The sequence below is a fragment of the Sciurus carolinensis genome, chromosome 6, assembly GCF_902686445.1.
Source record: "Sciurus carolinensis chromosome 6, mSciCar1.2, whole genome shotgun sequence".
NCBI lineage: Eukaryota > Metazoa > Chordata > Mammalia > Rodentia > Sciuridae > Sciurus > Sciurus carolinensis.
In genome coordinates, this window is record NC_062218.1 from 158,813,771 (window position 1) to 159,320,111 (window position 506,341).

The 506,341-nt window shown below is 50.2% G+C and overlaps 5 protein-coding genes, 1 long non-coding RNA gene and 1 other non-coding gene across 13 annotated transcripts; 3 read left to right on the forward strand and 4 right to left on the reverse strand.

Annotated features, from left to right (window-relative positions):
- The first annotated feature begins 96,555 nt into the window (after nt 1-96,555).
- On the forward strand, nt 96,556-103,525 carry Smim23 (small integral membrane protein 23). The gene is made up of 4 exons (XM_047554807.1): nt 96,556-96,645; nt 102,802-102,853; nt 103,028-103,095; nt 103,307-103,525. Exons 1-4 carry the CDS (start codon nt 96,556-96,558, stop codon nt 103,523-103,525), a joined length of 429 nt encoding a protein of 142 aa, XP_047410763.1.
- Nucleotides 103,526-160,945: 57,420 nt separating this feature from the next.
- Fbxw11 (F-box and WD repeat domain containing 11) lies at nt 160,946-279,687 on the reverse strand. 5 transcript variants are annotated; one of them, XM_047554668.1, is made up of 14 exons: nt 279,342-279,687; nt 239,924-240,025; nt 202,801-202,863; nt 199,207-199,432; nt 190,821-191,007; nt 189,945-190,035; nt 182,072-182,209; nt 179,280-179,398; nt 177,440-177,689; nt 174,901-175,019; nt 172,972-173,082; nt 171,734-171,812; nt 169,970-170,156; nt 160,946-163,333 (listed from the first exon to the last, which is right to left on the reverse strand). In XM_047554668.1, exons 1-13 carry the CDS (start codon nt 279,384-279,386, stop codon nt 169,995-169,997), a joined length of 1,692 nt encoding a protein of 563 aa, XP_047410624.1. In that variant the 5' UTR covers nt 279,387-279,687; the 3' UTR covers nt 160,946-163,333; nt 169,970-169,994. The 5 variants fall into 5 exon arrangements, with proteins under 5 accessions (XP_047410624.1, XP_047410627.1, XP_047410626.1 ...); XM_047554671.1 differs by lacking the exon at nt 239,924-240,025 and adding an exon at nt 270,229-270,390 and having other exon boundaries at nt 279,342-279,685; XM_047554670.1 differs by lacking the exon at nt 239,924-240,025 and having other exon boundaries at nt 279,342-279,685.
- A 1,309-nt stretch (nt 279,688-280,996) lies between these two features.
- On the reverse strand, nt 280,997-285,634 carry LOC124986261 (uncharacterized). Its single transcript, XR_007109002.1, has 3 exons — nt 284,810-285,634; nt 284,102-284,141; nt 280,997-281,171 (listed from the first exon to the last, which is right to left on the reverse strand). It is a non-coding gene; the product is annotated as an uncharacterized LOC124986261 (long non-coding RNA).
- An 8,375-nt stretch (nt 285,635-294,009) lies between these two features.
- Stk10 (serine/threonine kinase 10) lies at nt 294,010-417,884 on the reverse strand. Of its 3 annotated transcripts, none has more exons than XM_047557000.1 (19): nt 417,797-417,884; nt 387,560-387,724; nt 364,963-365,011; nt 359,398-359,547; nt 341,845-341,917; nt 340,994-341,188; nt 340,424-340,505; nt 333,481-333,615; nt 330,814-331,344; nt 328,201-328,331; nt 324,712-324,835; nt 324,197-324,376; nt 313,663-313,755; nt 310,050-310,179; nt 308,861-308,985; nt 306,923-307,111; nt 306,450-306,575; nt 303,553-303,666; nt 294,010-296,216 (listed from the first exon to the last, which is right to left on the reverse strand). In XM_047557000.1, exons 1-19 carry the CDS (start codon nt 417,863-417,865, stop codon nt 296,076-296,078), a joined length of 2,802 nt encoding a protein of 933 aa, XP_047412956.1. In that variant the 5' UTR covers nt 417,866-417,884; the 3' UTR covers nt 294,010-296,075. The 3 variants fall into 3 exon arrangements, with proteins under 3 accessions (XP_047412956.1, XP_047412957.1, XP_047412955.1); XM_047557001.1 differs by lacking the exon at nt 417,797-417,884 and adding an exon at nt 405,572-405,671; XM_047556999.1 differs by lacking the exon at nt 417,797-417,884 and adding an exon at nt 404,684-405,136.
- Nucleotides 408,546-408,620, forward strand: Trnap-ugg (transfer RNA proline (anticodon UGG)). Its single transcript has one exon. It is a non-coding gene; the product is annotated as a tRNA-Pro (tRNA).
- On the forward strand, nt 409,794-413,819 carry Efcab9 (EF-hand calcium binding domain 9). The gene is made up of 4 exons (XM_047557004.1): nt 409,794-409,929; nt 412,252-412,400; nt 412,950-413,126; nt 413,616-413,819. The coding sequence occupies exons 1-4, from the start codon at nt 409,794-409,796 to the stop codon at nt 413,799-413,801; spliced, it is 648 nt and encodes a 215-aa protein (XP_047412960.1). The 3' UTR covers nt 413,802-413,819.
- On the reverse strand, nt 417,450-483,711 carry Ubtd2 (ubiquitin domain containing 2). The gene is made up of 3 exons (XM_047557003.1): nt 483,512-483,711; nt 439,841-440,077; nt 417,450-419,735 (listed from the first exon to the last, which is right to left on the reverse strand). The coding sequence occupies exons 1-3, from the start codon at nt 483,579-483,581 to the stop codon at nt 419,338-419,340; spliced, it is 705 nt and encodes a 234-aa protein (XP_047412959.1). The 5' UTR covers nt 483,582-483,711; the 3' UTR covers nt 417,450-419,337.
- Between the last annotated feature and the right edge of the window lie 22,630 nt (nt 483,712-506,341).

Consider the following 506,341-nt stretch of genomic DNA (forward strand, 5'->3'; position numbering starts at 1 on the left):
CAGTGAGTTCCTGAGCCCCCTGGCAGCCAAAGCAATATGGAAGACATATTGCTCACATGACATACGTTATCCATAAAGAGAAAGAATGGTTAAACAGAAGTTAACCAGCTTGAAACCAAACTCAATCTCTTCTGATGGTGAGGGGGAAAAGTAACAAAATCTCCTCCAAATCACTTTCGAGTACTTCATTTGGTTCAAGGTCCTGTTCCTACATGTAATGGTTTCCAAACACCAATTTCTTTATCATTCCATTTCCATTTTCTACTGACTCTCAAATCCTGCTCAAGCATCGTACTTTCCACAAACCCAGTGGGTCCAGATTTTCCTTTTTTTTTGCATTCTTGTCTAAACTATTTTGAGCGCTTGCTGCACTGGCTTTGTGCACGACCTCTTGTTTTAGCAATTAAGGAATAAAACTGGTGCCCAGGTCTCCGGGGAACAGAGAGCTCAAGAGGTTAAGTGCTGGCCTTGCGCAGCAGTGTGGTTCCTAATCCCCAGAGAGCTCCCTAAATTGTTTGGATAAACTGAGGAAATGTCAGGGGGAGTTCTGACGCTGAGCATGACATTAATCTTCCTAACCATTCCTCCAGATGTGCACCGACGTTCTGAGGATTCCGAACGTCCAAGTTCCAGTCCGGGGTGGTCAGACAAGGGGGGAGGGTGGGCGGCCAGTTTCGTTCTCTTTCCTAAGTATTTTCCCATCTTAAGACCCGTGAGCTTATGCTCCCAAGGGACAATCAGCTCGGCCTCTTGAAATAACATTAAAAACCACGAGGAAACGTTCAGCACCTATTGTCACGTGCAGAAGCAACTTAGGAAATAATGCACATGTACAGATACAGCAGGTACGGCTGTGCCTAGAGACATTGGGTGTGTATACTCAAATGGTAACAATATTTGGAAATATTTATTTAAAATAACACCTGTTCTCCTGGGTGAAGGGGGGATTTTTTACTGTGCACATTCTTCCAAGTTTTTTACAACAAACGTGTACCATTTCACAATGTCCAAGAAGTCTACAGTGGTTCCTCTTTTGCACTTTAAACTTCATTATAGAATATTCAGAGGATCTCACGTTTATTTGTGGCAGGAAACTCTTAGTCTATCCATGACATAACTAGTGACCATAATAAGGCTGTGGCCAATATCCACTTGGGAACATATGCGTGCAGGCAAGGCCTGCTTTAAAGATCTTTGGGGAGCTTGTCCTTAGGGAGCTGGGAATTGGTTCTTGGATTGTACCCCTTCCCTTATTGTTTCTTGGGGGCTCCGGTCAGTTTATAAATATTGCTGAACTTTGAAAGGGGTTTCAATACCCACTGCAACGTGAACTCAGCGCGGGTGTCCACTGCAGAAACAAACCAGCTTCTCTCGGCGTGGCTCTGTCCCTGCCCTGCTGCCTCCTCCTCCCGGGGCCTCAGCAGCAGCCCCCTTCCAGGGGTCCAAGACTGGGAAGAGCCGAGTACAAAAGAGAATTTTCTTGTCCAGACACCAAGCAGCACGGGCAGCAGGTGTGTGCATCCGTGTGCATGTCTGTGTGCTCGTCCACAGGTGTCTGAAATGGTCTGAGTGTGGACACTCATGCAGGGAGCCAACACCCACTTCTCCAGCTCAAGGTACAGAACGGAGTCCCCTTCCTCTTAGTGGCCATTCCCCGTGTCTCCTGTTTATTATGAGAAAGTCCTTCCTTGAGTGGCCTTTTGCTATGGTTTGAACAAATGTCCCCCAGGATCCCTGTGTTGCAAGCTTGGTGCTCAGGGTGGGAGGTGGTGGAATCTTCAGGAGGTGGGGTCTTGTGGGACGTCCTTAGGCCGTGGGGGCATGCCCTCACAAAGGATTGTGGGACCCCTTCCTCTTGGGCTTTGCCTCCTGGCTCATGAGGTGAGCAGTCAGCACCTGCTGTGACGCGCTGCCTTGTCAGAGACCAAAAGCAACCGGGTCACTTGACCTTAGACTGGAATCTCCAAAACCGAGAGCCCCCACCCCCTTTTCTCTTTTTAAGTGAACTGCGTCGGGTATTTTGTTACACACCTTTCTATGAAGGTCAGGTGGTCGGGTGAGGCCTACCTGGGTCAGGAGATGAGCCCTGCTTACTATCTTCTGGAAGAGGTCACTGGGAGATCCGACCACAGCTTCAGTGGGGGCTGTCTCTACGTGGTGTTTCTGCAGAGAGCAGAGCCCAGTGGCAAGGGCCTTTACTCCGCGCAGCATGGAAGAGCGGCAGCCCGCCAGGGACAGCAGGCAGCGGGTGGGCTGCCTGCTGTGCTCAGGCCCTCAGCCTCGGGCCGTCAGGTCAGCACCTCTCCAGGTGGGATGGACAGAAGGCCCTGCCCCTCTAGTGTTGCACTCAGCTACGGGTCTTCTTCCCAAGAGGTGAAGTCAGAGTGGCTGGACCAGGGGGCTGTGCCCAGAACTGGCACAGGGCCACCCCGCTTGCCCACAGTGTGGAGCCAGGGACTCCGGGTCAGACCCCTCCTAGATGGAAAGCTCCTGACCATCAGGCGTCTTCTCGAAACTTTGAACCACAAAAGGAGAGTGAGGAGCCTCCATGCCCTGTCTTACCCAAGTCCCCAGAGCTCCCTGCAGGTGACCTTCTGGCCCAGGGCATGTGAGGAAGGGCAGCGGCTGAGAAGCTAGTCCACTGAGCAGCAGGGGCTGAGGCCGGGCCTGCAGCACCAGAGAGGCAACTCAGGCGCTTTTGACTCAAACGCAAAAGCCACACCTGACGGTTTTGAGATGAATGTTTTAGCTTTTAAAAAGTAATAGAATAAAACAATAAAGAACGACCCTGCCTTGGAGCTGACCCAGCACAGCTGTCCACGGTGGGCATGATGCCCCTCTCCTACGGGGCACGGCAGACGCAGCGGGCCTTTGCCAAGCGCTTCGTAAGCAGCATTCCTTAATTACCCAGGCATCCCCGCCAGTTAAACACTGTTCCGAGTCTGGTGTTGCAAATGATGAAACAGAGGCATAATGAGGTTAAGACAATTGCCCAAGGTCAAGGTCGCATAGTCCAAAGATGTTTTAAAGTCAAAATGCAAACCCAAGTTATCGGACTTCGAAGTCCTCATCGTACGTGAGGGTTGCTTTTTAAATTAAAAGAATTCATTTAATTAATAACCTTTATTTCTAGAATAGTTATAAATTTACAGAAAAACTGAACCAAGAGCACAGAACCCTCCTGAGCCAGCCCCATGCCAGCCTGCACGCTTCCCCCTGCCGACATCTCTCATTACTCTGGTTCCTTGGCTACAGTTAGTGACCGCGCGCTGCCACCTTGTCCAAGTCTGGAGCTCAGTCAGATTCACTTGGGTTTTACCGAGCGGCCTTTTCTGTTCCAGGGTCCTACCTGGACATCACGCAGTGCTTGGTGCTGGTGTTTACTCAGGCTCCTCGTGTCTGAGGCAGCTTCTGAGGCTTCCTTGGGTTTGGGTGACCTTCGGCAGTTCTGGTGACTCTTGGTCTGGCGTTTGATAGAATGCCTCTCTATTGGAATTTGTCTGACATTTTCCTCCTGGAGACTGGAGTTGTGGGGTTCTGGGAGAACCATCAGGGGTGAAGGGCTGTCTCCACCACATCCTATCAGAAGTTCATACCATCTACATAATTGGCGACTCACAGTTTGCGTGGTGCCTTGGTGTGAAATTCAGGTTGGAAGAACTCAGCCTCAGGGGTGGGTGGACTGGCTTTTGCTCAGGATCCTACAAGCCTCTGGCCAGCCTCAGGCTGGGCCTCTCCTACACCCCTTGTGCCACAGGCTACAACACTACTGCGTCTCCACAGCTCCAGGCAGCGGGCCAGGTCCCCTGTTTCCATAACTGGGATTTAGGATTGTCCCCGCTCATCCCAGGTGTCCCTTTTGATTTTTTTTTTCTTCCTCAATTGCCAGGGACATGCCAGGCTAGACACTCAGGGTTCAAGCAGGCAGCGAGGAGGGCTTCAGCTATGATAGTCCATTTTCTGGACGACCGCAGTTCATTAATTCGTTCGCCGATTAAAGAGCATCTTGGCTGCTTCCAAATCCAGGCAATGATGCATGAAACTGCTGGAAACGTTCCTGGGTAGGTTTTTGTGGGGGTGGTACTTTGACTTCATTTGGGTGAACACCAAGCAAGATGACTGGGTCGTACGGCAAAGGTATGTTTAATTTTGTAAAATATTGGCAAACTATCTTCCAGAGCAGCTACTGGCTAGCATTTCCACCAGCAGAGCAGTGAATGCGAGCGTTCCTGCTGCCCCACAGCCTCGCCAGCGCTGGGTGTTGGTAGCACATTCTGGATCTGCATCGTTCTGACAGGGGGTTTGGATATGAGCAGATACAACAAGATTCGGTGGGCGGTAACTGAGGTCTGAGGCAGTTCTCCATAATAACACTCACGTGCTGCTCATTAGTTCCTCCAGAAAAATGCATTTAGGCCCCGCGGGGTCGGGCCTGCGGCAGGGGTTGTATCGTGTGCTGCCAAGAGCAGGCAGCTGAGGCTCTTTGCTGAGGGGTCCACTCTGGAGCAGGTCCCTCTTCCCTTTCTGGAGCTCCACTTCTCCTTCTAAAATCAGGGGACAAGCCCAGATGATCCAAGGACCCTTTCTTTCTAACAACTAAGGCAGATCCCTATGGGTAGAGTTCATTGGAAACCAAATCCTACCAAGTGTTCAATTTCCCCATCTGTGAAATGGGTTTCTCACTGACAGCATGGACTTCACTGGGTCCTGTGATAATTAAATAAAGAACGTGTGCAAAGCGCCGAGTCCTCTCCTGGTACCGCCAGTGCTCATTATTCAATAGCCTCTTCCTCATTTCTACTGCTACTCTGACACCTGCCATGAACGCTTCTCGTGCCAGACTGAACCAGACATCCTGAAAAGAAGCATAAGAGGCCATTGAGGCTCCGTCCTCCACTGGGGCACAGTGGGGTGGGCCGAGGGAAGGAATCCCACCCCAGGGTGGGAGAGTGAGCCTGGAGGCCTGCCCGACCCACAGGGAGGGAGGAGGAGGGACGCACCTGGCGGCGGGGCGGGGCGGGGCTGTGCGCTTCCCTCCCAGCCGCAAGGTGGCTGTGCCTAAGTCCTTCCAGCTGTGGCCAGGTAATCCCCGGCCTCGGTGCAGGAGAGATGATCCCCCGAGCACCAGGCCTGGTCCCGCTCAGGATGCTCGCTCTGTGAAAGCGCTCAGCGGCCCTCGCCTTTCCGAGTGCCCCGGTCCAGCATGAATCACTCCTTTTTGAACTTGTCTAAATGTGTTTATAAAATAAAGCTGCGGCCCAGGGCTGCTCGGCCGAGCGGGAAGGTAATATGTTTTTAATTGGAGAGACGGGGGAAGGAGGCAGCGGGCCAGGGTGAGCTCACCCCGCATGCATGCGGCCAGGCGGGGAACAATGCACATTCAAATTCCTTGATTACCACGCGGCCAGGCCGCAGGACCAGCTCAGGGCCATCCCCGCTCCTGCGCATGCTCGGAGGGCAGCGGAGGGTAGCCCAGGGTCCTGGGAGTGGCCGGAAACCTCGATCAGCAGAGCAGAGTAGGTCAGAGCAGGGTCCAAACCCAAGTGCACCCAGGAGCCAGGCAGGACCTGGAACCTGGCACACTAGGGTAGACCTGGTGGAGGGAGGTGCGCAAAGGGGACAGTCACCACTAAGTTCCGCCCACCCGGTCATCAATTTCAAGAGACCCCAGAAGTCAGAGTCCTGATGTGAAATCTTCTGATTTTAAAAGTTGACTTTATTTGATTTTGTCCTATTTTCTTCCTTTTTTGGGGTCTTTGGTCCAAGTAAAGCCCACATGCAGACCACGTTTGGCCCATCTTTATTCCCTCTTTTAGACCACTGCGGACCTCACTTGGTCATTCAAGGCAAGTGTCTTCCTTTCCAGGAGCTTTGTCCTCAGCTAAAAATCTGGAAGCTCAATGCTACTTTTCCTGACTTTTGGCTGGTGTACAGGGTGAGGATAGAGAGCTCCGGAAGTCATTGCCATAGTCACCCAGCTGCTGCTGGGCTCCAGCTCTGGCACTTAGAGTACATGTTTTTGTTCTTTGTTTTGTCAATCATGATGATTGACAAGATTCTGGAAGCTAGATGTCATTCCCATTTTACAGACAGGAAACAGAGGCTGAAACTAGAACAAGCTTCCTGAACTTGAGGAAGTTGAAAGTATCCTCTGAATTTAAGGAACACCCATTGGTCAGAAGTGGGGGAGGGGGGTCGGTCAAGAGAAAGTGGATGACTCCCATTTGCAGCCCAAGTCTGGGAAAGATGCTCTGTGTCTTGGGTCCTAAGTCAGTAATAGCACACGCAACCGCTCAATGAGCAATCGCTTTTGTTTATTTGTTTTTGCAAAGTAAAATAGGCAGAGTTGTCGATGGTGTGGTGGAGTGGGCCCCCTCCGTTTCCACCCTTTCCAGGACAATGCGGCAAGACGTATTAAAATCTTTACAACCTCTAAGAGATTCATACTCTCCCACCCAGTAGCTCTTCTTGAAGGAATCAATCCTAAAAAAATAAAGGGGCTGTGGGCAAAGATTTTCAAAAAAGAATTTGCAAAAAGTCCAATATTCACCCTAAAGGAAATAGTTAAAACAAGTTACATAATATCCATACCAAAACTATTACATAGCCTTGAAAGAATGCACAGTAACCGGAGGAAATACTTATGATATAATTTAAGACAAGAAAGCAAAGTACAAAATTAGGTAAAAAATAGGTCTCATACTTACAGAAATACAGAGAAAGACAGGAAGGAAAGTCACCCCAATATTAATTCCCTGCATGGTGGGATTTTAATTTAATTTTAACTTGGTTTTCTTCATTCTTCTGTTGACATTTGATTGCCTCTCGTGAGCATATTACATTTTACGATCAGAAGCGTGTATATTTGCTTGATGTGATGGGCCTCATCATCTGAGAAGCGGGCGGATCTCAGCTAGCACATTTTTTTTTCTTTCAAGAACCAAAACCCTAAAAGAAAATAGAGGAGAAAATACCACAACGTGAAGTGGTTATTATTGACTGATAGGATTAGGGTGAGTTTTTGTGCTACTTCTTTATACTTTTATGGGTTTTTCAGACTTTTAAAATAGAGATTTCTTTTAAATTGGCAAACAAACAGACAAACCTAAAACACTCTCTGTACTGACCGCCGACCCAGGTGGGGGATGTCTGCTTGAGTTCTTCTCACTCACGGCTCTGTCTGCATTCTGGCCTTTGTATCTGTCCACCCTCGGTCACCTTGACGACAGATGCTGAAGATTGTTCATACTTAATCAGTTGGCCCCTTCAGAAACATGAAATCAGGATTCTTTTGTAGCTTATAGAACGACTGGGCTCAGTTAGTTAAGACCTGTTTTCTACCACGATGCCAAGTTAAAACTGCCTGTCGTCGGTTACGTTCGGTTGAGGCAAACACGTCTGAGACCAGAACCTGGCTGAGTTAGCAGGAGCCCCCGACAGTTCTCCCTGGTCTGAGCTGGCCTGTCCCTTCCCATGCCTACCTACCCTTTTGCGGCTCACCCTGCTGACTTAGAAGATGTCTTTGAGCATCCTTGCTAAGAGAGAGGACCCTCTCGTCCTCTGAGCAGAGCTACCTGGGTCCTGGTGGGCCTCACCCATCCACGTCCCCATCTCGCCAGTCCTCCGAGACCCCTCCCCCAGCCGCGTAGACCTGAAGACTTGAACCTGCAGCCTCTTGAACTTGAGCTCATTGCCACCTTCCCTCAGCCGTCCTTCTTCCCTCACCCATAGAAGGGGACTGGAACGCCAGCTGGGCCCAGTTGCTGGGAGGATGCAGAAAGACAGCGTGTGCGCCACCTTGAGCACAGCTCGATGGTCTTGGCCCTTCTCCACCGGCACCTTCGTCGTTGCTGACTCAGGGAGCTTTTTCTGGTCTGCTTCCACATGCACTTTGGCCAATGTGAGCTTGTCCCCAAATCCACATGGGGCTGCCACTCCTTGGTAGCTTCAGGATGGGGGCTGGTCCCCAGGAAGCCCACGGCAGGATTGGCCCTGCTCCCGACCTCTGGGGAAGAGAGGAAGACTGTAGGCTGAGTTGGGGGTGGGATCAGACATGCCTGTGAGATGGCCTTCGTGAAGCCCCAGAAGGACAGCTGAGCAGGGTCCTGGAGGGCGTGTGCACGCTCCGGCCCCTTCTCCTCTACCTCCCTCTCCGCTCCTCTGCACCTGCAGCCTCTGCAATATCCTTTATGATCAACCAGAAAACACAAGCATTTGCCTGAGACTCGTGAGCTCGAGCAAATTAAGGGAACTTGAAGAGGAAGATGGGGAATGCCGATTTGCAGCTGGTCAGTCAGAAGCACAGGGAAGGTCACCTGGGGCTTGCAACTGGCCTCTGAAGTGGGGGGCAGTCTTGGCGACCAAACCTCAGCCCATGGGATCTGGCACCATCTCCAGACTCCGCGGCAGAGCTGAAGTGCCAAAGGGGACAGCAGCTGGGGTCCTCAGCAGGACTACTTGCTGGCTTGCTTGGTGCGTGTAGAAAACCACCCCCACATCTGGTGTCAGAAGTGTGCTATGAGGGGCAGGGGCCGTGCTGAGCTTGGGTTTTTCCTCTATCCCAGAAGGGGTCCAAATCATTGGCCCCGATTTACAGGACGCTGAGGCACAGGGAGGCGATGAGTCTGGCCGGGTTTTCAGACCTCGTTTCTGCTCAGTCCTCCTTCACTCCTGAGTCCTCCAAGTTCACAGAAATGAAAATCATCCTTGATCTTTTCTCTCCCCCTGACTCACTTTCTCTATCCTCCTGGCTTTCACACTTCCTTGCGCGCGCCCTTTCTCGTTCCCTTTCTTTTCCTCTCATTTTCTCTCTTGCCCTGCAGGGAGACACTCTGTTTGCTTAATAAACTCCCTTATGTGATTTCCCGTGTCCGGCGTGGTTTCCGTGGGATCCCCTACATTGGTGCCGTGACTTGGGATGGGATCTTCCACTGTCTCTTAAGCGAGTGGAACACCATCTGAGCCCCCCCAGTGCCCCCGGACACAGCCCCATCTTCCATTCGCCAGGACGCTCTGCTCTGCATCCATCACCGGACTTCAGGTTGGTGAGTCCTCTAGGCCGGTTCCCCTAGGCTGATTTATCCGAGACCCTCGAGGCGGCTGAGGGGTGGGGGTACCCCAGCCACAACTCTTATAGTTACGGCTGGCCCCTATAGTCGGTCTTATCTGCCAGGTGGATTCCTGATTTTATGGTGGAGATCCTCTCAGGGTTGAGGCTCATCTCGCGCTCACACTCATACGCGAAAACCCTGATATCAGGTCCTCAACCCTTCCCGGCTTTTGTCTGGCCCACATAGATGTTTGTGTGACGACACCATCTATGTGCTGCCTTCTCGTCTCCAGTCGACTACTCTGGCCTCGGGACGCCGGGGCACAGACTCGGCTGTATCAACCTCCACCATGGGATCTGGGTCCTCCATTCTGGCAGATTCAACCCTGGGAACCCCTCACCTGACTCCTGGCTGATATTTGGCCACAGTGCCCTTTAGATAATCAATCCAAAATGGCCACGTACACCCTGGCCATAGACTCGGCTGTATCAGTCCCCACCATGGGACCTGGGTCCTCCAATCTGGCAGATTCAACCCTGGGAACCCCTCGCCTGACCCCCGGCTTAATGCCATCGAAATTTCTTTGTGTAATGGCACACAGCTTCCGTGAGGGAGCGGGCAGATGGAAAGGGATTCCTTAGCTTCAAGTCTCTTCTTTCTTGCTTCTTGGCTCTTCCTGCAGGCTCGGGCACCTCTGACCCCTGCTTCTCCATCTCCCCCTGCTTCTCCATCTCCTTTACCCCATTCTGTTTCTGCTTCCATTCCCCGGCCCAGCCCACCTAGTCCTCCTGCCACGAGGTCCCACGTACGCTGGTGTGAAGGGAGTAACCAGCCCAACCATCAGTGGCATGTCCCAGTAAGGAGTATGATGTAGCAGCCCCATTCCCCACAAGTAGTGGGAGATAATGTTTCACAATTTTCTGCATCCAAACCTGAATTGATTACTAACCAGGAAAAAGGGTTAAAATGCCCTAGGCATCAAGTATCTGCTAGAACATTTTAGCCCCTTTCAGATCCAGATCTCAGTCAAGGCTTACATTGAAATGTAAATGGGGGAAGCCTGAATGCTCAGTGAGAGACCAGTCTCAAACCCAAGGAAAAAAGTATCCATTTTAAATTTCTCCTGGGCTGCAACTCAAAATACTTTTTCTCTCCCTCTCACCTCTTCTCTCTTTCTCATTTTCTCATGCTATAATTAATGCTAATTTTTCTTCTAGGACTTTTGTTTTTCTTAAATGCTATATTTTTGAGCTCACAATTTTGATCCTACATACCTACATTAATGATTTTTGATCAGTTCTTTTTATCCAACTCAAGAGTTATTTTTGAACATCTGTTACATTGCAATGGAGATAAGCATTACAAGGCCTTTGCCTTTGTGTTAAATATAAGCACACATAAAAATTAAAATTTTAAAAATGGATCCAAATATTTTTAATTCACGTGATTTAAAAAGGTTCAATTTAAAGTGGCTAAACTAATAGAAGTAAAATGTCTTTAAAATTAACTCACAAGTCTCTAGGTGGTCAAACTAATAAAATGTTGATGTTTATAAAATGTCTAACATCAATTTTTCTAGTACTTTTCTTCAACAGGAAAGAGATGGCAAATACTGTTTATACTTGTCTGACATCTTGTTTTTTTTTTTTTACACTTGTCTGATACCTTGGTTTTTTTACAATAAGATGAGTGAATTAATTTACAAAGTTATTCCATGGGGTAACATACTTAAACATTATTCTTTGTATATTAAATGTGTTCATATTTTCCAGGTATACAAGCCTTTAAAGCAGAAAATTTATCAAGCTGCTATTCTTCAAATTAAACTTGTTAGTAATGGTAAACCTATCATTTAATGTTCTATATAGGACCTGTCATCAAGGGTATATGTAAAATTTGTTAAATGTATTTCTAAAAGTTATTGAGAGCCTGATTTGTTTAACTCATTTAAAGTTGTGTTCAAAAGTTTGACATTTGTTGTGAAGATTACTGTGATCTCAAACAGGGGATATAATGAATAACTCAACCAAAATTCAAGATGGCTATTGCACAAACTGAATGTTTTACTGTTGGTGATTCCATTTTGTATTTTCCTTGTAAACTCTAATTGTTGCCTGATCAATATTTTGCAGAAGTACTGCTTCAAGAGCGAACACCATAATTTAACTTGGAATAGTAAACCATTACCTATAGGACAGATAATGTAAACCCCAATTAGATAAAAGGGGTAAATAACTGTAAAGTTATAGACATTGAAGCTAAAGCCTAGTACTCTTACTTTATGACTGGTGAGACTGACTTGCTTGATGGTTAAGACCAAACTTAGAGATTGAGATTAAATACAGAGGCCAAGAAAAGTCCATATTTGCGTCTTGCCCTCAAAGTCAGCCTGAACCCAGGGAACAAGAGGACTTCTCTAAGGAGTGTTGCAACTCTGGGTCACACAACCTCCTGACCAAGGAGATTGATGAGGCCACTAGAGGAAAAGCCACTCAGTGCACCTGCTGCAGAGGAGGGTCATGGAAAAAGGGAGGCATCCCTGGTGCTTCCAAAGGAAGCCACCTCATCAAGGAGACCCTGCCTAACCAATGGCACTGGTGGAGCTAAGAAGCCACTCTTAAGTTCTCTATGAGTGATCCCTGTGGGAACTCAGCTGACTCTTTAACAGACAGGAACAGGTCACTTTAACCAGCTTGATCTTAAACACCTAGCAAAACAGTTAAGACCAAAATATAGCCATTTTTGGGCATTTTTAAAAGAAATAATAGTTAAAAGTAACTTAAGATGTACACTTGTGTTAGTCCACTAGAATAAAGACTAAAAGCTACAAAAGAGAGATTCTTAGGAAATGTGCCTGATAACTATCAAGAGAAACTGCCAGAGTCAGAAGTTTTAGTCAGTTTAAGGCCTACAGACACAGGTAGGCTTAATCTATGTTTGCTAGTAATAGAAGTATAGAGATCTCTACTAAATGTTGTGTTTACATTCCTGATAACCTGATACATTCCCAAATAAAGGCCTTGTCCTCTCCAGCCTTTGCTAGGCCTTGTTATGGGAACAACTTCTCAGTTCTTCCACCCCCTGCTGAGGAATTATTGACTTCTGTCATCTTCAAGCTATTCATTGACATGTTCCAGATCCTGCAACATTTATATTGTATCAATCTCATTTCAGTACTCATGTCTTTTTGTTCTTCTCTCATAGAAGCACTTATCCCCAGATGCCTTTACGACCTGCTCTTCCCCAACCAGTCTTCTACCATGGACCCCTCGATTAACCCGATTTCTAAAAAGGGAACTCCAAACTGCTTGCCCCACGCTGCCCCCTTCCAACTCGAAGAAGACAGATTGGTCATCGCCCCCTTTCCCTACAGCAGTGAAGGAGTTCCTAAAATTAGAGGGGTGAATGAAGCCATTGGGAACAGGCAGTTAATGTAGAAATAGGGGATCAGTCAAATAGAGGAAATGAAGTCCATGAAAACCATCTGCCTTTGGAAGTCTAGAAGGAGAATGGACTTTTTACATCTCACCTGCAAAACCAGCCCAAGTCACTTAGGCAGGAAGGGGAGAGAAGGCTTCAGAAAGAAATGGAGAGCAAAAGATTTTCTTATAAAAACAGAAACGGGGGAATGTAATGTACAAAGCTGCTCTCCCCGCCCTTTCCGGTGCAGCCATTTTCCCCGCCTCCCAACCACTTGTCAGTCTGTGAACATCCTAGCTAGCTATTGGTTCATCAGTCAGCTTGCAAGCATCCTTTTCCGTTATTGGTCCCCTGTTAGCCCGGCGGGATTCAACTGCTTTAGGGTGGCTACCCCGCCATCTTTTCTCTCTTGCTTTCTCTCCCCCGACTCACTTTCTTTCTCCTCCTGGCTTTCCACTCTCTCTAGCCTGTGCCCTTTCTCTTTCCTTTCTCTTTTCCTCTCGTTTTCTCTCTTGCCCTGCAGGGAGACACTCTGTTTGCTTAATAAACTCCCTTATGTGAAAAAAAAGAAATCGTCCTTGAACAGGGAGGCGGACACACGAGAACCCCCATCCTGGCCGCTCTCGCTTCCCTGGGCTCACACGCTCCTGATTAGGCACCAGAGCCGGCCCTGGAAGAGTCGCCCAGGCGCCTTTCTTGTTTCCAAGGCAACGATGGTCGGTGGCCTGTGGCATGGGGTGAGGGTCTTTTGGGGGTAGAGCCTCTTTAGTACCTTCTACTTTGGGGACTCAAACATTTCAACATCGCTTAAAAAAAAAAAAAAGGCAAATTTGGGTAAGATCGTTCATTCTGCTCTTCAATTTCAAGAAAACAAGCACATGTCTGGTTGGTGACTAGAAGGAAAGTCCTGAGTAGCCATAGGAAGCGGGGCTCGAGATGAAAAAACTAACACACCCCATGTGTGACCTTGGGCATTACTTCAGCCTCGGTCTTCCTCATCTGTAAAATAGGGGCCTTAATTTCCGTCTCCTAGGATGCTTGATGGTTAACTGCTCTGACACAATTTCAGCAAAGCAGAGAACGCTAGTCCATGCCGAGTGTTTGAGTATGTGCAGCAACAATAACGGTGTCTCTAATTAGGGGCAGAGGTCCCAACCTCGCGTGTGCTTCAGTCACTTACTCCGCCTTTGCTTTGGGCTGGGCTGGGCTGGGCTGGACGGGGAAGGGGAACTTGGAAGTGTGAGCGAGGGCCCTCTTCTCACAAGCTCTAGACCTGCTGTGAGACCCTTCCGCACCGAAATGTATTCCAGATGCACCCAAGAACTGAATATTTTAAAAAACCAAACCATTCGGGGGAAAAGACTTGAATATTTATCAGACCTCTGGGGAGGAAAGGTTGGTCAAACTTAGACGCATCAGAAAAGATCACAAAGAGAGAGATGGATAGAGTTGACGGCAGAAAAATTCAGCACATCTGCACATTAAGAAGACAGGGAAATGTATGCGGCCTAAAGAGAGGCGAAGGCATGAAGTGTTGTCCTCATTGTGTGCCCTGCGTGTCTGAGCGGGGCTGACAGACACCTGACGAGGTTTCCTGCCCTCCTCGATAAACCAACAGGTACTCAGATGGACAGTTTGCAAATGAGCACATGCCTTTGAGGAGCAAGGAGAGAGAGCATCTCATTAGCAATGGAAGGGATGAATCGCCACCTTCCCACCCCTGAGTAGCACTGGTTTTAAAAATAATAATGGAAGGATTCCTCTGCAGTAGGAAGGGACGTTGTTTTAACCCTTTCAAAAAAGAATTTAAACATTGGGCGTCATGAAAAAACTTATCAAGTATCTGGTTTGGGGAAAAATAGAACTAGACCCCCACTCCTATAAAAGTGGACCCCAAGGGATTCAGCGCCTAAATGTGAAGGGAAAACAGAAACTCAGTGCAGAAAACCAAGCAGTGCTTCCCTCTGACGCTCTGGGCAGGACAGGCACCTCCAAGCCTTGGTGTTCTCATCTGTAAAATGGGAACTGTGAAGCTGACTTCTCCAGCTCGTGTATATAAAGCACCTGGTGTGGCGGATGTCTTTGACAGCCAGGGTGGTGATTCCTGGGTACGTGGCTAGGCCCCCTGTCCTGCCTCTCCTATGTTGGTGTGGCCCTGCTAGTGAGTTCCGCCCACTGGGGAGGGAGCTAGGTGGTCTCCACACTTTCAGGTCCAACCCCACAGGCTTTCCACGTGTAGGCCCATGCTCTCTTCCCTGGTCACTGGTTGATGGAGACAACAGAGGTTCTATAGGAATGTGGTGTATCCGGATGGAGGGAGTCTTGGTCCCTGAATCCCCACCTGGAGAGCTCCTGATTAGACTTCATGGGATAAGATAGAAACTGCTATTGATTAAGCCACTATGATTTGGAGACTATTGTAGCAGCAAGTAATTCCTATCCTAACTAACACAGTGCCCAGTAATTATTATGTAGTTTGGCCAACAATTTCCACTTGTGGGGATCGTGGAGTGCGGTACTGGTTGTAGCCCCTGGTGGGTGGCAGAGAGTTTCTCCATCCAGTCACTAAGCACAACTGCACATTGGAAGATTTCCAGAGAAGTGGCTTGATTGATAGAAAAACAGATTCTGTTGGTTGACTTAAGGCTTCGCTCTAAATGGGTAATGTCGGGTCTCGCACTTCTGAGGTTGGGACCGGCGAGTGTTTTGACTAGACCACACTACACTAGGACTCGAAACAGTATTCAGGGAAAAGCCAGGATAAAAGCAGAGAGGGAGAAGTATGGAAGTAATCAGATTGTCCACATCAGCTGATAATGGTCTGTCCCTGGGCACACAGCCAGAGACTGATAACCCGCCAGCTGCGGCATGCACGCCGGGTGATCTGCAAAACCAGAAAACTGCACGGCTAGCCTAGGGGTCACAGGCACGGCTTACAGGGCCATAGGACACAGGTACTTCCTCTGACCACACAGAAGAACACTCTGCAGGGCAGTATGAGACCTGAGAAGCAACTCTAGCCCTGTGACAGACACTGGCTGTCCTGGGATGGATATTACTTTCTTGTGGGATGTTTAGCCACACCCCTGGCCTCTGTCCACTAGAATCCAGTAGCATCTGCCTGTTGTGACAATAAAACATGCCCCTAGATATTGCCAGTGTCCTAGGGGCAGGGGCAGGATCACCCTTGATGGAGAAATCCTGTTCTGACTGGAGAATTTTGCATTTAAAATATCAAATCACTGGTGGCCCATGCCTGTAATCCCAGTGGCTTGGGAGGCTGAGGCAGGAGGATCACAAGTTCAAAACCAGCCTCAGCAATTTAGTGAGGCCCTAAGCAACTCAGCAAGACCCTATCTCTAAATAAAATATTAAAAGATGGCTGGGGATGTGGCTGAGTGGTTAAGTACCTCTGGTTTCAATTCCCAGTACCAAAAAAATAATTTAGAAAATCTAGATTTCCAGCCTCTCTGGAAAAATCTACAGATTAGTAAAAATGGGCCAGTGTTTCCGCCTGGCCACACTTGGTTATTGCAGGGTGCCAGCTGCCCCCGTTGTGGGTGCATTGGTTATCTACCGCTGCATAACAAGTCGTCCCCGAGCCTGATGGCTCAGCACAACGCTTTCATCTCCCAGTTCCTACGGCTCAGGGATCTGGGCACAGACCAGCAGGACTTTCTGGCTTACGGTCTCTGCAGGCGTCAGGTGGGAGCTGGCCAGGGCCGCAGTCATCAGAGGCTTGATGGGGAGGGCTCTGCCTCCAAGCTCATTCCAGTGTCCCGTGGTCATCAGATGGAGGGCCTCAGCACCCACGGGCTGCTGGGACGGCCACCCTCAGTTCCTTATCACACGGGCCTCTCCTGGGACAGCTCAGAACGTGGCAACTTGCTTCCTCAGAGCAAGCAAGAAAAAAGCAAGAGGATGAGAGAGAGAGGGCTCCAGGATTGGTCTTTCAGAGCCTAATCTTGGAAGTGACCTCTGTCCCTTTGCTGTATTCTGTTCCTGAGCAGCAGGTCTTTGGGTCCAGCCACGCGAGAGGGTGTGTGTGTGAACCTGGACTCCCAGGGGTGGGGTCGTCCTGGTCGTGAGCGGCCGCGGAGGCTGCTATTTGTTTCCCCGGGCCGGTGGCCTAGGACAGCCGGGCACCACCTGGTGGTTCTGGAGGCTGGGATTCTGAAATCGAGGTGCCATCCAGGCCGAGTTCTCTCCAGGGGCTCCAGCGATGGGTGGCTGCCGGCAGCCCTGGCACGGAGCGACACCACTCCAGTCCCGGCCTCCCGGCCTCTGTGGCCACACAGTGTTTTCCCTGTGTGTCTGTGTCCAGATGTCGTCCATTCGCAGGGACACTGGTGACTGAATCAGGGTGCACTCGAATCCGGGATGGCTGTGCCTTACCCTGGTTACACTGTGAAGACCCTGTTTCCACCAGGGTCGCGGTCATAGGCCCAGGGGCCAGGACTCCAGCCTGTCGTTTTAGGGCACTGCGTACCCAGAGCACGGCCCCCCAGAGACAGGCGTGTGCATCTCTGCACCAGGGGACGGGCTCCTGCCAGCTGGGCAAGGACGCCCCTTCAGTGCCATTTCAAGGGCTCCTTGAGAGAGGGCCGTCCTTCTGCCCGAGCACAAAGCCTGACCAAAGGTGCCCTGCGCTCCATCCCGAGCGCCCACCCTTCCTGGCACCCGCTCTCCTCCCTGGGCCTCCCTCGGCTATGGCTTTCAGACCTCTGCTCTCGGGGTCTGTGCCCTGCACTCTTCTGCGCCGTGAGAAGTCGGGACCTCACCAGCCACTGAAGCAAGCTCCTCGGGGCTCCTGCCACGTGGAGCCCGCGCTGCCTCCTGTTGACCCGACCTTGATCCGCTGTGTGGACACCGCGGGTCAGGATCAGGCGGGAGACGCCTGTCATGTCACTCTTGGCTCATGGCGAAGAGCTGGTGCCTCCACTGACCTGGTTAAAATGGGCACCGCGAGTCCTGGGGGTGAGTCCGCGAGGCGTCGCCCTCCTGGTGCATCTGTTCTGCTCTGGAGGGAGGGCAGGGGCCGAGTGGGACTGCGGCCAGCTGGGGGGGCGCGGGGGTGTGAGCCTTGACCCGGCCACCAGCAGGGAAGCCGCGGAGAACCGCTGGCTCCCAGGGAAGCAGCGCCTCAGGGTCCTCGGTGGGCAGTGAAGGAGGGCGGGTCGCCCCGCACCTGTCACCTCAGGGAGGGGCACTGAGGCCCGCGGGTGAGAGCGGCGTGCCCAGGGACGCCCGGAGCCCAGGCCTGCCCCGGCCCTGCGGTGCCCAGCGCCTGGCAGCCCGCCTCCCTTCACGCGGAGGTGTTTGAGCCCGTGGAAGGGCCGTCAGCAGAGACCCGCCGCCCGTGACGTCGCCGGTGACGCGCTTGCTCCGGTCTCACTGGAGCGTCAGTGTGGGGGGTAGTCAGGAGCCAGCCCAGCACTGAGGGAGGAAGGCGGCCACGGCCGGGTGGGACAGGAGTCCCGGCGCTGAGGGCCCTGCTGGCCCCGCGATGGCGCGCAGCCTGGCTTTCCCAGCTGTGGGACGCGCCCCGCGGCCCTCGGGAGCCCTGAGGGTGGAGCGTCCCCACGCACAGCAGTGTGACCTGAGTGCGTCCCAGGAGCCTCGCTGGCGAGCGCCACTTTGCTCTTACGAGAAGGACGCTCTGCGCCCGGTGCCCCCGGTGCGCCCCACACGCTCCCTGGGCGCTGCAGGGCCTGCTCCCGTCACCGGCAGGAGCCCCGAGTCGCAGGACCTTCCCTCAGCAGGTAGCGGAGCCTGGGCCCCCATCCCGGCCCGGCCACGTCCTGGCCCTGCAGCTGGAGGCGCGGGGCTGGGTGCCAGCCTCCCGGCCCAGGGTGGAGGGCCCCAGGGGCGGCCCAGGGGCAGCCAGGCTGGAAGGCAGGCGACCGCCGCTCCGCACTGCACCACAGCATCGGGGCCGCGGCGCGGGGTCTCCTTGTTCTGGAGGCCATGCTCCTGCCGCAGCCTGGGGCCAGGACAGCAGGGGCTTGGAGTCCCTCGCAGATCCATGCCGATCTTCGGTAGAGCAGTCGCCATTTGTCACCACTGATCTGAGCACCTAAACTGGATCACCTTTTTCTTCAAAAAACCTCATTTTGGAGATGAGGAAGCTCTGGTTCTGAGAGGGTGAGTAACCGGCCTGGAGACACACAGCTTGGAAAGTGGGGAGCCAGGTCGCAACTGAAGTCCAACTGGCCCAGCCTCCGAGCTCCTAGCCACGCATGTCCCACGTGAAGGGCCCCAGGCCTGAGTCTGGAGGGAACCCGGAGGCTGCCGAGGCCTTAGGGAAGGAGCCTCCCTCTCTGGCCTCCTCTGCCCGCACTCCCAGCTGCTCCCAGACTGAGGAGCACGGGCCTCAGGGGCAGGTGGGAGGAGCTGCCTGTTCCCTCCACGCTCCAGCTCCTCCCAGCCCGGCTCCGGTGTCCCAGTGTCCGGGAACAGCGTCGCCGCCCTTCGCGGGAACTGTGGCTGTGGTGTGAGAACGTCCCCACGGTGGATGCCGCCCAGGCCTCCCGGGCAGGGCCGACTGCTCCAGAACAGCAGGCAGCGGGCACCTGCTGCCGGTTCTCACGTGCCAGGGCAGGCCAGGCCCTGGCCGTGACCTCGCTCATTCTTTATACAGCGCGTTCAGGACATGGAGTCTCCAGCAGGAAGGGGGTGCCACTCAGCCAAGGCTACGCAGGCGGCAAGGGGCAGACCCAGATCGGGGTCCAACCCACTTCAAAGCCCATGACTTCAATGCCAGTTTGAAGCTGCCAAGACGACAGAGGTCGAGAAGCCTCAGGCCTCGCTCGCGGGGGGCTGGGAGTCATGCGGGAGAGAAGCGTGAATGAGCAAACTCAGCTGCACAGGAATACAGGACATAAGGAGCCACCAGGTCCTGAGGTCACACAGAGGAGGGGCGTATCGATTTGGTGGTGTGTCTTCATGACGCTCCACACAAGTGACAAGAGTCTGACCTGAATTGGTCAAAGAGGAAATGCAGCAGAGATCGATTGGCTCATGCTTCTGAAAAGTTCAGGGAATGGGTTTCAAGTGTGGCTTGATCCAGGAACTCAAGACTTCCCCAGCCTCCGCCAGTACTTTCAGTCACTCTGACTTTAATCATTAAGAATCCCTCTGAGGGTCCGTATCGACCAGAGGCACCTGGTCAGCATCCAGAAGATCACATGATAAGCAAATCCTGAAAGGTGGGTCCCTTTTTACTTCTAATCTGTCAAATTCCCAGGACAGCATTGTTGGATTTGCTCAGATCCCTCCCTCAATCGATCACAGGGGTCTCCCGGGACGGGGCGCGTTGCTTGGCTATCCGCCAGGTCTCGGTCATCAGCTTGTCCTGAAATGGGCGGAGGGAGCCAGCCCCCTGCACACAGGAGAAGGGCATGCCGGGCAGGCATGGAGACGGGCCCAGGTGAGGAGGCTCCGCAGGAGAGGGCCCAGCGCCTGCCCTGAAGGACCCACCGACGAGGGCCGGGCAGAGCCGGGTGAGGAGCAGGCGTTCCTCCAGAGGAACCGCCCGTGCCAGGCTTGGAAGCTGAACTCATAGTTGGCCTCGCTGGAGGCCAGAGTGTGGGAGGAGAGTGGGACGCAGCCAGGGGGACAGGCGAGGACCTGCAGGCCGGGCGCTCCTCCCGGGGTGGGGAGCCAAGCGGCCAGGGCCCCAGCTCCACCCAGCCACTGAGTCCCAGCCTCCCATCTGTGACACAGAGGAGGTGCGGGGACCTTGAGGGACGTCCCCAGGGAGGACCGAGGCCCCATGCAAACACCCCCTGGGCCCTCAGAGCACCTGGGGAGGGCGGCAGGGCGGGGCCGGGACAGGTGGGAAGAGGCGGCGTTGGTTCAGGTCCGGGAGATGGGGAAGCCCTGGCAGGACGGGCGGAGAGAAAATTCTAAGGCACTTGGCAAGGGATGGGCTGTGGGGAGAGGGAAGAACCCAGAAAGAAAATAAACAGGACGGCGAACATCTGCCCGCACCCTTGAGCCCTTCGCGTTTCACTTTTGAACAAACAAATTTTCTCCAAAAGGAAAAAAAATTCAGCCCACTTCCCCAGGGCGTTTTCTTTCCCCGTCTCCGAAGTCCTCAAAAACGTCCCGGACCGTTGATTCCCAGCGTGGAGATCTGCGTCTTCTGTTTCGTTTTGATTTTTTCTGTTTAGCCTGAGCACGGCCCAGGGACATGCTCTGAATGTCCCCGGCTCCTTGACCTTCCTGGGGTCCTGTCCCTCACCTGCAGGTTCCTCCCGTGCCCTGGGCTGTCCGGGCTTCGATGGCTTTATAGGCAATGTCACTGGCTAGGATGTGCCAAGGACGCCCTCAGGACTCCACTCATCCGACCAGAAATAAAGAAGGAAGGGAGGAAAGAGCGACCATCCCGACGTCAAAAGAAAACAACATTTCGACCAGAAAACCCACTCAGTACCTAAAAAAATATCTCACAAGAGCTATTTGATGTCTTCAGTGTAAATAGTAATGATTCAGAGACTCTGGACAGCACTTTGTCATTTCAAAGCCATTTTTTACCGTCATAAGTCAATCAGCAAATGAATCAGAGGCAGACGGACGTGTTTCACGGGAGTCCCGTGATTCCAAGTGCAAGAAGATCCCCGCGAAGGCCGCCAGCAGCGAGAGGGCCGGCTAGGTTTTCCTGTGGTTTTCCTTTTGTTTCGGCCTCGAGCCGGGTAACTGGATGGAATGACGTGGGACGAAGAGAGGCAGGCGGCTCCCCTGCGGAGTGAGGATGTGGCCTCCGCCTTCCTGACCTCCGCCTCCCTGGAGGCAGCGCCAGAGACGCGGGAGGCGCCCGCCGTGGATCCACCTGTCCCTGTGCCCAGTAAAGTCTGGGGAGAACTTTCCCTAGGGAACCAGCCGCGTGGGACACCCAGGCTCACCCAGCGGATGCGGCTGTTCTGGAGGAAGGACGGAGAGGCTCCCGGGCCTCTGTGCGTCACTCCCTGCTGGTGGCACTGTGGCAATTTCCCAGACACCCTTGTTAAGGATGACCGCTGGCGCTGTCACGGTGTGACCCTTGGACTGTCACACTGTCCTGGGAGCCGGCCACTGGTGAGCTGGCTCAGCCGGACGCTGCCCCCGTGCCGCTGGCCCTTCACGCGGAGTTCGGGAGGCGGAGATCCAGCAGCGCCTGAGCCGTCCCCGTCTGCGGTGGCCTGGCTGAGAGGGACCTGCGACCTGGCAGCTGGATCCGCACGCTGGACGGCCGCCCGGCTCCTTGCCCCTCACCGCCCAGCACAGGTGTCCCTGTCGTTACAGTTTGTTGAATGAAAATCAAGTGGAAAGAAATTTGTGAGCTCATCGCGGGATTCCAGGCCAGCGGCCTTCGGGGACCAGGCAGGACGGGCCGAGCGGGCTGGCGAGAGAGCAGATCTGATCTGACCGGCTTCCTGGCCCCGGGCTGGTCACCGGAGGCCATCGCCCCTGCCCGCGCCCTGCCCGCGCCTGCTCGCTGCTCAGACTCTCTGAAGGAGCTGCGCCCTCCGCATCCTGACCTCGTGGGCCACTGGCAAGTCCCCTCGAGGGCACGGCTGCTTCCTGCTCTTCCTGCTCTTCCGGTTTCTGGAAGACCCGGAGCGTCAAGGCAAAGCCGCCTCCTCTACCCACGCGTGCCTCTGGGGTTCCCAGGCCACCAGGCGCACGGTGGGCTGCAGCACCGACCCCCAGCTCGGGGGTGCAGGCGGGGCCCCAGGAGCAGAGCCGCTTCTCTGCTCTCGCGTCAGAGCCAAGAGGAAAATTTTAAGTTTCGAAAACATGAGCAGTCAGACACCAGGTGGAAAGTGGGAAGCCCCCCTGAGCTCCTCTGCTCTACCTCAACCCTCCAAGTGCAGAGCACGGCACAGGTCCCTCCGAGGGGCACTGTCCCAGCTGAGGAAGTGACGGTCAGGCCCCTGCCTGGGCGGCGACCCTTGACCTCTACCCAGCTTGGAACTCTCCAGCTCTGTGGCCCTGGGCGAGGTTCTTGGCCTCTTGGAACCTCAGTTTCCTCCTCTGCTAAGAAGGAGTGTTAAGGCGACGTTTCTTAGAGGTGTGAGGAGGGGGGACCACGGGGCCACCCCAGAGCCGTGGGGTCTGTCGTGTGTCGGGTGGAATGGAAAACACTCTGCACCACTCCTGGTTATGAGCTGAGTCAAATCTTTTTATTTAGAGGAGCAAACGTTATATCATCAGCGACGATAGCCACCCCTGCCTTCGCTTCCTCCCCTCTCCAGCCAGGTCTGTGGAGACCTTGAGAAGAGTGGGCGACTGTGTGACCTTTAGAAAGTCACTGAACCTCTCTGGGCTTGACTTTATTCATCTGTAAAAATAGAAGCAGTAGGTCCCAACCTTGGGCTGCAGATCCAGGCAAGGGAGGGAGTTACCGTTTATCATGTCTGCAGATGCTCAAGTCCCTTATATAAACAGCACAGTATCTGCATACGACCTGCATGCATCCCCCATATACTTCAAACCCTCTAGACGACGCATAGCACCTAATACAACTGAGCTGAGCATGGGGCCCTGGGCAGTGCACAGGTTGGACACCCATGAAGCTACTCTGTCTCACTTCAGCCTCAGAAGAGGTGTTCGCTTTCTGTCACTATAATAAAACACCAGAGACAATCAGCTTATAAAGAGGAAAGGTTTATTTTGGCTCACGGTCCATGATTGATTGGCCTCTTCATTTTACACCTTGACAAAGTGGCACGTCATGACAGGTGAGGATGGTGGAGCAAAACTTGTCACCTCATGGCCAGGAATTGAAAGAGAGGAAGAGTCTCACATGCAAGCATGTGTCCCTAACGACATAAAGACCTGTCACTCACAACAGTGCAAGACGGGGACCAAACCTACGACCACGGGCCTTCAGGGGATACTTGTCCGGACCCTGGCAGGAGACCATGATGGTACCATGCCCAGCAGACCCCAGGGGGGTGGTTCCATCCGAGCAGCCCCTGCACTCAGACGCCACAGGACCTTGACACCTGAGGAAGATCTGTCTGTGTCAGGTTCCCAGAATTCTTGGACGAGCTGAGAGAAAGGAGCCACCTCCCACCCCCATCCCTAAAGGACTGAGGCCGAATGTGCTGGGCCAGGTTCAATGTGACCTAGACAAAGGGAGCAACGTGACCCTCCTCAAGCCTGAGCACCAGGCGGCAAAGGCCCTTGGACGTTCAGCCCTGCGTGCTGGCCGGTTTTCCCTCACTGTAACAACGTACCTGAGGTAAGAACTTCAAAGAGGGAAGGTTTATTTTGGCTCAGTTTCAGACATGTCAGTCCATGACTGGCCCCGTACTCTGGGTCTGGGGCGAGGTGGTATGTCATGGCAGGAGAACATGGCAGAGGAAACTGCCCACCTCGGGGTGGCCAGGAAGCAAAAAGAGGGCCAGGAAGGGGTCAGGGTACCCACGTCCCTTCAAGGGCACGTCCCCCGACCCAACTCCCTCCCACTAGGCTCCCTGCTGAAGGTTTGCTGCCCCTGATTGCACCAAGGCGGGGACCATGCCTTTAACAGGTGGACTTGGGGACACTCCTCCGAGCCCAAGCCGCCTAGGGCTCCCTACTCCTCAGGACGGCCCGTGGCCCTGAGCATGGTGGTCTTTCCAAGATGCCTGGCAGCCTCTTGGGTCTCGAGCCTCACCAGCTGCTCCAAGGCCTGCTTGGCCCGGCTCTGTCGCCACCCAGGCTCTCTGGCAGCCGGAGTCGGGGCGTTGGGCTCGGGCGTGGAAATACCAGGCTGGAAGACAGCACGAGGCCCTCCGGGCTCGGAGTCAGACCACAGGAGGGACTGCCCCGGGACGAGCACCTTCAGGAAATCGAGGGATGCAGGGGAGGCCGGGGACGTGGCAGGGATGGGAAGATGCCGCCACCTCCACCCGACATGACCAACTTGAACAACGAGACCGTCATAGCAGGTGTGATGGCGGTAGCAGTGTCCAGCACTTGGACACAGGGAGGTCACTTCCCTTCCTCTAAGTCTGGCTCAGGACGGGTTCAGCTCTTCTGGGCTGGGGGTGGGGCAGCGACTCTCTGCTGGTGGCCTTCATCTGCCTGGTGTCCCCTGGCCACGGAACTGTCACGGGCCTTCCAAGTTAGCTCCTTGGCTCTGCCTGGGGCTTGGTCTCAGAGCTGCTGCCGTCGGCCATGGCCCGGAGGAGGGGCAGCAGGGAGCTGGTCAGGGTTCTCCAGGGAGGCAGACCGCAGCGTGTCTGTGTCACACACGTGCCACATGGGGAGTCCCGTCCCCACATTCAATGGCTTGACCTGGGTTTTGATTGTGGCTGGGATCCCGGGGGGTGTTAAGTGCACGTCCATCTTGCCAAGGTTTACGGGGGTCCAGCCCACGGTACACCAAAGAGCCTGGGTGTGTTCGTGTGGACAGGCAGATGTGAAGGCATGGCTCAAAGCCTGGCAAGGCCCAGGCCTGCAGGTGGCCCGCAGGCTGGAGACCCGGGAGCCGGTACCACGGTGGAGCCTGAAGGCATCTGGGGCAGGATCTGCCTCCGCCGGGGAGGACCGTCTCTCTATTCCACGTCCTTGCAGGACTTCACCTGATAGGACGAGGCTCACCACAGCAGGGAGGGGCTGCTTCTCTCACAGCCCATCCATTCAAAAGCTATTCCATCCCTCACAGAAGCATCTAGAATAACGTTTGGCCGAGGGTCTGGGCCCAGTGACCCGGCGAGTTGATGCATATAACCAACCCCCACGTGAGGTACGCTGACCTGGCAGGCGACAGGGCTCAGGCCTGACTCAGGAGGCCGAGCCGCAGGGCACGGGCCCTCCTGCAGCCTCTCCTCCAGCCGTGCCCGGGCGGGCGAGCTGGCCGTCCCTGCTGAGAGGTTCATATTTGTTGGGGAGAGTAATGCATGCAGCTTGCCAACCTCATGGATTCTTGGACGCTATTTCCCAGGAAGAGGCTCAAGAGAACAAATGAATCTATTTTAGGGTTTAAAGCAAGATATGAAGCGAAGATCTCGCTTGTACCATGTGACATTGCCATTGTTACAGGCAACAATGATCAAATCCCAAGCCCGCATGCCTCGAGCTGTGGGAATTCAGTTTCTCATCTCCGCCTCCTGTTCAATGCACCAGGAGCGGCTCTCAGACGTCTCCTCCCAGCGACCGCGATGAGCCCAGACTCTAGGGTTCAGGTCCAAGGTCTGGGGACACCGTACACTCGGTGGCAAGCTGGAATTCATCCACGTGGGGACCAGGATGAAAGTGCCGGCAGGCTGGCAGAGCACAGCAACAGGCTGTCTTGTGATCAGCAGCCATGACCATCAGAGAGGCCATAGGCTTGGCAAAGACTCAGACCTAGAATCCAGTACCAGTACTGTGTGACCTGCCTGGAGTGTCTTAACCTCTCTGTGTCTCCTTTCTCTCCATGAGTATAACAGGGATTTGGAATCAGGAAAAAAACAGTCTGTCTCATGAACTTCTAGACTAAACCAGGCACGTATCCACTTTCCCTTTCTGGCTCAGTCAATTAGAGAGCACAGAGCTCACACTCCAGTTTACGTCCACAGAGTCCAGTACACCTCACGCTGCCTTGGTCCCCTCCACTCCCCACTACTGGGGCCGCGCACCCTTCACCTGCGTCCCGTGGCCCCAGGGCCTGACTGCAGCAAGCCCGTCGATTCAGAGCCACGTTCCCGTTCTAGCTGGTGCTGTGCTGGCTGCTTCGCTCAGGCGGTGCCCGCAACCAGGAGCTGGTGGGGAGCATGGCCATCCCCGCATTTCGCAGATGACATCAGGTGATTTCTGAGGTCCAGGAGCGCGTAAGGGGTGCACGGAGGACGGATCCTGCCTCCCCACCCCACCCTGCTGCAGGACTTGTCCTCGGGCCTCAGGATCCAGCTGGCTCCTCCTCCCCAGCCGCCCTCATCTTTGCTTCGCATTCCGGCATCTGTCACTCAAACGCTCGCGCTGGGTGTCAAATCCTCTGGGCAGTTGATGGAGCAAGGCCGCCAGCCTTGCCTGCTCCCCAGCCTGGCTTGCCTGGCGCCAAAGCCCTTGCACTTAGAACCCCCCCACTGCTCAGGGTGGGGCCGCGTCCCATTTCACGCGTGTGAAAACGGAGGCTCTGAGAGGAGGAGTCACTCCGTCAAAGTCGCTCACGTATTGACCCCAGGTCTGGGTGACCCCAGAGGCAAACAAGCAGAAGACAGGGTGCATCTTCTGCAGCAGTGGTTAAAGCAGGAAAAGACCCGGACCTTTCCACCTCAGGGGATGTGCGGCTCTGACATCGACCCTACAAGGTGGGACGATTCCTTCCTCCTCTGGCCTCAGCTTCTCCATCTGTAAAATGGGAGGCATTAACTCCACCATGTGCAAGAGCATGTCCCCCATTGTCTGACTCCCCACTCCAAATTCCAGCATCGCTGCCCGCGGGACATTGGCTTATCCAACCTGTCTGTGCCCCCACCTCCTACTCTTGGAGTTGTGGAGTTAGGTGAGATGAAAGCTGTCCTCCCAAGGCCTGGCGCACAGTAGGCATTGAGCAAATGTTAGATGCTCTTGCGAAAGTGAAATGTTGGCTGAGATCTTGTCCAGCTATAGCGCAAGATCCAGCGGGTTGTGCCCAGCCCCGCAGCCTTGGGGCAGAAGCCCAGGGGAGTCAGTGCTCCTGGCCCTCACGACTCCAGAGCCAGCCAGCCGCCCCGAGCGATCCCCTGGCATGATGGAGCTGCCCATCATCTGGCTGGGGCAAAGCCCGTGTGGCTAACAAGGGCCCTGCCCAGGGGCAGCCTAGGCAGGTTCCAACAGCAGGAGGCCCGAAGCTGCCTGAGACCAGCAGGCAGCAGATCGGCCTTCCAGCAAGCGGGGCTGGAGCCCAACAATTTGAGGGACCCCCTAAGCAAGTACCCAGCTCAGGGGAGCCCATCTCCCCACCACCAGCAGGAAAGGAGAAATACAGATCGAATCAGGTCAGAATCAATGAGTGAGTCTGCTTTCTCATCAGGCTGGTTGGCCAGGGATCAGACTGCGCTGCACCCTTAGGGTTCCCAAGGTGATTGGCCTTGAGCCTGAATTACCAAGTGCTCCAGGCCTAGAGGTGAGACAGACCTTGGAAGGTGCATCACTGCTCTTATGATGATCTGGGGAGCACAGGGATCGGAGCAGCAAAAGGCAGGAAAAATCAGGGAAGGCTCTCAGAGGAGGTGACCCCTGAGCTGGTCTTAAGGTAGAGGAGGAGGTCAGGCAGTTTGGTGGAGGCAAAGGCAGGCATTAAATAGCACCGATCTTCCCAGTATCCACAGGTACCAGACAGTAAAGGGCACAGCAGGTAAGAGATGGGCAACCAGGCTGGCAAGGTGGTTGGGGACCACAGAGCTGTTGTTTTCTGGAAGATTTCTAGGAAATACAGGTGTCATCTCATTTCCTGTGCCCTCTTTTCAGATGAGCAAGCTGAGTCTCAGGAAGGTAAAGCTGTTGCTCTGAGGTCAATTAATAGTAATGCATCTGGGAATGGAACCAGCCCACCGGCTCCAGAGCCAAAGGTCTTAACTGCCTGCTCCACCAACTCTGGGCACCTTGAAAGCCAAGGTAGGGATTTTGGGCTTCCCCCAGGGAGAACTGGGGTCTCTAGAGGATTTAAGCAGAAGATGGCAACTTTCACAACTAACAGACTTACCACCAGGCAGAGCAGAGAATGAGCAAGGATTTAGAAAAAAGTAAGGTCAGAAAGCCACGCAAGGCTGGTGACACAGCCCTGGTGTCGACCCTGCCCTGAGGGTCACAGTGCCCACCTCGAGGCCCTCGCTGCCCGTCCTTCCCCTTCACTCTCCAGAGGCTCCAAGCACACAAAGCCACTCGGCTCCTCCCTGCACGCCCGCTCCTCGTGTCTTGGCTGCACCTCGGCCTCAGCCTTCTCTCTGCTGCGGGTCACCTCCTGTCCGGTCCACCTTCCGGCTCCAGCTTAAAGTGGTCTCCTTCAGAAAGCGCTCCGGCCCCCTTCCCTCTCTCCACAGGGCCCGACGGCTGTGGCCGTGTCTCCCAGTTCCCCTTTAAGCTCCTTCACTGGCTTCCCACCTTAAAAAGGGCAGATCCTGTCCCCCAGGCCACCCTGACCACCCAGGGCCCAACACACAGAGCCGTCCCCGGCACCCAGGTGAAGGGGGCCCTGAGGTGCAAGGCCTCCGTGCAGGACCCTCCTCACTGTCCCCTCCCTCGAAGGCGCCCTCACACTGGACTTCCCGCCCACCCTGGTCACAGCGCTGCTCCTGCCTCAGAGCCTCGTCTTGTAAACCAGGCGCAGTTCGCCATCCCTGGGCACAGGCGCTGGTGTCATCTGGAGACCTGGGCGCGTGCGCCAGCTCAGGGGTCTCCTAGTCGGAGAAGACGGCAGGTCCCCTCCCACCCTGCTCGGCTGGGCTGCTCCTGGGCAGAGGGTCCCTTTGGGGTGCGAGCCTCTCTCCCACTAGGTGGGTCCCCTAGAGCTCCGTGTCTACAGCCCACGTGAGGCTGGCACGTGGGCGAAAGGGCGACGCGTGACCGAATGACCTAGTAAGCCCAGGACGCTGCAGCCAAGCCCCGCGCTTGCCCAGGGTCAGAGCCACGTGTCCCTCTGCTCAGGGACAGGGAGGGCGATGCCTGCGGATGGCAGAGACACGCTTGGCACAAAGCTGGGCCCTCACCTCCTGGGTCCCCCACTGGTCACTTCTATCCCCGATTCCCACCCTTTGCCCGGGAGGTGAGGGAGCCAGGACGCCAGCGCTGCCTGTTCCCGGAGACGCTGGGGGGGAGAGGGAGGGCCGGGCAGGACGGGGTCTCCGGGTCTCCACATCAGGACGGAGATGGGGCTCTTGGACGCTCCCCTGTGCCGCGCACTTTGCACCTCGTCTCCGAGCCCGCGGACGCCGCAGGAGTGGCTTTGCACACGTGGTGCTCAGATGCCCAGGTGCGTCAGGGACGAGGAGCTCAGGCTGCAGGGCAGAGGGGCGGTGCGGCCGTGCTGGCGGGGGAGCCACGGGGGCCCTCCGCTGCTGGACCTCCACGTCCAGCGCTCCGACCCTCTCCTGTCACTGACCCGCCCGGCGCTCACCCCACGGGTGCTGTGGCGGCCGGTGCTCGGAATGGATCTGCCCGGCTCTCCACTGCAGCCCCACGGGGGCTTTTATTGGGAAGCCCCCGGGTTCCAGGGCGCAGTGAGGCGGGACTGTGCCGCGCCAGAGCAGAACCGCCCCTGGAGCAAGCAGGACTCCTGCCCTCCGGAGCACAAGCAGCCGCTCCTGTCCCCACCCTGTCCCCCACCTCTTCTTCTTCAGATCCAGGCCTCACGGGGGACGGGCCTTCCTGACCCTGAGGGACAGACCCTGGGCCAGAGCAGCTGCTGGGCTTTGGTAAACTGAGGAAGCAAGAAGTGCCAGGAGCCGCCTGCCCTCCTGAGACCACAGTCGCCTCAGGGAGAAGCCACCTGCGGCCCTGCCCTTGCCCTGCCTACACGTGGTGGCCTTGGCCTTTCCAGAACGTGACATAAGTGACCTGTACAACCAGCTTGGTTCCAACCGATGGCCGGAGATGAGAGGAACTAACTGGAAACATGCACGCTCGGAACAATCTCTGCAGAAATCACACACAGCTGGCACACAGCCCGTCCCCAGCAGCCCGTCCCCAGCAGCCCTGTGAGGGGAGGAGGAGCAGCGCCCAGGCCCCACCTGGGACCCTGCACTCCAGACGCGGTGCGCGTGTGTTTGCGTGAGTGCAGTCGTGCGTGCACGTGCAGGTGGCGGACGGGAGTGTGCACTGGGGTGTGCGCCTGGGCCGCTGTGTGCGTGTGCGCGTCTGTGCGAGGGCCGCTGTGTGCGTGTGCGCGTCTGTGCGAGGCCGGCAGGACGCGGCCCTGCAGACGTGGCCTCCGCGCCTACCTGGCTTCTGCACGGGACTGGGGCTCCTGGGTCACTGGAGACGCTAGGACCAAGTCAGGGGGACCACAGGAGAGCGCCAAGGAAGGGGAAAGCGGGCCTCGGCGTGGACGGCCGGAAGCCGCCTCTGACGCCTCAGTCCCGGCGTGGCCTCCTCCCCCCACGTCCTGACAGCGAGGACTTGGGCAAGTGGCTCTCTCCAGGCTCCCGGTCCCCGACCCGGAGACAGGCTGAGGGAGCTTCGCCCATTCGTGGAAGGACTCAAGCGCTCACAGGAGCTGGGCCACCGTGCCCGCTGCCCCGGGCAGTCCGACCTCTTCCTGCCGTTGGAAGCTTCTGCTTGGCTGGACCCCGGGGAGGAGAGCATCATGTTCCCACCGTGTTCCCACGCCAGAGGTGAGCGAAAGGGGCCAGCGGTCTCAGGACCACAGGGCGAGAGAGTCAGCCAGACTCCAGAGCTTCAAAGCCACCATGTCACCTCTTCTGCTGCGGCTCTGGCTTCCGAGGATGGGCCAGCCCTGGGTGGCTGAGCAGTGCTTTCTGGTGGGACGACACCGTGGCTGCGGACACGAAGACGGGAAGTAGCCTCCAGTGAAGGTCCGCTGTTTCCTGGGAGCAAGGAGAGTGAGTCCCCCGTCTGCGAGGGCCGGGAAATGCCGTGGGCTGAGGCGGCCCCGACGCAGCCTGGACGTGTGACACCCCGTTCCCTCCCGTATGGCCCTCCTGACCTGTGACCCATGACCACTCAACAGCAGCTCTGGGTCCCTTCCCAGGGAGAGAGGCTCTGGCTCAGCACCAGGAGCCTCTGCCTCCTCCAGGCCCTCGGAAGGTGCGGAGGGCCCTCGCCTGCCGGGAGCCGCTCTCTGCCTCTCTGGGCCATTTATCCAGCTTTCTCCGTTTGTTTTAGCTGTGCACAAAGTTTGGTGGCCGCGGTGTGAGCTCTCTAAGCAGGTGTATTGAACATTTGGTATTTATTATTCTTTTTAAAAATGTCTTTAAGAAGCCATTTGGGTCGTTTCTACGAGGACTAGGCTTGGGCCTGCCTTTCCTCCAGAGCAGGGCTTCTCGGAGTCAGCGCTGGTGACATTTGGGGCCAGGTTGTGGGGACTGTCCTACGTTGGGTGCATCCCTGACCCCTGTTCACAGGATGCTCATGATGCTCCTCCTCTCACGGTGACAAGCAAGTCACCTCCAGAAAGTGCCAGTGCCGTCTGAGGGACAAGATGGTCCCAGTTGAGGACAGCTGTTCTAAAGGGTTCTCTCCACTTCCGTGAGGCCCCCAAGTGGGAGAAAGGCGTGTGGAGGAACTGCGGGCTCCCTACACCCGAACCACTCGGATCCGGGATGCTACCAAAGTAACCACGTGGAAAATAAGGTACGGCAAGGACCGCGGTGCCCTGGGCCCCCAGCCCAGTGCCGCTGGAGAGGAGGACCTGGTGGTCACACACAGAGAACCACACCGGGCTGTGAGGAGCCAGGTAAACACCAGCTGGTCCACGGACCCACATCGGCGTCCAGTAGCACGCGTCCCTTCCTCTCTCCAGCTCAGGGGCCACTTCTCCTGACTCTGGGACCCACTGCTGCAAGTCAGCAGCCTCACTGCCTGGCTTCACGGTTCAGGTGGCAAGGTGACAGACGGTGTCCCCTTGGGACTCCAGCAGAGAGGCCTGAGTATCTCCGAGTCGGGGACCTCCTGGGTCTGGAGCAAATGCATGGCCCTTCCTGGCTGCCCACCTTGCATCCTGCTCACAGGTCAGTTCTCAGGTGAGCACGAGGCGGGGAGAGGGAGAGAGCCCAGCATCCCGAGCAGACGCTGGAAGCAGAGAGTCAGCTGCAGAGCCGCTGAGCCCCAGCTAGCGTGTGATCCGGCAAACGTCTGGTGCCATTTGCGTTCACTTAGAACAGCTCTTGGCTGGGTCCTGGGGAACCTGGTGAGCCGTGATTTGGGGTTTCATTAGTCACCCGTCGCTAGACACGCAGGCAGGGCGCACGCGGAGCACCGTGGTCCGCGAGCAGCTGAAAACCTCAAGCGCAAGAGGACTCTGCCTGCCAAATTTTAGGGCAGGGGAAAAAGTAGAAATCTGGAATGTGTTTCTACTTACTGTCCATTCCAGTAAAATGAAACCGTCGCTCCTCCAAACATGTGTTACTGCTTAGGCCAGAAACTGTATATATTGGTCTAAATCCAGAATGGTCTCTGTGACATATTACTCTGTGTGACAAAATTGCTACAACCTGCATTCTCTGTAGAAGCGCCTGTTGCAACAGTACAGGATGATAATTTGTTGTACAACAAAAGTACATAATGACTTCATGTCAGCGTGGGCCAGGCCTTGGGATTTTCAAAAGAAAACGTGCCAGGCATGTGGCCCGCGCCCCAGCTGGCCGCTCCACCCCACCCCCACCCGTCTGGTGTACGATCGGCGTGGGAGGAAGATGGCTTTGTTTGTAACAGTGCATATTCCACTGGAAAGTGACGAGGACACACACGCACACACACACACTCACACACACACTCACACGACTAAAAGTGAAGCACATGGAAATCTGGTGTTCTCATGCACCAGCGGCCAAGCGGGCTCACCTACCCACAGGAAGATTAGAAGCCAAAAGACAGGAATGTTCGTCTTTCAGCACCGAGCGGAGCCGCGTGCGTGCCTCAGGGCCCCCCAAACCGCAGCCCCCTCTTGGCCCTTGCCTGGGCTAAGGTTTCAGGCAAAGCCCGGGCCCTCGTCCAGCCCCTCCGCTGTCCCTCTGAGCGGCTCCGACAGATCACTCCACGGTGCGCGGATTCTCCTTGGGATCACGTCTTGGAGAGGAGCAACCCTAAACCTGATCCAGTCCAAGCTCGGTGATGGTGGAGGTGGAGCGTCTCTGGATGACACCCTTCTCCCCACAAGGTCGCGAGCCGGGGAACAGGCCCCGGAAGCCCGCAGGCAGGGCCGAGGTGGCCGTACCGCCAGGCCACCGTAGGTGCTGGGAAAGCCCGGACCAGGCCTCTCTTCCCTCCTTTAGTTCCTTCGTTCTTTCTCCCTTTTCCTCCCTGAACTCTTTGCTTCTTTTCTGTCCCACGGAGAGTTTCCAAGGTGGGAAGAGAGGGTTTCCCTGGGGAACTTCATCAGCCCCTCCTCCCCTGGGAGTCTCCCCAGAGGCGAGGACAACCGAACACCCCTGACCCCCCGAATCTCATCTTCCAAACTTCAAATCCACCGTCTCGAAGAGGAGGGGGGCTCTCCCCGGACGCACTTAAAATGTCCCTGTAAAGGAAAAGGCTCCCGAACCCTTAGGTCCCAACTGCCCTGAAATCCAACTTCATTCGTGCCAAATCTCAAGAACAGGGTTGGCGCGGCTGTGGCCTGGGGACCCCAGGCCCCCCGTGGTCTCTCTGGGCAGCTGGACCTGTGTTCTGGGTTCGGTGACCATCGAAATCTGTCCTCTTGGAGATTTTTTGGTTCGGTAAAACCTGAAACGTCTAGCCTGGCATTTCCCCGCAGGATTTTTAAGCCGTGTGTACTTTACGGCAAATGGGCTCCATATGTCCCTGATTCATTGATACCCGAGCCATGAGGATGCTGTTTTGTAAGAGGACTTTGATGTCCCGGGGCCGTCCAGCCGTTTGGAAGGCTATTTTCTCTTCACAAACAGGAAGTTTTCCCTTCGCAAGAAGCACAGAGCGGAGGCCAGCGCCCCCAGGCCGGCTCGCCTGTCAGGACGCGTTTGTCCTGCTGGGCCGCAGGGCCCGACCCTGCCCTGGTGGGGAGCCCGGAGCCGCTGGTCCTGGCGCCGGGACCTTCATGTCCTGCCGCACCCCCGAGACTCAGACCCTCTCCCAGAGCTGGACATGCCCGGGTGTCACTCCTTTTGGGACATTAAAATAACAAGGGACAAAACAAAGAGCAGATCCGTGGCTGGGAAGAGGGGTGGGGACGTCATCTGCCCTTCTCTCTTCAAGCTGCCGCAGGGACTCTCTCCAGCGAGGGACCAGCCCTGGCAGGGCAGACGCCATTCCCAGGGGCATCTGAAGGCTGCGGTTTGAGTACAGTGACTCAAGTCCAGGGACCAGCCTGTGCCTTCCGAGGCCCAGGTGGACCCCACCCCGCCAGGGAGGGGCAGGACAGGGCCTGGCTCGGACACGGGCAGTCCTGGCTCGGAACCCAGCTCTGCCACCACTGGAGATGAGTTTCCTCTCTGGAGCAGACAGACTGGACCCACAGGACAGCTGCAGGAAAGACCCCAGGGACGCACCAGAAGCACGCCCTCGTCCCGACCCGCACGCCACCCGCGACCAACACTGCCACCTCTCTGGCCTTCCAGCATCCGGCTGGGCTCCCGTCTGCCCACTCTGTCCTGGGTGTTCCTGGGTGGCAGGTTGGGCTCCTCCCCTCTCCCAAGAGGCCAGCCCTGGACCGAGGCCGAGGCAGGCCCGCCACAGGGGGTCTTGATCATGCACCTGAGCCCGGAGAGTGGCAGGGGACCGTGCAGGGCAGCAGCAGGGGCACTGGGGGCCAGCTGGCTTCTGCCCTGTGTTCCTGCCTCCCCGATTCTGGGGCAGCCTTGGCTCCCATTCACGGTCCAGTCCTCAGTCAGCCTCTATCAGTTCTGGGAGTGACCAGAAGACCCTTCTAACGAGAATCGGTTTGCTTGGGACAAAGGACATTTTTGTTCTTGCAGCCAAAAACCCTGGCAGGTCCACAGCCTCAAGCCTTGTCCTACAGAGGCTCCGGCACCTGCTCCCAGGAGTCTCCTGCTCCACACAAGTCTCTCCTCTGAACCAGCACTCGGCCAGCCTCTCTGTTCCCAGCTCCTGACACACACCTCACCTGCTCCCCACCCTTCTCCTATGCCCTCCTCCTCCGAGACTCTGTGCACCTACATCGTCTGGGTGTCAAATAAAGCTGACTCCAGGTACGGTCAGACAGCCCAGACCTGGGCAATGAAAGAATCGTGTTCCAGAACATGGAAATGGGTTCGGGACTAGATATGTGATCTGAGTTAGTCTAATAAGAAAGCAGAGCCCAGAGATAAAAATGCTGTCTCAATGACATTGTCTGAATGCCTGGATCCAGCCATGCCTGAAACCATCACAACCCTGGACGTGCTGGATGTGTAAGCCAATCGGCTCAGATGAAAAGAGATCTGATTCATTTGCCATTTTAAACCAGATTATCGTGAACATGAACCCATCTTGACGGACATAAGTAGGCCCCTGGGTTCTGCTGTCCGGCTCCTGCTGCTTAGCAAACCCTCCACCTAGAGCGCCACAAGGACTGACCTCCCAGGCTGCAGAGAGCGGCAGGCGCACCGGTATCCCTTACACCCTGTCGTCTCCAAACTCGGCCCAGCCCTCTCGGGGTCCCCTGGTGAGCTTCCTCGAGGTAACTCCCGAGCATCCAGCTCCTCCTTCAAACCCCCAGCCTTGACAGGGCGCTCCTGCCCTCAGCCAGTGTCCCCACTTCCTGCCTCTATGAGAAAAGCAGCGCCCTCGGCCTCGGCCCCTCCGCCTGCCCACCCCACTGTGCCCGTCCGTACACCGAGGTCCTGTGTCAGAAGCCGGCCCCTCCCGCCCAAGGCTGAATCTTCCCTCCCCTTTCGACTTTGGAATCAGACGGAGCTGAGCTCATCCTCAGCCCTGATGCAAAACTGGCCCGTGTGGTCCGGTCACCACCAGCCCTGTGTGGCCACGGTCACCGTGACGTGGTTCCCTGGGATAAGGTCCAGGGCTTGGGGCATGGCAGAGGACGGCTCGTGGGCCCAGAATGGGCCTCTGGTTGTTCATAAGCAACCCAGTCGTTATTATCCGCCTGTAGACCGTGCGGAAACGCGGGCCGCGGGAACGGGAATCGAGGACGCCTGCATCCGATTCTCATGACGACACAAAGTGCCCACGTTCCTAGGGGCTGGGCTCCTTTTGTCGGCTTTGCCTTGCTGTGACCAAAAGACCAGAAGAGAACAACTTAGAGGAGGAAAAGTATTTTGGCTCATGGTTTCAGGGGTTCGGTCCTCGGTTGGCTGACGCATGGCTCTGGGCCTGAGGGGAAGCAGAGCATCGTGGGGGAAGAGCGTGCGAAGGAAAGCAGCCCAGGACCTGGCGCACAGGAAGCAGAGAGGGCTCTGCTCCCCAGGGACGAAACATACCCCGAAGGCAGACCCTCAGGGGCCCACTTCCTCCAGCCGCACCCTGCCTACAGTTACCACCCCGTTAATCCACATCCGTGGATTAATCCACTGGTGAGGTTACACCTCTCCTAATCTAATCTTTTCATCTCTGAAAATTCTTGCATTGTCTCCCACGTGAGCCAATGGGGACGCCTCGCGTGTAAAGCATAGCAGGCCGGGGGCAGGACAGGGGACGAAGGCCTGACAGGCACCCACTGCAGCTTCCCACCCTGGAGCAGCGCGGCAACACCTGCCAGGTGCAGACTGCCCCCACCCCAGGGCCCCCGCTGGAGCTGGGCCAGACCCGAGCGGGCCCTGCCCTCACCCACCGAGCACTGGGCTCACTGCAGGGCAGCACCAGGGAGCCGTGTGTCCTGGAGCCAGGGTCCCCAGCCCTCAAATGCAACCTCAAAGGGAGATCTCACTGCGAGACCCCTGGCAAGCCGCGGGGCCTTCTGGCTCGGTTGCGTCTTCTGCAGGAGGACTTTCCTGCAACCCGCCCCCTGGGGCTGCCAGGGGAGACACGGCAGGCGGCCGTCAGCCGTGGACAGGGCTCGCTGTGGCTCACCTGTGCCCCTGCCCCCGGAGGTGCAGCCCCTCCGTCCCATTAAGTCCTCCTCCTCGTCCCATAAATCCGTCCTACCTTCTCACCTCTTCACTTACCGGAACAAAACCTCTCCGTGCTCCACCCACTGCCACTCCCCTGCCAGCTCTGGCCTGAAGCCGCGTTCCTCGAGGGATCCTAACCGTGGAGACCACTCAGACCTGAAGCCCACGGGTCTCCACCCAGTCCAGCAGGCGCTCCTCGGGTTTACAAAGGGCCCTGGCCAGGCCTTCAGTATGTCCCTTAAGAGCACAAAAAGAAGGTGGCAGGAGGCACGGTCGCCTTGGGACCATGGAAGGGCGAGGGGGGCCTTTGGGTGGAAGTTCTCAGAAGTGCTCTCTCCGGGGGGGCGTGAGGCCCAGCACCTCCCCGAGCCTACAGCCCAGGTGCCTCGCTGGCCCTACCTTGGCCCTGGCCCTGCTTCTCATAAGAACCCCAAGTGTGGTTTACTCCCAATCCCAAAAGGGTGGGACAGTCCCTTGTAGTGTAGAAAGCCATCGTCACTGAAAGGAGAGGGTGGCTTGCTTCCTGCGGTTCTGAGGCGGCTGCCCCCGCCTGTTGCCGTGGCACCCAGGGCTGCCGTCCTGGCCGACGCCTCAAGAGGAGTGGGAAACGTGTCTCTGTGTGAAGACGAGACCCTGGAAAGGCTCAGAAGGTAGAGCTTAAGCATTTTCCCTACAAAGCGATAAGAATGTGAGGTGACGATGTCGCTCGCCCTGCCGTAGTCTCTGCACGACGCAAGCAGATACTGAAATTCCTGAGGGGCGCCACGCACACACACAGGGGACCCTCAGTTTCTTGTGACCTGCCTAGTCATAGTCTGACTTCCTAGAGTAAAAGCTTCCACACCAGCGCCGGCTCCTCATGGTCAGCGGTGCTCAGGGAACGACAGGAGACCTTCAGCACTTCACTGTGAACTAGGCTGCGTGCCCAGTGACTCTGCCCACCTGTGGGCTGACGTCAGCTTCCTGAGCACCTGGAAAGTACACTCGGGCCGGCGCTGCTCTCAGTAGGCGAGACGCGTCAAACGCATTTTAATTTACAGCATTTTCAACTTACGATGGGCTAATCACAGTGGAAGCCCATTGGTAGAATTTTTATTTACAGATTCAAATAGAATTTTTTAAGAAACTAAAAAGAGAGAGAAGATTCATCGCTTTAAGTCAAACGTTGACATTGAAGTCAGATTGCAAACCAAACGCTGCCGTGTAAAACACAGAATTAAGCCAGACACCGCCCTTGGGTGAAGGTCCCAGACCTGCGAGCCCACTAAAGAGAGCAGTCAGGTCAGGCAGTGTAGGTGTGCGTCGGGGTGCAGGGAGGAGCAAGGGGCCGGAGGAGGCAAGGGACAGCTCTGGGTCGGGGACTGAGACCCAGCCTCGCCCCACAGTAGTGACCTAAGGGTTGGCAGGACCCCAGAGGAGACTGTGTGGTGATCCTACATCGTGAGGTTCCCGCTCTACATGGAGCTGAGGAGACCATGCTGCCTGACAACCGGGTGAACTGGGGCGATGGATGAGCAGAAGACGCTCCCTGGCCTATCCGGGGGTGGGGGAGCCCCGAAAGGCCACAGTGGTTTCCTGCCAGGAAGGGGCTTTCAGGACGGGACTTCAGAAGACTCAAAGGTGGGCAAAAGAAAATCAGGGACGGTGACTTCTTACCCCCGAGGTCCACGCCTCCTGTGCCCCCAGTTCTGCCAACGGTTAGCCTTTGAGGAACCCTTGTTTTCAGAGCTGTGCCCAGTCTCCAGAATGCCGTTCCCATGTCTGATCTCCCCACTGGCTCCGCGGAGCCCGGCCCGCACCGTCCAATGGAAACAGAACCCAGCCAGCCACATAGGAAACGCTGAATTTCTTAGCGGCCACATTTAAAGAGTAAAAATAAACAAATAAAATTAATTTTAATAACATGTCTTATTTAACCCAGTAGATCAAAAGGAAGTCATTACAACATGTGATCAGCATAAAAATTAATGAGATATTTCACATTCTTCCGTCTGTGCCGTCTCCCAAGTCCACTGCGTGTCTTAGACGGACAACGCGGAGGTCCCCTGTGGGCCGCCACGCTGCAGGGGCTCGGCCTCACACAGGCCTGGGCCTTGGGAGCGTCCTGTCAACACACAACTTGGGGCCTGGAAGTGGCTGAAGCTCACGCAGCCTCCGGGCCTCACCAGGGACGGCAGGCTAGCCTGAGGGTCACGGGGAGTGTTGAAGTCCCAGGTCCTCAGGAGATGCGGGCACAAAGTGAGCTTCCCGCAGGCTCCCAGTGCTGGGGAGCAGCAGGCACCACGTGCACACAAATGTCAGTGATCGTGCCGTTAGGCGGGGCCACAGCCGCCACACTGAAACACTTCCCGGCGGCAGACACTGTGCACCCTCCTCCCCACAAAAATTATCCAGACTCAAAATATTGGGATAAAATTTCACATTTATAGAGTCTCCATGAACCATCCACAGACTTCCTGGTATATGGACCCAAGTAACAAATTTGTGGTTTAAAAAATTATTTCTAGTTCCATCAAGTGCTTATCAAGTTTATTTTTCTTTTTTGTAGATTCATTCTTTAAGATGGGAAAAGAGTTAATATCCTTTCCAGGGAAGTGAGGTGGGATGGTCTTGCCAATGAGAAGAAGATTGGGTCAGTCCATGAAAAATGCACTTTTGCCATTGAACTTTTTTTTCTCTTTTCTTTTTCTGAAGCATCCAAATCCTATAGCTGCATTTTATCACCGAACATGAATTTGGTGACCACAAACCACCAAAATTTATTGCCTGACTTATTCGAGTAACATATACTCATTAAAAGAAAATACGATGAACCCAGCACCATGGCACATGCCTGTAATCCCAGCAACTGGGGAGGCTGAGGCAGGAGGATCACAAGTTTGAGGCCAGCCCCAATAACTTAGTGAGGCCCTAAGCAACTTAGTGAGACCTTCTCTCAAAATAAAAAATCAAAAGAACTGAGGATGTGGCTCAGGGGTTAAGCACCCGTGAGTTCAATTTTCAGCACCAAAAGAAAGAAAACGTGTTGAATAGAAGAGAAAAAAAGGAAAAAATACAAGTAATGGTGCTTACCACTCAGACATCTGCTCACACTTGAATGCATTTCTCCAGTGTCTCTTTCTGTGTATGGCTTCCTGGTAATTAATATGTTTACTTATTGGTGTGTGTGTGTGTGTGTGTGTGTGTGCATGTGTGTGTGTGCATATAGCACCAGGGATCGAGCCAGAGGGGCTCTGCCACTGAGCCACATCCTGAGTCCTTTCTATTTTTATGAGACAGTCTCATTAAGATCCCAAGGCTGGCCTTGAACTTGGACTCCTTCTGCCTCTGCTTCCTGAATTTTTTCTTTTACGTATTTGTCTTTTGTATTTACTCATGTTTGCATATCACATGTCTATTCTATGCCTCTTCAATCACGGCTTTATCTTGCGTATGGTGTACCTCTGTGGAGGTACCTGACCTCATGCATATATGAACACGCATGCAGACATTTCCACAGACATGGACATTTTTAGCCTGCCATTTCTTGGGCGTCCCCTGGATCCTCTTCAGCACTTGGAGGCACCACTGAACGACTGTGATATTGCGCCGACGTCATTCCCCTATCATAGAATTCTAGTTGTTTCCCATCCGTTGCTGTCAAAGTTGCGCCGAAATGAAGATCTTTCCATACACAGGTTCCGCCTCGCTGGGGTGAAGGGTCTGGACATCTGAACTACTGGACACTTTCCAGTTCTTACTCTCTCCCCAGTTAGATTCCTGAGAACAGGAAGCCACCAGGCCCGCTCCACCTGGCCCTCGAGGCCCTGGCCAGCACGCGAGCGTGGAGGGGGCCTGGCCCGCGCTGCTCTGGCTGGTTTGCACTTCTGACCGACCCCTGGGCAACCGGGCACCCTGGGGGCCATGACAAGCATCTCACAGGTGGCCGGGGGAGCCCGGGGGGGGAAGCAGTGCCACACAGCTGGGACACCTCTTCCCTTGGGGCAGGTGTGCGCTGCACGGCTCCGGGAGCTGGTCGGAGGACAGAGCGACATGGACACGCCCGCCGTCTGGAGACAGTGCGAGAGAGGCGAGCGTGAACCAGAGGAGTCACAGAAACGCACAGCCGCGCACAGTGCAGGCAGTGAGGGGCACGCACGGACCAGAGGCCCAGCGGCCCCTCTGGGTTCTCAGGCCGAGGTCCCGGGGCACCCACATGGAGAGGAGCCATCGACACACCAAGCTTGCTTGCAATCCATGCACAGGCTGCCCCACCGCCCTCAGGGCAGGTCACTGAATACGTGTGGGTCACCTAATGGTCAGACGCTGGGCAAACACAGGCTCCTCATTCCAATCTTAATGTCTGATGCCTGTAACGCTCCAGTCGCACGTACTTCACACAGTGACGTTTAAACAGGTCACCGAGAGACTAAGGAAGGGTTGCAGCCGCCTCGGGGTCACAGGACGCTGTGCCAGGGGCACAGACACAGGGAGACACAGAGTCAGGGTCACTGGAGGGTCAGACAGGATTTTAACAGACCAGTTCTGCAGAGTCGTCACAGCAGAGGCGCCGGGCAGAGGACGGCAGCGTCAGTGACAGAGTCAGCCCAGGTGTCCGCCTGCAGCGGGCCGCGCCTGGTCATCACAGGCAGGAGAAGCCACACGTGGTCAAAGCCCTGTGGGGACAGGAAATCAGAGGCTTGTTGCTGTGGCCAATTTCCTGGGCAAGGCCTGTGATGAGTGACCAGGTGACGGGTCAAGGTGCCACTGTGGTCTGACTAGGGGTTGGGGGATCCTCTTCTCATGGGGCTCGTGGGGTTGATGAGCTCCTGTGTCTGGGGTTCCTGACGTGATCTGGGACGTCCCTGCTTCCAGGTGCTCCTTGATTTAGTTTGGTGAGTTGTCATGTGAAAGTTCTTCCTCAGTCTGTGCCTGGTGGTGGCAGATGGTGGCGGCACAGCCTGAGCCTGCCCTTCTCCACCGTGAAGAGTAACTCAGAGCAGGGCAGCGCCTGCTCCACGGAGCTCAGACCGGAGAGGGTGGCAGGGCAGGGCCCCGGGCTGGACTCGGCCAGGAACAAGGAGACCAGTGGCTTTGTGCAGAGATGGTTTGACTCCACGATACTCGTTTTGGCCAGGCTGCCTGCCCTGTGGCAAATGCTCTGGTGCAGACCAGACAGAGGCCCAGGGCACCCTTAGGAGCCTCGAGGTCAAAAGATGGTGGACTCTGAGGTGCCGGCTACTGTCTACAGGCAGGAGTTTTTTTTCAAGAAAACCTCAGTTCTGCTCTTAGAGTCTTTCAACTGATCGATTCAGGCCCACCCTGAAAGTCAACTGATTATGGACATTAATTGCTTCTAGGAGACGCTTTCAGAGTGGCACCTGGATTCCTGTTCTGTTGGTAACAGACTTGTAGCCTAGCCGCGTGGACACATCACGAGACCCTCCAAGACATTAAATGACATCTTTGCTTCAAAACGGAGAGACATCAGAGAGAAACCAAAAGAGATGAGCTTCGAACTCAGGGAGAACTAGACCACTTCTGCTGTTTCTAGCTGAGACCCCAGTGTGACCCGGACTGTCCGGTCTTCAGCAAAACCGCTTCCTCTTCCCGCACCAGCGGGACTGCACCCCTGCTCCTCGCGGTCCGACCGGCCCCGGGACCGCGGCCCATTTGTCTCTCACATGAGCCCAACCAGGTGGACTTCTGCTCCATGGGGCCAGATCCGGTCCCTCCTCTCCTACTCTGGAATCCTTGAGGAACGACTCTGCCCACGGGGCCAGGGTGCTGGCCTCGGCCTGCCTGTCAGAGGAAAGCCCACACCCTCCTGCGGAAGGAGGTACTGAAGCTGTGCGTGCGGCCTGGGAACCAGACTGTGGTCCGGCCCAGCCACGGGAGGGGTTGGGGTGCTGCCTTTGCTCTGGACAGTGCCGGGCTCCACCTAAAATCAGGGGTTCGGATCCTGCAAGAAAGAAGGGAGAGTGGAGAGAAGACTCGTGTGGGCGCCACACATAAGGCGTCTGGCACAAGGCCTGGCGGGCAGAAGGCTGGGCAAACGCCTGATGGCTGCCAGTGCCCGGCCCCGCGGTCTCTGAGGCGCCTCCTGCTTCCTCCCGACACCCAGTTACCGTAACCTCCAGATTGGCCTGTTCACAAGTCCTGTGGCACCAGACTGGACAGAAGCCTGGTCCCCCCGTCCCCACACAGATGCTTGGTGGGCTCCGCCGACCCAGCGGGCTGGGTCCCCGCGGGCTGGGTGATCGCGGCACAACGGCAGCACCGGCTTCTCGGAGCCCAGCTGTCAGCCACGTGGAGCCTGGTGGTCTGCGGCTGACCCTGGGGCATCTGCGACTCCCAGAGACCCACGTGGGAGGAGTGATGACAGTTACACCAAAACCGCTACCCGTCAGAGCGAGCCGGGCCCGGGTGCGGAGGGTCGGTCCCTGCCTGGCTCCTGGCTCCTCCGCACAGACTGAGCTGGCAGTGTACTCGCCTCTGGAGGGCGAGGGGCCAGGCTCCGTGCCGACGCGCCTGTGTCCTCACACCAAGGACCTGGCAGCACCCAGAGCTGCCGAATGGCCCATCCCGATGAGTCCCCCAAACGTCCCTGAGTTAAAGGCGTGGTCAGCAGGTGGCGCTACTGGGAGGCAGTGGACCCTCTAGGAGATGGGGCCCAGAGGGAGGCCCCAGGTCACCCTGCGCCACCCTAAGGGGACTGGGCCCCGTGGGTCCTGGTCCCTTTGCTTCCTGCCTCTTTGTTGGTCGATCGCCTCGGGCATCTGGCTCCAGGGACAGCCAGCCACCACGTCTGCTTTCTGAGACATCCGGAGTGGGAGTCTGGAGCAAGGGCGGGGCTTCTGTCCTGGGTGTCCCCAGCCCCGGTGGCCTTTTCTTCTGTGCGTACATGGGAGGGGAGGACCCAGCTCACGGCCCACGTGGTCCAGGCCTGGCTCCACACCTGCCCGGCCAGGCTGAGCTAGCGACCACCTCCATGGGTTAGGAGTTCGCTTGTGACCCAGCTGGGGGGACCCTGGCTGTGAAAGTGACTCTGAGGAAAGCTACTGAGGCTGGGTCCTGGGCGGCCAGCAGGAGCAGCCCGGAGGACAGAGGCCCTGGGTGTGTGAGCGACACGGAGAGGCGGGGGAAGGGTGTTCTGGGACAGCGGTGTCCCCTCAGGACTCAGCCCCTGCCCAAGCCGGGACCAGTGGGCTCAAGGACACGAGCTCAAGGTCGCACCTCAACGGTGTGGCCAAGGTGGGACCAGAAGCCACTCTGGAGACTTTCCCACATTTTGGAAGCAAGGGCAGACATGGCCACCCACCGCCCGCGAGTGTGGGCCCGCTGTCCTGACCCGCCGCCTCCGCCCCCAGCCTCACCTGCAGGCTCGCAGTCCAGCCTATTCCCGTCTGGCCCTGTGATCGGGCCAAGCACGAAATCCCTTCAAATGTTCACAGCAAAGCACACAAGAAGGAGATGGGCCCTGCCTAGCCGGGCACCCGCAGGACCTGTGGGCTCACCGGGGGACACTGGGGCGCAGGAGGTCAGCACAGGACTCGATTCCCCCAGTTCTGCTCTGCCCACAGCAGCTGTGAGGTGCAGAGGAAGCAGGGAAGGTCTTCCCGACCTGGGCTGAGCAAAGGCGTCTCAGGACAGAGCGTGAGCCTGGAGAGACCCCAGGGAGCACCCAAGGCCGCCCCAGGCCAAGAGGGGCGTGCTCCACACAGCTACCCGGCCCAGGGCTTCGCCAGAACCTCAGAGAAGTCCTGTGACTCCACGGAAGACGGAGGACCCAGGTGCACTCCACGAAAAGACTTGGCCCCTCAGGAGCGTGCGGGGTCTCCACCCAGCCCCCGGGGACGCGCAGCTCGCTGGTGTCAGGCAGGTACAGAGCAAGCCACCGGAGATGGCCCCTCACGCCTGCCAGAACGGCGGAGCCCAAAAACCCAAGCGAGGCCAGCGCTGGGAGGCCGCAGAGCGACCTGCCCGCTCAGCCCCACTGACAGGGAGAAAGGAAGGCTGGCTCCGGGCAGGGCCTCCTGGCAGGGCCTCCTGACCGGGCCACCCTGCCGCCACTTTAAAAATCAAGCCTATGTTCAGATCGGTCTGCTCCTGGGCATTCACCCGGGAAATGGAAACGTGTCCTCAGAGGGCGTCCACAGAGGTTCAGAAGAGCCCGTCCCCACACCCCCACCCAAGACAAGCCAAGCAGCACCCAGAGGAAGGGAAGAGGGCAACCGCGGGCCAGTCCCACCTCGGGAATAAAGAGGCCGCCACGGTCGGAGGCCGGGAGCTCAGAACCCAGAGACGAGCTTGAAGCCAGACGCGGACGAGTGTCTCCGGGGACATTTCACCTCCCCCAACAGGCAAAGGTGACTTCTCGTGGCGGAGGTCGGAAGCAGGGTCCTGGGGGTGGGTCAAGACCCCTGGCCGAGCCCAGGCTACCACGTGAGGCCCAGCTCGCTGAGGCTCCCCCGCGGTTATCCCAGGACACCGGGCACGCCGCGGCCTGCCCGCGGAGGACTCCGAGGTGCGTCATCCTCTCGGAGGTCCCGTCCCCCGGGGCCATCAGGAGCCCCCTGAACCTGCCGCCACCTCTGCAGCCCTGAAGACCCTTGCTGGGGATCACGGGCTTGCCGCTGCTGGAGACCAGGGCCACTCCCGCTGCTCCGCCCCCACAGCCATCCATCAAGCCTGTGGACGCCTCCCCTCATGTCCACTTCTGTCCCAGGCGCCCTCAGATGCGGCTCCTTCCTGCCCTCGCCACCTCCTGTCTTGCTCTCGGTCCACAGCTTCTAATTCTCTGCCACCCCTCTGACTGAAGTAGCTCACTGCGTACTCCTTGGGGGAAAACAGCCCTCGATTTTGTAGGATCAGGAGTGGGTTCAACTGAGAAAATACACTTCCAACCCCTTTCAGATATGGGTCCAAGTTTTGCCCCATGGTAGGGAGTCACTGGGAAGGGCTTCCAAGAAAGCACATCTCTAAAGGGATTGTCTCAGCTGGGAGGCTTTTTAATACCACCGCCTCCTTGTGCATTCTTCTTTCTTCCTGATTGGAATGCTCATGTGATGGCTGGAGCGGCAGGAGTCATCTAGGGCCATGAAGAGATTTTTGAGCCTGAAACATATTAAGGATGCTTAGAACTGGAAGGTGGAAAAGGTATGGGAGGTTAAGGACATGGTGGCTATCGGTTAATTGTGAACTGCCTGCCTCTGGATTCTTTTTGCAAGAAAAACAAATCTGGCCTAAGTCAGGGTTATTGACATCTCTTGCTCAGGGCTGAAAGTAATTCCTACCTGTATGAGTCTGTGCTGTCCCCACGTGAAGTCTGGGATTCCTTAACTCAGCTTACAAGCTCTGTATGCCACCGACTGCCATGTTTCCAGGGGTGAACTGTGGTGGGCTCATGGATCTTAGGTGACACGGCCAGGGAGTGGGTGCACCTTCCCTGCCAGGGGAGAAGCAGCTGTCCCAGACTCCTGGAGGCACCTGTGTCCCGTAGACAGGGGCTCTCCCCTGTGTGCCACCCCAGGCAGCATGCCCGACCGTGCCGTCCCATCTCACCTGGAGAAGCCCATCCTGAACTCCCAGGTGCTCTGCAAACTGTGGCCTCGGGTAGATGAAGGGAGAGTCTGAGACGACGTTGCGAAAGGAGCGAATGCTCCCGGGACTGAGTTCAAAGCCAGCCTCAGCAAAAGCGAGGTTGCTAAGCAACTCAGTGAGACCCTGTCTCCAAATAAATACAAACTAGGACTGGGGAGGTGGCTCAGTGTTGAGTGCCCCTGAGTTCAATCCCCTGGCACCTCCCAGGGCCCCCCAAAATAGAAATGATAAAAGTAATGGTAGAAACCATGATAATAACCCGCAGAGGAACCTTGTGATAGGTGGAGGCTGAGCACTTCGGACTTTGAAATCTCTCCCAAAACCCAGGGAGGACACTTTGGGATCCCCACTCAAAGGCAAGGGATCGGATGAACCCCCACCCACCGCCCAGTAGATTTTAGAAATCAAACTCCGTCTCCAAGCCGCCGCCTCACTCGGAGCCGTCTACGGAGAGCGCTTCGCTCTGCACCTTGTGACTGTCACTTCAGAAGAGGCACCGCCCTCGCTGTCCTGACGGCCACCAGGCCCTGCAGGGAAATCTGGGACGCCTTCCTCGCTCGTCTGACCGCGCCAGTTTCCAATGTGCAGACGCGCTGAGCTCGCAGCGCACACAAACGCCGCGGCTCCCGACGTGCGACAGTGGCAGCCGGGCACAGGACGCTCCTTCTTCTTTTTTTTTCTTTCTTTTTTTCCGGGCTCTTGTTGAGGAAAGAACCGTCCTCCAGGCCCGCGGGCTGACTTATCGGATCGCGGCCGGCCGACGCGGGCGGGGTGTGCAGGGCCAGCCTCCTCCTGAGGCCACCCGCGCGAGGAGCGTGGCTTTGGGAGGGTTACACTTGACCTTGAAATCGGCCCGTCTCGCGGCCCTCGCGTGCGCGCGCACCTTTCCCGGGCAGCCGGCGGGGCGGGGAGCGGGAAGGACACTGCGAGCCCTAGCCAGCCAGGGGCAGCGGTGCGGGGCAGCCGGGTGGCGTCCCGCCACGTAGGAGGAACAGGCGCCGGGGGCGGGGCCGAGGGCGGGGCCGAGGGCGGGGCCGAGGGCGGGCACCTCCCCTCCCTACCCTCCTACCTCCTCTCCCCACCCTCCCCGGATCTTCCCACCCTCCCCATTTCTTCCCACTTCCCCATCCTCACCACCCTCCCACCTCCCCCCTCACCCTCCCCATCTTCCAACATCCCCCCACCCTCCACACCTTCCCACCACCCTCCCACCTCCCCCACCCTCTCCATCTTCCCATATCCCCCCTCCCCCCTCCCACCCTCCCCATCTTCTCACCCTCCCCCCTTCCACCTCTCCACCCTCCCATCTTCCCACTTTCCCCACCCTCCCGGCTGGCGGGCTGGCTCTGTGCTCCTCCAGGCCCAGGGGGCCACTCCACAGGCGACTCCCACGCCCGGGAGAACGGTCCAGATGAGCGCTGCTCCCCTGCACCCAGGCCGCCTCTGGGGCCAGGAAAGCCCGACCTTGGGTGGGTGGGGGACCACACGCTTCGGAAGAGGGTCTGGAGAGGGGTCGCACGCAGGCAGCAGGACTCTGAACGTTTCCAGTTCGGGGTGGACTCTTCAGCACCCGATGTCATCTGACCTCAGACTGTCACGGCCGAGGTTAGGGCTTGTTTTCCAAAACCAGCGGGAGGAGCCCTCCTGTCTTGCTGCGGCCCCGAGACACCCACGCTGGGAAAGGCACCGGCCAGTGCCTACTGGGTGCCAAGAGGCACTTTCAGCCTCCCAAGGCAAGCAGCCACTGCAACAGACAGATTGACGTGAGATGGCAGGAGAGGTATAGTTATTACTTCAAATAATTAATTACTAGTCACTACTTAAATTAGTAATTACCCCAGTAATTCCAAACTTCCAGTAGTGATAGAGTAACTTGTAGTGTAACGGCCCTCCTAGAAGTGACAGTGAGCCCTCAGGACTGAACGACTGTTTGAAGGCAGTGGTCACCTTGCCAACCACACCCAGACAAACTGGGGAGAAGTTGACGGGTTTCCCCTTAGCGCACCCCACTCTCTGTGGGCCCCAGAGGGGCTGGTGGACCCTTAAATCAAAAGCCTCCGTGATACTGGCTTGCAGAGCCAGCGGGTGGAGCTCAAGGCTGCCAGAAGAATAGAAAGCGAATGGAAAATGCTGGAAAAGAAGGGCTCACAGATGTGCAGCCTCAAAAATCTGCATATAAAAATTGCCTCGGATTCTTGTTGACTCTTAAACCAAGCACATTGAGGGAAGATTCCAAAGTTCTCAGCAAAAAGCAACAATCATTAGTAAGTTGGATGAATTGAGTGGTTCAGTTGTTATCAACCACAGGGGAAATTGACTCTGGAATTTGAATTCAACACAATTAACTGCTCACTGGAACAAGACAACTGAGTCCAAAGGCTCTACATATTTCAAAACCTTGCATGTACAATAAAATATTACCAGGTGTGAAAATAAATAGAAATAGTTCCTATTGGGAAAGCGCTTGCCTAGCAAGCCACAGGGTCCGTGGTTCAAATCCCTGGCACCTCAGAGGAAGGGAAAAATAACTCTTTGGGAGCTGAAGGAAAATAAATAGACAAGTGTGACCATAGTCAAGAAAAATAAGTCATTAGAAACCAGCCCTGAGGCAATCCAAAAGTTTGAACCACAGAAAAGCATTTTCAAAACATGTATTACAAATATTTTCAAGGATTTAAAGGAAAATATTGCCACAATGATAGAACAGATGAGGAATCTCAGGCAGGAAACTGAAACTATGTTTTTAAAAAGCAAATTGAAATTCAAGAACTAAGAAATATAATATATGAAATGAAAAATTCACTGGATGGTTTTAACAGAAGATGGGCGATGAAAATATAAAGGATCAATGAACTTGAAAATAGATAACAGATCATCTAATCTGTAGATTAGAGATGAAAAAGCAGAGAAAATGAACAGAATTTCAATGACCTGTAAAAAACATATCTAGTGGTGTAACATACAGTTACCTACCAATTTAGTGCAGAATAAAACAAAAAGCTCCTCAAGATCCATTCAGGACAAATACAAGGAAATTATTCCCAGGCATACATACCACAACCAAACTGCTAAAATATCAAAGAAAAGAAGAAAATTTCAACAACAGCCGGGCGGAGGTGGGGGGAGGACATAATACAAAGAAAGAGCTATACAAATTATGACTAACTTCTCATAAGAAAACAATAAAGTCCAGAAGACAATGCAAGAGTATCTTTAAAATGCTGAAGGAAAAAAAATGGGGTTGGGCAGGCAACTCAGTGAGGTAGAGTGCGTGACTAGAATACATGCATTAGGCCAGGGTTCAATTTGCAGCACTGAAAAAAAGAATCAAAACAAACTTTTTTTTTTCAGATATATAAAATGTAGCAATTTTCTTGCTTGAAATACAATAAAGTGATACATTACTTTTTCAGACTGAAAAGAAGTGACATCAGGCTGCACCAATTTGCAGTCCCACCAGCCACGCATGAGAGCACCTTTTCCCCCACATCCCGCCAACACTTCTTGTTGCTTATGTTCTTGATGATTGCCATTCTGACTGGAGTGAGATGAAATCTTAAGGGTAGTTTTGATTTGCACTTCTCTAATTGCTAGAGATGTTGAACATTTTTTCCTATATTCATTGATCAATTGTGTATCTTCCTCTGTGAAGGTCTGTTCAGTTCCTCAGCTCATGTATTGATTGGGTTATTTGTTTATTTGGTGTTAATTTTGAGTTCTTATATATCCTGGAGATTAATGAGCTATCTGAGGTGCATGTGGTATAAAGATTTTCTCCCAATCTGTAGGCTCTCTCTTCACATTATTGTTTCTTTTGCCTGAAAAGAAACTTATTAGTTTGAATCCATCCCATTTATTGATTCTGATTAAAAATGAGAGGTACAATCCATTTATGTATCATCTATCAAAATGTACAAATGCGGGGGCTGGGGAGATAACTCAGTCAGTAGAGTGCTTGCCTTGTAAGCACAAGGGCCCTGGGTTCAATCTCCAGCACCCAAAAAAAAAAAGTACAAATGCATTTTACTGTCATGTACAACTAATTTAGAACCAGAAAAAATTAAAAATTATATTTAAAAAGTGACATCAGATGAAAACCCAGGTCTTCGAGAAGAAAAACACCCAAAATAGTGAATATGTAAGCATAAAGCTTATTTAAAAAGTTATATAGTATTAACCTAAGTAGTCTCTGGTAAGTCGAAGATACGTAGTGTAATCTCTAGAGCAAGCTCTGTAAATGCAAAGAGAAATAGCTGAAAATTCAATAGATGAATTAAAATGAGGTACTAAAAAAAGCATTTGGCGGACATGAATAAGCAAAGAGGGGAAAATGAATTAAAAGAATATAGGACAAGTAGAAAAAAACAACAGGCCAAAACCCAACCACATCAGTGTTTAAATGTCATATACTAAAAAAGACCCCACTCCAATTAAGAGGAGGAGATTATTAGATGGATTGGAAGTAAGATCCAGCTATATGCTGTTGACAAGAACTCTGAAGACCAGATATCTTGAAAGAAAAAGAATAGAAATAGATACACCTGCAAAAAGTGGGTCAAGAAGCTGGGCTCGCTAGGTTGGTTACGGGCACTCTAGGCTTAGGAGGGGGAGACATACCAGAGAAAAGCATTTATAGCCCTAACAGAGTCGACCCATCAGGAAGACAAAGAACCACAAATGTGTATCAGCCTATTAGAGTTAACAGTTGTTTCATAAACACATGAAGCGAATGTCACAGAACTAATGGGTGAAATAAGTAAATTCAAAATATGTGGGACATTTAACATTACTTTCTCAGTAACCGATAGGACTAGACATAAAGCATAAGAATAAAGGAGACCTAAACAAGAGTATCAGCCCACACTGATCTAGAGAGATTCATAGAACACGGTATCCAACTACTGTAGACTAACTAAGTGCAGAACCATGAAACACATCCAGCCGATTCAGAAGACTGAAGTTCTACTTGGCATGTAGAATTATCTAGAGTTATGCTAGATATCAAGAACATTAATATAGTCAGGAAAACTCCAATAATTAAACAACACATTATAACACATTATATTTAAGAAGAAATCATAAGTCAAATCAAATTATACATTGAACTGAGTAAAAATAGAACTACAATATATCAAAATCTATAAGAGTTAGCTGCCAGGAAAATGAAGAGATTATATACTTATATGGAAAAAGAGGAAAGTTCCAGTTGATTATCAATGTTTTCTGCCTTAAAATGCTAAAGAAAGATAAGCTATTAAATAAAAATCAAATGGAAGGTAAAATATAAGCAAATTTCAATGAAATAACAAAGTAACAGAACCAACAACTGGGTTCTGTGAACAGATAAATAAACTGATTAACTCCTAATAACTCTCACTAAAAAAGAGTGAATACAAATTGCCAACATCAGCAAGAAAAGAATATATTACTGTAAACCTGAAATGCATTAAAAGGTTAATACAATAATATTTAAAACTATATTAATTCCACAGCTGAGATGAAATGGACAAAATCCTTAGAAAAACTCAAGTCCCCCAACTTTTCCAGGATAAAATAGACTATCTTGAAAAATCATATATATGCCTATATATATTATTTAATATCTCAAATATATTCAAGATATTCTATTTTTCTAAATATATGTATTTGAAAAATGTTAATCATTAATCATTCTTAAAACCCTTCCCAAAGGAAAACTTGAATCACAGATGGTTTCACTGTATATTAGCATCATTAAAGGAAAAGTAATATTAATCTTTTATAATTCTTATTTGATAAAGCCTGTAGAACCATGATACCAAAATCCAACAAAAAATATTAAAAGAAAAGAATATTATAGATCAATATCTCTCATGAGCAAAGACAAAAAATATTTATAAAAATATTAACAAATGGAATTCAGCAGTAAAGATGATATTACATAATAACTATCTGAGATCTATCCTGGAAATGTAAGATTGGTTTAACATTCCAAAGTCAATGAACATAATTAACTATATTAACAGAATGGAGAAAATTATGCAATTGATGAAGAAAACACATTGGCAGAACAAAACACCCATTTATTGTAAAAGTTCTCTGTAATTTAGGAATAGAAAAAAAATTTCCTCATTTAATGAAAGTTATGAAAAATTTGCAAGTAACATTATAGTTAATAGTGAAATATTACACATTTTCTCCTTAAGATCAGAAACAAGGACAAGAAGTCTCTCTATGATTTATATTACTGTTGTTACTGGACATTTCACCAGTGCAGTTAAGGCAGCAAAAAGACACAAAGATGGTAAGGAAACAAAGTAATTCCTATTCAGAGACACATGATCATTTATTTAAAATACCCTAAAAAAATACATAAATAACTATGAGAACTTTACATGAATTTAGTAAGGTCAGAGGATACAAAAAACTCAAAAATCAATTGTATTTCTTTCATTATTGGCCCACATCAGAAAACAAAATTTTTTTTAAAAATTTGCAACAGTATCAAAAATTAAATACTTAGAAAAAGTGAATAGAGTATGTATTAGACCTTTTCACTGAAGATAGCAAAACATGACTGACAGAACATTCTTTAAATAAATAATGGAGAGATATACCATGTTCATGGATGGAAAACTCGGGATTATTAAGATATCCATTCAGGATGTATTGATTTAATGTAATCTAAATCATAATTTCATCAGGTCTTTTTTCATATTGCATTAATTCACTTGTTGCCAAAAAACTATCCATAAACACAACAAAGGCATAAAAGTAATATAATTTTTTGATTTTTTTATTTGGCAATAATTTCAATTTTAGCAAAAAGTTGGAAGAAGGACAACAGTCTATAGAATAGTCAGTCATGTATGCTTTACATATAGGCACCCCCTTTTGCCTATCATTTCTTCTCTCTCTCCAGTATGCACAAGCATGCGTGCGCACGCACACACACACACACACACCACACACACACACACACTTTCCCCCTGAACCATTTAAGGACAGATTGCACGCGTGCGTACATCACGGCTCTTTATCTCTAAATATTTCAGTGTGTATTTCCTAAATAACTCGGTTCTCAATTTTGGTACATTTAAATTGACATAGTAGTTTTTAATTTGATTTTTATCTACTTAACATTGATCTAAACTTTTTTTGACCGTGGGTTTGCAGTGGACTCACCCGCGTGCTCTGAAGCATCCTTTCCTCTCTACTTTGGAGCCTGCCTGGGGTCAGGGATGGTGTTGCGTTTCCTCATCTCTAGTTTCTTTCAACGTGGAACGTGTCCACAGGCTTTCGTCTGCTGTGACTTTGATGTTTTAAAATGATTCAGTTCCTTCTTTCCAGAAGCTCAGTGCACGTCACCATCTTCTCCCGCACCCCTCCTGGTCAGCTTCCGGCTGCCTCTTCCGGCTCAGGGTCACTGCTTCGGAAGGCAAACATGGCCTGCCCGCCCCCAGCGTGCCATTCCTTTGATCAGAGACGGTACCGCCCCAATTCTCAACTGTACAATCTACTGGTTTTGCTTCCAATTAATGCTCAATCTGCGAGAGATGATAAACACCATACATCCTGCGCCTCATTAAACACCCACCCTGAGCGTCATTGACTGTCCTTGTCTGGAGGGTCTCGTCGCCACATCTATGATGATGTGAATATCCAGTAATGATAGGAAAAGATTTTAATTCATTGACTAAAATAATACCCTTAGGTCCATAAAGATAAAGAGTTCTAAAAAAAAAAAAAAAAGTGTTCTTAAAAAGAAAATTCGTAAGTGGAGGAGAAGGGAGTTCTTCCTTACCGGATGCTATTTAATTAACACCAAAGGAGTAATACGGCTGGAAAATTCGTAATGGATAACAAAACCAGAGGATGGCTGTTTAATGAAAGAAGATATTTACATAGTCTCAAACTAACTCCCCACAAACCACCTGTTATGTGCAAAAGGAGAGGGAAAGCTAACAGTGAAGAAATTTAGTGCACGGCACTTTAAGTGAACAGAGACAACTTTACCAAAACCCGACACACCAACCCCACGTGCTCCTTGACACGAAGCCTTAGGAAAGATACACCATCGCTCCAGCTGTATTCCTGCCCCAAGTGCATAATATGAATACCGTTGTTTGCAAACGGCAGGTGAACCCAAATTCAGGACCATCTGCCTGATAACCAGTCTTCAATGCTCCAAAAGGGTCATGAGCAGAGAGACAAGAAGGCTGAGACCTCCTCTGCATGAGAGAGGAAGGGAGCTGACAGAGGCAACCGGGTCCGAGCAGACTCCTGCACTGGGGAAAATGACTATTAGAACCCGATTGCTGAACCAGTTGGTAAAATTGGGATAGGTCTGTGGATTAGAAAGTAGAACTGTGCTCCTGTTGGTTTTCCTGATTTTGCTCATTGTAGGCTTGTCATGAGTGTGGTTTTGTTCACAGGTAAGTCACACTGCAGGGTATTAGGGGCCAAGGGCATCTAGGCCTATGTACAGAGCATGGGGGATGGGGAGAATGAAGTTATAGGGGAGGGAGGGTTTGGGGGAGGAAAAGGCAGATGGGCAACATGTGAACCCCGAGGAACCCTGACCAAGGATGTTTGGGAATTCCATGCGTTGTTCTTAGGGCCTCCTGTAAGCATGATGCGGAAAATGAGAAACTACACTCCATTTATATACGATTTATCAAAATGTGTAAGTGCATTCTACTGTCACGTATAACTAATTAGAACAAATATTTTAAATGAAAATAAAAATTAAAAATAAATAAATTTTTTTAAAATTCATTAAAAAAATTCAATGACACAGTTGGATTAGTTCAATGAAGAGAAAATCCCCAGACAGCAAGTAGCCCAGGGTGAGCACTGACGGTGGCTTTTTCCTTGTCCTGGTGGTAGAGGAGAGTGGGACGGAGCTTCCACCTGCCCCACTTCCTGTTCCTCCGACACGGGAGGTACAGGAGGCCCAGAGAGGACCCGCGGGGAATGCAGATTCCCAGCTTTTGTTTCTTAACCTAGATGAGGAATAGCTACAGCATCTAGGAAAACGTAAGTTACGTGGTATTTGTGTTGATAATAATGGGAAGATGTTCTTTTTTTAAAAGAATTTAACCTTTTTTAAAATTTATTTGCGTGTGTGTGTGTGTGTGTGTGTGTGTGTTTTAATTTGGTGCTGAGGATTGAACCCAGGGCCTCACCCATGCTAGGTAAGCACTCTACTACTGAGCCACAACCCCAGCCCCAGGAGATATTTTTGAAACAGACATTAGCATTATATAATATAATCCCAAAATCCAAATACAGCAATTCTATTTCCCCTGTGATACACAGCAACAGACCCAGAACTAGTGATGGTACAATATCGACAAGTCTACACTCAGTACAATCCATGTGTCTGTCACTTTCCTGGTCCTATTGATCAGGACCCTGGTAAAAACCTTTAAGGTAAAAAAAAAAAAAAAAAAATGACAGAAAACCCAATTTAGAATGGGCCACACAAAATTATATGCACTTGAATAGTTCAGGATAAGATGGCTTCAGGTACAACTTGATTCAGCACCATAAACAAGGAATACACTCTCTGTCTCCGCGTTCCTTCCTGCTCCTCTGGGTCTTTAGCTCCTCACCATGGCGAGATGGCTGCCGTAGCTGTGCATGCCTCTTGCCAAGAGCCAAACGCAGCAGGAGGGAGTGAGGGCCTCCCAGGATGGCTTGAGTAACAGCCCAAGGTTGTCTTCACTCCAGTTCTGCTCGGTTGGAAGCCATTCCAGAACCAAGAAATCTGATTAGGAACATAATACGCACTGACCAGCTTGGGCCAAAATTAAGTGTGCTCGGGGCTGCTGGGGACCCACGCCAAGTCTAAGTGGTGACCATTGTCCAGGTAAAACTGGAACTGCCTGAAGAGTAGACCACGCAGGACGTGGTGATGTTGTCCTGCCCTGGCAACCGAGGCTGGAAGGAGCACACCTCTGTTAGCTGGGCCTTCCCCCTCCTCATGCAGACACAGCCAAACCCCAGTCCACTGCCCCTGAGCCAAGGGGAGGTGGTCGACAGCCTGGCTGAGAGCCAATCAGATTCTTTCTGGGCCTGAGTCATGGCACCAGTGACCCCGATACTCCAATTCCTTCGCCAGGTGGCTCTGCAGTTTCCTCCACGGAGGCGGGGCCTATTTCACCTGCTCTTGAACCTGGGCTGACCTCTTGCTGACTTGCTCGGGACAGTAGAATGCAGCAGAAGTAAGGGGGCTCTGGTTCTCAGACTGGGGTGCAAGAGGGCTAAGTGCTTCCACTCCTCCTCTCTCCTGCTTTCCTGCTCCTCTGAGGACAGGGCTGAGCCAGCCCCATGGGAGAGTGGTGTACATAGAGTAGCACCAAGTCAGCCCACGTGCCCCAGATGAGGTCAAGGCACGAGAGAGCCATGATGCAGGATGCCAACCAGTGAACCCAAAGCTGACCTCAGACGCACACCCAAGTTCTGCCAGTCTCAACTCAGCCCAGCTAACCGTCTAGCAACCCATGGACGAGTGTGCAGAAGTAACTGTCTATCACTGTGTGTCACTGTGGGTTGGGTTTGTTATGCAGCATTATCGTACTGATTGATAGCTGATACATTCTCCCCCCAAAATTAGAGTCTCAGCAAACGTGAGGGATGGCACTAAACTTGTTCAGTCTTATGGAGATGGGGTTAGAAGTTGCACAGAAATCTTGGTCCAGCCAGAATCATGGAGAAATCCCATGGAAGCAGGGAGTTTGGCTCACTGTTTCTCAGAGAGGTGCCAGATAGTCCCCCAGAGGGAGAGGCTGCCTCTAGTTCTCAGGCAGCCCTTACTCCGTCCGACCTTTTCAAGAGAGCTCCCTCTCTGAATCCCCAATTAACCCCCCTTTTCTCTGAGCTGCTGTGAGTGACTTTCTGTGCTTTGCAGTCATTCTCTGTGACAGGTCTCAATACTCACATCACATTTTTTTTAAATAGTGCAATTTCACACAAATACAGCCCAGAGCACAGCGCCGGGGCTGGAAATATCAGGATGCAGCACCAGGACCCACACCACCTCCTGATCAAGGTCACTGGGTCCTCTGCATAGGCACCATCCTTGTCCTGCCCCTGCAGGTCCTCTGAACACTCAGCTGCACGTAAGGTTCAGGCTCTGACCACCAGCCCCATCCCCAGGCCTGCACAGGTGGCTGCTGTGAATCTGGATTTCTGCATTTCCGTTGACAAGAGAACACATGATTTGGTCTCTTTCTCCTGTAGTCTTAACTATCAATTTATCCAGATGTCTTTTCACATCATTAAAATGTTTAATCCTGAGGAGCCACTTGGGGGGCAGAGGGGTGGGGATCCAACCAGCCAGGCCTCTCAGAGGCCCTGAAATCTTGGATTGGAGGAATTCCAAAGTTTCCCCCAGGAAACTGAAGGCAGAAGAACGGCTTCCTCTTACACAGCTCCAACTTCTTCCAGCACCAGCACCCTGACAACAGAAGAGCACCGAGATGCAAGAATACAGTCCTGAGGGTTTCTTCCTTCCTCTCCTACCCGGAGTTCTCGGAACAGGCCTTACCAAGGGCCAAGGGACGAAGGGAGAGACGGGGGCTTCCTTCTCGACTCACGGAAAGGGTTAAAGCCATTTCCCTGCAGGTGCCCCCTCTGGGGCAAGTGAACTCAGCTTTTCCATGTTTAGACCAAACGCCTCGAATTCCTTCCTGGCAGGTGTTCGTGAACGTGAGCGAATGAGACTTTCAAAGTATTTTCTGCCACACTTCCCGGGAGGCAGTGCAGGCTGCGTGTCAGTCCCAGGCGAGGCAACACCCCCTTTCTGAGGCGCTGCGACCCCGAGCAGATGAAAGGAGGAGAAGAAAGCGTGGCGTTCAGAATCGGAAGGCCCCGGGTTCAAGTCCAGCACTCCCTTGGCCGCAGGCCACAGTGGGCACACTACCACCGCTGCCTGAGCCCCCGCGTCCTCATTTAGAAAGTAGGTAACAATAACGCTCGCCTCACCAGGGTGTCTGTCGGTCCAACAAGATGTCACATGTCAAGTATCTGGCTCCTTCTCAGGGTCTAATAAGTGGCTGTGTGTTAGTCAGGGTTCTTGATTGCAAGCTGTGTGGTAATCAAATGGAATTTACTGGAAGGCCATCGGGGGCTCGTGGAATTGGCAGACATCAGCAATGAATCCTGGAAAATGGCCAGAAACCGGGGGATTGCTGGAGGGCTCAGCAGCACGGGCCTCCGCAAGGTCACGGGATTGGGTGGCCGGCAGCCACTGCTGCCGCTGGCTTGGAGAGCCTCCAGCCCGTCCTCCAGGGCCCACGCTGCTCACCCGAGGTTCCAGGTCTGAGAGGGAACATCTGGTGGCCTGGCCTGGACCGTACGCCCACCCTCTGGTGGCACCTGGAGCCGAGAGGAAAACCACTCCCCATGGCCAGCACGACGGCAGAGGGGGGTCCCCGGGGACGGTGAGGTGCAGTTAAGAGGCCGTGCTGGCTGCCGAGCCCCCACCCACACATGCTGGCTGCAGATGTTACTGTTTAAATCCAGGAGAGAAGACAGATGCTTCTTGATTAGCGGGGGGCAGTCACATGGCACAGAGGAAAAGGGTGGGCCTGGGTGTCTGGAAAGCTCCTTCTGCAGAGGTCTGATCAGCCAAGGGGCCAAGGCTGGGAAGGGCAGTGCCCAGGCCCCCGCTGACCCTGGCTGGCGACCTCAGCAGGCAGCCCGCCCCTCTCAGCCTGGATTCCAGTGAGGATGCACCGAGGACACACCTGGGGCCAGAACGGCTCTTGCGGAAGCCAGGAGAGCCGGCGCTGGCCGCAGCGGCGTCCTCTACACCAGAGGAGGCTTCTTCTGCCCTAGCCTGGGGCCCCTGAAGCCAGGGGCAGAGCGAGGGACAGGGGTGGCCTGACGTGGCTGGAGAAGCCAGTGGTTTCTGAGAGGCTCAGCGCCTGGCGGGGGCCGCCTCCGGGCTCCTCCGGGGCTGCCAGCAATAACGCCCTGCGGAGTGTCCCCCTCCTAACGTGAAGACGATGCGCCCCTGAAATCCTCCCCCACTACAGCTCCGTCCTGGAGGCTTTCCAGGGTCGTCGAGCCACCTGCCTCCTCGCAGCCCGGCGCTCCCAGTCGCCCGCCGTGCTGCTGAACCGTCAGGGCGCTCCAGCCCCGCTGCCCGGAGCCCCAGCTGCCAAGGGCGCCGCCCGCCGAAGGAGCGTCCGCTTCAGGCAGGACGTCGAGACCAGGGCCCGGCCCAAGGCGCTCTGTCTTTCTTCTGGAAGGTGATTTTCCACCGTGAGCCACAAGACCCATTTTCCAAATGAGAAAATAATGGCTGGTACACAGCAGTCGGGAAGCAGAGCGTCTACCATTTACTACTGCACAGCATTTATTAGGCACCTAGTCCACAGGGGTGCCGGGTTACGTGCCTTGCAGGGATGACGGGGAACCAGGCAGATGGGGTCGGGCCTGCCTGCACTCGCCCAGCTATGGGTTTCCCACCTCCTCGGCTCCTTCCAGGGGACACCGCCGTCACACCCTCGCTCCTTCCAGGGGACATGGTGCTGACCGTCACACCCTTGCTCCTTCGAAACCTTTATTGACTTTCCGTTACCTCTGGAGCCTGTGCACCACACACAATGGCTTGCAGGCCTGGCTCTGCAGCCCTACCAGCCTCCTTCTCCCCACCCAGCCTCCTTCTCCCTACCCCAGCCTCCTCCCCACCCCAGCCTCCTTCTCCCTACCCCAGCCTCCTCCCACCCAGTCTCCTTCTCCCCACCCAGCCTCCTCCCCCCACCCAGCCTCCTTCTCCCGTCCTGCAGACCTCCTGCCCTCCAGGCGACAGAGTTCATCCCCGGTCATTCACTTGTCCACTCCCATGTGCATCTTGGGCGCCACTCCAAATCAGACACCGTGACGGCCGCTGGGGGTGCAGCAAGTGGCTCCAGGGCAGGGGGTCCCCGCCCCTGAGAGGATCTTCCAGGGGGTGCAGATAACAGAGTGAGGAAGACCTGGGAGTCTGCACAGAGCTCCTCAGGGGAAATGCGTCAGGCGATGGGGTGGAGGACCCAGGGAGGGGCCGGGAGCCTTTACCTGGGGGTCAGGGGGGCAAAGACACACCAAATGGCCTGCTCTTCTTCAGTGGCCCACGGCTGGGTCCACCTCTTGCACAGGCCCTGAAGTGCCGCTTCACCCCCGACCCCTCCACTCTTCACCTGCCCGTGAGCCTGACCCGTGTCCCCTCCGCAAGGAGCCACTCCTGGGCTGCAAGGGCAGCTGGCACACCGTCTCTGTGCTCCCAGAGGCCAGAGGCTTTCCCCAGCCGAACCCACACCCCACGCCCCCCATCCGGAGAGGGGACCCGGAGGTCGCCCCTGCTTCCTGGGAAGAAACAGGGAAGGAGGGAAAAGCTTCAGGGGACTGGGGAACCCAGTGGGGTCTGAGCTTAGAGAACAGCATCAGTTTTTCCAGCATTTTTTTGTTTGATTAAATCCCAAAGGACGTTTTTCCTCCGACTTCTTTCCTTCAGCTTCTTAAGCCATATGGTTCTGATTCCTTTAGACTTGACTAATTACAACACTGGTTTTGTAAGAGCTATTTGATGTCCGTGAGTCTTCTGAGCCCTTTCATACAATTCTCTAACCCTCTTTACTGTGAAACCCAAAGCGGTCTTTCGCCAGCTGTAAACAGCGTCCAGAGCCAGGAGGTTACGGTTTGGTCTTGGTTTGTTCACCCAGACCAGGCCTTGTGGTTACAAGGCCTCCCAATTTGGCCAAGTGTGTTTCTTGACTCCGGATGATGTTCTTAAAAGGTTCTCAGAAGAGGAAAGAGAGGAAGACGCGTAAATACGTCAAGAAGCCTCAAAAAGCAGGGCCTCCCCGGGGGGCTGCCCCCGTGGCCTTGGCTCTCCAACCGTCCCCAGGAGCTGCGGCTGGCCCTTGGATTGCTCAGTGGAGTGCTGCGGCTCGTTCACTCCGCATCCAGCCCCGTCTCTGGGGACCTCAGAAAGTGGCATTGGTGTAAACAGGTACACTTTATGGGGATGCCCGTGTTCCAGCCAACTGGGCAGGAAGCGGTTCTGTTTTTGTTACAGGAGATGAAAGGAACGGAGACCAGCCCAGGGTCCGAGGCGTGCCAGGCGGTCCACGGGGCCAGGGTGCACGGAGGGGCAAACGCCATCCTGGCTCCCAGGGGCTCGGGGCCCAGGTTCCGATAAGGAGCACCTGGAACGTCTTTCACAGACACTTAGAATGCCGGGATCCACACCCAGTCCTCCCGGGACGTCGCAGGGGTTGGCTCAGGGTCTCTCACAGCATGAAGAAAGGGCTTCTCGGGTGCCCAGCGCCCTCAGTAAGCAGAAGGGGTGGGAAGCCTGTCAGTCAAGCCCGCCGGGGCTGGCTTTGCGGTTTGAGGTTGTGTCTGAAGCTTGGTCCCCAGAGCGATGGCGCCTTGAAGAGCTGGGACCTGGGATGTGTCGTGTCTGGAGCCTGGGTCCCAGGAGGGAGTCACGCTGCTCTCCCACAGTGGGGCGTTCTCCTGAGAGCAGGGCGCGCGTTCTTTTCTGCAGGTGGGATTGTGAGCTCAACCTCTTTTCTTTACAAAGTACCCAACCTCAGTATCTGTCGTGGCAGCACGAAATAGAAGGAGACAAACCCCAAAGAACATGGCCAGGGAGCCGGGAAAGAAGCTTATGAGAAGGCCCCAGATGGCAGAGGCACATGCTGGAATTGAGTAGAGGCCGTGTAACGGGACAAGGAGACAATAGGGATTGCCACAGTCGTGTGTTATGCAGTAATAAGAAGCTGCATTTGGTATTTACCTGGACTTGTAAAACTAAAATCATAAAGGTGCCTGGTGACAAACTTGCTGTGTGGCAGGATGACACTCCTGAACAATGCCGTATGAGCCTTTATCTATGATTTGAGTGGGGGCTCCTGGTCTAGTTGTGTTCTAGGCTTTATCAGTGAAGACCAGCTCATGGCTGGGCTGGAAATCTCTACTTAAACCCCTGGACACTAGGAGCAAACTGTCAGCAGCACCATGACAAGAGGACTCCACGTCGCTCTGTCTCTTGACTACCCCGGCTGCTGTCCGCTCCATCGCTGATTGCTGATTGACCATTGTCACCGAGGCCAGACGACTGACCACCTCTCCCGTGACGAAGACGGCCGCCCAGCCTCCGGCTTATCAGACACCCGAGCACATCCGAAGACATGGAGGAGCTGAGAGAGCGACGCTGAGAAGCGTCCCCGGGGTCTTGCTGACTGGCTTCCTGGATGGGCCACTAGGTGAACAAGGGAGTGAGTCCTCAGTGTGTTTGCGACTTGCTTGTCATCAGGAATGTCGAGCTGCGTGTGCGTTGCATGAGTAAAATCCACCTGTTGGGACCAAACTTGATTCCTCTCTTGCTCACTGCTTGCCGCCTGTCGTCAGAGGTCAAAGAGCAAGGCGGGGGGGGGGCGGGGGGGGGGGAGAAGGCCTCACAGGCAGAATCACAACTAGTATTCCTGAACACCTACTATGTGCCGTGCACCAACAGCCCATGAGAACAGCACTGTTCGTGTCTCCATCTTGTAGATGGGTGAGGGCACACGCCCACGGCCTGACCGCCAGGACAGAGCCACTTGAGGGTCTGACCCTGCTCTGTGTGGCCCCAGAGTTCTCCCCAGTGTAGCCCAAGAGGTACCATCTTCTGCCCCAGGGCAGGATGGTAAGATGGTGGATCCCCTCGTTCAGGGACAAGCTGAGCGCAGGGGAGCGGTCTGGACGGAGGGGGCGCGGCCTGTGGGGACGGTGGGTCAGTGCTGAGCGGAGAGGTTGAGGTGCTCAAAATGCCTTCTCCCGTTTTCGCCCTGCCTCTGAGTCGGCCTCTTGGGCGGGCTTTCCCACGCTGAGGGCCCAGCGGCCCGACTCATCTTGCCCAGTTTGACAGAAGCCCCAGAATAGGGCTCACTAGACGCCTCGAGCTTTTGACCTTGAACTTCAGCCAGATGGAAGGAACACTCTGGTCAATACCAGAGCAAGTGCCCGTCCCTGGTGTGCAGGCAGGAAATGAGGGCAGAGGGGCGAGTCCATCTTCCCAGCACGTGGACCAAGAGTGGAGTCGAGGTCATTCCCCTAAACAAAAAGGGAGGTGCTGTCACCAAAAGGGGGTGGACACAGCAGGCAGACCGCAGGCGTCCCCATGTGAAATACAATCCACGTGGACAGAGGCCACTGACCGTCTCCTCTGGAAAGGAGGCTCCTAGCAACTGGCCCTGCACAAAGTTTCCTGGGCGGGTCCCCAGGTTGCAGCTTTGCCACGGGGCGTGTTTATCTGAGGGACGGAGCTCCTTGGGAAAGCGTCAGGAGGACGGAGTGGCTTCCGAAGAAGACGACATCTGGGCTGGACCTTCTGGCCTCTACTCAGCCAACTGGGTGGCTGCAGCAAGTCCCCTCCCCTCTCTGAGCCCAAGCCTCCTGCTCTGTGAGAGGAGGGGAATGCGGCCTGCCACACAGGCGTGCCCAGGGTTCAGGGAGGACCAGGACAGCTGCCTGGCAAAGGACACCCTCCAGAGGAGGTGACGGTGACCACGGTGGAGGGGAGGAAGACGGGGGAGGAAAAGGGGTGCTGCCGCCAGAGGCAGACTCCAGGAAGACCTTGGCCAACGCCTGAGAGCCACACGGAGACCCCCAGGGCTAGGACTTGACTTTGCCCAAGTTGGGGAACCTGAGGCTCAGGAGGAAGAGCCAGCTGAAGGTCTCAGCAAAGGGAGGTAACAGGGATGGGCGTGAACCCCCAACCAGGCAGCTGGAGCCTGAGCTCTTCTCAGCTGCCACCCAGGACACTGATGACCCCACGTCCAGCAACGCGCACCTCGGGACTCCTAGCAAGCACGTCCGTGACTCCTGACCTTGCACCTGTGCACAGGGCGACGTTGCTCCAGAGGACCCGCACCTCTTCTCTGGACTCTCTTTCTCCCCTCAGTGAGTGCCAGACACAAGAAAATCTTCTATTTAAAAAGGAAAAAAAGAATGGAGACGCTAGAGCCCGCCCCCCACATCCCAAAACAACCTCACATCTGCACTGAAACGCCTCCCGCTGCAAACATCCAGATAAGAACAAAGCTCTGCACGGAGAGCAGGCCGGATGCCTGCCCCCGGACGGCAAAGAGCAGCCACGCGTCGTCACGCGCGTCCGCTGGAGGCTTGGCCATCCGACGCTCATTAGTGCTGGCCCACGAGCTGTTTAAAGCAGCGTCTTCTTACCATGAAAAGAAGAAAGTCCAAGTGAAAACATCTTTGGATACATTTTCGAAGAGCTGAAAGGAACCAAGTAGAGCTAGAATCAAGGCCAGCACATGCCTGGTTCTCGGGGAAACTCAGCACACAGACGTGGGCTCATGCAGAACACGAGACGCTACCAAGTTCAGGCCCTTGGACAGTGTGTTTGTGCACAGATGATTTCTGAACGTCTGTGAGCACAACCGCACTCAGCAGCCCTTAAGCAACAACGAAGGGCACTGTCTAGAGGTGACCTCGTGCCTCCACTTTCTCCTTTCTGGTGACATCCCTATCCAATAATAGAAGTTGAAGACAGCAGATACTCTCAGATTCCCTTGCATATATGGTTCTGACTGATAAACAATCCAGGAGATTCCTCAATAAAAGTCATCCATGCAGGAGAAAAGGCCTTCAATTCCTGTTTTGGATAGTATCCTGTGAAGACAGGACGGCTGGAGCTGATGCAGCTATTTTGCAACTATGAAGTGACAAGCCTAAAGACAGAGAGCAATAGTCTAAGGATGACTGAGCTGCAGGACAGAAAGACACTGGCTTCTCGATGACACGATTAAGCCAGGAGAACCCATCCAGCACACTTACTTCCAGGTTTCTCATCATATAAGAGAATGAAAGTATTTGCTAGTGACACCACTATTACTTGAGTGTTCTGCTACTTACACCTGAGAACGCCCTGAAAGACATACCCAAGAGGCCATTCTGTGTAGACAGGAACTGAGACACACAGAGGCGAGTCCACCCACGTGCCCCTGACTGCCTTGATGGACAGCCCCATCCACCGCCACGGGCCCTGGCAGCTACATCTGTACCCCATGACCTTACCTGCTGGCCACAGCTATGGGACCAACGATGGACTCCTCGTGTACTCTGGGTCCACTGAGATTCTCTTCTGGGAGCTGGACTGGGGTTCAGATGACGTGGGCATGTAAATCAGCAGGAGGATGTGTGGGAAGCACAGGGGACAGACTCAGTGGCTCTGGCAAAGGAGGGCCAGGCGGGACAAGAGGTTGCCTGGTGAACCGGCCTTCCATTTCCTGCTCAGGCTCTTGAAATTTTCCACCTTTGTGGGTTTCGCCCTTGGACCCAACTTCATAGGTGAAACGGGATCTGCTGTATCGCAGCGTCTTGCCAAGACCCCAGTGTGCTGGTGGCCAAGTGGGGGTCAACTCACCTCCCGGGCTGGTGTTGCCCGGGCTCTGCTGTCTGCAAACGCCACTGCTGACACTCGGCCCGTGCTCCTCCCATAACCATCCTACGAGACGGTCCTATTGGGAACCCCGTTTTCCAGAAGAGGAAATGGAGGCTCAGAGATTTTAAGCAACTTACTTAAAACCACACAGCTGGCGTGTGGCTGAGCCAGGAGCTTAACTCCGTGGCTCACTTTGCTCGATGTCTCCCCCTGCCCTGCCTCCCGCTCCCTGTCACCAGGAGAATGACGCGTTAACCACGTTTTCGGCGAGCACATTTTAACAGTCTGTCTCGCTCTGGCCCTAGAACACCTCGTGTGCACCCAGGAGCCCGAAGCTTCCGCTGCAGACTCCCGCGGAATCCCGAAGGCCCCCTGGAAGAGCTCAAGGAGGGTAGAGAGGAGTCGGAACCTGCCAAACAATGGGAGAGAGGTGGGTGGAGCCTTCATCCCTTCAGGCTGCTGTGACAAAGTGCCAGAGGCCAGGTGGCTAAGGAACAACAGAAGCCCATCCTCAGAGTCAAGGGGGCTGAGGATTCCAAGGCCGAGGCCCTGCAGAGTGTCCTGAGTGTCCAGAGTGTCATGAGAACCCGCTTCCGGGCTCACAGGTGGCCATTCTCCCGCCGTCTTCAGACAGCAGAGCAGCCTGGGAGCCCTTGGAGCCTCTCGTGAGGACACCAGGCCCGTTCACGAGGGCTCTGCTGTCGTATCCAGATCTCCTCCCAAACACGACCCCACCGGGCCTTAGGGTTCAAGCACAGGGGTGTGTGGGCAGCACAAAGGCTGGGCTGGGCGCAGTGTCCGTCAGAGCCCATGGTCGCGAGGACGCATGCTCCTTGCAGCAGGAAAGCATCCGCTGAAGGTGCCGGGAGCTCAGACCCCTGTGGGGGGCTGCGGAACCCTTCCCACAAGGCAGCCCAGCGCTGCCGCAGAGCCAGGCCAGGGAGGACAGCAAGGACACCTCGGCTCCCACCCAGCCCCAGAGGGGTCTCTCCAGGTCCCCACTGCTCTGCTTCAGTGGCTGCCGACCTCAGGGCCAGGCCCAGGGCACCTGATTGGCAGGGTCTGGGACCTGCCTCGCCCTGGTCACAGGGAGGTGGAAAGTGGGCGCTGGCCTCTGAGCTGCACTAGGGAAGGGGTTCTGCACCCCGGGGCTCCTCACCAGGGCAGTCAGATGCCATGTGCCCAGTGCAGGGGCACTTAAGGCAGAGGGGACAGAGCTGCAAAGGCACAGGAGGCAGGTGCTCCTCCCGGGTCCACACCACACCGTCCCCGTGTTCCCAGTGTGACGTGGCGCCTGGGCAGCTCGCCTGGGCACTGGGGCATCTCCTGTCTACAAGGGCAGACGCTGCTCCTGACGGCCCCGGGCAGGCTGGCGGGTGGGTGCCAGGCTTCCAGAAAGACTCATGCTGTGGAGGAGGAGAGCGATCAGGTGTCCAGGCAGCCATGTGGACAGGAAGAGGTAGGGGACTGCCCACGCCTAAAACCGTCCACTGTCCACCTCCAGCCCAAGTCCTGGCCGGGGCCACGCGGCAGCCTCTCCAGGCCCATCCCCACAGGGGACCTGGCCTTCACGGAGTCATCCTCCAGCTGCAAACCAGCAAGTCTGCGGAGAAGGGTCCTTACAGGCCAGCGGCCAGTGTGTCCTCCACTAGCATGAAGACCAGGAGTGGCAACGTCTTCCCCAGCTCCCTGGCCCGCCCCCATGGAGACCGAGGACCTTCGAATCCTGCCTGGGCACCCGACTCCGGCTGGGGACTTGGAGCTGAGCTAAACTCGCATCAGGCAGAGGCTGGGCCAGCCGGGGACAGAGGCGCAGGTGCTCTGGCCGGGAAGGCGACCTGGCTGTCTTCACTCACTCCCTGGCCGGGAAGGGGCAGCGTGGGAGCCAGTCCTCAGAGATGCCGAGGGGACAGAGTTTGGGCAGGCCTGGAGCGGCAGGAGCTTCGGGACAGAGACCTGGACTTGGATGCACCTTCCCTTTCCTCTCACCCAGCCAAGCCACGCTGTGCGCCCCGCACAGGGCCCAGCCGCACACCCACACTGCCCTGGGGGCTCCTGCGCCCTCGGCCTGTACCCAAACCCGCAGACCCGCCACCCTCCCTCGGCCACCAGCCCTCTGCACACACCCCACAGGCCCAGGGCCGCCTGCCCTCGGGCGTCCCCGGAATGTCACCCTGGGTCTGCACGGCAGCGGCCATGTTTCTGTGGTCCCAGTAGGACGCTCTTGCCCAAGACAGGTCCAAGGTGCCCCTTGGCCACCTTGAGGCTGTGGCTTTCAACCTGGGGCTATTGGATGGTCCCAGAGGACACATGGCAGCGTCTGCAGAGTCCTTCGGTGGTCACAGGAAGGTGCTGCTGACACAGAGAGTGTGGAGGGCCGGCTGCTGCTGAGAGGCCATGGGCCCGGGACGCCCCACCATCGAGACTCGTGCCCGGGTGCCAGCAGTGCCCAGGGTGAGAGGCCCTGCTGGACGCACCCCAGAGGCCCCCCGCAGGGCTCCCCCACCTTCATCGAGGTCCCTGCAGTGTGTCCCCCTGGGCTGTCACCACACTCCCAGGCCTGGGCAGCCCCTGGAGGCCGAGCAGAATCGCCCCAGCCGCAGACCCACGTCCTGCGCCCACGGTCTGCCTGAAAGACCCTCCGCCCCTCTGCCCCTGCGGCAGCTGGTCTTCCTCCAAAGAGCCTGTAAAGTCACCCAGCAAGGCCGTGCCCCGGCAGTCACCCCACTTCAGCAACCAGGCCTGTCGTCCCCTCGGTCCCCAAGGCCCAAGGTCACGCTCACAGCCTGGGAGCCGCCAAGGCTGGGCCTCAGTGGCTGGGGTTCAGTGCAAGGCCCAGGACGTGCTGACCTGGCTCTTCTGGCCGTCCCCACCTCTGCCCACCCAGTGGGCGCCTGGTCCCCCTCCAGCCTCCCTGGCCTTGCTCAGCTGGCCTCCCCTTGGAGGAGCGTCCCCCGCTCCACACCCAGGCCCAGCCTATGGGTGCTGTCGGGGACGCCCCTTCAACCCGTTAGAAGGCGACACAGCGCACATCTCAGAAGAGAGACAAATGGCCGACCAACACAGGAGAAAAGGGACGTGGCCACCAGAAAGGAGGGAACCTCTGCAGGCCCACACGGAGGTCTCACCTCAGGCCAGTCTGGACGCGGTCACCGAGAGCACAAAGGAGGACGCGGGCTGGGGGTTAGTGCGGCCGCGCGGCCGTCAGCAGCAGGCTCTCGGAAGACCAGGCAAGGCACCTCCACGCGCCCAGCACCCCGCGGCCCTACCCCGAAGGACCGAGTGGTCGTGCTAGGGGCTCGCACGCCCCTGTCCACAGCTGCACGGTCCACAGAAGCTGGAGCACCAGCCAGCCGGGCTGTCCACCCGGGCACCGGGGGAAGGAGGACTGTGCTGTGAACACAGTGGGGCTTTGTCAGCCATAAAGAAGGAAAATGAACTTGAGAAGGTCGTGTTTAGCCAAGCGAGTCAAACTCAGAAGCTCAAGGGTCACGTTTCCTCTCACCTGTGGAAGCCAGAGCGGGAAAAGGAAGATAGGGTCTCAGAACCGAGGGGACAGCAGTGGGATGGAGGAGCGGGAGCAGGGGAGGCCGGGGAAGGGCCGCCCGCATCACGGTGGCCAGGCTGCATCGTCAGGCGCGGCCGCCCCCACGAGGAAGCCCCGTCGCGCACGACCAACGCAGCGATGAGGAATGCGCGGAGGAAGACGGGCGGCGGCCTTTCGAGGGCACGTTTCCCTGTTGGTTTCCAGTCATGGACATTCACTGGACATGCTGCCTAATGGACAGTGACTTTCCGAGGGTGGGGAGCTGTCCCCTTCCTCTGGGAGCCCGCAGGGCCTCCGACAGCCCTGGGCCTCAGGCGGTGGAGGGCGGGGACACGGACCTCCTGCCTCCTCTCGGCCTCCCTCTGCCCGGACACCCCCACTCCCTCCGCCACGGCCGTGGCCCCTGGCCCCACACGGGTTCGCAGGGTTCTTCCCGGGGAGGCCTCCCGACACCCTGCCTGCCGGTCACCCGGTGACAATGGCGCTTCTCCCTCACAGCCCCTGCTGGGCAGCTCCCTGGGTCAGGACGTCCCCCGTGCCTCCCCTGTGAAACGCCCTGCGTCCAGGGCGCGAGACGCAGGCCACGGCCCTTCACGCGGCTGCCTGCCTCCCACGGGGCAGACCCGCGCCTGTGCAGAGGATGCTGGGCACAGACGTGCATGACCTGCCCAGGAGGACCTGAGAAATGACTGAGGGCCAATCCCGGTGACCGAGCCTGGCCAGCGAGTCCTGAGGAGAAGGGACTGGGGACTGCCGGGAAGGCGGTCCCCTCTTTCTCCTCTGCTGGGTGCCAGCGTGTCTGCACGGGGCTCCTGTTTAAGGGGGAGCCACTTTGCACCCCGAGGGGAGACAGCCCTGATGTTCCCAGGATGGCGGAGGAAACCTCCGGACAACACCTGGCCAGAAGGGGCCGGGCTGAGGCTCACGGCTTCCCTGTCCCCAGACGGCCTCCTGTGTGACAGAAGAGCCATCTTCCCCGTTTAAGCCCGTGCCGCCCACTCTGGGGGTGCACCCCGCTCACGGGCATGAGGTCACATCGGCAGGTCCCCACCGGCACGTGGAGAACAGCATAGAAAGACTGGGCTGGAAGCCACCATTCCGCCTTGTACAGAGCCGCAGGTGCTCCAAGCAAACGAGTTCCAGTTCATGCTGCGCCATGCGCCGTGCGCCTGAGCTGACCAGGGACATGCATGTCTTAGGAGCATCGATCGCTCTGGGAAGGACTGGAGAGTTCATTTGCGTGACAGAGGGTTACTTGTGGCCATGGGCTTCGGATCCCATGCGACCAGCCGTTAGCTGCCCATAAGCTGCTCTCCCACAGGGGGTCCCAGCCAAGAGACCACTGCACGTGCTGTCCCAGTTGTTCACAGCCCAGGTGCTCCGAATTGTGACCACACAACTGAATGAAATACCATGCAGATGGTTGATACCCGAGCCTTAGAGGGAAATTTCTGTTTCTAAGTTGACGCCTTCGGAAACACTCCAGAAATGTGAGTCCTAGAAAACACATCATCTAGTGGATGGAGGGAAAGAGAAGGCTCCAACTAGCGAGGCAGTCCATGAAATTCTGGAAGAATTAGGCACTTGCACTAGTTCATAAATCTCTTGTGCGTCATGTAAGAAAAATTTAAGCAAAAATTCACTCTGCAAACTCAGACCCCAAGAAAGACTTTCTTACATCAAAATATTGATGAGTTGGTGCAAATGTGAATGTTTGGCATTAATGTTTTAGGTGTATAAGTATCATTTCCACAGTTTTTTATTGTGACCAAGTACTTTTTAAAAAAATTTTTACAGACTGCATTTTGATTCTCTGGACACAAATGGGGTACATCCTTTCATTTCTATGGTTGTGCACGATGTAGATTCACACCATTCGTGTGATCATACATGTACATAGGGTAATGATGTCTGCTTCACTCCACCATTTTTCATACCTGCCTCCCTCTCATTTCCCTCTACGTAATCTAAAGTTCCTCCATTCTTCTCTCACCCCCAACCTCCCCACCCCCATTATATATCATCCTCCATTTTTCAGGGAAAACATTCCGCCTTTGGTTTTTTTGGGCTTGGCCTATTTCACTTAGCATGATACTCTCCAACTCCATCCATTTATCTGCAAATGCCATAATTTCATTTTTTTTATGGCTGAGTAATATTCCATTGTATATATATACCACAGTTTCTTTATCCATTCATCAGTTGAAGGGCATCTCGGTTGGTTCCACAATCTAGTTATTGTGAATTGAATACCAAGTACCTTTTTAATTGGGTGCCTCCAATTCCTTGTCACAGTATCTAGGGAGCTTGGAGCATAACAGTTTGATATCTGTAACCTGCAGGTACCATGGGCACTGTAAACATTGCTCACCACGGGTATTTAATAGACACCACTGGTGCAGAGATTGCTGAAGCAGTGGACAAGCAGTGGACAAGCTGACAGTATTATGTCAACTTTTCCTCACGAAAGCCTTGTTGGATGGACGGGGCTTTCATATTTTTATCCTGATATTGGAAATGAATGAGTCAGGGTTCAGGAAAACACACTGACTGCTCAGCTGGGGTCCACCAGCACCTGAGGCTTAGCACGGGGGTCTCTTCAGCTCCCCAGAGACTCCTCACGCGTCCTCGCTTCTGGTGCCCCATTCTGGGATCTATTTGGAATGCCGCAGAGGACTCAGACCTGTGCGTGCTGTTAACATGTTGAGGGTTCCTGATGAGGTTTTCTCAGGAAATTGTGCTTTTCAAGTGTGAGCCGACAGCCAGGGGCCCAGATCTGTTCTCCCAGACAGAAGGCGTTCCCGGTTTTATAACAGGAGCTGACGGGCAGAGATCAGTGACAGAAAGTCACCTTAGAGCGGATTGTTGGGTCACATTGTCTTCAACTGAGTGAGTTTCCCAACCCTGAATCCTCGATCAGTCCAGAGCCCAGAGCCCACTGGCACCAGGCAGGCGTGTCCCCTGCCCTCTCCTTCAGCCCCCCTTTCATGATTCTGAACCATTAACGGCCCCTTGTAAAAGAAAATACATGACAGAAATACAAAGTCTTTTTACTCATGTGGGTCAGGAAGGGGGCGTGAGGAGTCTTCCAGGGTGTGGGACAAGTTCCACGTCTTGATCTGATCCGAGGTTAGCCAACACGTGCAAGCAAGAGGCCACGAGTCACCTCCAGCCTGTTCCTTCGTGGTACGGGAGACATACCTAAATAAAAAGGTTTTTGAACCTACGTCTGGCTTTAATCTCACAGAGGACCAGGACTTGGGAACGGAGCTAGCACACGCTAGAGTGAAGGACTCCCCTTGCGGACACTGATCGGGTGCTTTGTGCACACCAGGCACCGTGCTAGACCCTGTAGTGATTGTACTAAGTTGTCCTGCACACAGATGGACCCTCAGGGAATGCCTGTGGAATAAGCGAATGAGTCCATCAGTCAACAGCAAGCTGGAGACGCTGGGATCCTTTCTAAAGAGGAGCAGAGAGGCACTGTCCCCTGGTACTGGGAAAGGAGGAGAAAGACGAGAAGTAGGCTGGCCATCCCCTCGGGTCCCAGGACACGACAGACCCCACGTGACTGTGGTCCCATCTCTGACACGTCAGCATGTCATCGTCCATGTGAAGAAGGTCAGCTCAAGACCGCCCTGTCTCAGATCCAGTCTGACGGTGCGGGCGGCAGAGAGCGAGGTCCACGTGCAGGGCAGTGGCTGCAGAGGGCAGGACCCCAGGGGGCAGCGAGGAAGCCGTGGACGGCTGGAGCCAGCAGGGACGGGAGGCAGAGGACCGAGCAGGAAGCGGGCCGGTCAGACCAGACGACACTGTCCCCGTGTTGAACTTATGCGTGAGCAGCGGAGGCGACGGCTGGACAGCACCTAGAGCGTGGGCTACCAGGGCCACGTCACCAGGGGCCTGCTCCACAGGAGGCTGGCCAGGCAGGGACAGAGGGGAAGGAAGAGAAGGGCCGAGGGCGTCGCTGAAGCAAGGGTGGGGTGGGACTGCCTGGCCCACAGGCTGTGGAGGGCTGGCCCCGGCGGGAAGGCGCAGAGCGCTCGGGAGGGGCCCGGCCACGAGGGCCTGACCTCCTCAGGGAACTGACCTACTGAGAGCCCAGTGGACTCCTGGAGGTGGGGAGACTGGACAGCAGAAGAGAGGTCACTGGGGTGCGCCCCAGAGGGACGGGTCTGTCCCTGGCTGCTGCCTTCCTCCTCCTCCTCCTCCTCTTCTCCTCCTCCTGCTCCTCTTACGCTTCTTCTTCTTCTCCCTCCCCCCTCCCTCCCCACCTCTCCCTCCCCCCTCCCTCTCCCTCCCTCCTCCTCCCCCTCCCTCCCTCCCCCCCTCTCCCTCCCCCTCCCTCCCCACCTCTCCCTCCCCCCTCCTTCCCTCCCCCTCCCTCCCTCCCTCCCTCTCCCTCCCTTCCCCTCCCCCTCCCTCCCTCCCTCCCTCTCCCTCCCTTCCCCTCCCTTTCCCTCCCTCCCTCCCTCCCCCTCCCTTTCCCTCCTGGCTGCCACAGAGTAAGCAGCCTCCCTGCACCACGTCCACCACCATGAGGCTCTGCCTTGCCTCTGTCCCAAAGCAATGATCCAGCTGATCAGGGACTGACATTTCTGAAACTTGAGACAAGATGAATCTTTCCTCCAAGTTGATATTCTCAGGCATTTGTCACAGTGACCCACAGCTGACCACCACGGCGCTGGGTTGAAAGGAAGAAGGAGCCTTTCTCCAGGTGATTCCGCCCACCCTGACTGGCCTCCCCGCGGCCACTGCTCTCCCCGCGGTCCATGCTTCCCAAGCAGTCGCGGCAATTCTTCCTGAAGTGCAAATCTAATCATGTCACATTTCTGCTTTAAAAACGCAGACACTGAATCAATCCATGTCGTATGAAAACAAAATTCCTTGCCATCAACTTCAGAGTCTGGGTTAGCCAGCCCCAGCCTCCTTCCCCAGCCTCCTCTCTCTCCATTTTCTCTTCCACTCACGCTGGCCTGACCTGGGTTTCTGAAATGGGCCACCGTCCCTCCTGTCTCAGGGCCCATGTGAAACAGCTGTTGCACTGAATGTAAGTGGACTAGAAGAAGCACGTCTGCAATAGGAAGTAAGGCCCTCCAAAGCTCATCCACTCCGGGAACAAGAATACCGACCCAGGTCATCAAGACCAGTTCTGTGTGGACCTTCGAAGTCAACCAAAGGCTTGGCGACGTTCAAAGAGAGCATATGGAAAGCAGCAAGAAACAAGAGGCTTGTCAGGCACAAGGGAGCCTCCACAGGCCCATCGGTTTTCTTTGGAATACATACGCTGGGAAGCCACTAGAGAGTGGGTGGGGCAACACAGTTAAAGTGCCAAAACTCAGAGAAGAATCACCAACTAGAACGTCTCCACACAGCCAAACTGTCCTGCAACGTGAAGGACAAAAACCAAACATTCCCAGGTAAAGAAAGGTGGCGGGACTTCCTAAGCCAACAGACCGTCCTACAAAGGGCTGGGAGGGTCGCTGTGCTGAAGTGAAGGACGCCAGGCACGCAGTTCCGTGAAGATGACGAGGTCTCAGTGAGGGGGCACCCGCGCTCTGGAGGTCCGGGAGCACGGAGCAGCACCAGCTTCTGGTGACAGCTCGTGCAGGTGGCACCTCGTGGCCAGAGCGCTGGTGCACAAGAAGGTCACCCGGTGAGAGAGGAAGCAAGAGGCCCAAATCTTCTCTGCAAAAACCCCTTCTTGGGGAAACTAACCCAGCCGGCGAGACCTGACACGCTCTGGAGAGAAAGGATCGATCCTTCCCGAGGGCAGCGGCCCCACGACCTGGTGACTGGCCGCGGCCCACCTCCTGTGGCTCCGCCCCCTCGCAGCACCACCCTACTGCGCAGCGGCTGCGCCCCTGAACCCCGGGGCCAGCCGCATCCACACCACGCAACGACCACCAGGGGACTTTTTTGACGAAGGGACCAAGTTCATTCAAAGGGAAAAGACTGCTGTCGACCAACAGTGTGGAGTCAAATGAATTCTCACGTTGGAAAGAATGAACCTGGGCCTCTTCCTCACGTGATATGCAGCGTTAACTCAAGATGAACCAGAGACCGAAATGTGAGACTAGAATTATAACTCTTCAAAGGAAGCATGGGGTCAACCTCGGTGAACTTGGACTTGAGGTAAACTCTGATAAATGCGAAACAGAAGGAAAAAACAGATAAATTGGACTTTGTTAAAGTTTAAAGCATTTGGGTATCAAAGGACATTACCAAAGAAGTGAAAGATGATCTACAGAAAGAGGCAAGATAATTGCAAATTATATGTCTAAAAAGGATTTAATAATATCCAAAATACTTGAAGAATCCATACAACTCAACCACAACGATCAAACAATCCAACTTACAAATAGGCAGAGGACCTAATAGACATCTCTCCATGGAAGACAAGATGCCAAGATCTTTACTCACCCGAGAAGCCACCACAGGATGGCCTTTCACACCTACCACCTACTAGCATGGCCATCACCAATTTTAAAAAACACCATAGTGAGCATGTGAAGAGACTAGAACCCTCGCATGGGACGACCGCTGCGGAGAATGGCCTGACAGTTTCCTACAAAGCTAACTGCAGACGCGTTTATATTTGACTCAGCAATCCCACACCTCAGTATCTACACAATAGAACTGAGAATGGAGACTCAAACAGACATTTGAGCATCCTCTTCTCAACAGCCAAAAGGTGGAAACAACCCAAATGTTTATCATCAGCTGAGCGGGCGGATAAAACCTGGAAAGCACCTAACCTGGAATATTATTCAGCCATGAAAAAGAATGAAGTCTGGGACAGGCAGCAGCATGGAAGAACCCTGAAAACACACACCAAGTGAAAGAAATCACATGCCAAAGGACAAGTATCACATGATTCGACTTGTACGGGGTTTGTAGGATTCAAAAACTCCTAGAGACAGAAAGTAGAAAACGGAGGCTTACCCAGCATGGGTACAGTCTGGGGTGATGGGAATGAATCGTGGTGATGTGTGTAGCACACCTGATGACCGACGGTGCTGAACTTCACACTTAAGAAGGTCACAATGGCAAGTTTATGTCCTAGATTTTTGACACAATAAAAAATACTTGAGAATATGTGTGTTCACACACAAGTTTATTGGGTGCAGGATGCACACACACCCACTCACGCACACACACCAGGTCTCAGCTAGCGTTGCCTCTCAGGAGCTCAGCGTCTCTGCCTCCTTCCCCGTCCAGGGGCTGTCTTCCCGCCATTGCTGTCCTGTGGCCAGGAGCAGACACCATGCCTCACCTCCCGTGTTCCGGCAGCTTCCTGACTAACGGCCTCTCCTTCCTCCTCGCGCCAAGAAGATGAAACTTCTGCACTTTAATTGTGGCTTGTTGTACTCGAGCATCTTTGAGAATGCTTCCTGAAGGTCCGTATCATCCGGAAGCCGGCACCCGGCCTCTGCACCGGAGGGCCCACCTGTCCTTCCAGCCTCGTGTTTGATTGTCTCTACGTGAATCTTAACGTACTTCTTTGAACTGGAAGAAAATTCGGGTGAGACGAGATGATTTCTTATTTGTGCCCTGCTGCTTTTGCTTTATTCAAGCTATTTCGTCAACTAGAGGCAGAGGCCTCTGCTAACCTCTCCTACGGGCATACTGAACCCACAAACACCCATCTCTAAACACTGATCTGCCAAGAAACCTCCCTGGAGTTAGCCTTCCTCCCTTAAAGTGTACAACTAATCTGTTTCCTCTCTGATGTTTTTATATGCTCCTTGAGAGTTCATCTCTCTCTTTTTTTTTTTTTCCAAAATCTTTATAATTCTGATTTCCTGACAAACAATTCCTGAGATACTTGTCTCAGAACAAATTAATAAATTTTTATTGCTGGACAATGAAATATACCTGGATCCTTTGAGACAGGACAGAGACAACTGGAATGTGGCTAAACAAGAGGGGTCACTAGCAGAGTTTAAGGCAGTGACAAACTGCATATTTGGAAACTTCAGAATTCACATAAGTACATAAGACCTTTGGTTTTAGCTCTCCAAAACTGTGAGCTAAATGAACCTATTTTCTCCATAAAGTGCCCAGCTTGGGGTATTTTGTTATAGGAATAGAATAAAAAACTAATAAAGAGGATAGCTGTAGATTGTGCCTGGCTATCTATCATCTATTCCCCTTTTTTCTCAAAAAATAACACCTTCATCTTTCCTATGGAGAAACACTCCTCCTCCTTCCTCACAGAAGGATCCTGTGAGGTTGATCCCACCCAGACTCCATGATGGACAGCAGACCAGGCCTTAAAAAATTATCATATTTTATTCTCCTGCCACTGTGATTGGATCACAGTGGGCTTATGATTCAGACCAGGCCAATGAGAGCCTTTCCTTGGGTTTTTGTTGAATCTATTGAGAGGAAGCCTTTTCTCTCTGCCAAGATGGCTAATCTGCTACAGTATAAGCCTGATGCTGCCAGAGTTCTTCCCTGCAAGATCAAGGGCAAGGCTGTATGAGAAGGAAGTCTGTGAAGAGTGAGGCAGAGCTCAGAAAGAGGACACCTGGATGCAGTTGATCCTGTCCTTCTGATGCTGTCAACCAGACGCTTCTGTTTCTGTGCACAACGGGGTAGACTGCAGCAGATGGGCACTCCCTCCGAGAACCACTGGAAAGCTGCTTAGGCTACCAGAACTAGCGGGGACACCACTCAGCAGGAGTGGTGGAGAGGGAAGTTGGCATTCTGAAGCCACTTTTTCCTCGGGGACTCTGCTGATTCCAAGTGCAAGGAAAGAGGGTGAAAATCCAGACGTTTCCTGGGCAGAGTTCACTAGTGAGGAACAGAGAAACCAACAGAACTGCCAAACTCTGAGGCTAAACAGAAAGCCTTTTGAGAGCAGAGTGGCATCTTCAGCCATTTCACGGCGCTAGGGAGACGAGGAGTGGTGTGGCAGGGCCTGACGGGGGAGGCGTCACACTGAGTGCACCAGTCTCCCAGCTGGACGTCTTGGAGCACCAAGAGCCAGGCAGAGCAGCTCAAGTCAGCAGGTGTGTGAGGCAAAGGGGACAGCCCCCACACTAGCCAGCTGCCCGACACAGGAAAAGGCAAATGAGCTCTCTCTGGAAGAAGATCCCATCATCTGGAGAGGCTATAGTTTTTATATGCAATGTCTCATATTTAATCAAGAATTACTAGGCATGCCAAGAAATAAGACCATATGACTAAAAACCAAGTGAAATAATAAGCAAGAGAAACAGTCGTGTGAGGAATAAGTTCCTCCTCTTTGGCTCAAGTCTTCTGAAGGTGGGTTTCTATCACTCATGACAGAAAGGTTCCTAACTAATACACTCAGAACTGTCACATACACCACAGCAGGACCTGGACCACGGCTTCCCCTCACACTTCACCCAGGTTTGAACCAATCGCGTGCTAACTGTTGACGAAGGTACTACTGAGTCTCTCTAACAAAGGTGCCACAGAACTGCCTTCCCTGTGGTCTCAGCCATTTGGGCTGTTATTGCAAATGCCTGAGACTAGGTAGCTTATGAACAGTAGGAGGTCCAAGATCAAGGCATCCGGAGACCCCAGGTCTGGTGAGGGCTGCTCTCTGCCTCACAGGCGGCATCCCCACATAGGAGAAGGACAAATAAGAGCCCTCCAGCCTCTTTTATAAGGGCACTGAGCCCCTTTGCTCTGCCCTTATGACCTAGCCACCCCCCAAAGTCTCCATCCCTTAATACCAGTACATGGAGGAGTGAGTTTTGAAGGGACACTCAGACCTAGAACATGGCTCCTGTCTTTCAGCAGCAATAGCAATGACAGCTGGCAACTGTATGGAACTTGGTGAGCTGATTCACACAGGTTACCAACAGCCAAAGTCCTATGGAAGTCTTGGGGGACATCAGTATCTCACGTCACACGTGAGTAGATCTGTGTGTGATGTGTCTTGACACAGGTGAAGAAGCTGAGCGTCGAAAGCAGGCCGTGTGCGCTAAGCGACTGCCCAAGCAAGTGCAGAGGAGGCAGCATGGAGTCTGGAACCCAGGCTTCCGGTCCCGAGTTCTGGAGCTGGTGCCTACATTTGCTGGCTCTGGAGCCCTGAGACAGTCATTTCAGCTCCCATGCCCCACGGTATCCATCTGCCCTCCAGGTCTGGGCTTATTGCCCGTGACCCTTCTTGACTTCCTTCAAAATGTATCCAGGCTATGTGTTCCAAGCCTTCAGAGCCAGTGTCTCGACAGGTGGCGTCCGGATTCCCATTTCTGTGGATCCACGCACACTGGATTGCCGTAAACTTCATGTCAGCGAAGTCATCAGCACACAGTCACACCGGTTCTGTGACCCCCCAAGTTTAAGAGTCCTGCCTTGGAGCCAGGCTAGCGCAGCAACTACTCTGGCCTGCCTCGGCAGGCTTCCTTTTTGGTAGGATTTGCATTTGAACGTGAACCTTCAGTGCCTAACCCAAGGCAGAGACAAGTGCCAGAAATTTCAGACAGCAGGGCTGGGCCAATTCAGAGGACAGCTTGAAAGGCAAAGTTTTTGCTTCCTTTAATAAAATAATATCAATCCTGATAAAGCCTGGAGCTTTTATAACCAACGATTCCCCACTGCACGGTCCTGACAGGTGAAGCTTCGTTCGGGTTCTGCAGTCAGTGCCTGATCCCTTCTCTCTCTCAGAGGCGGAGCCAGGACTTCAAGCTGGGAGTCCACGTGCATCCGCTCTTACTCCTGGGGGAGGAGTCAGCGCGGTGAGGGCGGGGCCGCGTCCTGGCCACGCCCCCTTTCTTCCTCCCACCGCTGTCTGTCTTCCAGAGCCTGCGCCCCACCGGCAGAGCCCGGAGGGCCGCTCCTGAGACTCCGTCCTGAGGCACAGGAGGGTGGCAGGGTGGCAGAGAGCGCAGCTGGGTGCTGACAAGCCCCACCTCCTGCTCTGGCCACCCCGCGGGCACATGCGCGGAGCTCACTAATCGAGTGCAGCTGGCCAGAGCGGCCGGCCAGGACACACGCGTGCGCACACACCTTCGCACACATCCCCGTGTTTGCAGGACGCCTGCTGCCAATTTCTTGCCTGGCCAGCCAGAAACATTTTAGTGGTTTATAAATACGGCCCCAGTTCGTCCCGGGACGCTGCTCAGCTCCAAGCCCCCTTGCGTCAGGTGCTCCCAGGGCTGTGGGTCCACACCCGCTCCCCCCGGGCCAGCCTCCCGCGCCCCAGGATGCACGCAGAGCCTCGGCCCCAAACATCTGAGCTGGGCAGCCCCACTGGCTGCGTCAGTCATGTCTTGATCTGTCCTTTTTTCTCTCGTGTTATTGAAATGTTATTTTTTCCACTCCTACACCACCGCCCCTCGCCCCTCCCAAATCAGCCTGTTGGAAAAGATGTTTATTTTGCTCTTTCTTGGCAACGCTTAATATCAGACAAGTGCATCCTTGAAGCAGACAGTGTATTCTTGGGGCATACATTTGAGATCCTGGTTGATTAGAATCACAAATTTGTCACGCAGTCCTGGCCAACTTGGAATTTGGCACCCTGACATCATGTCCTGGCCTTGCCAGCGGCTGCTAGGATCGTGGAGGGATGGGGGCTTTCTTCAGCAATAAGTTAGGATTTCATAAATAGTTGGCCCTGCCTTCAAAGGCGCCTGCTCTTTAACATGAGATAATGTATGTTTTCTTTCTACTTATTTGGAGTAGGTCACATTGGGAACCACCCAAGCTCCCTTTTAAATCATTTCTCCGCATGCCAGACGTGGCTTTTGAAGTCGTCCGCACCAACCCGCAAGGAAGTCAGCGCCCTGGTCCCTGCCCGTGGCCCCACTGTGTGCCCGCCGCCCATAACAGGAAGCGTGTCGGGGCCGGGTGGGCGCGGGCGGGTGGGGCAGGACCACGAGCCCCAAGCCGCCGGGCGGAAAATCATCTGACGCGTCCTTGGTGGGCGTGACTGGAGCAACGGCAGGTCAGATGTCACCCTGGCCTCCAAGTCTCAACACGCCTTTCTGGTCTGCCCTGTCGGCCTTCAGACGCGCACATGGCCTAACAGCAGGCTCCTTCAAAGTGCAGGCCACAGGAAATCACAGTTGAAGTGCCTGGCACCCGGGGTATTTTTATACCGTTCACTTTTTCCCTTTTCTTTTCATCTGTTTTCTGCATTTTTTCAGTTTGCTTTTTCTTCTTGATTTATTGTTGTATTATTCTATTTTTAAAACAAGACATACTTTCCCATCAGACTCTTTAATATAACTCATATGAAAATTAGGGATGGGTGGACCTCAGCCGGGGCAGGGGCTGGATGCAGTAGGAATCGGCTTCCCGAGGCACAGATGGAGCTGAGTCTGCACCAGAAGCTGCAGTCCAGAGGCGGAGCAGGAGAGGTCGCCCCTCCTGCCCCCCCCCACAGTGGGGGCCCCGTCCCCACTACTGAACTTCCCTGCCCCTCTGGCGGCTGGGAGGCCACTGTCAGTCTGGGTGCACAAGTTCTCCAGTAAAGATTCTGGGGTGCCCAAGACAGGAAGGAGGAAAATCTGGCCCAGCCCAACTTGCCTGCCTGCTGCCTGGTTCCTGGTCCCGTCTGAGCCAGATTTCCAAGCAGGACAGGCTGAGGAGCCAGGCCCATGGGCTCTCTCTGCGGCTCTTCTGTATTTCAGGGAGGCCAGCTTGACTTCGAAGCCAGAAAGGCTTTAGCTAAAATCCCTGGTGACCCTGTGACCTGGGTGAGCCTCTTTCATTCCCTGTGCCTCAGGTTTCTGTGAACTCTGAATGAGAGTCAGTCCACCCACTATCTGCAGGTTCCACCAACCTGGGATCAAAAAGATTCAGGAAAAAAAAATTGTATCTGTGCCAATCAAATACAGACTTTTTCTCCTGGTCGTGATTCCCCAAGTCATACAGTATGACAGCTGTTGACACAGCATTTATCCTGCATTAGGCATTGTAAGCCATCTAGAGATGACCTCAGGTCTACAGGTTCCCTGCAGACACGAGGTCATTTCGATAGAAGGGACTTGAGCATCCATGGATTTCTGGTATGTGTCCAGGTTCTGGACTCAACCTTCCCTGGATCCCAAGGGATGACTATTTTTGTTCTAGAGTTGAAAAACTTCGAGACACAGGCCTGACTATGTAGTGCAGTGGCGGAGCACTTACTTGGCTTGTGCGAGGCTCTGGGGTTTTGTCTCCAACACCAAAACAAAACAAAACAAAACAGAAGGTTAGGGAAGTTATTTGCGTAGTAAAGTGGTAGCTAATCTTGCAGTCCTAAGAGTGGTCCTCATTCCTCCATTCGATCTGAGTTTATCTCCTCTTCTCCCAGCTTTGAGCCGAGGACTTACCACAGTCTCCCTTCCTTTTCTTTTTATTGTGTGTGTGTGTCTGTGTGCTGTCCAAGTTGGGGAAATCGCGAAGGGCCCGCCACATGACCTGGCAGCTGAAATCCCAGACTCTGGAGACCAAGACGCGGCCTCACTGATCTCATCTACCCTTTGCACAAAGCACTGAGTCCCCTCACGGCTGGAGGGTCTGCAGAGAGTGGGACCCACGTGGCTCCTGCAGCAGGTCCTTCTGCCCTCGGTTCAGCCCTGGGTGGCAGGCATGTCCACACCATCTCAAACACACCTGGAGCTTGCAGGAGCCACCTACCAGGTACATGGTGCTTCCTACCCCAAGAGACTGCCTGACCTCAGAAGGGCCTGTATGCAGAGTAGAGGTGTGGAGCTCACCCCGGGGGCTCCCCTCCACCAGCAGGGTCAGGGGGGGCAGGGAAGACGGTGGACAACCCTCCAGCAGCCTGTCCTCTATGTAGACAAACAAGGGGACTCACAGTAGTCCCTCTTAACCTGTCTTGCCCTCCAAAGTTTCAATTGCCCCAGGTCAACAGTAAAAATATTAAATGGAAAACTGCAGAAATAATCAGTATGTAAGTTTTCCATTGTGCATCTTTCTGAGTAGCTGGATGAAGCCTGGCGCCTCCTCACCCAGGGCACAGCACATCCTTTGTTCTGCATGTCCATCAGGGGTGTTCAACTGAAGAACTGTAACTGTATTTTTAAAACCTGATTTCTTGCTTTTAATGAATGGTGGGGATCCAGTTTATTTGCCCAGTTTGCAAGGCAGGAGAAATAAAAGTAAAGATCAAGCACGTATTATGTCTTTCCTAAAGATACTTACGAATAAGGAATCAGAGAGCAGGTTAGGGCGAGCCTGTTCCCTGAGAATCTCTCCAGCCAGCACCTGGGACGGCATGGGGGCACTTGGCCATCACCATTTTTCCAGTGCCCAGCGAATCCACAGATCAGGCAGTAAGCAGCAATCCCTGCCAACATCACAAAAATGTTAAAAACCCAAAATGAAATACTGTGCGTCCTGATGAGAGGCAGACAGTCCCGGCTCCGTCCTGCCAAAGGGATTGGACTTGAATCTGATCAAGCCTCTGACAGCTGCCAATTCGCAGGAAATGTAAGGAAGAGAGGCGCGTGTTACACCGAGCCAAGAGAGCACAAGGGAAATCTGAGTGTGTCAGAAGAGACAGGTCAACTGATGCAGGTTCTTGTACACTAAATTATACGACAAAGAAAAAGAGGATCGGAAGCCCTGCAGATTAAAGGAGACTCAGTGGTGGAGCGCTTGCCTAGCATGTGTGAGGCACTGGGTTCGATTCTCAGCACCACATATAAATAAAAGAATTAAAATAAAGGTCTAGCAACATCTAAAACATATTTTTTTAAAAAATCGTAAAAGAAATATCAAGTTTTTAATGAACGAAACCAAACTAGAGCGTCTAGCTAGCTTAGTCTATTTTTTGTTGCTCTAACACACCACCTGAGGCAGGCTCATTTATAAAGAATAGAAGTTGACGGGGCTCACAGTTCTGGGCTTCTGCTGGGCCGTGTGCTGAGTCCTATCACGCCAGAGGCAGCACATGGTGAGGCAGAGCCAGCAGGCTCCAGGGGCAGGAGGAGGCAGGTGGCGGAACCTCTTCGGGCTGGCAGGGTACGACGTGTGCCTGGGCGGGGTTTGCCAGGGCGTCCACGCAACATCCCTCACTAGCGCATACCTTTGTTCTGTGTCTGTGTGCGCATGCGCGGGTGCCTTTTTTCCATTCGTATTTTAGTTTGCAACTAAAAGTTTTTTAAAGAAAAGGTTAAGCAAGAGTCTGGGGGCAGAGCAGTACTCAAATGTGGACCTTGTTGGCTGAAAGGATGACCGACAGACCCATCCAGGACCTGGAATGAAAGTCAGTTTCTCAAAGACCTCCTCTGTGTTCATGCACCTTGATTCTGCAGCACGAGTCAGGCTTGGCCTGTAGTAGTTGCTCAGTAAAAATGAGCTGAAGAGACAGGCAAAGCCCCGTATGGTTGGGAAAAGCTTGGGCAGCTCCTGGCACATGGTGGGTACTTGGAAAAAGATTTGTAGGAGGAAATAGCGGGAGGGAAGGGGGAGAGGCATTATGGGTGAAGATGGATGCTGAGCAGCCTGGCTTCTTAGTATTATTCATGAAGTTTTCAAGGAACACCGAGATGAGCAGCTTAGGGTGACAGATATGATTTACCTTCCTTTTCCACGGAGCCAACTGTCTATTCCAACCTCATCTATTTATTTCAGAAGCTGAAAAATCAAACTTGCTTATCCTGAAGAGAAGTGAAAACATATGCAAAAGTGCCCTTCTTTCATTCACACACACGTGCACACACAAAACACACACGTATGTGCACACACTCACATACGCACACACACACACTCTTCTCCCCTTCGGTTGTATAGACTCTGACTTTCAGAAAATAGGCATTCCTTTCTGCTTGGAAGACTGCATCATCTACTCAGGGAATACTAGCCCTTTCCTTGGACTCCAAAAAGTATTTTATCCATTAAAATCTAACCAGGGTGTAGTAACCATAAAACCCAGCCACTCTGTTAGGAAGACGGATATCCTCAAAGATTTATGTCTGGCCGTCTCAAAGAAAATGTGTAAGATAGAGTTTTCTCAGAGACTTCCTGGCTGCGCTCCACCCCACACAGAATTTCTGTTTGTACAAACCTCAGATCAGAATTGAGGAAGGGTTAAGGGAAGCCTTTCCGAACCGCGGGTTGTCTGCTCACCACCATTTGTCTGGACCATTTGGACTGAATTAACCAGTCCCTCACCGGCCCACAGCCATCCTGGCGGGAACGAGCCCACCTCTCTGCAAAGGAGCCAACCTTTCAGGGTCTCAGATTCCATCCAGACAGGGGCGAGGGTTTAGGTGAGAAATGACATTCCGGGTCATTTGCCTGTCCCCATAAACGTGGCGCTTGGTGATAACATACCACGTCTCCAGGATATGGTGGAGACCGTTGGAAACATCAGACTTCGGGAAGGGGCGGAGAAGGAGGTGCGACTGTTTTGAATGAACCTGAAAGAAAATACTTCCCGAACCTTCCTTCAGAAGATTTCGGTTCCAATTTTTCTTAAGGTTGGAAAAAGTTAAGCAAACGAGAACTATAGACACTTGTTTATAGAAGGTTTTTCCTTTTAATTACTGTTTTTGTTTCATGAAAGAAAAATCTCATAAAATAAGAGCTCATCTGGGATCCAACGAGGAGGGACGCCTGAGAGTCGCACGGAGGCTGGCCAGCCCGGGAGCCCCGCAGGCGCGGCTGTTTCCACGGCAGGGGCTGCGCCTTTCCCACCCTCCGCCCTGACGGCCTGCACTCGCTGAGACGGCTTGAAACGTCTGCACTTGGGATCTTCTGGGGCTGGCGAGCATTCCAGACAAGTGGTTTTCTAGGAAGCCAACTTCTGGTCTGAGTCTTTGATTGGAAAAGTATCTATTTCACGCCCGGCGATAGGCCCTGGGTGCGTTCTCACCCGAAAGCCATAAGCCCATGCTTCGAATGCCAGCCGCGAGCAGGGAATTCTTTTGGTTTGCCTTCAAGGACTCAAAACATCGCAAAGGTCTTCTCTTTGGCAGAGAGCGGCCTGGCTGGAGAGTTGGCCCAGGGCGTGTGTGGGAAGAGGCAGACTTAGGAACAGAGGGACCTGGGTTCGAATCCCGGCTCTGCAGTCAGCAAGCTAGTCCTGACCTCGAGGGGGCCGCTGCTTCTCCTAGGTGTCGCTTCCCATTCACAGAATGGGGGTGTTGGCCTCAGCCCCCCCCTGCCTAGCACACAGCAAGGGCTTACTCAGCAATAGTTCCAATCCACCACCCCACCAGGATCCTGGTGTGACGGAGATGCGACCTCTCTGAGGTCACTGGATCCCTTCCCAGACCCCTTTCTGGGACTGTCTGCTTTAATTAATCTGATCAGCAGAATATTATGGGCCCTGGAACCCACACAGCCCCAGACAGAAGGGATTAGAAAGATGTAGAAGGCCTTTCCCTTGCACAGGAGGGGTGCCCTGTGGGGACAGACCCAAAACTGCACGGGCAGTGTCCACTAGTAATCCAAGGCACGACAGCCAGGGAACTAAAGAGGGAGCAGGATCCAAGGGTAGGTAGGGATCACGAGCCAAAGGCCTCCAAGGCCAGGCGGGTAGCACGACACGACCTGTGACCAGCAGGACCAGAACCCATCTAAAGAAAGAAGGTGTACCCGGCACCCAGCAAGCCACACAAGAGCACGTCCATGCAGCCAGGTACTCGTCCTTCAGGAAGAGCCAGGAAGCTGGATTTGAGTGGAAAGCTCCGGTCTTAAAATATTTATGACTTAAAAAAAATACACACGCGTGCACACACATGCCTGCGCATACACACCCACGAACACACACATGCACACATGCACACCTCCCTGTGATTCAAATGGGTATGGAGGGATTCCGTGGCTGGAGGACTAAGGAGGAGGGGCCCCTGCCAGGCCTGCAGTGGCCGGTGGAATTCAGAGCGACCCAGTGTGTGTTCACCATGTGTGTGCGTTTCCCAGGGGACGGGGTGGCTCTGTAGTCATGGACTTGGTGACTGATTCCTCTTCTGCTAAGCAGAAAGAAGACTGGCATCTGTCCAGAGGGTAAGGACTGAGATGACCAAGTTTGGGAGACGTGGTGCAGCTGGGAGTTTGGCCATGTCGGCTGCTGTCATCTGACCATCGTGGCCGCTGCCATTAGTATTGGTACGGAGAGCAGAGACCAGTGGCATGCGTGGCTCTAGAGCCCTCTTCTCCAAGTCACCGGACTTTGACACGGTCCTTGTGGCACGGATAATAACACCGTTATGCCTATTTTACAGATGGGGAAACCGAGGCAGCACAGAACCACGAGAGAACCAATGCATAAAGAATCCAACAGCACTGGAACCCAGGAGTCCTCGGCTACGCAGCCACTGTCCACTGTCCAGGGCTGGCAAGGCGCCCTGGGCTTCAGGCGTCCAGCCCTGGAGGCTCCGCTGGGCTCCTCCATGCAGGCCAGGGCCGCCACCCTTCTCCACAATGCCCATCCCACAATTCCCTCAAAGGCTCCTTTGAATTTGGTCACAAGGCTCATCCTCAAAGCCCAGGAAGCACCGTGGCCACAGGAGAGGGTTCCATGCGTCCCTTCTGAACCCCAACCCAACACACAGCTGTTGTGTTGATGATCACTGGTTCCCAATTGCCAGGAACCCACAACAGCTTCAAGCAAAGAGAACTGGCCACAGCCCATGGGAGCCGAGATCCAGGCTGCGTCCACACACCCACTGCGTCTTTGTGAACCTGGCCGCAGCTTCTGACCCCTGGGTCTGGGCAGGGATTCCACGTGCAGACCTAGGCCTCTCCTCCCCTGGGGGAGAAGACCCAGGGTGTGGTCATGGTGCAGAAGTCAGAACTGGGGCAGCACTGAGCCCACAAACGTCCCAGACAAGGACATTTTGATCTGTCTGGAAGCCATTTCAGCCCCAGAGTGCCAGAGGCCAGGAGGGATTGAGAGATGCCCCGAGCGCTCAGGCTCTGCTAGGAGTGCCCAGGGTAGTGTCTGGGGCGCTGACAGGGCCTGCCCATCCGAGGCCCTGGGCCGTCTGTGCTCAGATTCACACATGCACAGTTGGAGAGGGACAGAACCCTCTGGAACACAGAAGCAGTGCAGCTCCCCCCAGCGCCAGCGAGCGTGTGGTCGCCTCCTCCTGGGCTCTGCTGTCAGACGTCCCTCCTGGCGTGGGCATCTCATGCTTCCGAGGGAAACTACCGTTTAAAGGATCTGTTTTGTCCAATATGTTCCTATTACAACTGGACCTCGTGCCCAGTGGGAGACACAGCCGTCTGGCGGGGCCCAGGAAGGGAGCGGGCTGGGCTGGTCAGGAGACGCCCCTCCCGTGTCCAGATACCAAGCGGTTCCCCAGAGGGGCAGTCTGCACGGCAGGCAGGGGTGGAGGACTCAGGGCTGGGGTCTCGGGTGAAGCCCTCCACCCCTCAGCCCCAGCCTCCCATCTGGACACAGGGAGTCTGGGTTTGCACCTCACCAGGTGCCGTGGCTGAGACGGAGGCAGGCCGCTCTGTGCGTCCTCCCCACGGCGCTGGGGGGCATCTGCATCCTCGCCTAGTGGAGGAGGACACCAGGGCCTGGCTGGGTACCGTGTGCAGTCCCAGCGCACAGCACAGGAGGGACGCCCCCCACAGGGAGCCGGCCGTGGCCAGCCTGGCTCCGAGCACACGGTCGCTTGGCGACTGCTTTGAACTCCCCCTCTCCTCCAATGCCTGGAGCTCACCAGGACTTCCAGGACAGCGAAGTCACGGCTCTGACCGCGAGGACGCTGCACGAAGGAACCCGCCCTTCAGGCCTCCGAAGGCCACTCCCGCTCAGGTGCCTCCGGATCACTTCTGTGCCGTCCGCAGCCCAATGCTCCGGAGAGCAGGGCGTCTGGCAGACACGTCTGAGCCCCATTCCTAGGCGGACTTTCCGCGAAGAGTCTTGGATTCGGGATCAAGTGGCCTCAGGCATTCAACAAGCCCCTGGGATTTGTCCCTCACCCTCCAACCCGAGAGGCGAGTTAACACGCTCAACGCACTCAAGGCCCGCTCGCCGACGCCTCCATCTTTTCCACTCCTGCTCCGGCAGGTGGAGGCTGAAGTCACGCGCCGCAGGACCCAGGTGTCGGAGGCCTTCTCCGCCGGCAGTTGATTCATTTGCCTGCAGACATTCTGGACTCCGTGTCTCCAAGACCGGCCAGCACAGAGTGCACGCGGAGGTGAGCCTGCCGGCTTCTCCCTCCAGCTGGCCCCCCGCCCCCTTTTTTTTCCTTCTTGGCCTCAAGACCCAAAGTGTTCTGGACATATTTTTCATTTTTCCAAATATCAATTGCTCTTTTCTTCCCTCTCTGAAGCAGTGAGTAATAAGAGTCGTGTCTGCTCCTGAAATTCCGACTGAAATAAATGAGCCCGATGACCAACGGGAGGTGCCTAGAACAATAACGGCGGAATATTTGGCATGTTACAAAAGAGTCCCTGGATGTGGAAGTACAGTAAGTCGAGAAGCACTTACGCAGCCACAGTGCCAGACCCGGGGTGCAATGAGCCATCCCGGCAGCAGAACGCCTCATAAATTAATCCCGCTCTCCCCGCTTTGGTCCACCGTTCATGGTCCTTTCAGCCTTCTGATTAATGGGGCATGCAGAAGGGTATTTTTGGTGTGGCCTGTGTCCCCAGCAGGCAGGCATATGCCAAGGCTGGGTGTCGATGTATACATTTGTCCCTGGCATCCCAGGACCTGCTTGCTGTAGGGCCAGGCAGAGAAAAGAGAACTGGAAGGCAGCAAAATGTGAACACGTGTTGAGCACCTACTAAGTGCCAGGCATTTTACTAAGCTCCTCAGGACAAGAGGGAGATGCTTCCTGACCTTGTGGAGCCACCAGCTGAGGTGTCCCCCTGCCTCTCACAGCTGTCTCTGTGCAGATGGGAGGAGGGGCAGCGAGCCAGGGTCTGCTCAGCACCCAGTCCCTCTCCCTGGACATACCCACCCACCGCCTGGGCCTGGCTGGGCAGCACTGCCCTGCCTGGCCATGCAGGAGCAGCTGGAGCCCCACCTTCTGCCGCACCTCGTGGCCTGGAGGGGTAGGTCCGTGACTGGTTGGGCCTAGAGGCTGTGCCTGCCAGAGCTCTGACTCTGTAATGCCTACCCCAACTCACAGGGCAGGCTGGAAAGTTCCCGAGGTGCCCACGTCCTACTCCCTGGAACCTGTGAATATCATCTTCTATTGCAAAATCAGACTTTACAGATGTCATTGAATTAAAAACAGGGAGATGTGGCAGTTTTCCTGGATTATCTGGTGGGCCCAGTGACGGGGAGATCTCGCATGCACAGGGCGTGACCCCAGAGCCACGTGGCCAGAAGCCCAGGATTGCCAGGAGCCACCCGAAGCTGGAAGGGCTGGGGAGGAAGGATCCTCCCCTAGAACCTCGCAGGGGGTGCACTGGCTGACTCCAGGGATACCGACCTTGAACTTGTGGTCTGCAGATCCAAAAGAAAATCAATCCTTTGTTGTTTTAAGCCATCTGGTTTATGGGAATTTGTTCCAGAAACCATAGGCAACTAATACAGACGCCATGAGAGTTTAGAATTGTTGTGTGCTGTGGGACTCTGACCACCTACTGCATACGCTTGCCCCAGTGTGCAGTTCTGGGCTTCGGCGGTGCCCGGGAAGTGCCCTCGCCAGTGCTGTGGGCAGCCGCTCCTCCCTGGGCCTCAGGCTCCCCGGCAGTTCCTGCAGAATTCACCTTCTGGGGCCTGCTGAGGACAGTGACGCCCCGGCAGGGCTGCCTGGGCCAGCACGGGGCCGTCACTTGTCAGGTGGTGACGCATGGGCCTTCACACCCCACCGGCATTCAGTCCACAGCGTGCTTCCCTAACGTTGGATTGCTTTGCCCACCTGTTTGGGTCAGGAGATTTCACACCACAGGCTGAATCTCTAACTTCTCTTGATAAACGCAGGTGTAGCGATACGGAACCCCCGTTCCCGTGGCGACCATTGGCTGCTGTTCCAGACACGTGTGCTGCGATCCGCCGCGTCCCTGCCAGGCTGGCTTGTTCCCATGGTCTGCACCTCATCTTACTGACTGCTGCATACCTGCGTGTACCTGAGCTTGCAATCCCTGTTCGCCATGACTTTCTTGGGCTGGGGACTTAGCTCAGTGGTACCGCACTTGCCCAGCGTGTGTGAAGCCCTGGGTCCCATCTCCAGTACTGCAAAAGAAAACAGAAAGGTCTTCTTCCCACAGACTATGGGGCCTCAGATCAGCCAGGACTGGCTTCTGCCCACGCTGCAGGTTGTCAGGTCTCAGGCCCCCATGCAGACATCCCCAGATCCTCCTCCTCCTCCTCCATCCAAATACCTCCTCCCTGTGAAGCCTGGGCCCTCTGTCCACAGCCTGTTGGGCACACCCACTCCTGGCCAGGCTGGCCAGTTACCCCACCTGTCAGCAGTAGGGACAGACCTTGTGCAAAGTCCTTGCATTCTTACACTTCTTAGGAGGATTAAGTTGAATTGACACGGGAGCGGCCAGCCAATAAATATTTGGAAAAATGAAGAGGATGGAAGGGGGAGGGCATGGGGGGAGAGGAAGGCTGGAAGGTGCGGGTCGGGAGAGGACCAAGAGGGACTCTCCAGTCGCTTCCTCCCAGTTAGCCCTCCCAGTAACCCAAAGTCATGCCTGATCACTGGCCTCATTTTTCAGATAATGGAGATTCAGAGACATGGTGTCACTTTCCCGAGTGGCATATGACAGGGCCACCAGATTTGAGCCAGGTGTGTTTGGGAGACAGGACTCAGGCACGGAGCGCTGCTTGGTCTCCCCTTGCCGAGAACAGGGGCGATTTCTCCCTCGACAGAGTTCTGAAGCTGACTGTCTTCTTCGCCGGGATCCCTTTGTGCATCCTCGCGTCTTCCTCTCCCTCTCCTCCCCACTTGGCTCAGAAGCACCGCCCCCCCAGCTCCCCCCAGCTCCCAGCTCCCAGCCCCTCCCTCCCTTCCCACCCCTTCCTCTTCCTTGACTAGGAAGTGGGAGGAGCCCTGCGCAGCGCCCGCCCACCGCATCAGCCCTCCACTGCACCAGCTGTGGGCACGGCTTCCTCCCTCTCCTCCCTGTCCTGAGGCCAAGTCCCCAGGAAGTGACCCTCAAGGCAAATCCCGGAAGCTCTGCTCTTCAGGGGGGGTTTCTGAAAGAACTCATTAGGTTTCCCAGGAAACGTTTCAGGTGGTCTTTCTATGACTAAGCACGACCTTCAGTGAGCTCTTATTAACTTAATGGCATATGGGCATCTGACATTGGAAACTTCTTTAGGGCATAAAGGCCAGCAGCTGTGTGTGCATGGTCATCAAAATTATGCAAATGGCCTCTCCAAGGGCCCCTGGGTGGGAGGCAGGAGACTTGAATTAGGTCCCTCTCCTCCTACAGGCTTGGTCTCATTCTTCTTCTGGACTTGAGTTTTCCCATGGAAGGGGCAATATAGCCAGGATGCTGTGATCAGATTGGTGGAGTTTAGATCTCAGCCCCGCCTCTCAAGAGTTGTATAATCTCAAAAAGGTGACTTCATCTTTCCAAGCCTCAGTGTCCCCATCTGTAAAATGGGGATAATATAATTTATCACCTAGAGCCACCACATAGTAAGCACTTTTCACATTACTGAGTACTTAGAAACTTCTTGAACTATCTCAGTTGCAGATGATGATAATAGTAACACACGGGAGGAGGAAGGAGTGGAGAGTGTGTAAAATACCTGGGGCCAAGCTGAAGTAGGCACAGGATTGGGGGAAGGAGGAAACATAATGACATTTGACACTTTAAAAGGCATAATGGAAATCTCCCATCTACTTACCCACAATCAAGTCACAAAAGATGACAAGAATGGCAACTCTCTTTGATTTTAGCTGAAATTACATTAATACCTTGTGGTAAACAAAGAGACTTTGGAATTAAGTAGAACTGTACTCAAGAAGGGTGTGTGACTTTGAGGAAGGACAGTAAGGCTGCCATCAGGAAGACCAGTAGCACCAGCTTTCCAGGGGAGTTATAGAGATTAAACAAGATATGTAGGAAAGAACTTGAGTTCAGCACATAGTCGGTACTCAGTACATGACAGTCATAATTTCTGATATACTTCCTTGGCCTCCCTAGGCCTCAGCTCCTTCCCTGACCAAATAAAAATCATACCACCTGCTTTACTCATTCATTCCACAAATATTTACTGAAACAAGTACTGTGAATACAAAAATGTACTCACCAGACATGGTCAGGGCCTCTCAAAGTTACACTTGAAGACTATTCATTATTCATCCTTTCAACAAATATTTTACCAAACATTTACTGCATAACAGGCTGCATATGGACATTACAGATACAATGGTTAGTAAAAGAGATTCAATCCCCAACCACCTAATCAGAAGCTATGTATGTGTAACTTTGGGAAAATTAACTCATAAAAATTGTGGAAATTAATGATTTCTTAACATTTTAAATATGAGGGAAATCCAAAGAAAATTAAATATCTAGTTATAGACTTTAAAAATACATATGAGATCTATATGCCAAAGATTACAGAATGCTGGTTAAAAAAAAAAAAAAAAAAAAAACTCTATATAAATGGAAAGGCATACCATGTTCATGGACTAAAGACACACCATAGTAAATTCTTCCCTGGGAAATCTATAGGTTAATGCAATTCCTATCATAATTCTAGCCAGTAAAGTATTTTTGAAGAGAAAGATAAGCTTATTCTAAAGTTTGTATGCTAGGCATAGGCCCTAGAAGACCTGAAACAATTTTGGAAAAGAAAAAAAAAAGTGGGAACATCCCTATACTGGATATTAAGCCTTACCATATAGCTATTGCAATCAAGACCACGTGGTACTAGTGCAGGGGTAGCAGCACAGAGCAGTGAAAGGGAATAGAGAGCATATAACTCATACCGCACAAATATGCTCAACTGATTCTTTAAAAATGTACAAAAATGATTCAAAGAGGAAGGAGACCTTTTTGACAAATGGTACTGGAGCAACTGGGCAACCATAGACAACAACAGAAGTGGAGCTGGATCTAACCTTACACCTTACACCAAAGTTAATGCCTGGATTAGAACGTAAGGCATAGCACTATGAAAAAATTTTAATAGGAGAAAATCTTTGGGAGCTGGGGCTCCATAGAGACCTTAACATAAAAGAAATGATAACGTGAACCTCATCAAAAGTTAAAACTTTTTCTCTGCAAAAGTCTACACAAAAGGGATAAAAACACAAGCTACAGACCAGGAGAAAATACTAGCAAACCCTATTTCCAAAGAAGGACAGATAGCTATAATATACAAGGAACTCTCAACGCTCAACTGTGGAGAAACCAATCAGATTAGAAAATGGGCAAAGGTCATGAATAGATACTTCATGGAAGAGGACGCAGAGATGGCAAATATGCACAGATCATTAGTTAGCAGGGAGATGCACATTCAGACCTCAATGAGCTCTCACCATCCACCTGTCAACGTGGCTAAAGTGAAACAGTCTAAACATTGGTGACGACGAGGAGAAATGGAGTCCTGCCTCCATTGCTGACGGCAAGGTACTGTGGCACAGCCTTCAAGAACTAGCTTGGCAGCTTTCTAATAAAACTCTCATGCAATTACTACATGACCCATTTATTGTACTCAGGCGTTTACCCCAGAGAAAGCATATGTCCACACAAAAACCTAAGAAAATTGTCCATATCAACTTTATCCATAGGAGTTCAAAACTGGAAACAGTCAGGTATTGGACAAGTCTTGTTAAAACACGTCCTTCTGTGAGCAAATGCTGAAACAAGGTGGGGTGCACGGTACCACAAGATACTGTTTACCAGTAAAAAGGAATAAACTACTATGTGTGGAAGGCTCTCCTGGGGATTATGTGGCTTCACCCTGCATATACACAGGTTCTGTGGCAAAACCAACCACGAGTCAAAGATACTTGGAAAACAACTTTGTCTGTACTGAACAGGTGCACACTCTACCTAGTCAGTCCCTGAAGAATACAGGTAACTGCTATTTGCTCAGCAACTACATTGTTAGGAATGGCATGTCACTGGGGCTGGTTTGAAGTGTAGAGGGGATGCACACGGGTTCTGCAGCACTGTGCACCTTATCCATCAGGCTTGAGCACTCCGGGCTGTGGTACCTCCTGGGGCACTGGGACCAACCTGTTGTGAATACTGAGAAGTGACTGTATGTGGCTGTGGTGGGGAGGGGGGCAATCCCCAAAGATTACATGCTGCTTGGTTGCATTTACATGGTATTTTGAAATGATGAGTTGTTAGAGATCGAGAATGTGTTTGTGGTTTTCAGGAGTTAGGACACAGGTTGGGCTGTGAGGGCAGAAGGAACTGAAGGGCATTGAAGGGCAATCAGAGCTCCTTGTGCCTTTGGAATTCTGCTGCATCTTGATGGTGGTGATGGGCATGAGAACTTGCACCCATGAAGCACTGTCCAAAGTTGTTACACACACACACACACACACACAAGTACAAGTAAAGCTGGGCTGGTCTGAAGAGACTGGTAGAGTACATCGACATCCTGGTTGCGATATCATCCCCAGGTGATGCAAGGCCTCCCTCCTGGGGAAACTGGGTCAAGGGTGCACAGACATCTCTGCTATTTCTTAGAACTTCAGGTGACTCAACAATGGTCTACATATAATTTTCAATTAAAAATAGCTTTTACTAAGTTTGCAGTTTTAAATTTGCATTTTAATAAAACTTGCAAATACAGAAGAAAAGATGCCAGGGGGAAAAAATCATATTGCAATGTAATGCATTTCTTTCTGGTCTTTGTTTTCTGCATTTATGTAAATAAAAAAAAAGGCAAGGAAAGGGGCTAAAGCTCAGGGTGGTGGCAAGGTGGGGGCTTGGCTGTCCCCTACCTTCTGTGACATCAGAACTCATGCCTGAGAGATGCCTGGTGACCAGAGGTGGGGGAGGGGCACCCACCTGCCTGTCCTGGGTCCATCCAGACAAGCCTGAGCTGGGGACATGGCAACCCAACAGATGGGGAGCCGGGGGCAGGTGGCTGCCGAGCTGCTGGAAGGGAGAAGGGGCAGCCACAGTGAGGACAAGAAGCAGGTGAGGCAGGCCAGGGTACATGGTGGCCTCCTGCCCCAGCACCCTTTGCCAGACCGCAGGGCCCCTAGAGAAAGGTCTTGGCCACCTCGACCTGCCCCCACCCAGGAGCCCGCAGAGGGGCTGAGGTGCTTCTTCCCCAGGCTCCGCTCTTCCTTAATCCTCAGCAAGAGCAGCAGGAGGCCCGAATGTTCAGGGAGGGTGGGCTTCCTGTCCCGTTTCCTAGAAGGTTCCATAGTTCCTAGAAAGGCACTGCTGTGTCTTGAATGAACGAGGGCGCTGAGAGTAGCACACTGCTGTCCAGCGGCTCCTGGACGCTGCTCTCAGGGCCGAAACCAAACCTCCTGGGGGGTCGTGTCAGAATGGAGGGCCGCCTGCTGTGCACAGCCTGGTGCCCCTCCCCCGCCGCCTCCCAAGACCTCTACACTCCCGAGAGGCGTCGGCCACCAGGCTGTCGCTGGTGGGTAAACTGCGGTTCGGCAAGGCCCAAAGGCCACACAGCTGGGATGCATCAGTGCTTGCAACCAGGTCCCTCTGATTCCAGAGCCCTGAGCAAGAGGGGCCCTGCCTGCACTGCCTCCCCGGGAAGGGGGGGGGGCAGGGTGCGGAGCTGGGGAGGTCAGCTGTGGTCGCGCGGTGGGGGCTGGGTCGTCCTGGGGCAGTAAGAGGCCCCTGAAAGGCTCTGCGCAGAGCAGCGAACCACTGCCCTACACGCTGTCAGAAGACCTGCTCCTCAGCCACTCGCGGCCCATGCATCAAATGCCTCCTGCACGCTGCCCCTGAAGCCTCTGCTGGACCCTGGCTGGCTCCCAGCACATGACGGCTTCTCCTGAAGAGTGTCCCTAAGTTCCAAGCCCCAGGAAGTTCCTTTTAGGAAAGTCACAGGCACTTCTGTGGCTGGGGATCGCTGTATCCCCTCCTCCCTTCTGGGAGATTTACATGGTCATTCCCATTGGGAAGACCCTGAGAAGTCCCACAGTGAAGAAATCCACGAAACGCTGTTTCCCTCTCCACTTTCCAAGTCGATTCCCCCCTACCAGGGGCCCTCTTTTCTAATAGGAAGACCATGAGCAGATTTATATTTCAAAATCCAGTTTTACAGATGAAGTAACAGGCTTAAAGAAAAGAAATGTCTCAGCTCGGGCCCCAAGACAGCACAAGGAAAACGACCACAGACAAATTCCGGGCCATGTGGGCTCCTGCTTTTCCCTCCTGTTAACACCAAATAGAACCTAGCAGAAGCAAAGCATGCTGGGAAAGAAATTGACCCGGAAAGCACTTTGATAGAGGAGGGTGGGACAGGGAGAGAGCACCCAGACCGCAGAGCCACAGAAGTGTTGCGCAGGGTGGGACAGGACCGCTGCAGGTGTCCTCTGTGCAGACTCCGAGGAGAGGAAGATCACCCTCGTCCTCGGTGCAGAGGCCCAGCCTCTGTGCTGAGAGCACACACCAGGCCACCGCCATCCAAGTCGGTCTGCAGCACCCTCCCAGCACCCCCAAGGCACCCGCAGTCTCCCTCACACCCACACCAGGATTCTAACTTCTGCCATCATAAGCGAGTTGTGTATAGTCTTCATTTTCATGCAGATGAATCCAAAACATGTGCGTCTTTGCACCTGGCTTCTTTTCTTCATGGGAGAGAGGTCCTGAAACCAAAGCCCCATGGATGCTAGGGAACCGCTGTACCTAAAAGGGCAAATGCCTCCTGAGCAAGTAGAGTTGACTGAAGGAAGTCAAGGTTGGTTCGATATTCAGAAGTCAAGTGATGCAATTTACTGCAGCAAGGGAATAGTTACATAATGTCTCAAATTTGTTTTGACTATCCTACATCCTTTGGATGGTTGACTACTTTAGAGTAGGTAAGAAACATTTTTCAATACAGTGCTTGTTCAAGTTCCCAGAGGACTAGGAAGGGAAGGGATCCCCTCCCCGATCCAAGACGCAATGGAGAACCAACAGCACACTTGATGGGGAAGACTTGCACTTGTCTTCCTCCTCCCCTCGTTCCTCCATAGGGAACAAGATGAAGATGTTTAGCTTCACCACTTCTACTTAATATTTTATTGGTGGTTCTAGTCAAGGGGAGGGGAGATTGACAACCCTTTTAAAGACTAGAAAAGGAAACTTTCTTCATAGATAACTCAATTTTCCATCTGCAAAATCCTAAACTCTACAAGAAGACAACTATTTGAAGTAAGCCACAAGTTACAAACTCAATTTGATTTCTGTAGACCAACAACTGGAAAGTTAACTTTTTAAGAATTCATTTATAAGAGCATCCAAAACCATGCAACACTTTGGAAAGGTGTACAAGACCACTACACTCGAAGGTAACAAAACACAGTTCAGAGAAATTAAAGAAAATCTGGGAGGATGGGAGCTTCTAGCAGAGGAGGGGAACCATTTGCAGCACTCTGCTGGTGACCATCATGTCACGCTCATGGAATTCTGTGTCTAAAAGTCCCTTCAGTGTTGGTGACAACCAAGCAAGTTCTGCCCCAGGTTTTTGGGAACAGAATAAGTTGTGTTGCACATCGGCCAATACAGAAGTTGAAATCAGAACTTTTCTACTTGGAAATGACCTTTGGTCTGGACAGTTGGTAAATGCTCAGTGATGAAGAAAAAATATGTACTAGCAGTGCTTTCCCCCCTAACATCATAATGCAAATAACTGGCTGCTGGGCCTGCTTCTCAGTGATTCTTTTATGTTTGGCTGTACTTGTTAAAAGACCTGAAGCTCCAAGTTTCAGTGTAAGATGGAGTGGAGTGCTCACAAGAAAGACGACGTGGTGACCCTGTGAGTGTCAGCAAGCAGCACCCTGGGGAGCACCAGTCATCAGTGCTTGGAACGGTGATCGTGGGAAGGCTTCACATGGACATTCCTGCATTTGCGTCATCCGGTCACCAAGGATTAAGAACCACACACATTTTTCATTATCCTGAGTTGGCCTAGCGTGCCATGGTTGCAAAGCAGTGTTCACAGGGGAACGCAGGCCCATGGCTTCTCACCTGCATCCGGCTCTGCGCTCCGAGGCCACCACCGGATCAGGGTCACACCAAGTAGGGCTATTACCATGTGCATCCTTGGTGTGGAAGCCTCTGGGGTTGGACTGGAAATGTCACTATTTGGCCCGTCAGCAAAAGAACTCCATCCTGCTCGCACACATCGATTGCTTTGTACTGTATTCAAGCCTTGCCAGCCCATGGCCGAAAACCCAGCTTTTCAGCCTGGGGATCCCAGAGACCCACAGGCACCCTTTTGCAGTCTTGGGTGTGGAGGGCTGAACCAAAAAGTGCATTTCCACCTTGTGGCTGGTGTGTAGTTACACAAATTTAACCTTAACTTTGAAAATGCTATCTTTAGTTTGCATTGCTTGCTGGTGAACTGAATTTTTACCCTTATGGAAATGATAATTCCATACTTGTGGAGTGGTTACTAATATTTATTTTAAAGGTGCTAGATTCAATTTTGTTAGAAAACTGAAATGTTAGCAGAGCACTGATTTTTTTACTTTTCAACAATCTGTACTTAATGTGATATAACTAATGAAGGATACTGTAACTATTTGACCAAAGGATTTTGTTGGTAACCTTATAACACTGAACCACTAAAATGTTCATTATACTTTGGCCTGGGGTTGTAGCTCAGTGGTAGAGCACTTGCCTAGCATGTATGAGGCACTGAATTCAATTCTCAGTGCCACATATAAATAAATGAATAAAATGAAGGTCTATCAACATCTAAAATATATTTTTAAAATGTGCATTATTCTGGGCTGTCAATTAAAATTAAAACAAAACCCTAAAAAAAAAAAAAAAAAAAAAAAACTAATGGCAAGATATACCATGTTCATGGATTACAAGATTAAATATTTTTAGGACATTCATGCTTACCAAATCTATAGATTCAATGTAGTATCAATCAAAATCCCAGAAGTTTTTTTAAATAGAAATTGTAAAAGATGACTCTAAAATGTGTACAACAATGCAAAGGATGTAGGTTAGCCAAAAACTGTTTAAAAAATAACAAAGTCAAAAAACTAACAGTGTCTGATTTCAAATCATACTGTAAATCAATAGTAATCTAGATTGTATATATTATATAAGATAAGATATAAGTCAATGGAACAAAATAGTGATAATGCAGTCATTACAGACAGAACTGTGTCCCCAAAATTCATATGTTGAAGCCCTGACTTCTAAGTGATTATATTTGTAGAAGGACTTTTAAGGATTAATTAAGGAAGGGAACCTAATCCCATAGGACTGGCGTCATTATAAGAAGACATTTTTACCATTATTACCCAGAGGAGGAAATCCTGTGAATATACAATGAGAAGGTGACAGCAAGAAAGTCAAGGAGAGAGGACTCCCGACCCTGCCAACACCTTGACCTTGGACTTGCAGCCTCCGGAACTGTGATAAAATGCACATCCAGTCATCTCAGCCATCCCCTGTGTGGTATTCTCTTAAGGCAGCACCACCAGAGGCAGACTTATGCTGATTTAGCTCTAAGGTCAAGCACTGTTGACCAGTGAAACAGAACAGAATTGGGAAGTGGATGTACATAATATGTGGATAGGTTTTTGACAAAGATGCCAATGTAATGCAAGGAGCAAAAATTAGTCTCTCCAAAGAAATAGTTCTAGAACAACTTGGTATCTATATGAAAAAAACCTCAATCCCCATTTCACATTACATACCAAAATTAATTTAAAATGGATCAGATGCCTAAGTGAAAAACTAAAACAATAAAAATGTCTAGAAGAAAACAAGGGGAAATCATGACCTTGAAGTAGGCAAAGTATTTGACTTCACACTAAAAGCATACCCACAAAAGGAAAACATTTGATGACTTGGACTTCATCAAAACTGAAACCTTTTGATCTAAAAAAGACACTGGTAAGAAAATAAAAAGACAAACCACAGACTTGGAAAAAATATTCACAAGACAAATACCTATCAAATGACTAATATCCAAAATACATAAAAAGACTATTGCAGGAACACAAATAGTCCAATAAAAAAAAATGGGCTGGAGACTTTAATAGACACATTGCAAAGAGGTAGATAAATTAGGAATCAACCAATATAGAAAATAGATTGAGATATTTCTATATAGCAACAGAAAGCCTAAAATTATGATTGACAATAGCAAGGGTTGATGTGGATATGGAGCAACTAGAACTCTCATGAATTGCTGGAAGGAATATAAAAATGGAAGAAACTCCTACAAAACAGTTTAGTGGGTTCTTATAAAATTAAGTATAAATGTACCACAATACCCTTTATTTCCCTGTCTGGATATTAACCCAAGATAAATGAGAACATGTCCACACAAAGAGGTGTACCCGAATGTTCATAGCACTTTTATTTATGATAGCCCACACCAGAAGCAACCAATGGCACATCAAGCAGTGGAGAGATTACTTGTGCTATATTCATATAATAAAAATATCCATCAATAAAACTGAATACATGAAAACATGGAAGCTCCTCAGAAACATGTCAAGCAAAAGAAACTAAACACAAAGGCATATGCCTTGCGATTCCACTTCTATGAAGTTCAGAACAGACAAAATGACTCTTCAATGGGAGGGAACACGTTAGTAGCTCCCTCCAGCAGAGCCAGGGAGGGAGGGAGCTGTCTTCCAGGGAGCTGAGGGACCTTTCTAGGGTGATGGACAGGTTTCAGATCTTTGGGGTGATATTTGTCAAAACTCATCTAACTGTACATTGAAAATAAATATATATAAGTATATAAATGATACTGCAATAAAGTTAATTCCTTTTTATTTTTTCCTCTGTGGTACTAGGGACTGAAACCAGGGGTGCTGTGCTATTGAGTTACATCCCCAGACTTTTTTTTTTATTTTGAGGGAGGGTCTCGCTAAGTTGCCAAGGTCGGCCATAAACTTGCAATCCTCCTGCCTCAGCCCTCGAGTGCTGGGATTACAGCAGTCAGGCAAAGCTGATTCCTTTAAGGATCAATTAGGGTAAATAATTCAACTCTGACTCAAGGAGAGAGGGCAGGGGCGGCCCCCCAGCGGGTTTCTGCAGGGTGGGGTTCTGTGCAACCTGGATGGCGAGGAGCAGCTTCAGTTCTGAGCACCGTCCCTGGTGGACCCGCGCTGCCCTCCCTCCTCTTCTCTGCCGCAGACGCTGCTGGCGTTGCTGGTCTTGCTGCTGTACCTGACCACAGGCATATCGGGTGAGAGCGCCCGCAACCCGAGGAAGGAGGGCTGGGGGGTTCTGGAGACGAACGTCTGCCCTGGGGTGGCCTCTGCCTCTTCCTGCCTTCCCTTCCCCTGGGAAAAATAATCGTCTTTACTTCAACTACCACTTATTTGCCCTTATTAAGAGGTGGCATTCGTGCCTGTTACAGGAAGAAGCTGGGAGGTGCCCAGAAGGATCAGGGAATGTAACTACCCGCAGAATCCCGTGGCTCCCCAGGTAACATCTTCAGGAACCTACGAAGGGACCGCGAGGTGCCGGGAAGCCGGGGAGGCTGCCGGGGGAGGTGTCATGGGCAAGCTGGGTGGGGAAGGGGACAACGGGGCTGGCCAGTGCAGCAGGTCAGGAGGGGGCACGTGCAGGGCCCAGGGAACTGGGTGAAACCAGAAACCTGCGGGAGGATCTCAGGATGCAAACCGGGTCCTTCCAGGGGTTTGAGTATCACATGAGCGACCCTGCTGAGGAGCCGGTAAGGGTGCTCAGGAACTGGGTGAAGAAGAACCTGCACGTTTTCCTGGAGAAGCTGGAGGAGGAAGTGCGGGAGCTGGAGCAGCTGGTGCGGGACGTGGAGTCCTGGCTGGACGTGGTCCTGGGGGAGCCGCAGCCACACCCCGAGGAGCCCTGCTCCACCCACAAGGCTCACCTGTGAGGGCCAGGCCTAGGCCCAGGCCCGGCACCGCCCCGCAGGAGAGGCGGGGGTGGGGCTGGACTCTGACTCAGGATCACTGGGCACGAAAATAAAGTGGTTGGGAAGCCAGGCCCGCTGCTGGATGCTCACCCACGCGGATCGAAGCCCCCCCGGGGGACAGCAGGGCCCCCAGGGTCTTCCCTGGCCCCAGGACTGTGGCCCCCTGGAACCAACTTGGGCTTCAGAGCCAGGCATGGGTCCAAGACACCCCCACTTCCTTGAGAGGATGGGTGAACCTCTTAACCTCCCTGAGACTCGGTTTCCTTATTTGCAAACTGTTGCCGGGAAGGTGGCAGAGGACACCCGGGGTGCGCAGAGGGCCTCTCATCCCTTCGCTTCCCCTGGAAACGTAGCAGGAGGACTCTGTTCTGGGCACACAGACGTCCCATGGTGCTCCGTCCTCTGACTCTGCTGGAAGACACTGGAAGGGCCGGAACCGCAGTGCGGGCAGCGGGTGATGCTCTCGAGCTTCCTCCTGCCCAGCTTCGGGGAAAGTGCCCCACGACTCTTGCACAGGTGTGAGCTTCATGTGTATGAGATTCGGTTTTTGTTTTGTTTGGGTTTTTTTTTTTTTAGGTACTGGGGATTGAACCCAGGGGCACTTAAACTTTGAGCCACATCGCGGCCCTTTTTGTATTTTATGTAGAGAGGGCTCCTGCTGCGTTGCTTAGGGCCTTGCTAAGTTGCTGAGGCTGGCTTCGAACTCACGATACTCTGGGCCGCCGCACCCGGCTGTATAAGCTCATTCACTCAAACTTGGTTTACAATTGCATTAAAAAAAGTGGAAGCAACCCAAATGATCTCAGTAGGGTGCTGGGTAAAGCAATTGGAATAAACCAGACCATGAGCTCTCAAGAGGAGCACAAGGCAGCTTCCCGCCACGTCCCAGTGCTGGTGCTCCCCAAAAACACACGTGTTGGAGCCTAACACCAATGTGATGTGACTCAGAGGGGGGCCTTCAGGAGGTGATCAGGTCTTGCCTGAGAGAGCCTGGTTGTTCCTGCAGCCAAGCAAGGACACGTGGGAGGCCATCAGCTGGCCCTCAGCAGACCCTGAATCTGCCGGTGCCCGGATCTTGGACGGCCCAGCCTCCAGAAGTGTTGGAGTCTGTGAAATACCAGGACCACGGTGCTTTATCACAGCAGCCCAAGCAAGCTGAGCCTCTAGTTACCGATCTGGAAAGCCTGCAAGTTATGTTATTAAATCAAACACGGTGCAAAAAGCAGGTCGCAGTGGGGTATAGCACTACTGCTGGGGACAATGATAATGTCTCAGACGATGCCCAGAAACCCCAGGAGGACACACAACGGACACAACATGGGTATTTTGCCTACAGATGAGGACCAGAATGTAGAGTGCACAGCAAAAACAACAGGCTGGCAATGAGGAAATCATGAGTGACAGTGCTTTTAAACAGGCCCAGGAGCAAAGGCCCGCCTCTCAATGACCGCGTGTGGCTGAACAGCCGTCCTTCCTGTCCGGATCTTCCTTTGTTCCCTTCGCCTCCAGGAAACTTAAGGGCTGGTTGTTCCTCATGGGAATTATGTCGCTTCACTGTTCAGGTTGTTTACTGTCCCCTTTCTATGACTGTTTTGTTTCCTGTTTTAGTGGAGCTATTATGCATGTGCCAATTATTAACTACTGAACTCTTTGGAAAACCACGAGGGTTCCAATTAAACTAATCTCAGAAGGTATCTGCCTTGCAGGGAATGGCGCAGAGACTTCTCTGCCCAGAGGAATTAATCAATTGCCATTTGGGTGGAAAAAGTCATGCAAATCATGATCACAATTTTTCCACTTTGAGTATTTGGCAGGGATGGGACCAGAATCTGTGTTTCCTCATTTGCACCTCTTTAGTAAGAGCTCTGGGAAGATATTGATATTCACTTGTATTTATAATCACATTCTCCCACACAGGGTCGCGATGGGGATACAGTATCAAAACCATGAGCATAGGTTCCATAGGTACTTGGAAGGTTCTCAGGGAAAATTCTGATTACTCATAATTTTTTTTTATTTGGAACCAGGGATTGAATCCAGGTGCTTAACCACTGAGCCATATCTCCAGCCCTTTCTATTTTTTATTTTGAAACAGGGTCTCTCTAAGTTGCTCAGGACCTTGCTAAGTTTTGCTGAGGCTGGCCTCAAATTGGATCCTCCTGCCTCACCCTTCTGAGTCACTGGGATTACAGGCAGGCGCCTCTACTCGAGGTGACTAGTCACAATTTTACCCAGACTTTAGACACTAGCCCCCATCTAAATCTGTATAAAATTACCTCCAGGCTACATGCATTAGTTCTCACGTGTGCAACAATGTTCACAGGTTAAGTGATTAGGCAGGTAGGGTGTGGCTGGAGGAGGGAGGTCACTGGGGCTGTGCCTTTGGGTTTTACACCTTGTCCTTGGTGAGTGGATCTCTGTTTCCTGGTTGCCATGTCCTGAGCTTCTTTCTTCTACCGTGTCCTTCCTTCACGATGTCCTGCCTCACCTCTGACCAGGAGCAATGGAGTCAGCTGACTGTGGACTGAATCTCTGAAGTTGTGAGCCAAAACAAACTTTTCCTCCTCTACATTATTCATGGTCAGGTATATTGGTCACAGTGATACAAAAGCCGAATGAGTCAATCCCTAAGATAGCTCATTATGAAATATCTGAAAATCCAAAAAAATCCAAAATCCCGAACACTTCTGGTCCCAAGCATTTCAGATAATGGATACTCAATCTATGCATAAAATATTTATCATAATATTTATGATATGTGTATATATAATATGTAAATAATATACATACATATATATATACAAAATAATTAGGCATGCTTTTTTTTTTTTAAGGCAAGAGAGCCAAGATCCTTGAGGCGCTGAAGTCCCACTGTGAACATAGAGCCTGTGAGCAGAGGAGCTAACGTCTCAGAACTGACACAGGCACCCCTACACACACATAGGGCCCAGTAGGGCAGCCTTGCTGGCATGGGCCCCAGTGGATACTTTTGTCATGTTGCCCCTACACAATGGCAAGCCACTTAGGGTGTCTCAAGCAATGAGGGAGTAATATGATCAAACAGGAGCCAGAACCCCCTGACATCCAGGAAGATACGGTGCCCTGTGGTCATACAGCTTGGGACACAAGGGTTTTTGAGAATTCAGGATGGCACCAGGGCTCCAGCCGCAGGAGCTCTGAGGACTTCCCTCTAGCACAACACCTCCTCCCTGACATGGCCACTCTCTAGTGCCAGCTGCCCTGTGGCTTCAGTCCCATCTCAAGCTTTCAACCTTCTGTCTGCTCTTTGCTTCCTCCTAACCCTGATTTGCTTATGGCCTCATGCAACCACTCCCTTTAGTCAGCTTTTTTATTATTGTGACCAAAATTTCTGATAAGACCAACTTAAAGGAGGAAAAGTTTATTTGGGGCTCGTGGTTTCAGAAATCTCAGTCCATAGACAGATGACTCCTTTGCTTTGGGCCCGAGGTGAGACCGCACATCATGGGGAAAGGGCCCAGCAGAGGGAAGCTGCTCCTCCCCATTTGGCAGCAAAGAAGGGGAGAGGAGGCAGGGGAGAAGGAGAAGCACTGCAGGAACAACAATCCTCCCAGGGCAGGCTCCCAGTGACCTACATCCTCCGTCCACCAGCCTACAGTTAGCACCCAGTCATTCTAGTGAGGACGAGCCAACTAGGTTACAGCTCTCAGAATCTAATCATTTACCTCTGAATATTCTTTCATCAACAGGAGCTTTGGGGATACACCTCATACCCAAATCATAACATTCTGTTTCTGGTTCCCAAAAGCTCATGTCCATCTCACAATACAAAATGCATTTAGTTCCTCTCCAAGAGTCAACAGTCTTAAGAGTTTTAGCATTGTCCAAAAGTCCAGCCAAGTCCAAAGTCTCCTGAGACTCAAGGCAAACACTAGACTATGCACCCCTGTAAAAATCAAAAGCAAGGTACATATATCCAGCACACAATGGCACAGAGTAAACATCCCCATTCCAAAAGGAAGGAATGGGGCACAGAAAGAAGGAATGGGACCAAAGCAAACTTGAAACTCAGAGGGGCAAACAGTTATGGTAACTTCACATATAGCATCCAGGACACATGGAAAGAGATTTCCAGAGGACTCGGGCAGCCCTGCAGCCTGCACGACCTCTCTTTTAGCATTGCTCTCTCCACAGCCAGTAGCTTTCTTGGCAGGCAGTCCACGTTACTGGCATCTCTTAATTCCTGGAGTCTTCCTTCCAGTTTTGGTTTCACCTTCACAGGTGCATGCGTCACCTTCTCAGAAGCAACCCACAGTGCCTTTGATGCTGCTATACCTTGCCTGGCTTCCCAGGCCTTCCTTTGAAATCTTGGTGGACACCTCCCTGACCCTTAACTTTAGTATCCTGAATTTCTGCAGAACCAATACCACATGAATGATACCTAGGTCTGCTGCCAGCTCACACAATAGCTAAACTCCCAGAGGTCATGGTTGCAGTGGCCTCTGAGTGTACCTGTGTATCTCAGCATAGTGAAACAAGTTCCTTACCCCCCTATTCAAGCAGGGTCCCCCCGCATAACTCAAAGGAATTTTTACTTTTACACCCTGAAGCTTGTGGTAAGCGTGGTCTTGCCATTTACTGAGATGCCCTCAAGTCATCTTTACTATTGTCTTTATGTAAAGTACTTAGCATCTCTTTAGTGACCATAATCTCTTCAACAACCACCCCTTCCTTGGCTCCAGTTTTACATGCACTTTTCTGGCCAAACTGCAAGTTTTTAAAAATCTTTCTACTCCTGATTATCACAGTAAAGTTGGCTAAAACCTGCCAGCAATATCTACGCTACCTCCTGAATGCTGTGCTGCCTTAAAATTTCTCCCACCAGACTGAAGAGTTCATTGCCTTTAAATACAGCCTCACTGAAAGTCTCAGGACATGGGCACAATGTAGACAAATTTCTTTGCCATAATATAACATGAGTGGCCTCTAGATCATCTCCTAATAGAGTCAATTTCCTCTGAAACTTCATGAGCACAGTCTGTTTTCCTGTTGGCATTCTGATCTTCTGAACACCCACTAGAATCACCCACTAAGTTCTACTTTCAATATTCTAAATACTTTTTCAAAATTCTTCCTGCCAACCAGCTCCAAAGGCTTCCAAACCACACGATCAGGCTAATCCTAATGACAACCCCACATCAATACCAATTTTTGTTTTAGTTAGCTTTCCCGTCACTGTGATCAATACGCCCAACAAGCACAACTCAGAAGAGGAAAGATTTATTTGGGGTTCACAGTTTCAGAGGTCTCAGTCCATAGACAGAAGACTCTGGGCCTGAGTGGCGGACACAGAATGTCAAGGAGGAAAAGGACCCAGCAGGGGGAAGCCGCTCCCCCCACAGCAGTAAAGAAGCAGAAGGGGGTGGACGTGAGAAGGGGTGGCAGGCAAAGCGGTCCTCCGGAACACGCCCCCGTGGCCCTCCTCCTCCAGCCCCGTCCCCCGCCTACAGTTACTTCATTCAAACTAGGATGCGCTTGTTAGTTGGCAGCTCTCCTATGTAGTCATCTCACCTCTGAATATTCTTTCATTTCCGGTAAACCTCACGTCCAGACCATAATGACTCCCTTTCTCTCACCTTCCAGTTCCTACTTACAGAGTGATTCTATCTATGTCCCCAAGGTCAAATTGCAGGGGGACCGGGCAGGACAGGACTGGCTCATGTCCTTGACAGGAGCTCCCTGTGCCAAGCCAGCTCTACCCTGGCATGACTTTGGGGTGGCCTTGGAGTGGCCACACTCCATCCGTTCAGCTGTGGCAGGAGGAAGAGGCCCTCCACATGCAGGGAACCGCAGTCCAGGGAGAAAGGTGTCCGGGAAAATAAACTGCCTCTTTACTGAACATGCGCAGACTTTTTGATCATCGTTACTCCCTGAACGAGACGGCGTGATACCTGGTGGTGTGCACTTGCTTTGTCGAAGGTGTTATGACCTCTGGAGACGATCAAGAGCAGATGGAGCTGCGTGGGCTGCACACAAACACTGTGCCACTTCACACGGGACTTGAGCAGCCTCTGGTCGAGGGTCTCCGTCCAGACTCTCCTGTGGATCTGAGGGAGGACTGCACTCCAGAAAAGAGCTACGTCAGAGGGCAGCAGCGGGCCGTCTCCTGTCCCGGAGCCCTGGACGGTGCTCGTCCACCTGACCTCTGTTACCTGAGGCAGGCGTGGACTTCAGACCCCGGAGTCACTGCCTGGGTGGCCGACTTGCATGAGCCACCTTCAGAGGAAGGTGGGAGCCCGGGAGATTCCAGACCACAGAGGAGGAAGACAGCCGGGAGCACCTGGGGAGGGCGAGGCGGAGGGCGCTGGACCACCAGGGCAACCCAGGCGAGGGGATCGGCCTGCCTCAGACGTCCTCAGTTAGCCCCGTAACAATCGGGACATTTCGCCCTCTGCCCGCCAACCCTAGGTGTGCAGAGTATCCACCACGCATGCGAGAGGCACAGGATGACCTACAGCCGCAAATCTGCTGCGGGGCGAGGGTTGCCAGCGTCACCCGGGAGACCTGTTAAGGAACTCGGCTTCCTAGGGACTCTGCCAATGTGCCTTAGGGCAAAGGGAAGGGGCTTTTCTGAGGAAGCCACCACCACATGCCTTCCATCTGCCCAGAAGGCCGAGGGCCATGCGGGAGCCAGCCACGGGCAAACAAGAAGATCACAGGCTGGGGAGAGATGCTTCAAGTGGAAAGGCCGAGACCAGGTCATTTCAGAGTCCAGCAAAACTGGAAGGCCACTGAGCCCTGTTTCTGCAGTGTCCAGCTGAGCAGCAGAGGCTGGAGGCCGGGGGAAGAGAAGCAGAGTTTGCAAGCATGGTCACCAGAACCTGCTGAGAGGGACGGAGGGGGACGGGCCAGACAGCTCTTCCCCAGCCTCTGTACTTCCCTTCTTTCCAGCAGGGAAGAAACTGAGCCATGATTTCTGGTCTGACCAGGGGACCACAGGAGACAGGGGAAGGGGCCGGCTCTGTCTTATGGAGGTGAAAGCTGTCAGCGGGAGATGGTATCACCACTCAGTTATCCGCGCCTCCTTTCTTTGTTCTAGGAAACACAGCGTGAGGTCGGCACGTTGGTGTGAGGAGCTCTAATTCACTTTAACTGCTGGCGTTCTCCCATCTCTTCCCCACGGATCCACGAGGCAGCCCTCCTGCCAGCCCCTCCGCCTTCCACTCAGTCCCTGGTTCATTCCAGGTTTTTCTTTTGTTTGTTTTCTTGGTTTGGATCAGCTTCCTTTTTATTCCTTGGACTTATATGATGAGGGGAAACACAATCATTCAGGTAACTCACACTTTTTTTTTAAAAAAAGTTGACATTCTAAACAAAAACTGAGTGAGGTCGTGCATTTATGGATGAGCACCTGCGTTTCTCAAGAACGTAAGGTTTCAGGGAAGAACGACATGCTGCGGTAGCTGAGGGACGCTCTGATGCCAACTCCAGCTTAAGAGGCAGAAACTGAACGACGGCGACATCACTGTTAACCTTTTCTTCTCAACAAGTGGGATGCCAGAGCCAGGAGGTGACACATGACTGTAATCCCAGCAACTCGGGAGGCTGAGGCAGGAGGATCACACATTTGAGGCCAGCCTGGGCAACTTAGTGAGACCCTATTTCAAAATAAAATAAAAAGGGCTGGAGATGTGGCTCAGAGGTAGGGTGCTTGCCTAGCATGATGAGGCCCTGAGTTTTGTCCCCTATAAACAAATGCCCTCACTTGATCAGTGTTCTTCATGGCCCCCCTTCCATTAAGCCCAGGCAAGATCATCTCTTTTCTCTCTTAAAAAGTTCTCACTTTATTGCAAACTGATCATAAGTCAGTTAAACTTAGAAGAACATCAATATTCATCACAGGTACTACATGTAGGACACATATATAGAGGGGCAGAGGTCGCACCACCTGCCCGCTAATAGCTTGTCTCTGCAAGAAAGCCAAAAACAAGCATGAGGGAAATACAAATACCGACCCTGACCAATAAGCCACCAGATGCAGTGCCAAGGGGACCTGATTGTTATCAACTAGCCATATCAACACTCCTTGGCCTAAGAGTGCACAGAAGGGCTGAGGCCAGCAGTGGCACGAGAGACCATGTTCATGGGTCCAGCTACAGAACCTGGCCAGCTGAGAGCCACCGGGAACCTGGGGACCCAGAGAAGGAGATGACAGATGGGTGCGGAGAGGGGCCACTTTCAGGTACCAACACCGAGGCTCAGCTGACCTGAGGCCACATCGTGGGTCTCAGGAAAGATCTGGAGTCAGGCTTCCGGGGTCAGAATGCCCCTGCGGGAGTCTGGGAAACAGGATTCGAGAAGCCCTGGCTCCTCCCGGCCTGGGGAGGCCCATTTCCAGGCCACGTGGCCTGTCGCTGAAGATGCCAAATAAAATGTGGATTTAATTTGTTCCCTTAATCCACAAATTTGTTCAACAAAATTGTGAAATGCACTAAATCCAATTTGGTTCCAATCCGGCTGTCAGGAAGACAATTGAGGGTGATGAAGGATGGAGCCCACGAAGATGCCTTCCTGGGCACCGGAGCCCTTCTGTGGGGACGTTTCCATGAGGGGACAGCCTCTGCCTGAAGGCGGGGAGGACGGGAGGCAGGAGCCCAGAACAGACGCAGAGGCCGGCGGAGCAGCGCGGCTGTGTCCTCGGCACCCAGAGCCTGGGGTCGCCGTGTGCTCTGATCTCAGAGTCCCAGTTCCTCTGTCGCGTGGGCTCCTGCATCCTTCGTGCAGCTGGGGTGAAAAGAGGACGTGATGTCTGCCCAGCAGCTGCCTTCACTGTCCTCATCCCTGTGGTCGTAGAGGGCGCGCCTGCTCGGGCGTGTGCCACGGGGCACCTGCTCAGGACGGCAGCCAGGGAAGGGTTGTCGGGGTCCAGGTGTGTGTGTGTGCCCGCCGGTGCTCCAGCCGACTCGGGACCCACATGCTGCTCAGCCTGTGTCCACCACCCGGCAACTGGCGACTGCTCTGTTAAGGTGTCCACGGGAAGTACGAAGTACGCTGACCTGTCCGGCACGTCCTGGCAGGGTATAAAGTGCTCCCTCGGCCGCACTACCCGACCTGGACCACAGCTTGACCGGACAAGCGACCCTGGCCATGCCCGGGAGCACGGCCATGGACAGAGAGCCTCTCCTCCGAGAGCGGCCGAGTGCCAGGGAGGGGGCACGGGACCGAAAGGACAGGGTTTGGGGCTAAGCCAGCCTGGCCCCAGCCCCGCCTTCCCGCTCCTCCACGGTGGGTCCTCAGGCAGGCCGCGCTTCCCTCTGAGCCGCCGCTGCCCACAGAGCAGGGTACGTCCACACACCTCCCGGGCCCACCGAGGGAGCGAGGACCCAGGGCTGACTTTCATCTGGGGTTTACTGTGCTCCGGGTCCCCTGAGTGCCTCATGGTGTCGCCTGAGGTCATCACCCCAGCAAAGCCACGCCCCGCTGCGATCAGGGCCTCCATTGTCCCATGCAGAACGTGGCCTCGGCCTCCACCGTCCAGGGCGCCCAGCTAGCCAGCGGGAGCCGTGCATGCAGTCAGGCCAAGGCCAGGGCCACGCGCCTGACCCCCGCCCCACGCCCCTTCCGGATTGGATGAGGTCATGAGCATGCGAGAGCCGTGCAAGCTGTGACACGCCACATAAATGTCACCGGCATTACTTCGCTCCTCCCGCCCCGTCATTAAAGCCCCCAGAGCCCTAATGAGTCTCCCGTTCAGATGTTTTCCTAGGGCCCTAGACGGTCCCAGCCCGCCCTTCCTCCTCGTCTGCCTCGGACTCAGGCCTCCGACCCTCCCTGCTCTGGGCTGGCTGCGCTCGCGACCCAGGAGCTCAGCCGGGACTAGGGGCTCGGATCGCCGGCCGCGGGGACTTCCGTGAGACATCCCTCCGCGCCCTGGTTTCCACTTTATATCAAAATATGTGCTCCTTAGCAAAATCCAAAAGGAAATACAGTTCGTATACTTCAACTCTCTTCATTATATACAAATTACACCTCCATAACATTAAGAACAATAAAATTATAGGCCAACTCTATCATCCGAAAACTTCACTCCTATTTACCCAAGAAAAAAGCATCGCCTCCCCCAACAGACCTTGTGTAAAAATAGCCTTTGAAACTTTATTCATAAGAACCAAATGGACTAAATAATTCAAACAGAAAGGTGATCGATTCTGATTTTTTAAAAATGTTTGTTGCTTACAACAGAATACCCAGAAAAGTTGAAAGTGAAAAGATGGAAAAAATATATATATAAAAACATTAAAAATAAATAGAAATAGAAGATGATCATAGATATTTTTAAAAGCAGGGATAGCACTCCTAATACCAGATCAAATAGACATTAAAACAGAAGTATTAATATAAAGAATCACATTCATAATTATATAGGGATCAATTCAATAGGAATATGTAAAGATCCTGAATTAAAATGATCTTAGTAGTGTGACCTCAATCCCAGTAAGAGCTAAAAGGAGATATAACCACATCCTCAGTCAAACTGGAATGTTTTGAAACAGGTCTTGCGGTATCTGAGAACACAAATATATATGAAATGACCAAGGACGGAAAGGTCTAGATGGAATGAGGGGCAAACGCGCTCAGCTCCAGACCTGCACCACCCCACCCTGTATGGGCCAAGGTCACAGGACAGGTCAGCAGGGAAAGGACGGAACTGTCCATCACTGATGAGGGGCCAACTCTGCCACCGAATCAGACTGTTGTCCAATATAGAATACCTGCTCATCAAAGGGCACCTCCGCGAGAGTAAGAAGCAAACGGAACAGGAGGAGATGGTGGCGACAGGGGCATCCAATGAGGAGCTGGCCCAGTAAACGTTAAGAACTCCTGTCAATCAGTAGGAAAGAAAGACATCCCCCGCAAAACCGGCCAAAATCGGAACAGGTGGATCATAAAAGGGCATGAGGAACCAGCCGTCACTGGCTCAGGAAGGGCTGATTAAATGTACGCGCTGCCACCTGGAAGGAGGGCGTCTGTCTTTCTAAACCAACAGCAGCTTCTGCAAGGGCGCAGACTCCCGCAGCTCCCCCACACCGTGTGGGCGCGCAAGTGGGGACGGTGACCCAGCAGAGCTGGACAGACACGCTGTATGACCTTCGGACTTCACTCCCAACATCTCCTCTCAGAAATGCAGAAGCAGTAAGCCCTCTGTCTCCATTAGTTCCACATTTCTGAATTCAACCAACTATGGATGGAAAATATCATATTCATGATGGATGTTGCCAATGTACTTTTGGGTGCAATTGTACGAATTCCCGCCAGCAGTACGTAAGAACTCGGTCCCGACCAACCCTCCAGCATACGGAGCCCGATCCTTTCAGAGACGTTCTCTGGCTTTATCTTCCCTTGATTCCATGCAATCAGCCAGCTACAAGGGATTCAGACCAAACTCTTTCTGCTCCTGCCTCCCTGCCCCCAGGCAGTGAAGGAGGAGGACCACTGCGCAGCGCTGTGCTGGGGAGAGCCAGGAGCCACAGCGGGGAGCACGCCTGGTGCTCCTGAAAGCTACGGGGGCCCAGCGACACGTGGCCTGGGGCAGGGGTCTTAGCCCAGCCCTACCACTTCCTCACAGTGACCCTGGGCAAGTCCTTTCTCCTCTCTGGGCATCTGTTTCCTGCAAAGTGACACGGTTGATTAGTAGGTCTCCAAGCTTTTTTCCGTGTGAACTGGCTCTAATCACCTCTGAGACAGGACCCTCTTGTGGGAGAAGAGAAGCAACTTTGCTTATGTCTTCAGAGAGGGGAGGAGGTGGAGGAAGAAGTCGAGAGGGAGCCCCGGGGGGCAGAAGGTGCGAGGCTGTAACGCGACAGTTTCGTGTGCTCACCAATCATCAGTGAGGTCCTGCAACTGGGGGCAAGCATGGGGACAGATTTTCTTGGGGGAGTTGGCAAAGGGGCCAAGCCTCCTGCCCAGCTGTGAGCCTGGCCCAGGGCACCTCCTGAGAACACAGTGAAGGCGCCACCCAGCACCTGGGAGGACGGACAGTCCTCGACGTCCTCACCAGGGCACAGGAGAGCCGGAGGTGACAAAGCCATCAGGTTTGCTCCGCTGCCCACTGCCCTCGACCCCAGGGAATAAACCTCCGGAGCAAAGCCCGCCCCTTCCTCCCACCTAGCTGGGACCCTCCCTGGCACCTGCTCTCTGTCTGAGGTGCCCTCGCTCCAGGGAGGCTGGTGGAGGGTGCTTGGCGAACACTTCAGAGTCCAACGTGGCCTTCCCCACCCATCCCCCGGGCTTTGCACCCTGGAAACCACTTCCCCTCCCTTGATTGAAAACAAAGTTGAATTCATAATTTCGCCATTTTTTAAAACTACCTAACTCCAAGTCGGGGAAAAGGAGCTTTCGGTAACCCCTGTTCAGTAGCCAAGAATTAGCAAGGAAAACACTGCGCCCCGCTCTCTAATTGACGCCTCTGCCAGGGGCTCCAGGTATGTTGGATCTTGCACGCGTCCTTGGGGAATTAGCCTCAGCAAACACATCCTCCTAGGGCACGTGGGCTCCCTGTCACCAGCAGGGCCCCCGCCACCCTCTCCACACTAATTTTCTTAGCACAAACCCATCCCTTTTTTTGAAATGAAAAATGACTTGCTAAGCTCCTCCTTGGTTGCCTTTTCTTTTTCTCCCAGAGAAACACATTAAAGTAAACAAACCTGAGATGTAAAATGAAAACAGGGACCTCGGCAGCACCTGCAGGGCTTCACCAGCTCACATTACAAAGCCCCATCTGAAGTGGCCCGAGAACTGTTTCCATTACAAATAGCCAGTTCTCCTGAAAGTCAGGCAAAAGCCAAATTAGTCAGATTACATCAGGATACGTTTTCCTGTAGCATAAGGTCTTTGGAAACACCTGCCTGACGTACTCAGACATGTGCCCAGGCGAGCCGACCCTCTGTGGTTTCCAGGACTCGTCAAAGTCTCAACAAAAACGGTGTTTGGGTTTTACTGACTCAGAGCGCGTGGGACGCCTGCGTGGAATTTGAGTTGCTGCAGACTGACTTTCTGGCACCTCTTAGTTGACGAGGTTTAACCAGCTCTCGTCTTGGTGCCAAGAGGGCCCTGTGACTCGGGCAACCTGCAACCGAACCTCCCCACATGGCAGGGGAGAGAGGCACTGAGGCCCTGTGGTCTGGGGTCTCCAAGGGCCCAGCTGGAAGTGTTAAAGTCAGGGAGGGCAGCAGGGTGGACATCCAGGTGGGCAGGAGACCAACACCTTGATGGGGCGGACACCGTGGCAGGTGCTGCTGCGGAGAGAGTGCGGGAGACACCCCACGCCCTCCCCTTTCCTGGAACCTACTTAACGCTCTGTCCTTGATGGCCTTCCCTGATTTCAACATTAGTACTAATTTTATTAGACTCGATAACCATGGGTAATTTGCTGTTTCAAATGATCTGTGTGGCTGAGAAAGTGTCCGGCCGAGGGGATTAAATAGATGGTGGCAGATCCATTCTCCAGAATGCTGTGTGACCAGGATGGCCAGTGGAGAGAACAGTCCCTCGAGCAGGGCGACTTCCAAGATCTACTGAGTGGAAGAACATCGAATTGCAGAGCAGTACAGATGAGGGGGTCCCGGTCAGTAAAAGGGGAGAGGGGAGCCAGTGTGGGCACAGACGAGGGGCACACGAATCAGAAAGCGCACAGGAAACAGGCTGGAGAAGGTGGCAAACCGGCCTAGTGACGACATGGGGGTGGCCGGCAGGATGGGCATCGGGTCCTCACTGGAGCTTGAAGCACTCACGATACAGGTGGAGTCCTGCAGACGGGGTCACCCGCCCGTGGGAGCAGTGCGTGCTGGGAGACAGGCGTTCTGGGTTGGGATCCTGGGTTCTGAAGCCGCAGAATTCCCGGCTCCGAGCACATGGCCTGGGACCTGGCCAGGCTGAGTCGCCGGACTTTCCTGCACCCTGATTGTTCCAGAGGACAGCCCACCACGCACAGTGGCGAGAGCAAGGGCATGGAGGGCTTCCATCAGCAAGGCTGCGGGTGTTGGCGAGGCTGGTGGAGCGGCGGGAAGGACAAGCCGCAGGTCGCACCACCTGGATCCAGAGCCTGACTCATGAGCGGCAGGCCTTCGGGTGCCTTGCGTGGCCCCTCGGAGCCTACGAGAGAAGCTGATGAGGTGGTGGTGACGATTCAAATAGTCCAATCAAGTGACAGCACCTGGCACAGAGCCTGGCACGAGGCGAGGCTCTGAACGTGGGTTGTCACCACACGGGACACAGGGAAAGTGTTCCCGTCTTACACTTGTACGTTCTAAACAGGACCTGGTAGGGTCCAGTTCACTGGATGTCACAGATGACCATTTCTCCCTCAAATCAGGACATGTGTTTGGTCCACTGGCAGAACGGGAGCACACCGACAGCCACAGGGAGGGCCAAGTGCACACAAGACTCCAGCCCTCAGCAGAGGGTCCCCAGAGGCCACCAGCAGACAGCCAAGCCAGAGGGAGGTGAGGACCCAGCTCCAAGGCCCAGGGAGCAGGGCACCTGCAGCCAGGGCCAGAGGCCTCCGCGTTTGCAGGCAGGAGGCAGGGGAGGCCGGGGCTGGGCCAGCTGCAGACCTCGCGGGGCACGCCAGCTGTATGACAGGCCAGGGCTGCAGCACTCGCCAGGCTGCGTCAGCGCAGGAAATGAGTGACCCGGGGAGCGACCCGAGAGGATCCGCAGACGCAGCGCCTGGCCTGCCTGCCTGGCAGCAGGGCCACTGCGCACACGCCTGGGGCCGACTCCGTGGTCTCGCGCACCAGGGCCAGGACGTCAGCACGGAGCCCCGTGGGGGTTTTACGACTGGTGATGTAAGAAGGCAGAGAAAACACAGCTGGTCTGCGCGCCGTCTACCAAGAGGCGCTGGAGAACGTGTGCCTGTCCCCAGCCACCAGCCCTTTACGGCCGCTCCCCTGCTCCCGGGGCTGAAGTCCCCGCCACTCGCAGGGAAGGAAACACATGGTGCAGAGCAGCGAGACGTTTCTTTAATAAAAACAAGCCAAACGTAGACGGTTTTTAAGCAGCGAGATGCTTGGGGTCCTCCTTCCCGCCCCCACCCTGGCCAACCTCAGGGATTAGCCAGCCGCAAATCCAAGGCTTCCACGTCCTCAGACTCAACCAATCCCGGACTGGAATGTTCCGGGAAAGAACTCTGTGCTCATCGAGCATGTGCAGGTTTTTTCCTGGTGACCCAGGGTGGCAACTGTTGGTATGACAGTTACCTTGTCTTAGGTCGGGAGTCACCTAGAAAGGACCTGGGTGGACGGGAGGCTGCCTGTCAGCAGATGCTACGCCGCTTTATGACAGGACTTGAAGGTCCTCGGATCTTGGTACCCACAGTCCTGCAGGGGTGCTGAGGGACACTGGCTGACCTCCTCAGATGCACCCCCTTCTCCTCCTCCTGGGGGTCACCGGGGCTGGGTCCACTACCTCCCACAGGATTCTGTGACGACCTCTGACCTCCCGCCTTCCGTCTTGGCTCCTCCCAGCCAGCCCCAGAGGGACAGTCAAATCCATGGCTCTCCTGTGAGAACCCTTTGAAGGTCCCTGGGACCCCGGGGTGCAGTCAGTCCCCCGCCCCGCCCGTTCCCCACCGCGGTCGCGTCCTACACAGTCAGCCCCTGGGGCACTGGCTTGAGGAGCCAGCCCAGCGCTTCCAGGGGAAACGGGGATGTCCTGCAAGCCTCTGGTCACAGAGCTTCCTTTCTTTGCTCTTATTTTTTAACTGATGCATGGGAACACAGCGATCGCACCGTCCCTGGGGCACCCTGTGATGTCGCGGTTCCTCTGTACGCTGTGTAATGCTTAAATCAGGTTGAAAGCATCTGTCTCTAGACATTTCTTTATGGTGAGAACCCCAGACCCTTTCTTCTCGCTTGGTGAAGTGTACGTACGCGGTGGCGCCACGGTCTCCCTGCTGTGGGCAGCTCGCCAGGCTCTTGCTCTGTCCACCTGTGACTAGTTCCCACTGGCCACAGCCCCACCCCCACACTCCCGCCCCAGGAGCCAGTCAGCCCCTCCTGGGACGACGGTTCTGGAGGGCACATCTCAGTGAGTCCCGTGGTCCTTGTCCCCCTGGACCAGGCTTGTTCCCTGCAAATGGGGAGCTTGCGTTCCATCCCTGCTGCCGCAAGTCACAGGCCATTCTGAGCGTGGCCGAGTGACCCTCCATCGTGTGTGAGTGGCACTGTCTTCATCCCCACGTGATGGACACGTAGGCCATTCCAGGCTCACCGCTGTGAGCAGTGCGTGGCCACCCACAGGTCCACCGACAGACGCGCAGGCTTGTCTGCTCCTGTTCGGGTGTGATGCAGACATTCGGCAGCTGTGGCCGACTCGCCAGACTGGACCTCGGTGGCCGTGGCTCGGGCCAGGACGAGGCTCTTCCAACGCGCATGTTTCCTCCATGAGGCTGGCACACCCTCCTGCCCTGGGCGTCTGAGACGGCGTCCAGCCAACGGTGAAATCACCAACAAAGGGCAACGCGCGCCTCCCGAGTAAGCCTGAGAGGAGGCTGTGTTCCGGGGGGGAGGGCAGAGCTCCCCTCGCTGACCTCAGTGGAGGGCCGCGCACCGCCAGCTGGGGTGGCTCCACGCTGCCTGCCTCTGGAGGCCGCGGATGACCTTAGAAGCACTGCGCCAACTCCAACAGGTAAACGCTAGAGAGTCTGAATCCACACACGAGGGTCAGCAAATACTGAGGATCCACCACGCGTGTCCTCTGATACCCACGGGGGATGGGCCCAGGGGCCCTGCAGGCACCAGAGCCCAGGTCACTCACGGAACATGGTGCAGGACTTTCCTGAGCCTGCCACATCTGCCTGTTGCCTTTAAATCAGTTCCAGGGGACACCAGACGACTCCACTACCTTAGAGCACACGGATGCTGTGTGAACCGCCATCGTGTATTGTCCCAGGACTCAGGACTGGAGAGCGGGCTGTGTGCTCAGCATAGGTGCGACCACCGTGCATGTACCCCACGGCCCACCCAGCGCCTTTCTCCAGTCCCCCCAGGAGCAGAATGAACACAGGACCCACAGAGTCAGTCCAGATGTCCCCTCCCCTCGACTGCAGGGACGGGTCCAGAGACTGTCCCCACACAGTCCACGGGAGGCCTCTCAGGACTTCCACCAGGAGCTAGGAGAAGAGTCTAAGGCCAGGGGGAGACACTGGGGACGAGGTGGCCCTGGGTCGATGGCCCTGCTCCTGGCCACGCTGGCCCCCTGCAGCGGGGAAGCATGCCACCAGGTAGGGGAAGAGTGAGCTGGACAGGGACCGGACACTGCCCCTTTCCCTCACTCTCCAGCTCCCCTGGGGTCTCTCAGCAGAGCCCCGTTGCCCAGCCTTCCTCGGTGCCTCTCACAACCAGGAGTCCAGCTGCCGAGGCTGGGACATCCCTGGACCCTGCCGGAACTCCTGGCGGGGTTTAATTCCCAGCAGGATGGTATTGAGAGCGGGCAGGACAGTGGAGAGCTCTTAAGAGGAACGGACGCTTTCTCCAGGGAGCCAGTCCATCCTGGGGCAGCCCTGCGGAGCCGGCCGGGCCCTGGTGCTCCGCCTCCCCACCCACGGGCCCCTCCCCGCTGCTGTGAGTCCAGCGTCACGAAGTCCTCACCAGGTGCGGCCACCCAATCTTGGACTCTCCAACCTCCAAAACCACGAGCCAAGATAAACCTCCATTCTTTCTAAATTGCCCAGCCTCGGGTATTCTGCTGGGGCAACCGGAAACAGCCCAAGAGACAACTACCACTGCCCGCCCCGTGCTCTGCCCCAGCCACCCGACCTCCTACCACGGCACCCGGCACCCAGGGTTCCCACACACGCGGCAGCTCTGGCTTCCACCTCTGCTCAGCCCGTGCTGCTTCTGACACCTGCCTCCTTCGCTCCTCAGGGTCCGGGCTGGGCTCTCTGCCTCTGCCCATGCAGCTTCTGAGGTGCCCAGGCCAGCAGCGCTCAAGCTACGGCCCGATGTTGACCTTAGAGTCTCTGAGGGCCTTACGGGCAGAACCAGTTCACAGGCCTTGCAGTGGGGGCTGCGGCACTGGGGTCATCCCTTGGCAGGACCTGCAGGACCAGGCCCCACAGAAACATTTCGCACCTGGACGAGGTCTCGCAGCTTGAAACACGCCTCCTGCTGAGGTCCCCGAGAGTCCCATGTGACATCTCACTGTCTCCCTTTGAGGAAACCGAGTCTCAGAAATAAAGTGTTCCTGTCCCAGTCATGTGACTCGGTGACAGAACAGGACACACAATGCTTGCCAGCTTTGAGGCCAGCAGCTCTGGACTGGATGAGAAACGAGGCTTCTTAGCCTGTTCCTGAAGCTCGGGAGCCCATGGACCTCCCTGCCTGGATGAGGCTCCTGTGGACAGAGCCCCTGTGTGAGGAGTGGCCAGTCCTGTGCCTCAGGAGCTCGGGGTCCTATTGTCCTGGCCCCGGTCAGCGGTCACAGGCTTGTCCGAGGACACTCCACTGAACCTCAGTGACACGCTCCCTGTGTCCCGACCTCCCAGGCCCCCTTCACTCAACCCTTGCAACCAGGCAACCACCATCCTCCCGGGAACGTCTCAGTTCTGAGGCCGAGAGCCTCACACCCCAGGAACCCCCAACCCAGGCCAACAGGACAGCTGGCCCCCACACCTGGCAGCGCTGATGAGGCAGGTGTAAGGACGGGTGACCCCAAAGCTCACACAAGCAACTGGTGGCCAGGCCAAGTACAGTGTCTGTCTGACTCAAGAGCCCTAACGCTCCTCAACAAAGTCCCTGCTGTCACCGCAACATCTGTTGGCCACGCAGGAGGCTCAGCAAGTTGAGGCCTCTTACGGGGACAGTGTCAGGTCACTGGCATGGCCTGGTCCTGGGGACACTGTCCAACCCTGGCGTTCACGGGGCCTGTTTCTCATCAGGCCTTAGCCACGGCTGTGCCTGCCCGGGCTTCCGATCATCCAGCGGAGCCACACGCCCGCCACTGTCCTCCCCACGACTGGCCAATGCCCCAACTGTAGCGGAGCCCATGGCCGGTGCTGAAGCAACAGCCCAGGTCACCCAGTTCCACTAGCCGCTGCTGTGGCCAGAGAGAAACAGCCCACCATCTGCGAGCGCTGACCAGCTGAGTGCTGACCCCGGTGGGGCACTCACTGCTGGGCAGTAAACTCAGTCCCTGGTAGTCCAGGCTAAAGTGGCCAAGTGGCCTGCCACCTCGTGGGCCAGGGCTAGATGTGGCCCCACCTCCTCCACTTCAAAAAACTAAATCGAATTAAGGCAGGGCCTGCGTCGTCCACGTCCCCTGACGGTCGCCCTGCTAAGTGCCGGCTGGAAATCATTATTTCCAAGGCCTCTGAGCTGCGTTATGTAAGAGGCGCTGGTCAGGCCTTAGGAGCAGACAGGGCAAAAATGACATTTAGGGATTGCACAAGTTGTAAAACTAGTGACTCTACAAATAAACAGCGATTTTTAAAAGAAAGGGGAAAAAAGAATTTATAAACCCAATAAAGACGTGACAGGGCTGAGCAAGATGAAAGAAGTTGTTTAAAGCTGCGGCCAGCCTCCTCCTGGAGCCCCAGAGCATCTCCGCACGCAGGGCAGGGCAGATCCCCAAAATCAACCACCAGCAACCCGCTCGCCTGCCCCACCCGCCTCCACCACTGAATCACGCAGGTTCACTGTGGGAGGAAGAGGCAGCCAGCAGGTGGGTCTGCCCCTGCTCTGCTGGACTGACGGACAGCCCGGGGCCTGGGGGCCTGCAGCTCCCCTGGGAATGGAGGCGGGCAGACCACACCAGCTAGCTCTGCACAACAGCCAAGGGCGGGTCGTAGTCGTTAAGCACTTACTGTATGCTAACCTGGTTAACCACCTCGTGCAGCCCTCTGTACCTGCAGGGCCCGCATCGCTGACTCCATCAACCGTGAATCAAAAATATCCAAGAAAAAGAAATTGTGTCTGTACTGAGCAGGTACAGGTTTATCCTTGTCATATTCCCTAAACAACAGAATCTGACAATTGAGTACATTTACACTGCATTAGGAAGAAGCCCCCAGAGATGATTTAAAGCAACAGAAGAATCGCAGAGGACCCCAGAAGGACTGGAAGGATGCTGGAACCAAGACCCATGGGCCCCACTCTCAACCCGGGACTCGCCAGCCACTGATGCTCACTCTGCCTCTCCCTAACAGCCTCGGGTTCTCCATGTTTGTGGGGAACCCTAAGCTAAGCCTGAGCTGAGGTTTGATGTGCAAGGGGGTCCCAGGAGGATCTGCTGAGGGCCTGGCCTAGGGAGAGCGGGGGTGTTTGCCAGTAGCAAAGAACCAAGTCTTGAAAATGTGCATCTGAATCCTTTGGGGAGAGGAGCTAAAGGCGAAGAGCTAACTGGGGTCCGAACCCTTCAACTAACCGTGGAAAGAGCACCTGCCCCAATGTGGCTCGAGAGGGCCAGTGTGTCTGTTCAGAGAGCGAGTCTTGCGAGCAATGGTGGGGACACTTCAGAATTTATCCATCTGGGGCCTCAGTCACGTCATGCAGAACTTGGGGGGCTTTCTGTCTTCCCACCCCTTGCCCAGTGTCCGCTTCACCTGAGGCAGGGGGTTGGCCATCCACAGTAACCGCAGCCCTTGCGTCCTGGCTCCTGTGACCTCCGAAGCATGGGAAAGCCGCCGTTGGCAGCAGGAGCCTCCCAACCTGCCCGGAACCATCTGGGGCCCTGCGCAGGTTGCTCTGGGACACTGGACCTGAGGCCACCTGCGGGACAAGGACTGGCTCCCGGCACCTGACAACGGGTCGCGGCTGAGACCTGTCCTGGAAGCTGCTCTTCCAAAGACTCCCTCCTTGAACAAGCTCCAGGCGCCCCTGAGCCCTCTTCTGGTGCATCAGCTGGGTCCTGCCCTCTGTCCTTGCCAGGAATCCAGGTTAGCGAGGATTCCCGCACCTCCAGTAGCGGGTCACCTTGACGTCCCCTCAGCTCTTCATCTCACACCTTTGACTTCTAAGTCCTTGGCCTCTTCTGCAAGAATCCTCCTAAGCCAACTGAGCAAGCGTCCCGAACCCTCTCGATCCCTCTCACCAATTTCCCCTCCACCCCGCCCTTCCCTGGCTCCTTGGCTGTGTAAATCCACACCTGTCCTCGCTGTGTTAGAGCCGAGGCTGATCCTCTCGCCCCTGGTGCAGTAGTCCGCCATAAGGTCTTTCTCAAAAACAACCAGCAACTCCGTCTCCATCGGCTGTTTTGCTGCCGCGACTAAAAGACAAGAACAATTTTAGAGGAGGAAAAGTTACTGAGGGCTCACGGTTTCAGGGTCTCAGTTCATAGACAGCAGGCTCCATTCCCCGGGCTTTGAGGTGAGGCCGAACATCATGGAGGAAGAGCGTGGCAGAAGGAAGCAGCTCCCGTGATGATCAGGAAGCAGAGAGACTCCGCTCGCCAGGTACAGAATACGCACCCCAACACCGCGCCCAGGGCCCACCTCCTCCAGCCACACCTAGCTGCCTTCAGTCACCACTCAGATCCGGGGATTCGTTCAGTGAGAGGTAAAGCTCTCACGACCCACCGGTTTCTCTGCAAACCTTCTTGCCTTGCTCACACGTGAGCTCTTGGGGGACGCCTCGCATCCGAACCACACCACGAGGTGAAGGGACTAGTTCTATACGAGGGGCCCACTGTGCTGACCCCCATTCCAAGAAGCAATTTCCCTGCAGCCCTGCCTGGCCTAAGTGGACGGGATATGTCACATACCTCAGCAACTACCTTTATCTGCAGGAGAATTACAGGCCCCAAATAATGACCATAGGAGGAACCCAAGTTACCCTGTAAGAAGGTGTGGTTAAGAATCCAATTAGAGCTGGCCAGCATGGGCCCAGGTGAGCTGGAGTGGCCCTGACAGTGGGGACTTGAAAGTCTGATGTCACCCTGCCGTCAGTCAAAAGTCCAGAGGTGGACCTGGGTGGGACTCTCTGGAAACTTCTCTGGGATTTCCAGTAAAACTGGAGACTCTGACTGGATCTCAAGAACCAGGGTTTGAGGGGCCTTCATGCTGCCTCGGTTTCCTGGCAGGGCCCAGCCCTGTAACATCATGGGGTCCTCTCGCGTTGCGGGGGTTCTGTCTCCTCTGCTCACTCTCCCTTTCATTGTTGTCTGTGGACTTCATTCTTCAGATTTGTGAGAAAAGAACCCAGAGGGAATCGGCGAGGCCGCAGCCTGCACAGAACCCCCTGCCAGCAGAAGCAGGGAATCTGGTTTCATCTCCAAACTCCAGTTCCATTAACAACGACTGACGTCATTTTCCCTTTACCCCTCAGAGAAAGGATGCTGCCTGATCCCAGTCAGGGTCTCCCACAGCAGCCCGCATCCCACGCCTGGCCAGGGACACAGAGGACACCTCTACGTCTCGATTCAGGACGTCTCCACGGGGCCATGTCCACTGAGCTCTCAAAGGCTGGAGGGAACCCACCGAGGTGAGCCTCCCCTCCTCCTAGGCTTGAGTCCTCTCTTTGTGCCGCCGACTGGCCCGCAGAGCTGCCTCAGGGCCTCTTCCCCGGGACCCAGCCTGAGGAGACAGGGCAGCAGCAGACTCCAAGTCGGCACTTTGGGGTTGGAGTCCTGCTGGCCAGTGGGCCGTGGACAGTCCCTTAGCTGTGGTGGGTGGGGTGCAGCAGCCACGTGTGAAGCGTGCAGCTTGGTGGGGCTGGCATGTGGGCACGCTGCGTGCCTGGGCTTCGGAGAGGGTTGGGGACACGGAGCAGGTGGCCGTTGCTGGGAACTGCCCCTGCCTTGAGAACAGCAAAAGCCACCGCATCTCCTCGGCAGAGAGCAGAGACTCCCATTCCTGCAGGGGTCAGAAGCTGAGGACCGGGCCAGGACCACCCGGAGCAGAGCTCCAGGACAGGCAGCTGCACCCGGGCAGGGCGTAGGACCTGGGGCCGTGGGACGCAGATGCCGTGGGTTGATGTGGTTAAAATCCTGACGCCCCAGGTCCCCTGACGCCTCGGGGCCTGCAGGAGTGGCCGCGCGTCCCCATGAGAGGCTGCCTGAGCACAGGTCCTCACCGCCCTTCTGGCCACTAGACCAATAGCTAGGACTGAGACACAACAGGATCCTGCTGAGGCCAGGAAGAGGCTCGACCCTGCAGGACAGGGTGCTGTGCTGCACCGAGGGGCGGATATGAAAGAAACAGGCGTGTCTGGACGTGAGCACTCTCACCACACGACAGTTAACCTCCAGCAGGGCCTCAGACACCGAGCAGCTCGCTCCCGGACGCTTTAGAATGGCCGGCACTAAGTGAGGCAGACACGTCCGAGCCACTGTCACGGATGATTGAGTCCAAGGGACCAAAGGGCTCAGAGACACAAGCGTGCTCGAGGAGATGTGCTTCCAGCTGTGTCCCCCCCACTCTGCTGTGCCGGAGGACCCAGAGCACGTGGAGAGGGGCCCAGGTGCCACTCGGGTTCAGGGTGGCTGCTCTCCCCAGCCAAGGCTGTTGGAAGGAGACGCTGTTACAGGAACAGCCTCCAAGAGAGACGCCAGGGCTCAGAGTAATCACAGAGGCGGGAGTGCGCGACCACGGGAAGCCAGCAGCCGCCAGTGACAGGATGGAGCTCTGCAGGAATGGGGAGGGACACAGCCCCAGGGGTAAGGCTGAGGGATGTCCCTACAGGGCTGTCGGACTACACAGTGAAAGGAATTTGGAGGATGGCTGACGGGGCAGCGGGGGAGACCACCTGGTGAGCAGCCAGGATCCCTGGAAGCTGCCAGCTGAGGAGGACCTGAGCGCCACAGTGAGCACACCCAGCGACGGTTCCTCCATCAGATCCCAGAGGAATCGGGAGCCCCTAATACACCCCGCTGTCCAGGACTGCTGGACGCCGTATCCGAGTGACAGCACCGTTCCCTGCAGGAGCCGGGAGCAAATGGAGGCCTGGTCCCCGTGGGGCTCACCGTGGACACCCGCGGTCATCTCCCGGTGCTCCATGTGCATGTGGAGGGAATGCCCACCGCGCTTAGGTGGCTGGTCCCCTTCGGCCTGGACAGTAGGTCCAAAACAGATCAAGCCGGAGGGAGAAAGATGGAGACCGGCGCCACCTTCAAAGACACGGGCGGGGGTCCTCTCACAGCCCATGCAGTGCCCGCTCCCGGCCCTGCCAGGCCTGGTGGATTCCAGAGGATGAGCAGAGACCACCATGAGACCCCCACAGATGCCCACTGAGGGCGAGGGTAGCAGAGGAGGGCAACGGCCACTGGGGCAGGAACCCTCCGGGCTGGCTGCACGCAGCTGTCCTCCAGCGCTGGCCTAGCTGGTCCCAAAGTGCAAGAGGCCGCGTGGAGGATGAGCCGGCAGAACCGACCTCAGGACCTCAGGACATTCACTCCCAGGTGCTGAGAGTGTCCCCTGCTGGTGGCCCGTAGCTAAGTCCCCGCCCCACAGCATCCCACCACTGAGTCCTCCTGGGTGCTCAAAGACCCAGCCTCCCTGCCTCAATTCAGGATGGACCTGAAGGGCCACCGGCTCTGGAGCTCCAGGACAGACCCACCAAGGGACAGGCCCTCTGCTGTGACGCACAAAGGCAGCTCAGCTTGTCGCCGTCCAGCCTGCCGCCCTCGTCCCTCTCAAGTGCCCTTCCCGAGCGCACCGCAGTACCCGACCCCGGCAGGCCACTCCCAGCGCACGCTGTGTCCCACCAAAACCAGCCTGAGGCGGGGCCTCCTGGGGAGTCCGAGCTTACCTGGGGCGGAGACTGGCGGATGGACACTCCTGGAACAGAGACGCATCCCCGGGGACTCTGCACAACGCGGGGGAAACGAGAACCGGCCGTGTTGAGCACCACTGCGGCCAGACCTGGCGCGAGAGGAGTCGCCTGATTTAAAAGGCGCCATTTGTGTCTTGCCACCCCCTCTCCTGGTCCAGCGAGGTAGCTATCCTTACTCCATTTCACAGAAGGGGAAACTGAGGCTCAGAGAAAATAAGTCTCACCGGGGAGGTGATGGCAGAGCAAGCGTTCAAGCCACAGACGTCAGCCTCAGGTTGGATGCAGAACATCCCTGAGGCCCAAGGCAGGGGGCAACGGCCGAGGCCCAGGGAGAAGAACCCACCGGAGCCTGGACGAGGGAGGAGCCGAGCAGGGCTCCTTGGTCCACGCCAGCTCTGGCAGCATGCAAGACCAAGATGGAGCCCTCAGGCGCCGGCCTGGAGAAGCCACTCAACCCAGGACAAGACGGATGATGCTGCAGAGCGATTTGTGGAGGATCACAGTCAACCCAGCACGCACGATGAACGAGATGTCAGGGTTTCCGTGACTCCCCGTCCTGACCCAGCCCACACCTCAGTGCACACCTGAGCAGAGAGCAGAGAAGCCACTGCGCTCACAGCCCGAGGTTGGCGATCCTTCCATTGCTGAGATAATGTCACAGGAGGCAGAGCAGGTGAGCAACGACGAGGTGACTCGGGAGAGACCCGGCCGGGATTCGAACCGCAGTTCCAGGATAACGGATGGTGTGGCCTTAGAAGCATCTCTTCGCCCTTCTGAGACGGGTCACGCCTGTGTCACTGGAGTGACGCTGCAGGCCGGTGGCCCTTACCCGAGATGCTGGGGACCAGAGCTGTTTCACGCTGAGTTTTTTCTGGACTTCTCGATGTTCGCATTTACCTAAGAGGAAGCCTCGGGCAGGGACCCGAGTCTGAGCAGGCTGCCACTTCTGCCCCACAGGCAACCTGATCGCAGAGTCCAAGGTGACCTCTCACGGTGCTTTCAGTGCGCCTGGGTCTTGACCGGGACCCATCGCAAGGCAGGTGTCGAACTGTGTTGGATTTTGGAGCATTTCTGGTTCTGAATTTCAGATTAGGGATGCCCATCCTGCACTCCCCTCTCAGGGTCGTCCTGGGGTCTGGCCTGTGGTCTTGGGGTCTCCAGCAAGGAAATCAAGGCAGCATTTTATTAAAAGGAAAGTAAGGTCACAATGGACAGAGCGGCCACCGGGAGGCGGGGCGGCAGTGTTGGAATCCCGCCCCCTCAGTCCCCTCCTCCTTTCTAAGTCCCTGCAGAAGATGTCTTCTCCATAAATTCTGCCCAGGGACCACGGTGGACGCTCAGCCAGCATCCAGGCTGCCTTGAAGGAAAGAGGGCCGCCTGGGGGGCTTGTACCCTTGCCAGGAGAGCCCAGGAGGTCAGACTGCCGGCTTCTTGTCCTGGATTTCTGGTCTGCGGTGTGCACACGCCCCGTCCCCTGGAACACTTGGCCCTGAGGGCTCTCGCCCCGCCACCCGAGTCCTGCTCAGTGGCCACCGAGACAGCAGACGTCCCTCCGTGGTACGCTTCCAGCATTGCCCAGCAAGCTCGCTGGACCAGCTCACGCTCTTCCAGGTTTCAGGAGGGACAGAGGCTGAAAACCGGCCTCTCGGAGTGCCCTTGGCTGAACTGGGTCATTTCAAGAAGAAAAAAATAGAAAGTGGAGTAACAGCTCCAAAAAGTCTCCCGCTGGGCTGCGGTGGTGGCCCTCAGTTGACCCCCTCTGGAGGAGGGTGACCCTCTCCACAGCAAGGGCACTCCACCTGGTGTCACAGCATGCAGCGTGTCCCAAGCCCACCCCTGTGTGGCCGCCAGCTATCCACGCAGTCTCTCGGACCTCGGTCTCCACATCTGCAAAAGGGGTCCTGAGTGACCCCTCCTGAGTGACCCCTCGGTGGGCCCGGGAGCACGCGAGTGGGGTGCCTGCTTCCACAGCCAAGACCGTCAGGGCTGGCAAGAGCCAGAGGGCGCGTCTTCCAGCTTTCAGTCCAGACCTCAGTTACTGCAGCCCCGAGCTCTGCCTGATGGCTGACCTCACCCAAAACCAGAGAGAGGGCTCGAGAAGGGAACCAGGACGACATTCTATGAGAAAGAAAAATAGCAGAAGGTGTATTCCCCACCTTGCCGTCATCTGGCTGCTGGGCTGGCCTGATATATGGACCATGACAGGGGAGCAGAGGGGAGGCTGGTCCTTGGCCGTCACGCGGGAATCCGTGACCTCCTCGCATGTCCCCGAGGCCAGCGCAGGGGTATAACTCAGAGACCGCATCTGGAAGATGGGCTGGACGTGCTTCCAAAGAGAACACGGCGGAGGGAATCATTCTCTAAATCACTGAGGAACAGCCCGTCCCAGTAACAGGAGCTAGTGAATTACGAGAGCTTATTTGGCTTCTGCAACTGAGCGGCCCAGAGGAGAGTCAGTTCCAGCAAAGCTTCATGGAGTCTCAGCGAAGTCTCTCGGCGAAGTCTCTCTAAATGAAGTTTCTCAGTGAAGTCTCTCAGCGAAGTCTCTAAGAACCTTTTCTTTCCATTTTTCCATTCTATCTTCTGCCCAAGTCTGCCTCTCCTCTTGGCTACAAAATGGCTGCCAGTAGCAAGGAGGGCTCCCTAGTCCAGTGGGAAAAGAGAGTTCCCACAACTTAGCTTCTACGAAGGAACAAAAACAAACAAAACAAAAATCCCCACCTTCCCTCTCAGAAGTTCCCAGAAAATACTTCCCTGGGAGCTTGCCAATCCTTGAGGCCAGGGAATGAAGCCGTAAACTCAAGCGCAAGCTCAGGCGGCCGGGCTCTGCCTCCTGGAGCCAGGGCGTGGACGAGTTTCCTCCTGAGGCACCAGGGCTGCGACAGACGCTCTGGGATGAGGACGGGGTGCGGACGCCCAGTCACGGGAGCGTGGATGCTGGGCCTGGTGGCGGCACAGCATCAACACCTCACCATCCAAGACGGGAACGGACACGATCCCTGCTCTGCACCCGCTGCTGGCTGTCCCCGTGAAGGCAGGCGCCCGAGCAGCCATCAGTCGCTGGCCAGCTCTCCGCTCTCCAGGGTAGCCAGCCCTCGACTGGCTCATCAGTCCGTGGCCGAGACCCAGGGATGCCCAACTCCATGAGCTCACTGGTTCCCAAACTTTGTCCAACGAGAATTCTCCCAGGGGGTGGTCTCGGGCGCTGGGATGTGGCGGGAAGCGGGTGCTTGGGGACAGAGAAGGCTGAGCAGGAGGGGCTCTGGGTGCCCGCCAGCTTGACACAGGAGCCTCAGGCCCGCTGCAGCCCCGGCCCTGGGTCCTGACCCGGCTTGCATCGTCCAGCACCAAATCCTGGCAGCCTGCACGGACCGTGCCCTCCGGGGAGTGACGTGGGCCCCGGCCACCGCCCGGGGGTAGCTTCCTGGGTGCCCAGGCTGACCCTCGGCTTCTGCAGCACGGCTGGCAGTGTCACTGGGCCAAGCTGCGACTTGCCTGCCCGGGCCCCTCCCCCTGGGTGACCCTGGGCACAGCACTTCACCTCTCCGCCTGTTTTCTTCTGTGCTGAATCGCAAGAAGCCACAGTGAGATGGACAGAAACGTGACCTGGTGGCTCTGAGTCACTGGATCACTGTCAGGTTTGCAGAATTTCTCTTTTTATTACCCGTCGTGGCTGGGTCTGCTCTGACCTGTCCGGCACTGACAAAATGTTTTGAAAGTTAAAAATAAAGGGGCTGTGGCTCAGCTCGGCGGCAGAGCACCTGCCTAGCGCGTGCGAGGCGCTGCGCTCCGTCCTCGGCCCCACAGGAAAACAAATAAACAAAATGAACGCACTGGGTCCAGCTACAACGAAAAAAAGATTTTTAGAATTTTTTTTAAAAATTAAAAACAAAGTTCTCTATAAAGGGAATCCGAGACCCCTAAGACAAGTGCTTGTGCTGAGTGGGCTGCGGGCGGCCTGAGGCTGGCTCCCCAGAGTCCCGTGGCTTTCTAGAACCTCTGCAGATGCAGTGCCCAGAGCTCAGCCGCCACGCCAAAGCCGCGTCTGCCTTACAAAGGGCTTGCGGCCCCTCAGAGGTGTCCCATCTCTGCTGGGGGGCCGTGCAGGTCCAGCCTGGTGCCGCTGCCGAGCCTGTGGAGGACGTGTGTCCACCAGCCCCTCCTCCTCGCTCTCCTGGAACGTGCTGGAAGCTCTTCTGCAGCCCGTGGCCTGCCTGAGGTCCAGGGGGCGGGGGCTGTGCCAGGTGTCACCACCCACGTGGCCCAGGGGTGCCTGAACCCCGCCTTTAACCCTGCACCGCCTTCCCCACACCAGGTCGGCGGCAAAGCAAGTAGAGAGGCACCCTGGTCAAAGGTCAAGGTCAAAGCCAGGCTGCAGGCTGTCTGCCAGATCTTAATATTCCATGCTGAGAACAAGGGCAAGAGACAGAGACAGAGAGAACCACGCTCCAAGAGGGCCCCGTTCACCCACAACATGGAGGGAAAAGAAGATAAACGAGAACGTGCCCCTGACCTTGTGAGCCAGTCCCTGATTAGACAGGGACGGTGGCAGCGTTTACCAGACAGATGAGACAAGAAAGGACATTCTAGGGCCGTGGCTGACGAGTGTGAGGTAGGGAGTGTGAAAGATGGTGGCCTGCCCAGCATCGTGGCGCACGCCTGTGATCCCAGCAGCTGGGGAGGCTGAGGCAGGAGGATTGCGAGTTCAAAGCCGGCCTCAGCAACTTAGCAAGACGCTGTCTCTGAATAAAATATATTAGATAAAAAGGGCTGGGGATGTGACTCAGTGGTTAAGCACCCCTGGATTCAATCCCCAGTACCAGAAAAAAGAAAGGAAGATAACGGCGTAGCAGGGGACACAGGTGGTCATGTGTGGCGACAGCAGAGGGGCCGGGAAGAAGGGAGGGAGGGAGGGCAGGTAGGTCTGCGGGCAGGACGCACAGGCCGCAGCAGGCACCCCACCTTTGCCAGGGCGGCAGAGGACGCGTTCCCGTCCCTGAGCTGGGCACAGCTGCCGGCCTGGAACTCAGGGGTGCCGGCCGACATGGACAGTAAAAGCTGGACCCGCCTCTTGCACGCCCGCGCCCTCCCATGAGGACACCTCACATCAGCAATCCCTGGTCCAGGAGGAGCAGAGCCCCGGGCAGGGACTGGGCACCTCCCCGCCAACCAACCCGCACGGGGCAGGCCAGACGGCGGTACTGACCGGGGTGTGCACGGATGGCTGAGGTCGTCGCAGAGCAAATGCTAACCGATTCTGCCCAGAGCCTCCCGGGAGACGGCTGGACCATCCCAGGAGCGAAGACGATGGTCTAACAGTGTCCCGCGCACGGCGTCCTGGGGACCCTCCCTGCTAAAATCGAGGGTACGAACGTTCCTCTCGCTCAGGCCCCGAGAGGGAGCGGGACCCGCGGAAGACGCCCAACCCTCGCTGGCTGACAGTCCCCTGCCTGTGCCCGAGCTGCTCTGTCCTCGGGAAAGCCCCACCTCGGCCGCCTCCCGGCCACTTCCTCCGACGCACAGCACCAGCTCGGAACCCAGGACGCTGGGCGCCATCAGAACTCGGCCTGGGGGCGGAGGCTCTGCTCCTTCTCTTCTGGGTGTGAGCCGAGGGCTGGGCGTGTCCCTCTTCTCCTGTCCCCAGCGTCCTAGGACCCCCAGCATGGAGGAGGTGCCAGTGAGCGTCTGCCCGGGATCAGGCAGGTGTGCGTAGCCCTGCAGCTCGGCTGTGGCCCTGCAGACAAGGCCCCGCGCTGCCCTCAGGCGCTAGGGGCGTCCTCCCCGTCCCCAGTGGACAGGAGCGTGGCCCTGTGAGCGGCCCTCTGGCCAGCATGTGTCCTAACGAATCCCGCTCCTGGCCTCTTTCCTCTCCCACTTAGAGTCACCAACTCTCCCAGCGTGGCTCAGCCTCTGCCCGATGACCTCTTTATTCCACTTTAGTAACACCTGGACGACTGAGCGACATAAAGGAAACCCGTGAGTCAAACATCTGTAGGAAAAATACAGGTGACCTGCGGCGCGCCTGACCAGCCTTCCTGAAGACACCACGCTCGGGCCTTAAAAATCTGGCGCCTGTCCCCCGGGCTGTCCTCGCGGTGGCAAGCTGCCCGTCTTGGAGAGGTGGTGACTCATGGCTCCTTGATGCAGCGGATTCACAGAATTCCCACATCAATCCTGGTGCAGAAGGGCAGGCGACGTCACTCAGTGAGACAGTGTCCTCTGTAGAGTCGCCTGGGATGGAGCCCCACCCGCCTGTTTGCGCAGGGTGGTGGGGATCCCAAGACCAGCGCTGGCTGTGCTGTGAAACTCACCCAGGGCCATTGCCCTTCCAGGAACCGGTCCCCAGAAACCAGCGGGGAGAAGCACAGGGACCCGAGCTCACAGCGGGGTTCCCGGGCGCCCCCTTCACGTGGCTGCGAGCTGGTGGCCAAGCTAGCTGTCCTCCCGGGATGCAGCGTTTTGCAGCCATTAGAAGCAATCATTCCGTTTGTTCCCTTCCCAACAAATTCCGTCTAAAAGCCTGGAGGACAGCAAGGTCACAGCAGTGGCGGGGTGGCCCCCGCGGGGAGCCAGGGTGGCCATGCAGGAAGGGGGTCTGGCAAGGGGTCTCACCAGGCGGGGAGAGGAGGCGACCCCTGGAGGAAGGTGGCATCGGTGGCTTCGGAGCCTGTGTGGGTGAGAAGAGTGGCTCTGGGAGCAGAGGCAGCTGCAGTGAGCCCACGCGGGGTGTTGGGGCCACACCAAGTGAGGAGGGCCCCCGGCCGCCCATCGGGTCAGACCCTCGTGCGCTGGGAGGCCACCCCGCGAATGGAGGTGGGAAGCAGCGGACGTGAGCAGCGGCTGGTTACCTGCAGGGGCACTGAGACAAAGCGGGGCAGCTCTTCTGGGCTTCTCAGCGCCCGGGAATGCTTCAACCGCGAAGGCCAGCGGCTGGAAGGGGCGGGTCCGATGTGCCGGCTGGAAGTCGGCTGGAGTCCGGAGACAGAGGACTAGACCAGGAGTGCTGCAGTGCACGTCTGGGGTGTCCCCAGTGTCTCACGGGTTAAGTACTGGGCCACCAGTCAGTGGCACTGCTGCGAGGAGACGGCCCAGCGGGAGGAAGTGAGATCCGAGGGGCACGCCCTCTGAGGGGACATCGGGAGCCTGGCTCCTTCCTCCCTGTCTCCGCCACATGCTGCCTCGCCACACAACGGAGCCAGTTGACTGTGGCCTGAAACCGGGAGCCAAAATCAATCTTTCCCTCCATAAGTTGTTTATTCAGGCATTTGGTCACAGCGACAGGAAGCTGGCTCAGAGAGAGAGATGGCAGGACGAAGCCGGCCGAGTGCAGACGTGCTCCCCGGCTCTGATCGCGGAGAGCACCTCAAGGTGTAGCTCTTGGCTTCCAAGTTCCACTCCCTGCGACGGAACCAGAAGTTCTGGAGAGGGGGCTGCTGGAGGAGGCCAACTGCGGGGCCAAGCGTGCCTCTACCTTCTTGCTTAGCGTGCCACGAACGGAAGGGTCTGACCTTCTCTCCTTCCTGTCTCGCTGAGGTTGCAGGGAGCAACTCTGCGGAATGAGGACTGTCTCCTTGCCCGGGGAAGAGCAGGCTTGCTCGGGGTCTGCCACCAGAGCAGTGGGTCCCCCGAGCCCAGCTCTTCAGCTCTCGGCTAACACTGCCCACACAGGGTCCATCCGGGTCATACCAGAGTGCTCCCGCTGGGAGGGGCGGGGCAGGAAAACCAATGAATTAATGCTCAATGTTATTTCCTACGTTGGAAAAGAAAGTCTTTTGTCTCTGACCCAGGAGTCTGTGTCTTCCGCCAACATCTATGGAACACTAACTGTCTCTTAATCAGCTTGTAAGTAGGGTAAAATCAAACCCCAGAACCAGGGGTGGCTGATTCCAGGCTTGGGCCAGGAAATGTATGAGATAAATATTTTTATCACAAAATAAGTGCTCAGAGAAAGATAGGAACATATCAAAAGGGTACCAAATCTGCTTGAAGGGGCTCTGACTGTCCAAATCTGGGACAAATCAACCATCAAAAGAAAGTGTGATAGTAACAAGATTATAACCTAAAGAATACGAGCAGAACCCAAGACTTCATACCGATAGAAACGAAAACATCCAATCAACCAATGATTCTTCTTGTGCTAAGAAAAGAAAATGTTCGGAAGAGGTTTTAGAAGACCTGCACGAAGCAATCCAAGGACGGAAGGCAGGAACTCTTCTTGATTCATTTGTTCATTAGAATTCATTCCCCATTTGCCGATTCTCATTCCGGTTCCCCTCTTCCCTCTCGGGCTCTGAGCTCTGGATGGAAGTCTCTGTCTCAGGTGTGGAACGTAGGACCCAGGCCTGGCCTGTCCAGGTAGGACAAGTTTTTGGCCACAGGAACTGTTGGGGGATGGAGACTTGACCTAGCTTGTCCAAACAAAGTGGATTCCAGAGTTTTATAGAGGAAAAACCCTCTTACTCTTTTTCTTCAGGCTTAAGCTTGAGAGGAAGTGAGGTTGGAGTTACTTGGCCACCCACTCATCTGGGAAAGAGGCTGGGACTCTGGGGACCCCAGGCAGAACATGCAGATGCAGCTCCTGTGACTGCTGACCATCTCTGACAGGGGCATGGAATCTCCGCTGTGCATCCTTCTTTTCCTAAGGTAGAACTGTCCCCACTGCACAAAGCCACAAGCCCATATCCCAGGTGCCACCGCTCTGGTGTAATCACGCAGACTGAAGACAAAGTAAGCCAGACGGGGAAAGAGGCCTGTGCAGGACTGTGCGGGACCCATGCTGCGGCAGGGGTGGCAGCAGAGACGCCTGGTTCCCAGGGGCTGGGGGTCACTGAGGAGTCCAGTGGTTGGCACAGAACCAGCATTGGTGCTGGCAGGGTGACCTGCACTGAAGTTCAGTTCTTGGTGGCATTACAAGCTAGAGCGTTAAGTGTGCGGTAGCAGTGACCACAGAGTTCTCATCAAATCAGTTCCCGGCATTTCTAAGGACATGTTTTCTGGAAACTTAGCCTTGAACCTGATTCTTCTACAATTCTATACTACCCAATATCCTTTTAATTAATCTCCTTATTAATCCCTTTATTAAGCCAGAGTCCCTTTCCATTGCATACAACTAAAAGTCCTCTCTGATTAAAAAAAAAAAAAAAATTAAATACTGGTACCAGTAATCAGGGTAATGAAAGTAACAGAAAGTAAAAATATGGGGGAAAAAAAAAAAAGATCTGATTGTTACTGAGTCTGATGATCCTTTTTATGCGATGGCAAATACTTGGTCAAATTACTGTTCTGCCTTAAAACTTCATGCCTGTTGAAGTTATGGCGTCCAGAGAAATTACTAGAAAATTCCATACTATTTAGTCCACACTGGCTACCTCCTGTCATTTTTAACACATCTTAAAGAGGACAGTGATGACCCCAGACGAGAGCAGGGGTCTGCAGGCCGAGGGAAGCCCTGCGCGGGAGGCGCTGACGGCAGCCTCTGCTCCGACTTCCCTCAAAATCCCATCATCTGAAATCTCATGGGTGGAAAGGGCTCAGATACCAGAACAAGCAAGGACGATGAACCTGCAGGGTTGGCAGGAAATTAGACCAGTGCCCAGGTTGTCTCAGTCCTTCCCTTAAGATCCTGGAGGAGGGAGGAGAGATCCAGCAACCTGAAGGGACTCTCTCTCCCCACAGGGCAACTATGCTGCATTGCCCCCAAAGAATCAGTCAGCGAACCAAGGGCTAGAGGGGTGGGCAGAGTCCAGAGGAAGACAGACAGTTAAAAAATGATACTGTTGGCCAGGTGCGGTGGCGCACGCCTGTGATTCCAGAGACTCGGGAGGCTGAGGCAGGAGGATCACCGAGGTCAAAGCCAGCCGCAGGCTAAGCAACTTGATGAGACCCCGTCTCTAAATCTCTAAATATAATACCAAATAGGGCTGAGGATGTGGCTCAGTGGTCAGGTGCCCCTGAGTTCAATTCCTGGTAACAAAAAAAAAAAAAAAAAAATACTATTCACCAGGTGTGGTGGCACACACCTGTAATCCGGCAACTCAGGAGGCTGAGGGAGGAGGATCACAACTTCAAGGCCAGCCTCGGCAACTTGGCAAGGCCCTAACAACTTAGCAAGACCCTGTCTTAAAATAAAAAATTAAGGGCTGGGTATATAGCTCAGTTCGTAGAGTGCTTGCCTTGCAAGCATAAGGCCCTGGGTTCGATCCCCAGTACCGCAAAAAAAAAAAAAATTAAAAAGGACTGGGAATGGAGCTCGGTGGCCAGGTGCCCCTGGAGGAGGAGAAATGGGCTTCTGAAGTGTGCAGCCCCCGGAGAAGGTCCCATGCCAGCATCTTTCGAATGTCCCTGAAAGTGAGCTGCAGCAGCATCCTCCCACCTCTGCACCCAAGGGTGAGCTGCACATCCCCACTAAGGGGCCGGGGCCTCGGGAGGTCGCGGTGACTGCCTTTGACCTGTGAGCCACATGGAAGCATGTGCACGGGAGATTTTCTAGTCGACCACCAAAAACCCACTTGCCTCTCAGAGTCCTCTGCAGCCGAGGGTGGCCAGGAGACCCAGCTCTGCCCAGTACAGAGTAAGGGACATCACTACGTGGGCTTCCAGGAGAGGCAGGCTCAGCTGATACGTGTAAGGTAATGTATCGGTCAGTCTGCTTCATCCCTAGAATCCCCTCCCAGGCCAGCACCCCCGACCTATTCAGCTCCCAGGAAGCCCACTCCTAAAGGTTCCAGCACCTTCGCACCAGCACCAAGTCCCAGTGTGGGGACCTTGGTGGCAAACCACATCCATACACAGCAGGCAAGCAACTTGGTGATGTTTAAATATTCAATGCAGAGCTGAAATCCCCCTTCCACTCTAGCTTAACTCCTGTCCTCTGTGGTCAGCTTGGTGTGCGCCCTTTCCAGGACTTTCCTAGGCATCTGAATACACACACACACACACACACACACACACAATGTGTGATGTGGGGTTTAGTTAAGTGATACCTGACTGAAGGTATCATTCTGCATCCTGGTTTTCTCGTTGGCTGTACGTGATGACCGCCTCGGCTCTTTACCGGCTACACGTCTTGGACGCCCGCATCTGTCTGGCCATCTTTAATAGAAGGACGGACGCTCCTACCATGTGCCATTTCCATTTACTCCAGGAAAAGTACGGCAGCGAAAGCCTCCACACAGCTCCTCCAGCACACAGGCGAGGATTTCTCTAGGGTGGACACGCGACCGTGTGATTTCGGGGTCACAGTCGATGCACGTTATTTTATTTTTATGTCCTTTTAAAATTTTTAATAGATCCTGCCATATTTCCCTCCAAAGTGGCAGTTGGAGTTTATAGCCTCTCCGCGGCGCGTGACAATTCCCCACGCGCTCACCAACTGGTCTCGTTTTCCGACCTGATGGGTCGGCCGTGCCTTCTTGGGTTCGTTCGCGATCTCCCGACGTGCCACGGGGCAGCCTCGTTCTTCTGCCCACTCCTCAGTGGGGCCGTCTGGGGCCTAGGAACCCAGCGGGTTTCAGTCGGGGATCGTCACCACAGACTGGGCGCTCTCCGGAGTGGGCACCACTGGCGTTGGGTCCCCGTCGCTCTGCAGTGAGCCAGGAAGTTAACGAGTGCCACGAGGACCGCACGAGACAGAGCAGAGGAGGGTTCGTCCCGGGCCTGGCAGCAAAGCGCCCACCCATGTGTGATGGTGGCTGCCCACGTGCTTTCCAGTCATCCCCGCCCTCTGGTATCCGTGCCCCTTTGTCACCCCTCCCCTGGAGTACTGGCTGGATGGGATGTCACCCCACAGTCAGCTTACGGAGGACAGTGGCTTCCATCTTGCTCACATACCTGTAGCCTCTTCCTTTGTCAGCAGGCAATCACGTTGAGATGCCCTCCTGGCAAGGAACTGCGGGTAACCCTCCAGCCATCAGCCAACAAGGAACCGAACCCTGCCAACAGCTGTGCCAGTGAGCACAGAAGGTCCCTCCCAGGCCAGCCTTCTGATGACGGCAGCCCAGGATGACACTTCAATGTGCCCTGTGAGGGACCCTGAGAGTAGAAGACCCGACTAAGCCCACCAGATTCCTCACCTGCAGACACTGTGAAATGATGAATGCTATCTCGAGACACTGGGTTTGGGGTGACTTGTTACGCAGCACCAGCTGACTAACACATGACGTAAGTTTCCCCCAAACTTATGGCAGGAAGTCTCTTCCCCCAAAACATGGCAGGAAGTATATTTTACTGAAAATAAAACTGTTGAATAGTTTCCAATGACAGGAGGATGTTGTGAATTTGTGGAAGAAAAGTGCTTCTGGCTACTTTCATAACCCTTTGCTCAATTTATCACCCATGTTTATCAAGGGAGAGGCACAATCACATGGTAGCCGAGCAGCGGTCAGATGGTCAGACGGACTTGACTTCCACATTTGACTCTGCTGCTTCCTAGCTGTGCCCTCTTGACCTGTCTCTTCTCCCTGAGCCCCTAGCTTTGAAAACATCACAAGAGGGATTAAAAAGAAAATGACCTCATGATTTTCCTGTGGGGACGCAGAGATAACCTGCATCTTCAAACGCTGACCCCGCGGCATGCACAGAAATCTGACTTGCCTGTTCCAAAACTGTTTTGGCCTTGCGCTTTCTGTCCTTTAGGGTTTTCTGTATATAAGACCACATCCTCTGTGAATGGGGACAACTTGACTTCCTCCTTCCAATCTGGACGCCCCCTCTCTCTTCCTCTTGCCTGACGACTGTGGCTAGGACTTCCAGGGCTGTGCTCAATGGAAGTGGACCTCCCATCTTCTGCACCTGAGGGCTTTCCTCTTCAGGATCCTGTTAGCTGTGGGTTTGTTACAGATGGCATTTATTACATTGAAAACTATTCCTGCCACATACATGTATCAATTAGTAGTAGTTTTGATCATTAAGAGATGTTGGATTCTACCAAATGCTTTTTCTGCCTCTGTCAAAAGGACCACATGGTTCTGTCCATTCGGTTAATGGGGCGACAGGTTACTGGTGTGCTCACGTTGAATCACTGTCCCATCCCTGGAACGCATCCAACGCGGTGGGTGATCTTTACACGGACACAGCACATCATACGCCATACATTTGCACAATTATGTCCCCATTAAAAATATAATAGCAAGGAATTGCTGGCCCCCCATAACCAGGTGGGCACGGGACACCACGCCTCTGAAATGGTAGGGCAGTGCCAGCGTGCGGGCTTGGGAGGAGAGGGGAGCCCAGGCCTCCTCACGGGGCCAGAGTGCGGGCAGGTGCGGGCAGGACCCCGGAAATGGTGGCAATCGCGCTGAGGGGCCCCCTCTTGGCCCCGGGAGGAGCGAGTCGCAGGGCAGATTGATTGATTTGGCGCTCTCCCTAGAAGGGCGAGGGCTGGTTTTCCTTTCGGCTTCTTGAGTCATCTTTTCAGTCACCTTCTCAGCAATTACGGGCTGAAGGGGGAAGGTCTGCTGACTTTGGAGGGACCTTATCTGGGGCACTCCTCCCACGGCTTCCAAAAGAAATACTCCCTCTAAACCACAAGCCTGCACCTGTTTCCCTTGATTTAAAGGCCCCAGAAGTGATGTTTTCAATTAGTAGATGTCTTTCTTTTCTGAAACCGACCTCAAGACAAAGTTTCATGGCTGACATTAATTTTCTGTCACTGTCCTCCCGCTCAGAGGGCAGACAGAGGCAGCGACGCCCCAGCCTTGGTTACATTTTCCGCTGTGGAAAGTCAAGCTTCTCCTTGGGCAGGAGCGTGACGCCTTTGAAACTGGGGAAGGGGGACCCCAGGTCGGCTCTGGCTGCGGCCCAGCAGGCCGGCTGGTCTGAGGATGCGCGGGCGCTGGGTTTCCGCGCTGGCCGGAGCCGCACCTGCCTCCTCCCCGCGCAGGCCAGGCCCCGTCTAGACAGTCGGCCCCGGGGTCATTTCCGCTCCGCTTGCTCCTCACTTCACCTGCTCCGGAGCGGAGAGCCCTCCTCGCAGAGGAGATGTGGAACTTCTGTCTCCGGACGACCGGCACAGGCGTGGGGAGGTGTCTTTGGTGTTGTAGGCAGTGGGCACAGGAACAGCCGTGACCGTGTGGTCACTTCCAGGTCCCGCCCCCGGGCCCTTTTGGGGTGAAGGCAGCCTTAACAACCTCATCAGGCAGGTGACTTTAAAAAAGTGGGGGGCTGTTAAGCCACTGCAGTTGGCGCAGACAGTCCCCGACTTGGGATGGGTTCCACGAGACTCTTTTTCAACTTTACGATGGTACTAAAACAATATGCATTCAACAGAATCCAAGCTTGGGATGTGGAATTCAGCCCCTTCTGGGACAATGACATGTAGTGCTGTGGTTTGGATCTTGAGTGTCCCCAAAGACCCCAGGCCCCAAAGGCTTGTTCCCCAGCATGGTGCTGTTGGGAGGTGGTGGAAGCTTCAGGAGGTAGGGTCTCCTGAGAGGTCGTGGGTCATGGGGGTTATGCCCTTGAAGGGGACGTTGGGACCCCAGCCACTCCCCTTCCTCTCTCTCCTTGCTTCCTGCCTGCCATGAGAGAGTCACACACCCTGCCATGGTGTGCTGCCTCACCACATCCCAAAAGCAATGGACCAACCAACCATGGCCGGAAACCTCGAAAACTGTGAGCAAAACAAACCTTTCATCTTTAAGCTTATTATCTCAGGTATTTTGTTACAGTAACAGAAAACTGATGAATACTTGTGGTATGATTCTCTCTCCCAATACTGGTCAGCCTCAGCAAGCTGGGATGGGGAAACAGTGCTGAGCTGGGAGGTTCTGAAGGGCAGGTGGGCTTAATGCAGCTTTAACTTACAATACTTTCCACTTATGATGGGGACATAGCCTCATCTTAAGTCCAGGAACATCTGTATTTGGTTTTTTCCCTGTTTCGCCTGCAAACAATGGTATCATCCAAACGCCCACGATTGACGTTCTTACCACAGAAGTGGAGGGACAGAAATTCCTCCCACCAACCATGAAACCACTTCTCAGGTGGTCACGGGCAGCCCTGCTCACCCTTCTGCAGAGTCCCAGCCATGCAGAGAAAGGGGGTCTTAGTGCGATTTGGTGCTGCTGTCCAGTGCCGGCTGCACTTCATTTGCCTGGAGGCCAGGCGGCAGGGGCAGAAGCGGCTTCTGTACGCCATTCCCCTCCAGTGAAGGTCCCCTGGCTCAGCCGAGAGTCCACTGAGCCTCCTGGTTCAGCAGGAGTCAAGCAGGGAGCCAGGCGGCCAAGCACAGCCAGTGCCACACACCGAGGGCCTCGACCTGCGAGGTGTCCTCTGAAGGCCCCTCCACGAGCAGCCCAGGGTCCAAGACGGCTGGTGTCGCTACAGCAAGGACATCAGGACACAGATGCACCGAGAGGAGAGCATGCGAGGTCACTGGAAGCCAACATCCACCTGTCAGCCAAGGAGGCAGCCCAGGAAGACACCAGCCCACGGCCACCGAGCCCTCCCTCCTGGACTCCAGCCTCCACAGCAGTGGGAAATTGGGTTCTGTGGAGTCAGCCACCCGCAGCCCAAGGAGACCGATACAGCTTCCTCCTCAGGTGGGCTGTTCTCACATCGGGCTGCATGGTGGCCTCCTTTTCCCCAGCAGGTCTGGCAAAAATCTCAGAACTGAGACTCGCTGGCTGCTTCGGGTCACAGGCACACCGCCCAGCCAACGCCTGCCGCTGGGGCCAGACAGGAGCCCTCAGATCTGGGGTGGGGTCAGCACCGCCAAACCACAGGACCAGGGAGCGCGGAGGGCTCGTGCCCCGGGAAGATCAGGGCAGGGGGTCACAGCGCCAAAGGTGAAAGCGGCAGACGTCCACTCCCCTGTCCAACCTACGCCACCTGGCGCCCGTCCTCCACTGAGCTGCCCGAGGCCTTCATTTAAAACGCCGGTCTCACCCGACCCTCTGCAGTCCAGTCTCGCCCTGGCTGTCCCCTCCAGGTGCCCCCCCGCGCCCTGGGTGGCGTCTCCGTGTCCTGCTGCTGTGAGGACTGAGTCAGGAACAGCAGAGGTCTCTGCGCTCACGTTTCCAGAGGCAGGAAGCAAGGGCGAGTGCTGGCCTCTGGCCAGGGCCTTCACTGGATGGGGCACAGCCAAGGGCAACCAGCACCCAGGAGAGAGGAAGGCGGGCCCGGCTCCCCTGTCAGAGCAGGAGACAGCGCCCCAGCCGTGAGGGCTCCGCGCTCAGCGCCCGCATTTTGCTCCCATTTCAACAGCACAACGTGGGCCTGGGAGGGGACGCTGAGACCTCAGCAGCACGTCAGACGCCCGGTTACTAGGACCTCTGGCTGCTGCTTCCTCTGCCTCACGATCCTGTCTTTCTGGGAAGCCTTTCCATCTGAGGCCAACCCACCACTTCCTTTCCAAAGTGCACTGGGCAGCAGGGTGGTAAAGCGCTGGACAGACACAGGCGCTGTGTGACCTTGGGTAAGGTCCTCACACCTCTGGGCCTCCATGTCCCCAGTGCCTAGTTCCCACCAACAGTCTGGTATGTGGAAAATCCCAGCAAGTGTTGCCCGTCGTCACCTGGTGCTGTCTGAACGCGCCCCGAGTGCGAATCACCTCCTGGCCTCGGGGAGTCTGGGTCTCCCTGAAGGAGGCGTCTGAGCCTCCTGGGCTGCCGTAGCTAAGCACCACCGACTGGGTGGCATATGCACATTTCTTTCTCAGAGTCCCGGAGACGGAAGTCCAGGTCAGGGAGCACGGGGGCTCGGGTGGGGGCCCTCTTTCTGGGCTGCTGCAATTTCTCCGTGTCCCCCCATGGCAGAGCGAGGGCAGGGAGCTCTCTGGGTCCCTCCTCTCAGGCGCTCGACTGGTCTCCCGGGCCAGGACTCCACTCCCGGGCCTGGTGGCCTCCCAGAGACCCCTCTCCACGTACCACGGCTTTGTCATGGGGGACACGGGCCTCCAGGCCTGCAGAGGGGGTGCCTGTTCATCCTCTGGGGCTCCGCAGCTGTGTGCTGTCCCCAGTCTCGGGAAGATGCTCAGGATCTCGGGCTGTGCCGCCAGTTGAGTGACCGCGGAGAACCAGAGGAGGCAGAGGAGGAGGAGGCTGCCTGGCCTCCGCCCGCCAGCCCCACCCTTGCCCCTCGGAGCCCTCTCCCTCCTCCGCCTCCCTCACTCAGCCCGAGTTCAAGTGCAAACCACCAGGAAAACCCAAAGAATGTTCATGGGATAAATCACGCCATTACTCACCGGCCCTTCGTCCACCATCAAAACCGCGGTTTCCCCTGTGAAATGGAAACTCGCCTCCTCCCGCGCCGGCGGCCAGGGCCTCACCAGGAAGGGTGCGTCCTGGGCAGCCCAGGAGCGACAGCGGTACGTGGCCTGTGACTCGGTGGTCGTGCTGCGGGGAGCCAAACGTCCAGCCTCGAGCACCTGCCCTCCCCTGGTCCCTTCTGAGGTGGGGGGACACCTGCCGGGACACCTGCCCAGACACCTGCCCGGCCGACTTGGGCCCTGGGAAGCCTGTCAGATCCGCCTCCTCCGGCTGGCCTGGCTGGAGGTGCCTGGAGCCTGGGACCCCACGAGGGGACGGAAGGGCGCCCGGAGGCGCGTGGGGCCCTGGGAGCACAGGCCCCGGCCCTGGGCGGCACCTCCGGCTCGGGCTCCCGGCGGCCTGGGCAGAAGGGACGCAGGTCAGTCGGGCTGCCTGGCTTTTTGTTCTCCAACAACGGCACGTTCGGACCTCAGCAGGGACATCAGTGTTGGAACCAGGCTCCAGGAGGAAGGCACGGGCTGCAGGATGGCAGGCACGGTGACGTGGGGACGCTTCCGGCAGCCACAGCTTCACCTGCCCTCTCGCTGCTCAGACTCAGCAGACGGCCGCTGGTCCCGAGACGGTGGCCGTCCTGGGCAGGGGCCGGGGCCCAGAGCAGGCAGGACTCCGCCCCTGCCACCCAAGGCTGCCAGCGCCTCCGTCCCCACTCTCGGGGTATGACATCCCCCGCCATCAGTGACACCAAGCAGGGCCGCCCGCGTCTGGGTCACGCCTGCTTCTAGAACAGGACTGTTTGGGGAGGAAGCGGGGTCCCTCCCCCAGGTAGCCAGCCTCCTGCTTCCTCTTTGCTGACGGAACCCCGGTCTTGGCCGGTGTGCCCAGTGCCAGGGGACTCGCCACTGATCTAAGACAGTCGGGCACGTGCATGCTCCTTCATTGGATGTGCCCGTCCCCTTCCCTGTCACTACAGTGGGCTGAGGATCCAGCCAGCACCAGCCACAGAGACGTCTGCAAAGGTCCCTGGGAAAGACCTTTCCTTGATAAAGGGAAAGCCTCTACTTTCTGCCTTGAACACAGCGACTGAAGATGTGATCTCCTGAGCTGTGGCAACCATCTTAGGACTATGAGGTGGTAAATCTGGACTTTTAAAATAAATACATTAAAGATGGCAGAGTCATTGGACCAACCTGGGACTGTGGGCCATGGACACCACATTGTCGATGTCCTGATGGACCATGCTACTGCTGGTTACTGTGCCAATCAGCTTTGAGAACTCACAGGAGGAAAGGTTTGTGTTGGACACGGTCTCAGAGGTTTGAGTCCATGGTGGGCTGGCTCCACTGATCTAGGCTGGGGGCGAGGCTGTGCACCATGGTGGGGAGCACGTAGGGAGCAGAGCTGCCCACCCCAGGCCAGCCAGGAAGCGGGGAGACAACAAGGAAGGACAGGGACCAGGGACAAGACACGGTTCCCAGGGCACTCCTGGGGACCTTTCTCCAACTAGGCCCCACCTCCCGAGTTTCTTCCACCTTCTAGTCGCCCATGGGGCTAGGAACCCACAAGTGGATTAATCCACTGATGAGGTCAGAGTCCTCATGACCCAACCAGCCCCCACCACCCCACCTCTGGCCACAGCTGCACTGGGGACCAAGCCTCCAGCACATGGGCTTCTGGGTCCCTCGGGATCCGCACCATGACAGCTGTCCTGTCCGTAGCCCCTGCACCCTGCCAGACACTGGGGTACACACGGCAGGAGGACCTGGGTGGAGTGCAGGCTTCAGAGGAAACCATTCTGGCCTTCGCTGCGGCTCCCGAGGTTGCCTACTGCATGTTCTTGGAAACCCGAGTTTACCGTCGACGCCCTTGTCACCAGCTCAGAGGGAGGAGGACAGAGGCACAGGATGTGGAAGCGCTGGCCACACCACCTGGCCACCCGTGTTGTTCACCACTGTCCCCAGCATCCTCAGCACGGTGAACGCTGATGCTTTGTGGAACAAAAGACCACCTTCCTTTCCTTCCCCGCCCGTGAGGAGAGCTGGCAGAGGTCAACTGGCTGGCCCAAGGTCGCTGGCTGATGGGAGGTGGCCCCAGGGGACATGTGGTCAGGGGTGACTGATGCAGGGCCCTGGCCTCTCACTGTGCCTGCTGGGTGGGGCGGGGGGAGGGGATGCCCAAGGTGGCCTGGACGGTGGCACGAGCCCCACCCCTGCTGGAGCCTCAGCAAGCACCCCCTGGGCTCCCCGCCCCACCCCGGCAGGAGCCTCTCCTCCCACCTCGGGCCCCACGGGCCAGAGGGACTGGCAGAGCGCACCGCTCAGTGAACAGCGGGCCCACCCAACCCCGAGCCACAGGAGGGCGGGAACGTCCCTGGGCCCGCCACTCCCAGCCAGCAAAGGGACCTGGGCAGAGGCCGGCGGGGGGCAGTGCGGGGAGAGGAAGGCGCCGTGGTCACAGGTGTCCGGCGGGGGATTCAGCTCACATGTGGACCTTCCCCACCCCGGGGAAACAGGAAGCCCACTTCCCTCCTGTCTTTGGTCCAAACGGAGAAGCAGCCCGCACCTGGGCTGCCGTCCACAGTCTCCTTGCCCCAGGAAGGGGAAAGTCCACTTACTGCCCAGGGAAGACTAGCTCGCCTTTGGTGGAGAAATAATGACATCCAGTGGACATCTGTGTCATCCCCAGACTCCAGGATGGCGTCTCAGCCACAGCTTTCTAGGGCTGGGACCACAGAGCGCAGTGGATGGAGCCTGGGAAAGCTGGGTTCGAATCCTGACTTTGCCTCTCAGCTGTGTGACCTTGGGTAAGTCACCGTCCGTCCCTGGGCCTCTGCTGCCTCTGCTGACATGGACAGACCCTAAAGTGTTTTCTTATGGACTGAGCGTGGGCTTCCTGCGAAGCCCACAGAGCGTGAAGGAGAGGAGGCAAGCGGCGGGTCAGACAGACACGGGTCGAGCGCCGCCCGCCCGGCTGGGCATGAAGCCTGCGACCTTCGCCCCAAGCAGGCAGCCTCATGGCCGTTCCAGCCTGGAGGGCCCTCGCCGGACTTGTCCTCTCACAGGATGAGACCCTCTGGGGGTGCACGGGGCTCCGCATTTCTGGAAGGTGGGAGGACAGAGGTGTCCCCACCCTGGGAGCAGAGGGGGCTATGTGGATGGACGCAGGGGGTCAGCCGGACACTGGAAGACCCCAAGCCCCCAATTCCCAAGTGGGCTCAGGCAGACCTCCGGCCACATCCGAGGGAGGGGCTCCGGGGCAGCACCAGACGGTCACCCAGGCCCAGGCTGCGAGGCGGGAGGAGCGTCGGTAAGAGCCGGGGAGGGAGGACCCCCTGCCAGCCTGAGAGGGAGGCAGAAGCCAGGCTGGGCCGTAAGCAGGTCAGCAGGGCCGGCCAGCCACCGGCTGAGTGGGCTGTACCACGCGGCTCAGCGGCCAGCCTCCCTGGCGCTCTGGAAAGGAGGCTGGGCAGGCCAAGCACCTGCACATAGTGGGCCCTCAGGAGGGCGCCCGCCTGTCCGCTGCCCTCTCCCCCTGAGCCCGCGGCTCCCCAGGGCAGCAAGTGAGAAGCACCCAGCGGATCCGCCGGCCCCCGGGCTTCCTGGAAGAAACTCACTTCCTAGGAGGCGAGTCCCTTCGGGCCTTGGGACAAGCTCTCAGTGTGGCTGTGCACCCACTGTGTGCTGAGCACTTCACAGGCCGTGTGGCAAAGGCCACGCCTGCCAGGCCCCAGGCCCCTCACGCACGAGGACTCGGGTCCTCTGAGGGCCACGAAGTGCCCAGGGCACGTGGGCAGGACCCTGTGGGCTGGTGGAGCCTGGCGCCGGGCACCGCCTCTCGAGGACTTGGGGTTCGGTGGTGGCAGCCAGGCCTGAGTGCCAGGCCTCACGGAGGCTCCAGCGTGAGCCGGGAGCTCGGCCGTCGCGCACCACGCCCGCACCACGGGCTGTTCTGCTTCCTCCTCACACGGTTCACAAAACTCCCGTGACCCCCTTCCCACCGAGTCCGGCCAGCGAGGAACCGAGGCCGGGGAGGGTGGCCACACATCTGAAGTCGTGCCGCCCCACGGCGGGGCCGGGCTGTCACGCCAGTGTCCTCGCTCCTGGCCTTCTGCAGTCCCAGGGGAGGAGGCCGGGCTCTGGAGAACCCCGGCAGCGGCCGCCAACCTCGACCACTGAGCTGAGGCAGCAGGACGGCCAGGCCAAGGCCAGCCGCAGCCATCGAGCAAGACCCGTCTCTGAACAAAACACTGAAAGGACCAGGGAGGTGGTTCGGTGTCAAAGAACCAGGAAGTGCCCCGAGGGAGGGCCACGTCCACACTGCAGGAGACCGTCAGGCCACCTCTTCGCCCCACGCCCACCATCGCCCGTGTCCACACCTGGATAGCCACTGCCAGCGGCCTCGTGCCTGGCTCTAAGTTGTGCCCTAGGACACTGCCACCTTTCTGAGCCTCGCTGTCCTCGGTCCCCCTCCCTCTCCTCCCCAGCAGGCCCCGGGCCCTCCAGCCTGGTTTTCAGCCTGCGCCCCTGCAGGGGTCCAGAGCACCTGCCTGGGGGCCCTGTGGAACCCCGCCCAGCCCAGGCCCTGCCAGCGAAAGTTTAAACAAACAGCACTGGGCAGAAACGAAATGGCCGTTGGTTGTAAAGGTGGCGCCTCGTGCGTGCTCGCGGGCTCGGGTTTCAGGATAATCCAAGTGAGGGTTCTCCTGAGGAGGATTAGGAGGAACATGGCAGGGCCCCAGGCGGCAGGAGAAAGTGGTTTGTGCCCAAGACAAACACTGCCACGGAAGTGGCCTCCGATGGCCCATAAACCCACATTTGGTGGCGGGAGGGGGGACTGGGGGCTGAAGGGAGGGGGGGTCGGGGCTCTTCCAACCTGTGCCGAGTCAGACCCTCACCAGCAGGAGGCCGTTCTCCTGGACCTGCGGAGTCACCAGCAGTGGCCAGGAGCTGGGGCGCCCTTGCTGGGGTGGGGGGCAGCACGCGCACTGCCCCCAGGGCCGGGCGGGGAACTCGGAGCCGGGGCAGATGGCCCTGGCCTCAGGCTGGCAGGGCGACAGGGAGCCCACGCAGCCTGCCAAGGACACGCCGGGACTGAGCGGCCACCTCCAGCCCGTCTCTGCCAGGCAGGACCGTGTGCCCAGGGGCTGCCAAGCTTCTGACTTATTTTCCAAGAGAAGCCAGGAAGAATAGCCTTGCATTTTTAGCGACTTCCAAGCATTAGCCACAAGTTGCAATGTCTTCCGAGTCGCCGTGCAGGCCCAAAAACCTACCAGTGAGCCACGTGGCTCTGCGAGCAGGGTGTGCGGCTTCTGAAGGTGGCGTGCGGTACAAGATCTGCCTGGACCCCACCCCAGCTCCCCCATCTGCTGACCTGGGGACCTCACCGATTCCCACGCCTCTCCAGGAAGCAGGTGCTCTGTCTGGACAATGGGGAGTGGAGGGGCATCTGCTGGGCGGTATTGAGAGTTTAGTGGAACGGTGTCATGCAAGTCCTCGGCACGAAGCCAGCACACGGCAGCTACCAGCAGTGGCACGGCCTGGGTCACCCGGGCAGCAGAACAGCAGCAGCAGACGGAGCCAGAAAACAAGACGGGCCGGCGAAGGGGCCACGTTGGCGAGGCCAGGGAGCATCCCCTGTCCTCTGGGCCAGAATGACCCTTCAGGAGTTATTGTCACAAACTGACACAAATCAGCGACATAACGTTGAAAAGGCTGGACGGTGGCCTGAAGCATGGCCGGCTACGATTCCCGCACATCTTCCAAAACATCTTCGGAGTGACCCTGTGCAACCTGGATTGCTGTGGAAGAAGATGTCCTCTTACAGAGATGAAAGGATGCCCGGGTCCACGGCTCAACCACAGCACGTCGCCCACCTCTGAGACGCCATTTACCCTGCTGTCGAATGGGCTGACCACAGTGACCTCCGGAGAAGCCACCCGGTGGAAGTTCTGGTAGCCAGCTGGCGTCCGAAAGCAGCGGCCATCCCAAGGACGTCGACACTGACGAGCAGGGAGGCGCCACCCGGTCAGCATCCCCGGCACCCAGTCTGCCTCTGGAGGACCACAGTCCTTCCATCCACCCCGTGGTTCTGTTGGTGCTGGTTCTGCCAGGCACACGTGTCAGCCCTAGCTCATGACAGCAGCTGGTCTCCTGGGCTCAGCTCAGGACTTCCGTCCACACTTTCCCACTGGGTACGCGGTGGTGAGAGCAGGCTGGAGCTTCAAGAGCTGGCTCCCCAGCACACAGGGGGCCTGTGTCTGAGAATGGAGCCGGTATCCAGGAACTCAGAGCAAAACCAGGACGGATTTCAATTCCTGGTCACACTGGTAAGCAGCTGGGGCCAGCTGTACCTGAAGCTAGCACCCTGCTGGACCGTTCACTTACAGAAGCCAAGATGCTTAGACCACTGTGGGTTGGCTTTCCTGTAACTTGGTCCTGAGAAACTCAACAATGAATTAGGAAGACTTAGGAAAATGCTCAGAGAACAGGTTTGGCTGGCAGGTCTTAGGGGCTCTCAGGCCCTGCTGAGTGTGACAGTGCTACTCAGCGCCTTGTGAGAAGAGGCTAAAATACTCTGGTAGCCTCTCGTGATTCTTGGGCAAGTTTCCTTTAAAGCAGCGGTTTGCAGTGTGGAGGGGGCATGTGTCCCCTAGAGGACAATGGACAATGTCAACAGATTGTCCATCTTCATTGTCCCAATGGGGAGGCAGGGAGGATGGCACATGCTACTGACATGTAGCGGGTGGAGGCCAGGACTGAGGCCAAACACCCTGCCAGCATGGGACTTGGCGCACAACACAGAGGATCCCTGTTACCTGTCCACACAGGAGACCAGGCCCACCATCTGGCGTGTGATTCCTACCAGTCCCTTCAGACTTGAGGACAACCACCAGGCCAGCTGGGGACACTGGGAAGTGTCACACCTTCGTGGTGTTTGCTTGGGAGCATGTGATGTTGGAACTCAAGCCCAGTGCAAAGAAATGGTCCCCAGTTCACGCACAGCCTTTCTCCCATCACCATAACAACCAAAGCTCCTAACTGGGGACCAGCGGGAAGGCCAAGCGACCCCTGAAGGTGGAGACTCCCTGGGGACACAGGCCTGCCTTCCCACTCCTGCATCCCACATCCAGCCACCCGGCAAGCGCAGTTCTTTCCTGTCTACAGTGGCATTGCTCAGGGCTTTTCTCCTCGTGACACTGGTCCCATGAGACCAGGGAGGCTTCCTAGGGAGGAGAAATAAGATCCCAGGTCAGCGGAGCAGGAGAAGCCCAGACCTCCACCGCCTTTGTGGATGGTGACAAAGCGCATTAGCACGGGAGGTACAGCTGCTCGGCCCTCGTGAAGCTGGCACTTCCTGCCGCAGAATCTTTTCACTTATCCTCATACCCTAGGGAAACACGTCCTGCGGAGCACATGAGGGCCTCGGGACGACATGGAACAAGGTGTTGAGAGGCGTGCGGGCCCATCCGGGGAATCGTGACGACCGACAGACCGAAGCCCCCGGGCCGAGCACCCGCCTGCCGCTCCTCCTCGCCCGTCGCGACTTCAACCGAGCAGCCCTGCAGGTCTTCGGCTACTCCGAAAAGTAGGTTTAAGGCATCTACTAGATGCTGGGTGTAGAGAGGAGTGGGGCTGCCGTGGCGGGTGGGCTGGGAGCGCCTCCTGCAGACCCGCGAGGCTGCTGTGTGGGCGCAGGTCCTCCTGGCAGTCTACCCACCTGGGAGCCGCGCAGAGGCGCGCTCTTCCTGCGCATCACAGGACCTCCAGGTAATTTCAGGACCCCACCGTTCCTACACGTCGGTCAGTTGTACTGACCTGTCAGAAGAGTACCAAGGAGCTGGGGGCGGAGCACGGTCCCCCCGGGACGTCTGTGCCAGACCTGCGAATGGCAGGGTCGGGGTCTGCAAGCTTTAGTGCCCTCGCCCGGAAACCACTCTGTTAGCGGGTCACCCGAGCGGCAACGGGCTACGCCCCGGAACAAGCAGTGGCCGCTGATTGGGCAGAAATGAGCACCTGACTCAAGGGCTGCCCACCATTGGGGGCAGTGACCTATCGGGAGGCTGGGGCTTGCCTGGCTCGCCAGTGCTTTAAGGCAGGGTCCCCCAGGCTCCCCCTGCAGCCGACAGCACGTGCCCTACGCGCTGCACGCTGCGCTCACGTTTTAAGGCGCTTCCAAGAGTTGTGGCCTCTGTGGCTTTCCAACTGAATCCGAGCGCCATGAGAGGGGAGACCCCGTGGCACCCAGAGAGCTCTGGAACCTACAGGTCTGTTCGCTCAGCACACCTGGATGGGGCTGGGGATCCTGGTGTGCAAGAAGTCCGCGAATCCAAGCCAGGTCACGTCAGCGCAGTGTGCCCAGGGGAAGGACGTCCGAAAGCAGAAGTAACTGTCCCCGCTTCCACCTGCAGGTCCTCTAACGTGCACACGAAAGGCTGCCTACCAAAAAGAAAGGGACAGGGCGCTGGAGGAGTTTGGGAGGCTGGGATGTAGCCCCTGCCCTGTGATGGGGAGAAAGTGGCTTTGAGTCAACCTTCAAAGAACATGCCAAATTCGCCGCTTCCCTGGGGAAAGGCGTGCCTCCAGCACAGCAGCAGACCCTGCGTTTTCCCGGCCACTCCCCAGGCCCCCTTCCTTTTGGGCCTCATGACCATGATCTTCTTTTGAGACCTACATCCCTTCTGTTCTCAGCCCAGAGGGTTTGTGTGGGACGAGCTTCAAGCCCTGACTCCAGGCCTGGCTGATCAGAATGTGGCATCCTTTTGATTACAGTGATGGGTTTTGAGGGTGGACCCAGCTGAGCCAAGGAGACTTAATTCCAAGACTTTTTGATCCTGCTGCAAAGAGAGATTTTGCTCCAAAAGGTAGGATGTGCTTTGGGGACTGCTGGAACCACCTGCCTACCACGTGGAAAGACCATGAGAAAGGAGAGCAAGAAAGAGACTGAGACCCAAGCGTTACCAGATCCAGCCAGACCTGAAGCCAGACCACTCCTGGGCTTACCTGTGATATGAGCCAATAAATGCCCTTCTTTGCATAAGCCACTCTGAATTGGCCTTCTGTCCCTGGATCAACAGAGTGGCAGAGTGGAGGGCTATAAATTCCAGTCTTCTGAGTTAACAGACAACAATGCATTGGACATACTCTTCAGCTGGGGACACAGAAATCAAAACTGTTTTTAAATCCCTATTGAACACTATTTACAACTTAGTTAATCAGAATCTTAAGAGCTTTGGTGGATCTGCTGGTGATTCAGTTTCTCCTTTTGATGAGAAATCTGGGCTCAGAGAGCCAAAGGATGTCGCTAGAAGTGATGCGGAGAGCTTGTCACCCGACTGAAGACAGGATGCTGCGGAGATTCCCTGGCTGGGTCAGCTTGGAGCAGGGAGCAGGGAACCCCGATACCAGGCGGGAGAGAAGGAAGCAACGGGGAAGGCCCCAGCAAGAGGCCTGGGCCGGATGGTAGCCCGATGGCCAGCTTCAGAGCCTGGCAGAACTAGGCCTAGGTCCTCGCTCTGAGACCTCACCGACGAGCGAATTTGAAAGTCACCTCCTCCTGTCCTCCATGCACATGCGCTATCAAGTGTGGGCTCAATCACAGTCCAGCGTGGCCTCCAGACAGGACGAGGAAGGTCCTGGCCCTCAGGAAGTCAGAAAACACGTACAGCTGGCCTCCAGAGCCCCAGGTTCCGAGTCCATGGATTCAACCACCCAGCCACTGGGGGAGCTGTGAACAGACCCTTCCCCTGGGAGTCCCTGGACACCACCAGACAGCCATTTACGTGGCATCAGCGTCAAGCGGCCTCAGGGTCGCCTGGAGATGCTGGAAAGCACCGGAGGAGGCGGCAGGTGCTGTGGGAACACCAGTCCATTGTGGCTCTGGTCACTGGGTCTTGGAGCCACACTCCTGCAGGGGACGGGGATGGCTGTGTCTGCTGCCTGTATCCTCCTGCGGGCTCCATGGAGGCAGTGGCCTGTTCTGTCTGCCTGGCTGGGTCCTTGGCATGTGGTCCTCCTGAGCAGAGACTGGTAAATGCAGCACTGGGAGGTTCTGTAGAGTGGGCAGAAACAGGGCGTGGCACAGGGACATGGGTGCATCAGATTACCCGCCCAGAGTGGCCTCCTCTCAGGAGAGGCTCCTTGAGTTGAGACCTGGATGAGGGAAGGGGCCGTGCAAATAACTGAAGGATGTATGTGCCAGGGTCCTGAGGCAGGAACGAAGAACAGGGAGGGAGCTCCCATGGCTGCAGGGGGAGGACAGAGGGAAGCAGGATTTGGTGGCAAGGCGATCCCTGCAGACCAGGGCATGGGGCTCATCCTTGGTCCTGAGGCCATTGGCAGCCACCAGTGCATTGGGCAGGGGTTGACATGACCTGTCTTGAGGATGGTCTGCCCACTGGGTGGCAGAGGGACTTCAGCGGGACAGACGACTGTGTGTGTTGCAGCCAGCATCTGGCACATAGTAGGTGCTCCATGAAGAAGGCACCCTCACTTCCCGGAGGCTGCATCCGCAAAAGGCTCTGGTCAGGTCCTGCCCTCACCTTCCAGTCCAAGCTCTCTCTAGCTCCCTCTGTCCTCAGGATGGTCCCGGAGGGCCTGCAGGCCCAGCGTGGGGGAACCCTCTCTTCTGGGCAGGGGCGCCAGCCCAGGAGAGACGGGCGGCGGGCCGGCCGGGCGTGGGCCCTTCTGCTCTGCGCGGAGCGGCTCCCTCATCCTTTCAAACACCCGTCTGCTCCTGCCCAGCCGCCTCCGCAGGAGACTCGCTTTCGGATGTGTTTTGAAAAATATTCCATATGCTAATGGAATGTCACCATCTGCCCGAGAAGGCAGAGCTGTTTTTAAAGGAAAAAACTATTACAGAAATGAGGTATTCGCAGAGGGGCTCCCAAGGGCGCGCGTCGCTGACCTGGGGCCGACCTGGGGCCGACCTGGGCCGCCGGAGTGCCCAGCGTGGAAAGGGGAGCCCGAGTGCGCCTGGCTCCGCGCGCCCACGCCGGCTGCTCCCGGTCCGCCCCTCCCCTCCCCTTCCTGGAGACATGATGAAATTTCCTGAAACAAAAACTCGCAGCCCGTTCTATAAAACGCTTTCGCCTTTGGTGGAAAAAGTCCCGATGGTCCCTTTTATCTCCGCATTCCTGAGGCGCAGCCCTGGCCCCGTCTGTTTGCGCAGATGGGCTGCGGGGAAGGCTCCCAGGGAGGAGTGGAGAGGCTGTTCCGGCACCTGCGCGCCCTTGCTGCCAGCCCTGGCCATTGCGGACGAGGTGCTGGGCTGGGGTGCGCAGCGGCTCGGTGCCCTGCGCGAAGCGGGCCAGGAATGGTTCCCAGGAGGCCCCGGTGGCTTCGTGAAAGAGAGTCTTCCAGGCTCTGGGAGGATCGCGGGCCTGGGTCACCTGCTCCTGCCTTTCCAGGCCTCCTCACCTGGCTTTGTCATGGCCGGTCCTCTGGGCCCTTTGTGCTCAAGTCAGGTGCTCCTCTGGACTCCTCCTCGGAGGCCACCGCCTGCCTCTCTTCCTAGCAACTCCTGTCAGCCTCTCTGAGACACCCTCATGGTCCAAGTCCAAATGTAGCAGCAGCCCACCCTCAAATGAACCCCCTTCTGGGAGATTGGCCCTCTGTCCAGGGGTTCCCACCTCAGGGCCTTTGCGCCTCGCCCCTTCCCTGGGACTGCTTTCCTCCTCACGGCGCGGCTGGCTCCTGTGACCATGGAGGTCTTGGTTTGAACCAGCCACGGCGCGCCAGCCGGCTGCCCGGTGTCTTCCCTCACCGCTCCTCTCTTGGTGCCAACTCCCCTGCTGGTCCCCGTGCCTGGGGCTCCCTCTGGAACGGAAGCGCCCCGCGGGCAGGGTCGCGGTTTCCCCACAGCCCCACCTAGTTGCGCAGGGGAGTCGCACACCAAGTCCGCGCGACCCTTCCGCGCCCCAGCCGCCTCCATCCCCTGCACACCCTCCACGCCTGCCTCCCTCGCCTGCGCGTGTTCAGCCTCCGACCGGCCTCCGGCCTCCAGCCCACCAGCCCGGGAAGGGGCCCCGCTTCCTCGTAGTTCCCCGCTGCGGAAGGCTCAGCACGCGGTGATGACCCAAGAGCAGACGCCAGGGACACCCAGGGGAGGAACAGGAGATGGGCAAAGGGACAGCACAGCCTAGGCCTGGCTCCTTGGGGGGCTCTGCTGGCCTCACCGAGCCCAGGAAGCACGGAGTGGGAGACAGCAGGGTGGCCTGCAGAGAGGCCAGCCGTGGTCACCAAGACTAGGAGGCCCGGGCCTCGGTTCAGCCATAAGACCATAGTGGAGGACACGGGGGTCATCGGGGCCTAGATGCGAAGGCCTTCCCTGCAGGCCCTGGCTGGTGGCCTTACTCCTGCTGCCGCTGGTTGGTGGTAAACCCCTCTTCCCTGGTCACTGTCACTGCCCCCGCCTGCATCTGCTCCCCACACACCTCCGCCCTTCCACTCGGAGGGGATGTGATTGGCTGAGGAGAGCAGCGTGCTTAGGTCACCTTCCCTTCCCAGAAACACCCCGGGGAAATGACAGGTGGGCCGCCTTTGTGGGCAAATCACCTGCGTGGAAATCCTCTCCTGTCACTGGCCCCTCCGCCTTTCCTCCATCCTCACAGCCCAGCCCTGGTGGCAGACTCGGTCCTCACTGGGGTCCTGCTGGTTCGTCCCCAAGAAGTGGGGGGAAGTGCTTGTGTTTCCTGGCAGACTGGCTTTGGGCTCACAGAGCAGGTGACTCCGTCCAGTACACCAGCACCCCAGCTCCACCAAGCCCGACCTGCACCTCCTCTGGCCTGAGCCCCCAGTTGTTTAAATGGTACCAGTGAGGCCAGCAGGCACCGTGCCAGCCAGACCCTGTGCCTGGCACGCTGTCCATCTTCACACCTTCTCTCGATGATGTCAGTTTCGGGTTTTGTCATTTAATCCTTAGGGTCATCCTAAAGTACTGTCTCTATGTCCTAGTCCTGAAAGCCCAGGTTCCATGTAGCCAATGCCTGTGCCCCCGGGCCTGCTGCTCCGGCCTGGGCGAGGTCCACACCAGAGCTCCTGCTCCTGCTGCCCGCCAGTGGATCCACGGAGAGCCTTGCAGAATGGTCTCCGCCAAGTCCTCAGGGCACTCGGGGCTGTTGGGACTGGGGAGTCCAGGGGTCCTGAAAGAGCAGAAGCCTCTGAGGACTAGAGGATGGAGGAGAAGGGCGGGTGGAGCCCAGGCTGAGCTCACTGAGACCTCTGCACAGCCAGCTCGACGGCTGCTGAGGCCTGTCCCCAATTCCACCCCAGATTCAGCCCTGGGCCTCGTGACTGTGGGTCTCAAGCCCAGCGGGAACTAGAATACTTAGAGCAATAAATCCAGACAACTCCCAGAGACGGGACAAGAGATGACCACGAGGTTGGAGCAGTGGACGAAGCAGTTCCTCCTGGAGGCTGCCAGGCCTGCACTAGGTGATTTAAGATGTGCCCAGCTGTCCCCTCACAGGGCCACACCTTGCCAGTACCTTCCTAGAGCACTGAATTAGAATTTCAGGGGCCTGTCATCCTCAGGCAGGGAAGCACCTCACTGTGGCCACATACCCAGTCATTCCACATTCCTGTCCAGTGCCTACCAGGTTCTGGACCAGCTCGGGCCATGGCCACCAAGGGGCCCAGAGACCTCGGAGCACTTGAGAGAGAAGCTCCTGGTCTGATGGAAGCCAGCAGACTCCCGGCCTTGCTTTATGGTGAACTCAACCCTGCACTAAAGCAGTCTGCTGACCACTGACCAAGTGACTGAAGGCAATGGCTGCCCGCTCTCCGCCCCTTCGTCACTACTCAAACGTGTACTCAGTAAGACCTGAGTGCTGGCTACTTTGCCCCACGGCATATCATTTAATCTGTCCCTTTCCTCTGGGATGTCTTCAGTTCTTTAAACCTGGGACACAATGCTTCACTTTGTCACTAATAAAAATGCTTCAAATCACACTAGCTCAGAGATGGCAAAGAGGTGTTGCAGAGATTTATTTTTTAAGAAGTTTTTGCCAATTGTGATAAGTTGGGTGTTGACAGAATCTAGATTTCCAGCTTTCCTTGAGCACTCGGCACTCACAGCACTGGGTCTACATTCCTGCAGGATCACCCGGAGCCAGGACACATGCCCTCCAGGACTCGGCTAGTCCACAGAGAAGCAAAGGTCCAAACGGGGCATTGCCAGAGAGCTAAATAGGCAGAGGATCACCGGCCAGATGGCCCAGCTTCCCAGCTCCCTACCTCCTTATTAAACAGAGAAAACCAACAGGCTGCACCGCAGAGCACTCTGGCTGACGCATGCCAAGGGGTCTCCCAGAGGCACTTCACCTCTGAAAGAAGAGACTGGCAGTCACTGAACACTAGCTCCCGGAGGAAGGGGAGGAGACAGCCTGGAGAGGGTGGGCTCCAGCCAACATCTGTGGCCATGCTTGGGTTCCAACTCTGCTGTCATCCAAAGTCACCACTAAGTCTGTTTAATACTGCCAGGTACAGAAAGCCCTGTGAAAAAGGGCAGTCGCTGCGGAAAAAGATAAGAAAGGAAGCCTGGCCTTCGCCTGGAGCGAGCTGAATTATGGTCTGTCCTTAGAACCCAATACCATGTGGCCACTAACAAGAATGGGGTGGAGTCACACGGACCACAGGACAGCAGAGGAGCAAGCTGCCCCCCCGCCCCCGCAGGTACCACAGTACAGGCAGCCCGGGGCCAGGGCGGGGTGCAGTGGTGCTTGTCAAGTGCCAGGCCTTGGGCACAAGCCCCACACCAGAAGAAAAAGCACACACAAGAAAAAGGTCTATGTGTCCATCCCTCTGCCCAGAGTAACAAGAACTCTGCAAGAAGCCGGCTAGCAAGCGGAGGGCTGGGGGGCGGCGCACCTTCCCTCGTGATGGTTTACAGACGGCTGTCCTAAGCACATGCGCGTCGCACATCGAGACCCGCAGGGCAAGGACCATTGCCTCACAGGGCTCCAACTCCGTCCCGAAAGTCTGCGTTACCCATTCGGTTGACTAATGGGGAAAACCCAGCCACCCAGTAAACAGCTGCTCCTGGGGACCGAGGCGTCCTCCCTGCTCCCCCGCCTGCAGCCCCGTCTCTCACCTCCTCCACCCTTTCTTCGGCCAGGGGAGGGCACACTCACCTGGGAGCCACCTGAACTCACAGGAGGCCGTTGTCCTATTTTCTCGGGCACGTGCGAGGGAACGTGGGGGCAGCGGGGTGCTGCAAAGACGGCTCCCAGGAGCCCCGACTGCTGCGGCAAGACCGGCTTCAGCACAAGCATCAAGACGAGGACTCCCCTGACTTGTGCACGGCTCTCACAGGCCAGCTCTGTGCCCTCAACTTCACTTTACACAGCAGGTCATTTTTAAAATCTATAAACTTTAATGACATGTCACTGAATCCTGATAGCACATAACAGTTTTTCCGAAAAATTTCTTAACAGAACATCAGAGTATTGCAACACTTTATTAAGAGTATTGGCTTTCAATTAGTAGCTGAAGTAACAATTGCATAAAGCCAGATTAGGTGTACTGCAGAATACTCATACTTGATTTACTGACATTACTTAGCAATTTATTGGACAGAGGTCAAACTTTGTTTTTTATTAAGCACATTCCACAGTACAAAGCTGTCATGAATAATATCTGTACAATTTGTTTCAATAGCTGTTCAGACACAAATTTATTTCCAACAGATAATTGGCAAACATAATTAATTACAAGTTAGAATTAGACTATCCCAGTGCTTTAAAACATTAATATAGCAGTAATTTACAGTTGCTCAATTATGTTAGCAAAATAAAGTCCAAAGTACAGCTGGTGTTACTACAGTAACCCCAGGGCCAGGACTCCTTGGGTGCCAAAGTCCCCTGCTATCATTTAGTAGGCACAGTTCAAAGGTTGTGTGCATATTCAAAGGCCATGATTTCCCAAGGAATGAGAGGAACTTCTCTATTAAACATGCAAAAACAAAAACGAAAAATATCCATTCATTCAGAAGACTTGCCTCCCCTCCTTGGGCTTCCCTAGCCAGTCGGACAGTCGAGCTGAGAGAGGAAGAGCTGGTCAGGGAACCCTGCCCACCACTGCCAAGCTCCACTTCCGCCTGATGAATGGAGGGTTCTTTTTTACACTTTGAGACTCAACTTTTCAAAAACAAATTAATTTAGTAAAATGTGGGAAGGCTATATTAAAAATATAAAAAAGGAAAAAGCAAAACTAAAATGCAAAGCCAACCCGATAAGCTAATCACAGACACATTGATCCCCACACCGTTCTCCATGCAAAGGACAGAGCCCAGGGGCCCTCCCTCGGGAGGAGGCTACACTCACAGAAGTGGCTTATTGGTCCTTTCAAATGGTATGGACATTCCTTGATCTTTGGAAATAAATGGCAAGGGGTAAATCAAAATCTAATATTGAGGAGGGAAGAGGAGTGCCGGATGTCCATGTCCACTCCCTGGTGGCCAGTGACAGTGCTGTTCTCACAGTGGGCTCAGGGCACTCGGGAGCTCTGAGAACCCACTGGAGCCACAGCAGCAGGTGCCACCAGGCCTGAGGCTGTGGCTCGGGAGTGCCCTGCCCTCGAGGTGGGCCTCTGGGCCAGCCCGCCTGCCCCGCAGGTTGCAGCGCACCACGGCCCCGACACCCTGCCGGTGCCAGGGGTGAGCATCTGGAGTCGGGAGCCCCAGTCCGCCAGTTTACCGTCCTTCCCTTCTCAGGGCTACTACGGCACAGGAGGATGGCGCTGACCGTGAAGCCAAATGAACGCCATGGGAAGTGGCCACTAGGACTCAGGAGCACTCGTAAGGAAAATGGCGACGACGAGAAATGTTAAGGTACCTCTCTATTGCATATACTGCACAACGGATAAAACATCTCTGCGTTAAGCTTCAGAAGTTACATCTTAAAACAAGTTCCCATTAAAACCACGCAGCACACACACCATGACAATGACAGAATGAGAACAGCACATGAATACTGCAGGAAGGTCTGGGCGTCCTCCCAACCCTGGCCTCAGGCTCCCCAGCTGCCGCAGTGTGTCCCACGTCAGTGTCCCGGGTGCAGGGCCAGCTCCAGCGACGCGAGGCAAAGCTGTCACAAACGTCGTATCTACATGCGGACACAGCGTCTTAACTTAGGAGGCAAGCACATGGATGAAGGCGTCACGCTACCAGATAGCAGGGGATGCTGGGGACAGAACAGCTAACCAAAGGACAGAGCTCTACTACCTGTGGCGAGATAATATAACCGGCTTAGCAGTTCTTTAAATTAAAAGAAACTGGTACAGAAAGGAAGTATAATCCAAAACAATGACTAAAACAATCCAGAGAGACTTATCCATTGTCCCAACATTGTCCCTAACACAAGTCGGAACTCACGACTTGGTCGGTCACAAGGAGAAAGCTAACTTCTGAAAGGAAAGCCCTGGACCTTCTGGGTAGGTGTTTGGCACCCAAAACTTCATGGAAGAATGTTGTTTCTTAATCTCAGACCAAAGTGCAAAGCAGTATAAATTAGAGCCAAGTCTTCTCTTGACGGCCGATTTACTTCTGTAAAACAGACTGCGTGTTCCTCTTATATGAACAATTTACATTTGAAGCGTAGGGTTTTCACTGATGGGGTAGGGAATGGGCTTCTGTTCTACTGGAAGTCGGTGAAGTGAAGGAATCCTTCTCAAAGCAGAGCCGGGACCGGAGGTGGGAAATGTCGGTACTTGGAGAGTGAGGCTGCTTGCGTCCACCCGGCGTCTAGAACCACTCCAGCCTCGTGACACTGAACGAACGCCCTCAGGCATCTGGTAGCCATGTAGCCAGTAGTTCAAGACTAGGAAACCCTGGGGAAGAAAAACAGGGTGTGGGTGCCTCTTCTGGTCAGACCAGGAGGAGCCACAGCCCACCCCGGGCGCACCCTCCACCCACAACTGCTTCCCAAACCCCCAGCGGCGCCCACAGAGCTGTACACTGGGGAGGAACCGCGGCCAGGGCCCACGTGCACACACCGCCACCCCAGGGAGAAGCCTCACCTGCTTCACTAGTAGAATTACAGGCTCAGAAAGGCTGGGAGTAGTCCAGAGAGTTAGCCATTAAGTGGCAGAGGGATTCAGAGAGAGGGTCAACCCTGCGACCTATCGCCCTTCACTGCTGCTAACCGTATGTAGTGACAAACATGCTGGGTTTTCATCTAGGACACTCTTCTATGACACTCAAAGCCTGCGAGGGGCTGTGGAACACCCTCCAGAGGCTCTCCACTCTCACTGTGACGACAGCAGGCAGAAGGAAGATCCTTTCTAAAGGGAGTGCTAACCACCAAAGGCCGCTCACTTTTAAAGAATTTGTTCGTCAAGGGTGGTGCAGCGTTGGGGAAAACCTTTGGATTTTCCGTATTTTGTTGACCATGACATTTTAGTCACAATCTCTACATTCATTCACATATGTAAATAAGAATACACACACCCTTAAAACATTCAGGAGACAGTGCTTACCATCACTATGTACAATGCAAGCTGAGATTTTCTGTTCTCAAAGCCAAAATCCATTCCAATTTATTCACAATCATATATGGGTCACAACCCATTCCCAACACCCACTAAGCCAGCGGCCTACAAGAGTTAAGTCGCCTGAGGTCTAAAATTCTATGGCCAAAGGGGGGAAAACACTAAAAAGCATGTATGCCTTTTCCAAGGTGATTTCCTTCCAAGTGCTGTTGGTTTTCACAAGGATCGGGAATCCTAGTAAGCCTCCTCAACTGAAAGGCTGAACTTCATTCGCCACTGCCTCCCACTGGAACTAGGGATCAGAAGCGGGCCCTCTCAGGTGCTGCTGGGTGCGTGGAGCCGAGGACACTCTTGTGGAGGGCAACATGACCCGACCCATTAGAAGTCTTGACAAGTGATCAGGAATCCCATCCAAAGGTGACAAAGGTTTGGGCAAAGATGAGGCCACAGAATGACTGCATCACTGTTTCTAAAACAGCCAGAGGAGAGAGGCACGAGCACCTGATGCGGGCTTACCCACACACGCTGGCACTGCCTGGAGATCTGGCATGATGGCTTAGGCCACTACTGACACTGCCAACCCACAGCGACCTCCAGATAAAGAGAACAAAAAGCATTTTTAAAGCACGTGGTTATAAACCCTGACCTTTAAAGGTCTGAAATGATACCCACCAAAGAATAGACATCACTTAACCTCAAGAAGGCTTATCTAATAATAAATTTGGCTTATCTAATTTTCTAATAATCATCTTATATTGTCTTGTAATATGAAAAGAGAGAATAAACTTTGTGCTACTGTATATAGAACTATTAGGACTCATTATTTGTCTTTAAATGGTTTCACAAATAAAACTATTGCTACATTTCCTAACAGACATTTTAGGGGTGAACAGTTTACTGCAAGGGACATCATCATTAAGGTAGTATTTCTTATTATTCATAAATCTTATGGTATCACATGGTAATAATTTTTCATGTTAAAATAAAAGAAAAGAATTTGGAAAAGAGAAATAAAATCTGTAATGCTGACTGCCAAGGCTGTCGACGGCAATTCCCTTTGAAGAGACCAGCACATTTGGGTCTCAGAGCTAGCTAGTACTGTGACATAAAGAGGAGTATCCACCTTATAAAGCATGTTTTGAAGTTTTGAAAAGGATCAAAACATAACAAGGCAATTGTTCTTAGGTTCCAAAAAAATAAAGTGAGAACGGTCAGGAAGGAAAAATAAAAGAAAGAAAAAAAAACCCATAAGTCTCCTCTCTAGCGCCACGCCCCATCTCCCAACCAAAGAAACTTTGTTCAGAGCACTCGTAGTAACACGCGAAAGCTGTCCCCTGTGAAATCTGACTATGTTCTGTTACCTACACCAGGGGAAAAAAGGGTCTGGAAGTCTTGGACTTTATCACATGCCTCTTTAATATACAAACACATATTAAAAATACAACCATGAGCCACCTGCCCCAAGTGGATTCATTCCAGAAGCCCGGCTGCAGCTGGGAGTGTCCACACTCTACTGTTCGTGTTTCTCCTACAGCCTATGTTCTTATGGTCTCCTCTGTTCTCCCCCACCCGGCTCCCTGGTATGGGGATTGAACCCAGGACCACCTAACACTGAGCTACATCCCAGTCTTTTTCATTTTCTATTTTGAGACAGGCTAGGCTTGAACTTGTGCTTCTCTTGCTCAGCCTCCACAGTGGCTGGGATCACAGGTGTGTGCCACTGCCCCCAAACTGTTCTCCTGTGCTCTGCTTTACGTGGGAAGTGCAGCTGGGGCGCCCGCAGCTCCAGCAGTGCCCAGCAGGAAATGCAGTTTTGAGAGTTCCTACTAGACACGGGAAAGAAGGGACTAAATCTAGCAAAAGACGCACAACACTTCTACATCACGGGCTGCGGAACACTGCCTGAGATGTGGATACCTGAATAAGAGACGCACCATGTTCACGGACTGAATACCACGTTCATGGATTAGAAGATCAGTATTTGTTAAAATGGAAATTCTCTCCCAAATGATCTTTAGATTCAATGGGAACCTAATCATAATCCCAATAACCATCTTCTTAGAATAGGACAATTTTTAAAAAATGAATTAAAAAACCTAAAGGATCTATAATAGTGAAAACAAATTCAAAAATATGGATGATTTATTACAAAGATAGAATGGAATTGGCAAAAGGACAGTCACATGGATCATGGACTAGAATGTAGACAAAACACCTACATTTAAGTGGTTGATTTTTTTTTTTGGAAAAAGGTGCTAAGGCAATTCAATGCATAAAGGAAAAATTTTAAATAAATAATGACAGAACTAAATTATCTGTATAAAAAAGAACAATGGCATTCTTATATCACTACATAAAAATTAAATCTAAATGGATCAAAGTCCTAAATGCAAAAGCCAAAAATATAAAATTTCTAAAACTACACTAGTCCAAACACAGCAGTCACTAGCCATATGTCACTACTGGAATTTAAGTTTAAATAAAATATAATTAAATACAAATTGAGAATTCAGTTTCTGTTGAGTATGGTGATACATGCCTGTAATCCCAGGTCCTGGGAGTCTGAGGCAGGAGGATAGCAAATTCTAGGCCAGCCTAGACAACAGTGAGACCTCATGGCCTCCCCTCAAAAAAATTTTTAAAAATCAGTTCCTAAAGTTGCTCTGACTACCTTTCAAGAGCGCAATAGTCACAGGTAGCTAACAACTCCTCCAGTCAAATGAAAAATGAGTGACCTGACAGAAGGCAGGTCAGCAGGTCGATGTTTGCCAGGACGGCAGGGAAGGTGGGCTGACTATAAAGGGACACAGGGATTTTGGGTACAGAAATACTCTTATCTTGATCATGGAGGCAATGACAGGTATGAACTCTGTAAAATCTCAAACAGTACCTTTTAAATGCATACAACCTATTTACACAATCATACCTCCATATCATTCTTTAAAATTTTAAAAACACAGGCACAGCACAGGTGAGGGGACAAAGCAAAGGAAGACAAATACCTCTGGTGGCTGTCTAAGAACATATCTATCAAGTGTCCATGCTGGTTTAGATAATTAATTTCAGTGTTTTACTGAATTAAGATCTGTATTTGTTGAAGGTGACTGCATATGTACACTGTGGTTTCACGTGCATTTACTGATTTATGGCCAAATTCTTGTGTGGCCCAGAAGGAAAAACACAAATACATTATACTGGCTTTCGATGCCACTTGTTCAACAAACACCAATGACAGTTTCACACAGCGCACTGGGCGCTGGAGCTCTGTGACAAAAGGACTCCAGAGTCTCTTTGCAAGGTTGACAGGCACATAAACCATGTCAATGTCAAGTACTGGATGAGCCAAGGCACGTCTGCCCTGCCCTGAGGAGCCGAGCAGGGGAGGCGGCGGGAAGGTGTTTGTGCTGCGGAAGGTGCTCCGGGTGCGCGCCCCAGCTCAGGGCGGCTGCAGCCCTGGATTTGGGGGAGGGAGTCAGGAGAGACGGGGGAGTGAGGAGGCGCGGCCAGAGGTCCAAACTCCTGTCAGCTGATCTAGGCGGTTCACGTTTGACCCTGAAGATAAGAGGAAACCAGCGTGGGAGAGGCACGGCAGAGCAGGAGCACCCATGCCACCCAGGGGAGGCAGGACGGAGGGCAAGCGAACGAGGGGCGGAAAAGAGCAGGAAGACGACAAAGAGGCCGGGTTCACCTGGACCACCCTCTGGCCTGGCTTTCTTGGCGGGGCTGGGCGGGAGCCATCACTCCAGAGACCCTCTCCTTTCCCCTTTGCCACCCACGGGCCTGCTTCCAGACTCCATTCGATAAAGACACTCATGCTGCAGTGTGTATTTTTCAGTGGACTCGGGGAAGCAGCCATGGACCAGAGAAAGTGATAGGGATAAGGTCACTATCACAGGGTCAGCATCAACACACAGGAGGCCAGGAACAGCAAATACATCTTGGCTTACAGGTCACTCCCAACTGCCTCCCCCACACCCAAGGCAGACATCACCAACCTGTTGTGACCCTCAGTCCTTTGGGGCCCCAGGATCCTTCCAAAAGCAACACCTGGCCACTCCCGACTAATCAAACTGGCAGGGCATGAGGGCATGAGGGCATGAGGGCCATCCCTGATTAGACCCTGGCTTACTACCCTCAAACAGCACTGCTAAGACCAGAGGTTGGCTGAGTTTTCTTAAAGGGCCATGGGGCAAATATCTTAGATGCCACAGGTCATAAGGTCTCTGTTACAAGTACTCAGTTCTGCCACTGAAGCACAGAAACAGTCACAGACCATTATGTAAAGGATAAGGATGGCTGTGTTTCAATAAGACTTTATTCATGAGCAATAAAAATTTGAATTTCATATGATTTTTCACATCAAGAGAAATTCTTCTTCCTTTAGTTTTTTTGTAAGCACTTAAAAGTACAGAACTATTCTTAGCCTGCAGTGGCAGGAACAGAATCAGGGCAGGAGGGCAAATCTGGGGCTTGGCTACTCCGTGAGAAGTCCCTGAGGAGATCTAGTAACGGGACCTTAAATCACAAGGAGGATCTGAGAAGACAGCAACTTGGTGACCACATACCAGAGGTTCCCAATCTTTTTTCTCCCCGCAAAATTCACAGCTCTCCACATGTCTGTCCTTTCTTTTGGAGGGAGAGGTGGGAAGTGCCGGAAAGGCCCTCCATGGGGACAGGAGACGGACGAAGGCAGGTGGGGAAAGGGCCAGTGTTGTGGGGATGGCGCTGAGTGGCATGGAGAGAGGGTGGAGGAAGGCAGCACTGGCAGAGGAAGGGGCCAGGGACAAGTGGAAAGGAGACCAGTGTGGACCTGAAGTGGGTAAGAAGAGGGCACAGGCTGGAAGCAGAGTGGCTGCCAGGAAGGGGTGGGCTGAGTCGGGGGGCAGTATCTGTGGACGGGCCAGAGGCAGAGGCCTGGGTTTGGACTGAGTGTGTGGACCAGGCCAGGGCCAAGCCCACAATGTGAAGAGGGCGCAGATCTGGGCAGGGCGAGGCCTGAGGCCCATAGGAAGTGCGGGGCAGGGCCCTACAGAGACCCACAGCAGCATCTGGAAAGCCTGAGGCAGGGCGGGCTGGGCTGCCACTGCCTGAGAGCCAGGAAGTTGTAGGCCAGGCAGATGGACGCCAGCACTCACCGCTGGCCACTGCCTCCCACTGCTGCGCCATGCACATCCTGCACTTACAATAGTGAGCGGAAGAAAAGACGTGATCCTAAAAACAAAAAACTACTAAGAATTAAGTGGTGTTTTTAACTAAATAGGAATGTTATCAACCACAGTCTTTATACAGTAGTATGAACAGGTGCGAACGTGTGCTCAATCTACAAAGTTCCATGTACGCAGAATTCGCAGGCCCCTGGGAAGTCCTGAGAGTTGGGAATACTGCTCGAGATGGCCACGAGTGCCTAGGATCTGCAGCCAGGCTTCCCGTTGCAGATGCACAGCCTTGGCCATCAGACGCTGCATCACCGCTGGTGGCAATGGCTCTGGGTCGAGGCCTGCTTGCCAGAGCACCTGCTGTGTCTCAGTATGAAGAAAGGGCTGCAGGGCTCCCCTTAGCAAACACCCTCCTGAGTCATTCCTGAGGGACTGAGTGTTTGCTGATGGTGGATGTTTTTGTTTTTTTGGTTTTGTTTTGTTTTAAAATAACAACTGAAGGACAGAAAAAAAAAAGAGTTCATGTACCCCTAAAAAAAATTTAAGGAACTTTACTGGTGCTCAATTGATACAACTGGAGAAATCATTAGAAAAAATGATTTTTAAAAAATAGGAACCACATTCATCATCTGTCAATATGAAAATCCATCACAGCAGGATGCCAATTTCAGCCCTTGTTTTGATGTGACTCTAATCTGGCCTTACACTAGAATTCCGCAAAAGTTGGCACTTTCAGAGCTACCTTGGTTCACACCACCAAGGGACCCAAATCCATTCAGCAAATTGAAAGGTGCTGGGGGTGAGGGATGTGGAGACTCACCTGAAGGGGGTGAAGGTGCAGACTGTTATCTGGAGATGTACGTGTAGGTTCTGGAGGGAGAACGGGTCTCATTCTGGGCACTGGGAGGCACGTTTAAGAAATCCCAAATCAAAATAGTGTCATCATGGGAGCTGCTGATGATTTGAAACTCATCAAACTGTAGCCGAAACACACGTCCAGAATGTTCCTACAAAATACAACAGCTGAATGAAGCAGGAGGATCTGGAAAGCCCCTGGCATCTCAAGGAGAGTCAGCCTGAGCTGAGGGCAGCTGCTCACCAGGCTTTCTACTTCACCTCCCAGGGCTGTAAGCTGAGTTTTGCCCCAAGAACAAACCCTTTCCTTTTCCTTCTAGGTCTTTTCTTTCATTAAATTTTTTATCCCAGATCCTGGCCCATTAATATTTCAAAGAAGAAAAATTATGCAATCAACTCATAAAGGGCCTTAAAAAGGTAACCACATTAACAGCCATTGTTGATACACTTAAAACCCAGAACCCAAAGGATAAGGGTTTGGTTTTGTTTTAGTTCTAAACCATGACTAAGAACACCTATCTCAAGCCTCGGCTGACATCAGAATTGGTGGTGAACATCAAAAGCATTCTCAGGGACATCAAGAATAAAGTAAGAATGGCCCTCACTGCTGTTCCGCATGTTCTCCTCAATGCAGAAGTGAAGACGCGGAAATAAAAGGCAACGCTATGGAAAATAAGGAAGAGCTATCAATACTTTCAGATTTCTATCTCCTCAAAAATACAACAGAATCAACTAGACCATTAGAAATAACCAGCTTAGTAAAGTTGCCCAAATAAGAAGAACATATAAAAATATTTTTCTGCTCAGCCTTAAACAAGAAATTCTGTCATTTGCACTGACACAGATGTATGTGGAGACATTATGCTAAGTGAACTAAGCCAGACACAGTAAGGCAAATACTGTGTAATCTTATACTGTGTAATCTTAGTTATATGTGGACTTTAAAGAAGTCAATCTCAGAGAAACAGGGAGTAGAAAGGCAGGAGATAGAGAAGGGGAAATGGGGAAACAGCATAAAGTTTCAGTTAGACTGAAGGAACAAGTTCTAATCATCCACTGAACTGCACGGTGACCACTGATAATAATAATGTAGATTTTTTTTTTTTTTTTTTTTTTTTTTTTTTTTTTGGGTGCTGGGGATCGAACCCAGGGCCTTGTGCTTGCAAGGCAAGCACTTTACCAACTGAGCTATCTCCCCGGCCCCAATAATGTAGATTTTTAATGCTCTCACCAAGGGGGAAAAAAAGATAAACTGGTGAGGTAATGGACATGCTAATTAGCTTGACTGAATCTTTCTATAAGGTACACACAGATTAAAACATCACATAAATATACCCCATAAATATAGACAATTATTATTTGTCAATTAAAAATAAAATTAAAAAATAAAAAAATAAAGTATTCCTATATGCCAAGAAGAATAATCCACAGAATTCTACCTAATAGCACATAATGTGAAAGCATGACATCGCCACAGCCAAGCCCACAGGAAGGCAGGCTCTGAGCTCCACACAGGAGGACACGAGTCCACCCTCAAAGGAGAGAGTCTGCCTTCCTAGTTCAGAGCTCACAGCCACGGGGTGTCAAGACTCTGATTCTGGCTAACCCAAGTCAACAGAGAATTTCCCCCGACGGCAGGCCGTGAGATACACAAACTTCCTGATGTTGCCCAGAGAGGGCCATCTGCCAACAGCACAGGGACCAACTCCTGCTTCAACGTATCACGTACCACCAATGTGCGCAGACACAGTGTGCTTGCTGGGGCTCGAGGGTCAAGAGCAGCTTGCAAGTCCCAAACTTTAATTTTCCTAGAAAGAAAATGAGGCTGTGATTAGTGGAAAGTTAACACCTTGTATATTGCCAAGCATTTCCTCGACAAAAAGGCGTGCCCTTGAACTGCCTGTTATAAAACCTAGTGGGCAACATGCTTGCATTTATACAAATATCTGAACGAACCACACTTGATTTGGGGGAAAAAAATAAGAATGTAAACATTCTCAGACTTGCTGATATCATAAAGAAATATCTGAAGGGAGATAAGAAAACTTCAGGTTATCTAAATTCAGTTCCTGGCTTAATGATCCATGCTACCAAATTCATTAATCAGGGATTCACTGGGGCTCAGTAGGTGCTGCTGACAGAAGCTACAGCTCAGTGTGAAATTCCAGCAAACGCGGAAGTTAGCAATGCGAGTGTAACTAGACCAACTAACCCAGAAGCAAAATGTATGCATGTTTATGGTCATCTTGAAAAGTCACTTTTGCCATTTGCTCACTTAAAACATCGTGAGGTGGGGTTTTGTTTTTGGTTTGGGTGTTTTTTTTTTTGGTACCAGGGATTGAACCCAGGGGCGCTTAACTACTAAACCACGTTCCCAGCCCTTTTTTATATATATGATTTAGAGACAGGGTCTCCCTGAGTTGTTTAGGGCCTTGCTAAGTTGCTGAGGCTGGCTTTGAACTCTCAATCCTCCTGAGCTACTGGGATTACAGATGCGCCACCATGCCAACATCGTGAGGTGTTTTTAACAACATGTTCATTTCATCAAAAAGGAGACAAAAATTTATTAATGATTCATCAGAAGGGGGAGGGGAAAAAAAAACAAAGGTCTGGTTTATTTAGGACAAAGGTCAAGAATCGAATCCCCCACTTCTTTTTTTTTTAATATATTTTTTTAGTGTTGATGGACCTTCATTACCTTTATTTATTTATATGTGGTGCTGAGAATCCAACCCAGTGCCTAAGGACTGCTAGGCTGCGCCCTACCACTGAGCCACAGCCCAGCCCAGGACACGAGGATGGCCGAAAGCATAACCTTAGGAGTAGTGACCAGTAACAGTGCCTGCCCGCCACCTTCCCACAGGAAGTCCCCAGCACGGCCCCCACACAGCTGCGCAGCCTGCAACCCTCCTTCCTTCACCTCCTGGCATGGAGACAGCCGTGTGTCCGAAGACCTCAAACACCTACCCGTCATAAGCGCCACTGACGATCCTCTTGTTATCGAACCGGATGCACCGGACCAGTTCTTCGTGGCCCTCCAGGACTCTCAAACAGGCGCCACATTCGATATCCCACAGCCTTGAAAGAGAAAGAGCCCCGGTGTGAGACACTGCACGCGCTGCTCCAGCTCTTCTCCGCCCCATCCGGGCGCGGCCTCCCCTACCTCGAGTTGCTCACTGCCTCCCTCGGCTCCTTGGTCCAGACTGCACGCATAAGCACGCTTCCACCGCTTGCGTTCTAGCACTGGCTTAGGAGGAAGCCTCACTGTCTCTCCTATTTGTCTCTTACAGATATGTATCTTTTCAGTTATGTATTCACAGGTGGTGCTGGGACCCTCCCCCAGGGCCTCCCGTGTGCTGGCTAGGGCTCTCCCACGGCTCCCAGCCCAGCCCTCACAGCTGTTCCCATGCAGTCTAAATCAAGTACATTCCCTGTTTACATCCAAGCACCCACAGAAGCGCCAGTTACACCGAGTTCCTACACATCCACTTGATGTCTGAGTTGAAGGAACCATGTAGTTAAATGGTCTCAGAAGGAGACCTCCATTCCTGGAGGAATAGAGACTGCAGGTAACAGAAGAGGAAAGTGCAGACAGGAGCTAACAACACAAGGGACTGCCACCAGGGTCCAGGTCCACTGAGGTCAGGACTGGCAGATCAGCGTGGCCTCCTCCCATCCTCAAGAGGCCTGGGACGCCTCTCCCCTGACGTATACCGCAGACCAGGGCTGCCCTGCTTATGAGGCCTGAGTGGGAGGCACACTGGGCATGTGCAGTTGACTTGGAAATGTAAACCCACTCCATTCAAGCCTTTTCCTCTGCATATGATTTACATAATAATTCTAGTGTTCGATATTTGTTTTTTTTCTACTGTGACTGATTTTTGTATATTACTTGCAAAAACAAACTGCAGCAAATTAGCATGTGCAAAGCAAAGTGAGCAGACCAGTGCACTATGCCTTTTCTCAGAGGGTCACCAGCAACTCCTATCACAATCCCATATATACCCAACGACAGCACCTTGGCAAATCTGCTTCAGAAAGTAGAAGGAATCCTCTAAACTAGTGGCTCCTTTCTAGCAACTGCAAACCAATACACACTATTATTTTATAAAACTGCAAAGATTGTAATGAGGACGTAAAGGACTTTTTATTGATAAAACATAAAAGCAATATTATAAAGCATAATGAAGAAAACCACAATAGAAGCTCTAAACTTTATTATAAACTATCTTAAAGTAACAAAGACCTAAATTTTAGATGCATTATATGCCACAGATGTGTACAATTACTACATCAATTAAAAACAAAATAAGACTTAAAAAAAGAAAACTTGTGGCATTTACAGTCTTTTTGTTGTTATCATCTGCTCATTTCCTTTCCTTTTCTTTTTAATAATCTTTATTTTGCCCAAATATTAGGCAACTTGGTTATAAGCACTACTGACAGTCGCTTCTGTAAAGCTACTAATATGTGCTGGGATAATGGAAAAAATGACTTGGGGTAATTGCACAGATAATAAGGGATGGTCTTAAGATGCAAAATGTCTATGGCTAGCCATATTAACAAGGAAGGAGGTAGGGTTTGGGAAAGAGAAAAGGGAAGGAAGAGAACCAGCCAGCAGGAGCAGGTGGTTCTGCAATGCATTCTGGGAGGGAGAGACCAAGCACACTGCCTCTGCATGGAGAGAGGTGGGTCTGCCGGCGAGGAGAAGCAGGGTGCCAGGTGGGAGCATCCCAGTCTGTTCTGAGGCTCTGATGGTAAGTGATCCTGGTGGAGTTGAGGGTGTAACCCTGTGTGCTGGGGGACTCTCGGAAGAACCCCAGCCCAGGGCCTACAGTTTTCCCACAGGACTGAGAGAGGAATCAACACCATGGCAAAAACAAGACTTCTACCCACCTAATGGTATTATCTGATGACCCGCTAACAACCAGCCTGTCCCTGTACTGCAGACAGGCGATGCCGCGCTTGTGCCCATTCAGAGTGCGGACGAACTCGCAGGTGCTCGTGCTCCAGACCTGCAGGACAAACAGCCACGGGTAAGCATGGACACAGGAAAGCCTCCCACAATGCACCTTCTAAAGAGAGGGAAGGTGGAGCTGCTGAGAGTGACTCCAATGCAGGATTACAAAGCAGTCCCTTCTCACTCAGATTAGGAAGCTGGGGGACAGACTGGACAGCATAAAATTTTCTTGGCTACAGAGTGAAAAAACTGGAATGAAAAACAGAGGGAAGTTGTGCAGCCTCTGAACTCTGAGACCTTCACAAAGACAGCACCTCCCAGAGGGTGCAGACCTGCATTCCCTGGAGGCTTTTATTCAGATTTTGTCTTCAGGCCAGTCAACACGTCACACCTAATGTAACTAATTCAGCTTTCCTCCTCTTTCCTAGCAACTTCTAGAACATCTACATTTATTTTGACATGTCACTGAATATTACATATGCGAGGTGAATGATCTCCTTTGTGTGAGATCATCTGCAAGCTTCCATGTTCAGAGACACACTGACAGGAGATACAACTGCAGCTGAATGGGACAGATATTTACATGGGGGAAAAAAAAAAGGAGTCAAAACCCTATCTCACACCACATACAAAATGTTAATTCAAAACTGGTCAAAGACCTAAATTAAAGAGCTGAAGCTATGCAATTCTTAGAAGAAAATACAAGAGTAAGCCCCGTGACCTGGGATTCAACAATGGATTCTTAGATAAAAAAACAAGCGCATAAACAAGAAAAGGTAAAAAAAAAAAAAAAAAAATTGGTCAAATGGACATCATCAAAATTAAAATCATCTGTGCTTCAAAGCAAGAAAGTAAAAAGATACCCCTTAAAGAATGGGAGAAAATATCTGCAAACCATATATCTGGATAAGGGTCTCATATCCAGAATATGTATTTTTAAAAAATCTTTCACAACTCAATTATAAGAAGACAAATCACCAAGTTTTTGTAGTGTGAAAAAGAATTAAATAGACATTTCTTCAAAGAAGGTATACAAGTGGTCAATAGCATAGGAAAAGATGCTCCATTTTATTAGTCACTAGGGAATGCAAAACAGAACCACAGAGACAGTCTTGCACACACACCAGGACAACTGTGATAAAAATAGATAATAACAAGCATTGGCTAGGTGTGGAGAAACCCTGCGGCTGACACCAAGAAGGAGCTGCTGTGTAATCAGGCCCACACACTCCTGAATGCAGGCACCAAGCCTATACCAACGGTGTGAGCGTGGAGTGAGCAGGTTAACACACTCAAACCCTGGCCACTCAGCTTCCAAACCACCTGAAACCTACAGTTTGACACGACTCAGTCCAAGATCTGTGGGGCTCCTGAATACCAGAATGCTACTTAGTGCTGGTCATTAACAGAAGGTTCTTAGAGCAAGTTCAAACTCGTACTGTAGAAACTCTGGAACACAATTTGGCGGTTCCCCAAAAGGTTACACAGAGTTGCCATCCCAAGAGGACTGAAAATAAATGAACATGCAATCACTTATACACAAATGTTTACAGCACTATGAAAAATAGCCAAACAATGGAAAAAAACAAAACGTACATCCACTGATACCTGGATAAACAAAATGAGGTGCGTGCACACAAGGGCATTCTTACTTGGCCCTGGGAGACATGAAGTACTGGTTCGTGCAGCCATGCATGTGGATGAGCCTTGAAATGACACTCAGTGAAAGGGCCACACAGAAGGCGCCTTCTGTAAGATCCCATTTACACGAAGTGTCTAAATAGACAACTCCCCAGAGACAGAGGCAGACTGACAACTGCCAGGCCGCGTGCTCATGGGCAGGAGACACTTCAGATAAAAATGTGATAAAAGCACTCTGTGCTAGACAGAGGGGACGCCATGCTACACTGTAAGTGTGCGAAGGGCCTCTGGACTGCACGTTCAAACACACTGACTCTAATGGTATGGAAAACACACCCCAGTAAAGCTGTAATAAAAATGTAAGAAAGCTAAAATTTACAAAGGTAAAATGGATACTGGAATCAGAACCACATCCTCCACACCTGTGTGTCCCCTAGACTGCACCTGCCTGTCACCCCTGATGAGCTTCTTGAAGTGAAGCTCCGGCCCGTCTTGTTCATCCAGCACAGGGCCTATGGCATGGCGAGCTCTCAAAATTATGAGAATAAATCAAATCCGAGACTGCCACAGGGCTGCAGGGAGTCCGGAGGGGTGGCCGAGCGCAGCGCCTCACACAGCACGTGCTCACAGTGAGTTCTCCAGCCCTAAAGACTCTCGGCAACACCCTCTCCTGAAGCTGAGAACTGCTCTCCACGCCGGACCCACAACTCTTCCTTCGGACGTGTCTGTGGCTCCCGAAGCGCGTGACCGGGAGGGCTGCAGGGCTCATGAGCACAGATAGAGGAGAACAACTGCTCGCTGACGGACGGGTCGGGAACAGGCAGGGACACTTACTTTGATGGTCCTGTCACCGGAGGCAGACACAATGTACTTATCATCGAAGTCTACCACGTTGACTGCAGCACGGTGGCCAACCAAGACACGGCGTAAAGTGATATCGGTGGCAGAAGCCATGTCCCACACGGCAATAGAGCGGTCCTTGGAACACGTCACCATCAGTCCATTGCTGAAGCGTAAGTGCAGTACCGCTTCATTGTGATGGATCAATGTGTTAAGAACTTCACCTGTGTTCACGTCCCAGACTCTGGAGAACAGAAACCATGGTGCTTCATCACTGGGACAGCCGAGCAACCACGGCTGAGCACTGGGCCCACTTAACCCCCTAAGAACATGCTAATGGGGGACCCCAGCTGCAATGTGCTTGCTGAGAAGTGCTGAGATTCAGAGAGGCAGCTAATTCTGGCTCTACTGGGGGTTACCTGACGCTTGGGTACCCAGAGATGGCACCTGAAGCTTGTGCCAGGGCAAAGATGGTCCCTGAAGGAAGTGGGTTTCCAGTGGGCCTGGGAGGACAAGCGGGAGGAGGAGACAGCTGAGCTGGAGGGTCTTGCTGCCCTCTGGCCAGCCTTGAAGCTTCTGGCTCACTCAGCACGCTCCAAGTGGCCCCCACTCTAGTCTCATCACTGACTCACCAACTGCTTTACCTGACTACATCAGGGACAAGCCAGGGTCTCCTAGTGGTTCCAGGCTTGAGACATGAGGTTCTTAGGGGCAGCCCTTCCAAAGTCAGAGGTTTTCTGTAGCCTCAATCCTCTAAGGGGACAAATTTACACAGAACAGAGGAGAAAACTCAATCCTCCAAGGCTGAGATGCCATCCGGAGCAAAAATCACAGCCTGGAGGTGGTGAGCCAGGGAAAGAACAATGGCCATGCTGAGGGCAGGCGTGGGGAGAGCCCAGAGGGAGGGGGCAGGAGACCAGTGAGTAGCATGACCTCGATACCTTGAGGAGAAGACAGGAAAGGAGGAGGCCTGAGAATCCAGGGTCAGCTGCCTGGAAATCAACCCTCTGCAATACAGAGCTGCCCAGAAGAGGACGCCCCTCGCTCTCCACCCTCAAAGCCCTGCAGCCCAGTGGGGCGTGGCTTCGAGTCCTCGACTCTCTACTGGACGCATCACTTCCCATGCCAAAGCCCACCAGGAGTGGGGAGACACACTGGTCACAGCGGGGTGGGAGGTCTCAGGAAGTTCCCAGCCAGCCCTCCACACCCAACTAGCAGCCACTGCTTCACTTCTGCTATAGGACATGCCATGTTCACCTTTATCACTGTGCCCTGGGCAGCAAATGAAATGTCAAGTCTCCACTACAAGAAAGGCTGCAGTCTTGATCAGTATAAATTCAAAGTTCAAAATGTAGTGACTGTGTGTTCTGAAGAAATTATTTAACTTCTCTGGATTTGGTTTCCTAGTATCTCTATTAAAATGAAGACACCATCTGCCTGCTTGCCGAGTCTGAGGTGAGAACTCAACAACGTGACATTATACAGACACCTAGCACACTCTTGGCTCTCAGATGTGACTTTCCCTAAGACCCTCAAAAGAGTCTAAGAACTGCCTCTGGTCCCCCAGTACTTGCAGGTTGGCACCAAGAGGAGAATGCAGGCCTAGTATCAGGCCACATGCTTTCATAGGAAAGCACGCTGCTATCTCTGTAACATTTGGCAAGAGGAAGAGGACACACTTAGAAATGAGCTCTCCTGCCTGCATGGCTCAGACTCACCTGCATCACACATGGGCCTGAAACACAGTGAGCGAAAACATGCAAAGCACGTGTGCTGACCCCAGGAGACAGGAAGCCTTTGGCCTCCTCACGGAGCAAAGAAGCCACTCACTCACCTGACTGTGGAATCCGAAGAGCCAGTTACAATGACACGCTCGTCATACTGGAGACAGAGGACAGAGCCTGTGTGTCCCGTTAACACTTTCAAACATTCAAGGCTGGTTTTATCCCAAATCTATTGAAACAAGACAACGATTTAGCAGATCACATTTTTATAAATGCTACGGTCACACCTAGTGTTCTGAATCATAAAACAAACCTGTGTTATAGTGAAAATGGTTAAAAAGGTGGGAAAAGACAAGTAAGAACAGGGGCAGCACTAATTAACTTCCAAAATCAATGTGCTATTTTGTTTAGTTTGTACTGTACTCCTTAAACTTATCAAATGCATTGTAAGAGGAATTTTTTAAATAAAATCTGTGAAGAGTCTGCTCACCCTCTGGAAAACAATGTGACAACATCAAGGCCCTTTACAAATGCATAGTCCCTACTTTGTTTACAAAAATAAAAATGAAAAATGAAAAGTTCAACATTTCAGAAAAATCCCAGGGTAACCTATAAAAGAGTTCTTTTTTTTTTTTTTTTTTTTTTGCAGTACTGGGGATGGAACTCAGGGCCTTGTGCTTGCAAGGCAAGCACTCTACCAGCTGAGCTATCTCCCCCGCCCTATAAAAGAGTTCTTAATGAGAAAATACCATCCTTTGTTACAGAGTTAAACACTTAAGAATTTGAATTAAAATGGTCTATAGAGTAACATAATGTCTACATACTTTTTAAAAAGATTAAAAGAAATAAAACATGAGAAATAGTCATTTTTATACTGAATGTTCTTCCTCTCCCTTCTTTTACTGTCCACACAGTTTCATCTTCTGCAGAATGTTCCACAGTGGGAATCTACCCCAGCCTTTTCAGATTACTTCATCGACTCAGTAAAATGCATTTAAGGTTCCTCCCTGGTCTTTCATGGCCTGATCAACCAATTTCTTTTTAGTGCTAAACACTGCTTCATTTTCTGGTTGTACCACAGTCTATTTACCCATTCACCTACTGAATGACAAACTGTTCCAAGTCCTGGCAGTTATGAACAAAGTTGCAATAAACATCTGTATGTGGGTTTCTGGGTGGACAAAGTTTTCAACTCCTTTGCTGAATCAAAAGGCAAGACTATGTTTAATTTTGTCAGAACTGCCAAATTACCTTCCAAAGTAACTGTCCCATTTTACATTTCCACCAGAATGAGGAATGGTGTTCCCATTGCTCCACATCCTTGCTACCACTTGGTGTTGTTAGTGTTCTGGATTTTAACCACATTACTGGATATGCTGTGGAAGCTCACTATTGTTTTAATCTGCATTTTATTGATGACAGGTGATGTGGCACATACTTTGCAAATGCTGGTTTGCCACATGTATATCTTCTTAGTGAGTTCTCTTATTAAGATCTTTGCCCATTTTTAAACTATTGTTTATATTTTTTTATTGTCAAAAATAAGTCTAGGACTGGGGTTGTGGCTCAGTGGTAGAGCACTGGGTTCGATCCTCAGCACCACATAAAAATAAATAAAATAAAGGTATAAAAAATTAACATTTAAAAAAAAGTCTAAAATCATTTTTAAAACTTAAAAGTTCTTTGCACATTTGAATAATGCTCCTTCATCAAATATATCTTTGATAAATCTTTTTTCCCAAACCAGCTTATTTTTCTCATGCTCTTGACAATGCATCTCAGAGCAGAAATCTTTAATTCTAATGACATCTAGTTTATTAGTGTTTTCTTTTGTTACTATATTTAAAATGTTATCACCAAACCCAGGGTCATCTTACCATCCCAGCCAGCAAGCCCACTCCCAGGTTTCACTTGGGTTAAATGAAAACTTCCATTTTCACAAAAATCTACATGCATGAACTTATAAAGGCTTTATTCACACTGTGAGAAACTGCAAATAATACAAATGTCCTTCAACAACTCAATGGGTAAACATGCTGTGGTGTGTACAACAAAATGGGAAACTGCTCAGCAATAAAAAGGAATGAACTACTGCTAGTTACAACAACACAGGTGGTCATTCTCCAGTGCACTCAGCTAAGTATACAGTCAGACTTAAAAGGACATACACTACACAAGTTGACTGAGAAAACTTTCTGGAAAAGGCAAAAATCTGTAGAGATGGTAAAAAAGACCACTGATTTCCAGGGCATGGGGCAGGTGGGAGGAGGTGATTCCAAAGGAGTAGTGTGAGGGAATCTGAAGGAACAATAAAACTGTGAGACACCTCTGTGGGTTTGCTTTACAACAGAAACTGCAAATTTTATTGAATGCAAATTAAACCTCAAAAAAAAAAAAAAAAACCTAAAAAAAAACTCAATGTTTTCTTAAATACAAGAAAATAAGCTATAAACAATGTAAACCAAACTGCCAGATAAGGCCGAAGAGATCAAACACTGAAAAACAATGCAGTTTATCTGCTACTGAAGTGAATGAAAGCAACCTAAGCTGTTCTTATCACTTTTCATATTATCATCTGAGCCCTTCTCAGAAGCTATAAATGGCAATGACCTTTACAGGCAAACCAGCCAGCAAAGCAACCTAGAACCCTGTGACATTGGGACACCCTCTATGTGCACCTGAACAGAGAAGACAGCCTCTGAGGGTACCCAGAGGAGGACAAGGAGACAATCCAGGGTCACATCATTAGTCACAGGGAAATGTTCTTCAGAACCATGCTGGGGTTGCCAAGGTTGAGTGGAACTTCTAAAACCCAATCTGCAACCAATGGAAAGAGCATCACTTCTAGTATCTAACATAACCACAATTCTAAAAATAGCACATAAAGAATGCAGTCATTCACCTTAATAGAATTATCTCGTAAGCCACTGATGATTTTCTCATCATCGTACTGTAAACAGTAGACACCTTTACTGTTTTCAGAGCGGCACTGAATCCTCTGCAAGTTGTGTCGTCCACACCGCCAGTTGGATTCTATAGTCTGTGGGGAAAGGAGGCAAGAGATGAGCTTGTATGAATCAACTAGTCTGTGAGGTTTCAGAATTTGGTGCTGCATCCAGAAGCAGCACACCACTGATACCCCAATCTTGGTTTGCATAACTGTCTGTGGATAGGAATCACGCTCTTTTCCAAGTAAGACATTAGCCCAACAATGTTTTTTTCTCAAACTTTCCCTGCCCGTCTGGCAACTATCATAGGATTTCCAATGAGTTTTGGGTTAGGTCTGAAATGGACTAGACAGAATTCAATATGTTTAAAGAATGTCATTTGTACCCAAAACACACAAATAAATAATAACTCGTTGGGTCACTCCCTATTGCCAATTAAAATACTGGTCAAGAGACTGCTGGCATCATTAAGCATGCACTGACAATCTAGGGAGCCAACCAAAGCACTGTCTGGATCATGGAGAATAGACGCTAGGCTACTAGTACACATCCAATCACAGAGTCTGTACTTCTTTACAAGATGCCTCAGAGTGAGAACGGTACGTTTCAACCCTGGAGTCTCATTCTTTCATCATCCACGCAACACTTACTGAGATGTTTGTATGTTGCAGGTACTGCACTAGGAAGTGGGTATAAAAAGATCAACAGGAAGTATCTGCATTCAGAGCAGATCCAAGCGCAGGGTGTGGAACTGGACATACAGATGGTGCCCCACCTGCAATGGTTTGACGGATGGTGCTTTGGCTTTGTGGTGCCAAAGCAACCTACATGCAGTAGAAACGTATCCAGTAGACACTGCACTCTGATTTTTGATCTTTTCCCTGGCTAGCCATTGCAATGCTGGGCAGAATCAGCAAGACGCAATTCCCAGTCAGTCACTCGGCCACAAGGGAAACAACCAAATCTCTGTAGTGCCCTCACTGTATTGCTAAGCTCTGTGTTTGGTGGGTGAAGAATAAAAACCTTTTCAATTTACAGTGGGTTTATTGGGATGTTAACTCCATTGCAAACTAAGAAGCATCTATTGTTCAAATTAAGCTTACTTGGCTAAAAGATCAACACAATCACCTTGGAAGGTCTCATTATACCCCTTTGACAAACAAGAAAAGACTGTGACTTGGCCAAGGTCATATAGACCAGCAGCCCGACTAGTTGGAAATCAGGCTCAGCTCTTTCTGACCCGGCCCAGGCTTTTGCTACTAACATATTTCATGCCTCTCAAGGAGGATGGTCTGAGTTCTAGAAGCATAAGACCAGCAACAATTCAAATACAATACCAGTGCCAAACAAGTGACAAAAACGCTTTATGTGCTGGAGGACTTGAGGGAGACCACTGCAAAGCTCAATGAAGAAGGAGTAGCCTCTTTAGTACCTATGAGGGATTTTTCTGGATCGAAAGGTACCATGTTTCTACAGAGCACAATCAAAGTCTGAGTTCCTGGTCCTTGCAATTAGGAGACAAAGGACGTCACAAAATAATACAAATTTTTAAAAAATAAAATAAAAAAGAACTGGTTACACCCAAGAGTCTAGGACATAGTTTTAAGATCATGGGAGTAGCTAAAAGCTTAATTACTTACTTTGTTGAGGAAAGGAGGTAACTCTCATCTGCAGTTCCAGGGAGCACCTAACTGCGGGCTCTGTCAACATCTAATACCACCACCTTTGGGCTTATTTTGAAGGCAGTGTGCTTCTGGACTCTGCAATGCTAAACTTCCCTGCATGCTCTGAGCAGGCTCTTGCTTTCCTAACATTCTGCTATGTGTTTCATACAGTCATCCCTCAGCACCCACAGAAATTGGTTCCACAATGCACCACAGATTCCAAAATCTGTAGATGCTCGAGTCGTTACGTAAAGTAGCGTAAAAGTACACGTCACCTATGTGCATTCCTTAGAGACTTTAAATCAGCTCTAGAAACCTTATAATCCCTGATGCAAGGTGAATGCCATGTAAATGGTTGTTTTACCGTACTGTTTAGGGAATAATGGCCAAAAGGAAAAGTCTGTACCTGCTCAACACAATTTATTTTCAAATATTTGTGATCTGCAGTTGACTGAATTTGTGGGCGTGGAACCCACATATTGGGAGGCTGACTGGAGTTTGTAGCTATAAAAAATAATCACTCTGAAGTGGGAATTATTGTTTGCATTTTAAACAAAAAGAAACATACGGTTGAGATACTGATGCACATATACTTAAAATGAAACTTGATTATACCATTTGTGGCCCTGTGGTTTTGCAAGGGTCCTAGAAAGAGGATCCACACAATGAAAGATCTTCCACACAGTCTAGAGGGAGGTGCCAACACCAGGATGCAGAAAGCACCACGGAAATGCCCGGAGCAAGGAAATGTTTACTTACTCAACTGCTACCAAGTCAGGACTTCTCAGCCCCGGTCATCATCTCTTGGGAGTCAGAAAAATGTCAGGCATATAAAACCAGTTTTAAAACCAAAAAAAAAAATCATTCACCCCAACTCTTCCACCTCTACCAAGACAGACAACAGATCTGGCTATATAAGCAACTTTAAAAAGGGGATCCGGAATGTAATTTCTTTAACTGAACTTAATGCTTGGAATCATTTAAAGAAATGATGTGTCTTTCCATAGAGACTTAGCTCCCTCAGCAAGCTGGCATTCAGGAAAATGCTGACAGAGGAGGTGAGATATACTGACCCCAAGTCTTTTTCCTAGCCACTGACTCTGGTACGGAGTTCCCACGTTCGCGCGACACTCTGGGAATCAACAGAGTTGATACAGAATCTATGACTCCATGTGAACCCAAAGTATTACAAAGATGAATACGTACATGTCTTACAGATATAGCAGGTACCTGAAAATTCATATGGCTGTTCTTAGGTTTAAAGAATACACAATGGCTTATAACATTATTGCATCAGTAAGTAGTTTAGCCTGTATTTCAATGAAGAGAAAGCACATCTACTATGACATGGGAGTTTGGGGATTAAAAAAAATACTTTTTTCATGTAAAAAGAGGGGACAGGGGATCCTACAGGTTCCCCCACTACTCCAAGGTGTTTCCTAGAATTGGGTGACTTGGTCACAATCTTTTACTAATGACACAACAGGCAGGACCAGGGAGAAGATCAGGGCTAAGGCCACACAGACAGGTGCTTCAGTCCCTGAGGTGTTTAGACAGAAACACCCCCACCCCCACCCCCAAAATGAAAGGCTGAGTCACACCATCGACCCCACCTGCACACAAGAACAGAGGATAGGGCCTGTCAGAAGCTGTCCTCAACACCACTCCTTCATTATAGGTTGAATGGGAGTCAAAGGCCCAACTGCTGGAAAATTATTTCTGATTTTGAAAATAAGAACTTTGCAAATGATCTTTGGTGGACCATTTTAGGAAGCCCCAGTTAAAAAGTCATCTGGTTCCTGAATCCCAAGACAAGGGAGCCTAGATGGCCACCCACACAAGCAGGCAGTGCCCCGCTGACTGCCTGACCGAGACACCACCAGGTCTCACGACCTCAGCTCCTCCTTGAATGCCTCCAAAACAGGCCTCTTCCAGGAGAACTAGACCTTGAAAACCGGCAGGCAGCCCACTGCGGTAGAAAATTCCCAGGTCAAGTAGCAGCTCTGGCAAACGACTCAGACGTCTAAGCGGCAGTTTCCTCCTCTGTAAAAATGGGAGTAGTAATACCCACTCCCTTGAAACTACTGTAAGGGTCGAGGACGGTTACATATGTAAAGTGCTTTTTGAGTGCCTGCTGAGAACACTGACCAAAAATAGCGGGCTATGACAATAAATATACTTATTTATTTGTAAATATCTACAAGACACATACATACATGTGTATATATCTTAACAAATTGCCAGGATCGTGTCTGGTCTAGGCTGGTATTCAATGCCAAGGGCTTTGGCACCCCCCAACCCAGCCGGCAGCGGGAGGGTGCGCGTGCTCGGCCTTCACATGGAATTCAACTCATGTTCACACGGCTGCAGGAACTGGGCCATACAGGTGTGCCTCTCTAATTATGTGGATACCTGCCATTTCACTTAGCCATCCTGTGGCACTGCTACCGTAGAGGAATATTTTGTATCTCTGAGAACTTGTAAAATCCCCTTACCCTGTGCAAATTTTCAAAATACTGGGAAGGTAGCCATGATACACAGAATATACAGCGGCATTTAAATTGGCAATAGAGTGAAAACAGATGTCTGAGGAGGGAGGAATAACATTATTTTTAGAAGCCTAAACACACTGGGTGGGTGGGCAAGTTTCAACATTTTCTGGTCAGGACAATGTTAATATCAAGTCTGCAAACCACAAAAAAGCACCTCACTTTCCTCCACATAATGTGGTTTATTGAAAGGTGCAGTACAACACACTGTCATTTTCCCCATGGTCTCTTCCAAGCAGAGCGCTCCAAAACCTTTAATCCAGTGGGTCAAGAGAGGAAAAGGGTCTATCCCATTAAGGAGCGTCACTACTCTGCAATGGCAGGCGAGGAAAATCCAAGTGCGGGAACTCTGACCAAATCTGGTGTGAGGACCTCACCTCTGTGTGCAGATCTGGTGTGAGGACCCCACCTCTCTGCAGTTCTGGTGTGAGGACCCCACCTCTCTGCAGTTCTGGTGTGAGGACCCCACCTCTCTGTGGATCGGCCCTGAAGGCACGGTGGAGGCGTGCGGGAGCAGTTTTGACAATATGAGGTGGATTACTCACTACAGAGATGTGCCCAGCAGCAAGCCACCACTAATGATAAAAACCGCTACAGCAAAGCAGGACGCAGCTCCCACTTTCAGCAGTGAGTCTCAGGTCTTCCAGGCTCCTCAGTGCAGAGGCCCCGTAAACCCTCTCCAGGTGCCACAAGAACACCCGGGAGAGATGAGCCTTTGCAGAAGCTTATGCTCTTCGACTTCATTTCTCACACCCTCATTTTCTACACAGTAGGAACCAGCGACGCTCCGCCAGTTTGTCTATTTTCTCCTTAAAATTGAATCACAATTTCTGGTGGGTCAACGTAGAAGGACAAAGTTCAGAGGTGAACATTTTCCTTATGCTCATTAGAGCTAATCTGGGAATGGAGGGATTACAGGAGCCAGCACATGAAGCGAGCTGTGCAGTGGAGGAAGGAGGAGAGAGGGGACGGTGTTGTGCACTGGCACAAGGGAACAGACAAGAAGACTCGGAAGGTGGGAGAGGGTAGGACCTGAACGTCCACCGGACCTTCCCTGTTGATTCACCTTTCAGCATTGTGCTTAAAGCCCTTTCGAGCACCTTTCCCAAACCTGAACCAAAACAAGGCCAACTGCTCTTATCTTAACTCACAGTCTTTTTTCAAGTCAAGGATGCCAAGTATTCACACACCTGGAGGAGGATGAGAAGACCAAGTTGAAACGCTGCAGGCATAAAACACATGCCTCTTTCTCCCTCACTTCTTGGGTTTTCCAGTTTGAAAATACAACTATAAACGCTAACAAAGGTCAGCTTAAAGCCAGCCAGAGCTCAGTGAAAAAATCCCATCTCTTAACTATGCAGCAAATTCTAAGACTTCTTTTAGTCTCAGTTTCCCCTTACAACAGACAGGAACAATGACATGTACCTTGTTGTAAAAAATGAAGCAATAATTTATATAAATCACCCAACAGTTCATGGAGTACGGCAGGGGCTCTAAAGAGGTCATTATTAGAATCTGCTTATTAGGGTTTCAGACCAGCTGTAAGGGCAATGCCAGGCTTGTGAGAGCTTCTCATTTCTTCGAGCCGAAAGCTGAAAGAACATTCTACCCTGGACAAAAGAAGGCACACTCCCCACACAGAGGAGAACATCCGATTTGTGGCAATGTCCGTCTGTCATCACTGGCCCCAGCTCCGGTGATCTCCCTGACCAACGCTGGGAGGAAGGCAGAGGAGTGCAAGATCGGCCCCAGGCCACTCCCTCCTCAGCTCCAGGACCGAGAGGAAGCCGCTGAGCCTTTCTGAGCCCGATTCTTCAACTTCAAATAAGAACTCGATCTACCTGTCAGTTTGGTCCAGAATATTCAATGAGAAAATGTATTCTAAAGTGCTAAACAAGCATCTGGCACAAGCACGTGCTCCATTAGTGGTACACTATTTTTGTCACTAGTGTATATACCAAAATATAAACATCACCCCTGATTCTGAGAGATTTTGCCCACAAAAATCTGGAGGAGACTTTGTGGTCCACCACTGAGTTTTCTCAAAGTCACTGTCAGAACCACGGGGAAGACACCATGATGCCGAGGTTTTGTGCCCAACAGGGTTCCCCACGGCTCTACTCCCCTCACATCTGCCTCTATTAACCCTGAAAATGACTGCGCCTGAAGAAATGGTAATGTAGCTGATGTCAGACACAGTCGTGCCACAGAACGACGAGTGCACACTGTCAATAATCATAGTCACGAGAATTAAATAATGTGTGTCATCTATTCTTCAACCTGATCAAAGTTCTTCCAAAGTTCCTAGTTGTAAATATCATCCTTCTCCAAATAAATTACCTGATAAAATCATTCAAAGAAATTTGGAGGTAATCTGTAAATACTTCGACCCTCCCCAAAGAAAAAAGGTAATGCAGTTTCTAAGATGTGTATACAGCAACTTCTTAGTACAGTCACTCCTCTGAACTGTGCAAGCACCAACCGAAGATTAAAGTCAACACAAGGCTCACCCAGCGACACCGCAGGGGTGGCTAACTCCATGTTCTGGACTGCCATCAGATCAATTAATTCCCCAATGTTGCGATTTATCTGGCAGAAGTTTTCAATTATTTAGCCCTCCGTAAATGGTTACTTTCTAGGTCACTTTAGAGAGCAGAATACTTAAGACAAGAGCTTGTGTTTTAAATCATGATATTCCAGGCACATTCAGACTTACCATTAACGGAATGATTCCATTAGTTCACATCTGACTGAAGGGGGGGTACTCCAAAAGAGCACATGTTTCTCCATTAATGAATTTTGGCACAATAACTTTTATGTCTATCACCTGGGGGGAGGATTACTTCACGTTTGGGAAACCGAGTGTAACTTTATGGGAGATACAATGCTGCCTAGTGAAGGCTCAATTTTTCTGCCAAGGAGGAAATAGTGAAGTAACCAGGACCAGCCAAGAACACATGGGAAAGAGTTAATGAGAAATGCCTGTGCACGTCTTTCCTGGTTCAAGGAAAAGGGCTAAATAATAAAACTGAACTAATTAGAACCCATGAACAATATCAAACATCTCTAATGTTTCTCATCAAGTTTACAGAGTTTTACTGGTCTGGTGAAGTTACACTCAAATCCAAAATGGTCCAGAAGCATAATTTGCTCTATAAAACTCATTTAACTATTGCTTAGAATAATTTGAGTCATTTTTATGAAAAACTATGAATGATTTACAGAGGAAACTGAGAATGTACTTTCTCTACTTCTCAATAAACATGGCTCAAAAATGCAAAACTGCATGTACTGAAAAATCTGGGCCTTGGATTTTGGAAAATCCATCAAATTAGAATAAAAACTGATTTTGGATTAAGGTTTTAATTAACCAGCAGCCCTACAGAAATATTTCAAGATTTAGAAAGTTAGTTTTTGCAAAAGGACATGATCTACTCTGAAGAATAACTGTTGCCTATATATTGTGACTTTTACTCCAAAAGTTCAACTCTTCAAAAAAAAATTACCAGCTCCATGACTGTGAAACAAAAACAACGAAAAGACACTTTAAGGCAACACAAAAAGTTGAGAACAAGATACAAAGAGCACATAAAACAGATACATCACAAAGTTACCTCTATATCCTGGATAATCTTTGGGTATAATGATCTGTAAAATGAATTGGGAGGGCCATCTGTGGGTCTGTTTTTAAACAGGTACTGATCCCTGGCAAATAAAAACAAACAGATGTCACATTCTGAACACAGAGGTGGATTTTACTTAACATGGTGCTTACAAAGATATCTTACTTTCCTGTCTTTTAAACTGCACTGAGCTTTACCAGTTTAGAGCAGGATTTCTGACAAGTAAACTTCCAAGGTAGAGAAAGCTCAGCTCTGCTGACATGGTGCTGCCTTTTTTGTGTTCTAGCACCAGCACACAATACCCAGCCTTTCACTCTGGAGAGTCTAACAAGTGCTAATGTGGCTTTGTGAGAAATTTAACTTCCTCCTGACCCTTCTTCTTTCACTACGCTACCTCTCTGAAGCTCTTTCTGGGGGACAGTTAGGCCAGGCCACTGATATGTACAGAGGTGCAGAGCTGCATATAAGTTCATGGGTTTTCTAGGGAAAATGCTGTCCCTGTGTCTCACTATCCTCAACCGGAAGTAATAACAAATTGCTAAATGGCATTACTCGGCTTTCTCAGATTTTTTTTTCTTGTTTTATGTATCTTCCAGTTATGTTATCATTGCCTAAGAAAAAAGAATAAACACATAGCTTTGAAAAACCAAATCACCCATCCAAGCTCCTCAATAACTTCCTTATAGTTAATAAATAAAGGAAACACACATTTCCGGAGGAGAAATTCTAACAACTTTAACTTTCCCCTCTACTCCCCTCATCTTCTCCCCTTCCTTAAAACAGGCCAACACACTTGTACATATAACTTCTTTTCAGAGCAATCAAGCAGACTCTGTGTCAGAGAAACTTTTCAACTGGGGTACTTACCACCCTCTTCTTTCTGAAAGTCCCTTCCACAGAGGATCAGTGCGTACCATTCGCTCAATCAGCTTCTTCCAGAGCATTCCTTCTGAGATCACTCGCTGCCATTCTTTACAGACCAGCTCTGCTGCACACAGAGACCTGGCATCCAGGTAGGAAAGAATGTTTTCTGCTATGTGATCTAAGCCTTGCTCTACAAAACAGAAAAGGGAATGAAGGGATGGGCAGGGAGATGGAACAGTAGCAGCCATCAATTCCTTAAAGGTAAGAGAACGGAAGAAATCCTGCTCCAGGTAAAATACCTGAGTAACATAAAAAGCACATAAACATATGCACTGATTTATTATAAAACAAATGATGGCAATTGTTCTCTGTAAGAGCTGACAGTTCTATATTTGCAGATATTATGATAAAAGACTTATTTTTGTTTCACATAACTTTTACAAAACCCCTGCGGAGTAATGACTCCCCAAATTTCACAGATGAGATACAGAGAGGCAACACACTTAAGGCTTTATTCAATGTGAAGCCAAGACTGGAACTCAGATCACATGCTCTGAAACTTGTGTTCACTCCCCCTACTCACGGTCTCTCATGACAAATCACATCCTGTCAACCCATGTGAACCCCTGGGAGTTAAGGAGACCAAAAGGGCAGAACTGCCTCATCTTTAAAAGTTAAATGGCAGACCAAAAGTTAAAGTCAGCTGTGCGTAGGTATAATTTTGTCAATCTTTTCGTTCCCCTCTTGTGGATACCCACTTTCTGTGACTTAACGCAGGATAACGCCCTCAAAGGTCATAGCCACATGTTCACCAATTTCAGAACCTGGGAGAGAAATGGGTTCAAGGGGCCACATAATGCCAAGGTCCCTGCACAGATGGTCACTCAAGGTAGAGGCCTCTGCCTGACACTGACAACAGGAAGAGGGCGACAATGGGCAGCACTTCTGCTAACCTCACTCCTCCCCGCAGTGCCTACAAGAACACAGAACAGCCAGGAAGTTCCAGCTTCGTGTCCTCATGAGGCGAGCTGCTTACCAGCTCTAAGGACAGCAAACAAACACCAAAACACCCCCTGCCTGACTTTCTACCCTACGAGGTGGTCACCACCAGTCAACTGGCCTTGCTCAAACTCCCTGTACAAACTTAAACCAGTGGAAAGATTTTAAGGACAATAAAGGACCCTACAAGGCTAGTGCTCCCTCCTCAGTACGGCAGCACTAAGATTAGTGCTAGCGGCCAGGCCAGTGGTGACCGAGATTCCTCTTCTGTACAAAATAGGGGCAATAATCTCTGCTTTATTTTGAAAATATCACAATGAAATGATACCTAAGAAATGCTTTATGAACTAAGGTTTCCTTCAACTCTCAGAAAGATTAAGGTTACACTGCTGATTATGGTCTCCAGGCCCTTCATATATACAAATTCCCCGACCCTAGACTAGACCTAACACCCAAGTCAAGGTGTGATAAGGAAGACTACAATGGGGCCACGGTCCTTTTTTATACTCATCATTATATTATAGTTAATAGACAAAGACTGAACTGCCCCCAGCTAACAGTCATATCACAGCAGACTCCCATGATGGCAGCAAGTTAAAATACAATCCTTGGTCTCTCCCCTAAAACAGCTATTAAAACAATCCCCCTAATGTATTTACACAGGCAGCTGGGAGTGGGGGCTGTTTCATGTAGCAGTTTCTATTTATTCTTACCATAATACACACTTAAAGCCCTATCTAACCCAGCCATTTCCGTCTCTAGAATTCTGATTTTCATCATCCTGAAGAATGGGTACTGTGCACCAGATCTGCATGGTGGGCAAACAATTCTATCTCAAGTGTAGACAAACAGGTTAAATGGGTCAGAACCAAGGACAGCACTCATGACAGTAACTATTTCCCTCAGGACATCACTGATGTCGCCATTAACACTCAAGGCTGAGTCACCAGCTCTGTAACCATGTGGATATACTGTCCAGCCCTCAGCCCTCTCCTTTGTCCTCAGGGACATCTGGAGAACATGCCCCATGAAGACACACCCCTCACTCTTCTGGCCTGTGCTTCTAGTCTGGTAACCTTACCCAACAAGGACGAGGTGAACTTGGCAGGGTTGCTCTCTGGGTTCTTTTGCTAATACCTACTGTGTTTGCAGTCTTTCATTTGCATATTGGCACCAGCTATTCTGTATTCCTTTTTAATACTATAGAAAATAATAACAAAACGTAGGTAAACAAAACCTTTTCAATCCCTAAACACCACCCTCAAGAGACACCAGCTTTTCGCATTCTGTATGCATCCTTCTAGGCTTACAGAGCCCTAGGTAATCTTTTCAGATGCTGTTTCACTTTTGAAATTAAGAATTCTGCTAGAATATCACATCAAATTTTATAGCTAATATCCCCCAAATGACCTTCTCCAATTCCCAAACCCAGGAAACCTGCCGACCTAATACCTGTGGGTCTGTGGTGCAGACTACCAAACGCAGGGCACCTTGTCCCTTGGAGCTCTGCATGCTGCTTTTCAGTTGGTTCTCAAAGTGCCTCAGTTCTGAAAATCGCAACCAAAGGTTTGTAGCTCTCCTGGCAAACAAGGTATTTAGGCATACTTGTTTCCAGGATTCCTAAATATAGTCACATCTTTTTTGACTACAATTTTCCTATCCTTCCTTGTTTTAAAGCCATTATTATTACTGGGAAAACTAAAAAGTTACATGACAGTGAAAATATGCTCTTTATTTCTACTGCCATATAACCCTGTCCCAAGCAGGCCATCCCTTATATTATATTCTTTATAATTTCCCTCTAAATAGATGTTTTGTTTTCAACTTCCTTGTATTAAACATTTTGACTAGTTTTACATTATTTGGGGTTTAGTCTTCTTGATACCATGCGCGAAGGTTCAGGCCACATTCTGTGAAGCTCCATGATCACATGCCCCTTTCATCTTCATTTTATGTTTAATTAAAGTAACAGGTGTCTCCACATCACTATGGTTGACAAATCTATTCATCAGATTTTCAAATTTCGGAATATGTCAGCCCTGGTTAATCCTATTTTCTTTTAGAGTCTCTGGCCACAGGCTAACAGACTTTTAGTTCTTTTTAAATTTTTCTAGTTTTGGAGTACTTATCTATCTTCCTTTTCTAGTTTCTAAAACTGATATTAGAACACATCACTTTGTCAAGTTTATCTTCCTTGTACATCACTAACCAGATCCTCCTAGCTGGTTATTAACACATCCCTAACCAATTCCCTCTGGAATCCTCTGCTGAAAGATTTAAAAATACAGCAAAACAAGAGTGAATTAGGAATCTGCTTCGTCAGGTCTCAACGGCTGCAATGCCCACATCATCTGTGTGAACCAGGAAAGCAGCATCCAAATGGCTGTGACCATTAACTGGTGGGGCCTCCATGACTGTACCTAAATCATTTAGGGTTACTGATTTTCAAAACCACAGCAACAAAAACAGATCCCCCATATCCCCCAGATCTTCTCCCGCCTACTCAATCAGAATCTCTAGATGATGAGGCCCCAAGAACTTACATTTTTAAGAGGTGACGCCAGCTAATTCTGACATGTTAGGAACTACAAGTTTATAGCAATGACATCTTTCAGTCATCTTTGATCACCAACCCCATACAATGCTCACAACTAAGCCATCAATGACTTTTTTACACAAATAAATGCCTTATTAGTGCATAATTTCCTCTTCCTTCAAACACCATCAGTCCAAATAAAGGCCATCTCAGTGACACACATGAGGTCAGCTTTGCTTCCTTCGGTCAGTATTTTAAACTCTCTTCATCCTTTGTGGAGGCAGCACATTTTGGTCTTGTGGAAAATGCACTGGCTGTCAAGTCAGATAACCTGGTTTGAATCTTGATTTTGTCCACTGCTGGTTGAGTGACCTTAAGCAAATTCATTTTCATTTTTGGATCTCAGGCTGTTTAAACATAGGAATATTAAGTGCCTGAAACAGATTGTCTCACATAATCTGCACAATAACCCTCCAAGGTAGGACTCTCAATAGCCTCATCCTACAAGGAAAGGACTCTCCCAATGTTGTTGGGAGGTTAGTAAGATAACAAACGAAGAGAAACAGATGTGCAATAAATGCCTTTGTTCTCCTTCCTTTCCCAAATCTCCTTAGCTAATACTGATGATCGAGGCAGTTGAATATTATTCTTCCATTATTTATTGCAGAGAAGGATTGTACATCTCTTTTAGGACAAAGCCATGCCCTTCTCTTACCATGGCCTAAGTCTGGTGTCCCCTGAACATTTTGTCAAGAGTAAGAATGACACTTGCTGTTATGGGAGTGTGAGAGCAACCACCACAGGTGCCAGGCCTTTCTGGTTATCAAGCCCACTGAGGACAAATGGGTCACTGAACAAGGTGGTATCTTTGCCCGGGCTAAACAGTGCTTTGAGGTGTTAAAACTAAGCCTTTCCCTGCCACCTCTGTCTGCCTCCCGATGCTCTCATGCCCAGCCTCCCATCTCCCACCGCCACCCGCTTCCCAGGGCCTCATGAGGACACATGCCAACCTCAGAGAGGCGAGGCCGAAACCCGCACACATGCTGTGGACTAACGCTGCTGGTGCTAATCACAGCACCACGGAAGGTCTGGAAACGTCCCCGTAATAAATTAGAACAATTAGAAGACACAGATTCCAAAGCTCAGTATGTAAACCACACTACACTGCAAGGCAACTCAAACGCATGACGCGGTTCAACGCCTTGACGGCGGCCAGCTCTCAACACTGCCCACAGCGTGCCGCACAAACCTCCATCATTCCAGAAACAGTTCAAAGAGCAGCTGCAAAACAACTTCCTGTCCCACGCATCTCTGCTGTCCCTTTCCTCCCTAGTCACAGATATAGCTGTAAAACTGAAGTCACAAACCTTCTCTAAGAAACGTTACTGTGGAGAGTGGCACTGAGGGCTCGGGCACAAGAGAAAAGCGGTGCAGGCGCAAAGTCCAACAGCCTCTTCCGCAAGAGTCCCAGGAAACAAGAGGGGGGCCCGGAACTCTGTGCTGTCAGGATGAATCAATGTGGAGACGGGCGGACAATCGCAGCTTCCCAGCAGTAAACTGCAGTGCCTCTGGAGAAGCAGCTCCCCAGCTCTCTGGGCATCTCTTCAGCTGCCACTCTCTGAGCACCCACCGGATGCTGAGCACACCGTACAAACTGCCTTTAAGCCTGACGCCATCCTACCAAGTATTGCTGTTCCTACCCAGAGGAGAAATCGGAGGCTCCAAAACACAAGGCAGCACGGCTCCGGAGCACAGGACCCCGATCCAGCCCAGGGCTGTCCGAATCACGGCTGCAGCCCTTCCCACGCCGTCATGCGGAGTCTCGGCCGCACGCAGCCTGAAGCCTTGCCCATGCTCTGGTCCTTCCATCTCCCAAGATCTTAGATCGAGTCTCTGTCACATTCAGTCCATAATGATTTTTCACTCTTACTTGAGAGCAAGACAAATGAACAACCCACGGCCAGGAAGCTAAGTGTTTCAAATTTCTTAATTGTTAGACACCTCACCAATGGATCACCACTGCTTATCATCCTGTTTGAAGTACAATCTGCGCCTCTTTCAAATGGTATAAACTTTCCCTTTAACAACAGTTCTTACAAACCACAAACTTAGCCTGCAGAAATTGACATTGCAGACTAAACATTCACATGATTTTTAGAAAAGCATATCGTAATTATCACTTTTTCCACTGAACCAAAAGGAGCCAGAGACCACAAACATTTTCCATTTTTCCTATACTGACAGGTACAATATTCATAGTAAGCATTAAAAAGGCAAAATTATAGACAATTTTTTATAGAACTAATGGTTTTCAAAATCCAAAGAAGTTTAAGATGACTGTCAATTTTAATAGAGTAAAAATCCAAATTCCAAGATCATTACAGAATAGGTTAAACACCAAACTAGTACAATGATTAGTAAGTTGTACACATATTATTAAATCTAAGTACAGACATACATGAACCTGTTTCTCCCACAATGCTCTGAAGGCAGAGTTTGTACTACAGAACTAATGCCAGCTTTAATCCAAGTCTACTAGACACTAACACAATCAACTTGGCCAGCTTGTCCCCAGCCATTAGCTTCATATGTATGAAATATACTGACATATGTATATATGTTCAGATCAAATCCTGTTAAAACAAATAGCATTTTAACAAAAATATTTCCATGTCCCAGCCAATTGTCCATTCATTTCATAATATTCAATACCACAAAATTCCACTTTAACAGAGATATGGACAATGGCTTAAAATTCTCCGTAATGAAAACTGAATTGTATGCAATTATACTAACCATATTTATATACATAACACATGTTCCTCTGTTCTGCCTTTTCTCCAAGGCTGTAGCCTCCCTGAGAGAAAAGAAGGGTTGCCCTGGAACTACACTCTGCAAATCAAGAGAACTTCAACAGTGCCACCTAGTGGCAGCTATTCTGTAAACCTAAGGAGAGCCCCAGGTACTCAACCATTTGGTTACAGGGAAGAAAATAAAACCAAAACAGTAGAAAACAAACAATAAGCAGATGTGCTGAGAAAAATGGAGGCATAGCCTCATTTAATTAAAAGCACTTAAGAGGAACAATATAATCATTGAGAACCTCCCTGACTTTGCTCAATGAGGTACAGCCTGATCCCATGGGCACTGCAGAGGGGAACGCACCCTCAGCTCACTTCCACTCAGTTCTAACTCTTTCTTCTACAATCAAAGTGCCCCCCTCTTCTTCCCTCCCTCTCCCTGACTCTTCCAACCCTCCCTTCACCCATAAAAGTGAAATTTCCTGAATTGGGTTACAATCCATATATTTAATATTTAGTGTCAATTAAAGGACTTTTTCAGGATAATCTTAGAGAGATTTCAGGTTTCGTACTAACTCTTGAATCACTGCCTACCTTCACCTGCACTACCACAGAATAACCAAGACACAGAATCCTGGGCACTTCACCCACTCCTCTGGTCCTCAGCTTCCTGATCTATACAACAAGAAACAGCACTAAGAGATGGCCCAAATTCCCTTCGGCAATTAAGAACTATGATAATAAAAAGAAAGGGCTCAGATTTTGCTTTTCCATAGATACTAATGGAAAAAAAAAAAAAAAAAAAAAAAGACAAGTCATGCTACATTTCAGTATTAAAAGAATACTGAGTCAAAATTTTCTAAGCTACTTTTCAAGTTAAGGACCCTTTAAAACTGCCAAACTTACAAGTCTTGGAAGAGAGATCAGAAACCAGATGCTGGCCTGACAGTTTGCAGCCCCCGGTTTCAGGCTGAGCCCTAAGTGCAGGGCCTGCTGTTCCCCATAAACCACAGGTGGGTTGAGGGAGGAGTCCAGCAGCTGGATGAGACACAGTCTGGTAGCACGTCCCTGGTTCATCCCTGGCTTTTCCCAGGCCCACCTGGGAATGGCAGGAGTAACCAGCAGGCTACACTGACCATGCTGGAGGGAAAAGCTTGGGTCAGAACTCTCTTCGGGTATGAAACCTCTGTATCTTACCTAGCCAGATTTAAAATGGAAAATTAAGAAAGAAGAAAAAGACCAAAAAGAATCCAAAGGGAAGGGGACGATTCTGCTTGGCAGATACTGTGATGGTGGAGAATGCGTCCAAACCCACGAGACACACGACCAGGAGTGAAAACGGACAAGGACCATTGCTCTGGGGAATGAAGGCACCAGCACAGGTTCCTCGGGGGTGCCAGGTGCACTGCTCTGTGGCAGGGCGCTGGTAGAGGGGCAGGTTGGTCTGGGAGGGACTGGGGCCGAGGAGGAGGTGGGAGTTCTCCGCACTGCCCATTACTTTCACTCCCAGTATAGAACTGCTCCAAAAAACAAAGGCTACATTGTTAAAGACCAAAGTGAACCTAGCCAGAGAAGGGTGGTGTGGCACAAGAGCCCGCCTGCATCTGAGAGGGTGAGGGCAGGGCAGGCAGTGAGGCAGAAGACACAGGGCAAGCTTCAGGGCATGCCACCCATTGCTCAGATTGCCTCTGCCAAGCCCGAGGCGTCACTTCAGATGCCAAGGGACATCCTAGACTTTGGGACACCTCTCAAGGAGACACACTGAAAAAAGAAGTCCTATATGTTTAAAAATCGCATTTGAAGGGAAAGTACAGATCGAATACAGATCACATCAAAACATAATATCATTTTAAAGATAAACCTATTAAATGAACTAGATGAAGCGACAGCACTGACCAGCGATCACAATGTTGATGACAGAGGCCTCCTCAGCGCCGTACATCAGGACCACAGCGCGCATCTCGAAGACCCCGGCCCCGCGCAGCAGCGCCGTGCGACCCCCCTCGGCGCCCCCTCCTTCCCTGGCCAAGCTGCTTTTGGGCAGGTGGGTTACCTGGTAAAGCGGTGACGAAGTCCCGCTGCAACATGGGCTTCAGGTAGGAGTTGATGTGCCCATGCTGGTAGTGGCACATCCGTGAGATGAGGTGTTCCACGAACTCCAGCTGGTCCGACTCAGACCACTGGTCGAAGTACTTGATGCACAAGTCCTTCTCTTCCTGATAGTTTCCTTCCGACGGCCGCTTTCTGGAGACAATCACAGACGATGTCCCATTACTTATCTATTGAAAAGATCAAAAAGATGGTTTGACAAGAGGAAGAACCTAGATGACATCTCATTAGACATTATTCACCCTGTGCATTTACTCTTAAAATGCCAGTTTCACCCGAAAGTCAGACTCATTTTTTTTTATTATGAGTCACTAAAAATAGACTTAGGGTTTGTGTCCTCAGACCAGTCAGACAGTAAATGCTGAAGCTGTAGCTATTTTTAAAGCTAAATGGCATCTGAAAGCATCATGCTCCAATGTTTATTCCCAAATCATGTCATTGTTACACAACTAATTCTGGAGATGATCATCTCAGAGGAACTTCTCAGCCTGGCAAGGGGGAAACCGACCATTGCTCACTGGTTGCCTCCTCGAAGCTGAGAATCAGGGCTACCCCTGGCAGCCCTCTGTCCTCAGAGGCATGCTTCAAGATGCCCAAAATCAGGGCTAGCACTGAGCCCTAGGTATACTAGGGGTTTTTTTCCTGTACCTCCTTATCTATGATAAAGTGCATTTTGCAAGTTAGGCATGGTAAGAGATTAGTAACAACAAGAAAATAGAACAATTAAGTTATGTGAATGCAGTCTTGGTCCCCCTCCCCTCAAATTTTCCATTTAATATTTTCAGAATGCAGGAAACTGAAACTGGATTTGGGGGGGTGGACTACTGCACAGCTAAGGCAACAGGATAGAGGGCTTGCTGACACACGGCTCAGCAGGCCCGCCCACAGGTTCTGGATCTGCCCATCTGGAGTGGAGTCTGAGAATCTACTTCTAACGATGCTGACACTGCTCGTCCAGGCTGCACTTCAGGGACCACACTCTGAGAACTCCTGGCCCATCAAGTGAAGAAGATAAGCAGTTACATATTGAAACCTAAAAGCAATTCAATCTAAAAGGCTTCATTTTATCAATAGTTCCAATACCATCCATATTGTTTCCCAAGAACTAATAAAGAAACTGCTGCAAAACGATTTTCGACTCCCCCACCTCTCTGATCACATTCTCAGAAAGCAACCCAAGGTAAACCATGTATATCTGAAAAGTCCCTCATCTCACCAGCTGATTTATGGATAAACAAGAGACTCATACAACAGTACGTTTCTCATCAAACCTGTCTACATGTCTATGCGCAATATCAGTGTATCCTTTCCTTTTTATCGAAACTCTCTCACTGGGAGAACACGAGCTTAGCATGCACAAGGCCATGGGTTCAATCCCCAGCATCAAAAAAGGAAAGAAAAAAAAAAAAAAAAAAAAACTACACTGCACTTGGACAATAATATCAAAAAATGATCTGAATCCCTCAACTCAATCCACAGCTACTACTGAAACTATGAGGCCTCGCAACTTTCCTGTTTAAAACAAAATAATCTCAATACTTTTGTTAACATCAGCCAAGCCATCTATCACTCCTCTAACAGCCTCCTCATGCGCGATACCAAAAGGAATTACGCAAGAGAATCTGGAGAAGTAAAGAGGTGGACTACCAACGTCCACTAATTCAGTTAGGAACTTATCTCAGCAGCCTCACACAGAAAGAACAAAGGGCTTTCACTACTGTATGTTCCTCACTAGACAACCCATCCCATAAAGAAGGTACCCTTTGTAAATGTCCATAGGGGTCTTTGACCTTCCTTGATAAAATCTTGTAAGTTTCATGTCTGAAGTAGTTCTTATATCCACATTTAGAGGTAAAGTCAGAAGGCACTGATCTCCCACCCAATTTATCTTCCCACCCCATTATCCAGAATTTTTTCCCCCTGTAACTTGAGGGAGGGAAGATTCATTGCCACCAGGTAACACCAGGGGGCAGCATTGAACAAGGATTTTTAAATTTTGGTTGCACACATATTCAGCAGATCTCAAAAATAGAATTCAAAAGAGGTAAAGTGAAAATTCTTTGCTGTAACTAATATCAGCAGGTATAAAGGCATAAAGGTTGCTTTGAAGCGTAATAACATCCACCAAATTTATAACAGAAAATACTTTAATATCAAAATACTAGAAAAACTAGGGAAAAAATTAGAACTAATTATAAGCAATTGGTAAAGACAAATTCTAATACATCTACAAAGAAGAGCTATAATGTAGTCACTAAAATTAAGCTCATAAAGTTAGACTGTGGTAACAAGAGAACACGCTTATGAAATAAATATTAAGGACCAAAAGGCAAGCTCTAGAGTTTCAAACAGCACTCTGATCACACGTATCTTGTGAGAAGGGAGCATACCAACCAAAGTAAAGGGTATATAATCAAGATGTCAGGAGCACCTAATGCTGAGAAAGGGATACACATTTTCTTTCCCTGTTTATTTCTGTTTGTTTTTTTTTGGGGGGGGGATAACTTGCCAAGATAATTGCTTTCATAACAGGTCAAATATAATGATGGTAATAAATCGCACTTGTATACTGCTTTATAATTTGACAAGTATTTTCACACCCTTTATCTCGCTGGATAAGCAGAGGGTTATTATTTCCTGCAGAAGGGCTCCTAACCAGCCAGCCTCCCTCGAGTGTTTATGGACCATTAACCAGCTGACTGGAAGGCAGATGAAAGAACATCTGAAAGCTGAAGTGTTAAGAACCACTACAAACTGAAAAAATCAATAGTAAATGAAGAGGATCCTATTGCAAAATAATAAACAGGCAGGCGGGGCGGACTTGGGGACACGCAGGGCGCTGTCGTCACACAGCACGCTGCCACCTTGCTGCCAGCCACCGCACAGCCCAGCGGCAGCCTCCTGGTGTGCTGTGCTTTCTTCCATTTCTTCTTAAATTTGTTGGGCACACGTTATTGTTGCTCATTTATCTACCTCTTTAGTTTCAAATCAACTGACCCAGAAAAAAAATGTTTTATTTATTCTCTTCAGATCTATTTGCCTTTAATCGTGTCCTCACACACCATGTGGCTGAGGAACGCTGTGCCGTGAGACTTACATGGCCCCCTAAACCCCCACCCAAAACCTGGTGCATTAGGACGAAAACTGGGAAAACCAAAAGAGCGTCAAGAAAGGAGACAGATTAACAGGAAAAGCAAACCAACAGGAAACAGGAGAGAAGGGGGGGATTGTGGGTAAAAGGAGGGAAAAAAATCTGTGGTGCCTGGTGCCATTCTGGTGACAAAGGAGATCACCGTTTCCCATCTTGGGTCACAGATAAAACATTAAAGCTACAGTCACTTCAGAATCTTTGTGAAAACTCCCAACTCTTTTACTATTTGTAATGATACTTCCCTAAGGAAAAGATGGTAAATTAGGGTGGATTCCGAAACTACCAAACTGTACAAAACAAAAAAGCTTGGCTCCTGGTTTCAGTGAGGACATTAACTGAGGGAGCATCTTATCTACAGTAAGTCAATTGCTATCTTCTCATTCCTACCTGCCAAAGAGTATTTTTCTTTGGGGACTCATCTTCATTTTGATCTTCCATAACTGAAGTGTTCTAAGGGGGGAAAAACAGGTTATTTGAATCATGCCGAGTTTTGCAAATCCTAAATAACTACAAGACATAATTTTGAAAACCCAACTAAAATGGATCGACACAAATCCAAGAACTCACTGGCTTGTGGCTAACGCATGCCATTTTCGGTCAAGGGAGCCATGCTCATGTTTCATAAATCAACAGTTAGAGGCTGGCCAAGAGCAAGCGTGAAGTCTTCATTTATGGAGGTCGGGCAGGCCTAGAAAACAGGCTAGCCTGCAGGAGTGGCGCTCAAACAACACCTTGTCATCGCTGTTATTCTTTTACTTGAGGTAAGAAACCCCAGAGATCCACAAAGTTCTCCCGTGAGTGTATAAAACATTTACTAGAATGCCTGTGATTCAGTAAGTCACCCCGACAATCAGCAATCAAAAGTAACAAAGCCTTGGAAGTGCCCCTGCCTTTCTTTTTCTTCCCTTGATGGCCTTGTTTTTTGGGGAATAGCCTTGCAATCTCCCCTAGCAAGCACGGTGGGTGCCCCAATCTTTTCCCTAAAGAGAAGGATGCTGTTAGCCACTAACAATCTGGCTTGCCTTGGGAATGCATTATCTTTTGATTTTTGTGTTTACTGCACAAAGAGGCACTGTGTAATTATTCTTCCTGGTGACCCAGTCGCTCAATAGATGCCCATTAACTGGAGATTATACGTGATTGGATTTTCCCTTTTGAAGCTCCAGCCTAATGGCTAAATGGAACCTTAATGAGAAGGGGAAGTGGGAGTCTGCTGGAAAGGAAGAGCAGCTCATTTATGGACAGCAGTATCTCTAAGATTCCTTTCCAAACCTAAACTCCTAAGACTGGAGTACAAAATTCAGACTATAACATTTGTTCTACAGCATTATTCAAAAAGGACACCACAGCTCTGTTTCAGTTATCAATGTTTACAAGACCCTGCTATTACCTTCGGGGAATAAGCCCACCTCTCAAGTTGTCCCTATTTTTCCTGAAGTCCTAAAGTGTTGGGACAATTCACTTGAAAACACCCAGCACAGACAAGGGCAGGGTCGACTATGAACACTACTGCTCTCCAGGTCACACATCGGCTCCTATCAGGGCTGCAGCACAATCAAGTCGGAAAGCCAAAGGCTTTACTGTAACAAGAGGACTTAGGATCCTGATGTGGGCACTGGCTCACTGTTGGGGGGCCCTTGGGCAATACCCAGAGCCTCAAGTTGTGGGATGGACACTACCCAGCACGTTAGTGAGCATTCAAGGAAGGACTACCTCCTCCTGCTGCCTTTAAGACGCACCTCACACTCTTCAAACTTCAGAGGCTCGGGCAGAATGGCTCCAGATGGCCGCTACCGGGAAACCCACTTGCTTTCACTAGAAAAACTCCTAAGCCCCACCGTGCTGAGGCATGCATGCAATGGGGAAGGCGTCCAGGAGGGAGACTTGGTGCATGAAGGCCATCGCAAGCGAGAGAGGCAGAGGGTGTGGCCCAGTGCCCAAAACAGGGCTAGAGTGTGGGCAGAATAAATAGTTCTGAATGGAAAGAAGGAGCCGGAAAAGTGGAAACGAGTTGCATTTATGACAGTCTCCCCATAATTCCCTTGTACTGCTATCTCAAAGGGACCTTGGGGTTGATTATGCCTGCAGGTTTCTTAGAAATGAACAAAGTAGGAATAGTGGCTTACTATCCTTGATGGCTTCAAAGTTACCTTGAGGGTCACAAGGTCTGAGCAGCAAGGAGAAAGCAGCATGCCTGCAGGCATGGAAGGGTGGGCCCTCAGGGGACAGAGGGCAGCGAGGCTGCCCCACATGCGCACACACCCGAGGAGGCACTGAGGGTACAGATGTGCTCTGGGGACACAGGAGCCAGAATCCCCCACAGCCATTCTGATCTGAGCTGTCTTCATACTTTCTTCACCCCAAAATGCCAGAAAAGTTATCTTTAATGGTGAGAAAACTTAACTCTTCTTTTCACCTGTTCCCAAGCAGTGAAATGGTGTGCACTCACAGCTGAGAAGGAAACAATCCCTCTAAAGGAGGAGCAACTATTCTCTCAAGGCTTGATAAGAAGACAAAGGTAGATAGCTTAATAAAATTATGTCTAATAAACCCTGCAGGGGGGAGAAATAGCCTCCCCAGCCTACAAATCTTTTTGACTTTTCCTATAAAGGCTTCAGGAGAACATGTCAAAAGGAACATGCTACCCTGATCACAAGATCATCTTCAGGGAGTACTCTGGTGGCATGGGAGATGTTCAGAGAAAAAAGGGTCTAAGCTTAAGCAACGCTGCACACATGTGCCTCGGCTCACTCCCACACACCCACGTGCCCTCTCTCAGGTCACAATACACTCCACTAAGATACTGAGGGCTCTATAATGCACCATAATTTACAGATCAGGCTCTTAGCTTAATCCCACTTCCCTAACTTTGTTGGACATAAACACCCCCTTTCACAATAATATCTATTAATAACAGTGCAGCATAGATCAGCAAACACTGACCTAGAGTAACAGGAATAATAATAATCCTTTCCTCCCACTTCACCAAATACCATGCAGAGACAAAGGCAAGGAGCGCTTTCGTGAGGACATTAAGCCCTTTCCTGTCCCATCGCCTCTCAGCCTGCTACGTGGGGACAGGTGGTGATGGCAAGAAGGGGGACTTCTCTTATGGGAGCCATGTACCCCTCTACTGTGTGTGTGTGTGTGTGTGTGTGTGTGTGTGTGTGTGTGTGCGTGCGCGTGCACATGTGTACGATCACTTTAACTTCAATTCCTTAAAGGCATCAGACAAAAGTTCACAGTTCAATCAACAGGCAAGAAAACCAGCGGAGCTCCTGAGGGAAGCTCCTGAGGGACAGGGAAGGTGGCCCCACGCAGATTCTGGAGCGCCTGCGAGGCGGGAGGTCTCCAACGCTTCTGGGAGAGGGGTTCTCAGAAACACCCGCCAGCTTATCCCATTGCTGCCCTGCTGGACGTCCTTTCCCGCCTCCTGGGCCTACCAAGCCAGAAACAGCACACGTCCACAGATAAGATGCAGACGCCCTGGGGAAAGGCCACATTCAGGAAGCCACGCAGGCCTGCGGCAGGCCAACCCTGGAAGCCCAACACTTGGGACCAGGTGACTTTTTGCCGTGGGGGCTGTCACATGCATTCTAGGATGGTAACAGCATCCTGGCCCCTATGTACGCCAGGAGCACCCACACAATCGTCTCCAGAGTGCCAACTGTCCCGAGGGAGGAAGGCAGATCACTTCATCCATGTGAAAACCAGCACTCCAGGGGCAGAGCTCCGAGATGTGCCCTCCAGGCGCTCTTCAGTGCTGCACCTCAGGCTGGCCCTTCTACCTCCTTGGGCTTCTCCACTTGGCCCCTGGGCAGGGCGGGATGCTCCTCACATCCAGGCTGATCACACCAGGAAGGAAGCAGCTCTGTATCTAAACCCTGGGGGAAGCCTTGCTTGCCACGAAATTCCTATCTGAAAAACCTTGATCACAGACTGTCATGAAGCCACATGCAGCTGACCACCAAGTGGACGGAGCCAAGGCATCTGTTAGGGGTCTTTATGTTAAGTTCTTCAGGGAATTTTGACATGTCTCTGCCTCAAAACGAGTGCTGTGGTGACGTGATGTGGCCATGAGGCAGCACCAACCCCAGGAAGGAAGCTGCACATGTGGCAGGTTCCGTGCCAGCGTGCAGGACTACAGAAACACAGAACATAATGTCTGCACCCGGGGATCGCCTGCAGGTAATATTTATAAAACCAGCTGTTTATGTTAAAAATATGATCAACTAAATATCTTACCTAAAAGTTCCACAGAAATAGAAATAACAATTACTATTTAATGATTGCCTGTGCTAATCAGGCACTGAAACTTTAAAACTTTATTTAAATCCTTCTAATCCATTCCACGGTCTTGCACTATTCTACATATAGAGAGGATCACACTCAGAAATATTATGCAACTAGCCTGGGGTGCTGCACCAGGTAAGAGCCAGGATCCCACGCTGGACTCTTCCTATTGATTGCCTCCCCAGTCACATGGCAGATGCATCGCCATTTGCAGTCCTGCCAAGATCCCAATCTTGCTTTGAAGTCCCTTTTTCCACCATCACCAAGGAAAACACAGGCACAAGAAGGTACTGTTCAAAAACAGCATCCCAAGCACAAATGCAAGTAGTGCCAAGTTCCATATTAAGGGTGGCTGCTTTGGTCTTTGCTTGGTCAGTTCAATTAGCCAGGTCGCTATTACCCTCAGAGTCAGGTTTTAGAAATTCTATATTGCTGATCACAAACGTCTAATGAAAGAGGATAAAAGAATAATAAAAAAAAATTTAACAGTTTTGTTTTTTGCAACACTGGGGACTGAACCCAGGGATGCTCTACCACTGAGCCACGTCCCAGGCTTTTTCATTTTGAGACAGTCTTTCTAAGTTGCCCAGGCTGACCTCAAACTTGCAATCCTCTTGCAGCCTGCTGAATAACTGGGATGGATTACAGGTGTGTTCCGTCACACCCAGCTAAACACTGTCATTGTAAAATCTAACTGAAAATACATGTAGTATAGTCCAAATACGATACACAGTCTAGCAAAAGCAATTTTTCATTTTGTCTGTGCATTTTAATTAACATTGCTGCCCCAGGCTGGTACTGGTGAGAAATCCTCACTTGCTAACCATGCACTCTAGGGAGCCCAGATGGAAAGTGCATTTCTTAAGCTGAATTCTTTATAAAACCCAACATGCACACCACTGCACACGCTTGCATGAGCGCGCACACAGACACACACACACACACAACCTCCTAATACTATGAATTGAAACTTGTCAAGAAAGACAGAAACGAGCTAATGTTTTCATCAGTTGGATAGTTAAGTGTCCCAGCTATCAGCTCGAATTCTTCCTTCTTTGTAGCTTTTCACTAATCCCAGAATCTCTGTACATTCTGCCTCCTCACAATGCCATGCCAATGGACAAATGTCGTAGGATGGTTCCGGTGACCTCACCTCCGTTTTCTTTTAGTTTGTGTTTAGGAACAACGGGCTCTGAGCAATGATATATCTTAGCCAGTAGGTGCCACCAACTAACACAGAATATATTTCACATGGAAAATTCCTTTCTTAGGGAGTTATATAAGAGGAACCTATTTCCTACTTTTAAAATGCTGCAAATTCTACATTAAGTTAAAGGTCAAGAGTCACATAACTTAGTGAATGAGAGATGTGGGTCTCAGGCCCAAGTCTGCTCTACCCAGAAGTCAATGTACTTTCCACACAGAAAAATATGTCTCAGATATTTTACAATTGCTGTTTGCGGCCCATGAATCAACTTAATGGGCTGCGACTAGCATTTTTTAGTAAAATGAAGCAGAATCCAGGCATTCTCCTACCCACAAGGGCAAGCATAATAACAAAATCCCACAAAAAGTCTAAAAAGAATGGGGTGTGAGTTCAAATTAAAAAGAAAGCAAGGTTGTTACTGCAAGGAGAGCAATGTGCAATCAAAACCACTGAGTAACAAAGAATTTTTTTAATCTTGAAAAAGCAAAACTTACAGAGGATAAACTGTGCTTGTAAATACTAAACAAAATTCCACAAGTACATCAAAGAAAAGGTTGGAAACATTATGTTTTTATTTTTTAAACAGTTCTGCATGTTTGATGGAATGCTGACCAAAAAAAGAGACAAAGACAGAAAGGGAAGGAGGGAGGGAGGAAGGGAGGGAGCGGGTGTAAAGGAGGGAAGGAGGAGGCTGAATTACTAAATAAGTTTCTGACCTTTCCCCCTGCCCCCTCCTTACCAGGGATTGAACCCAGGAGTGCTTAACCACTAAGCCACATCCCCATCCCTTTTTTAAAATTGGAGACAGGGTCTCCCTAAATTGCTTAGGGCCTCGCTAAGACTGGCTTTGAACTCCCAATCCTCCTGCCTCAGCCTCCCAAGCCACCGGGATGACAGGTGCGCCCCTGCACCCGTCTCCAGCTTTCCGTTCCGTTCCGTATGAGTAGCCGCCCTCATCTGCACTCACCTTCCATGGCTTCAGCCTGGTCTGACAAGAGTAAATGGAAAATTTCAGAGAGTGAGAATACAGAGTCACGTAACTTGATTATAGTTTATTATTATAACTATTCTATTTTACTATTAGTTATTGTTAATCTCTTACGACGTCTAAGTTGTGAATCAAATTTATCACAGGTGTGTCTGTGGATATGGTGTGTGTGCACGCATATGCATGGGGAACACACAGCACAGTGAGTTGGTAGTATTCCTGATTTCAGGCATCCATGAGGGTGTTGACGCATATTCCCCACGGATAATGGGAGACTACTAAACATTATTTTCAATTTTCCATGGAACATTTTGAAAAACTGATCCTAGGTTACAAAAGAAATCTCAAAGACAGTTAGAAATCTGATGAGATTTGTTATGTTTAAGATTAAGCTAAGCAGAAAAATCTATTCCATAGATCACTACTTGCCATATACTCCCAAGGATTAAACGCACAGAAGAGAAAGGCAAAAGCAAACCAAAGCCTTTTTTGGTATTACTGTTAACTACAGCAAGACCCCTAAATCCTGAATCTCCAAACTTTACTCTTACCAACTCACTGCTGGCAAGTAAGATCATGGGAAAGTCAGAAGCATTCATTCTGAACAAGAACAGATAAACTCGTCCAAATGGCAGCCTCTCCCCTACACTAACCTGGCCACTCGGGAAGACAGGGGGACGTGCACACACACTGACCCTGAGCATTGCTAACCACGTCCTCAGGGAAAACCTTTCCCTCTTCAAACAATGCTAAAACACAGAAACAAAAAAGTTTTCTTTCTACAATAAAAATATAAATTACTAATAAGGCTTAAATCCACTGGAAGTTTTGTTGGAATTGCTTTTACATGGATTTTTATAATGCAGTTTTCTTCTAAACAACCTAAATTTCTAACAGATGTTTTGTTGTAATTGACACTACCTGACAGGAGGAGGTACTAAACACATCTGGAAGAATGTATAGGAGAACAATTATTATTCCTTTTATAATCACCATTTTTTAAAAGAAAGGAACACATATTTTGCTAAATGTTAACATTTTTCTTAAAAGTTACGATAAAGCGGTATGATCCTAGCAAAGCAATAAAACAAACAAATCCCATTAACAAATTTATTTAAACTCATGAAATTGTGTGTATGATAAAGTTAAAAATTCAAGCTGATGAGAAATGAATAAATCAGTAAAGAGTTTTAAGAAATAAGTTATATCTACCTCATATCACATACCAAAATAGACTACAGATAAAAATAATCAAGTGTCACAAAATAAAATGCTAAAAACAAACCTAGAAGGATACAAATTCATCAAATACGAGAAAGGTCGCCTCAGCATGACACCAAAGAAACAGACTTAGATTTGCCTAGACAAAACAAATTTAAACTTCAAAATGTTCAAAATCAGCAACTTTTTAAAGATATATGTTGGGGGAAATATCACAATATATGATAAAAAACTTATGTCTTGAAAAATAGAAAACCAAAATTAACATCCTCATTGGCAAATAAGTCAAAAGTTAAGTGCAGATATTTCAAAAAATAGATTCAAAGGGACAATAAAAATGAACATGAACAGTATTCAAAAAAAAGCAATGTTTCACCTATCAAATTGGCAATTTCTGTTCATCCTATAGGAAGTGGGTTCTCTAGGGTTACAAACTTATTTCTCAGAGACTATCTACTAATCTCTATAAAGAATATCGCACAACACTGAACATAAATGTAACACAACAACTTATCCTAAGGAATTACAGACCTATACAAATTGTACACACAGCAATTTGGGAAACATAAACAATGTAAAATGCCCAATAGGGTACCCTTTAAAAATATGGTACAGAGAGTGCAGAGGATTTTTAAGGCGGTGAAGCACCTTGAGAGATACTGTAATGATGGACGCACATCATTACTCAGTCCTCACACAATGAACACCACCAAGAATGAACCCCAATGTGAACTATGGACTTTGGTGAGACGCGAGTCAGTGTAGGTTCCAATGTCACAAAGGTCTTCAGGTGGGGCTGAGAATATGAATATGTGGGAAGAGGGATCTCTAACTTCATTCTGTGAACTAAAACTGCTCTTTAAAAATCTATAGAAATAAACAAAAATATGGTACACACACAGGAGAAAACATCACTTTGGGGCTAGGGACTGAGTGCAGGGCCTCCCCTGAGCCTCACCCCAAGCTCTCTAACTTGGGTGCTTTTCTTGAAAAAATTTTTTAAATTTTATTTTCAAACTATAATAGTAAAAAGCAAAACTCTCAAGGGTAACTAGTACAAATATTAACATACACTGCTGATGTCCCACACATCTCCCTCATATTATCTCCCAGTCATTAATCCCTAAAGGTAGTCACTAGTTTTTAAAGCTTACCACAAACTCACTTTGCCTGTTTTTTTTAAATTGTGTTAAGTACAATTAACATGAAATCTACCAGATTTCAAAATCTAATAGTTGAAGTAATGGCTCCTTTGGAGAGCGCTCGCCTTTCATGCCTAAGGACCCCGGTTCAAATCCCCTGCCAGGAAAATGAGAGGAAAAAAAAAAAAAAAACCAAAAAACTACAAAATCTAACAGATTCTGAACTGTAAAATACAGTATTGTCATCTATGGGCACAACTTTATATAACAAATCTCTATTAATCAACAGGTACAAAATTAGGATTTTATACCTGCTCACTGGGAACCTGGCTTTGTCGCCTCCTCTCTGCTCCTTATAGCCACCAAGCTGTTCTTGGCTTCCATGATTCTGACTACTTGGGACACCTGTTCACATAAGGGAAATCATGCAGTGTTTTTCAGTCTACAGCTGACTTATTTCACCGCACTGTCCTCAAGGGTCATCCAAGCTGTGCCACAATGCAGAATTTCCCTTTTTTTGAAGGCAGAATATTCTATTTTGTGTATATGCCAGTTTTTATGAGCCATTCATCTGTCACTGGATATTTAAGTTGTTTGCACACATGTGTTTTGTGAATAATGCTGCAGTGAATATGGAAGTCCTGATATCCCTTCAAGATCTGCTTTCAATTTTTGTGGATAATTGGAAGTGCTGGACCTACTTCTGACTCCAATTCTATTTTTAATTTTTAAGGCACTTCTATGCATTTTCTCGTAGTTCTTCACCATTCTACATTCCCAAGTGTCTGAGGGCTCCAATTTCTCCACAACTGGCCAACACGTCTCGTCTAATGAGTGAGGTGGAATCTCACTGTGGTTTCGATTTGCTTTCCCTGATGATCAGTAATGATACCATTTGCCTGTTTTTCAACTTCATATCAACTCTTTTGGGTCTGGCTTCATTTGCTTAACAAGTCTTTTTGAGATTTAAAACAGACTTGTAGTCAATTCTCCTTTACGGTTGTATACTATTTCAAAAATTATTTGTTGCAGGGGACAGATCACAGTGACAGAGCTCCTGCCTAGCATGCATGAGGACCGGGATTTGATCCCCAGAAACACAAGCACGAACGTTTCTCATTCGACTGTTGAAGACTTTGAGTCACTTCCACTATGAGCATTTAAAATTAATTCTGCCACATTTTTTTGTATATAACCATGCAATTCTGTCAGGCTGTCAACACAGTATATGCTGACACTTTTCCAAAGAGCTCTATTCCATAATCACTCCCACCAGTGTGTAAGAGAGTTTCAGCTGATCCTCCACAGGTGTGAGCTTATTTTTTGGTTTTTATTTTTAATTATAATTTTCTGGTTAGGTGTATAGTAGTATCTCTGTGGTTTGCATTCCTAAAAACTAATGATGTTGAGTACCTGTTGGTAAAATTACTAGCCAGTTTGGACACTGAAGCTTCTAACCAATTTTTTTTACTTTTTTTTTATTAACCAGTTTTTAGAGGATTTTTGTTTTGTTTTTTATTTCAAGAAATCCTTCATATAGTTGAGAATGGAGTTTTTTTTGGGGGGACCAGGAATTGAACCCAGGGGTGCTTAACCACTGAGCCACACCCCCAGCCCACTGTATTTCTCTGGTTTTTACTTTCTCTTTTCAGATAGGGTTGTTGCTGAGGCTGGCCTTGAACTTCCCATCCTCCTACCCCAGTTGAGTCGTGGAGCTATTTTTCAAGTATATTTACTACAAAGGACTTCTCCCAACATGTGGCTTAACTTTTCATTCTCTTAATAGTGACTTTTGATAAACAGAAGTGACTGATTTTTATTGTTTTATTTATCAGTTGCTTCCTTATTGTGTTTTCTGGGTCTTGCTCAAGAAATCTTTCTTCTAAGAACACAAAGATATTCTCCCATGTAATAGTCTAGTTGCTTATTTTATCTTGCAATTTCCATCTAAAATTCATCTATACTAATTTTTATGTAAAGTGGGAGTCAGGATTCATATTTTTATATTTTAAGTTCATTCAAATTGGAAGGTTACAATCCACTATGATTCACAATATCAATTTAAAAGATCTACCAGCATTTTTTTTTTTTAAACTGAAAAAGGGGCTGAGGGCTCAGGGGTAGAGTGCTTGCCTAGTACATGAGGCACTCGGCTTGATCCCCAGCACCATGTGAAAGAAATAAACAAAATAAAGCTATTATGTCCATCTACAACTAAAAATATTTTTAAAAACTGAAAAAGACTAGAACAGAGTATATCCCTATTTCATCAACTATAAAATAATATTTTCTCATATTTTAACATTTCTGAAATAAGATATTTCTTACAATGGTATCTAACAATTAAAAATGGCAGTGCTTTTCATGAATGGATACGTATGCATAACATACATATACACGTAAAAATAAATCAATGTACATAAATAAACCATATGCTCACGTAAACTTTCATTTTCTGAAAACCCCTGGTTAAGGTATTAGAAAATGAACCCCACAATGCAAAAACTATCTTTGCAGTTTTGTAATTCTATCAAAAAATTACGTTCACACTTTTCTATTTTTTCACAATTTATTTATAACAAAAAGGCTTGCCCCTGTTTAGTGTTCTGGGGGAAAAACAGTATCTGGCCGGCATTTCGGATGGGTTGTTGATATGGTGCTTTATTCACAGTAACCGATGCCAGCAGCACCACGGGTTTCCCAGTCACGTACAATGTTATTTTCTGGTTAAGAAAGCATATTTTTAACATATGTGAAATAAGTACATGAAAAAAAAAGATATAAACACACAATCGTCCCTCAGTATCCACGTGGGACTGTTTTTAGGACCTCCCTCAGCTGTTCCTGTCCAAGTGTGCTCAAGACCCTTACTTGAAAGATGCAGCACGGGCAGGGAGCCCCCTCCCTCCGCACACCCTCCAGATGACTCCCCACCCCACTGCAATGCAAATGCTATGTGAGTAGATATCGTACTGCTTAGGGACTAGGGACAGAGGAAAGGTCTGCGTGCTCAGTACAGATAGAATTCATTTATTAACTTCAGTATTTTCCATTTGAGATGGACTGAGTCTGTGGATGCAGGCAGAGGGTAACCTTTATGTAAAACACTGTGAAAGCCTGACTCAGCTACTCAAACGTTAGAGAGGCACTGTTTCAGGAAAACAGTGACAATTGTTTAGACAGGAAAATGTCTAAGCCTTACTCAAGGGGGAAAAAGCAAGCAGTAGGATCCCATCTTTACAAACCGAACCTAATTTTTAAGTACATATTTAAGAAAGCAACTGTGTTACAACACTCACAATACTATCCAGGCTTTCTTTCTGTTTATATACCCTATCTAAATTTTCCTTAGGGCAGACATATCTATTTTTAATAACAAGGAAAAGTGATTTTTCGAATTAAACTTGACTTCTTCCTGTTCTCAGTGGTGTGGTACAGGGGTTCATAATTGTGTGATCTGCTATATCTGTACATGCACACAATAACTATTAAATTTGGCCAATATCATTCCCTAGTATTTCTCCTTTCCCTCCCCCTAGTCCCTTCATCATGTTAAACTTTAAAAAGTAAAAGATTCACACCAAATCCCCACAGAGAGACAGTCACTCTAGCCTCGGGAAACAGAAACTAGTTACGGAAAGTTCCACTCAGGTGCAGTAATGCTGCCTGTCATTTGATGTCTTCATGCCTGTGTCCTTCTAAATAAAACTGAGGTGGATGGAGGTGGAAAAAGGGACTTGCGGGCAGCCTGAGAACCTCTAGAAAGCTACTCGCAGCACTCAGGGGTGCCCTCTGCAGCTGAAACACTTAGGATCTCTGGGGACAAGTACAATAAATACTTGATGATCAGCTAGTTATAATCCTCATATTAACTATAGTGACAAAAACAGTAATTTTGTTTCTCTGTACTCTTTTCCTATAGTTTTCAGATTATTTACAATGAGCAAGGATTCAAAAATCTAGGAGACAAAAACCATGCAAACAATTCAAAACAGTGTCTACTTTCAGACAGGCAGTGACCCTTCTCTCCCACACAGTATTGGGTTACCCAGATAAAGGAAAACTCATTAATTATTTGAATGTTTAAAATGATCTGAAAGAAGGGCAGAGAGGAGTGTGCTGGAGTCCCCTGAGAAGGCAGACCAGGGCAGAGCGCACGCAGCCTGCTTTCGGGGCTTCACTCCGAGGTCAGCTTTAAAAGTGAAACCTGAAAAACTCCATATTCACTAAAAGGGGGTGGAGGGTTAGGAGCTTAACAGAAAAATGGCCAAAAGACCCTTGGTCATCAAGAATGGTGACATGGAAAAGTCTGTCTGTTGAAGTACAAAGAAGAGGACTGTGGAGCCAGGCGTTCCCAGGCAAGTCCTGAGGCCAACGATTGCAAGCTGTGGCTCTGGGCAGGGTACTGGCCTGTTCTCTCTTGGGTTCAGTTTCCTCCTGTTATAAAATAGGGATAACCCTGCCTATGGTGTTGGAATAGAAATAACATGCAAAGCACACACAATGTAACATTGCTTACCAAGGAAAATAACAAAACAGAAAAATATTTTCATCCTTTTGCTTCCACTATAGGTCATTTTAAAGTATGAAATCCCCTATTAATGACGTCAGTCAAAGCCAGAGAAATACCATGCCACCACTTTTCATATTATTGTGTTTGAATACAACTTGGCAGACTCATCTATGCATCAACCACAAAACCTACCCAAGGAATTACAAATTACACTATAATAAATTATATTTATAATCATAGCAGCATCACTTATTAAGTACCTGTTAGGTTATATCATTTGATAAAAACTAGGAAAAGAAAACTAAACCCACCAACAGCTTAACTTAAACACCAAGAGATAATGAATTCAACACAACACCAAACACCCAGCAGGCTCCACCCTTCAACACCTCCCTCCGCAAAAACAACAAAAAATGAGCAGATTCTAAAATTCATATGGAAAATAAGAGTCAAAGCAATGGGAAAGAACCAAGCCAAACAATCTACATTATAAGATCTCGAGTACTACTATACAGCTATAGAGACTAAGCGAGGCAAGCAGCTGCAGACAAACATCAATAGAAAATGGCTTCCAAACTCAGGTCAGGTCTGCACGAGTAGTCACCTGACCCAACACCAAGTGCCCCTTATCTTCTTATCATATTGTAAGCCCTGCCACCAACCCCACACGTCCCTCCCTCCCTCTCCCTGACACACACACACACACACACACACACACACCACCACCACCACCACTACCACCACCAATTCTAGTTACATTAACCATCTAAATGTAAGTTAAAACGATCAAACAATTATTAAAAGAAACCACAAAACACTGTCATGACCTTGGAATGGGCAGTTTTCTTAATACAAACAACTGCTAAGCATCAAGATAAGTTTGAATATGTGGACTATTAAATCAAAACCATTCCTATTCATTGAAAGCACTGTTAAAGAGAGTGAAAAGACAGCCCATATATGGGGCAATAAAAATTTCCTAAAACTGACAAGGGCTGGTTCATCATTGTAATGCATACATGAAACAGGTGAACTTGTGACATGCAAAATACACCTCAATTTTTTTAAAAAAAGAATCAAGTTTAAAACAAAAAAGGAACACACTGCGTAAGGAAAGGTTGAGAACACATCCAGAATATTCTTTTTTAAAAACTCACTTCAAATCAAGGAAAAATCAATCACACATATGCAGATTTTAAAAAATGAACAAGAGACTTACAGAGGCATTTTACACACACACACACACACACACACACACACACACACGCACACACACACAGAAACAAATATATATATATTTGGTTTTTTTGTGGTCCTGGGGATCGAACCCAGGGCCTTGTGCTTGTAAGGCAAGCACTCTAGCAAGCAACTGAGTTATCTCCCCAGGCCCAAGAAACAAATAATTTTAAAAAAGAAAAATCAATAAAAATACTGCCACCCAAAGATAACAACTACACCATTTTGTTACACAGATTGAAAACTGCATACGTACGTAGCTGAAAACTGTTAAAATGTGCTTGCTCTTCAGTAACTGCTTTTTCCTGTTTTTTGTGTATCAAGCCATGGCTCCCTGTCACTATAGATCTACATTTTTTAGTGGCAGTTTACTTCGTCCCATAATTTGCTTAATCAACATAGCTAGTAAAAGCAATACATTTTTTATTATTAAACACAACCCCACAATGAACGCTAATGTCTACAATTCCCTCTTATTCAAATTCCGAGAAACCTAAAAAATCCAAGCGAATGTGAATTTAATAAATGGATAGGTGAACTGATTTAATTTCCTTCAGCTAATCGCATCTTTCCATCAGAACAACCTTCACATTGCGAGGTACTGAACTCAGCGGTCACCTCCCATTCCCTGAGCTTCCTGACCGGGGCTGGGCAGCCCCTTCCTGCTGTCCTTCCCCCGAAGCTTCAGGCTCCCCTGCCCTGGTTCTGAGCCCCACTGTGAGAAATGCTAATGCGCTTCAGACAGAGGCCAAACGAACCAGGAGGAAGTGGCTGCGAGGGGAGGAATGAAGAAATGACTGAAGAGAATTAAGAGGAAAACAGTACAAATCAGAACATATAGCAAACCTTAAGTGAAAAGTACAGAATTTTGCTGAAAGAAATTAAAGACACAAAGACATCTCATGACCATGGATTCTAAGACTTAAAGGTCAGTAGCACTCAAAACAATCTACAGATTTATTCAAACCCCAACAGTGTTTTTTGCAGAAAGAAAAATCCATCCTAAAATCCATATGAATCTCAGGATACGCTGAATAATCTTGAAAAACAAGAATGAGGTTAGGTTTCAAAGAAGAAACTCACTACAAGATTATAGTAATCCAAACTGTAGTACTGGCATGAAGACACACAACCAACAGAATACAACAGATGACTTCAACGGAAGCATTCCAAACATCGACAACGTTCAAAACCCTCTCATTATTAAAAGTATCGGGTAGTTTCCCCAATGACAGAGGGCTGAGGAAGGAGCTCAGTGGGAGAGTGCTTTGCTTGGTATGCACACGGCCCTGGGTTCCACCCCAGTTCCACGAAAACAGAACACCTACACCATACTTCCAAAGTAGAACCCTTTCCCCCCACACCCAAGAACAGAGCTAGAATGTCCACACACATTCCTATTGAAGTTCACTAGTCACAGCCAGCACAACAAAGCAAAATAAGGAAAAAGAAAAAGCAAAATTTTAAAACCATTAAAAACACAAATATCACAGAAAGGATGCTGATAGCATGACACAGAAAATCCTAACAAATCTACCAAAACAATAAAATATGTAATATGAACACAGCCACAGGACACAAATAACGACAGGTGAAGTTACAAAACCCTAACCCAGTAGCAAAACCAGAAGGAACAGACAAAAGTAGAAAACTAAAGCAATCCTGGCATTTCCTACGTCCCTGCCTTAAGTTTGCATTAAAAGCAAGAACAGTCCAAGACAAGTTGTGCAGAACAAAAAAGAGGGCCGCTGAGGGACACTGACACACAATCACATCATGTGTGCAAACACTGACAGCGAGCCCTCTGGATCGGGGTTTATGACAGACAAGCAGATTGTAAAAGGAATCAAGGTGCAAAGAGGCAGTATTTTAAAGACCACACTAAGGCAAGAAGGCAAAAACATGGAAGTTATTTAGACAAAACATAGAACATCTACCAAAAGTCAACGGGAAACATCATGCTTAATGGTGAAAAGTCAAAGCTTCCCACTAAGGTCAGGAATAATGTTGTTGATCATCATCATACGGGAAATTTTAGCTAATGCAGATCCAATTGGGAAAAAAGAAATTACACTGTTTTTATTCACAGATGACTTGCTTGTCCACACAGAAAACCTGAACAATGTCAACAGAAAACCTCCTGGAACCAGTAAGCAATTATAGCAAAGATAAAAAATGCAAGGTTAATATACAAAAATAAAACACTTTCCAATATACCAGCAATGAAAAAGTAAAACGCGATATTAAAAAAACACATTAATATTTATATTAGCATCTTAAAAATTAAAAACTTACGTATGAATCTAACAAAATATGCCTAAGATCTAGTTGAGAAAAACTACAAAACTCTGATAAAAGACATCAAAGAAATAAATAAATGGAGGAATATTCCATGTTCATGGACAGGAAGACTCAACACTGCCAAGGAGTCAGTTCTTCTCAACTTCACCTACAGATTCAGTGCAATCCCAACCAAAATCCACCAAGATTACCTTGTGGACACCGAACAAACTGAAGCTTACATGCACCAGCAAAATAGCCAGAAGAGCCAACACAACATCAAAGGAGAAAAACAAAATTGGAGGACTTCGGGACTGTTTTAGAACTACAGAAACCAAGACAGTGTGGTACTGGCAAAGAAGAGACCGTTAAATCCACTTGGCAAAAGAAGAGAGCCCAGAAACAGATCCCCAAAATACAGTCAACTGATCTGACAAAGAAGCCAAGGAAGTAAGAGAAGAAAGGTCTCTTCGATAAATGGTGCTGGAACAACCAAACTACCATATGCAAAAGAAATCAATCCTGACACAAGCCTTACACACTTCACAAAAATTAATTCCAAATACAGATCTAACGGTAACATGCACAACTATAACACTGAAGACAACGTAGGAGAAAACCTAGGCAGGACTGATGAAAGAACTGATAAAGTAGACTTCACCACTCTTCCAAATTTTGGCTCTATGGGACACACCGTCACAAGAATTAACAATCGAGTTATACACGGGGAATACATTTGCGAAAGATGTATCTGATAAACGACTCAGTCGTTTCCAAAACATGCAGAACTGTTAAAACTCAGTAAGAAAACCCAATAAAAATAATGGACCAAAGATCTTAAGAGATACTTCAACAAAGAAGATATACAGCCGTGCACAGTGCTGCACACCTATAATCCCAGCGGTTTAGAAGGCTGAGGCAGGAGGATAGAGCTCAAAGCCAGCCTCAGCAAAAGCGAGGTGCTAAGCAACTGAGTGAGACCCTGTCTCTAAATAAAACATAAAATAGGGCTCAGCGGTCGAATGCCCCTGAGTGCAATCCCTGGTACCAAAAAAAAAAAAAAAAAAAAAAAAAAAAAAAAAGGAGGAGGAGGAGGAACACAGATGGCAAACAAAACAAGAAAAGGTACTTAATACCGTAAGTAAATAGGGAAAAGCAAATTAAAAGAAATATACTATGTAACTATTAGAAAAGTCAAAATCCAAAACACAGACACCAAATGCCTGAGATGATCTGGAGCAACAGGAACTCTCATTCATTGATAACAGAAATGTAAAAGAGTAGAGCTACTTTGGAAGACAAGTTGGCTGTTCATTACAAAATTAAAACATACTCAGCATACTATCCAGCAATCATGCTCTTTTGTATTTGCCAAAATTAATTAAAAAGTTATACCCCAAGAAAAAAGTGCTATGGATGTTTAGAACACCTTTATTCACAGCTGTCGAAACTTGGAAATAAGGAGTCCTTCAATAGGTGAATGAATAAGCAACCTGTGCTACATCCGAACAATGACACATATTCAGCACTAAAAAGAAGAGAAGTACTGCTGGGCATGGTGCCGCACACCCGTAATCCCAGCAGCTCAGGGGACCAAGGCCAAAGGATCATGAGTTCAAAGCCAGCCTCGGCAATTTAGCCAGAGCCTGTCTCAAAATAAAAACATGAAAGGGGCTGGGGATGTAGCTCAGTGAATAAGCACCCCTGGGCTCAATTCCTAATACCAAAAAGAAAATGAAGGAAAAGAAATAAACTATCAAGCCATGAAATGATATAGATGGAAAACTTTTAAAATGCACACTAAGTGAAAGAAGCTAATCTGGAAAGGCTACGTGCTGTATGATTCAACACGCGACATTCTGGAAAAGGCAGCACTATTAAAGACAAAGATCAGCGACAGGCAAGGAGTCAGGAGGAGAGAGAACTGAGTAAGCAGAGCCTGTAGGGTTCTTGAGGCAGTAAAACTCTTCTGTGTCACACCACCACTGTGGACACGCACACAGTGATAGAAAGACTCGTCACCAACGCAGTTCACCTAGAAGGTGTGGATACCTTGGTTTTGAACTGAAGGAAGAAAAAACAATTGTGGACACATGTCATTAATCATTTGTCCAAATCCACAGAATGTCCACCAAGAGTGAGCCCTAATGCAATCTACGGACTTTGGGGAATAAAGAAGTGTCTGCACAGGTTCGTCTACTGTATCACATGCCCCCTCTGCGGCAAGGGATTTCCATGGTACACAAGGCTGTGCACATGTGGGGACAAAAGATACCTGAGAACCCTTAGTACTTTCTGCTCAACTTGCTGTGAATGTCAAATGGCTCTAAGAAATAAAGCTTACTGATGATTTTTTTTTTAAAGGAAAGGTAAGGAATCTTTTCAAGACTATACAACTAAGGAAAAGAGAAATGGCAAGGAGAGTATTTTAGGATCCTGGAAGAAAAATAGAACACTGAAAGGATGCAAACCCCTCCCACCATCTCCTGCTTTTGGGGGCCGGGGTGGGGGATGGTGTCATGCAGGAAAGAAACTACACTTTAACAAAGGATTCTTTTAAACTAGGAATCTTATGAAATTAAACTACCTCCCAAGAGAATTCATGATGCTAAGTACTCTTTAAAAAAGAAAAAAAGAATAAATTAAGCTAATGAAACCCCACAAATGGAAATAAGTAAAACAAAGAAAATAACAGTAGGAAAAAACTAAAACACTCCAAATAAGACTTTCTTATCTGGGGTTCCATGACATCATTAAGCCCTGATGAGTGATCTGGTGATCTTTTAATTTTCCAAAAGATGGTATATAGACAGTACCATTCCAGTTTGTAGGAAAGAAGTTAATTCATTACATACAATGTATGCCCTCGTGTGTTGCAGTAACAACACTTATGGAACCTGATTAAAAAGAATTTAAAGCTTAAAAGGTTTTGATATTATTTAAAACACCTTCAATCAGAAATTCAAAATTTAAGAACAGAAATGTCCAAAAACAGAAAGAAATGAGATGAAAATGATTGATTTAACTCAGAAAATAAAAGTGAGATTATAACAGATATTACAATGCCCAAAAACTTATAAATCAAATGAAAAGTATAATAAGAGGCACTGAAGTAAAGCAAGAAAATTCATGAGATTAAAAAATGAGATAGAGAAAGTAGTTGAAATGGAAGACAAAGGAGATCCAACATATATACAACCGGAGTTTCTAAAAAAAAAAAAAAAAAAAGAGCACACAAAATAAAATAATGGAGGGCTGGGGTTGTAGCTCAGTGACAGAGCACTTGCCCATCATGTGTGAGACACTGGGTTCGATTCTCAACACCACACTTAAATAAATTAAGGTCCATCAACAACTAAAAAGATATTTTAAAATAAAATAATGAGACCAAAAAGATCTAAAACTATAATCCAAGTAGTTGCCTAGAGCTGGATAGGTGAAGAATATAAAGAATGACAACTTAAACGTACAGCATCTCTTTTTGGGGTGATGGGTATGTTCTAAATTGATTATAGTGATGATCACACAACTTTAAAGTACTAAAAATCACAGAATAGTACACTTTAGATGAGTAAACGGTATAATATGTAAATCATGTTTCAATAAACCTATAATTCAAAACCCCTTTCAGAAATAAAAGGAAACCTGAATTGTATGTTACAAAGGTCTCCAGGAATTACAGAAAATTGGCCCACAGCAATAAACTCCAAGAGATACCCTAAGAAAATTATTAGACATTAAAGATAAATATTTTTTCAGTCCCCAGCTCTAAAGTATTTCTTGAGGTTTCTTTTATCTTTTTCTTTGTTTTTAAGAACAACTTACAAGAGAAAGAGCATTAATTAGACTGGCATCAAACTTCTCAAGAACAGCACACCGCGCACGGCATCAGAGGAGCAGTGTCCTCCAAACTTCAGAAAATGAAACGTAACCACTGAAGAACATTCTTGAGTAATCGAGAGATGACTTGGAAAACTTCAGAGATTAATGGTAAATATTCCAAACGATTGTGGATTAAGGATAAATCAAAGAAAAATACAAGGATTCAAGAATAACATGTCAATGCTGACAAAGGAAAAATAACACAACTTAATAAATGGAAGAGGAAGAGATAAGGAAGAGGAAGAATAAGCTCTGCCTGCTATACAGGCAATGGGCAGGGAGTTAAGCAATATCATTAAAAATTGATCAATTTATTACCAAAATGTTAAAATTGCTGGGTGCAGTGGTACAAGCCTATACTTGCGGCGGCTCAGGGAGGCTGAGGCAGGAGGCTCTCAAGTTCAAAGTCAGCCTCCCCAACAGTGAGGTGCTAAGCAACTCACTCTAAATAAAATACAAAAAGGACTGGGGATGTGGCTTAGTGGTTGAGTGGCCCTGAGTTCAATCCATGATCCCCAGAGCTCCCCCAAAAAAATTAAAATTAAAAAGCCAGGTATGGTGGTTGAGGCAGAAGGATTTCAAGTTAGCCTCAATTTAGCAAGATTCTGTCTCAAAATAAAAAATAAAAAGAGCTGGGGATGTGACTCAGTGATAGGATACCCTGGGTTCAGTCCCCGTACTGGAAAAGAGAGAAAAGGAGGGAAGGAGGGAGTCCAAGGGAGGGTGGGTAATAGAAATATTTAAATATTGTAACACAGGAATAAAAATACAAACCTCTCTAACATTAAAAAAAGAAATTTTTAACATAAAAAGCAAAGAAAATACATCGTGAAAAGAAACAAAAAGAAATGCAAAGAGACATGCATTGAAAATATACTACACAAACTTCTCTCTGTACAAGAGAGCACAAGAGGACCAAGAAAATAGGAGAACAAACTAATTGGCAAGTTAGGCAGATCTTAGAAAGAAATATTTATGCACATATATACATATACACATATACATATATATTAACAGACTATGCTTTTCAAGCATACACAAAAATGATAATGCAGATCACAAAGAAATAAGCCCAATAAAAGAGAAAAATTAGAAAATAATAATTTCTGACCAAAAGATGATAAAGTTAGAAATAATTCCTATAAAAAAGAAATTCTCCTTCAAATTCAATGCTATTCAATAACTGGTGGTACTTTTGACCTATTCTTTGAAGATCTGATGGAATTCCACTGTGAAACCATGATAGTCTGATGTATCTTTGTGGATTAGTTCTCTAATAGATTACTCTATTCTTTTCTTTACAATTTGTTGTTGAAAAAGACAACTAAAGATGACAATACTCCCTAATTCCTAAGTTTAACATACCTACAACAATCCACAAAAAGCTTCTTCATGGAGCCAGACAAGCTGGTACTCAAGCTTATATGGAAAACAAACTTGTAAAGTATTCATTTACAAAAATAAACAAAGAAAAAGAAAAGCCACAGGAGGAATTAATCCTACCAAACATTAAAATACAGGATAAAGGCCCCCTAATTAAAAGTGAGGTACTTTATGCATGTGAACACGAAATCACTCCAGTCTAGGGATCAGCAAACTTTCAACTGTTTTAACCCTGCAGGCCTCACAGCCTCTGCCTGGCTCTGGAGCAGCGGGAGGCAGCCAAGGAGGCTGGGCAAGCAAGGCGGTGCTCCAACAGGACCTCAAGGCAACAGGACCTAGGCTGCTAGGGCCTAGGACCACAGCTCCCCAATTCGGGTCTAATAGAGTACAAAGTCCAGAAATAGACCCGAGAACATATAAAAATTTAGTCATGATAAAAGCAGCACCTCAAATGGCTCGGGAACTTTTTAATAAGTAGGGCTGGAACAACTGGTTAGTAATTCGGAAAAAGATAAAATTAGATCCATATTTCAAAGAGTGCACATGAATAGACTCCAAACAGATCACAGATGTAAACTCTAAGTACTGGAAGAAAGTATAATGAATTCCTTTAACACCTAGGAACAGGGCCTGGGAGGTAGCGGGGTGCAGTGGCGGAGCCTTGGCTAGCATCCCCAGCACTGCAAAGCTACACAAACCCAGAGTAAGGGAAGGTCACTATGTCTCAAAACCCAGGTGCAAAAACAGAACAGAGGAAAATTTAGCTAGCTATAAATGTTAAAATTTGCATAGTGTTTTAAAAACATAAACTAAATCAAAGGAAAATGACAAAGTGGAAAAAAATGTTTGTGACACATGTCACCGATAAAAAGACTAATATCCCCCAAATTAATTTTAAACTGAGGGGAGGGGGACAAAGAATAGAAAAGCAGGAAAAATTTGAAGAGACACCTCAAAAATACAAACACGACTCTCAAATGGAAAAAAGATGTTCACCCTTCCTCATCATCGAAGAGATGCAAATTAAAGCTATGCATTTCTCAGATCACTTACAGGCAAATATTTAGCAAGATGACAACACATTCAGTGGATGAGGCCATGAGGAAGCAGGCAGGCACACCCATCTATTTCTGGTAGGAAGGCAACTGTGCCCAACCCTTTTGAAGGAAATTTTGGTAACATTTAACAAAATGAATTACATATATCCTTTTTGATCTTGCAACCCTACTTCTAGAAATTTTTCTTGAAGACACACTAATTCAAAAATAATATGAAAATATGTACACACAGTTATTCACAGAAGCATTGTTTGTAATGTCCCTGTCTATCAGTGCAAAAGAAAGAAAAGAGGATAAATTGGAAAAAAAAAACCAGACTGACTATCCCCTGGAAACAGAACGGGAGAATGGGAACAACACAGAGAAGAACAAGTACTCACATTTCTGAGTTTACTTTCTGTGTTGCTTTGGTTCTTAGAATTATGCTAAATGCTTTGTATGCTCAAATAAAAAAACAAAATCAACAATGAATGAGGGAGAGAGGTGGACTATCAGAAGGAATAAATGACCTAAGTATATTTCAAATGAAGAGCAAAACCACACTTAAACCATTAAGTCCCGAATGTTCAATTCTGTGATCATTTCAACAAAACTGACATAAGTGCATTAAAATAGATTGGAAATCATAACCTAGAACTTTGTGTTAATTAATCATTGTGTTAACTAATATGTTTATAGTGTCATTATATCATTATATAATTAAATGTTACATAATTCTATTATATGTTGTATACTACATTTAAGTTTTTATAGGTATTTCACATCTGGGATGATGGGACAAAATGGGTTAATAGTGGGGGGGTGAAAAGAAACAACCTAGGTGACTCCTGAACTCAGCAGTTATACCATACAGCCACAAACAAAAGACCTCCGAAAAATCGTAGAGATGGGCTGTTGTAGCTCGGAGGTAGAGCACTCACCTGTGACACACAAGGCCCAGTACCATCAAAAAAGGAAGGGAAAGGAGGGGAAGGAAATACTCAGTCTGGTAGGCAAATTTACCTTTAAGTAACACAAATAAGGAAGTCTATTGTAGAAATTAGGAGCAGGTCTCCCTGTTAGAGAAGGGAATAATAAATATGGAAATGGCTACCTTACAGAAGGCTGGAAGGAAACTTGTGGGACTGCATGAGAACTGAAATTATCAGTATGAATTCAGGGATTTCGTCTTGTTTTGTTGTTATTAAATACACAGAAAAGGAGGGAAAGTTTTTTGTTTGTTAGTTGGGGGATGGGGGGTGGTACTGGAGATTGAACCAGTGCTTTACCACTGAGTTAAGTCCCCTTTTATTTTTTCTTTTGACACAAGGTCTCTAAATTGCTTAGGGCCTAAGTTGCTGAGACTGGCCTCAAAATTGTGATCCTCCTGCTTCAGTCTCCTGAGCTTACAGGCGTGGGCCACCATGCCCTGCAGGAGGGAGCTTTTAAGAAAGAGTGAGACAAAAGTATTTATATATTCACTTCCTAACTGAGTTGGCGGACAGGGCCCAGAAGCAATAACATTTCAAGAATTCTACTATAAAAGAGATTTGGGGGACCGTTATTGGTATTTAAATAGGGAGTGAGGATATGATGCCAGCACTGTTATCAATGCTAATTTACCAATTTGACTCTTGGATTATGATCATGAGGAACACCTCCTTTGTAGGCAATATACACTAAAATATTACAGCATGATGGCAGTCAGTTTTGTTTTCAAATTGTTGGAAAAATAGTTCTTTGTACGGTACTTACAACTTTTCTATAAGATAAAAAGCAATTTTTCAATGGTTTGTTTACATTAATTAAATATCCCTAAGAACAAATGTGCTGAAACATTTTGTGCCTTTTCTTTAACCATTACTGTCAGATGTCCTCGATGAACTTCTAAAACTAGTGCTGACTGGGGACACTACAGGTTAATGTGTATTCCCCAAGTCATCACTACCAGTCAGAAATAAGGGGTACAATTATAGCCCTTTCCTGTGAATTCTACAGGACCCACTGGGCAATGTTTCTTTTTGCCAAGGTCTTTTTCTTTGAAATTAATGACATGATAGTCTCTCCTACCTACCACCACGGCTACCATGACTTTAATCCCTAATTTTTCATTTCCTTCTTAAAGACGAAGGAGTTAACGTTTGTCTTATACTAAGTAATTAAGAATCATCCTATAAGAGACTTCACAGTCTTCAACAGGTGACCCCTTGCCTTCTCAAGGGAAGAGCTTCCTTAGATTAGGGCAAGGGGTATATGCAACCAGTCTGGAGGCCTGGAGCTCGTTCTTTGCATCACAGGGCATAGCACAGTCCATGGGACACAGTGGGCAGGTCCTGGGTAAATACGTGCAAGATGTATAAGTGAATCTATGCTTTGGAAGCATTCCATGAATCACCCCATTCTAACCAGGTGACATCAACACTGAATTCCAGACATGGCGCCCAGGCAACTCAACAGGAAGGCATGGACTAGGGCGGTCGCAGTTATGTTTGAAAACTTCTCCCCAGTTCCTTTTCTTGGCCAAGTATATCTAGTCTCAGGATCTTCTTTCAGTAAGCCACGTCTCAGCTGACTCGACATATACTCAAATTGCTCTGGGTGCAGGGCTGCCACTTGTAATGAGGTTTGTCAATTTAGAATATGCCACTAGGCTTGCTAGAAGTTCTCAAAATAATAACGTCCACTCTTTATGAAGGTGCCATAAGATCCCAACTCTCTGGAAAACAATCTGACAGAATATGTACTGTATAGCTCCCGGAAAATATACCCTAAGTAGTTCAAATGGAAGGCAAAGACTTATGTACAAAGTTGATTTGTTTTTTCAGTAATAGAAATGAAGATTCTAAATAGTCACAGAAATGGCAAATTATGGGATGTTCAAGAAAGATATTATATATGTCATTTCAAATTAAGAGAAATTACAGGAAAAAAGTATAATCATCTGAATAAGCACGAAGCATAGAGTAAAATAAAGCAGGTAAAATTACATATGTATTTATTTACATATATGTAATATTTCCAACTATCTAAAACACATATAAATACAACATAGTCCTAACCAAGAATGGAGAAAGCTTTTCCTTCTTATTCCAGGTTATTATGCCTATTCTTCATTCAATAAATAATTAGTGAGCAACTACTACATGCCAGCAACTCTCTAGAAGCAGTGCATTTACCAGCAGGGAACAGGCAGACATGACCTTTTAGTTCTAAGATTGACCAGTGTCAACCTACCTCCCTACTTCACTTTTCCCTTCTATTGTCTACACGGCCACCAGTGTGATCCTGTTAAAAGGTCAGACTGATGAATTGTGGTAAAAATTCTTTGGCGCCTTTCCACTTCAAGGCAGGAAAGAAGGGAAAAAAAAATTCCAGTAAGGCCTAGAAGCCTTGCCGATCTGTCCTGCCTTCTCCCTTTCCACACTGAATTCACCTCCCACTAGTTGCCCCTCACTGTACTCAGCCGGTCTGGCAGCACAAGCACAGACACGCCCACTGCTGGCCTGCCACCTTGCTGTCCCCTCCACCTGGGGTCCCAGTTCCTAGATATCTGCACAACTTGCTCCCTTGTTTCCTTCACATCTTTGCCCAAATGTCATCTTCTCAAGGAGGCTTTCCCTCATTGCCCTTTCCCAAACCTTAGGGTAACCTACCCCCACCTCTCTACACCACTTATATTAACATTTAACGCAGCATGTTTTCTTCATTTTATCTCCTTCACCACTAAAATGTAAGTTCCTGGCTGCTGGCGGAGCTCAGTGATTGAGTGCCTGCTAGCAGGCTTGAGGCCCTGGGTTCCAGCCCCGGCCCCTTAAAAATAAACAAAAATAAAATGTAGGTAACAAGACAGCCTGGCCCTCTGTCTGTGATGTGTATTCCTGTATTCTCGGGCCCTAAGACAATGATTGGCACATAGTAGCATCAGAAATGCTTGTGGCTGGAGGAAAAAAAAAAAAATAAATGAACAAAGGGTGATTTTTAACTCACTCCTGGTGCTTTTCTATTTCTTGTTTCTTACACTGGGCATTGTTTCTATTGCAATCACACACTACTGTGTGATGTGGTGAAAAGTAAGTTCACCTTTTGGTTGAAAGTTTTAAAAGCCTTATGAAAGTACATATCCTGACTCAATTTTACTAATAAATACTGTATCTTAAGGAATTAATCACAGAGATCCACTGTCATTTAAAGATCTTCATGTCCAGCAGTAAGAGGCAGGCGGAATTACTGCATATTCAATCAAAGTGCAGTTATTAAGAATGCAGACCTAAGTTTACTAATGAGAATTGTTCAATTAACAATATAAAATATTGGGTTATAACCTGTATAATACATGGAGCATGAGTCTATATAAAAACAAATATACATATACATATATAGAAATAAAATGTCCAGAGGGAAAAAGAAAAGAATGCATGCTAAAATGAAGAGAGATTATAAATAGATGTTAACCTCTTTTTTTTTTAAATACCAGGGATTGAACCCAGGGCATGTGACCACTGAGCCTCCTCCCCAGTTGTTGTTTTTTTTTTTTTTTTTTTTTTTTGAGACTGGGTCTCACTAAGTTGCTTAGGGCCTCACCAAGTTGCTGAGGCTGGCTTTGAACTTGTGACCCTACTGCCCCAGCCTCCAGAGCCACTGGGATTGCAGGTGTGCACCACCGTGCCCAGCAGTCAACCTCTTCTTTTTACTTGTCTACTGTTGAAATTTTGCAATGAAACTGTTAGCTTCATCAAGAGACTAAACAAACAATAAATAAAACCAGCATTTTTATAAGCAACGTAACAAGTGTCTGCAGTATGAAATGATTTGTATTCCAAAAATAAAAAGATATTTCTAATGGAGTCTGAATCCCATTTACTTGCGTCCTTAATCCTCAAATATACTGTGAAACGTCAGTCGCCAGGCGCTTGGTCTGCAAACCACGAACTGCAGCTGTTGGAAGAGCAAGGTGCAGCTTCAGCATTCCAACAGCAGAGGCTCTCTGCCTGGCAAACCGTGTGACTTCCTGAGTGCTAGAGTTATATGCCAGGCACTGTGTGTAATTAAAACTTTCTCCAATTTGCTACTTCAAATTCTTAGACCGCCTAGTCACCCCATGGTTTTCAGAAAATGACATGGAAATGTTCGAAAGCAATTTTAATCCACAGTAAGAACAGAGCATGCTTACCTAGCATGCAAGAAGTCCTGGGTTTGATCCCAGCATTGCCAAAAGGAAGGAAAGGAAGGAAAGGAAGAAGGAAAGAAGGAAGGAAGGAAGGAAGAAAGGAAGGAAGGAAAGGAGGGAGGGAGGGAGGAAGAAAGGAAGGAAGGAAAGGAGGGAGGAAGGGAGGGAGGTGGGGAGAGAGAGGGAGAGAGAGAGAGAGGGAGAGAGGGAGAGAGAGAGAGAGAGAGAGAGAGAGAGAGAGAGAGAGAGAGAGAGAAAGAGAAAGGAAGAAAGAAAGAGAGGAAGAAAGAAAGAAAAAGAAAGAAAGAAAGAGAGAAAGAAAGAAAGAGAATAGAGCAAGTCACTCTTTTAGAAAAATGTTAAAATCCGTTTTTTCTGTTTGGCAGTGAACTTTCAAAATCCATATCACCATTAACAAGATGCCTTCAAACTAGCACTCCTTGTACAGGTCAACAAGATGCAGCCATGGACCAGGAGGTGCAGAGGCCTGGGTGAGGGGCAGAACGGGGCGCAGGAAGGGAAGTGTGAGCACAGCCTCACATCAAGGGTAGACAGAAAAGGACAGGCTGTTTAAAAAAAATGTGGACCCTTGAATCTCAGCATATAGCAAACATGACAGAGAAACTGAAAGGTTTAAATACAAAGCATAGTGCCACAAAACAGAAGGATACTAAAGGAAAAGAATAAGTATGACTTGTACAGAAAATGCAAACATTTCTTTCAAAATGTTCATCATGGCCAAAAGCCTTATTAAAAAAAAAATTTTCAAATTGGGGGAAATATATGCGATAAATGAATTACTATATTTAATATATAAAGAGTTCCTACAAATTAATTTTTAAATGAATCTATCAACTAAAAAATGAAGAAAGAACATAAAGAAAACTCAAAACAAGAAATAGTAAGTGGCCAATGAATTTTTAAATTCTATCTCATTAGCAATCAAACACCAAATACAGGGGTGGTACACACACCCACAGCAACTCTGGGCTGAGGCAGGAGGATTGCAAATTTGAGGCCAGACTCTATGACTTAGCGAGGACTTAAGCAATTTAGCAAGACCCCGTCTCAGAATAAAAAAATAAATAGGGCTGGGAATGTGGCTCAGTGGTAGAGAACCTCTGGGTTCAATCCCCAGTACACCCAGCCGCTGCCACCAAATTAATGATAACAACAGGGCTGGGGAGATAGCTCAGTTGGTAGAGTGCTTGCCTCGCAAGCACAAGACCATGGGTTCAAACCCCAGCACCGCAAAAAAAAAAAAAAAAAAAAAAAATGATAACAACAATATTATTTTTTTTTTCATTTTCATCCATGAAAATGGCGAAGAAATATAAAATCTAAATATCCAATGTCATCCAGGCTGTATAAAAAGGGAATATCTCAGACAATGTTTCCACAAGCTTCTCAAAAATATAATGTACATTTGCAGCCAGGCAGGATAGCACATGCCCGTAAATCCTAGCTACCTGGAAGTCTAAGAGGATCCAAAGTTCAAGGCCAGTCTGGGTAACTTGGCTAGACCCTGTCTCAAAATAAAAAATTAAAATGACTGGGGACAAAATTCAGTTGTAGATAGTCCCTGAGTTCAATCCCTAGCACTGAACCCCACCATAAAAAGTTCAATTTAGCAATCTAAAAAATTTTAATGTGCATGCTTTTTTACCCAAGATCTAGTAACAATGATGTTCCACTCAATGTGGCTTAAAATGCCACAAAAACGGGAAGCAATCTTAATACAAACCATTTCTTAAAATCAGTAATACAACTGTTAAATGAAATATCATGCAGTAAATTTAAATGATGGTAGAAAATCTTAATTTATCATGTTACTATTGGCATCAGATCTGCTGTTTTGCTGCCGCCATTCTTCTCCCTCCCCCCACAACACTTTACAACCTAGACTGCGAGCCCCGACTTCCTAGCCAGTCACGGGTCCAGATTGTTAGCCCACGAACCTCCTCGCCAGCTACTGGTCCGATCTTATTAGCCCACGAAATTCCACTACTTAAGAATGGCTCCCCCGCCTTTGCCTTTCTCTCTTTCTCTCTTTCTCTCTCTCTCTCTCTCTCTCTCTCTCTCTCTCTCTCTCTCTCTCACTGCGGGCAGACACTCTGCCTGTCTGCTTAATAAAATCTCTTGCGTGAGTTCCCGCATCTGGAATGGTTTCTGGGTGCTTTCAGTTACTATTTATGATTTTTTATTTACTCATTTAATTTTTTTAAATGTATATTATTTCTAATAATATTTTGAAGTAAACATTAAGCATTCTTAATGATATTCAGAGCTTATGGCATTGACTGGAAAATAAACTGGTATCCCCTCCATGACACCTGCCTGTCAAAATAGAGCACTGTCAGCTCTGGGATCAATCACTGAGCTACACCCTTGAAGGGTTATGGAAACGACATGCCTATAATACAGCTCCCCAAGAAGGAGGCTTGGGAGGTGGGAGGGGAAATTGACCAAACAAGACCTCTCCCAGTGCATTCTGATAACAAAGGGTCCTAAAGGAAAGGGGCTGATGAGGAATGCCAGGCCATAAACCTTGACCTTTCCGCATGGCAAATTAGTCCTGAATGACAATGGCAAGATCTGAGTGCTCATCCCTTGGGGTCTGATTTTAACCTGTACAACTAACCCCTGCCAGTCAAAACTCCACTTGTGTGGTTTCCAATGATTCCCTCATCCTCATTGTATCCTATAAAACCAAAACCCCCTCTGTAACTGACTGGCCATTTTCCCATCCAGAAAGTGGACACTCAAGGCCGCAAGGAATAAAGGCTTCTCTGAATCCCTGGAAGTCCGCTTCCCGTCCTTTTGGGCTGACAACCCTGAAAACTGCTGTAGGGCATGAAGGTGTCACTCAGCAGTGAGCTTACACTTCCCCAGCACAAAGTCCTTGGTACAATCCCCAGGACCTCCCCAAACAATGTTTTTCACTTTTTAAAAAGTATTTCAGGAAAAAAATAAAAAACACTCTCAGGACTGCCTCCTACACTCTAGGGATGACAGTAAAATCAGTGAGAGTTAGACGTCACTAATTCAAGGCCAGGTCTATAACACAACAGCAAGCAAACAGAGCTAACAAGTGGCACTGTGGTTTCCTGAGGAGAGTCCATTTTTACTATTCCAAAAAGGGGGAACCCCCACAGTTACAGGGGTGCATATTCTCCTACAAAGAGCACATACTGTGACAGACAAAGGTCGGCATTTGTTTCTTGGAGAAGTGGGCTGACAGGGAGAGGCCCCTGCACCTCCACTAGACAGGTGGCCGCAGGCCTGTGAACAAGCACTGCACTCAGGGTGCACTGACAGATGCAGCCCTGCAACCCTACAGGGACATGTGCAATAAAGTTTCTCAAGTACTTTTGATATTTTAAAAAATTATACCCTAAAGTTCCTTCAATAGAGGGAATTGGTTATTTTTGAAACAAAATAATTACAAAGTCATATATTTTAATACTGCAGCTATAAAGTAGAATTTTATTGGTTTTATATACTGATATGGAAAGAGGCCAATGTCTGCTAATTGAAAAATGTTAACTGAAAAATAAAAAGTGTATATTATGGATCTACTGATGTTTTTCTAAACTTTAGTCAAAAATGATCATGGGAAACTGAACTTTACTTACATTTTTTTTAAATGCTGACTGGAGTGATTTGTCAGACTTTTTTTTTTTTTTTTTTTCCAATTAAACTATCATAGATTTGCTTTAAAATCCTCACGGGGGGGGTAGAAAAAATTGAACAACATAATTTTGAAATCTGTTCAGGTTAAATTGAACAATTCTTTTTATTTTTGTGTATGTTTGGAAATTTCCATAGTAGAAAGGTTTTTAAATAAAATCTCCCTTGGAGTTCCACCATATAAAACAGACAAATTCAGAGCTATTCTGGGAGACACAGAAGTGGGAGGAGTCACAAAGCTAGGCCCCAGCTTTGTCCCTCTCAAACTACAGTTCCGGACAATGAAAACACCACTCTTGGAGTCATCCACACCAACTCCTAACACAGAACCTGCACAACTTGATGACTTCCTCCCTGCCCAACACACAGGAAGAGGGACGCTCCTGAAATAGCAAGGAATACTCTCCGGGTGGTAATGAGTGGGGAGGTTACCAACGGACGGGGGTGCTATATTTGTAAACTTTCTTATGAAGAGGGGAAAACGTGCTATTTTAGTGTTCATAAGTATTATAGGCTCTCCCACTCAGCAATCCAAAAGGTTATTCCAAGCCTTCACATTTTCAGACACAGAATGCAACAGGATAATCAGGAAGGAATTACAAAGTCCCAAATGCTCATTAGAAAGAAACAAAAGCAAAGTGTGGGAAGAGCCACTTGACCTAAGCCCTGCACAAAATGAGCACACCCCCAGCAGCCAGAGGAAGGGGCTCTGACAGTTTCTCCTTAACCCACCCTGGAATCTAAGTCTCTTAAGACTGGAACTCTCTACCTCTTGAATATAGACCTGGAGCAAGCAAAGAGAAATGCAGCTTCATCCTCCCAAAAGGAGGCAGCAATGACCTTCTTCTACCTGGCAAAAGCGGTGAGTGTGGACACAACCACCTTCACTTTTAGAGATAAGGAAACTGAGGTTAGGGTAAGGAAAGTAACTTGTCAGGCATTCCAGAATCACTAAGTAGAAGGAGCAGGACTAGAATCTAGGTTTGTTGGCTCCAAAACCAAGGTTCTTTCTACCAAGCTACCTCCATCCTCTGAAAAACAACATCTTAGGTCAGCAGCTAAGGTAAGTGACAGTCGTAATGTTCTCAGACCACTGTGGCTCCCTGAATGTACTTGAAGATAAGAAAAGCAAGGCGCAAGACAGGTGTGGAGACTGCACTCATCACTGCCCAGGAATATACACCCTGGAGCCAGGAAGGAGGCGCTACAACCTGATCCTCGACCTGATCACAGGATCCTCGCTGTCATCCCCAGCAATTAGTCCTACCCATGAAAAAAGTTTGTCACTAACACCCATCCCCAAATGAGAGGCTGCCAACAGCATTCCTAAGAAAACATGTTAGTCTACAACAACGAACCTCTACTTTCCATGTGTAAACTTTAAACTTTAAACTTTCCACGTGACACTGAACAGCATGGTGGCACACACCTACACTCCCAGTGATTTGGGAGGCTGAGACCAGAGGATGGCAAGTTTGAGGCTAGATTCAGCAACTTAGTGAGATCCTATCTCAAAATAAAAAATACAAAGGGCTGGGAATGTAGCTTGGTGGTGCAGCAACCCTGAGTTCAATCACCAGTACCAATAAATAAACAAAGACACAAACTTATGACACTAAAAATTAAGGGGAATTTGTTTCTACCTAAAAATGACAGCTACCAAGTTTGAAGATGGCAGCTGTCAGTCACTAAAACGTGGTGACTATCAAACAGGTTTTGCATATGTCCAGATCTCGGCCTGTAATTACCTAGTTCTGTCACCTAAATAAATGTGTAGCCTCAGGCAAGTCGATTCAATTCTATAACTTCATATACAAAAAAGTAGCACAGACAACTTCCCTCAAAAGGATCAAATGGGATAACCTAGGGCCAAGAGTCCAATACAGAGAAAGAAGGTAGAAAATAAAAGATACTATCATTAACATCGGTACTAATCTCATGCCAGAGTCTTGGGCAAATCAATACTCTACAGGGCCTGAACTCTCGATTTTTGAGATGAAACAATCAACTGGTCAAAACTGGATATACAAGGCAAATGAAATATCAACTAGCTCAGCTTGGTTCAGAGGTCTGAACCAATATTCCAATTCGACTGTTCTAAAATATGTCGAGGGTTGGTCCTAGTTTAAACTGGGTCACATTGCTTTAAAGGAACATACAGGTTGGCCGATTTCACAGTTCTCTCCCTCTCTCTCTCTCTCTCTCTCTCTCTCTCTCTCTCTCTCACACACACACACACACACGCACACGCACACGCACACGCACACGCACACGCAGGCTTCTTCTTTTGTAGTTCAATCTGCATCTTCATTCACAGCTCTGCTTGGGACAGTGGGCTCCTTGAGAGCAGGAAACAGCCCCCTACTGTTGGCTCACAGGCCCAGCACTAGCAGAAGCCCCAGCACATCCCAACTGCTCAGCAAATGGTCAGGGGATTGGATTAGCGGAGACTCCATTCAGGACCGCCCTGGTCTTAGGATCCGGGAATGCTCATTTTGCCAATGGGAATGCCATTTTTTTTTCCTCCTATAAAATTTGACAGGATTTTCTTCTTTTTTTTTTTTTTCCTTTCAAATAATGACTGATAGAACCATACATAAGATATTGATAATGAAGTTTTCACAAACAAAACTAAGATAGAAAACTATAGAAAGGTGGCATTCCAGCATAGAGGAAGCAAGCCCGTTTGTGACTTAGGCAAGCGTGGGGCTCAAACGCCAGCCACCACTCAGCAGCTTTGTAAATATGAATCTGAGTCAAATAGGGCACATCAGGCCAGGCTCAGTTTTCACATCAGAAAAATGGGGTGCCAACTTCTGCCAGGAGCGCAGGGTTGTCACGTCAGGAACCTTACATTGACTGAAACTCAAGGACAGTCGGTAGAGAGTGAGTGTCGTTTTGTTAAGTCTCTGCTATTCCTTTTCCCCTCTCAGGCATGGCAAGAGCTGGAGTGGCTGAACTGTGACTCAAGTAACTAGTCTCCCACTCAGATCTTCCAACAGACCACCGAACCATAAATTAAGGACAGGCTAAACGGACCATCAGTGGGCCCAGAGTGACCATTTTAAGGGGACTCTTTCATGAAACTCTACAGCCCAAGCCGTGCGAACTAGGTTCTGTCCTCTTCAGGGATGCTGTCCCTTCTCTTCTCTGGCCTGCCTGAAGTGACTCTGCCAAGAGGCATGCAGTGTCAAGGAAGTCAACTTCCCATGAACCAGAGACGTAGCATATACACAACTGACAGTATCTGAAAACTCAAGCTCACGTTAAGGCGCTACCCTTTCACACTGTTTGGAGAGTAGGGGAAACACTGGTGTCGCAAAATGCGTAAAACCAAAGTCAGTCCCAGGGCCCGGCAGAGCTCAGTGTAAAGTGCCTGCCCCGCACGCAAGCACCACAAAAAGCAAACAGACAACAAACAGACTAAATTTAGAAGGAAAACGTAAGAATTAAAAATTCATGTGTGAGTTTTTATTAAAAATAGTAATAATACACAAAACAAGTGGAGAGGAAGGAGGTCTCCGGGTTGGCTAACACACAGTCACCTTCCGTGCACATGTGGGACAAGGCAGAAGGGTGAGCGGCTGGTTTCAGCCAGCTAAGTGCTCCAGTCATTTTAGTGTGCTGCACACCCTCAATTACATACAAATGAAATTAAGACTTAATAAAATTCCCCACACACTTCTAAAGACAATATTATCGTTCCATTCACTAAAATTCAGTTCAATGAAGGCAATGTTTCAATTTTTTTCTCTTAAATGGCTTTCACGGGAGAGATGAGTCAAAGAACTTTAGAGGCATTTTCCCCACATTCAACAAAGTAGGAACCCACTTCCTCCCACTCCACCTCTGGAGAATTCACAAGACTCTGACTAAAATATATTAAACGGTGCTTTCCATTGGTCAATTACTTTTAACTGCAACAGAAAGAAACTGCTTCAAGACAGTGAACAATTCTTCCCCTACTTAAATGTCCAACTCTAGAGAAAACTGGGTCAGTCCATTAAAAGCAAATGTAACATTCAAGTAATCATTTTCAGAAAAACAGAGAAAAGATACACACTATTACTACAATGCAAATCTCCATTACACAGAACCAAGGAGAGCACATGCAATCCGTCTGCTGTTGCAACATTTTTTAAAAATTACATTACATGCAAGGAAGATGCTTTTCCAAAGATAAGCACACATTACACTGTAGTCTCAATGAAACACCCAATTCCAGTGTCCTACCTCCTGGAAACCTACCTTCTTAAAACAATCTAAAGACAACCGCCAGGTGTTGTATTGAATTCACTCCTCAGCTAATTGTGTTAGTGAGATTCCAGTGCTTTCTAAGTAAAGCACTCTGAAGCAATAACCATGCTAATGCTACAGAAAACATATGCTAATAGATAAATAAAATGCCCAACCCTAATACCAAGGACACTTTCCTCTTTCCTAGCCCCCCAGTTTCATTTAAAGACTGTGAACTTGACAAGATAACCTTGTGAACAGTGAAGTCACCCATGCCATCAATAATATCCCTCTAACACATTTACTAATTTTACACTGTTCCTAAAACAGATCAGTCTCAACCAGAAGTCAGGAATTTAATACTGCTTTTTTTAAAGAAAGATATATCAATGTTTAGAATATGCAATGAAGAAAACTGAATATTACTACCAATACCAATTTAATTTAAACACATGCTTTCTCCAAACAGAGCTTCACAGAGCCACTATGGGTTTGGCCTTGGCTCTCTTCGAAGTCACCCAATAAAGGTCACCAGCTACACTCCCACTAACACAGTTTTATCCTCAGCAACCCCATGCCACCCCCGGCCCACACCATCCCCCAAAAGTATTTACTTTAATCTGTGGAATTCTCTGCCGGCCTCGGCCTGGAAAGCTGGGTGGACCCTGAGGACAGGTATCAGGTCTGGCCCTTGGGAGGTGGCCCAAACCAACAGTTACTGGCAGCATAGCATAAAGCTGTGATCTCTGCAAACTTCAATTTGGGGCTTTATAACATCAGGGATTCCCTCCCTTCCCCACTCCTTTTTTGAATGGGGGAAAGAAAGCAAACCAAAAGGATGAGTTTCAAAATAGAAAAATCACTTTAATTATAAAACCCTCCCAACTCAACGAAAATAAGTCAGAATTTTGTTTGTTTGTTTTAATTTGTTTCTTTTTGGCACATGCACAACTATTAAACATGAGAATCACAACTTCAAGGTGAGGGGGGAAGAGTAAAAAGCAGGAGCGGAAAAAGGGAAGCAGGACAGGGCCCAGCCAAAGACCCGCCCGCTCAGAAGGGCCCCTCGTGGTACTAACTCCTCCTCCTTGTGGGGCACCCAGGCTGGAGGAAAGCAGAGGGTTACACAGAACATTTAGCAGACTTAACATTGGATTAAACACACTACTGCAAGTTTCAACAAATGTTCATGGCATACGTAAAAACACATTTACAACAAGAAAGAAGAGAGGCACCTGGAGACATCTGACACTGGGCATGCTCTGCAGGCAACTCAGTGCGCACATGCTCTCTACCAGGTTGGCGCAGCCTAGCCACAAAGACCTTGGCACAGAACACTGCAGGATGACAAAAAGGAAGGAAGAGAAGAAGCAGTTAGAGGCCGCAACAAATCACTCCTTCACACAGGCAACTTGAATGTTAGTTGGGGCAGGGGTGCACCCGAGGCAGCTCACTGAACCCTTGGGAGAGGGCCCACGTTCTGTCCCAGGGACAGGTTTCAATGGCCAACCACTGATTTCTCAGGATACAGTGAACAGAATCAAGAGGGAGAGAGAATGTTTAAATGAAAACCCACTAAAGGGAATAGGAGTTTGAGTACAAAACAAGATTAGTGGTGAGACTGTGACTATATTTCATAAAAGTAACAGTTTCTGCCTAAATCATATAATCATAACTGCCATCATTGCTTAAGAACCTACTACATGCCAGGCACCTTACACATGCACCCTAACCCCCACACCACGGTGCAAGGAAACTGAGGTTCAGAGGGTGATTTGCAAGAGCATTCAGGAAAGGAGGGGAGGGCCAGGATTCCACACTTCAGTTGTCTGCTCCCAAATCCCACATTCTCCCCCTATGAGCAGGATGCCTCCAGTGTAGAAACCATAATCACCCCAACTTTGATCCCCTGAGTTTGTCTTGTTCTTCCCTAAGGTAAAATCACAGCAGACCTAGAGAGTAAGGCAAAAGGAACATGAAAGAGGAGTGGCAGACTGATAGACAACCAAAAGGGCTGCTTAAAACCTCCGCTTTTCAGTACCACCTACATCTCTGTATCCTCAAAGGGAAAACCTCGGAATACAATGAGGTCCATTAGACTTCTTATGCAAAGTTCACTTGACACTCTTAAGAATTAAAACCTTAACTGAGTTATCATTTCACATCCTTTTTTTTTTAGAAGCATGCTGGTTTTAAAGGAATTAAGGAAAAAAGTAAATTAAAAATGAGCATATATGGTTGGCATTTAATAACCATCAGACTATGGCATTCAATAAATGTCTCAGATCCAAGACCAATTAATTTAGTATGCCAAAAATCAATAATCATGCAAAAAAAAAAAAAAAGTGGGTGCCTGGGTTCCACCAAAATACTGCAGAAATCTTAGACTGACACTCATAAATTTGCTCATTTGAGCTGTAATTACAATGGCCAAATATCCTCATTTGTTTGAGACATTCCTGGTTTACACTAATTGTCCAAGCATAATTCTCACTCTCAGAGAGTTCTGCCTTGGGGGATAACTTCTATGGTCACTCCAACTATAATATAAGCAAAGATGGTTTTGCTTCAAATCAGACCTGGGTTTCTATCCAACATTTGTCACTTACTAGTTAGTTCACCCTAAATATAAAGAATATTGAGACTGTTTTAAAAAGGCACTTAAGAATACAAAATCAGAAGAATCAAATGGAATAAAAAAATTGAGCGGTTCTCTGGCAACAATGAAAACACACACATTTCCAATGTGAGCATTTACTCTGCAGCTTACAGCAGCCAGATTCCCCAGCAGTGACGCAGCAGCTGTGCCCACTGACACTCCGGGCACTCCTCCTGAGCTGTCCCAGCAGTTCCTCACCATAGAGCACCAACCACAGAGAAGATGCTGAGTGCATTTGTGCATAATATGGTGAAAGTAGCTGCCACTTATTAAGCTCCTGTTATTTGTTAGACAGCTGACACCACAGTAAACCCTCAAAATAACCCCTGAAAGATAGATATTCATTTTACAGATGAAGAAACCAAGAATCGGGAGAGGAGAGCCTGATTTGTTAAACGGTAACCTGCCCAAGGGAACGAGGGCTAAATGATGGCTGACTTAGAATTAGAGATTAATCCTGTCTGATTCCACTACAATAAAGTCTCTACCCAGAGGTATCCTAGCACATTCTTATTAAAAGAATATTTATGTCAGCATGCACTGGAAGCAGATGAGCACAGAAAAGGACCAGACAGGTTACACTTTTTTTTTTCTTTTTTTTTTTTGTACCAGGGATTGAACCCAGGGATACTTAATCACTGAGTCACATCCCCAACCCTTCTTATGTTTTATTTAGAGACAGAGTTTTGCTAAGTTAATGTTTAGGACCTCGCTAAGTTGCTGAGGCTGGCTTTGAAGTTGAGATCCTCCTGTCTCAGTCTCCTGAGTCGCTGGGATTACAGGCGTGCACCACGCCCGGCTACACATTTATATGACCTATTTCATTTAAATAAATTTCCAATATATTGTAGTTTATTTTAGGTTTCCTTTTAGGAATCTTTATCAGATTCACTCAGACCTCAGGATAGAGCTTAAGGATTACACCTGCATTCAGCAAAGAACATCAAATGAACATTTAAGCTCCCTGGCAAACTGATTTCATTTATTCAGGAAGAACAGTCGAGTTCCCTCTGCAAGGTTTACCATGATTGTTCTGCAAATAACTTGGAATCTAGAACTTTTTTAAGGCAATTTTTCACATTCAATTTCTTAAAACATCATAGAGTATGAGAACTGGAAGAAACTCTTAAAGATCATTTGGTCTCACCTCCCACCCCTGTTTTCAGATTAGCAATCAAAGAACTAAACTAAAGTCAAAGAAGAAAAAATGATCTTCCCACGACCCTGATCCTCGCCATCACTCAACCCGGTGTTGTGCTGCAACTGCCAAAACCCACTCAGCAGGTCTCCACTCTGATCCCGACCAGGACCTTCCCACCTCAGGACCAGTGTTACTACCCATTTGGTAAAGACGGGGGCAGTTAAAACACATTAGAAATGCCCTAGTTTCACACTAATTACCTTAGAGTTAAGTGATCAATTACTCTGATGGAAAAAAACTGTCATTACTCAACAGAAAATGCCATTCTAGGAAACCTACCCATCTTTTAATTTAAAAAAGCCCAAACTCAGTGCTCAGAAAAGGTTCCTCTTATCTAGTGGACCAGGAAGACACTGATCCAACTTGAAATAATGGATAAAAATAAAAGTACCACATTCATCAACCTAAAGAGCATTAAGATGCATCTAGGACCATAACATTAATCTAGGACCACAACATTAATTGATTCTTGAAGCTTCTAATTTTAAATTTAGGGACTTGGTTAGAAACCCATGTTGAGGGGCTGAGTAGATAGCTGTCAGTAGAGTGCTTGCCTTGTAAGCACAAGGCCCTGGGTTCGATCCCCAGTACCCAAAAAAAAAAAAAAGAAACCCATGTTGATCATTCTAGAATAACTAATATCCATCATTCTTTATACAAATAATGAAAAAGATGTTTTCATCTCAGATGTATTCACAATGCAGACTATTATCTTTTTCTTTGCCTTTTTAAGCAAACAGAGGTCTATCTTTATCTTTAAACTTCTGGACTACTATCTTACTGCTAAAATACGTCTAAGGAACTTAACCCTGATGCTGTGGATATTTACCAATTTTAACAAACACTTATTGACCTATTTATCAAGCTAACAATAATACAAAACTAAGCCTCCTTCCTTCTGAGACTTCAGTCTCAAATTCAAAAGAAACCCAGGAGGACTGTGGAAGGGCATAGAAAAACTTCAAAATGTTTGTTATAATTTCATATTTAGTTGCTTGTAATGACCAGTAGTTTTAATTTAGGACTGTTCATAGAAAACAGGAAAAGATTTATTCGGGGTTCTGATATAAGCAGCAAATACCCAATTAAATTGATTGTATTTGCAGGTTCTAGAGGAAGTAACATTAGCCAAGGAAGCTGACAGTGTTTGTTAATTTTGCCATATCCACTGTACAACCAAAAATATCAGGGTCAGTTTGCAGGAAAAACGCTTTAAGTCAGTGAAGGCAAGAATAATAGCGTTTGACATTTTTCAGAAGTTAAAAGTTCATTAAAAGAGGTAGGAGAGAAATGTCCTAGGCTCTCTTTCTATTGCCATAGGAACCACAAATCAAAAGGAAAAAGTGGTTGCAACCACCTTGTCTTCTGATTGGCTGGCATGAAGAAATGTTCACAAAAGCTTAACTTTGGTCTGTTTCTAGATGGGATTGTTTTGAATCTCCTGCCCTGATTCCTTCTCAAAGAGGCAATTCTTTTAAAAGCTGCCCACAGAGGTATTTTATGTTAATCATCTCTCTAATGTTACTCTGATTTAGAAATCTGCCTCTCTCTAGATTTTCTACACCCCCTCCCAAATCTTTTTCGATAAACCGCTTCCCACAGAATCATTATCAGCTTCTTCTGACTTCTATCACCTTGCCTGAAATAACCATCTCGAGTGTCTTAAACACACTTTTATTCAACAAAAAATTTATCTGAACTTATATCTATGTGCACACAAAAAAGCAATTAATGTATTCTCTCTTTCCTCCAGTAGTTCACAGGAGGAAATCTCAAGAGTGTTTAGTATGAACACACACACACTCTCCCCACAAACAGACAATCCACCCAAAGAAAGAGAATGACTGAACTAAGCCATCACCGGTAAGCAGGCAGTCAGGGAAAGAGAGAGAGAAATTCAAGGCAGAATAGATACACAAGCAAAGCCAAAGAACTGAGAGACGACATGTCCTGTGCGAGACCACAGCCCATTCAGCTCTGAAGCCTTGAAGGAGAAGAGGAAAGCTTAGAGGGACAGAAGAGGCCCGGCCACACCAGACTCTGCTATTCCATCCTAGCCAAAGTGGGATGTCAACCTGTAAGATGACATCTCCAACTATGTGACAGCCACCAATGAGTGGCCAATCCTTCCAAGTATATGGTCCCATTTTACATCAATGCGTACAGATTCTTTTTCCAACTCCATATACACGCTGTTCAACAATAATTGTCAGAGAGAAACAAAGGGAGCCACATAACACAGGAATAGGGTGAGTGACTGCAAGGCTCTTAGACCAGGAGTAAGAGGAAAAGAATACAAAGCCAAAGCCACAACCAAGCCAATTCAAGCCAGCATTCAATAAAGCCCATGTTTTCTAGAATATGCAGGGAACAAACAAGCAAAAAGAAACCTGACAACAGTACCCAATGATAAAGTGTGGAAGTAAACAAGATCAAAACCATGGATGTTGGAATATTACTCAGCCTTAAAGAAGAATTAAATTATGGCATTTGCAGGTAAATGGATGGAACTGGAGAATATCATGTTAAGTGAAATAAGCCAATCCCAAAAAACCAAAGGCTGAAAGTTTTATCCGATAAGCAAATGCAGATCCACAGTGGAGGCGGGGGCGTAGAAAGAAGGAACTCTGGATTGTGGAGAGGGGAGTGAGGGGAAGAGTGGGGCAGAGCAGTGGGGATGGGAAGGACCATAGAATGAGACAGACGTTATCATGTATGATTACACTACCAGTGTGACTCAGCACCACATACAGCCAGAGGAATGAGAAGTTATGCTCCATTTGTGTACAATTTGACAAAATGCCTTCTGTCATGTATAACCAATTAGAACAAATAAAAGATGGGGGGAAAAAACAGATGTTTTTATAGATACTGTCAATTTTTTAAAGACTGATAAATCTTAATAGTGCTTTGTACCTTGTAATTCCTTAAAGTGAGACATCAGAATTTTTATTACTCAAGTCACTGCCAGATGCAGTGATGAGACAGCTATTAAACCACTTTAAGTAGAGGAACGGGCCGCGAGGGCTACTGCAGAGCATGCTGAAGAAGAGCGAACAGGGCAGGCAGCTTATTCTCAGAGATCCTACAACACAGGGTTTGAGTTTTGGTTGACAACTAACTTCCTTTCAACTGAGCTACAAAGAGAAGAAATAAGGGCTAATACTTACAACTTTCAAAGTCCCTTTTTTCCCATAAAATTTCTACCATGTCTTCCTTGTAAGATATATATGTTTAAAAAAAAAAAAAAAAAAAAAAAAACGTGTCAGGAGAATGGCACAGGGCCACCAGACAGAGAGGAGTAAAAGATTCACTTCCCGGTAGCCACTTGGCAGTAACACTTTCTCCATTGAGAACCGGTAGCCAGGAGTGGGTACGGGGTTCCTGAAAAATTATACATAAAGAAAATGGGCTCGAGGGGCATGAGCCACCTGGGTTTGAGGGCTAGAGTTCTCATGCAGCTTCCCCTCAAGACTGTCCTCACCTCAAGGAAAAAGAGGGTAAGCATTACAGTTAATCCAAATAAGGAACTCTTAAGTTTTATTTCTGAAACTGTTGCTTTTCAAGGAACGATAGTATCTATAATGAAAACAAGGTCACAAAGTTTTGAGAACAGTCTCCTAAGAATCAGAACCTAGGCTTCTAGAGTTAAATGGTCAAGGGTAACCTAACCTATAAGAATTAGCCAACTCTCACCAAAAATAACAACTGCTTTTGCTTTTAAAACCAAGAATCATAATACAGTACTCAGGTGGTAGGGTAAAAGTTAATTCCTAATTTAAAGGCATTTTCTATAGCCTTTTAAAGAAATTAATACTGGTCCATGGTCATCATGTGTAACATACTTTCTTTTGCATATAATGTCATTTTATTATAGCAGATTTTGACAATAAACATGACACATAACCAAGACAGTTAACATTTTAATTCTCAGCGACTATATTTTAGAATCACATACTTATGTGCCACAGATATTACATCACAGAATATTTGGGGGCTGGGATATATAGTAAGGGAAGAAAATGGCATGGGGCCAGATGTGGTGCCAGTTCCTTACTCCAGGGGTCAAAGCAGGAGGAGCCCAAGTTCAAAGCCAGTTGGGCAATGCAAGACCCTGCCTCAAAAACAGCATTTGCTTACCACATGAGAGGGTCTGGGTTCAATTCTCTGTATTGAAAAAAAGGGGAGGGGAGGAGGAATAGTATGGGAAGACAGACAGAAGGAAGAGCCGAAACTCACACTGGTCAAGTTTTAGTGATCCAAACACTGAGAATAGTAGTGGAATCAGGGCTCAAAGCCAAAACCGAATCTATAAACACTACATTTTTTAAAAATTATTTTAATGTTCAATTAGCTCATCTTGAGTGATTATCTCAGATGAGATACCCAAAGTCAAACATTAACAAAACTACAATGGATCTTTGAGGTCATCTTTAGTAAAGAGACAAAGGGTAATTTTCCTTTATTTATTTTTCACTGTTGAGGACTGCTGAGGATTGAACCCCAGGGTTTCTCTCACACACCAAGCAAGAATTCTACCATAAGTTACATAAATTATATCCCAGCCCATCTTTATAAATTTTTACTCATGCATATTTTCTGATTTTTCTCCAATGACCACCTAGTACTTACGTGCTACTTTTGTTGTTGTCTGTTTGTTTGCAGTTCTGGGGATCAAAAACAGGGCCTGACACCTGGCACACCAGGCAGATGCCCTACCACTGAGCTGCATCCCCAGCCTACCTTGTGTCATTGGAAGGGATGCTTTATTTTAAACTAACAGTAACTTGACAATTTAAATAAACAAATGAATGTTGAGTCCATGTTCAACATCTGTCATTTAAAAATGTTTAAAAATGCTAGGTGCTATAAAAATATTTTACCTGGTGATCCCTGCAACAGTAAACATCACAATCACACTGGCTTATTCCTGAGGAAATCCACAGGGAAAAAAATCTTCCTTACCCACTTCACAACTACCACCCATCACCAAAAACTGCCACCAAGTTTTTCAGAGCTGGAGAGGGAAGGATGAGCTGTACAAAGGGGGAAGCGGAAACTCTATTCCAAGCAGCATAACAGAACAGGATGTAACAAAATAATCTATTTCCGGCTTAGCCACACAGGTCCTCCACAGCTCCAGACGGGATCAGCTGCAAAGGAGGAACAGAGTCCCTCAGCAACTTCAGGTCAGATCAGTCTTAACCCAATCCCAATGGGTTTCTTCAAGTCCCCAGCCCTGAGACTGAAGAGAACTGAAATTCAGCTTGTTAAATTGAATACGATTGTTAAATCAATACATCTGGGCTTTTGTCAATTTGCATCTGTGGTCCAACTGGGAAAGCTGTTCAGGACGAAGAGACAGCGCTTCACTGTGAGCGCATGCTCATTTCCAATGAAAACACTATAGACGATTCCAAAGTTTACAAAGAAGGACAAACTGGGACCGGAGGCAAACTGAGTACTGTACGACTGTTCCGGAGTCAACTCTCGCCACCTCGGGCTAGATGGGTACCCGAGTTTACCAGAGGAAAAAGCTGAGAACCAGGAATATCAAATAACTTGTCAGACGTCAAAAGAGGCAGAATTGCAATTCTGACTCCAAAATCCTGCCTCATCTATACTGCCTGTCACTTCGTTTGCCTGACATTAAACTCCCTAAAGCGGCAAGATCCCCCGGCTTATTTTTAAATTTTATCCGCTTGTCACTCATCTAAACTGCTGATGGGAGTGTAAGAGGCACAATTTCCGGTGAGCAACTCTGCAATACATATTCAAGACTTGAAAAACATGCATGTCATTTGACTCAGCAATTTCACGGGGAAAAAAATAAAATATAGCTAAGAAGATATCCCTCACAGCGCTGCTCATGACAGCGAAGGAAACTGTCAACAATAGGAAGCATTTCCATAAATTAGAAATTGCCCCCAAACCGAATATTATGTCTCCAAAACAGAAATCATGTTGAAGGAGAGGGAAGTTTACAATATGTAGGAAGAAAGCCCCAAAACACTGAAGTGAGTAAAATGGGTACAAATACAGGCTAAGTGAATAAAGGCAATAAATTAGGACTTACGATCTCATTTTTATTTAATATAAAATACGTTAAATATCCAGAATTAAATAAAGGGGATTTTGATTTTATTCTTCTTGCCTATGGTACTTTTTCAGACGCAGTTAATAACTGGCAAGGTAGACCTCTCCGTCCTGTCTCCCAGGCCACCTTAAAAGAGACTGTGGCATTCTCACATCACTTGGGGATCTGGCAACAGCGACTTGCCCCTTATCCCAGGTCATTCTTCAATGAGGATGGAGGGCAGGCGGGGATAAATAGCTGTCAGAGTTTGGTTTCACTGAGTTGAAAAAGACACCAGTCTAAATTCATTTCAATGCCGGTGACTTCGGGATACCTCCGAGTCTCCGACAGAAAATTCTTAAGTAACGAGTGATGTTCCAGCTTATGAGGCTACCACTTCTACAACTGTGACAATCCATGCTCCATGCTGCATGACACCTGAGAGGACTTCCAGGTGAGAGGACCTAAAAAGCACCTGGTTTTTTCGACACTGTCCTGCAACTGAGACATCTGACCTCGTTATCTCTGCCAGTGCTCCTGTCCTTTCCCTACGGTCTGGATGTGGTTTGTCCCCTGAGAGTTCATGTGTTGGAGGTTTGGTCCCTAATTCACAGTTCTCAGGGAACCCCAGAGGGCTCTGGGGGGGTGCACCGTTACGCGATAAACAAGTCCCTGGCTCCCGTCTCACCACGTGACCTCTTCCACACAAGCTCCTGCCACTGCAATGCCATTCACCATGAAGCCCTCATCAGAGACCAAACAAAAGGCGTCACCTGATCACAGACTTCCTGCCTCTAAAACTCATCTCCATAAACATCTTTTTCTTGGTACCAGTGACTGAACTCAGGGGTACTCAACCACTGAGCAACCTCCCCAGCCCTATTTTGTATTTTATTTAGAGACAGGGTCTCACCGAGTTGCTTAGCGCCTCACTTTTGCTGAGGCTGGCTTTGCACTTGCGATCCTCCTGCCTCAGCCTCTGCACCCAGCTAAACCTCTTTTCTTCATAAGTGCCCAGGCTTTGGGTATTTTGTCACAACAACAGAAAATAGACCAAGAAAGCATCCCATATACAGGTGCTGGTGCATCCCTCAAAGATCCTTCTACCTACCTTCACAAGTCAAAAAAATTTTGTTATAGAATCTGTGAAAATGTCTGCATAACAAAACTCTAATTTTCTTCCAACATACCAACCTAAAATCCTTACCCTACTTTCATATAAGAGAGGACAAAGTTGGCCATGTTTTAAAAAGAACATCAGAACAAACTCAAACTTTATTCTCCCAACATAACAAATGTTCTCATTTTTTCCAGGAAGAGATATCACTTTCAAGAAGATGATGTGAGGACTATTATTACATCCACTCTCAAAGTTTGACTCAATTATAGTCAGACTACATTGTAATTTCTATTTTAGTTTTTTCATTCTAAACTGCTTATTCATTCAAAAAAGTATATAGGCCAGTAGACGAAATGCTTCAACACACAACAAAGAAATTCTCAAAACCAAATTTTCAAAAGTTATTTTTGCACACATTATTCATTATTTTATTTCCCGGTTCACTAAAGACAGTAACATAGCTAAGTCCAACCCTACAAAATATTTTAAAGCATAGCAGTCGGGCATAGTGGTGCACAACTGTAACTCCTAGCAACTTGGGAGGCTGAGGAAAGAGGATTGTTAGTCACAGGACGGCCTCAGCAACTTAACAAGACCCTGCCTCCAAATAAAAAATAAAAAGGACTGAGGATGTCATTCAGCAGAATGCCCTTGGGCTCAATCCCAAGTACCACAAAAATCAAATTATATTAATCTTTTGTAGATTTATCCCTTCCAAAGACTCTCAAAGTTTCTACCACTAACATGGTCCCCATTGGTGAGTTCTAAATAAGCATCTACAGAAGGAAAGTGGTCCTGCTAAAAAAAACGTGTGAACACAAACCTTACAACACTTAAACAGCCTTCTATTTCCTAAACACTGCTCACTTCCTGAATAGGGGTTTATTTCTGGAGACCTAACCAGTCCCTACTCCAAATAAACAAGTTGATAGTCTCATGTTTAATTTTATACACACACACACACACACACACACACACACACACACACATTTAGAAAACAGTGGTGATCAAATTTTGCCCCTTTAGCCGGAAGTAGCATGAAAAGTGTTGTCAAACTAATAAAAAAGGGGCCCATATTATCGCCCACAGTTTATTTCACAGCAAACTTTACGCTTGCTCTCCTTTCACAGAGGAGTAAGGCCGCGTGCCTTCCAGTCCACCGGGTCCTCGGAACAAATGAACCTGCCCTGAGCAGTGGGGCTCCTGCTGCTCCCCAGCACAGCTGGGCACAGCCGGGCACAGCCAGGCATCACTGGGCATCTTTGATTCCTCGCATCTCTTTCCTGCAGGAAGAGGGTAAAGGGCGTTCCCTCTGCGAGAAGCCAGGGCTCCCCTGAATCCTAGAGCCTCTCAGGCTGTATGGCCATCCTGTTCACGTTCTTAGAACACTTCTCCAGCCGGGCCCTTTATGTCTCTCGCCCTGTGCTGTTGGTATGTGCCATGTGCAGGCAGAAAGCCTGAAGAGGAGATAAGGACTGCTAACGACAGTCAGGAGAAAGTCAGCCCACAGGTTGACAGGCTGTTTGGCATATGTACGTGTGAATATGGGTAGGGCAGGACACTCTGGAACTTCGCCCCAAGGAACTGATGAAGTCATGATGGAAACCCCACAGGAATTTCAGAGATACTGGACTGCTTATCGACTGGCAAAAGAGCCCAACTCGACTCCCTGTTTTAATAACAGCTTGGGTGACTTGGCTCTAAGCAACCAGTCACGATACGCTATAAAGCATAAAACAAATGTCACCATTACAATAAATTTTTGACTAACTCTGAAAGAACAGAGAATTAAGAGATCGGCAGACAAATCTTGTGGAGACATTTTCAGCTGCACTTATGTGAAAAAAAATCTGTAATTCACCCATATTCTAACTGATGATATAAAAGTCTCAGACAAACAAGCCGGACATCGTGGCACACACCTGCAATCCCAGCAGCTCAGGAGACTGAGGCAGGAGACCAGCAAGTTCAAAGCCAGCCTCAGCAACTTAGCGAGACCCTGTCTCAAAACTACAAATAAAGAAAAAAAAAAAAAATCAACGGGGGCGGGTGGAGGGGGTGGAAGGCCAGGGATGTGGCTCAGTGGTTAAGTGCCCCTGGGTTCAATCCCGGGTACCAAAAAAAAAAAAAAAAAAAAAAAAAAAGTCTACAGAGAAACAAATTTGTAAGTGAGAGAAACCAAGAGAGTAAAACTACTTTGAAAATATTCAAATTAGAAAAGCAAACTGATCTATAAACAACAGAGAAATAAAGTAATAACTTTTCTTATAAAAAATGTACTATACTTACTTTGTTATAACTTACCACAAAATAATAAGAATAAAACAATTTACAAGTGACTGAGTAAGACAGTTTACCAGTGTACAGCTTAATTGTTTCAGGTTCTTACAGTGTTTGTACACAGCAGAAACTCAAAAAATACTGGTCATGGAATAATCAACACATGAAGTCGGAAAGCTCACATGTGGAACAAACCTAACTAGGAGACTAGAGAAGAACACCACATTGAAAGCTGGCGGGACTGAGGGTGGACACACCAGCTTTCTGGCGGAATCCCCTGTCACAGTGACTGCCGCCAAGATGAGCACACACTGTCAAATCCCAGGACTTCCAAGGGAGCCAGAGGAAAGGAAACTTCCTCCCCGCTGAGCTTGACAACAATGAGGGCTAGCACCAGAGCCACCGAGGCCATCAGGTTGCCCTCTTGAGGGAAAGCCTGGCACTGCTACTGGGAGGCCGGGGGAGTCTGAGAAGGACCGAGTCCACGCCCAGCCAGGCCCGCCTTTTGGTTCAGGCTAGTTTTCTTTGCATTGGGTTTTCTATGACTTTCAAGTGGATAATAGCAACAAATCTTAAATACTTAGTCTAAACAAAAAAGGAAAACCCCAAAGAGGAATCCTGCATGGTCATGGTCATAAAGAGGCAGCATTATTCCATTGAAAATTCTTTTTTTTAATCTTTATTTTTTATAACTTTATTTTATGCGGTGCTGAGGATGGAACCCAGTGCCTCCCCACATGCTAGGCAAGCTCTACCACTGAGCCAAAATCCAGCCCCCACTGGAACGTTCTTAACCTTGTATTTACTCTCATTTTATTCTTCTGATAAACAAGTGCTCAAAACTAACGGTACCACAAAAATATACATATTCCATTCATGTTAGATCACAGATACTAGAGAAAGAAAAAAAATAAACGAATCAAAATTCTAAAAGGACTGAAGAAAGAAAAGCACAACAGAAAAAAACGAGCCTGAATTTTCCAAAGAGCTGTGAAGTACAACACTGAGAAACCTGACCTACATCTCCATGGGCACTCTATTCCAACACCAGAGAGAGGGGTGCACTTATCATCTCCAATTGCAAAGACCCTGCAAAGCACTGGAGATACAGAGCACTGCTATTAAGGGGGCCCGCTCTGCACCCCTCCCCTACCCACCGGCCTTGTCCTGTGCACTGTGCCTAACCCCACCTTGTCTTCATCTTCCAGTGCAGCTTCACCTCAGAAAAATGCACATGCAAAGTCTGGTTTCACCAAGGATCACAGTTGGAAAGAACACAGAGCATCATAATTTACAAAGCACAAGGGCACATTGGAAAGAGCACAGGTTTTGCGGGGGTTTTTTTGTTTTGTACTGGTTTGGAGGTTTTTTTCTGTTTTTTAATTGAGACAGAAATACACTGAAACCCGAATGAATCCCTAGTTCCTAGGTCTAGCTATGATCTATAAGAAATACAAAAAGGAACAGCCTCTATAGATCAACGAGAACATAATCAGCAAACGCCCCAAATGTGGAGTGTTATACAGAACAAATAACCAAACCAGCTTCTTCAATAAATAAATGCCAAAAAAAAAGATGGGAGAGGTAAATTTCACAGATTCAAAGAGACTTAACAGACTACTAATTATATGCGATGTGTGACCCAAGTCTGGATCCTGAATTAAAAAAAAAAAAAAAAAAACTATAAAAGACTTGTGAGAAAAATGGCAGATGAATTCCAACAGAAAGCATCCTAACTGCAGCTGACCACTACTCCTGAAATCCGATGAGGTTACTGAAAATGAGGAAAGTCTAAGACACTGTCACAGTCAAGGAAAGCTTAAGGGCACACGACAACTAAGCCTAAGGGCATTTGGGATCCTATAACAGAAAAAGGACATTAGGGGAAAACTAGGGAAATGTGAATAAACTTTGGATTTCAGTTAGTAAAAATGCACCAATACTGGCTCATAGTTCTAACAAATGTAACATACTATCATAAATGTTAAAAATAAAGGAAACTGTGTGGGTGGGAAGGGAATGCATAGAAATTCTATAATATCTAATACTGTTCTACAAAATTAAGCCAATTAATTTTTTAAAACTATGAGGTAACAGGCAAATATGGAAAGAGTTGATACTTTTAAGAAAGTGTTCACTTTTTAGGGGCAAATGGAATTGTGCGTTTGTCTTGTCTTTCAGTCTTATCATTTACAGACACATACTGAATTATTCATGGATGGATGGATGGAGAGATGAATGAATGGATTAGGACAATGTGTTCCAGGGTTTGGTGTTCAAGGTGACTTTTGTTGGTACATGAAGAGTTTTAGTGTTTAATAGCTATATGTCTAATTTAAATCAATCGAAAAACATACATTAGTACAACACCATGATTTCATAGATTTTAATTGTTAGGTCTGTTTCCCTTGTGAACACATTTACTTAAGTTTAAAAAGAACAGGCAGAGGTAGGTTAAGGGGTCCAACACTGTGACCTCAGGCAAGTTCTGTAACTTTGTTCTGCTTTGGGGATACCAAAGCAGACACCCAAGCAGCACCAGCTGTGACCACACTGATAAAGCCAGCCTTGATGCCGACCAAGCAGCGCACAGCAGAACACCAGGATGGGAGAAAGAGGGAGGAAGGAATCAAAGAGCTACATGGGAAGCTTGGGCAGGGACAGTCAAGGCTGTCTGTCCCCTTTTCTTCTCAATGTTCCCAAACACCAAGAACCTGCTGCTGCTGCTGCTGCTGCTGCTATCTACCCAGAGTCTAGACATCCTGCCTGCCCTGGGTCTCTGGCCCTCTTAGGAGCCCCAAGCCAACTGGGCAGAAGGCTGAGGCAGGAGGACCACAAGTTCAAGGCCAGCCTGGGTAACTTAGGGATACCCTGTCTCAAAATAAAATTCAAAATGCTGGGGATGTAATTCAGTTGTAGAGCATCCCTCTGCTCAATCCCCAGTACAAGCCAAAAAAAGAGAGAGACAGAGAGACAGAGAGAAAGAGTCCCAAGCTGCTACCTAATGCTCCTCATACTAAGGTGATGGAGAGAGGTGCAGCCTCTAAAGTAAACTATAGTTTCTCTTATTTTTTACCCTGGACTGTGGAGGAAAAAAGCAGACTTTATAGTAAAATAAATAAAGATAACACTAAAATTAATAAATAAAATCTATCACTTTGCTAGCTATGTGACCTTGAGCACAAAGTAATTCCCTTCTTCAGTCCACATTTCTTCACAAGATAAAATATGCAAAAGGTCATAGCAAAGGATAAAAAGTATAGTTAATATAAATCTGGCAAACAGTAGGCATTTAACAAAAAAACACAACAATTCCTGCCCTCCTCATGCTGGTAAGGTGATACAGAAAGTCTTGGCGAACAAAAGGAGTTGAGATGAATGCACAAAATCATGAAGTAAAGCACTGCCAAAAGCATGTCCCTGGGATTACACAGAATTCAGCCAAAATAAAGAGACTTCTGGGGTCAGAAAGTTTGGAAAATGTTGGTAAACACATTATTAAAATGATTTCCAAGAGGAGATGACATGCAGCGTTTACTAAATTTATTTGACCACAGGAAGCAACTCACAGAAATAGTAATCCTATTGATCCCTGGTTACAGACACACAGGGAAGAGGGAGGACAGGGGAGAGGGAAGAAGGAAGGACAGATGGACAGCAGTTAAGGCCACTGATAACTCCTTCAAAAAGAAAAAACAAAAACAAAAGGCAGGTAAGTTACGATGAAACTACCTGGACAATTGACAAGTCAACGACAGTCTATAGATTTAGTCTGGAGGCAAAGAGGGAAAGCAGCACGCTTTCTCAATTTTTTGAAAGGCGCTTATGTTGATTTTAGGATCAAACTGCTTATGATTTAAAAACACCAAGAATTTAGGGAATGAATTAATTTACTTTAAAAGCCCAGACTTGGTAAAAGACAGTGATTCTCATTTGCCCTCCCAAGTGTATTCTTTCATTCAAATGGACAACTCTTTGGCCAGTACTATGACAGATGCTGGGAATAAACAAAATGTGACACGGCAGACATGATCCTTGTCGCCTTGGAGATTACTTTCTAGCAAAAGAGCTGCCTGTCTAGCAGGGGATTACACAGTACGTTTATCAACTACAATTTTGTTAACAGCTGTAAAGGAAAAAGGGGTGAGAGCTGCCGAGCTCTACAAGGAAGCCTAACCTGTAAAGGTACCTGGGGACCCAGACCGTGCCTGGGGAACTGAGCTCAACTGGAAAGGACAAGCACAGGCTAACTGGGCCCGGAGGAAGGGAAGTGGGGCCTCCCAAGAGTGACAGATGACAATCTGACAAATGGCAATACTTGCAAGTACCCTCGAGCAAGAACCTGATACACTGGAGGAACAGAAAACAAACAAACAAAAAAAAAAAAAATCACTGGGAGTAAAGTACAGGGAGTGAGTATGAAAAAGCAAAAGGAGACAAAAGGTAGGAGGAAAGGGGGTGTCTGAGGTCGGGTTTCCGACTACATCTACTGACCACAACCAAAATCATCAAAATAAAAGACAACCCGCCCTGGCGCTGGACACCTGGCTGGGGTGCCTTCCACACAGGTAGATCTTTCAAGGAATTTCTATAAAACAATACAGACCAGTGCAGTGGCGCACATATGTAACCCCCGCGACATGGGAGGCTGAAGCAGGAGGATTGCAAGTTCTAGGCCAGCCCAGGTAACTCATCCAAACCTGTCTCAAAATAAAAAATGTTTTAAAAAGCCAGGGATGTGCTCAGTGCTCGCCTAGCACGCATGAAGCCCTGGGGTGAACACCCAGTAACAGCCCCCACCACACACACACCAGAAAAGACTGGACTGGGAATGGTGTTCAGGGCACATAAGAAAGCAAAGCCCACCGGAGAAGTGAAAGCTCTCCTGGCAAAACCCTACCTTCTGACTGACAGCAGAAATGGCTGCAAAGGAAGGAAGTATCCTAGAGGCTGTGGAGACTTCTGCAGCTGGCTTCAAAACAAAGATGGCCCTTTCAATCACCAAAGGGAGCACCAACCAGCCACACCAAACTCCCAAGCTCCTCACCCCGAGACTTTCTTCCACCACACTCCCCACCACCTGGATCCAGGGAAGAGCTGCAGCAGGACATTTCCCTTTCTTCACAAAAGAATACAAATCCAATGTCACTAGTAATTAAAAAACAAATTTTAAAATTCTTTAATCAAATTAGGATTTTTTTATATGAAAATTCTAAAATAGGGGATTAGGGATAAGATGCATGAGGCCTGGGTTTGAACCCCAGCATGACAAAAACAAAAATTCTAAAGTAGCATAAACCTGGAGTAAAAAATGTTTGCACACAGAGATTATGGTCTGTCATGTCACGTTCACAAAGACAAGAAGGAAAGCGGGTACAATCTCTGGTTACGTAAAACACATGCTCTTCAACAGGCACAGGAGGTACATATGAAAAAGACATGCATGATTGAGAACCAGGCCATACTGTTTAGTTTTTAGATAATTCTATCTGCAAAGCAAAATAATTATATATGTGAAAAACAAATACATGCAAAACGTACATGGAAAAAAATATGTATGTATAAGAAGAAAAAGAATACATAGGTCAGGCGCAATGACACAGACCTATAACCGACCAGCAGCTCAGGAGGCTGAGGCAGGAGAATGGCAAGTTCAAAGTCAGCCTCAGCAACTTAGCAAGACTCTGTCTCAAAATAAAAAATAAAAAAGGGCTGGGGATATGGCCTAGTGGTTAAGCACTCCTGGGAGGGAAGGAAGGAAGGAAGAAAAGAAGGGAGGGAGGGAGGGAAGAAAAAGAAGAGAACATAGCAAAAAAATAAATAATAGTAGTTATCAGAAACTTTTTAGTTTTGTTTCTTATTATATTATTTTTATTTTTCCTATAATAAATAATAAACTATATCTGTAAAAAGAAAATATAAATTCTGTTACATAAAAATGATAGGAGGCCATTGTTTTGGACTAAGTTCCTATACTAGGCCTCAACAGATCAGACTAAAAATCAAAATGGGAGTCACCTTGCTAAAGGTCCACATCACCTAACCAAAAGTAAGTTGTTACATGACCTTACTAAGTATCAAGAGAGTGAGAGAAATTTCCCAAACAGGCTAATCAGCATGACAGTGAAGATCCCTCTGCCTTAATCTTTAATCCTTTAATCCATAAGGTAACCTGAAGTAACCTGGTTTAGCCAATAGGTTAATTTTCTATTATTCTGTTCCCTGTCCCCCACCTAACAAAGAAAGTAAGTTTAAAATGACCAATCCACTTGCTTGCTTTTTGTTGTGTTTCTGCTTCATTCACCCCTTCTCTATATATGAAACCAATCTCTGCTCAGCTCTGCTCAGCTGATGCCTCAGCTCAGCTCATCAGAACAATTATTCTACTTTAAAAGTAGAGAGGCTGGGGTTGTGGCTCAGTGGTGGAGCACTTGCCTAGCATGTGTGAGGCACTGGGTGCAATTTTCAGCACCACATATAAATAAATGAATAAACTAAAGGTCCATTAACAACTAAAATTATATATATAAATTTTTAAAAAGTAGAATAAGTGGTCCTAGAATCACAAAATAAAGTCAACCAAGATTTTTAAACTAAATCTATTGGGATTTTGGTTTTGGGCAGATTTTACTTCATATTCTGCATTTTCCCCCATGTCAGGGATGGAATCCTGGGCCTCCACGCGTGCAACACACACGCTACCTCTGAGTACATTCCCTGCTCTGCAATTGTTTTTTAGTGTTCATGTAAATTACGATGCTGAATTAACTGAATAACTACACAGGGGGAGAAAACGAGCCTTGATCCCACCTCGACTACGAGAAACAATTATTTTGCGATAGTAAAACTATAAAACTTCTAGAAGAAAACCAACTATCCTCAAGTGCTCAAGAACAGGCCAAGGTTTGTAAATAGGACACAAAAAACCAGGTTCTATGAAGAAATTTGATTAAATGGACTTAATTTTAAAACCTCTGTCCACCAAAGTGCATGATTAAGGTGGTAGAAAGGCCAGCACAGAACAGGTCTTCAACGCCCACATCTAACAGGACTCCTTTTCAGACTCCCACACAAAAAAAACAACTGTTCAATAAAAACTACAGGTCATTATTTTGCTGCTAAGTTCCTAAGCAAGGCTCCAAAAGACCATGCAAAATACCAAAGCGAAGTCACTGACACTAAAGTTACTCACACTAAAGTTCCATCTCACCAAACTGAACTTGTTCCTCTGACCTGCTGAGAAAGCAGGATTCAAGAGAGAACTGCCAATATCCCCAACAGGCCAGCTTCAAGTGGCATGATAATTTAGTTCCCTCTCCCACAATCCCTACACAGAAAAGGTAAACTAAGGCACGCAGATGCCAACCAACAGTTCTGTTTCTATCCTGTCTTCCTGCCACCACCTTACAAGGAAGGAAACTCTGAAATGGCCACTCTGCTTTTTACTCTGCTTCCGCTTCCTTCAGTCCTTTCCTGTCTATATAACCAACCTCCTCTGCTTGGCTCATTTCAACATTTACTCCACTTTATGGATGAGGTGTTGCCGGATTCCTACTGAGATCTTTTTGCCCTTTGATATAACCTGATTTTTTAAAAAGATTAAAGATTTGAAGAGAGCAGAGCACAGTGGCTCAAGCCGATAATCCCAACTACTTGGGAGGCTGAGGCAGGAGGATTGCAAGATTGGGACCAGTCTGGGCAAGACCCTGTCTCAAATAAAATTTTAAAAAAGTCTGGGATGTAGCTCATTAGAACACTTGCAAAGACACTTCTCTAAAAACTATATTTGAGGGGCCAATAGACGACCAATGTCATTAGTCAGGAGGGAAATATAAGTTAAAACCACAATGAGATACCACTTCACATCTACCAGGATGGCTAAAATTAAAAAGGTTGACAATGCCAAGTGCTCTCACAAGGATGCAGAGCAACTCCAACTCTCTTATGCTGTCAGAAGAAGGGTAAGAATGCACAATCACTGCGGGGAAAGATACACTGTTTTCAAAAACTAAACATTTATAAATATATGTTTCCTCTCTGCTGCCCTGCTGTGCCTACCCTCCACCCCCGCCTTTTGGTACAAGGACTTCCAAAATCCTTGGAATTCCCTGAATTACAGGGGTGAGCAGATCATCACTTATTATTCAAAACAAGTTTCAGCAGAAATCAACCTCACTGATACCTCTTAATCTGATTAATTATGTGTCCTTTATAATATTCTTTGATCAAAGGAACATAAATGTTTTCCTGAATTCTGTGGGTCATTACAGCAAACTACTTGAACATGAAGGAGTCATGGGAACCCCCAATTTATAGTTAATCATTCAAAATATAGGTGGCATCCTGAGGTTTGCAACCGATGCCTAAACGTGGCGGAAGTCCTGTGGGATCTAACTTCAAGGATCCAGAGTTAATTCAGGAAAGGTCAAACAGAATTGAATAGGACACCAGGTCAGTGCATGCAAAGAACTGGACAGCTGCTTGATATGGAAAATAACAAACACTTGGTGTCAGAATTATTGTTAGAGTTTTATTTTGTTCTGTTTTTTTTGTTAGCGTGTAGAAAAACAGCATTTTCCTTTATACCTACACTATTCCAGCAAATCCACCCCTAGGTATATCCAGGAGAAAATAAAATATCCTCACAAAAGTCTCATTAAAATGTTCACACTAGCTTTAGTCACAATAATCAAACACTAGAAACAACCTAAACACCAATCAGGAGAATTAATAAACAAACTATTATGTAATCATCTAAAGTAATGCCACTAAGCAATAAAAAGGAATGTATAACTAATAAGAATGAATCTCAAAAATATGCTGAGCATGGGCTGGGGAGGTACCTCCGTTGGTAGAGTGCTTGCCTTGAATGACAATGCCCTGGGTTCAATTCCCAGCATCACACACACAAAAAATGATGAGCAAAATAAATCAAACACGACCGAGTACCTGCATCACGTATATGGTATATGACCCTCTATGTGAAATTCCAGAACACACTGAACTAGTCTGCAGCTGCAGAAGGCAGGTTACTTGGGGTAGGGGCGAAGTGGTCAAATAACTGCAAGGGAAAGGAGGGAAGTGTTGAGGGATGGAAATGTTCCCTACTTTGATTGTGTTAATGATTACCTGAGTGTACGTATTTCTTAAAACTCAAAACAGCATGTTTACGATGAGTACATTTTATTGAAGGTCAACTATAAAAAAAAGTTAATTAAATAAAAAGCAAACAAAAACTACAATGTAAATGCCACTTCAGACCCATTAGCATGGCTAAAACAAAAACAATCACCTACCTAGTGACAACTGAGATGGGAGTGCAAACAGCACCGGCCCTGGAGCAGCGGTTGAGCAGCTCTACTGAAATAAACACATGCCCACCCTAGTACCTGGGACTTGTAATCCTGCGTTTTTAATAACCAGCAGATATGAGCGCCTCTGTCCACCTTTGAAGTGTGATCCATAATAGCAGCCAAAGATTGGAAGCAATCCAAATACTTATCAATAACAGTCAAGTATTGAGCAACCCAATTATTCAAGCAACCAAAAAATAAAACAAAACAAAAATGAACGAACAGTGGACTATACATACAGTGGAACACACAGGAAAAGACTACAGATAACAAAACAAAGTGGATGAACCTGACAACACATAATAATGAGCCAGGGAACAAAAACGAGCATATGCTGCAAGATTCAAACATTGACAGTGAGGGAGGTCGGGATAAGACTGGGGGGTGTCCAGCGACAGGGTACGGTGCAGAACAAAGGAAGCCGTCAAGAACTCTGCAGGGGTCTACATCTTGACCGGGGTCAGTGGTCACACCGTGTGCTACATACTTACACAGAAATTCACTGTGCTGCACACTTCTTTATTGTATGTTATACACAATAAAAATACACTTGTAAAATGTTCTTTTGACCAGTCTTTGCTCACATCCTGACGCCGTGCTTCACGTCCATCTCACTCTGAGTGTCGATGGGGTGTCGGGGGAATGATACAAATATCCAGAGTAAAGGCACTGGCAACAGGGAAGCCAGGCTCCAACCTGATGGGGATTTATAGCAAAATATTTACACTATAGATGGACGTAATATGTTGTAGTTTTAAGTACACAGGGCAGAGTCTTGTAGACTCACTATCTTTTCGATTAACTTATTGCAGAGATTGTGAGAAAATTAAACAATATATTTTATATAAATATAAAAATTAAAAATAATTAATATATTTGAAAATTATCTCCATAAAATAATACAAATGATAGAAGAAGACATAACTATATTTACTTCATATACAAATTTTAAATATACAGACAGGTTAAAGTTGACATTGTTTGTCAAACATGTTATTTGCATATCACAAAACTAAACTATATGGTGACAGCAATGCATGAAACTATTACTACTGTCTTCCAAAGTTAAGCAGCAGATGATAACAAGTGGTTAACTTCCAGATTTACAATGCAAAGCTGCTTAGGATCAGGACTCCTCTCTGAGCTTCTGTTTCGTAGCGCAGAGGCCTTGCGCACACCGGGCCACTGCTCTGTCACTGAGCTACCCAGGCCCAGCACCCCATGTGTTAAGAGTGGGATCTGCACTCTTGTCAATACATACAACCTGCTTCCACGGGTCAATACCATCTAGCTACTCTACACCTCCTTCTCTGCATACCATTGGCGACTAGCTTGTCATTTCTTTCCTGGAATATTCCAACAGTCTCCCTGCTCCAATTTATCCCATTCTAATCCAGCCTCCAAACTCACTGCCAAAGTGATCTCTTAGATCAGTTCAAACTTCCATAATCAACTCCCCTCTCAAACCACATCCACCCTCCCACACCTCCTCTGATCTATGTCCACGTAGATGAAGTGAGGACAGTCTTATGGGACAGGGGTAAACAGGAAAATACAAGCTCCAAAAGGACAATTACAAGCTCCAGTTTTGAAGCAAAACCAGAAGGTAAGTTTTGACATGAAATGTCCCAAATTTAAAAATATGTGCAGACCAAATAAAATGTTTGTGAATTTCTTTTATCCATAGGCTACCTACCAGTCTGTAATTTATGACCTAAAGGAAAAAGTCCAAGATGTGGTCATCACCTACCATCCCAAATGCATCTGACTCAGTCCCTTCACACAGGCTACAGTCCAGTTCACAGAACTATGTCCTTGCTTCTCCTGATACAAACTGTCTAACAGAGACTGTCTACATGGCTATCGTTGCTATGACAGCATCCCCACACCAGCATCCCAATACATCCATATCCATGTCTAATTTCTGTCCAGGCCTCAAAGGGTAACTTGAAAAAAAAGTCCCTCATGAGGGACTGGAGCCATAGCTCAGTGGTAGAGCACTTGCCTAGCATATGTGAGGCACTGGGTTCCAGCACTGGGATATATTATTTATTTATATAAATAAATAAATAAATAAATAAAATAAAGGTTTAAAAAAAAATGCCTCTTGAAATTTCCTTTTTTCTAACTCCCATAACCTGTATGACTACTTCTCATGATTCTTACCAGTTTTCACATAATGCTATAATTTTTTTATATAAAAGACTGCAAAACTACTGGAAGCAAAGTATGCATCTACTTCTATCCTGTATTCCTGTATTACCAGAGTGCCTAGAACAGAGATGTGCTTAATAACGAATGAACGAAACTGACAATTCATGTTAACAGTGTGCACTGCAATTTGATGGCCACTGTACCAATAAGGTCCCTTCCATTTTCACAATCCCTCTAAAACTGAACTTGAAGTCAAAACAGCATGAACTCATGGCTCTTTTTAAACCTTTTCCGAGTTCTGTCTACCAAAAGGGCTTCAAAGCACTGACAACTCACCACAATGATTCGCTTCCTAATACCATTCCCAACTGAAAAGAACTAGAAGCTCTTGGAGAAATACTGATCCAGCTCTGCAAGAAAGCACAAGGTAAGCCTGTGACATCTTACAACAAAAAGCCAGGAAACACAAAGACTGAGTGATCATGTAAAAAGGAAGCAGGAATTCTATCCCCAGTAACAGACAAAATAAATAAAGGAACAAGGGTTACCTAGATGGGGCCCTCACTAGCCAAATCTGGGACAGTGTGAAGATCGTAACTGACTGCTAACACACTGATTCAATAAAAAGCCCACAGACATATAGACAAGGAAAGTGGAGAAACTGCGAATGCTAGTTGATAAATGTAGAAGGAAGGACAACAAGAAAACCACAATCTTGTAACTCATATTGTAATAATGAATTTCAGGATTAGGATGCTGGCACTGCTGAGTGAAAAGGTGTAAATGAAAAGGATAGTTATGAGGTGCCAAAATAAAGTCACATAGATTCCTCTCCAATAAGACAAATTTGTACATTCATATGAAGAGACGTAGCTATTGTCACCTCAGCAGTGGGATCAGTTTAGCACAGCTCCTGAAGAGACAGCCTGTCAGTAAGTGCCTCCTGAAGTGACTCAGCCTCAGGCCTTCACCTATGATGAAGCATTCTCGCCAAAACGTTTAACCTGGATGATCTTACCAAAGATCCAGCTTATAGGAAGTATGGGAGCTAGAGAAACAAGTTAAATGATACCGTGAAGAAAGACTCAAATGAACACAGAAGGCTGCACATCCTGTACGACAACTAACTGAACTGGGCTCTTCAAAGAAGTTAATGCCAGGAGAAAAGGAAAAAGGTAAGAAACTATTCTGAATTAAAGGCAATAAAGAGACACAACCAAATACACTTTGCGTGGATCCTGCACTCTCTATGGATCCTGGTTTGTTGGTTTATGTTTTAGAGGAAGGAGGTGCTACAGAAGACATTCATGGGACATGCTACAGATGGAGCCCAGGGCCTTGCACATGCTGGGACAATGCTCTACCTCTGAGCTATCCCAGCCCAATGACAAAGACCTCAAAGCATCTACTCAGGATGCCTCCTCCTAGGAATCTGCCCTGAAGGTATCTGTCCTGTCTCCTTCACGTGTGAGATGACATACACATAAACTTGTTCTTTATAGCATTGTATGTAACAGCAAAAGACAGGAAATAACCCACATACACATCAATACAGAATGGTTACACAAATCATGGTATACAAGGACAATAAATCAACATACACCTTTTAAATGATCTCCTCAACAAAACACAGAGCTCTTTGGAACTGCTACAGAAGATGACCAAGTCATGTTTTACATTAAAAAAAAAGGGGGGGGGGGGGCTGGGGAGATAGCTCAGCTGGTAGAGTGCTTGCCTTACAAGTACTAGGCCCTAGGTTCGATCCCCAGCACCGCCAAAAAAAAAAAAAAAAAAAAAGGAGGGGGGTGGTGCTGGGATAGTGCTCAGCGGTAGAGCACTTGCCTAGCACAAGTGAGGCTCTGGGTTTGATCGTCAGCACCACATAAAAATAAATAAATAAAATGAACTCATTATGTTCACCTACAGCTAAAAATAAATAAATAAGAACCAAGGTACAGATCAGTGTACAGATATAGATAGAGGAAGTTTACACAGGAAAATAGGAGACTTTTTTTCATTTGAACTATGTACTCCCTATTTGTATTGAATTTTTTGTCACAGATATAATTCATTCAAAAATTTTTACAGTATCGATTGACGACAGCTGTAATGAACTCCGGTCTCCACTGGAGTCTGAAGCGAATACATATAATGAAAACAGAATATAATAAAAATCTGCTTGAAAACCCCTGCCACACTGGAGACCAGCACATCTCAATAATTCCAACAGAGTTAATTTTCACTCCATTCACTGTTTCCTCAACTGACAAGCAGGTAGAATTGCTTGTACTTAGGCCTCAGGTTGTGATATTTAAAAAATGTTTCCTGACAGGTGCCTTGGTGCATGCTGTAATCCTAGCTACTCAGGAAGGCGAGGCAAGAGGATCCCAAGTTTGAGGCCAGTCTGGGCAACTTAGCAAGATCCTATCTCAAAAAATTAAAAAGAAAGGGCTGGGGAGGAGAGCACTTACCTAGCATGCATGAGGTCATGGGTTCAATCATGGGGAGAAAAGAGAAAAAGAAAAAGAGAGACCAAAACACCATCATCAGTCTCATCACTGCTAAATAAAAAGTAATCAGGAATTGAGAAGGGCAGTTTTCTATTTCCCAACTCTGATTAGGCTCTTTTTCTCGTTTTTGTAATCACATGCACAGAATTAAATTTCTGTAAATGCACACAAGTTTGTGCAATGACAACACTGAGTATTTTTTCTTTTTTTTAACTTTATTTTATTTTTTAATTTTTTCATTTTTACAGACTGCATTTTGATTCATTGTACACAAACGGGGTACATCTTTTCATTTCTATGGTTGAGCATTATGTAGATTCATACCATCTGTCTCATTCCACCATTTTTCATACACACCCACCCGTCATTTCTCTCTACATTATCTAAAGTTCCTCTATTCTTCTTTCACCCCCCAACCCCATTATATATCATCATCCACTTATCAGGGAAAACATTCAGCCCTCGGTTGTTTAGGGTAGGCTTATTGCACTTAGCATGATATTCTCCGATTCCATCCATTTATCTGCAAATGCCACAATATTATTATTCTTTATGGCTGAAAAATATTCCATTGTGTATATATACCACAGTGTCTTTATCCATTCATCTGTTGAAGGGCATCTAGATTGGTTCTGCAATATAGCTACTGTGAATTGAGCTTCTATAAACATTGATGTGGCTGTGTTACTGTAGTATGCTACTTTTAAGTCCTTTGGGTATAAACAGAGAAGAGGGATAACTGGGTCAAAAGGTGGGTCCATTTCAAGTTTTCTGAGGATTCTCCACACTGCTTTCCAGAGTGGCTAAACACTAAGTGTTTAAAAACACATTTCAAAATTGTGCTTCTAGTAATTAAATGGAAGGAAAAAAAATCACAACCCAAATACCAAGGGGTAATCTGATGACTGGGAATGGGCAGTAGATGGTTCGAATGGAATTCCCAGGTCAGAATGAAAAGGAGAGATCAGTAAGAAGACCTCCTGGCGAATGTCAGGTATGCTCTCAAGTTCTGGTCCGCAGCTGTAGCCCACTCCTTTGCATTGACGTGCACAGCTAATGCACACATTCTCCAAGCTGCATCTGAACAATCGTGTTAACTGTACTAGGTAAAAGTTGGCTACCACTGAGGCCAGAAACTCCCAATATTTCTCACCCTGCCCTCTATGGTGTGCTCCAAACCAATATTCCTACTGGATACTCTGCTTAAACTACTCACCCACAAGCAACTCAAGTTCATTGCAACCCAAAGTAAACTCATTTCTTCTTCTCTCCCAGTTTCTTCCTCTAGTATTTTCTACCCAGGTGCCCAAGCCCAAAACGGAAGAGTCAGACTATTGTTCCTAATCTCTCCTTCTACTACATCGCTTTCGACCCTACCCACCCCACCCTCCTGACTGACTGCTCTGGTTCACCTTCATCATCGCTCATGTAGGCCCGCCGTCTTCCTGCCTTCAGTCTCCTCAATCCATCTTCTGCATACACCTGCCAAAGTTAACTTTCTTAAATACAAAGTTGGTTATGTTACTCTTTCTACCTCAAGAACAGAAAGAGAATAACAAGCCCCATTCAATAACATGCCCCTATTCTACAAGGCACTGTATGACCACATTAAATAAGCTAATAGTGTGCTGCAGTACAAAGAGGCCACAGGAAAGCAAGGAAAGCTCAACTGTTGTCTTAGAGTTGAAAGGAGACACAAAATGAATCACAGTGATGATGAAGAAACATTAAGGAAAACAAAAGGCCTCTCAGACCTGTGAGTTTAGAGTGCATTCAAGCTGAATGTACTGACCTGTCTAAAAACGAATGGCCTTACTCGGAGAAGGATCTGGGAAGCAAAAGCAAGCTGAGAAGACAAAGAGGTTTCGCCATCAAGAAAAACCATCCATGCCTAGAGTAAACTGAATGAGGTGGTCTCAGTCCCACCCAGCAGATATCTCCCTTCCCCAGCTGAGTCCATAACATGACCTGCTAGGCAAAGGCTACCTACACTGGGACAGTGATGCAGTCATTTGGTTTGAGTCTGCAGGTTCCTCTGCTACTAGATCTGCTACCATATAAGAAGAGCAAGCAAATCTGTCCATCAAAAAAAGAATATATTCATCATGCCAACACACACACATCACTGCCAATTCACAAATTAGAATTCTGGTTTCCCACATCATCTTGTAAGGATGGTTAGTATATTAGTACAGGATGCTAAACCTAGGATGATAGTAAATTCTAAAATTTAATTAAGTAAAATGTAGGATTCAGGTATTCAGTTACAAAGTCCCATTTCAAAAATTACCACACATGACTAGTAACTACCACACTGAAGAGTACAATTTTGAAATTTTGAAGATTTTTTCTTTCTTTCTTTCTTTCTTTTCTTTTTTTTTTTTTTTTTTTTGTGTGTGGGTGTGGTGTAGGGGATCAAAACCATGGTCTCACACATGCTAGGCAAGTACTCTACCACCGAGCCACATCCCCAGCCCAGCCCAATGCTAAATATTTGATCACAAAGGAAAGAAAGTTCTGTTGCACAGCACTATTTTGAAAGAGAACCTCAAGCTAACTTCTTCTGAATTCTCTTGGGAAACAGTGTAATTTAGCTATATGCTGACACAGAACCTGAGTCCTAGACTGTTTTCTAGAGAAGGCAAGAAATACATATTCAACTGTTTCCTTTTCTTGGCAATGACTGCTTAGTCAGAAAATCACATACAGTTTTAGTCTTCAGGATCTCAATTCCTCTATCTGCTACTGGACAATCCCCCAACTTAGAGGCAGAGAGGCTGGAAGTACATTCTCTGAAGCCAGACTGCTGGAATACAAATCTCATCTTTGTTTCTTACAAAATGGGTGACCTAAGCATGCTGTTTAACTACTCTATTCTTCGGTTTCCTCATCAGTTAAATAGAACTAATAGTACCAACCTTATTAGGTTACCAAAAGGACAAAATGAATTTATAAAGTGCATAAATCATGCTCCATACAGAGGGAGTACCCAGTGATTGCCATCTACCACTATTTCTACTAGTACTATTGCCACCACCACCACCCCTCCAACAGTCCTTCAGGTGACAAGTGTGAAATATTAGCAAATGCAAAGAAATTAAACTAAAACAAGGATCACGAAGTCAGAATATCCGTCAAAAAGAACATTTTTTAAGATTATAGGGTACAGGGTAATCTGGAGAGAATATTAAATACTGAAAAAAGTCACATTTTCAAGACAGCTGCCTGACAAAACACATGGCAAAACTGAGCTAATGAGCTATTTAGATCACCAATAAACACCACAAAGGAACTGAGAAGATACAGGTTTGAGTTCACTGGACCAAATGACCCTCTCTTTATAAAGCACTTTTTTGACCGTAAGCACACTGCCTCTCTTACCCTCCCTAAATTGCATTTATGTTCATGGAATGAAGGAATGGGAGAACTTGTGATTTTTCAGGAAGCAAGCAGACCTCCAAGTACGATTAAAATACCATGCCAAGCAAAGCCCTGAAAACTCACTGCTGAAAACCACACTGGAAATCCAGAAGTTTGCTTCAGTATGAACTTCAGCAAAAAGATGGTAAGAGCCAAAGTGTTGGGGACACAAAGGCCTGGGTCTGCCATGTGCTAGCTGTGTGACCCTGAGCGACTTGCCCTTAACCTCCTGCTCACAAGTTTCGCTCAACGTCTCTACGGTGCAGGTGAAGCCCTAGGCTAATTCAGTAAGAAATACCTGAGGAAGCCCGTAACTGGCCTCCACTTAGCACATCTCTCAATAACAACTGCTACGGTAGAAAGCCTTCCTCTAAGACCCCCCCCCTGAGAGCCTTAAGGACAAAAGACACTACTACAAGTAACTACGGTAAGGAGTTTTATCAGGAATTGCCTCTAAATTTTGTGTGATGCCTCAAAATGACCATTTGTTTTCCATATTTTATGGGCTATCCTCCCATCCAAAAAATTTGTTTATAGCTCTCCCTGTCAAAACAAGAGCTACTTAGGCCTATAACTGCATGTCTTACACTGAAACAGTTTCTACTAGCGGTCTCAGCACTGATCCCCATCCAAACACACACTAAGCACAAACATCTAGTATTTCTTCCTTCCCCTAGTAAGAGAAAAAAGAAAGAAAAAGACTTTTTTAAAGTTTCTTTCAGTGATGTGAGTTCCACAAAACAAAACAATACAGGGTAATGGCTTACCTGGAAAATATTTTGTACTTCAGATCCACCAATCCAGAATGAATGGGGGTATTCCCTTTCAGACTAGTCTGAGAAAAGACAGCAGTCAAGCATCTTCCAAGATTCTTTCCGTTTACTGTTTCCAGCTTTCTTCAACAAAATCCCAAACATGCACTTCGGTAACTGTTGAAAGACAGAAAGCAATCCATACACCCACCATGGCACCAGCGGCAAAGGACAGCCACCAAGAAATGGAAGGAAGGGTCAATGGAATGGAGGATCTGAGGTACAGAAAGAAGTGGCAGCCCGAGTAGCTACTGGCATAAAAGGCCTGAGGCAGTGCTCCTCCTCCTGTCGCCAGGGTAAGACACTCCACGGCAAATCACGAACCCGCACTAATGACAGTATTCACGTGTGATAAATAGCATGCGGTTTCCAAACGAAAGCAGGTAAAAACTGACCCTATCATCCACATAAAGTGTCCCAGGTCATTCGGTTACAATGAACTCCCCTATCTGTTTCCTAAGCCAGCTCCTCCACCACTGCAGAAAGCCTGTCAATCAAAACGAATGCTATGGGAGGGCTCCACTACCTCTCCATAAAGATACTTACTAAGCACCTCTCAAAGCAATCTTTTGGTCTGCTACACAGAAGACATCAAATCCTCATATATTACCCAAATCCTCAACCCTTAGCTGCAATATAAAATATTTTAGAACAATTTAAGAATAAACTTCTATTCAATAAAGGCCAATACCCAATAATGGCCACTCATCAAGTAAACAAGTGAAGATCAAGAAGGACAATAAGAAACAATTCACTAGGGCACACCTTTAAATATTAAGTCCAGTCCACATTACATGAAAATTTTTTTTTCCTATCATACCAACTCTTCCCTTAGACTAAACTGTAAACGAACTATAAGGGAGAAAGAAAGGCATTCAATAAGATGACAGAGAAAATTTAAAAGATTGAACTTACTCTCGTAGATCTGCTCCTTCCTTGACTGCAGCACTACTGTCAAAATGCTCTTGCAGTAATTATAATAATGCCTGCCTTTACTGAAGGGTGCTAATGGGCTGGGCCCTCCACATTAATTACCCATATTTAATTCTCAAAGAAGAGCATAAAGAAACAACTTGCCCAGACCCCAGGCTACTAGGTGGTAGAGCTGATGTCCTTCTTCACAGAACACCACTGCCCCCCAAGCCCAAGGGACAGACAGGTTGGGTGGGGCTCCTGGGACCTAAGCTTTACTCTTAAAGGTCCTAAGTTAATGAAATGGCAACTGAGAACTACAAAAACACGCGGGAGTAAAAACTTCAGCCTAGCTGAACCGGTTGAGCCATTCTGAGAGGCAAACTCTTCAGATCTTGCCACTTAAAAAAAGCATTTCATAACCAAAGAGCCACGGAGTTCTAAGGCCCATAATAGTAATGCTAAAACAGAACACATTATGATGGTGCAGTCCTTGTGTTGAGCAGCAAAGTCTGTATGTGACAAAGACTCTGAAATCCAGTTGACCCCAAGTAACTTTTCAAACTCCAAGATTTGTTAACAATCCACAGGCAATGACTAAAAATCTGATTTTTCACACTGTAGGGAAAGCAATTGAAGTCACTGAAATACCAGTCTATGATTAATCTCACCATAACGATCAAATGGAAATATCTTAATACAACTTAATGAGTTCACGTACGTAAAAGTCCAGGTCAAAAAAAAAAAAAGTGTTAAAGTTTTTCCCATAATATTATTCTTGAGTCAAGAATAAACTGGAAACCCTATTTTGATAAAAGTAGTTAATAAGCTATGGGTAGTAGTTAGCTGCTAACGCAATATGCTTTCTCAGAGTCTCACTTACTGTTATATTCAAAATGCAGAACAAGTGATAGCCAAGCACAACCACAATTTGACTGACTGACTAGTTTCTGAACCTGACTACTCAGGCCTTTTCCTATATCAAGTTAGTTTTTCCCCCTTTCCGTCAATTAAAAAAAAGAAAAGAAAAAAAATACACACACACACACACACACACACATATGTATTTCTTCAAGGCCTAATTGATCACAAGACTCATGCCAAAGATACTAAGATCAATAGATGCCAGACAGGAGTGCCAGGACTGAGTTCTTCCTCTTCTCTGGCCCTTTTTCTTCATCTCTCTCAAGTAGGCATTTTAGAGAACCAAAGTATATTCTATGACTAGTTCTAAAAACTGGTTAAATGTTCTCAATTTAACTCTTACATAAAGTAAAAAGTACTCAGGTTCCTTTTCCTCAGCAGTAGAGCCCCCACTGAGTCTTCCTGCTCCTTCTGAGGAAGCAAGGCTCTCCATCAGGACTCCCAGTCCTCGGTCCTCGCGCTGCCGTGTGACACTCCCCGCCTGTGGGCAGCCTGCTCCCCCCGCTGCTTCTCAGGCTGGCATCCCTCTGCTCCTACCTCTGTTCCTACCTCCAGACAGGGAAGGCCTGCACTGTTGACTAACCACGACTGGGAATTTCCTAAAAATGCTTCCTGCTGACATCACAGAAACCTACAATCTTTGAGTCCTGTTTAAACATAAGACCAGGGTTAGAAATAAACTACTGGACGGTCAGGTCTCCCGAGTTGTCTCTCATTTGCTTACAAAGACAAACTTCCTATTAAGCAATTGCGATCAAGCAGAAACTTGGAGTGTAACAAGCTCTTTCCTGACCAACTGGTTTTCCCCCAACTGTTAACTAATTCAATGAACAATGATAAAACTAAGAAGGAAATCTTGCTTATTCTGTCAAAGGTCAAAACACCAGTTTTGCTACGATAAGAGAAGAATTCAAAAATCATATGGGGTGCAGGGGCATACACCTGTAATCCCAGCAAGTTGGGAGGCTGAGGCAGGAGGATGGCAAGTTTGAAGCCACCCTCAGCAACTCAGCAAGGTCTTAAGCAACTTAGCAAGACCCTGTCTTAAAATAAAAAATAAAAAGGGCAAGGGATGTGGCTCCACAGTTAAGCACCTCTGGGTTCAATCCCCAGCATCAAAAAGAAAAAAATCAAAAATCCATAATTTCCCAATCTATACCACAAATATTAAATCAGAATGTTTAATGTGCACATAATCTAATCGCCAACTTCTTTCTACCATGAAACCTAAAACAGAGCTCAGTGGGTTCTGACTATAGTTACAGCAGAGATCTAACCAGGCCAAATTGGTACTTCTCAGTAACTGTAACAATACCCCCCAGATTTTCCAACTAGCACTGATACCCTGTGATTTCATCGTTTCCCCCAAAGATGGCTCATTAAATGTATGGGCAAAAAACAAGGAAATGTTAGGCCTCTGTAAAGCTTTACAAATAAATACATGCTCAAGTCAACGGAAAAAATTAAATCCTTTCCATACCATCTGTCTTGATTTTGTTTTACAAAACATGGTCCCTGAACTTGGGAGTCAAGTTAGAAAGGCAGCCCTGCTGAAAAGCAAGCCTCGGCCAAGTCCTTCCCCACATCTCCCCCAACAACCCAGAGCGCCACCGAAGTCTCCTTCTGTTTACACACAGTTAAAGGCACCGCAGAAAGGTTTCCTGGAAGGCCACGCAGCTGGCAGTGATAGAGTAGGACACACACTCGGGCGTCACTCTGCAGCCCAGGCCCTTCCTGCTACTAAAGTATGCCTTTAAGGTCAGAGAACCCTTAGGGTTATCAGTTGTTTGACAAATTCACAGACATAAAAGCAACTTGGTTTCCTCAATTCTTTGCTAGCAGTCACTATGGGAGGTATGTAAATCAATCTGCATATGTGCAAATCTACAAATTATGTTTAAAATGTGCCTGAACATCCTGTGTAGGGCACAAGACCTGCCACTTTCCTCTGCCTTTCTTCTCTATTCATCTCCACCTTTATCTTAAATTTATCAAAAGGAAATCTTGAAAGGTTTCATAGCATGAAAAAAAGAGCCTAACATTAATTTAAATCAATGAATACCTAACTGAGCACCCACAAACGTGCTCAGCATTGTGAAAAAGTAAAAGGATCATCAGATACAGCCTTAGGAAGGCAGTGTAGACCCAACCACAAACATCCATAATATTCGGTATGATGAATTCCATAAAAAATTAAGATTACTGTGATTACTATGAGAAATCAGTAACACAGGTGAAAACTTCCCAAAGAAAAGAGGACTAAGATAAAGGCAGAAGGCAATAATGTGTGGAAACAATTGCCAGGAAACTCAGTACAACATTCACTGAACACCTCTAAGAATGCATTGTGTGTATGAAGATGAATGAAGCCCAATTCCCTCAGTCCAGAGTGTGCTAAGTACTACAAGCCAAACCAAAGTGCCAGAATTCATTCATTGCACTTAAGAATGTTTACTAGGCACACATTGTTACAGATGTAAAGTAAGATGGTATCAGTCACTGTAATGTAACTGACATCAAAAGAGGTAGCGTCTGTGGTGTTTTTGTGAGTTGGATAGGACTTTATCAGCATAAGTGTAAGAGAAGATTGCTGAGATGTGACCTCAGCCAATTTGGCCAGAGAGCCACCTTTAAAATAAGTTCATACTACTGCTGATGCAGGAAACAGCATGAACAGAATTTAGAGGATCAGAGTCCTACGAACTTCAGCTGGAATACAGGATTAAGTGAAGAAAGTCAGAGAGAAAGCCAAAAGGGAGACCGAGAGCTGAAGGGAGACTTGAAGTGGAATCCCTGGAAATGCTTTCTTACCCAAAAGGGCAAAATATCATAAGGAAGACCCACGATCCCAAGAGCTCACAAAGGAAAACACTGTTTCTAGAACACACTACTCAGGAGTACACACGCTGTGCCATGGCCTGGTAATTCCTCTGGGGTCTGCAGGATACAGATCGTAGCAGTAAGGGACAAGTGGACCAACACCTGTGTGCAGGAACATGTTTATCCTCATCAAATCTAAAAGGACATCTAACCTACTGCAAAATCACAAATATATCAGTATTTTAGCTACAGTTTCTTCAGGCAGGTCAATGAGGTCTCTAAATAAATATATCTGCGGTTTATTTCATTTGAACCCCACTGAAATCTGTGTCTATTTAATCTGCATTTGAGAAATTAGCACGCCACTGGAAGTATATGAAGACAAGTGATGGTAACAAAAATCCAGTTTCTTAATAAAGTCACTACACAATCCACTTTCATCACTTAGAAAGTCAACAACAGGGAGGGAAAAAAAGGATCCAAAGAGAAAAAAAGAAGAACTTTTCCAATAACTTCTCTTATCAGTTTCTTTCATCTCCTTGGTCCTGTAAGCTGCCTGTACTTCAGCACCTCTAATAATAGCATTTATATCACACTTTAATAAGGACCAATGTATTTTAATCTATATTATTTCATTCAACAATTCAGCCACTCTTTAAGAGATAAGACAGAAAGGAAATGATTCATGTAAGGTCACTTAACATAGGGGAATCATGCAACAGTTAATAATGGAGTATAACCTGTCCATAATTGTGTAAAGGGGAAGAGATCTGCTCACACCCATAAAGAAAGCAGGATTACAGTTCCTAAACCTTTAACATCAATCTCTGGTATCTTTTAAAGGAAAAGACTAACTGTTTTTCTCTCCCAGTCAGCAGTTCTTGGAGTGCTTTCTACTGATGAGTGACTGAACATCAAATCACATTCCTAACTCTAGAGTTAATAAATACATGATACATAATGCACAGTCTGCACCCTTTCCAGCAAAGCCCATTGGAACTTTCTGTACTTCCAAAATGGATTACCACTCTTCTACTTCACTCATAATACAGCTGATGGTACCAAAGTCAGAAGTTTAAAAAACAGGCCCACAAAGTAGGTAAAGCGCTGGGCCAATATAAGGCCATGAAAGTCATGTGGTGGTTAAATTATTCACTATCAGCAACTGAAAATTTAATTGTCTCAATCAAAAGCTTATAGTCTATTAAAGCCTGACTCCTACGCCAAAGGTCAAGGGGAGAAGCTTCTTTAGTGGACCTAGGTCTCAGGCAGGGATAAAGTCATAAGGGATAGATGAAATCTGAGATTTAATTATTCTATTATATAAACATATAAAAATAACATATGTATATAAAATATATAATTAATATGTGTTCATATGTGTGTATATATTATTATGTATATTTATTTATATATTTTTTTACCACGCGGGAATCAAACTCGGGGACTCCTGAATGCATTCTCTACTATCAAAGACCCCATCCTCAACCATAACTAGCTTTATTTCCTAGTAATCCAGCAATAAATGAGTTGGGGGCATAGATCAGTGGTAGAGTGCTTCCCCAGCATGTGAGAGGCCTGGGGTTGGATCGCCGGGCCTAGCTTCCATCCTCAGCACTCAAAAACAAACAAACAAAAAAAGTAGCATCTTCTCAAAAGTACAAAAAAGAATAATCAAGAAAGAAAAAGTAAAGGAATGAAATAAAGAAATGGAGAACTAGAAGTGTGTTTCCTCTTTTAAATATAGCACGGTCTAGAATATCACATGAAAATGATCTTGTTAACCACTGAGTACTATACTGGTACAGGCAGCATAATCACAAATATTTGACTAATAAAATTATTATGAAGTTAACTAATAAAAATCTAAAATATTTCATGCTCTGGGCTTTCAAAAATACCATCAGTTTAACCCTTCCCCTTCTTCAATCGAGTTATTTTTAAGTCAATATAAAAAAATAGTTCTAATCTATTTCTGGAAACTATCATTTAAATGTAGTGAATACAGAAAGCCACATGCAATTGGATTGTAAGGCATTATCGTTCTGCATTTGATCCTGGATTTACTCAATCAGTGGGTTAAGCACCTGTGCCATCTATTACACTAAACAAACACATACATGTTTATGAAAAAGGGTTATCAAAGAGTCTTAACTAATATCCCTTTCGGGAAATATCAAAATACTTAAGTGAAAGGCATTTTAAAATTGATCAAACTACTAAACTATTTGTTAAATTTTCTAAGAATCTTAATTTAAATCCCAGTTTACAATATGCTTAGATGGTTGAAATCTCTTTTCAGACTAGAAACAATTACTATTAGACAAAAATTAAAAAAAAAAATTTTTGGAGGGGAGGAGGCAGTGCAGGGGACTGAACCCAGGGCCTCAGGCACGCTACATACATGCTCTATCACTGAGCTCTTCCCTCAGTCCTGAAATCAAACTTTTTAAAGTTATGAGCATAGAAAGTCAGTAAATTTAAAAACCAATTTTAAAAAAGTCTTTTTTCCCCCTGAACCATATACTCAAAGGCATTGGCATGGTTACACTGCATTTATTCTAATTCTTTTGAAAATAAAGACATTTTAGTTATTTTTTAATTGAATGGAAATGGAAAGAGTGCAGAACATCCTAATTCAGAGGTACCAAGTTACAGCTTTCCAATATGAAGTACTCCTGGTTAAAGTACAAATATTCTACATCCTTAAAAATATGTACATGTCACTCCAATTAAGATATTTTGCCAAAATAATCCACTGCAAAAGGTGCAAAATATCAAACTCTTGACTACAGTTTGATAAATTATGCTGAAAAGGAAAAGTTACTCAATTAATGAAGATCAAATAAAAACCCACAAGTGACATTATCCCTTTGAAAACAACCACACCTACATGCAGGCACACACACGTACAAATCAAATACTACCAAAGGTTTTTTTCCCCTCTAGTTTTCAAGAATGCTGGATTAGTCTAGTTCTGCGAATTATGCAAATGATAGCAAATATTAAACTCCCTCTGTATTTATGCTATTCTACTTCCATTTTTAAAACGTGCATCTCAAATCCCCAGATACCATCACCCACAAAAACCATCAACTATCCAACAGACTTTCAGTGTCACCATTTATTATTTATAGCATTAAATGGGGGAAGTGGCTCTGATGTCACCAACCCTACCCGTGGAATCACTGACTCAAACATTTTCACACTGGAGAAGACTGGCTAGGAAAACATTTTGCTAGGTTAAGTAGATTTTTTCACCTTTCCTTTCAACACCGGGGTAGAATTTGTTACTGTGTTAGCAGCGATACAAAGAAACTGTCAAGATTTCCACAGGAAGAAACGCTGTGCAAGTCAATTTGCTAAGGGAAAGACTTTCTCCCCACTCTCCAGAGTCCAGTCTGATTTCCCTGATGTTCAAATTGTCAGGTAATACCTACCATATTTTCCTCCTTCCACTATATCACCTACTAATTAGCAAATACCTCACTTTTACTAGCCACCATGTGTGTCCTGTTTCTAAAAACCCTTTCTGACTCCAAGTCCCAAGGCAAAAAAAAAAAAAAAAAAAAAAAAGGTTAGGGGTGTCACTGGACCAGGGATACTAGCCTGCTGGCTACTAAGAGTTTCTAACAGAAAAGGGATCGCGTCCCCAGAGGCCAAGGGTTCCCTCCCCCGTTTTTAAGAAGACCCGGTGGCAATGCTAATTCCCACCCCACCGCCGTTTCCCTAAGCAGCTCGGAAACGTAAAGTTACGGTCTCCCTTTCCTGGGGGATGGGATCGCAGTACCTGGGGCCTGGCTGTGCAAACACCCGCACCGCCGGGTAGGAAGCCCTTTGTCCGAGCGGCCTGACACCACGGGGGCCGGGAGGGAGGCCCCGTCTCCGCCACGGCCCGGGTCCCGGGCCGCCGACCCCGGCCCCGTGGGGCCTACCTCGGCATCCGCGCGGCCGCGGGTTGGAGCAGGGGCGCCGGGGGCCCGGCCGGGACGCCGGGGCCGAGGGCGCGGACCCTCTCCTCCGCCCCCTCCCACCATCTCCCCTGGCCTGACGGGGCTCGGAGCGCGGTGCGGGCCGGGCCGGGGACACACGGGGAGCCCCCTCCGCGGAGGGAGAGTGCGCGGCCAGCGCGCGTGCGACCACGGGCACGGCGCAAGCGAGCGAGGGCCGTCCGGGGGTGGGCCGGGCCGGCCGGGAGGGGGCGAGCCGCGGGCACCGGGGGGCCGGGCCGGGCGGGCTGCGAGCTCCAGGCGCCGGAGGCCGGCGCCGCGCCGCGGCGCAGGAAGGCGGGGGCGCCGCCTGGGCCGCGGCGGCGGGCCGGGCCGGGCCGGGCCGGGCTCGCGCCGGACGTTGGGTGGGCAGGCCCGCCCGGGCCGGACGGAAGAGCGGACGGTCCCGCGGGCCGCACTCACCATGAGCTCGATGGTCTTGTCCTCAATCACCGAGTCGGGCTCCATGGCGGCCCCGGCGGCCCCGCCTCGCTCTCCCCGCGCAGCAGCGAACGGCCCGGGCGGAGGAGGCGGCGGCGGAGGCGGCGATCGCACCCACTCTAGCTGCCAGCCCGCCCGGGCCGCCGGCAGCTCCGCCCTCCCCTCGGCGGACGCAGCACGCAGAGCGAGGACTACGGCTCCCAGCAGGCGCCGCGGGCGCGGGGCGCTGAGGGGGCGCAGCCCGCCCGGGGCCTCTCCCGCGGCCCGAGGCCGCCCGAGGCCGCAAGCTGTGCCGGGCCGCGAGCGCGGGCCGGGCGCACCTCGAGCACCGAGGGCCGGCTCGGGGCAGGCCTCGGCGCGCCGCGACTACATGTCCCAGCAGGCGCCGCGCGCGGCTCTGCTTCCGGCCGGGCTCTCCCGACTTCCTGCCGGCCGGGGCAGCCTGCACCGGGACGGAAACCCGGAGGCCGCGCCTCGTTCGTCAGAGGTCCTGCGTGCGCCCGGCTTCCGCACATGCGCGGTGGCTGCCTGCGGCCCCCGGCGCCGGGCGGCCGCCGGGCGTGCGCTCTTTCTGGTGGTAGGGTGGACGGTGGGGCTGATGCGTGCTGGGCGCCCTCGAAGGTGGAGGCCTGGGGCTCGGCCGTGCACCCCCGAGGCGGGCCGGAGCGCGAGGAGCTCGGCCGGGGCTCGCTGAGGGCGGCGTGCATCGAACGGGGAACGGGCGATTCCGTCGGGGAGAGGTCGCTGGAGTTGCGCGGCGCTGAGAGATGAGAGGGCCCGCGTGGACGGAGCCCTCCTACTCCCTCGTCCTGAAAGCGTTTTTAAGCCTCCATCCTCCGCTGGGCCCTGCGCTAAGCCCTGGGAATCGGCTCAGCACGACAGACGGCCCGGCTGTCGTGGGGACGCAGACTTTAGCCACGAGTAAGCGGTGCCCAGAGGGGACACAGCTGCAGACGCCTTCTGGGGAGCTCTGCCGCCATCGCACCAGGGCTGCCCGCGCCCTCCCCAAGCCACCCGCAGCGCCGGTGGTCGCGTGAGCCAGAATCTCGGGGCAGCCCGGGAGCTGTTAGGTGATGTGGAAGAGGGAGAGGGAGCGCGGGCTTGGCGCTGGAGTAGATGCTGTCAGGAAGTGGAGTCCTTCTAGGGTGGGACGACTGATGAATCTCATCTGCCCGAAGACAGTACTGAATTGACGCCAAAGCTGTAATTGGTGAAGAAGTGGCAGCCCCTGGAATTAGCCCGACCAGAGTATCTAGTCATTGTTTGTGATTTGGAAAATGTTCACGTTTTGTCTGTGTTCACACATGATTTTGAAGCGGTCTCGCTTTTGCCCTGATCTATAATGATCACAGAATGGCCCTATTTGAGGTTGATGTTCTGTGGAATTGTTTATGTTCCATAGGAGAACTCAGGTCCTCTCTGTGAGGGTTAGGCTCTTGTCTGGCAACATTACAACCCCACGGATTGTACCGGGCCAGCTCCCAAATGTCAAAGTGCTTTTCTCTTTATCAGGTGTTTCTAGGTGACCTGTCTGGACCTTGGGACATTAAATAGTAAAACAAGAAGGTTGATAAACGGTCGTTTCAGTTACCTACTGCAACGTAACAAACCACCCAGGACTCAGTAGCTTAGGGCAGCATTGGTTTATTTTTTACAACTGTGTGGGCTAACCAGGCCCAGCTGGGCCCACATGTTGTCAGCTGAGGTTACACATGGGCTGCAATCAGCTGGGATCTCGTTCAAAATGACTTCTTACCCTCTGGGGCTCTCTTTTCCACAAGGCTTCTTATCACTCAATCCTCTGTTTGGAGGCTAGAAAGAGGATAAACCCCAGTTAACAAATGCTTATCAAGCCTCTGGTTGCACCACACTTACTAATGGCTCATTGGCCTATGCAAGTCATGAGACCAAGTCCACAGTCAGTGTGGGAGGCTTCCACACAGGACGTGAGTACGGAGAGGCGGAGAGGCGTGGCTCATGGGGCTACGCCAGCGTGACAGCCAACCCACTGCAAAGGACAGGGCAGCTGCGCAGGCAGGAGGCACGTGCTGAGTGTGAGCCCCTCCCCCGTGGATGTTTATCTTAGACCATCTTATTTTAAAATTTGACAGTTTCACATTGTCTTAGTTGTGTATGGACACAGGGCCTTTATTTATTTATGTGGTGCTGAGGATCGAACCCAGTGCCCCACACATGCTGGCGAGCGCTCTCCCACTGAGCCACAACCCAGCCCCAGACAGTTTCACATTTCAAAATCCGCATTCCCAGCTTCTCTTCCAAAATTAGAATATCTGATTATTGGTGTGTTTTTGCAGTGCTAGGGACTGCACCAGGCAAGTGTCCCACCACTGAGCCACGCCCCAGCCCTGCCACTGTCTTCTTGACATGAGCTCTGTATTCCGTAGTTTTCCGAAGTTGCCACCCCTCCCTGTTGTCCTGTACCTGTGCCTTAGTCTTCTCTGTTGCTGTAACAATATCTGAGCCTGGGTGACCAATAAAGAAAAGAGGTGCGTTTAACTCATGGTTCTGAAGTCCAAGAGAATGGCACCAGCATCTGCTTGGCATCTGACGAAGGCCTTTCACGAAGGTCATGACATGACAGAGGGCATCACGTGGCACGAGAGCATAAGCCAGCCATGTGGCTTCCAACAAAGCCACTCCCTTGTCACCCATTATCCCATTAATCCATTGGTGAGGGCACAGCCCTCGTCACCAAGTCCCCTCTTAACAGCAAGGGGATTAAATTTCAACCTGGATTTTGGTGGGAACATTCAAACCGTAGCAATCCATATGCTTCTCTTACTTTAGTTTTGTTCCAAATCAATATAGATATTTGTGTTTGCCACCCTGGCATTAGAACTATAATGGAGCTTGACTCAAGGTTTCTGTCCTTTTATTAAAATCATACCCCCGACACTAAAAAGAAAAATGATGCTAATATTGGGCCCAATACCCAAGCTCCGTGGGATTGATGGCAGCAGTCTACACTAGCCCAGCCCATCTCCTCGCCCTCGCCTCTTCTGCAACAAAAACTCATGCACGTAGAGATTCTTGGTGCCTCAGACTTGACACCAGCTGGCGATGGATTGGGTCCTGGAGAAAGCAGAAGCCCGGGAGGCACGGTTCCCCTAGGGTTCCACGCAGCTCTGCGCCAGGGTCTGCAAAACATGCCAACGGTGCAGGGGTACAAGTCCCTGACCCTGAACCGAAACCCTGAGGGTCAGCTGTCACAGGATTCAAAATTATTTGTACAGCTTGGATTGTACAGAGGCAGAGTGATGTGTGTGCACTACGTCCAAGGTACCACTCCCAGGGGTCAAGGACAGCACTCCAGAAGCAAATACAGAATGTTCTGCAGCAGCTCGTGTGCCGTCCTGTTAGCTGTTTATAGCCTCAGCTCCAAGCCCTCCTTTCTCCCCACACTTTGAGATTGGGAGCAGGACCCCAGGAGTATGTCTCCTCCACCAGCCAACATGTGGTTCACCATCAGAAAAGGGCCGGGGAGGAACCCAGCAGAATGACCAGGCTTCTGGTCCCGCGTCTGGCACTTTCTTTTCCTTCTTGCTCTTTTGGCCCATGGCAGCAGACCACTTGCAGAACTGTCCCTGTCACATGCATGCACTCATGTGTGCGAGCTCCCTCTCTCTCACACATGTGACTGGGACATTCAAAATGAGCTTCCAGGCAAGTTCCTGACACCTCAGCAGCAGTTTCCTGCTTACCAGCCCCATCCTGTAGCACCTCAGCAAACTTCCACGTGCGGGGAGCCACGCCACCCTCTTTCCATAAAGGCAAGCGAGCTTGATATTCTAGGACCGTCAAGCAGCCCCGTGGAGAGGTCCACGGGGTAAGGAACTGGGACCACCTGCCAACAGCCAGCACCAACTTGCCAGACCTGCTAACAGGCCAGCTCTCCCTAGACCACAAGCCTCCAGATGACCACAGCCCCCTCAGCAATGGTTAACCAGCTTCCCACTACCACAGACAAGCGCCTGGGGTATGAACTTATGATGAGAAACAGGTTTGGGAGTTTGAGTTCACGGTCGCTGGTCCCATTGCTTTTGAGTACATCTCAGTGGTGAGCACTTGGTGGAGCAAACTGCTTACCTCAGGGCAGCTAAGAAACAAAGAAGAGACCAGGGTCCCACAGTCCCCTCCAGGGATGTGCCTCTATTGACCTAAGGTCTCCCACGAGGCCTTACCTCAAAGATCCTACCACCTCCCAGTAGCTAGGGTACAAGCCTTCAAAACATGGGCCTTTGGAGACATTCCAGATTCAAACCATAGCAACGCTCTTGACTTCTGGGAGACCCTGAGCCAGAACCAGCCTTTCCTGCATTCCTGACCCATGGAGATAGGCGAGATAACGTATGTTATTTTAAGCTGTGTGGGGACAAGCATTACGCAGCAACAGATAACTAATAGCACACCAGAAAAAGAACTAGTTATTCAAAATATTGAACTCGATGCTATCTCTCCTAATCAAAGCACCATGAACCTTGGCAGGGTTCTGTCTTTCCCTTTCCTATGAATACTGCCGAAGGCATTGATAAGGACGTCACTCAAAAATAGTACATTCTGACCTGTGATGAATTTTTTGAATTCAGATACAGTATGAAAAGGGAGGATGAGGGAGAGAGGTTTCATTTCTAGCTAAGATCAAGGAATGGAATTCTCTTGGGGAATTTGTGAAATCATAGTACGAATATTGGTGAGAAGTACTGAAGGTAGCAGCACCTTACCTCATCCATGTGACAAGGGTCCATGCTTTTATTCCTCTATCTGTAGAACCCAGAGATAAGATAGTTGTCATAAAATACAGATTTATTTGGCTTTTTCTGGTGGGGGGTAATTTGGCTGACTGATTTGACAGCGAGGACCAGCCTCACCAATAATGGACACTAGGTGAGTTACATCTTTAGTTTTACAATTTTTTAGGAAAATATATTTAGAGCACATTGGTAAAAACGTCATCAATTTATTGGCAAACGTTTTAAAATTAATGCTTGTATTTTCCTAGTTCTTTCTGCGCTTGGGTTAAATAAGCTACCTTCAGGGGCTGGGGCTGGGGCTTAGTGGTAGAGCACTTGCCTCGCATGTGTGAGGCATTGGGTTCGATCCTCAGCACCACTTAAGTAAATAAAATAAAGGTTAAAAAAGGATACCTTCAAATGGAAGAACAAAGGAAGGCACGTTAGGATAGAATATGCTGTGCCACAGAGTGTGTTCTTGTTTTGTGGTACTGAGAATCAAAGCTGGGTGATTTTCCACAGAGCTACCTCCCCAGGCCTTTTTATTTGTAATTTTGAGACAGGGTTTCACTAAGGTGCCCAGGCTAACCTTGAACTTGAGATCCTCTTGCCTCAGCCTCCCCAGTAGCTGGGATTACAGGTGGGTGCTACTGTGCCAGGCAGGGTTTGGGGTTTTGGTTTACAAGTAGTTGAACTTACCTGTCAAATATCACGAATTGGTCTCTCTGAGGCTGCTGTCTCACAACCAGTGCTGCATCTTGCAGCCAGGTGGCCAGGTAGGGAAGAGATGGCTATGAAGAGGGGACAGCAAGCATCAGCAAGAACTGTGGCCCAGCAGGACAGACTGAAGGAAACCTGGGTCTGTTCTCATTGCCGCTGACCTGGGTGAGGTGGGGGCTTTATCTCTAGGCTGGAGCCCCTTGTGGCAGAGCTAAACATGCACGCGTGGCCCGGGAGTCAGAAGCTGAAGGAGGCTCTCCAGGAAGCGAAGGAACTCAGTCCAGCTACAGCCCATCAGTAACAACGGACACGGGATGCAGAACAGATGCTTCACCTCCCGGCTCCAGATCCTGCCCACGAGTCTCTCGCCCCCCCGCCCAAGAGAAGAGGAACAGAATCCAGAGAAGTGTCACCCAGGGAAGGCAAGCTGGCATGCAACTAATTCCTACCCTCTGGAAACAGAACAGCTAAGCATGTGTCTTACTCACACCAAGTGCAGTCTAGGTCTGCTAACCCTTACCTTAGAGCCACGCCACTGGGTTTGGTGGTCTCTAATGTTGCTGGGGGGAACACATCCAGGGAAAGCTCGCTAGTTACTAATGACCTTCTTTCAGAAGCACTTTGTTCCTGCTCACTGTTCACTGGTTATTACTCAGTCACTTACACAAGGCACTCTTCTAGTGTGCTAGAAAAAGGCAAATGTAGCCAGGTATAGTGGTGCACACCTGTAATCCCAGCTACTAAGGAGGCTGAGGCAGGAGGATCACCAGTTCAAGGCCAGCCTCAGCAAATTACCAAGACCCTGTCTCAAAATAAATTTAAAAAATAAATGAAAAGGGCTGGAGATGTGGCTCATTGATAGAGCAGCCCTGGGTTCAATTCCTGGACTGCAAAAAGAAAAAAAGGGAAATGCAAGGCCCTGGGTTCTATTCCCAGCATTGCAAAAAAATAAGACAACAAGATAAAAAAAAAAAAAAAAAGAAAGAAAGAAATAGAGTTTGGTGAACACATAGGAATGTCTCTGCTATACAAGTATAATTCATTGTCATTTAATGGCTCTTTTGGTACCAGGGGTTGAACCCAGGGGCACTTAACCACTGAGCCCACCCCGACTTTAAAAAAAAAAAAGGATCACTAAGTTGCCAAGTTGCTTAGAGCCTTGCTAAGTTGCTGAGGCTGGCCTCGAACTTGCAATCCTCTTGCCTCAGCCTCCCTAGTCACTGGGTTTACAGGCATTCACCATCACACCCAGCTAATGAATCTTGATACCCAGCGTTGCTCTACCACTAACCTATATCCCCAACCCTTTTTAAACAATTTTTATGTTTTTAGTTATACATGTATGTATTTTGACATATCATACATACATGGAGTATAACGTCCCATTTTTGCGGTTGTACATGATGTGGAGTTACGCTGGTCATGCATTCATATATGAACATAGGCAAGTGATGTCCCATTCATCCTACAGTCAATCCCCAATGCTTTTTATTTTTTATTTTGAGACAGGGTCTAGCTGAGTTACCCAGGCTGGCCTAGAACTTCTGATTTTCCTGCCTCAGCCTCCCAAGTAGCTGAAAGTTGAAGCATGTGTCATACTGTACCGGCAAACTATTGTTCTTATATGAACAAGCTTTCTCACTACTAACATCTGTAAAAAGAAAACCTAAAAATGAATTTGATGCAGAATTTTGTCTTTAGCAACAAGCAAACATTCATGTACAGAAATATGCAAGTGATTTTTAATGATCCATCTCTTTAAAAAAGATGTAGTTCTGATAAAATTCTGTGCTTATGTTTAATCATCATGAAATTAATATACTTATTGTTTGACTAATTGTGTTTAACAGTAATTATAATGATAACAATCCAGTTAATATGTAGAGCTGATTATCACAGAAAATAAGCTTATAACAACATTCAGAAGAGAAATATGATAGTGTGATAATAAAAGGCTTCCAAATATCAACAACAAATATGTCCTAAGTTTGTCTCAATTTCCTTCATTAAAGCAAGCTGAAAAAATAGAATAAAATTCTTTGGTGAAAAGCAAAATGGAAATGGGCGTTCAGGGAGAAAAAATAATATAAAATTGGCACCTCTTAGAAAAGAGCTTTCCATGGGCATGTTAAAGAATGATGGCCAAGTGTTTTGGTCAGCTTTTTCACTGCTGCAACTAAAAGACCCAACCAGAACAATTGTAGAGAAGAAAAGTTTTGCGGGGAGCTCACAGTTTCAAAGGTCTCAATCCATAAACTGCAGGCAGGACATCATGGCAGAAGAGTGTGGTGAAGGGAAGCCGCTCACATGATCAGACAGCAGACAGACTCCACTCGCCAGATACAAAACAGATACCCCAGAAACGCGCCCCCAGTGACCCACCTCCTCCAGCCACACCCCACCTGCCTTCAGTCACCACTCCGTGAATCCTGTCAGGGGCTCAATTCACTGATTGGAAGGAGGCTCTCCTAACCCAATCATTTCTCCTCTAAACCTTCTTGCGTTGTCTCTCACACGAGCTTTGGGGAGACATCTGACATCCAAATCGTAGCACCTAAGCAGGTGCAAGGCCGTGGATTCCATCTCCAACGTTGGAAGGAGGGGAGAGGAGGGAGGGAGGGAGGAAGGACAGCCCATAAATTACTTTGTAACTTTATAGTTCCCTCTAAATTTTCTGGGATATAGTAACCTAAAAACAAGACCTCAATAGAAAGAGACAGCTGACCTCATGACCCTAGAGGCTAACATTTGATTAGACACCCCCCACCCGCATTGGACCACCCAGGCAACCAGCTGGCACCACAGACCCTGATGCAGGCCAAAACCCACAGCCAGACCAGGCCCCCTAACGGAAATAGGCTCTTGCTATTTCCCAGCCGAAGGAAGTGCTCACGTGATCACGCGCCTACTAAGAAGCCGCCCTTCAGCCCCGGGCCCACTCCGCCTGAGCGCCTGCGCTCGCCTCTGCTCTCTGCGCTCTTCCTCTCTTCGCCTAAACCTGATGCAGCCTTAAATTCTTTCCTGTGACCTGTCGAGAGCCTGGAAGGTCCAAGCAGAGGCCTCTCTGCCTCTGCAGAGGGCTCCTCGGACCCTCACACAGGCGACACAGCCTGATCACCAATTGGGGACCAAACAAATGGCCACTGAGAACACCGCGGGGACTTGGGTGCACTGTAAGAAAGACCCACGTGGGGACCACACTCACTGCCTGGCCTCTCACGCCACGTACTCCAAGGCTGGATCTCTGGGGTACTCTGGTGGCGGACCTCTGGGTCCCCTCCTTGGCCCTGGGTCCCCTCCTTGGCCCTCGGTCCTGATCGTCCCAGCACATCTTCCCAAAGCGCGCATCATTTCCTTCCATCTAAACTCTCCCTTACCAGAGACCAGCTTTGAGGCCCTAGTTGGGGTGCTCACACTGCCTCCTAGAAGAGTCCTTTAACCGTGGAACATTCCAGCACCCCGCCCCTGGTCCAGCATCCTCAACCCACACTGCAAGCAGGGGCTCCGGGTCCTTTCCAGGAGACAAGTCTTGTCCTGCAGCTCCTCTGGTGAATGACCCCGTTCCGCCCTCAGCAGACTGGCACCTCCCCAAGTGGACCATCCCAAGACTTAACCCTGGTATTGGTCTAATGCTCAGAAGGGGCTGCAGAAGACTTTTTTACAGTCTTTTTGCATTGCCCAGGCTGGTCTTGAATGCGTGGGCTCAGGAGACCCTCCTGCCTCGGCCTCCCAAATAGCTGAAACTATGGCTCACACCACTGCTCCCTGCGGAAGATCCTGGGGGAGGCAGGGATTGTTGGCAGGTGATGTGCCTCAGACTGGGGCCCTGCATTTGCAAAGAGGGGCTGCTATCACCTTTAGCAAGGGGAGACCAACTCACTTCTGCCAGCTTGGAATGTTCAAGGGGTCTAGGGCTAAATGTTTGGTTTGGGTTTTCTCTACTGGGACTGAACCCAGGAATGTTCCACCATGAAGCTACGCCCCCCCCCCCACTTTTTATTTTTTGAGATAAGTTCTCACTAAGTTGCCCAGGCTGGCCTTGAACTCGTGATCCTCCTGCCCCAGACTCCCCTGCTGCTGGGAGTACAGGTGAGCACGGCAGCCTGGCTGCATCTGTCTCTACACCTCCTATTTCACTTGCACCGTGTCCTCCTATTCCGTTTAGGTTGTCACAATTGAAAGGGTTTCCTTCTTGTTTAAGGCTGAAGAGTTCTCTGTGGTGTCCATGAACTGCACCCCTTCACCCATCCACCTGCTGACGGACACCCAGCTCGATTCCACAGCGGGCTGCTAAGAACATGAGCGTGGACGTCTTTGGCAAACCGATTTCTGGGCAGTTGGAAATACCCAGAAGTGGATTATTAGTTCAATGGTAGTCTTTTTATTTTATTTTATTTATTTGCAGTACTAGGGATTGAACCCAGGGCACTCTCCCACTGAGCTACATCCCCGATCCTTTTATTTTTTTCAATTTTGAGACAGAGTCTAGCCAAGTTGCCCAGGCTGGCCTTCAACTTGTAATCCTCCTGCCTCAGCCTCCCAAGACGCTGGGATCACAGGCGTCAGTGTCCTTCAAACTACTGGTGCTACTGTATGCACAAGCCAGGGTGACTCTCCTCAACTGTGTCCACTTCTGACTAACCGCAGAGCCAGACGTTAGTAATGGCCTGCTACCGCATACCAGGTGCTAGTGACAGGACACTTACCATGAGTGACAGGGTCCTTATTTGCCGTCTGAATTCCAAAGTCTCATCCTCAGAGTGTTTTTCTTAAGAGCATCACCAGTTCCAAGCGCCTTAAGTAGAGCTCCCTAAAGGCAGCCTGTGACGCGGAGTCTTCATGCCAGCATCTACTAAGTCCAGGCCCCCAGGGGAAACTGGGGAGGGAAAGGAGAGCGGGGTGGGGCACGCAAAGGGAGGGCACCCTCTCAAGCAGGTCCTCGGGAGGGGCTCCGCGGGGGCCACGGGTGGCTCAGAGTCCACCCTAACTGGCTGCCAGGGCTCTTAGCTCCCACTCCTGGGCTCAGGCTCTCCCCGGGGTGGGCAGAGGCACGGTCCCCAGCACTTCAGCCTCTGTGCCCGTGGCTAAGAGGCTGGAAGCCCAGGAGCAGGCCTGGGAAGGGAGGCCCAGTCACAGACTGGAAAGCAGAGGCTGCCACAGTGAGGAGTGGGGTGAGGAGCCACGGGAGAGGAGCCCGGCTGGGGGGCAGCTCAGTGCTGAGCACACACAAGGCCAGGGTTCAGTCCCCATCAGCCCTCAGCACCCACCAGTCCTCCTTCCTTCCTTCCTTCCCTGAGGCCCTGTCCACACCTCCAACCCTGGGGGAGCCCGATGCCACCCAGTTGGTGGGAGGAGACGCTCAGGTGGAGATGGGGCGCACGGAGACCGCAAGCCGGCCGAACCCCGACCGGCAGTCCTGAGGCCTGGCAGCTGGTGGAGTCCAGGGTGGGAGGCCGGGGCCTCCTGCTGCGTCTTGGACACGAAGCCTCCACAGCTGCTTTCACGGTGAGGGAGGGGGTCTGCAGCACCGGGCCGCGCGTGGGCTCGCAGTCAGCTTCGGCACAGGTGTGACGGTCACACGTCACTGGGCGGAACCCGTCACAGCTCGTTCTGCCCAGTCACTGCAGGGGCAGAAATGGGGAATCCAGGCGGCACATCTAGGGAGTACACGCCAGCTGCGGTTTGTCGGTCGGTCGGTTGGCAGCTCCGGGTGGACCCCAGGCTTCACGACCCCCTCTGAGCGACGACCCCAGCCCAGCTGTCCTTCCCCACAAGCTTTGAACTGCATGAGGAAAAGTTTATGTCACATGAGAAAGTAAAACTTGGTAACTAGACTTGACCAAATAATTTTGGAAAGACTGTGAGACTCTGGAGAGCTGTTTATCAGCAAGGCAGGGGCAAAAGACTTTACCTGGCACAGCCGTAGGGAGTTATGTGACGAGAAAAACCTGAGACGAGCCAAAATGCCTCACGGCGCAGTACCAGTTACGTAGCTCAGACGTTCACAGACTGGTGGCTTCTTCAGCCATTTAAAGCCATGCTTAGCGACGCAGTTAAACGTTCAGAACACAGGGCCGGGGCGTGGCCCAGGGTGACAAGGTCCTGGGTTCCATGTCCAGCACTGAACGAAAATCATAACATAATGTAAGTGACAAAGTCAGGATATGACGCTGTGACCCTCCTCTTACCTGGGTCACTATAAAGATCAGAATCCATCTAATAACTATCCTAATCATCCTCCTCCAGTCAGTCTGTGCCCCTCCGGCACAGGGTTTGCATGGCAGCTAGTCACTGTCCACAATCCAAAGCTGGAGTCCACCTTGTCTTCAGAGTACACTCTTCATCATGTCCATCTCTCTTTCTGGCCAAGCCTCTCTCCAGCTTGATTTTTCTCAATTACTCATCTCATACTCTTATTTTCAAGTCCATATCTCAGCCCAGACATATCCTTAGCTCCAGATGTGTGTGGACCAGTGACGTCCCTCCTGGATGTCTTCAGAGGGTCGCCTTACAGTATTTCGAACTTGACGTAGGGAAACCAAACTTTTTAAGTTCTCACTTTAAAAGTGAACTTCCTAATCCCAGCAGCTCGGGAGGCGGAGGTAGGAGGATTGCAAGTTCAAAGGCAGCCTCAGCAAAAGCAAGGCGCTAAACAACTCGGTGAGACCCTGAATAAAAATACAGAATAGGGCTGGGGAGGTGGCTCAGTGGTCGAGTGCCCCTGGGTTCAACCCCTGGTACCCCCCCAGAAAAAAACAAATTGACCCTCCAATTCCCCCCTTTCACAACATCAAATTTTGCCCTTTGCCAATCTTTTCTAACACAGCAAACGATACCTCTACCCACCCAGTCAGCAAAGCCAGAAATTCCAGGATCATTCTTCTGAGTGCCAGCTCATTCTTGACTTCCCCTTGCAGTTGGCTCTTCCTGGTCTCCCCAGTTCCTCACGACCTCACGATACACCAGTCTCTCAGCTCCCCTCTCTGACTGGCCTGTCCTCTGAGTGTACCCCGCTGACATTCCCAACAGAGATCAGATGGGGTCAGCTTGTTCCCTACGTCCCGAGCGGTAAGAAAGCTTGTCGCCGTGCTGGGTCAGCAGTTTCCCAGCCTGCTCCCTCTCCGTCTGAATTGGTGAGGCGTTCTGCAAACCCTCAAAGCCTCGTCAACCAGGTCATGGCACCCAGTCAAATGAATTCCTAATCATAAATTTCCAGGGGTTGTCAATGCGAGGACTGGTTTTCCAGCCCTGGAAGTGGACACTCTGTGTTTAACTAGACATTCATACTGATCAGACCTAGCACACACCCCTGGTGCCAGAGCCGAGACTGGGTCTCTCTGGCACTGCACCTTGCTACCCTCTGGGCACTTAGTTCAGCTAAAAATTCTCACTCCCTGTCCTCATGGAGCCTGAAATCTTCCAACAATTTCAAACCTTTGTGGACTATATACTTATGGGACATGATCTCAGTCCTTCTCAGCCAACCCCTTGAATTGCTAAGATCATGATGTCAACTGTCCCTCCCCTGAAATTCTTTCCTATTCTTCTCACTGCCCTGGGGGTACAGGTGTCTTAACCTGGCTTGCTCATTGGTCCTGACCGTCTCTCCAGCCTCATGACATTTCAACCATTTACCCTAAACTATGTCCCAATCTGTGAATACGTGTTGCTGGGCACACCCTAGCTTGTCCTCCAAGACTCAGTGCCACCTCCTCCGGGAAGTCCTCCCTGGTTCTCCCAGGCAACATCAGCCTGCACCAATGCTCAGCATTTCCAGATTTATTTCTCCACCGGGCAAACTTGTTGAAGATGGTGTCAGCGTCCTTCATTTCGGCATCTCCAGGACTTGGTGGAACCCTCTTAAGAGGGCTCAGTTAACGTGTGATGACTCATTTCCCAAGTCCCGCCCATCCCCTAATGCATTGTTCTCCAGGCTATCTCCTGAATTCTTGGAACCTGGGTCACCTTTCCTGCCCTTCCTGGCAGGCATGCTGGTGGCTCACTTGTTTGCACCCCCCCCCCCACAGTAATAAATGCTGTGTCCACGGTGCTGGCAGGAGATCACAGGCCACGTGACACAGTGACCCGCTTGTCCCTGCTGGTCAGAAGCCTTCCAGGTGACAGCCAGCTCAGGGCTGGGGGGAGCAGGGCCCTTCGTTGTTTCATGTGCCACAAATTCCTCTGGTGTTCCATGAGGCACATGAGCCCCTTCTCAGAGTGATATCTTCCAGTGCACAATATAAAGCACAATGATTACAAATGAAACCGATCAAAATAAACAGGTTATCAAAATATTGGAAAAATACATGCACACATCTACACTGTTTATATAAATGACACTTGTGATGTATAGGTATATATCTATTAAATGACAAGATCTAATGATATAGGTCTAGTAACAACAACTTAAACAATTTAAAAGTGAGGCTCAGAAATGATCTCTTGAGATACCTGTAGCCACTGCAATGTGGCAGGGAAGACCTGTGACTTCTGTTGGTGACACAGCTGCAGGGACTCCCAACACCCCTGGGGTTTGTGGCTCACATCCCAGTGGAAGGGGATGCTTACTCTCAGTTTGAAATCAGGAAAAATAACACATCTTTTGCCATCAAAGTACAAGGACACCCTAAATTCAGCCATGACCCCAGGTTAAGAACCCCTCAATGGTGGTTGAGAGGCATGGCAGACAAATCTCTTCAGAGATGACAGTGATGGCAATGGTCAGCTGTCTGTGTGACCCCCGACTGGCTTCCAGGCAGCTGGGTGATGGGGTGTAGTGGACACAGCACTGGTAGGAGGTCTAAGTTGGAATCGCACAGGTGTCACCGGTGTTGTGAGATTTGACCTGACCCTTGCCTTGCCCAGGGGTGGTTTCCCTCCTCTGGAGGGTGGGAATGGGGATTTTACTCACAGGTCATTGGGACGACTCAATGTGCCAACACAGAAAGTCCCGGAGGTTGGTGAAGGCTTGTTGGAAGGCAGTGGTATTGACGTCTACAGAGAACAGGCTGCACACCTTCTGTCCCCGCCATGCAAAACCCCAAAGGCCGACCTGCTATCTGGCATGGGTGGCCCGCGTGTGCTTGAAGGATAAACCCTTTCTTGCTGAGCAAAGGCAGGTAAGCGTGCCCTGCTTTGCCCCGTTCCCTCCACTCCAAAAGAACAACCCCAAACACAAGTGACCTTATTTGTTATTTTATTAGAAGCATATTTACATTCTCAGAGTTACCTTTGCAGAGAACATTTTACAAAAGTTTTATATAAACTTTGGAAACTACATAAAAATAGCTTCTATCCTTCATAAAGAGAAAATATAAGTTAGTCATATTTACTCTGCTAAAAATGGAGATACATTTCCGTCTGTCCCTTGCACAGAAAAAGTTAGCACAGGGCATGAGGAATACTGTGTGGGCCTTCTCAGCCACGGCTTTGCACACGGCCCATCTGTGAGGCTGGGAGGCCAGGCCAGCCGTCATTCAAAAAGGCACATGAGCGCTCTCAGGGCTTGGGCAGCAGTGAGCCGGCCGGCAGCGACTGCCAGAAGGACTAGGACAGCATGAATGACGAGGCAGAGGAGATGGCAGAAGACGTCTGCTGGATCACTACCCGGCATTTCACCAGCCCTCATTCTCAAGTCGGAGGGAATATTGTAAACAGTGCACCAAACACCCCTGGCTGACCACCGTCTGCGGCCTCTCCCGGGACCTGGCTCTCGGTTCTGTGGTCACCCTGCTGCCAGCTCACCTTTCCCCGCACCCAACCCCCAGGAGAACAGAGAGAGACAAGTGATTCGCTTGTCTCCTGTGTGAAACCTGAAAACCAACGCATCCGGGTCAAATACGGACGCAGCCAGCGGATGCTCGCTCACCTAGGAGAAGCCCTGCCTTCCTGGGCCCCGGGAGCTACTGATGGCGCAGTTAGGATCTGGGAACCTGTCCTCTTGTCCTGTTCCATGGCTGCCCCTTCCTTCCCAAGCATCCAGTCACCACCAGTGCTGAGACAACTTCCGGGGGCTGCTGGAACCCTCGCCTGAGCAGTAACAGAGGAGAAAGTCCTCTCTGGGTGTCCAGGAAAACAGTACCCAGACTCCACAAGCCATCTGGGCCCCCAGCGTCGTCCGGCTCGGGTGTTGGTGGCACCCGCGTCTTCCTGAAGAGGCCGGCCTTGGCGCACCTGGCTGGCTGCAGCAGCCAGACAAGGCGGGGGGGGGGGGGTCTGCCTCCTGGAGAAGAGGCTCGCTGGCCCGGCGGTCGCTCTACCCAGCTACGCACGCTCTGCCGCGGCTGGGCAGCGTCTGGAGGCAGGTCGAGTGACCTGGGGGCCGGGCCCCATGGAGGTTCAGGCCCTTGGCTCTGCCGTGTTCCCGGGGGAGGCATCCTGCCCCCACCCCGGCCTTTTCTCCTAGGAGCAGTCTAAGTGGCTGCCAGGCTTGGCTGAAACGCAAGGTGGCACTGGACACGGGCCCCGGTGGAGGAAAGAGCCTCCTGCAGACGGGGCTGCCAAGTCCTGTGCGGGAGGAGCCTGCGGGACCCCAGGAGGGGCAGGCGGGCAGTGCAGCCTGTGCCTTCTCGGGCCTCTGGTGCCAGCACGTTCCCTACCAACTCTTGGTGGCTGGGCCCAGGCAGCAGGCCCGTTCCACCCACGTGGGCACAAGAGGTCAGGGGCCAGCTGCGGGGCGCTCCGGGAGGGCCCGAGAGGTGGCCTGAAATGCCTGAGATCAGCGCCCCCGCCTTCCCCACCCTGCCCCCCACAAACACAGAGCTGGGGGGGGCCAGGGAACGGGGACACCCACACAGCTGGCCGCCGGCCTGGCGCTGCTGGGAAAGGAAAGGGGTGTCAGGGTTCCTGTCTGTCGCTGCAAGGAGTCACTGAAAGCCACCAGGAAGGGCTAGAGGGCTGAGCGTGGTGGCTTCGCTGGCAGAGCTTTGTGCCCACAGAGAATAAAACCGTTCTGGCAAACAGGAGGGGCCTGGAGGCCACGGCACCCACTCCTCCCGGCCTGACGCCACGGCCGATCACTTACGGCTTGGGAGGCAGGCCTCCATGAGGACACCAGCGGGCCAGGTGACACGCAGCTCCCGGCCCTCCAGGGGCAGGTGGGAGGCCAGGACCCGGGGCAGGCCTGACAGGCACAGGGGGCAAGGGCGCGGCTGGCGTGGAGCTGGCACAGGAGCAGGAGGGAGGGGGTCCTGAGTTACGCGTCACAGAGGACGGGAGCCCTGCAGGCCGCCGCAGCCCGGGCTCCTTAGGCAGTGTCCGCAGCGCCGCAGGAGGGGAGCCTGGAGGCCTGGCCGGGGCTGGCAGGGCTGGCGCACTCCGCCTCCTCGCCCAGCTTGAAGAACATCTCCTGCTCCCGCCTCTTCTGGTTCAGATCCTCTTCCAGAGCCTGGGGGACAGAAGGGAGGTGGCGGTCAGTGGCACCGGGCTGCAGCGCCCCTGCTGGCATGGCCTTCTCTGAAAGCCCCCTCCAGGCCCTCAGTGCCTGGTAACTAGGTCGGGCTCCTTCCCCCTCCAGAAGGTTCGTGCCACTCCTCCCTCTCGGGAGCTGCCCCCGGGCTGTGGGATACGGTCTGGGAAGGGACAGGGGAACCAGATGCACATCTCCTGGCAGAACAGTCAGATGCATCTCAAAAACCTCAAGTTAGAAGATGGAGAGCTACAGAGCAAGGTGGGCAGAGAGGGTGGCGTCGGGGACAGTGTCCACGCAGCGCACCCTTCCACAGACGTCCACGGGGCGCTTTCTCACAACCCTTTGAGGGCCGGAGTCTAACGACCTGTGTTAGGAGCCAGGGTCTCCGTGTGGCAGAACTCTCAGCTCTCCCTGGCACCTTGCCTGGACACACTGGACCCGACCGGAAAGACTTGTTGGGGCTTTCTGGTAATCTGCATTCCAGTCGGACAGGAAGTAGAGGACAGTGGAGGAGCACCTTGCTGTCGGAGCTCCCAGTTCTTCAGAGGAAACCGGAAGCTCAGATTTTTATGCAAAACCTTCACAAAGGTCGGCCACCTCCAAATCATAAGGTAAGTTACTGCTGCCCAAACGTCACATGTCCCAGGCTGCAGGTGTCAGCTGGCGACCTGTGCTCCAGGAATGCTCAGCGAACAGTGACGGATAATACTCTGGAGCGCAGGGTGGGTTAGTAACTCGCCCGAGATCCTACAGCCAGGACAGGTCAAGCATCCCTACTCCGAAAACCCCCAATCCAAAGTCACTCGAGAATTTGCAACTTTTTGGCGGAAATAAAGTTTGCCTTGCTCTGAAAATTTATGAGTGCCAGATTTGATACCGCAAATGGAAAATTCCACACCTGACCTCACATGATAGATGGGTTAAGGTCAAAAGTCTCGTATAAAACTACCCTCCCAGAGCGCGGGAGGGCACTTGCCTAGCATGCAGGAGGTCCTGGGTTCCGTTCCCAGCACTATGAAAAACAAGAACAAAAACAAAAATACCCCCAGATTACTTCTGGGCTCTGTGTGTAAGGTCCTCATCAAACATAAATGAACTCTGAGTATCTTGTGTTCAGTCTGGCGTCCTGTCCCCGGCACCTCGCGTTATGCACACGCAGATATTCCAAAACCTGAAAAAGTCTAAGATACCAAACACTTCTGGCCCTGAGCATCAGACACAGGATCCCCGACGTGTAATGGGGAAGCCAGAATGTCACCCGCATCGGTTCGGCTGCAAGGCCCGTGCTCTTGAGCACTAGTCTGTTCTACCTCCTCTGCACAAGCTCCTGGGCCACGTGGGCCATCTCCTTCCTGTCGTGAGTCACATGGCAAAGACGGTAGGCTTTGCAGGCCACACGGTCTCTACCACAACTGCCCAACTGCCATCGTGGTGCCAAGACAGGCACGGACAGGGCGTAAGTGACCGGCACAGCTGTGCTCCAGTAAAACTTCACTTACACAGTTGGTGGGCCTGATGTGGCCCGCAGGCAGCAGCGTGTGAGCACCTGCCTCAGGGAAGCAATACTATCTACATTTTACAATTGAAAAGGCAAAGCCAGGTGTGCGGGCACAAGGCTGTAGCCCCAGCAGCTTGGGAGGCTGAGGCAGGAGGATGCAAGTCGAAGGCCAGCCTCAGCAACTTAGCAAGGCCCTCAGCAACTCGGTGAGGCTCCATCCGGTGGGGAAGTGGCTCAGTGGTTGAGTGGTATGAAAGAAAAGAAAAGGCAAAGTTTGGGGGTGGGGAGGGGAGGCTTGACTTGTCCAAGGCCTCATTCTGAGTTAACAATGGTCCAAGCAACATATATAGACCCAAACAGGTGTTCTGTACGTAACGGAAGAACGAAATCTGAATTTTTCTAAAAATACTGCACAGTATACAAGCACTTCCTCTGACTCTTACAAGGGAAGGAGATATGGCTGCTGGTTGTGAGGGAGTGTACAAGACCACGTATTCCAGAATGTACCCCGTCACCCTGGGCCGTTCCAGCAGCAGTCAAGGGAGCGAACAAGGAGTTCTGCAGAAGCGGCCTCCACAGGCAAAATCCAATGCCACATCCTAACGCACACTTGTGAGGCCCCCAGAGCCCAGGCCCCCCACAGGATTCCTGGTCTGAGGCAGCCGCTAGGGACGTGGTGTCCATTTTCACTCTCTCAGGACGTGCTGCAGATGCCCCAGTGAAGAGCGCAGGCGAACGCGGACGTCCCGAGGCTGGGGTCCACCCTGGTTAGCAGGAACATGACCCAAACGTCCAGCCTCAGACGCCCCAGCAAGCCCGGGCCTGCCAACAGGAAGGCCCATCAGCGGGAAGGGAAGCCTTAGTTCAAGGACAGGCAAGGCCATTGCACAGCCGAGGTGGACAGCTGCCTCCTGTCAGGCCACAGGTCCAGCAGCGGAAGCCACGCGCGACACCTGACGCACCCAGGACGGCATGGGCTCAGGTGACCCGGCAGCTCCCCCCAGTTTAGGAAGGAGGGGGTCCTCTGCCCTACTGTTGGCGGGCGATTTCTTCCTGTGTAAGACTGTACAAAACTGGCATCGCCACTTGGGAGGTCCCTGGTGGCTCATCTTATGTAACAACATGGCGAGGTCGTGGTCCCAACGGCGTGGCCGAACACCAGCCCAGAGGCGCTGGGGAGGCCCATCTCAGTGAGTGACCTTTAAATCATTAGACTTCCAGGAGAGCAGGTTATCTCCCATAACTCGAAGGCTGCGTCTGGCCAGCCCAGGCCTGCGGGAAGGCACGGGCTCCCCCAGGAGGCGCAATGCCACCCCCAGCTCCCTGGCTCGGTCTGCAGCCCAGGGCCCGCCCTGCAGGTCCCAGACAAGCACCGTGGCTTGCCGCGGGTCCTGACGCGCTGACCAGCCAGGACTTCTAGAAAGCACGGCAGAAGAAGAGAAGCAGGAACTTCCACCCCAACAGCACTCTACCTCAGCCACCATCGTTTCTCACAGTCTCCTCCCCGGCCTTCCCGTGACTCCAGCTCCTGTGGCCTGGCACCACCGCTGCCACTTGGCTGGGCCTCCCGACCTCCCCGAGGTTCCTCAAATGCCCCAGGGCCTTTGCTCCTGCTCCCTCCTGGCTCAAAGTGCTTCCCCCCAGGTGTCTCAGAGCCCCTTCTCTCAGAGCTCTGCTCAGGCAAAGGATGGAGATGGCGGTCTCCATCCTCTCTGCGAGGCCTTCCTGCCACAGCGTCTGAGGCCACCCATCCTGGCACCTCCTGCTCCTTCCCCTCCGCAAGCTCGGCTCCCCAAGGCCAGAGTTGCTGTTTCGTTCCCCACAGGCTCTCCAGTGCTGGAAACAGTGCGGGGCACTTAGGTCGGCCCAGGAAGAGTTTGCTGCATGAACACAAGCAGAGGAAGAATGACCAAGCTAGCGACCGCAGACCGTGGCGATCCCAAGGCAGGGGCAGGGCCGCGGAGTCACCGCACAGTCTAAGCAGGGGCTGCCGGCAAAGGCCCGGGGGTACAGAATTCCCAGCAAAAGGGCAGGGTCTGCGGCCCAGCACAGGAGGGAGGCATGCACTGTGCTGGGAGCTATTCGGGTTCTGAATTTGCTCCGAGCAGGGATGAGACTCAGGTGTCTGAAGCAAGGGCAGCGGTTCTCAAAGTGTGGTCCACGGACCCCTGGGGAACCCCTTTGCGGGTGGGGACTGTGAGTAAGGTCAGAACTCCCAACAGTAAGTCATAATTTGCCCTTTTCATGGTTTTCACATTTGTCCAAATGGTGCAAAGCAGCAATGGGTAAATCCTCCGGAGCCTGAGGAGAAGGTGACACAATGGGAGCCACCACCATGCACTTGTAGCTAGCACGAGCGAGGCCCCGGGCTCCCTCCCAACACTGGGGAAAAGAAAAGGCCAATATCACGGAAATTGTGCTGAGGAAGCAACGGGAAATGCCCACCTTTGAGGACGTGTTCTTCAGTGTCCCCTGTGACAAAAGGGGAAGTAACAGAACGGGTCCCTAGAGGGGACCCGGTAAAGCCGTGTGAGCTGAGATGGCTCATCTGCTCTGCCGTGGACATGATCTTTATCTTAAAAATGACTAACTGTGCATATGTAGCATGCACTTCCTTGAAAAGGAACAGAGTAATCGCTTCCAGGAAAAGAAGCAGCAGCGTGTGATTGATCTGAGCAATCGAGCAAAATCCAGAACTCTGGAAACCCACATCCGCCAGCCTGACCTTGGCAGCGACTCAGCACTTAAAGATTATTCCGATGAGGTCAGCCGTGATATTGACGGATGTGACTTTTTTCTGTACCGGGGATTGAACCAGGAGTGCTTAACCACTGAGCCACATCCCTAGCCCTTTTCTGTATTTTATATTTAACACAGAGCCTCACTCAGTTGCTTAGGGCCTCTCTAAATTGCTGAGACTAGCTTTGAACTTGCGATCCTCCTGCCTCAGCCTCCTGAGCCACCGGGATTACAGGCGTGTGCCACTGCACCCAGCTTGGACGTGACTGTTTTACGTTGGCCAATGAAGCATGTCAACACTGAAAGGTCTACACAACTCTGACCGCCAATATGTTCAAAATGACCAATGGGTGACGTTGTCAGGTGGCGAGGGCACAGTTCTGGCTACAGTGCAAGACAGACCAGTGGGTTTTAACATAAGAGAGGGTGGAAAGACCCCTGATGGCAGGTTCCACACCCTGACCGCCCTTCAGAGCCCCCTCAGCCTAGCGCTGATCAGTGGCACAGCACGGGCCTGGCAAGAGTCAGGCTCTTGGCTGCATGCCCAGCAACACGCACGCGTACACACATGCAAGAAAGAAAAGAAACTACCTCTTGGTGCACTCTGGTGTTTTATCAAAGAATATACATGATTATCTGAAAGGTTATTGAAACAATCCTCCCTTTCCAAACACGAATCTGCGTGAAGCCAGATTTTCTTCATGAACATTGACCACGATAACGTATCTCCACGTGCTGCGTGCCAGGAAGGGCCGGCCATCTACTTTCAACCAGAGAGCAAACAGACTTGTTGGATGCACAACAAAGCCAACCTCTCTAATCTAGATGGGAAAATGCGATCATTTTCACCTAATACGTATTAGTTATGTAAACATGTAGCATTTTATTGTTATTTGTGAGTCATAAATTTTTAAATTCTCAGCTAAAATAGTAAATATCCATAAATATAAGCCCAAAGCTCTCTTGGGTTCTGAACTACTTTAATTTTTTCACTTTTGGTACTGGTGATGGGTACTCAGTACTCAACCACTGAGCCACATCCCCAGCCCTTTATATATTTTATTTTGAGACAGGGTCTCACTAAATTGCTTAGGGCCCTGCTAAGTTGCAGAGGCTGGCTTGGAACTTGCGATCCTCCTGCCTCAGCCTCCTAAGAAGCTGGGATCCCAGGTGAGCTCCATTGTGCCTGGATCTGAAGAACGTGTGAAGTGTCAACAGGTCCGGGGACCAGAAGGTTTGAGAGCAACTGTTCCCACGGTTGGGTGCCAGAGGGCCACAGGGGCAGGAGGTGGGGCGGCCAGGGAGGCGTGGGGGGGGCAGTTTGGGTAAACCAGATGGGAAGTAATGAGGCCCAAGAGCAAGGGACACACAGGGGAGGGCAGAGGGATGGAGCTAAGTGGCTGAGGCAAGGGCGGGGCGGGGAGGAGAGGATGTCACTCAGGCCGGTTGCCGAGCATCCAGGAAGACAGAGGTGGCGTTCACAGGCCCGGAAGGCAGGAGGAGAACTCGTTCATGGGAGAAGTGATAGTCGTGTTTGGGACCTGCTGCCCTGGGGCCAGTGGGAGTCTTGGGTGGGGTAGCGCAGGAGACGGCGTCAGCGTGCTACACGGGAGGCCACACAGGCAGAAGGCGGAGCATGGGGACCAGGTGCGGAGGGTGCGGACGGAGCGGAGGGAATGAATGAGCTCAGGCAGGGAGAAGGTGCAGACCCAGCCAGGGGAGAACAGAGCCCTGGGGTCAGGTACAGGGGCTGGCGAGCGAGGCACAGAGGGTCCCCCAGCAGAGCCGCCCGGGGGGACAGGGCAGGGCGGCAAGGGCATGATGGACGGAGTTGGCTGCCACCAGGAGGTCAAGCCAAATAAGTCACCCCTGGGACGGAGCCAGCAGGATTGAGTTATGGACCTTGCCAGGAGCAGCGGCCGAGGGCTGGGAAACGAGCGGAGGTAAAGAGACAGGGACGGGGCTGGGGAGATAGCTCAGTGGGTAGAGTGCTTGCCTTGCAAGCGCAAGGCCCTGGGTTCGATCCCCAGCACCAAAAAAAAAAAGAATGCTCAGAAGAGACGGGGACGTGCTGGCTGCTCAGGGCGGCCGCAGCGCGGGAGGCTGGCTTGAGGGACGGCGCAGGCGCTGCCTAGCACATGGGTCCCGGGACTCCATCCCCAGACACAAAGTCAACAAATAAAAGTGCACAGCCACAGGAGGCCGGGTCTTCTGGACGCGGAGCAGGAGGCAGGATTCCGCGAGCGACTCCTGGGACCCCAGAGCCTGCCATTCTGCCCCTCTGAGCGTGGGAACCTAGGAGACCTCGCCGCTCCTTCCGAGGACAGGGACACCCCACGAGCCTATGCCCATCATATGGCCCCATTTTTTTCTAATTTTGTTTTGTTTTGTTTTGGGGCACTGAGGATAGCACCCAGGGCCTCGCAGGTGCCAAGTCAGTGCTGGGTCACTGAGCCTGGCAATGGAGGGCCGTGAACAAGGAGTGCGGGCGTCTGGAGAGCAGAGCAGGCCTGGGCGTCGGCCAGCAGGCCCACGGGAACCTCAGGCCTGGGGTCTGTCAAGCTGGAGCGATGCCTGCCCAGGGCCAGTGGGTAAGAGCCCGCCCAGGGGACCCCTGGGCTACAGCCTTCCGAGGCCCTGAGCAGACGCCACGAGGGTGCCAGCCTTCTGGCCCACGTCCCCATATGGCAATAAGGGCTGCTGGCGACACGGCCAAGGGGGTGGCCTTTGGCCTTGGCAGTGGGGACTGAGCGCAGAGCATGACGGTGCAGGCAGGAGCTCTGCTGCGAGCTCACCCGCAGCCAGGCCTTGGCAACCTGTTCCGCACACCCCAGAACTAATTCAGAGTGGCCCGGCTGGTGCAGGCTCCCACCTGGCGGAGGCCCACAGGCTGGGCTCTGCACACACGGCAGGGGTCCTTCAGCCTGTGGGACGGAGCTAAGCAGAGGCGTCTGTCACCCACTCTGGGGACGCCACAAAACACGTCTACCAAGAGGAGACGGAAGCGGCCCTTGGCAGACGCCTGTGGCCAGCCGGGCGCAGAGCCCACCTGCACCCTCCGGCCAGGCCTGTTACCTTTTTGCGTGGCCTCAGCTTGTCCCGCCACTCCTTCAGGTGCTGGTTATGGCTCTCGTCCAGGGCCTTCAGCTTCTGGGCTTCGTGCTCCACCAAGAGGTGACACTTCTCATTCTGGAATAATCACCAGGCAGAACAGGTGTGAGCGTCAGAAGGAAGAGGCAGGGAACTGAGGCCCACAGTGCTGCAGGCTGGCGGAACCCAGCGCCACTTGCTTATTACTTCTTTTCATTTTTCATCTTGAGGCAGGGTCTTGCTAAGTTGCCCAGTTGGCCTTGAACTTGAGATTCTGCTGCCTCAACATCCTGGGTAGCTGCGATTACAGGCATGTACCCCTGAGCCTGGCCTTATCCAGGATATAAGGTATCTGCCTGAAAAGTGCCCCACAGCGCCCACTTCCTTCCTATCTTTGATTATAAACCTCACTTATACGCAACTCGGTAAAAGGAAATGCACACACACCAAGAGGCACCTGGAGGAACATTCCAGAACATTAATGGTAATAGCTCTCATGAGCTGTGCTCTGGAATGTGCGGCAACGTTGAAGATTTCTTCTGTGAGCTTTTTCATCCCCTGAGTTTTAAAAAATGGACACTTATTTTAATAAAACAACAAAACTATTAGCCCTAAACATGGCATATCCCCTAATCCCACCCCACGGAAGCCCAGTAGGAACGTTTGGATACACCTCCTGTCGGGCTCTGTCCCCTGTGTGTGGCTCACCCTGCGTGTATGATTCTGCGGACCCGCCCCCTCCATGCTCCACAAACACCTCTGCAAAGTATTGTGCATGGTATTTTTAATGCCTGGAACATCTCACAATATGTATTTATCAAATTTTCTTAAAATTCCCATCTTTTGAGCCACTTGGGTGGCGTCTGATTTTCAGTGTTATGAAGAACGCCCTGCTGAACATCTGTGCTACAGACTGAGCTGTGTTCCCCTCAAATTCATGTTGAAGCCCCAGCTCTGAGGTGGTGGGATCTAGAATGGAGGCCTCCGAGAGGCCACGAGGGTGAGATGGGGTCAGGAAGTGGCCCCAGTGACAGGTGTGCCTCACAGGAAGGGAGACCAGGGAGCTTGCCAGTCAGGTGCTCACGCGCCTCTCCCCTGCCCTCTCCTTCACCCTCCCTCTGTGGCATCTGAGGACACAGTGAGAAGGTCACCTACTGGCCAAGAAGGCCCTCACCAGCACCTGACCATGTGGGTGCCCCCAGCTTACACTTTCAGACTTCAGAACTACGAGAAACTCCATTTCTTTCTTTCCTTCCTTCCTTTTTAAAAAAAGTGAGTGTGTATGTGTGTGTGTGTGTGTGCGCGCGCGTGTGCACGTGCTGGGGATGCGACCAGAGTCTTGCTCATGGCAGGTCAACGCTCTACCCCGACCCACACCTCCAGCCCCGGTTTCCAGGGTTTAAACCACAGGATCAGTGGTGCTTTCTTTTTCTTAAGAGCTGGGGCCTCGCCGCGTTGCCAGGCTCGGTTGCCAGTGCAGTGGAGGTCATAGGACGAACCACCAGGGACCACAGTACAGACCCCGACTGGCCTAGCCCCTGAGGTCCCGAGATGGCGCCCCTCCGGGCTCAGCTCCCGAGGGCTGGGCGCGCAGGTGCGTGCCCCCTTGCCTGGCCATGCAGACAGTGGGCCAGGCGAGTGCTGGCCACTCAGCCCCAGCCCAGCCCTCGCTGTGGTACATTTTTTGGCAGTCCAGGCAGACTAAAACAATCTCTGTGTGTAAAAATATACTTACAGAAATTACATAATCACCTTAACTACATCATGAATTGTAACGTAGATATGATTTATGGAGGATTCCTGCGTTTCCTCAGGAGAGCGTTCTGGCAAGGGACAAGGGCCACAGACCTGGCTGAGGCTCTTCCAAACTCCCCTACACTCCATTTTCTATTTTAATTTTTTTACACTGAGGATTGAACCCCAGAAGCTCTTTAACATGGAGCCCATTTTACTTTTTATTTGGAGATGGGTTCTGAGCTGCTCAGGCCTGGCTGTGCTGCCGAGGCTGGCACGTGCCGCGCCTCGGGCTCCCTCACTCTTTCTGAGCTGAGTTATCTGCTTTTCAGTTTTTCCAAGGAATCTCTCTCGTCAGCAAAAGTGGCGAGTCCCTGTTTGTTCTCTGCAGAATCAGTCTTGCTACAAGGTGCTCATCAAGCAGGGAGAACCCTGTGCCGATCCCACAACACACTGGGTGGAGAAGCGGAACCCTTGGGGGTTCTTCGCGTGGGCTTCAGGCTAACGGTCTACAGGAGCGTAGGAGCTGGGTAGTGAGAAATAGTCCTAGCAGCCCCCTGGCCCACAGCGCTCAGCACTTCACAGGGTCCCTTCAGTTAGCTCCTAGTGCACCCCATTAGGCAGAGAGGGTAACGGGGGGCAGGAACGTGACTGGCTTCACTAAACCTCACGGATGGCAGCGGCAGAGCCCCTGCTGAGCAGGCTCCAGTGCCTGTGATGCTTCCTCTCCAGAAACTGCCAGATCAGCCCAACAGCCTGAGCCACATCCTGAGGTTCACGGCTCTCAGGTGCAGCAATGCCTCACTGCACCACAAGGGGGCTCCAAGTACCGGCTGGTGGCACCAGGAACTGCCAGAGTTCCAGGAGCTGGAAGTCAGCTCAAGTCATGGGCAGGTTCTGATCAGGAGCCTCTTCTTGGCCTGCAGAGGACCCTGAGGCGTGGGGCGAACCAAGGGGCCAGGAAACCTGAGGAGGCCAGGGACTACCACAGGAAAAGAAGTCAGTGGAAGCGTCCTTCCCAGCAGACACAGGGATGACCGAGAAACCAGCGGCCCGCTCACGGCCAGGCCGCCAGCCCCGTCTCCTTCACGAAGCCAGAGCCCGGCCCTGCGGCAGGGGAATGGCCAGCCCCAGCACGGGCAGCCTACCTGCAGCTGCTGCAGCTCGCTCATGTTGCCCGCGCACTGCGCCAGCATGTCCCGCATCTGGCTCTCGTGTTTGTTCTGCTGCTGCAGGCGCTCCGCCTTCTGCCTCTTCTCCTCCTGCTGCGAGAACTGTGGGGGGCGGGGAGCCTCAGGGCAGCGGCCCCGGCTGTGCCCGGCCGAGTGGAGACCCAGCCTCTGCCCTCGGGGCCCAGCCTGGCGGGACCTGCCACGTGACCCACGCCAGGGCAGTGCACGCAGCACAGGACCAGCACAGGAAGGTTCGCGGAAGAAACCGGAGGCGGGTGGTGACAGCACACAGCCGCCTCTGTCCAGCAGGCTGATTCACCAGGGGACGAAGGACGCTTCCAGGCCACGGCTGTGCCCCACGCGCCCTCCCAAGGCCTGGCACACACTTTATACAATCCCCCAGACCACTTCAGGACCAGGCCCTGCCCAGCCCGGCGGCTGCAGCCCACCTGCTTGATCTTGTCGCGCTGCTCGGCGGCACTGCCCTGGCCGTTGATGTGCAGGCTCTTCTTGTACATGGCCATGCGTGTCTTGCCCTCGCTGCGCTGGATCTTGGGCAGCCGCGCCTTCTCCTGCTGCTGCCGCACCTTCAGCTGCTCCAGCATGCGCTGGTTGTAGCGCTGCATCTGCTCCCGCTCCTGAGGGGACGCCCCGGGGGTGAGGTCAGCCACCAGGTCACCTGGGAAGCCCAGACCACCTGGCCAGGATGCTCGGCACAGCAGGCCTGGTCAGCTCACTGCCTGACTTCCAGTTCTTTCACTTTGTGGCGGTGGGAAACCACCTGCATTCGGCAGAAGCCGCACTTTGCATTTTGATCTTTTTATGGGCTGGTGATGTGCAGCCTGTCACGCTCAGGATGCTGTGCCACGTCACTTGGCCATAGCTGCCTGGCAGCCACAAGATCTGAAGGGGAAACGGCCCTACCATATGCTACTGTCAGCAAGCTGGGAGGGTCAGGAGGTCAGGTGTGTGAAACGCACGTCCAGCTTGTTTCCGGCTTGCGATGGGCGTGTGGGAAGTAACCCGGGCAGGGGCCGAGCGTCTGCGTTGCTGAGAGCCCTGGATTCCTACCGGCCAGGTGCCCTCCCAGCTAACTGACGACGCGCCAGCATCGCTTCATGTTTCAGAGCAAGGCGCACCCCAGGGGGCACAGCTCACCATTACCGATGGCACTACACGGACAGCGCTCATTCACTGAGCAGTACTGGGGCCGGACCCAGGGTTGCTGCCACGGGGCGACATTCCCAGCCCTTTTCATTTCTTATCTCAAGGCAGGGTCTTGCTAAGTTGCCCAGGCTGACCTTGAAACTCCGATCCTCCTGCTTCAGCCTTTGGAGTCGCTGGGATTACAGGCATGTGCCACCACACCACGACTAAATTCATATTTTAAAAGACTGAATAATAATTTTGAATTTTCTCCTTCCCCTAAAACCCATTTGCATTTCAAAACTCTGTGTGGACATCGCCTCCTTCAGGAGGCCTCCGTGGCAGCACGCTGACTTCCCTCTGTGCCCGCAGGTAAGGGACCGGAATTACCGGCAACTGCCGTGCACCCAGACCTTGGTTTATCTGACACTGTCACTATGACGGGGACTGACCAAGAGGACAGCATAGACACAGAAAGCGCTCTGGCCGCACAGAGCAGGGGTCCCCTGCCAGGGCTGGGGACTCAGGGAAGGCTTCCCAGCAGAGGTGGCATTTAAGGCCCTAAAAGTCTCCTGAGGAAATGTGTGGGAGAGAGGAAAGGAGAAAGCGGAGGAGAGAGAGGACGGAAAGGGAAGAGGGGAAGGAGAAGAGAGGGAGAGGGAGACAGAGGGAGGGAGGGGGAGAGGGAGGGAGAGAGAGGGAGAGAGAGGGAGGGAGGGGGAGAGGGAGGGAGAGAGAGGGAGGGAGGGGGAGAGGGAGGGAGAGAGAGGGAGAGGGAGGGAGGGAGAGAGAGGGAGGGAGAGAGGGAGGGAGGGAGAGAGAGGGAGAGGGAGAGAGAGGGAGAGGGAGAGAGAGAGGGAGAGAGGAAGAGGGAGAGGGAGAGAGGGAGAGAGGGAGAGAGGGAGAGAGAGGGGAGGGAGGGAGAGAGAGGGAGGGAGAGAGAGGGAGAGGGAGGGAGAGAGGGAGAGAGAGGGAGAGGGAGGGAGGGAGAGAGAGAGAGGGAGAGAGGGAGGGAGGGAGAGAGGGAGAGAGAGGGAGAGGGAGGGAGAAAGAGAGGGAGAGAGGGAGGCAGGGGGCACCACAGCAGCTGGGGTCAGCGGGAGCTGCCGTGGCCATCTGCACCCCGCGCGGTTTCCTGGTGCTCCAGCCAGGATGGACGGCCCTGGAGGCCTCCGGGCTCGCGCGGCCACACGTTCCTCGGGGCACAGGGGCCAGCGCAGCCCGGCCGGTGGGAGCCTCACCTTCTCGTGCCTGCGCAGCAGCTGGTGCCGCTGGAGGAAGTACTGATCTTTGAGCTGCTGCTTCACCAGCTGGTGCTTCTCCTGCAGCTGGTGCTCCTCCATCTCCCACAGCGCTGCCTCCCGGTCTGCAGGGGACATGCCGCCCACTGGGTGAGGTGCCAGAGGCCACACGCATTCTCCCCTCCCGCCCCGGCGAGGTCAGCAGACAGTGACCCATCCGGGCCGGGTCCTAAGGGAGGCAGCTCCCAGCAACAGGGCAGAGCCGGAAGGCCAAGGCCGGAGGGCGGCTTCCTCAGTGAGGGTGCATCTCCCGTGCCTTCTCCCCGGAGTCTCCCTCTGAGCCCTTCCCACTGCCATCACAGAGCAGGGGCGCAGCGCAGAGCACGCTCGAATGCGTACTCAAGGACGCGTCCTCCCTCCACCTACGGTGGTGTCCCTGGGCAGAGGTGGAGGCTGAGGCCTGGAGAGGTGTCCTTCTGAGTCAGGAGTCAGAGAGGCGAGAGGGCAGGCTGGAACTGGTTGCAGCTGGGATTTGGGATGGAAGAGAGCAGCTCTCGAGGCCTCAGTTTCCACCTCTGCCAAATGGGCTCAACCGTGCGTGAGCGAGGAACGGCCTCGGAGGACGTTTTTAAGTGCGATCTGCTCTGCGTCTCTGCTTCTGTCAGGGCTCAGGTGGAGATGCCCTGAAGGAGGCACAGGGTCAGAAATGCACCATCATAGGAAGCAGCCCTCGTCCCTGGCCTCGAGAAGTATGAAAACTTAGTTTCTGCTGCTTATCAGCCTCCGATCCGTGGTATTTTGTTAGTGCTGCCCCAAAAGACTAGGCCATCAACCTGAGAATGGTAACTCTCCAACCTCTGGTTTCCTCATCTGCAAAAACTGGGGCCATGGCAGGGCCTGGCTCCCAGGGGTACGCGGCCTGCAGAGCATCACTCAACCCGTGACAGCTGGGAGGGGGCTCGGTACCGGCTGTGCCACCCGCTTCTGCAGCTCACTGGGTGCAGCTGCCCTGGTGCTGTGTCTGTCCCCTCCTCTGCCCCCTTCCCTGACTTCCGGAATAGTGTCGAGTCTGAGTGGGAATGGTCCCCCGGCCTCGCTCCCGACATCGGGGAGGCTGCCTGGCGCCACCGTGAAGGAAACCTATCTTTCGGGATGGACAGACCCGGTGCTGCCCCAGTGCCCTGCCCACCTCGGAGGAGCTCCTGCTTCCGGTTGAGGCACTCCCGCTCCCTGTCGCAGATCTCCCGCCGGTTCTCCGCGGTCAGCCTCTTCATGGCCAGCTCCAGGTCCTCCTTCTGCTTGGCTACGAAGTCCCGGTCCTGTGGGGAGGAGGTGCACAGACCTTCACCTGGACCAGCTCAGGCCACTCAGTGCCCCCGGTTCAGGGGGAAGAGCGGCAGGACCCAGGAGCACGTTCAGGAAACACGGGAAGGAGTCAAGGAGACTCAGAGGCAGCCACCCACCGAGGCGTGGGCTTGCTTTTGGATCTTGGATCAAATCGTTAAAAAAAGAAAGAAAGAAATGGGATCCGTGAAGCCACTGGTAAGGGGAATGCTGAGCAGCCTGGAGAGGGACGTCATTCAGAAGCGGAGACTGATCGTGTGTGCGCGCCAGGGATTGGACCCCAGGTCACCGAGCTACATGCCCATAAGGCACGTGCATGCCATGGGGGCTGTTTCTGGGATGTCCGAGATGTCTACAGGTTGATACGACATGATGCCTTGGATCTGAGTCAGAATGACCCGGTAGGGTCAGGAAGTGAATAAGTGGACGTGAGGGGACGGTTACTGAGCTCGGGTGATGGGCATGTGGGGCTCGCTGACCATAATAACCATGCCCGTCTGCTTTCTTAACTGTTGTTTCTACCTGACGTCATAACCGCACATATGTGGGGGTACGGTGATCGGTGCAGGCCAGTTAGCATTTCCCTCCTTAAACACGCACCGTTTCTTTGGACTGGGATCCTCTGTGCTTTTTATTTTCCATAATAACAAGTAAGAAAATAAAATTTGGGCTGGGATTGTGGCTCAGTGGTAGAGCGCTTGCCTAGCATGTGCGGGGCACTGGGTTCGATTCTCAGCACCACATACAAACAAATAAAGGTCCATTGACAACTAAAAAAATATTAAAAAAAAAAAGAAAAGAAAATTTAAGTTTGAAAATGTTTAGCTCAGGAGGGTGACAGGAAGATGGCAAGTTCAAAGCCAGCTTGGGCAACACAGTGAGATCCTGTTTCGAAAAAAAACCAGAAAGGGCTGTGGAGGTGGCTCAGTGGCAGAGTGTGCCTGGCATGCACAGGCCCCGGGGTCCATCCAGTACTGGAAAACAAATTTAGGAACCATACGAGAAGGAACTAGAAACCCCTACTAACCCTCAAGAGGCTAGCAAGTGTCCATGAAGCACCTATTCCAGTGCATCCACGGCTACTGCTGTGATTGTTCACAGAAGTCATTTAGGAATTAAAGAGACACCCAAGTTCACAGCACAGGAGTCACGAGGGCCAAGCAGTCACTGGTGAGAAAATGAAGAAGCACAACGCGCTATCAATTCACCATGGCTACCACTCAGCCTTAAAAAGGAAGGCCGTCACATGCACGAGCCTCGTGGACACCGAGTCCACTTATGGGAAGTATCAAGGACAATCATCGTGGAGACAGGGCCTGGTGCAGCTCAGTGGGCCAGCGCGTGCTGAGCTGAGCAGGCACGAGGCCAGGCGACCAATCCCCAGCACCATGCTCACGCAGACCAGCACAGGGACAGGAAGGAGCAGGGAGGTTCCAGGCCGCAGGGCGGGGACAATGGAGAGCTTGCTAGGACAGGCTTTTCAGTTCCGCTTCCCTTAATAGCGAAGATGGTAAATTGTGTTATATCATTTTACCAAAATTTCAAAAGTCACTAGAAAGACCTCTCCATGTTACCATGTACTCTTCTATTAAATGTTTTTTTTGGGGGCGTCCTGGGTTTGAACCCAGGGGTGCTTAACCACTGAGCCATACCCCCAGCCCTTTTTTATATTTTATTTAGAGTCAGGGTCTCACTGGGCAGTTTAGGGCCTTACTAAATTGCTGAGGCTGGCTTTGAATTTGTGATCCTCCTGCCTCAGCCTCCCGAGCTGCTGGGATTACAGGCGTGCGCCAAGGCGACCGACTTCAAATGTATTTTAATGGATGAAAATATTTCATGGTACAGATCTACCCTAATTTATTTCCCTAATAAATAACAGGTTGTTCCCAGTTTTCTCTACTTAAGTAGCGCAGGCCTTCACACTCTGGGATCTGAATGTGTGTGAAGCTTGCGATGACTTTCCCAGGATGTCCAGAAGGAGAAAATCCAAGTTAGAAGTTCCACAAGTTTTTGAGGATTTTTTTTTTTTAAATCTTGTCTTTAGTTGTAGATGGACACAATGCCTTTATTTTATTTACTCAGTTTATGAGGTGCTGAGGATCAAACCCAGTGCCTCACATGTGCTAGGCAAGTGCTCTACCGCTGAGCCCCAGTCCAGCCCCAAGGATCTTCATGTGATTGCAGATCGGCCTCCTGAAGGGCCACACAATCTGCTCGCTCTTTCTCTCTCCTCTCCTCTTCTCTCTCCTCTTCTCTTCTCTTCTCTTCTCTTCTTCTCTTCTTTCTCTCTCTCTCTCTCTCTCTCTCTCTCTCTCCCCCCCTCTCCCCCCCCCCATCAGGACAAGGACCTGTGGGCCTCACCCTCACAAGCCCTGCATTTTAAAAAATTAATTTTAAAATCTGACACATACGAATTGCACAAAGTTCTGGGGTGCAATGTGAAATTTCAACATGCTATGTTTTGTACAATAATCAGGTTGGCATAATTAGCATGGCCATCGAAAACATTTGTCTTTGGGGTGAAACCCTGGAAATCCTCTCTTCTAGCTTCTCTGAGATGCACGACGCACTCTCACTGGCTATCGCCCCACAGTGCAACAGGACCCGAGAGTGCGCTGCTCCCACCTATCCGCGGACCAGCCTCCCCGGCACCCCTGCCTCGCCTGCACGCTTTTCTGATCTCAGAACCCAGGGCGGGTTCCGGGGTGTCCTGAAGAGAACGCGGAGTCTGGAGTCTGACCAAGTTTGAGGCGTTGCCCGCCCACAGTCACCTCTGCAATGTCACCTCTCTGAGCCTCGGTTTCCTCTGCAGCAAATGGGAAAAGAAAGAGCCTCCCCCCAGACCCCGAGGCGGATGGCGTACAGAGCCTGTGCCGGGGAGCAGAGGGCGGAGACCCCTGGGAGGGAGCCCAGGCACTGGAGCAGGGAACAGGCGGGAGGGCAGAGTGAAGCGGGCAGGGCCCGGCAGCACTTGCGGGCAAGGGGAGCCACTGAAGATCTGTGGGGGAGGTGACGTGCTCACACCAGCTGGTGTGAGGAAGGAACTATAGGAGAGTGGCAGGAGGTGGTGTCCGTGCACGTGTGCACACGTGTGTGTGCGTGCACACGTGTCGTGCTCAGGAGGCATGGAGGGCCCAGTGCAAGGAGGACTCAGCTCCTGCCTGCCCACCGGAGGGAGGAGCCCTCAGGACGGCAGGGCCAGCTCCGGGAGACGAGGGCTGGACTCCCAAGGGCCCCAAGCCGCCAGGGGGAGATCCTGTGCCCGCCAAGGCGCAGTGACAAGCCAGCACAGGGCCTAGGACCAGGCGCAGGGGCTGAGGGCTTGGGCCACGGTCCAGGGTGGGCAGCGGGGAGGGCGGGCTGGCCGGTGCTCAGAAGGAGGCGCCCTGAGGGGCGAGGCCTGGGCGCGGACAGGGCTCACGTGGGGACCCTGAGGGCCGGTGGGGCCCAGCACTCACGAGAAGCTGCTTCTTCTGCGTGTGCTCCTCCATCTTCTGCTTCATGCTCTCCTTCCGCTGCTGCCGGGGCAGCTTCTCCACCTCGCTCTTGGCCTGCAGGCGGCAGAGTGGCCGGGTCAGGGCGGTCCCTGCGCTGGCTGCAGTGCCAGGCGCTGAGGCTGGGGCCCAGGGTCAGGGAGGCCGCAGGCCAGGTGGCTCCACAGGTGCGACCCCCCCACATCCTGCCACACCCAGCCCTCAGGGGGCGCCGGTTGGCCTGGCCACTACTGTCCCAGCTCCCGTCCGGAGAGGACAGGCTGTTTCTGGCGGCTTGGTCTCCATCCCGCCTCCTCTGGTAATGCACCTTGTTTCCTCTGGGCAGTTTTTCTCAGGCTTTTTGAAAAACTACTGTCCCCTCAGAAGACCTTTAGATATGTTTCCCTAATTGCGCTGAACATATGAAATAATCTTAAAAGATATGCCGTTAGTGTCAGAGATGTCTGTCATCAACTTCCATATCGAGTCGCCCGAGAAGGCCTGCGTCTGTGGGTGCTCTCACCCAGCCAGAGACGCAGGCTCCGGGTTCCCCTGAGCCAAGGCTGGCACCGTGGGCCCACCTGGCCCTAGGCCAGCACAGGGTCCCGGCTGGTGGAGCTGCATTTCTGTGCCCCTGACCTCAGGCCTGGCCCAGGGGTGAGCACGTGGCCCTGCAGGGTCAGGATGTCTCAGGACGTTTGCTGGGACAGCGGGAAGAAGCTGCCCTCTACCCTGGGTGCTAAGTGGTGGATGGTGGGCCACCCAGGATGCCCTGGAGGCCCACTGGGGTGACCGCAGTGCAGGGAGGAAAGGCCTTTCCTCTCAGGTCCCAGACCTGCCTGGTGACCTAATGGGGAGGTGGCTGACCTCATGCTTCCAGCCCCAGGCACTGGGACCTAGGCCTGCAGAGAAGGTGCCTGAATCCCAAAGAGAAGAATGCAGAACAGGAAGTCCTTAAGGCTTTGTATGGGCCCACACAAGTCTGGTCCAGTCCTGAGCTGGGCACTAGTGAGACAGGAGCAGAGGAGGACAGCAAAGGCTTTGGAAAACTAAAGGAAGATCAGGACCACCACCCACAGCGGGGAGCCTGCGGGTCCGTGCCTAACAGGGTGGGCTGCAGCTAAGAGAAGAGACGTTTGCATGTTGTGAGATTTCTACCATTTAATTGAAGCACTGCACTGTAAACACTAAGCGGGTGCTCAAAGAGTTCAAGGAGCACATTAAGACACTATAGAACAACCACTAAACACATGTGCCCAGATGTGCCCATAAGCCAAATACTTAATTAAAATAGGACACCAAAATATTAAAATACACCTGTAATCCCAGCAACTTGGGAGGCTGAGGCAGGAGGATTGCAAGATTAAAGCCAGCCTCAGGGAGATCCACGATGGTGGACTAGAGGGAGGCTGCATTCCTTGTCGCTCGGTAACTCCGGTTTCAAGTAGAGGATATCTGTTTCTTGATTGCTCACTTTCAGGTGCCTACCATCCGCCATTTGCCTGCCTCTCGCCTGTCCATCCCCTGCCTTACACCTATCCATCACCCAATGTAGGCCTACAGGTTCACCTCCTGATTGTCCGACAACAGTCAGCAAACTGATCGCCGACCGCCAGTGGAGCTCCAGCTGCCTGCTGTTGCCTGGAAGTTCACTGTCACAGTACCTGCAGGTTTGGTTACACATGGCTGCCGCCATTTTGAGACAACAGCCAGGCCCCGTAGGACCCCTGGCCGGACTGACTGAGCCCCACCTCCAGGATCCCTCAGCCTGACGATCACTCCCTGCCTCTGTGGCCCTCACATTGACTGACTGCCCCCTGCCGCCAGGACCCCAGACCAACTGATTGCAACCAGCCTCCAGGATCCCACAACCACACCAAACACACCCGACCTCCAGGACCCCTGCCTGACCAACCGCATCCCGCCTCCAGGATCTCCTGCTGACCACGTCCACACCCTGAGCTGCAGCTCCCCATTTGCCAACACATTTGGAAGCCAGAGCGGCCATCTTGGATAATCCTGAAAGCCAGAGCTCCGATCTTTAGGTGGGGCAAATCCCATCCTGAGACGCCTGCTGGAGGCTTGAAGCTCATTGTCAGGTCCTCTCATGCATCAGGCTACTGAACTCTGGGAGGTTTCGTTACTATATGACTGTTATACTGTAGATTTTCTTTTTTCTCCTTATAGAAAAAATTTAAGTTTTATTTCTTTACTTTTCTTGCTCTCTTTTCCTTTTGTTTACCTGTTCCCTCAGAGTCTCTTTCTCCCTTTTTGCATGCTAACAACCAAATTCTTTTGTTTATACTCTCACTCTTTCTATTATCTAGAACTTCTATATATTCTTTTCTTATCCCATTAACAGCTACAACCTACATCCCTCCACCTCCTCTTTGTCCTCCATTTGAAACTGCAGACCTTATTACAAATCTGTTTATTTTACTGAAGATATTTGAACTCATTCTATTTATTATGACAATTTTGTTATTGTCCTCATAGGGGCTATTTGGTCTAGGATTGCATACTGTCTGAATTGGGCACTGCTAATATTGATCTCCCCTTAAAGAAAGGGTTTTGGAAACATATAGGGCCACTATAAGCCTACAGGGGGAAATCTGTAATACCGCAGATCTGCACTGCTAGAGGGGAAGATACATGAACAACATGAAAAAACAAGGGAAGAAAATGATCCAAACAAGTCTAGATTCTATATTAATAGAATCCAATCACAGTAAGTTAGAAGAAATGTCAGAAAAGGACTTCAGATTATACATGATTAAGATGATTTGCGAAGCAAAGGATGAGATAAGAGAGCAAATGCAGGCAATGAATGATAATACCAATAAGCTGAAAGAGCAAGTGCAGGAAGCAAAAGATCATTTCAACAAAGAGATAGAGATTCTCAAAAAAAACCAAACGGAAATCCTTGAAATGAAGGAAACAATAAACCAAATAAAAAACTCAATGGAAAGCATCACCAAAAGACTAGACCACTTGGAAGACAGAATCTCAGACAATGAAGACAAAATATTTAATCTTGAAACTAAAGTTGCCCAAACAGAGAAGATGGTAAGAAATCATGAACAGAATCTCCAAGAACTGTGGGACATCATGAAAAGACCAAATTTAAGAATTATTGGGGCTGGGGAGATAGCTCAGCTGGTAGCGTGCTTGCCTTGTAAGCACAAGGCCCTGAGTTCGATCCCCAGTACCGCAAAAAAAAAAAAAAAAAAAAAAAAAAAAAAAAAAAAAAAAAAAAAGAATTATTGGGATTGAGGAAGGCACAGAGATACAAACCAAAGGAATGAACAATCTATTCAATGAAATAATATCAGAAAATTTCCCAAACCTGAAGAATGAAATGGAAAATCAAATATAAGAGGCTTACAGAACACCAAATGCACAAAATCATAACAGATCCACACCAAGGCACATTATAATGAAAATGCCTAACATTCAAAATAAAGATAGGATTTTGAAGACCACGAGAGAAAAGCATCAGATTACATATAGGGGGAGACCAATATGGATAGCAGCTGACTTCTCAACCCAGACTCTAAAAGCTAGAAGGGCCTGGAACAACGTGTTTCAAGCTCTGAAAGAACATGGTTGCCAACCAAGAATCCTATACCCAGCAAAACTAACCTTCAGATTTGAAGATGAAATAAAATCCTTCCATGATAAACAAAGTTAAAAGAATTTACAAATAGAAAGCCTGCACTACAGAATGTTCCCAACAAAATATTCCATGAGAAGGAAATGAAAAACAACAATGGAGGTCAGCAAAGGGAGGAACTACCTTAGAGAAAAACCACTCAAAGGAGAAACCAAGCCAACTTAGAAACCAAAAATAAGCCAAATGACTGGGAATACAAATCATATCTCAATAATAACCCTGAACGTTAATGGCCTAAACTCATCAATCAAAGACATAGACTGGCAGAATGGATTAAAAAGAAAGACCCAACAATATGCTGCCTGCAAGAGACTCATCTCATAGAAAAAGACATCCACAGACTAAAGGTGAAAGGATGGGAAAAAACCTACCACGCACATGGACTCAGTAAAAGAGCGGGGGTTTCCATCCTTATATCAGATAAAGTGGACTTCAAGCCAAAGTTAGTCAGAAGGGATAAAGAAGGACATTTCATACTGCTTCAGGGAACCATAAATCAGGAAGACATAACGATAGTAAATATTTATGCCCCAAACAATGGTGCATCCCTGTACATCAAACAAATCCTTTTCAATTTCAGGAATCACATAGACCACAACACAATAATTCTGGGTGACTTTAATGCACCGCTGTCACCACTAGATAGATCTTCCAAACAAAAACCAACCAAAGAAACCATAGAGCTCAATAACACAATCAATAACCTAGACTTAATAGACATATATAGAATATTCCATCCATCAACGAATGGATTCACTTTCTTCTCAGCAGCACATGGAACCTTCTCGAAAATAGACCATATGTTATGCCACAAATCAGCCCTTAGGAAATGCAAAAAAATAGAGATACTGCCTTGTGTTCTATCAGATCATAATGGACTGAGAGTAGAAATCAATGACAAAATAAAAAAGAGAAATTACTCCAACACCTGGAGACTAAATAATATGCTATTGAATGAAAAATGGATAACAAAAAACATCAGGGAGGAGATAAAAAAATTCTTAGAGGTCCATGAGAACGACGATACAACATATCAAAATCTCTGGGACACTATGAAAGCGGTACTAAGAGGAAAATTCATTGCATGGAGCGCATTCCAGAAAAGAATGAAAAGTCAACAACTAAATGACGTAACATTATAGCTCAAAGACCTAGAAAAAGAAGAACAGAATAACAGCAAAAGGAGTAGAAGCAGGAAATCATTAAAATCAGAGCTGAAATCAATGAAATTGAAACAAAAGAAACAATTCAAAAAATTGACAAAACAAAAAGTTGGTTCTTTGAAAAAGTAAACAAAATAGACAAACCCTTAGCCACACTAACAAAGAGAAGGAGAGAGACGACTCAAATTACTCAAATTACTAAAATTTGTGATGAAAAAGGACACCACTGAGATACAGAACATAATGAGAAGCTACTTTGAAAATCTGTATTCCAACAAAATAGAAACTATCAAAGACATTGACAAATTTCTAGAGACATATGCTCCTCCCAAACTGAACCAGGAGGACATACACAATTTAAACAGATCAATATCAAGCAATGAAATAGAAGAAGCCATTAAAAACCTACCATCCAAGAAAAGCCCAGGACCAGACAGATTCTCAGCTGAGTTCTACAAGACCTTCAAAGAAGAACTCATTCCAATACTTCTCAAAGTATTCCAGGAAATAGAAAAGGAGGGTACCCTACCAAACTCATTCTACGAAGCTAATATCACCCTTATACCCAAACCAGGCAAAGACACATCAAGGAAAGAAAATTTTAGACCAATATCCTTGATGAATATAGATGCAAAGATCCTTAACAAAATATTGGCAAACCATATCCAAAAGCATATTAAGAAAATCGCGCACCATGCTCAAGTGGGGTTCATCCCTGGAATGCAAGGATGATTTAACATTTGTAAATCAATAAATGTAATCCATCATGTCAATAGACTTAAGGATAAGAATCATATGGTTATTTCAATTGATGCAGAAAAAGTGTTCGACAAAATACAACACCCCTTCATGCTCAAAACACCAGAAAAAATAGGGATAGTAGGAACATACCTGAACATTGTAAAGGCTATTTATGCTAAGCCCATGGCCAACATCATTCTTAATGGAGAAAAACTGAAACCATTCCCTTTAGAAACGAGAACAAGACAGGGATGTCCTCTTTCTCCAGTTCTATTCAACATTGTCCTTGAAACTCTAGCCAGAGCAATTAGGCAGACTAAAGAAATTAAAGGGATACGAATAGGAAAAGAGGAACTTTAGCTGTCACTATTTGCTGATGACATGATTCTATATTTAGAGGATCCAAAAACCTCCAGAAAACTTCTAGACCTCATCAATGAATTCAGCAAAATAGCAGGCTATAGAATCAAAACACATAAATCGAAAGCATTTTTATACGCAAGCGACCAAACAGCTGAAAGGGAAATGAGGAAAACAACTCCATTTGCAATAGCCTCAAGAAAAGTAAAATACTTGGGAATCAATCTAACCAAAGAGGTAAAAGATCTCTACAATGAAAACTACAAAACACTGAAGAAAGAAATTGAGGAAGACCTTAGAAGATGGAAAGATCTCCCATGTTCTTGGATAGGAAGAATTAATATTGTCAAAATGGCCATACTACCAAAAGTGCTATACAGATTCAATGCAATTCCAATTAAAATCCCAATGACGTACCTTATAGAAATAGAGCAAGCAATCATGAAATTCATCTGGAAGAATAAGAAACCCAGAATAGCTAAAGCAATCCTTAGCAGGAAGAATGAAACAGGAGGTATCGCGATACCAGAACTTCAACTATACTACAAAGCAATAGTAACAAAAACAGCATGGTATTGGCACCAAAACAGACAGGAAGATCAATGGTACAGAATAGAGGACACGGACACAAACCCAAATAAATACAATTTTCTCATACTACACAAAGGTGCCAAAAATATGCAATGGAGAAATGACAGCCTGTTCAACAAATGATGCTGGGAAAACTGGAAATCCATATGCAACACAATGAAACTAAACCCCTATCTCTCGCCCTACGCAAAAATCAACTCAGAATGGATCAAGGACCTTGGAATCAGACCAGAGACCCTGCATCTTATAGAAGAAAAAGTAGGTTCAAATCTTCAACTTGTTGGCTTAGGATCAGACTTCCTTAACAGGACTCCCATAGCACAAGAAATAAAAGCAAGAATCAATAATTGGGGTAGATTCAAACTAAATAGCTTTTTCTCAGCAAAGGAAACTATTAGCAATGCGAAGAGAGAACCTACAGAGTAGGAGAAAATCTTTGCCACTCATAATTCAGATAGAGCACTAATTTCCAGAATTCATAAAGAACTCAAAAAACTCTACATGAAGAATATAAATAACCCAATCAACAAATGGGCTAAGGATATGAACAGATGCTTCACAGAAGAAGATCTACAAGCAATCAACAAACATATGAAAAAATGTTCACCATCTTTAGTAGTAAGAGAAATGCAAATCAAAACTACACTAAGATTCCATCTTATCCCAATTAGAATGGCGATTATCAAGAACACAATCAACAATAGGTGTTGGAGAGGATGTGGGGAAGAAGGTACACTCATACATTGCTGGTGGGGATGCAAATTAGTGCAGCCACTCTGGAAAGCAGTGTGGACATTCCTTAGAAAACTTGGAATGGACCCACCATTTGACCCAGCTATCCCACTCCTTGGCCTATACCCAAAGGACTTAAAATCAGCATACTACAGAGATACAGCCACATCAATGTTCATAGCTGCTCAATTCACAACAGCCAGACTGTGGAACCAACCTAGATGTCCTTCAATTGATGAATGGATAAAGAAACTGTGGTATATATGTATTCAATGGAATATTACTCAGCTATAAAGAATAATAAAATTATGGCATTTGCAGGTAAATGGATGAAATTGGAGAATATCATGCTAAGTGAGATAAGCCAATCTCAAAAATCCAAAAGACGAATGATCTCACTGATAAGCGGATGATGACACATAATGGGGGGTGGGAGGGGGCAAGAATGGAGGAAAGAGGGACTGTATAGAGGGAAAAGAGGGGTGGGAGGGGTGGAGGGGAGGAAAAAATAACAGAAAGAATCAAACCTCATTACCCTATGTGAATGTATGATTACACAAATGGTGTGCTGTTACTCCATGTACAAACAGAAACAACATGCATCCCATTTGTTTACAATAAAAATAAATTAAAAAAAAAAAGGCAGCCTCAGCCATTTAGCAAGGACTTAAGTAACTCAGCAAGACCCTTTCTCAAAATAAAAATAGGGCTGGGGAGATAGCTCAGTTGGTAGCGTGCTTGCCTTGCAAGCACAAGGCCCTGGGTTCGATCCCCAGCACCGCAAAAATGAATAAATAAATAATTAAATAAAATAAAAAATAAAAAAGGCTGGGGATATAGTTCGGTGGTTAAGTGCTCCTGAGTTCAATCCCTGGTACCACAAAAGAAAGCTTTCCAAAATGTTAGCAAATAGAAGCTAATAATATGTTAAAAAGGAAAATAAACAAAGAGGCTTATCCCAAGAATGCAAAGATAGTTCAATATTTGAAAATCAAACAATTCAATTTATAATACCAACATACTAAAAAACAAACATCATACGATCATGTCAACTGATAGATGAAAACTATTCAATAAAAGACGACAATATCCCTTGATGATAAAACCTATTAGCAAAGGAGGAACTTCCTTAACTGGTCAGAGAACATCGACAAAAACGATGGCCGGCCTTGTTCCTAAGGATGAAATGCTGAAAGCTCTCCCCTTACGACCGGCTGGAACAAGGCCGGGTGTCTACTGTACTCTCTGCTCCACACCCTACGGCAAGTCCAGGCCAGCCAGAAAGCAAGAAGAGCACACAGATTAAAAAGGAAGAAATAGGACCGTTTCTGTTTACAGACTGTCTATGTAGAAAATCCCAAGGAGTCTAGGAAAATTTTTTAAGAAGACAGTAGAACAAGTGAGTCTGGCAAGGTTGCTGTTTACATAGCATTTACATTGCATTGGGCATTATGAATAATCTAGAGATGACCTAGAGTACATGGGAGGATATCTGTCGATTCTATGTAAATATGGCATTTTACATGAAGGACTTGAACAGCCTTGAAGCCTGGTACCCAAGGGGGGTCCTGAGCCAGTCCCCAGAGGACGCTGAGCAATGACCGCATGCCTAAGGAAGTAACCGAGCCCTGTGCTCGGCTCCACCACAAATTCAAGAGAGCAGCGCCGCTGGGCGAGTGAAGCTCCGTCAAAGCAGGCCGGCCGGCCGAGGGAGGGACGGAAGACGCACTCACTACAGGAGCCACGTCCTCCTGGGAAAGCCAGCAAAGCAAAGCCAGGGCTTCCCTTTCCATGAAAATTTTTTTGAAGAAAAACACCCCTACCTCCAAAAAAAACATTTAAAAACCCGAGTCTGGGGCTGGGGATGCAGCTGGTGGTACGCGCGCCCCCAGCATGCCCAGCGTGGCAAAACCAAAGGAACCCACAGGCTGAGCGGAAGCCGCAGGACCAGATCCCCGCGGGCCTGAGTTCAGTGTCAGACTTAAAGCCCAGCTGGGATCCTGTCCAGGAGAAACTCCACCCTGCTCTGGCTCCGGAGCAGGCGCTGGGGCCAGGAGGGGTGGGGCGGGGCTTCTCTCCCCCACGCCCCCCACTGCTGCCCATCTAGCAGGTGGGTTAACAAGGCACTACTTGCCTTGGCATAAAATCAAAAAGACAAAAAAACTCAGTCATCAAGATAAACACCATTAAAACAAATCAAAACTCATGCAAAAAATCATGAATAAAATACCAACATTTTAAACACACGATCCAGCTCTGCGTGGAGGGCCCAGTCCCCGCGCCTCACCCTGACCCCAGCCCTGACCCCAGCCCTGACCCCAGCCCTGCCAAACGCTGGCTGTATGGTCATAGCCGATGCTCTGCTCATGAATTCTTTGCATTCATTTTTACCTTAAAATATTGTGTGAGAGCCTTTGTTATCTGGACTGCTGTTTTTTGGGGTGGGGCTGGTGCTGGGGACTGAACCCAGGACCTCCAGTGTGCTTAGGCAAGGCTCCAACACCGAGCTGAGCCCCCAGCTCCAGTCTTGGGCTGTCTGAGGCCCCAGATGTGGCGTCCAGGAGAGCCCTGCTTGTCTCAGCCAGCCCTGGCCTGCTCTGCGCTTGGCTCCTGCAGGCAGTGGCCTGGGGCCCCGGAGGCACGGCCTGTGGGTCCCCCAGTGCAGGCTGGGAGCTGCGCTCCAGGGCACCGCGGTGCACTCTGGGAGGCTGCTGGTCCTCTGCTCTCCGCTCAGGACTGGGACTGTGTTCCTGTGTGTGTGGTGTGGGGGTCCCGCCTGCTTGGCCCCCGTTCCCCAGAGTCCACTGGGGCCCAAGTGCACTCCTGCAGGGCAGGCTGGGAGAGGTGCCTCCCCACCCTGCCTCAGGACCAGGGTCTCCCTGCCGCCTCCCCTCCCGCTTCCGCCTGGAAGAGAAAGAGGAGGAAGGGAAAGTGGTGGGCGCAGGACCCTGAGTGTCCACCTCACCCTCTTGTCCAGTGACAGCTCCAGTCCGAGCCGCCACCTCTTCTGTCCTTGTCCCTCTCAGTCAGGGCTCAGCTAGGAGGACACAGAAGCAGCTGCCCAGGCCACACTGTGCGGGCCTGGCTGTGAGAGGAGGCAACTGGGAGCCAAGCTGAGATGTGCTCCCGAGGGCAGAGCTGGAGCTCAGGCTTGGCCGCGCTGGCACGCGGGCCTCCCAGGCACGCAAGCTCCCTGCAGCCCCGCTCACAACAGAGGCGTCCCGACCTCCTCAGTGGCCCACCCCACCGGCACAGTCACCTCTTTCTTCATCATCTTGAGCTGCTCTTGGAACCTGGCGTAGTCCCGATCCTGCTCCAGGCGGATCCGCTTGGCCTCCTCCCGGCGGCGCAGGGCATGGTCTTGCTCCATCTTCTCCACCTGCTGCTTTTGCTGACGTTCCAGGTTCTCCAGCTCCGTGTCGAAGAACTTCTTCTTGGCCTGGAGGGAGCAAGAATTCAGAGAAACTCAGCAAAGCCACTTTGTACCTGGGAGGGAGACAGGGAGGTGTGCTCAGACCTGGGTTTGCATTCTAGATCTACCACCTCTTTGCTGTGTGACCTAGGGCAAGCTGCTTAACCGCTCTGGGTCTCCGTTTCCTTATCTCCAACAGAGAGACCAGACCATTGACTTTGCACTGTTGTGGCCTGATGAGGTCGGAAAACCTCAAGAACAGGGCAGCGGTTGTGAACTGCTCCCCACTGCCTCACCAACCCCCTCTGCGCTTCACCTGAAGGAAACTCGGAGGTGACGCCCTGGGCCCAACCCCGGCTCACATTGCTCTCTTGCTCAAAGCGCCGGAGCAGCTGCTCCAGCTGCAGCTCGTGCTTGCTGCTGAGCTGGCTCTGGTTCCGGTGCTCCTCCTTCTGCAGCAGTCGCAGCTCCCGGAGCTCCTGGCGCCTGGCGGAGGGAGGGGGTACGGGTTTGGCATGAGGGGGGCGCCTCACAGCTGGGGACGCCCAGGGCTGGATCGTGGACCAGAGTCCCACACCGGGCACGAGGAGACTCAGGTGCACCTGTCACGACTGGCGGCCAAGTGGAGTGACCTCAGTGCACGCAGAGGGCTGGGGCGGCGTGAGGGTGACCACCCGAGCTCAGGAGCGCGGCAGGGGCGCGGAGCTGGGCAGACAGGGATGGAAATGGGAGAAACGGGGACGTCACCGTGTGGACACGCCGCGCAGACCTGGGAGAAACAGCCGTGGCATGGACTAGAGGCACCAGGGACCGGGGCGCTGACCCTTCACAGGCTGCTGGCGCCCTGAGGGTGATCTGGCAATGCGCCTGTGACCCTGGCGTGGCGGTTCCGCTCGGTGGATACGGGTGTTGTAACAGGCTACTCGTGACGCTGTCCCTCGGTATCCGCGACCCCAGGACCCTGCCCTGTGCTACAATGCACGATGCCAGGCCTCTCGTGGGAGACGGTGTTGTATCTCACACCGCCTGGGTGTGTGCTCGCGCCCACGGCCACCGCCTCCCTGGGACCTAACACCCGAGACAATGTGCACGCTGGCGAGCTGGTGCACAGCACTGTTTGGGGATAATGACAAGAAAAAAGAAGTCCACGTGTGTTCAGGACAGACGCAGCTGTGCCCCCTAATTTTGTGGTTGGTTGGATCCACAGATGCAGAAGCCGCGGGTTCAGAGGGCCAGCTGTACACCGAGTCAGGAACGAGTGTCCCTGGCCTAGGTGATTGAGAGTCACGATACATCCACATGACGGCAACCCAGACAACCATCAAACAGGTTCTAGAAACACTTGACTCGGTGGAAAAACGTCTATGAAGGGCACAACCCTCCGCGCAGACCAGGGGTGATCTCCAGGAGCAAGAGCCAGTGGGCCTGTGCCCTGGAAGGGCCACACCACGGAAGGCTAACCAGGGTGGCGGGACACCTGGCAGGAAGTGCAGGAGGCTTTCCGGTCCTTTTTTTTTTTTTGAGCCATGACAGCATTTTACCGATTACGATAAACCGTGACCTGAGCCGCACGGCCCGCCTTGTTAGTGTGTAGGCAGGAGAAGGGATGCAGGGCGAGCCCAGGATGGGCCGGGCACACGTGGACAGTACCGTTCACATAAGCAGAAAGGGAAAAGCTCGGCTCCCGACTGCGACTTGCGGGTTCCCGGGTGGTCCCTCGGGATTGGGTCGGCCAGGCCGTGTCCCCTGCAGTCATTCACAGTCTGCACGTGGCGAGTCCACTGTGCAGTCGCGCTTGTCCTGCAGGCCTCGCTCACGGCTCTAAGGGGCCGCTCGCGCCCGCTGCCTGGGACGAGGCCGAGCACCGTCTCCGGGCTGGGGTGCCCTCTGGGGCAGTCACAGCATCCTTGCTGACCTTGGCCCCCCGTCCATAAGACGAAGCAGATTGTCCCCAGCTGGCAGGTTCCCTGAGGGCTGAGCGAGACGATGCCCATTTTGGGCCCACCTGGCCCGCGGCAGAGGCCTGGGGAGTGGCAGCTGCCGCAGTGACGGCGAGGACACCAGCAAGAGCCGCCCGGGCTCTGGGCAGAGTGAGACACAGCCCAGCCTCGGGCGGGGCTTCTGCATGAGCACCTGCTTTTCTGGAAACGGAGAGGGTAGGAGGTGATCGTCCAGAGTGTTAAAGACATGGACGTCCTGACTCAAGAGAAAGAAGGTCCAAACACGGGGCACGAGGTGGGCAGCTGGTTCTCGTGACGCCTCCCGGGCCCCCGAGTTCTCAGGGGGTGTGCTGGTGGAGAGGCAGGCCGGGGGGCCTGGGAAAAAACGGTCAGCACAGGAGGTTCCAGGGAGGAACAGAAGGACCTCGGCCACGAGCCTCAGCCTGGGAGGGTGACAGACATTAGGCTGCCCGGTTTAGACGCCCGAGAGGGGCTGACTTTCTGAGATGCTCAGGTCCAGGTGCGCAGTGGTGGGGCGTGCGTCAGCAGGGGGCGGTGGGAGCCTCCCACACTCCTGCAGCCTGGCCGGGGCCACAGGCTGCTAGGGCCTCCTGACCACAGATGACAAACAAGAACAGCCTGCTGTCCGTGAGCTGAGCGCCTCCCACCCACCTCCTCACGGCCTTCCTTCCACACCTGAGCAGCACACAGCCGCTCCACTCGGGAAGGCGGCAGCCAGGCCGAGGGCAAGGCTTCTCCACGGGGTGAGCCCGTCGGGAACTTCAAGCCAGGAACCCGCACTGCCCAGAGGGGCAGTGATGGGAACCCAGCCCTGAGAGTCCAGGGTCCTCTACCAAGAGCCCCAGGCCGCCAACCCACACAGATAAGGACGTGTGTGTGTGTGAGCGTGTGCACACCCAGCAAGGCCGCACGAACAGCATCAGCCCAGCCCCAAGACGGGAGGAGTGCCCAGAGCAGCCAGAAAGGCCCGGCACACGCCGGAGCGCTCGGGCTCCGGAAGACGTCTGAACGCATCTGATGTGCCAGGAATTCTCTCAAACCAAGAGTGACTTCACCCCGCAAAGGCCCGGGCCCGAGTGGATGGATGGATGGATGACAGATGGCTGGCTGGAGAACAAGGGACCTTACGGGTGGGTGGATGGATGTAAGCATGGGTAGGTGGAGAGATGCAGGGGTGGGCGGGCATACGGGTGGATGATGGATGGAAGGATTAATGGGTTGTTGGGTGACTGGGTCATTGGATGTGTAGATGGGTGGATGGGTGGACAGTTGGATGGAATGGATGGGTGGATAGATGGGTGGGCAGACAGATGGATAGATGGATAGATGAACAGGTAGATGGATGATGGATGTTGGGTTGAAAAAATGGATGGAAGGTAAATGAATGAATGAATGGATGGATGGACAGATGGGTGGATGAACGGGTGGGTGGTTGGGTGGATGGATGGATGGGTGGGTGGTTGGTGGATAGGTCACTGCAGGCATGAATGTGTGAACAGAAGAACGGGATGGATGAATGGGCAGATGGAAGGATGGATGGATGGGTGGCTAGATGGGCAGATAAATGGATGGGCAGATGGATGGTTGGGTGGGTGTGTAGATGGTAGATGGGTCAATGGATGGGGAAGTACAGGGTCTCAAGCAAAACCAGTTTCCTATTGTTCCTTTGTTTCCCCACTCCACACCACAGACAGACAGACAGCCCTCTCACCCAAGGGCCAGTGCCCCTCCCTTCACTGCAATGGATGGGCGGGTGGACGGTAGATGAGTGGGTGTGTGGGTGGGTGGACGATGGCGGGATCCGCGGCCCCGTTCCCGCTATCAGTGACCTTGTGGGTGGGTGGACGACAGGGATCCACGGCCCGTTCCTGCTGTGCCCCCCCGACTTGCCTGAGGAATCGCATCTCCTCGTCCTTCTTTTCGTCGTCGCTGATGATCTTGGAGGTGGTGATGCTCACCTCCACTCCGTCCACCACGAATTTGCGCGTCCGCTTCAGGGTTCTGTTGTGCAGCCTTGAGTCCTGGCCGGGGACAAGGTGATGCTGTTTCAGAAAGGTCTGTGGCTCACAGGGTGAGGCCATGCCTGCCCCACAGCCCCTGCCCCACAGCCCCCCTGCCCCACAGCCTGCGCCCCACAGCCTCCACCCCACAGCCTGCACCCCACAGCCTGCACCCCACAGCCTCCACCCCACAACCCCCGCCCCACAGCCCCTGCCCCACAGCCTCCGCCCCACAGCCCCCACCCCACAGTCCCCCTGCCCCACAGCCTGCGCCCCACAGCCTCCACCCCACAGCCTCCACCCCACAACCCCCGCCCCACAGCCCCCGCCCCACAGCCTGCGCCCCACAGCCTCCGCCCCTCAGCCTGCGCCCCACAGCCTCCACCCCACAGCCTGCACCCCACAGCCCCCGCCCCACAGCCTCCACCCCACAGCCCCCGCCCCACAGCCTCCGCCCCACAGCCCCCACCCCACAGCCCCCCTGCCCCACAGCCTGCGCCCCACAGCCTCCACCCCACAGCCTCCACCCCACAACCCACGCCCCACAGCCCCCCTGCCCCACAGCCTGCACCCCACAGCCTCCGCCCCACAGCCTGCGCCCCACAGCCTCCACCCCACAGCCTCCGCCCCACAGCCTCCACCCCACAGCCTGCGCCCCACAGCCTCCACCCCACAGCCTGCGCCCCACAGCCTCCACCCCACAGCCTCCACCCCACAGCCCCCGCCCCACAGCCTGCGCCCCAGGAGGATGTGGCCGCCTGCTGCCCCTCGGGTCTGGCGCGTCTCAACCTGGTCGCCTGCCTGTCGGAGTGCAGCCTTCAGAGACCTGAGGTCCTTTCCTCGTGCCAGCACACACAAAACGCAGGACCCGGATCAGGGAGAGCTGACCCTCGTGACCCGTGACGGTCCTGCCCTGGCTGAGGTGAGCTCCTCCAGTCCAAGGACAGGAAGACAGCAGTTGCCTCCCAGGATGGTCATAAGGATTCGAGGAGACCAGGCAGGGGCACGGGGCAGTGCCCGCTCACGGCAGCCATTCAGTGTGTGGCATTCATTTCTGAGTTACGATCACAGACTCTCTCCCCGTCCACAATGCCAAGATCACAGGAGCCCAGAAGCCAGAGGTGGCTTTCCAAACGGATTTGGCAGCAAAACCTGGCCCGGCCTGCCAGGAGTGGCCTGGGACCCTTCCTGGTCTGCACCTCTTGCTGAGACTCGCTCTGCGTCTCACCCTCGAGTGCTGGCAGTGCCATCTGAGGTGTCTCAGTGGTGCAGTGAACGGCATCCTTGGAAGTGCTCGGTTCAACTCAGACGACGGCGTGGGGTTGTGCCAGCCTCCTCCTGGCCTCCCCTGCCTCCAGCCTCTCACCTCTTGGCTGGCCTCCGAGGCTCTCCCGGTATAGCCTCACCCAGTCTTTGCAACACAGTGGAAGGCCTTCCAGCCAGGGGTCCTGGATGGGCAGCACCCTCGAATCGTTGCCCCTGACTTCCGTCTCTCAACAGTGCTAGCTCCCAGGCTGCAGGACTCCATCCAAGATGGGTGAGAGTAGCCGGGGACAAGGACCGAGGCAGGAGGGAGAGTGGGGGAAGAAGGCAGCCAGTCACAGCCCTCACGTGACACTTCTCCTGCCCCGGGGCCCCGTCCCTGCAGTAAGAGGCTCCTGGTCACACCAAGGGGCAGCAGGCGGACTCTTATTAGCTCCCTGACTCACCGTAGCCAACTGAGATGTGCCCAACCCCTGGAGAAGAGGTGGGGAGACCCTGCTGGAGCTGGGTCAGCGGATTAAAGGAAGATTCAACACTTCCAGGAAGGGGCAGCGAAGTCAAAGCTGCTGTCCATACTTGGGTGATGACAATTTGTTACCGCCTGCTGTATACTCTGAGGAACTAGCAGGGAGGAGCCGGAAGGCTCCAAATGTGAAGAAGCCGCGAGCAGGGGGTGGTGCTGCCCAGGCCCTGCACGCCGGACGCACCCCACACGGTCAAGGCTGCGCCGTCAGCCGGGGCAGGAGGCCGCGGTGCGCCTGTTTCTCTCGGTTTCTTTGGTCTGATTCTGGCCCCACCGCCAGCCAGGCCCCGAAGCCCGGGAAGAGAGCCGGAGCCCCTGCCCGTCGCTGACGCTGCCACCGCTGGCAGACCCAGCTGACCCCCAACAAGAGAATCCACCTCCGGACTCTCGGTCCCTAACTCCACCTTTAACCAAATGGTAAAATCCAAACCCAAACCAGCTGCTTAACATCACCAAGTCCCACGCTGGACAGGACGTTGGGACTGAACTCTGAGCGGGACTAAAATCTTAGAGAACGACCCTCGCCAACCATTTCAGGAGGAAGGCGGGAGGCCGTGGTGGACCAGGCCCTGGGCTGGGTCCTTAGCACCCCGAAAAAGAAACAAACACACACGGTAAGTGGAGGCAGCCCCCAAACGCCCTCGGGAGCCAAAGCCAGCAGTGGTCCTGGCGCAGCACCCCTGCTCCAAGCCCACGGCACGACTGACTGGCCATTACCTTAAGGGACAGCGAGCCCGTCTCTCTGTTCAGGGAGAGGTCGGTGGACAGGGAGGTGCTGTAGTCTCCACTCTCGGAGGTGGACAGGCTGCTGCTATCCGAAGCCCTCTTGGAGGGGCCCGGTGCTGCCTGGGCAGGGGACTCTAGGCTGCCGTTGACCAGCGTCTCCCCCAGTGTCTCCAGGGCGCTGCTGTTGGGTCGGCTCTGGCCAGCCTTTTGGGACCTGCTGGCTGCAGGACTCAGGTCCCCAGCCTGGTCCGTGACTTGCTTCTCCTCGGCCACCTGGATTCTGGCATCCATGGACACTGGTCGGGACTTTCGGAGGGGAACAGGCACCGCTAGGCCATTCTCGTTCACAGGGGCCACTTCTGGGGGGCTGGGGGCTCCATCCACGGAGGGCTGGCTGCAGGGCCCGTTGGCACTGTCCCGAGGCTGGCTGGTTGGCAGCGGGGCAGGTGGTTCCCGGACAGGCTTGTCAGCCCCCAGGCTCAGCTGACTGGCCTCTGAAGACTCCGGAGTGTGGTCCAGGGCCTGGAAGAAAAGAGTCAGGACCGGGCTGCCTGTGTTGGACACGAGAGTCGGCGGGCGGAAAGGCCAGGCGCCTGCAGGTGGAGAGGCGGGGTAGGAGAGGGGCAGGGAGTGCTCTAAGCTGGCTCACCCTCCCCTGCACCTCGCCAGTAATCAGAGTCCTACCCTCAGGAGACTCCTGCCCTCAGCTCAGCCTAATTTAATAGCCTTTGTCCTTCCTGGAGGAGCGGCTACCGTGGCCAGCAGGAGCGAGGGCCCAGCAGCTATTCTGTCCAGAGCTGGGACACCATGAGAAAATGCACACGCACCCCACTCCTGACCCGACCTTTCAACTTCCGGAGACACGCTGGAAACCCGGATTCTTACACGACGTCTCTTAATGTCTAGATGGCAACTGATTCCGTTTTTTAAAATGGCATAAAGTCCAAAGCCTGTCCAGGGGATGGACACGGCCTTCCAGACATTTGGTTTTTAGAGTTTTTGTGGGTCAGAAAGTACAGGAAATGTTGCTAGAGTGAACAGAACGTTCGTATCTGTGTATGTGAAATAAATGTCCAACTTGGGCACGGTGGTGCACGCCTGTGATCTCAGCAACTCTGGAGCTGAGGCAGGGGGAGCCCAAGTTCAAGACCAGCCTCAGCAACTTAGTGAGGCTAAAGCAACCTAGTGAGACCCTGTCTCAAAACTAAAATAACACAAAGGGTTGGGGATGTGGCTCAGTGGTTAAGCGCCCCTGTGTTCAATCCCTAGTACCAAAAATAAGCACCCACGGTGCTGGAGGGTGCTCGTGGAGGGCGCTCGCCCATCTTGGGAAAGACCCAGGGTCAGTGCCGGCAGGCAGGCGTGGATGAACACATAATAAAATGCCCAGCTGGGTGACAGTGAGCACCCACACGGCCACTCTTCAGCTAGGAGGGGACCCTGCCACGGCCCTCTTCCTGCTCTTGCCAGTGGCTGTCCCCTCCCTCACCCTGACACAGTGTCCTGAGCGTGACCGCCAAGAGCTACAGGCGAGCTCTCGTGTTTGTGAGCTGGCACTCTTGGTCCCTGCGGCCTCTGGTTTTGACCGTGGACGGGCAGCTAGGGGAGCAACCCCAACCCGCCTCCTATTCAGATCTTCAGCTCGTGCCCCTCACACCCAGCCCAGCCCTGCCCGGAGCCCCGGCTCCTGCTGTCCTCGGGATGAAGCGCAGCCTCCCGCACGTGGAGAACGAAGCCAGACACGACCGCCCTCTGCCCCTCAGCCTCGCTGCACGCGCCTCCTGCTGGAGCCTGGCCACTGGCTTCTCCCCCCGTGCCCGCCAGCCTTGCCCTGTGGGCTCAGCCAGCATCCCCGCAGCACAGAGCTGTTTTCCATCTGTAAAGTGGTCCGCACCCTGGTTCCTGTCAGTCAGGGCTGCGTGACTGGCTGTGGTCACCCTGTCGATTCCACTTGCTGTCCCGGGTGAGGCTTCTCTTCTGGTGAGGGTTCCCACCAGCCTCAGGCCCCTCCCGGGACTGGAGTAACCCTGAGAAAGCCACCACCCCTGTCCCCACACAAGGAGGTGGCTGGCTCTGTCTGCCAATGAGCAAGTCCAGCCCCTGCTGTGGGGCCACCTGGACACAGTGGTCCCCCTAGAATGGCCTCTGTGTCAGCCCCACCTGGGCTCACAGAGCGCAGTGCAGGACAGGATCGGGCTGGCTCGAGGTATTTTTTTTTTAATCAATTTAATCTACTTTAATTTCTATTTAAACTCAAGTGCTGAAGCTATAAATGGCTTACAAATGTGCTAAAACCCTGGTCCCCTTGACACTCAGGACAGCCATGCAGGGTCCAGGACAGCCACAGCCCCTGTCCCATGCCGTCTCCTCCATCCCAAGTGTGCTTAAGCACGTGTGTGGGGAAAGGCTGGGAAGCAATGAATCCGTTGCCAGCTTTTAAAAACGGGAAGGTTTCGTGTGACAACCTAGATTCCTGGTCTCTCCCCAGGACGTCCGGGAGCTGGCCAGCGCCCCGCTGCTTCCCCTGCAGAGGGGTCTGCGGGCTGCTGAGAAGCAGGACGCCCCAGCTCCCTCCTGCAGGAGCCTGCCTGCTGGGACCCATCACCCTGCCCTCCCTACCCTCCTGACCCTCCCGCCCCGCCAGGCTTCTGCACTCACAGGGGCGGCGTCCACGGTGTCCTCCTCGTCCCCCTCGTCCCTGCCATCTTCGATCTCCTCCATCACCTCGGCCTTGGCCTCTGCCACCAGCTCCCGCAGAGCCTTGTTACTGGTGACGCTGCTGACGAAGGGGTGCTGGGGGGACAAGGCACACCTGGATCAGAACCTCGGGGCTGGGGGAGGGCGGCTGGGAAGGGAGCCCAGGGCAGCTCTGAAGGCCCTGGGGGGAGGGGCGAACCCTAGCTGCCTGGCCCTGAGCAAGGACCTGCACTGGGGGGACAATGATGCTGGGGTCACAGGGAGGTCTCGAAGAGGAAGAGACAGGATGCATGTCACGGAGCCCAGGCCAAAGCAGGAGCTCAAGCAACGTGGGGGTGGGGGGGGGCTTTAATGTTGTTGCCTGGCTGGCCTCAAGCTTGCGATCCTCCTGCCTCAGCCTCCCGAGCTGCTGGGATGACAGGTGTGTGCCGCCGCCCCCCCCCCCCCCCCCCCGCCTGAAGGGCGTGGCACACAGCTTCACAAATATCCCACCGCGGATTTTACTGAGGCATAACTTATAGGACCGCACGCGAACTGCCAACTCAATGGCTCTTCACGGGCGGGTCACCACCCCCAGGTAGAGATGCACAATTCCATCATTCTAGAAAGTTCCCTGGCCTCCCCCTGCAGGCAAGCAAGCCCCACACCCCTCTCTCCGGAGACCAGTCTGGCCTCCCCTTCAACGTCACACACACAGAACTGCCAGCACGTGACCGCTTCAACGGGCTGGCTGGTTTCCCAGGCCCAACGTCAAGCCTGGGTCTCTGGCACCTGTCACCTCTTTTGGCGAGTGTTCCTTGTGCTGTTGTGTAGAGGGAGCCTATCTTGAGGAGCCGGGGTGGAAACCAGGGCCCAGCGGCTCGCGGCCCCTCCTGCGCAGTGCGCAGGGACACATGGGTCTGCTCCCTCGTCCAGCTGCTGCGGGACACGTGGGCTGCTTCCCACTTTGGGAAACTGAGTCAGGCTGCTATGGACCGTCCTGCCAGGGCCACCCTCGGGGGTGTGAGTGTTTGGTTTTAAATAAGGAACACACACTCTCAGGTGGATGCTGAGTCCCCTCCTGGGCGCCCCCCAGGGCACCATCTTCAAAGTGTGTGCACAACGCAGGGCGAGGTCGGGACCTTGAGGCGGCAAGGTCTCCCAGGAGAGGTAGAGGCCCACTTCAGGTCCCACCCCAGGTCCCACCCGGCACCAGAGCAGCAGGCTGGGAGTCTCCCCACCCGCTCTGCCAGGGTGGCTGGGAAGGGCCGAGGGCGGGGCAGGCGCATCCCTGAGCTGGAAGCTGCTGTCTGGAACTTTCGGGAAGACTCTGGGGAAACGCAGGGTTCTTACTGTCAGCAAGGCTGTGGGCGGAGGAACGGGTCACCAGGAGTGCTGGGAAACAGTTACTGACAGGGGAGTGACCTCCTCACACCTTACACACTCGGGGCCACAGATCATTCTTATCTTTCTGCTCTAAGCAGATGGCTTAGGCTGGGCCCTCAGCCGGCGCGTGCCAGGCCCAGCGGCCCATCCTGAGCACCGCAGAAGTAACTAAATATGTACATAAACGAATGGGTTCGTCTGGGGACGGCCACGGGGCAAGGCCCCATTCACCTGGTGCCCCTGACAGCCATGGGCTTCTTTTAAAGCTCCACGGCCCACACACACGTTCCTAAGCCGGCGACTGGTGCAGCAAACCGTCGGTTTGAAGGTGTGATCGGTTCCTGGCCCTCTCTCGCCCATTCACGCTGATTGTCCCAAGGCCCGGGATGTGGCCAAGTGCCAAGCACCAAAAGAGGCCAAAGTCCTGCCTGAGGGGACACAGAGGCAGGTAACCAGATGACAAGCAGGCCAGGAAGTCTTGGGGGGGCCTGGAGGGGCCACATAAAGCTGAGACCTGAGGGCCCTGGCAGGAATTCCAGGCGGAGGGAGGACCCCGCCACAGGGCTGGGTCTGGGGCAGAGAGGAAAGGCCAGGCCAGGCAGAGGGAGCCAGAGGACAGGAGGACGAGCCGAGGACGGAAGGGGAGTGGGAGCAGCCGCTGTCACCCACTGAGGATGTCACTGGCTGCTGCGAAGCTGTGGTCTCCAAGGCCTGAAGCGGGGTGTTAACAAGGGTTTGCTGATCGTGGGTGGCTGGGCAGCTATGGGTGCTGACCACAGACCCAGAGCCCAGGACAAACCCAGCTTTCACCACCATTGTCACCACCGTCACCATGGTCACCACGGTCACCATCACCACCAGCAGTACCATCTGCAAAGAAGCCACCCCAGCCACCCCCGCACAGCCTTTTGGGAGCGAAGGTGGGAATGAGGAACCCGGGGCCCGGAGCTCCACGCTGCATGACCTCCCGGTGTGACTCCGAGCAGGACACCCCGGGCACTTCCCTGCGGCAGAGGCAGATGCAGCAGGAATGGGGCAGACGCAGGCCTCTGGAAAGGCCGGGCTTTCCCGGGATGCTGCCCACGCTGACCAAGGCAGGAGCCTTGCTCTCTTGAGGCGGAACTGTCTGCCTTGCGCAGCCCACGGTCCTTAGGAGGCGGAGGGAAGCAGCGTGGACGAGGGGTGGACACCGGGCCAGCAGGGCCCCTCCCCCACTCATCAGGCCTGCAGACGCGCTTTGCAAAGGTGCCCAGGTGGCTGGGCCACACGGCCTCAGCGCTGCTGCCTCCAAGAGTGTGCCCAGAGGAGACTCCTCCCAACCCCGGCCAGCCAAGGCCATCACAGAGACAAAGCTCCGGCCACCCTGCAAGGGAGGGCAGGAACCTTTCCCGTGGCCACATGCTGGTCCAAGTAGGCCGGTCCCCACGCGCAGGTCCCAGCGGAGACTGGAGCGGATGGTCCCCTGTGCACCCTAAGGAAGAGGTGCCACCTCCACAGGAGTCCAGAGTCGCCCAGACGGTGGCACCACACGGCTGACCAGCTGGACCTGCCCTCTGCCGGAAGCTCTCCCACCATCCACAGACGTCCTTCCAAGAGCTGAGCCTTTCCCCTCTGTGCTGAGAAACCACCAGCGGGGGTCTCGCTCTCCAGACTGGCCTTAGGAAGCGCCAATAGCGCTCCTGGGTGTTCAGGCCACAGGCTGTTCCCGCCATGCCCCCCGTGTCCCTCTCCACAGCCTGCTTCCCCGCTTCCTCTTTCAGGCCTCCTTTCTCTCCTCCAGCCCCTGGGAAAGGCAGCTTAACAAAGTGGTCAAGAGCACAGACTTGGAACCAAGCCACCAGGATCAGATTCCTCGCTCTGGCCAGGCACCTGTAATCCCAGCAGCTTGGGAGGCTGAGGCAGGAGGCTCTCGAGTTCAGAGCCAGCCCAGCAATTTAGTAAGGCCCTAAGCAACTCAGCCTTTTAAATAAAATATAAAAAAAGGGCTGGGGATGTAGCTCAGTGGTTAAGCACCCTGGGTTCAATTCCTGGTACCAAAAAATAAAGAAAGAATCCTAGCCCTGTGTGACTTTGTGCAGTGTGACAAACTGTGTGACTCTCTGTGCCTCAGTTTCATCATGGATGGAGATGGTGGATGGATGGAGATCTGAACAGCACCTACTTCACAGGGCTGTTAGGAGCACTAGGTAGGTTAACATCTGCTAAGCATTTAGAATAGTGCCTGTTGTGGATAAAGGGTTCTAGAAGAGCTTGCTAAACAAACATGATCAAACTTATTTAGCAAACACTTGTTGAGGGCTCTCCACTGCCAGGCACTGTTCTTGGGTCACGTGAGCAAACCAAAGACCGCTTCCCTCAGGGAGCTGACTCAGCTAGCCCGGAAGTGCAGCAAAAACAGTAAATGAGAAAGTTATATACTATGACTGTGGTGTGCGACGGAAGAATAAGAAGCGGGGCAGAGAAGGGGGAGTTAGGAACGGGGTTGTGGCGGGTCTGCATTTAGGGAGGAGTCACCGGGAAGCCGACTCTGGAGCAACGACTTGACAAACAGGGAGGGTCTCGGGGGAGAGCCTTCCAGAGGGGACAAATGGCCAGTGCAAAGGCCCTGAGGCAGGAGCGTGCCTGGTGCATGTGAAGAACGGAAAGATGGCCAGGACGGGTGCAGCAAAGTGAGGGGACCTGGTAGGGAGAGGAGGGCAGGGGTGAGGTGGGGTGGGCAGACAGTACGGGACCCCAGGTCACAGAGGCTGTATCTTAGTGAGATGAGGCGTCAGGGAGCTTCGTACAGGGAAGGGCATGAGCCTTTCTGTTCGTCAGGCAAGACTGACAGGTGGCAGAGACACCAGTGAGAAAGCCACAGTCCAGGTGAAGGACGGGGTGGCCCAGATGTGTTTGCAGGTGGTGGGATGTGGAGGGTGGTGAAGGTGGCAGGGGGCTCCTGACCAGGCGCGTGAGCAGGAGGGCGCGAGCTAGTGGAGGGTAAGGGCTGGAGGGCGGAGCAGTCCCGGGGGACAAAAGGTCAAGACGCTCCTGGACAGGGAAGCTGGAGGGGGAACCAGCCGCTGGACAGTCTGGGAGGCAGAGCAGTCTGGACGGGTGGCAGCTGGACGGGACCGTCTCCAAGGTGGGAGAGGGACAAGGACCCTGGTGCATGACCACGTTCACCAGCAGGGACTGGAGGGCAAGTGAGGAGATGAGGAGGGAGACCTGGACGCCAAGAGTGGGACGAGACAGCTGATGACCCAACCGGAGCAGCTGCAGAACCGGTGGGTGAGCAGCCCCACCCTGGGGGTCCGGCTCGGGAGCCAGCGTCCGCGCTCTGCCCACTCTGCGGGCAAGCGCCATGCCGTCTCAGACCAGCAAGCGGCCGGACTCAGCCCAGCCGCCGACGCTGGGGGACAGCTGTGTGAGGGGCTGGGAGCGCCTGTCATCCCAGGCACCCAGCAGGCCGGGGTGGGAGGACCCAAGTTCAAGGCCAGCCTGGGCAAGCTGGTGAGACCCTGGTTCAGAATGAAAACTACAAAGGGGCTGGGGAGGTGGCTCAGGGAGAGCACTCTCCTGGCGAAAGCCCAGGCTCCCATCCCCAGGAAGGAGGGAGGGAGGGAGGGAGAGAGGGAGGGAGAGAGGGAGGGAGGGAGGGAAGGAGGAAGGGAAAGAGGGAGGGAGGGAGGAGGGAGGGAGGGAGGGAGAGAGGGAGGGAGGAAGGGAAGGAGGAAGGGAGGGAGAGAGGGAGGGAGGGAGAGAGGGAGGGAGGGAGAGAGGGAGGGAGGGAGGAGGGAGGGAGGGAGGGAGGGAGAGAGGGAGGGAGGGAGAGAGGGAGGAGGGAGAGAGGGAGGGAGGGAGGAGGGAGGGAGGAAGGAGGGAGGGAAAGAGGGAGGGAGGAGAGAGGGAGGGAGAGAGGGAGGGAGGGAAAGAGGGAGGGAGGGAGGAGGGAGGGAGGGAGGGAAGGAGGAAGGGAGGGAGAGAGGGAGGGAGGGAGAGAGGGAGGGAGGGAGGAGGGAGGGAGGGAGGGAGGGAGGGAGGGAGGAAGGATGGAGGAAGGGAGAGAGGGAGGGAGGGAGGGATGAAAGGAAATCGGGGTACACGAATGAACCCACGCCTGGCATGGGTCACTCAGCCCAGAGTGGGGCTCAGGGCAGGCGGGGGGCAGGTGCGCCCCTGCCAGCAGGCAGACGTGAGGTGCCCCTGGAGGGTGCAGGAGTCAGGACCTACCCCTGGCACTCAGGTCAGGGGGCTGCAGGCAGGTCACTGCCTCATCCTTGGGGTATGGACGCTGCGACCCTCTAACTGGACATCAGGAATGTGCGGAGGAGGGCGTGGTGGCGGGTCTTGAGGGTGCTCCTCCCCTGGGACCCCCACTAACATCCGGACAGGGCATTTTTTTCCAACTACAGAATGGAAATTCCTGGCGCAGGCTGAGGCTCTGGGGCAGTTATGTGGGACCAGGACAGCTGGTCTCTTCCCTGCGGAATGTCCCGGAGGCTGGACCGGGGCAAGAGGCTGCTGCTTGCAGGAAGCAATTGGCCCTCGGTGGCTTGGGGACTTTGCATCTGACAGTCTCAGCAGCCCCTGTAACTGCAGATGTCTGCCTTCAAGTGAATTATGGAAATTCAAATGAGTGGTCGTGACCTCTTGGCGGACAGACCTGCCTGTGGGCTCCTCTTTTTTAGTGAGAAGCCCAACTCCTCAGTGAAGGCGAGCGCCCGGCAGCGCCTGCGCACTTCACCCTCAAGGCCGCCCTGTAAGGAAGGGGCTCAGTTACTCCCCAGGGCACAGAGAGGTTAAGCCACTTGCTGGGGTTCCACAGCCAGTCAGGGTGGCCAGTCAGGGGAATCTGAATTCAGGGCTTTCCAAATGCAGATCAAATAGCACAACCCACAGGGATGCAAGGTGGACCTGAGTGTCAAGCTGGGAGACCGGCATCCAATGGCAGCTGGGAAAGTTGGGATTCAGAGGAGGCCTTTACTGTGGGTGGGATGTCCTCCCCCTAAGTCACATAGCTAGAAGACCCGAACCACAGGGCAGTGAGGGGCAGCCCCTGCGTCCCCCAGGCCCATACCCTCTCTCCTCCATCAGCGGTGCTGGCCTGAGACTGACCGGCAGATCAGAGGAGGGTTTCGAGAACTCTGCTACCATCAGCCAGACCGCTCACAGCTCATTCCCAAAGGTCAGGAGACCGTCCGCTTCCCCAGCCTCCGTGCACCATCCGCGGGTCGTGCACCAAGCCCATGGTCATCCAGCCCGGCTGCCCAGTTCTGCACACAGCACTGAAGGTCCCTTTGAGTCAGCTGCTGACCCCACTACCGCTCACAGGTAAAGCTGAGTCCTGGCCCACGTGACCCTGCGCGCAGGCCCCACCCCGCCCTTGGGAAGCCCCGCCCAGGAGGCTGGCCGTCCACAAGTGGGGCACGTGGGGTGGGTGGCATGAGTGCGCTGGGGAGCCAGGGCCCAGGTCACGAAGAACAGCTGCCTCTACCCTCAGGGTCTTTCCAAAGGACGAGCAGGGAAGGGGAGCCGCCCCGCGGAGGGCTGCGCTCACCTCCAGCAGCTGCGCGGCGCTGGGCCGGGTCTCGGGGTTCTTATCCAGAGCAGTCTTCAGGAAGTCTCGGAACTCCACGGACCTGCGAGGGCAGGGTGGGCGTGAGCTCGGGTCCGGTCACCGCCCCATCCTCCCAGGGAGCTGTGTGCCTCCAGGACAAGGAGGGCCTTCAGGCTAAACCAGTGGAGGTGACAGCATCCGTGACACTTATCATGGGGACGTCCCTGTGGGGACGTGGAATCGGAGGGGTTCAGGGGTCTCCTGGAACCACCTAGGGAACACGGCCATGCTGGATCTGAACCAGCCCTGAGATGTGCCCGTGGTGCTGGGGCTTCGCCGGACTCCCAGACCTGGACGGTACTGGCACATTGGGGTCACCAGGTCTGCCTTGACAGGTCTGCGCTCATATCCAAAGTGGAGGGGAAAGGCGGGAGCTCAGGAAGGCCCAGCCTCCCAGGCCCCGGCCTCCCCCGACTTTGGGGTCCCCGCAGTGCCAGGACAGCTTGAACGCCCGCCTCCCCAGCAGCGCTGGCCGCGGGCCTCTGCAAACACCGAGGTCCCCGCTCTTACCACTTGGAGGGGGTGAGCAGCGTGGGAGGGTCGGACTTGGCGATCTTGAGCAGCACGCGCATGGGGTTGAGCTCGTGGTGAGGGGGCTCGATCTGCGCCATCTCGATCAGGGTGATGCCCAGGGACCAGATGTCCGCCTTGTAGTCGTAGGGGGTGTCCTTCATGGTCTCGCAGAGCACCACCTCGGGGGCCATCCTGAACCAACCAAGGACAAGAGGGCTGAGAACCCGCCTCCGCAGGCACTCCCGGCAGTCGCAGGGTCAAGGACCACCGCCAGCCCGGGTCAGGGTTGGCAGCGCTCCTGAGCCACCGTGGGCGTTACTTGATGTCCGTCTGTCCTGAGCGCGCTCTTCGCCTGCACAGCGAGCCCGCCACGCCTGCCGCACTTCCCCGGGCCGCCACAAGATGGCAGCAGCTATCCAGGACACAGAGGCCGGGAGGGCGGGGCGCCGCGGAGGCACCGGGTGGAGCCCAGGAGGCAGGAGAGGGAAAGGGTGGAGGGCAGAGGCCAGCAGGAGGGCGAGGGCCTCCGCCAGAGTGACGGAGCGAGTTCTGTTCCGTTCTTTAGGGAATGGCTTTGGAAAAGAGGGAAGTGGTCCTCAGGGGCCAGGGTAGCCCAGGTCTGCCGTGCGGGCTGAGCCCCTCTCGGGGTTCCGTTCAGTACTGGCTTCTGCAGCGTCAGTGTGCCCTTCCTGTGACAGGCCAGCGACTATGCCACTCCAGGGCCACACTCACTAGGAAGTGGAGGCTGGGCTCCCGCCCCTCGGGCTGACTTTAGGTCTCTGTCCCCAAAACCACCCAGAGTCCCCCGTGGGGAGCTGCAGGCGACCTCCAGGGGCCCAGCGACTCACCAGTAGGGCGTGCCTATGAAGGAATCTCGCTTCTGCAGGGTTTTCAGATTCTTGGCAGACACCCCAAAGTCAGCTGCAAGACGAAAATCTCAGATAAAATATTTGAGGGACCTTCCTCCACCCGTGGCCCTGGGGTAGAAGTCTGCGACTCCAGTGGGGTTATGCATCTCAAACTGGCCAGCAATGGTCATTTCTTTATATAGCAAATCAGAGATCATTAAAAAATAATAAATGATCCATGTTGCTGTAAAAATGTACTGAGAGTGGCCATTTGACCTGCTAATGGGAGTGGGGACTGGCGGAGACCTGCAGGAAAGCAGCTGGTAATAATAACAAGACTCTTTAAAATACCATACTGGTTGTTTCTTTTGTTGTTGTTGTTTTGTTGTTGTTGTTGTTGTTTTGGTGGGGGGACAGTACCAGAGATTGAACTCAGGGGCACTCGATCACTGAGCCACATCCCCAGCCCTATTTTGTATTTTATTGGTGTCTAAATACCCACACTTTTTCTTTAAATTTATTTTTTGGTTATTGATGGACCTTTATTTTATTCATTTGTTCATATGTGGTGCTGAGGATGGAACCCAGATCCTCACACATGCAGGCAAGCACTCTACCACTGAGCCACAACCCCAGCCCCCAAATACCCATACTCTTGATCAGAAATTCCAAATGTAGTCAAATCTACTCTGATGGACTAATCCCAATACGAAAAAATTACAGTGTTCATCAAAACGCCATTAGAGTGAGAGCAAAACCTAAAACAAACAGAATCCTTAAACTCTGTGTGTGTGTTTGTGTGTGTGTGTGTGTGTGGTGCATATGACGCAAATGCACCACTGAGCCCCCACCCCCACCCCCAGTTTTAATTTTAAAAGTTTTCTGTAAACCTGCCATGGTGGGGTGCCCCTGGGGGTCCCAGCTTCTTGGAGAGCTGGCAGGCGTTCCAGGCTGGCCAGCCTGAGTAACATAGTGAAAACCGTCTCAAACAAATAAAACCCAAAACATTTATATATATATATATTATATATCCTGCCTTTTCCAAAGGCAGACACCTCCCCAAAGTGTTCAAGATGGCATGTCTTTCACACAACAGAGCAAAACAGTGGGAAATTAGGAGAGGTGAGAAAGATGGTGTAAACAATAAGAAAAGTGATATAATCCCATAGGATGGAATATCCTGTAGCCACTAAAGTTAGTTTTGAAGTGTTTTTAATGTAGTTATTTGTGTGTGTGTGTGTGTGTGTGTGTGTGTGTGCCCGGGGATTGAACCCAGGGCGCTTCACCACTGAGCCACATCCCCAGCCCAAAATTTTTTATTTGAGACAGAGTCTTGCTAAGTTGTTTAAGGTCTTGCTAAACTGCTGAGGCTGGCCTCAAACTTGCAATCCTCCTGCCTTAGCCTCCCACGTTGCTGGGATTATAGGCGTGCACCACCATGCCCAGCGAATATAAATTTTCTGAGATATTTTACCAATTTATATTTATATTATAAAGTTAAGTTGGGAAAAGAGAAATGCCATCATATGGTCAGAACTGTGCCCCGGATAAAGGGCAGAAATACACATGAATGGACCTGGAGGAAATGCACCAGACTGCTAAACCGGTTGCATGTCAGCAGAGAGACTAAGTGAGGCTCATTCCACGCTGAGCTCCATAACTCCCCGTGACGGAAAGTCTGACTTTCAGGATGAACAAAACGTCAATGGGCAGCCCGTGTCCTGGTGCACACCTGCGGGCCTGGCACTTGGAGGCTGCAGATGGCTGGGCCCAGGAGTTCCAGGCCACCCGGGCAGCACCAGAGACCCCGGCTCAAAAGTCAGTAAACACACTTTGGCTTCCTTCATGGTGGGGAGCAGACTCCAGGGCAAGAGAAAATGCCCTCCAGGCTCCTGTCCTGGGGAAAGTTCCATCCAGACTGAACAGCAGGTTCAGGGGACTCACACTGGAGGAGGGATGCCGCCCGGAAGCTGACCCTGCCCACTGCCCTGTGCTCGGAAACAGGCCTAGGAGCCCGGGCCTGGCTCTGGAGGCGAGCTGGCTCCCAGTGCAGCCACAACTGCTGCATCCAGAGCTTCCAGGGTGCCCAGCCCGGGCCTGAACATGAGGGGATGGTGCCAGCTTCACCCTCTCTCCCCAGGTACATGCCAGGCCCTGGGAGGCACGAGGGTACAGTGGGGACCCGCGGCAAGTCACGCCCTTGCCACCAGGTGCTCAAGGGTCAGCAGGGACAGAGAGAAGGAACGGATCGCACACGGTGTACAGTGAGGGGAAGGGGCAATGGACCTGCAGGGTCACCTCGGCGAGGGAGGGAAGAGGGAGGAGGGAGCTCGGCCAGGGCCTCCTGCAAATCCGTTTATTCAGCAGCTGTTAAGTCGACACCTGTCACGTGCCAGACCCTCTTCTGGGTGCAGAGGCTGGCACGTGGAGGCTGAACGGAGACCGCTGTGGGGAGAGGGCAGGAGGGTGGTCTCAGCCCTGGTCAGTGCTCTCGGACGGCAGCTGCTCAGTCGGGCCAGTCTGGCTAGACAGAGGGCACCGGGCACTGTCACCTCCTGGGATGGGACCTGCAGCTACTGGTGAGGTGAAGGCCAGGACCCCAGGTGAGAAGCCAGCTGGGCTGCTGGCCAGTGGGAGCCCCCTAGGCCTCCTGGGCAAGAACGGGTGGCCCTGCCCTCCTGCTGGCCAGCCCAGCCTGTGCGAACCCGGCTCCCCTGCAAAGGAACGGGGCTGGCCCCTCGTCCCAGCCCAGGAGACCCCGGGAAGGCGACTGCCTCGGACCCAGGGTGAGGCTCCCAGAAGCTGCCGCCCGCCCACAGGCCCTGCTGGTCCCTCCCGAGGAGGGAGAGGAAAACCAGAAACCGCGGACTTTCACAATGACAGCTGGTCCCCAGCTCCCTGGGTGGCTGCCACTTCCCCTTCCGCCCAGGCAGGAGGGTGGGTGACCCCAGCCCTGAGCCCCCGGGGCTCAGCAGTGCTGTCCTCTGGGCCTTGCAGAGGAGTTTTTAACCTCTCTGCTGACAAAACGCCTCCCTCTCCTTCTCCTGTGTGAGAACAAACCAGGGAAAGGCCGTGGGGCCAGGGACCGCCCTGTGCAGACTCCACTCCCACGGGAGGCCCCGGTGTCTGCTCTGCTCACGGCTGCCGGGGCTGCACATCTGGAGCAGCCTCGCACCAGGCTCTGCTGGATCGCCTTTGCTCCCCAAGGCCCCATCCACATTTCCATTACCTGCCAACAGCTGCCATCTGAAAATGCTACATGGAAGATTCTGGAAATAAGCAAGTCAGAAGTTCTAAATAACTTTCATTACAGCATAGCATTGTAATTGCGCTATTCATTGTTAGTGTTTCTCTTACTGAGCCTAATTTATAAATTAAACTTCATCATAAGTGTATATATATAGGTTGGTATTATCTACAGTTTCGTGCATGCACTGGGGATCCTGGACCATGTCCCCCATGGATAAGGAGGAAACACTGTATGTTAAAACAACAACTTGGATTTTTTTAAATGTTCAAGATGGTCATGGTGGTTCATGCCTGTGATCCCAGCTACTCAGGAGGCTGAGGCAGGAGGATCATAAGTTTGAGGCCAGCCTCAGCAACTTGGCCAGACCCTGTCTCCAAATAAAATAAAAAGGACTGGGATATGGGTCGGTGGTAGAGCACCCCGGGTTCAATCCCCAGTGCCCCAAATACATAAACGGACACATACACATGTACACAGACGCACAGATGTATGTGTGCACACGTGTCTCCGTGCTGGGTAGCAATCCTATTTCTGGAAACAGGTCTCTAGAAGAGATTTATACACAGATGGTGCTTATAAAGCATTATCGGAGGAACAACAAATTGGAAACAACTGCAACTGCGCTGGGGCTGCCAGCAAGCACTGAGATCAACGGTGTTGCCCCAGCCTTGAACTAACCGCAGCCCAAGGAAGGAGGGGGCCGCGTGTGGAGGCGCCAAGGAGGAAGTCCGCCTGCGACACCCCATCTCAAACATGCCTATCATGCCACAGAGGACAGGGGTAGGCCAGCACGCATGTCCTGGAACCCAGGGCGCGAGGTTCCAGAACAATCCATGCCTCCTGCGAGCGCACGCCACGCACACGCACGCCCTAAAGGGCCTGGAGGCCCGCGTCAGACTCTAGGAGGCTGCCTCCCCGAGCGGGTCTGGGTGGGGGCCGGGCACGGGGCCGGGGGCTGCGTCTTTCACTTGACACTTTTATTCTTTCGGTGCTTTTGACGGAGTAGGTCGTTTTTATGATTTTTAAAACAGAAATGCATTTAGTAACTTCTTTTGGTTCTGTGGCTCTTGTTTTTTCTAAGTAAAACCCAGGGTGTGGTGAAAGCGGACGTGGCACCCCTCGTGGGGAGCAGGAACGGTACCACCAATGGGGACGGCCAGGAGTGGGGACCTGCCCCCGGCGGGCCCCGCAGGTCTGCGTCCCAGCCGCCGCCTCAGGTGTGGTGACGGAAGGAGAGGCCGAGAGCAGCTCGCCCGGCTCCGCCTCCACCCTCGGAAGGACAGGCGCCGGGCAGCCAGCGCCAGGTGCGCAGGTGCGAGCTCTGTGCGCGTGGCGGAGGGCGGGAGCACCGAACGGACCAGCGTAGGAGGGGACGGGCCGACGCCGTCAGCTGTCAAAAGCAGACGAGGACGTACGTTAAGTGAAGGGAGCCAGGCACAGGAAGACAGACCCGCAGACACACGCAGGGCGGGAGCCCCGAGGCCGGAACCAGAGGCTGGCAAGGCGGCAGGCGGGCGGGCGGCTGGACGGAGGACGGCCACGGGCAGGTGCGGCCCTCCCGGCAGCAGGTGACTGCGGCTGGCGGGGTCACTGGCATTTTTAAAACAGCTAGTAGAGGGGACCCAGAATGTTCCTCATGAACCTGTCAACGCCTGCAGCAAGGGACACGCCAGTCACCCCATCCGACAGGGTGCGATCTGACTTTTTCAAAAGTGCGTGGACTACACTGTGGCATTTCCAGGTGTCTCCACGTGGCCCATGGTCCCTACGCTTACCATGTGCCCATTAAAGATAAAAAATACATTTGAAAAAGGCAGAAGAGGGCCTGTGAGACTCAGGGGACCCGGGCCCAGCGGGCAGCGGGCAACCCCAACACACAGAAATATAAAAGCGAAGAGAAAAACATCAACCAGAAAACCAGGCAGGCTGCGATCGACTTTTTCAAGAGTGCGTGTGAGTCTTACAGACACGGGGAGCCATGGAGAGTTCACAGCCCCTGGCCCGGCCTCCTGCTCACTACCTGTGCACAGCTTAGCACGTCCTGGCTGGCCTGTTTGCAGATCGCCTCTGTCCGTGACCCTTCAGGGCATGGAGAATCACTGTCCCCACGTGACAGATGGGCAGCTCCAGTTCTGCAAGATCAAGTAACTTTCAGGACCCCTGCTGGCTCTTCCGCCTCCCGGGTCCCCCGCTCTGTGACCCAAGAGACTCAGGCAGGTTGATCAGGAGCGACTTCAACGGTCCTCTTTGTGGGTCTTATTATTCCAAACTGTCTGGGAACATCTGTCCATCCACTCGTGCCAGTGTGTGTGTGTGTGTGTGTGTGTGTGTGTGTGTATGTGTGATTATTTTTTCTGATTACCAAAACAATACTGCTTGTTAAAAAAATCAAATGTGTACAGGGTGAGAAAGTCTCCATAATCTCCACGGAGATAGAACACCTGCAGGTTTGCCATATATAGCTCCAGATTCTTTATTGGTTCTAGGACCACATCCCCAACCAAAATCTGAGGATGCTCAAGTGCCTTATCTAAATGTGTATTGTTTACACACAACCTACGCTCAGCCCATGTTCTTCAGATCTTCTCCAGGCTACTTGTAATCCTGGTATGATGTATGTGCTATATAAGGCTATGCCGCCCCTTTAGGGAATGATTACCACAAACACGTCTACACGTGTTCCGTACACCTGTGACTGCAGCACGGGATTGGACCCAGGGCCGCACACGTGCCAGGCGAGTGCTCCACCACTGGGTCATGTCCCAGCTCCAACATGAGGGCTTGCTGGGGTTGCGGGTCAAACCCGAAGCCTCAGCACGTAGAGCACACGTTCCACCACGGAGCTACGCGCCTGGCCCTCAAGTAGTTTGGACTCAAGATCAGCTGCATGTGAATTCAGAGTGCAGACTACTTGCTACTTAAAAAATATATAATCAACATTAAATGTACGACTTTCCCGGTTGCTTAGTCCCTTCACAGGGGGCCTTATGCACGTCTGCTCTTTGAGATGGCGTCTTGCTACGCCGCCCAGTGGGTTCAAATGACCCTCCCTCTGGGCCCCCCTAGCGGCTGCACTACAGGTGGGCACCACCAGGCCGGCTCCGTATTACGTTTCCAAGAGACAGCACGTTTTCTACAATTTAAGTTTCAATAGCCAAAAAAGACTCCGCTGAATGGCACTAGCATGACTTTAGCTAATCCTCTACTGGGGCAGAGACACCGACCAATTCTGATTTCTTGCTGTCACAAATATTGTTGCGATGAATACCTTTGTGCCTATCTTTATAAATGTGTAAATATCATGTTACCGAGAGAATAAAAAATCAAAGACGCAGCGTAAAACACATCACACGTCACCCCCACCCGCTGAAGCAGTGAAGTCAGAATGAATGAAATGCATAACATTCTCTCTCCTCTGTCCCCAGACCACAGGAGATCAAGAGCCCGAGGTATCAGGAGCGTCATCCCCAGCCAGGCCAATGAAAGCGGAACCCCTGGGGCTGGGGAAGTGGCTCTGGTCCAGTGCTGGCCTCGCACGCTCAAAGCTCTCGGGGTCCAGAAGCAGGCCACAGCCCCCTCCCCGCACAGCGCCCCACTGGGCTGATCCACGGCGCAGTCTGGACAGGGCTCACCTCCAGGTCCAAGAGACCTTCCAGGTGGACGCCAAGCAGGGCGGTGCAGGCGCCCCAGGGGGTGGAACAGCCGCACCCAGGTTTGCTGACAACCCGGTGGCTGGTGTGAACTAGGGCAGTCATGAGCCCCTCCATCGTCACAGTGAACCAGACCACTCCTGCCACCTCGTGAGTGGCAGCCAGGGAAGCTGCACCCGCACGGTGAGGACTGTCCCATCCGGATGCCACCAGCACCCCGTGGGCAAACACCAGCTGGGCCCCTCATGGAACAGGAGAAGAGCAAGCCCAGGAGGGCTGGAGCTGCTGGCTGGAGACAGGGGAAGCAAGGCTCCTGCCCTGGCCTGGGGTCCCAGGAGCCTCCCTCCTCCAAGTCACAGCAGCCGCTATGCACCGAGCTCGTTAAGAGAGACTTCTGCTAATTACAGGATGATCTGCCCTTCCAGGGTGGATGGAAACAGGAGCGGGAGGGGAAGTGAGAGATCCTAGTGTGATCGCGGACACGTGGCTTCGTCTCTCTAAGCCTCAGTTTCCCTATCTGTAAAACGGGGATCGCACGGTTCTGCTGTGAGACGGGAAGAACTGCTCTAACAGGATAAGGCTTCTGTTTTTATTCTTCGGCTCTTTACCCTAGACACCTGGGCCACTCGACACAGGTCTCCCACCTGCTCCCTTACCTTCAGCTTCCTACCCACCGCCTTCCCGAACTCTCTTCTCCCCACGTCTCACCCACCTGTCTGCCTCACTCCTTCCCCTTCTTTTGGGGCCTGTGTGATTCTCACTGCTGCACCAGTCTATGGGGACAACGATTTCTTTCCCGGGTCAGTTCAAATCCTCTCTTCCTCTGAAAAACCATCTTCCCCACCCCACACTGATCCATGGGTGCAGGGTGGGGGCACATCCATGTCCACTCTCCAGGCCAGAGAGACTGACTGTAAGCTGAGCTGTCAGAGAACTCCTCTTTACTGATTGGTCCAGGGATCACCACCTTAGCCCAGCTGGCCCAGTCATAGCAACCCTCCTTACTGAACCTCAACGACTGACTGGTCCAGGGACCAATCAGCTGAGCCAAGATGAACCAATCAGAGCCTTCCCTGGGATTACTGCCACTGAGATCTCCAATCTGAGTCTTCAGTCATCCTTCAAGTGAGGATGCTGGGAAATATAAAACTAGATCTTGACAGACGTTTCCAGGGGATCAGAGTTGAGGGGGTTTCAAGATGGCGCAGTAGAGGAGATTGCTTTCCTGGCTGCTCTGTGGCGTGAAACCAAGAAAGCAGACAGGCAGCTTCTGAGCAAAACAGAAGTGGGGGAGGGGTTTTTACTGGAATTTAATGCTGGATATTGAAAGCAATCAGGGACCCAGGAGGTTGGATAGTATAAAATAAGGAAGAAATCCCCAGCCCCACAGCCACTGCTGTGCCTGGAGGCACTGCCGGAGTGGTCCCTGTGAGCACACTGCGAGCACAGTGGAGGAAAATGGGAATCAGAGGAACCTGCATTTTTAGGAGGACTGAGGAGTATCTGGGTCCAGAGTGCAGAGATCAGAGACACTGCCCAACAACTGACAGTTGTGCTGCACAATAGCCTTGACAGGAAAAAGCCACATCTCTCCCAGTGGCACTAGGTGGACAGAGGAAGGATCCATTTTGCAGCTGCACCGTGGGGGCTGGCAGCTGAGGGAGCCAAGTTCTGAGGGCAGAGCAAGCCGTACCCTCCAGAAGACCCACCTAACACTGCTGAGCTGGGAGCGGAGAATCTTAACTACAACGGAAACAATTCTTTAACTTTTCCTTGAGATGTTTTTCTTTTCTTTTTAATTGTGACCTTTATGGTTCATGAACATTTATATATATTTGTTTTTTCACATATCTAGCATTTTTGAAACCAGTTATTTTTCATGGATCAGTTTTTGAGGTCTAGGATGTTTGATTAGCATATTTCAGTTTTGTTTTGGATTCTTCTATTTTTTTATTTTAAAATTTTTACTTAATATTTTTTCTCTCACTTGTTTTCCTGCTTTCTCTCTTCCGCTAACAATCTCCTCTGTTCTCTCTTTCACTCCTTAAGTTTTTACGCTTATCCGCTCTCCTCCCTCATAATCATTATGTCCTACATCACTTCTGTTCTTTCCCTATCCACCATTTGAAATTATAAACTCTTTTGCAAACTTGCTGTTTTTATGGTAGGCAATAACTGATTATATCATATCATTTCTGTTTGTTGTGATAACACTGTAAACGTCATAGTAGGAGCTATTTGGTTTAATGCTGTATATTGTTTGCATTGGTTGTGTTGTTATTTGTCTTCCCCTAAACAGAGAAGTACTGGAAACCTTTAGGGACACAATAAATCTACAGTGTAGAAACTCCACTGCCTCAGATCCATACTGTTAGATGGGTCGACACACAAACAACATGAAAAAGCAAGGGAACAAATCACCCCAAACAAACCAAGATGCTTCAATAACAGAATCCATTGACACCATAGAAGAAATGTCAGAAAAGGAGTTTAGAATGTACATAGTTAAACTGATATATAAGGGAAAGGACAATGTAAGGAGTGACATCAGAGAGAAAATACAGGAAGTGAAATATCACTTCAGTAAAGAGAAAGAGATTCTGAAAAAAAAAATCAAGAAGAAATCCTCAAAATGAAGGAATCAATAAACCAAATTAAAAATTCAATGGAGGGCTGGGTTGTAGCTCAGTGATAGAGCACTTGCCTTGCACATGTGAGACCTGGGTTTGATCCTCAGCACCACATAAAAAAAAAATTTTTTTAAAAGAATAAAATAATGGTACAAATAAAAAAAAAATTCAGTGGGAAGTATCAACAACAGACTAGACCACTTAGAAGCCAGAGTTTCAGGCAATGAAGACAAAATATATAATCTTGAAAATAAAGTTGACCATGGAGAAAAGATGTAAAGAGACCAAGAACAGAACTTCTAAGAAATATTGGATAACTTGAAAAGACCAAATTAAAGACTTATTAGGAGAGATGAAGGTTCAGAGATACAAACTAAAGGAATGTACAATCTTTTTTGCAGGGGGAAGGTACCAGGGATTGAACTTAGAGACACTCAACCACTGAGCTACATTCCCAGCATCTCACTAAGTTGCTTAGTGCCTTGAGGTTACTGAGGCTGGCTTTGAATTCCAGATCCTCCTGCCTCAGCCTCCTAAGCCGTCAGGCTTACAGGTATGCACCACCATGCCCAGTGGAATGCACAATCTTTTCAATGAAATAATATCAGAAAATTCCCCAAACCTAAAGAATAAAATGAAAAATAAAATTCAGGAAGCTTACAGGACCCCAAATATATGAAATTAAAACAGATCCACACCAAGTCACATTATTATGAAAATGCCTAGCATACAGAATGAGAACAGAATTTTAAAGGCTGCCAGAGAAATATGACAGGTTACATTTAGAGTGAAACCAATCTGGGTCTCAGCTGATTTCTCAACCCAGACCCTCGGAGCTAGGTGGTCTTGGAATAATATACACCAAACTCTGAAAGAAACCAAGAATACGTACCCAGAAAAATTAAGCTTCAGAATTAATGATGAAATAAAAACCTTCCATGATAAACAAAAGTTAAAAGAATACACAACTAGAAAGCCTACACTACAAAACATACTCAATAAAATATTTCATGAAGAAATGAAAAATAAAAGTGAAAACCAACAAAGGGAGGAATCAAACTAGCAGAATAGTCAATCAAAGGAGAAACAAATTCAAACTATAAATCAGAAATAAATCAAAATGACAGGGAATAAAAATCATTTCTCAATAATAACATTGAATGTAAATGGCCTAAACTCATCAATCAAAAGACGCAGACTTGCAGATTGGATTTAAAAACAAGACTCAACAATATGCTGTCTCCAAGAGACTCAACTCATTGGCAAAGATATCCACAGACTGAAGGTGAAAGAATGGGAAAAAACATATCCCTCATATGGATCTTGTAAACAAGTAGGGATTTCTATCCTCATATCAGATAAAGTTGACGTCAAGCCACAGTTAATCACAAGGGAAAAAGAAGGACATTTCATACTGCTTAAGGGAATTATACATCAACAAGACAACAATTGTAAATATTTATACCCCAAACAATGGAGCATCTATGTACACCAAAGAAACCCTTCTCAATTTCAAGAATCAAAAAGACCACAACACAATAATACTGGGTCACTTCAACACATGTCTCTCACTACTGGATAGATCCTCCAAACAAAAGTTAAATAAAGAAGCTATAAAGGGGGCTGGGGAGATAGCTCAGGTGGTAGAGTGCCTACCTCATAAGCACAAGGCCCTGGGTTCAATCCCCAGCACCGCAAAAAAAAAAAAAAAAAAAAAAAAAAAGAAGCTATAGAGCGCTGGGGATGTGGCTCAAGAGGTACAGCACTTGCCTAGCATGTGCAAAGCAACTACAACTTTAAAAAAAAAATTTAAAAAGAAGCTATAGAACAAAGAAATACAATTAATAATTTAGACTTGACAGACATATACAAAATATTTCATCCATCTATGACTGAATACACTTTCTTCTCACAAGCACACAGATCCTTCTCTAAAATCGACCATATCTTAGGTCACAAAGCAACTCTTAGCAAATACAAAAAAAGCAGAGATAATACCTTGCATTCTATTAGATCATAATGGTATAAAATTAGAAATCAAAGATAAAAGAAAAAATAGAAACTACTCTAACACCTGGAGATTAAATAATGTGCTGTTGAATGACCAATGGATAGCAGAAGAAATCAGGGATGAAATAAAAAAATACTTAGAGGTAAACAAGAATAGCCATGCAACATATCAAATCTCCTGGACACTATGAAGGCAGTGCTAAGAGGGAAGTTCTTTGCATTGAGTTCATTCATTAAAAGGACAGAAAGCTACCAAATAACAAACCTAATATTATATCCTAAAGCCCTAGAAAAAGAACAAACCAATACCAAAAGCAGAAGACAGGAAATAATTAAAATCAGAGCTGAAAACAATGAAATCAAAACAACAACAACAACAAAATTGAAACAACTTTTTCTTAAAAAATTTTTTAAGTTGTTGATGGACCCTTATTTTATTTATCTATTTATATGCAGTGCTGAGCATCGAACCCAGTGCCTCACACAAGCTAGGCGAGTGTTCTACCACTGAGTCACAACCTCAATCCTATAACTGAAACATCTTTTAATTTTATCTTTCAATTCTTTAAAAAGACAATGTCCAAGTGTGTTCAATCAATTTGCACACACTTAGGGATTTTTGAACTTCCCTTCCACTTTTGATTTCTAATTTTATTCTATCATGTTTACAAAATAATTTTACTATGTTCATATCTAGTAACCATGTTTCATTCTCTACAAGTTGGCCTATCCAGTATAATATTCCCTTTGCTATTCAGATCATTGTGTACGTAAGTCTAATTGGTTTAAAATATTTTTCAAAGTCTTCTGTTTTGAGATTACCATTTTGTATTACTTTATTTTTCTTTACGGGAAGTGGGGACTGGTGTCTCTTAGTATTAAAGTGTTGCTTTCTATTTCTTTATTCAATTCTCTCCATCTTATCTTTTTATATTTTGGAAGCATGCTGTGAGTTGCAAGTGTATCTACTCTGTGGCATCCTAGGAATGATCCCTTTTATCTTCTTTTTAATTTTTTTATTTGTTCTAATTAGTTACACACAACAGCAGAATGCATTTATGCATTTTGATAAATCATACATAAATGGAGTACAATCTTTATGTAATACTCTACTTTTCCTCTTTTCAAACTTTTTAAAAATATTTTTATCTCAGATACCTTTTTGTTTTAAAATGGTTTGCATACTGTAATTTTCCATCCTAGCTTTCTTTTGCTGACTTTTTAAATTTTTTATTTTATTTGCTCTAATTAGGTGTACATGACAGTAGAATGCATTTATACATTTTGAGATCATACATAAATGGAGTATAATTTCTCATTTTTCTGATTGTACATGTTGCAGGATCACATCGGTTATGTAGTCACACATGTACAGGAGGTAATAATGTCTGTTCACTCTACTGTCATTCCTAACTCCATACCCCTTCCCCTCCCTTCACTCCCTCTGCCTAATATAAAGTAACTCTATTCTTCCCTCCCCACCCCTTACTGTGAATTAGCATCCACATATCAGAGATAACACTTGGCCTTTGGTTTTTTGCTGACTTTTGTATGTAACATTCTTATATCTTTTTGCTTTCAGTCTACCTGTGTCCTTAGATGTAGAGCTGCCTGCAGATTACACTTTTTTTTTTTTAGATTTACTTCTGTTACTCAAGATTTTTGTTTTGATTGGTGTTTTGTAATTTATAATTTATAATCAAATAAATTCCTAAAAGAAAAAGAAGCTTCCAGGAGAGGGGTTGGTCTGAGAGCTTAACCAATGTGCACAGAAAGGCAGAGGCCAGAGGGACCGTCTTGGCAGAGTCTGGTTTCTAGGTTCTAACTGTCCACGAAGCCCAGCCATATCTGGGTTCCATTCTCCTGCCAACGTGGAACCCAAGTCTTCAGCCACAGGAGACGGTTTTTACCATTTGCCACCAAAAGAGTACACAAGAGGCGGTGGCTAAGCTCCTCAGCTGCGGGGTCGATGCCTTGGTGTGAACCCTGGCTGTTCCTCATGCTGACTGTGTGACGTTGACGAGGTTAGCTTGCCTCCCTAGGTTCCAAATGCCCACTCTAAATGTCATCCGTGGCCTCTAGGATGAAGGAGTCCATACATATGGAACCAGGCATGGTGGTGGTGGCATCTGTTCCCCTTAGCAAGGGCCTCCCTTCTCATGTGACTCACGTGGTCACTCACAAGCAAACGAAGATGTTAATCTGCCTCGACTCATTCAAGAGAGAAAGTCCACATTCACATGACTTTAATCACAGTATGCTGTTTTGGGTTTTTGTTTTTCTTTTTGGCACTAGGGATTGAACCCAGGGGTGCGTAACCACTGAGCCACGTCCCCAGCCCTTTTTATTTTTAAATTTTGAGGCAGGATCTCACTAAGTTGCTTAGGGTCTTGCTATGTGGCTAAGGCTGGCTTTGAACTTGCGATCCTGCCTCGGCCTCGTGAGTCAGTGGGATTACAGGCGTGAGCCCCTGCACCCGGCCGAGGGCATACTGCTGCGACTCCTATGTTAGTATTTTTGTTGATCTCTTACTACGCCTGGTTTATAAATCCCAGGTACGTACGTATGGGGCACGTAGGGTTTGGGCTGAACGGGTCCAGGTATCCAGGGGGTCTGGGCACATACCCCTCCCGGCTCTCCTGTACAGGGAGGGAACCAGGGCCAGGCCCACTGCAGCAGGACAGGGATGCCAGCCTAGGGGGACGGCGGGGAGAGGCAGGTGACCGGCTCTGGCTCCGGCTGGCCCTGGGGAGTTAGGACCCTGAGGGACACAGACCGGACAACCACAGCGCATGCTGGACATGCCTCTTCACCAGGGAGGGCCTGCTGCATTCCAGGCTGGAGCTGGGCACTTGGACTTTGAGCTGATCGAGAGCTCGGCCTGCAACCTGAAAGGGCCCCTGCAACCGCCTCCCGTGCACAGACGCAGCGCATGGGCAGAGGACACGGTTCTGAGATGGACACCGCTGTCCGAGAGCAGCGGCTCGGGGATGTCCCTCGGCCCAGGAGGGAAGCCTCATTCGCTGGGCCTCTCGGATGTGCTGGCCCACCAAGTCGTCACGGCAAGTCCACCGGCAGTGACCACTACAGCACTCAGAGCTGGAGGAAACCGAGGCTCAGGAAGGCGAGGTGGCCTCCCAAGGCCTCCCAAGACCAAGCGGCAGTTCCAGGAAGACAGAGCTCGGTCGTCCCAGTCCACGCCCCACGCTCTCTGGGTGTCGGGCCATTGGCCTCCCCTGCCTCTCCCTGCATGAAGGGTCCCCTCCAGCCAACCCAGCAGGGCTCCCACCAGCCGGGAGCCCGAGCTTGCCCTTCGCCTGGCCACTACCACGTGACCTGGGAAGAAGCCTGGAATCCAGGCAGAGGTAACCATTCACCCCAGGGAAGAAGCGAAGTGACCCGTAGGAGAGAGGTGAGCCCGGGAGCCGGCCGCCAGTGATGGACTCTGCAGCTGTGCCCACTGTCACACCCTGTGAGGGGGCTCTGCTGCTGTGCCCAGTGTACACACGGGAGAACTGAGACCAGAGAGGCTGAGCGTGTTTCAGCAGAACACACAGCACCTGAGAGGGGCTTGTCTGAGCCTGGCTCCCTGCTCCCCGGCTCAGCCACTCTGCAGAGAGGCACAGCACCTGCTGGGGACAGAGCTGCTGACCGTGGCTCACACGTATCTAGTTCATAGGGAAGATGAGGGTAGTGGTGGAGGCCCCAGAGGCCTGCAGGCCACACCTGGCCTCCCAGGCCTGCCCTGCTGCCACAGCTGCACGCTAGCAGGAAGTCCTGGTCAGCAGGGCCCAGAGCACGCCCAGGGCCCAGCACGACTGTGAACACCTGGACTCTCCCTGGACTCTCCTTCCTCCTCCACTGCCTCCTGGCTGTCCCAGCCGTCACCAGCCGGTTCTGACACGCACACTTGGGTTCCCGGGTCTGAGCGGGATTGGGGAGTCTGCTCAGGCGTTGGCGCCTCCAGATTCGGGGTGTCTGGGGCAGTGCGCGGGGCAGTGGCACAGGAAGGGGACCCCATGGGGGTCTCGGCTGGCGCCTGTGGGCCCGCGTCCCCTCCGTGGGCTACCCTGTGCTCGCCAGCCGCCGCCCCGGGCCAGAGCCCGGTGTTCCATGCTCTGCTCCTCCGCTGGGCGAGCTGCGGGCGCCTCCTGAATTTGTCAGGGCCCGTGGCGCTGCCCGGCCCACTGCCCTCCATCCAGCCCCTCCCCGGCCACTCCACCCACCTCCTGCCAGCAGGAGGTCCTCTGGCAGCTGGGTGGTGCCAAGGCCCAGACCCTGCCACGTCTCCTGTGCGAGGAGCCAGGGCACCGCTTGGCTGGACACAAGCACCCGCAGGGGCGCACTGACGAGGCCACGCGAGCCTGGGCCCGGCACCTGGCGTGTGCTTCGTGAGCCCGGGAGGGCAGTGACTGTCCTGTGAAGCTCTTGCAGATCCCCCGGGGCTCCATCTGCACCCTCTGCTCCCCCGGCCACCCCCTCAGCCTTGTCTGCCGGCCAACACGCGGCCATCTGCACCCACCAGCTCCTCTGAGCCCGAACCACCAGGCGGCGGGCCCCTCTCCCTACGCTCTGTCCCCACCCTGTCCTGGCCAGCTCCGTCTCAGGGCCAGGTCCCTGCCCCCTGAGCGTCACAGCCACCACAGGGGGCATCTCTGATGGACCGCGTGTGCCCACCCTCCTTACTGCCCCCGGGGCTCCCTAAAGACACGGAGCAACCACTGGAGGAGAACAGGGTGGCTTCTGAGGTGGAGGAGGGCTGAGCGGGCGCAGGGCAGGCGAGCTGTGACCTCAGAGACACAGGGAAAGTGGCAGGAAAGGACGGACCAGCTCCAGGCGGTCCCGCCCCCCAGGGCCCACCCTTCTGCCCCCAGATGCCTGCCGGGGTCTGGGATGGTGACCAGGGCCAGCACGGGAGGACATCTCTGGATAAGGCTGGAGACTCTCTAGCACTTTCTTTCTTTTCTTTTTTTGGCACCAGGGATTGAACTTGGGCACTTGACCCCGAGCCACCTCCCCAACCCCGTCTGTGTTTTATTTAGAGACAGGGTCTCGCTGAGTTGCTGAGCGCCTCGCTGCTGCTGAGGCTGGCTTGGAGCTCGGGATCCTCCTGCCTCAGCCTCCCCAGCCGCTGGGATCACAGGCGTGGCCGCCGCACCCAGCAAGCATCTTCTTTTAAACCCTCATGTGCTGTGTGGATGTTGCAAAATAAGCAAAATTCTTTCATCAAATGATAAAATTCGTAGCATTACAGACATGTTATTTGGCAAGGCAGAGTCAAGATCAGCAGAGTTCAAAGTACATGTCTCCTGGCTGGACGGCGACAGGCGGCAGTTGTGGATTCCCGTGGAAGGTGGGAAAGGCTCTGGAGGAACGCAGCCCGCCATGGATCTTTGTCCTCACTCCCTGGCCACCGACCAGGCGGCCATTGTGCTGCAGGGGCCATGAGCGCTCCAGAGCCGGCTCAAAGGCCCAGGAGGGTGGGCTGGCTTCCACACAAGCCCCGCGCCCTTCTGTGTACGAGGCTGGCGCCTCAGGACTCTGGCGTCCCTGGGGGTCCCGGAGCCAGTCCCCTGTGGCTATGAGAGCCCGTGCACATGCCTGCCACCCTGCCGTCCCCCAGCTGGGACGGGACCCACGCTAGTTCTGTCTGGAAGGGCGGAGGACAGCCCAGAGCGTCCCTCCTTGGCACGGCTGGCATGGTGGGTGGGACCTGGCTCTGCTGCGGGCTTGTCCTGTGCTCCCAAGGCTGCTGGGTAGCAGCCCTGGCCCCCACCCACCTGATGCAAGTAGCACCCCCCTCAAATTAATCTCCAGACACGGCCCAGGGTGACCAGGGCAAGGTCACCCTGCTGAGAGCCACTAGGTTAGAAGGAGCAGATGGGGACGGGACCCATCCTGTGGTCCAGGGCTGCAGAGGGAGGGCCTGTCCGTATCCTGGAGGCCATGAGGACCCCACCCTCACCAAGCCCACATTCCCTCCCGTGGTCCCGGCCCGGCCCCTGCGCCTTACCCAGCCGGATGTCTCCCTCGAGGGTCATGAGCACGTTGCCCGCCTTCAGGTCGCGGTGGATGATCCTCTTGCTGTGCAGGAAGCTGAGGGCTTCCAGCATCTGGCGGCAGACCACCTGGATCTGGGGCTCGGTGAGGCCTCGCTCCAGCTCTGGGGACGGAGGAGACGGTCACTCAGCAAGCTCTCGCCACGGCAACCGCAGGCCAGGCACACCATGAGGCCACTAGCGCGCGGAGCCCTGGCTGTGGCCTGGGTCCCGTCGGCATCTGACTCCCATTGGCCACTTGGTCCCCAACGACAAGCCCACGGGCAGGCAGGACTGTCGTGCCGGGTCACAGGGAGGACAGCAGAACTCAGTCGCGGGGTCAAGGTCAGGGGCGCAAGGAGACTCAGAGCTGAGCTGCAAACAGAGCGTCTGGCTCCAGAGCTCGGGTCCCACGAGCAACTGGACTGAGCAGCAGACCCCAGCCTTTCCCGACGTCGCAAGACCAGTAATGATGACAAGAGAGGCGTCTGGGGCCAGGGCTCGGGAGGCCGGGGAGGCCGAGGCTGGGCGCTGGCATCCGGCAGGGCCTGCTGCCGCGTCTGGACGGGCGGGCACCGCGGGAGAGGGCATGTGCGCTCGCCCCCAGGGCCCTCCGGGGCCCCACCTCACGACCGTGTCACTCCCAAGCCACCTCCAGGTGCCAAGAATCTGGGTTCGTGGGGACACGTTCAGGCCACAGCACCAAGCCAGCACCTATTCCGAGTCAGGCTCTGCTCTTGGGACCGGGCTGCAGAGAGGGACACGGGAACAGCCAGCAGAGTCTGGAACAGAGCAGGTGCGGGGACGTGGGGTCGCTCTGCCTCAGGGCATCGGGAGGCTCAGAGCAGAGGCGGCCACACTGCGTCCTGAAGGAAGAGTAGCATTCGAGAGCAGAGGAGCGGCGGGCATTGTAGGTCAAGGGACAGCAGAAGTGAGGCCTGGAGGCCACAGGACCTGGTGTGAAAAGGTTCACTGGCTGTTGGTGGCATCAGGAGGTGTGGACAGTGAAGGGCTGCAGAGGCCAGTGGGTCCTCACCAAGGGCCTTCTGCATACAGTCAGAGACACACACACACACGCACATGCACACACACACACACACACTACACGCACACGCACACACACTACACACAACTCTGCTTGGAGACAGCAGGAACCCTTTTCTCTGAGGTTCAAAGGACAAATGGGCCCACAGGTGGGGAGTAAGAAGAGCACTCCTAGAAAGAACAGCAGCCTGTGCAAAGGCCCGGGGGCAGCTGGAGGGGAGGGTGGACAGGAAGCAGGTGGAGGCCAGAGTCTGATCTGGCAGGAGTTGTGGCCTGTGCCTTGGAGGCTGGTGAGATCTGAAATACAGGAGGTGACCAGCGCGAGGCTCTGAGCGGGGCGGCAGGCAACCTGACTTCCGCACGTCTGTAAATTCTCTCCAGGGGCTGAGGGTGGTGGGCACCTATAACCCAGCAACTCGGGAGGCTGAGACAGGATGGCAAGTTTAAGGCCAGCCTGGCCAACTTAGCAAGACCCTCAGCAGTTTAAGGCTCTATCTCGAAATAAGAAATAAAAAAGGGCAGAAAGCCTGCCGAGCGTGTGGGCAGGAATCCACAGAGCTCAGCTCTCCCTGCCGGGTCCCTCGGGAGAGGTCAGAGTAGACACACAGCCGGTTGCCCTGCTCCGGGGGCCAGGAGCAGAGCGGGGTCCCTGGCGGGGTCCCCTCTGCACCCACAAGCTGCCCCCTTGTCTTTAAGCTCTGTGACCAGCCAGGGCCAGACCCAGAGCCACACGGGCCAGAGCACACGGGCCAGCCACACCAGGCCCCGCCTCTTGCCAGTCGCGTGGCCTCTGGGTTCTGGCAAGTCACCCGGCCCTCCCAGCCGGTCTCCCGGCCCGTAGCACAGGAGGGCAGTGAGCACCAGGGCCCAGGGACAGCCACCAGGTCCTCGGAGCAGGAAGAAGGTCTGCTGGTTCTGGCGCGTCTCAGGTGCAGTGCCTGCAGTGGGCTCCTCACTACCACATATGTCCCCAGCCCTGTTTCCTTTTGCAGTTTGAGACAGGGTCTCACCGAGTTTCTGAGGTACTCGCTAAGTTGCTGAGGCTGGCCTCAAACTTGGGATCCTCCTGCCTCAGCCTCCTGAGTCGCTGGGATGACTGGCTTTGCCACCATTTTTTGAGCCCTTAAAACACAACAGGTACGAGGCTAAGAGTCTAGTGCCTCGTTCCATCCAGTCTTCAAGGTAACCGGGGGCTGGGTGGGGAAGGTATCACCTGCATATGGGGCATTCGATTTTAGGTGGGTGCACAGCGCTGTGGATCCTGACAAACTACATCACACAACCCCATCACGATCTGGATGCGGGACACTTCCCGCACCCCCGGATCTCCCTCTGAATCAACTTCTGCTCCCCGGCCTCGGCAGGCCTGGCTCTGTTTGTTGGCCCTCTTCCTGGGCCTTGGTCTAGAACCTCATAAAGCGGGACTCACACCACCCAGGACTTTTTCTAGAACCTCATAAAGCTGGACTCAAACACTACAAGGACTTCTGAGTCCAATAAATCTTTAAGAATAGCTTTTAATTACACAGCCGCGTGACTGCCTTCTGCTTACTAAAGGACGAGGTCACAGCACGGCAGGTACTCCAGGTGTCCCCGACTGCACGCCCCACCCTGTCCCCGCCCTTCCCCTCACCAGGGCTGACAGCCCATCGTTCTCGGCTGGCCCGGTGTGGCCAGCCACGTCCTTTCCAATCTGAACGGTCTCCCATCTCACAAAGGGCCACCCAATGCCCCCAGCTAGATGCACAGTCTGATGGGCCCTGAGCCCCCGGCCCTGAGCCCCGCCTGCAGCTCTCAGCACCCAGGCCAGAGGGACCCCGGGCAGGAAGCCCCAGGCGGGTGCTGGTGGCACCAGGGCCCTTCACAGCGGAGCCCAGGACGTGGGAGCCCCTCTTCCCACACCTTGTCTCTAGGATGTTGGGGTGATTCTCCTCCAGCGGCTGCCACCACCAAGGGGAACCGCCATGCCTGAGCCACCAGGGCTGAGGCAGAGCCAGGGCAGCCTGCCTGGGGCCCAGCTCAGCGCCTCCACCATGGCCATCCCGGGTGGCTGGACCACACTGGGGACGGGCGGGCAGAGCCGGCTCCTGCTCCCAACTCTCTCCAGGACCAGGACAAAAGCGGTCCACCTAAAACCCCACCCCGCCCCCTCCAGCTGTCACTTTCATGCCAATGAGATGCAAATGGAGGTGTCACACGGGGTTTCAGTAAAACCTCTTTCCAGAGAGTCGGGGGCAGGTGGCCGGGGGAGACTGCACCCTCTTTCCTCCATCCTGCTGCTTAGGATTCGGACATGATGGCTGGATCTCCCACGACCATCTTGTCACCACGAGCGGAAACCAGCAGGGGAAGCAGGCTGAGCTGGAGGCGGAAGCCGTGTCCTACGTCTACCTAGAAACTCCTAGAAACTCCTAGAGCAAGCTGTGCCTGGAGCTGGCTTTGAGCGTCCCAGTTATGTGTGCGAATGAACGCTTCCCCCCACACCCCACCATTTTCTCCTCTGGACCAGTTTGGAATTTTGGCTCCTCGTGACCTAGCAAGTCTCAGCTCACACTACCACGTTACTCTGTTGGATCCCCCGAGCCCAGCGCTCCTTGCAGGCAGCGTCTGCTGAGAGGCATGCCCAGTGGCCACGCAGCACTGTCCTGTTCTTGCGCCCTCATCTGCCTGCCCAGGGGCTCTGGGCTGGGCAGAGCCTGGTGCCAGTGTGCGGCATGAGGCCCCGGGTCCTGGGTGTCCTCGGAGGGAACGGGGACCCTGTCTCTCTCCACCACAGGGGATGGTCCTGCTCTGTCTGCTCCCTCATGGTGCCCGGCCCCACCACAGGCCTGACTGTGGACCGGCGTGAGCAGCGGCCACGGGGAACCTGTCCTTTGTAAGTCGACGGCCTCAGGTACGTGCTGCAGTGACGGACAGTGGCTGAGCGGCCACTGGGTCCAGCACCCAGGCCTGGGTCCAGCGCATGCCGCCTCTGGATGAGGAAGGACATCCCGCCGTAAGTGCGAGAGGCTCACAAGATCCGCCCGGCAGGAAAAGTGGCCAAGGCGGGAGGACCTCCCTCTCCCGCGTGACCTGGGATCCCGGGCCTGCCATGCGCCCTCCGGGCACCGAGCCCCGGCCACTGCAGGCTCCCTGCCTGGAGGCGGGGAGAGCAGGGGACACGGGGGTGGGCGGCGGTTGGGAGCGAGGGCACCCAGGCCCGGCGACCTCACAGCTCTGCTGTGTGACTGGCCAGCTCCTCAACCTCTCGCTGCCACCGGGTCTCGTCCCTCCGATCGCACACCAGGACCTCGGAGGACAACACTGGAGAAAGCCACGCACCAGCACGGGCACAGTGACCACTCTCGGGTGGGTGGTCTGAGTGTCCCTGGAGGCAACGCAGGCCAGGCTCGGCCCCCGGGTCACAGAACCAGGACAAAAGCGGTCCACCTAAAACCCCACCCCGCCTCCCTCCAGCTGTCACTGGAGGGAGCTGTCACTGTGGGGCGGCAGGAGGGGCTCCACCTTCAGAGGGTGCGTTCTTGCGAGAGCGAGTCGTGAGAAGAGCGAGGCCGTCCCTGGTCTCTGACTTCCCGTGCCACCACCTGGGCCCCTCCACACACAATCCCCCACTGTGACCCCAGCCTCCAGAGGGCCCCCACCAGAGCCCAAAACTGTGAGCTCGAGAAACCTCTTTTCTTTATAAAGGACCCGGCCTCGGGCAGTTTTGTTATGGACTGGACACAGGCGATGGTTACTACCAATATTGCTGTGGCTGCTGACATCGCTCAAGCCGCCAGGGACCTCGAGACCTGGCAAGCATTTACAAATGGGTGGGCACTGCCAGTCGAGTGTGCCCCCAAGTCTGCGCACTGGGAATGTGAACCGAGGCGACAGTGTTGGCAGGTGGGCTCTGGACGGTGCTGCTCTCACTGTCGTGGGGTGGGTGGGTCATCACAGGGGTGGGCTCCTAATGAGGGTGCAGGGTCCTTCCCTCTTGCTCTCTCACACACGCTTCTTGTCCTTCCACCTGCCACCACAGTGATACCCAAAAAGGACCTTGCCAGATGCTGCGTCAAGCTCTTGGTCTTCCAGGCTCCAGAACCCTGAGGAAACAGACCTCTGTTCTTTCTAAGTTACCCAGTCTCGGGCATTCTGTTACAGCAGCAGAATGTGGGCTCAGACGGTGGACCTCCTACTCTCAAGGAACCCCTGTTGGGAGCCTCATTTTCACTCCTGAGAGTGCTGTGTGGGGGGAGAAGGAGGCGTCACTCCCGCCTGGCAGCCGAGAGAGCCGGAGAGGGTGCGTGACCGGTGTGAGGACACGGGGTTTTGCAGGGGAAGGGCTAGTCTTCCAAGGAAGCCCACGATGTTCTCCAAAAAGCCCCAGCTTGTCCTCACAAGGGGTTGAAGCAGAGAGGCTCATCATTCTGAGTGACAACCACACAGGAGTCCCAGCAGGACTCGGGGGGACCCTCCTGTCCCTGCAGGCACTGCCCCTGGCCAGGGCCACTTACCTAGCATGATGGCGTCCACGGCTCCCCCGGGGCAGAACTCGATCATGATCTGCGGAAAGCACAGGGCAGGTCAACGGTGAGCGGGGCGTCCCGCCTCCCAGGGGGCCCGAAGCCAGTGCCCCCTCCCGGCCCCGCGGAGCTGAGGTGCACAGCCTCCCCCACCCACCTGCCCCCCACCCTCGGGGGCTCCACTTTCAGAAAAAGAAAACCACAGTTGCCATGGAAACCCGAAGCTTCAGACGGCTCTTCCAGCCAGACCTGTGCCCCTGCCCCACCTGCTGGAACCCCCGTCACACCTCTCCTATGTTCCCGGCAAGGACTCGAGGACGCCTGCCCTGGCCCTCACCTGGCAGCCTGGTCCCCCCGAGCCCAGCAGCTGACCCTCGTCCCTCTCCACCTGTGCAGCCCCAGCCCGCGCCGACCCGGGAAGTCAGAGACCAGGCCTCGCGGCTCAGCTCGGGTGGAGAAACCAGGGTCCAGAAAGGGACAGGCCTGACCAAGGCCAGGGACTGTAGTGCCAGGCCCCGGAGAGAGCAGGCTCCCAGCGCAGGCTGGAGGACAGTGGGGCTCCCAGCCTAGAGCAGGGGACAGGGAGGGGCAATCCCAGGGACACAGGCCCTGCCCCCACCACGCTCAGTCTCCTGGGGTGCTCCAGTTCCCGAGGGCAGAGATGCTCCTCTCCCTTCCACAGGGCACAGCATCACGGACTCCAAGACGCCCCGCGGTCGCCTCCTGCCCCAGCCCCAGTCCTGCCGCTCAGCTCAGCCGAGGCAGAGCCTGCCCGGGGCGGTCGGGAGGCCCACCCTCTAAACCGGAAAGCAACCCTCAGCCGTGACCCGGCTGGACCCAGGCCAGCCCTGCAGCCGGGGAGGGAGGAGTGGCCAGGACTCCCCTCTGGGGCCTCCAAGAGGAGCAGGGAGTGGCCAGGACTCCCCTCTGGGGCCTCCAAGAGGAGCAGGGAGTGGCCACAGGACTCTGGGGGGCTGGGCTCCAGCGTGTGGCTGGCCTTCCAGAGGCTGCCCAACAGTAAGCACCTGGACACGGGAGACCTGTGCCCGGCGGGCTAGGGGCTTGGGCTAGGGGCCTGTCCCTCCAGCCCGTCCCCTCAGCTGCAGGAGGCTGAGGCTGCTGCTCTCAAGGGCGGCTGCTGGCTATGCTGGGAGGTCCAGCAGGGGCTTGAGGCGGGGCCAGGGGACGAGGTGCCAGGTTTCAGGAGTAGCAGGCCAGCCCCCCCCCCCCCCCCCCCCCCCCGGCCAGCATGCCGGGTCTGTGGACAGCTGCGTGCAGGGGCTGAGAGCTGCAGGTGCCCACTAGGGAGGACACAGTGGCCTCTCAGGGCCGCGGGCCCACTGGTCCTGCCTGGCCTTCCACGGCAGGGCTGATCTCAGCTTCCCCATGACCTCTCCGCAACCTGACAGTGACCTGCCACCCTTAACAGAAGCCACCAGACGCAGCGTCTCTTGCCAACCCACACACGCGAGCAGAGGCACCTGGTCCCGGGGTCGCCCACTCCCCTCCCCAGCCAGGCTTCCGAGCCGGGGGGTCAGGGAGAAGAAGGGACCTGGGCCCAGCCTGAACCTCTCCCAGCACAGCAGGTCACGCTGCTTGGAGTGATTTCTCAGCCCACGAAACACAGCAGCCGTGAGAGGCAGCCGCTGAAAAGAGCACCACGCGCACCACTCAGGGACGCTAAGTGGCCAGGCACTGCCGGGCAGGACGGATGGGACCTCACCCTCAGGGGGGCAGAGGCTCCTCTGGGCTTGCTGGGTGCTGGCCGCCTGGGGCTGGGACTCCCATCTGCCCCTGGGATCCCTTCCTGTGCTCAGAGGGGTCCTCTTCCCTCCTGCTGGTTTCCAATCTGCCTTTTGCATCTCCATGAGCGCAGGTCTCTCTCCTCTCACCCAGAACAACACAGACAGGAACAATTCACGTGCCGTTCCCCTGACTGCACCCCCGAAGCTGCGTCCCAGACCCAGCTCAGGAGCCTGGGCGGGATCGGGCAAGGTGGTGCCCACACGTCCACAGACCCAGTCCTGGTGCATGGTGGCACCCAGCAGGGACAGACACGCTGTCCTTCTCTGACACAGTCACCAAAAGGAAACGGAAGAGACAGGCTCAGCTCCCAGAGCGTCACTGAACAGACTGGGTGACCTCGGATAAGTCAATCCCTCTGAGACTCAGTTTCCTCAACTGCAAAACGCACGGATCTCTGCCTCCAGGTAAGCGAGAGTCCCCCCAGGAAAGCACAGCGTGGAAGCCGCGCCTGACACGCACACCTACTGGCGAACAAAATCACAGGCGCGCCCACACGGAGACCCTGTCCCTCGGGCCAACACGCCTCTCAGAACTGTAACCTGTCAACACACTGTCGGCGGCGAGGACAGTCAGTATGAGAAGGGGCCAAACCCAGGCAGTCCTGCATCTTTCAGTGACACTTGTCCCTTGCACAACAGCCTTACCCATGGTCCCCAGGCCCCAGCCTTTCCAGGAAAGCTGGCACTTTCTGAGAACCTGCTTCCCTTTTCTTATTTTTGCCCAGGCTGCTGGGAAGCTCAGGCAAAGTATGCTTCCTCAGCTCTGGTTTGATTCTCAGGCCTTGTTCCTCGCAGCACGTGGGTCTTCAGCCTTCAACAGTCAGCGGCTAGTGCTGCGACCTCAGCAGGGTTTCCACAGAAACACATGGGATTTTATTAGGATAATAATCTCAATATAATAAATGAAGTAGTTGGTCCTCCTTGTCTATGGATTCTGCTGCCATGAATCAACCAATTTCTGATTAAAAAGGAAAAAAAAAATCTCAGGGAAAAAATGCACCTGTACTAAACACGTAAAGAGCTTTTTCTTGTCCTTAATCCCTGACGATGCAGCGTAACAACTGCTCACCCAGCGCTGGCCTGGTATTAGGTGTTCCAGGTAAGCTAGACAGGATTTAAGGCACCCGGGAGAGGGGCATAGGTTCTATGCAAATTCAGGGTCGTTTTATATAAGGATCTTGAGCATCTGTGGGTCTTGGTATCCGTGGGGTCCTGCACCAGTCCCCCCACATGGAGAGGTGACTACAACAGTGGTAGTAATACCTGCAAATACAGTAAGACTCTCAAAGCCTCAGGAAGGTAATACATACGCGTGCTTAGAAAAGAGAACCGAGCGTTTGCACTCACAGAAAGACTGCAGGTCTGTACTTTTATGTATTTTACACACTTCATTCAATCCATGTGTCTGATTGTGGGGCGCAGGGCTTCCTCAGGGCCTGGGGAATGGAGGTCTGTGATCAGTTTAATGCATCAACAAGCATCAACTGCCTGTCCCCCAGGACCCCCACACTGCTAGGCAAAGCACGGCCCACAAAGCAGTATTTATCAGTAAGCACTGTCTGAGCTCCTAGTCTGTCACACACCTGGGTGCTGGGGACCCAGGAGGAATCAGACAGGCCCCCGTCCAAGGCCACCAGCAGAGGAGGATGCGGATGGGGTGGTACAGGCACACAGTGACTGCTACCCAGTGCCTGCGCAAACAGTGAGCAGCCAGCAGCTACCATGGACAGCTTCCTGGAGGAGGAGGCATCCAGGCTGGGTTTTTAAAGGGCAAGGACCTGGGAGGCAGAGCACAGCACAAGGAGAGGAAGGATAACACGGAAAAACAGACAGTGGGAAGGGTGGAGCATTGCACGGGATTCAAAAATACTCCACAAAATACCAGCAAATCAAATGCAGCACTACCAAGTGGGATTTACACCAGGAATGCAAGGATGGCTTAACATACAAATATCTATCTATGTTCTATACCACATCAACAGTATGAAGGGAAAAACAAAACAAAATAAAACATGATCATCCCAGAGCAGAAAAAGCATTTGGCAAAAGCTAACATCATCCTCAATGGTGAAAGACTGAAACGTTTCCTCAAGATGAGGAGCAAGAAAAGGAACGTCCTCTCATAGAGAAAAAGACTCAGTGGTAGAGGACTTGCCCAGCACACACAAGACCCTGGGTTCAGCCCTGCACACTGTAAAGACAAAACACACAGTGAAAGACTGAAAGCTTTTTCTCTAAAATTGGGAGCAAGGTAACAGTAGTCAATCTCACTAGACTAGTACTAGAAGTCCTAGCCAAAGCGAGTAGGCAAGAAAAAGAAATAAAAGGCAACCAAATTAGAAAGAAGTAAAATCATCTGTTTATAGAGAACATGATCTTATACGTAGAAAACCCTAATCTATAAATTCAGTACAATCCCTATCAAATCCTAATGGTATCTTTTATAGAAGTAGAAAAATCCATCCTAAAATTCATATGAAATCTCAAGGGGCCTTCTATGGCCAAATCAATCTTGGAAAACAAGGACAAAGCTGGAAGTGTCACACTTTCTGATTTCAAAATATACCACAAAACTATAGTAATCAACACAGTACAGTAATAAAGACACAGGATGGTGTAAAGACAGATATGTAGACCAACAGAAGAGAATAGAGAGCCCAGAAATCAACCCTCACGTAGGTCAGGTGATTTGGGCAAGAATGCCAAGACCCTTCCAAGGGGAAGAAACGATCTTTTCAACAAACGGGGTTGGGAAAACTGGTGGTTCACAAGAAAAAGAAGCTGGACGACCTTATACCACACACAAATTTCAAAGCAAAGTGGATTCAAAAGTAAGCCCTAAAACTGTCAGACTCCTAGAGGAAACACAGGGACAAGCATCATGACTGGTCTCAGTAATGATTTCATAGACATGACACCAAAGCACAAGCCACAGAAGCAAAATCAATATGTGGGATGACATCAAACCCAGAAGCTTCTGTGGAGCAACGTAAACAACAGAGCAAAAAGACAAGCTCGGGAATACGGGCATCTGATTGCGTGCCAATCTCCAAAATACGTAAGGATCTCCTACAACTCAACAGCAAAATAATAATGGTCATCTGTGTCAGTGAGCTTGTCACCACTGTGACCAAGACACCTCACAGGAACAACTTAGATGGGAAAAGTTTATTTCAAGCTCACAGTTTTCAGCAGCTCAGTCCCTGGGGGCTGACTCCATGGCTCTGGGCCTGAGGTGAGGCTGAGCATCATGGCAGAAGGAGAGGCAGAGAAGGAGAGAAGGTGGGGGGCCAAGGACAAACCACGGAATCCCCAAGGCACGTCCCCCAGGACCCGGTTCCTCCAGCCATGTCCACCTGCCTACAGTTACTCCCCAGCAATCCATTCGAATTATTAACCCATCAAATAGATTAAAATCCACCGATGAGGTCACGGCTCCCACGATCTGATCATTTCACCCTGAATTAACGTAAGAGGCTCTCTGGGACACCACCTATCCAAACCAACACAGTACCTCCATTTTTTAAAAATGGACTAAGAACTTGAGTAGACATTTTCCAAAGAAGACATGCAAATGGACAACAGGTATATGGGAAGATGCTCAATATCAGCAGCCATCAGGGAAATGCAAGTCAAAACCACCATGAGACATCACCAGCAGCCATCAGGGAAATACAAGTCAAAACCACCATGAGACATCACCACCTGCCAGTCAGGATCCCTGTTACTAACAAGACCTAAGACATTAAGCGTTGGTGAGGGAGTGCCCCCAGGGACACCTTGCACACTGCAGGTAGGAAATGGCACAGCAGCTGTAGAAAGCTGTGAGGGTCCTTAAGTGGGAACCGGAACACAGGGCCCAGCAATCCCACATCTGATTATTTATCCAAGAGAATGGACATCGAGACCCCAAAGAGAGATCTGCACTCCTGTGTCCACTGAGCACTATTCATAAAGCCAAGCTGTGGAAAGAGCCTACATGTCCCCTGAGAGACAAGTGGACAAAGAAAATGTGGCATCTACATACAATGAAAAGTCATCCAACCTTAAGAAGAAGAAAAGTCTGGGCTGGGCTGTGACTCAGAGGTAGAGCGTTTGCCTAGCATGTCTGAGGCACTGGGTTCCATCCTCAGCACCACGTATAAATAAAATAAAGGTGTTGTGTCCATCTACAACTAGATAATATAGATATTAAAAAGAAGAAGAAAATTCTGCAACATGAGACACCATATTAACTTATTTCACTACGTTCAGTGAAATAAGTCAGACACACAAGGACAATTTCTGCAGACTGCATTTGTGAGAGGTATCTAAAATGTCCAGTTCAAACTGGACCCTCAAAGAGGGTCACCGAGACCGCCAGGGGCTGGGGAGGGGAGGGGGCAACTCTTCAATGGACGTGACATTTCCGTGGAGCAGGAAGAACGAGCTGGACATCTGTTGCACAGCATCACACCGACAGCCAGCAAAAATGTATTTGTGCACTTAAAAATGTGTTAGGAGGGTGGAGCTCACGAGAAGTAGTCTCACCACAATAAAGTAAGTCCTTCAGAAAGAGGGAAAGGGGTCCGCTGAGCTGGGACAGGGCAGCTGGCCGTGGCGAGGGAGGCCCTTGCTCCTCACACACACCTGGCCTCCTCCTCCATGCCAGGGGGACGTTTCCCTGGTGACCACGGCTCCAACACTCCGGAGGCGCCTGATGGGGGACTCGACAGCAGCCTGCAGCCTCTGGCCTCCTCCTCTGGCCAGAGGCCAAAGGAAACAGGACACTCTGTGGACCAGGCCGCATCCACTCCACCGAGCGGCTGTCAGGCAGCAGAGGGTCGGGGCCACGCCGCCTCTGGGGCGGCTTCCAATGAACAGGTGAATTCATGAGGGACAAAGTCACAGCCTCTGGGAACAGCAGCAAAGGCAGTCCCGTCTGCCTGGCTGGCATCGGGAGGCCGGTGCACCATGTGCCGGCACCGCGCCCGCAGCAGCTCAGGGGCCAGGCCTTCCCGCCAGCCACCTCTCCGCTGCCCTGGGGCAGCGAGTCCAGGATCAGCCCGCCACTGCTCAGGACTGGCCACGCCGAACGGGAAACCCCTTCTCCACCCAATCGCGCCCTCGGACCCAACGCTGCCGCCCAGGGGCCGCACCCGGCTGCTTCCACCCTCCCAGGTGACACACGGAGAAGTCAGGGTGCAGGGGTTCCCAGTCTCACTCCAGGCTCTCGGGGTCCCTGGAGGTGGGGTGGTGACCGGGTGAGCTGACCTGGGCCAGCCCGGGTCTCCACTCACGACACCTCTCAGGCTCCGCCCCCAGCATGTGTCCGCCGGGCTCACACACGCCAGGCCAGCCTCCACGCTGAGCCTCGCCCCAGCACCCGCGGCCTCGGCAGGCGCAACTTGAACTGGGCCTGTGCAGAGCACTGGGAGGCTCTGACCCAAGGGGATCATCTGGCAGTAGAATCCACTTCCTGTTATTCTTTTATTTTTTTTGGCACTAGGCGTTGAGCCAGGGGACGTTCACCACTGAGCTACATCCCCAGGCCTATTTTTCACTTTCGAGACAGGGTCCCATTAAGTTGTAAGGGCCTCACTAAATTGCTGAGGCCGGCTTCGAACTTGTGATCATCCTGTTTCAGCCTCCCAAATCCTCCCGGGTCACTGGGGTTACCGGTGCGCGCCATCGCACCCGGCTCCGCTCCCTCGTGAAGAGCTTCCCCAGAATCGCTGTCCAGCATGCCACTCCGATAGCTCACTGGCCAAAACTATCCTCAGGCCGCCCTTAGTTGCCAGGGAAGCTAGGAAATCGTTTTTTGTTGTTTCTTTTTTAAATTAGGCACACTGTCACGCCAAATAACGTGTGTGCTGTACGCGTTACATAACTGATATTCTCTAGCATCACAGAGGAAGGAAGAAGGGGGATGGACAGCGCAGTCTGAGAGCGACGCAATCCTCAGCAAGTTCTATTGTTCCCGCCTCCAAGACGCACCGCGCAGCCCGCTGCCCTCCATCTGCAGGTCCAGCACGCGGCCCTCCCGCCACGAGCCTGCAGGCAGACTCCCTCTGACCCCGGCGGCCATGCCCGCTCCACTCAAGCCTGAGCAGACATCTTGTGAGCACCCACATCACGCTGGGACGCGGAAGTGCCCCAGTCACGGGGTTGCGTTGTGTGCAGGGACCAGCCCGCGCCAACGAAGCCCACTGCACCGTGCGGTCACAACGCACCAGCAGAAGTACGGGAAAATGGCAAACTTAAAAAAAAAACAGAATCAGGCCACGGAATTCCTCCGATGAAGCTCGTAACTTCCCACTGCCCGGTGCGCGCGGCTCAGGCGCCTCCCCAGCCGCCAGCCGCCCCGTCCCTCTGGGGCTCCGGATCCTTCCGTGTGCCTGTTTCCTGAGCATCTACTACGTCCTGTGCATGGCACTCTTGGGCACAGGGGTGGCAGTGGGCACGTCAGACAGAAACGCCTTGGCTCCCACCATCCACCCTGGCGGAGGGAGACAGCAGGCCAGACACGGAGGCCGCTCGGCTGGGCCCTTGGTGGCAGATGCTGGGCAGGCCCATGGCCTCCTCAGCCTTTCCGGCTCTCCCGCCCCGGGGCCTCGGTCTCCCTGCGCTCTGAGGCGGGTATTCTAGAAACACCTATTCCCGGGGGGTTACAGTCAGGGTGGGAGAGGACGAGCGCGTGCCAGGAGCTCAGCGCTGCCCGCGCACAGGGCACGAGCGTGACCAGACCCATCAGCAGGGGCCGGAGGTCCACTCCCACCTCACGCCCAGCACGATGGAGGCTTGGAAAGATGAAGGTCCCACGACCATCAGCAGCAGGGCCAGGACCTGAACGGGGCCACATCGGTGCCCTGGGCTCTGTTTATCTCCCTGGCGGTGGAGACGCAGTGAGTGTCCACCCGCCCCACCTCCAGCCTCAGGGAGGAAGCCACACAAAGCTTGAGTCACCGGCGGGGGTGGTGGGAGAAAGGGCCCCTCTGTGTCTGCCCCAGCCCCCGTGGGCCCCGCGAGTCAGCGCCACATACCAAGCGAGCTTGCTCACCCAGAGATAAGGGAGCCAGGACGTCCCAGCCCAGATAAGGGCCGGCCTGGACCACACGCGGGCTCAGGCATTAACTGTTACCACCGGCCCTGCCACAGCCCTGGCCACCGAGAGACAGCGACAGGGCAGGCCACTGCTCTCTCCCCTCGCCGGCCTCTCCTGAAGCCACCCCCCTGCATTAGCTATACAGCAGGTGCTTAATAAATAAATGTGGACCCAATTCCTGGAACTAAAATTAAATCAGGCACAGCCAGGAGGCCTGATCACGGTCCCAGCTCTGCCACTGTCCCTCCCTGGGGCTCTCCTAACTGTGGGCCTCCTGGTCTCCATGGCCTCCCGCCTGGAGAATGAAGCTTCGGCATCGCCAGGTCACGAGCCAAGCTGACATTTCAGCGTTCGAGTGACGGAAGCCACTGTATGATGGAATGTTTGTGAAAGCCCCGTCTTATTTTCCACGTTCAGAGCTGGGACTTGGAGGCATCGTCCGCTGGGTGCCGGGCCCCGCAGGATGTTCGAGTCCCTGACACAAAGGGCACAGGGCCCGCATGTCACCAGGGCACCCTCCCGCCCCGGCGTCCGCTGGAGCACTGTGACACTCTGGGCCTACGTGCTAAGGGGACCCACACCTGCGCGCTCAGCACAGGCGCGAGGTGGGACCCGCGGCCAGAGGGCCGCCGCGTGACCGGAGTTGGTCGACGGGCTGAGCGGACACTTCAGAGGCTCAGGAGCCCAGGAATCAGGTGACTCAGAGGACAGTCACCAACACCGCGGGCAGCAAACAGGACAGAGCAGGCATCCCTGCCCCACTGCCACGCATGACAGCAGACGATGGCTGCCGTTACTGAGCACTTGGTGTATACCTGGGACTGCACCAAGCTTCTTCAAACTTCACTCAGAACCAGGAATGCGCTGAGGTCTGTCTGTCTGTCTAGTGTGGACAGCCACTTCTCCCCCGGGCCTGTCGCTTCTGAGGGAAGCATGGTAGGCGCTGCCGTCAGCCCCCTGTCCTCCCTGCCCGGGACACCCTGTCCCCGGGGCCCCGACCCCCATCGGTGCAGGAGACAGACACCTCCAATTGCTCGACAGAGGCCTGAAGAAGGAAGGCCAAGAGGCGGCCTCCAAAAAGCTCAAGTCAACAGAAAACCGCGGCCACTGGCCTGTCAGCTGCCCGTCCCTGTAGGTGGGTCCAGAACCTCCCACCTCCAGCCTAACAATGCGGCCATTGAGCAGGGCGCCCACACCCACGGGCCTGCAGTAGGGCCTGGCGCCACCCCCGCCCCGCCCACCGCATTCACAGGGAGCCTGGGGAGGATCTGGCTTCCTGAGGGATGACCTTGGGGCTCCTGGCGGGGCGGGGGCATCCCGGACACATGGCAGGAGCCGCAGGCTGCCCGCACATTCCTTGTCTCCTAGCCAGTCCCTGGGGTGGGGACGACTTAGCCACCACACCCGTTTCAGCAGGAGACTCCGTGTCCCAGGGGTTGCCCTCGTCCCAAGGCATCTCTGGAAGGAAGCCAGGCGGCTCAGGGTCAAGGGTGCCCGACTCCTCAGGGACCGTCCAGCCCAGCAGCCAGGAGCACCGGCTTCAGGGTCAAAGTCCCCCAAGCTCGAGTCCGACTGCCCTGCGGGCAACGCCAAGATCGGGGTGGCATCAGACTCCGGTCAGACGGAGCTCCGGTCTGGGAGGACGAGGCGGTCAGCGTCTGCAGAGATGCTCTGGGGCCAGCTGACTGGCGGCTCTGCCGGGATGTGCCCCATCCCCCGGGCAGGGATGTGGTCCTCCAGGAGGGTGCCAGGAGGTCAGGGAAACGGACGGGAGGGGAAGGGCTGCCGCGGGAGCCACTTCCAATCAAAATCTGGGACGGTCTGGCAGCACGAGAGCAGGTCCCGAGGGACAGGTGGGACTGTGGCCAAGGGAGGGGCGGCAACGCAGGGCAGCGGGCACTGCAGGTGGAAGCCAAGCCGGTCAGCGCGGGAGCCAGGAAGACGGCAGGACGGGCCTGAGCCCAGCCAGGGAGATCCGATGGCAGCCCAGCCTCCCCCAGCCCCTCACCCGAGGGACACAGTTTGAGCAGCCAAAGCTCCCGAGCGAGCTGTCGCGCTTCCAACCCCGGAGGCCGACACACCTGGGCTCCAGCTCCGGCCTGGCGCCAACCAGCAGGATGGCTGGGGGCAAGCAGCCTGAGACCCGGTCTGCTCATCTGTAAAGTGGGGGAAACTACCGGAAGGCAGAGGGACCGCAGATGCCCCGGGCGAGTCCACAGCCTCCAGGGAGGCTGGGTGCCCCACGGCTTCCATCTGAATGAGCGAGCGCTGAATGGGCAGGGGCTGCCCCGCCTGCGAGGGAGCGGGAGGGCGTCCAGCCACGTGAGGTCACCGCTGTGGAATGAGAGGTCAGCCAGGGCGGCCACGAGGAAGGCAGAGGCCAGCAGAGCTCTCAGCACTGGGATCTGCTGCCTGCTGGTCTCAGGGCCCAGGCAGGGGCCTGGGAGGGCAGACCAGAGGCAGGTGCCTGTCCCGGGTGCAGATGCCATGCGGGCAGGTGGCCCAGGTGGCTGGCACGGCAGACCCTCCAGCCCGGCCAGACCCGTGGGTTCTCCTGCTGACTCGGAGATGGCGAGGCCGGGCTGCTGCTTCGGGACACCTCTGCTGGGACCTAACCTGCGTCTGAGCACCTGGGGAGCCCGGTGCCCAGGGACTGCGCGCCTCGCACTGGGGCCCCCTACGGGGTCCACACGGCTCATGGACAGCACGCCCCCGCACAGGAACCACCCCGTCCACACACCCTTCCTGCACCTGGGGTCCCCGTCTGTAAGCGGGGATTGCCATAAGGTCACAATACACCTGCCTCAAGGGACAGGAGCCATGCACACCTCGCAGAGCCTACAAAGTGCAGCATGTGTGTCTGTCCCAACTGCGGGGCCCCATGCCCCGACTGGAGGGAGGGCAGCTACGCCAAGGTCAGGGTCCCCGGAAGGCCAGGTCCCAGAGCCCAGTCAAAGGGGTCCTGACCCACAACACCAAGAAGGGCTGCCCTGGGCCGCGTGGGTGACCAAAGCAAAGTCCCCAGATTTAGAATTGCCCATAAAGGGGTAGAACAAAACCAGCAGAGGGGGGGAAAGCCCCCGAGGGCCTCCCCAGTGCACCCGGGTCACAGAGGAAGCAGGACGCAGTCCCCCCCGCCCGGCGCTCCTCCCCCCACGGGGCTGCCCTCCCCACGCCCATATTTTGTATTTTTACTTTTTTTGATTGTCACATAATGATCTCTACACATTTGTGGGGTACAAGGTGACATTTGTGTGACGATCAGGTCAGGGAGACTGGCGGAGCCGTCGCCCCAAACTGTCATGGTTTCTTTGTGATGGAAGACTCAAAACCCTCCTACCGACCCTTGGAACGTGCGGTCCATCCTTGGAGCCGACAGTACCCTACTGCACGGTGACACCTCGGAAGCTCTCCTCTGGTCAGCTGCACCCTGCGCCCTGCGCCGCCGGCCGTCCTCCCGTCCTCCCCGACCTCCTGACCTCCCAACTTCCGGCCTCTGGTCGCCCTCTCCACAGCTCTGAGCTCACTCTGCAGCCCTGCACATGAGCGAGGCCAGCGGTACTCGTTTCTGGGCCTGACTTGCTGGACTCAACACAATGTCCTCCGGGCTCATCCACGTTGCCACAAGTGTCCCCTCCTCCACAGACACCCCATGTCTCTTTATCCATCCTCCTGCCTTGGACCCCAGGTTGGCTCCAGGCCTTGGCCAGCAGCCAGGCCGCTCCGTCCGTCACCTTCTCCTTACACTTCTGGCTTTTCCAAGGCCAGATACGCAATCTCTGTCAGTGACCAGTGACCGGCCTCCAAGCACAGATGACAAGCTCCAGAAACTCTGGTCAGTGAGGTGTGGGCAGAGTGGACACCGATGGACAGCGGGCTCCTCCTGCCTAGTCCTGCTCTGTGGCCCTGGGCCTGCTCTTCTTCGCTCCGTTTTACAGAACATGCTCATGGACACAGAAGCCCTCCTTGCAGGCTGGGCACTCCCAGGAGCCGGGGTGCCAGCGACCCCCCGTCACCAGACAGTCTTCCGGAGTGTCAGTGAGCCGGGCTCCGCTGCTCTCCACGAGCAGGCCCTCCCTCCAGGGCTGCTGCTCCGTCCTGCCCCTCTCCTGTCCCCAAGCACACCCGCCCTGGACAGACTGCGCAGGGGCCCATGGAGAGCAGAAGGCGAGGCAGGGCGTGTCCAAGACTGACGTGACAGTGGCACCTACCAAGGCTGTGCCCAGCGCCGCTCTGACTTCTCTCCCTCTCTCTCTCTCCCCCTCCCTCTCTCTCTCTCCCCCTCCCTCTCTCCCCTCTCTCTCTCTCCCTCTCTCTCTCCCTCTCTCTCTCCCTCTCTCTCTCCCCCTCTCCCTCTCTCTCTCCCTCTCTCTCTCTCTCTCTCTCCCTCTCCCTCTCTCCCTCTCTCTCTCTCTCTCTCTCTCTCTCTCTCTCTGTACCGGGGATTAAATCCAGGGGCACTCTAGCACTGAGCCACATCCTCAGTCCTTTTTATTTTTTATTTTGAAAAATGATCTCACCAACTTGCTTAGGTTGGCCTCAAAATCGCCATCCTCCTGCCTCAGCCTCCCAGGTTGCTGGGACCGCAGGTGTGCGACAGGGCACCCAGATCCCCTTCTCTTTTTTAATGACTACAGGCTCACAGCTTCCCGACGTGAGGATCTCCGTTTCTCATCGGGCCACACCCAGAAGGGGCTGTGGTTCACCGCCCTCTGGCATGGAGGACACCTTCCACCTGACCCTGAGAGGCTGCGAGACGGGGTCCTCGCCCAGGGACCTGCCCTGGGGGAACCGGGCATCATCTAGGGACACTTGGGGTTGGAAGGGGGTACTGGCACCTATGGGCAGAGGACAGGATGCTGCCAAACCCCCCAGATGCAAGAACGGCCTGCAACCAAGCCCTGTCCCGCCCAGGTGTCCACGGGGCCAAGACCTTGGTATGGACGAGCGTCCAGGGTGGGGCTGCTGTTTCCTGGTTGCCCACGAGGACTCCTGCAGCCATCTCAGCAGAAGAGGCTCCCGCGGCTGGGAAGGCTGGGGAAGGCCGGAGTAGAAGGCAGGGGTGAGCGTTGACAAGGGGCGAGCCGGCTGCCACCCTGGTGGGAGCATGGGTCCAGACGCAGGCTCTCTGGCCCCACCGTCACCCCGCCAACCCCCAGCCCACCACCTCCTCCCAAGAGGAGCCTAGTGCTCACCCCGTTGGCCCGCGGGGCCTGGCCTGGCCCAGTGTCCCTGCCAGAGAGCATCTCTGGCTCGGCCCTAGGTGACTGAGCGTGGGCACCTCCCAGCACCCAGGGCTGGAGGTGGCCCTCCTGGTCTGGGCCCCTCACGCCCACCAGGGCTCCCGTGCTGAGGGAAAGCCCGGGGGGCAGTGGCCAGGCCCAAGGCTTGGCTGGCCAAGGTGTCGGGCTTGGATGCCGCAGAACTAGCTTCTTTTCTTTCTATTTATGGCAAATGGGTCCTGCTTTCCGTGTAGGGCAGCGATATGGGGGTTTCTTTTTAAATAAATGCATTTAATTTAGAGAAAGTGAGTCACACTAAAGAACACGTGAGCTATTGGGATGTGGGTGGGATGAAGGGGTGAGGGGGAGGCCCTGCCAGGGCTCCGCTGGACACACTGAGATGCCCAGCTTTGCTACAGGACAGCGGGTTCCGCCCGGGAGGACTCGGCTGCGGGGCCTTGGAGGATGAGGGCAAGTCCTGGCTGCAGGGGTCAGCGGAGGCTCTGGAGCAGATCCGCTTGCTGCAAAAAACCCTCTGACCAGAGGACACCTGAGGGCAGAGCAACCTTTGACCTTGTCTTGTGCTGGGTCTCCTGGGTAGGCCAAGGGCAGCCTGGCCCACCAAAGGCCTTCCCTCACTCTAGCCATGACTTCACCTGCCCTGTCGTTCCCTTTCTTAGTGTGTGAGGGAGACATGAGCACAAGGAAGCCCCGAAGCCTCAGAAAAGATCATCAGGTCTAAGGCCGAGAAGCCAGGAAGCAGGGGGCTGCAGGAAACTGAGGGAGAAGAGGAAATGGAAAGAAAGATCCAGAGGGAGGGGGGAGAGGAGTGATGGCATTGACCAGGCAGCCACTCTGCGCCTGTACCCAGCCTTCAGGTCTCGCTTAAGTCTCCCGATGATGCTACAGGCTAGATTTTGTTGTATTATTCTTATCATTTTAGAAATAAAGAAATAGAGACCCACAGATTATCTCATTTGGCATCAGGATCCAGAATCGAACCCAGTTCCTCCACCACCAGGCAGGGAAAAGGAGGAGAGAGTCAGAGACTCGTCAGACTGACGGCCAAGGGGGAGAACAGCGTGCCCTGCGTAAGACCCCCAGAGGTTTCCAGCACCCACAAGGACAATATGAGCACAGCTCCCGCCCCACCCCACCCTGGCCTGGCCACGGCCTCTTTACCGAGGTCAGCGCTGGTCTAGAGCACTCGGGATTTCTCTCTTTTTTCCCCCCATCCTCTTGCACCATTTGATATTTAAAAGCAGAAGTGAAGAAACCGCTAGAAGGATTTTGCTAAGATTACACATTCTGGAAGAAAATGAGCTAATTTTGTCCGACTGCATGTGGGGCGGCTTGGAGAAGGAACCTCCCCCCGGGGGAAAGTCGGTCCTGGCTGCCATGGTGCACGTGTGCCCGGGGACACTCGGCCAACAGCCAGGTCCTCATCTCCACGTCCCTGAGCAGACTCGAGGCCCACGCCTGGTTCTGCCAGAGACCAAAGGGAAAGCTGGCTCCCAGGAGCACGTGCAAGGCCCAGGCCGGAGACCACCACAGGGAAGTCAGCACCGAGGACCGGCCGCCCTCTGGCCGTGAACCTCAGAAGCCCGGCCTCCTCCCTCACGTGGGTGCACCGGCCCTCTGCCCACCGCCTCCCTCCTCCACTCCTCTGGCGGACTCCCGGGCCTCCTGCAAGACCCGATGCATGGGTCCTTCCTCCGAAGCCTCCCCTGACCAGGTGAAGTTCTGCACCACGCCCTGGGGCCCTGGCCTCGCTGCTCTTCCCACTTCCTGATCAGCCTCGACGCTTCGGTCCTGGCCCCCCGAGTCTGACCTCTTTCTAAACCTGAGCATCTGTCCTAAAGCAGAGGTGCTCAGACTCCACCAAACCTCAGACTCTCCTCAGAGGCCCCTCAACACGGACTGCGGGTCCCGCCCACAGCTTCCGATCCGGTAGGTCCGGGTGGGCCTGACCATTGGCACGTCTGTCCAGGTCCCAGCGATGTCGCGGGCTGGCCTGAGGGCGGCACTTTGAGAACCACTGCCTTAAAAGGACAAGGGCAAACTGCCCCTGACGCTCGGGCCTCCCGCCCGTGGCCTCCAGGGCCTCTGCCCCGGCCGAGAGGAGCACCCACCCCTCTTCCCGTCCCTGGTTCTAGAGCCGCTTCCCTGACCTCGCGGTGTCTGGACCCAAACCCACGAGACGCGCGCCACACCTTGCAGGGGCTGTCGGGCCGCAAGCGTGGGGACCGCCCAGGCGGGGGTCTGGATGAGCGCGCTCCTGCCGGAGGGACACCAGGGACGCAGATGCTGGGTGTCCCCTGCAGGACCCCGCGCAGCAGCCTGTCAGGCAAGGACCCTTCCTCTCTGCCGTTCCCTCAACCACTTTCTAGCCGAGCAGCCCAGGAGGCAGCCGCCTGCCTCTTGATTCCTCACTCTCTCCTGTCACGCAGGAAAGGAGCAGCCACCTGGACAAGTGCCGTGAAGGGGGACAGAGGAAGCCAGACTGTCACGGTGAGCCACAGGACCTGCTGTTCCCCAGAGCAGAGCGCTCTGGGGGCTGCACTACGGTTTGAGAGTGTCTCCCAGGGGCTCGCTGGATGGAGGCCCGGCCCAGAAGAGTGAGGTCAAGAGGAGGTGGGGAATGGTGAGAGGTCCTCGGGTCCCTGGGGTACGGCTCTCAGAAGGGGCTAACATAGCTCTCCTGGACCCCAGTTTCTCTCTGGCTTCCTGTCTTGCAACATGACCTCTCCCTCTGATGCAAGTCCCAGCATGCTGTCATCTGCCATGATATCCTCAACTGAAGAGATCCAGTGCTGACACCATGACCTTGAACTAAATAAACCTCTTTTCTTCATAAAGTACCCAGCCTTGGGTATTTCATTATAGTAATGGACAACAGACTAATACAAACTAGAACTGTTACTGAAAGCTCAGTCCTTGTCCCTGGTGCCAATCCAATATTGTGGACATGGTTTTGAGAAAAAGGAAAAAGAAGTTTTATAGCTTTGCGAGCAAAGGGGACTCCTGTCCCAGGGGCGGTGATTCTGCCCATCAAGGGGGGCTGGGGGCTTTTAAAGAGGTGATTCAAAAGCTATATTCCATGTTTTCCCTGTTGGGGTGTGATTCACTTGTTAATTTGGGAGAGAGTCATTTCTGAGATTCTCTGAGCCATCCCAAAGTCTGAAATCCTTTGTTCCTGTGGTGGGTGTGTGACAGGTAACTGCCTGGGATGGGGAGGAAAGGGGATCCTGTTTCCCTGAGATTAGGGAGAGGGAGAGACTAGGGAGGAGCAGGGAGAGAGGAAGAGAAGGAAACGCGTCCATTTAAAAATCAGTGGTGGTGGCAGAGCAGCAAGGGTCATATCCAGAGCGGGAAGTGCGCACTGTTACAATCCCACTGTCAATTTCTACTTTCCATCTCTATGGAAAATGCACGACATCTCCAAACTGCTTCTTGCTGAAAGGGGGCAAAGTTGGGGGAAGTGACCCAGAGTCCTTGTTCTCTATCAGGCAGGGCGTGGACAGCTAAGGGCACTCGGCATCGGAGCAGTCCAGAGGTTCGCAGTGGCAGATGGCAGGTGACTGGACCAGGTATCCGTAGGACAGGGAGCATGCTAAGCTAACAATAGACAGCAAAGCATTACTTTTTTGTAAACAATTAGCACAAAAGCAATTAGTATTTCAGTCAGTCTCTGAAAACCATGAGGACAGTAACTCAAAATCATATCAGTGAAAAACTGATTTATCAATGTAGGAGGTCAGGAAGATCTGAAGGTCTGAGATCAGGTTCAAATTAACTCAGGACCAACTTGTGACTCCAGCATCCTTTGTGCTCATTATTATTAGTCACTCCTGCACAAGAGCCCTTCCTTCACAGCCTCCAGCTTTGCTCACTTTTGGTAGGGTTGACTCACGTGCACGTCTTAAGTTACATAGAGAAGAACCATTGGTTCTCCTTTCAAGTGGCCATGTTGGACTGTGCTCAGCTACACTCTCCTGCCAGGTGTCTAAGACCAAGTTGTTCAAAACTGACCCTTTTCCCATCTCCTCTGAAGAGTCAGCTGAGATTCCTCAGAGGTCACTCTTGGGGACGTGTGCAAAGTCTCCCGGCTCCTTTAGCTCTCCTCTACCAGTGGTGCCACCTGCCAGGAGGGTCAGGATCCTGCTGACCATATGTGGCTTCTCTTGGAAGCATCAGGGACACTTCCATCTCCAATGACCCTCCTCTTTGCAGAATGTGCACTGGTTGGCTTCCTCTTCTCTAGGGTCCCCTCCATCTCCCTGATCAGCAGATTGGGTGACTTGCCAGAGCTGGGGAGATGCAGAGAGGGGTCCCCTCATTCTCTGCATCCTGGCTGACCTTAGAGGGCAAAGGTCAAAATGTTGGCTGCTTTTTCCTTGACCCTTTTACTTTTTGGACTTTGGTCTCCAAATTATTGGTTTTAAATCTCCAGCAAGCCAGTCCCGGCAGTCTTGAAGTAATGGGTTTTAACTTCCTCGTCTGTAATTTTACAGTTACCCCTTTCATTCAGTCGGGGTCAGTATTAGCACTGTAAGTCAGCTATAGGTCCTGTCTGTCCTGCCGGGAATGGCTTACTATCTCAAATTAACTTTTAGAAGCAGCACCTCTGCAAAGCACTAACTGGCAGCAGTTACAAAGTGTACAAGGAAAATACAAAGTGAAATTAACAGAGCAAAAAACATATTCAGTCTGTGTAACAGCTACGAACCAAGAAAAAATGATTTTTGTAATCTTAAACATTTTCTTAGTTACATATTATATCCCCTGTTTATTTTGAGATCACAGTAATCTTTATGACAAAAAGCCATCTTCCGAACACAACTTTAAATGAGCTGAAGTCTGACTTGCAGCCATTCTAACACAGAGGAAGGTGGGAGACAGAGCATTATCTCAGGTAAGGGGGGCTCTTCACAACCAGCACAACACAAAAACTACACCGGCAACATGAATCAAGGCTGAGAGAGGTTTAACTTTCTTTTTGTGGAAAAAGTGGCAAAATGCTTCCATGTTTTACAGTGTCACCTTTAAACAGATGGGGCTCTCCTCATTACCTTCCAAAAATACATTTAGATTTCCATCCCAGTGTAAAGAGGAACACAGAATTTAATATGTAACTTATTGACAATGAGTAACCTTTATCCAGTTATAAAATATTAAATGACATAAATAAATACCGACCACATCTGTATACATCGGAAGAGGATTACTGCAGCAGACAGTTTTAGCTTGAAGAACACCAACTTGGTAAAGTGCTCTCCTAAACTTTACCCGCAACTAAGTTTATCTTAAAATTTAGAATCCAGAGTGCATGGTAACGTTCCTCACAGCCCTGCGTGGGTCAGCACTGCTAGCAAATCAAAGGGTAGTATTAACTCTCACACAGTCAGGGAACCGTGTTACTGAAACCTAGATAAATTATCATTTCATAAACTTTTATATAACCCTGGGACAAGGCTCAGACAGATGTAGTTCTCAGACGTGTAAATATACCTAGTCACATATATTTAGGGTGTCAACTATATGGTTATAATCTAAAATATGGGTTGTTTATTTAACCAGTTAGGAAATAATCATTTAAAAGACTTTAAAACAGGTACAAACCCTAATTCCTTTAAGACTTATTTCCCTAAGTAATAAAACCTAACAGATAAAAGAAAATCCACCTTGACAGATAACAGTAGCTCAATGCTACTTTGCTTCATATCAGTACCTTAAAATTTAAATAACTTTGACTGACTGAGCTAATTACAGTCAGTTTAATCACATACAGACTTTTTGAGCTCTACCTTCCACAGACCTTCCACAACTGACGTTGACACTCTATCACTTGCTTACATCATTAGTTTTGTCCTCTCATCTTGGACTTTAGCACGAGAATATTACTTTACCCGACAAAATAATTTCTCACCCAGAAACATTTCTTTTCTGGGTGGAGGGGTATTAGAGATTGAACTCTGGGCACTGAACCACTGAGCCACATCCCAGCCCTATTCTGTATTTTATTTCGAGACAGGGTCTCACTGAGTTGCTCAGCACCTCACCATTGCTGAGGCTGGCTTTGAACTTGAGATCCTCCTGCCCCAGCCTCTGGGCTGACAGGCACGAGCCACTGTGCCTGGCTCAGAAACATTTCTTTTACCTTATAATTTTCCATACTAAAATATATTTCCATACCTATAACTTTCTTACATCTGTTTTCCAGCTTCAGACTCTTTAATTCGTTTTCTGAAACAGTCCTTATGAATGTCATCTGTGCATTTAATTCACACAACAAATTCCACCCCAGGAGCGGAATCAGACAGTCCAGCTCATACGGCAGCTGCGCCTCAACCATTTCTCTCCCGGGGCACCGAGGGGTGGAGCAGGGTTGGCCTGACGTCTCCCTGGTCATTATCACAATGCCAGCGACTCGGAGGGAGCTCCCCCGTCAGCTGTGCCGAGGCTCCCCGGGCTTCTTACGCCAGACACTTGGGGTCGGGGGGAGCCCTCTCCTGCCCTGTGTCCAGGCTCCCCTGAAGGTGCCTTTGCGGAGGCCGCCTACAAGACCCGGCGGCCTCGGTTTCTGTTGTTCGTTTTCCTTTGCGGGCGCAGCTGCTGACCTGCCAGCCTCCCCAGGGTGCTACAGCAGGAATGGCTTTGCCCCAGTGACGGTCAAACAGGGCCCAACAGGGCGTCCTGTCAGGCCTTAAGAGGGGAGGCTCTCCCTGTCCCCAGGTCACACACCACCTTCAGGGCCAGCAGTCTCCACCCCCAGGCCACTAGGGGCTGGAGGGCAGGGCGGAGGCAGCTTTCCTGGGATTTCTTTTTCCATTCAGGGCTGGTGCCCTTGGCCACGGTGAGATCCCTGCGGCTGCGCGGGCCAGGCTGGGAAGCAGCTGGGAGGACTTCAGTCCTTCTGAAAGCCTTCCTCTGGGGTCCCGCTCTCCTTGGCACCAGAGGCAGCCTCTGTGCATCCTCACCTTGGTTCCCCTCGGCTCTGGCCCCTCACACAGCTGCATCGGTCCTTACAGACAGTCTTCCCTGCACTTTACCCCGACAGACCGACTTCAAGGCAAGACTGAATGATAATCCAGAAACCACTCCCGGCCAGACTGTGTTACGGCAAACCGTCCTTCTCTCAGACTGGCTTATCCCGACAGGTGGCCCGTTCAGCAAGACCCCCTTCCGAGGGCTACTGGTAAGGTCAAGGCAGCACGGCCATGTCTTAAGGGGCCAGTAACGGATACAAACAAACAAACAAAAACACAGACAGACAAGAGAGAATCAGGTGGGAACCTTTAAAACGGACAGACCTGCAGGTACATGTTTCTTACACTGATTTTGCCTCAGACAACCAAGTCCCACTGCAAGATCGCGTCATCATTCAGAAAGCTATTCGAAAGCCTTTGTCTCCAATGGAACAGATTCCTCCACTTGGCACCAGCAGCTCCGTTCCTAAAACCCAGGCATTTGGGGCAATAATAAGCCAGTATTCAGCTCCCCATTAAGTGGGAAAAATCATACAACATTACTCTTCAGGTTCAAACCAAATCCTAAAACCGAAGTGAAACACAGTAAAACCCTCTCTATACATAAACCACCATCGCGACAGCCTGCACCGGGCTAGAACACCCCTTCGTGATGGGCCACTGCGTGCGGCCCAGGCCCCGGGCTGCGGCACCAGCAGGACCTGAGGTGCCCAACCCTGCAGCCCCCGGCTCCCTTCTGTGGGTTCTCACACCTGCGTCTAGAATTTCTGCCTGAGACTTTCCTGAACGTTGTTTTGTTCTGACGCCGTACTGAACCTGGGGGACACAAAGCCGATGTTTTCCATGTGAACCCTGGCGACACGTGTTTTGGAGAGGGACGTTTGGGTCTTGTTAACTGAGAGGTGCCACGTTCGGGCGGCTCCGGGAGGTGTTCTGCAGGTAGGGTCCCATCACACAGCGGGACTCGGGATCGCCCTGCCAGCTGAGGGTGAGGCTGAGCTTGGAAGACGGGGCCAGAGGCTGCCCATGCTCAGCACAGGACGCGGTGCTGCAGTGGGGGCTCTGGCCTCCTTCAGCGCCACAGAGCTGTGGCCGTGCTGGAACAGGAGGCAACACTGTCCCCCGGGCCAGGCTCCCCGACTGATCTAGAATGGATGGCTCCATGGCCGGGCCCCACAGGCTGAGAACCCCTGACCCCAGGCGCTCAGGGTGCAGGTGTTTCGGATTTGGGATTTGGGGCTGTTTGCACAGGCTTCACCCAGGGAGCATTCCTCACCCAAAAACCCCAAACCCAACGCACCCTGGAGCCCGAGCCATGAGGGCAGCACTGGAAGCTCGGAGCGCGTCGGGCGCCAGGCCTCCAGGGAGGCCCACTGTGCCGTGCGGCCCCACCATGCGCAGGGAGTTCAGGGCCCCACAGGTCCAGGGTTAAGTGGCCTGTTGGCAGCGCTCCGGGCTCCAGGCCGCGCCGGCGCTGGGTCACCTTACCCACAGCTTCCCGTCGTAGTAGTAGGCGCCCAGGAGCTTCACGATGTAGGGGTGGTCACACGTGGCCAGGATCTCGATCTCCACGATGTAGTCCTCCAGCTCCTCCTCGCTCTTGGTCTCGATGACCTTGGCCGCGGCCAAGGCACCAGTCTCCTTATTCTTGGCCTGCAAAGCGGAGACACAGAAGGTCAGCAAGGCATGCTGGGCAGGAAACGGACGCTGGAAGGCAGCCAGAGGGCCCCGCAGTGTGAAAACAGGCCGGATGTGCAGAGCAGGACCAGCGCGGGACCAGGCGCTGTGGCTCCGACACACACTGTTCTGGACGGTGGCCCGTGCGGCACGTCGGGTCAGCACGGGAGCAGGGCTCTGGGCTTAATAACAACAAGCGCACAATACGCTTTCTCGGGAGAATGATCCAAGAGCGGGACGGCGCTACCAAGAGCAGTGCCAAAGATGGTCGAGCTGCCCCGCACGACGCCCACCCCGCTCAGCGACCACTATGCTCTGGCACATGCTCAGGGGTCTCTGAATATGTGGAAAACTCTGGAAAGACACAGCCTGGCAGCAGGCTGGAGGGGGCACAGAGAGGAGGGCTTCAGCGGCCAGGCCCTCATCATCTCGCCTGCAGGCAGGAAGACGCAGGCGGACCTCGCCTGACACCCGAGACCCCTCCGTCCAAGGCCCCCAGGCCAGAGACTGCAGCATCCACTCCATCACCGGCCCCGCGGGGTCAGGGGCCAGGCCTGGTCCTGCCTTCGTGGCTCCCATCCCCCGTTCCTCCTCATACACATCCTGTGCCCAGCTTCTGATGTCTTGGTTTTCTTCTGTCCCCACCGAGGGCTGGCAAAGACCCTTCCGCTTCTGCACAGCATCTGAGTCGGGAGGCACGAGGCCACAGCCCTCCCCTCCCCTCCCCCCTCCCCTCCCCCTCCCCTCCCCTCCCCCCCCCTCCCCCACCTGCAGGAGGAGCCAGGGCTCTGCTGCTTCACGCAGAGCAGAGGAAGGCTGAGGGCCAGGCGAGGGCCGGGCAAGGGCCGGAGCCCCAGGTAAGCCAGCGTGCTGAGCAGGGCACAGGCCCCTCCATAATCCACCTTTACGCCCGAGTTTCCTGAAAAGGGACGTTATCCCCTAAAGGTGGAGGAGGTGAGGGCTACTTCCCAGGAGTGGACCGAACCTGCTTTGCCCACCGTCCTGAAAGGCAGCGCTGGCCAGGGCCGGGCCTCCTGGGGGGCGCCAGTGTCAACATGGGCCACCAGCCACCCGCACCTTGCTCGGATTTCAGAGGCCAGAGGCTGCCAGGGAGGCGAGGGGAAACGGCGACCAGAACGTGACTTGGACAAAATTAAATATTTTACAAGCCTGGGTGGAGCAACAGCCCGTCGCCGAGGCCGCAGGAGATACAGGCGGACAGCGGAGCCCGGCGGGTGCCACCCACCCTGGGGATGAGCCCCACTTGTCCTCTGTTAGCTCGGTGGTCCGTCTCAGGTGGCAGCAAGGTGGTCTGCACACTCGCCTGCCGCTCAGGAGCCGGGTCCAGGCACTTCTGCAAGGCCTGCCCTGCCGGGCCAGAGTGCCCACGCCGGCCGCCGCCAAGGGCCCACTCCCGCGGGAGGTGCACTGGCCGGCTGCGGCCCACGGCCCACCAGTCACTAAGGCAGGCGTGAGCCCACACGTCCATTTCCCAGGCTGGCAGACTGAGGCTCGGAGAGGCCTTGGACCCACCAGGAGCGTGGGCTTCGGTGCAGCCTGACTCCGCCTCGTGTCCTCTTCGCTGTGCCACCGGGAAGTAGCTCTGCCCACTCCCTCCCTCACTCGGCCCCTCTGCAGACCAGGACGGCCGCTCTATTGGGGCATAAGACTTTTCGCCCAGGGGAACCCGCGCGTGGACGCATCGCCCTCCCCCGGCACGGCCAGCCTGCCCCGTCTGCCCCGGTCTCTCCTCCCGGGGCCTGGGATCCTGTTCCCAGTTGCTAAGCTGCAGGGCACCCAGGTCCCTCCCCACAGCTAGAGGGAGGCAGGCGACTCACCCTGGCCAATGGGAACCCTGCACCCCTCTGGCCACAGCGAGGCTCCGCAGGGGCCTGTCCCCAAGCAGCCTGAAAGCAACCGCGGAACAATGGCTGAACAGCTGAGATCCGGAAGCCAACCCCAGCCTGCTGGCCCCAAAGGGAGCATGACATGAAACCAAGTCGGATGCCCTGAAGCCAGAGAGGGCCCTAGAGGACACCGCTGGATGCCCATGATTAAGTTCCACATCTGTCCGTCACAAGCATGATGGTAAACATGTAGTGAACTCGTGGCCAGGTGCGGTGGCGCGTGCCTGGGGTCCCAGCTGCTCCAAGGCCAAGGCAGGAGGATGGCTTGAGCCCAGGAATTGGGAGCCAGCCAGTGCGACACAGTGAGATCCTGTCTCTCAGGGAAAAAAGGAAGAACAAGGAAACAGGCCAGGCACGGCGCCTGCCTGTCATCCCAGCAGCTCCGGAGGCTGAGGCAGGAGGATCAGGAGTTCAAAGCCAGCCTCAGCAACAGCGAGGTGCTAAGCAATTCAGTGAGACCCTGTCTCTAAATAAAACACAAATAGGGCTGGGGAGGTGGCTTAGTGAGCGAATGCCCCTGAGTTCAATCCCCAGTACCCACCCCTCAAATCAATGCTCAGAGAGGTGAAATCATTTGCCCAAAGTCATACAGCACATGAATAACAGGGTAGGAGTTAAATTGGTTTCAAAGTCCTGGTGCCTGACTTCTTTGCCAGAGGTGCCTGCGAACTCGGCAGTGGTCCAGCCTGGGCCTCAGTTTCCCCTCTGTGCAGTCAGAGTGGGAACTGAGGCGCGCTCTCTCCGTGCTGCGGGATGACCGTGGGGACGGGCTGGTCCTGGGAGCGCAGGGTGCTCTAAGGAGGCAGGAAAGAGGCACAAAGAACAAGCGGCTGTCTGTGGCCTCTGACGTCCATCTCTCCCCCAGCCGGGGTCCAGCCAAGGGTGAGGGGTCCTCTGCCGGCCCCCGCCGCCAGCCAGCAGTGACTAACGCCTCGGCCCACAGCCTTGGGGAGACACAGCGGCCACTGTGTCTTCTGGCCCAGACACCTCGTGGGCACAATCCCGCCCCTTGTGCCCGGCTGGCCGGCCTAGAGGAGGTGGGGCAGCCCTGTCCCACCAGAGGGCCCAGCAGCCCACTCAGGGCTGGGGGATTCCTGAGAGCCAGTCACACAGTGGCCGGCAGGGGACAGGCCTGGAGCCTACCTCTCCCTCCCAGCGGCCTCCGGATCACCACGTTCCTCCTGCCTCCTCCCAGGAAGTAACCGATAGCGTGGAACTCGGGGTCACAGCGAACCTGAGGCCCGCCCCCAACTCCCACGCCTGCTCTGGGAAAGCTCGTCCCCAGGAGACGGCAGAGGCCTGCACGGCATGCGCGAGCCCTGGGAGCCGCCAGGGACCCCTGCAGATGAGTCCTGGGGCCGGGGCTGCAGGGGACCTGGCCAGCACCCATTCCCCTTCTGGGCTTTGGGAACTGCCTCTCTCACGCCCGATCCCAGGGACTCACGAGGGACGGACCCCACCTGGAACCTGCAAGCGGAACCTCCTCACAGCCCTGGTTCAGGGGGACATGGGATCCAAGGCAGGCCAAGAGTGTCGGACCTGAGTGGGTTTTTGTTTGTGTTTTAGTTTTGCATTTTTTGCTAAAGTTATCAGGAAAATCGCTTTCTCTTTACACTGGGTTGCTAAAGCGATGGGGTAGAAGGCTGGAGAGGCCTGTAACTCGTCCTGTGACGCCTTTAGACAGCCTGCCTGAGAATGAGGCCAAGACCGAGAAGCAAGGTCCAGAGGGAGGTGGGCAGAGTGCTGATGAGTCTGTGGAGCGCCTGGAGCTAGCTGTTCCTGAAGGCAGCTACCCTTAGACTTCCCAAATATGTGAAAAACCATAAACTCCCTTTGGGACTTCTGTCACTCGCCACCAAAAAGGAAATGAGCTTCCCATCTCTGAGGGTGTTCCAGAAGAGTGCAGACAGTGATGGAAGAGTTTCACCATGAAATACACATTAAACACGAGTCACCTTCACTCACAAACGCACGTGACCAACAAAGCCACATTCACTGAGACCTCACAGGGGAGTCAGCTGATAACCCCGGACCTGGGGAATTAGGTAGGACACATGGTGACTGACAGGTCACAGGCAAACAGCAACCAGGGCCCTGTCCTGCCAAGAGAATCTTCCAAAAGAGTGGAGGGGATCATCTCACATGTAGGGACTCAGCAAAAGCAGACAGCGGTGACAAACTCAGGGGTGGTGTGGGGAAGGGTGCCCTTGTCACCAGCAAGGCCACAGACCACGCCAGTCTTTTACGGATGGTGCATGCCTGCAGTCCCAGCCACTCTGGAGGCTGAGGCAGGAGGATCACAAGTTTGAGGCCAGTATCAGCAACTTAGCAGGACCCTGTCTCAAAATTTAAAACAACAGGGGGGTGCTGGGGATGTGGCTCTGTGGTTAAGCGTCCCTGGGTTCAGTCCCCAGTAACGAGGGGAGGAAGAAAAGAAATGTGTGCTTCCTTTTCTAGAAAGAAGAAAAAGGGAGGGGGGAGGGGGGCAGAGCCGGCCGGCCCGCGAGGGCGCCGAGCAACCTGGGGCGCCGGGGAAGGCTCCCAGCTGACCTGCCAAGGAACAGTCCGGGCAGCCGGTCAGAGCCGAGGACGGGGCCGGCCAGGCAAAGGTCTCCACTCCTGCCACTGCACTGGACGGCGGTGGGCCCTGTGCCACACAGGGTTCCGGCCGCTGGAACCGAAGGGGGCCTGGGGTGTGGACAGAGTGCAGCTGTGGGGACCTGCCTGGGGACGCGGCCTCCGCGCTGAGGGCCACCGCCCATCTCCCTGTCAGGGTTCCATGCAGGGGCATGGGGTGACACGAGGTCAAGGGGGCACTGCCGGTCCTCCCCTGGCCTCTTCCTCTCTGCCTCCCCAGCTCCCTGTGGCTGACAAGATGAAGCCCTGCCCACTGTCGGGCGCCCCGCTGCCCCGCTGCCCCGCTGGGGCCTCCGTTCCCCGCACCCTCCTCGCCGACCCCCACCCGCGTGTCCCCTCTGAGCGCTCACCGTCCAGCTGGGGCCCGGCTGGCCCTCAGCAAGGCCACCCTGCCCCGCCGTGCACAGCAGTGTCCACCTGGCCATGACCCCTCGTCTAGCCTGCACTCAGGGATCCCAGCTGAGACCAGCAGGGACGGACAGGGGCGTGGAGAGACGGACGAGAGGGCAGGAGGCGAGGATGGGACGGACAGGTGGGCCAGATGGGCAGACACAGGGTGGACAGGTGCAGGACACTGAGCAGGCGGCTAGGGGGACAGGAGTGCCGGCGAGGGTGAACCTGGGTGGGAAGGGAGAACAGGAGGCTAGGTGGACAGATGGACAGAGCACGGACAGCGCGTGTGCGGAGGCGGCGAGTAGGTATGGGATTCAGATGACCGCAGGAGGCGGGAGGGAGGCCACAGGCCGGTAGGCGGCAGGGCTGGTGGGCCTCGCCCCAGAGCATCGCTGGGAGGGGACTCCCACGGTGCCCGTCCGTCCGCCCAGCGCCCATCCCCGCAGACCCAGAGGCCACCTTCCCAGAAAGGGTGTGAGGGTGGAAAGGCCGGGACCTCGCTCGAGGCCCACGCGTGACGCCACGGCCGGGTGCTCGGGAGCCTGGACGCTGGGCCTCGCTTCCCGACGGAGCCGGGACCACCCGGGGACGCAAGGCAGTGCGTCGGCTTCAAAGCCTAAGACCTCGTTTATCCTCCAACACCCGCGTCCCTCTGGTGGCAGGGCACACTCGGGGAATTTTAAAGTCGTGGGTGGACGACGGGGGACGGGGGACGGATGGACAGCGGGTGGAGGGATGAGCCGGGTCCTGCAGGCGGAGGAGAGGACCGTGGTGACCTGGACTTCTGGGCCTCTACTGTCCCCAGCCTTGGAAGATGGCTCCGCAGAGCGGCCGCCACCCCGCCGGCCGGGACGCACACCGTTAACCGTCCTGCCGAGCAGAGAGCCACTTCCCGGTCCATGACTGCCAAGTTTCAGCCCGACGACAAACAAGACGGCCAAGTCTCAGAACCAGAGACTCGTCGGGATGGCCAAGCACGAAGGCAGAGGGCGGGAGCACTTCCCGGGATCGGCAGCAACCCCGGGGACAGGGCCGCAGGCCGTCCTGGCACAGGCGGGCAACGCTTGGCCCCAACGTCCATCCGGGCCAGCAAATAAAAGCCAGAGCCCCAGGCAGGAGAGCCCCAGGCAGGAGAGCCCCAGGCAGGAGAGCCCCCAGGCCCGAGTGGCCACCCGTCCAACTTGGCCAGGCCTGTGGGAACCGGCGGCCTCCACCTTCCAGAAGCGGCGAGGACGCCACCCCAGAGAGCGCTGGTGGATGGTGGAGGCGGCGGGAGGGTGGCCAGGGCCCTGCCTCCGGGGCCTGCAGGGGTGGCCCTGGCGACGGGACCGTCCTGAGCCCTGGGGCTGGGCCAGGAGCAAGGGCAGGAGGGCGGCAGGTCCTCACGGCCACCTCTGGCTCGTCCCTGGCACACCCGGGGTCCTCTGCCCACCTGCCATCCGGGCAGCTCGGTCTCTGAGGGGTCAGGTGGCCCGTGTCTCCAGGCAACGGCGCTTTCATGCTGTTTTACTTTCTCTAAAATAACACCCGGTCACGAAAGAGACCTTAAAAATAGGACGGTGCCCGAGACGAGCAAAGGCACCCGGCACCTGGGCGTTCGGCAGGACCGCCTTCCTGCGGGGGCGCCGGGACAGTCAGGCAGCGCCAGCCCTGCGCCAGCGTCATCTCGAGCAGCCGGAGACGGCGCCACCGGAAGGTCAGGACCGCCGTCCACCTGGCCAACCCCGCCTCGGCCACGCTCCTCCGGTCACACAGGGCTGCACCCCAAGTCCCAAGAGGTGACCCCCAGGTGCTCCCAAGGGCCAGGCGGGCCTGCGCCCCTGCGTCCTGGTCAACAGGACCTCCAGCCAGACACAGAGTGGAGCTGGGGAGCCCCGCCACAACCTGGCTCTGCGTCCTTGGCCTCCTGGGCTCACAGGGTGACCTTAGCTCCCGCTTGGGAGAGGGACCATCATCCCTGCTTTGCAGAAAAGGAAACCAAGGCTCAGAGTGTGACATCCCTTGCCCTCGGCCATCAGCCGGGGACCCATGGGACCCTCAGGGCCCGGGTCAGGGACTCCGGGGTGCGGAGGCCAGCTCTGCAGGAGGCGGGACGCGGGGGCTTCCGCAGGCACTCGTGGCTGCCTCGGGACGCTCTGCAGAGATCCGGTGATGCGGAGGCCAGCTCTGCTGAGTGACGGAGCGAGACACCTAGCCACCCTCCTGGGCCTGGAGCCGGGGTTTCCCGCCTCAGAGCTGCGGAGAGCAAGGGCCTCGAGGAAGGGGCTTCAGAAAGAGCCTGGAGCCCAAGAGACACAAGCGCGGGTGCAACAGGAGGCACCTGGGGACAGAGGCTGCTCTCCGTGGCCTCTGCTTTGGAGGCTGGGGCTGCACCTGGCCCCCACACCGGCCAGCCTGGTTTTCCAGGAAGGAGGACCAGAGAGAGGCACCGGCCTCCGGTCTCCCTCCAGCCTGCTCTTCTGGGCCAGTGCTCCGGCTCCCGTGCCACCTGACCAAGGGAGGACAGAGCCCGCACCAGCCCTGACCCGCCCTGCGAGGCTGGAGGCCTTCCTCGCCCTCCACGGAGCCCATCTGTCTACTTCCTCCACAGAGCGGCCATCAGCTGGTGCTGGGGCCCTAGGAAGCCCTGGGCTGCACCTCCCGGGCAAGGGAGGCCGTGGGGGCCTCAGGGAGCCCGCCTCTGTCCAGCCAGGAAACCCAACGACCAGCTGCAGTCCGCCAGCACCGTCCTGACAGCAGCAGTCATGTCTGCGCCTCCCGAGTGCCCGCTCACGCTCCGCGCAGACCACCAGCTTTACACTTCCCAGCTCAGGGTGCTGAGGCCCAGAGGAGGGAAGTGACGTGCCCAAGGTCACACAGCAGTAAGCGGAGCTGGAGGAAGCCCAGGACGAAGGCCAGGGCACATTCACGACCGCCCACGGGCCTGACCAGAGGAGGGAGGCAGTCCAGTGGGTGTCCACCCTCCGCCCAGCCCCCCACCCGCAGGGAGCAACCCAGCACCTTCAACAGCAGGCCTCATTCCAGGGGCCGGGGACACAGGAGTGGGGACGTTCGTAATCCCCCCACTGGGAATTCTGAAGTATAAATTAATTGCTAATTAAGTATAAATTAATTGCTTCGACCACACTCACCCTGCTGTAGAACAGCAGAAGCCACCCCTGTGCAAGGGCGCCCTGTGCCCCGTAACCTCTCTCCGCCCCTCCCTCACCCCACCTTCGGGTACTTGGTGTCTACCACAGAGGACAGGAAATAAGCAAGGAGATGCACAAAAGGATCCCAGCTGGGGACAGGTGCTCGAAGGAAACCACAGCACAGCCAGAGGGGGGCCATCAGGCTGGAGGAGGAGCAGCCAGGTCACAGGAGAGAGTGGAGCAGGGAGGACCCACAAGTGCAAAGGCCCTGAGGCAGGAGGCTGTGATTCTGGCCAGGGAGACTCTAGTATCCCGTGCAAGAACCGGCTCCCTCCCCTCCCCGCTGCCCCAGTCTCAGAGCCTAATTCTGGCTTCGGAACAGCCTGTTGCTAAGTGAAAAATGAGTGGCTGCAGAGGAAGGAAGGAGGAAAACAGCAGAGAGAGCAGAAAGAGGAAGAGAAAGCCCCAGGCGGAAGGTGAGTGGCGGGCTTTCCGCACACGCCCCCTGCAGTACAGGCCTGCGGTCCCAGCAGCCCTGGTGCCCCACCTGGTCCCCCACGCCCGCCCCGCCCCCACCACTTCCTCTGTTCACCCTACCCGCACCCTCGCCACTTCCTCTGCATGCGAGGCCACCAACACCACCCTGCCGGGCACCCAGGAAGAAGGGTGGAGCTGCTGGGCACCGAGGCCCACAGCCGTGGGGCACACCACACAGAGGGACCTGGTTCAAGGCTCAGGCCTGCCGGGAAAGCTGTGTGGCCCCGAGCGAGTCACCTACCTCTCTGGGCCTCTCTGCTGCTCTGGGTGTGAACTGAGGACGCAAGCCCTGCCCCCTGTGGGGCAGGAGGAGGTCGAGGGTGAACCCAGGAGACCTGGGAGTCTATCCCTGGCGGAGGAGCCCAGGGATGGCCACGTGGGAGCTCGGCCACGGGTCCAAGGCTAAGGCGTCCCGGGTTCTCCCGTGCCCTGGGCACGGGGCCCACAGGCTGTCACTGCATCCCGTCCCCACGGCCCTGGGCAGTCACACCACCGAGCGGAGTGGGAGGCCCGAGGCAGAGGGCAGGAGGTCCTCGGACCCCACAGCCGGCCCGCCGCCTCCTCCTCCTCCTCCCGCACCCACTCATTCTCAGGCTGGTGGCCTCGGTCCTCCGGGTGTGGCCAGGGTGGCCACGCCTCACTCATGGGCCGCCTGGGCAGGTGTGCAGCGCTGGGTGCGTCCTGTCCCCCGGCCACAGCGTCCCCGGTCACAGGGCCCTCTCCAGCACCCCACAGGCTGGGGCCCAGGCTCTTAGGCAGGGGGACCTCACTGAGCTCGAAGCTGCCGGGCACCCGGCTCAGCCTGGCACTCGGCCTAAACATGGCGCCTGCCAGGTCTGCATGCTGCCCCTCAACGTCCCCGCGGACGTGCCAACCCGAGTGACGGCATCGGGAGGCGGGGCTCTGGGAGGACGAGGTCATGAGGGGCCACACCTCAGGAGGGGACTAGTGGCCTCAGAGGTGAGGTGGCCCCGGGGGCTGGCTCCTCCCTCCTCCCGCTGAGGACACAGCGGGTGGCCACGGCTTGGACGCGGCCCTGAAGAGCTGAGCCGGAGACCAGGGCCCCCAGGCTCCCGTCCAGGAGGAATCAGGTCTCCTGCTCAGAGGTCACGTTGGACCTGCAGCCCGAGGGGACCGGGCAGCCCTGCGCCCTCTGAGCCTGCGGCCCCGGGCCACACCCACCTCCAAACCCACTGACCCTGGGGCCTGGGGGGCCGGGGAGGGGCCGGGTGGCACCCGCTTCGAGCCCTCCTGAGCACCTGAAAGGGGACACGGGCGGGTGTGAAGCCCACAGCTGCAGAGACCTCAAGGAAAAGCAGGGCCACGTGTTTTGGGCCACTGCCCACAGACGCTGGGACATGGGGTCCCTCTTCCTGTTTCTGCTCTGGTGTGAATGAGGCTAATGGAAGTCGCCCGGGGACCTGGGCGACCTGCACTTCCACCCGACAGCGCTGGCCCAGCGCTGGCCTGGGTTCTGGGGGTGGTCCTGCAGGAGCGCCGGCAGGGAGGGACCGGCCGGTCTGGGACTTCCAGAGCACACGGACATTGGGGTTTTTTTTGGGGGAGTACCAGGGATTGAACTCGGGGCGCTCGACAACTGAGCCACCTCCCCAGCCCTATTTTGTGTTTTATTTAGGGACAGGGTCTCACTGAGTTGCTTAGGGCCTTGCTAAAGTTGCTGAGGCTGGCTTTGAACTCGGGATCCTCCTGCCTCAGCCTCCTGAGCTGCTGGGGTTACAGGCATGCGCCACCGCGCCTGGTGAAAATTCTTAAAGAATTGTACCTGCACTAAAGATGTCCACATTTTTCTGGCCATTATTCCCTAAACAATGCGCATAACCACCATTTACATAGCAGGCTGCATTGTCTTAGGTATAGTAAGTAATCGAGATACAACTTAAAGACAGAAGATGTGCGCAGGTCAGAGGCAAATGCTCGCCACTTTGGATAAGCTTCTGGGATTCTGGTGTCCAAGGGGCATCTGTTACCAATACCCTGTGGACAGTGAGGGACGACCTTGCTGAACGAGATCAAGGCCCGTTCATCTGCATGAGGCAGCGATTCTCACCAAGTGGGCAGAAGCCAGGACACTGAGCACAGCCAACGCACGGGCAGCTCCCCCAGTGCAGAATCTCCAGCCCCGACGTCAGCGGTGCCAAGTGGGGGTGGGGAGGCCTGGAGCCGGCTGAGCTGCCAACGCTGAGGGCTCTCTGCCTTGCCCTGCTGAGCAGCAGGACCTTTGCTGTGGACACCAAGAGAGCAGCACTAACAAGTGTCTTTACATCCTGAGCACTTCCTGGGTGGGACAGGTGCTACGTGGGGCCCTCCTGGGCTCCTCTCTGCCCTGTGGCCACCTCCATCTCAGAGACAGAGTTAAGCAGAGGCTCCGAGGAGGATCCCGGAGGGGACCCAGATGCTGAGCCCCAAATCTCTGCCCTTAACCGCCAGCTTGCGCTGCTGCTTGCTACAGCAGCGGGACCTCAGAGGGACCACCTGGGCTGCTCTGGGGGCCACGGGGCACAGCCCTGGGACGTCCCCCAGGTCAAGAGATGGAGTCAGGGACGGGGGCTAGCGGTCTAGCTGTCTAGCTCCCCACGTCCTGGTCCCCTGTAGGCAGGCCGGAAACCTGCCCCAGGTGACAAGAGTCCCACCAGCCCACTGCACTGCAGCGCAGCTGGCTCACCGGACAGGCATCCCCACCAGGAGGCCCAGGCCACCTTGGTCTTAGGACTAAGTCAGGAACCCACTCACAATAGCACGGACTTGGGTTTAAAAATACTAGGCCTAGCGGAAGCAAGGTTACTGCCCGGGGCAGAACTCTTTCCGGAGGAGGCGTGGAGGGGAGGAGTCCTCTGCAGCCCGAGGAAGTGAAGCCCAGGCTTTCCAGCCGCCCTACGGGGGAGGGCGAAGGCCCCAGGCTCCCTGAACTCCCTTAACCCCACTTCATCTAATCCAGGCAGGGCGGGATGTCACTTCCCTCCCAAGCCAGCAGAGAGGGCACCTGAGGCCTGAGCAGCAGCAGCAAGGCCTCCTGGATTGGCCCTCCCCGAGAGCGAGGGGCAAAGGCGACTTCTATTACCTTGTCACATTTTATGTTTTTAAATCGCCCTCAGACAGGCATGCCCTTTGACCTAGTAATTCCCTTCTGGGGGTCTAGCAGAAAAATAATTTAAAGTACAGGAAGGACTTTGCAAACAAAGCCAGCCATCGGTTTAGAGTCAGCTCTGCTAAAATGCTTATTTTGAAAACAGCAACTGGGGAGTGACTTCACCCAGTGTTAGTGGAGTCTGCTCGCGCGCCGTCTTCTGTCCGCCCAAAATCCCAGGTGAACGCAAAGGCCACGCAAAGGCCGCGCTGGGCTGATGGGCACACGGGGGAAGACAGCGCGCTCACTCCGAGGCGCAACCCCAACACCGCCTCTGCTTCCGAGCCTCAGTGCCTCCTGCACCACGTCCCGAAGCCTGTGGCAGCTGCAGTGCTTATGGCTGGACTGATGTACTTCCCATCCGCGGCTGTCTGGGGCTGGTCTTTCTCCTTCTGTGATGCACTGACTGGGGTTTTGGGAGGCGTGCCCCTGAACGCAGAAGGCCTCTGGGTTCGACTGCATGGTTTGCATAGCTCTGCGCGTTCCAGAAAGGAGTGTATGACTTAGTAATAAAAGTGCCCAGGGCAGCGCCCTGCACAGACCATGCACTTAACCCACTTTAACTCACTAGTGGATAAAAATGAGTAACTACGTAAACACTCTCCTGTAGTCCCAGCTCCTCGGGAGGCTGAGGCAGGAGGGTTACCTGGGCCCAGGGGTTCAAGGCCAGTGGCAGCAGGTTCAGAGGCCCTGGGTTCCACCCCAGCACTGAAAAATAGGTCAGCAGCAGCTGATGGAACTTGGGGTGACTTTTTTCTTTTCACTTTTGCTTTTTTTTTTTGTATTCTCCCAAATTTGTAAAATAACCTTTTAGGCGTTTAAAGGCAACAAAAGACCAAAGCCAAAGTAATTTTCAGGAAGCAGAAACATCTCGTGGCCCACTGGCTGACCCTTCACACTGCGGCTGCAGCCACCCAGCGCCTGGTCGGACCTCGCCCCTGCGGCTGCCCAGGGCAGCAGGCCCCACTCCCCACGTGACGCGCTTCCTCCCGTCCACCCCACCTTCAGAAGGAAGAGGCTCTTCATGGTAAGACTCTGGAAGCCCCACAGTCTTGAGCTTTACGGGGTGCTCTGCTGATGAACCAGAAGTGGGTTTTTGGAAACCAGCTGCCATCGCATAGGAATCGGGTGGGGATGACCTTGCCCTTGAGCCATATCAGTTCGGTCCTCCCCTTCTCTGGACAGAGGCTAATCAGGGAGAAGGAAAGGGCTCCTCGCCTTGGAGGCTGCTCACGGGAAGAGTCTCATCAAAAGGTCTGGTACCAGAGTCCTCTCCCGGCAGGGGTGGCGAACTTGGCCTTCTGACGTATCGTGGGCTTGACAAGTCCCAGGCAGGCCTTCACCCCCTGGGCTGCAGAGTCACCTGCTGGGTCTAAGACAGGCTGAACCTCTTCCCCAGGTCACAGCCAACTGCTTTGCCTGGTGTCACGTCAAAATGGAATTCCTGGTCCCAGCCATAAAACCAAAACACGATTTCTGGCTTGTGTGCCACAGCAACCAGGCCAGCAAACCACGAAGTAGGCAAGAGTCGTGGCCCCAGTTAGAGGGTCGCTGGCAAAATCGATGCTGACTTCAGCGCCAGCTGTCAGCGCTGCGTGAGCCACACACCTCTGCAGTGCGGGCAGCCTGGCACGGGATCTCTGGTCCGATGGGTCCTCCTTGGTGGGTGAAGAAGCAAAAAGTGTACACTGAGCCTCAGGCCTCAGGTCTTGGTCCCCACCCCTCTCTGGGCCCCTGAGTCCCCACCACCGGTGAGGTGAGGCTGAGTTAGAGCAGAGAATCACATGCTACGCAGTTAGGGGACACAGGCGAGGGCGGCAGGAACACGGGGTCAGTAGTTCTATACGAGGGGCCCACGGTGCTGACCCCACGTGCTTTCCTTTCCAAGAAGCACTTTGCCCACAGCCCTGCCTGGCCTCAGTGGACAGGGTTCATCACATTCCTCAGCAAGCCACCTGGTAACTGCAGGAAAACTGCAGGCCCAAGATAATGTCCATGGGAGGAACCCAGGAGACTGCGGTGACCAGATCCTGAAACCCAGGGAGATGAGGACAATGCCTCCTACCAAAAAATCTGCAAGAATGCATGGTGCAGAATCCAAGGAGAGGGGCTGGGTTGTGGCTCAGTGTAGAGCTTGCCTCACACGTGTGGGGCACTGGGTGACATCCTCAGCACCACGTACAAACAGATAAATAAAGGTACTGCGTCCATCTAAAACTAAAAAAAATACATTAATAATAATAAAAAAGAATCCAATTAGAACTGGCCAGCATGGGCCCAGGTGAGCTGGAGTGGCCCTGACAGTGGGGACTTGAACGTCTGATGTCACCCTGCTGCCAGTCAAAAGTCCAGAGGTGGACCTGGGTGGGACTCTCTGGAAACTCTCTGGATCCCCAATAAAACGGGAGTGCAGGCAAGGCAGGCTGTCCCTCTCCTCTCTGAGTGGACCCTCACTCTCCCTTAAGAGAGTCCCTTCCCTTTCCTAGCCCTTCATTAAACTCATTCCTGTTACTCTGAGCGACACGTCTCAGACCTCTCGGACTCGATCACAAGAATCAGGGTTTGAGGGGGGTGTCTGGTGGCCTCCGTCTCCCAGAAGCCCCAGCTCAGACAAACGAAGCCCTGCTGATCATACCACGGCGCATCACGGGAGGAGAGGGACACGTCCAAGAAGCGCGTGGGCAGGAGCTTTCGTCACTGCAAGAGCATCAAGCAGTGCGCGCACAAATCCAGGCGGCACGGCCCACCACACGCCTCGCCACTGCTCCTCGGGCCACGGCGGGCAGCCCAACCCAAGGCCAAGTCGTGCTGAAATCAGGTGACACCGGATGGGGCTCAGAGGTGCAGGGCTCGCTGCATGCACAGGCCCTGGTCTGATTCCCAGAACCACACACACAAAAAAAAGAGAGAGAGAGAGACTCTCAAGAGACACAGCATTCTGCTGCCACACTATTTTACAATGAACTTTGTTTATAAGCAGGAATGCATCTAAAATGACGATACACAGTGTCACGTAGTAAAGGTAGAGGCCAGCAGCACAGTCCCTTATTGTCACGTCCCAAGCGCGGTGCATCACAGTCTGCGCCCTACCTTTATGCAGGTGGCGGCGCGGGTTTGCGTCACCAGCACCACCACAAACACGCCAGGAATCAGGCCCTATGACTTCACCCGCCGAAGGAATTTCTCAGCCCCACCTGTGTGTATGCGGTCCCACATTGGCCAAGACCTTGCTATGTGACTCGTGACCATGCGGAACTGGCCAGGTGTATCTCCACCTGGCTTCCTGGGTCTGAATCGTGAGAAGACAGTGGGTTCAGGGGTGGGGAGGGGGCTTTGGGACAGCTAGCTCGCAGCTTTGGGAACTGCAGTCACTTTTTAAAACGGTCTCTGAGTTACAGAGAACCAGAAGGAGACAAAATAACTTGTGGATCAGACAGGCTCCTTGGTATAAAGCTGCTGGATGGTGTAGAGAGCTCACCAAGGGTCCAGCAGCCCTCGTGGTGGCCAGTGCACATCGGCGGGAGCAGGCTGAGACTAGGGCTGGCAAGGACACTGGCATGGCCTCAGGGAGACTGTAGGGCTGAGGAGGACCTTCTCCTGGTGCCACCAGGGGGATACAGCGGAAGAGTAAAGCGTGCCCAGGAAAGGGGGTACTGGCCGGCAACTAAGGGCAGCTGATGAGGACAATCCAAAAGTCACCCGGTCACACTGAGGCCTGCCTCTCCAACCCAGGACCTTTGCTCCAGTGGGGGTTTCCCAGCCCTGTAACAGGAAGTGCAGGCTCAGAGGGGAGGTGGTAACAAAGGAAGCACCCACATGGCCTGTCAACCTCAAAACTGCCACCACCCTAGGTCTCCGGAGCAGCGCCTCCCCACACTGATTGCTCAGGGGTCACTGGGAATCTCGTCAAGAAGCAGACTCCAACTCGGCAGGTCTGGGCGGGACCGAGAGTCTGCATTTCTGACGAGCTCCCAGGTGATGCGAATGCAGGTCTTCAGGGACCATAGTTGGGTAATGGGCTCCAGGCCACCTTCATGCCACAGAGAGCAAGCCCTGGCCTGGGCTCCTGGAGGGACCCTCTCCGTGGTTCAGCCTCCTGAAAGGGCAATCGGAGGGTTGCAGTGGCCTCCAAGCTACTCAAGTCCCACGGAGCGTGATGGCTGGCTGAGAAGGAGGGGCCCTCCTGGAGGTACACAGCGGCCCAACGAGTGGGAGTCTCCGGAGTTTTCCCAGGGGATGCTGGGCTGGGTGGTGAGCATCTGTAGTCCCAGATGCTTGGGAGGGTGAGGCAGGAGGATCAGAGTCCAGCAGTTGCAGACCAGCCTGGCTCAGGGGGAAGGGGTCTACATTCTCCCCAGGTGAAAGGAGACTGGGGAAGGGTGAAGTCAAGCAGGGGTGTCTGGGTCCCCCAACAACTGGAGCACTCAGCACTGGCTCACAATGCAGAACCCAGACAAGGTCTGGTTGCCAACGCGTCTAGATTTAATCAGCTTTGCCCCACCCACCCCTCCACAAAAGAGCCCTGCCCGGTCTTCCTCCAGGGGAGAGGTAACTGCCGCCTGGGAGCCTCCCCAACTGTGACTCAGATGCAAAAATAAAATCCGTTCCCCGCAGCTCAGCATGCACAGGACCCAGACCTCTGCCCTGTACAAGCCTATCTTTCCAAGTCCCATCTCCCGTCCTAGGGGGCCACAGCTTCCCCTCCCTGTCTCTGGCCCATCTTTAGGTGCGTCCCCAACTCCCTACGCTCCCAGGCGCAACCAAGTTTGTCCCCAGCGCCCCGGCATTCTGCGTGGTCTGGCGTTACAAGTATGCCTCGCATCGCAGTGTTACGGACAGTGCCTCGAGGGGTTCCCTAGGATGCTGAGGTCCCATAAGCGTCCCTTTGTCTCCCCCAGCGGCGCCCAGCACAGTGCCGGACACACAACGCACAGGAAGTGCTCAGAAACTGAGCTGGGGCGGGGGCGCCAACAGTGCCCAGAGGGGGCGCCCGGCGCGCAAGCACTCGGCAGTCAGGATGAGGTTCCTTCACAAACGCCGGGGTCACCGGGTCGGGGTCGGGGTCCGGGAGCGGAGGGCCAGCAGTCCTCTGCGCGCTGCAGGGCCGTGGCGGGGCTGGCGGGGTCGGCGCCCTGCCTTCCGGAGCCGCGCCACGCGCCGGACCACCCACCTCCGGCGCCCTCACCTTGTAAACCTTGCCGAAGGCGCCGTCGCCCAGTTCGCCCACGATCTCCCACACCTCGTTGGGGTCCAGGTCCCGGCGGACGTGCTCATATTCGCGGGACTTTCTCTTCTCGAAGGTAGACAGGCGCAGGATGCGGCGGAAATTGGCGAAAGCCATGGCTGGGGCGCGCGGGCCGGGGCGAGGTGGCGCGGGCTCGGCTCGGGCTGTGGCTCGGGCGCCGCGAGGAGGAGGGGTTGCAGGACGCCGCGGCGCTGGGGTTCTCCCAGACCCGCCCTTCCCCGCAGCCTGCCGGTCAAGTGCGCCCTGGGCAGCGTCGCGGCGGGAGCACCCGGAACCGCGCAGGCGGCCGCGTCCCCGCCCCGCTCTGTCCCGTCCCCTGGCCGCCTCCCGAGAGCCCGCCCCGCTGCGCCGCGCCCCACGCGCAGCCGGGACCGCGAGCCGCCGGACGCTTCGAGCACCCTGCCCCGCGCCCGCCCTTCCTCCCGGCTCCACCTGCCGCTCCCCGGAGCGCCCCGGGACCCCCTAATTGGCTGCGGGCGCTCCCCGGCTCCGCCCGTCGCCGCAGGGCACTCTGGAAACTGTAGTCCCCGCGCACCGCCCGCGGCGAGCCACCCGCTGGGCTGTGGAGAGCTTGGGGGACCACTAGACGGGTCGGTCCCGGATCCGAGGGGACAGCTGCACCTCATAGCTCCCAAAATTTTTCTGGGAGCACGAGGGACGGGGAGCGAGTTGTCATTTTTCGAGCGCCCACTGAACGTTGCCAGTGCCAAGAAGGTGGACCACATCAGTTCAGTGCTACCTGCAGGGCAGGGTAGTTCAGCTACCCTGCCGAGAGGTCCTACTTGCCCCCACTTTGCAGAGGGGACGCCCGCGGGCGAGGAAGCTTACCGGGGCACACACTGTGGCTGCCAGTCTGCTGCGGGTTCCTCGGAGCCGTGCTGCCTCCTAGCGCGCAAATGCTGCGCCCAGCCGAAGTCCTGCTTCCCGGGGTTCCCCCCAACTCCCGCGCCCCACACACGCGCCAGGTGCGAGGACTGGTAGCTCCATTGGGACTTATCACCTCCCGTTTCTTGGCGATTGGCTAATGGAGTGCATCGGAAGCAAAAAACGCCTCATGAAGCCAGACTTCTTAGACCCCATCCTTGATCCTGGCGGGTGGGCTCGCTGCACAGCTGCTAGCTGCTTGTGTCCTGCAGACAGTCATCTAATTCAAAGGCTCTTACCTGAATTGACCACGTGGGTTCCGGGCAAAGGGTGCTGTGGAGCGCGGTTTATCTGGCAACCCTCCCTCGTGAACAAGTCCAAGTCTCTACGAATGTCACCTCAGCGGCCCCCACTCCCGGAAAAGTCGTTGTGGAGGTGTTTTCGCCCCTTCTTGATACTTGGAAAATACCCCTTGGGCAACGTAGGAGCAGCAAATGTAGCTTTCTATTTGTAAAGTCAGACAAAGACGCGGCGGTGCCCCGGACGCTCCGTGCAAAGGTGATGGCTCAATGTTGCCCAGCGGTTCAAGACCTTCTTCCCACCACTTGGTGCTTAGGACTTTCAAGAGCCTTATCACTAAAAGGAGATAATGCCACCCGAGACTTTTCCCATGGAGTAGCTCATGAACAAGGCCAAAGGCCAGGCTTTAGTTTCAGACCACAGGAGCACCGGCAGTGAGCCACGCCCCCACTGGGAGATGGGGCCAGGGGAGGCTGGGGTCAGTGTAGGATCAGCCCTGTAGCTCCGGGAAAAATGGGCGTGGGGGTAAAAATGGAAGAGTCCTTCAGAAATATGCTAGGTGAAGAAAGACACCCAAAAGACCACATTCTGTGACTGCATTAATATGAAATGACTAGAGAAGGCCAAGTTCATGCAGACAGAGAGGAGATTGAGGCTGCCTGGAGCTGGGTGTGAAACAGAGTAACTTGTAAGTGGAAAAGAGGGATCTTGTTGGGGTGATCAAATGTTCTAAAACTGGATTATGGTGGCAATTTCACAACTCAGTAAATCTGCTCCAAAACCTCCATTTTTGTAAATGACTGGATTTATGGTATGCAAATTATACCTCAAGATACAAGAAAAAGAGGTTCAACAGAATCAAAAAATACTAATAACTTCTATTAAGTAAGCTGGACGTCTTCGCTTTGCTAATCTGTCTGGCATTGGAGGTCCTTGCCCTGAGCCAGGATCAGGGAAGGAAATAGCTGCACATTTTTTGTACTCTTTTCCTGTTCTGTGCAATAACTGAAGCTGGGAGCTATTTATTGATAATGATTTTCATCTGCATATCTCTAATTACTGAGTTGGAGCATGTCTTCAGAGTGTTTTATTGGAGCATCATAATCATACCTAGTATTTGGGTTCATTTTGACAAAATCGTACATGCAAGGAATTTGATTTCAACCGCTATTTTCACACGTCTTCGCAGTTTTGTTAGATGTTTAGATTTCAGCCTCTTTGGCTTTCTTGTTTACAGCATATTAGATTTCCTGTCTTCCTTTTTGATTCCAGGAGTTGTTTTTAGATGCTGTCTTTTTGGGTTCAGACATTGCAAATGTCTCCTCCCAGCCTCTAGCCCATCTCTTAACTTTAGCCCTGGTGTCTCCTGGGGAACAAAGATAAACTATATTGATGTTCTTCAGTCTACTTGTCCTTTTCTTTCTGGAGCTACATCCCCAGCTTTAACTAAAAATTAACATTTTTTAAATTTTTTTTTAATCAACCCCACTGCTGCTTAATTTACCTTTAATAAAGTGCACCTATTTAAAGCATGGGGTTTGGCGGGTCTTGACAGGTCTATAGGGACTCCAGGTGTGTGTTCTCTTGTGTCTGGCCCGGGAGGGGTGCAGCTGCTTTGAATCGGCCTAGACGACCTGTTCCTGACCACTGGGAACCCGAGCAGGTCTTCTCAGCGCCTCTTCCAACCGACCTTCTGGCTCCTGGCCATCGTTAGCGGTGGGTTGGGGTGAACTCCATCGTGGGTCAGTCCTAGAAGAATTCCGTGTATCTAGCTCTGTGCTGCCCAGGACAGAAGCCACCAGCCCTCGGGGGACAGCGAGCCCTTGAAGTGTGACTCATCTGTACTGATACGCGGCAGAAGCGCAAAACAGACGCAGGACTTGTATTTATTTATTTATTTATTTTTATTTGTTTATTTAATTTTTGCGGTGCTGGGTATTTGAACCCAGGGTCTCGTGTTTGCAAGGCAAGCACTCTACCAACTGAGCTACATCCCCAGCCTGACACAGGACTTTAATTTCCAAAAAATACTGATTATAAATTGAACTATTCTGGACACAATGGGTTAAATAAAATGTCATTGAAACTATTTTCACTTGTTTTCAATGTGGCAAATAGGATCTCCAGCCCCTTTTTATTTAATTTTGAGACAGAGTCTTGCTCAATGGCCCAGGCTGGACTTGAACTTGCTCTCCCCCTGCCTCAGCCTCCCAGGTAGCTGGGGTTATAGGTGTGCACCACCACACTGCTAGGAAAAAAATCTAACTACACGTGACTCATACGTGTGGCTTACATTATACATTTATCTCAGGAAGTGGACTTAGGCTTTAAAAGTATCAGCACAGAGTTGTGCATACTACTCTTACATGAATTGCCATCTTTTATATCCTTAGTTGTGTTTCTTTTCATTCTGAATTTTAAAAATCTTCTTTACCCCTCCATTATCACACCTGCAACTTTCTCTCTTTTTATTGTTTTTTTTTTCCTAAAAGAGCTTCTCTTCTAGATCTAACTACTAGTTCATCGAGAATACAGGACAGAAAGGGACATGTTAACACACTAGGGATAAATCTGGAAAAATCAGAATGTTCTCACCTACATGACAATCTGGACTCTTCAAGAAATAAATCATGGGGCCGGGGAGGTAGCTCAGTCGGTAGAGTGCTTGCCTTGGAAGCACAAGGCCCTGGGTTCGATCCCCAGCACCCACCCAAAAAAAAGAAAAAGAAAGAAATCATAAGAGAAAGATGAAAGTGGGAAAGTAAAACAAAGAAGCAGCAGCATTATAATCAATACATAGATCTGTTTGGGTTCCTGACTTGAAATAATCATCTACTAAAACTTGGAATTGGGCTGGGATCATGGCTCGCACGTGTGAGGCACTGGTTTGATCCTCAGCACCACATAAAATGAATAAAGGTATTGTGTTCATCTACAACTAAAAAAAAGTTTTAAAAAAGCTTGGAATAAATGATCAGGACAATTGCACATCCAGTGGATATTTGATGACATTTAGGAACGATTATTGTTCACTTCGAGTTCTGATAATGGTCAGCAGTTATGTTAAATGATGAAGTCCCTCTTTTTGAAATATACGTGCAGATATTTAAAGATGAGCCATTCTTTCTGGGTTTTGTTTCTGACTGTCCCACTGTGGGTGGCGAGGAGGAATGGGCATAAATGAACCAGTCTGGTCTGCTGCAGCTGGTGCAGCGGGCGCTGCAGGCATGGAACCTCCTAACCGACGTTTGGGTTCCATCATAAAGTAGTAAAAGCGGGCTGGGTTGTGGCTCAGTGGCGGAGCACATGCTTAGCCTGGGTGAGGCCCTGGGTTCCCCGTCACCCATGAAGGAAGAAAAGGAACAGGTCCTGGGGACAAGCCAGCTCCCTCCTGGTCCTCTCCCTGGACGGAACCTGCGGTGGATGGTCCCCCACTCAGTGTCCTGGTCGTGCTGGTCGTTTCCTGCCTCGACTCTGCTCCTCTGACTTGCACTCTGGATAAGTCTTCCCGTGGCTTTGGTGCCTGTGTCCTCTGTCCACTTAGCACTTGGTGTGGTGTCCCGTCTCTCCTGTCTGGCAAGTGCCTTTAGGCCGTCGCTGTAGCAGGGACCAGGGTGGTGGCACAGCACACCTTTCCTGGGTGGCGTGTCTGCTGTGCGCTGCCAAGCAGCCCAACTCCCTCTAGGGCAGCTATTCCAGTGACAGGGGTCACGGAAGCAACAAGAGTATGAGCCAGAGGTGGGAGGAAGCAGTGTCCCCTCGTCCCCTGGCCCGTGTCGCTCTGCGGCGCCCGGGTCTGCCCAGAGGCCCTGCGGTGTTCTAGTTCCGAGGCGGAACTCTCCATTCTGTTTCAGGTTGCCAGAGCCCTCGGCTGAAGAGGACCAAGATGGAGCTGAAACAAGGGTCGTTCCTGTGGTACCTCTATCTGGACAAGATATACTGCCTGCTGTCTCTGCGGAACGTGAAGGCCCTGACCGAGTACTTCTTCCTGCTGGACGTGCACCGCAAGAACACCTTGAATGGTCAGTGCCACCTGGCATCTTTCCTCTGGCCGGGTACCTGGCTGGTGGCAGATGCTCAGGGAAATGCACGGGGCCAGAAACTGCTGAGTGAACACTTGCCATCTGCCAGAGGAAGCAGAGAACTGGCCAAGCGAGGGCCGACGTGGGTGGCGCTTGGGGGCAGGGGGAGCAGGCGGGGACCAGTCCACCCGCTGTGGACGGGGTCCCCCCACCACGCCTCGGTAGTTTGGAAGCATGCTGCCATCCTCCGCAAGTCTGTTTCCTCATCTAGAACAGCAGTGGAGTCCAGGCTGGGGCGTAGCTCAGTCAGAGCACAGGGTCCTGGGTTTGGCCTCCAGCACACACGTGTGCACACATGCGCGCACGCGCGCACACACACGTGCGCACGGGAGCCCCCCTCAGAGGGGTAACACACATGGCAGATGCTTAGCACAGTGCCTGACATGGCACAATGACTTAACGACGCGCTCGTGATCACTGTCAGGGTTATCAGAGGCCAAGACCCCTCTCAGCAAGACTCCGTCCCATCTGTCAGTGGGAGCTCGCGCCAGATGATCTGTCCGTCCCTCTGGTGTGCTTGCGAGTGGCCAGCCCTGCCCCAGAGTCCACAGAGTGAGACGCCTGATTAAAACACCTCAGACTCTTTTTAGGACTGAATGAAAACAAGTGGCCCTGGCCACAGGCGCATCCTCCAGCTAAGATCTTCAAGAGTCCATTTAATCTTAAAAAGCAAATGCCAAGGGGCTCGGGACTCAGTGGGGAGCATGTGCCCGGCAAGCGCTAGGCTGCGGGCTCATGGGCAGCCTGGCAGGAAACAAGCCCAAACGCGAGCAGCTCTTCTCACCGCGTGACGCTGGGGTCCCCCTTGACACAGTTTCCCGTGTGTGTGCTGCCGGGTCCCCAGAAAAGGTGGCTGTAGGCTCCCGGGTGTAAAGGACCCCCAGCACACCCCTGGTGTCTGAGGTACGCTTGTGGGGTGGTCTGGGCCCCACAGTAACTAAATCACACCCTTAGATGCAACACCTGAGGTCGAGTCACGATCACATGGGCCCCCGGGGACTGGACAGTGGCCTTGCAGTTCACCTGGGGTGCCGGTGACTTCAGTCCTTGGAGACCAGTGGCCAGTCAGCTGGTTCACAGCTGCATTTATTAGGTAGCTGTTAGTCCCACATGAAAGCCCCTCCCCAGGAGAGGCCCCCAAACATCACCGTGGGTGGCTCCCGCTGCTCGGCCCTGGTGGGCGTGGGAGAGGAGACCAAGGCCACAGCAGCCCCCAGACTTGACAGTGCCGTGGGTTCTCTGCTCTCGCTTCAGTGGGACTCCGGGTGACAGAGACATGTTTACATACTCCTCGGAACAGGTGTTTTCTGTGATCACCGTCAAGGGGGTTACATGCCGACAGGTGCACCTGAAAATCCTTCGTGGCGACTCTGGACAGCCTCGCGCTGTCCCAGCGAATGGCCCATTTGTCTCTTCCGTCCGTCCTCACAGGACCGGCGGGTGGCCTGGCAGGCAGAAGCCTCCTCTTGTATACAGCGCAGTGGTTTTTCTGGCAAGTGGGCAAGGCTGTAGGGTCCCATCCACCCGCATGTGACGCCCGGCTCCACCACTAAGGGGGCCTCTCTGCCACTCAACTGCCACTAGCCACGTCCCCTGGGAGGGTGCAGAAATGCCGACCAGTCCCGCCCAGGTTTCCCGAGTCAGAATCTGGTTTGACAAGCCCCCCACGTGGCCCGTGTGCCCATCCATGGGGTGGTGCCTCCTTCCCTCTAAGGCTGTGAGGTCACTGAGCTGTGGCATTTTAAATGCCCTACACACCAGGTGGCCAGTAGGGTTTGCTCCCTCCTCATAGCCAAACACCTTTGCTTTATGGAAGCATGAGAATCCGCAGTTCTTTTATAGAAGAGGAATTTTTTTAAGTTCCTCTCATTTTAATTTTCTCAAAAAAAAAAAAGGTCCAGATAAAACATGAGCACCTCCGAGCGTCCCAGGTCCTCAGAGAGAATTAAGCTCTCCCTCCCAGGCAGGAGCACACTGTGCCTGTGTGCATGGCCACGCATCTGTGCTGGGGCAGGTCCTTGGGCTGCATGGAGCATGTGGTTGAGCCTGACCACAGTCTCCTCCTCCACTGCCCTGGGCATAGTGCTTTTCCACACAGCTCAAGAGTGAGTCTGGGCCCGAGGGATTGCAGCAGGAACATGGTGAAGACAGACCCCAATGTCACCATCTTCCCAGTCAATGAGCACCATGTGGGAGGCTCCCGGTGGTTGGTGTTTTGGAACTGAGCTGGAATAATCCGTCTACCGGCCTCGCCCTTCACAGATGTGCTGTTCTTCCACTTCCTCCACCACGTCACCGACCTGAGATCGAGACAGATCAAGATGGTGTTTGACGTGCTGGACTGGAACGCCACGGGCGAGATCGGCTTTGAGCAGTTCTACATGTTGGTCTGCATTCTGCTGTCCCACCAGGCAAGTGGCCAGCGAGGCTGGGCCTCACCTGGCTGCTGCCTCCTCCTGGCCAGAGCTGGCCTTTGGGATTTCTCCTCCTTCCACTACCAACTAGAGGAAGGGAAAAGGGCGGGGTGTCCATTTGGGTTCCCAAACGGCACATTCGTAACCTGGGAGATGCCGGCAGCCTCTGCCCACCTGCCACCTCCCTGCACCACGGCCACCGCAGCCTGCCCTTCCTCAAGGGCTCTGGCGATCCTTTTGCCCAGAGTGCTCTGCAGGATGCATGAGGGGACAGGGCCTCAGCCCAGCTCCATGGGCTTGCACCTGTCCGCTCCTTGAGGAACGGGACCTCGTGTGGCCAGCCTCCCCCCAGCGCGTTCCCTGCGGTCTCCCGAGTGAGGCAGTGGGTGGCCGGCAGGGGGTCTGCGGGGCGTGTCTCCTCGAGGGCAGCCCCGAGTTGCGACTCTTGCTTTGGCCCTCTAGGGTGGTGACGGAACACGCCAGTGTCTTGCAGGTGTGGAAAGCAGCTCCCTCCGCTTCCGGTCTTACATATTTCTCTCAAAACAGAACCACCTGGAGGAACAATTCATGTATCGCCATTCCCGGGCCGTGTTTGACCTGCTTGATGTGCATGGGGAGCTGAAGGTTGGGGCCGCCAACTTCTGCACCTACAGATTCCTGTTCAACATTAAAAAGCAAGAGCTCAAAGAACTCTTCCACAACTTCGACATCACGGGCGACCGCGTAAGTGCAGGTGCCGAGCGTGGCAGGGCTGGGGAGCCTGCAGCAGGAGGCCCAGGCTAGGATCCCAAGTCGGCGTGGCTCCTGGAGGGGGGCCGGCCACGTGGACAGGAGGCGCCTGCGAGCTGCCAGAAGGGCACTGGGCCACGAGGCGGCAGCTGGGAAGCAGGGTGGAGTGGGGAAGGGCCTACGGCGGGGACCTAAGAGTGAGATCCTGAGAAGCCACGGTGGAGACGGTGAGGGTGCAGGGGAGCCCCTGCAGGGAAGCCGAGGTTGAAAAGGCGGGATCCCGGGGCTGCCCAAGCATCTGCCCTGCCCCTGCCCCTGTAAGAGTCGGCACAGGCTCTTTCCTGGCCCTAACTATAATCAGACTGTAGTTACATCCTAATCACTGTCCACATTTCCGAATTTCTAAATATGATAACAAGTCTGTTGTCATGCTAGAGTATCAAACCCTTCCTGAAATGATTTTTTTTCTGCCCCCAACTGAAGTATCTTAACTACAAGGAATTTAAGCTGTACACGATCTTCTCGACCGACAAGTCTCAGAAGAAAGGCAAGGAGAAAAAGAACCTGAAATCGAAATCCACGCTTGTGAAGAAAGTGATCCGTCAGGTTGGCATGAGCCAAAGGAGTCTCTTGGAGAAAATGCGATCCAAAAGCAGAGAGCACAGCTAGAACGAGGTGTTTAATAAATGTGAGCGTGCCAGCGGGCATCCTTGTCCACTCTCTATCCACGGTCCAGAGGCCTCTGCCCCGGCAGCAGCCTGGGCAGCCCGGGATGCCGCATGGAGCCTGGGCCGAGCACCCGGTCACCCATCCTTCTGTTGACGCATGTCCTCGGGTCAGCTCTGCTCACTGGGGCTCCATGTGTCCAGAGTGACCAACACTTCCTGGAGCCACGTGGCGGGAAGGTGAAGCCTCCCTGCTACCCGTCACCAGGAGTCCAATACTCAGACCTCTACTCGTCTCCCATTCCTCAGGCTAAGACCCCCTGGAAGCCAGACTGCCGCTGGTCAGGGGTGACGTGCCCACCACATCACAGGTCAGCTTTAAGGAGATGGAGGCTGTCTTGTTCTTTCCTTTCCTTTTGAGACAGAGTCTCAGCGTGTTATGCAGGCTGGTCTCAAACCCCTGGACTCACGTGATCCTCCTGCCCCAGCCTCCCTAGTGCCGGGACTACAGGCAAGTGCCGCTGCTCCAATAGGGCCGTGTTCTCAGCCTGAATTACTCTCTGATGAGTTAGGTGCTTAAGCAACTGAACCTAATTAACTAGAGTAAAATAATTATGACATGCCCTTGCAGACTTTTAATTCTTGTGTAATTAATGCTTTGAATAATTTAGAAGTATTTTTGGCCTGAGACTTGTGACCCCTCCCTGCCTGACTGTATCATGATTTTAGTAATGACAGCTGCCTATGATATGCTTGCTATGGGGTCAGTGATTTACATGACCTTATCACCTTTTTTCCATTTTTTGTGGTACTAGGGATTGAATGCCCCCCACCTCCCCCAGGGTGCTCTACCACTAAGCTACATCCCTGCACTTTTAAAATTCTGAGACAGGGGCTTGCTAAATTGCCTACACTGGCCTCCAACTTGTGATCCTCCTGCCTTAGCCTCCCAGATAGCTGGGATTACAGCACCATGCCTGGCTTCATTTAACCTTTAAACCCTGTCAGTTAGGTGTTGCTAATGAGGAAACTGAGGCCTAGAGAGATCAGAACCTTACTCAACAACATGTGGCTCATAATGGCGGAGCTAGGGCTCAAATTCAAGGTCATCTAAGCATGCCTGTGCGGACCACCAGGGATCTCAGTAACTCACTGCCTCTGTAGCAGATTCTGTTTCATTTAAAGCTGGCAATTCACTGGCTCAGAAATTTCGCCTGCTTCATGTTAATCATCTCTTACCACAAATCTCTGAGGAACAAGTTTGGGAAGTGAAGAAATGGACGTCATTTACTACGAAACAAGGATTCTTAGGGGTACATTAGGCAATACTGACCATAAGGCCAGTTGAAGCAGCTCCATCACAGAAAGCCAATCTGATCACACCGTGTCCTGGGCAACGGCAAGAACACTGCTCACTGACGACTGTCACTCGTAAGTCAGACCCCTAGCGGTAACCATGTTGGTTCTGCGAATCCTCTCTGTATTCTCGATTAGACGTGGGATTTTGGTCACATGCCTATGACCATGCTCGATGTCATTGCCAGCAAAAAGAACTGTGTCTTTCCCACAATGGCACCATAAAAACTGAACAGGACTAGCAAAAACAAGTCACTTCACCTGGCATCTGTTTTCCACATGGGGACAAGAGTGTCTCTCTCCTGGAGTTGTAAACACCCCAAAGATGCACCACCTCTCAAGAGCATCCTTCCCGTCCTGACTCACACTGTCTGTGATCACCTTGGAGGGAGAACTGAATCCTCTGGCAAACAAACATGGACACCGCCTACGCAGCAGAGGCTGGCACCGTCTGCCAGGAGAGTGAGCCCAGGTCGGCCCTGTTCCAGCCTCGCCCCCACGCCTCCCGCAGGTGCCACCTCTCCTGTGGCCTCCGAGGCTCTGCCACCAGACAGCCCTAGAAGCCAGGGGTGGTTCTGGGGGAAGAAATTGCACTGAGGTCTTCAGAGAGTTTCTCGGAATTCCATCTTCCAGGGGTGGTCCTGGGCGTAAAAAGGTACCTGTGGGCTGTGTGTTTTCAGACACGGACACTAAACCAACCAAAATACTAAATCCTGTTTCAGAAAGGGGCAGAAAGAATGGGCCACAGGTAGGAAGACTAGCACCACGACAAGCTTTCCTTTCTTACCTGGAAATCGGGGTGGCTACAAAAGGTATCGTGAATTCTCTCAGACTTCTAAAATTTTCCTTTTAGAAGCATCTCCATAACTGGATGGTTAAAGGATGGTACCAGTACTAATGGGTCCAAACTGAAATTCAGTGTAAAAACGAAATGCACCAGTAAAGTGATACTCCTTTGTGACTAGGAGTACAAAGAAGATGCCTATCAATATCCACTTTAGGGTACTTTTTCACTCATTTATATTATGGGACTTAAAAGATTTCTTAGATGTGCATACAGACCTGGGAGTATAGCTTGGAGGTAGAGAGTACCTCAGTATGTGCAAGGCCCCGGGTTCAATCCCCAGCATCGCAAAGAAATAAAGTGCGTGTAGATTGTCTGAGTTAATGAATTGAGTGTAGATTAAGTTTGAGTTGATAAACTGAGTTTCCACAGTCGCACTGGAATTTCTGTCACACGTTCCGGGGTGTGATCCATGGTGGGGACAGGAACGGAGTCCTAATGGACATTGGCACAGCTATGGTTTCAGCCCAGGGCCGTGGACAGGTTCCTCCCCGATCTGTATCAGCCACAAGTACTGAATTCTGAAGGGAGCTAAGTAACAGAGTCGCCCTCCACGGCTCAGGCCCCGTATCTGAGAAAGGCCAGAGCCGCCGCAATGACACTTGCGAAGATGGGACCTTGCCACCTGAGCAGCCCCCGCTTCATCCCTTCAGAGGGCGGCAGGCTGAAGGGCCCCGTCACAAGGCACCCAACAGAAACCCCAGGAGCCGAGCAGGGTGCCAGCGGCTCTCCTCCTCCTCCTCACAGATGGAGGCCCACACGGCAGGCTGCTAGTCTGTCCCACAGGAGAGCAGGCGGGAAGCATCTGTGCTGGAACTAGCGGAGAGCTGCTCCCCTCAAAGCAGGCTGTCCCCGCCTCTCCCTTCACAACCCCAGAGACTTAGGCTCAGGGTGGGAGAAACAGGAGTGAAGGGAGTCTTTCCCCCCCAGTGTGTTTGGATTTGGGTTCCACAGGTAAATTACCTATTCTGAAAACCATTTAAAAACTTGAATGAGGGCTGGGCTGTGGCTCAGTGGTAGAGCTTGCCCAGCACATGTGAGGCACTGGGTTCCATCCTCAGCACCACATAAAAATAAGTCACATAAAAGTACTGTGTCCATCCACAACTAACAATATTGTTAAAAAATTTGAAACGAAACCTGCCACTCTGATCCAAAAATGGCTAATAAATGAGCTTAGTGCTTCAGAAAAACTGAACTGAGTTGGTCTGCAGCCTGCTTCTTAGGAGAGAGAGAAGACAACCCACGTTAGGCCGAGACATCAGTGCAGAAGGGAAGCACGTCTCCAGCGACCTCCCAGGATTCGGCACGGGCAGCCTGAGTTTGGTGGTGATGACCCCATTCATTATTGGACTGAGGAAGGAGGAAAAGCTTCACACACTCATTAGAACAAGGTAGATTCCCTTACAGAGTAACAGATAAAATTCTAGAATAAAGGCAAAGACAAAGAGAAAAATTTAACTTTTTTTTTTTTTTAAAAAAGCACAAAAACCCTACATACTAAAATTATACACATCAAGTATTGGTCCAATCTTACATCAATCTATTGACAATTTAACAGCACCATGGTTTTCCTTACCTAGGTTAAACATGCCCAGAAAATTGTAATTCAAAGTATATGTTCCTTTAAAATAAAAGAAAATAAACTCTTAGAATCTTCAACAACCAAGACCTTTTACCAATCATAGATTATTGATGACATCACCAAATTTCCTTAAGAAAAAGTAGTCCAGACACTGAGAGCTGCTGGTATTCAGTGTGGCATGCCAATGACAGAAAGGTCCGCTGAACACCCCTACCTCCAGCTGGGGTGCGGCTCCTCCTCTGGAACCAGCGCGACCCTCTTCTCTGGGTGTCGAGGCAGTCATCAGCAAGCAAATCAGACGCAGCCACGATCTTTAAGATGATGAAGAACGCTAGGGAAGCAGCTGAAGCGCTCAGAAACAGGACAAGGTACAGGAATGGACGGACTTCGTCAGGCAGAGGAGATTTAATACCATTTTCAACAATGCACCCAGACTCATCTGCAGTGTCACTGTCATTGTGACTGGCAAGGTGCTCACGCCCCCGTGGCTGTGGAGGTGCCTGCGCCACTCACCGGAACAGCCCCGCAGCCGCACTCCCTTCCTCCACTCAGCTGCCCGAGGTCACGGCCTGCTCTCTCGGAGCCAGCTTTCCAGGGGCGGCTTCACTCAGCCACAGCACAGAAGACGCAGGCCTTCGCCGCACATGTCCCAGTCCCCAACTGGCTCTGCGGATGTTTCTTAACTTGCCTCTTTGTGAAGAAGGATGAGAGAACCGTCATCCACTGTGGCTGAGTGTAAGAGTGACCCAGGGAGTGCAGCTGCGTCACTGCTGATGTGAAAGTGACACCAGCAAACCTTTCATACTTGCAGACTCTCAGTGAAAGTTTCTCTGCAAGACTGAAAACAGGCGCAGTTCTCCCAGCACAGCAGAGGCGGCTTCCTCACACCCCGCCACGCCGGAAGAAGAGCGCGCACTGCAGTACCTCGGGTGGGAACAGCCAAGGACGCCTGCTCCCCCGGGACCGTGTGCCTGGGGCAGGGTAGGCTATGCAAAGGTGCAGACAGAGCAGGAGGAAGGGAGGTACGTACGGCAGTGACCTTCCGGCCCCACACGGAAACAGCTGTCTGCAGAGGTGTTTCAACACCTGCGCAGCAACCGAGGATCAGGTGGACATCAGAGTAGGACTGCAGGACTCACTACTGCCTAGTGTTCAGAAGGGCGCCAGCCACTGAACGTGCTGAAGGCACCGGAACGTAGTGTGTCAATGAGGAGCTCAGCGTGTGGGTGGGGACAGCGACACGGTGGCACACCTGGCCAGTCTTACTCCTGTGTGGCTACAGATGAAATGAGCTGGCAAAAGCCAGAACAGAAGGGAATCTCCAAGACTGCTCCTTTCAGATTCTAGTAAAAAACCCATAACTTATTGGTGGCATCTGGAAATTATATCATCTGACAGATGTTAAAAATTCTGTGTTCAAAGGTGCTTGGTGCTGTTCTTCGAGATTACAATGTTCCACTTACAGTCCAACTCATTTAAACTCAGCCATTAAGTAGTTGTTGAGTGTTTTAAAATAAATGGTTATCTATTTCTTAACTGCCTCTCAAATTAGAAATTGTAATTACATGAGTCTCAAAGGCTGGCTCTTTGTGTTTTATTATTTTTGTTGGTCTCCATCACAGATGGAATTTTTCACTGGTAATTCCTCAGAACTAAATTCATTCATAGGGAATTCAGAGCAGTGAAAGTAAATTTCACGCCACAGAGTCGAAAATGACAATGACAATAAAAAGGGGAGGAGGGCGCCGGGCTCACTCAGTTCTCCACCGGCGTCGGGTTGTGCACAGGCTGGCTCACGATCACCTGCACGACGTAGTCCTTGGGGATCTTCAGCTCCTCCAACTTCATCTTGTCAGTGAGAGGTCTGCCTGAGAAGAACCACCGCTGACTTCCGGGCTCCACCCCCTCCGCTGCGTGCAAGCGTCTCTTCATGTGGAACACGGTGTCTGTGCTGCGCACCACGAGCTTGAGGTCTTTGCCTGTGGAGAGGCGCAGTCGGAGCTGAGCCTCGTATCCAGAATTGGGTGGTGGCTCGGGAATATCCAGAGTCTCTATGTCGCTCTTCTCCTCTATCATGTTGATGGGTGGTGCCAAGCAATACACCGGAAGCTGGTACCTGTTCCCCAGTTCATCGTAGCACTCGGTAAGCGCACCTTCGGGAGAGAAGATACGGACACGAGTTTAATGAGCGTATTCCTGTTTATGTCTTAAAAAACACTCACGCTTCTCTTGCTACCATGCCACTGTGGAGAAGGGTATCAAATAATGCCAGCCACTGTCCGCTGACCATCAGTGACAACCAGCCCCAGGTGCACTTTGAGCGTGTCTGATTTCACATCAACCAGGACCCAGCTGCTTCTCTTTGCAGTCACCTAATACCCAGCTCACAACTGCAGGCAGGGAAATGGGTGCGCACAATTCAAGCTTACTATCGTAAGAACAAACTGAAGGGAAATTTAAATTGCATTGTTATATCTTTTTAAGAAATGAATTTAACAAACAAGAAAAAAAAGAGAGCAAGCCCAATTCCCAGCTTTCCTGAGTAGTATCTCACTGCCTGGACCCGGCCACTGACACGTGTGCTCGGTCAGAAGCCTTTGTTTGGAGCGATGAGACCAGAGCTGACAGCTGCACAGGCATGGTGCTCGTGGCTCACAGGTGGGTCTTTTCAGCACAATGACCACAGAAATGACCGAGATGTTTTATTTACCCCACTCAGTTAATCTATTACAGGGAAGCTACCAACTACAAAAGGTGAACTGGACCGGTGTGACACTCACAACGCGCTACCTCAAGGGTGGGAACAAAGCACTTATGGGTAAAAAAAAAAAAAAAAAGTATGAATGGCCAGGTGAGGTGGTGTGAGCCTGCAATCCCAGCAGCTCAGAAGACTGAGGCAGGGGGATCACAAGTTCAAAGCCAGCCTTGGCAACTAAGCAAGGCCCTAAGCAACTCAGCAAGACCCTGTCTCTACAAAAATAAAAAAAAAAGAGGACTGGGGATGTGACTCTGGGTTGAGCCCTGGGTTTGATTCTGGCCCCCCTCCCCCAAAACAAATAAAAGTATTAATGGCACATTTCTTTATAAAGCATAAACTGAATTATAATTACCAGGACTTCCCTGGGGAGCTTGAAAGTATAACTCGATGAACATTTTAAGTTTATATATAACATGTCCTTCCCTCAAACTGTAATATTAATGCCATTTATTAATTTTCATTCAAAGATAAAAGAAGAACAACACCATAGTAAAAATACGTAAACACAGTAGTTACTACAGGGAGTGGGACACTGAGAAATGGTTATCAGTGAACAAATGAGTCCCTGTCAGTGACAAGGTAAAGTATCCACAAAAGTGACCTCATGTGGTCACCAACCACCATGGCTTGATCTGGTCTGCCTTCTGAATTACCTGAGACGGAGTGACAGCTTGGTCAGGAAGCAGACCACATGTGAATCGCCTCCTCTGTTCAGAGACACTGCTCAGCCCCAATCCCCGTGACCATGCACTGCAGCACCCAGGGGGTGCCACCAGCTGTGCCACGGAAGCTGGTCACTATTCCAGAAAGCCTAGTCCTGAGGCTAGTCCAGGGTGGCTGATGGCCCGGCCACTGTGAGAACGGGGAAAGTGCGCTGCAGACTCTCCTGTCAGGAAACACCTTCAGTTACCTGTCGGCGAGTACATCAGCCCTGCGGGTACGAGCAGCACATTTCCATACCTGCTCTGCTATTTAAAACATTCTCTTAGATACCACAGCAAATCACTCTTTGGAATCAAGAGACCAAGAAGAAATTTCCAGCCTTTTTATTAATGAACTGTGCAACCTCAAAGAGCAACATTCTTTAACCAGAAATTCCTTTTTCTGTTTTTTTAAAATATATATATTTTTAGTTGTCAATGGATCTCTTAATTTTATTTACTTACATGTGGTGCTGAGTATCAAACCCAGTGCCTCACACATGCCAGGCAAGCACTCTACCACTGAGCCCCAGCCCCAGCCCCAGAAATTCCTTTTTCAATCAGCAAATGAAGCAGGAGAAAGCTGACATCCACAGAAGTTTCCTGGCTTACACAAGCTTCACTACCCTCCTAAACCACATCTGATAAGATAAAGCAGAACTGCAAAGGAAGGCAGTCAGACTGCAGGCAGGACTAAAAAGCAGCCCACGCCTCTAGAGAGGCTTTCTGTAGTGCTGAAACAAACATGCCCCAACAGCCAGCTCGGCACCCGCTGGAGCTGAACCCTCACTCCACCACCACAGGGGAAGAGGCGCCTTCTTTGGGCTGGTGTTTCAGGGTTGACTTCTCTCATGTCAAATGAGTAAGAGGAAAACCCGAGGAAGGGTTCCCGCTATACGGCGTATCCTCAGCTCAAACGCAGGCAGTGCGCGGATCCCAACACTGCACGGGAACTGTCCAAACTCTATGTGGCTTAGAAGCACCTGTATTTAACTTCTTTTTTTTGGAGAAGGTAACTTGTTTTTCATTTAATTTGAAGTTTTCTGATATACTAACTTCCCCTTTTTTCTGTCTATAAATTATAATCTGAGTTATAAATATGCTCTGGGATTTTTTCCCTCTAGTTTTAGATTAAACTAAAAATCAGAGTTCTGGTTTCCAGTGTGGCATGTAAGAAACTTTCAAGTCCAAGTCCAAGTTTCCATCCTAAAAAGGAAAAAGCTAAAGAAATTGAAGTACCAACTCTTCCTAGATCTCAGAGAGGGGTAAGATGACAGGGCAAACCACTGTCACCAAGATTGGCCGGCTAGCGAGGAGAATACAGAAAATCACAATTTACTGAAGCAAAAACCCAGGAGCTGAGATCTCTGGGGAACTGGACAGAGGAAGAAAACCTGCACAGTGACTGGCAAGTGACTGCAAACTGGAGGCCCAGGATGGACAAATCTGAGGGGAAAACTGCAAGGGGACCCCGCCGTGGGGTGGGGGAAACACCTTGTGAATCTTACCTCCTGGAGTTCAACCAGCTCCTCACAGCAAGTATCAGAGAAAAGTCTCCTGCACTCTGGCAGGGAGAGCACAAGGAGCCATCTTGAAACACCAGAGCACTCTGCCCTCAGAAGCTAACCAGAGTCTGACCTGCTGGGGTTATACCAGAGTGCAACTGAACTGTGTGTGGGAAAGGAAACGCCCAATGCCCGCCCTGCTGACCATCCTGCCCTCCCTAAGGTGGGGACCATGATGAGAAGGTCTGAGGAAGTCCACAACATGAGGTTTGGACTCACAAAGACTGAGGTCTAACCACAGGACTCTAGAAGCTTCCACCCCCACCTTACTCCAGGGTTATTTATAGTAGATCCATTTGCCAAAAAACCACGTCCACCTTTCAACAAAGACCAATAAGATATTCTAAAAAGCAACAAACAGTTTGAAGAGAGAGAGAAAACATCCAAATCAGGGACTCAGATATAACAGGAATGTCAGAATAATCGGACATGGGACTTTAAAACAGTTTTGATTAACATGCAATGTCTAATACCAGCCAGGAGAGGCAATGCAACCAGAGAGATGGAGTCTAAGGAGCACCCACAGGGCTGGAGACCACCTCGATGGGCCCGCTAGTGGACTGGACTTGCACAAGAAGGATTTGCAGAGTTGAAGGAGGTATCCCAGTGGAAACTTAAAATGGCAGAGCAAAGAGAGGAACAAAGACTGGGCAGGGGGACCCCACCCACACCGAATATCCAAAAACTGGGGGACAGTTACACAAGTTATAATTCATATACAATGGGATACCAGGAGAAGAAAAAAACAGAGGAGATATTTCAAACAATTACAATGGAGAATTTCCCCAAATCATCCTCAGACACTGAAGCACAGATCCAGGAAGCTCAGAGAACATCAAACAACGTAAATGTCAAAAAAACTACACTTAGAAATTTATCATTTTCTATAGAAAACTATAGAAAATCAAAGATAAATTCCTGCAGAAGCCAGATGTGGAAAACAAACCTTACCCATAGAAAAGAAAGAAAAGCAGACAGAAAGATAGAGGGGGAAAAATTACATCTGACTTTCAGAAACCATGCATACAAGAAATGAATGGACTGAAATTTAAAGCATTGAGAGAAAACAACTACCACCCTAGAATTCTGTATCCTGTGAAATGAACCTTCAAAAACAAAGAAAAGGTTCTCTAGGATAATCTTAAACAAAAACTGAGAAAATGTTTCCAATAGATCTGCTTTTCAAGAAACGTTAAAGGAAGTTCTTAGAATAAATGATCAAGGTAAAAAACTCAGATCCATATAAAGAAAGGAAGAACACTGGAGAAGGAACAAGTGAAGGCAAAGTAAGAACTTTTATTTTTCTTATTTATAATTGATCTAGCATAAAAATGTGTTCAAAGCAACAGTGTATACAATCATGTATGCTTATTTATGTATTTATATATAAATTTATATACCTGAAATTAATGAAATCAAGGATACCAGGGATATAAGGAATTAAGATTACACTACCTGTAGAGCAGTATAGTGTTATACGAAAGTGAACTTGGCTAGTTTGCAAATTCTTGAACAACCACTAAAAATGTAAAAGGAGTATACCTGATATGCTAAGAAAGGAGAGATGATGGAATTACCAAATTACTCAACTAAAATCAAAAAAGGGAGAAAAGGAATGGAAGACAAAAATGGGAATAAGAACAAGGACAACCAACAGTAACAGACATAGAAGATATTAACCCGACCACTGACATTAAACCCTAGTGATACAAATATACCAAATAAATAGAATGGATCGGAAGGAAAAGCAGGAGAAAAATATACCATGCTAACATTAGTCAAACACAAGTGGGAGTAGCTCTATTAATTTCAGGTGGCGTAGACTTCAAAGTAAGGGAGTTCTTCAAGATATGGTAATAATCCTTAACAACAGAGCATCACAATATGCGAGGCAAAAACTGGTAATACTGCAAGGAAAAGAGATGAGCCCTCTACTGTACCTGGAGTCTTTATAAGTCCCCTCCTCAATGAGAAACAGACATCTACTAGGCAGAAAACCAGACAAACTCAACACCGCCACTAATCAATTGGATATAATGGACACATAAACTATTTCATCCAACAGCAAAATATATATTCTTCAAGCTCACATGGAACAATCACCAATAGTCTAAGTTATAAAACATCTCTTAACAAACTTAAAGGAGCAGAAAGCAGACAAAACTGGCTCTCAGACCATAAACTAGAAATCAAAATTCATGGATATTAAGCAATACGTTTCTAAATAACACACAAAGGAGAAATCTCAAGAGAAATTAATAAAATATTTTGAATTAAATGAAAGCACAACTTAGGGAAATTTATAACACATATGTTAGAAAAGAAAAAAAGATCTAGCTGGACACAGTAGTACATCCCTGTAATCTCAGTGACTGGGGAGACTGAAGCAGGAGGATTGCAAGTTTAAGGCTGGCCCTAAGCAACTTAGTGAGAACCTGTCTCTAAATTAAAAAAAAAAAAAAAAAAAAAAAAGTGGGGTGGGGTGCTGGGGATGTGGTTCAATGTTAGTTAAGCACTCCTGGCATCAATCCCTGGAAAAAAAAAGTCTAAAGCCAATCTCCTAAGCTTCCACCTTAGGAACTATAAAAGAGCAAACTGAATCTAAAGTTAAGGGGCTGGGACTGTGGCTCAGTGGTAGTGGTAGAGGACTTGCCTCACATGTTTGAGGCACTGGGTTCAATCCTCAGCACCACATTAAAAAAAAAAAAAATGAGTAAGTCCATCTACAACTTAAAAAAATATTTTAAAAAATAAATAAATTTAAAGTTAAGCAGGAAAAAAAAATTGAATAGAAATCAATGAAATTGAAATTCAGAAATCAATGGAGAAAAATCAACAAAACCACAAGCTGATTACATGAAAACATCAATAACTGGTAAGCCTCTCACTGGGTTAACCAAGAAATGAGAGGATGCAAAATACTAATATTAGAAATGATGAGGGGGGGCTGGGGAGATAGCTCAGTCGGTAGAGTGCTTGCCAGCACCGCAAAAAAAAAAAAAAAGAAATGATAAGGGGACATAACTAAGATCTATGGACATTAAAAGGATAATAAAGAATACTTTGAACAACCCTATACAAATTTGATAATTTAAGTGAAATGAACCAATTCCTTGTGCTAAAATGCACAAGAACAATCTCAACAGGCTTATATTAAATTCAATCAATAATTAATTCAATCGATAATTAATTCAATCAATAATTAACAGCCTTCCAAAGCAGAAAGCACCAGTTTCAGGTGGATTCACTGGCAAATTCTACTGAACATTTAAGTAAAAAATTCTCTATAATCCCTTTCAGAAGACAGAATAAGAAATATTTCCTAACTCATTCCATGAGGCCAGCATTATCTTAATACCCAAAGCAGAGAAAAACATTACAAGAAAATCACAGAATAATCTCTCTTATGAATACAGATGATAATCCTCAGCAACAACCACAACAACAAACCCAGCAGATCAAATACCACACTATAAAAAGAATTATACACCAATACCGACCAGAATTCATCCCAGGTGTTCAAGATGGGTTCAACATTCCAAACCCAAGTAACACAGCCCATAACAGTGGCCTGTTATAGCTTGGATCTGGCATGTCCTCTAAGCCCAGTGGAGTCTTGGTCCCCAGCTGAAGTGCTCCTGGGAGGTGGTGACTCTTGAGGACATGAGGCCCAGCTGGTGTAGGGGGTGCCCTGGATGGGTACAGACTCCCCAGTCCCTTCTCCTCCTACCTCCTGCAGCAGCAAGGTGAGTGCTTTGCCCTCCACACAACCACAGCCATGGGCTCAATGACTGTGGACCGAGACCTCTGAAATCGTGAGCCAAAAGAAAACTTTCCTCCCGTAAGCTGCATTTCTCAGGTATTCTGCCACGGTCATGGAAGGCCAACACACACACCAAACAAGAAAAACTACACGATCACATCGACAGATGCAGCTGCACCCGACAAGACCCAATACCTATGCATGACAAAAAACTGAGTAAAAGGAAAAGAGGGGAACTTCCTCAACCTGATGAAGACCTTGAAAAACCCTAGTTATCACACTTAAAAGCAAGAAATTCAGAGCTTTCCCATTAAGAATGGGAGTAAGGCAAGGACACCCCCTCTCACTGCTATTTTAAACACATACTGGAGATCCTAGTTAATGCAATAAGAAAAGGAAATAAAAAATATAGAGACTGAGGAGGAAGGAATAAAATGGTGTTTGCAGATGATCTAATCATCATGTAGAGAACCTGAAACATCAGAACTGCTCCCAGCACTAGTAAGAGATCCCATCAAAGTTGCAGGATGCAAGGTCCACAAGCAAAGGTCAGCTGCTCCATTACATACTGGCAATGAACACGTGGAATCTAGAATCAGAAACAAACCATTTACATTAGTGTCCCCCAGATGAAACATTTAGGTATGAATCTAACAAAATAGCTAGAAGAAAATGACAGAATTTGGATGAAACAAATCAAAGAATCAATAAATTGAGAGCCCATGTTCATGGAGAGGAAGACACCACCATCAAAATGTCGGCTCTTCCCAACTTGGTCTAAACATTCAAAGGAACCCTACTGGAAATCACAGCAAGCTGTTGTACGAATACTGACAAATTGTCTCTAAAGTTAACATGGAGAGGTAAAAGATCCCGAATAATCCATACGACATTGAAGGTGAAAGGTGAAGGTGGAAGACACACACTGCCTGACTTTAAGATTTATTATAAACCTATCGTCTTCAAGACAGGATGGCATTGATTAAAGAAGATCAATGGAACAGAATGAATGAACCCAGAAACAAACAGCTCACACGAATACAAGTCAACTAGGTTATTTTTTGGAGGTGTGGGTACTGGGGACTGGACTGAGGAGCATTTTACTAGGGAGTAATTCCCCAAACATTTTATTTTTAAATGTTTGCTAAGTTGCTAAGTCTGGTCTTGAACTTGTGATCCTTCTGCCTCAGCCTCCCAGATTGCTGGGATTACAGGTGTGCACCATCATGGTCTTGATAAAGAAATAGAGTGGAGAAAAGACAATATTTTCAACAAATAGTAAAGGAACAAATAACCATCTACATGCCCCGCCCCCCCCAAAAAAATCTCTACAGACTTAACACCCTTTACAAAAAAATAACCCGAATGGGATCACAGACCTAAAGGTAAAATACAAAACTAAAATTCTTACAAGATACCACAGGAGAAAATTTAGAAGATGTTGGGTTTGGCAGTGATCTATTAGGACATCAAATGCACAATCCATGATAGAAATCATAAACTGGTATTCACTGAAACTAAAAATTTCTACTCTGCAAAAGACATTGTCCAAAAATAAATACATAAATAAAGTAATTTAAAAATATGAGCCATAGACTGGGAGAAATATTTGCAAAATACCTATATGGCACAGGACCGTCATTGTGTAAAACAAATACAAAACTCTCAAAATGAAACAGTAAGAAAACAATTTGATTTTAAAAAATGAACTGAAAACATTAATAGACCCTTCATAGATATACAAATGGAAAATAAGCTTATGATAAAGATGCTCCACACATCAGGGAAACGCAAATTTGAACAAGGAGATACCACTACACACCTCCTAGAATGGCCAAACCCAGGACACTGACCACAGTAAATGCTGGTGAGGGTGCAGAGCAGTTAAGAACTGCCCCTGATGGTGGGAATGCAGGACAGAACTGCCACTTTGAAAACTGAACCCACTTACTAAATGACCTGGCCATTAAGAAACACACCACACACAAAAACCTCCATGGGTGTTTATAGAAGCTTTATTCATAACTGCCAAAATTCTGCAGGTGAGTGGATAAACGGTGGCACAGTACATCCAGACAACGGAACTTCACTCAGCACTAAAAGGAAAATGAGCTACCACACCATGAAAGACACAGGGGCAACTCAGTGCCCAATATTGATTGCAGGAAGTCGGTTTGTACACTATTAAATCTAATTCTAAGTATCTGATGTTCTGGAAATGGCAAAACTATAGCGATAATAAAAAGATCGACAACTGCCAGGGGATAGGATGGAGGGAGGAATGAACAGGTCAAAGAGAGGAGTCTTAGAGCAGCAAAACTACTCCTTAGGGTGCTACTGATGGCGGACAGAAGTCATCATCAATCCAACCAAACCCATGGAGTGTGCGACATAAGAGTGACCCCTGATGGAAACTATGGACTCTGGATTCTAATGATGTACCTCAATGCAGATTCATCAGTTGCAACAAATACTCCATTCTGGTTGCAGAGGCTGATAATGAGGAAGGCTATGCATGTGTAGGGTTGGAGATACAAAGGAAATCTTCAGCCCTTCTGTATAATTTGGCTATGAATCTAAAACCACTCTGGAAAAAAAAAAGCTTTATTTAAAAAAAATAACACAAATAAATAAATCATTCAAATAAGGTTTAATTTCATCTTAAGGGTATAGTTTTATGGGTTACCCTCTTTCCAAATTAAGTATCTGGGATCATAAAGCACCAGTAAAAATAACATTTGTTTACATTATAGCCCACGGGTGAATATCACCTCAGAATTCCCTATGAGAGCAGGCTGATCCATTTTTGGCCAGACTCTTGAACAACATACTCCCAATCCTCCACCATTTAACGGCCCCCAACCTCTTCACCAGAGGCAAAACCGCTCTGGCTAGTAGTGATTTCCAATGCACGACCTCTTTAGGACCTAATAAGGATCAGTAGAAAATAACCCTCATTTCCCAGAGTTGCTGCACAGACATTTATGGAACACACAAGGCAAGTCACTGGCACCTACAAAAGGCGGCGAGGTGGTCAACACTGTCCCCAACTCACAGAAGCCTCTAATCAAGGCAAAAAGACACAACATACCCACCACAGGTTAAGTACTAATTGATAATTCTAAAAAATCAAACATGGATGCTGAAATATCACAGAACGGAGAGTGGCCGGAGTCAGTAAAGTCAGTAAGGAGAAATTCTACGTTCTGGGCACGACTTCAAAGACACTCAAGAAACAAGAATGACAAAGAAGTAAGGAACTACAAGGTAAGTAGGGCATGGATACCAAGTCGTCAAACCTGGCTGAAGTTGAATATGGACTCGGTGATGAGAAATTACTAAATAGGAAGCAAGAGAGAAAACCTGAGAGCGAGGGCCAGGAGTTTAGACTCACTGATGCAGGAACTTCTGAGGGCGGGAGCTGGAGCCCAGTGGTGGAGTACTTGCTGGCGCTCGTGCCACACTGGGCTTGATCCTTAGCAACCATACAAATAAATAAAAGAAAGGTATTGGGTCCATCTACAACTAAAAATATTTTAAAAAAGAAAGAAAAAACTATTGGAGGTGGGACACAGGTGCAAGAGACACTCCCTCGACAAACACCCAGTGCCTACTATATCTGAAGATGTGCTGGGACCTCGGATGAAGCCTGCAGGTCACTTCACCACCCACGAGGGGGACTGGCTGAGTGGAGGCAGAGGGGCCTGCCACCCTGATCACCTGACTGTGCTCATGTAGAGAAACTGACCTGAGAAAAATCAGTGGTAACTGGCAGGACCCAATTATATGTTAGATTTGATGGAAAGCAAAACAGAAAAATCACCTAGGAAATTCAAGAGAAAGAAAAATGGAAGATTTAGGGGTATAAGATTGTCTGCTTTGGTTTTATTTACTTCAGGTTCAGTTAAACACTTCAGTTGAATTACCGGTAGGTAAGTGAAGAAGAACAGGGAAGGAGTAAAAGTTCAGAGAGCAGTAATCCTCAATGCACAAGTTTAAACATAGGAGCAAACACTTAAGAGTGCTTCTTAGCTCTAACTCTGCCGAGGTAAGTTTATCACACCCATTTTATAGGAAAGAAAACTGAAAAAGAAGGAACTTTTGTCCAGGTTCCCACAGCTAGTTAAGTGACAGAGTGAAATAATGAGATTCCTGAAGAGGTGAACTTAGTGATAACATAAAGAGGAGTTCAAGCTGGGTATGGTGGTGCACGCCTATAATCCCAGTGGCTTGGGAGGCTGAGGCAGGAGGATGGTGAGTTCAAAGCCAGTCTCAGCAACTTAGGGAGGCCCTAAGCAACTCAGTAAGACCTGTCTCTAAATAAAAATACAAAATAGAGCTGGGGATGTGGCTCAGTGATTGAGTGGCCCTGAGTTCAATCCTCAGTACGGGCCTCCCCAGCCCCCCCAAAAAAGATGAGTTCAGAGCTTGGTAGGCTAGTGATAAGGTTAATGAGAAAAAAGAAAAGAACCTGGAGGAAAATATAGACAAAGTACAAATGGGAGGAAAAACGGAAGTGGATCACAAGGCTGGGGGAACCCACAGTGCAGAATGCAGTGCAGCACCTGGCCCACACCTGCCAGCGAGGTCAGCGACCGCTCACAGGAAGTCAAAGACCAGGACCCTAACATCAGTTCAAAAGACATGGTTTCAGTGAAGTTTCAGTGGCACGGGCATGCCACGCGTGGTGACAACGTGGACACGATGCTGCCGTCATCTCAAGGTAGAGAGGTTTGGTGAAAGAAACCCCATGTTCTTAAAGGCAAAACAGAAGAAACTACTCTAAAAGTGGATTATGGGGGATTTTTTACCTTTCCAAAACTGCTTTTAGCCATGCCTGCATTTGCAATTAATGAAGGTTGTAATCAGCACTTCACTGATTCAGCTGGCCACTGAAGGCACAGCTCCTTCAGCAATTCTTCACTGGCCAGGTTCCAGTCAGGCTCACCTGCGTTCCTCACCTCTTGTCCTCTGTGGAATGACAATCCCCCGAACCCCTTTGGGTGCTGGGATTTGAACCCAGGCCTCGTGCATGCTAGGCATGTTCCACCACTGAGCTACACCCCAGCCCTCCAACCCTGGCTTTTTTGTTTTTCTTTCTTTCTTTTTTTTTTCTTCTCATAAACCCATCACAGGACTTGAGTCCTGGCACAGACAGATGGCCATCAGGATAAATCGCTGCCAGGGCACCATCTCCCCAGGTCAGGAAGCCCTGGAGGCTCCCCATGGTGGGCAAAACGCTGCCAAGTCTCCACCTTCCGTTCTGATTTCATACTTCATTTTTTGAAGATGTTTTTATTTATCTTTCATGCAGATGATTGGCTCAGATGCTCTATTTCCTTTGTTCAACTGTTTTCTGTGGCTGCTTTTAATTAGGCTTCAAAATATTTTGCTAGATAATTATAAAGATAAAACTAAATTAAATGCCAAATAAAAATAGCTTGAAGAAATGCAATCAAATCTAATGCTGTACTCTCTTAAGCAACCCTTCAGGCTGAAAAGAAAGATGTGTTTTTAAGAGTTTTTAAGATTAAGAGGCCTTACTGCTTATTCCTCTATGCCTTCCTGTTAGAGTGTGGCCCAGTGTTAAAAGTGTTACTGCTTAAGTGACTGGGGGTGTGGCTCAGAGGTAGAGAACTTGCCTAGCGTGTGTGGGGCCCTGGGTTCCATTCACAGCCTCTCTCCCTCTCTCCTTTCCTGCCTCCCTCGCCTCCCCCAACACACAATTTCCACTTGAGACATGAACAGGTGTGCTAAAGTTAAGAATCAGTGTCTGCCCAAGGATGCGTTATCTCAGTTATGGTGACGGTTTCTTGGTATATTCGTGTCCGAGTTGATTAAACTGCATATTTTAAATAAGAGCTGCTTAGCATACGCAATATACCTCAAAAAAGCTTAAAAAATTAAATACTTAGCGCACACAGGCAATGTGATGGGGACAACTGCCCTTCGCAAATGAGTCGGGTGGGGGCGAGGTGATCCTCCAAGATCTCCTCGAAAGCCAGTGGGAAAGGACGACTTCACTCCCGACGTGCCATTTCAGACTGACCCAGGTTTGCACTTTTCTACAATAATCGAAACTCTGATGACAAAGGAAGGGAGGTTTCAGCACCTCAGTGAGTGGATGAGCTAAGGATGAGAACATTTAGAAGACAGAAAAAGAAAAGGAAGAAGAGGCAGAGGCACAGGCCGAGCACACTTCCGCCTGCTGGGGTACAAGAGACTGGGCGAAGCGCGAGAGCTCGGGAAAGGAGCTGCGGCTTTGGAGCTGATGGTACCAACTCGGAATACGGAGCCTCAGCTGGGTTGTGCCAAGTTCCCCTCCTCAAGGATTACAGTAGCTACTGTACAAGGCTACAGTCAGGGTTAAATAAAACACATGTAAAGCTGCACAGTACATGTAATAAATCCACAGAAAACACTCAAAAATGTTGGTTCTCTTCTCACACAAGTTTTAAATCTCAGAATCAGACTTATGGGGAGAACTTGCCCACATCAGTGCCACCAACAATCAAGGTTTGAGTCCACTGCTTCACACTTCATGAACCACAATAACAGCAAGGAACACCAAAATGATGCTTCAGGGCTGGGGAGGTAGCCCAGCGGCCCAGCAGGCACAAGGCTCTGAGTTTGATCCCCAGCACTGTAAAACCAGGAAACTATCCTTTACCTCAGGACTACAGGGATGCTGGCAAATTACAGGTCCTCTCAAGCAACAGTATCTTGGGAATTACATCAAGTTCTGTCTGTAGTTAGGTTTTTGGAGAAGCAAAAGGCTTAACTATTTCCTAGCACCAATATGATCAGCAAGATGATGGTACTCAGGTGGCATGATGGTGTGCACCAATAATCCCAGCAACTTGGGAGGCTGAGGCAAGAGGATTTCAAGTCCAAGGCCAGGCTCAGCAACTTAGCTGAGACCCTATCTCGGAGGAACCAAGCCTAATATCTCATCTGGAACGCAGACACTTATTCAAATTGCTCAAGTCATAATAGTCAAGCCATGATTAAACACCTGTGCCAAATTCTGCCACATTCCTATAGGGGACACTTAATCTCAGTTTCAGGGTTTCATCTCTTTTAAGTGGGCAGAGAGGCAGTGCAGAAGACCCTGCTCAAGGTGGTCTATTTGAAGCTGACCTGGCTCTACGGGAGTAGTGGCTGGTGGAGCACACTCCTTGGGACCACGCCAGGAATCTTGCTTCCCTGCCCCCACCCCCAGAATGTCAGAGAAAGGAGATCTTCAGACACGAGCCTACTGACTCAGGGACAGACGCCCACCTCCATTATTTTCAGACTTTATTGCTCTAATTGAAGAAAAAGGATGACAGCAGCAGAGGAGTAGATACTTTTAAATTTTATAACTCTAAACCATTTTTGTCTGAAAAGAGAGGAAAATGATATAACATTTATGATTAATCAGTCATCAGATCCTTTATTAAGGCCCTATTTCATTTCCAAACATTACAACAGGCTGGCAAAAATCTCCCATCTCCAGCATAAGTACGATATCCTCATGTCATTCCTTTCTCATGCTGGTGAATTAGTTTATTGATTAAGTGTGTTAAATGACAAATTCTTTTTCTCCCCTGGAACTAGGGATTGAACTCAAGAGTCCTCACACAATCTAGGCAAGCACTCCAGGCCTTTTGGTTTTATTTTGAAGAAAAAAAGTCTCAGTAAATCACCCACGCTGGCCTTGAACTTGCGATCCTCAGACTCCCAAGTAGCTGGGTTATAGGGATGTGCCACTATGCCCAGCTAAGTGACAGATTCTTTTAGAGATCTTTAAAGCAACCATAGTTCTTGGTCTGCTTCTTAATGGGCCTCAGACATTAAGGCTAACAGAAACAGAAAGGCCTACACATAACTAGAAGTATGCCATCTGAAAAGTATCCTACCCAGTTCATGAGGGCCTGGAACACCAGGCGTGGGCTGAACACTGAGGATGGCTTGTGCAAGACCATACACAACACAGGGATAAAATAACACGCGAGGGAGGCATGTTAAGCTACTTAAAGTACTCTCAGATCTGAGTTCCAATCTAAGTTCCCAGTCAGGCATGGGGATACATGCTCATAATTCTAGACACTCAGAAGGCTGGGGCAGGAGAATCACAAATTCCAGGTTAGCCCAGGCAACTTGAGATCCTGTCTCAAAATAAAAAAAATTAAGGGCTGGGGATAAAGCTTAATGGTAAAGCACCCCAGGGGTCAAAACACAGTACAAAAACAAACAATTACATGCCTTATGCCTTAGAAAAGTGGGACAACCTCTCTGCTTCAGTTTTCCAACCGTGTAAAATGGGGATTGTTATGGGTGATAATTTCAGACATGAGAATTAAATATTTATTTTAAAATGAGTTATATTTTATTAGTCTTGTTTCTCATGTGTTAAATATAAATAAATAAAACTTTTAAAATGAAATGCTTTTTGTTAAGTTCCTTAGTTTAAAAAAAAATCCATTATACATAATTTAATCTGCTTCCATTTAATATATGTGGAGATAAGGAAGACTAGGGAAAACAAAAACCAAAACATAAATTCTCCTTTCCCACACATATAACCACCTCTGTGAGGAGACAGGTAAAAACTCGAAACCTTCAAGAATTCCCTTTTTCTATCTCTAAGCATGAAAAAGGACAAAACAAATAGATCTTCAAAGCCAAATGGAAGAACTGCAATGTTTAGCTACAAAAAGTACAATGTTGAGCAAACAGTCTTAAATTTGTTTCCAAACAGAAAAGTGAGTTTGAGCCAGAGTGGACTGCCGATCCCACCTACTCCACAAAGCAGAGGGGAGCATCTACACCTGACCAACCTGAGATACAGCATGTTAGAAAAAATACCCTTACTCTGAATGTAAGGAGATGCTAAAGAAACAATCATCTTTCTAGAAGAGTAGAAGGCATGGAATGGAGTAGGCAAGTTTTTAAGTCCTTGTGTGTCTTCTATATAATAATTATAAAAACCACTAAGTGTGGGGCTGAGGTTGTGGCTCAGTGGTAGAGTGCTCGCCTAGCACATGTGAGGTACTGGGTTCGATCCTTAGCACCACATAAAAATAAGTAAAAAGTATTGTGTCCACCTACGATTGAAAAATTAAAAAAAATAAACCACTAAGTATTTATAAGATACTGTATCTGAATAATCTTTTTAATATTTAAAATAGTCATTATTACCAAACTGAAAAATGAAAATAATAAGCACCTGTTGTTTTCTTAAACCACATTTATGCTAATTTGGGTAAATAACCTGGTTTCACAGGTAAAATACTATATCAAGAATGTTTTTAAGACTTCTAGGTAGTGGAAAAAAGGCAAACAATGAAAAAGGAGAAACCAACTCTTTAAGAAATGTTGGACAATCAGTAAAAATATCCTGTGCAAATCATGAAAAAAAAAAAAAAAAAAAGCTCTTAGAAGACAAGGAGGCGGGAGGAAAGAAGAGCAGGGACCACCATCCCCTGGGGAGCTTCTCCCACAGCACCAGGTCTATACCGGCCTCCATCAAGTCAGCTTCCAAAGTGAATGTATGTGGCTATGCAGGAAATGCCCAGCTGCTCAGCAGTCCACACTCTTTCAACCCTTCCTACTGTCATTTGACAGTAGATAAAACTAACCACTGATACTGACAGAGGAAGATACTTTAAAAGTGTAGATTATTTTGTTCTTAGACAAGGCAGGAATATAAATGAACATGGCCCTGCGGACTAGAATGAGACATGGACATAACTACCAAGGGAACCACATAAAGGGGAGGAAAAAAGAGGGGGAAAAGAGGAAGAAACATGACTCAAGAAAGTTTTTTTTTCTGCTTCCTTGAAAAATAACTCAGAAAAGAAGGTCTTAAAAAAAAAAAAGGCCATCAATACATAATGTTTATGTACATGACACTGATATATTCTAAAGTGGCTAAATGAAGAAGCACAGTCCTTGCTTATTGTGAGCACACACTGAAATAAGACAACCACACAACATAACAAGACACAATAATGACAAACACTTTCATGTATTTTCAAGAACTTCTTAAGTCCTGTTGGGAAGATAAAAGTATGAATAAACTGGGACAAGAGAAAGATCATGGGGAAGACAAAAGGGATAAGGAAGAGGAAGATGAGGAGGAGGAAGAGGAGGGTAAAGAGGAAGAAGAAGTAAAAGAAGATAAGGGGAAGGGATGGGGGGAGAGAGAGGGGAAGAGAGAGGGTGGGGGGGAGAGATATGATTGGACAGAGTTTAGAAGAGTTGTCCCAGGATCTGTACAGATGGTCAATCTGCAATCTGCTCAACACTCTCGACACAGGAAACAATGAGAGAAGCAGGATGGAGGTGACCAGCTACGGGGGTACTGACCCAAGTCCTCACTGCTTTGCTGTCCAGATAATAAACTTATTACTACTTTTGCTACTGAATCCACCCAGTTTCAATATTCCATTAGAGATATGCTGAAGGATAGATTGCCCTAAAAGCCAAAGGAAGATGTTACAAGTAGATAATGCAATTCAAAAATAGACCAAAATCTAAAATTCAAGATTTTGGTGCACAGGCTGGGTACAGTATCGCACGCCTTTAATCCCAGCAGCTTGGGAGGCTGAAGCAGGGGGATCATGAGTTCCAAGTCAGCCTCAGCAATTTAGCAAGGCCCTAAGCAACTCAGTGAGACCCCATCTCTAAATAAAAAAGGGCTGAGGATGTGGCTCCTCAGTGTTTAAGCACCCCTGGGTTCAATTCCTGGTACCAAAAAAAAAAAGAAAGAAAGAAAGAAAAAAAGATGTTGGTGCAGGGAATTTACTCATTAAACATCAGAGTTCAGGAAATAAGTCATTAGTGCCACTGATTATTAAGTAATTTTTTATTTTGGTGGGGGGAGCAGTATCAGTGATTGAACCCAAGGCCTTACACACACCAGGCAAGTGCTCTACCTCTAAGTCACATGCTCAGCCCTTTGTACTTTATTTTGAGGCAGGAACTTGCTAAGTTGTCCGGGCTGGTCTTGAACTTGCAAACTTCCTGCTTCAACCTCCAAGTAGCTGGGAATACTGCCGCTACTTCACTACTAAGTGCTGTTTGGAAACCCAGCACTGTGGTGATTTATAGGCACACTGAAGCAACATCACCACACCATGAAGTAGACAGCTGCTTTCCAGCTATTACGTAGGAGGGAAATGTGGCATACAGAAAAGAAGTCATTTGTCCAAAGTACACAGCTGTAACTGAGTTCAAGCAGAAGTGATATCACCAGATGTGATATCAAAACCTGAGCTAGACAATAATCAAAGTCTGTGCAATCACTCAAAATATGAAGTATCTGGGGGACCTGAAGGGGTAACAACAAGGTACCCAAAGTAAAAGTTTAAAAGTATAATAACACAGAACAGAATCTTAGCAACACCTCCGAGCAGGTACAGGTAAAGCATATAATGCTCGTTTATAAACTGATGATGAGTTGAAGAGTATAAAGAATGTAATTAAAAGGTCCACCCAAGAAATGTTATTTTTTTAAAGATTTTTTTTTTAAGTTGCAGATAGACACACAATACTTTTATTTCATTTATTTTTCGTGGTGCTGAGGATCGAACCCAGTGACTCACACATGCTCCACCACTGAGCCACAATCCCAGCCCTCCAAGAAGCATTATTGATAAGTTTAAGCGATGAACATAGGAATTCAATCAAGATAATTCAAGACAATAGTATCAATACCCAGAAAGTTATCACAGAGCTTTAAAAGAGGAAAGCTCAGACATCAGCTTGAGTCTTTCATGCTTGCACAGAAAATATTCTTTAAGCAGAGAGAGGGAATAGAGACTCATCCAACATTCTCAAATTTCCAAGAACACTTTTCCTGTATCTGTTGGTTGGTTGGGCTGCCAGCAACATTATCTTTCTTGGCAGTTCCCACAGACAAGGCAAAACCAGGTATCCAAGCCCACATCCAATATGACATGCATGAGACCTGCCTTACAGGAAACAGAGCTACTTTGCTTTCAGGAACCTTTAAACAAGGTCATGAAACACACCACAGAGATCCTCACAGGAAACATAAGTATAAAGTCATGTATTTCAAGTTCCAAGGTTCTGGATCTCAGGCTTCTAAATGAAGACAGCCACATACACGTGACTCTTCTTCCCCCAACCTGCAGGCCTACACAAACATGTACTCTACCTGGAAAACACAGGATGTCAGCACCAAAAAGAGAATGACGATGAAACTGTCTGTGGCCTTTATATTACATAAGGGGAGAAGCTGAAGACAATAATCACAGAACCAAAAAAGGGAAACGGAGTCAGATGATGTCCACCACCTCTTAATCCCCAATCACAGAAGAGGTAGATTTACAGATTCTCCAGGAAAAGAAGAACTAAAGAGTCAGACTCAAATGGCATTCCATTACAAACTCTGCAAATAAAAGGAGGGATCATTTTTATGGTAAGTATTAGGAACTAACAAGCTTTCATAACAAAGAACAGACAGTTATAAGAAAGGAAGTTTCCTGGAAGCACGATTAATTAGTAAATTAATGGAGATTTGGAAAGCTGGCAAGGACAGTAAGTTAAACACCATTTATCTGACACAGAGTCAGAGGCCGTAAAGCAGATGATTAAATAATGAACAGCATCAGTCCTCTAAAAGTGCAGATACATGGGCACAAACACTGAAGGTGTAATAATAAACAGAAAGCGAGGCAAGCTGGTAATCTACCAAGTGGGTCTGCAAGAGACAACTCAGAAAAAAGTTAACTTGAAAAACTAGAGAGAGAAAAAAAGTACTAATAAAAAAATCAAAAGAACAAAGAATACAAAATTGACATCAACATCCAAGACAACTTCAAACTTATTTAATGTATTCTAATCAAGGAGACCAAACAAGAGCATGTGCTTGGGCCTGGCATGCACATACCCCTGGAAACACTTAAAGCTGTCCTTAAGAGTCACATTCTGAAGCAAAGGAGGAAAGTTTCCAATAATGCTCAATGTTAACAATCATAGGAAATCTGTAAGAAAATGTGAGACCCACTCCAAAGTTTAAATCTGCTCATTATGCTAAAAGTGGGGGCAAGGACAAAGTGCAATGACAACGGGGTCTCTGGTGAGTCTCTCCACCTTCTAAAACCTGATCCAGACTCGACCGTGCAGAAGGAGGCAGTAAAGCAGAGGCTCCTGTAGGTGGGCTGAGGAATGGCGAGGGCAGGGTGGGAGAGAAGGGGTCTAGAAAATTAAGTTCCACATAAACCAGAAAACAGAGATTATCAGGTGTTCTCTTTTCTGAGATAAGGAAATATTTAAACAACATAAAAATGTACAAAGTAAGTATCCAGCTGAAAGAATGGAATGCTATTCCTTGCTACATTAAAAAAAAAAAAAAGTTAGAATAATGCATAGCAAGAAAAACAAAAGCTTCCTCCCACTCAGTCTCTCCTACTAGGAACGAACTGCTTCGTCCCCTGTCCTTCAGGAGCACCAGGCCTACCGTGTGGTAAGGTAATGTTTGCACCATCAATGATTGCTTGTGCCAGTTCATGATCGTTGCTCTCAAAAGCGTGTGCAGCAGCCTTCAAGGCATCCCAAATCTCTTTCCGGCCTTCAAAAGCTGGTGCAGTGTCCCAAAATTCATCCCTCTTGCTGCGCAGTTGTCCATCTGTCATAGGATAATCGCTTTTCCATTTTGGTTTCTCCTTTTTCAAAGGCTGGTTACGACCAAGAGCAACTGAAAGAAAAATAAAAAATTGACATCACAACCAAATCAGGGGCTGGTGGTATAACTCAATGGCAGGGGTTGAATCTCCAACACTGCTAAAAACCCAAAACCAATCAACCACACAAACAAAATTACAAAAGATACTGTTTTTCTACAAGAAAAGTGACCTGGTCATTCCTCTTCTGAATTCTTTCACCAAAAATCATAGTTAGGAATTTGCCTACTAGCTAATTTCTGTGCTCTGAAATTCCCCTAATTCATTTTAAAAGAAAACAGCAAATGGAAACAAGAGATAGCGCCACACAAAACTTGCAGTGATAAGTTAGAAGCCTTCCTCCACTTGGCGTGCCCTTCTTGAAGGATGATTAAAAGCATTACAAGTGGAACGAATGGACCACTCTAATGAGAGGGCTGGTAATGAAGCTCTCTCTGTATGTGCTAAGGCAGGGAAATATGGGAACTTGCTGTACCTTTTAATTCTGCTGTGAATTTAAACCTCCTCTAAAAAAATAAAAGCTGAACGTAGTGGTGCATGCCTATAATTGCAGCTAATCTAATCAGAAGGCAGAGGCAGAAAAAATCAAACATTCCATGCCAGTCTCAGCAACTTGGGGAGACCCCGTCTCAAAATATAAAATAAAAAGGGTTGAGGATGTGGCTCACTGGTTAAGCACTCCTGGGTTTAATCCCTGATGTAAAACAACAACAACAACAACAAAAAAAAAAAACAGGTTAGTCGGTTCATTTAAAAAAAAAATAATCCTGCCTAGATAATAAGTATTTCATTGACTATAATGACAGGCTATGAAAGACTCAAGGGATGTCATAACAGGGATACAAGATATGTAGGGAAAACTGAATGGCAAGTGGCTTGTATTTCAGAACCTTTGGCTATATAAAATCAGGAAGAAGGAACTGAGAAAATCCAAAGAGGCAAAAGACTATTTTTCAGTGTCCAAAGAAATGGCCTGACCAGCAGACCCAAGAAACAACTGATCAGAGGAACACTTCGCTAGCATTCTCCTCTCTGGACTCCAAAGAAGCGACTTTCTACTAAACTCAAGGAAGAGCTAATCTAGAAGGGGGGGCAGAGGTAGCATCAACACTTTCCTTTTTTGGGTGCAACTGTGAGTACAAAGGTGGTGTCCAACCACAGGAGCACGGGGGTCGCCAGGGGAGTCCGGACAGGCGCATCCGCTCCCTCGGCGTGAGCACCATGGGGGCAGCTTCTCACCCAGCGTGTGACCCATGCCCTGCTTTCCAGAGCCCATACGTTTCCACAGGCTCCTCTCACCTGGGGCTCTGCAGGCTTATACACTGCCAGCAGTAAACATCTGATAGATGGGAAAGATGTGAGGAGAAAATTGAAGCCTGGTGAAAGGTAGTGCTGGGGAAGAGTGGGTGGGAAGTAACTGACAGGGTGGGAAGGAGAGAGGGATGTGTCAAAATTCAATGTTCTACATTTAATTGTAGGAAGAACACCAATTTTAAAGAAATTACTCTCAAAATGGTTCTAAAGCATCCATGAAAGGAAGCACTCCCCCACTGGCCCAGGCCACCCCAAGGTATACGTAACAGAACATAAAAGGACTCCAGCTCCCAAACAGTCTCTCCACCCTACCCAGGTGCTATGCCCAGACGACAGGACCAACTAACAGGGCAGAGTGTTTGGTTTGATGCCTGGATCACACCAAGTCCTCCTCATCCAATCTGGTCACTCATCTCCAGGCAGAACACCATGTCAGGCTTCCTTTGTCACTTTGCCTCAGGGAGGCAGACCACCCCAACTGTTCCCAGCATTGACTCCCAATACCTTCTGGCCCTTTAACTTGTCTTAGTGCAATGAAAACAGGTGAGCTGTGAAGGGGTGTGGGGAGAGCCGGAACAGCACCCACAGAGCACAGAGCTGGAAACACTCTGTGCCTCCCTATTCAATCACAAGTGTGTGCTGAGTGACTACCACAGTGACACTACAGATGTGCCTGTTGGGATTGTTCAAATGTGAAACCACAAGCTATATTAATGACTGTCCCCTGCATTTCCAAATAACACTGACAAGGCAGACAGAGCAGAACTCTCTCCAAGAGGTGCCAAATACATCCAATAATTATCTCTCACCCACAATCCACCAAGGTGAAATGCAAAGGTAAAATTTCTTGTCTACTACATTATCCTTAGGATGAGTTACGAACAGTTCCTAGACAACACTATTAGCTATGCAGCAGGAAGTAGGAGAGAGGGCCCAGGAAGCAGGTACTCAGCCAACTATCTATCTGAACAAAGTTTCAGGTCCACCTGAGCAGTGTGGAGAACTACCTACCCTCATGTATCACAGGTACCACAGGCACAACTTAGAGTTTTTGTTGTTTTTGAGAGAATCTCAACGTAAAGGCAAACAACAACAACTCTACATCAAAGTACCTAAAATTCAAACAACTTAAAGAGGTCCCAAGCTGGGCACAGTTGCATGTGCCTGAAATCCAGCAAGAGGCCTCATTTAGAGAAACCCAACAGAAAATGACCTCATGAGAAAGGTAGAAAACACGTCAGAAGTAGAAGTACTTCCCTTCCAGATGGGAAGGAACTTTATTCCACCTCCCTGTCTGCACTGGGCTTAATAAGTCCATGAGAAGAACAGATGGTTCACTGATGCTACTCAGGACGGTCACCACTGCAAGTGCGCATGCACGTCCACACGCATCCAAAGCTCCCCACTCATTCTGCAAAAGAAAGACAACAGGTCCTTACAGAATCTGTGGAGTTCATTTTACTTCTGTCAAGGGTCCGGTATCATAAACGTAAGGACTACCTGCCTATAGAAGGTCTGTCATTAAAATGCTTACATCTTTGCAGTACAGGTTATTCTAGTGAAACACTAGTGGAGAATCTTCACTATATGGCTAAAAGCTCCACGTCTGGGTTGGGGATATAGCTCAGTTGGTAGAATGCTTGCCTTGCAAGCTTAAGGCCTTGGGTTCAATCCCCAGCACCGCAAAAAAAAAAAAAAAAAAAAAAAAAAAAAGTGCTCCACGTTTGTGTAAGTGAGTGCTCTGCCTGCACGGGCCTTGGGGCTGACACGCAGCAGGGGAGTTTCACACTGTACTAAATAAGTTACTAAGATAAGTACGTTTGCTGCATACTATACTTTTGTTAAACAATAACTGGAAAAAATATGCACTGAATTTCTTCTAAAACTGGAACAAGACAGGGATGCCCTCTTTCACCACTTCTATTCAACATACTCCTAGAAACTCTAGCCAAAGCAACTGGAATTAAAGGAATATGAATAAGAAAAGAAGAATTCAACTATCACTACTTGCCAACAACATGATTCTATATTTGGAAGACCCAAAAAACTCCACTAGAAAACTTAGAGAATTCATAGGAGCAGGATACAAAAATTAGCACCCATAAATCAATTGCATTCCTATACATCAGTAATGAATTTTACTGAAAGAGAAATCAGGAAAACTATCCCATTCACAATAGCCCCCCCAAAATTTTTTTAAAAATATTTGGGAATCAATTTAACAAGAGAGGTGAAAGACCTCTCCATTGAAAATTATAGAACGCTAAAGAAAAAAATGAAGACCTTAGAAGATGGAAAGATCTCCCACATTCTTAGATAGGCAGAATTAATATCGTCAAAACGGCCATACTACCAGAAGTGTTATACAGATTTAAAGCAATTCCTATTAAGGTTCCAATGACATTCTTCATAAAAATAGAAAAATCAGTCATGAAATTCACTTGGGAAAATAAAGAGGCCCAGAATAGCCAAAGCAATCCTCAGCAAGAAAAGTGAAGCAGGAGGCATCACAATACTAGACCTTAAATTATACTACCGAGCTAGAGAAAACAAAAACGGCATGGTATTGGCACCAAAACAGACGTGTAGATCAATGGTACATAACAGAAGACACAGAGGCGAACCCACAAAAATAGTTATCTCATACTAGACAAAGGTGCCATAAATATACATTGGAGAAAAGACAGTCTCTTCAACAAATGGTGCTGGGAAAACCAGAAATCCTTATGTAAGAAAAAGAAATTAGATCCCTATAACTTTCCCTGCACAAGACTCAACTCAAAGTGGATCAAGGACCTAGGCATTAGAACAGAGACCCTATGTCTTCTAGAAGAAAAAGGAGGCCCAAATCTCTATCATGTCGGCTTAGGAATCAAGTTCCTCAACAAGACTCCTGAAGCTCCAGAATTAAAATCAAGAACCAATAAATGGGATGTCATCAAACTAAAAAGTTTCTTCACAGCAAAGGAAACACTCAAGAACATGAAGAAAGAGCCTGTCAAATGGGAAAAAGTCTTTGCCACCTGCACCTCAGATAGACTGCTAATCTCCCAGATAGACTGCTAATCTCCAAGATACGCAAATAACTCAAAAAACTTAACACTAAAAAAAAAAATAATAATAATAATAATCCAATCAATAAATGGGCTAAGGAACATTACAGACACTTCACAGAAGAAGAAATACCATCAGTCAACAAATACATGAAAAAATATTCAACATCACTAGCAACTAGAGAAATGCAAGTCAAAACTACACTGAGAGGGGCTGGGGAGATAGCTCAGTCGGTAGAGTGCTTGCCTGGTAAGCACAAGGCCCTGGGTTCGATCCCCAGCACCCAAAAAAAAAAAACAAAAAAAAACCAAAAAAAAAAAAAAAAAAACTACACTGAGAGGGGCTGGGGCAGAGCCTTGCACATGTGCACATGTGGGGCACTGGGTTCAACCCTCAGCACCACCTAAAAAAATAAACAAAGATACTGTGTCCAGCTGCAACTAAAAACCATTTTAAAACAAAACTACACTGAGGGCTGGGGAAATAGCTCAGTTGGTAGAGTGCTTGTCTTGCAAGCACAAGGTCCTGGGTTCGATCCCCAGCATCGCAAAAAAAAAAAAAAAAAAAAACTACACTGAGATTTCATCTCCTTCCAGTCAGCATGGCAATTATCAAGAATACAGGTAACAATAGTTGTTGGCAAGGATGTGGGGGAAAAGGCACACTCATACATTGGTGGTGGGACTGCAAATTGGTGCAGCCACTCTGGGAAAGCAGTGTGGGGATTCCTCAGAAAACCTGTAATGGACCCACCATTTGACCTAGCTATCCCACTCCTTGGGATATATCCAAAGGACTTAAAATCAGCATACAACAGTGACACAGTCACATCAATGTTACAGCAGCTCAATTCACGATAGTTAAACTATGGAAGCAGCCTAGGTGCCCTTCAACAGATGAAGGGATGAAGAAAATGTGGCATATACACACAATGGAATATTATTCAAACATTAAGAAGAATGAAATTATGGCAATTGCAGGTAAATGGATGGAACTGGAGACCATCATGCTAAGTGAAATAAGCCAATCCCCAAAAAACAAAGGCTGAATGTTCTCTCTAATATGCAGATGCCAACTTGCAACAGGCAGGTGTGGGGAAGGGGGTGGGGGATGGGGAGGTTCACCAGACTGGACAGGGCAGAGTGGAGGGGAACAGAAGGGGGAAGGGAATAGAAAAGACAGTAGAATGAATTGGACATCACTTTCCTATGAATACACGACCAGCGTAACTCTCCATCATGTACAGCCACAAGAATGGGAAGTTATACTCCATGACATAAATGTGATATGTCAAATACATCCCGCTGTCATGTTCAACTAAAAAGAATACATTTTAAAATGTGCATTTAGCAAATGTATTTAAAGTATTCTCTCATTAAAAAATGAAGACTGAGTAAGTTAATATCTGTAAAGCACAGAATAATAAGTGGTAGATGATAACCACAAGTGTTCGTTGAGTACCTAAACAAGGGTTTGTTGGGTAACTAAAAATAAACTGGCAGGTACTGTTGAAATAAAAAAATCTTTTAACACTTTTGTAAAAATACGCAAGCTAAATATTTTTTTCTTTTCATACTTTCTGACAGAACCTGACATTCTAAGAATTTAGCACAAAGTCCCTTCCTTATTTAAAAAAGAACAATTCTATGACTGCCATTCACTTCCTGTGCATCTGAGAGCACGTTGTCTAGGAATCTGCTCACCAAATTCCATACTTTGATTTTAAAGAAAGGCAACATTCTTCCTTTATTCCTCAAATTGCTTTTAAGTTGTAGGAAACCAACTGAACTTGGTTTTCTTCCATGGTTAACACATGAGAAACAAAAGACTGATAAAGCAATCTAATTTTTTTAAAAAAGCACATGATCTTATTCCAGAAAATACCCTCTTTTCTCTACCACACCACCTTCACTACTTCTCAGAAACCTGCCTGAAACCACCTTCTTCTCAGGGTCCTTTTGGTCACACTCCTCTACTGTCTTCCCTTGTAAACCTGTAACACTTCTTCCACTCTGACAAATAGATTTTACATGGAAAAGTCAAGTAAGTCTTGCTTTTCAGATCTAAATAGCACATAACCTTAAGTATTTTTGCTACATAATTGAAAGCACTTCACCAAAAGCTCATTTTGACATTTACTTATTTATTTAGGGCACCAGGGATTGAACTCAGGGGCACTCTACAACTGAGTCACATCCCTGGCCCTATTTTTTATTTTACTTAGGGACAGGGTTTCACCGAGTTGCTTAGCGTCTTGATTTTGCCAAGGCCGGCTTTGAACTCCTGATCCTCCTGCCTCAGCCTTCCGAGTCGCTGGGATTACAGGTGTGTGCCACCGTGCCCAGCTATCATTTTGACATTCTGATAAGAAAAAATGATCTTCAAGATTGAGTGAGACTGTAACTGTTTTCTTCCTTTTGGTTCCTCTTTGAGAAACCGTGATTTAATTTTGGGTCTCATTCAGAGGGAGAAAGGAGGCTGGCGGTGCACAGATACAGCAAGGACATGAGGTTGGGACTCGGGCCACGACAGCTGGAAGGGGAAGCACCAGAGACCCTAGTACCACAGCCTGAGGGGGAACTGGAACATTTGCAGAGACCATGACGAAGGACAAATTTGTTTCAAACAATTCTGAAGACTAAAGCAGGGAGGAAGAGAACATGGGTAAAGCTCCGCCCCTGAGACTAGAGCGTGAAGACCACGAACACGAGGGGAGCTTCCCACCCCTCAGAGTTAAGGGGATTTCAGAACCTTCCCGACAGACGGTACCACCCTGGAAGGAGACACTCCTTGTCTTCATGTACAAAGAATGCGCTCTAAGATACACACACACACACACACACACACACACACACACACACACATTCCCTTAACCAGAAGCAATTAACTGCTAAAATAAAACAGGGATGTGGGGATTAAAATGCCATAACCGAGTTTTCTCTACCGTTAAGAGTTTAAGGGTAGAAGAGAACTTAAGAGTCTGCAATCGACCTTATTCGTAAGAGAAAGGCAAGCAAACCTGACTTTTTCTGCTCCGTGAGAGGTAAAACCCATGAGTCTGAGAAGACACCACTGGCTAGTTGTAGAGAAGCAACACGCCCACGGTGGCAGTGTCTCATGAAGCCACTTATCCAGTAACCTGAGTCCCAGCAAAGCCATTTTCAGGATTCTATCATCAAGACACACTTCTACAAATATGAAACTGAAAAGGTTATTTCCTACACCCTCACTTTTCCTTAGAAATAGCTAAATGTACTATGGTACATTCACCCAATGAAGAATAACACAACTCTAAAGTCATTTCCAGATACACAGCAAGTAGAGCAGGACAGGCACAGCAGGACCTTTTGTTTAAGAAACTAGGATAAATAAGGACACAGGCACTTGATTATTTAAAAACACAAAACCAGACACCTATACAATGGAAAGAAAACACAGAAACTAATGAAACGTGGTAGTCTACAGGAGCTATGGAGTAGAAGGGACAGCAAGACTTTTGAGTATATATATATATATATATATATTTTTTTTTTCCAGATTTGACTTGTGAAAAATGATCTTGCATATTCAAAACACAAAAGCAAACCAAAAAAGGGCAAGGGGGAAGCAAACCCTAAAATGAAACACAGAAATAAATCAAATAAACAAATCTACCTGTACAAGTGGATAATGTAACACAAAGTAATTATTTCAAGTTCATTTTGAACATAATACTCTGACTTTAGCACAATAAATTCTAAAGGAAAAAACCCTACAGAGTTATCTTAAACTTCACTCAGTAAGCTAAAATACTAAGAATTCACCTAGAATACAAATGATAATTCTGAAATACTTTTTTTATAATAAAACCAAATAAGGAATTATGTTACTAGGAAGCAAGATTTTTTAATGAAAGAGAAAAATATATAAACTGAAGGGGGACAATTCTTGTCAATCCTGAATTGAAAACCTCAGTATGAACTCATGACATAATGCAGCTCTTTGACTGAAAGGGCTAGAAGACAACCCAGTAACAATGAGCACACCGAGTGCACAGAACTCAGTTCTAAATACCACTCCAACTGAAGGAACCAGGCAGGACTGCGTGGAGAAATGCCTAGTTCCAAACATGGGCCAGAGAAATCAAAAGTGAGCCTGGGACACCTCAGCTATACGAGAAAGCAAGAAAGCACTCAAATACAAATTCACGAATCCTTACTAATTATACTAAAAAAGGGGATAATGCGGCTGGAGGTGCAGCTCAGTGGCAGAGCACTTGCCTAGCATGTGTGAGGCCTTGGGCTCGATCCCCAGCACCAGGAAAAGGGTGAGGGATAAAGGGAGAAGATGAAAAGGGAAGACTCTTACCCAGGAATAAAAGCATAAAAAAGGAAGAAAACGAGATTATTTTGAGAAATTACTCTTTTACTATCCTGTAACTGATTCAGATAAGGATCATCAGATTTGCTAAAGCCATGGGAAACAGTATTCAAAATGTTGAGATCACCCAAATATTCTGAATTGTCACAAAGAATCGCACTGTTGATATCAAGGTAATGACATTCATTACCATAACCGAGTGGCCAAACAGCATCCTCATGATTTGCAACATGAAACATACACAACATATGAAGCATTCCTACCCAAAATGCTTAACTTGCATCTAATAAAAAGTTTCCAAACCTAACTTACCACTTACAGGCAACACAAAGAATAAAGGAACAAGTTAAATTCTTCAGACACTGTCATATCCGATTCTGGAGAACAAAATTATTCCCAGCTGAAAACCATGAGGCCTATATCTAAATGAGGCAAAACACAAACCTCAACTAGAATTTGGAGTAAAGAAATTACAAAAGATAGTTGGGGACCACTGGATAAACCTCAATAAACAGATGACATTAACAAAAAACTTCTTAATTGGATTAGGTTTCCTAATGGTATTAGTAATAAGAGACAGTCTTATTCATAAAGGAGAAGCATGCTGGTGTTTTAAAGAGTCTGTAGCACAACCTTCAAATGGTTTAGCCAAACAGGCAGTGTGCATGTCTACATACATAAACACACACACACACGAGGGGAAATGGTGAGCACAGCACAATGTCAATGACTACTGAATTTACATGGGAAGAATATCAATGTTTAATGTGCTATTTTCAAGTCTGAATATTCACATTAAAAATATGGAGGGAAAAAAACCAAACTCCTGTAAAGCAGTTAAGACAGGAATATAACATTTAAGGTACTTCAGTTCTGAACAGTTATCACTTACCATATTATGTTTATATGACTGAGGTTACCCACTGGTAAGAACTGGCATATGTCAAAGTCTTACTACCCACTGTATGACACATGGCAGTAAGGTTTAAGGAGGTAATCAGATGACAGGAGCACGGCCCTCATGAATGGGATTAGTGCCCTCATGAGACAAGACACAGCCAGGAGCAGCTGCATGCACACAAGACAAAGGCCCTTGACAGGACCATATCGGCTGTCAATTTGGCAGTGAACATCCTGTTTTCAGAACTGTGAGAAACAAATTCCTGTTGTGTAAGTCACCCAGTGTACGCTTTTCTGTTACAGCAGCCTGAGCTGACTAAAGCAGATAGAGGCACCAGGAAGTAGGGTACTATGGTATCAAACTGCTACAAATGTGGAAAGGACAGCACAATGAGTAGAAGCTGCCGGCTTCGAGTCAGCTTAATGAAATACTTGAGATTATCAAGTTATAAGTGGAAAAGGTTTATTTTGGCTCATTTTGGAGGTTTCAGCCCATAACCAATAGGCCCAACTACTGTGGACTTGTGGCGAGGCAGCACATTACACCAGGGGTATGTGATGGAGCAAACCCACATATATCCTGAGTCAGAACAGAGAGAAGAAGGTGGCTGAGCTCCCACAATTGCCCTTCGAAGGTGCACCCCAAAGACCTAAAGGTCTCCCAGGTAGCACCACCCTTTAAAGACTCGGCTACCTCCCAATAGCACCACCTTGGGGTCAAGTGTGTATAACAGCTTGGTTCCTCCTGACTGATTACACTAATATACAAGAGGAAAGAAAGACAAAATTGTTAAGCAAAAAGGAATCAGAACCTAACAATCTGGAAAATCTGGAATCTCCCCATGTTGTGTGTGGGGGGCATTTGGAGAGAACACCGTACATGCGGCAGATGGACTCTGACAAGGAGATCAGGGTAGGAGTGAACATGGATCTTACCAGCCCCCTGCAGGCGTATTCCCAGTCTGAACTAAAGGGCATGGAAAAATGTCAAAAAGAAGGTTGTCAGACTTCACAGATTTAACCAGATGAGAACATCTAACTATTCAGCTGAGAATATGCATTCTTCTTCAAGACGAGGTAAGACTGCTCTGAAGGTGAACCAGAGGTCATCATGGCTGCTTGGTTTCAAAATGGGAAGCCATCAGCTCACCCTCCAACAGGCCAGAAGAGCCTCTGTCCAGGGGCTGGGACTGCAGAGCAATTGCCCAGCACGTGCAAGGCACCACATAAAAATAAACAAAATAAAGACATGCAGTCCATCTACAACTACATTTTTTTAAAAGCGCCTCTATCCAGTTTCTCCTATGAACAGATCTCAGGCCCAGGCCTCACCCTCCTACACAGTCTCGTGTTCACGGAGCACGGAAGCTGACCAGGCACATTAGCATCAGAACCCTACAGATGAAGGGGAAACCCTCCATGGGCTAGTGCTTACCCAGAACAAAAGCAAATAAACCAGCAACAATATTTTAAAAGAACACCAATTTCATTTAATAAAGTGATTCTTATCACTCTCCTCCCAGCTCTCAGTGTGAAAACGTCCTAGCACATGTGGCACAGGCCGGAATGTCCCAAGTCCACAAGTATCCATCTCCCTCAGTGCTAACAGCCAAACTTTTGACAAAACATACAAAGCGACTAACTGGGGGCTCCGGAAAAATTAAAAATGGGAGGAAGACAGGGAGGAGCCTAAACATGAGGAAGATCTCTTACTGAGGTGAGCTTCATGGGGGCGGAGCTTCTCTCTTTCCCTCTCATATTAGACCTGAGGGCAGCTCCAATACAGAAATACACAACGAAATGCACCGCAAAAACGTGAGAAAGGGCCTCATTTTTGATCAGAGTAACAGAAAAAGGATCTCTCAAAATCCAGAACTGAAGAAAATCCCTCTTCTGTATTATTTTTTTAATCTACTGGCAATAGTAAAGGTGGGACGGTCACAAAAATCCAGTGGTTTGAAAACTTGTTCTCCGAGACAAAGCAACCAGAAAAAGGTACTGCAATATAAAGAAAGTGGGGGTTCTTTTCTTCCCTCCCTTTTATCACTTTATCATCATCATGTTGTCCCAAAGACAGTCCCAGTTACATGGAAATACGTGGCAGTGTTGGCATCAAGAACTCTAAGAGGAATCTGTTTTGGTAGCCATAAAGCAGAAAAAATGGGCTCTTGGGAATAGAGATCACAGAGGGGAATTAAAAAGTGGAAACAGCTGGAGAAAAGAATACCCTAAAATTCTCTGTTTTAACCAACTCAACTCTCAGGTTCACCTCTGACCGGCACATTCACAGGGACATGGACTCCGACATGAAGCATCCTCCAGCCACACAGTTACTGGAGGAGTGCTGGCCTTAAACCTAACACAGGTTTTGAACAGGGCACTGACACCACTACAAACAACCGGAAGACAGAGCACGCGGCCTGAACCCACCAGGCTGATGGCATGCTAAAGCAAAACAAACTGGTAATCGTCAGCAGGTTGCGTAAGAATCCAGATTCTCGTATAATGTTCAAGATGTCCAGGAAACAGTCCAAAATTACTCAACATACAGAGAACCAAAAATACATGACCAGTTTTCAAGGGAAAAAATGATAAATGAATGGAAAACCTTGAGAAATCCAGATGTTATTAAAATCATGTTTCAGGAGATTTAAAAAACACAAACTCTTAAAACAAATGAAAAGAAGTTCTTAGCAGAGAAATGGGAACTGGAATCAAGAACCAAATACAAATTTTAGAAATAAAAGATACAGTATCTAAAACTTAAAAATTGACTGGATGATCTAAACAGCTAAACAGAGATGGCAGAGAAAAAGTTACTAAACTTGAGAGTTTACCAGAAATCATCCAATCTGAAGAATTTTAAGAAATGAGCAGAGCCTCAGGGACCACATTAAAAAATCAATATAAAAACAATATTAAAAAGACCAACATTTGTAACATTAGAGTCTCAGAGAAATGAGACTGGTACCAAAAAAATATGCTAAGATATAAAAACTGAAAACGTCCTAATCCATTCATAGATTCAAGAAGCTCAATGAAACACAAAAAGGAAAAATGGGAGTAAAATCACATCTACACATAAAAATGAAGAAACAACTCTCGAAAGCAGTCAGAGAAAAGCAAAACATTACATATAGGAAAATAATGATTCAAATATCAAAATTTCCTTTTAGAACCAAAGAGAATTTTATTGCCAGAAATCCTGCAAATAGAACCAAAAAACTGATAAAGGAAGTTCTGAAGACTTAAGGAAAATAATACTACCTAAACTGGGAACTTCAGGAGTAGCAAAAGCTAATTACAAGGCAAAATAGAGCACGAATTTTCTCCTCTTAAATTCCTTAAATTATGTGTGACTAGAAAATGCAAAAAAAAAAAAAAAAAAAATACTGTTTAGGCTGTAATTTGGATGTAGTTATGGCCCCCAAAGGTTCAAGTGTTGGAAGTTTGCCCCAGTGTGATATGGAGTTACGGGGATTTTTCAGAGGTGGGGCCTGGCAGGAAGTGGTTAGGTCACTGGGGGGTGCTCCTCTCAGAAGGAATTAATGCAGTTCTCATGGGATTACAGTGAGTTCCTGAGAGAGAGACTATCATAAAGAGAAAAGACAGTCCCCCGCCATGAGCCGCCTGGTTTCCGGTCTTGCCTTGTGATCTCTTCCCCGTGTACATACTCCCACCATTATGCCAACTGCTATGACCTGACACAGCCACAGGTCCATCACCACATCTGGAATTATGCTTCTGAGACTTTCAGCCTTCAAAACTATAAACTACGTTGCTTATAAGTTATCCAGTCTTGGATATTTTGTCATAGCAACAGAAAATGTACTCATTAGTAGACAATGCAGGATAGGATTTTTAATGCATATAAATGAAATGCAAATGACAACTATAACACAGAAGAAAAAGGGACCTACATATTTGTAAGGCTTCTAACATTTTACTGAGGCAGCCTGTGAAAACTAAAGTACTACATTGTAATCACCAAAGTAAACACTAAAATACAGAAATGTAGCAAAATATCTAACCAGCAAATTAAAAGGTGTATTAAAAACATTCAAACAATCCAAATGATGGCAGAAAATACAGAACAAGGAACAAAAAACAGAGGGAACGAGCATAAATTTTTAAAAATCAGGATTAAGTCCAACTATCTCTTATTATATTAAATGTAAATGGCCTAAACAAACCAGTTTAAAAAATAGACTGTGAAATGACATGTTTACAAATACTTACTTGCAAAAAGTAACAAAAAAAAAAAAAAAACACACAAGCAAAAAGACAACTTAAACTGGTATATTAATATGTGAAGTAGATTTCAGAACAAAGAACAGCTCTGGAGAGAAATGATGATGATAAAAGAAGCAACCCAGCAAGATATAGTAATCATCAGTATGCACCTAAAAGAAATGCTTATAAATACTCGAAGGAAAAGTTGGTAGAACTAAAAAAGAAACAAAACATCCCACAATTACTCTTGGATATCCGAGTATTTCTCTATCAGTAACAGAATAAGCAAACAGAAAATCAGCAAGAATAGAAGAGACCTGAATCTTATTAACCCACTCAACCTAACTGGCACTGCTAGGACATTCCATGTAACAAGAAGATACACGATGTTCTCATCAAAGAAACAGAATGCTATACACAACACACCACATACCCAGCCTAAGAGACCCTGAAAGAATAGAAATCATACAAGTATATTCTATGATGACAACAGAATTGAATTAGAAATTGATAACAAAAAGATAACTAGCAAATTTCCAAATAACTAGAAATTAATTTCTAATCTAAATAAATCATGGGTCAAAGGGAAATTAGGAAATACTTGGAATGAAAACAAATACAATACACCAGAATTTTAGGGATGCTGCTAGAAAACACTGCTTGGAATAAAATGATGCTTATATCACAAAAGTCTCAAAACAATAAAAAAGCTGGGTACAGTGGGACATGCCTCAGCAACCTGAGGCTGGGGTAGAAGGATCGCAAGTTTGAGGTCAGCCTCCATATAACTTAGCAAGACCCTGCCCCCCCCCCCCCACACACACACAAAAGAGCTGAGGAAACACCTCAGGGGAGAGTGACCCTGGGGTCAATCCCCCATACAAGGGAAAAAAGAAACGAGAACTAAAACCCGAATAATAGAGCTTAGCTCGTGGAACCAGCTCAGAGGTAAAGTGCTTGCCTCAAATGCATGGACTCTGGGTTCAGTCCACAGCACCACCAAGAACAAGAGTCAACAACAAACTCAACTCAAAGTGAGCTTAAAAAAGAAAACAATAACAAGCAGAATCAAAAAGAGTGTGTGCAGGGGGAGGGGGGAGAACAGAAAAACAACAGAGAAAAATCCTAAAACCAAAAGGCAATTCTTTGAAAATGTTTTTTAAAAATGGATAAACTTCTAGCTAAACTGAACAATAAGAAAAGGCAAATTACCAATACCAGGAATACTAGGAATGAAAGAGGTATATCACTACAGACCTGTAGAAATTAAATGATACTAAGAAAGTATTCATTAGAAAAGGATAGCCTGACTCTCTATTTACTAAAGATGTATTTATATTTATAAACTTCCTAACAAAGAAAACTCCAGGTCAGAATGGCTTAACTGCTAAATTCTCTACTGATAGTATTAAACATAATGATAGTTATATATTATAAATATTTATAGACATGTGAATAATTACACCTGCATTTATGTATATTTATCTCTATATAAGAAATTATACTAATTCCTCACAATCACTTTCAGAAAACAAAAGAAAAAGCAAAGTTCCAACTCAATTTAGGAGGCCAGCATTGCACTCACAACACAATAAGACAAATATATTACAAGAAAATTACAGCAGGGCATGGTGGCGCATGCCTGTTATCCCAGCAGCTTGGGAGGCTAAGGCAGGAGGATTGTGAGTTCAAAGCCAGCCTCAGCAACTTAGTGATATCTTAGTGATAAAAGTAAAATATAAAAAAGGGGGCTAGGAATCTAGCTCAATGGTAGAGCACCAGCCTAGCATGTGTGAGGCACTGGGTTCAATCCTCAGCACCGCATACAAATAAATAAAGGTATTATGTTCATTTACAACTAAAAAAATTTAAAAAAAAAAACAAAACCAAAAAACCCAAAAACTACAGACCATATGTCTTATAAACAGAGATACAAAGATGAAATAAAGACCTTGTCAGTCATACCAAAACAGAAAGAACTCGTCACCTGCAGACCTGCGCCACAGGAATCACTAAGCCCTTCAGGCATAAGGAAAACAACAGATGGACATCTGAAGCCACACAAAGGAATGCAGAGTATAAGGAATGGTTAACAACATGTGTAAATAAAAAAAGTCATTTAAAATTATTATCTAAATTTCCTGAAAGCAGGACTGAGTGACATCATCAGGAAAAACAAAGGACTTCCTGAAATCCTCTCCTCCATAAATGCGATTAGAACGCTGGCAAAAGCTGTCAAAATAATCTTCTTCGGTACTCTTGGGAATTAATAAAAGGCTTGCAATGCACAGAGCACTTATTGGTTCTTGTTCTGAGTCCTGGTAAACAGAGTGAGAGCTGTGGTGTTTTAACATGTCCTGGACTCGGCTCCTCTCACCTGCTCCAGGGGCACCTGCGAACAGCAGTCAGCAATCACAGGAGGGGACAGGACAGGGCTGGAGCTCCTTCCTTCAAAGCCCCATTTTCAGAGAACTGCCATTATTTAGCCTATTTGGAAGTTCTACCGAAGAGTGCCTCTCATAGAGCTTATCTTTGTTTGACAGTTTTACTGAGACCTCTCCCAGTGTAAACAGACTTTTCCCTGGGGACAGTGTCAAAAATAATCAGCACTTGTTTAACACTGTACCTGTGTGAAGCAGTACAATATTTAAGTCAAAGAAGCAGTTGGTCAAAGAAGGGAATGTGATGCCCAAAAAATCTAACACACTCCTGGGCCTCTGAAAGCCAGACATACAGAAAGGATACCCACGTGGACATCCTCCTGTGGCTATCCAGGACTACGCAGGGTTCAGGAAAGACTGAGAAGGTTATGAGTGCTCATTCTGACTAACATGAAGACTCTAAGAAAGCAAGAACTGAAGGCCAATGTAGAGTTGTAACTGCCTGAATTTTGAAAGTGTCCCAATACCGAGAGCCACTGAGCAAATGGGAGATTTACTGGTTTCCAGGCTTCTAAAGAAATCTGTGTCCAATCATTGGCTGAACACCAGGCTAACCACGCACAGGTTTCAGTGGCCACACCCAGGAGTTGGCAGAATCAGCTCAGGGAAATAAGTAAACAGAAAACAGCAGCAGCAGCAAACTCTAAGGGAACAGGGAGAATCTGATTTTCAGAGCTGACAATAAACTATCTTAAATACCCAGTTTTCAACCAAAAGCTGACACAAAGAAAGGAGGTAGTATGGCCCACATATAGAGGAAAAAAGAATAAAAACCATCATTGAGGATGCCCAGACACTGGCCTTACCATACGGCTCTGTATATGTGTGTCTGTGTGTCTGTGTGTGTGTGTGTGTGTGTGTGTGTGTGTGTGTGTGTATTTTCCCCCACCACCCTTTGTGGTACTGGGGATTGAACCCAGGGCCTTGTGCTTACAGGGCAAGCACTGTACCAACTGAGCTATATCCCCAGCCCTTTAAATATATTTAAAGAACTAAAGAAAACCATGCGTAAAGAAGTAAAAGAATGAGACCCAAAAGTCTTAATAAAGGGACAGAAACTACTTTCTTAATTATAGAGTTGAAAAGTAAAACAAACGAAAAGTCCACTAAGAGGCTCAACAGCAGATAAGGACAGGTAGGACAGCGAGCGGCCTGAGGATGGGTGCTGGGGTCTAAGTAGGGTCTGTCCCCTTCTGAGTCACGCTGCAGTCTGACTGCCACTGTGGCAGTGCTGGTAGGAGGTGAAAGCTTTACCAAGTGAGCAGGCGATCAAGAAGGAAGGACGCCTTTCTTGTAGGAGGGAGTTCTTTACTCTAGCAGAACTGGACTAGTTACCTCCCTGCCTTTTTCATCTTCCATTGTTATGACACCCTACTTGGATGACCCCACCATGCTCTTGGACTTCCCAGCCTCCTGAACCCTGAGTCAAAATAAACTCCATTTTGTAAATTACTCAGGCTCAGATATTCTGTTACAGCAACAAAAATGGACTAGATCAAGGTCAACTGAACCAGTTCAGTGTGAGGAACAGTATGGGAAAAAGACCTGAGAAAATGAGCGTCTCGATGGTGAGAAGCCATCAAGCACGCCACTCCACATGATGGATGTTCTATAAAAAGAAAGAGGAGCACAGACAGAGAGCAGGGGCAGAAATGATGATGCCCAAAAGCTCATCAGATCTCATGAAAAACAAGCCACACATGCGAGAAGCTCGACAACACAGAGAGTTCCCCCAAACACATCAAGATCAAACCACCAAAAGACAGGATCTTGAAAGCAACGCAAAGCAAATTATCATAGAAGCCACCTTTAAAAAGATTGACAGCTGATTCCCCATGAGAAGTCCTAGAAGGCAGAAGGCAGTGGCATGTCACAATAACAGGAAGGGACTACTAACCGAGACTTCTATCTACAGATGTTCCTGAACTACAGGGGTTGTGTTTTAATAGACCAGCGTGAGCTAAAACCTGTGACAATGCATTCAAAACCCTGATCAACTCATCAGAAGGGTGAAAACTCCAAGTCAGATCATCCCAAGCCCAGATGCTCCCTGACTGACAATGGGGCTACATCCTCATAAACTTATTGTAAAGTCAAACATTTTTAGGTCAAACCATTTAAGTTATGAACCATCTGAAAAGCAACAAGCACCCTTTGAAAACTGGGGAGAATTTAAAATATGTCCAAATAAACAAAACCTGAGAACTTGCTGTGAGCAGAACAGCCCTACCAAAATACACTCAGGGAGAACCTCAGGTTGAAATAAAAGCATATTAGTAGACAGAAGCTCAAACACATATGGACAAATAAAGAACACCAGCAATGGTGACCACATAATATAAAAGACAGCAAGCACATACGTATTTTTCTTTTAACTTTATGCTCCTTCCTATTATATTTCAAAGAAAACTGGATAAAGGAATAATTGTAAATTTGTGTTTATAGGCATAGTGTATAAAGACATCATTTGTATGATAATAACAGCACTAAGGAGGTGGAAGTAGAAAGGAGCTACACAGCAAAAAAGCTTCTATATGCTGTTGAAATTAAGTTGGTTTCAGTAAGAACTCTAAAGTAAGATGTTAAGTATAATCCCAAGGGCAACCACCTAGAGATTCAAACAAACTAACAAGAATGACAAGGGAATTAAAGGCATAGTAGAAAATATGTTTAATATTAAAAAGTACTAATGAAGGAACAGGGAACAGAAACAGTACATATAGCAAAAACAATCACATGGCAGGTGTAAATCATCCCTTATTAGTGAAGACATGGAATACAAGCATTAACACTCCCCAGTGTAGATGATGGAAGGCTAAACAAAACCCATAAGCTAACTATGTATCGTGAGGATGCATACTTCATATTTTTTAAAGCACAAGAATGAAAAAAATAAATAATGCAAGCAGTAACCAAAGGACAGATGAAGTAATTATTTATAACAGTCAAAACAGACTTAAGGACAAAAGTTTTTACTGAAGACAAAAAAGAACATTTGGGATAAAGGGACAATTCATAGGAGGACGGAAGAAACACATGCACATCCCAAAACAACCCAAAATATAGTAAGGAAAAGCTAACAGACTTGAAGAAACAGGTCCACAGTAAGGCTTCAGTCCCCCCATCAATAATGGATAGAACCTGCAGACAAACCATCAGTGAAGACAGAGAACCAGAACAACATGATAAACTGAGGACCTGAGAGGCACACACAGCACGACTCCGGCACAACAGCAGAACAGACCTTCTGCTAGACCACATGCTGAGATTCTCCAGGGTGGATTCCATGTTGAACCCAAAGCAAATTTCAAAAAACTTTAAGTATATGGAACAAAGTCAGAAATCAATAACAGAAGGAAAACTGAAAAATTCATCCAAGTCTAGAAACAACTTTTTTTCTTTTTTTTCTTTGTAATGTTTGTAGTTGTAGGTGGAGAAGATATCTTTATTTATATTGTATGTGGTGCTGAGAATCGAACCCAGTGCCTCACACATGCTAAGTGAGCACTCTACCACTGAGCCACAATCCCAGCCCCTTTCTTTCTCTCTCTTACTCCCCCCCCCCCCCCCCCGCGGTGCTGGGGACAAAACCCAGGGCCTTGTGCTTGCAAGGCAAGTACTCTATCAACTAAGCTGTATCCCCAGCCCAACATACTCTTATATGATTGTATTAATCTGGCTTTTGTTAATATAACAACAATACCTGAGGAAATAAACTTTATAAAGAGGTTTTACATAGCTCCTTTCTGGAGCTTCAAAGGCACAGCTCAGCTCTGGCAAGGATCTCACAGCCAACCCTGTTAGAACCAGCAGGAAAGCAAGTGAGAGGAAAGACCCCATTACAAAACTGAAAGCTAGAAAGCAATTCCAGGCTCAGCTTGTGGGTGTTTTGTTTTTGTTTTGGGGGGCTTTCTGGTGGTGCCAAGGGCTGAAGCATACCAGGCAAGCACTCTACCACTGAGCTGCATTCCCAGCCCCTAGGCTCAGGACTATATAACTCAGTCTTGAGAAAATGTGCTCAGGAAATCTGTATTCCCGTTGGAGGGTCAGGTATCCAATGACCTCCTACTATGCCCATCTCAGCACTGCCACATTAGGGACCATACTTCCAACACACGAGCCCTTGGCATGGGCACTCAAACCACATCCAAACCATAGCAACAACCAATAAGTCAAATAAGAAGTTACAGGAAAAATGATAAAGTAAGTTTGAGATGTATGGAAGCAGACAGTAACAATAAAAACACAAAAACAATAGTGAACAGATTCTACTCCACAGATGAAACAAAAATCTTGAATTCACAACAAAGAAAGATGGGAGACAAGAGAACTCTTTCTTACATTAAAATGCCAATTAACTGTAGAAGAAATGATGGAAACTCACCATTTGGCTACCACCATAACTACTGTTTTGGGCGAGAATAATCGGTGTACGCTTGAACTACTACCTGTTTGATAAGAAAGTAAGATATTTACATAGATTCGAATCTTTCTATGAGATACTTAACAATTTACACATGGAAGAACAGTAACTTTACAGTGAAGAGACGTGGCAGGAATCTGACCTGCTCAAAGCTGACACCACCAGTCAGGAAAGTGACATGGCACCTCCTGGCACTGGCAGCGAGGACACACAGCCTTTTCACAGTTCTGCGGCATTTCTGTGCTGCAGCATCAAAAGTTCAAGCTGAGAGTGCTCTGCAAACCAACTGACCTGTGTTTCTTAAAATGCCAAGGTTATGGAAAGACAAAAAATCTCAGGAGCTGCTCTAGATTAAAGAGGACTAAAGATGGCACAACCAAGCACAGGCATGATCCTGGTAATTTTCCTCAAGGACTACTGGAGACAGGGCTGAAATCGGAATCAGGTCTGTAAATACGAGTACTCTATCAACACTGCCTTGCTGATTCTGAGAACAGTATTGTGTTGTGTGAGTGTCCTTGTTCTTAGGAAACACACATTACAGTATTTAAGGATAAACATTTAATACTTGTTAGGAACTTTATCAAATGGTCTGACAAAATATGTAGTTACACACATGAAAGTATATATACAAAATGATAAAGCAATGTGATAAAATGTTAATATTTGGGAGAAATCTGGGTGAAGAATATATGGAGCATTTTTGTACTATTTTTGCAATTTTTCCTGGAAGTCTAACTTTGTTAAATATTTTTATTTTTTTAAAAAGTTCTTTTACCTTTTTGCATACATTTAACATAAATTTCTACATACATATCGTAATGAGTTTTGACATATACTCGCATGATACTATACCCAATGGAGATAGTCACACATATCACCTCCAGTGTTCTTTTATGCCCTTTCAAAAGCTGACAGATAAAATAGTATGTACTTAGCAAGTATATGATGCTTTGAAGGCAACGTATAGGAATGACTACACCTGGCTCATTAACAATACATGCTCCCTGATTACTCTGTGGTGAGAACACCTCAGACCCACTGCTGGCATTTTCCAGAAATACAACATTATCAGATGCCATGTTAGGACAACAGAGCTCTTGAACTCCTTCTTCCTGACCGCAACCCCTTGACCTTGCAACTCATTCCCCCTGACTGCAATACCTTGACCGGGGTCTCTCCGGTCTCCCCACTTGGCATATAACCACCACCATCCCACTCTGCTTTTCTGAGCTTGGTGTTTTTAAGACTTTGAACACAAGTGAGATCACATGGTACTTGTCTTTGTGTGTCTGGCTTACCTCACCTAACTAATGTCCTGTAGGCTTATCCATATTGTCATAAATGACCAAGTTCCTTCTTTTGTGTGGCTAAGTAATATCCCATGTGTATAGATACTGTACTTTCTCTACCCATTCATCCACTGAAAGGGGCGATTCCATATCTTGGCTATTGTGAAGAAAGCTGCAATCAACACGGAAGTACAAATACCTCTTTGACCTACTGACGTCATTTCCTTTGAACATACACCTAGAAGGATTCCTGGATTATACAGCAGTTAGGAATATTTTTGAGAAGCCTTTGTGCTGTTTTCTATGATGGTATATGCTAAAGTACACTCCTGCCATCAGAGGGCAAGGGATTCCTTTTCCCTATATCCTTGGCCAATATTTGTTATTTTGTCCCTTTGAAAACAGCCTTTCTAACAGGTGTGATATATTATCTCACTGTGGTTATTTGAATTTCTCTGATTAGTGATGTAGAGCATTTTGCATTTAACTGTCAGCAATTTGTGTTTTTGGGAAAAAAATGTCTGTTCAGCTCCTCTGCCCACTTCTTAACCAGGTTACTTTTTTGTTCCTGGAGTTGTTCTTTACACATTTGGGGTATTAACCCCTTATCAGATATGCACTTTGCCAACATTCTCTCCATTCCTGCAGGCTGTCTCTTGACGGTGTTGGCTGCTTCCTTGGCTGCACAGAAGTGTTTTAGCTTGGTGCAATCCCATTCAGCTATTCTTGCTTTTGTTATCTGTGCTTCTGAGGTCATGTCATTGTTAATGTCCTGTAGCATTTCCCATTTTCTTCTAGTAATTTTGTAGTTTGGGGTCCTGAGTTGATTTTGTATGTGATAGAAGATAAAGGTCTAATTTCATACTTCACGTACGAATATAGGTTTCCTGACACTATTTATTGTACAGAACATTCTTTATTTTTGGTACTGGGATTTGAACCAAGGGGTGCTCTATCACTGAGCTACATCTCCAGACTATTTTTATTTTGCAACAGGGTCTTGCCAAGTTGCCCAGGCTGGCCTTGAACTTGGGACTCTCCTACCTCAGTCTCCCAGAAAGCTGGGATTATAGGACTGTACCACCATACACAGCTTCCACTGTGTATTCTTGACACCTTTGTTGAAAGTCAGTTGGCTATAAATGCATGGATTTATTTCAGGGCTCTCTTTTCTGCTCCACTGGCAGTTTTTTAAGCTAGTACCATGCTGTTTTGATTCCTACAGCTTTACAGTATATTCTGAGGCCAAATAGTGCAATTTCTCTAGCTTTGTTATTTTTGTTCAATATTGCTTTGGCAATTCCAGGTCTTTTGCCACTCCATGATTTTTAGAATTTTTTTGTTTCTGTGAAAAACCATTATTAGCATTTTGATAGGGACTTCAGTGAATCTGTAGATCACTCTGAGTAAAATTAATCCTTCCAATCCATAAGTACATGATCTTTTCCTTTGTGTCATCTTCAATTTTCTCCCATCAATGTTTTTTATTTTTAGTGAGATGTTTCGCCTCCTTAATCAAATTTATCCTAAGTACTTTTTTGTAGCTATTATGAATGGAACTGACACCTTGATTTGTTTTTCAATAGTTTGCTAATGTGTAGCAATCATACCGATTTTTGTATGTTTATTTTGTGTCCTGTAACTTTACTGAAATTGCTTATTAGATTTTTTTTGGGGGGAATGAGTCCTTAATATGTAAGAATGTGTCAAAGACACCTTGCCCTTTTTTTTTTTTTTTTTTTCCTTTCAGTGCTGGTGATCAAACCCAGAGCTTGCTGCATGCCAGACAAATGCTTTACCACTGAGTAACATCCCCAGCCCAACAAGGACAATTTAACTTCTTCCTTCCAAATCTGGATGCCTTTTCTTTCTCTTGCCAAATGCTCTGGGTAGGATATCTAATACTATGTTGAAGAGCAGTGACGCAAGTAGGCACCATTTTTCTGTTCTGGATCTTGGATTGGAGGGTGAGCTTTCAACTTTCCTCAGTTGAGTATGTCAGCTATGAGTTTCTAATATGTGGCCTATTACTGCTGAAATATATTCCTTCTATATGTAATTTTTTTTTTTTTTTTTTTTTTTGGCGGTGCTGGGGATTGAACCCAGGGCCTTGTGCTTGCAAGGCAAGCACTCTACCAACTGAGCTATCTCCCCAGCCCTTGTAATTTTATTTTTAATCATGAAATGATGCTGAATTTTGTTAAATGCTTTTTTATACGTCTATTATAATGATCACACAGGTTTTGTCCTTCATTATGTTCATGTGGAGCAGCATTTTATTACGTCATACCATCCTTATATTACGGGGCTGAATCCCACCTGGTTATGGTGAACAATCTTTTTAGTTGCTGTGGAACTCAGATTGTTAATATTCTACTGAGGATTTCTGCATGTTTATCAGGGATACTGGTCTGTAGTTTTCTTTCTTGGTGGTGTCCTTGTCTGGCTTTGGTATCAGGGTAATGATGGCCTAAAATGAGCTGAGAAGTATTCTACACTCTTTAATTCTCTTTTAAGAGTTGGGAAAAACTGGTACTTGGTCTTCAGTGTTTTTAATAAAATTCTACAGTGAAGTCACCAGGTTCTTGGCTTTTCTTCAATGACAGACATTTTATTACCAATTCAATCTCCTTCTTCATTATTGATCTCCTCAGACTTTCTATTTATTCATTATTCAGTCTTGATAAGATTGTATCTGTCAAGAAATTTACCTACTTCTAGATTATCCAACTGGTTGGTACATAATCATGCATAATAGTCTCATATGATCCTTTGTATTTTTGTGGTATCAGTTATATCTCCCTTTTGATTTCTGGTTTTGAGTCTTCTACTTAAAGGTGTATTGATTTTAGTCTTTCAAAATCTAATTCTTTTTTGTTTGTTTAGTCTTTATTTCTGCTCTGACCTTTTTTTTCCTTCCTACTACAAATTTTGGACTTAGTTTGTTCTTAGTTTTCTAGTCCCTTGAGTTGCAAAGCTAGGTTGAGCTCTTTCTTCTGTTCTTGTTTTTAATTTTTTTGTTAGTTGCAGATGGACAGCATGCCTTTATAGTATCTGTTTATTTTTATGTGGTGCTAAGGACTGAACCCAGTGCCTCACACATGCTAGGTAAGCACTCTGCCACTGAGCTACAGCCCCAGCACCTTTTCTTCTATTTTGACATCGGTGGATATTGCTGTAAATGTCAGCCTTAGGACTGCATTTGCTGTATCCCATATATTTTGGTTTGTTGTGTTTTCATTTTCATTTGTTTCAAGAAATTTTTAAATGTTCTTTTTCACTGACCCACTGTAAGGAACATGCCATTTAACTTTCATATATTTGTGAATTCACCGAAGTTCCTTCTGTTATTAAATTTCCTATTTTATCCAGTGTGTCAGAAAAAATATTTCAATCTTAAATCTGTTAAGACTTGATTTGTGGGTTAACACATGGTCCATGCTGGAGAATGTCTATGTTCCATTGAGAATGTGTATCTTGCAACTGTTGGTTCTATTTGGTCAAGAGTATAGTTTTTAAGTCCAATGTTTCCTGATTATCTGTCCAGATGAACTGTCCATTTGCTGAAAGTGGACTGTCAAAGTCCCCTAATACCGAATTGCAGATAATCTCTCCCTTCAGATCTACTGATATTTGATTTATTTAGGTGTTCCAATGTTGAGTGCATATATATTCACAAAATCCTCTTGCTGAATTGACCTATCATTATATAATGACTGGGTCTCTTTTCACAATTTTTTACTTAAAAGTCCACTTTATCTGAAGTAGGTATAGCTACTACTCTCCTTTTGTGGTTTCCATTAGGATGAAACATCTTTTCCATCCCGTCACCTTCAGTCTGTGTGTCTCTAACAGTGAAGTACAGCTCTTGGAAGCAGCATGTAATTGAGTCCTGTTCCTTTAATCCACTTCATCGCTCTGTCCTTTGGACAATACATTTGCATTCAAGTATTGATAGATACAGACTTAACACTGTCATTTCAATATTTTATGCTTCATGCAGATCCTGTTTCTTCTTTCTTCTCTTGCCGTCTTTGTGGTTAAGTGGTTTTCTCTAGTGATCGGTTCTGATTCCTTGCTTTATATTTTTTATGTATCTGCTTTGAGATTTTGCTTTCTAGGCTTACGAAACACACAGTTATAAGAGGTCATTCTAAACTGATAAAAACTTTGATCACAAAAAACCTCCACGCTTTTACTCGCCCCCAATATCCTGAAGTGCGAGTTTTGCTGGGGATGGAAGCCATGGCCTCAGTGCATGCTAGGCAAGGGTTCTATCACTGAGCTACATCCCAGTCCCATGTTGAATATCTGACGCCATAATTTACATCTTATATTAATATCACCTAAAAATTATTGCAGCCATTATTTTGTCTTTTAATTTTCATACTGAAGACATAAGGGATTTATACAATGCCATTACAGTATTATTCTGAATTTGACCATGATCTTAGTTTCACCAGTGAGTTTTATGCTTTCAGATGTTTTCTTGTTAGTCATTAGTGTTCTTTTAATTCAGTTTATTAAGAACTCCCTTAGCATTTCTTATTAGACAAATGGATGATGACAAACTCTCAGCTTTTGTCTGGAAAAGCCCTTCTGAAGGATAGCTTCAGCTTGCTGGGTAGTATTCTTTGGCAGTTTTTTTGTTTTTGTTTTCCCTTTCCCTTTGCACTAGAGTATACCACCTAGCTCCCACCTGGCCAGCAAGACCTCTCCTAGGAAGTCTGCTGTTGGCCACCCTGGAACTCCCTTATGTTATCTGTCTTTCCTCTGGCTGCTTTTAGGATCCTCTGGGTTTGGACAATTTGCTTACATGTTTTGGAAAATCTTGTTTGTATTGAATCTGACTTCAGACGTTTGATCTTCCTGAATCTGGGTATCTACACCTTTCCCCAGGCTTACAAAGTTTTCTTTTACTATTTCTTTTCCACTCATTTATCTTTCTTGAAATTCTGTGACTCAAACATACACTTTTCATGTTGCCCCATAAATCCTATGAGCTTTCTTCATTCCTTTTCCTTTTATCATTCCCCCAGCCTGGCTATGTATTTTCAAATAGTCTGTCTTCAAGTTCAATTATTTCTCCTCCTTGGATTCTACTACTGATAGTCTCTATCACTTTTTTTTTACTTCATTTGTTACATTTTCCAGTTCCAGGATCTTATTATTTTAATTATTACATTTCTCACTCTGGTCATTTATTGCTTTCCTCATTTCACTGAATTTGTCCTCCAGATTTTCTTAAAAAGTTTGCAGAGCTTCCTGAAAACAGTTACTCTGAACCCTTAGGTAGTTCAAACATTTCCATTTCTTCAGGGTCCACATGGGCACATTTCCCTCTTTAGTCATGTCATGTTTCCCTGGTCATTCTTGATCTTGTATCATGTACTGATATCAGTGGTGGAGGCCTGATGTTATTAGGGTCCAGGGCAGAGTCCTGTGCTCACTTCCCTGTCTTCCTCCCAAGTGGATGGTATCTCTCTTCCTCCAAACCATGCTGTCTGGGTTCAGAGGAAGGGAGATGCAGGTAATAGAACACTGTACCTCAAAAGTCTTCCTGTGCAACAACTATGATCTCTTACCTGTTTTCCTTAGTCCTTGGTTAATTATTTTTCTACACGGACAGTGGTTTAAACTTGTGTTTCTGTGTGGGGAAAATTGCTAGAGAGCCTTGTCCACTATCTTGCTCTGCCCCTTGAAGTCTAACATAATTCTGTGAAGTTAACCCGAATCTCGCTTAATCCTAAAGACCCAGGACCTGTAAGAGTGCTGACTGCAACTAGGTAGAAACAGACCCTCTGAGGCTTTTCTTTATCAATTCAAAACTCTTGAGGAATGAACAGAAAAACCCCTGTAAGTATTTAGAATACCCTAAGGGAATGTTTCCACTGTCCCACTTGTTACATCATGGGCAAAGCAGGTAGAAGCTTGCCACAAAATGTTGATTTTCTCAGAAAAACAGCCAACAGAGAATGCTTACTGTACAGAGTGCTATTACTGTCCCAGTGAATCCCTACAATAATTTTAATCTCCATTTTAAAATGAGCAAACTCAAAAACTTTCATTATTATTGAGCTATGATTTACTTTGGAAACAAAGAGGTTAACATACTTGGGTGGGGTAGAGAAGAACATAAAGAGAGATGACAATATGTACTTTATAGAATTATTACAAATATTTAGTGGAGTAGATTTTCTTAAATAATTGGAATAGTTCCTGGTATATATGTATATATAAAGTCCAGTGTTCTTTTTTTTTTTTTTTTCGGGGGTGGGGGGGGAGGTAACCAGGGATTGAACCCAGAGGCACTTATCCACTGAGTCGTAGCCCCACGCCATTTCACTTTTCTATTTTGAGACAGCATCTAAGTCACTGAGGCTGACTTTGAACTTGCAATCCTCCTGCCTCAGCTTCCTGAGCCACTGGGATTATAGGCATGTGCCACCATGCTCAGCTAAATTTTTTAAAATTAAATAATTCTCAAAGACCATACAGCTAAATTGCACACACAGTAGGGATTCAAAGCCAGACCAAATGACTGCTACTTATTCTTATTATTAACTGGTAGTACTATTATGCCCCATGGCTATAAGAATTGCTTGAAAAAATGTTCACCATGGACCTGAACTTTCACCTATTCTCCTGAAGTGAACCTACATTATCAGTCCATCTGTAAGGTCTAAAGATTTTCACAAGGTTTCAAAGGTGTGAACCAGTGCTTAGTATGGCATGGTGAGTTGGCAATGATTAAACAAACTTTCCCAGACAGCAGACAGCAACTGCCAAAAGCATGTTGACGCCTGCCCTAAGCCCACTGCCAAAGGAAATCTAATTTTCCTAAGGAAGAAATCAGCAATCCATACATTTCTTGAATCTTTGAAAATTTCCTGTACTTGAGGAATCCTAATGTTTACTAAGAATCTAACAAAAATGAGGAAAATATACTTTACTTGAAGTTGTACTCACTTGCCCACCCTCCTTTAGTGGGTTTCTAGGTGCAGGCTCTTGCTTTGAAGAATGGTTAAGAATAAAAAAAGTGTTCAACAGAACCAGAGAACATACTGATATTTTGACTGGTCCAAGATTTTGCCACAAAATACATAAGGCAGAACTGGAACGCTAATATCAAATTCTCTTTCTACAAAGTTATAATGAAAATTACATTTGATGCAAACATTCAAAGCAACAACAACAAAAAAAACTTGTAGAAACTTGATTCATTAGATTCATAGGTAAAGAGGGAGAATGTCACAATCTGCTTAAACTGCATCTACGGCTATCACCATTATGAAGTCCTAAAATTTATTTTTAGCTTAATTAACTACACTATTTAGAAAGAAGTATTGTCAATAAAACTATATTCTCACAAACTGCCTGCAAAAAGCTTTAAGAAACCTGCCCATCATTAGTTGGATATTCCTTTTGCTCCAGTTTTCCTCAGATTAAGTCTTGGAATATGAACCTCACACATCATTGTGATGTCAATATCAACTCTCTTAATTCCTATCTTTTAAAACAGTTAGAGGGGCTGGGGCTGGGGCTCAGCGCTTGCCTGGGCATGTGTGAAGCACTGGAACCATCCTCAGCACTGCATAAAAAATAAATAATATGAAGATACTATGTCCCTCCTACAACTAAAAAAATATTTTTAAAAAACAGATACAAAGGTCAATTTTAGAAAATAGTCAACCCTTCCCAAAACAAAAAGCTAGCAACAATATTCCTATTACAATCCCAAAGTTGGAACATGAGGAAAGTCAAACCTTAGAAGCTGCAGCTCCACTGACCTCAATAGGCACTCTGAATCTCTTTGAACATCTCAGCCCATTTTTGTGTGTGAGCTCTTCCTCTCACACACATGGTGTGTGCACACACCCACACACTGCAAGTCTCAGAGGATGAACATCAAATTCCTTTGTTAGGTGGTAGGACAAATGTGGATTACTTTTTCTTAAATATACTTTTTGACATTTTTCTCTTTTTCCCAAAGGAGTCCAAAAGCTCTAAAAATAATGATAAAGGATTAGTCCTAAATAAGTCCTCATATGAAAGAGGGAAGAAAAAGAGACTGTGGAATAAAAGCTTTAAGTATTTTGTTACCAGAAGGCAAAAATGATCACACAAGTGCAGCAATCTGAACTCCTGACCAGTTATTGATCTAATTTAGCAATGTCAGAATAAATTTTTGGAGGTAGCAAGAGTAAATGCAAAGATATCACTAATCATTATTTTCCTATTCATTACATTTCAGTATTTTCCCTGAGATTTTGCTACAAAAATAACCTGCAAATAAATACATTTTACACTTTCTACTTATTATGAAATCAGAACTATTCCTCAGGAAAATCGAATTTTGTTCTTTGTTCTAATTTTCTTTCGTCTCCTTCAATGTGTTACCTGCACGTCTTTCCTCTCTCCTAGATAAATGTTGATGACCCCTAACCTGACACACAGCGTTCATCCTTGCCAGAAGCAGAAAACCCACCTCCACCTAGAAGTGGAAGTCGTGTCCCTTCATAGAACACTTAAGGATCATGTGTTAGAGAAAAAGTTTTCAGTCATTTGCTTGCCTTATGCAGGTTACGTCCTAAGTCCTCGTCAGTACATTTAGCGTTGGTATAGAAAACAAAAAAACACACACACATAACAACCTGTTTTCCACCCCAACAACATCTACATGATCCCATGTTGAAAGTCTCCTTCTGGTTTCAAAGACCATTACATTTAATTTCGTTCAATAACAGATAAGCAATTTTTCCCATTCTGAGCACCTGATACAGCTTAAGAGTCTTATTCAACCACTGAGTCATTCAGGAAGTCATCTATCTGTGCACTATGCAACCATCACAAACACAGGGTAGGGAAAACCAGGGTTCACAGTAGAGTTTGTTCAAAAGGCCTGTGTATTAATTTTTGGCAACATAACAATAACCAAACACCCAAATGTTTTCTTATCAACATTAAGCTGTGTAACTCCAGGGTAACTAACTGTCCAAAGGGGAAACCGATTGGTGACTGTCAGGGAAAAAAAAAAAAGCACAATCTAAGACAGAACTCTACATTAGGACCTCTGGGGGTCCCTGACTCTCCCACTTTCAAGTGCAACAGTCTAGGAAGCAAGAACGTCCTGTTCCTTCTGTGAGCTACAAACCAGGAGGTAGCCCCAAGGGTGCACGCACCAGCAGGATGGATGCAGAGCGAGTCTCATCAAGTCCCCTCCAGTCCATCCCTTGGGACAACCACCACTGTAAGAGAGAGATCCACTTTCCACTGCTCTGCTCTCATGACACTGCCTGCACACTAGACCAGGCTGTCCTTTCTTCTACCTTTAGGGCCTCAAGGAGACTTGTTTCCCCACATAGTTCAACTGCTAAGTTCAAGGTGAGCCTGATATACTGAGTTTGAAACCAAAAGCCTTGTGTCTGGGACAGGAGGCAGCGGTAACGATGGGAGTGGAACGGCAGGAGAGCAGGCAGGCAAGGTGAGCACTTCTTGTTTGGTTCGGTTAGATAATTAAGGCCTTAGCTCCAAATTTCCATCTGGAGAAACACAACATGATTTGTTAACCAGGACCAAAGACAAAAGCCTCCCTCATTTTTCAACCTGGTGTTTCCACTTTGGAAGATGAGCACAAGAGTCCTGAAGACCCACATTCTACGAACTCGGCTAACTGTTCGTGTGACCACGGCGCACAAACCACCTGCTGCTGCATGGAAAGTGGGCCCACGCGGAACCCCCGTGAAGGGAGCGGCTGGAGGCACCGGAGGGCAGGGCTTGCAGTGTGGGCTGCTGCTTTTATTCTTATTCAGATCAAAACTCTTCGCACCTCAGTTTTCTCCTCTGTAAAATGTCCACAGTAGTCTCAATCTTCCTCAAAGTCAAAGGGTCCTTTAAGAAAACAGCATGTGAAGATTCTTTAAAAATCAAAGTATGTCATACAATGCATCATTAACAACCTTGGTTCTTCTCATATATTTAATTACATCATGAACCTTAAATTGAAAGTCATCATTTTACTGACTTCTGTAACTTTCCAATTGTTCAACAAATATTTATTATGTGTGCCCATTATAAAGCACTCTGCTGGGATATTTATATTCAAGTCCATCGAGTTACTAAGTATATTCAATGTTATGCAAATACGAGTCAGGAAGGAAACACTTAATAAGGAAAGAACAAAATTTTGAAGTATATCCTTGTTACTAAATACCTCATAATACAACATGTGTTATAAAGTTAATGCATTATAATTTAAGGTTATATTTGCTTTCATAATGAATTTCCCCCAAAACATAATCCTCTAAATAATTATTCTATGAAGGAATATGGTTCATAATGAGAAGATAAAAGATGCAATAGTTCTTCCCCTGGAAGTGAAATTAGTCTTAATAAAGTATTCCAAATGACCAGTTCAAGCAGATAACCTATCCCCTGATTCTTGTCCTCCTCTGGGATCCCCCAAAATATCTACTAAAAATAAATAAATAAATAAAATTCAGACAATTCTTAAAAGATGTGTTCATTACTCCTATTTATAGTCAGTATAAGTTGCATATGAAACCTGAATTTCTACTTCACTCAATATCTGCACACAGAATCAGCCCAAGGGCAACCTAACCAAAATTCACTGGGCTAGTTGGGTGATAAATATGCATAACTTTCTGTACTTATCTGAAGTGCTAGGTTTGCTAAGAATGACAGAACAAAACAGTATACAACCAAATACAAAACAAGAAGGGAAACCTAAACAAGCTAATTAGATCATTGCCTCCTTTCATCAAATGGACAAATAAAATCTATCCCAGAGTTAATTATTTTGAGAACAGTATCTAAAACATAATGAGCTTTTTGCACAACTAAAGAACCAATTAATAAAAAAAAATTTCAAAAACCAAATGAAATAAATCCAAGTAGTAAACTTTTCATTCTCCAAATGATCACAACTATCCATTTATTATTTCACTTTATTTATTTATTCAGTCAGCAACTATTTATTGTAGCTGTACTAGGAACTATGCCAGATATCAGGGATATAATAAAGAACAAATCAGAAAAAGTTCCTGATCTCTCAGTGTGTAGAATACTCACTGCAGAAAGGCAGGAAATAAATAATTAATTTCTAAAAACAATTAAAAAAATAATACATTAAGGGGGCATGCTATTTTTAAGAACAGCAAAAAAAAAAAAGTGGCACACATCATTTAGATTCTAAGCAAAGGGAACAGGGCCCAGTCCTGAAATGGGAAAAAGCTCTGCCTTACTCTCCTGGTGCAACAACCTTCACTGAAATCCCTTGTTTCATTCTCAGTCTAATCCATTCTTCACAAGCAATGGTCAGTTTTAACAAATACAGCAGACACCAGACCTCACCGACCAGGTCCACCTCAGCAGTCCATCTGAGTTCCTCTTTTACATGCCACAGACATACCTGTCAACACACCTCACCCACCAGGTGCTTTCCTCGTACTTCCCCTCTGAACTTCCAAAGGTTAAATGTAATGTTAGTATGCCTCAATTATGCGCAAAGAGCTAAGTGTTTTATACCCAAGAGTGGAAGCAGAGACGTGAAGCCAGGTGGGAGGCAGGGAGAGCAGGCCGACAGTGCCAAGCTGCATTTCCAACTTCAAATGGGCTGAGAGGTAAGGCTCACATAAATAATGAAGCTACTTCACTTAGAGTGCATCATGAACCCGAGCTGCCCTGAAAGAGAAGACCATCGGAGGGCTTTCTCCGCATCCTTTCAATGGCTGGCAGATGAACTGGGGGGTGAAGAGCAGACTTCCAGACTCCAGAGCCACACCACAGTGCGTGGTACACCCAGTCTCCATTTCACTCACCTCTGCCATCTTTAAAGTTTTATCGGTCCCTTGTTGGCTCTTAAGTAGTTTTCTTAGCATTAAAATTAATTTGGGTAACATTTTGCATCTCTAAGTTGTGTGAACGTCTTAATATAGTGCTATTCTTTAATTTTGTGAAACTGCAAATAAATAACAAAATGCCCAACAAAGTACTATCCTCAAAGTAGAGAAAAACTGAAATTAAGCGTAAAAGATTTTTTCCTAGGATTTTATTGCATGATTCTAAAAACCGGCTACAAAGAAGCCTGCTTCAGAGTTGCACAGATATGATTCAGATTACTTTTTAAGATATACTTTTGCTATTTTTAAGAACTGTAACATAAAAGTTCCACAAATTGTTAAATTTCCAACATAAAGACTATCAGGAGACATGTTAGCTTACACTGCTGGGTCAAAACGATCATGAAGATACTGGAATGAAGCTTCTCTTGTCATCTGCAAGTATAACAGGAGACTTCGGGAACTTTCTGCAAACATGTTACTGTCTGGGAAAACAGTTCTGCATGGTGCTATTTGTTATAGCCACAGAAACCTGCACAAGTGAGTGTACTAACACAGTGCATAATGGCAGAGCTCCATTAAATGCCACGGCAAGCTCAGAGGCATCTGCTCAATGCATGCTCTCCACATCACAAAGCTCATGAACAACGCTCAGGGAAGACAGCGTAAGTCATGATGTTGTGGGATGTTATTTTCACATTTTAACTCTGGAGTACATCTGATAGTGTTGGTCATTCAAACAAAAAAAAATCATACAGAACTTTATGAGACTAAATAAATTCTTTTTCTTTTTTTGTGAACCAGGACTTTACTCGGTGAAACCAAAATAAAATAAAAGGAAATCAAATGCTGAGACTGGTATGAGATACCTCAATGTAGCAAATGGGAGATACTCCCAAACAGCTAAAAAGATTAAGTCCACTGATCACATGCAACACGCTACAAAACCAAGAAGCTGGGAAATCAAGTGATTTCAAGGTCACAGAAAAGAGAGGTAGAGGTAGGTGTAACTAGCACTCAAGGGTTCTGACTCTCAGATCTCTTCATGATGCTATACAGCCCTATTTAACAAAGCTCCTATTCTAGAGTCAAGTAAGGAAATATTTGTTTTGCTCCAACATTATTATATAGTCAAGATCTGCTCCACATAAACGTTAACTGAGCCTTAAAGCATTAAGAGAGAACTGAAGTCTCTGTCTGGGGCGGTTTATATCTAAAGTAATACACAAAAATAACCATGATACTCGACTGTTTTAAAAAATAGAAGCAGAAGGAGGGAAGTTTTATCAAAATAGTACAATGGAAGTTCAGAGGGTAACGGATTATTTCTGGGTAGAAAAATGAGAAATTTTCAGGCTTGGTCAATAATGAAAGATTATACAATATTATCCCAATGTTGGCAGATAGCAGGAAAAAAGGAACAGACATCCACTATAGCCAGGAAAACAGTTAAATAATCACCTGTTAGAATTAAATCTACCAAATTTTCAGCTTAAGGAAAAATACAAAGTCTGAAGCACTCATTAAATGAAACCACAGAGCACACTCAGACAAATGCAGACTGAAAGACTCTAAGAGACTTCAAAACATCAATGTCATAGGAAAGAAAAGGGGTGAAGAGTTTTTCTAGATTTAAAAAGATCTGCAATGTGTAAACACTGACAAATCTAATTTTGAAAACAAAGCTATAGATTCTAAAAGTTTTACTGCAAACAGCAAAATTACAGCTTTAAAACACCCAATGTATACTCAGCAATATTTAACCTCAGCTCAATATATGGATATATTTAAAAAAAAAAAAACAATCTTGATTCTTGCTGACTTCAAGTCAAAGTAGCTGATGCAAAAATACATGCTGACTGTTCTTGGCCACAAACATGCATCTTAAGTACATATGCATTAGTAAAGCCTCCACCTACGGTCCTTGAACTACCAGTGATCATGAGGAGCTTGCTGGTAGCCTAGTTCTGCCTGATAAGCTGAAGGCTGGGAGGGATGGTGAGGGCAGAGGGAAGAATCAGATGCAGCTGTCCACCAAAGGAAGATAAACCACACAGGTGGTCCAGAGTAAGGAAAATGAGAACCACTTAGTTCAGCAATCCATCATCATACAATTAGTTTGATCATGATGCTTAACCTAAATCAACCTAATTCTGTTTTCTTGAAACAAGATCATTTTTGACCCAAAGCCACACAAAAAATAAATAAATAACCAATTTGGTAACAAGCAAAAATTTGTTTTTAATGGTTATTAACACTCAATTTTTTTCATTAGAAGACTCATCATTGAATAAAGTAATACTAGCCAAGTGCTGCAAAATTTCTGCATTTACAGATTAAAAAAAAAAATCGAGTTTAAAGTCCATCTATTAAAACCTGTCCAAAAGACAGGTGTTTGAACTAGGACTATCAAAGGTCAGAGAAATGATGTTCCTATCATTTCTAAGAGATTAATACTTCTGTCAATAGTACATAACGCTAATTCCTGATTCTTAGAGATTAGGAAACAGCCTAATTTAATATTCACAGCAAAAACCTTTCTTTAAAATGCCTTCCAACAAAAAATCCAAAATCATCTTGACTGGGACTTAACCTTTTATTGGTAGAAAACTGAAAGGGGGACTAGCCCAAAGGACGTTAAAGGGTTAAGCAGCAGACACAAAGGTCCCTGACAGTCTTTAATGCAAACTCCAAGGTGCAATCTTCCCAAAGAAGACCTGGCTTCCCCACATCCAATTCTTTCAAGAGACATATCTAGTTCCACCTCTGTAGGCCTGCCCACCCAGAGTATCACTGTGTTCCCACCTACACCTTCTCACCTCCCGTCTTCCTTCAGTCTTCTGCCCCCAACTCCACTCCCAGTAAAGCTGGCTACCCTCTGCTTTACATCAAGGAAATGCTTCCTACTTCAGGTACAAATCTCTTTCCAAAGTGATACAAAATTTTATGCATCCCTTTCATAAAGCCCTTTGAGTTCACCAACCAAGAAACTTTGTGGAGGATTTTTACCTCCACTGTTACACTAAGGATAAAAGGAGAAAACGAAATCTTTAGTCTGCATGCTAAATTGATTCATTATTATAGGCACAATGGAAAGAAGAGAAGCATAAACAATTTTGATGAAACAACCTAGTTAGATGATGTGTAGGCTACTGAAAATATACAAGGAAGAGCTGGGCATGATATTCTTCATAAAGAAAGTCCTATAAACAATGTGTCCTGAATCACACCAACCTCTGAAGGACTACTGGTATGTTATAGGGTCTATCTTGTTTTCGGATGTCAGTAACAAACTTTGGCTAGAATTTCTGCAAACATAAATGAGAAACTACTGAACCAAATTATTTCCTTAAGTTATAAGAATCATCTGATCAAAACAATCAAATTACCGGTTTCATAAGCAGACATACCTGTTCTCCAATAAGTCAACAAAATGTAGTACAACAGGTACCTACTACATGTCAGGTCCTGATTAAGGTGATTGCTCTCATTTCTCAAACTTCTGTGAAGGTCTCACAACTCAGTTCTCGTATTTGCTGCCTCTCCCCCTTGCTGCTAGCAGCGTTCACTGTGAGGTCTCAGGCAGCCTCCCTTGGCCAATTCCAAGGTCCACACTGGTGAGCCTGCACTGCTTTCTCTTTCTGTCAAGTCATCAATATTCCTGGTCGCCAAGGTTCACAAACATGGTATTATTTTTCTCTTCTATATCCCTACATCCAATAAATCACCAACCACACCACTTTCCCTGTGGGTTCTCTTTCTATGGGCGCCCATTTCAAGCAATCCTACACCAGTACTTCCCGAATCTTTTTTATGGTGGAGGAGTGTGTGTGTGACAGGGATTGAACCCAGGGGTGCTCAACCACTGAGCCACATCCCCACCCCTTTTTAATTTTCATTTTGAAACAGGGTCTCAGTAAGTTGCTTAGGGCCCTGATAAATTGCTGAGGCTGGCTTTGAACTTGTGATATTCCTGCCTCAGCCTCCCAAGTCACTGGGATTATAGGTATGTGCCACCACTACCGGCTAGTGACTGCCTAGGAACCACCTGAGAATCTTGTTAAAATGCAGATTCTTGTTGAGTAGATCTGGGGTGGAGCCTGAGGTCGTGCATTTCTAACATGCTCCCAGGTGAAAAGGCTGCTGGAGCAGCAAAGTGCTAGAATGTAAACCCTTCGGGGGACAGACTACCCTCCCCGGCACCATACTCCCGCAGGGTGACAGGTTCCATGAGTACTCAGTGAACGAATACACAGCAGTCAGGACACAGAGCCAGAGAACTCCAGGAGTCCATGTCCAGTCTCTCCCGCCACTCTGACTAACCCAGCCACCTGACTAGCTACCACCCGAAGCATGTGCTATTTACAACACTTTCAAGACTCAGCTCCTAACTATTCTTTCATCTGGTACGTTCTCTGTACCAGTCTAGAAAGAGCATGTCTTTAAACCAGCTTATCCCGACCACTTTCACACAGCTTCCTCGCCAACCCCACGCCACTGAGAGCACTTTACCCTACCGTGTCGTCTGTTCAGACGGACCTTTAGCTGCTTCATGTGTGCACATTGTGCTTTCTTAAAAGATCTTGAATGCTGAAGAGAATGGATTATGATTCCTTTCTTTTGATCAGTACAACACTGAGCATTCTGTGGGTATTCAAAGCTTGACAACTATAAATCAATTCCCCAGAAAACACAGCCAACATCTCTAGATTAAAAAGTTGAAGTGTTTATGTATTACCTTCATCAACTTTACAAAACCACTTTATTACTAATTAACCTTTCTGCAGATGAGGAAGAAGAAATAAACTTAGAAGTTTTCTGTTCACAGTTGAGAAAGCAAAGGTTAGTTGTTAAGATATATGAATTACTGGTTATAGATCTATTCTCTACCCATCAGTGAAGGATTAAAATAAACATATATTAATATAATGTATATGTAAAACAAACTAAAAGCATAGGCAACAAAAGATAAACTGACTCTAGTAAAATTACAAACTTTGTATAGAAGGACACCATCAAGAGGGCAAGACAATCCACAAAATGGGAGAAAATATTTGCAAATCATGTATCTGATAAGGATTTAATATATTAAGAATTCCTACAACTAAACAAAAATCCAAACACCCCATTAAAAATGGACAGAGCTAGGGTTGTGGCTCAGTGGTAAAGCACTTGCTTAGCATGTGTCAGGCCCTGGGTTCGATCCTCAGCAACGCATATAAATAAATGAATAAAATAAAGGTCCTTCAACAACTAAAAAATATACATATAAAAATGTTTAAATAAATAAATGAAAATGGGCAAAGAACTTGAATAGACATTTTTCTGAAGATAAGTGGCTACCAAAGACATGAAAAGATGCTTAACACCAGTACATATTAAAGAAATGCAAATCAAACCAAAACACTACTTCACAACCACTAGTGTTGCTATGATTTTAAAAATGGAAAATAACAAATGTTGGTGAAGATGTGGAAAAATTAGAACCCTTATACATTACTGTGGAAAACAGTCTGGTAGGCCCTCAAAAGAGAAACACAGAACTACTGTATGACCCAACAATTTCACTCCTAGGTATGTAGGCAAAAGAACAAAACAGACTCAAAACATAACCAAACACCAAAGTTCATATCTGCATTATTCATATGAAAATGCAGAAGCAACCCAATGCATGCCAATAGATGAATGGGTAAACAAAATGAGGTACGTACATCCGATGGAACATTATTCAATCATGAAAAGGATTAAGCCAGATGCAATGGCACACATTTGTAATCCCAGCAACTACAGGGGCCAAGGCAGGAGGACCCAAGTTCCAGGTCAGCCTCAGCAACTTGGCAAGACCCTGTCTCAAAACAAAAAATTTTTAAAAAGGGTTAGGGATGGAGCTCAGTGGTAGAGCACCCCTGGGTTCAATTCCTAGTACTGCAAAAAGATAATAAATGAATAAATATAAAATAAATAAAATTTTAAAAAAAACTGACACGTGCTACTACAGGATGAACCTGGGAGATCTCCATCAAGATAAAGTTGAAATAAACCACAAACAAAAGGACAAATACTATGAGATTCCAATTAATATAATACATCTAGAGTTGGAAAAATCCATAGCATCAGAAAGTAGAAAGGAGAGGGAACAGAGAGAGATTGCTTAATGGATTTGATTTGTTTGGAGTGATAAAAATTTTTGGAAGTGGATAGTGGTAATGGCTGTATAATACTAGAAAATAAGACCACTGAATCGTAATCTTAAAATGTTTAGAATGGCAAATTTTATGTTCTATCATAATTTTAAAAATACTATAAAAGGACAAAAGGAAGGACGGGAGAAAAATAAGGATATAGCACTCTTTACTATAGCCCTGGGTTTAAGTTCTGACTGCCACGTATAAGCCATATGATTTTGAGCAAGTTACTGAATTTCTCTGGGTTTCGATCACTCCACCTATAAAACAGAGATAATACTCACCTCACAAGTTGTTGAGAACTCAATGAAAGAACTTCTCAATCCCTTAGCACAAGACTTGTTATATAATAAATACCAGATAAATGGTAGATGTTATTATTCAAAAACCATTGTTACTCATCCAGTAGGTGTCTGCTATAAATGGATATCTAAAAGAACTTCATGATGTTCCCAAGACATTCTGGAATAAAGACTATAGTGAAGAGTGTCCAGCATCAGGTTATCCTACTGGAAACCTGGACACTGGGGACCACAGGGCTGGCTCTCTTGGGAGGCCAGTGAAATATACAGAATGACACCTACACAAAGGGACCTTACTGTACACAGCGCCACCTTTAAAAAAAGGTACATGGGGCTGGGGAGATAGCTCAGTCGGTAGAGTGCTTGCCTTGTAAGCACAAGGCTCTGGGTTCGATCCCCAGCACCAAAAAAAAAAAAAAAAAAAAAAAAAAAAAAAAAAGGTACATGAAGAAAATAAGCTTGTTGGCCATCTTCAACTAATTCTATTGGCTTTTTTTCCTCGCACAATTACTTTAGAAGAAAGATCATAAGGGACTTAATTCCTTAGCAAAATGCCACAGGTGCCGCTTTGCCTAGAGGTCCTAGGTGCAACCCCAGCACTGCGATGCCATCATAATAGAGCAGAGTAAGTTGTCTAAAAATGTCAAAGATGGGAAATTCTAGGGGCATGAAAGCTCGAGAACCCTGCTAAATAATCTTGCATAACTTCTACAACACCTGCCTTAATTAAAATTAGATATTTTTTAAAAACAGTCTAAGTAACTTAATGCAGATTCGAATTCTAGGCAAGGTATGCTAGAGAAAGACATGACAAATGATTCCAAATAGATAACACAAATCTTAAGCCATTTCCATATTCTAAGATCGCTTGCAAAAAGTTACAAAATTCCTTCCGAGAAGTAATCCACCTAAGGAGGTTTTTATTGATACACACAATTAACCTACACATGTAAGAGACTTGGATTCAAAAGGAAAATGAAAGTACCTCAAATGGCCAAAAAGATATAAAATTTTAAGCTATTTTTAAATAAGGCTGGTTGTATTTGAAAAGGCTCAAGGCATCCTAAACTGGTGATGTTTGCACAACACTGGGAATGTAATTAAACCTGTCATGAAAAGAGCCTGAAGAATACTCCATATTGATATTTCTCACAACCCAACATATCCAGATTAAAAGTATTAACCACCACTGTAGGTTTGAAAAGCTAAGATCTGGGAGTGCTATTGGTCATATCATCCTGTTACAATGTGTGCAAGTGTGAACAAATATTTAACAACAAATTCCATGGATATGTACAACTGTAATGCACCAATAAAAAAATGTGGAAAAAAAGCGCATGTGCCAACACCCTCAGGAAAAAGTCTTTCCCTTCCCAACAACAAACCTACTTAAAAACAAGAACTCCTTTAACATGTTGACCTGAAACACACACCTGAACTACCTTCATTAAACCACAATCAGTTCTCAACTATCATAACAAATAATGGAGAATAAAAGCTTCCACAAATTCTAGAAGGAATCCTTTTATCCCCCAGACCCTAGCAATCCTAGCAGAGTTACATCAGGGCCATGCCCTTTCACCAGAAGAAAATAAAGAAGACTGGCAATTGGTACTCCTTTTCCTAAACTTTTCTTTGAAAGGCATAGAGCAGAGTTATGGTCCAGAGAACCTAGTCCTCAAAGAAACTGATAGGATAGCTTTGCAACCGGATGCTACCGGTAATAAATTACCCAAAGCTAGGATGTCCTGCTTTTAAAAGCTCATACTAGTAATGCCTGGTTGGTCATTAAGTCACACCACCATAAAGCTTAAATAAGTTGGTTCAAGTTTATTACAGTGAAAAGTATTTCTTATAATTTTAACGTGTAAAAAAATTAAAACACTATAAGTACTTCAGTACCATTAATAATCGCCTCGTTTAGAGGAAGAATCACTTTGACCACCAATTTGACCTTAACCTAAGACTGTTTTAAATCATGCCCTTTTTATCTGCCTGCTTTGTTGTCACTGAGGATTTCCATGTGCCACCGATTATGCTGTGACATGAAATTCACTACAAAGTAGCATTTTCAGACTAGTTTTTCAAGACCACCTTTACTACTGAGCTCTCAAATCACTTGTCCACGATTTCGTCACACAGGACACCCGCGGATTTTCATCAAGTGGCATGGCTAAACATTATGTAAGCCAGGAAACCCATCAGCCAAAAGTTAGGGACATATGGTTCGAGGGCAGAGCTTTCGCACAGGGGCAGGCGACTTGTCTAAATGTCAGCATGTGGAGTAAAGTGGTGAACCCTACCATCCCCGAGCAATTCAGGGCAGGAACTTACAAACATGCACCCACTTGGAAGCAGCCAAAACCAGGACCACATCAAACCAGCACCGTCCTCTGCTGTTCCTAGAAGCTGGAACAGTCTGAGCTCTGCACATTCTGCATTGGGGACTGGGCCAGTTTAAGGTCACCTGGGGGGGCTTGCATTGCGCTCTGCTACGTTACAACCGCTGACCAGACTCGAACCCCTCTCTCCGCGGTGCTGGGCGCCGGGGCAGAAGCGCCTTCCGTGTTGGCAAACTTCTCCGGCAGCGACCCTGGGCGGCGGGTCCCACCCGCGCGCTCAGCGCGGCGCCCTCCACGTAGACGGGCGGCTCCGGGCCACCCGGACGGCCGGCGGCCGGCCCCGCACGCGGCGGCCAAGAGCCACGTCGGACTCGGCGGCCGCGCCGCCTCCCGACGCTCGGGCGCGCCCGGCCGGGCCCCGCAAACTCCAGGTTTAAATGGCCCGAGGGAACCCGCGGGCGGCGGTCGTCGGACACTCGAGAGAGCGAGCCGGCCGCCCGCGCCCGCCCGCGCCCGCCCGCCCCCGAGCCCGCGCCGCGCCCGAGCGCCGCGCCCGCCGGCCGCCCGCTTCCCCCGCTTCCCCCGCGCGCGGCGGGCAGGGCGGCCGGAAGCGGGGCGCGGGATGACGCGGGGCGGGCATGACAAAGGGGCGCGGGCCGGGCGCGCGGCCGCGGGGGTCGGGACAGGTGGCCGGGCCCGGCGGGAACAATGGGGCCGCGGCCGCCCCCTGGCGCTCACCTACCTCCGGTGCCCTCCGAGTTCTCGTTGAGGCTGCCCGAGGAGTCGTGCTGGGCGCCCACGCACCCGCCCATGGGGCCCCCGGCCTCGTCCGCCACCGCCGCGCTCGTCCGGCCCGCCGCCGCTCGGCCTCCTCGGGCGCCGCCGCCGCCGCGCTCCGGACAGGCGCGCCGCCCGCTCGCCGCCGGCCCAGCCTCCGCCCCCTGGCCGCCCCACCCACCGCCTTGGCTCGGCCCCTTCCTCCGCGCCCGCCTCAGCCCCCGGGCCGCCAGCCCGGCAGGCCCGGCCCGCGCGCCGCGCTCGCCTCCGCCTCGGCCCCGCCGGGCCGGGCTTGGCCCATGCCGGGCGGGCCGCCGCGCCCGCCTTGCCCTCCCTCACAGCCGCGCACAGCCGCGTCCGGGCGAGCCCCGCGCCGCCGCCGCCGCCCGTCCGCCAGGCCCCATCGGCCCCCGCCCGCGGCGCCGCCCTCCGCACCCGCGCGGCCCTGGCTCGGCCCGGCCCGCCCGGAACCGCCGGGAGGGCGGGGCCGCGGGACGCCGCGCTCTGATTGGCTGCGGCGGGCGCGAGCGGCGGGGGCGGGGCGCGAGCGGAGTCGCGGGTCTGCGGCGGAGCGGGCGGGGGCCGCGCGGGGAAGAAAGGAGGGAGTCGCGGGGGCGGGAGGAGCGGGGCGAGGGGCGAGTCGAGTTTCGGGCCAGCCGGCGGCCGTCTGCCTTCCTGGGGCGCGGGCGGGGCGGGGACTCGGAGAAGTAGTCAGGGAGGGCGGGCCGGTGGGCCCGGATAGCGGGTCCGGCGCGGGTGCTGGAGGTGGCGGCCCCGCTCCTCCGGAGTTGGAGCGCGGCTCCCGGGCTGGTACCGCGCCTCGGGTCTTGCCTGGCTGCACCCGCCCCGGGCCCCGAAAACCCGGGGGCATCACTCTGGTTGCTCCCTGGTCTCAGACCACGGGGCGAGGCGGCGGTGCGGCCGAGAGGAGCGCTGAGCGGGCCTCGCACCCGTGTCACCTCGCGGGACGGAAAATTCAGACAACACTACTTCTCAGGGTCCTGCCAGCCGGCGTCTTAAGTCGTCTTTCGATCAAAGTGAGGTGTAAATCAGTGAAAATCCTGCCTTCTCTGAACTTGGTTCGTTGACCGCGCCCAGCATTCTTGGCAGTGACCGCCCTCATCTGAGCCAAATTGTTAATGGTCCCTTTAGATTTGTGCGTCTCGCTATGACGCCTTGAAATTTTTATCATCCTGCTTAGGCCTTTCTGAAGCTTATTTTTGCCGAAGAACTGTTTTAACTATCTGCTCCACTTTTATACCAGACTTTCTTTTTTTAACATCCTGGGTCAGCTTTTGCTTAGCGTTAAAAAAAATAAAAAAGAAATTTAAAAGTGAAATACCTAAGAAAGAGATGCTCTGCAGTTTGGGATTTGCATTTAAATGTATTCTCATACACTGCTGGTGGGAGTGTAAAGTGGTTCAGTCTCTGCAAAGCAATTCAACAGTACGGATCAAGAACCTTAAAAATGTTCATACCCTTTGACTCCGGATTACTACATATCTGGAAATCTAGGTCTCACAAACAGTTCAAATTTCAGAGACTTAGGTTCTTTGTGTTCATTTCACAATCAGACAAAAATGAAGGTTAAACAGTAAACAAAACCCAGAACTCATGTGAAAACAAATGTCTTACGAGAAATAGAAGTCTGCGGTGTTGAACTTACACTGAAGAATTCGCTTTGTCCTCAGCTGTGGTCCCGAACTTTCAAAAAGAGCTATTACGATCAATATTCTTATGAGTGTTCAGAGGTGGCTGAGATCAGGAGCTGTGTAACAAAGCCCATCTGATCTTTCTCATGTTGGCAGACAGACATTGCTTCATTTCCCGGAGAGAAGCTGTATGCTGAATATTTGCAAAGAAATTGCTTTGTCCTGAATTTCGCTCTAGAAATTGCAGAAACCAAGACTTCTACAATGTCTATTAAACAGATGGTAGGCACCCAAATGAGGAGGGCTTTCTGCTGAGCCGTGAGGAGCTGGCACTAACAAGAGACAGCAATCTCCCAGAAAGCATCTCAGCAATGGTTATTCTCCACCCGCCTTCATCTCAGAGCAGAGACATACTTTACCAGGAGCAGAATCGCATAGCAGTAAGGGACCCAGCTCTGCTATTAACTTCCTGGGTTGGAATCTGGTTTCCAACTTGTACTAGCTATGGACCTTAAATTTCTGTAGCACTCAGTTTCTTTGCTTATAAAAGCGGACCAATAAGATGCCGGAAGCTTCATGGGGACTCTACCTCATCTCTTCATACCTAACCTAAACTTCCTGCACAGCCCAGCCTATTTAATACCTTCCATAGGAATAGTGCATGCGGGTGTGTCTGGGTGCCTGTGTGTTTGTGTACCTGTGCTTTAAAAAAAACTTTCTCCCAGTACGGGGGTTAAACACAGGGCACCCTACCACTGAGCTACATCCTCAGCCCTTTTTAAATTTTTATTTTAGGACAGGGTCTCACAAAGTTGCCCAGCCAACTTAAACTTAAAATTCCTCGAATGGGATCCTCCTGTCTCAGCCTCCCAGGCATGCACTACCACACCCAGCAAAAATTTTTAAATAATATCTTTGTGAATATATTATTCATATACCATGAATTCCATCAATTTAAATTGTGCAATCCATTGCTTTAGTATTTTCACAGTCCACCAATGTTAGAATATTTTTATCACCCCAAAAAGAAACCCCGTACGATCAGCAGTCACTCCCCAATTTCTTCCAATCTCCCCAGCCAGCCCTTGACAAACCACAGATCTACTTTCTGTCCCTTTAGATTTATCTTTTCTGGATCAGATGAATGCAATCAAAAAATAGGTAGCATTTTGTCACTGGTTTCTTTCACGTAGCATGTTTTTAAGGTTCATTATGGTATAACATGTAACAGAGTTCACTCCTTTTTTTAACTTATTTATTTTTAGGTGGTGCTGAGGATCGAACCCAGTGCCTCACACAGGCTAAGCGGGTGCTCCACTACTGAGCCACAACCCCAGCCCATGTTCACTCCTTTTGTGGCTAAATATTCCGTTGTATGGTTAGACATATATTTACCTTTCCATCTGTTGATGGACATTCAAGTTATTTCCATTTGGGGGCTATTACAAATAAAGCTGCTGTGAATGTTTGTGTACAGGTTTTTGTTTGCACATGTTGTTGATGGTTTGGGGTATGTTCCTAGGGGTGGAATTGCTTGCTCTGTTGAAACTATGTTTAACCCTCTGAAGAATTAACAAACTTCTCCAAAGCTGATGCCTCGTTTTACAGTTCCACCAGTAGTAGATGATAGTTCCAATTTCTCGGCATTTTTTTCAACAATATTATTGTCCGTCTTCAGTGGTAAGATACCCTGGTAGATACATAGGATAGTTCACTGTGGTTTTGGCTTGTATCTCCCTAATGGCTACTAACGTTGAACAACTTTTTATGTATTTCAGGCTGCTTATGCATCAGTTTTTGGAAAAATGTCTACCCAGAAAATGTCTACTCCCCACCCCCCCCTTTTGTTTTTTGCAGTGCTTGGTATTAAACCTGGCCATGCTTACCACTTAGCTACATGCCCATCCCTTTTTACTTTTATTTTGGGAAGGGTCTCTCTTAATAGCCTGGACTGGTCTTAAACTTATGAATCTCCTGCCTCAGCCTCCCCATAGCTGGAATTATAGGTGTGTCATCCTGCCCAGCTCCTTAACCCTTTTTAAGTTGAATTATCCATCTCTTTATATTGGATTGTAAGGGTTCTTAATGTATTCTAGATACAAGCCCCTTAGCAGATATGTGAGTGGTAAATATTTTCTCCCACTATAGATTGTCTTTTAACTTTCTCATTAGTGTCTTTTGAAGCACAAACGTTTTTAATTTTAATGAAATCCACTTTACCTAATTTTTCTTTGGCTGCTCGGGCTTTGGGGCTCCATTATAAAGACATCTTCTAACCCACGGTCCTGAAGATTTGTACCTGTGTTTTCCTCTGAGTTTTGTAGTTTGGACTGTTGCATTTAGGTCTTTGATCCACTGTGAGGTTTTTTAATTTTCAAATTGTAGTAAAACACATACAAAATGACTTAATTTTTGTATGTGGGATGGAGTAGGAGTCCAGCTTCATTCTTCTGCATGTGGTTTCCAATGTCCCAGCATCTTTTGTTGAAAAGTCTGCTTTTCCTCCACCAAATTATCTTGGCACTCTCGAAAATAAGTTGATCATAAATGTTAGTTTATTTCTGGACTCTCATTTTATCTCACTGATCTTTATGTCCTGATTACGTAAGTGCCACACAGTCTTGTTACTTCTACGATAAGTTTTGAAGCTGGGGAGTGTGAGTCCTTTCTTTTGACCTGGGGTCTGGCTATGCCACCCAGGCTGGCCTCGAACTTCTGACTCGGGACTCCTTCCTCAGTTGTGCACCCCATGCGCAGATTGCTCTCCACTTTAAAAGTTGTTTTGGCTCTTCTGGGCTCCTCAATTTCTGTTTGAATTTTAGGATCAGCTTGTCCTTTTCTGCAGAAAGAGTTGCTGGGGTCTCCATGGGAAACACATTGAGTTCCAGAGTGTTACCTTAAGCCTTCCAGGTCAGGGGTGTGGGCTTTTCCCACATCCTTGGGTCTTAAATTCATGATTTTGTAGTTTTCAGTGCACAAGACTTAGCATTTCCTGTGTTAAATTTATTCATAAATTTCATTCTTTTCCATGCTGTTGTAGATGGGACTATCTTCCTCTTCAGATCGTTCAGCGTGAGTGATGATCTACATCAATTCCGTAGCCTGCCACTCTGCTGAATTCACTTATTAGTTCCAACTGTTTCTGCCTCACGTGTGCGGGGCTCCTACGTGGTGAGGTGTTGGGATTGTTATATCCCCCATGCCGCCTTTACTCAGCTAGTTCTTCATGGAGAATTGGCAAAGGGGATAGGGAGGAAGGTGAAGGAATGGAAGGAAGAAAAAAGGGAAGGAAGAATGTGGCCCAGCGGTCATCAGAGTGAGTGTGGGCGCTTGTTAATATCAGAGTTTTCCTGGAGATTCTAAATCGGTGGGTCTGGAGCGGATCCCAGGAATCGGCATCTTTCAGTCACACATCAGGCACTCCCTGATGGAACTCGGTTCCAGAACAAAGTTCAGTCCCCGCCATCCCTACAAGTCTTATCCTCTGCCTCAATCTGCCCAGTTGCATAAGCACCAGGAGTTGTGGGTCACTTCTGAATTGTCCTCACCTCCCACAGCCCGGCAGTGACCAACTTCCCTTTACTCTTTCCAGGAAATTTATGCTGTGCAATTCACACCTGTTCTCTCCCAGTGGCTGCCGCAGCCCCAGCCAGCCGGAATAGGCTCCCTGCACCTCTCCTGCCTCCTCCCAAGACAAGTGCCGTCTTAGCACCAGCATGACTTAAAATAACTCTTACTACGACACTGAACACACAGCACACAATTTATGATTTTGATGTTCGTGTACATCTTTGAAACCATCAAGTTAATGAATCAATATTATCAATGAAGATAACGAAGTCAAGATAAGGAACGGCTGTCGCCCTGTTTTCCTAAGTCGTAAACCTCCCGTCTCCAGTGCTCTCCAGTTGCCTGTCTCCAGGGAACCACGACTGGTCACCTACAAAATGATCAGACCGTGTGTACTTTTTTGGTTCCTCTCATTCAAATAATTGAGATTCATCCATTTAGGTTACTGAGTAGTTTTCTATTTTATTAATAAACCAGTTTTCCTAATTATTTGTCATTGGACATGATTTCCTTTCTCCTGGACAAATGCCTCATAATCTAGTAACGGAATGGATAGTTCACAGGTAGGTGTTTGGTTGTTACCGTCATCATTACTGTTATTATTTTGCAGTCTGGGCATTGAACGCCCGCGTGTGTGCCCTACCACTGGACTTCAGCCCGAGCACGCCCCTTTTTTCTATTGTTGACACAGAGTCTAAGTTGCCCAGACTGACTTCAAACTTGAGGTCCTTCTGCCTCCCAAGTTGCTGGGAATGATAGGCACCGTTTGGTGGTGTTTTGTTTTTGTTTTTTTTAAGCTGCCCGACTTTCCCAGAGGGGTTTTTAGCTTTCCATTCCCACCAGTAGTTCATGGAAACTATATTTCTTCAACTTCACCAATACTCAGTGTGGATCAGGTTGGGTGTTTTGTTTTTTAGGGGTTTTAAATTTTTTTTTTTGGTTGCAGATGGACACAATACCTTTCATTTTATTTATTTTTATGGGATCGAACCCAGTGCCTCTCACGTGCTAGGCAAGCTCTATCACTGAGCCACAACCCAGTCCAGGTTGGGTTTTGTGGTGGTGCTAGGACTCAGACCCAGGGCCTCACATATGTCAGGCAAGCACCTACCATGGAGCTGTGTCCCCAGCCCTGGCTCAGGTTTTAATGGTAGTGATCTAATGGCAGTGGAGTGGGCCTCCAGTTGTAGTTGTGTTCATTTCCCTAATGACTGTTGACATCGATCATCTTTCTATTTCCTTATTTGCCTTTCATATACTTGTTTGGATTATACGTGTAGATTTAAATAAATTTTTTTAGTTGTGATGGACACATACCTTTCATCTTATTTACTTATTTTTATGCGGTGCTGAGGATTGAACCCAGTGCCTCACGTGTGCGAGGTGAGCACTCTACCACTGAGCCACAGCCCTAGCCGGTGTGTGTAGATCTTTTGCTCATTTTAAAATTCAGTTGTTTGTTTTACTATTACTGAGAAATTATTTTTTAAAATCAGGAATAGATTGGAATTGTTGAACAATGCTTGCTTTACATCTATTGAAACGGGGACACAGTTTATCCTTTAAATTTTGTTATGTTAAGCTACACCTATTGATGTGCCAGTGTTGAACCAATCTCGAATCTATTGCATAAACCCAACTTGATCATATTGGTTTCAGTTTGCCAGAAATTTTTGGTCTTATTTTTTGCTTCTCTGTTGACAAGGAATATTTGTCTACCTTTTCTTCTTTAAAAGTCTTTGTCTAGTCTTGGCATTGGGTATCATTTTGACTATGTGGAAGAGAAATGGAAACTTAGAGAGCAGAGTACGGCAAATAAGAAGCAGCAGCCCCTGCTCCTGCCTGGGACAGTGCTGACCAAGGAGACCCTGGACCTCACTGGCGAGAACATGGCTGTGGCCTGGTGGGGCGGAGAAGTTCCTGGCCTGCCACGCCAGTGGAGGCTGCGGTTGCTGGAACCGGCCTCTCCAGCACCTGCTGGGGCTCTGCCCTGGGCACTGCTGTCCAGCTATTTTCTGGAAGTTGTTTGCCAGGGCCCTGCTGGGAAACCCCCTGAAGCTGCTGGTGACTGGGTGGTGCTGCCCCTGTGTGTTGCAGGAGCCGCCACTGAGGCTGAGCAGCCATATCTGCTGCAACAGAGCCATGCTGGAGAGGCTATCCTGCCACACAGTAGACGCTGGAGCAGCTGCGCACATCACAGGCACCAGGGACTGGAGAGCCACCCACACCAAGGCCTGGGGCATGTGCACAGGGGACTCCTCCTGCAGGGTCTCTCCAGTGCCCTCTGCTGTCCAGGCTCAACAGTGTGCCCGTGGGCCCAGGAGCCCTGGAAAGGCCGGTGCCCAGCTTCACAAAGCAGGCAATGAAGAGTGGATTTGAATCCAGGGGCAATACTTTGATAACTAGTGTGATTTTTTTTTTTTTAACCTGAAAATGTTAAGACCTTATACTTCACAACTGACTGGTACAGGAAATTACAGAAATCACAGCATTGCTATGTATTGGAATCTATAGAATGTATGTGAAGCACATATCCCGAGGGAATTCATGTCCTAGGAAACTTATAGCCCTAAAACCTGTATCAAGAAAAATTAAACAAGGAATTCAGTTAAAATTAATTAAATTCTCGAACTAGAGAACAAAAGAAATAATAAAGATAAAAGAAGTAATAAAGTAGAGAACTGAAAAACAGCAAATCAAAATAAATCAAAATTCTGGGGGCTGGGGTTGTGGCTCAGTGGTGGAGCGCTTGCCTGGCACGTGTGAGGCACTGGGTTCGATTCTCAGCACTACATATATATAAATAAGTGAATAAAATAAAGGTCCATCAACATCTAAAAAATATTTTTTTTTAAAATTCTGATTCTTCCAATAAATTTAGAAAATAGAACAGTAACTAATTTTGTTTTAAAAGTACACAGGGAAGAGAAGGGACAATATGAAGTGCCCAGGAGGAAGTCCAGGCCTCATGGCACACACGCCTGGTCTCAGGCCTCCTGGGCTGCCATGACAAAATGCCATAGACAGGGTAGCTCATGAACATCAGAACGGAACCTCTCACAGTTCCGGATCTGGAGTTGGGTCAGGGCCCACTTTTTGGTTCATAGATGGTTCCAGTAGCTGCAGCCTCACTCACGGAAGGGACAAGACCCGTCTCCAAGGGCACCAGCCGTACTCATGACATCTTGACTGGCATGAGCTGGTCACCTCTCCCAAAGGCCCACCTCCTGGGAGTGTCACCTCGGGTTCAGGATTTCAACATACAGCTGGTGGGGGTGGGGCACACACCTAGACCACAGCTCACCTCCATGCAAAAAAGAAGTCTGACGAAGTGAATGACGTCTCGGGAAAACAGCCGACCCAAACTGACCTCACTGAAGATAAAAAGGCAAACCAATTCCAAAGAAGAAATATGGAACTGTGTCCAGGGCATCCCACATCAGAACACCAAGCTCAGCCGGTTTCACAAGAGAATTCTATCAAAATTTTGAAAAAAAAAAAAAAAAAAAAAAAGTTCTATTGCTACACAGATTGATCCAGAATAGAGAAAATAAGGATGAATTACAAATTTGACCTTGATACCTCAAATTGATGAAGGTAGTACATAAAAGAAGATAAAATAATAAAAGATCAATATCATAAATATCAATAAAATCTTAAATAAAAAAATAGCAGATTAAAAAACCACATTAAGTAAATGATAAGCCATGACCAAATCATGGAGTTTATAATAGGAATGCAAGAATGGGCCAATGCTGGGAAATCTATTAATATAATTTAACATATTTATTCATCAAGGAAGAAAAATCATGATTATCCCTATATATGTTACAAAAGCTTTGATAAAAATAAACACCCCCAAATAAATAAACAAAAACTCTTTAAAAAATTTTTTTTAGTTGTCAATAGACCTTTATTTTATTTATTTATAAATGGTGCTGAGAATCCAACCCGGTGCCTCACGCATGCTAGGCAAGTGCTCCACCCCTGAGCTATAGCCCCAGTCCCACAAAAACTCTTAAGGAAATATGAATGGATGGACATTCCCTTAACATGATAAAAATAAATATACCTTAGTCTAGAACCAGTGTCTTACCTATGGGGCAAGGAATTCCACTAACTCCGTTACCATTTAGCATCATCCCAGAAGAATAAACTAATGCAATTAGGCAAGAAAAATTAAACTAGGCATAAGAATTGGAAAATGCATAACTATTTCTCTTTGCCTGATAAAATCCTACAGATTCAATGATAATACTGACTCAGATAGCAAAAGAAATCTGCACTGGTCAGTATACAAAATTAGCACGCAAAGCTTAATAACTTCCATACAAACAGAATTAGAAGGTAATATGGGAAAAATCATTTATAATAATAATAAGGAAAATAAAATATTTAGGGTAACTTTAACAAGAAACGTGCAAAAACTCTATGAGGAAAACTTTGAAACTCTTCTGAAAGAGGCAGAGGTAGACTTGAATGAAGGGAGAAGTATCTGTGTTCTTTTTTTTTATTTTTATTTTTTTTATTTTATTGTAAACAAATGGGATACATGTTGTTTCTCTGTCTGTACATGGCGTAAAGGCATACCATTTGTGTAATCATAAATTTACATAGGGTAATGTTGTTTGATTCATTCTGCCATTTTTCCCTTCCCCCCCTCCCCTCCTACCCTTCCCCTCCATCTATACAGTCCTTCCTTCCTCCATTCCTGCCCCCCTCCCTAAACCCAACTCCGACCCCAACACTAACCCTTCCCACCCCCCATTATGTGTCATCATCCACTTATTAGCGATATCATTCTTAGTATCTGGGTTCTTTAATGATCGACTCAGCTTTCTCCCCAAATTAATTTATAAATTTAACCTAGTCTAAATATGAATATCAACACACGTTTTAAAAATGTACTGAACAAGTTGGTACTAAACTTCATGGGAAAAGATGGAGATGTTCCCCCATGCTGGGGTGGATCCCAGAACCCTGAGCGTGCAAATCAAGTACTCTACCACTGGGTTACCTCCCGGCCCCCAAATGGAATTTTTAATAAATAATGTTGGCACAACTGGAAGGCCATTTGGAAAAATGATAAAATTAGATTCACTCCTAACCCCACGCACAAGGATAAATTCCAAACGGATCAGGATTTTAAATAGCAAACATGAAACAGGATGATCAAGGACAAGATGAAAACATGGTCAACTTCTATAACCTGAGGCAGGGAAAAGCTCCCAAGCTATGCCTCGGGGTCCAGACGAGGTGCAAGAAAAATGGATCCATTTGGTTCCATGAAAATGAAAGCTTATAACCAAAACACCAGAAGTAAAACCAGAAGATGAATGGCCAGCAGGAGGAGATCAGTGACAGTTTGCATCATGGATAAAAGTTATCCATCCCCAGTTCCTCCAAAAGAAACACAAAAAACAATCTGGGGGAACCAGGTATGGTTGCACCTGCCTGTAATCCCAGCAACTCAGGAGGCTGAGACAGGAGGCTGGTAAGTTTGAGGCCAGCCTCAACAACTTAGCAAGGCCCTGTCTCAAAAATAAAAAAGGATTGGGGGTGCATCTCAGTTCAGTAGTAGAGCACCCTTGGGCTCAATCTCCAGGAACAGGAAAAAAAAAAAAAATCTGAGGTGGGGGGAAATTTTTAAAAGAATCCTATTGAACATGTGGCAAAAGACACAACTAGACAACTCACATGTAATACAATCAAATAACCCTTAAACATATGATCAGTGTTCAATAGCTTTAATAAAACAAATACAAGTTAGAGCCATGCTGAGACCTGAGTGCCAAGAAAGACACTTTTATAAAAAAATTTTGTAGTTGTAAATGGTCAGAATGCCTTTAATTTTATTTGTTTATTTTTACCTGGTGCTAAGGATCGAACCCAATGCCTCACACATGCCAGGCAAGTGCTCTGCCACTAAGCTACAGAACCAGCCCCAAAAGAAACGTTTTTTTATTTATGGCGTCTGGATTTTCCATAAAGGACCAAGATAGGTCTATGGGGTCAATGACATTGTTTTCAACCAGTGATGGGGACAATTTGACTTCCCATGCAGAGAAAGGCAGTGGGGTCCCTGTCCCACCTCATCCAAAAAAAACAGCTCAGAGTGAATACAGACCCGTAAGAGCAAGTTAGAACTACAGGATGCTTGGAAGAAAACAGGGGCAAATCTTTACAACCTGGGCTAGGAAATGATTTCTTAGACACGGCACATAACACCCCAATCCAGGGATGTGAGTCCATCCCTAGGACCACAAAAAGAAAGAAGAGAAGAGAAGAGAAGAGAAGAGAAGAGAAGAGAAGAGAAGGAAAGGAAGGAAGGAAGGAAGGAAGGAAGGAAGGAAGGAAGGAAGGAAGGAAGGAAGGAAGGAAGAAACTTGGTAAATTAGACCTTGACACCATCAAAATTACAAATGTTTGTGCTGAAAACGAAACACAAAGTCAAAAGACAACCGAATGCAGAGAACATCCCATAAACCCTCCACAGTAAGAGTTTGATATCCAGAACATAGGGAGGGTTTGCATAACTAAGAACAAGACCACCCATTTAACTTTCTTACTTGTTCTGCGTAGTCGTACATGACAGTAGGAGGCATTTATACGTTTTGACAGATCATACAGAGTGTAGGCTCTCGTTTTTCTGGTTGTACGTGTTGCAGGACCACACGGGTCCTGCAGTCACACGTACCTGAGGTGATAATGTCTGTTCACCCTGCTCTCCTTCCTACCCCATCCCCTCCCCTCCCTTCACCCCGCTACCTAATGTAAGTAACTCTGTCCTTCCCTACCCGCCCCTTATCGTGAATTAGCATCCGCATTTCAGAGAGAGCGTTCCGCCTTTGGTTTTGGGCTCGACTTGTTTCGCTTGGCATTATTTCTCCAGCTCCATCCATTTCCCTGGGTCTACTGTGCAGGGGGAGGTGGTGGGAAGACAGGAGGCGGTTCCCCAGGCAGGAAGGCTCCTGCTGGCCGGCTAAGGAACTCACTCCTCCATGAAGAATCAGTCAGTGAATGGTTTAGGAAAGACAAGAAAACCTCCAGAGTAGTTCTCAGGTTCGGACCTGAACCCCCACCAAGAAAGACTCTCTCTTCCCAGCTCCGAACTCGTATTCCTACTTCACTTTTCTGCAAGCTGCCCTCAGAGAGCCGCTGCCGCCAGATCTGCTCCTCCCCGCTTATGGATTAGCCTCTGTAATCTGCTGCCCTTGGGACCTTAGTGAAACTTCCGGAGAGGTCGGCAGTGACTGCCTGTGGACAAACCCAGGTGTTTCTTGGTGCCTATTTTCCTGGATTTCTCTGGGCATTTGAAGGTCCAGCCCACTCTTTCCTTTGAGCATATTCCCCGTCCCCTGCCTTCTGTGTGCTCCTGATTCTATTTTGTATCTCAGATCGTCCATTCTTAGTCTTCTTCTCTACATTTTTCTTCCTCTGTCCTCTTAAAAGAAAAACTTTCAGCAGTTGTTCTTTTTCTGTTTCGTTTTTAAAAATTCAAAACCCTGACGATTCATTCTGTTGGCAGAGTCGTGTGCAAACAAGCACTCTCATGTTATCAGTGTGAATGCAAAATGGTATGGACACTGGAAAGAGAGCTGTTGCTGTTGGTACTATAACTAAATTCCCGAGTCAGGCAAACTTTATAAAGAGAAAAGGTTTATTTAGTTCACAGTTCTACAGGTTCAAGGGCTTGCGTCTCAGGTTGGCTTTCTTGCTGGCAGAGTCCTGAGGAGGCACAGACCATCACATGGCAAGAGACAGGGGTCATTCCTGTGTCTTTGTCTGTCTTCTGGCCTCTCTCCCTCTCTTTATGAAGTCACCAGGTTTCAGGCACCCACCTGAGTGTCCTTATCCAATCCTAATGACCTCACAAAGGCCCCACCTCTAAACGCATAGATTAAATTTCTACCCTATTAATACTTAGTGGGAGTCACATTTCAGCACGAGTTCAGGGGACAAACCAAACTGAAACCATGGCAGGGGCTCCTGGCAGAGCCTTCGAAAACCAGGGCGTGCACCGAGCCTTCGGCTCAGCACCCACTACTTAGTGATCTGCCTGAAGACTCGCCTCCAACAGCAGAAACACAGATGCAGACGACTCTTCACGGTTGTGAAATACTGGAAGGGACCTCGGCGTCTGGACAGAGAAGCAGGTCAAGAGAAGCACGGTGACCGGACGCAGTCCCCGCAGCTGCAAGGAGAACGGGAACGCACTGAATCAGCAGAGGGCTGAGCCAGGAGCAGGGCAGGGTGTGTGGCCCGAGGGTGGAAACTGGGACATGCGGGGACGGTCGCGCAGCGTGCTGGGCCTGGCAGCAGGAAAGAGCGGGAACGCGAGCGACCTTCCCCGAGGACTTTGGTGTGCAGCTTTCTCCTGGAAACCCGCTGACGTCCTATGGCTCCAGAAATAGGCCAGGCCAGGTGGAACCTCAGGGCTCAGGAGGCTGAGGCAGGAGGGTGGCGAGTTCCAAGCCAGCCTAGCGAGGCCCTAAGCAACTCAGAGAGACCCTGTCTCTAACCAATAAAAAAGGGCTGGGGACAGGGCTCCGCGGTTAAGCGCCCCCGGGTTCAATCCCTGGAAGAAGAACAAAAACCCCCACAGACCGAATTGACAAGAAGGAGGAGCCCCAGACACCTGAGGCGCAAAGTGAACGGGCGCCAGCATTCCAATGACGGAGGCACAGTGCTAGTCTGAGTGACCACTGAGCACACTCTGTGTTTGTCCTCGGGCGTGCTGGGTGCTGGGCTGGAGGGACGAGCAGCAAACAAACCTGGATCCTCTCGGCCTGGACCTTCTGTTTTTTGCTGCTGGGGCTGGAACCCGGGGCCTCTCTCAGGCGGGCGGGAGTGCCACCGCCCAGCTGAGTGACTCTTAGCTGTGAGGCCAGGTCTCGCCAGGTGCCAGGCTGCCACCTACATGCCGTCCTCCTGCCTGAGCCTCTGGGGTCACTGGGGTCACAGGCTGCGCCACCGCGCTGGCCAGACTGGATTTGGTCCTGAAGCGAGGGAGACATTCGGAAGGCGTGTCGGGCATGCTGCAGAAGGGAGCTGGGCACACCCGGGACGGCTGTGTCCATGCCACAGGCAGCAGGGGCAGCGGGGGCCAGGGTGACACCACGACCCTCAGACACGCACGAGATCGTGCATGCGTGTGCGTTATATTCACACATGTGCGTGGAGCCTCGCTGGCATTTATGTTGACACGCGTGTTTTCACGGACACACATGTGCGTGTGAGGACGTGCCTTAGTGGGAAACAGCGATGCCCGCCTGGCGCCTGGCACTTGGGCTGATACCACCCACAACGAGGAGCTGGACTCCTCCCAGACGGCAGCGTGCAGGGCCGGAGAAGGCAGGGCTCACGGTGGGCCTGGAACGCCCTGCCACGCCGTGAAACCAGGAAGGACTGGAGCATGGGTCGGGCGCAAGCCACGCGGACTCAGGAGCCAGCAGGAAGGGGCTCCCGTCGGCCCACAGGGACCATCCGGCCCAGAGTGATCAGGGACAATGACGAATCACAATGAGTGGAAACGACAGGAATCCACAGGTCCACAGGTGGACAGTACGCGTCCAGAGGAGGGCTCCGCTGACCGGGCGCACAGGGAGGCCCTGGGCTGGAACATCATCGCGTCTCCACCCTGGTGGAAGATGGGGTCAGACCGAAACCCTCAGGGGTGCCGACTGTGTGAGACTCCCAGGTGGAGCGAGTTACGTCGTCCTAAAATAGCTCCCGCAGATCACTCGTCACGAGAGAAAAAATAGTAACTGTACCAAAGAAAAAAGTGGACACTATGTCTGCCAAGTGGTCCAAGTTAACACAGAGCCTCTGAGTTAACCTCCAGAGCCTCCTAGCGGGTCCCGGGTGGGCAGGATGCCGCGTGGTGACTGGCGAGACACCGTGGGACCACGCAGGAGCCGGGCTGGCCAATCCGGATGGGGGACCTTCAGCAACAAGGAGCCGGAAGGGTCTGTATTTATAAAAATACCAACGTCATCGTTAAGATCAAAGAGAAGACACTGCCCCAGGCGACAGGAGGTGAGAGAGAAATGACCCCACGATGGCTATCGGCAGGTCACCTGATGAAAACAGAATGTCAGTGGTAGAGGAGAGAAATCAACGGTACCAAGGGGACATTTCTAAGGACTGCTCTGTGGCTTTGAAAGAGGATGTCCTCACACCCAGGCACAGCAGGCCAGCGTGCTTCGGGGTAACAGGCCTGGTTCACGTGACTCCCCGAGTGTTTCCTTCGCAGTGACCACGGAGGACAGCAAGCTGGGCCGACGGGACAGGGAGATCCAGATGGAGGTGCTCTTTGGATCATCACGTTGGTAATTATTTCCAGAATGTGTGCCCTGAGTGTCTCCAGGTCCCTGGGTGACTGACAGCAGTTGGGGTTGACAGACGTGGCCCCAGGCCCAGGGTGCAGTCCAGGCTGCCTCGGTGTCTCTCAGCTCCTCGGTCCAGCGGACCAGAGGGACATGTTCTCACACAGGTGAGGCGCTGGCACCAGGCGGCACAGCCAGCCGCGTCCAGCAACATCGGTTGACCAGGGCAAGTGACCTGGCCAAGCCCCAAGTCAAGGGATGGGGAAGAGCCTCCATCCTCGGTGGGAGAAAGGGTGGAGCCCCAGGCAAAGGCTGCGGACAGAGCGGGAACACGGGACCAGGGCTGCTCACCCTCCCACGGTGGCCCACACAGACACAGAAGGCTTGTACATCAGAGCAGGAAGCCACGTAGGCACAGCCGACCGGCCCCTGCTGCCTGCGGACGGAGGCACTTCCCCTCCCTGAGGAGCCGGGCAAGGAGGCTTTCCAGGTTCAAGTATCCGTTCATCTTTCACCAGGGGAGCAAGCGCGGGGCCACAGGGCGCAGGGTGTCAATGCGCTGGATGGCGGGCCACACTGCTCGTTACCGCACGGGGCTGAACCACACAGGACTGGTCACTGCAGCCAGAGTCGCCCTCCTGACGTGGCGACTGGGACGTTTCAAAAGACCCAACGACAGTTCAGAAAGTTGCCGGTTAAGCAAATAATCGGAACGGACAGCGTTGGATCCCCCAGGAGACGCTGTGTTGCCTTGTGGCCTTTCTCTCTGGTCTGCAAGGGGCAGCCTTGTCTCTGGATAAGCAGAAGCAAACCTGAAAACCAGAGTATTCTGCCGGGACTCCACGCAGAACCTGCACTGTGATCGGACAGAGGGCCTGCTGCAGCCGCGGATGGAGCGTAGATTTTAGCAGGGTGTCCCGTGTGCCTGCCCACTCGGTAGTGGTCCCCTGAGGCCCCTGGGAAGACCTATTTCTTCCCACCCAGGAATCTTAGTTGCGTGGGGCTGGCGGAACCCTCCCTCCCTCTCCAGGACAGGCCTGAGACCCAGACTCGAGCTCACTCAAACCCACTGCTTTAGGCTGGGTGTGTGGCCCGAGGTGGCCAGTAAGAGACAGACCTAGGACTTCTTTTTTTAAACAACAATTTAAAAGAAAGAGTCTCCTCTCTCCTCTGCTCACGAATTTGGGAGGAAGTAAACTAGGACCTGCTTGGAGGCCCCATCAGGGGAAAAATAAGGGTGACTTTCCACCAGGTGAATCTACTTGAGAGGAAAGTCAACAGGAAAATACAGCTGAGACAGAGGAAGAACTCAAGCCCTGAAATCCAGGGCTGGATCCAGCTATGTCTGACTCACCACCTGGGATTTTCGGTTTCATGTCAGTTGATTTTAATTGTATTGCCAGGGAGTCTGTGTGAGTTGAGGTTCCCCTGATTGTGGGTAGGAGTGGTCTCCACAGCACCCAGGAACAGTGCTGGTGGGCTTGTGCCAACCCCTGATGTGGCAGGTGAAGGGTCAAGGCACGGCCCAGGCGAGGGACAGGGATGTGAAGCGATTCTCGGATCAGCCCTGGTGGGAAAGGCTGGGAGTCTCTGCAAAGTGACCACAGACCCTCGCGCCAGCCTGACATCTCCCATCTCCCACGGCTGAATGGAGCACAGCTGAGTTCCATGCCCCTCTACAGGGACCCAGGGGAGGGACTCAGTTCCCTCCAGGGCTCCCGCTCACTGTGCCTGGGCCAAGCGTGGAAGGAGACGTCAAGGTGACCGCGGACCGGTCTGTAGTAACGACGCTTCGTCCTGCACCAGGATCTCAGGTGGTCATTAAAGGATTGCATTGCATCCTGGTGGAGCGGAATCCTGTGGACAGAACCCAGGCCACAGCACACTGGCAGATGCAAATCATCCTACCGCAAAGCACCCCCCATCTCCAGAGTCCCGCGGCGGACCTGGTCTTCCTCTGGCCCCATTCCACTGAGTCAGTCTCTCGATGACAGCGTGTATTACAACATGCCAGCAAAGCAGAGTTACTTTGTACTCCCTTCCAGAAGTGAGCCTCGAGGGTCTCATGTGAGACGTGGCTTGGTTGGGCTGGCTCACTCCTTGTGCCAAGCATGAGCACGTGACCTAGACCTGGCCAATCAGCGCGGCCCAATCTCCTGGCTATGCAGGGGGCTCAGTTCTGGGCTCAGGACCCAGGCCAAGCCAATGGGTATGCTTTCCCCAGATCTCCCATGATGCCCTTAGAGTTCAGCTATCGAAATGAATTGGTAAACTCAGAATCTCTAAGTAGGTCCAGTCCAAACAGACGATTGAAGGCAGTGTGTGCTCTGAGCCCCTGTTTATCAGGACTCCTCTGTGACCATCAGTAGCCACTTAATGTAAACTGACTTATGGAAAACACTCACTGATCCCCTGATCCACCTTCAGGCACAGCTAGATCTAGTCTCAAACAGTGTCACCTAGATTCTCCGGTTCTGGTTCTGTCTTCCTTTCCCACTGGGCTTTGCTCTCAGGCAAGCTCTGCCCTTGAGATGACAGATGATGGTCACCAGCATGTACTGGCCAGATTCAGCTAGTTCTGCAGACCCAGCAGGAAAGAGCATTTCTTCCTGAAAATCTCCAGCAAAGACCCTGGGATCACGTCCGTTGACTTGGTCTGGGTTCTGAACCTGTGACTGAGCTGTAGCCTAGAGACTGGGCTGCACTGACTGGCCAGGTCTGGGTCATGAGCCCATGCTGGGCACGAGGAGTGAGCCAGCCCTGTCCAAATCACATGGATGAACACTGAGAGAAAGTCGGTCCCCAAAGGAAAGCAGGGGATTTCCCGAAGAAAAGAAAATAGACTGTGGGTAGCTAAAACTACACTGTCCAGCACACGAGAACATCTGACAGTGTGCGTGTGTGCGTGCGTGTGTGCATGCAGGTTCAGCACCTCTAATCTGAAAAATTAACTTCAGAATCTGAAATGCTCCAAATCATCAATGTTTTGAGTGTCCACATGATGCCACCGATGGAAAATTCCACACTGTGAAACTGTTCTGTGTACAAGACTATTAAGAATATTTAAAACCACCATCAGGCTGTGTGTACAAAGTGTGTGTGAGACAACGACTTTCATGTTCAGACGTGGGCTCCCTCACCAAGACCCGGCCTTGTGGAGATGCAAAGAGTCCAAAATGTGAAAAAAACCTCAACTCCAAAACACTCTGTTCCCAAGCTTTTTGGACAAGGGACCCTCAAACTGCATATGTAACATATGGAATTGTAGGGTGATTGGATTCAAGCTAATTTCATTAAATATACCACCAACAGGGCAGGGGATATAGCTCAGTTGGTAGAGTGCTTGCCTTGCGTGCACAAGGCTCTGGGTTCGATATCCAGCACACACACACACATACACACACAACATATATATATATCTCAGTCACCAATAGCAATAATAATGAGGGCGACGGTCAACGAGTGTTCCTGGCTGGCCCTGTCCCGTGGAAATCGTTACCCCTGCGTAGCTCACCGGCTGCTCTGACCCTGTTACGGTAGCTACTTCTCCACAGCTTTTCAGGATACATCTCAAGTGTGTCTGAATTCATTGGAACTCCAGGGTTACATGGCCTCACATTTAGGAAGCACAGACAGAAGCACACGGAGGGCATCTGACGTCTTCCTTTCTCTGCCAGCATCCTGCTGGGGCCATTCACGAAGCGCGGCCCCGTGCCCTGCAGCGTGCTGCCTCTTCCCAGATCCTCGGGAGACAAAAGTAACGGGGTGGGAGGTAGCTCGGTGGCAGGGTGCGTGCCTCGCAAGCAGGAAGCCCCGAGCGCGATCACAGTACTGCAAACATGAAAAAGAAAGGACTGAAGTCCACCTCCTAGAAATTGCGCAGTCCTGGGCACACGGGGACCAGCTGTCCTCTCTCCGGGCCCTTCGTTCACTCGTGCTGTAAATAAGTGTCATGCTCTGCTGCTCTGGAGACACACTCTGCTACAGAAGCATCGGGGGTCCTCAGTGAACAGAACCCAAGGATGCCCAACGTCCATGATGGTCCTTCCAGAGGAGGGGTATCGTGGCAAATCGTCTGCCTTCCTTCCTTCCTTCCTCCCTCCCTCCCTCCCTCTCTTCCTCTCTCCTTCCCTCTCTTCCTCTCTCCTTCCCTCTCTTCCTCCCTCCTTCCTCCCTCCCTCCCTCCTCCCTCCCTCTCTTCCTTCCTTCCTTCCTTCCTTCCTTCCTTCCTTCCTTCCTTCCTCCCTCCCTCCCTCCTCCCTCCCTCTCTTCCTTCCTTCCTTCCTTCCTTCCTCCCTCCCTCCCTCCCTCCCTCCCTCCCTCCTCCCTCCCTCTCTTCCTTCCTTCCTTCCTTCCTTCCTTCCTTCCTCCCTCCCTCCCTCCCTCCCTCCCTTCCTTCCTTCCCTCTTTCCTTCTGTTTTTTTGGCTGAAGCCTCCATGTGATCAGTTGACCAGTGACAAGAAGTCGTACCAGGAGCAGGGAGAGTGGTGGTCTGGGTCCGAATTTAGATGCCAAGAAAGGCATGTGGGCCCCAGGATTTTGCAGGAGTTCCTGAGACACCCCGAAGAGAGGGAAGAGCTTTGTGGCCCGCAGTACTGAATGGCGGGAAATGCACTTTCACGATGACCAAGAGCGGGCTCAGAAGAGCCGAGGACATGACCCGGCCACCAGGGACGTGGGGCTGCTGAAAGCGGCCTCCTGATGGCAACCCGCGGGGAGAGCCTGCTGGGAAGAGGACGAGCTTGGTCGAGGCAGAACAAGCTCCTGGCTCCCGTCCCCTGTGCACCAGCACAGTCCCCAGGGGAGCCGAGCACCCGCTGAAACCTGGGCACACCTGGGTTCCAGGGGAAGTTTCTGTCTGCAACTCACAAGCAACATAACTTCCAGGTTCCATTACATCGCTGAGGCTGACCTTGAGTCTGTGATCCTCCTGCCTGGGCCTCCTGTGGGACACACCTGGCCTTAGCAATTTGGATGTCCCCAACACAAACGAATGACAAAAGTCTGAAGTGACAGACAAGCTGATTACCCTGACTTGATCTGTGCATGTTTCGTGCATGTATTAAAATGTCACAATGTCCCCCTGAAATAAGTATGACTACTGTGTGTCAATCAAAAAAAATATTTTTTATAAAGTAAAAAAAAAAAAAAAGAAGAAAGAAAGAAAAGTGACAAGAGTCCCCTGCCCGGAGGCTTCCCGGTCAGGTGGGGGCCTCAGACGCTGGAATGGGTGCGGGTGTCGAAAGCCTGGTCCCGTACAGCAGCGTCCCTGTTGTCTCCTTTCACAGAAAGGCTTTGAAGAACCTGTCCCGGTGGCGTGGTGTCATGAACAAGATCAAGAGATGTCAGTTAAACCAAGGCGGTTTCTACCAGGACCTCCCGAGCAGCTCCAGGTCCAGCGAAGGTGGCCCAGGGGGGCAGCCTTGGGCTCCTGTCACCTGCAGGGATGACAGGGACACAAAGCTCCCAGCTGCCAACCGCTGAGCACCACATCCCTCCATCACTCACATTTTCCATCACCTCTGGGGGCTGCTGAATTGTCCTGGGGCCCTGAGACCCAGAGACATCATTCGGATGGATCTGGACTTTTCCAAAGCTCGGGAGAGGTGACCGGTGAAGAGACTCTCCAAGGCGTGACGGACCCGAGTTTCAGTGTGCACGTGGTCACCGTCCCCAGGGCTTCTGCTGCACTGTCCTGAGTGCCTGAGCCGGCCGACCTCTGAGGCCACTCGCTCTACCTGGCTGGAACTCGGTGTCCCGTGTCCCTTTCATGCATTTACTTTTAGAGCTGCCTTCTATTTATGGACGATTCTACAGCGTTTTCCAAGTATCATCACAGAGGTGACCAGGTTTGAGGAAGCACGGCGTCCAGTAAAGCCCGCACAGGGACTGCAGGGCATGGTGTGCTGGAGCTGCTCAGAGGGGCCAGGTCGTGGAACCTCACCCGAGTGTTTGCCTCCCGGCGGCTCCTGGCAGCCCTCAGCGCAGCAGGTTTTCCTCTCCTGCTCTGCGCCCTCCAGACGTTTTCGTAGATTCCCTAGGAGCCTCCCGGTCACCTGTGGTGATCTGCAGGCAGGCTTCCTGGCCACAGCTGCGGTCTTCCCAGCAGCACACCTGGCCTGGAGTCGGCTCCAGGAGTGAGGCAGCGGCTCCCGAGCTCCCCGCATGAAGGCAGAGGTTTCAGGTGTCCCCCAGGCTCTGGGAGGGATGTCTGTCATGGTCCTGCTGGGTCACACTGCCCTCCCTGCACCATGGGCAGAAGCTGCCAGTCTTCAGGGGAATGCCCACACTCTGCCCGCTGCCGATGAAGCGGCTCGTGTCCTGTGCCCCCGGAGGGAAGGATGCTTGAGCTGGTGTTGGACCTCATCTTGAGAGGATCGTGAGGGCGCACGCTGGCCACGGGTGCCTGTGGCCTGGCCCTCACCTGCCTGAGCTGAGCGCCTTCCCAGAGCATTTAGAGGGTGACGTCAGCCACACGTGCCAAGTCCTGACAGGCCTGGGACACAGTCAGTGCTTACAGAAGTGATGGCGTTGACATCTGTCTGTCTGTCTGTCTGTCTGGAGCAGAGGTGGGGCCCTGCCCAATTCCTTGGGCTTGTGTAAGGGTGTCCGGGGAGGGACAGGGAGGGGACCACCGTCCCTGAACGCTGAACCTCAGCCTTGTAGCTCCCCAGTCCTGATTCTGAATATTTGAGCTTCACCTTGGAAATCCAGACACTCTCAGGCTGGCTTCCTGCTTTGCGTTCCTTAAAGGCGTGACCAGAGACAGCCCTGCAGAGCGGGGCTCCTCTGCCAAGCAGCCTTGAACGCATCTGCCTCTCCCCTTTGCTGTGAGGGTTGTTCCCTCCCAGAGCCCCTGGGGCACCAGACTTGGAGGGCGGAGCCTCAGGCAGAGTGACAAGTGCTACCTGTCCACAGTTCCTCCTCAGGTTCAGCAACCCGCTGACGCCAACATTTCTTTTGTCTCAAGTTTTATCTTAAAAATTCAGGCCAGGTTTGTATCCCACTGCATAATGTGTTCCTGCTCATTTTAATATGAACATAGGTAAAAATCACAACGGCCAAAGTACTCAAATCTCCACTTCACACAGTTTTTCCCATTGCTAATTTTGGTATAAAAATGAAGTTCCAGGAGTTGCTTTGGATGTCTCCAAACACGGCCCTGCGTGTGACTGGACTCCAGCGACCCTGGCAGTTCCTGACATCCTTCCAGAAGATCCAGGGAGCTGTGGTGCTCTCCTCTG

Bases quoted from the DNA above. Each gene is read 5' to 3' on its own strand.
- Smim23 (XM_047554807.1), top strand. From the start codon at position 96,556: ATGGCAACCCAACAGATGGGGAGCCGGGGGCAGGTGGCTGCCGAGCTG. The intron at 96,646-102,801 runs GTGAGGCAGGCC...TCTCTGCCGCAG, and splicing joins ACAGTGAGGACAAGAAGCAG to ACGCTGCTGGCGTTGCTGGT. The intron at 102,854-103,027 runs GTGAGAGCGCCC...TGCCTGTTACAG, and splicing joins CCTGACCACAGGCATATCGG to GAAGAAGCTGGGAGGTGCCC.
- Fbxw11 (XM_047554668.1), bottom strand. From the start codon at position 279,386: ATGGAGCCCGACTCGGTGATTGAGGACAAGACCATCGAGCTCATG. The intron at 240,026-279,341 runs GTGAGTGCGGCC...GTCATCCTGCAG, and splicing joins ACAAGACCATCGAGCTCATG to TGTTCTGTGCCAAGGTCTTT. The intron at 177,690-179,279 runs GTGAGTGAGTGG...TCTGTTCTCCAG, and splicing joins TCTTCGGATTCCACAGTCAG to AGTCTGGGACGTGAACACAG.
- Stk10 (XM_047556999.1), bottom strand. From the start codon at position 404,839: ATGGCTTTCGCCAATTTCCGCCGCATCCTGCGCCTGTCTACCTTCGAG. The intron at 328,332-330,813 runs GTAATGGCCAGT...GTCCCCGGCCAG, and splicing joins CGGGCTCGCTGTCCCTTAAG to GACTCAAGGCTGCACAACAG. The intron at 306,576-306,922 runs GTGGGCTGCAGC...CGCCCCCCACAG, and splicing joins AGCGCGACAAGATCAAGCAG to TTCTCGCAGCAGGAGGAGAA.
- Efcab9 (XM_047557004.1), top strand. From the start codon at position 409,794: ATGGAGCTGAAACAAGGGTCGTTCCTGTGGTACCTCTATCTGGACAAG. The intron at 409,930-412,251 runs GTCAGTGCCACC...CGCCCTTCACAG, and splicing joins CCGCAAGAACACCTTGAATG to ATGTGCTGTTCTTCCACTTC. The intron at 412,401-412,949 runs GCAAGTGGCCAG...CTCTCAAAACAG, and splicing joins GCATTCTGCTGTCCCACCAG to AACCACCTGGAGGAACAATT.
- Ubtd2 (XM_047557003.1), bottom strand. From the start codon at position 483,581: ATGGGCGGGTGCGTGGGCGCCCAGCACGACTCCTCGGGCAGCCTCAAC. The intron at 440,078-483,511 runs GTAGGTGAGCGC...TTTTTCTTTCAG, and splicing joins GAACTCGGAGGGCACCGGAG to TTGCTCTTGGTCGTAACCAG. The intron at 419,736-439,840 runs GTAGGCCTGGTG...TCTCTCCCGAAG, and splicing joins AAACATTACCTTACCACACG to GTGCGCTTACCGAGTGCTAC.